General features: G+C 41.3%; 2 protein-coding genes and 1 non-coding gene across 10 annotated transcripts; all 3 read right to left on the bottom strand.

Moving 5' to 3' along the window:
- Window positions 1–200498: 200498 nt before the first annotated feature.
- UTRN (utrophin) lies at window positions 200499–545552 on the bottom strand. 7 transcript variants are annotated; one of them, XM_035108828.3, is made up of 76 exons: window positions 545304–545552; window positions 541965–542130; window positions 495142–495203; window positions 489504–489596; window positions 488676–488753; window positions 487484–487576; window positions 486661–486833; window positions 484887–485002; window positions 483999–484156; window positions 480521–480724; window positions 479221–479402; window positions 478537–478687; window positions 477675–477794; window positions 477130–477231; window positions 472917–473024; window positions 470474–470653; window positions 469351–469526; window positions 468497–468620; window positions 466780–466867; window positions 457229–457470; window positions 456920–457100; window positions 452500–452645; window positions 450748–450960; window positions 446838–446951; window positions 445336–445482; window positions 443436–443606; window positions 442035–442214; window positions 440897–441031; window positions 438632–438781; window positions 436251–436412; window positions 435823–435951; window positions 433753–433926; window positions 433041–433196; window positions 431678–431848; window positions 428719–428898; window positions 426382–426510; window positions 426040–426210; window positions 425159–425314; window positions 424596–424733; window positions 423305–423457; window positions 419198–419383; window positions 418615–418787; window positions 414496–414646; window positions 413048–413223; window positions 411972–412107; window positions 410365–410514; window positions 407434–407518; window positions 406442–406656; window positions 404661–404778; window positions 403454–403659; window positions 400805–400959; window positions 393837–394026; window positions 325575–325747; window positions 307553–307709; window positions 288412–288541; window positions 281982–282250; window positions 279602–279748; window positions 277128–277206; window positions 275682–275742; window positions 258404–258465; window positions 257781–257855; window positions 251043–251244; window positions 243643–243728; window positions 240270–240427; window positions 239635–239801; window positions 235003–235114; window positions 222285–222421; window positions 221020–221058; window positions 220632–220697; window positions 219248–219313; window positions 214484–214642; window positions 213161–213404; window positions 211644–211752; window positions 208369–208461; window positions 203824–203846; window positions 200499–202749 (listed from the first exon to the last, which is right to left on the bottom strand). In XM_035108828.3, the coding sequence occupies exons 2-76, from the start codon at window positions 542035–542037 to the stop codon at window positions 202741–202743; spliced, it is 10443 nt and encodes a 3480-aa protein (XP_034964719.3). In that variant the 5' UTR covers window positions 542038–542130; window positions 545304–545552; the 3' UTR covers window positions 200499–202740. The 7 variants fall into 7 exon arrangements, with proteins under 7 accessions (XP_034964719.3, XP_034964713.3, XP_034964716.3 ...); XM_035108822.3 differs by lacking the exon at window positions 545304–545552 and adding an exon at window positions 544853–545129; XM_035108825.3 differs by lacking the exon at window positions 545304–545552 and adding an exon at window positions 544692–544806.
- Window positions 545553–553196: 7644 nt separating this feature from the next.
- TRNAL-UAA (transfer RNA leucine (anticodon UAA)) lies at window positions 553197–553279 on the bottom strand. Its single transcript has one exon. It is a non-coding gene; the product is annotated as a tRNA-Leu (tRNA).
- A 5143-nt stretch (window positions 553280–558422) lies between these two features.
- Window positions 558423–568226, bottom strand: STX11 (syntaxin 11). 2 transcript variants are annotated; one of them, XM_035108831.3, is made up of 2 exons: window positions 567969–568226; window positions 558423–560058 (listed from the first exon to the last, which is right to left on the bottom strand). In XM_035108831.3, the coding sequence occupies exon 2, from the start codon at window positions 560048–560050 to the stop codon at window positions 559184–559186; it is 867 nt and encodes a 288-aa protein (XP_034964722.3). In that variant the 5' UTR covers window positions 560051–560058; window positions 567969–568226; the 3' UTR covers window positions 558423–559183. The 2 variants fall into 2 exon arrangements, with proteins under 2 accessions (XP_034964722.3, XP_088523406.1); XM_088667280.1 differs by having other exon boundaries at window positions 567831–567986.
- Window positions 568227–576716: the final 8490 nt, after the last annotated feature.

The following is a 576716-nucleotide window of genomic DNA, read 5'->3' as shown; positions in this document are numbered from 1 at the left end:
CCATATCAGATCATTATGATCAGATCAAAAATCACATAATAAATCACTAAAGTCTATTTTTGCATGTAGTTAAGGGGAAATAGTTTTACTCCCCAGGATTGCTGTTGGCTTAGATCCAGTTGCTGTTGTTGTTGTTGCTGCTGCTGTTAATTTATTTATACCCCACCATTATTTCCTGACATATAGCTGTCTTTTGACCCATTCCTTCATGCCATGATCCTGGTGAAAATCCCCTGCCTGAAAAGCTATGTTTCCCAATAAACATTTCCCAGCTGGAGAGAATAGCAGCTTTGGGGAGGGGGGCATATTTTTTTGGCAGGACCAGTCCCAATCGGCATCAACTCCCCTGTCAGTCCATGACTCCTGCTAGCGGACTGGAAAATACAAGTGCAAAACCAACCACTTAAAATAATGCATGGTTTGGCAGCAGGGTCAGACCAGGGCTTTTTGTTATTTGGTGTGAATGTTGTCTTATGATCTAAGACCAGACTGGACAGAGGAGGAGGAAAGGCAGAAGTTCCAGGATCATGGATAGCTCCAAGTGAGCCACTTGCTCCAACAAAGACCAGGAGTCGACTTAGGCCCTTTAAGCTTCTACCTTCAGACTCTCTCTCCCAGGCTCCACACCCTTGTGGAGAACTTTAGGTTCTTCACAGTTCCGTGGGAAGAAGTGCTGACTGGATCAGGTGTGTCAAAGGCAGAAAAAGTGTGGATTTTTGTTGATGCCTACGAGAGACTGGCAGGACAAGGAAGCATGCTAGAATGTTTATTGGCTTTTCTGATCTACAAATACTTGTTCCCTGAAAGAACACAGTTGGTTGGCTACTCTGCTAACACATAAACACACACCAGAATTTAATTTTCTAAGACTATGTTTATACACCTAGCAAAATGAGCTGGTAGAATCCTGAGGTGATATAGTTGGGTGTACCACTCAGACTTCAAGGGTGTTTCTCACATGTTCTGTGACCACCAACATTAACAATAAATAAATCTCTGTGCAGGTAAAATGCACAGAAATGTTCTAGTTCATCTTGCTGTTTGCCTGCTGAGCTTATTTCTACTTCCATGAAGTTTTAGGGGGATTATGGGAAATGTTACAATCCAGTTTGGCACCTCAGGATTTTTTTTCTTCCTCATTCCCACTTTTTCCATTCCTAATACTGAATTTGTTGTATTTATTTATTGCTGTAGTACATTAAAACTGAAATACCTGCTTTCAATGTGACATAAATCTAGGGATAAAGATACAAAGCCTCAGGCAAATCAAACAGCAAAGCTCATTCCTAGCAATCAACAGAATGACTATGGCACCAGAATATGGAGGAAAGAAGTGATACAAGAAGTAATTGCTATAAATATATATATACGTCTGAAATCCATCTAAGTGATGAGAGGTAGGAAATTCCCATTAGGGATGTTCTGTGCTTTTCATCTGATGATCTGCAAGAAGGATTAAGAAAAAGAGTAGCCCTCTTTTAGATGTCAGTGAACAACTGTTGAGTTTTGTCGAACAGAAAGCAAAAGTGGGTATCTGTCAAATTTCTACAAGATCACCAGTCCCTAAAGAACACAGTGTCTAGTTAAGACGGACTGAATTATTAACTATTCAGAAGGAGACAATTAAGTTTTTTTCTCTTTTAAATTTATGTGAAAGATTTAGCACTCTGATCCAGCCGCTCTGGCGTACATGCAGGCAGGATGAAACCTCTGTAGAACTCCATGCAAAAAGACGATGTTCTATATCTATTATATTATGTGTATGTACTGCTGAAGCTACTAAGCCATTATGATGCCACAGAATGATCACAAGTATTTAACCTGCTCAGGGGATGCAGCTGTCACCAACAAAACACTCTCAGACTAGCTTCAGTATAAAGGAAGGGATAAATTGTCAGGCTGGCTAGGATTAAAACCTCATACAAGCTGCCAGAGTGGACATACAGTAAATGCATGGGACAGGCTGAGGACTGGGAATTGTAGAGGTGGAAGGGTCCTTGGAGGTCACCTCAATTCAGGATGCAAAGATCTCTGGAAATCTCTGGAAGAAGCAAAGTAGCTGAAGGGAAAACATAGTGTAATAAATAGGAATTTGAGGAAAGAGTTGGTGGGAAAGAGATATGTAGAGGAGAGGAGACAAGCTCTTGAAGAAAGGAGGAACTAATGGCTTTAGGTATTGGGAACTGTGCATTATGGATCAAAGGACATACAACTGCCTGGTCCAGGCCTTGAGACAGATCCTGTACTTCCACAAATTTCAGAGAAAGGATAATTCATGCACACAGTGGCACTGCATGCTCACAGCACACCCAGCATAAAAGAATATAGGGCAGCCCCCATTTGTATATCCAGAATATGTTTTTAAAAAAATCAGACGGATAGATGAGAGAGACACAGAGAGATTTAGTTGTTCTCATTAATCAGAGAAACAAATTGCATGAAGATGTTAATGCCTTTCTGGAAGAGAAAATTAATGATTCTGTGAGAGGCAAATACTGAATGGATGCAACTCTTTCAAGGACCGCCAAGAGCAGCAAACAACCAGATGTAAATGAATAATCACAAACTAAGCAGAACAGTCATTAGATATAATGATAGAAAACCCTCTTTCAAACTCTCAAGACATCAGCCTTTTCATGCAGTTACAAATTGGCAGAAACAAAGCAAAGAGGTTTTTTGTGACTTTTTGCTCAACAATTGTTTTGCAGCTTTAGTTAGTCAAAACAAAACAAAACAAAACACACACACACACACAAAAGAACGAAAGAGAACATTATCATTTAGGCCCCTTCATAAATATACATATTTATACATATACATATTTATGATATGAAAATGTAAGCATAAAGAAGGTAAAGTTAAAAGAAGATTTGAATACAATTTCAATTCTGACTTACTAGAAATATTAGGATTAACACTTGCCAGACCTGTCTCCTTCTCCAAGGCTTTAACTTTGATCCAAAAAGAAACTCATTTTCTGACTCAGCTGAGATGTTATTGCAAATCACTATAGAGTGGCAATCCACAACCTATTTATCCCAAAGGAGAACTATAAAAATCAATTGGCTTGTTCCAGACTGAGTGGGTCCGAATTGCAGCCCATACCAATTTTATGAGATTTCTTCCTTTCCAAAATAGTTTGCAAGATTTCAGTGTAAGAGAATCCAAAAGGGCTTCCTGGTCTTCATCAATTTTCTAATGCGGATGATTCCAAGCTATATGGCTGCCTTGGATTCACAGTAGAAGCATAGAAATGAGAGCAATACTACAGGCAAAATAAGCTACAGATTCCTCTCTTCCTGACTGGGTCATACTGGGCATCCTGGCCTCTGTTGCTGAATAGTTAAAACAATGGCCGGGTGTTGAATGGGAGTGGGACACCGCTTTGCCTCAATTATTGACACCAGAGGTGGGGGACCTTTTTTCAGTGTGAGTCCCACATTCCTTCATGGACAACTTTTTGGGTGCCTCACTGTCTCATGGCAGCGGTACGTAGGGCCAGAAGCAAAAGTATCGTAAGCTGCATGCTTAGGAAGACACATTCCTCTTTCACGGTTTGTGTTTGCCATGGCAATTGTAGCTAGATCTCCATACACTGGTTTGATCCTTACAGAAGACATTCACAGAAGGAAAGCTTCTCTTCTACTCCTCCCCTTCGAGCTCCCTGAAAAGCCTCTCTTTAGGGTCAGGTGCTGTTTCAGAACAATGTGAGTTGGGGTGCTGTGTAAGAGACAATTGGGGGAAAGGGTATTGGTTGGAGGTCTGTTCAGTCTGGGGCAATTCTCCCTCCTCATCAGGCTCCTGTGCCCCATCCAACGCTGTTCAGAAAGCCCCAAGGAAAGGTGAAATTGGCTGCCCCAGGGTGGGGGGTAGGCAGGAAATTTTCCTTCCATTAAGTTCTTAAAATTATCTTATACTGGGATGCTAGCCAACAAATTTGCACATTCTGAATCATAGCAATTTAGGCTGGCTCCTCTTAGTCCTCAACAGTAGACACTGGAGGAATGCTGTAAAATACCATGCTCAGCGAAAGTCACCAAAGTGCCAGTTTATTGTGTTTTTAAACTGCCATTAAATTGGGTGCAAACCTAAGCTCTTAAAAATAAAAACGGAGCATTTCGCTCTTTAATAACTGAAGGAATGATGTAATGTTTCCAAAGAGAAATATTATTATCACTGCCATTTTAAGTTATACAGTACTGATTTTGTTGGTGGTTTTCTGGTGCTTTATGGAAACATAATAGGAACCAAATTTGTGGAGTTAAAAATCTAACATTATAAAATGCCTTTCTGCAGAGAAGATTACAAAGTCTCAGGAATATGAAGCTTCCAGAAACTGAGGCTGCAATCCTATACACACTTACCTAAGACTCTCAGTATAAGTACCATTGATCCCTGTGGGGCCTCCTTCTGAATAGACATGTATGGGATTCCACAGTAAAGCTGCAATCCTATACCCACTTATGTGGGAGTAAGTCCCATTGAACACAACAGGACTTGTTTCTAAGTAGAGAGGTACACAATTGCACTGGAAAACACCAGTAAAACCAACCTCTCTATAGAAGCTTCACAGGCTGGAATTGTTTTCCATAACTATGACCACTATCATTGTATAAGGAACGTTCCCACTTTCTTTATATTCTTCTTATTCATACCATTGCCCTTAAGTGGAATAATAATTAAATAATTAAGCACTAGCATTACCAGTTAACAATCCATAAGAGGACTTCTTTTATTTCATGACTAATAAGCTTATTCAGAAAACTTTGGTGAGCCAAAAGCTCTTTGAAAGTCTAAGTACACAATGTCAACTTGTTCACCTCTCTATACAGTATATGCTTGTTAAAAGGTAAAGGTAAAGGGACCCCTGACCATTAGGTCCAGTCATGACCGACTCTGGGATTTCGCGCTCATCTCGCATTATTGGCCGAGGGAGCCGGCGTACAGCTTCCAGGTCATGTGGCCAGCATGACAAAGCCGCTTCTGGCAAATCAGAGCAGCACATGGAAACACCATTTACCTTCCCACTGTAGCGGTTCCTATTTATCTACTTGCATTTTGACGTGCTTTCGAACTGCTAGGTTGGCAGGAGCTGGGACCAAGCAACGGGAGCTCACCCCGTCACAGGGATTCGAACTGCCGACCTTCTGATCGGCAAGCCCTAGGCTCAGTGGTTTAACACACAGCGCCACCTGGGTCCCTATATGCTTGTTAAGACACTCAAATAGGTTAGCGAAACAAGACACACTTACTGAAACCATGCTGGTTCTGCTTCAGCAAGACTTGTTCTTCTGTATGGTTATCTTTGACAATGCTTTCCACCAGTTTTCCTGGGACAAGCATTAAACTGACTGTCATGTAGTTTCCATGATGCCCCCTGGATACCTTTTATTTTAAAAAATTGTGTTCCATTGGCCACTTTCCAATTCTCAGGTATCTTGGGGCAAATTACACATTTTTGTTAGCTTATTTAACTTTAAGGCTAAAGGAGATATAACAAGTGTGGAAATTCTTCAGCGTAGCCCATTGAAATGAATGTCTCCTCTTGCATGGCTCTCATTACATTCAGAAAAATGACTTTGAAGACTTTACTTATTATTCAATTAGTCAGTCATATTTTAATTTGTTTTTCTAAATCTAGAGACGGAAATTGATGAAGCACACCTATTTCTTTTAGAGATTTTTTCACCTTTACCTTTTGCTGCTGCTTTTTCTTTTTTTAACCCACCTTCCTTTTTCCAAGTTGTCAAAACAAAAGAAAAGAAATTCTGATCCGGCGTGACTTTGATAACTCCTTTTCCCTCCCAGCTGTTCTGTCAGTCACTGCTATTGTGCTCCATTAAAAAAAAAGAATCAAGAGGGAAGAACTCATTAACAGTCTGGGCACCAACAAACTGTAGCTGTATGAACTCCTCAAGGTGAAGCAGTCATTCCATCAGAGGACTCTTATTGTCCTCATCATGCCATTAATTTCTGCATGATTTAGACATGCACTTGCCGCTGCCTATTAGCTGGACTGTCTTTGAAATCCAGGGTGGGGAAAGCTTAAAAGAAGCTTGACGTGCTGTATTCCAGGATTTCAGAGCAACATAAAAATGATATTCTTGAAATGCAGTGTGAGTAGGACTAGGTGCTGAAGCAATCAGGTGCTGTTCAGAAGAATTGGCAAGATGTTCAAATCGTTCCGCCTCAATAAAGCCATAAAAATAAGGGACACTTGTTGTACGGAGGAGCTCAGTTTCAAGGTGCTCTGCTCAAAGCAAAACTTCGATCAGGGTGTAACGTCACATGGTGCTAACTGCAGTGCTTACAACCATGCAGATGTTTTTTATTTGTTTCATTACAGACGCAGATGCATACAATGTCAAGTGGTAATGTATATCCACTAAGCACAATGAAAATGGCACACACACCCCTAAACTGCAGTTAGGTTTAGGGGGGAAATAGTTACATTGTTGCCATTGGTGTGGGAGATTTGCAGTCAAACCTAACAATGCTAGTTACTATGTAAAAGGTTAAGGACCACAGAGTTCTAAATTGCTAGAGTAGGTTCTGTGATGTCACATCCCCTGTTTTCCAAGAAATAGTTGTCCCAAATTTGGGTCTTGGCATCCAGAAATTCTCATTTCTATATATGTGTATTGAAAATCAAATTCATTACAATTCTATGTATACTATAGGATTAAATCATAGCCACTCCTTCACACTAGGGAGTAACAGGAAGTGGAGTTTTGTAAGAAAGAGCTAGCAGCAACTGCTAATAGAGTTTTCATCATCCTCAACAAACTTCAGTTTCCTAAATTATTCTGGAAATCATTTGATCCAATACAAAAATGATATAAATGTGAAGTGTAAATATTCTTTGAGTACACAGAAAAGGTTCCCTGGTTTGTAACCACCAGAAGAAAGTCTAATAGAAATCACTAGGTTTTTTTTATTAGAAACGTTTGGATATTATTGAAAATTCAGTGAGGAATATGTTTGGAGTTAGAATCGTGTTGATGTATTGATGTCAGAGCATTACTGTTTTCATACATCAGTGTACAGAACTAGGGCTACTGGGGCTCCAAAGAGTGTGTGGTGGAGGCAGGGGACCAGGGGAGTGACCCAGGAGAAGGAACCAGTGGTTTATGGGGTGTGACACCACCCATAAGGCAGGAGCCAGGAGAGGAGGGAGAGTCAGGGGAGTCTGAGGGTAAGCAGGATGTGGTGGAGAAGGAAGGGACGGTTCGGGCAAGAGATGGGGCAGTAGATTCCCTGGGTCAGTCTCCTAGAACCAGAAGGGGTTTGAAAAGGGACGAGCAGCAATGACTTCCATGCAGGAGAAGTCTCAAGTTGTAGGCACGCAACCTGTCAGAGGAGGGTATATAAGCCAGACGAGGAGAGGACACACACACCCCATTTCTGCAACTGATCTGTAGGGTTCAGATCTGTGGATAACTGCCTAGAGCAGGCATCCCCAAACTGCGGCCCTCCAGATGTTTTGGCCTACAACTCCCATGATCCCTAGCTAACAGGACCAGTGGTCAAGGATGATGGGAATTGTAGTCCAAAACATCTGGAGGGCCGAAGTTTGGGGATACCTGGCCTAGACGCTAGAAGCCTGTGTGTGTGTGTGTGTGTGTGTGTGTGTGTGTGTGTGTGTATCCAGAGCTGTGGAAGCTGCTGCAAGTGTTTCTCTTGCCAATAAAGAGATAACTATCAGTTGTGTGCTTCTTCCTTTTCTGGGGCTGGCCTTGACAACCAGGTGTGTGTGTGTGTGTGTTACCATCGTCTGTCAAAAGACCACAGGGTGGTTTGCAACGCAGAACGTAATATGCAATGTAATGTCCATCCAACACAAAACATTAACATGGTCATATAAATACAATTCATAATAATAAGCAATATATAGCCATAGATAATGCATAATGGTTCATAATACATAATGAACAATGCATACTAAGCAGCAATGTCAACTTACACACAATGTCAAGCCAGCAATAAACTCCACAACTCAACCCCTGCGAAAAACAGAATCTCATAACGTAAGCTATTACCGACTTGTCTCAGATTCAACTGTGAAACATAAAACATGCCACCCAGAGTGGGCAGAAGAAGAGTTTGGATTTGATATCCCGCTTTATCACTACCCGAAGGAGTCTCAAAGCAGCTAACAATCTCCTTTCCCCTCCTCCCCCACAACAAACACTCTGTGAGGTGAGTGGGGCTGAGAGACTTCAGAGAAGTGTGACTAGCCCAAGGTCACCCAGCAGCTGCATGTGGAGGAGCGGAGACACAAACCCCGTTCCCCAGATTACAAGTCTACCGCTCTTAACCGCTACACCACACTGGCTCTCACACTGGCAGGGTATTATTATTATTATTATTATTATTATTATTATTATTATTATTAATCAGTTCAGTAACACAATCCGGTGGTGCCATATTCTATGAGGGATATTATAGTTTGTAAAAATACAATTTACCCCTTTTAAGAGGATTTTTTTTACCCTTCAGCACAGGAAACAGTTTTGAGAATTGTCAACTGAAAGCAAAAAAGAAAAAAAGAGAATGGAACCATTTAATAAAGTGCCCGTTTCTCTACCAGACAGCACAGTATTAGAATGCTCATATAAATAGATATGAAACCAAAGATGTCTTTAGATGCATATTATTGAAAGGCGCAGCTCCTTATTTTTATAGCACAGATGAAGTCTGTTCTGTTGTCACTCACCAAACCCAGAAGCTATGCATGGCAACCCACCAGAGAATATACTTTTTTTGTTGCCTGTCTGTGTGACTGTAAAAAATTTGGATTATTGTCAAACATCTGGCTGGATAGATTATGTGGCAGGTAGGTTGTGTTCATCATAGTGAGCCACTAGTTGAGCAAGCCGGATGTAGATGTCAGTAGTTCTGCGAGATGGAACAATTTCCACTCTACTACCCCCTCCACTCTTCTTGGGGTTATCCAGACACACACACCCCCGCAAGCCAATTTCAGTGGGGCAGAGGGGAAGAAGGCAAGAAGCCCTACTGGGCAAGCAGCAGTCCCTGCATGGGCCTCTAATATTTAATCTGTGCTTTAGTTGTCAGAGCAGCTAGAGCTCTACTGTTCAAAGACACTGCGTGAGAGAAATGAGTCTCTTTCAATATACATAGCTGTATGTAAACCGATGATATTACAGTTAAGGAATTCTGAAGTTCACAAGAAAGAATTAATATCCTTGGGGCTCTATGGCTCTATTACACACTAATTTTTAAGCATTAGGCATTGGTACTTGTCTTGGTCCTTTTAATCATTTAAAATCTAGTTGAGCATTATAATGATGTGTTTCAATCTTTCCTCAACTATTATAGATTAGCTGTTCAAATATCTGTTCAATAGTCCCAACTAAATATTTAATTTCAAATAAAGTAGAGATGGAAATTCCTCATAGTCAGATTTCACATCTACAAGGAGCAAAGCCAACCAAATATATAAGTGAGTTCTGCTCTTTGATGCATCAACACCTCTGAGGGCCTCTTTCTCTGTCTAGGGATGCTTGATTCAGAAGAGAGGACAGAGGGAGATCCTCTGCCTATACAGCAGATCCTCTGCTATAGAACAAAAGCATGCACTTTTCTGCATAGGGAGCTTTTCCGTGGGATAATTCAAAGCCCACATTTGGAAGCCTACGTTTTTCTTTCATCGGAACTTGGCGGTGCAAGGTCAGAAAGCAACACAGAAGAAATGAACAGAATGAATATCTTCTTGTTCGATAAAGCAGGAAATGCTGCTGGCGAGATCATTTGGCATGGCGAAGTTTATCAGGCAGCCTGGAGAGGGGGAAAGAAGGGAAAATGGCTGAGGAACAGTTGGAGTGATGGATGTCTAAGTCTTCTTGGGCATCAAAGAGAGAAGAATTCAGTCAACTGTAGGGGGTAGGGGGTGGATCAAGAGGATTCATCTTGATTGTACACTCTGCTAGACCCAAATGAATATAATTTCAGGGACTGGACAGAGGAAGAATGGTGGGGACTGCCTTCCACTCCTCCTGAACCTTCCACAGAAGACAGGGAGACAGTGGAGATTTACAACAGTGGTTTGAGGGAGGTTACAGCTCAGAGGTAGATGGAGAGAGGAGTTGGGAGATGATGGGAGAGGAGGAGGGGGAGAGAGAGCCGGAGCAGCTGGCTGACACATTATCACTGGATAGCATTCCAGACCCCCCCTTCTCCCAGGACCCAACGAGCATCGAAAGTGGGAGAGCAAAGGGCTCAAAGACAAATGACCCTTTGTGGCCACCGTAAGGTGAGGTGTTGCTGCTGACAGTTGAGGAGGGGTGTGTGTGAAGATTACCTGGAGCAACGCCATTATTCTAAGAGGCAGCTTTCCTAAGCCTCTCTCTGTGAATATTGAATAAAGACTCGGTAAGAAGTTTCTTGTCTACTTTCCTCGGCAGCTGCCGTGAGGGGGGAGGATCAGGATTCCATGAAGCCAGACATATAATAACATTTAACAGTATATACATATAGATAGATACAGTTTTAACTATCAAATTTAATTATTGTTAAATGTTGTTTTCGAAGTTGTTCTTATTTTTATCTGGAAGTTGCCATGAGTACCTGTCAGGGGAAAAGGCAGGGTATAAATAAATATATAATTAGAAAAACACCAATAATAATAAGATTATTTAAAAAAGAGTTCTAAGATCAGATGTAGCAGCCCCAGTCTCTCACCTGCCTCCAGCCAGAGTAGATTGGCCAGTGTCAGGGACAGGACCCCTTTGGTGATGGCTCCACCACTATGGAATTCCCTTCCCAGGAAGCTCAGCCAAGTCCTATTTCTTTGTTTCACAGGGGTTTTGATGCATCATATTCTGCTGGTTCTTGTATATAGTTTCTCAAGTGGATATGATTCTGAGCTTATTGGATATTGTCTTAAGCATTGTTTTGTCATCATTTTGATGTTTTCATTATTTACTGTATTCCACTAGGGGATATTTTTAAAGGTGGCATAAAAGTGGCTTAAATAAATTGAAAATAAAGGCAGTGGTGCATAGAAGCAGGTGCCAATCAGTGCCAATGGAAAAAGAAACCCTGCTTGTTTGTTCAGCTCATCCCATCCAGAGCATATTTCTCTCATGGTGACTTTGTGCTGATCTGCAGCTCAGACATTGATGAAAATGGAGGTGGAAGTTTAGCTTTTGTTTTCCTGTCATATAAATATGTGAAATAAAATTCATGACAGCACTCCAAGTCACTATGGCATCAAAACTGTAGAGAGCTGAATGGAGAGATTTCTGAGAAGTTTCTAGAAATCAACACCCATGGAGGCCACCAGATATGAAATGTTTGTGTGTTTTGTAAGAGGCAGGCATAAATGAGGGGCAGCTGTAAGAGGAGCACAGCCCTGGATTACAGATTAAGTGGCCCTAGTCAAAGTCTGGGTACTCCCTTCTCCTTAGCACACCTGTTTCTAAAAGAATAAATACATGCTGTCTTCTACCTCACCAGCATTCTTTGCACAGACATTGTGCATCTGTGATAAAAGAAAAAGTTGCATTTATAAGGTGACCAAAGCATGACATGAAGTTAATTCCACTTTGCAGAGCAAAGTAGAGCATTTTCCTGTTGGTCTCCTCATTGAGTAGGGTCCAGGGCATAGCTGCCAAGTTCTCCCTTTTTTAAGGGAAATTTCCTTATGCTGAATAGGCTTCCTCGTGAGAAATGGGAAAACTTGGCAGCTATGGTCCAGGTGGGCCATTACACAAAACAGAGCTTTCTCAGTGATGGCACCCCATTGATGGCACTCTCTCCCGGTACAGATCCAATTGTCCCCCACAATATATACATTCAGCTGACAACAAAAAACTTACTTATTTTCATGAGCTTTTGAAGCACAACAAAAGTGGCATCATTGTTTTATTTTTATTATGCTGTTGATTGCTTTGATTGTGGTAATGTATTTTATACTGTCTATTTTTTTCCCCTTGTATTGCTTATGTTGTTTGAATGTGTCTTATTTCATTAATACTTTTGATTAAATAGTTTAAATAACACAATATAACAGACTCGTAATGATCAGTTAAATTTGTACTTGTCGTTAGCCGTTCTGTTCTCTGTTTCTGGTTATAATCAACAATAATAGTAGTAATATTAGAACATAGAATTATAGAGTTGGAAGGGATCCTGAGGATTATCTAATTCAACCCCCTTCAATGCAGGACTACGCTCCTCTCCCATACAGGGATCGAACCGGTAACCTTGGTGTTATCAGCACCACGCTCTAACCAATTGAGCCATCCAGGCTGACCAACTATTACCACCACCACTAATAATAATAATAATAATAATAATAATAATAATAATAACAATAATAATTTTGCATATCCACCCATGGAAGTATCCGAGAATCCTATTGTCCTCCATTCTGTTCTTTAATCCAAAGTTTATGGAACTTTTTAGAGGAACTTTTCGCAGGAGGACATTGCCGGTCATAGAGGCAGCCCTTCCATGAGCTAAGCTCTCTTTCATTAGAGGACAGTTACTTCTGTTCCTATTTCAAAAACCTGGAATCCAAGCCTTTGTGTCTCTGCATGATGATTCACACATGAACGGGGAAGCTTTTGGGATCACACTCATGTTCATCTTCTGAAATTCTTGTACATAAGACTTGTGGAAGGAAATGTAAAAACTAAGCAAAACCGCCCACCACTAGGTGGGGATCTTCCACATGCTTAGTCCCTTGCTATGGTTCTAAGTTTGTCCCATTGTGGCACTGTCTTGCCTCGCTTTCTTGGAAAACTTGTGAAAAAGCTGATCTCTGCCGGAGGCCTGTGCTGTCATTTTCACTGACAAGTCTCTAATAAAGTATTTAATTTTAAGCCAGTATTGCAGAGCTTTCTGACAGCGTTTCCTAGTAGGGGTTCCTGAAGTAATGTGGAAAACTAACCGAAGAAGGGCTTCTGTGTTGTTTCTGGAAATGATTGACAGTGAAACATGTAATTTATCATTGGTCTATATTAGGCAGACTAGAGGAAGGACTCGTATCTCTGAGAACAGCTCAAGTGACAGTTCATATCTAGATGTTGCCTTAACCTTCTTGCCATTAGTAGTTCTGCCTCTCATTAAATGCAGTCCTCTATTTCGGGCATATATAGATATGAGGTGAACTGAAGGAAATCCCCCAAGATTTGCTAGGCTTCCACTGCCTGTTGAATAGTACAATGGATTAAGTGGCTCCTTAGTTGTCTAAATAAGCTTGTGTCATCTAAACATTCGGAACATTCTGTTCTTTTGTGAGCTTTCCACAGGCCTCTGCATGGCCACTGTGAGGACATGATGCTGACCTAGGTTGGCTATTGGCCTGATCCAGCAGGCTGTTACTATGTTCTTTCCTTGTTCTGCTCCCTTCTTTTGTTTTGCATTGTTTTCAAGAAGGACAATTGCATGAAGCATGCATAAATTCCTAGGAAAACTGGAAACAATGTTTATTTTTCCTTGTATAAAATGTTGTTACATTTGTTTGATTATCCACTTGATGAATTTATGTTGGCCTACTTTCCATCCTGTTTTCTTTGTCCATTGAGTTTTCTTGGCAGGGATACTGGAGTGGCTTGCCAGTTCCTTCTCCAGGTGGATCACGTTTAGTCAAAACTCTCCACTATGACCTGTCCATCTTGGGTGGCCCTGCATGGCATAGCTCATAGCTTCTCTGAGTTATTCAAGCCCCTTCGCCACGACAAGGCATTGATCCATGAAGGGCCACGACAAGGCACTGATCCATGTTCTCGAAGCTACGAACATGAGTTTGACAAAACTGCGGGAGGCAGTGGAAGACAGGAGTACCTGGCGTGCTATGGTCCATGGGGTCATGAAGAGTCGGACACGACTAAACGACTAAACAACAACAACTTTCCATCCATGCTAGAGTCATAAATCATTTAACAATGCAGTTCTATACATGTCTATGCAGAAGTAAGCCCCACTGAGTGCAACTGGGCTTACTTCCAGGTAAGCAGTCTTAAAGAAACTTGAAAAGGGTGAAACATTCATGTTAGGTTTTCCAACTCACATGCTGAGTGGGAATATTTTACTCCTCCACACTAGGCAAAGATAAGGGAATCCTTTTAACTGCAGCCTTAGATGCTGTTAACTATTTTTTCACATTTTCCTTTCTACAGACAATGAATGCCTAAGTCATATTGGCAGCAGCTCAGAACGTCTAAAGCCTTGTTTTTTCTTGGGTGTGCCCAACATTTGAGCTTATCTAGTTCATTTAAGAGTGTTTCTTGAGTCTTCTTCAGAACAAGCATGATTCCCCACCCCAACCCTCCGACCTCCCCCTGCTCTAATACAAGCTTTCTCAATGTCCTTGGTGAAATACGGTACTTCATTAAGGCCCAGGTCTTCCAAAAACATTTATAATTCTGGTAGTGACAGGGTAGCTGTCATTGCACTGACCCTTGCTATTTTTATTCCACCTGCCATCTTTACGTCAGAACTCATCAGAGAAGGAAGGGTAGGACCCTCTGCCTGCTTGGCATGTTTGTCATGAATGATATTCTATTCTCAGTTTATCAGTAGGTGACTGGAGAACGACAGCCTTTTGTCAGTTCAATTCATTTTTAAGAGTGGGAGCCAGTTCATGCTAGCTGCTGCTCTCTTTGCATGCACACTGGGAATGTGTGGGGCTGCCCCTGCACTTATGGATGAGAGATGCTCACGCAGAGGCACTGTCTGTATAACTTTGCCATGTTACAGTTTATTTATATACCACTTTTTGTCTTACAGGCCCTGAAAGTACTGAACAAAATTTTAAAACAAAATAAATACGCAATAAAATTTAGTCAAACGAAACAATATAAAATAGCAATGAGCTACATTCGTGTTTGCCCCACAGCCATAGCTTCCCATTATTCCATCTTTCACTTGGAAGCTACCGGTATTTAATTTACAGTGGTACCTCAGGTTACAAACACTTCAGGTTACAGACTCCGCTAACCTGGAAGTAGTACCTCAGGTTAAGAACTTTACCTCAGGATAAGAACAGAAATCGCATGCTGGCAGTGCAGCGGTAGCAGGAGGCCCCATTAGCTAAAGTGGTACATCAGGTTAAGAATGGTTTCAGGTTAAGAACGGACCTCCGGAACTAATTAAGTTCGTAACCAGAGGTACCACTGTACTTATAAACACATATACAGCTGCTCCAAACTCTTACCTAGAAGCAAACCCATCCACAAGCAATTGCCCTTGTCCTCATCCTTATCCTGCCCTGAAAAAGAGACACAAGGAAGATCTTTGGTGTCTTTCCCTTTGGAACTGGCCTGCTGGCAGAAACCTGTTATCATTGACAGCCTCCAACTAAACACCTGCCAAAAACAGAGGTCTTGCATTAGTGGGATTTTCAAATATTACCTGCTGTAGCTTTGTGGATCAGTGCACAGTAGGCAAAAATGAACCTTATTGTTCCTAATAGGGCCGCCTCTAATGCTAAGATTTCCTCTTTCATCCAGCGCCCACACTGATGGATCTTTAGCTATCGCTGGGTTTCTGCCCTCTTCATATCAGGTGAGCACAGTAATGGGGTAAGTGCAGGCTGTACCATTTCCTCATTCCAAGGTGTGTTGCCTGTTACATCTTGTTCTCGAGAGAGCTGCTTAGCTTTGAAGCAATAAGATGTCCTGTTCTGGTATACCCAAAATCTCAGAATATTTGCACCAGAAAACAGCAGAGCGGAAAAATGATTTGCTTCTTTACATTTGTTAGCTGGAATCATTTTCATCAACAAATCTTTGGGGCAGAGAATGTCACTTTATATATGTGTGTCCAGTGTCAACTATGAAACAAATTGGTCCTTAAATTAGCTGGCCTTTAAGATGCCTTTTATAATACAAATATTAAATAATAATAGGATTTTTACAATGAAGAGGGAACTCCATCTACATTAATGTTAGCAAATAACAGAATCCAGCTGATCAATCCTAATAGGGTCTCCTTTGGCTTAGGAAGCTGAATTATACTTGGCAATTGTTTATAGGCATGGGGCAAAGCATTGATTTTGTTTTGTTTTGTATAATTGGGTTATTTCCTTATGTTTCATTTGCTTCTCCTCTTCTGGATAAATTTGTCTGCATTTATTCTCTTCTGTCTTACTTGTTTATAGAGATCTTTTACTATGGTATCACAGGGTCACATTCTCTGCTTGCCCTCTGCCTCCTCCCTCCTCAACAGGCCGTTCCCTGGCTATGCTAATCAAACTGTGGTTTTCACGTGATCATTATTTGGAACTGGTGCAGCTCAATAACAACTGTTTCAAAAGACATGAAAGCATACCTGCCAAGTTCCTCTCTGAAAAATAAGGGACCGGAAGTCATGCTGCAGCCATTTTGGAACTGGGTAGAGCAGCATCAAAAGTCGCTTCTGAGCATGCTCCGCCCAGTTCCAAAATGGCCGCCGTGCCAGAATAAACAGGGGGGAAACGGAAAAATCCGTTTTTTCGGCTGTGGACAGCTGGGAAAACGGGGAAAACGGAAGACTTGGCAGCTATGCATGAAATATATGTTCATCACTGCTCAAAATTATCAACGGAGTTATAGCATCTGTGCTTTCAAACCTGTGGAAGGAATGGGAACACAGGGGAAACACCAGAACTCCTATATTGTTGTTGGGCAGTTTAAAATCCCCCTCCCTGTGTATCACAGTCCCAATCTTGATCAGAACCCATCCATGACCATCTTTCTTTCTTTTCTACAAAGAAGAGATACCAGTATATTAAATGCACTGAATGCACTGGTGCTTATTTTGATATTAATCAAGTTCAGGTTTACACTGATTTTTTTTTATAAAAAAGTCCTGCCTAATGGGAAGAGCAATGGTGGGAATTGCATGGGTTGCACTTTTTGTTTTATTTTTTCCCCCTGCTGCTTCTCCTGCGATTTTGAAGGGAGGAAGAAAAGGAGTTTATATATTTCTCCCATGGGCAGATGGAGTTGCTGACCTCTGGGTTATGGATGGGGGAAGATATTTGATTCACTTTGCATTTAAAGTTGAATCTACTTAATTTGCACTTTCCGAGGCAATAGGAGAACCAAAATGCAGCCATCGTTCAAACGTGAACCTCTCTGAAATTTTGCGGTGCGGTTCTCCAGCCAAGTAATGTGTTACAAAAATGCATCTATGAGAGTAAAATGTCCCGACAAGTGAATATATTAGTGAGAACAGCACACAGAAATGTGTTATTTGGGGGGAAATTGCTTTGCAAATAATAATAATAATAAATGTGTCCATTAGGCATAACTTGTGTATGTTAGGATTAGGAGAAATTTGCATTAAAACGCTGGTGCATTTTTATGAGGATTTTGTCTTTTAAATAACAAACTGATGTGCAACGTGTGGAGAACTGGACTGATTGGAAATCCCTATTATGGGATGGGAGAAGCAACCCCCCCCCAAAGTACAGGGAGTTACATGGCCCTAAAGCATTACTTTTACATTTCATACACACCAGGATGACCAAGTATTTATGTCTAGTCCTGTCTTTGTATGGAAATATGTCCTTGCCTAGGATTGTAACAGGTACACAGAAATGCTTTTAATTTAAAATAATGAAGATTTCAGATTGTGGTTCATTAGTTTAACCTTCACCAACCTGGTGTATTCCCTGCCCTTGCCCCTAATATTTCGGACTACTGCTAGCTAGAGCTGAAGGGAATTATCTTGTGAACTACCCTGAGATCCTTGGATGAAGGGTGGTATATAAATTTAAACAAATAATAATAATAATAATAATAATAATAATAATAATAATAATAATAATAATAATTGCAGTCAAAACATCTGGAGGGTGCTGGAGCTGCCAACTTTTTCTTTTTAGCAGTTCATCTGTCCTTTACCAGCCTGACAAAGATATTTCTCAAGTGAAGCTTTCCCTCAGCTTATCTTTTTGCCAGAAAACATTTCATTGGATTCATTTTTGCATGTCTGCCCGCTGTTAAAACGACAGGAGCAGGGGCAGTGAGACAAAAATAAGAAATGCTGGCAGTCCTCCAGTATGCTGCACTTCTTCAAAGCCAGAAAGTGTAGCTAATGCACACAAATAGCTTTTAAGTGCATGCGTTGCTCCATTAGGCCCAGACCATGTTAAGCTGGCTCAAATGTAGTGAATGACTGCCAGCCTGCTAAAATGCTTGAAAATGCTTTGCATTGGATGGTGCAAGTCCAGGAGAAGCAGACATGAAGATATCATGCTGGAGCATTTGCTGAATCTCACCTGTAGTTGATTTACAGTTCACAATACAGTGGCACTTCGGTTTAGGAACAGCCCTGTTTACGAACTATTCGGTTTATGAACTCCACAAAACCGAAAGTAGTGTTCCTGTTGTGAACTTTACCTCGGTCTAAGAACAGAAGCCGAATGATGGAAGGGCACCGGCGGCGGGAGGCCTCATTAGGGAAAGCGCACCTTGGTTTAAGAATGGTTTCGATTTAAGAACGGACTTCCGGAATGGATTAAGTTCGTAAACTGAGGTAAAGGTAAAGGTACCCCTGACCATTAGGTCCAGTCGCAGACGACTCTGGGGTTGCGCACTCATCTCACTCTATAGGCCAAGGGCGCCGGCGTTTGTCCGCAGACAGCTTCCGGGTCATGTGGCCAGCATGACTAAGCCGCTTCTGGAGAACCAGAGCAGTGCACAGAAACGCCGTTTACCTTCCCAACAGAGCGGTACCTATTTATCTACTTGCACCTTGACATGCTTTTGAACTGCTAGGTGGGCAGGAGCAGGGACTGAGCAACGTAGTAGACCGTTGGGCGGATTTGAACCGCCAACCTTCTGACCGGCAAGCCCTTCCACCATCCAGCTTGTATGTTGTATTCCCCTCCCGCATATTCAGTTTCTCTTTAAAGAAGAAGCAACAGTGGCCCTTCAGTCCCTCCTCCCACACACTTTTGAACACTGTCTTTGTTTGTTTGTTTGTTTGTTTCTTTGTTTTAAAATGCCAGAAATAATGCCCTACTGAGTCTATAAACTCATTCTTCACATCTCTCATCCACTTCTGAAAGATTAGCTACTTCTTTTCAGTGACAAGCAAGCTTGTCTTTTTAAAGAAGAAATGAAGATGAATTTGGAATGCAATTTCCTTCTCAATCTGATGGGCTGAGAGTGGGGGGGGGTGTCAAAGGGTCTACAAGGCAGGGGAAAATCCACTGGCAGGCTTTACAAATGTATTGAGTGCACAACAAAAGCAAATTTTGTATAGGAACATAATTGCCAGCTCTTAACATCTGCCCGTTATTATCTGCTTTTTCAAATGGGTCTGATAAACCAAGGACTTGGCTGCTCTTTGTTATTAAACATTATGCAGCATTTATTGCAACTTCATTTACCAAATGGCTTTGGGGATTCCAAAATATTCAGATAATCACAAATTTGAGTAAGCAGGAGGACTGGGGCCAAACTACAGGGTTAAAAAAATAATAATGCAAATAGCATCATCTCTCTCTGTGTGTGATAATTAAAGGTATCAGAGCAGATATGAATGGAAATTTAATCCCTTCCTCCCTAAACTCCTCTTTTGAAGGTAGCATTTCATTTGAATTTCCTCCACTAGAGCCAATGGGAGATTTACTCCCAAAGCAAATATTAGCTTCAGAAGAAGATTTTCCTTAGGATGTCAACAGGAAAAGAAAGGGTTAAATTGCCCCCAACCCTTTTCTGATTAATTAGTAGCACTTTCAGCTTATGAAACTTGCCTTAAAACCTGTTGCTAGAGGCAAAGAAGGATTTACTATTATTTTATTTATTTACTTTGACAATTTGTATGCCACTGAATCACAGTTGTCTCTAAGCAGCGACCAGGAGACCCAGCACAATAAGACTAAAACGAGTTAAAAGTATAAGATCAGAATTCAATTTAAAAGCCTGCTGGAACAGCAAACAGCAGCTAGTAAGAAATGACATAGTAGATGATTGATTACTTGAGAGAAGTGGATATCTCATTATCTCATAATTCTAGAACTCAGGAATATCCAATGAAGCTGGATTTTGGAAAATCCAGGACATATCAAAGAAAGTTCTTCTCTATGCAGCACATGGTTAAACTATGAAACTTGCTCCTACAAGAGGCAGTGAAGGCCACCAAATTGGATAGCTTTAAAGAGGATTAGACAAATCCATAGAAGACAAGGCTATCAATGTCTACTAGTCATGCTGGCTATGTTCTACTTCTACTGACAGAGCCGATGCCTCTGAATACCAGTTGCTATGAGTCGCAGGAGGGCAGAGTGCTGTTGCAGCTCACAGACATCTGATTGGCTACTGTGAGAACAGGATGCTGAACTACATGGACCATTGACCTGATTTAAAAGTTCCATCTCATGTGTGTTTTCAGTTGCGTGGCAATGTCCTTCCCTCCCCGTGAAATAAAGACAGACACAAGAATTCGAATTTAATGGGTGTAAAGGCCACAACTTTTTTGGTTACGGATGTTGAGCGGTATTGGCTTTGGCATTGGACCCTAACTGTCTATATTTGACTTCAACCCGTGTGTTGAAGCTCTGAAGGGTTAATCACCAGTAAGGAGCCCAATGATGTACATCAACCAGAACTCCCCCTGTGATTACCGTTAGGGGCGTGCCTTCAGGCCCTTGCTTTCCCAGGCGTTGGACTGGGCCACTCCGCCCCCGGAAACCTTTAAAGGAGTACCCTTCAAAATAAGGGGCAGGTGATGCACTACCTCCCCTCCCCACCTGTATTGAAGATTTCCAATGCCTAACCACCAAAACCAAAAGTTGTGACTGATTGCTACGAGGTAGGCGAAAAAACCCTGCTTGGCTACTCCAAGTGGGAAAACGTCCTACCAGGCCCCTTGGCCAACCAAGGCAACCAACCGAAGTCCATAGCAAAGTCATGAGCTAAACTAAAGGGCGGGTGGGCAGGTGAACCTATGCAGCTGGGAGCCGGGCCAAAAGAGGGTGGGTTCCTGCCCTCCTCCTGCTTAAATACAGCAGGACACGCCCCCTGACAGCCCCTTTGTTTTGGTATGGGCGGGAACCCTCACCCTCTAGCAATCGCAAGGGGCTGTGCTCTCAGCCCGTGCACGTGATTGGGTTGTGACGCCCACAACTTCACCTCCTGCGCAGGCACGGAAGTGGTTTAAGCGAAAGAGGTTCAACAGGGAGGGGTCCTGTCTGATTGCAACTAAAAGGGTTGCATGGGGGTTAAGTAGATATTAAGGGGCCTATTTGGTGGCATCTAACACATCTGCCTGAAAAATCTGGTGATAGTTATGTGTGACATGACCTCATTTCATTTAGGATTTCCTGACTCCCTGCAAACAGCAGCCAATGAAGCTGAGGGTGGGTTAGCGGGTGTAGGAGAACATTGAATGCAATTCTATCACATTTCATTGAGCAGACGTTACTTGAGAGATGTGAAGTTAGACACACTTTGTACAACCATTCATTCCCTGTAATAAGTAGCTCAGCCCTAAAGAAAACCTAATCATTAATAGGTAGCCTGTAACTCTGGGGTTTAAATTGGTTTTGTTCCATTGACTTCCACAATACAAAATATGTTTAAATCTTAGCCTTCTGGATTGTAGATACTTTGGGCCTACTGAGCCTCAGTTAATCAAGGTTCTGGTCACTGAGATGTACCCACACAGCTCTAGGATGACTGCTCTGAGGCAAGTTAATCTTCATTAGTTATATTTTACTTCTTTAAGCATCACATACTATTTGGACTCTAAAATTTTAATGTGCTCCTGTTTTGGCATCCAACATTGCAGTTCACATCTCTTTCCATTTTGAAATATTAGGGAACCAGTGTCTAAAAGAGCAAAATTATATCAAGCACAAGCTCCCACTTCAGGTCAGGATAATTTACACAGCAGTTCTCCACACATTGATCTACATAATCCAGCCTGGGTCTCATGGACAGTGATTTCAGATTGTCTTGCATATTAATTGGAATACAAATTAATCATTGTAATCCTATTGAAGCGAACAGAAAATAATGAGGCTTATGGCAGCTTTTGTCTCAGGAACTGAGCCTGGATCAACTCTTCCTTTAATTTTGGACTGACAGAGAAAAGAGAACACCACAGAGGATGGTATTTAACTGAATTTTACTCAGAGTAGACCTGTTGAAATTAAATGACCTAATTTAGTCATGGTCATTTCATTTCATTGGGTTTACTCTGAGCTTACCTTCCAAGTTCCGGACTGCAAAATCCGGGACCGGCAGCCATTTGACACCGGAAGTTGTGTCGATGTAACTTCCGGTGTCGATTTACCCTTCTATGGGCACCCAAAATGGCCGCCGCCAGCTTCGAAAATCGCTTGTGCGCATGTCAGGAAGTGCTCCGACGCAACTTCCAGTGTCGCTCCGCCCATCTATGGGCACCAAAATGGCCGCCGCCAACACCGGAAGTGACGTCTATGCACTTCCGGACATGCGTACATGCGGATTTTGAAGCTGGCGGCGGCCATTTTTGGTGCCCATAGAAGGGCAAATCGGAAAGAAAAAAATGGCCGCCGACAGGAGAAAATAACAGAGAAAAACGGGATACGAAGTGATACGGGGGACCACCGGGAAAAGGTAAGGAAAAAGGGGTTTTCCCGGGGAAAACGGGAGACTTGGCAGCTATGACTCTGAGTAAAATCTCATTGAACATCTCCCATTCTTTGCTGCAGAAGTTTATTTGTATGATCCAAGACCATTAGCAAGACTCTGCACATGGTACAAAACTACTAAAGAAACTTCAAGGATTATTTTTTTATCAGCCCTCCTCTTTTCTTATTACTGCAGCACATTTTATTCATTTATTGTTCATTATAGACAATGAAATCCTTTATTGCTAGTGTCACTGAGCTATAGAGAAATATCATGTATTAGTTTTCTTTATACTCCAAGAATATATTTTGATAGCTTAATCAGAAAGAAAAGAAATCTATGAGTTCAGAACACCACTTACGTTCACAATAAAAAAACAACAAATCTTGATGTTTCTTTTGCTAGCAGCATCTGCAATATTAGAAGAGGTCTCTGCAAATAATGTTAACCATGGCCTTTATTTATTTATTTTTTTCAAAGAAGCATGAATAATAAATAACATCGTCATGGATTTCTTGCTGCTCAGAAAGTTAATGCTGTTGGGTCAGTTCATGTAGCAGAAGGTGAAGGGGCTAACTACATGTTTTGCACAAATGCATTGTTAGAGAGGTACCATAGACCAGTCTTTCCCAACCTAGTGGCCTCCAGAGGTTTTGGACTATAACTCCCATCTATCTCACCTTTCCCTGTTCTGGTAGCTTTCTACTTGGATTACTGCAATGGGGTTGCCTTTCAAGGCCATTTTTGAAGGTTCAGTCATTGCAGTAGGGAGCAATGCCACAGTCCCCTTTCCACCCACCAGTCTTAAAAGTGCTTCACTGGTTACCTTAATTCTACCTTAGATCAATCACTCAATAAATTCATTGGCCTGGGAGCAAAGGAAGGTCTTGATGTGGTGGCCAAAACATGACGATGTCAACACTAGGCAGACTTCCCTAGGGAGAGCATTCCACAACTGAGGGAGCACTACAGAGGTTTTCTCTTGTGGTCACTCTCTGCATCTCTACTACAAGGGTCACTTGGAGGTGGGCCTCCAAAAATATGAGAGGGTTGACATTAACATGAATGTAAAATTGTACATTTTGCTCTGCTTGCTGATATTCTGCTTCTTCTCACAAGAACTGAGTTTCTTTCTTCAGCAGAAACCCTTTTTTACACAGAGCACACACAGCCCTTTATATACTGAGTTGTAACATTACTGCTGCCATTTTATTGCTCAGTTGCCCTTTCAGGTTATGAACTAAACAAAACAGGAAAAGGTCTAATTAAAACTATTACAGTTTACATTGTCCTCCCAACTGGGGGGGGGGAGAAAAAACTCTAGCTCAAAAAGCCAGTTAAGGTTATTCAAGTGCATCAGGCCTCATCAAAACAATTAAGAGACAGGAAATCAATAGTAAAGTCCTAAGCCTGCTTACCTCCATGATAATGTCTTTACTAAATTACTTCAGCCACATTCATTATACAGGCCTGCAAATGTGTTTCATTTCCTCAGTGGTCCATAGGAGCAAGGTTAAGTTTTTTCATTGGTTTTGATGATCCTTATGTGGCCGTTGTGATAATACTGGACATTTGGGGGGCTGAGTCACAGCACATTTAAAACCTATAGGAGTCTTACCATTAACTTTGATTGTTTTTATGGCCAATTCATGAACATATGAACAGAAATGCCAAGGAAGGTGACTGCGAAGGGTATTTTCACACAGCCAAAATAGACTGGATTAAGTCAACATGAAGTCATATTTTATCCCATGAGTGTATTTGCTATGCCATAGCAAATATGACAAGTTAGCAATCAAACAGGAGATGGGTGTGCTATTGCCTCATATTTCCAGGGCCTGTCATCAATAGCCATACAGTTGGCAGCAGACTTAAGGCGGAAAAAAGGGAGCACATCATTACACAGTGGAGTGGTTCTCACTTCTAGACTCCCCTACACAATCATACACAACAGTGTGGAGAGATGTCGGTGTGAACCAAACTGGCAGACCATGTATATGATTGCACTGCACTTTTCTCAACAACTTCAACCGTGGAAATGGCTGCTGTGCACACTGAATGCCTTTCACTGGCTACTTGTTTTAAGGGGGAGGGCATCATCTGCATTTTTCCTGATTATGTACAGCAGTTCCTGTGGGTATATACAGGGGTGTAGGAAGGGGGGCGGAGGGGGCGGGCCGCCCCAGGTGCCACTCAGGGTCGCCATGCAAGCGGCAGCCCGTATGGAGTGCGCATGTGCATTTCGTATGGAGTGTGCATGTGTGGGATGCCGCACATGCGCACTCCCTACGGGCTGCCCTGCCCCAGGTGCCGGAGAGGGTTCCTCCGCCACTGGGAATATATTCAGAATCATCCAAGATTTGCTGCCAGCTTGACACTACTACTATTGATACTCCTATTGTCCATGCTCAGATGAACTTTTACATTGCTTCTTTTTGCAAATCAGTGCTATCATCCTTGGTGACTCCATAAACTTGTTCAAAGCTCACCCTAGTTTGTTACTCTATTAATAGCTCAGAGTACTTTCACTGGCATCAACTTTTTGATGTTTATTCCCTTTTCAGTAGTTTGACTTCTTGAAGCACCGTCCTTTGACCCTTAGAGCCAAAGCCTCTTTTTTGCCATCTGTTCACTTTTGAGCTGCATTTCATCTCTCCTGGATCTTTTCCTTCCACACGAGGGGATGACAAGCACAACACCTGGACCCCTAAATCTTTCACTGTTGTAGATAAATCTTAGTAATCATCTTCAAGCTGACATTTTTTTATTTTGTCTTTCCAGTGACATCGTCACAAGAAAATACCCCCCCCCCAACTTCATATTTGCCAAGACGAAAGCCATTTACAATGAGCAATAAAGAACTCTGAGGGGGGAAAATATATATCTGGTTTTCTTATTATATGTTTTCTTGTTGTTGTTACATGATTAAATAATATTATTTTTCATTGAATATGTAATCGTTTTTAATGGTCTTTATATATGAAATTAGGGACCCAGGTGGCGCTGTGGGTTAAACCACAGAGTCTAGGGCTTGCTGATCAGAAGGTCGGCGGTTCGAATCCCTGCGATGGGATGAGCTCCCGTTGCTTGGTCCCAGCTCCTGCCCACCTAGCAGTTCGAAAGCACATCAAAGTGCAAGTAGATAAATAGGAACCGCTCCGGCGGGAAGGTAAACGGTGTTTCCGTGCGCTGCTCTGGTTCTCCAGAAGCAGCTTTGTCATGCTGGCCACATGACCCGGAAGCTGTCTGCGGACAAACGCCGGCTCCCTCGGCCTATAGAGCAAGATGAGCGCCACAACCCCAGAGTCGGACACGACTGGACCTGATGGTCAGGGGCCCTTTACCTATATATGAAATTATTCAACTGCCTTTATATATGCAATTGTTTTTTATATAATAATAAATATTTCTGTGAATGTTTAACTGAAAAACAGTTCTCTTAGTTTATAAGGTAAACTACTATACTAGAGGAAGCCCTTAAAAACGAGCAGTTGGCATCTAGGAGATGTGTTTGTATAGCATAATGTGCACACTGGAACACCTACCTGTGAATAAAATTTTAATGAGGCAAGTTATCCAATGTGCCAGATGTCGTTGACCACAAATGAGTATTTTCTGTCTCGTACTAAAATGGATGTTTTCTCTCAAGGCAATACAAGGAGTCTCAAGTAACAATTTTAATTCCCATACTTATTCTCTTTGGAATGCAGACACTCAGTTTTTATACCTTTCTGAAAAAGCAAATGGAGATAGTTTATTGCAAGGTTTAGTATGAGTAAACACACACACACATTTTAAAAAGCTTCATTGTTTTAAAATAGTGGCAATTTAATATTTTACACTGCTTCCAGCTTTTTAAGCTTACTTTAAACTTTTAAACTGTTCAAATATCAACTCTTGCATGAATAATTATGTACCAGGCCTTGCTGTGAAATAATTAGTGTTCCTTTAATCTATATATGACACATTTGTGATTCCCCGGGTCTACCAGGGCAATCAGAACACTTACCATCTATTTTTCATTACCTCTTATAACAAATCCAGTTTTGGAGCCAAAGTGGTCCACCCAGAAATGAGAGAGCTGCCTATGTATTGAGGGGTGGGTGTTCAAAGGTATGCAGAAGCTGCAAATTAAAATAATGTTTCTCCCCCCAAACTCCCAAAGCAGTCTGACCAAAAATGTAAGAGCCCTTCTGAAACAGACCAAAGGCCTACCAAGTCCAGCAACTGCTAGGAAATACTTTTAGGGTACAGTCTTATGGTCAATGGAAGATTGTCCCAGAGCCATAGGATTTTGCAGAACTCATTGGTGGAGGAGATCTACCCTTGGAGGCTGCATGGAAAGAACTGCTGCCATTGTTCCTTCACAGTGGCGACTTCCACAGGGGGAGGCAGGGTGGGGTGGTGATATTTCAGATGAATGGCTTTAGATCCAGTGAACCCCACCCTCCTGTTCTCCTGAATCAGGGTAGAAATTACACTGGCCCAGGGGCTTGCCTACTTATTTCCCTTCCTGTTAGGACCAACACGAAGGAATTGTGGGGGGTGGGGGGTGGGGAGACACTGATGGAAGGAAAATACACCCCCTACAACACATTCTGCCCTACAAGTATAAGTTTAAGTATAAGTTTAGCAAAGCTTTGGATTTGAGATTTCACCTAGTGATGGTCTGTTGCTGAGACCATGGCAAGTGGGCATTTTATACCGTGTTTTCCCTTTTTTAAGACACCATCTTATGACTTTTTTTTCTCAAAAAAACACCGGGTGTCTTATTTTCGGTGGGGTGTCAGTTTTTTAATTACCTGGTGATGGTAAGATATAGTTTGCATTTCTGTACATTACAAAAAGGGAAGAAAACAAGAAGAAAAACTGGCTTAGGTGCTCCGCCCGGCTGGGCGCTCCGAGCACTTGGCGCTGCGGAGCGCTTAGCGCGCTCCACGCTGCAGCCGCCGATTCTGTGCGGTGGGGAGGCAGGTCTCCTCGGCCGGGCCAGGCGGAGGCCGCTGGCTCAGGCGCTCCGCCCGGCCCGACAGAGCGCTCCAAGCGCTTGGCGCTGCGGAGCGCTCAGCGTGCTCCACGCTGCAGCCGCCGGTTCTGGGCGGCGGGGAGGCAGGTCTCCTCGGCCGGGCCAGGCGGAGGCCGCTGGCTCAGGCGCTCCGCCCGGCCCAACAGAGCGCTCCAAGCGCTCGGTCCTGCGGAGCACTCGGCGCACTCCACGCTGAAGCCACTGGTTCTGGGAGGCGGGGAGGCAGGTCTCCTTGGCCGGGCCAGGCAGAGGCAAGACCGCTGGCTTGGGCGCTCTGCACGCTCGTCGCTGCAGCAGCAGCTGGCTTCAGGCACCGAGCCGGCAGGCCTCCTGCTGCTGCTGCTGCAGCCAGCGTTCTGAGTCCCGCTGGTTGGTTGGGGCGCTTGGCGGTCTCGCTCCACACGGCATGGAGGTATGTCTTATTTTCGGGGTATGTCTTATATTTAGCAAATGTTTAAAAATCCTGCCATGGCTTACTTTATGGCTACGTCTTAAAAAAGGGGAAACACGGTAGCACGCTAGCCCACAAATATTTTGTCTGGAGTATGTACATTGAGGCTGATCAGTGATAATCCTGTACAAAATATTCCCTTTCCATTGCAAATCTGCCTGCCAAAGCTCCAGCAGAAACCTGTTGCATGAAACCAGCCTATACTACAAGAAACCTATAAGATGGTGTGTTATTCAATTTGATTTAAAACCTTCTACCTTAACCCCTTGCAACAAACACACAGCTCTCCCAATTCTTCTTGTTTTTTTTTTTAAATTATATTAAATACACTTTAAACAATTTCAGCCATGAAAACATTAGGTTGGAGAAGTTGGTTGAGAGTCTAACCTTTATTTCCGTGAGTTCCAGGCATTCTGAAGATGATCCCTGGGTAAATGCCATTCTGATTCTATTAAGGTTAAATTTCAAACAGACAGCAAAGGGCAAGACGAGAGCGGAAAGTAATTACAGAGAACAGTGCACATCTGCTTCCCAATGCCTGTTCAAAGTCACCAGCACCAAATGGGTTGAAGCTGTGCTCATGTCCGTGAGTGTTGGGTCCTATTAAACAACAATATAAGCCAGCTTTGAAAATGAAGAGCTGGGAGCACGGGAACATTAGAGCTCAAATGTTAAAGAAAGAACATTATTCTCTTCTTTGAAAACTAGATGTTGTTTGTTATGTATTGGTTTAATTTGTGTACATGAGTTTCTCTGCTAGTCCTGTAACTACCTTTCCCGCTCCTGGGAGATTCAAATGGGTGCGGTGACAGTTGCTATTGGTTAACTTGTTAGCACAATTTGGATCCTCACTCTGATAGGTTCCCGCCAAAATCTAAATGTATCCTTTCCCCAACCCCTGCTCCTGAGAGTATAAAAGGAGCTCACCCTTTCCCTCCAGTCAGTCAAGATTCCTACTGCAATAAAGAAGACTGTTCTTGTTATACTTGACTCCTAGCAGTTCCTTGCTAGTATGCTGAATCACTATTCTGAGCTGACTTCACGAAGAGCTGAAATCACACTCACGACATAACATTGTTCATTATATTATGGGTGCCTATATATTTTCAGAATCCAGACATGTATCATTTAGAATTGCTACTGGTAGAAAGGCAACAAATGAAGATCATTTTCATGCTTTGGAGAAACTCAAAACTGCAAGAGAGGGAATTAGTAGTAGTAGTGGTGGTAGTAGTAGCAGTAGTACTATTAGTATTATCCATACAATGCCATGACAATGCTGTGCGTTTGACAGGTGGTTTCCCTGCCCAGCCATCAAAGTTGGTCCATGGAGTGTGGTTAGATAAAGAGCTGGTCCCCAGAGCCAAAAATTTACCACGCGCTTGCTTTACAGGAATATAATTTGTAAATGTGACTGTTACGAGAATTATAAAGTATGAGATGTAAAATAAATGTTCATAAATGTACCAGGCAAACAAATACATAAACAAATATATAAACCACAACAGTGAAACAGTACAGGAAAATAATCCTGAAGCCATTTTGACTCCCAAATATTTCTCTGCAAGGAGGAAGGAAATGGGAAAACCTGCCCATTGTCTCTTTGCTCACAAATCCTGTCTTAAGGGCGTATCTGTGTATGAATAGGGTGAGCCTGTGACCTGGATTCAGGAACTGAGTATTTACCATCACAAAAGTGTGCATTTCACGGACCACCTCTATTTTCTGCCATAAATAAAGCACAGCTCAGCTGGGTTAGAGAACCAAATGAGCCCGTGGTGTTGGGTGTAAGGAGAATTATGCCTCGATTGACAAATGCTGTTGATAACATCTGTGAAAAGATGATTAACTAATGAATTAATGTTACAAGTTTTGTATACAACTTATAATAAAACCTGAAGAGCGAATTTAAAAAACAAGGAGAATTTAAAAAATGATCAGTAAAAGAAAAACAGTTTTAAACATTGGAAAAATCAATGATGAGCTAAAAACCGGATTGAAACACATGTAAGCACTCTACATGTTCGGATAGGCTTGCCTACACAAAAATGTTTTAAGCAAGAGGTTAAAAGATGCCTGCCTGATGTTAATAGGCAGGGAGTTCGAAAGTGTAGGTTCTGCCATAATAAGTATCAATCCCTTACAAATGTATAATGAGTATTATGCAGCATCTGTAACAGTGCCTGCTCCTTAAATCAAAGTGATTGAGTGGGCATAGAAGTAATCTGATCACAAACTGTAAATACAAATATTCTCTTACAAATAGTAATAGAAGCCACACCATTGCCTGAACTACTGTGGCCAAGTTCCTGGTCATAGCTGTCATACCAATCTGAGCTGGTAAAAGGTGCTTCTAAAATGGTTTAAGCTTTTCTTTTTATATCAAAATTTCCAACTGTTTCTTTTCACCACCAGCTAGGTTCTCTCCAGCAGCCTATCACACAGCCAAGCGTATTTTGTTTCCAATTTGGAGCTGCCTGCCTTTGAGTTTGTTGTCTGCTTGGCAGCCGTTTGTCCTCTACAGCTTCCCTACCCAGACAGCACCTGTACTAATTAAGTAACAATCAGCAATCTGACTGCAAACCACCTGGGAAATCTCTCATTAAGATTTATTGGGAAGCTTTTTTGTGGCAATTTATTGCCAGGGTTCATTCTGATTGTGCCTTTATGCTAACCAGGTATTTCCAAATAGACCTCTTTCCCCTTGTTCTGTTAGGTTTTTTCTTGTTTTTGTAGAGTGCTGCCCTTTACTGTTTTACTGTTTTACCCTGCTGGTTAAACAGGAGGTGACAGACACAAGGCAGTAATAGTCAGGTACCTGTTCTGTATGAACAATAAAATGTATGTGCTGGGTTTGGTTTTTTTAAAAGCACCCTGCATGGTATAATTGTGAGCCCGAGGAGATTAAGGGAGAAGAACAAAGCTAGAGGGAAGGCATCTTCTATTTAACATAGTTTGCAAAATGTTCCGTGGTGAAGAAACAGAGTTGACAACTCGCTTCCTGGGAGGGCTACTCTCCATCTACACTGGGATGGAGAACCTGGGGTCCTTGAGATGTTGTTGGACAACAACATTTCTCCCCCAGTTGTATATCCTGGGGACCACCCCCCTGAAACATCATATATACATCACAGAAGGAGGCAGTCAACAGCAGAGGAGGTGGTCAACAGCAGAAATCATATTTGCCAGGGTACCTGATAATGGTCACTGATTGCATTACCTGAGCAGTCTGTCTATCCTAAGTTGTGGAGCTTGGTCCCCACAGAGGTGCATCTGCACCTTCATATACAGCAGAGACTGATTTAGATGCTCCACTTTGCCCTGTCCTTTGACACTCAAGATGTGTATTTTAGGACTCACCCTACCATTGGCTATGCCCACTCTCATAATTTTTAATCACGAAGCCTTCAAATCATTTCCAGCAATAACCTCATATGACTTTTCTCCTTTATGGGGCAAAGGTGGGGGGAACCCTCAGAAGTCAAATATATACATCCCCTCCACATACCGGTATGTTACCTAGCTCCTAAACAACTCCTTTGTTAAAGCTGTCTGTTGTATAGGTTTGAAACCCACCCAGTGCTACACAAGGTTTATTCTGAACCACATGCTTCATTAGCATTGGCCACACACTTTCCATTGTTTTTATGCGAGGTGCAAAAGGTAATTACCGCTTTTTGCAGGAAATGCAGCCGTGGGCATTGCCATAAATATTCAGACCTCTTAAGGCCATGGGCATTGGCATGCACAGGGAGTGTTCCCAAGAGACAGCTATTTCTCAAATCAGGGTTTCTTGCCATTGCAGTAGATTTAAGAGTGAGCTGATGAAGCATTTTACAGCATTTATCTTCTTGTCTATTCAAAAAGGCACAAAAGCAAACTTTAAATTTAAATATACATTTTTGCCCACTAAAGGAAATAAGTATATGCTACCCTCCTTCAAGCTCCCACTGTAAGTATTGGTTTGGGGATTCCCTGTCCATGCATAGCAACTTTTAAAAAAGATTTTTTTAAAGATTTAGCAATGTTCTTTCAATAACAAAAGACTTCTTATAATTCCCGCCCCCCTCTGAACGCAGATCATGTATTAACACTAGCAACATACACACTGCAATAAAATAAGTAAAAGAAGCACAGAACCAACAAAACAGAGACATTTAATAAATCGGGCACGCCCAACAGGTAGATCGTGATCTACCGGTAGATCACTGGACATCTGTGGTAGATCACTGGCTCACCCCAAAGAAGCTCAACAACTTTGGCTCCCCTAAGAAAAGCTCAACATTATTGCCCTGCACCCCCCAAAAAACGGGGCTTTCATCCTCCCTAAAAGCTCAAGAAAAGCTCAACAACTTTGACCTGAACCTCAAAAAGGGGAGTAGATCACTGCCAGTCTTTAACTCAGTGAGTAGATCACAGTCTCTTGGGAGTTGGCGACCCCTGTAATAAATCAACACTTTAGAGGGATTAGCAAAGGGCCTTCTTGTGTCCTTAAGAATGGCAGAAAGGGGATAAATAGATCTCCCAGGGCAAGCAAGGAACTCCATATTCTAGACACCACCATCAAAAAGGCCCTTTCTTGTTTTTCTACCAGCTAAGCCTGAGAAGGGGGTGGGACATGCAAGAAGGCCTCTCCTGCTGGCCTCAGTGGTTGCGATGGATAATGTGCAAGGAAATCTTCTTTTAAGTTGCCTGGTTCCAAGGCATGTAGGTCTTTAAAGTCGATTCATCAATGTTTTTTTTGGGGGGGGGCAGGGTCTTTTTCAGAAATGAATGCCAAAAAAGAGAGAGCATAATTCTGCTAATTCCCCCAAGTCACCCCACAAGCTTTCTGAATTGTTGTTTTAATTATTCATGTTAAGAATGCAATAGTGCAGGAGAATTAGAAGCACAGCACCCAGAAGGCCGTTTGTTACATAAAACGGTGGCAGCTGTGATGAGATAGAAGTACAATGGAGGCTCATATCACTGCTTAGTTGCTTGATCACAATGTTAGCTGCCAGGGCATGGAGTTTAAATTGAAAGCCCAAAGGTTGATTGTGATGTTGATGCCTGTAGGATGGACTCTGCAGAGAGATGTGCTGGGGTGATGATGTCTCTCATTACTGATGACTTTCAAGTGAGGCAGAACTATCATCTTCCTGCAGAAGTGACCCGCTAATTATATTAGTAACAGAAATTAAAGAGGACTTTTTAACACGAACAGCAATAACTGGCAAAGCTGCAGTGACAAGAACAGAATGGATCTGACCTGCTGCCCTGCTGTAATGAAGACCTGTGCTGACTTTAGGCTATGTGCATAACTAACACTATAACAGCTTTCTGTGGCTTTTGTAGTTTGGGTCTGATTCCTCTACAAGTTGCAGATTTTGGTAAATCTTTGCTCCCACATCCTTCCTTTTATTTCAAAATAATAATAATAGTGATTATTATTATTATTATTATTATTATTATTATTATTATTTATTTATACCCCACCCATCTGGCTACTCTGGGCAGCTCCCAACAGAATATCAAAAACATGATAAAACATTAAACATTAGATGAGCTTTCCTGATACGAATCTATACATACACATACACTCCCATCGCATCTGATTTTCTAAACAGGGAAGGTATGAATTCTTCCATCCAACCTCATGCAGAGCCATTGCAGACAGGAGGCATTATGAATCTGCTCTGATTATCATGGAAGTCCACATGGAGGGGACAGACTGAAAGTCACATGTTTGAAATGCATATTTCACAATGTAATCTAATGTGTCTCATCGGAAATGCACAAGCCAATACAAGCAACTCCACTACAAAATCCCAATACAAATACAGTGGAACCTCGGTTTACGAACACCTCGGTTTATGAATTTTCAGTTTACGAATGCCACGGACCCATCTGGAACAGATTAATTCCCTTTCCATTACTTTCAATGGGAAAGTTCGCTTCAGTTTATGAACGCTTCAGTTTATGAACAGACTTCCGGAACCAATTACACCCATGCTTCGGGTTAAGTACGCTTCAGGTTGAGTACTCCGCCGACCCGTCTGGAACGGATTAATCCACTTTCCATTACTTTCAATGGGAAAGTTTGCTTCAGTTTATGAACGCTTCAGTTTAAGTACTCCACGGACCGTCTGGAACAGATTAATCCACTTTCCATTACTTTCAATGGGAAAGTTTGCTTCAGTTTATGAACGCTTCAGTTCATGAACAGACTTCTGGAACCAATTGTGTTCATAAACAGAGGTACCACTGTATACAAAACTTATCGGCATTTTGTACCCAAACAACATTCCCCCCCCAGATACTCCTGGTAGCTTTGAATTTTGTGAACCATTGTCAGGGACTGGGCAGAAGAGGAATGGTGGAGACCGCCTCCCCAGCCTGACCCTTCCAGAGAAGAAGAATTACAACAGGGGTTTGAGGGAGGCAGATGAGGGGAAAAGCTGGGAAATAATGTGAGAGGAGGAGGAAGAAGCACAAGGGGAGCGAAAGCTGACGGACTCGGTGTCTTTAGAGAGCATCTCCCAGAACATGGGACAGTAGAAGAGCAAAGAGCCAAAAGGCAGAGGGCATGTTCCAGCACCCGTAGTGTTGACTCATTAGGAAGCTGAAGGGGATGGAGATTCACTCAGAGCAGCGCCGTTATTTTGAGGGGCCACATTCCCAAGGCTCTCTGTGAATATTGAATAAAAGCAGGTGGTAAGGACTTGCCCTTGTCTTGTCCATGCCTGGCAACCTGCCGTGAGGGTTGGTTCCTCTGCTGCCTGGCAGCCATGTGAGCACACAAGAAGCAGTTACTTCGAGTGAAATCCAAAGAGAGTAGACCAAATGAAACAAACAGGCTTAGGGGCCTTATGTAGACCCCTCTTCCATAGCTGGGCCCTGGCAGGCTTAACTGGTGAGGATGGTAGCTGTTTAAAGCTCTCCCACCACTGGCGCAGTTTGCAACTGCTGCAGTAGCTCACCCACAGCGGCAAATTTAGCCAGTCACTGATTGGCTGAGAATGAACATGTGAACATTTCTTCCTGATCACCACATTCTTATTCTGTGCCCACATAATGTCCCCACTTCCCCCAAAATACTAAATCATCAAGTACACACGGGTGAAAGAAAAATGCTGATTAACTGAATGCCTTGAAAATTTATCCTACACTTTCAAAGCGGATGGGTTTTTCTTCTGATAAACTGTGATAGAAGTTGTGTAAACCAGCTTCACTATTTCTACTGAAAGATACAGACACAAGCCTTTGAGTCATAGTTGCTCGCCATTTTTTTCCAGGTCTATAGTGAATGGGGAATGATTTGTTGCGCTGCCTAAAAAATCTCCTATATCAAATGACCCTGAGTTCAGAAAGGAGCATCATTTTCATGCAATTTCTACAGCTATCAGTGGATTCCTTGGTCATTTGAAAGGTGTTTAATGTAGTAGCTATGACAGAGCAGCTTTATCACATATAAACAATATCTGCCAGTGTGCCGGAAATGTCACACATGAGATGCTTATCACCTGATGATTACCACATAAAATTGTCATGTGAATCCATCCTAAACATATTATAGCAGCATAGAGAATAGTGGGGCAAAGATCTTTGAACAAAGAATTACTCTGCTGTATTGGAGACTTTTCAAACTTCTTTGTTATATTATTCAATTTGTCTACAGCAGTTTCTGAGCAGGTCTCTTTGGTACAACCCCCAGTAGACAGCTGGAGGCCTTATCATATTATTTTTGGTATTCTGCATACGGCTGGGCACAAAGCATCAACCAGATAACTCTGCAATCTAATATTTTTGTCAGTACGGTTTGGAAGATGGAGAGTTTATTTCTCTATTGACTGATAAATCTCTTCCACTCCAACAAATACATTCCATTGGTCTTGCCTCATGACCTCCAGTTCAGTTCCGTGTTGACAGAATTACATCAAGCTGTCTAAAATAATTATTGCCTTTCATCTTTGCCAAGACGCAGCTATAAGCTCATTCAGTTTCATATGTATTGGTCAGCTCTGAGCCAATACGTTGTGTGACATAAAATAATCAGACTAATTTTCAATTGTTTAGTTACTGTAGAAAACTTTCCACACAAAATATAAACATTAATGTGCCAACCCACAGGTGTCTTTCATTTTCCTACATTGTTTCTCAGTCATTCATCATTTCATAGCCATCATTTAGATAGAATAAACCACTGAGGCATAGCAAGGGATTCAGACCAGTTGAGAATAGACTGCTTCCAGACTTGTACCAATATCAGTCCACAGTAATCCTTCAAAGAACTGGTCATCTCCATACAGCAGAGTTCTGGTATGTATATTATTTCATGTGGTTCTTCCATGAGGTAGGCCATTGGCCCTTGCAGACCTCTACTAGATATAAGTATTTTCATGTCAGTCTGGAACAACTTGACTGAACAGTAGGTTATTTTGAGTCTGTTGTTGTTCAACATCTTTATAAAAGATTTGGAGGAAGGAATTGAGGAGGTGCTAATCAAATTTGCAGATGACACAAAACTGGGAGAGGTAGCTAATGCTACAAAAAAACACAACTGGCATTCAGGATGACCTTAACAGACTGGAAAACTGGGCCCAAGCTAACAAAATGAATTTCAGTAGGGACAAATGTAAGGTTCTGCACTTAGGCAGGAACTAGACGCACAAATCTAGGATGGGGGACACTGGCTTACTAGCAGTACATGTGAAAAGGATCTAGGGGTCTTGGTGGACAACAAGCTTAACATGAGCAACCATCTGGACTAATTATTTGTTTGAATTTATTCAGTCAGACATTGTGGCAGTAACGTCACAGGAAATAACTTGGAGGGCCAAGTCTACTATTATAAGGACCAGATGGAACCCCTATCTTCAATGGATAACAACTACTGGATCAGAAGACATTCAGTGGAAATTGAATACATTGTGCCCGTGGCTGAGAACAACTGTTTGAACCCTTCCAATGGATTATGGGTGGGGGAGGGGGTGGGAAGGGAAAGGAAAAATTGTACGGGAAATTAAAAATTGGAAGGAGAGAATATAATGTACTATGTAAAATTTCTCATACTTTAATAAAAATCTAAAACAAAAACAAAAACAAACATGAGCAACCGTGCGATGCTGCAGCAAAAAAGCTATTGCTATTCTAGGCTGCATCAACAAAAGTTGTGTCCAGATCAAGGGAAATAACAGTACCACTCTATTCTTCCTTGGTCAGACCACACCTGGAATACTGTGTCCAGTTTTGGGCACCACATTTTAGGAAGGATACTGACAAGCTGTGCAGAGAAGGGCAACCAAGATGATCAAGGGTCTGGAAACCAAGCCTTATGAGGAACAGTTGAGGGAGTTGGGTATGTTTGTCCTGGAAAGGAGGAGACAAAGAGGAGATATGATAGCCATCTTCAAATATCTCAAGGGCTGTCACAGTGTCACATGGAAGAGGGAGCAAGCTGGTTTTCTCCTGCTCTGGGGGGTAGGACTTGAACCAACGGCTTCAGGTTACAAGAAAGGAGATTCCAACTGAACACCAGGAAGAACTTTCTGATGATAAGAGCTATTCGACAGTGGAACAGACTCCCTTGGGAGGTTGTAGGTTCTCCTTCATTGGAGGTTTTTAAGCAGAGATCGGATGGCCACCTTTCATGGATGCTTTAGCTGAGATTCGGGCATTGCAGGGGTTTGGACTAGATAACCCTTGGATTCCCTTCCAACTCTACAATTCTTTGATTCTGTTCAGATGGCTCCTCAAATTTCTTGCCTGAACCTTGTGTTTACATCCCATGCCTGATAGCATTTGGAGTTCCCACATCTACCTTGGTACATTTTCTGCTTGTGCCAGTGCTCCCCACCCGCTTCTGTTGATTTATGCCTGGAAACACCATGCTTCATTTGAGCCAGGTCACCAGGGTCTTGGCCTCCTGCTCAGACTCAAACTGCACAGCTGCTGATAGATCTTTAATACTATCTGCCTTCAGTGGAAAATAGCATTGTTGTCAGATTGTGCCAAAGGGTTGTTAGACTGTGCCAGTTGTTCCTGTCTTGTGGAATGGTTTGAAGGCAAAGGTGAAAGCAGACTGAACTAAATACAAATCTTTCAAAGAGGAATGCAAAATCCCAGACTTCTTTGTTAGGCATTCTGCTTTCTGTGCGAGTCTTTCCTTTCCCTCTATCCTGTATTCACAAACTGTCATTATAAATCCTTCCCATGGCTGCATCTGATAATCTAAAAATAAAATTAGTAGCTGTATATCAAATGCAATTTATTTTAATTTCATTTTTTTAAAGGAAGAAATGAGACACAAGAATTTCCAGACAGGTACCCATGTTAGTCCATGGTAATCCTTCCAATGACTGCATCTGATTTGCTGATAGATATTAGACTAAAAATAATTCGAATCAATAGTTCCATTTTGTGTCTTGATGAAAAACCTCATTGTTGTGGTAAGAAGAGAAATTCTCCCCAGCTTGCTTGTGGTTTGTCAAATTGTCTCTCCGTCCCAACAGTTCATCTCCTGCGAAGCATAGAAACCATTTCGGCTTGCTGTTATCAGGTGTCCAGGCCTATCATCTTTGGTAATATGCATAACATAAAAATAGATTTCTGTTTAAAAGATCTATACAGTATGGGTCTCATATTCCCAATGTAATCAAGGCAAAACAGAATCCTCTGCCTAAAATTAAATGCCATAACAACTGAGTCATGTAAAGAGACTCAGATACAGTACAGTTAAAGTCCAGGAGGGCAAAAATGCACTAAAAGGGAGTGACATTCAAGGAAGTCAATGAAACAGATGTAGGAGAAGAAGCAACAGAATGCAACAGAGTCCTTGGTTAAGGCTGATCACCCCCTGCACATTTACAGTTACCTGAGAGTGAGATCAAATGAACATGGAGGGGCTTACATGCATGGGATACTTTTTATTTTTAAGCTACTTAGAACCAAACTGCATAACAAACATAATCCATCGATCCAAGAAGTGTTAAAATATAAGCAAGGATTTATTATTATTATTATTATTATTATTATTATTATTATTATTATTATTATTATTATTATTGATGTAATGGGTCATTAAAACAACAAAGGAAGTGTCTCAGTGCCAGATAGAAAATGGGTGGGCTCGCCTCCCTCAACTGGCTGATAGCTAGAAAGACAAAGGCCAGAGCTGAGAGTTGAGTGAAGTGAGCTAGGAATCCAGAGAATGAGAGCAATGTTTGATTTCTGTTTGAATCCATGGCTGAGACCATGAGGGAAGCAAGGCCCCTCCATTGTAGGCTCAGGTAAAGACACCACAGTCTCCACTGCGCCTCATTCTGAGGGAAACACGAACCCTGGAATCTCACACTGCTTGGAGGTTGGGGTGGCATGCAACAATAATGTCTGTTTTGGCTGTACAGAAAGAAAAGGGGCAAGGGAACACTGGGTAACAAGTTTAGCCAGAGATAAGGCTAGATAATTTTATGGGGAGATTTTGCTGTTGACTTCTCTATATACGGCTCTCTTTCCCTATCAGCTGTTTTATCAAAGAGGCTATTGGGTTTGTCTACAAAAGCCTTTGTAAAAATGTCACACTGTGATGAATTATGAGCACTATTTTGGTTTGACTTTGTGACATTTCATTTCTTCCTTTGCTCACTGTCCTCAATACCAAGTATACTACCGATAATAAATTAAATAAAGCAGAATGACCTTTTTTGTCCTCCTTTTCTTTCTCATCACTTTCCCCAGACATTAAGTTAGCATGTACAAAGTTATAGACCTTACCAAACGACAGAAATTTAACAAGCTCTTTTAAAGAACAAAATAATTACTAAATATTACTGCCCTTATTTCACTGACACCAAAGAGCCAATAATCAAATTTATGTTCCTTCCTTGTTCTTTACATGAAAAGCTCCATTATATGAGTTTTTCACTTAAATTGCCTAAACTAGCTATTGTTCCTGTAAAAATCATTGCAGGCAATTTGTATATTGTTAAAGTGGCAACTAAGTAGCTCATGTTGATATAATATTTTTTCCATGGGCCATTTGCAGTAGCCCACAATCCATAATTGCTGCCTATTAGGATTATTTTGAAAGAATTTCACCACATCAATTCCATTAAGCACATATATATTTCTTACATTAAGATCTCAAGGCTTGTTTCCATGGTGATGATTGCTAGAAGAAGAATTTAAATTCCCCTTCCCTTACTCTTCAACTGAGGTAGACTCTGCCACCCACAAGAAATGTTGAGGAAGATATCCATGGTGGCAAATAGAGTACAGTGGTTGGTGTTAGATGTGGGGTAGCTGCCGCCTGGCCACACACGTGCCAGCTCGTGCAGGCCACATCCTTCCTCACCCGCCCCATGCCCAAGGCTTCTTCTTTCCCCCTCTTTCCATGCTCATTGAAAGCCCGCCACCACTACCACTGGCAAAAGTGTGGGAAGGCAGTGTGCATGTGCAACAGCCAGGTGCCTGCACTGTGGGCACCTCAAAAGCTGTTTCAGGGTCAGGGAGGGCAAAGGGATAAAAGCAATGATGATTGCATTTCCACCTAATCAGCCTTTTCTTCGGAAACGGGAGGATGGGAGAGGGAATAGTAGAATCATAGAGTTAGAAGGAGCCGCGAGGGTTATCACAAGATTTGAAGAAGAAAAGTGCCAGTGCTGTGTACCAGTATGATTGTAATGGTATGATGAGATAAGAATGGAACAGCAATCCCATTCAAATGAAGTGAGGTCAAATACCAAATCTCTTGTGCAATCAAATTGTTTTGCTAACCAGATGGATAAATAACTGTTGTTGCTCTTTTAAAAACCATACAGTTTAGAATTAAGCATAAGCTTTGTAAGCTATGTCCTCTGTCCTCTGCCATATTTTTATATAAAGTATTTCTAACCCTCCCATCATTACAATGCAATAGCAGGATGGAGGCCAATAATAACATTTAAAAAGAAAATTCAACCCAACCAGCAACACAACAGAAAAGCAAATAAAGCGGCCACAGAGGCAACAACATCAAGCACAGAACCAGCTCATTAGGTCCTCATAAATGCCTACTGAGCTACCATAGGTAGCTCTTCAACTGGTGCTGAAAACCTACTGGAGCTGCCACCAGTTTTTCTGCTGGTATGGACAGGAAATGGCCTTATCACAAGTCTGGTCACTAAGTCACGAAGCCCAGGACTATATATTTTGTTCAGTGGCCATTGTCTAGGATTCAAGGCAGAGATCTTTCACATCACCAACACCATTTAATGGGAAACACCAGGGAAAGGATGTAGGACATTTCAGATGCAGAATGTGCTCTAGCACTGAGCTTTGAGGGACTGAATAGTGATAGAATGAGTAGTGATAGAATGATTATTAGCGGTTGTTGCAACTATTATTAATAATAACCAGGATGGGAATCTTTTAGCAAAACTTAGGAGCCAAGCAATTTCTCTCTCAGGAAATAGCCATTAAGGAGGAAGGGAGGAATTTTGATTATGAAAGCAAAAAGAGACTGCCTATTGTGATATATTGTAAACTGTAATTTTGCTGTTATAAAAGAAATACACTACTTTTTAACCCTGGCTTCAAATATGCACTATTTTGGTAATAACAATGCTTTACATCAAATCTTTGCCTGGCATACTTTTATATCTTAGCCGGGCTGGAATATAATGAACCATTATCCAAACTTCAGTACTCTGAAAATCTAAGGAACAGTTCCTATGCACACTTTATTTTCCTTGTGTGTTAATTTGAATAGTCATCAAATGGATATGTCCTCATTTGAATCCAAGGCTGCAAGTCAACAATTTCCCTGGATACTTCCAGACATATAGCATTTTCCCAGGGTGGTAATAAAACCGATGCTAGGACTGCATCTATTAGAGAAAAGTGTCAAGCTAGGGAAATCTATCTAGGTATTTCAGTGCATAAACAATGTCCTACTCTGCAAAATAGTATAGCAAGCATACTTTTGTGTTGAGATACTTCACTGTTGTCGTAGCCCCCAATCCCAGAGTCCCACAACAGTCTGAGGAAGATTCCAAAGAGGATGAGGTGGTATTTACCACACAAGAGAGTATCTCCATGCCCTCTCTTCTGGCCCAACCATTGTCCCTAGACTCGAAAATGAGTCCCCAACAGCATCTCCATTTCCTCAAGCTTGCAGAAGCCAACATGTTTAGATTCAAATAAGTGCTCTTATAGAACAAGGACACAGATAGCTCCTCTAGGGAGGTGGGGGCAATTATAATACAAGCTTTGCCAGCCTACATAACGCTTCAGTTCTCTGCTGGGATATTGCCCAGACAGCAGGGCCAATTGGGAGCTATCCATTGTCCTGACTTCTTCTTGTTTCCCCCTGCACAGTCCAGAACAGCTCTGCTGTCCTTCTTCCATGAAGTGATGCAAGTTTGCAAGTTTCACTCCTCCAGTACAAAGCCATCCCCAAGTACATAGCTCACAGGAACTCTCCAAATGGGGCATTCCAGGAGCAGAGCTGAGAAAAGGTTGGCCAGGCCTGGGATCTATTGGCTCCTGAGCCTGCACTACTGTCATCACTTTACAGCATCTGGCCCAATCTGTGCCCAGTTGCTACGCCAAATCCATGGTGCTGTAGAGCACAGAGCAGGATTTTGCTTGCTCTTGCCTTCTGCCCCAACTGTCATGAGCACAGGGGCTACAGACATGTCAGTGGTTACACCAGTCCACCACACCCTGCTGTGGCCCACCCAGCATTAGGATTGCTCTGTTAGCCTGACGTTGCCTGACTTGACCTACCCAGAAGATACCTGTCCTGACTGTCTCTGTTTCTCCTGTGAGCCTCAAGCCCCAATGGGCAGCTGTGCTCTCCCCCCCCCCGCCCCGGAAATATTTTTCCAGTTTTAGCATAGCTTTGTGTTGAACATCTAAATGGATCGGCACTAAGCTCTCTGTGCAACTTCTTTTTATAGAAAAAGTAATTACTTTAATTTTCCTAACAACCACAATATCATCGTGACCTATGCTCCCAAGAGGTGCTTCAAAAATTCTCCTTTTATTCTAGAAAGATTATGTGCAGCATTATCTTCCCAACAGAAATTGAGTATGTAAATGTGTCCAGGGAAGCACAGTACAGGTAATAGCTCCATAATCTCCCTATCTAGGCATTAGCTGCTAAAGATTTCAGCAGAGCAAGTATCACCGTCTTCAAAATAACACACCCTCCTTCCCCATTGGGTCACACCAATCAAAAGGGGGGAGGTCTTTAGAGGATATAAATGAGCATGATTCCATTTAAATTAGGTCTGCCAGTTTGATCTGCAACAGTAACTTTTTATCAGAAAAAAGGCCCAGCCCAGAATCACTTCAGATGGATTGCCTAGATTTAAGCTGCTTTCAAACTGCTGACACCTAGACATGCCAGTGAAGTTTTCCTAAACCAGTGTTGGAAGGCATTGTCACTTCCACGTTTCCTACTGCAATTTTCTCTGGAGTCATTCATCTCAAAGCCTTCAATATCTACTAATCACAATGGCTATGCTCTGCACTGGTAGCATGCCTCTGAATGCCAGCTGCTAGGATTTGTCAGTGGGAGAGAGTGCTGTAGCATTCGAGTCCTGCTTTGCAAGCTTCCCATAGGCATCTGGTTGGCCACTGTGAGAACAGGACGCTGGACTAGATGGGTCACTGGCTGGACCCAACAATACACAAGGCACTTGGGGTCTCATTGCAAAGCATTAATTCCACCTTCTACTAAACAAAGTCTAAAGTCACATCTAGCACTTTTCTCATCATGCTTATTGTCACATGATCTTTTAAGGTAGGGGAAATAGGGAGAAGCATGCAGAGTAGCACCTACTGGTGAATATTGTAGGCTTCCTAGTCCTGAAGACAGCTCAGTAATCTGTGGGATATTGCAGACCACATTGGGAACTGCTAAAAGGTCTGAAGTTGGATGTGTCAGCTCTACTTAACAAGTTGAGAACAGGATGAACTTGCAGTGGCAAAGGTAAGGTAAGGTAACGGTAAAGGGCCCCTGGATAGTTAAGTCCAGTCAAAGGCAACTATGGGGTGTGGCGCTCATCTCACTTCAGGCTGAGGGAGCCAGTGTTTGTCCACACACATCTTTCTGGGTCATGTGGCCAGCATGACTAAACCGCTTCTGGCGCAACAAGACACCATGACGAGTGCCAGAGTGCATGGAAATACCGTTTACCTTCCGCCGCAGTAGCTATTTATCTACTTGCACTGGTGTGCTTTAAAACTGCTAGGTTGGCAGAAGCTGGGACAGAGCAATAGGAGCTCACCCTGTTGCACGGATTCGAACCACCAACCTTCTGATTAGCAATCCCAAGAGGCTCAGTGGTTTAGACGAGGGCTGCATACACACTAACCTGTTAGTAGCACAAACATGTTGTTTGTCTCAATCTGGAATCATTCCTGCTCATCTTTAGCATGCTGCTTTTGAACTCCATTGGTTCTAATGTGGCTACTTGATACACATTTGAAAACCCACCCTTTGAGTAGGCTACCCACACCTTTTCTTCCCTGCACATATCCCATGTGAATGAAGAAGGAAGCGGCGATTGCGATCTTGATATACACTCAGCCAAGATGAGCAGGTGTGGATACAACCCCTTCCTTTGCCAGGACCACTTACATCTGTTTTCAGATAGACATGTTGCAGGTTAATGCAGACTCAAACTGCAACAAACTTTTATTTTCAGAATGAAAGCAGTTTTCTCAAGAGGTGCTTTTCAGGCACATAAAATATGCAGTAGATCTAAGTTGTGTATGAACCGCATAGAAAAAGCAAATACGCAGTCTCTTGATTCCAGAAGAAGATTTTGTACAGCCAAAGCCAAGAAATAGTAATTTGGAAAATTGTTGGACTTGAATTTTGCTTTTAGTCACAGGAGGCAATTGGACAGCCTCCACAGTAAATAAAGCACTGCACAAATAGGGGGAAACTGTCTTCCATTCTCAATTATTGGATCCCACAGTGTATGTCATGTGTCCCTATACGTCACAGAGGCACACTGTACATCCCAGGAGGTCTCAACATATACCTCGGGTTCCTCGGGTTTACAAACGCTTCGGGTTACAAACTCTGCTAACCTGGAAGTAGTGCCTTGGGTTGCAAACTTTGCCCCAGGATGAGAACGGAAATCACGCACAGGCGGCAGCGGGAGGTCGCGTTAGCAAAAGCGTGCTTTCAGGTTAAGAACGGTTTCAGATTAAGAACGGACCTCCGGAACGAATTAAGTTTATAACCCGAGGTACCACTGTACAGTCCTTTCCACATGCCACACACCTGTCCCAGTCATTGGCATTCTGCTGCTTTCAAAATAAAAAGAGTGACTCTGCATCATTAGCACAAAATATGGTAATGAAACTTTTGTGCACTTCGCCCCTAGAGCATAATAAGCCTCACAGAGAAATTCTCTGTGGTTAAATTTGATTCCCTCATACCATTTCCTGCTCCTGTGCCTGTTAAGAAATTCATTGTGCATTTCAGTTATTTTTCCCCCTACCAGACATAATTGTGTTCATGGTACTACCTGTTGTCAGAAAATGTCAAACCTGTAAGCAGAAATGTCAGATCTTTGAAAATAAATTCTGCTTAATGAAATGGAACTCACTTTGTAGTTCTTCAAAAGGTTTATAAATAGCTGGTTATATATGTCTGCATTATATCCACCTGTGTTCCTCTTCTGAAGATATTTAATCATCTCGCTACCAAGGGCCTTTTCTGCTGTTGTTAGTCTCCTCATCCTTTTGAATCCTGGATCATATGCTACTTTGCATGAAATGATGCCTGGATTGCTTTTAATCCTTTTGTGACATTACCAGTCCTTGTTCTTATCACAGTATAGCTTCCCTGTCTTTTTTTCATTCACCCATCTCTGGTAGGTTATGTTGCAAGCTCCATTTTATTCTTTATTTTGCCAATCTCAGTCGCTTTCTGCTTTACTGTTTAATAATTAATTTGTGTTTTCCCTCCATGCTGAGTCTAATTATTTCCATCTTTCTTCATCTGCAATTTTTAAGCTTCATGATAATATTTCTTCTTTGCAATTCAAAACGCTTTATGTTTTCTCTCCCACTGGCATGTTTGTTTTGTATGTGCAAGGAGAAGGGCTTTGTGTTTCTTTTTTAGTGTAGCAGTCAATCATTTGGTATCCCACTCACAATCTGAAGTGGTACAATCCAGCACAGAACCATCAAGTGTATCTGCTGACCACATGGCCGAGCTCTTCCTTATGTTTGTCCTTTAACTTACATATCACCATTTGTTTATTAATTCATACAGTGTTTAAGGCCAAAGAAAGGCTTCTAAGTGGTTTGCCAGTTATTAAAACTTGTTACACAGACACTGAGGTGTAAAGATCCATAATTATACTACCTTACCTCAAGAGCACATACAATATTTACCCGATGGAAGCTGACACTATTCATTTAGTGCCATTAAAAACAAACGAACAAACACCTCTGTAGGGGTTGGTTATTGTGGCTCCAGTCCAAAGATTTTTGCATGTAGCAGAAGGGTGAATTCGCAAGCATCCCAAAACAGATGGCCAGTGCTGTCAGCTTTGATGGAGCTAATAGCTGAAGGTGGGAAGGGAGAAGCACCCTCACCTCACCCATAACAGATGACTTTCACTAACATTGTCTATCATACCTATGCATGGAAAGCAAAAGCAATTACTACCCATTTTCCCACTTGCATTTGTTCTTCACTCATTTGAAGTTTGAAGATATCATTTACAATCAAGTGGTGTATAGATTTTAATAAATAAATAGCTTGTGCAACAAACAGACAGACAGACAGACAAACAAACACAAATTTATCCTTAGTATCAAGAATGTACACAAGTCACAAAGTCAAGCACAGTCTCTCTACATGTACTAGTGTGCTGATTTCCCAGTTTTTGCAAACTCTACAGGAAATAGAGTTCACACACATGATCAAAGTACCTGAAGTCCTTCAAGCTTGCTTCCCTGCCCCCTTCAAATCACACAGGAGGATGCAACAAATGTTATGTGTTGCAGAATATTTGTTGAACAAAGAAATACCCTTTCTACTTCTCCTCCTGTTTCTTTGACTGCTAACTCAGAATTGCAGCAATTTTCGAGTAGCACTGCACAAAACTGATTCTGAACTGAGGTGTCGAAAATTGCACATTAGAAAAAACACTCCCTGGCGTTGCTGGAAAAACACAGGATCATTTGGTGCCAATTTATAACCACAAAGTAAATATATATCTCACCAGCAACCAATAAAACACTTGCTTCTTGATAGTGATCCTGCCATCTGATAATTCCTGTGCTGAAATGTTACAATCCTCATTCTACCAGTCTCCCAACATGAAGGTTCTTCCTACATGAGATGAATCATAAAAGATCTCAGCCTTGTGTGCAAGTTGTAACAGGGGGGGAGGGGTGAGAACCAAACTATTTTGCAATTTTACTCTTCAATGTGCAGCTTAGAACAGAAAACATTCCCAAGAGTACACAGGAAGCGAAGTTCAATTTCACATCTATTTACTCTAGCAATGTTTCTGAGGCTGGAAGCATCAATGATTTTTTGTATTGCTAGGGAGAATGAAAGATGCAGACTCACTAATGAAACCCATTAGTGTTATTGCCACAACTAAAGGAACTTGCAGAGTGTTTGCATTAATTAGGACAGAGCTGCATATATGGAAACCTACATATTTATATCTTCTCTATTCTTTTGAAAGAGAAATTAATCAAGAAAGAAAATTTAGAAATATAAGGCTCCCGGGTGCAATTTCAAGCATTGTGAATGAAGAAATTAATAATTGACAAGGAAGTATTGCAGTCTGAAAATGTTTGTGGTGCTAAAAATAATCTGCATCTTTCAATAATACTAAATATGAAATGCAACGTGCTAAAATTATACAATCTAAAATTATAAATAGTTTTGAATTGATGGCTACTGGGTATTTGCTTACACACACACATATATATTTGCTAGGAAATTATATGATTCATAATTACTTTTGCTGCATCAAATGATAATTTTCCCCATGACTTTACACCCAAACTCCCCATGCTATTTAAACTCTTTCCTGATCAGCTACACTGGGAGTTTTTATTGGCTTAGCCATACAACATTGTGTGTGTGAGAGAGAGCATTAATAAATTACTGCTACAATACTATTCAGCAGGAAAGATTGGTTATTGGTGAAATTCATTGGGTTTTACATGTTCAGGTGCAAGGAAAACGTATTTTCCTGGTCAGAATAGCTCATCAACTATTTCAGGGGCAAAAAGCAAGGGACCATTGCTGGTTCCAACTGCCATCAGCCGCAATCAGCACAGCCAATGGTCAGAGACAATGGGCGTTGGAGTCCAACAACATCTTGATCTAGATCCCCCTGATCTAGATCATACTTAGTAAAATTGATCCATCAGGGAACTTTTCCCCCACAGCCACTAAGCCATGGAGGCATAGGTGGCGACTGAAGCAAAGAAAAAGGATAGACTCAGGAAGTAAAAAGTGGGAAGCAACTGGATAAGGAGATCAGAACTATTGATGGAAAGGCTACAAGGATGCAGCAGTCAACTGTGCCCCCATGTCAGGGACTGGCAGGGCTCTGAGGAGTGTGTGGTGGAGGCAGACCCTCAGAAACTATTGGTGAATGTAGAGAAGAGCTAAAGTGCAACTTGTGAATTACGTGCTACTTAGCTATCATTCTATCGACTTTGATTAAGATCTTCTCCCAAGTGACCTAAGGGCTACCAGTAATGTTTTTCACATAATAAAACATGAACATGTTACACCAACTCTCCCACGTAATGTGTCATGGTAGGAAGCCAGTGGCAACCAACTGCCACTGTAATTTATTATTAGAACAGTTCAGGCCTCTGGACCCACAGATTCACGGTGTACTAAGGTAACCTTTATGGTAAAAAGAGTGAACACCCACCTAACAGTGAGAAAAGAGGAGATTCTGGCTGCATGGACACAGATCACCACTTGGAGTAAATAAACTGTAGAACAGAGGTGGGGAACATTAGGCAGCCTTCCCTTTCTATCTGACCCTCAGGCCTCTGCCCTACCAAACATCCTCCTACACCATTTTGTCATTTTCTTAAAGCTCAAGAGAACAAATTTCTTAAGGTTAATTAAATGAAATCCATATAAGCCATTTTATACCTGCAAGGAACACACGCAAATATGAGGTTGTCGTCTCCAACTAAGGTCTACACAGATTAGACCTAGAGAAATCAATGGACATGTTTTGCCCTTGCACTCATAATATTAACACAACCTTGTGTGTTGTAGCTATTCAAATGTATACGGTCTTTGATTCTGGGGCAACACTAAGAAGACTCAGCTTGATGCAAATTATAAAATAGCACTTTAAGCCTGCATTGCACTTCCCACTTTTGAAATGTTCATAATTCACTATAATTACCAGAAAGCCTATGATTTACTAATATTTTGCATGGGTTTGCGAGATTTAGAGGAGGTAGAACCCCCTTCATATGGGCTTTTTCATGGCTTGCCCTCATTGTGTCAATGTGACAAACTAACCTTACTAAAATATGCCAAAATTATATAGGCTATGCATGGATTACACCAAAGGTATTTAGTTCCTGACAGTAGTTCTTAGTTATGCAATTAGATCAGGCTTTGCTATAGACAGGTACTTTGCGTAATTCATTGCAAATCTTCAAAGTTAGCCCAATTAGGTTAAATGTCTTAAACAGAGCAAATGCTAATCCCACTGTTGAACCGCAACATGTCTGCGTAATGCTTTATCAGACTACAATATAGATTGCACCTCCCCATTGGGGTGTCAGTCGTCCTTCAGAAAATTTGTTCATGAACAGTAGCATTTGCACTGAAGGGAAAGCTAAAAAACGAGAGGTCAATGTCCTGTTGTGCCACCACTGAGATCCCACTGCTTCACACTGTGAGCCCCTGTGGTTATACAGGATGAGAGGGCACACCTTACATCTGATTTGGTTGGCATTTCAAGCCACATCTAATATTCTGTCCTAGTAACACAGATTCCTAGCAATGTGTCTCAGTATGCTGCTCTCATTCTTCGCATTCAGGTCCCAGTAGCATCACCCCCACCTCTACAGTCTTCCGTTCTCCATTTCAACTCGTATAAAAATCATTACAGCACAAGGCTTGCAGCCAAAAACTTGTCTAGCTAATTTCAAATCAATATGTGATTCGTCACTTCTGCAGCTCTTGGCCATGTCGCTCTTTGCTCTGCCCATTCTCTCTTCTTCCCACAATGCATCTGCATCACTCCCAGGCCATTGAATCAACCCTCCATAAAGTTCCCAAGCTGCTATTGGAAAGGAGGAACAGAAGAAGCATGTGCCTAGCCTGGGAAGTGAGGTTCCTTTTGCCTGATGCAGGATAACTTAATGCCAGGCTGGGGAACCTGTGGCTCTCTAGGTGTCACATCAGGGTCAGCCAGTATTGCCAATGGCCAGTTATTATGTAGCCCAGCAAAATGTGGAGTGCCACAAGTTCTCCATTCCTGGTTTAAGGAATGGCAACTCATTCGCCTTCTGAGTGCCGGGACTTAATCGACTCCATTAGAAAACCCATTCCATTAGCACATTACAAATGGCTCTGTTTTTTTTAAATGTATTTTTATTGGAAACCCCCCCCCCAAAAAAAAGTAACCACAAATGGAAAACAATGTCACTTTAGGAGGAACATAGGAAATACAAAGAGAGCTGGCTGTTATCACAGTTATGTGGGTTATCACAGTTACCGGTTTGAGGGTCAAAGAATCACACCAAAAAGAAAATTGAGTGATGGACGAGCCATAAAGGACCACTTTAAAATACCATATCCAACTCCTTGAAAGATTCCATCAATGGTGTCTCCAAAATTTTTTACATATTACTTCGGAAGACAGGCGAACTAATGTCAGTGTATTGGAAAGAGCAAAGATCACCAGCTTCATTATTCCGCTCAGGGGGTCGCCTGGGGATTTGGGGGACTCCGCCTGTCCATGCAAATAAGGCATTCAGCAGCTATTTTAGCTCCCCCCCCCTGCATGGTAAAAAACTTTCTGTGTTCCTGGATGGTTGCTGTTGATTATTTATATCTGGATTCTCTGAATTTTTATGGCATTGTTTTCTGCTGCTGTATTTTATGGTTTTATCACGTTGCGTGTCACTTTGAGATTCCCTTTGAATTTAAGTGGTGTTTCAAGACAAAGAAGCAAACCAACATGTATTACTTGCATCGGCACCCATCCTAAAAACTTTAGCTTCAAGTAAGATTGTTAAATACATAAGAAGAGCCCCGCTGGATCAGATCAGTGATCAATCTAGTGCTAGTCCAGCCATTGGTTTCCTGCAGTGGCCAGTTAAATGCTTTTGGGGAAGCCCACATGCAGGGCCTAATGGCAAACTGCTCTCCTGCAGTACCTTTTCAGCAATTAGTGTTCAATTGCACACTGCAGCTGAAACCGAATGTTCTGTATAGCCACCCCTCCTGGCTAGTAGCCACTGATCCATCTATCCTCCTTGAATTCATTTAAACTCCATTTAAAGTTATCTAGGCCAATGGCCATCATTGCATCCTTCAGACTGCCAGTTCCAGCAATTAATTATGAATTGTGGAAGGAGGTACTTTCTTTTGTCCCTCCTAAATCCCCCACCAATCAATTTCAAGACACGACCTCAAGTTCTTGCCATAAAAGAGAGGCAAAAGGCTGCTCTGTGTTCACTTTCTCCCTGCCATGCATAATTATATAAACCTATACTACAGCATGCACACAGAACTAAGTTACAATATCGGATTTGGTACCGCACGATGTAGCGAAGGCTGCCAACTTGGAAGGCTCTAAAAGGAGATTAGATAAATTCATGGAGGATAAGTCTATCAATTGATACTGGTGGCTATATATCACCTCCACTATTAGAGGCAGCATGCTTCTGAGCACCAGGTGATGAGGAGCAGAAAATGCTTTTCTGTTTATGTACTGCTTGTAGGCTTCCCAGAGGCGACTGGCTGAATACTGCGAGATCAAAATGCTGGAATAGATGGGCCTTTGATCTGATCCAGCAGGACTCTTCCTATGTTCTATGCGCACTTTCCTGGAAGTAAGCCCCATTAAACACAGTTGCACTATAACGCTTCACTCCTATGCACACTTACTTAGGAGTAAGCCCCAGTGAACACAGCATTACTTACCTCTGAGTCGACATACATACATTAACACTGTGCCACTCCCCAAATTATCACTCCATCAAAAGGAAAATAATGTACTCAAAGAAAACAAAAATTTTCTTTGTGCCTTTTCTTAAAGTGAAATAGCACAATTTCCATTCCTACTAAAATAATATAGCCCTAATGCTGAAGGACTCTGAGGAATGCTACCTTGAGGTCTATGTTTTTGCATGCATGTCTTTTAAAAAAGATACTGGCGGATTATTTAAACCTGTCATGTATCATTCTAAATAATTTAAGAATTTCTCTCCTCCAGATGTTACCTCACAACATAGCTGCCAAGTTATCCCTTTTTTTAAGGGATTTTCCATTATGCTGAATAGGCTTCCTCACAAGAAAAGGGAAAACTTGGCAGCTATGCCTCACAAGAAGGTATTGTTCTCAAAGGACAAGATAAGCGTTACATTTAAAAAAATCACTTCAAAGGCTTGACTGTTAGGAGAGACAGTTACATCTCTGACAATGCTTACCATCAAAACATAACTCTTTTTCCCATAGTATACATACCAAATTAAGGACAAGCATCCCATTGACAAACTCTGTGAGTTCAACTGCAGGTCAAAACTTTTACCTGTAAAGTTAGCTTGTCAAACTAATCACTTCCATTTACATCCTACTTTAGAAACATTATTTGTTTTTACTGCATTCATTCTAATCGAAAGCAAGCAGGGCTAGAGACACCAGTTGTAAAACTGGGTAGAGGCAATGACTAAGGATACTGGGAGCAGACTGTTGTTGTTTAATTATATGAAAGCACGGAGATTAAGAATTCATTTGGTTTATTTACTTCCATCACTTCTGCTTATTTCACACAGAGATCCTATCCATGTCTATTCAGAAACAGAGGCCCTACACGTGCAGCTTAGAGGGCCCTTCACAGGCCAGCCTCCCCACAAACACTCGCACAGCCTCACAGTTGACTGAGGGAGCCTTTCTTCCCTGAAATGCTTAAATAAAAGTGTCACACTCACATCCTACAGTATAGAGTTCTCATGCTGGTTTTTACCTCAGCAGCACTTCCTGGGACATTCATGAAACTACACGACGTCGCATTATACACATGAGCATCCCAGGAAGCATTGCTGTGCTAGAAGCTGGAAAACAAAGAGCTTTGCACTTTTGCAAGTGAGCACAAGGCTTTAAAAAAGTCTAGCCTTGCATGTACTTATAGCAGCACAAAGTTCACATGTCACCTCATGTTTTCAAACTGATTGCCCACAAAAATACTAGTGAAGGGAACATATTTTCTATTCCCCCACTGCACTAAAATAGTCAAGTTTGTCCTTGTGGGAGAACTGCTGCACCTATCTCTCTGAAACTTGGTAGACTTCATTCCTTCAAAATGGATGACCATTTCCACAACTTGCACCCAGCGTTGGCAGAAATTTTTAATACCCTATAAAATAACTTTTAAAAGTTCCCAGAATGAAAAGCCTTGGCTGTATTTGTCTGAAATTTGACAGGTCTAATCCACTCTGGAGAGACCCCTTTGCTTCCAAATTTCATTCACTTATGCAAAAAGGAGAAAAGTTATATCCATTTTTTGATTCCCCGATTACAGTCATCGGGCTGAAACAGAGCATCAAATTTGACAGATCAGATTCAGACCCGAATAGGATATCAAATTGGAATGATTCAGAGCATATCCAAAATAGATCAGATTGTTTCAAAAGACTTCAGATGCAAATATGAAACAAAAATTGTGGTTTCTGCACACCCCTGAAATGTACTAAAAATGTCTCTCACTGAAAACTGCACAGGCTTTTGTACAATAGGATGCTGCATTAAGCTGTTGCATAGAAATGCTCACATAACTGTATTGCAAATAAGTATGTTGAAGTAACATATGCTTATTACACAAGTTTCTCCCCTCTTTAATAGCTTTCATAGTGGCCTTTATTATTATTAAAGTAGCCCACCTATAATAAAATGGATGGTTTCAGTTCCCATTATTACTTTTAACCAGGTGTGCAGAAAACAGCACCTCTTCATATATATACACACAGAGACCAGCTTAAAATAATCTGGATGACAGAAAATTGTATATGCTTGCATATTTAGTGTTTTGTATGTGGTTGGAGTTGCCACAGTGCTGCATCTATATACTACATATGTGTGTTCAGAGTGTGTGTGTATTTTCAGTGTATGTGTACCAGTGTGTATGTGCACACACAGCCACACATATGCAGTGGAACCTCGGGTTACAAACACCTCCGGTTACAAACACTTCAGGTTACAGACTCCACTAACCCGGAAATAGTACCTTGGGTTAAGAACTTTACCTCAGGATGAAAACAGAAACTGTGTGGCAATGACGTGGTGGCAGCGGGAGGCCCCATTAGCTGAAGTGGTACTTCAGGTTAAGAACAGTTTCAGGTTAAGAACGGACCTCCGGAATGAATTAAGTTAGTAACCATAGGTACCACTGCAGTCTACTTGCGACACATTGTAGATGGAAATATCTCAATAGTATTCAAATGGTATAAAAAATGTTGCCATTCCATGGTTGCTAGAGTAGGAATCATGAGTTTTAATATGTATATGTATGGGAAGACCAATATATCCAGACACATTAACCTCAGCACTAAGTAACTTTTCCTTTCTCCCCTCAAAGTCATGCTTGCTTCATACTTCTACACATGTAAAGATCCTTCAATTAACATCCCCCCGCATACAGTCAATTAAGACCCAGCAACCTCATAAACAATAATGACAGCCAACAAAACGGAGGAGCCATGATATTCTTCCATGTGTTCCCAAGAGGGGAAAAGGCTGCTCAGATCAGTGGCCACAGGCTTGATAATGAATCCCCATGTGTTTATCCAAGGGCCGCAGCAAATTACCCTCCTGGAAAGGGTGACATGCTGAGAGACCCAACACATTCATTATACATGCAGAGCGTGCAGCACAATCATCTGAGGAGGCGTTGCACTGCAAGCCATGGCTTTCTGATGTTGTCAGCAGGTTTTCTGTCCTCGATAGCAGCAACCCAATTAAAATGGTCACCAAAACAGTGCTGAACTACATTAAATAGTTTCTCTCATTAATGTCATGCTCAGTTTAGAAGTCTCATGCTGAAGATGTTCATTACTGTCCTTTGCTAAATTCTGTGGATAAATGTTAAGAATTCTATCGACATCTTATGTAAATGTAAGCACTGAACTTGTTTGCATTTACCAGTAATGTTTCATGTTGTTTTCCTCAGCCCCCCCGCCCCAACATATTCAGCTTCAAATTGGCTCCTGACATTCTACACTTTTCACCACTAATTGCTGCAAGCGATCAAGGAGATTGTACTTGATTCTACTTGTCTCCTTCAAACTTGAAGCGTCTTCACATCAGGAAGATGGGAGATTCTCCTTTAGAGGAACTCTGGTGTACTTGAATCATTCTATAGGCTGTGGCTTATAACACATTTTGTATTTTGGTGCAAAACATATACCGGTATGTGCCCTTTATTCATTTCAAATGAATGAGAAATTTACCCTCTGTGTGTCACACAGAATGAATTAAAGAGCTTGTTTACTTCTCATACCAGATTTGCAAAAAGGAAATATGAATATGAATATCAATGAATAAATAAACAAATACTGGACCTGTCTTGAGATGGCAGTTCTCCACCTTGCTAACTTCCACTCTCTCCAGCACCTTCCTCCTGAAATTTCACCCACTCACCTGGCTGCTAGGAGGCCTTTCTGTTGGTGTATATTTGCTCCAGATATTTTGGCAGCCTACTGAATCATGCGTGAGCCAAATGTGATATTGGGTCTATTCAGCTAAAAAAGAGAGTCTCTTTATCAGCTCTTCTGAAAAGGGAAATACAGTTCTGATTAGATACAGTTGGCAACTTTGGCTCTCCTTATACATACAAATTAAAGCGCTTACATTGTAAGACTATGCAGCGATTAATGAGTCTCTGATTGCTGCATTTGAATTTTTCTTCATTCCCAATGTATTAAAGAGACTTTTAAAACCAGATATTCTTTTTGCAATTTGTCAGCCCCAGGGCCCTTTCAATTACATGTTTTATTTATTGCCTGCACCATGTCTTCTAATTTACTTTCAGCACCATTAATCCATGATGTACTCTCATTATGCATAAAGTTTTGAACCCATATATTCTTGCCCAAGATTGTGGAATTGGGTTGGATAGAAATCCTAGTCTATAAATACACCTTAACAAAGATTCAGTTTCCTCACAATATACAGGGTAAACTGGACTGGTACATTGAGAGGTAATTACAACTCTGTAAAATTGCTTTTGCATCTTTGAAAACACTTCCCCTCTTGTTCCATTTTCTATACTCAAGTGTGTCTTGCTATTTCATCCTTGTTTGAGTGTATACAGATATCAATCATGTCTCAGATTGTGACTATTGGCAATCCAAATAATGGATGATGCAGTTTGGCTATGATACTCTGTTTTACCTTCTATCTCCAGGGATCAAATATAGCACTTTTATTTGGCGATAAGTTACCTTCCATAGCTCCTGATCAGTCATTTAACTCTCAAGAAACTGCACCCTCATCCATCTAATAATATTGGCACCATGGGCAGGTTGCTATGATTATTTATTATCACCTCCCAGCATCTGGCATTATGTGTGGCATATTCTTACAGTAAGCCAAAGATACCCATATCAGGGATTTTTAAAGGCTTGAAGCAGGAATTGAAGGAATTCACATCAACTGACCCATGCCCTGGGATTGTTTTCAGAGGAAGTGGCAATACTGGGGAATAAATTTGGAGCTGTCCAAAGCCCAGCACAATGAGCAGGAGGCCTCATGATATTTTGAAATCAGTGAAGTAATACAGATTAATATCTAAAGAGGAGACCAGAGTCTAAAAAGTGGCCTTTTCTGTCCAGAGGCTGACCAGGTACCCCCAACACCTGAGGTGAGTTGGGTGGGTGGTGACTGGGGAAAGGGCTAGGGAACTGCCCATGACTGAGAGTTTGTGTGTGTTCAGGCTTCATAGATGTCTTTAGGAAACAGGGGTATGAAACAGCCTATGAAAATTGTCAGATAGGCTGCCATTATAAATCTGCTGGAGTTTGTTTTCTGCCCCTGTCCCTGTTTAAAGCGCTTCACATTTCAGCCCCATACTCAACTCTAACACTATGGACTGCAGAACACACACTGACACCCCACAATCCTGTTTTTAAACTGGCTCAAACATGTGTATGGCAAAATGTCCAATCAAAAGCTAGTTGTGCATTTCTGTCTGGTAGAGTGCTTTCTTGTGAAAAGAGCTCCCTTCAGAAAGGGTACATTCCATTAACTAAAGTGTTCCATAAAGCACACTTAGGTCAAGCTGTATTAGCTCAATCTACTATAAGTTTTAAATGGCATGCACAATATGCTCAACTGCTGTCCATTTAATTCTTAATTCATTTTGAATTTAAACGCAGAAGTCTAGGGGGAGGTTCCCCCTTCCATTTAGATGTCAAAGCGACATGAAAACACTATTGAGGAGCTAACACAATTTTATTGGCTAATGTAGAATGTCATTGGCTGTTGAAGATTGGCTGCTAATTTGACGGTGGTTGCTGCACATGGATGGTAGGGCAAAGAGGTAATTAAGGATCATTTAATACAAAATAGCAACACTGAAGTAGGCATTCAAAAATGGAAGTTATAAACTTATGTGGCATGGGGGTAAGTACTCTTTATAATGCACAATGATGCACAATCAGTTAATTCTGTAAGTCTTCATCATATAGAAGTCAAACTCAAACATGGGTTTGCTCAGAGTGTGAACAGAAAACAAGGTACCGCGAGACTGCATGCATACAAGCAAACCAGAAAGCAGATAAGAGCAAGCACCTGAGTAGGGAGGACATCTAGTGCCCTTATCACCTTACAATGGCTGTTCAGTGCCATTGCAGGGGGCCCCTTTCCAGATGCCAACTAGTCTTAAGTCAGGGGTGAGGAACCCATGGCTCTTCAAATGTTTGCCTCGACTCCCCTTGGCCCCAGACATCCTAGTTTATGGTCAGGGATTGTGGATGTTATAGTTCAGCAACATCTGGAGAAACAGGTTCCTCACCATTTGTCCACTTCTACTGCATATGAGTTACTTTTTTCTGCAAATGAGTGAGAGATCTGCCCAACTGAAATCTGACAGGTCCAGCTGCCAGGCTGTGGACAGGCAGGAAGGAGGCACAGCTGGACTATCCATCACTAATGCCTAACAGCAACAGAAAGGCACTTATAAAGATGGCAATCATAGAATCATAGAGTTGGAAGAGACCACAAGGGCTATCCAGTCCAACCCCCTGCCAAGCAGGAAACACCATCAAAGCATTCCTGACATATGGCCGTCAAGCCTCTGCTTAAAGACCTCCAAAGAAGGAGACTCCACCACACTCCTTGGCAAAGGCCACTCTAGAGTCCCCAATAACCAGAAAACAATGACATCCATTGATACTGGTTGCTGGGGATATTACAGATCAGCTTGCTATACAGTGCATAATTAACTTCTGGGATGTGCTGCCACAAGATGTGGTGATGGCTACTAATTTAGATGGATGTAAAGGGAGAATCTAAAGGGAGGTCCTTGGATCCCTAGGTGTCATTGGACTACAACTCCCATCATCCCCAGCCAGTTTACCCAATGGTCAGGAATAATGGGAGTTATAGTCCAATGACACCCAGGGCTCCAAGGTTGAATAACCTTGGGCTAGACAAATTCATGGAGCATAAGGCTATTAATGGCTACTAGTCATGATGAATGGATGCAACCACCATGTCCATATGTAGTATGTCACTGAATACCAGTTGCTCGGAAGCAAACATTAGAGAGGGCTGTTGCTTTCATGTCCCAGAGGAATGTGATTGAATACTGTAAGATGCTGCAGTAGACAGGCTATTGGTCTGATCCAGCAAGGCTCTTATGATGTTCTTACCCCTCTCTGCCATAACCCAGCTTCCAGAATTATGAATATTGCTAACAGGGGCCTCACTATGCTGTATGTCCTGCCTTGTTCCTGAAATATATTGCTACTTCTGATTTTGAAGCTGAGCTTTGGAGTTCCCTTTTCTGAGATATTACTTTGTTTGAGGAAAGTGCAGGTGCTAAACACAAGCTTCAACATGCAACAATAATAGAATCTGCCATTGTGCATTAGAAAATGAAGATTTTAAAGAAGCAAAACTATCAGCATTTGGTCACTGGATTAAGAAGATCTATTGCCAAGCCTTTTCCTCCCATCCTCCTTAAAGGTAAAGGGACCCCTGACCATTAGGTCCAGTTGTGACCGACTCTGGGGTTGCGGCGCTCATCTCGCATTATTGGCCGAGGGAGCTGGCGTACAGCTTCCAGGTCATGTGGCCAGCATGACAAAGCCGCTTCTGGCGAACCAGAGCAGCGGACGGAAACACCGTTTACCTTCCCGACGGAGTGGTAACTATTTATCTACTTGCACTTTGACGTGCTTTCAGACTGCTAGGTTGGCAGGAGCTGGGACCAAGCAATGGGAGTTCACCCTGTCGTGGGGATTCGAACCGCCGACCTTCTGATCGGCAAGCTCTAGGCTCTGTGGTTCAACCCACAGCACCACCCGCATCCCAGTCCATCCTCCTTACTATCTCTGAAATGCTATAGATATAAAAACATACTATTAAAATGATAGAGATGTTACTTTCCCTTTGCATTGGGTTAGTAGTCACGTTTTTGAGTTTTAACTATCTGGAGATAAATACTCTGTCAGCTCTGATGTGTATGAGCTGTAGACTGAATATCGTAAACGGAATGAAGGAATATCATTCAAGGCTTTCCCCAGTATGAATCCACAAATCCTATCACAACCTTGGGAGCCATAAAGCTTTCAAATACATGTTCTTTGTGACACCTTGGCCAAATAAAAGATTGAAACACATTATTAAAATGGCCTCGTTTGGTTTCAAACAAAATGGTTGTCTCCCGATGACCCAGCTATAAAGTGAGGCCTTGTCCATTAGTTTGGGGAGGGTTGGGGAACAAAACAAAAGGTCCTGTCAGCATTTCTACTTTAAAGCCTACCAGCGGCCGGGGGGGGGGGGAAGATGCAGGTAGCATAGATGGTTTGGGAGAAAGGCAAGGACCACCAGGTTGGGAACATCTAAACAGACCATTCATGACTCAGGGAAGAGAGAAGCAGAGGAAGATGAAGGAAAGCTAAAAGATTCAATAGAAGCCTGAGGCACAGCCAAGGAAGCTGGAAGGTAGGCAGCAGCAGAGACTGGGGCCGCTATCCTGTGCAAACCCATAATGTTTTTGGTACGTCTTATACTATGGACAATCAGTTTGGAATTTGCTTGCATGGTAACTGTAGGCTCAGTTCTGGTCCCCTCACCTCAAAAGGAATGTTATAGAGCTGGAAAAGGTTCATTGGAGTCACTAGCATCCAAAGTCATTCTAAGTTTTATGGATAAACTCTCAAAACTTTTATTAAAATCCCCCCTCCAAAAACCCATTTTCTCTTTTGCATTAGCTCTGTCCAGTTTAAGGATTTGGCTGGCTATTTTCTGGAATATTTCCCCACAATTTGTTCTGGGGAAATCCAGAAACTAAATATTATTTCCAATCAGTGTATTTACATGCCCAAAGAGATTGTGCTCTTCTCTTTTAACTGGAATACATCTCAATGTGTCCCTGTTTCAGAATCTGCTCTTGACATAAACAATATTGAACCCATGTTAGTGGGTTTCAGCTAATGCATTAAGCCAACCAATTTACCTAATAAGTTCTCTCAATTTGCAACAGGCTAGCACTATCCAAGTGCACAGAGAGATGAGGATATTTTAGAGAAAATTGTTATGTTATATAGAGGTAATTATATTATATGTGTTTGAAATAGACATTGAATGTGTCCCATATTACCAGTAAATCCTCAACCTACAGAGTTTATGCACTGCTAGAGAGCTTTATAAAAATATCTTTCCTCTCCAATATAATGTTTCTAATGACCAGATACTTTTCTGAAATATAATTATGGGACATTTTGTTTAAGTATGGGCAATGCACATGATTACATTTTCCCAAATAGACTTGAAATAGTGTGCTTTTTCAGCTTTGAAAGAACTTGCCAATAATTTCCTGGTTTACACTTGGGTCCCTTTTTGAAAGTATTTAGGGGTTTTTATTTTATTTTAAGGGAGCTATTTAATTAGGCACAAGCCAGTGTACATGTTAAATAAAGGGTCTCACCATGAACAAACACAAACATCTTCAAAATTGTGGCTGTGGCCCTCAGTACACTTACACTAGAGTAAAGGAGTTGTTGTTGTTGTTGTTTAGTCGTTTAGTCGTGTCCGACTCTTCGTGACCCCATGGACCATAGCACGCCAGGCACTCCTGTCTTGCACTGCCTCCCGCAGTTTGGTCAAACTCATGTTCGTAGCTTCGAGAACACTGTCCAACCATAAAGGAGTAAGCCCCATTAAAAACAGTGAGACCCATTTCTGGATAATGATAACATGGTGGTGGGAAGAAAGAAGAAAAAGATTCTGTCTGTTGAAAGATTCTAAGCTCTTTTAGAGGAGGTGGCACGCTAGAAAAGCCAATTTGTAATGTTCGTTTTGCCTTGGGCCTAACATCTGAAGCACTTTGAAGAACCCTTTGTTGTAGCAGTCCTCAGAGGGTCTGACAGGACCAACCTCACCATTAACCAGAGTGAGGTAATTGCCTCACCCAGCTGATGCTGGGGTGGGGTGGTGGTGGAAGCAGCTCCCAGTGATTCTTCCTGGTCTACTAGCTTCCTTCCATTGGCAGACAGAGCTGTGTGTGTTGTATGATGGTGAATCCCTGAGGCAGGCACTTTTTCACTCCCTCTGCCTCACAGTCACTGTCTAAGGCAGGCATGGCCAAACTTTGCCCTCCAGATGTTTTGGGACTACGACGCCCATCATCCCTAGCTAACAGGACCAATGGTCAGGGATGATGGGAGTTGTGGTCTCAAAACATCTGGAGGGCCAAGTTTGGTCATGACTGGTCTAAGGCATCCAAGGACTGGGGCAAACCAAGGATTTGAACCCCCTTTATGAAACAATATTCCTTTGTAGCAGATCCCCCCCCCCGAAAAAACAAACAAACAAACATTAAGTTTTGCTTTTTTGCCTCAGCTGCTTAGAATCTGGCCGACATACATGGGTGTAGCTTGATATACCCTCTAAACAGGACAAATAGAGCCAGGCTTTCTTCTATGTTCCATCTTAGTTTTAATTCTATTCTGACAACTGTAGGTGGGTATGTGTTACATTTATGCGCCACCTTCCCACAACAAATATCCAGAGTAACTAACAATATATTTCACAACAGAAATGGTTGCAGTGCCACAATAACACTATATAAAAACCTGATAAAGGAGATCACTAAAGAAAAAAGCAGCTAGCTAAAATAAAACATAATTAAATTTAAAATACAAATTGAAGCACAGAGCAGCAGGGAAAAAACAAATCAGCTTATAAGGCAAACACCTGTTTAAATAAAAAAAGGTGTTGTTTTTGCTTGCCAGTTGGTACATTTTCCCCAAATTAGATGGATAATATGGTTTCACTGTGGGCAAGGGACAGAAATTTGCTGGAAAGAAAATGATTAAGGATAGCAGCTTTATTAGAAAAACAGAACATAATAACTCAAGAACAGGACCAGATAGTAGAGGGGTTTGAGGAGGTGGAGAAAGCATACAATGAAGTTGAGAATTCAGGACTCTGTAAGAGCAACCAGGATTATCTGGCATATTTTTTATATATTTAAAGTATTTGTGTGTTGAAATTCTCCTCCAAGGAGCATTCAGTGCAGGTTAGAACAATAAAACGTACAAAAATATAGAAACTATAAATAAAGAATACAATATACACCAGTTGTTTTTTTAAAAAACTAACATTCAGCTTAAAAAGAAATACAGAGTTCAAATACATAATTCCAAAAATCCATGAAGGTTTGGTGAGAAAAATCTGCAACTGGCAGCAAAAAGGATGAGAAATAGATATGGGTATTTTATTTTTTTATTTGTTTTGGAAGACAGTTCTATAATATGGATAGGAACAGAGGACTATAGGAAGCTAGAGTCAAGCCATTGACCGTTTAATATCTTAAGGGCTGTCACATGGAAGACGGAGCAAGCTTGTTTTCTCCAGCTCTGGAGGCTAAGACCCAAACCAATGGCTTCATGTTACAGGAAAGGAGATTTTGACTAAACATCAGGAATAACTTTCTGACAGTAATTGCTGTTTAACAGTGGAGCCAGTGGCGTCGCAACGGGGGCGGGGGGCGCTCCTGGTGGGACGTCTCTGGGTGTGACAATGCGGCGCCCCACCATGGCGGCACGAGCAGCCATCCCACCTCCGCAGCCACATGTAGAGGATCCTCCGTTCACGGCTGCAGCCATGAGCAGAGGATCCCACCCCTCCCTGCCTCCCTCCCTCCCCAGCTCTCCATAAGCGGCTCCTGCTTTGCTGCTTTACAGCAAGCCAGGGAGGGAGGGGGGTGGACAGGAGCCTTGGCTCCCAAGAGGGCGCAGCTTTGCCCCAGCAACACAGTGTTGGGGGGGGGTTGACAAAAAAATCCACACCAGGTACCACCTGGGCTTGCTACGCCTCTGAGTGGAGCAGACCCCCATGAGAGGTGGTGGCAATTCACAGTTTCTGCAAGGGCTATGCACACCCAGCAGATGCAGTCATGTGATGCATGATCGTATAGGAACCAGCAATGTTCCATTTGACTGGAAGTTGAAGTGCCAAGAAACTGAGTGATGAATAAACCAGGACAAAGTCATTTACTGCAGCCCAGAAGAAAAGAGCAAACTTCCCAAACTCTGAACAAAATTGGACAGATTGCTTTCACAATACACTTTGACTTCAGAGCAGAACTAGAGTGTTTTATATGCTCTGCTCTGTCAATTTATGATGCTGAATACTGCATTCTTCATCCAGAGCTCAGAAACTGAATCTCCATAATAAAAATGTTAGACAAATATTGAAATGGATAGCTGCCTAGACATAGGGAGTACCTTAGTTTTCTTTGTACAGTGCAAAACCATACTGTCTCCATCTTCTGCTATGCTAACTGAACAAAGATAATTTGTGGCCCTATAAAACAGGCTGGGAAAATCATTTATGAGTGAATATGTCTTGAACATAAGAAAAGGCACTGGTACTGCAAAGAATAGTTTCTAAAATGTTCTTCTTGCCTTTAGTAATGCAAGGTGAAAGATGAGGAACCTATGGCCCTCTGGATGTTTCTGGACCACAACCCCCATCATTCCTGGCCATTGGCTTTGCTGCCTGGGGCTGATGTGAGTTGGAGTCCAATGACATCCAGGCCCCCCATGCACATGCTAGAACATTATATATATGGCCCTGAGGCAAAAGCATCAGATACTGAGGAACACACCACCCACCCATCTGAGTATGCTCCAAATTTGCAGAAGATCTCCAGCTGTGGAAAATGCCATTTAGGTTTTCATCATGTGAATGTCTCGAAGGCCTTCATACAGACACATCTGCTAAAAGATGACAGGCATCAAAAAATAAATAAATAGGGGGATGAGTTCCAATTACTTAATTTACTTTATTCAGTGTCAGGTTCCTTCCACTGCTTCAAGGTATTTAACAGTAGAGGATTCTAGACATAGGTTATGATGGAACATTCATATCTATGGCATTTCAGGAGCTTCATTTAGAAAATCACATCGCATCACAACCTTTGGGGTGGGTGGGGAGCAGAGTGTTAACTATATCTCAGGCACACAGATTCTATCATGACACTAATGTGACAAGACTTCTCAGAAATTGTCCCCTGCTGACTTGCCTCTAAACTCTACAAATCCTTATATAACTTTTTAAGATTTAAATGTTGCCACTGCCTGACCCAAAGGTCTCAGAGGACTTTCATAGCAGATACAGCTCCAGTGCAAGCAAGGCCTTTCCCTGCAGGTAATGCTTCAGTGCAGCCTGCTGTTAGGTCCAGTCCAAGGCCATGGATCTTCAGACTCAGATATGGAGCATGTGTACTTCCAGGGCTGATTTAAAGGGTGTGTCCTCTAGTGGGTTTTCCCTGGTATGCTGGGCCAGCCCCACTTCCAGAAGGCTTACCAAGCAATGTGTAGTCCAGCAACAGTAGTAGCCAGCCCATCAACTGAAGTGACAAGAGCACTAGACCTGCACATTTTAATGCCCCCCAATGCAATGTCTACACCCCTTTGCACTGTGGATAAATTGAAATAACAGAACCAGGAGTTCCAGCTATGCAGGACAAGTATTCCTGCCAATGCCAGCCTGCCCCCACCCAAAAGGGTTGGGGAGGGATGCTGACCAAGCTCAGTATAATGAATGATGGTATAACAGAATTCTGTGGCTGGCACAAAATATAAAATATGAAGCTTTAAAATGCTGTCGTGTGTGTGTGTGTGTGTGTGTGTGTGTGTGTGTGTGTTGGATTCTTGAGTTTGACAATGAGCACTAGACAGGAGAGCTACGTAAGGCAATGTGCTCTTTCAGCTATGACCATATTTTACAACATTTTGACAAATGTTTGTGTTCTTCTTGATTCAAATACAAAATGTTGATCAAAATATAACAAAGATTGCTTGAAGTGGGTGGGAAAATGGTCCCGAAGCATTAGACTTTTCTGTACCTTAACAGCAATAGCCCAGAGTGACCAATATTAATAAATTAAATTCAGCTTCTACATTTTTAAATGACCTAGTGGCGAGAATGGTAGCAGAGTTCACCCAAGTCCTTATTCAGTGTATAAAATATTTGACCAGCATTTCTGCAGCATAATTTAGGTTGGGATGCTTAACTATGAAAGTCGATTGTTAATCTCTTGGGCTGTGCTCCAGAAGCTCGTATGAGCAGAGATTTCACAGTCACCTCTAAGAAAATGTAATTTCTGTGCAGGGTTTTCTTCATTGTAAGTGTCAAGCATTTCATCCCTTGGGAAGAGAATGTGAAACCCCATCACAAATGAAGCAGTAGACTATGGGTCCTTGTAAGAATGTAAGAATATTTCCATGAATTGAATCCTATGCATGTTTATTCAGAAGTAAGTTGCACTCAGTTTAATAGGACTTATACTCACTTAAGTCAAAGCCTTGGGATGCAAACATAAAATTTCTCACCTAGGAGTAAGTCCACTGAACTTGTTGGACTTGTTTCCAAGTAAATATCCATAGGATTCCACTGTTAGTTTTATCTGACTATTATACTACACAAATGTCTATACTATAATCCACCTTTTTGTGTGTGGAAGGACATTTCATTGCTGTGACAATCTAGGTTTTTTAAATTTATCAAACATGCATCTTTCATTTGTAAAGCTCCTCCACATGTACACTTAAAAAAATCCATGAATGGTTTCTGTATCTCCTGTAAATAAACTACCTCTAAAAAAATTGAACACTGTTCATTTTGTTGCAGAATATAACTTCTAGAGTTTTGATAGTGTAGCATCAAAATGCCAGGGACACCAGCTTTTTGTGTTTGCGAACTTGTCAAACCAAAAGTTCACCGATTTCTTGTTAATTCTGTCTTTGGGAACACATTTACAACTGTGTGCTATATCATATGACATAGGGCTGGGTTGTATTGACGGAAAAATGTAAACATAGTTTTTCTAAAATTTCTATTTAAAAAATACTAAATAAAGGTAAACATGAAATATAGCATAACCAGGCCAGCAATAGTTGGATCAGAATTGCTTTTTGTTTCATTGGACTCAGTCTCTGGCATATCACACAAAGCTGATTCATACTGAGTCAGACTATTGGTCTGTCTAGCTTCACATGGTCCATACTGCCAGTCAGTGGGTCTCTGGGGTTTCCGACAAGAGACTTTCCAAGCCGTTCTTAAGGATGCCAGACTGAGTCTGGATGCCCTTCAATTCAAAGAACCTCTGCAAGTTAACACATTGAAGAACTACACCTCCTTTTTACATCTTTTTTTTTAACTAGCTTTTCCAACATACTGGCTCAGATATGGAGAGCCCAACAGAATATACAGATCTGGAGCCCGAGCTACACCCATTAGTTGTGTTTTATGATTAAATTACCTTGGCTGAGAGGAAGCCAGTCAAACTTAGCTCATTGCAGTTTCTGGGAGCTCATGAACAGGCCTTGCAAATGGGCATTTGCGAGGGGGGTTAGTGAGGGAGTTTAAGCGGGAGACCCAGAGAACCAGCTCATGGTGTGCATAGGACCTAGAAGCCTGGATTCCTCCTCATGCTTGGCTCCTGGTTTTCGCAATAAGTTTTCCAGTGGGCTTGGAGATGTTTTTCTCTCCATATTCTTCTTTGTCCAGCTGTTCCTCTTCACTTACATCTAATAGCTGACCGGCACTATGAGGGCCATTTCACAGATGAGAAAGAGGCAAACTCAGGCTTGTTACCAAATGTGCTTTCAGCAGGGGCCTCTGCTCTCTGACAGATGAGCCATTATAATGCATACATTTGCAAACACATTTATTGCATGCACCTATTTAAATATTTACATGTTGGAAAAGAGACAGAGTGATATAGTAATCCTGATTTATTTTCAGAAACCTGCTTCTCATCAATGGATTGCTGCCCCTAGATTGGGATATGAATTCCATCTTCCTTTGGCAGCTTCCTCTGGCAAATTCAAAATATGTTTATTTCCCCCAAATAGTTTCCGTTACAATGAGAAGGCTTTTCTCCAGAGAAAGAAGTTGGACGTGTTCTTCCTAAAAGTTGTCAGAGGACTCACATAAAAGAGAAGATGAGAGGAGATATCCACAGTGGTGTGTGTCCCCAGGCTTTACAAAGCCAGCAGGGGGATATCATTGCTGTCTGATAAGTAAATTAGCTGGCAAGTTATTCTGCAAGTCTAAATTTTTATGCTCTATGAAAGTCAACTTAGCTCAATGTGCTAAGAAACCCAGGAGGCATTTGTTAAGAACAGCATAAATACTTGGGATGTTTACAGAACTGGCGTAATTCTTCGCCTTGACTTTTATTCTGTTTCTTTTAAGCCATACTATCTATTCCTGTGTTAGTCATAAAATAATCACCCGCCACTAATACCTCACATACACTGAACAGCTCCTATCATTGCTCATGCATATTATTTTATGACAATGGAGGAGTGCGCCTTTGGGGGTGAAGTCAAACTGTTGGAAGGATGCAGCACCTGCTGTGGCTGTAGAGACCAATACAGGAGAGACATGTTTTGTTGCAGCTGGGGCAGATGAAGGTGTCTTGCTGTCCTGCTACAAGTGCACCATGGCGTTTCTTCTCTCTGCGCTCCTCCCAGCAGTTATTCCTCCCCTGGTTACTGCTATGGATACAAAATGGTCATTTACAGGGTAAATTTCTCATTCTGCTGCAGACAGTCTGTCTCCACTGCAGTCTAGTATCACTGGCCTGCATGTAGGTGCCAAGACGACTCCGTAATTTATTCACAAGAGTCACATCCTGCCCTTCCAATGCATTCACATTGCCCAGAGAGGCTTACAGCAATGATTGAAATGCAAGCCCATAATAAAATTGCATTTTAAAAATTAACATTGTATCACCCGCAATGTAATACTGTGGGTGGCAAACTTGCATATTTAGCATTACAGATGCCAATTATGATACTCAAGGAGAGCACAGGCATCAGAAATAATGTAGCCTAGGCATGGCCTGATTACCAATATGTTTTCAATGTATAATGCAAGAAAGACTATATACCCAGAGTCTTATCAGTTAGATGTGACTAATATGTGTTAAATGAACATAATCAGCCACTCTTCTGCTGGAGCAGATCAATCTATTCCAACATTCTGTTCAAAAATCCCAGCAATCAATGCTATGTTACCCACAAAAAATGACAAAAAGGTCCCTCTCCAGCCTCTACCCACACCTCATCCAATTAACTTATACTCAGAATAGAGCCACTGAAACCAATGTATATGCCCATTAATTTCAGTGGGTCTACTTCGAGTATGATTGATATTGGCTATCACCCTATATTTCTGGAATGCAATATAGGGAATTCAGCAATGTATAACTGCAACCTGCTTTGGCAATACTTTAATGATGACAAGCCAAATTTAAACTTATCTTGGTTGACGGCCAATTGCAATATCTACGACTCATCTTCTAAGACAAGCCACCGAAGATCCTTCTTACCTTCATCTCTAGATATGCTCAAACTCATGAAGAAGGGAAGGAGTAGATTTACGAGACTGTAGAAATAGGGCAAAACTTCAAGATGTCGTTACCTTTGTGATCAGCATCCTCATTCATTAATCATGGCTGTACATTTGCCACTGTCCCCTGATCCTCCTCCGCTATTTGATCACATCCCTCATACATCTTAGATCGTAAACTTGCCAGATGTATAAGGGATGTTATTGGGTATGCATAAAATATGAAACTCTCCTCGGGGGCAGAGAATTAGTATTTTATGCATCTTTAAAATGCCACGAGCATTAATGGCACTATCAAAATAATATAATAAAATATGCAGATGCATTATGAAGACTCGTTATCACACTTGAAATACAAAATGGTCATTTTCAGGCAAAATTTCTCATCCTGCTTCTAAGGTCTCTTCAGAGCACAATGGGTCATAAATTGCTGGTGACTTTTTTTAAAAAAAAGATATGCAAATGATCTTAAGTGTATGCAAGTATTATTCAACATAACCTTCGCAGATATAATATGCCCCCCCTTCAGTTTCTTGGTCAGAAAGCTGATCTATCTGCAGGAGTGAAAAATCCCGGGCCCACAGTAATTAGAAATAATAATTTATACTGTGGCTCTTCATCACAATGGTCCTAATCCAACTGTGTGCATGGGCAATTTTTGAGAGCAATCTATGCACAGCATTGTTGAAGAAGAAGTGGTGGGACTGATTGAGGGGGTCTATCACTATTGGCACCACCATTTTGTACAAACTGATTTCAATATTGTATCTTTATACTATTGTGCTCTGCCCTGGGACCTTACAAGTGAAGGATGGGTAAGAAATAATGACAGCAACAATAATATGCAAGGTGGCCTTTTAGTGCTTATCTAAAGGTGCTTGCTTAATAGTGTTTGGTGGCTTGTGGCTATAAGCTACTTGGATTTATGACACACCAAAAACCTGCCAAGTAATTGTCTTGCCAAGTGAGAAAAGGAGAAGGAAGTCTGAGCTGGCAGTGGAATGGTTCTGATTTGGAAAATGGTGCTGCTTATTGTCTGCCTATAGGGACGCGGGTGGCACTGTGGGTTAAACCACAGAGCCTAGGGCTTGCCGATCAGAAGGTCGGTGGTTCGAATCCCTGCGATGGGGTGAGCTCCTGTTGCTCGGTCCCAACTCCTGCCAACCTAGCAGTTCGAAAGTACACCAAAGTGCAAGTAGATAAATAGGTACTGCTACAGCGGGAAGGTAAACGGTGTTTCCGTGTGCTGCTCTGGTTCGCCAGAAGCAGCTTAGTCATGCTGGCCATATGACTGGAAGCTGTACGCCGGCTCCCTCAGCCAATAATGCGAGATGAGCGCCACAACCCCAGAGTCGGTCACAACTGGACCTAATGGCCAGGGGTCCCTTTACTTTTACCTATTGTGTGCCTGGGTAGCCACCTATTCCCTCCCCCTCTGCTCAACTTGTATTTCTGCAGGTGAATAGATATCAGAAAAACATCAAAGAGCAGTGTTCTCTTCCCAGAAGTTAAGTGATCATATAAAATCCTAACCTTGAAAAATCCTATGTTTTTAGGAAGTGAAGAACACATGTCTCTATGCTGTACAAAATCCAGCTATATCAAATATCTTGGAACCGCCTCTCATTTCCCATGAGTGAGAGGGAGGTAAAGACTGACTCCACTGTACTCAATAAAGTGTTACGGCTGTAAGTGAAAGGAGAATTATGCCCTTTATTCCCATGAATGTATTAGTTCAAGTACCCTGAGGAAATGCTGAGAAGCATTTTACACTTAACAAGCCAATCATTAACTACTGGTTAATGGCTGTGAATATCTTGATAAAATACATTGGACTGTTTATATACACCAGTATTCCAAAAGAAGAAAACAGGCCCTCATTTTTGCAAATATATTGCGCCATTGTGAATTCTACTTGAATGCAATTACAAAATGGTTCTAATGGGGGGGGGGAATCTTCCTAGAGGTAAAACAGGAAGCTAATCAAAAGGAAAAACAACTTCAGGGAAGAGATGAAGTGCAGGTATTCATTGTACAGAAGTTATTGTGTTCTGACTTATGAACTGATTGCCCCCCTTTCATACCCAATATATGAAGATGCAATATGCTGTACACTGTAAATAAGCATCAGCCTTATTTACTTAAGAGACTTGAAACTAGCAAAATCATGTTAGTGACAGGCTAACAAACCCACGTTGAGGGTCCCTGGACATCATGTGAGAGCTGAGGGTGTACCCTGGCTCCAAGTACCAAATTCTGTGGACCTGTCTATGCTTTTCTCCACCTGCTCCTTTTAAGAGTGTGCTGATAAGGCACTTGGGTGCCCCCCCCCATGACTAGACACCCTTAGAAGTGATAAGACTGCCAGTCCAAAGAGAGCTTCTCTTCTATAGCCCCTCAAGCCAGCCAACTGAGGGAGATCAGTTGGATTAAGTGCCCCTTCAGGATACACACTGAGGTAGCCTCTGATTAACTCCCTCTGTCCTCACCTGTAGCAAACTGATAGATTCACTAATTCAGTCGGAATATCCCTGATGCCCCCAAACTCACTGCAGCAAGGAGTAGGTGAAAAAAATTCCCTGCTGCCAATGATGAGGACCAGTAATAGTAATAGTAATAACCTACTTAGTCCTTAGCAGTTGTACAAGCCAACCCCATGATGTAACATCTGAGCTGGGGGTGATACTGTGAGAAACATCCCGAAGAATGATGAAGTGGGCTCAGCCTTTTAAGGCCAACCAAATCCCCCCCCTCCTAATGTGTCCTGCTGAAAGTGGCTGTACGATTATCTCATGTCGAAAACATGATTTATATATATGTAATTTTCAGTTGATCTAAGTAAAGGTAAGCTCAGTTGTGGTTCCCTCTCCACCCACACATGAAAATAAATATTTAATTCAAACATCCATTACTGATGCACTCATAGCAACTGGGCAGTCAGCAATTCTGGGTTTCTTATTCCGTTAGCTGACAAAGTCAAGTATTTAATATACCTGCCTTGGAAATAACTACCTTTCAAAACCAGAGAGTGAAGTGACAAGTGTATACGTTTAACATCTACATAGGAATGAAAGCGCTTTGTCAGCTACGGCACTATTTGTCTCTGGGCCTCCGAGAGGAAATTGGTGGCCAAATGAATGCCCTCCACACCCTCTCTCTCAGAAAAAGGTTGGTCCTCATTTGCTGACCAACATTGTTCAGATATTTCCACACCTGCTGGAAAGCAATACTTTCATCCTGCTTGCAAGTAAGAAAAAGGGACATTTTTATCTTTCTCACTTGAAATCTGAAACATGCAAGCCCTCTTCATGTGTTTCTTGCATGTAGACAGGGTGCAGGTTGAAACAGGCTCTGCTCCCAAAACTGACCTGCTCCTTCTGAGCTCTCCACCATTGCCCATATACTCAAATGTAGAGGAGGCTGTCTACTGAAGGTCATGCTCAATGTCACATATCTCTGAAGTCCAGCAGTGACCATGACACTAAGCCAGAGGCTGCAATGTATCCAGGTAAGGACCCAGATACTGGTGATCAGGAGACAACTGAATTTGAGGTAGGAGCCCAGTAAACCATATACCACAGAACCAGAGTCCATATGCCTCCTCGTAGCCTTGTGGAACAGAGAGATTTCCACAGTACCTAACTAGTCCAATAGCCGAAACAAAATTAAAAAAAATCCTTCCAGCAGCACCTTAGAGACCAACTAAGTTTGACATTGGTATGAGCTTTCATGTGCATGCACACTTCTTCATATACCATCATACCAATGACAAACTTACATCAGACCAACACGGCTACCTACCTGTAACTAGTCCAATAGCATGGGGGATATGCTTGGTAGGAAGATATGGATTAAAGGAGAGAGACCTGTCTTCAGACCAGGTCTTTAAGAGTCTGTAGTTCGGCAGCAAAGGGGGGGGAAGTGTAGGAAAGGTAGACTGGAGACATAGTATGGGAAACAGCCCTACTAGAAAAATTAACCAATAAGTGAAACTGACACAGGGACAAACAGAAGAGGACGGCTTCACCCCGGTATGGTTCCCCTTTATCACATACACAGCCCAAGAAGACAATGACAAAAATCCACCAACAGCATACGAATCAATATGATTAACCTGACCCAAAACACTCACCCACCCCACTCACACACAAAACAAAGACCACCACAGCTAACCACAAAGGAACAACCATATCCTTGGCCAACCCCAACATCTCTCACCATCAAAGGAAAACAAGTGAACAACAGAGAACCTACACAAGCAACGCTGACAACCCCCCCACACTTACTAAGCAAAATAGAAGCATTGTCACCCCACCCCACCCTCCCCCATCTACTTTCCTTCCCCTCTCCTCACCAATGTCTCAACAAATGAAACTGATTTGTAAAAATGCTAAGAGAGACATTGCACATATCTTTGTAAACCAAGAAAACCCTTAATAAAAATTTATTAAAAGAAAAAAAGAAAAGGCCTCTAACCCTCCTCAGAGCAAGCTGCTCACTAGGAGCTGTCCTTGGTGCTGCGACAACTGCTTTACTTCATAGTGCTTTACTCTGTGGTCCCCTCTGAAAGACCACAACAGAATACTCAAAAATGGCAATGATGGAGGCAAGAGCGGCGTTGAGACCAGGGGGCGGGGGTGGTAAATGTGTGTTCCTTAGCCCCTTCCACCATGCTTGCCCTCTACACACATCTGAAAAGGGTTAAAGTATGTCTCATATCCCTCATTCCAGTTCAGACCAAGCCAAAGCCAGATGGGATGAAATCATGGCTTTAAATCACACAGGAATCCGTTGTGAGGAGGCTTCAGAAATCCACCCTCAATTTCATGGAGGGCTTTAAATTATGTAATGATGGTTTTCTAGAAGAAAGAAGTTATGTCAGCATGCTTGTTTACACCTGAGCAGATATAACATATCAATAGGGTTTAAGGATGCAAAAGGGTGAGGCAATGTGCATGAAGAGAGGAGTCTCTGCAACCAGAGGCAATTCTTGGTAGTGGCATCCTCCCTGTGGAACACCCTCCCACCAGATGTGAAAGAGAAAAACAACCACCAGACTTTTAGAAGACAGCTCAAGGCAGCCCTGTTTAGGGAAGCTTTTAATGATTGACAGACTGTTGTATTTTAATATTTTGTTGGAACCTGCTCAGAGTTGCTGGGGAAACCCAGCCAGATGGGAGGGGAATTATTATTATTATTATTATTATTATTAATAATAATAATTTGTCATTGAATCCTTTTGGATAAAGTCCAAAGACAAAGATCCTTTTGGAATGAACTGTCTGGGACACAGTTGGGAGAACCTGCTCCAGACATGAAGCAGCAGGGCGGGGTAGTGTCAGGGAATTTTGCAATGAGTCCTGAACTAATGACACTGGGGAAATCATGCAAGGGGTTAAGCCTTTGCTCTACCATCCAGTTCTGCAATGGAAGGAACTGCAAAAAGGCCAGCTTCAGCAGTCAAGGAAGTCACGTAGAGTCCAGAAAAGTCAGACCTATAGAAGATTTCAGTTTATGCTTTGTTTGCTGGTTGAAGCCATGAAGAGACCTGCTTTTGCTTAATACAGATTGATTTGGCCTTGCCTTTAACTGCACAGGAGCTGCATCTGACAGGTGGGTGGGGATTGGCAATGCGGGGCCAGATGCAGGAAATCTAAACCATTTTAAGTGACTTATTGGTAATATATTTATTTCTATCAATATTGAACAAACATGAACCAACTGGAAATGTTGCATTAACTTTGACACGTAAAAAAAATAAAAAGAGTGGTTGTTATTCAGAGTTGAGAATCAAGCAAAGTTATCCAAAAATCTAAAAGGAAATAAATTTGCCTATTTTAATTGCAATTACCCATGAATGTTTCCTAATCTATCATCTCTGTACTGAAAGAGAAACAGTTTTCCATTTCCACCATGATCTCTTGCAAGGAGGACATTCTGTATTTTGGGCAGCAGGTGGAGTGCAGGGGGTGGGGGGTGGATTTAATGAAAAGATGAGCAGATACAGGCAATTCCATAAAAATAACTCAGTGCTTGCTCATGCAACATGGCAGGGGTTTATATCTCATATTACAAGAAGTGCCATTATCCACAGTTAATTGGTAACATTTTAATTCTAGCGTCTTTCTATTTCTAACCTAAATCAATCCTCCAGAGTATCTGAGAAAATGGATTTTTTTCAAGTTATGAGAGTATATATCTTAGTATATAATAAAACTGTAAGCATGTCATCATACTGCAGTTTATATGGACATCCAGTTGGGGATAGGTCAGGTGTAAAGGGAAGGGATTTGGGTCAGGTACAAAGAGGGGGAGACGGGGTGGCCATCTGTAAAGGGAAGGGGTTGGCAAGGGGATGGACAGTGGGTGTAGTTTCATTAATTTTTCTAGATTATATTGTTTTATACTGATATATGAGAGAGAGAGAGCCACCCAGTTCTTGAGCCATTGTGTTAAAATTCAATCACTCTTTTTGCTTCCTTTTGGTCTGTGTTAATCATTCAGCTCATGAGAAGAGAAGAATCCTTGGAAAAGACCCTGATGTTGGGAAAGATTGAGGGCACTAGGAGAAGGGGACGACAGAGGACAAGATGGTTGGACAGTGTTCTCGAAGCTACGAACATGAGTTTGACCAAACTGCGGGAGGCAGTGCAAGACAGGAGTGCCTGGCGTGCTATGGTCCATGGGGTCACGAAGAGTCGGACACGACTAAACGACTAAACAACAACAATCATTCAGCTGCCTGAGAAATTAGTGAAACTCGAAATGGCAATCTCATTTTTTTAAAAAAAGATTTAATTATTTTCTGTTCTCATTTGGTATTTTTATGTTGTGAACTGCTCTGTGATCTTTGGATGAAGGGTGGTATATTAAATGAATGAATGAATGAATGAACATATTGGACCCACTCTTATATGTAACTTATGTGGAAGTAAAACCTACTTGAATATTTTAAAGATATAAAAAACTAACATTCCCTGTGGAACGCCCTCCCACCAGATGTCAAAAAGAACAACAACTACCAGACTTTTAGAAGACATCTGAAGGCAGCCCTGTTTAGGGAAGCTTTTAATGTTTGATGGATTACTACCAGGGTATATTTTAATGTTTTGTTGGAAGCTACCCAGAGTGGCTGGGTAAGCCCAGCCAGATGGGCGGGGTACAATCAATCAAACAAACAAACAAACAATAATTAGCACACACACAGACACACACATATATACACACATGTCAATCTCCTACAAAAATGGTGCACAATACTCCAGATCTTAAAGTTTCACCACGACTGACTGAATCTCTAGTTTAAAATAATCCAATCTATCTCACATAGCACCCCATTTGACAGGTTGGGTTTGTGTCTCTTTCACAGTCATCTCCATTCTTTCAGTTGTTTCAGTCGGTCTTTAAAAAGTGCTTTCAAAGGAGCTGTGGGAAGGGGGAAAGGAAGAGAATTGGGGGAAACGTCTTAAAAGATGAATCAGATAATGTCTTGTGTCAATACATCCAAAGTGAGTGAAGACATTAATTTTGCTAATGCTTGATGGGTCAATAGGAAGCACAAATACGATCACTTAAAACCAAAGTCTGGTGCAAGCATTTCATTCACTTTAGTGCGGAGTGACACTCAGCAATTTTGCACTTGCTGGGCTCTGCTTATGAGCATCTCAGTGAACTGAACCAATGTGACATAACCAGGGCATGTTTGATTTGATTCACATCCTAAAAAGTTGAATATCAAGGGTCCCATCATTGGGTGCAGAATTATTATTAGGCACTGATAGAAAGTGCAGAGAGGAGTAACTAGGTGACTGGAAGGAATCATAAATTCATAGCCTACCTTCTCCTCTTTCCCCCCCTCCACCCCCCCCCCCAGCTTCCCATCAGATGCCTGGACTACTTTATTATCCTGTCAGAATCTGTTTGGGGTCCTCCTCATTTATGAGCTGGCAGTAAGACTGATCTATGGAGAGGGATGTCGTGACTGCCAAGGAGAAAAATGGGGGTGGGGAAAAGAGAAAAACAGGAGCGACACCTGAGAAAGGAACAAAAACTCAAGCTATCACAATATTAGTACTACAAAGGGTATTTCTTGACCCAAAATGTTTAATTCTACATCATATGAATGGGGTTAGGGAGTTCATTATTGGTGAGATAATGAGGAAGTCCAAAGGAGCAGAAAACAGACAATTTTGTTATATGTAAAGGTTCCAGCATCTCCAACTCAATGTCTGGAAGAAAACGTCTCATGAGCATCTAGAGCAGCAAATTGTTAATAGTGTCCTCAGTACTTTAAAAGATAAGCTATGTGTAGAAAACTTAATGTACAAGAATATAAATAATAGATGGGTCTTTGGTTTTGGTTCCCTGGCCCAGAAAGAAGCCAAGATTCACTGTTTGCTTCAGTGAAATTTCCCTTACATTTGCTCTGCAAAGCAGTGGAGGGCCAGAACTGGTAAGATTTAACAGAGTTTGGGGTTACTGAAGTCAATAGGATCATTTATGGGGTGCTCTGAAAGTTCAGTTAGGTTCTTTCTAAATTATGAAGTTTAATAAATTAATAATATTCAGTATTATGACCAGTAATACTCAGGTCACTGTTATTCAACGTGTGCATAGAATTATGTCTTTCCTCAAACTATGGCTTCTGTTGCAAAGTAATCTAATTTTTCTAGCGCTTAAGGTCACACTATTTTGTCTCTAGAGAAAAAGCTGGCACACTCCCTAGTTCCCAGCTAGCATTGCAGCAGTTACTGCTGTGCAAAACATGAGTGTGTGTCAGTCACTGGCTTGTATTGCACAGCAGTTGTGATATCACTGATGATGATACTGGTATATAGCTCCCATTTTCCATGGTGTGGTACAGGGTAGCAAAGGAACTGCAGAAGATACTCCAACACAGGAAAGCCAAGGTCTAGGGACAATAAAGAAGTCAAGAATAGAGACAGGTCTTTGAAAACATTGCAGGTATACTTGCCAGACAAGTACTTGTGCCTCCTTCCGGACTGCAACCTCCATGCCAAAACCCCGTTTCTATTGAAAGAATAGGAGGGACAGCCCTCTGCCTCAGGACTGTGGATATACTTAATCCCTCTTTTCTTTTTTTTAACTGCAGATATACTTAATCCCTCTTTTTTTTTTTAACTCACTGGTAAACAGAAACACACTCTGTATGTGCGCATGTCTTCTGTAATAGTCAGCATTCCCATGCAAATATCAATGTTCACCATATTTTGCATGTTCATTGTAACACAGATAAACCAAAACAGGCCCACAAACTACAACAGTTTATAATTCTAATTTAATAGTTGGAACTGATTTTAAGAAATCCATAAATTCAGTCTACTACTTGTACCCTACATATAATGCTCATGTGATAGGTTGTGCTTGTTTAGTGAAAAGTCATACCGTATAGAAATGTGTAGCCAGTCAGAAAGTTTATGGGATATTTTGTGGCTAATGGTCTTTACCTAGTTGCACTAGATTTATGGGGAAGGGTTCCCCAGATTCCCTTTCCTCTGGCACCTAACCTTTCTCCTTATGCCATTTGCCAATTCATGTTGAGTGAAAACTTATAGCCATGGCCTATGAAATTGACTAACTGCCAGAAAATAAATCTTTGCCCTACGTTCCACATGCCCAACACTGCCTAGAAATATGTGCATCAAGTTGTTGAGATGAAGATTCGTTCCCAGGAGTTGGGTCTCTCTCTTTTTTAAAATAAAGCTGTAACAATTATTTACATATTTTATTTATTTCCTAATATTTATACACTGATTTAAAAAACAACAACACATCAACATGGTTTGCAAAAGATATAATGGAAAAATGAAGAAAATTCACAGTCATACTTTAAAACACACAATACAAAAGTTAAAATACTAAAACATATTAACATTACCTCAACTTTCTCAGCAGGGGCGGGGCGGGGCGGGGGGCTTGTCTAAATAAGAATGTTTTTAGCAGACACCAAAAAGAGTATAATGAAGACATCTGAAGGCAGACATTAGAAGTCATCCGAAGGCAGCTCTTTTTGAGGAAGTTTTTAATATCTGATGTTTTATCATGTTTTTATTATCAGTAATATTCTGTTGGGAACTGCCCAGAGTGGCTGGAGAAACCCAGCCAGATGGGTGTGGTATATATTATTATTATTATTATTATTATTATTATTATTATTATTATTATTATTATTATTATGCCTGCTTGATTTTTATAGGCAGGGAGTTCCAAAATGAAGACACTGCCACACTAAACGATAACTAGACATCCACTCCTATTTTCTGATGCCCAGGTATGAGTGCAGATATTTATTAGCTAAAACAGCACCACCCACCCCCATGCACAGGAGGGAGATGCCTTGATAGAGCCACAACATTTGCAGAGGTATTAAAAATAGATAGAGAATATCTCCCAAACAGCCCAATGAGGACTGAGTGTAGTCAGTGGCCACAAGATGCTGAGCTGACTATTTGGGGGGGGGGGGAAGCGAAAAACCAGGTATGAGCGGGAATGAAATTAAGTAGACTGAAAATTGCATAGGGTTGAATTACATGACCCTTGGGATCCCTTCCAACGCTACGATTCTATGATTCTATGAAAGAGGGTAAGACGGACTGACTGGAATACTAAACAGGAAATGACATACTGCAATATTTTGTTGCAGGCTTTATTTATTGCATCCTAGGGAAATATTCCAGTTTGTTCAATATCCAATAAGAGTCTGTTTCAATTATTTAGCAGAAGTGCACCCAAACCACAAATTTCATTGTAGACGAAGGTTAATTGACTCAAAACAAGACAAGATGAAACAGGAAGGGAAAGCATTGTGCAGTGCTTTGTGATACAGTATATTGTGCAGTGAAATGGTTGCCAAATGTCAAACGCAATAACTAAAATGCAAGGGTGGCATTTATTTTAGAGACGTAGGCTGCAATCTTAACTACACTTACCTGAGAGGAGGGCTTACTGAACTTGGTAGGACCTTCGCCTGAGTAGACATGGTTAGCGCTGCAAGCTATGCTGCTAAAGAGATACCATAAATACAACCTTAAAATGCCTCTGTCTGCTTTCCTTAATAAGGCACAGTTACTATGACAACCCAACAACAGTGGGCTGGAAAGTATATTCTCTTTCTTCTTGTTGTTGTTTAGTCATTTTGTCGTGTCTGACTCTTCATGACCCCATGGACCAGAGCATGCCAGGCATTCCTGTCTTCCACTGCCTCCCGCATTTTGGTCAAACTCATGTTGGTAGCTTCGAGAACACTGTCCAACTATCTCGTCCTCTGTAGTCCCTTTCTCCTAGTGCCCTCCATCTTTCCCAACATCAGGGTCTTTTCCAGGGAGTCTTCTCTTCTCATGAGGTGGCCAAAGTAGTTTCAGGATCTGTCCTTCCAGTGAGCACTCAGGGCTGATTTCCATTATCCTTCATTGATCACTGCCTTGTCGTGGTGAAGGTGCTTGAATAACTCAGAGAAGCTATGAGCTATGCTGTACAGGGCCACCCAAGATGGACAGGTCATAGTGGAGAGTTTTGACAAAACGTGATCCACCTAGAGCAGGAACTGGCAAGCCACTCCAGTATCCCTGCCAAGAAAACTCCATGGACAAAGACAACAGGCATATTCTCTTTCTTAGTAATAGGCTTTTGACTGGGTCAGATCCTCTGCTTGATGGACAATGAGTGCCCCATTGACTAGATATTTTAAGAAGTCTGTTTACCATGTGATAACCTTAATCTTTGATTCTCCTCAGTAATCAAAAGGTACAGTATTTCATTTAAGCAAGAAGGCAATCATGTATTTGAAAGCCAGTGGGTGTCCATCTATTTGAGAATATGCAGGAGACAAATGATGGCTAGGGAATGGGTTAAGAGTCTCCTCTTTCAATGCTTCTTTACTCACAACTTCAACTCCTGAAGTTGCCTTTTAATAGCAACTGTTTGGATCTGGTAGAATTCCACCAGGGCCAGATTTAGGTTTGATGAGGCCCTAAGCTACTGAAGGTAATGGGGCCCTTTATATGTCTAGCTGTCCTTTGTCAACAACAAATTGTCGCTGTTTTTTGTGTTGAATATATGCTATATGGTAATTTATGGACCTAATAGGTCCATACACAAAACTGTTGCTTTATGTAGGTTTTATTTTATTTGTTTTTTATCTTATATTTTGGAAATGTACATCCAGTTTTTCCCCTTTAATTTTTTTTGAGGCCCCCAAGAGAGTATAGCTTGTTTAGCTTTTCTGTAAATCCGGCACTGAATTCTACTCATGGGATGCTCCCACTGAACAAAGGGAAGAGGTGATAAAAGCCACCTGGAAATCTATCTACAGAGTTAAAGGTAAAGGGACCCCTGACCATTAGGTCCAGTCATGACCAACTCTGGGGTTGCGCATGGAAACGCCGTTTACCTTCCCGCTGTAGCGGTTCCTATTTATCTACTTGCATTTTGACGTGCTTTCGAACTGCTAGGTTGGCAGGAGCTGGGACCGAGCAACGGGAGCTCACCCCATCGCAGGGATTCGAACCGCCGACCTTCTGGTCAGCAAGCCCTAGGCTCTGTGGTTTAACCCACAGCGCCACCTGGGTCCCTATCCGTTGCTTGGTTCCAGCTCCTGCCAACCTAGCAGTTCGAAAGCACATCAAAGTGCAAGTAGATACTGTAAATAGGAACCGCTACAGCGGGAAGGTAAACGGTGTTTCCATGTGCTGCTCTGGTTTGCCAGAAGCGGCTTTGTCATGCTGGCCACATGACCTGGAAGCTATACGCCGGCTCCCTCGGCCAATAATGCGAGATGAGCGTGCAACCCCAGAGTCGGTCACGACTGGACCTAATGGTCAGGGGTCCCTTTACCTTTATCTACAGAGTTAAAACAACATAAAAAATATATCTATTCAAATGCAGATGGAGGGAACAAACAAAGAAAAAACAGTACAGCACACTAACAAGAGCCATTTCCTTTAAAGCAGTCAGTATTGAAAAGCCTGCTGGAATACAACAATTTCCACCTCATGGTGGAAAGAGGGACTTCCAGGGAACAGCTACTGAGAAGGCTTTTTCCCGGGCTCCCAACTAGCTTGTCTGTGAGGATGATGAGAGTGAGAGAAGGTCCTCCTTGAAAAATCCCTTGCCAATTAGAAATGAGGATTTAGGACAAAAATTGGGGCGTTCTCCAGAAAGTGCTTTGTTCTTAATTAATTATATATATATATTTACAAGCCGCCTTTCAGGGCCACTCACTGCCTTCACATATATTACATAAGGCACATGTTACACAATAAGCATAACAGTTAGCAGGAAACTTTCACCGATGTGTAAAAATTAAGAAAAAGGTGGCTTGATATAAGCATATCATAAGACCACCTTTGACAGGCCAAATGTGTTTTGTGAGGAAGGGCATTCCATAAATGCGGGAATAGCATTGAAAATGCGCTGCATCCAGTCATTCAATTGAACATCTCTCACTGATGGACTGTAGGGCACGACCTCAGAACCTTATCTTACAGCTTAGGCAGTTTTGTACAGGTGCAGGTGGTCCTTCAGATAAACCATTTAAGACTTTAAATACCAAGGCCAGCACTTTAGATTGGGCCCACAAACAGGCAGGCAGTGCATCCATAAAGAAATCTTGGTTTCTTTGGTTCTTTTTAATAGCTTTCCACTTTGGCTTTTGGGTGCAGTCTTCCTAAGGAAGGAAAGTTCTATTTAATTAGTCCAGTATACCATCTGTGTGGAGATTGCCTCAAGGTCACAAGTGACTGTGCAGAAACTCCCTTAGTAGCTGCATGGTCTTCCAGCACATCCAACTTCTAGGGCTGTAGAAATGGGCCCTAGGCCCTGAGTGGCTAAAAGAAAATATACATTCCTGTATCCAGGTCTTTCTGTATAATAATAATAATGATAATAATAATAATAAAAAATTATTTATACCCCGCCCATCTGGCTGGGTTTCCCCAGCCACTCTGGGCAGCTCCCAACAGAATATTAAAATCACAATAAAACATCAAACATTAAAAACTTCCCTAAACAGGGTGCCTTTAGATGTCTTCTAAAAGTCAGAGAGTTGTTTATTTCCTTGACATCTGATGGGAGGGCATTCCACAGGGAGGACACCACTACCAAGAAGGTCCTCTGCTTGGCAGAAAACTTGGGACTCAGCTACATTAGTCAAAAAAACAGCATTTTAAATACATTATAAACATGCTATATCAGATGGCGCTGTAGAGCACAAAACTTTTCTATGTGATTTTACATAGCATTTCCCCTCTTCTGTTATAATGATTTATTTTCTGACTTATTTATAGCATTTTCTCCTTGTGTGTAGATGCAACCCTTTGACCAGAGTTTAATGGCCCCCCATTTGGATGAAGGTCTGTGTTGTACAACAACCACATATAACTGGATACGGTTTGCTAGTGGGGTCTGTGACTCTGTTTGGTATTTGGGTGAGGAAAGCTAGCTTTTTGGTCTGTGTCTCACATCATATGACTACCATGCCAATAATGACCAGTTAGTCTGGCCAGGAAAAGTGAAAGCTTTATCTCAGTGGCTCATCCCATTTTCCAAGATTAGAACTGGTACTTGCATGTTTTTTTCTGCATTGTCAGGGACAATGAAAACCATTAGTTTGAAAAACAGGTACCAGCCCCCCTACAACCTAATGGATCTTAAATGAGAATTCAGTACATGGAGATATGCAAATAAAAACACCAGTGAATTGGAATATACTCGTTTGATGAAGCCTTGGATCACAACATAATGCATAAAATTCACTGCACACCTCATTTTTATAGATGAACCCTTAAATTCTTCCTTTAGAAGTGGGAAATTGTGTTCAGATCTCTAAAAGTTCCCTTGTAAAGGTGACTCTTCCCCTCTGGAGCTGGAAGGAATTCATCTTTCCCAGGAACAGTTAATATCCGAGAAGGAACATTTTCTATGTTGTTGTTGTTGTTTAGTCGTTCAGTCGTGTCCGACCCTTCGTGACCCCATGGACCATAGCACGCCAGGCACTCCTGTCTTCCACTGCCTCCCGCAGTTTGGTCAAACTCATGTTCGTAGCTTCGAGAACACTGTCCAACCATCTTGTCCTCTGTCGTCCCCTTCTCCTAGTGCCCTCCATCGTTCCCAACATCAGGGTCTTTTCCAAGGATTCTTCTCTTCTCATGAGGTGGCCAAAGTATTGGAGCCTCAGCTTCAGGATCTGTCCTTCCAGGGAGCACTCAGGGCTGATTTCCTTAAGAATGGATAGGTTTGATCTTCTTGCAGTCCATGGGACTCTCAAGAGTCTCCTCCAGCACCATAATTCAAAAGCATCAATTCTTCGGCGCTCAGCCTTCTTTTATAGTTACAACCTAATTTCCAGTGATGCCTTTTTGATGTCAAAAAGAAAAATGAGAATTGAGCCTCATTCATTGTTCAAAGGTGTATATATTATGCCTAATCATCAAGCTTGGTACTTCCATATTTAATTGCCCACAAAGTGCAAAATAAACTATGGATGCTTAGCTGCTAGTTATATATATATATTAAAAGGTTGTGTTTTTTTTATAAAAAAAATAAAGCCATAATGAAAGAACCTGTGTATAGGATTTGGTGTGTTGTAGGGTGGATTTACCTAAGCAGCCCCTTCAGAGGGAGCCCAATGCAAGGCCTTGAGACTGAATGATGAATTAGATCCATGAGTTCCTGCAGTTACCCAAGCAGGGTCCCACATGATCATTATGGCTAAAAGGTTTCCTAACCTGTGCTTACACCTTGGTAAGCTATGACTCAAAGACGTAGGGAAGCGATACTGTTATGTTTGCAAATACTGTGCACAAAGGGCCCAGTACACATTTTAAGAACTGTTTGGGCAGGCACGTCGTAGATACATGGATGGGCAAATGCCCAGTTTCTTGTTGAAAACATTTATAATACTGGCATGATTAGGCCTCGTATTGGAATTATTTTATTGCTAGCTTTTTTAAAAAAAAAAAAGTGTCCGGGGATTATTATTTCTAGTTTCTAGCAACCAGCACTGTGATATGCTGGTCACTGGTCAAAGTCACTCCCCAGAACTGAAGCAACTCAAAGAATGAGTATCTAGAAAAACTAAGAGAGGTTATTTGCAGGCTATGTAGGTAGGAACAAAGCACCTAAGTACACTACGGCTGAAATCAGATGGTCCCTGGGTGGCCATATATCAGATCTCCTCTTGCTGCCACTGTGGAAACCATTAACGTTCTAGCTCAACCACTGTTTGTGCTCCAAAACTGATAGGGCCCATAAGAGGATCAAGGGAGGGTCAGAAAATGGTTTTCATCCAAAGGACCCACTATCTTAAAAATTTAACATGCTCCCTAAAACTGGGCAAAGATATACAACAACTTGGAATTGGGTCTAAAAGTCTCTCTCTCTCTCTCTCTCTCTCTCTCTCTCTCTCTCTCTCTCTCTCTCTCTCTCTCTGATTTTCTTCTCATTGTTACCATGAGGAAAAGAAGCCCCCCGCCCCGGCCATTCCTTCTGCTCTGAATAAGGCAGTCTCTCACCCGACACCTTTGGGTTGTAGCTGAACTGATTCCGCCAGTTGTAATTCCAGATAATGCTAGACATTTTTTGTGATCAGTATGATGTAACAACCTGAGCCTTAACATAAACAGACGATCGGCAGCAGAATCCATTATTCCTTTGAAAAGATGTCTGCACTGAAACTCGGGAATTTTACATTGCAATTACCTGATTTTTACAGAATTACGTTGCGGATTATTTATCTTTCAGGTGCCAATCCTATTTGGCACAGGAGTGGGTGAAAATCCCTGCCAAATCCAATCCTTCTTCAGAGACTAAAATGCATTCATAATTTGTATGCAAAGCCTATCCTTTCATCCATTTTAATGGGGCTTCAAGATATAGACAGCTTCAGAGACTTACAGCAGATAGGAATTCCCCCCTCCCCCGCAAATAGTTTCACATGCCTATGTATTGTGGCAATCTGTTCAGGCACAGTTGGTAACAACTGGTTAATATTAAATTCTGAAATAGAGTGGATGAAAGCCAAAAAGCTCAACCCAGATAAGACTGAGGCACTGCTACAGGGTGGTTCCCTTGACCAGATGGGTGGGAGGTGGCCTGCTCTTGGTGGGGTTACACTCCTTCTGAAGGAGCAGATACACAGTTTGGGGGTACTGTACTTCTGGGTCCATTGCTGTTGCTTGAGGCTCAGATGGCCTTGTTGGCATGGAATGCTTTCCATCAACACTTGGTGGCCTAGCTGCACCTCTATCTGAGCAATAATAGCCTAAAGTTTACATTCTGGTAAACTCCAGTTCAAATTACTGCAATGTGTTATAAGTGGGGCTGCCTCCAAAGATGGTTTGGAAATTTCCTCTGGTGCAGATATTGCAGACTGCAATTTGCATTAGCTCCAGGCAAATGGGCAGTGTAGAAATAATGTTGTTGTCATCGTCATCGTCGTCAGTGGAGATGGTCATTGGAATCCACAACGTCTGGAGGCCTCCAGATTGGCTGCCCATGCTATGGTCCCCCAGGCAGCAAAACTCAAATACAATTTCAGTGATATTTACTTCTGAATAACAGCCTCTATGGTCCTCTGTGGGTTGACGAGGGAAGTCTCAGGATATGTCAATGTGGAGCCTCCCACCCTTAAATTCTGCAATAGTTGAAGTTAGATATCTTCTAGGAATTGGTGGGGAATGGATATTGGGTTGGCTGCAGGAATCTAAGAAGGAAGGAAGGAAGGAAGGAAGGAAGGAAGGTCCAAAACATATTTTTTTTAAATGAATTTTCTAACTTTAGTCGGTATCAGATGCCAAATGAGAGCAGATTGCTTAGATAAATGTTGTTTATCCAATTCTTTCTTAAAGCCAAAGTTTACTTGTAGGTGTAATAAAGAAAACAATACATCAGCAAGACCAACTTATATGGCAGCTTTGTGTTTTACAAAACACCTGTTTAGCTGCAATTCTTTACTGATATTTTGGTTATACACACACACACACAGAGAGAGAGAGAGAGAGAGAGAGAGAGAGAGAGAGAGATTGGGGGGGGAGCGCAGGGTGGCGAATACCCCTAAACATTTTGTGAATCTAAGTTTGACCTCATTGTGGGACAGTACTTCAGTATGAGTAGGAAAATGAGAATACCCCTAAACATTTTTGAGGGGGAAAAGCACTGTGTGTGTGTGTGTGTGTGTGTGTGTGTGTGTGTGTATTTGAATACTGTAACTGCTTGAGAATTTGCCACAGATCTCAGTAATCTGACATTGCAATATGTTGCCATGACAATGACAGAGATATAAATTAAACCATTGTGTGTAGGCACAGACTCAGGGTGTGGGTCACAGTAATGTGATTTGAAACCTTTAAGTCTTTTAAAAATCAGAATAATAGTAGGAACAAATATTACAATACTGTAGTATCTCTGAACTGTACTATCCCAATCGAATAAAAACAAGGTACATATGATTAAGTGTCGTATCGGATTTGTATTTGAGACTCTGCTGTTCAGAATTATTCAAAGGTAGGATTGATTGTTCTGTGTTATGTATTTTGGGTCCATGGACCGCAATAAAGCTGTGTGTGTGATTTCACACATACACAAACTAAACTGTAAAAAAGTGCAAACTGTTAGGTGTTATGTAAAATGCCATGCTCTGAAGGCCAGAGTATGCAGTTTTTAATTATTATGAACAACCTCTGAATGCATAGCAAACCTAAGCACAGCCACCACACCACTCATTGTAATCAAGCCACACAGCCACAAAGCCTGGCATTGCTTTTTATTTTTGCTATCTTTTGTTGAGCCTGAAAGTTTAAGGAGCCTGTGTGTGCATATAGGATTGTTCATAATGGAACAAATTGTGGATTCGCATCTGCCTGCCTGCCTCCCTGCTAATGTAGGGGCACACACATAATGTCCTCCCCATTCCAGTGTCGTCCTGGACATTTTGGACTTTTCAAAGATCAAAAAACCCTGCACTGAAAGGAAATACAGTGGCCAAGTACCGTACTTGATGCTTTCTAATCAGGATTCTGACAAATCCACATGAAATGTACGCAAGGTCTTTCACTATGGCTTTGTTTTTACTAAGCTCAACACAACTAGCAGGCAATACCACTGTTTCTATGAATGGAACGCCTTCTGCACCAATGGAGCAAGTCCCGTAGTGGGATATTGACACTTACTATTTTATATTGTGATTTTATGTTGTAAACCACCCTGAGACCTGCGGGTATTTGGCAGTATACTTTTTTTTTTTTACTACTTGCTGCTACTACTAATAATATACAAAATACACACAGAGAGAAAACATGTGCCCCACACACTTTTGCCTCTGGCCTCATCCACCAACAGAATGTGGCCCCTGACTGATCACTCCTAAGAACCAAGCCATAGTCTCAGGGGGTTGGTTCCCGTGGTGGAATGCTTCTCGGTGCAAACACATTGCCTGCACCTAGAAAATTAGCAGGAAAAGAGGTAAGGAAAGCAGAATCTTTCTCCAACCAGTCAAAACATCCTGTGCATCAAACGCTCTTTTTATCTTTCCAACGGATTCGTCTGCAACGTGATTCAAATAGACTCTCTGATCACCAGGTATTACCACCTCCAGAGCTGAGCCTCTTTGTCAGAGGATTTTATTTTGCTGTGGATCTCTTCCCAATTCCAGCACACCAGGAAGAAAAAAGTTAAATATTTTATGTTTCAGCTTTTGAAAATAAATATATTCCATGTATGCCTTCAAGTGCTTATTTAAGGGATGTTCGATCCATCAGATTCTGGTAGCTGCAAGTTCAAATAATGTCATGGTGGCATAATGCTTGGTGGGTGTTTTTCCCTCCCCACACACAATCACCCGAGATGCCTTCTGCAGTTCATGGAGTTGTTGAAATATTCATAGCCGTTCTCTTGGAAGTAAGCATTTACCGGTAATTTATTTAAAGTCCTTTGGATACTCAGAACAATTTCCTTGGCTCTCGCCTCCTGCCCCGCCCACCCACGCACTGAACACCTGCGGTTTGCCATTAATGTGTCCTCTCAAGGTATTGTTAGCACTCCTGTGCTGTCATTCTGCACGATGTATTACCCAGAGGTACATTAATTATTCGTTGGGATGAATATTATGTGATCTGTGAAGAGGCAAAACAAAAGAAAAATGGGGGAAACGGGAGTCAGCAAGCTGCCGGGCATTACATTTGTGCTTATGAGAGCTTCTGCAATTTTAACATTTAAGCTTCTTTCCATAAAAACCACACTTTCAAAGGACTGCAGTACACAATGGTGGGAAGTGTTAGCTCTTAATGCCTTAGCCTCATTGTCACAGCTAATATATCAATTAGTTGACTCTGCCAAAGGCAGGCTTATGTAAAACTGAGCAAGGCTCTCAAACAGTAAGCAAGCAGCTTTTAGAGCAATCTCCAAAGAGGCAAATGACATTGGTGCCCGTTGAGCCCAATAGATTTTGAACACAGGTCCTTTAAACAGCTAGAGAAAGTTGTAGATAACAAAGTTGTAGATAACAAAAACACAACATGGGGGCACCTCCTCCATTTGCCATGGTCTCAGAGAAGAATCATTGTGGACCCATTCACAGTGATCCACCCCCCCCCCCAGAGAGAAAGGCCTGAGTCAAGAAGGCACTAAAGGTGGCCAAACTATGGGTCATTTTCATTGGTAATGTATGCCTCCTTTCCAGAAAGGAAAAACCGCCCTGAGACCTGCGGGTATAGGGTGGTATACAAAAAGTTTGGGAATAATTAAACAGGTGATCAAAAACCAACACTTCAGGATGCATCATAATATGCACTCCTTTTGTTAAGAACACCCTCTAGGTGGAAAAGGCAAACTATAAAAAAGAAACTTTGAGAAACAACATTAAAAAATGATTCAAAGGAGGGTCAGGCAGATCAATCCATAGTTGGCACTGCTAAAGGGACTGTTGAAAAAAGAAAAAAGAAACCCTCAAGTAAATATGGATTCTCTATCCATTGTAACCTTCAAAAGGAGACAAAATACATTTTGAGAGATACTTTAGCTTGCAAGAAGCTATTGGGACCTGGTCTGACAGTCATTGCAGAAAATCATACTTATTAAAAATGGCTATGGGATGCAAACACATATTTAGTTCAGTAAATCTATTCATTTACCCGTTAATGCTGTTTGAGAAAAACTGCAGTCTGGGAAATGTTTTTGATTGTGATCAATATTTGTGTTTCCAGACTGCAGCTGATCCCCCTAATATTAAGTTTTGTGTTTTCTCAGAGAAATAAATTGCAAGATGGTTGTGCTTAACTTGGGTGCAAGTTGTTGCTGTTGTTGGAGGACTCTTGCAATATAGTTTCCATTGTACATGCACCCAAACTGCAAACCAAATTAATGCTAGATGGAGGTGAACAATCTTGCAAGGAAGTTTGAATCAACAATCTCAAAATGCCAACATAAAATATTAACATCGGAGAGAGAGAGAGAGAGAACGAACACAAGATGTGGATTGTTCTTGGGTTGTTGTTTTTAATGGGGGAGGTTCATATATATATATGCAGACAGAACGGGCAAATGCTGTAAAAGTGAATAAGCAACAGAGATTTTAGTTCAGTTAAGTGGTTACAGTACAGTGGTATTTTGGTTTATGAACACAATTAGTTCCGGAAGTCTGTTCATAAACCGAAGCGTTCATAAACTGAAGCGAACTTTCCCATTGAAAGTAATGGAAAGTGGATTAATCCGTTCCAGACGGGTCCGTGGAGTACTCAACCTGAAGCGTACTTAACCCGAAGCATGGGTGTAATTGGTTCCGGAAGTCTGTTCATAAACTGAAGCGTTCATAAACTGAAGCGAACTTTCCCATTGAAAGTAATGGAAAGTGAATGAATCCGTTCCAGATGGGTCCGCGGCGTTTGTAAACTGAAAATTCATAAACCGAGGCATTCATAAACTGAGGTTCCAGTGTACTGAGATTTCTATCTCAGCCTATTTTAACAGACGTTCACAAAATATTTAAAACTGAAAAAGATTTTTTTAAAAGCTTCTTTTGTAAAAAATACACACACATCTGAAAAAATACACCACACGTGCAAGCATGTCTGTGGAGGGTTGTTATCGTGAGATAACAACTCCCTTATCTAGCCACAAAATCTTACCTGTTTATACCATCACAGGAATGAAGGGTTAGGAAAGGAGGGAAATGAGCCTGTTGGATAACAAGGTGTTGTTAACTGACCTCAGCTTCACCTTAGAGATGATGTGCTGGATATGCAAATGTGGATAAAGAGAAAAACTCACTGCAGAGTATACTGAATTTGAATGGCGTAAGACAACATCTTGGCACTCTTGTACTGCCGATGGTCAAAATAAGCCTAGACCAAAAAAGGGAAGGTTGTTCTCAAGTAACTTTATACTTGTCGGTGAGAAATAGAGCTGCCATCTCCACCAAGTACGAGCTTGTAAGAGAAAAATTAATTGTGGCATAAGAGCTTGCATAACCAGTCAGAAACCACTGGAAATCGCCTACAGAAGTGTCCCATTGCTATTGTCAGTTGACTTCAGATATCTGAAGAAGTCTGCATGCACACGAAAGCTCATACCAATAACAAACTTAGTTAGAATCATAGAATCATAGAGTTGGAAGAGACCACAAGGGCCATCCAGTCCAACCCCCTGCCAAGCAGGAAACACCATCAAGCCTCCACTTAAAGGAGGAGACTCCACCACACTCCTTGGCAGCAAATTCCACTGCCAAACAAGGTGCTAAGGTGGTCTCTAAGGTGTTACTGGAAGGAATTTTTTAATTTATAAGAAATAGTGATTGCACTATTTCACTGTCACCATTATTCCAACAGCTTTGTTTTATTTTATTCTTAAATACACTTACTGTGGCTTGATACCATACATATTTGCTTAGAAGGAAGTCCCACTGTGTTCACTTATTCCCGGTTAAATCACAGGATCACAATCTTAATGGCTTTTCTCTGCAAATATCCCAAAACGCTGTACAAGAACAAAAATAAAATATTGTCTACAGTATTTGAAGGCTATAAATACACTTACATAGGTACTGGCACAGTGTACTCTTTTGCGTATAACTGCTGTGTGTGTGTGTGTGTGTGTGTACGTGTGCGTGCACACACACACGTACGTACCAATTATATGCCAAAGAGTGTGCTGTGTTAACACAGCTGAGCCACAGATTGAAAGCTATAACTGGCAAAGGAGGAAGCAGCCTCCAGCTGGGGCAGTATAACATTTATGTGCAGACAGCCTTGCCACATTAAGATGCCATTGCAGCATTTAATTTTCTCCAGACAACAGAAGCAGCTCAAGTACATTAAAATATGGTGGAGGCAGTGGAGGTTTATGCAAGTTATACCAAATGTTTGATAATAGACATACATTGAAATGAAACACTGTGCTGGGACATTCCTAAAAAAAGAGTTCCCTTACAAATACCGGTATAATTGAAACGCATCAGCAGCTGTCTTAAAAAAAAAAAAAGCTCCATGTGTACAGGATGGAGGAGGGAGTCAAGGGCTGAAATTAAGATTCATCATTTCCCTGTTTTGCAGATCCAGGTCGTGTCATTTAGTGCTGCTTTAGAGTTCACGTGAGTGATTATTCCTCAGGAGCTGTGCCATGGACCTAGAGGGCGTTTCTTTCATTTCTTTGCTTCTTCTTTTTTTCTAAATTCCTTTGCTTTGCACCTTCAGTCAGTTGCACAGAAAATTTTAAAACCTCACAAAAATGTAGTATCACCTCCCACATACATGTTTTTAATATTTCCTAAGGAATAATAGTAGTAATTTTTTAAAATGGGGGCGCTTCCATGGCAAAGTCAAAATAGCCATTAATCAGTACAGTAGTGCAGAGCATAGGGAAGCAGTTGAGCATGGGGATTTCAATGCAAAGTCACAGTCAGTGTTTCAGTAAATCAAGAAAAATGATTTGCCAATAGGATCCATTTTATTTATTGATATCCTTTCTTATTCTTACGATTACAATTGCAAGCTCATTCAGCATTCAGCACGGGTTACACTTAACAGAGCAATCCAAACCTGCTTCGTGCCAGGCTGGGCAGGCAGTGGGGAGCTGGATTGGGTGAACGTATCGTTCTGCAAGGCTTGCCAGCCTCCATTGGCCTTCTGCTGCCTGTGAAGTAATGCCAGTGTTACTTCATTGGCACAGAACTTCCTCCTCTACTTGCAGAAGGTGTGGGCAGGTGAAGGGCCGCTACTGGGAACAGCAGTATAACTGAGGCCCTAAATATTCAATCTAAAAATCCTGGGATAGTCTCCCATGCATTAGAAAGGGGGATAATCCAGTTCTGCCCCATGGCATGGAAGTGTTGATCCTTTCTCTCTGTGCCATTTTACTGCCCTCCCTCCCCAACCTCCCCAAGCTGCTGTTTACCCTCACATATCCTTTTATTTCTGAAGAAATAAGCATGAGAGGGGTCCTTTCTCTAAGTGCTGGAAAGTGGGCGGGGCTTGTAAAAGGATATGAAGAATGGTACAAACTAATACTATACAAGAGGAACTTTTGCTTAGGAATAGACTTCAGCATGGTTATTCAACATTCAAGATGAGGAAGAATTCTGTGCAACACCTTTCACAGTTTCCCCAAATAGAACTAAGAGTTCCTCTAGTGTTGCCTAGGTGACAGACAGATACAACACTCAGGCAAGCTTAGCAAGCTTTACTATTAGAACGAAGTCTGGGCATCTTTTTCAAAATGCAGATCAGTATGACAAACAGCCCAAACCTAGAAATCAAGGCAAATACATGTCCTATTTGTGACATAGCAGTTTTGCGTGTCGAGGTCCCCAAGCCACCCTCAGATAAAACACAATTCACACAGAAATTTTGTTTAAGGTTTTGGCATAATTTTTGGCCACAACTTTATTGATTACAGAATGTGAGTGGTTGCTTAGGCATTGGTTCACGACTATCTGTTCCCACCTAGAGGTAGGAACAGAACTGACACCCACAAGCCTGCAAAACATTTTGGGGAGAAAACAGAGCTGGGCACCAGACCCTCACCTCTCCCCAAATGCTCCCAGGGGCTCTTGCGTGGCCCTAGCCCCTTGACAGGGGTTCGGACAAGAGCATGGCGAGCCCCTGGATTCCTTTAACGGAATACCCTTGCAGCAGCAGCATTGGAGGGGCAGGCACAGCCTATCCATACCCCTCCACCAACCAAATTTAACCAATGCCTAACCGCAACCTTACAAGTTGTGACGATGGCGTGTATAAGTGGTCCATGTTTCACAAGCATATACTGTAACTTTGTAAACAAGCACTTTGTTTACATAGGCCTGATTTGACAGTTTCACATAAATCTGATCTCTTTGCAGTCTGATCTTGAATGGAACATTGATTTCCCCACCCACACAGTGGGAGATCTCTTTACCTATCCCAAACCAACTTGAATGTCTATCCTTTGTCCTGTGTGTAGATCCACCCTGGGTTCAGCAACAATCAGGCAGCCAGTACTGATCCTGAAAGGCAGGTGTTATATGATACCTGACTGAAATTCTAGCCAGTCTTCTCAAGACAGCATTCGGCACTAGTTGCCATTTCCTGGCTGTTTTCAAGAGCAGCCCAAGATGGAGTGAATTAATGACATTAGAGTTAACCCACAACCCTGACTTAAAATCTGTCTCAAGAAATACTTAACCAGACCGGCTTAACAAATGTAATGAAACACATACAAAATGGAGAAATGAAGGGAAGATGAAGAGGCACAGAAGTCCTCTGGAGGCATCATAAACCCTCACAAGAGTACTTGCATCATGTGAGGAGTAGTCGGGATGAGGAAGCTCAGCTGTCACCATTTCCTCTGCCCTCCCTATGGAGCCTCCTGTGTGATTTACCAGGACATAGAAGGCTAAAGGCAGCAAAAAAGCTGAGCTTGTCGGTGCAGGTGGGGGTGGAAGTGGAAGTGGGGAGAGCTTTCATAGATCTTTCCCCTCCTTTCTAGCAAAGAAAGTTTATTTTTTATCACTCTCATTCATTGTTTTAACTGAGGTTGTGTTTTTAGAATGGCTGAATTATTGAACGCTATCCTGGAACCAATTGTGAAGGCTGATGCAAATATATTTCAAATAATTCAATAGCCAATGAACTTTCATCCCTTAAGAAAATGCCATGCAGTATGGTGACTACACACACACACACCCTACCTTTCTAGGGAGATATCAAATTAAACTTCTTGGCCTTCAGTAGGCCACTTTTGTCATGCCTAGACAGGGGGAAAGAACAGTATTTAGAAATACACATTTCTATTTCTATTTTTTCCTTATACAGTAATCGTAACAAAGACAAACGCCAGGCTGCTGTCTTTTCCCTTTAAGCTGGAAAGCACATTACACCAAATATTTCATTTCAAATCTTTTGAAGCTGGCTTGATAGAGGTGATTTGGGGTTGTGCTTACACGACAGAGACACTAGTTGCCCTTCATACAAGGGCATTTGGAAACCTGATCAGGGCCAGGGACCCACCGGTTATAAACTGCAATTTATTTCTTGCTAACATTCTGCCAAACAACTTGCATATATAGCCCTAGAATCACTACCTTCTGGTTAACTACCTATTTGTTTGAAGAGTCCCACCCTTTGTTTATTCCCATTTCCCTGGGAAGTGGGCTTGACCATTAAACTACTCTGAGAACTGTGGCTCTGTTGTGGGAATAGGGGTCTCATGACAACTTTCAGCACCCTTCCAAACTACAGCTCCCGGAATTCCCAGAATGTTACCCACCTAAATTCAGCAACAAGAACAAGATAGTCTCTGCCCTCAGGTTTACAATCCAAAACACATGGCACAAAAGGAAAAGGAGAGGAGTAGTGAAGAGGATACTGTACAAGTAAACTCGGGCACCAATTCCTAACAAATGAAGTTGATCTCTCCACAGTGGCCCTGCTGCTCATCTCTCCCTCTCCTGCAGACAACTGGAATTTAAACTGATTTGATGGCCAGCCCTGTGCAGACATCCTTTTAGAGAGTGGTTATGAGTTTTGACACTCTCCCTGCATCTTTTTGCTCTGAATAGAGCTCCCCCCTTCTTCCAATCTCCTGTGCTTGGCCATCTGACAATAACACAAATAATAGAAGAGATTTTGTCAAAGGGAGCAAATAAGGTCTTTCCACAATGCTGACATTCAGCACAAAGCTGTTTGTCAACTCCCCCAGTCTCAGATCTCCGAAGATAATTGACCTTGTGGGTTCCTCAAGAGATTGTCTGCATGCTGCTGCCTATGTAGCACAGACAACAAGTTGGTACCTTCAGCATTCACTTTGTAAAGATATGGTAATACTTCCACAACCAAACAGAATTCATGCACTTATTCATGAGGCTTCCTTTAAATATATGCCTTCTGCTCTTATGTTCATGCTTGGCTATTTATTGCATGCATGATTTTGTCCAACTAAGCAAGTCTAATATCCATTTTATATCAAGCACAACCAAGATTCCCATGGCACCTTTAAGAATCTGCAGCCTTATTGTAGCATAAACTTTCATGAACTACAACCCACAGCATCAGATGGATAACGTGTTAACCTCATTTGGCTGGTATATCTCTACCTATACAGGAGGGAGCGGAGAATGTATAAAACAGCGGAGTCAAAAGGTCATGAAATGCAAAGGATAGCAGGAGTTCTGTCACTTTTTGTCTCTCTGCTCATGTGCAATTAACCTGTCAGCTGACAATAGCACTTCATACACCTGACAACATGGGCTCCTGTGCACAAAAATCCGATGCCACAATACATTTGTTTGTCACTATAGGGCTCTTGGCATTTTTGCTATGGCTACCCTTCCAGAATGCATTTTATAGGAAGAGTCACATTTGCAAAAAGTAGGTTGATTTATTAGACTGACAAGGAATCCTAAATGAGCACTGCAGACAAATTTCACATCTCTTTCTCTCTTTTTTCCTTTTTTTTTAATTTTAGGATGCCTCCTTTGCATTTTTGCACACTGAGCTTGCAAATAAAACAATTTTCTCCCTGACATGTACATTTCTCTTGCATGCATGGAAGGTCCTAATCACTTGTGATACAGCATTTTACTCCTGCCTTACCCTGGCTGCTTATGTAGATACTGAGTCAGGAGACAGGCAAATGAGTTGTCCAAGGTCACAGTAATAGGTTTGGAATTTGGATTCCAGACCCACATCTGGAATTCAACGCTATTCGGTGCTCAGCACAATGCAATAGTTTTTCACAGAAGAAGAGATTTCAATAACTTAAGACTCTTAACTAAATACACAAGAGACCACAAGCTCCAAATACATTCCAGTCTTAAACCAGTTCATTGCAGATGGCGTTGTCTCAAAAGGTTTTAAATATGGTAACCTTCAACACTTCCTGAACATAACTACTGAGGAAAATACAGAATTCAGGATATGCCTTATAATGAAGGGATCCGATCACCTGGCTGTCCTGCCAGGCTGGCATCAAGACTCAACGTGGCGGGCATCTGCCAAGGTTCCACACCCCAGAAGGAGGGCACTAACATTAGCCTCCTGGACCCACTTGAGTGAGAGGTGGATCCAAGGCCTTGGTGTGTGTCTTGCGCAAAAGCTCTCTAAAACTTGGAACCAACACGGATGTTGGGTCACAGGAAGGAGGCTTTCCAAACCTGATTATCTTGGATCCTCTCCACTGAAAGGCTGGAGATTTAAAATGGATTCAGCAATGCACAAGTACAGACTAGGGAGACATTAATTCTGTGTTCATATATGGTTCACCACTGTTTTCCTATGCACTGAGCAAATGTTGTTATACAACTTCCAGTGCATTTTACCATCACCTTCCTTACTGCAAAAAGTCAGATCTGGGGTGGGGGTGGGGAGCAGGTTTGTTACTCAAGTTATCCAAATCAGCTATAAATGTGCAACCTAAATTTGAAGGCATGTGATTGAATCCCACCCAAAATATTGACAGTCTGTGAGCATGTGAAAAGTGAGTTAAGCTTATATGATGTTCTGAATGTATTTTAAGGAGCCTGTAATTGAATAGTCCAATTTCTCCTCTGATACTTGCCTGGTGTGGTTTAGTCAAACATGGCGTGGCTGTAGTTGTTTGAGCTCTTTGTTTATACGTGTGTATGTGGTAGGTTGAAGGCACTTTCTGGCCTTGATACACAAAAGTTACATTTCTCTCTCCCTGTCTCCAAAGTGTGTGTGTGTGTGTGTGTGTGTGTGTGTGTGTGCGCGTGCGTGCGTGTGCGTGTGTTTAACAGAAGGAAACTATTTATCAGACCTGACAGAAGAACCTACCAGGGCATGGAAGTCTGAGTCAGTACTTTACTCCCGGGACACACAGGCAAAGAGAGAATATCATACCCCATTAGTGCAGAGTAAGGACAGAAAGAGAGAAAAGGAACTGAGAACTTCAAGCTCCTCCACTGAGCCTAGTGCTGCACAAGTGCTGTCTATAGGGTTATGCAAAATGTTTTAAATTGGGGGGGGCTAAAAGTTGAGTTCTCATCCACATCCATGCACACACAAAAAAAGCTCAAAGTGAGGGCCAAGCTAGGTGCAATGCTTGGAGATTCATGGTCTGGTCTCCCAAGTATTTTTTTTTTTAATTAAACATAGTCATCCTCCAGACCTCCCTGACATTGGATTGGGGCTGTAGTGCTGACTGGAGGAATCCAAATTACCCCAAAGCTGCTGTTTGCCCTACAGGAGAAGATTATTTGGGATAGTGGAAGGAAAGAAGAGTTTGGAGAAGAGAAGATTTTGGATTTGATATCCCGCTTTATCACTACCCGAAGGAGTCTCAAAGCGGCTAACATTCTCCTTTCCCTTCGTCCCCCACAACAAACACTCTGTGAGGTGAGTGGGGCTGAGAGACTTCAAAGAAGTGTGACTAGCCCAAGGTCACCCAGCAGCTGCATGTGGAGGAGTGGAGACTCGAACCTGATTCACCAGATTACTAGTCTACCACTCTTAACCACTACACCACACTGGATAAACTCTCTTCCCCCACTTAGTTTGCCCCTGATTCCATGTATCTCAGGCGACAGATTCTGTATATACATGCCAACATGTGATATTGTATTTTATCTAAGATTGTCTCCATTTTTTTTAAAAAAAACATGACTACACTATACATGTTGAAAATTCCCTCCATTCTCTCACAGCCTGACACAGGAGTGTCGTTTCATCAGTAGGATAAATAAATAATACTCTGAGAGAAATAGTAGTGCCTTTTTTGTTGGGGGCTCAAAGACTATGGAATCTGCTCTTACCAGTGCCGGATTTACATATAAGCTAAACAAGCTATAGCTTAGGGTCCCACTCTCTTGGGGGCTGCCCAAAAAAATAAAAGGGGAAAGAAACTGGATGTACATTTCCAAAATATAAGATAAAAAACAAAATAAAACCTACATACAGCAACAGTGTTTTGTGTTGTGTAGGGACCCAGGTGGCGCTGTGGGTTAATCCACAGAGTCTAGGGCTTGCTGATCAGAAGGTCGGTGGTTCGAATCCCTGCAATGGGGTGAGCTCCCGTTGCTTGGTCCCAGCTCCTGCCCACCTAGCAGTTCGAAAGCACATCAAAGTGCAAGTAGATAAATAGGGACCGCTCCGGCGGGAAGGTAAACGGCGTTTCTGTGTGCTGCTCTGGTTCGCCAGAAGCAGCTTTGTCATGCTGGCCACATGACCCGGAAGCTGTCTGCGGACAAACGCCGGCTCCCTCGGCTTATAGAGCGAGATGAGCGCCGCAACCCCAGAGTCGGACACGACTGGACCTGATGGTCAGGGGCCCCTTTACCTTTACCCTTTACCTAGGCTCCTATGACGTAAACCATGGGCCCCGTCTGCTATATAAAGGGCCCTATTACCTTCAGTAGCTTAGGGCCTCATCAAACCTAAATCCGGCCCTGGTTCTTACACAAAGTTCATTAAATGCAGGGGTTGCAAGGCCATTGTCAATGTTCCCTTGAATGCCAGGCCAAGACAGTGTGGAGAAGTTTTGACTCTCTAGATCTTGTTGAACTGAACTTCCCATCATCCCTGACCATTGGCCATACTTGCTGGAGCTGATGGGAATTGTAGTTTAGAGGGCCAGAGGTTCCCCACACCTGGGTTAGGAGATGGCAGTGGCAGTAATAGAAAAACTAGTCCTTTAAAAAGAGCTGCAGAGGGAGGTGAGGCCAGTTGTCACTCCTGAGATACCGGTAGAGCCCCCTCTGGTCTAGCTGGTAGCTGGCCACTAGCAAAGCTCTCTCCTCTGGCATAGTGGTAAAAGCAGGGATTGTGAAGGTATGATGCTTGTTTTATGACCTGTTTTCGCCTCTTGCTATTGTGGTTTTAAGTAGATGGTTTTCCTGTTTGCCAACCACCTCAAGCATAATGGGTGAATCAGACATTTCCAGATTGTAAATCTCCATTGCAGTTGTGTCTGCAAAAAGAGAGAGGTACTTTAAAAGTTTTCTTCTTGGTGAAATAGAGAGGTCTGTGATTCTCAATTCTGCATGCAGTGCTTCCCTGTTGCTTGAATTGGTGACCCTTATAAGACCTGAGCCAGCCACTTTCGACTGTTTGTCTCTCACTGAAAGGTCTTGGCATCATTAAATGTAGTAATCGCTCACAAAAAGAACGGGACCTAGCTTTTGTGTAGTGCACCCAAGGCCAGGGTATGCTGCAGGAATATGTTGGTTTTCTGGCCTGATTAAGATTTATTTATTTATTTTGCCCTGCCTGCATAATACTTTTTAGTCCAAACTCAATTCCCTCACTCTGTTTTTTATTTTAAATCATAGATATTACTAGGCAATTGTAAGTTTAAAATTACTGATTCATTTTCATGCTGCATCGACCAGATTCAAAAACAACAAAACGCCACACACAATCCAAACTGAGCCTATTTTTCCATTAAGGAGGCTTTAAAGTAGCCGTCTCCAACCAACTGCTTTGCAGATGTGGTTGAACACCAATTCCCATCAGCCTTTGGCCAGCATGACCAATAGTTAGGGAGTGGTAGTTCAAAAAATCCGGAGAGCATTGGGGAAGGCTGCTATCTAATTACTATCTAATTGCCAGATATATTAGGCTACAATTATGTACACACTTACCTGGGAGCAAATCCTATTGAACTCAGTGGGGCTTATTTATGAGAAGGCAGATCTAGGATTGCACTATTACTAATCAACTCATGGAGAAATTATGGCACTGGGATGAAAACCTGTATGCTCAGTTGCGTGTTCAGACCCAGAGACTTCCCCTCTAAATAAATTCACACTTGACTCAAATTTTGGTTTGGGTTTTGGCAGAATTTAGGCCACAAATTTATTGATTACAGAAAGTGAGTGGTTGTATAGGCTCTGGTTTGACTAGCTCCCTGCACCCTTGCAGGTAGCACTGACCCAGGGCATCAGCATAGGCATAGCTGCCAAGTTCTCCCTTTTTATAAGGGATTTTCCCTTATGCTGAATAGGCTTCCTCGCGAGAAAAGGGAAAACTTGGCAGCTATGAGCATAGGTCAGCCAAGGGTGAACACCTGGATAGGCGAAAAGTTGGGAACAGACTATGTCCGCCACCCAGATGTCCCCCTGGACTCAGGCATGGGCACAACCCCCTCACAGGGGTTGACCAAACCATTTGAGCCACTGGATTCCTTTAATGGAATACCCTTCACATAGGGATGGCGAGAGCGTTCTCCCACCCCAATCACCTCAACCAAGTGGGGGAAATTCATGCCGCGCCCGTCCCAACGACAGATGACACACGACGGCATAGCAAGATCAAGCGCAACAAAGCCTTAAAAGTAGGGAGAGGAGGGCGGGTGTTCCAAATGCACGCACCAAAAGAGGAAGCTCTGGATCACGCATGGGTATATATAGGTCCCTTGATCCGTTTGGACTGCGCCCCATTGGCCAGATTGAACCCAACATGGAGGGACCTACCAATCGGGTGTTGTGGCTGACCAATCTTACCCACCCACAACACAGGGGATGGGTCTCCAGGTCTCACTGGAACACGTGCCCTCTTTGAAGGAGGACCCAATATATCATGAGGTTAGATGGCCTCTGAGTCTGGTGCAGTCTGGCATGAAAAATTTCTGCTGTTATTTAATGTTCAGATAATTTGCTGATTCCATACGGGTGAAGGTAAAGGACCCCTGACAGTTGAGTCCAGTTGCGAACAACTCTGGGGTTGCGGCGCTCATCTCGCTTTACTGGCCTAGGGAGCCGACGTTTGTCCGCAGACAGTTTTTCCAGGTCATGTGGCCTGCATGACTAAGCCGCTTCTGGCGAAAGCAGAGCAGTGCACAGAAATGCCGTTTACCTTCCCGCCAGAGCGGTACCCATTTATCTACTTGCACTTTGATGTGCTTTCAAACTGCTAGGTTGGCAGGAGCTGGGACCGAACAACGGGAGCTCACCCCTTCATGGGGATTCAAACTGCCAACCTTCCGATCAGCAAGCTCTAGGCTCAGGGGTTTAGACCACAGCGCCACCTGCGTCCCTCCATACTGGTCCTTTGTCTTTTACAACCTTTTGCCTTTTGTAACCCAGATGCTAAGAGTTGGTCTTTCTTTTTTATGTTCTCTCGGTCAAGGTGGCTGGTTGCCAATATAGGGAGCATTTCAAATGTATATTTGCAGCCTTTGTAATCCGTGATGGGCAAAAGTTTGTCATGGAAAACTGCTATTAAACTAACACAGGCTAGTCCAGTTTTCAGGATTTCACATACCCTTAGGAGATAGATTGGCTTTATTCTCTTGCAGAGACACAGAGGATGTTCCATACCAGTATGCTGCTTATTAGATGGTTATTTTATCGCCTTGGGCATTATTCATATTTGAACATTTGACAATCTTGATTTTAATAAAGGACAGAATGGCTCTTCACAGGAATAGGAGAGATTTTGATCATTTTTTCGTTTAGGCTTTCAAATGTACTTCTTCAAATGGACATTTTAAAAAAATACTGTTAACTTGTAAGTTTCTAGGCCACTTTAAAGAAAAGTACAGCATGTTTTCTGCTCTTAAAGAACTGTGGTTTCCTATATCTTTAATTGAAGAATCAAAAAAAGCTTTGCAGTGAAATCTGCAGGCAAGCCATAGCAATTGTTATAAAAATAGAGTACTTCAGTCTAACATATTATTGATTCCCCACAGTATTTCATAATGTACATCGATCTCCTATCATGAAGATCCTGGTCGTGGAAATTAATAGGCCTACAACAGAGATTCAGAATATTGCCCCTTTTAAAAAGGGAAGCAATGATGGAGTCCTAATATGAAATAAGTTTCTAATTATTTTTGTGTTACTTTTTTGGTGAATAATTCAAAAATGTTTTAATAATACACAAAACAAAAGTGATCTTTCATCGAATGGGCATTCAACTGAGGGAGAAAACTAATAGAAGAATCCTGACAGGATAACAAGTCTTTTAAGTGGAGATCTTTATTTCAGCCTGTATCTGTATTGGATTTGAAACTGTTTTTAAGTATGAAATTGTTTTTTAACCTATGTTGTTGTTGTTGGTGCTTTTGCTGTGAAATTGCTTTGGGTTATTTCATGGGAAGTCATTTACAGATGAAATCAAACAAATAATTAACCCTGTGCAAATAAACCACATTTATTTCAATGTAATTTACTTGGAATAAGAAATTGTGAGTCAGCCAGTCAACAGCATTATTAAAGTTCACTGATAGAGTTAATCTTGTGCTTAAATTTGCACCTATTGAAACAATGGGACTCTCATCTGACTTACCCTTATGGGGACCTTATCTCTCACTTCATCCTCCCTTCTTGTTGCTCTGTGTTTCGAAGTGCCCTTCAAGTCTGCCCTTCAAGCTATCTCATATATGGAGAGCTGTGCACACCCCACGTTGTATAGACAAGATGGGCTGGCTGGACCAATTGTAGCCAGATATGTTTGCAATATAGCTTTGCTGCTAATGTTGTGTGTGAAGTGTAGATGGGTTCCTACGAAGCAAGACGCAGTAATAACAGCAAGAACCTTTATTGAACTAACTGGAGTACAGGGACAAAGCAACTCCTTATATTGGTTTCTGAAGGCCTGAACCACTCCCACTCTCAACATGATTGGCTGTCTAAATTCCCAAGCTGCAAATCATAACTCAGAGTTTAAGGGCCAAAGGCAGTAGCCCAAATCCTGAAATGTTCTGTGATTGGATATCATTTATTGAATCAGAACACAGGGGCTCAGAATCCTTAGTCCAGACTCAAGTTCAGGCAAACACAGACCACTGAATATTTAACACGGTAACAATTTCAAGACTGTATCCTTAAATATGTCGTTATTGTTGTTGTCCCACCCCCACATGCATAAATCTGTCACATTCAGGGCCAGTGAGTGTTGTCTGTTGGTTGCCATCATAATATTCCAAGACCATTGAGCCAACCTCCACCAAGTGCCTTTTTATTATTTTGAGGATGCAAAAGCACACATAAATGATATCATTTTGCATCACAGCAACAAGTACATACAACATTGTTTCATGTGCTGCTGACATATTATATAATCCTCCTTTGTCCAGACTTCTGAAAGCTCATGGAGCACACTGCCATAAATGGCACAGGGAAGGCAATGCTGCCAAAATCTGTAAGCAGCACACAGAGGTGATCTTGCAGTGCTATGTGAAGTGAATGGAGGCACCCTTTGCATAGCATTCATGCATAACTTACAACACAATTCTATGCCTATTTGCTCAGAAGTAAGCCTCCTTGAGTTCACTGGGACTTACTCCAAGTCGTGTATAAGATTGCAGCCTTAGTCAAGAGAAGTTAAGTAGCTTTCAGGTTGGACATGATGTATCTGGTGTGAAGGAGGACTTCTGCTTTTGATTGTACAAAAACATTCAAAATTCTCACTGTAAATCCTCTCTGTTAATGTCCTGTCTCTGCTGTTATTCTGGATGTTCACTCTTTTTTCTTTTTTGAATAAGCGTGAGTCTTACAAAGCTCCCTATGGGGTAACATTTTAAATGGTGGACTTGCGTTGTAGTTTCCCTTATGAATCCTCAGCAGGATACTAAGGACTAGAGAGGAACAGAAGAGGGAGGGGAGAATACCTTTTATTTCAAGAGCTGTATTCTGCTTGCCTCTGGAAATAAATATAGGATTATGGAGCTTTTATATCTGGTTCTCGAAGAATTATTAATCTGTTGGTGAGCTGTTCTTGTGCAGTGGTGGAGGCACAATCTTAGGACATTGGTCAGGGTCATTGAGGTCATATTGAGGTCTCCCTGCAAACTCCGTAACAAAAAAGTGTAGATTTACTTTTTTAAAAATCAATACAAAAATCAAATGAGACTGTGGCTGGAACAGTGAATTCAAGAGAAAGCACATACAATGAATAAACAAACAAATTATACTCCTTTTGCCTTTTCCTTTCTTTATAGCAAGCTGAACAGCAAGAAAAAAGAATAAAAACAAGAAAAGAGAGAAAACCATCAGCTCACGTTAATAGTACAGTGACCTCCATCTCTGTTTAATCACGTAAGTTGATATATACCATCTAAATCTCCTGATAGGTATCCAAACAAAGTTGACATTTATAAGAAATACACTCTAATGTAGCCAGGGCAGTAAGGTCTTCGGACCATTGAAAAACAGATGGTTAAGTTTGTCATTCCAGGCTCAAAGTATAAAGCTATAATATACTGTGTTATATTCTGCCTTTCTGGTCCCTCTGTGGCAGGCAGAGAGTTAGAGTACGATCCTATTCATGTTTACTCAAAAGGAGGTCTAAGCTATGCTCAATGGAGCTTATTCCCAAATAGATGCATAGTGTTGCATTTCTGAACACATGTTCAACTTCACCACTGAAAGCAATGGGAGTGACAATATGTCTCCTTAAAAGTAAGTCCATTGAGATTAATAAGGCTTATTCGCAGGTAACTGGGTACAGGATTGCAGTCTCAAAAGTGCTAAGTTTTGGCAGGATTGTGCCCTCAGAGCTGTGTACTTTTACAGATGGGGATTCTGAAACATGAAAGGTACCAGTCAGCAACAGCCAGGTAGGTTTGAATTCCACCAAATACAATGGAAGAGATGCATGTACATGCCAAACTTCACAACTAAAAGCAATAAGATAAAAAGAGCTTTATTTTGAATCATGGATATGATCCATGATTTCTTTGCTTGCCAAATAATTTGTGTGGAAAATCCCCAATACCCTGATGTGCATTTTCATGCATCAACTACCGTGTTTCTCCTAAAATAAGACGTGCCTCTAAAATAAGCCATGGCACGATCTTTTACAAGCAAAAAAATATAAGACATCCCCCGAAAATAAGACGTCTTGGGGGTACCGGTACCTACCAGACCCAGCGGGAGCCGGCAAATGCAGCAGCACGCGCCGCGCCGAGCCCCAGCCCAGCGGGAGCCCCAGCACAGCGACGCGCCACGCTCTGGCTGAACGGACCCCAGGACCCGGCAGCAGGCGGTGCGCGAAGCCGCAGCAGCCGGCAGGAGCCGGCAGCAGCCCCAGCCGCGCCGCACCGCACCGCGTCAAGCCCAGGGACCCAGCAGTGGGCTCAGCGGGCGGCGCGCGAAGCCGCAGCAGCTGGCAGGAGCCGGCAGCAGCCCCAGCCCCAGCCGCGCCGCACCGCGTCAAGCCCAGGGACCCAGCAGTGGGCTCAGCGGGCGGTGCGCGAAGCCGCAGCAGCTGGCAGGAGCCGGCAGCAGCCCCAGTCGCGCCGTGCCGCGTCAAGCCCAGGGACCCAGCAGTGGGCTCAGCGGGCGGCGCAAGAAAGCCCCGTACCATACTTACCGGTAACAATGCTGTACCATGCTTAATAAAAAAATAAGACATCCCCCGAAAATAAGCCGCGATGTGTTTTTTAATAGGAAAAATAAATATAAGACGTGTCTTATTTTAGGAGAAACACGGTATTAGATAACACTGCACAGGACAATATGAAAGATTAAACGTGCCCCAAATGTGCACACTGGCTGATCTTTGGAAACATTCTTTCTAAATTACCTACTTTAGAAAAACTAATAAAGCATCAAAACCATCAGTCATCATCATCATCTTTATTAAAGGACATATATCTAAGACAGATTTCGTCAGGACAAGCACAATTTATCACACAGCAACATGCCCATTATCACAGAACATCATAATTTCATAGACCATCCTAGATGCCACTTAGTTCAGAATACGTCTGTGCTTTGTCACTAACATGCATCACCATATCTTTTGATTCAATGCTCATATGCCTTTAATGGATAAATTATGAGTAGGCATTGGGGGAAATGAGCAGCTTCCTCTCCCAAGCCTATTTCTGATAAGCTGCAATTGAAGACATGAAGGTACCCTTCAAGGCCACGAACTGATAACCAACAGTAAGAGCTGTTCGGCAGTGGAATTTGCTACCAAGGAGTGTGGTGGAGTCTCCTTCTTTGGAGGTCTTTAAGCAGAGGCTTGGCAGGCATATGTCAAGAATGCTTTGATGGTGTTTCCTGCTTGGCAGGGGGTTGGACTGGATGGCCCTTGTGGTCTCTTCCAACTCTATGATTCTATGATTCTATTCTATGATCTTTGGTTTCTTCATATTTATTTATTTACTTTGTATGTTTGATCTTCAGAACACAGCAGAATATCCACTCCTGATTATTTCTCATTCTCACTGATTTCAATGGAAGAAGTTAACAGTGCATGTCTGCTCAGCAGTAAGCCTGAGTTCCAGTAAGCATTTATGAGACACAAAATTAAGGATGCACTCAGCTGTCCTACTGAAACCAATGGTATTGAAGAAAGCTTAATTTCAACAATAGCCCCACAGACATTTCTTTCCCCCTTCCTTTCACCAGTGTCAGGTTGAGTATCTATGAGGGCTGATTTGAGGACAAAAATGGAGTGGGGGGGGAATGTAAAGCATTTACTCAACAGTAATTCTTGCATAAATAACTGCTGTTGAGCATGCTTCTTTATGGAAGTGAGTTGTGGGCAACTTACAACCGTCAGGAGCAACGCCTCAATGCCTTCCACATGCGCCACGTCAGGAATATTTTTAGTATCGCAGGGCAGAGTCTCAAACAAAGATGTGCTCTCCCAAGCCTACATTCCCAGCATGTTTGCACTCAGTGACATCTATGCTGGTTTGGTCATGTCCACAGAATGGAAGATGGCGGGATCCCTAAGGATGTGCTCTATGAGGAAATAATTTCAAGCGCCAGACCCATTGGCAGACCAACTCTTCTGCTACAAAGATGTCTGTAGATGTGACATGAAGGCTGGCAACATCAACCTCACCGTGTGCGAATCCCTTGGAGATGACCGCAGTGTCTGGAGACAGTAAGGTCATGTATCCATAGCAATGACAAGAGGAGGAATGACCTGTGGAAGGAGTGCAGAGAGAAATGCCATGGTGCGTCTGCAGCAGGACAACCGGACGCCTTCATTTGCCCCAGCTGCAACAAAGCATGTATCTTCCATGTGTTGGTGCTTCTGGGTGGGAGACGGCCTTCTCCTGGCACTGATCCGGAACGCATAGCACAGCATTCACTCCTCCGGACGTTCAAGCAAGCAGCAGAGCTTAGAGTGAGGAGAGGCTGAGACTGAGGATACGTAGCATCTGGCTTTAGTGATTTATTTACAAGATCAAAATAAAGAACAGAGCGATCATGGCATGTCTCTTCTCCTCTGAGAGAGCACAACAACAGATCAGAAACAAAGAAGACGGAAGTGGCGTACGGTTCCCACGCTTCCAAAGAATGGGATGTCAACACACAGAGCATGTGATCTAGTAGTCACACATTCTGCAGCACAAGAGAGAATGAAACCCCTGACACTCTACAACCACAAAAGGTGCTGTGACCTTCTAACAGTTTGACTTTACCCCCAATGAAGGGACTCCTCCATTGTCTCCTGAGACAGACAGGTGCCAGCAACATACTGGGATAAACAGTATAGTCTGGTGGACAGAGGACAGGGTTCAAGATGCATTAAAGAAGCCCTTGGCAATGCACACAGTGACCCCATCACTCCACTGTCTGTAGTTGACTAAGAAGTGAAGGGGCACTAAACATTTACCAATGTGCATGCCTGGAGCTTGTCCATACAAGGAGCACCCTGATTCTTTCATTGCAAAGAGGTGGACATCTGAAGTCCCCAACAGTCTTGTGGGTTATAGTATCTGCTTCTTCCAGTGTTGCTGCTTGGACACAGCAGGAAATGGAGCATGCAGAGTTAATGTGGTGCGGTTCTATGCATGTACAGAAAGATCCCACACACAACCATTCCCATACTTACAGGCTAAAGTGAGCACTGGGGTTCAAGCAATATTCAGTTCAAATATCAAGAAGGACAGGTAAAGATGCTCCCTTAGGAAAGCCATAATTTACAGTGATCGCTGCTTCCCACCCAAGCCCTATTGATCCTCATATTTAAGGAAATTGGCTCTTTGGGGGGGGGGGAAATGCTGTCAGATTACCATCATCCAAATGAAATTTTCTAGAAAGAGTGCCTGAGCTTCCTGCTACTCAGGGAATATTACGAAAGGAATGGCAGTAAGAAAAATCATGCAAGAATTAAGCAGCAACAAGCCCAAACACCAGAAAGCACAAAATAGCTCACAATAAAAATGAAAGCAGGGAGTCAATGAATCATGTATTGCAGCAGATACTGTCAATAGGTGAGGATGGAAAATACAATGCTCAGTGAAGCAAGGCAGGACCTTTATAATCAGAATGGATAATCCAAAATATATCAGGCAAATAGTCAGAGGAGATGCGAGTAAGGGAGTTGCACATAAACATGAAAACTGTACGTTCCAGGCTACAAAAGGCAATTAAGAAGGGAAGAGCATAAAGGCTGATGCATAAATTCAAAAGACATCCCTTTGTAACCACTTTTTGAAGGGGAGGGCACACTTTAACTGAGCTAACACAATTTATACAAACCTGAGGGACAAAGTGGTTGGGCTCTATAAGCACTTTCTGAGAGTTCTAATTACATTAACAAATGAATAAAAAGTGTCTATTTTACACACAGAAACATGCAGGAGTGTTTCTCCCTGTCTATGGTAAGTAGGTTCTCAGAGTGAGGTTTATCTCTCCTAGAAATGGGAAAATATGTCGATTCCGGTTTCTCTCTGTTTCTCGATTTTCCAATCATAAGATGAGTTCTCCACATTTTCACATCAGTTTTGAATGTCAAATGATAGGTGCTTTAGTTTACATATTGTTTCGGAAAGTGTTTTTCTTTAAATGTGAACTGAATAAAATATAGGGAACCAGGCAGAGGTCCTTCTCGGTAGTGGCACCCGCCCTGTGGAACGCCCTCCCACCAGATGTCAAAGAGAAAAACAACTACCAGACTTTTAGGAGACATCTGAAGGCAGCCCTGTTTAGGGAAGCTTTTAATGTTTAATAGATTATTGTATTTTAATGTTCTGTTGGAAGCTGCCCAGAGTGGCTGGGGAAACTCAGCCAGATGGGCAGGGTATAAATAAATAAATAAATAAATAAATAAATAAATAAATAAATAAATAAATAAAAATAATTATTATTTATTGCAGAAGATCATATGGTGCTTTTAAGGGGATTTGGACACTGAGCTTCAAATACACATTTCTAGCACATAATACAGGGGTGGAGAACCCCTGGCCTGAAGGCCTAATAAAACACCCTAATTTGGCCTGCAAGGCCATTCTCCCAAACAATGCTGACATGCCCCCATCAAATGTGGAGCAGTTAAAGGTGTGGCTGCCATATGCCCTTTACCATCTAAGACAGATGAAGTTGTCTTGGTGTGAGCCAGTGCCTAAAGTCAGTAATAGCTTGGGTGAGGGCCAGTTAACTGAAGCAAAGTCCTGACAAAATAGAGGCACTGCTAGTGGGTCATTCTTGCATCTGGGAACTGGAAATTCAGCCTGTCCTGGGTGGAACTGCACTCTGCCTGCAGGAACAAGTCCCTAGTCTGGGGCTGCTCTTTGTCTAATGCCATGACTGGAAGCCTAGGTGGCCTAAGTAGCAAGGGATACCTCTTTCCAGCTATGACTGGTTCACCGGCTATGGTCATTCCTGGACCAAGATACTGTAGTCTGGCCACAATCCTGCATATTCTAGTAACCTCCCATTTAGACTACTGCCATATTCTGCACGTAATGTTTCCATTGAATACAGTCTACAAACTACAGCTAGTGCAGAATGCAGCTGCTAGAGTGTTGGCTGGCATTTTGGTGTGACTCTATGTTACACCTATTCTGTGGGATCCTACTGGCTTCCACCACATTACCAGACCCTCTTTAAGATAGCTCAGTTGGTTAGAGCGTGGTGCTGATAATGCCAAGGTTGCAGGTTCAATCCACAAAAGGGAAAGCTGCATATTCCTGCATCGCAGGAAGTTGGACAATGATCATCAGGGTCCCTTCCAAATCTACGATTCTATGAAGGTGTTAATACGAACATTAAAATAATTGTGTTCCAACCCACGCACTAGTCGGAGAGATGCAGATCAAGTCAGCTCACATCAGAATTCACAGACATCAAATTCACCAACCATCCCTAGTTGCAGCTCCTATTGTGGGTTCTTTTGTGAGGAGGGGTCACTTTTTGCTGTTTTTGGAGTAACTGGTTTCTAGAATAGCCCCGAAGTTCCTCTAAATCAAGAGATTACAATAAAAAATGCACAATAACATTTCAAGCAGGCTCCCTTATGCATTAACACCCTTCTCACTCTGCCATAACACTGAGCATTCTTATATAAATCACCTCACAGAACAGAAGCTTGAAGTAACTTCCACATGTCTTACTGCACAATATGAGCACTTAAAGCTGTCCTCATCAGAGTCTTATTCCTTCTGTAGTGTAACTGATTAAGCCAAGTGGTAAAGTCTAAACTGCATGAAAGAAAAAGGATTCTAAATTAATTAACATTTATCTCTGATTAATTATTAGCAAATATCCTTCAAATTTGATTGCATTAGTAATACAGCCTGATGGTGGATGGGTGTGAGTGAGGTACTCCAGATTTTTGAAAAGGTCACAGGACGACCTCATGTTGGACACATTCAGGCAAAAAAATTGACCATCTTAAAAGAGATTCAGGAAAGTAGTGCCACCCAACCTTCTCTACAGAGAAGGGTACGTCTCCATGAGGTCAAAACAGAAATTAGTAGGTGGGGGGGGGGGTTCCTCTCCGTCTTCTAGGAAGAGGAAAAACAGTTGTGCCAAGGAGACAGTTCAGAGAGGACACATTAGTATCTGGCCCCTCTCCATGCACATGAATGCTCAAAGCATCTCATTACACAGATTAGTGTGAATTGTAATGTCCAGAGTCAGTCCTACCATTAAACAGAATGAGGTGGCCAATTCAGGCAGTCGATTTGGGGTATCACAAAAAGATAATCAATGGTTAGTTATTTAATTTGCTCTTATCAGGGACAGAGAAAGGGGCTTGAGGGGCTTTCTATTTCTGGTGCCCAAAACAACTTGATTAGCTCATTGGGCAACATGACCTGAGGGACAGGTGCCATTTCCTGCCCTGATTCAGACATCAAACAGGCACCACCCATCCTGGTTCAGGGTACAGATGGGAGTGAGCCAAAAATAGAATCTAGGTTGAAAACCCAGGCACCAGCCACCTCTGACTAAATGTGCAGAGCGTCTTACACCAAGGGCATCAAGAATAATATCGTCTTTCAAAATGCAGAGACTGGCACAGCTGTTGCCAACCAGCATGTCAAGGGGACAAGCATAAACTGTCAAATGCTCCAAATAAATTGGTATATGTCCCCCATTAAGCCGAACACCTACGAACAGAAGATGGAACATTTTACCCTTGATATTTCTCCATGCCGTTCTCAGAGTTCCTTGCTTTGCCTCACTGCCTTAGTCACTGCTGATTTACTGAAAATTCAGAGATAACATGAATCTGTCACTGGCATCGAAATGATTCCCCCTCCCTACAAAGCTCAATACAATTATGCTGGAAGAACAGAGTGCCACCAAGTTGCAGAGGAAATCTTGTGACTGTGCCATGCTGAGAGTTCTAACCATCTCTGAATGGCCCATGCTGAGCCAGCTACTGTCAGAACATATTCTAATCAATTCAGAAACTAACCTTCAGCTTGTCGGTATCATACAAACACACCAACTCACTTATAGAAGGATGTATAGATCCCCCCCCCTGGAATGCTAGGGAATCCATTGCTCAAAGAAAACTCACCGAGCAGAGGTTGCTCATGCTGGAAAAGTGTGGTATGGTACCCATTTAGTTTCTTTATATTTCAGTATATTTAAAATTAAGGTTCAAAATAAATAAATAAAAATTGTCCAGTAGCACCTTAGAGACCAACTAAGTTTGTTCTGGGTATAAGCATTCGTGTGCATGTCAGCACATGAAAGCTTATACCCAGAACAAACTTAGTTGGTCTCTAAGGTGCTATTGGACAATTTTTTATTTTTTTAAATTTATTTTGACTGCGTCAGACCAACACGGCTACCTACCTGAATCTAAAATTTAGGTTCATTAGTTATGCTTTAAAAGTGCAGTGCTGCTTCATTAAAGTCAATGGAAGCAACTTCCGTAGGCTTCCATGCCATGTGAGATGCTAATTAACCAACCACTCCTAAAGACCTTATGGAGAAGTAAGTCCCAATTATTAGGAAGGATTGCAGTCATAGCTGCCAAGTTTTCCCTTTTCTCGCGAGGAAGCCTATTCAGCATAAGGGAAAATCCCTTAAAAAAGGGAAAACTTGGCAGCTATGATTGCAGTACAAGACTCCTCTTAATCCACACATATGATCATACGCTTGCAGTCCTTGCTAACAAAATTGGCATTACAAGAATTCTACAGATAAAAGGCCCTAGTTCACAAAGAAGTATGTATTGAAAGAGTGGGAGGCTTTTTCTTGTGTGTGTGTGGGATGAATCTCAGTGTAGCTCTGTAAATTCTATACACATCATCTGTCTTATCAAAAGGCTGAAATTTTGCCTTCCCTGGGACAGGGATGGCTAACCTTATTTGACCCAAGGCCCAAGCAGTACATCTCCCTTTGTCCAGCCTTCTTTGGGGCCACATACACACATTCAAGCAGGCAGCCCTTCCTCAGCTTAGCCATGCAGATCAGCTGAAGAGGTGGAGGAAAGTGATCGCTCCGTCTTTGCTCCTCAGTTGATCACCTGATGACCAGAAAGAGCAATCATAGTGTTGGGCTCTACATAACACAGCACTGTTTCTGCTGCTAAAATTGGTCAGGTGGCGGGCATATAAACCTGCAAGGCATCAGTGTGGCACATCCTCCAGCACCCTTGCAGATGTAAAGCAGAAAGTCGACCTGCATGTCATCAGTAAGTTGCTGACAACATACTCCAGAACTCCAGATGACCCCACTCAGTGGTTTCATGTAGATGTTGAAGAGCAAAATTGAACCCTGCTGGACCGCACACTGAAGGCTCTATGGGGCCTAACAGTATTCCCCAAGCATCACCCTCTGAGAACAACTATCCAAGAAGGACTGGAACCACAGCAGTGTAGCCCACTCCCGACTTGGACAGCCACTCCAGAAGAATGCCGCAGCTGATGGTATCAAAGGCTGCTAAGAGATCAAGGAAAATTAACAGGGAAACACTCTGCCTATCACTCTCCCAACAGAGGCCATCATACAGGGTGATCAAGGCAGCTTTCATGCCAAAGCAGGCTATTTTAATTGAAAGGTATAAAATGTTGTTGCCTTTCTCCAATCCTAATTATTTTTGGATACTTTCTTAACTTAAGGGAGCAACTAAAGAGTTCCACTACTTTTTCCGATTCCATTCTTGGAGCTTTTGATACATTTTTCGTTAACCCCATACATCTTTTGCTAGCAACTTCACCTAACTGCTGTTCTTTTTCAGTGGGAACTATAGCTTACATAGAATAAATAAATAAATCCTGGCTTGGGCTGTTTTACTGCTCCTCGGAAAGTCTTGGAGATTATATGACCAGCAATATGACCTTCCATCTGTTAATAATGGCACGAAGAAAGGTGGCTTTAAAACAGGGGAGTGCAAAGCAAGCGTTACAAGTTCATGAAATGAAAGGCTTCAAGGACATATTATATGAAAAAGTGTGACATACTTTCTCTGCCCTACCACAAGCCCATCACTTATCGCCCTAATCGAGTAAGCGAATAATTCTTTAAGACCAAAGTGCACTTTGGCATTCCTAGGAGGCTACGATTCACAGCAAAGGAAGACAAGTGAGACTGTGTTACCTGTAATGCTATGTCAGGGTAATTTATGGCAGGCCTACCTCCAACATTTACCATGCCTGTTTGGTGCAAGATAAATATGTCACCTCCCTACACCTTGCCAGGTGTGCTTATCTGTAGGTTATCTCCTCCTTCCACATTTTCAGCTGCCGTAAGCTGTCATTTCTCTAAACTGCAGTGAAGCTACAGTAAGTTACATTATTAAGTGAAGAGCTGGTCATTGCACTGTTCCATTACTTTGTTCTTCACTGTGTAATATTTATGCACCATTGCAGTGGTTAAGCCTGCTCATTTCTGCTCTTAATTGCTCTCCTATTCCCATTTGGGTGATGCCTTTGTACTGCCTACTTTGCTTGCCTCCAGACTGTCATTATTTTGCAGGAGCGATTCAAGCACATACTGTAAATTTAGGCTTGTGCAAGTACAGGGGATTAAAGCATTCAGCTGCCCTAGCACAACAAATTCACTTTCCTTTTTTGTGGTTAGGAAAGTGATAGGAAACTATACTGAAAAGTGTGGAACGAATGATTAACAATAAGATGTATAAACAGTGAAATAGCAAATCATTACAGGGGCAGACCTTGGGGTCCCAAATTTCAGCGGCACCCCATGCAATGCCAAAATACAGCTCCCCTCCACCTCTCGTGCCCCATTCTAAATCATAGTTGTGGCATCTCCAGCAGCGCCCCTGAGACACTGTAACCAGTGCAACTGAATCAGTTGCGCTCCCCTAAATCTGCCTCTGTTCATTATTGTATAACCTCCACGCAAATGAGAATGAATGCTCAGTAAAGATTGGACATAGTCCACATAAACTTTGTGTATGCCAATCAGGATAAATGCTCAATAATCAGGTTTTCCGGAGGGGCCATTCATTTCTGTACTTTCCATATGCAAATTTCTATTGCAGTTTAACTATTCCTGTTAAAGCAAGGGCATATCGTACACCCCCATTTTGCCCGTCCTGGGACCCTACATCAGATCCCATGCTGCATTGCATAGCAGAGTGTCATTTCGAACGAAGTTACTCTTAGTATGTTATTGAAAACATCAAAGTGATCAAAATACTTCCATCATACAGGGAAACGGAGTTGTTCATCCACAAAGGAACATCTGGTGAAAATTAGCATGCTGTATGTAATCACTATAACATTTTTCCACCTAAGGGAAGCACTCTTCCTCTGTATTTTACTTCTTGAATAATATTGCAATCAGAAAACAAACCAAATCAGCCCTGAGTATGTGAGATGAAAGTATAATCCCAGGAGGACCACATTTAAAATAAAACCAGCATCATAAAGCCAAACGATCATAAGCACAGCACTGAAATTGAAAAATCATGCACTTAAGAGAAACAAAGTAACAGACGTAGATTAGTGAGCAAGAATAGTTTACAATCAACAGATGGGAGGAACATGAACAGAGGACCGCTAATCAAAAGCCTTGTGTGGATTTTGCCTAATGTACTCGTATTTTATTTTCCCATACAGTATCAGCAAACTCACACCTAGGAAAAATGAATAAAAGTCAGAAGCTATACAGAAAAGATAACAATGAAAAAAGAACAGATTCCACCTGCTATCCACAGTTAATGAAGAATTCTTTTAAACAGAGATATTAACAATAAAACCATATAAAGCTAATAATGCCAAAATTTAAAAAGCTGTCTTAAAAGCGTGACTGTCACATAAGCAGACTGTCAGGCCTGGAAATAAGAACTTACCCAAGGCATTACTGATAGCAATGATAAGATATTATCCACAGTTCCAAGATTTCAAAAACGATTAATTTTCTGTCAGCCATTTTCATCAGATCTCCATATTATCCTTATTACACACAAGTCAGCACACATACATGCACACAGAAAGCAAGGCAATCACTCACTTTTATAGTGACATACTGTAATTAACCCACCTAAAACAAAGTTGTTTGTTTTGTGGTAATTAATAACGTTAGCTGATCTTCCTTTGGCTGACTAAACCACTACCTAATACCATCATCATTAGCTTGTGTGGCAGATTTTGATAAGAGACAGAAAGATGCATTTGGAATCAAGTACCAACCACCTATCTATTTAGTTACTTTAAATAAAATGACAGGAAAAATCCATTTTGTATAAGAATTTGAAATTAGAATGAAACCACTTTTCCACATTGATCAGTTCCTGTTGACAGTCTAATTAGCCCCTTTTGCACCTAAAAGGATGGACAGAGATGTGAATGGTAAGAAACCATAACACATTAACAAAGTGACTGACAAAGACAAATGAAGAGGACAGTAAAGAGGCGTCTGTTTTCTGTATTATGGATCACAATGTTGTTTCCAGATTCTGGTGTTTTAATTTATATAATGAGCCAGAGAATGGGGGAGAGGGGTGTTCTACTCTCATGGGTATAATTTCATTTTAGAGTACAAGTGATTATAAGTTGTCCATACAATCTCAAAAATGTGTCACAACTCCGATCTATCAAGACAAATAAGGACGAACAAAGAGAAATGATCACACCAAAGTAACACCCAGTATTCAATCCATCCTCAAATGGGCAGAGCCTCATTTCTTACAATGATATGCAATCAATATCGGACATAATGTCCACAACTAGCAGCCCAAAGTCAAAGTGGTCATGGTCACCAAAGAAAAGTGCATAACCTTTTCAAAAGAAAGGCCATCATGAATGTAAAAACACATAGTGACTTAATGTTACTCAGCTGGTCAGAGAGAAAATGAATGCAGTGAAAGGGAGAGAACCGAAAGCAAAGATTTATTCTAGTAGTTTATGCCAACTACATGACTGGTGATATGATGGGACACAGCAAAAAAGAAGCCCAAGCCCAAAAATTGCTTGGGAGGCTAGATACAGCCCACAGACTGTATCTTAATACAGCCCACAGTTACCCACTCCTGCTGTAAACCTGGAGCTGATATGTTCTTTGAGGAATGCTTTTACGGTTTATTCTTCCTTTTCTCATCTCAACACAAGCATTCAACTTCCACACGATTGAAAAAAGGAAAGTGATTCCCCTGTCCAACAACAGTGAAACTCAAGAAGTGTAACAAATAAGCTATGCTTAGAATAATGTAACAGAAGCCCAGACCCACCTATTACAATTTTCTAACCTTCATCCCTGTTAGAAGTCGAAATTAAAGCCTGTGTGATTCCCCCCACCCAAAAATGTGTATATGTGTATACTGTACGTGAAATCCATTCTGTGAAAAACAATTCCAAACTAGCAATTTAGGACTAGCGATAAAGAATGGAAATGATTTTTAATGTTCTCCTGCTTTCTTGTCCAGTTTCCCCCCATCTTTTGCAGTCTCCTTCCCATGTTTCCAAATGTGCTTGTTCATTTTGTGAATAATAATATCTCTAGAATATCCCAACAGACACAAGACAGTAATAATGAACAATGCAACTGGAGGGAAGCATGGCCACATTTTCTCTGAAGGAGTTGTGTATCATGCTCCTGACTCCCTTCCCTCCGAATGTAATTATTCCATGAACTTAAATATTCCATGAATATTTAACTGGACCAACTAAAATGTTTGAACTAATTAGATGCTCACTGTACCAGATACTCAAAATATGAACATTGTTATTATAATTAGTCATGGTTGATTGGCTAACCAAAATTCCCTTAACAATTAAACCTTTTAAATTTTTTGTTTGTATTGCTATACTATTGTTTTGGAACCCATGTGCATCTAAGATGGCACAAATACAACAACTTTCTAGCCACTAGGATAATTTTACTTATAATTTTATTAATTTGTATATGTTACATCTCCTATTTACATCTCTCTTTTTTTACTAGTTTTTCCAACACAGGCTCAGATATGGAGAGTCCAACAGAATATACAGATCTGGAGGCAGAGCTGTACCCACTAGCTGTGTTTTCTTATTAACTTACCTAAAGTTTTTACGATGACCTTAAGGTAGGGCCAAACTGTGGCAGCATTCACATGTTCCCGAAAACATTGCATTTGCTTTTCCTTTCTATACTTAGCACCTGATCTTTCCTTATTATTATTTGTATCTGAGTTGTTTTTAAAAAGTTATTTTAATTTCTTTTTTATTGTTGCAAGTAATTTCTTGGTTTTTCTTCATTTGTGTGTAGCCATCATCTGAGTGGATGCAGGGAAACACAATCTTTATTTGTCAGTGGCTGCCAGGGAAGTCCACGAAGCACTTCGTTCTTCTTCTGTAATGTCATTCTTCTCTGAACAGTAGCAATCACAATTTGATATTTCCCAATAGGAGCATAGGTCTCTGTTTTAATTATTAAGCGACACACCTCTTTAAGTAGGAGACTTGATTTTTCTAAAGACATCCACACACATTACAATAATTAATAACCAAACTGGGGCACTCTTTTCGGAATGCTCACCAAATTGCATAAGGGAAATAGTTTTATTATCCCACCCCCAAGGTGTTTGTGCTGGTGTGATAAAGCACCCTTTTGGAAATTCCCTTGCTAAAATCATGTGAGTGAAGCATTGCTCTAATAAGAAATATTTAAAATCTGTCAAATAGCCCAGCATGTTTAATTACAACCATATATGTTTCCCAGAACAATAATTGGAAAGTGCATTACCTGTCTAGCATAATTGAAAACCAGGCTTCTTGGAAATCAATTAAAATTTCATCTTGCTCTTTCCTCCAAACAAACATAGGTAGCCATAGTAGCCTAAGGGCCTATGATAGTGGCAATGAAACCCACAGCACACCTTTCCCATCAGGTACTGTTTCACTGATAGTTACATTGCTGGGAATTCCATTCCTCCCATGCTGCAGACGTGGGGGATTGTTACATGTCACATGTCTTGTTTACATTCCAGCACTGATTGTTGGAGTCTTGTGAATGGAAATTGAGATATGCTGTTCCATCCTGTATAGCGATTGCTTTTTGCAGTTCTCTCTCCGAGGCAGAAAGAAGGAGAGGAGCCATGTTTTCTTTGTTCTGTTACATTTTATTTTGTACATAATAATTTAGGCTTAGATGTTACACCTCAAGGCTCAGCTTCTGTTTGGACTCTGCTAGTGTCATGTGCTCATGTCCTTGGATATGGGTCACATCAGCGTGACGGGATACCGGAGTGATGAATCCTAGGCGATGCTGCGTTGGGGGGGGGGAGGCACCGGACTCGGCGTTATCACCCAACAGAAATGCCCAAGGGTCAGCCAAATGTGTAAAGTGGAAATAACTATGCATTCAAACTACAGGTCACTTCTCACTATTGGACTTGGGATCAGGCTCAGATATCACATTACAAAGCAAACGAGCACCCCAACTGTTGTGAAGGGTGCACTGGTGTATATACAGCTGCCCTCTCGTTTCAAATACTAGGTTTTCCTATCTCCACTTCCATGTATTGTAATGTTAAGAGGGATGATTAACCCATGGCGCACTGTCTACAACTGATTTAGCAGCATGCCTGATGCCAGAGATGGGGCCCTGCTCCTCAGTAAATGTGTGATGGCCCTTTCATGTAGTGCCGGGGGGGGGGCTACACTATTCGGCATTTTGACCTTTGCAAGATACAGCTTACAATTCACAACACTGAAATCACTAGTAAGTCTCCAGTATTCTGAAGTGTAGTATGAGAATAGCCTCAAATTATTCTGTCCACCAAGGAATTGAATGGATGGTGTTTACTAGAATTGTGATTTTTACAAACATAGAGAAAACAACAGGAAAGCCAGGGAACAGACAGGCCCAAATTGGTTTGTAATGATATTTGATACTTTTTTAAAAAAAGTTTTATTTCTAAATAAACACTTATATTCCCAGCAGATCAATCTCTCAAGTCGAGCACTATAACCTATCCAATTTTTCCTGTTTGTTGACCCAGCATGTTTTTAAAGATTGGGAGGAAAATGTTTTTCAGAGAAACAAAGAGGGAGAATTGCATAGGAACAGCAGGTACAATGACAAAATGATTAGAGACTCAAATCACTTTAAATTAATTGGTCTTTGGAGACTTTTATAATGTTATGGATTTGACAAATGGAACGAATGTGTTGCAAAATATGGATGATGAAAACCACATCTAGAAATACAGAGACCCTTTGACACACCCACAACATTTAAATCACGTTTGAAGCACATGGCTTCCCCCCCCCCCAAAAAAAAGAATCCTGGGAACTATAGTTTACCCCTCACAGAGCACAATTCCCAGCACACTAGAGCTCTCAGAATTCCTTGAGGGAAATGATGTGCATTAAATGAGCTTTAAATATATGGTATGTGGATGTGAGACCCCTGATTATTTCTGCTAGGACAGAGCCAAGTAACTTTCCGTTTTTGTGGAAGTAGGGATGGAAGGAAAATCTTCACCTACCACTGAAGCTGAAGCTGTACAGTGTGCACTGAACAGCACTTCTGCAATGCGCGTGTATCACATTGAATAGGGGGGTGACAGTGGCCAGTGTGATGGGACAGAGCCAAAAAGTCACCCTTCCAATATTTATGTCATTCCAGCATAACCTGGATGTTAGGGCACTGACTTTGGAGCAGGAGAAAACAAGCTTGCTCCACCTTGTGACAGCACTTTAGATCTTTGAAGATAGCTGTCATATCTCCTCTTATCCAGCCCAAATATGGTCAACTACTTCAACCACTCCTCATAAGGCTTGGTTTCTGGACCCTTGATAATCTTGGTCGCCCTCCTCTGCACATGTTCCAGCCTGTCAACATGCTTCTTAAACTGTGGTGCCCAAAACTGGACACACTAATCCAGGTGTGGTCTGACCAAGGCAGAATAAAGCGGGGCCATTCTTCCCTTGATTGGGACACTATACCTCTGTTGATGAAGCCTAGAATAGCATTAGACATTTTTTACTGCTGCATCACACTGTTGACTCATGTTCAACTTGTGGTCTACTAAGAGCCCTAGATCCTTTTTCCAGGTACTACTGGCAAGCCAGGTGTCCCCCATCTTATATTTGCACAGCTAGTTCTTCCTGCTTACAAAATTTTCTTACATCTTACATTGGCCCCTATTGAAATTCATTTTGTTAGTTTGGGTACATTTCTCCCATCTGTTAAGGTCATTTTGAATCCCGATGCATTTGAGACGTCTCCCAGCATGCTTCCTCACCCTAAGCCCTGGAGTAAACCAGGGACCCAAGTGGACTCCACAAAATGGGAGAGGGCACTGAGAGGCAATTGTGTCAACGGCTGAGCCATTCAGATATATGACTTTCAACTTAGTCCATGTAAATGTAAAAGTAAAACAGATAAAACATATATGCTCCTTGCCTGTATGTTGCAATTATCATTAACAGCTGAGCCAACTGACTTTAAAAACTATTCAAAATTAAAACAAATTAAAACAGAGCATGGAGTTCAGCATTATTTGTCACCATCTTCAACCAGAAGGGAGATGGGTGTGGCCTTGGGAAAGTCCTGCAATATTGGTAGAGACGTCTGGAGCACCTTGTTTGATTCCAGGCCTGAGAGTCCCCATCCATGATACAAGAGCAAACCAGAACTGCCAGGCAGATGGCAGAAGGGAGAGGAAGCAGTTGCTGGATTGAATCTCTGTGACCCATTTCCCAGTTCCAATCCCCCTCATATGATTGATGATACCAGCTCTTCTGACAGTGATGGTTATGTGTCCGTGTGTGTTCCATAGTGCAGGCTCTACTGAAAGTTCAGTGGATCAAGACTTCAGAGGAGAGCTTTGACATACCCTCCTTACTAATGTAGTAGAGCTCCTAATTAAAAGGATACCAATGTCAGAGTCTACTAATTATTTTAACAGCCAATTAGGGAAACCAGTAATTTCAGAAAGAGATTTAAAAATCAATGACGGAGGAATAGAGCAGATTCTGATTTAAAGTGGTTCTAAAGTTAATCATTAAGGGCACATCTGTCATTCATCATAGAATATAGAACAAACTCACTCTCTTTCTTTCTGTTTCCCTCCCTCCTTCTCTCTTTCCCTCTCTTGTCCCAGCAGTCACAGACAAGGGACAAAGCAATGAGGAAAGCCCATTTTCATCAGACCTATCCTTTTTTTTTTTTTACCAAAAATGATTGCTCTGTATTTTCAATGCTCAGCACCAAGTCTGTGGTATTTTCTTCTTAGATTAAACAACAACAACAACAACAACAACAGGGGAGACCTGGAAACATGTGCCAGGGCTGTAGCCGTTGAAAGCCGTTGAAAGCAAAATTCTTAATTAGTAAGGATTGCAAGATTGTCTTCACAGCCAGCTCTCTTTCTTTCCAATCCAATATTCATGCAGCGGTAGAAATTGTATCTCCTTTATTGTCTGGGATGCAGAAAACTGCATGTGAAGGAAGACCTGGCAAACACAGCATTAAGCAGCCTCTGAGAACTACACAGCCAGAACTGTCAGAATGTAGATAAAAGACAAGGTGCCTTGCCTAGCCTCTCTTCATTTTAATCAGGCATCTCCAATCTGATGCAGAAGCTAGAGTTTTGCACTCCACATTTGCGATGAGAGCAAAGATGCTAAAAGTTCTCAGTGGCACAGCAAAATGATAGATGTGCCCTTTAAGATGATTAATGTTTGAAGTGCCCATTTAAATCAAGGAGATTACGTCTCCCACGAGTCATTTTTACCTTTCCCAACTGCCACTGTACATTCCCTTAATTACCTAACTAATTGTTGGCGCCTTCCCTATATGACTCTCCTCTCTTCTGGGCAACTCAGTCCCTGAGTGACAGCATTCAGCACAGCTTTATACTGCTATGTTTCTTCTTTGTAGAAAGAATAATCTAAGGATCGCATTCAAGCGCTTCTTGTATAAACCAATAAAAGCTAATATTTGCATGGGGATTATTAGGTTTAAAATAAAGGCCAGAAGGGAAAGCAGACAGAAGAAATCATTTGATAGGAGAGTTAATGTCTCTTGAAGTGGCTTTTCCAGCAGTACTTTGGGGCACATATACCGTATATGTGATCAGATCTCCCTTCTCTTCTAAACGTAAAAGCAGCCACAGGGGGTCCTGAATTAGATCAGGGAAAGGATTCAGGGAAAGGGCAGTGACCGCTTACTTTCTGTATTTTCCCAATCAAAATGTCCCCATCCAAGCAGACAGTAAGCCCACTGGATAAAAATAAAGTGTTGTGCCTGTGTGATCTGTCTTCCCTCCCTCCCTATCCCAGCAGCACCCCAAATTTCTGAGTGTTGTGAGGTTTCTGGGGTTCTAGGTGCTTACTTTGTACTTGTAGGGATCAGGTCTGTGTTTCCTTTTTGGAAATGAAGCACAGTGGAGACTGTGATGTCTTTTTGATATATGGTTTATTTCACATGTATACAACCTAAGCTGCAGCCTTGGATTCAAGCATTGCCTCTGGCCCTTCTGCTTGCTACTTTTTCTAGTTCACATGAGGAAGTTAGCCTGACTTGATAAGCTTTCAACACTTGCTAGATCTAGGGATATAGAAGCCTGGCTCCCACAGACTAATAACAGCAGCTTCAAGAAGGCAAGCTCTTTCTCCAAAAGCATAGTTTTGTCCTCTCATAACTACAGTTGTACCTTGGTTGTCTAATACCCTGGAACTCAGACATTTTGACTCCCGAATGCCACAAACCTGAAAGTGATTGTTCCAGTTTGCGAACATTCTTTTGGAACCCAAACGTCTGACGGGGCTTCCACGGCTTCTGATTGGCTGCAGGAGCTTCCCGCAGCCAATCAGAAGCTGCGATTTGGTTTTTGAACGTTTTGGAAGTCGAATAGACTTCCAGAACAGATTCCATTCGACTTCCAAGGTACGACTGTACTTTTAAGGTATCCTTTCCCCCACATTGCTGGATTAATTTGTTTGTAAACTAGTCCTAAACCCATTTGCTTACCTGCACATCATCCTTTGTAATAATGGAATAAAGCAGAGATAGCCTCCGTTTGTCAATTTCTCTATGTCACTACATTACCACAATGTCCAACTGAATACATGGGTTCTTCTGTGCATGCATTGTATTAAAATCCCAATGTCACCCTTTCTTGTCAGCATCTGGGAAATGTTCCACCCAATGAGTAAGAACCACATGATCAGATGCTCTCATTCACATGCAATAATTTCATGTGGATTTTTTAAAAGTTGCAAACTGATATGGAAATATGATGAACTGAATGTAAGATCTGAAAAATGAGCACCTGGCAGAAACAAAAATTGACAGAGTCAGCCATCCCTACTGTCAAGTCCAAAGTCAGTAGGATAGGGTAGAAGTTAGGCAGTAGGGTAGAATGTGGAGAGCATGGTTTTGTTCATTTTTTTTCATCTCCTTCTGTTGATATATTTTTTTTATAAAAAAAGGTTTCCCCCCTCCATTGATCTCAATGGGAGACGAAAAATCTATGCCACTCAAATCTGGTGTACTCTCCATCTGGAAAGTACTGCTGCCATTGCCTTTCTGTTGTAGATGCAGCATTTTGGGGTGTATGGGGCAGATGCACTGGATCCAAAGTCCTCCTGCTCTGGGGATATGTTACAGGAATGAAAGGCTTTGAAACAAGTGGATCTGCCCAACTCACTCCAAAATGCTGCACCAACAGCAGAAGGGCTACGGCAGTGGTGCTTTCCATGCTTCCCAGGAGAGGGGCTTCCAAGGGACAAACTCTGTATCTGCGTACAGACTTTGCTCTCTGTGGAGATGGAGATCCGCAAAGCCTTATGGCTCTTGGGAATGCTTCCAGTTGCCCCGGCAACTGTAGAAGACAGACTATTCTAACAAATCCAGATGTTGTTCAAAAGCCAACATAATTTTATTTGCATTCATGGATATATTCACTTATTTCTGTCATGTCCCTATTCCTCTGATGTATTATCTGTGTAGAATGATATTTTTACCTCAGGCAACTGGCAAACTGGGCTCTTGTCCATGAAATGTTATGCTACAATAAACCTGTTAGTCTTTAAGGTGCCCCAAAACTTTTTTTTCTAGGATTTTCTGATCATTTTAGAGTCTATCAGATTCACAGCACAGTCGGGAGTTGGGGGCACAACATTAATCCAAGTCTCAGCAAAAAACACTGAGGAGGCATCTTCAAAAGATAATGAAAGACTAGGTAATGGGGTCTATTTCTCCCTCCAGAAAACTTATCAGTGCACAGAGGAAAATGAATTGTTGAGTGTCAATTAAGAAACCTTTAAAGACAACACACGAGACCAATCAGCTATGTGCTATTGAGAGAGGGAAAAATTCAGTGACACCATAAAGACCACACAATACATGGTAATAAAAGGTAATGAACAGTACAACAGGGAGGGAACTGAGGTAAAAAGGCAGTGAATGAAAACTAACAAAGAAGTTGAAAGACTTAACTCTTAGGTCCTCATGAAGAAGACTCCAGTTGGGGCTATTACTATGTACCCAAAAGAAATGGGTATGGGTTTCTTAATTTCCTCCTATCAACAGCCATTTTTGCCTGCATTATTTCAGGTGTCACTGCAGGAGAGATAAAAAATATGTGGAGTATGTCCCATTAGTACATTGGGCATTATTGGAAACAACATACTAAGAAGTTGGTTAATGGAAGAAGAATGGAGAATGCAATTTAAAAGTCACTGAAAAGGAAAACACTGCAGGAGACTGGCTGATTATTGAACTTTTAAAATACCCTAGTAAGATATTGAACATTTTTTCACCTAATGTAAGTGGAGTGCTTTCTTTCAGATGATGTCTTTGATATGATAAGGAATGCTCCAATAACTTGTGCATTAAAATAAGGCCAATAAATACCCCCCAGTTTACCCTGAGAATAGCTAATGTATGTCGCTGGTAGAGACGGATGTAAAAATCTTTCTGAAGGGAAAGGAGACAAGACAAGACTGAGGTAAGAAAAAAAAAGTCAGAGATGACTTGGATGTTCAAATAAGGCCAAGAAATGGCTTCAAGTGTAGCCTGAGACGAGTTACTTTTTGTCACTGGTAGAAACTATTGTAGAAAAATAAAAAGAAATATTTGCCAAGGGAAAGAAGACCAGATTGAGATAAGTGGGGCTGGTGAGAGACAGAGAGACCTAACCTCCAAGAATTGTGGCAGGAATTGTTGGTTTAACTAAAAAGAAATTATTTCCTGCCTGTTTGAGGGGAGAAATCAACATTCAGTGGTACATAACCCACTAGCACATAAACTGGGTTTACTTTCATTTCAGTATGCATAAAAGTATTTGTGAGAACAGAATTGTATAACCAGTATTTACCAATATTGAAGTGTTTCTGAAGAATAAGGAAACAGAAGGACTAAGGCACTGCCATTCTGAAAAAAGGTAAATCACACACTGATAAAATAATTATTTACCAAGAACACAAATTTATGCTACCCTCAGAGATTATTCTGAAATGATTTTATTAAGATAATACAATCTTTTCCAAACGCATTGTAATTTTTCCTGGGAATCTTTTTGGATGAAAGAGCAGTATATAAAAGTTATCCTAGTAAATAAATCAATTTATTTCTGTTGTCATATAATCCAGTGATTATAGTGACCAAGATTTTAGGCTTTTGGTTGGTACATACCTGGTTTCTATGTTGAACAATTTAGTATTTCAATAGTAGTGAAGGGGAATGCAAGGTGGACTAGACAGATATGTTCTTATTTTACTGCTGTGCTAAAGGAAGATGGCATTTGAATCAAATATATTGATTGAATGCTGCACATAGCCTGGTTAAATTCTTATGAAGTCAATGGGATTTAAGCAACCTAACAATGTTCAAGATTGCAACCATTGGCCTCAATCCAGCAAGGGGCACAATATTAGTAATAATAGTAGCAGCAAGCAGCAGCAGGAGCAGGAGCAGCAATTTACAATATAAAAAGAGGTTTTGTGTAACCCTGCAGATATTGGTAGACTACATCTCCCATAATCCTGGCTAGGGTGATGCTGGCTGGGGAAGATGGAAGCTTTGGCCCAATGTATTTTGGGGGTGTATATAGATGGCCTCACTACAATAAATACTACACTGCAGATTAAGAATAGGTGGATGTATCATAGAATCTTAGAGTTGGAAGGTATCCAAGGGTCATCTAGTCCAACCCCCTGCAATGCAGGAATCTCAGATAAAGCATGCATGACAGATAAATTTTGGTTCTTTCAGTTTCTCATTTTCCCAATCTTCAATCCTGTCCTCCACATTTCTGAAACAATTTGTAAACTTTTTTAAAAAAATCCTCATGAAAATTCTCCATCATTTTAGTGTTGATTTCTTCTAAGGAATACATTTCTGTATTCCTTATTTGGGCTGTATTTGGGCTGCTTTGACAGATCCCCAACTCTTCCACTTCCCATTTTTCAGTTTCTCGGGGTCAATCCAGATGATACATTAAATGTGTGAATGTATTTAGCAGATCTCCTCCTTTCCACCCCACACCTTTAAAAACCACAGCGGCTATTCACCCCAGGAAGCGATCAACCCACTTCCAGTCCTGATCCTGCTCCCCTCTGCTGTTACTTTTCAATAAAAAACAACAGCCCTGCAATGTGTTAAGTATTTGAGTGCAGGGCTTGCTGATCAGAAGGTCGGCGGTTCGAATCCCTGTGACGGGGTGAGCTCCCGTTGCTTGGTCCCAGCTCCTGCCAACCTAGCAGTTCGAAAGCACGTCAAAATGCAAGTAGATAAATAGGTAGTGCTACAGCGGGAAGGTAAACGGCGTTCCATGTGCTGCTCTGGTTTGCCAGAAGCGGCTTTGTCATGCTGGCCACATGACCTGGAAGCTATACGCCGGCTCCCTCGGCCAATAATGCGAGATGAGCGCGCAACCCCAGAGTCGGTCACGACTGGACCTAATGGTCAGGGGTCCCTTTACCTTTTAATGTATTGTTATGGGTTTGGGGCGGGGAAAGTGGACTGTATGCCAAGACCCTTCTAACGCCTTGATCCAGCATGTGTTAAAAAAATAGTAGCTGGGTTATATTCCTGGTGAGGTAATTGCCTGGGAGATGGGCCATTAAAGGGAAGAAAGGAAGTGGATCAGTGCAAGACAGAAAATGGGTGGTGGCCTCTCCCCAAACTCGAAGATAATAGGAAAAAGCTGAAGTTAAGAACAGAGAGTTGCTATGGTGTGAGCTAAAAGCAAAGCAGCAAACTGGAAAGTGAGAAAGAGTGATGACTGATTTCTGTTTGAATAGAAAGCTGCGGCTATGGGGGAAGGCAATGCCTTCTTTGGGTGTTAATGCCATGAATGCCTCCATCATGGGCTCAGGTTGTATATATCCATAAATGAACCATATACTACTGTATCACAGTCTCTGCTGTGCTTCATTTGACATTGGGGTGGTGTCAATAGTATCATCCAGTTTCTTCCCCAGACTCCCAGTTTCTCCTATAGTTGAATGCTACACCGGAAAGTGACTCAGTTTTAAGCATACTTGCAAATCATCTCATATTGGAAATAGATGCCAGATGAACTTTACTGACCCAAGCCTGATGCTGGTCTCTGGCCCACATCCAGTTGGACTATTGGCCATCTCTTGACATCCCGTAACTAATACAAGAATTTGCTGTATCACAGTTCTCGAAAGCACTGCACTTGATTCTTAATTTGTACAAAATGTTTTCTGTGCTGACGTCTTCCTGATTTCTCCCCACCGCCATGCCAGCGCTTTGAAGCTTTCTGTCAATGCTATCTCCGGAGCAGATTTCCTAGTCTCAGGTAGGTGTGAACATTGCAAGCTGTAAAAGGAGAATAAATCTGAAACTTTTATGAATATTCAACGAACATGTGCAGGAGACTAAGAAAGATACAAATCTGGTGTGTGAATGGGGGAATGGGTTGGTATATGAAAAGCAGGCAACATAAATATATGGTTCAGGCATTTTAAATATGAACTAAAGGGAAATTGGTCTTTGTTCATTATTTTTCTTCATTAAATAGCAAATCAAGCACATTTTAAGCAGGCATATATTTTCCAAGAAAGTAAAATTGCCTATTCCATTATAACATGGTCCAGATGTTGAGATTCCAGATGACGCTTTGAAAACATCCTTGAGATCAGTCGCTTTGAAGAATCTGAACATAGCAAACTTCTACATAGTGAGAATTTTACCTCTCCATATAGGTCAGTGAGAATCATAGTGAAAAATCTTAAGGATCCAAATTCTCAATGATCAGTTTCTAAGCAATTGTATGCCAAATGGGTAGTAGATGTGGTGTGGCAGGGTGGAATTTAAACACTTAAGAGTTCCATTGAAGTTGAAGTGCCAATTTGGTACTAGATCACAGTGAGGATAATGGTTTCTACTCCTCTTATTCTCCTTACAAAAAACCAGCGACATCTTTTTCCCTCCCTGCATGGCACCATAAAATGTATGAGGGAAATCACTTGTTAATCCTACCTAGGAAAGTAATGAGGACTTCACGTTGAGCTAATTTGTCAGCAATTTAGTCCAACAAACCTGCACTGTGGTATATGCAGCTTATTAAATAGGTATTTCCCAGCAGAAAAAGGAAATGTAGAAAGATTCTTTGTGTGAGGTGATAAGTCATTTGACAACAAAGTCTGCTGGAACTTCAGAAGATGATTTTGTCAGGAAGATTTAACAGAACAAAATAAGGATTAACATAAATCACTAGCATGGTTTTAGCATAAAGCCTTGTTCCAGCAAGATTTTATCAATATTACATTATTGGCACAATTGCTTCGGGGACGTTTTCATGTTGGATTGATCATTTGATAACCCTTATGCAACAGGTGATGTTAAAACTTTCATCCATAAAAAGAGCAACCAGATAGCTATGTAGAAGAAAGAATGGACTATATTTGGTATTGGAAAGAGGTGGCCAATTTCACTATCCAGAAACTTTATAAACATGCACTTATTCTGGCTGAATGAGGTATTCCTTTAGGTAGAGATTCACCTCCTCTGCAATACTTTTGGTTTGGTGGAACTGTGATAACATTTAATTTATGGACATTTTGCTGCTACTACTTTTGTTATGAGTTATATGGAAATAATGGGTGTTTTTTAAATCTTATGGTTGTAAACCACCCTGAAGGCTTTTGCCAAAGGACATTATATATACATTTATCAATCAATCAATCAATATTAAGCTGAAAACAAAGTTGCCCCATCAAACCGTTCAAATGCACCTTCTTTATTATTCCTTGGAATTCATGTCGGATGAGGTCTTTAATCATGAAGTACCATCCCCTGGTCACCTGCCATGTTCTCACTTCTTTTATTGCTTATAATCCACTATTCCAAGAGCGGAAAACAGCCATTTCCCCTCCCAGTTTAATGGCCTCATCTTTTGAACTTTTGGAAACCAAAATGGCGCCCTGAGAAAGACTGTTTGTTTTTAAGCTCTATGACTGGAAAAGTCTCAGAAAAAGGCAGCCAAAATGACCAAGGGGGTGGAGCAATTTCCCTATGAGAAAAGGCTGCAGCATTTGGGACTTTTTAAGTTTAGAAAAATAGGCAAAGAAAGAAGAGACGTGATAGAATTTTTTTTGCTTACAATGGAGGAAGTACACAAGGGAAACATCTTTCTCCCTCTCCTGTAACACTAGAACTCAAGGGCATCCAATGAAGCTCAATGTTGGCACTCACTCCCAGAGGAAGGAGTGATGGCCACCAAGTTTGACTTCAAATGGACTAATTTATGAAAGGTAAGGCTATCAATGTCTACTAGCCATGATGATTCTGCTCTGTTTCCATGGTTGCAGGTAGTATACATCTGAACACCAGTTTCTGGAAAGCACAGGAATAGAGGGTGATCTTGTGTTTGGTTCCTGCTTGTGTGTTTTCCACAGGCATCTGCTTGGCCACTGTGAGAACAGGATGCTGGACAAGATGGGCCACTGCCCTGATCCAGCAGGCTCTTCTTATGTTCTTATGTGCCTGCTCCCCACCCTCCAGTTAAAACCTTCACCTTTTTCTTTGAAGGTCTGAAGAGGACTATTCTGCAATTTGACTTTCGTTTTAGTGCTGCATTATTCAAAGTATGCAAAGGAATGAGTTGGTCGTTCCTGTGTAAATAGGGAAAACCTATATTAGCACCAATGTATAGCCTGTTTCAAACACACACACAAAGAAATATTTGAATAAACTGAGGTTTGTTTGTTTAGAAAAGAAACCCATTTGACCACATGCACATTTAGACTGTTCACTATCCGGTGTGACATCTATTAGCCTTATTGTGGGAGCTTAAACCCCACCTTCTGTGATATTTTAAAGGGTTGTCACAATCTTGGCAGGTGTGAACCATTACTCTTAGCTAGGTTTTAAAGATTATTTACCTGATAAATGGCATCCATCAACTCGCAGCAGTGTAGTCAACTATTCAAATAATTGCATGAGTTCAGAGGAGGAAAATGTAATCCTTCCCTGCATATCCACTTCAATGGATAAATTTAATCATTAAGAAGGCATAAGGCAGAACTTCAGAAATGTTGCCTGATGCTAAATGTTTGCAAATGAGATCTCTTCTGAGCACCATGATATGATTTTATGCTCAGATTGCAAATATACTTAATGCAGCCTATAAATCGTTTTGGTAAATTGATTGTGATAGTTTGCTATTTTTCCTCTAGTTTGCAAAGTAAAGTGGGCTGGAGAACTGACTTTAAAAAAAACATCTCTGCCAGCAGCTTTCAGGTATTCGCCTGCAATTCAAAGGGGTCTCGTGTTCAGAAGAAAATAGATGCATTTCTTTCATTGTTATTTGATAGAGTCAGCAAATGAGTTGGCACTAGAAATGCTGTATTGTATTGGAATTCAATCCACTAGAAGAGGTGGGGTGAAAGTTCTGCTCTCAAATCTTACATAACAAATTCTTGAACTGATATCTTGAAAGAGCTTAACTACAACTGAGAACCAATAGTCAGTGAAAGAACAGTTTTATGGGAACCCGGGGGAAAGATCACTGGGGTGTCTGCCCTTGCCACCCACATATCTGACTAACAGATGAAGCCTAGCATTACGAATCTCTATAGAAACTTATATTTTGTATTTTAATGCTAGATTTACAAGACAAGAGCTACACAATTAGTTGTATGTTTCTGTCCTTAAAAAGCCTGGGGCAAGAAGAGGAAAGCACAAAGAACAAGGGCAATTGTACTGGATGGGGAGGCAGGAAGGGTCTTTACAAAATTCTGAAGTATGCTCTTCGGCAATATAGTTGGACAAGTAACTTTCTATGTACAGTAATTCTATGTACAAAAAAAATGGCTGCCACCAGAAGTACAAATGGAGGACTTCTGGTTCTGCAATGGGGTTTCTCCCCTCTCTTCCCTCTGCATGCGCCCTGCACCCTCTCCAAGCTGCTATAGAAAATGGGAGGGGGATCTCTAGATCAGATCTCCACATTTTATGTTCTCTTTCACATGATGGAAAAGCCAAATCTTGAAATCTAGCGGAATCCTGCAGAGGTTTACCACTCCTTTCTTCCAGAAAAAAAATAAACTGTTTGCAACCCTCCTAACCCAGAAAATTACTTCATGTTCCATGTTTCCATGGATCATGACATGTGATGGAATTTGGGGCAGGATTCTGGCATACAGTTATTTCCTGCCATTTTTATGCAGGAATAGAAGCACACAGGGTAGCAACATGATGTTCAGTGTTGTGTCACACCACAAACTGCTGTGAATGAAATTTAACATGACATGGCAATGCATCATTCAAAAAGCCACAGTTCCATAATGCAACAAGGAATGCATTATAAAAGGAACATTAGAAACCAGGAAAGAAGTGCCAACAGCAAAACTTGCACAACAAGCCCCACATCTGAATGTACCCTTAGTGTTAAATTGGAGTCCACTGTGGGAATATTATGACTTAGCTGGAGCCTTGCTTCAGCTCGAGTGCCACACTGAGTTGGCCACCCTGAATGCTGTCCTATGACCAGAACCATCTGTCTACTAAAGCTATCACAAGAGGTAAAACAAGAGGCTAGATTAGGAAATTGGTTGAATTTCCTTACAACACACAGGATTTCCCACCCCTCCCCAATTTTGTTCTATTTATTATATACAATGCCATATGAAGCACCTGTTGGGTCAAAGATAGCCATTGATGTGGGTGGAGAAGAAGGCCTTTATATCATGGATGTTTTAGAAATGTAGGGTAAATTTAATTTCTGAGCCTGGCAAATGCAGTCCATTTGTGTCAGAAAATATACACATGACCTCTCTCTGTTATGATTTTTCAGATTGTGATTGAAAATACTCTGAGAACCTTGTGGTCTCTGTGAAGCTTTCATCTAGACATCTAAACACCTTGCAGTGCCTCTCACAGTGCTCTTCCTTAAAAAGTGGGACGGGAAAGTTCTAATTTCTCCTTTAATTAAAATGTACTAAACAAAGCCAGTTCTGCTTCCTACCAGGCATCACTCTGATGATTTGTGCTAGCAATTTATAATCTGAGTCACTTGCTTCCAGGGACAAGAGTCCCTGAGACTGACTTCACTCTTCCCCAACCAGATTTCATGCTGTTGCCTTTTCCCTGCAATCTAAAACTTACCTTTTAAAAACAGTAGGTGCAGCTGCAAATAGGTTAGACAAATCTATAAGACCTCTTTGAGAATGCCTACTGGATGCATGGCTCTGTATAGTCAATGTACTTCAGCATCAAGCTAAAGTTTTAATAAGCTCCCAGCAGTCTAGGATTTCCATTTGTTACATCCCCAAAGCATTTAGAATGTTTTCACCTACAGATAAAAATAATTGCTGTTATTAGCTGATATGTAGCCCTCTCCCTCTCCTGATAAAAAGGAACTTAATAGCTCAATTTACGATGAAATACAATGTTCAAGGGAGGGGGGACCTTCTTTGGTAGATTAATTGGTTGTTCTTTAGGTAACACCACTACCTACATAAAAAGGCAAAAAGCCCAGTGGCAGGAAAGATAGAAGAACATGGCAAAAGTTTTGAAAAGTTGATCAGTATTTGATCTATACTGGTGTGATTTGAAACAGTTGATATTGGAAAATCTGCCAAATTTTGTATGTTTACGAACATTTGTTTCAGCACTAAACAAAGCTTTATGATGTAGTTCAACTTGGAATGGGCTCCAACGCTCCTGAAGAATCAAGTGTGCAGTTTGTTGGTGCTCCTGGATTTAGCATTATCCCTGCCTAGGTGTCTTAGTATAGCTAGGTGCATTTTCTGCCAGCTTTGACAGGCTTTCAAGCTGTGGCCTTACTTGGAGTTTTGGAGCCCTTCCAGCACAATCACCTACTAGGCGATTCTAGCTGTGATGTTGTCTCTTCCCCTTTTATTTTCCCTCTTGTCAGCAACCATACGAAAGCCTGACCTAATGATTGAGAGGAGCTTAAATATGTTGCAGAATTTTCTCTGCTTGTCTTACACACTGAACTCTCACATCAGGAACAATACTCCCGTTCTCCCTGGGTTTACTTGGAACCCTGCTGTGCCCAAATGAAAAATGCTAATTGCATTTTCTTTTTCATTTTTAGTAGAACTTTGTTTCATTGCAGGGGTGCTCTATATCCTTTCTCCTCACATCCTGAAATCAAAGATGTGACAATCTGTACCACTCTGGTGTGGCTTTTGTGCATATATGGAACCTATAAGCACCTGCACTTCCCACATGGAATAAGTTAAGAGGAGACAGGGTGTGGTGTGCGTAAATTACTGCACCATCATGTCATTATAAGTTAATTTAAAAGTTTGGCCTGACAATGATACTGAACTCACAAGGGGAGGGAAAGCTACCAAAAAATATTTATTGACTTCTTTATTACCGTAACAACTATGAAATCAGCAACACAGAATTTGTTTGGTTTAACCAGTTTAGGAGAGAATAATTTCAACTGGAATGAAACCAACATTTTCTTTGTGCATCTCCAGCAACAATGGCACCCCAGAAACAATGTTATTTGTTTATTTAAATTATTTATATATTGTATACATAAAATAACAAAAAACAAACAAACAAACAAGTATAAGAATAAACATTCTCCATAAAGCCAAACACAACATTAAAATGAAAGTATTGAAGTTCTTGAAGTCTTGGCTTCTATTATAAGATTTTTTAAAAAAATAAATGGGTGGCTTTTTAATATTAGTGTAAACCACTGAGAGACTGTCTGTCCTTGAAAACAAAATATAAATGATTGAAAAGAATAAATGAAATAAGAAAAATATTGACTCATTGGTGCAATCCCCTTTACACAATATTGGAGGTGTTTTTGTTAATGGATTGGCCCAACTTTCTTTCCTGTATTCTTATGACTGCAGATATCCTACTAGGCACATATAATGTGATGAGCAGGGACAGCAATTGTGAAGAATGTAATTTTCTTCTGATTACTAAAGTGTGACCCCATGAATGACTGTACTTCCATCATGGCACACAATTCTGTTTCAACAGTAGGCTGCCTCTGACGTCTTGCCTAAGACTCCTTTACAAAGGAAATGAAATATGAAAATGAAGGTGGACTCCTATTTTCATGCAATTATATGCTTACTAGGTAGTGCTTACAAATTCGAAGTGCACATGAAAGAGAGAGGGAAAATTGAAGAGGAGACAGAATTGGTCAATTTATCTTTGTAAAGGTACAATTTACAATATCATTTAAAAATATGAAATTAAATCCGGTTGCTAATGTTCAGTGGGCTTTGAATGTAGTCTAATTCACCGATGCCTTGAATCAGACCAGAAGAAACCTGTCTAGCTGTCTAGAACCACAGTTATTTAATACACCTCCCACCTTATTCCGCCATGTTTGTGTTAAATGAGTCTGTAAGGAATTTTTTCCTATATTATTGCTATGCACTATCAACAATGCAGCTTGGTAAGAAGTTTTCCAGGCTTCAATGGAATACGACCAATTTATGCCACAATCATAGAGCAAAATCTAGATCAGTGAATTTTCAGAAGGAAAAAAGAGGTGCTTCTGAGGCTATTAACCTTTTGAGGATGTTAAAACTGATGAGCTGCTAGAATGTGTCAGGTTGGTTCCTTGAAGATTAATACTGAGTGAAGGTCACGGGAGGCAAAGCTGGCAAAACATTAAAAGATAATAATTCAGGTAACTCTCTTAAGATTAAAACAATCTTCGGTTTAAAAGCTTTCTCAAAGCTGGGGTGACTTACTCTGGCTCAATGGAACCATTTGAAATGGAACTGCACAAGCAATTTGAAAACTCACTACCAATCAAGGGGAATAAATCCTACTAGCTTCCTGAAAAGACAGACCACCAAAGTACACGGACGGGGTCTGCTGCTGTGCTCCCAATTCTGTGACACTAAGACCTGCTGGAGACTTTTATTTAATCTGGTTTAAGAAACAAAAATGGAAGCCTGGGAGGAAACCCAGCTGCTGTCATGATCACCCCCAGAGGCAGACTTTGGTACTACAGCATCCTGAGCTAGGCCAAAAATTGGCACCCACCCCCACCCCTCGTGCAGTGCCAGGCTTTGGGAAGGAGGTGCAAGGGCTTTGGTAGGGGCCTAAAGCCCTATTACCTCCTTCCCAAAGCTAAGCAAGCACTAACTAGGATTCAGGAAGGAGGATGGAGGACTCTAGGACCCTGTCAGAGGCTTCACGCTTCCTTCCTGTTGTCAGGCAAGTGCTAACCGGGGGTCCTCTGCTCAGGGGCCAGTGTGGGGTAACCGGTTGCGCTGCCATAAAATTACCTCTTTCACCCCTACCGCTAAAACAGTATAGACTATTTCTCCTTAGGCTCCATTAGCACATTTCATGTTTCCCCTTCCTCAAACTGGCCAATAATGAAATGGGGCAAAATGAACCAACCCTTATAATAATGCTGTTTGTTTCAGCCTGTGGTGAACATACAGGCCTGTCCACTGAAACCGGTTCCTGTTATTATCCTAGAGTCTAGATAAATGCTTCTCAATTAGCTAAGTACTGCAGACCCATTTTTCAAAAGCCAAACCATAAATCCCCTACTTTTGAAAACTATGATAGCTCTATGGTAGTTTTTGTTATGAGAATAGTGTCATGCATGGACCCCTGGGGTCTGCAGACCACCAACTGGGAACCACTGCCCTGAACTTTTGGTTAGATCTCCTGCCTCCCAAAGTGTCCATAGGCTCTTCTGCCCCAGAACATGTCATGAGGACCCAGACTGCCTAACAAAATGGCTGAAAACCTCTGTATGTGCAGAATATGTCAGGTCTCTGCACATGCACAGATCTTTGACATATGCATTGAGTAAAATGCACTCACACATTCCTCATTTGCTATAGTATAGTGTCAGTCTATAGCGTACACACAGAGATACTACAACTGCTCTCTGTTCCTTCCTTATCAACTGTGAAAAACCAGCCTGTGTACACACACACACTTCCACCATTTGACTGTACAGTTCTGACAAATCATGAATGATATCCCAAGCATTACATTTCAATGTTTAGCTTAAGATGTGTGAGGGGTGAATTCATAAGCAGTTATGGGAGGCGTTGTGTTTGATGTGGAATTTATCATTCCAGTCTCATTGGGCTTTGATCCTACATTCTGCTGGCTGGTTCAGGGGAAATCATTTTGCTTGTCTCCACATAAAATGTACATGTGCTGCCTACACTGTAGCTACAAGCAATCACATCCTCTTATTAACTTTGGGTGATGTAAGCAAAGGGCTTCATTAAAATCCTACAATGTCTGCCCCTAGTTTCTTTTCTCGCTAAAGCTGTGACGTTTCCAACCACTTCATTATTTTGCTTGAAGAGCAAAACTATTTATTCACCAAAATCATGTGGTAGAGTTATTTCCTTACTGTATAACTTCAAATATATGGGAGGTGTGTTTTAAGGGTGGTATATTTATTTTAAAAATTATCTCTTCTGCATATACAAAACAACGTATAAGGGTAGAACCTATCCCTCAGCTGCTTAATGTTTATTATCTATTAATTTAAATGTTGGGGATCTTTTTAAAAAATAAATAAATAAATACCACCTACCTCTAGTCTAAAGTGGTAAATTGCAGAAGGCTTCTGTCACATGATTTTGCTAAAGAGTTACATTCAACCATAGTCTCTTAGACATCAGGTAAAGCAAGAAGTAACACTGCATAAAACAAAATACTGGATTACACACACACACACACACACACACACATTATTCTATCGCAAGAAACATGAGGAAAAGGGTAAACAGCAGCTTTTTGTATTTTAGCTAATTGTGGCATAATTTACCTGTAACACACTTCATCATTTTCATGGCTACATTTAATCAATATTATTTAAATCAGGCATCCCCAAACTTCGGCCCTCCAGATGTTTTGGACTACAATTCCCATATTCCCTGACCACTGGTCCTGTTAGCTAGGGATCATGGGAGTTTCAGCCCAAAACATCTGAGGGCCACAGTTTGGGGATGCCTGATTTAAATGAATAATATCTCTTTTACATAAGAAAGATAAAACCAGTTATGTGAGGCAAGGAGACTTTTCAAACTGCTTTTCAAACTTATGGGCTGTGATAGGACAATTGGGGGGGAGGGAGCAGAGGGTGTAGAACCAATCGTAGAACAGGCAGACATTGTGTAAACTCCTTTCCTGTGGAAGTACATTCAGTTCTTCAGATCCTACCCAATGTCTTGTTGGACAGAAATGCACTCATTTTATGCATATGAGAAAAGAGGGAAGTCTCAAGTAACTGAAGGGTGCCTATTTTAATTGCATGCCATTTGTTATATTTCCTTCAGGTGGTTTTAGTAATAAAAGGATTAGTGCGGCTAAGTCGTCGTCGTCCCATTAAAGTATCTGGTTAATTAATATATTATCTTAGTACTAATGATCTGGCAATTTTTGACAAGTGAAAGGCACGATGGTTTCTAACCATTACCTTTTATGATAATCTTTAATAGTAATGTGTTCATGGATCCATAAGTGTCACAGCAATCACCTGCTGAAGGAGGTGGGATTAGAATAATAGAATCAGAGTTGGAAGGCACCTTGAGGGTCATCTAGACACAGGCAATTTAGTGTTCTAAATTTAGAAAAGTGGCAAAGTCGGGTATATCCGAAAGGGTCCATACCTGCCTCTAGGTAACATTCTCCGGCAGGATGGGTGTTTAGTGATACTGCTTTCTCACCATAATGTGCCCAGCCATTCCCTTTGCAGATTGCGGACAGGCACAGACTTGACATGAGTCAACAGTGTGATGCAGCAGCTAAAAAAGCCAATGTAATTATGGGCTGCATCAATAGGAGTATAGATCAAGGGAAGTAATAGTACCACTGTATTCTGCTCTGGTCAGACCTCACCTGGAATACTGTGTCCAGTTCTGGGCACCACAGTTCAAGGAGGATACTGAAAAGCTGGAACGTGTCCAGAGGAGGGCAACCAAAATGGTCAAAGGCCTGGAAACGATGCCTTATGAGGAACGGCTTCGGGAGCCGGGTATGTTTAGCCTGGAGAAGAGAAGGTTAAGGGGTGATATGATAGCCAAGTTCAAATATATAAAAGGATGCCATATAGAGGAGGGAGAAAGGTTGTTTTCTGCTGCTCCAGAGAAGCGGACACAGAGCAATGGATTCAAACTACAAGAAAGAAGATTCCACCTAAACATTAGGAAGAACTTCCTGACAGTAAGAGCTGTTCGGCAGTGGAATTTGCTACCAAGGAGTGTGGTGGAGTCTCCTTTTTTGGAGGTCTTTAAGCGGAGGCTTGACAGGCATATGTCAAGAATGCTTTGATGGTGTTTCCTGCTTGGCAGGGGGTTGGACTGGATGGCCCTTGTGGTCTCTTCCAACTCTATGATTCTAGATGTGTTTGTAGACCCACACAAAAGAATAAACCAAAAAGCTTGGCTTAATAATCTATACTGTGCATGCAGCCCAATCACTTCTGCTTCACTCCTTCCTTTTGCATGAGTGAGTATATGAGCCAGGAAGAAGATAGCTTAGTATGATATCCAAATACAGGATCGTGGATTGTTTCTCCTTTACAAGCCAAGATATGTAAACCAACATCAAAACTTGGTTAAAGGCTGGCTAGTAGTCCTGGTATGTTAGGTAGAAACAAACAACAATCCTGGTCTCAGAAGGAATGCTAAACTCTCTGTTTCCTGATTTGCCTACCTGAGTGAAGCAGGAGGGATGGGCTGTGTGCACCAGCATACAACTTGCGCACCGTATGATTTATTAACTCAAGGTCTTTAGCTTATTATTACGTGAAAATGCAGCAGTGGTGTACTGCAGTCATAGGCTCACACACACAAAAAAAAACGTAAATAGAATGTACACTATGTTAATATGCTCTTTAATTTACAGCCTACAGGGCAACAATTTTATTTAAATAATTATCCCGGAACATTGACTCATTTCCTTGCACTCTTGCACTCCTGTTCTTTCCCTTTCCAGCTAGCTCATTATAATTTCATAGATGCCCTTTGATGTATGAGCTAGAATTAAAGGGAGTAGATACGGAAAACTTCAAAGAGGAAGAGCATACCCTGCCCCATAACCCAAAGTGCCCTGACTGCTGATCCTCAGCTGCTAGTCTTGTCATCTTGGATGTTCCATGGAGAAAAACACATGGGGATTCACAAAAATACTAAATCAGAAGTGTACAAAGCCTACAGGCAGTAGGCTTGAAGCAGGTCTCATTTCGGTAGATATCTGAAATCAGGAGCCTAGCAGCAAAAACAGCAACGTGTGAGTTGGAGAGCACAGTCAACTGAAACGAAGGCTAACAATGCTAGCCTGCTTGTGGGGCAAATAGAGATCAGTCAGAGAATATAACGGGGGAGGATTATGGTACGGTCTGATGCAGGGTTAATGGAAAGACAGAGGGATTAAGTGGCTGACAAAAAAGGACAAGTGGGATTAACCTGCAACAAAATGTGCTGCGAAGTGGACCACTCATTCATTGTTTCATGATGCCACATTCTACCATACCATCATCTAATGTTCTGTAGTCCCTGAGCAAATGCAGTCCTCCCTGAGTTGTTTTAATGGTTTACCTGAGCATGCTGATACTTCCAATTTATTTCTCAGTAACCCATTTTTTGCTATATAGCCATGATGGCCCAACACTTGTGTTCAATATTAGCCTAGATCAGGGACAAAGAACATGTGATCCTCTAGATATTGCTGGACTACAAGTCCTATCATTCCTGGCCATTGGTCAAGCTGATGCTGGCTGAGGCTAATAAGAATTAAGAGTCCAGTCTGGAGGCCACAGGTTCCCCCATCCCTGGGATAGATGATGGGGGTGCTACAGAGCTGTGATTAAAAGATAGTTCCAGAGAGAAATACTGGCCAAAGATTTGTGGGAGAATTTTATAAAGCAGCCAAGCCTTCTAAGCTCTTTCTGTCTAAGATCTCAGCTGTACAAATCAGATGCCAATCAATGAAATTAATGAAATATTTAAACCCTTTTTGAGAGCGGAAAAGCACAACATAAATTCATAACAATGGAGAAAAAAAGAGGAGGTGCAACACTGAAGGAAAGTTGGCAGAAGACCTGCCAGGGATAGAATGCAAGTTAGCAGATGAAAGTTTGTGGTATAGTAAAGGCATAATGGTTAACTCATCACTTTGCAGCCACAGGTCTGCTGAATGATAGCATTGCCAACAACAGCCTTTATATCATGGTGATGACATGTCCCAGTGCTCAATGATGAACAAATGTATGAGCTGCCATTGGTAGAAGATTTGCAGTTGAGAGAGGATTCTGCTTGCATGTTTGGAGATGTTGATATTTCCACAACAGAAGCATTTCAGGGAAGACATCTGGATTCAATGAAAGAAATTAGAGCTATCTACACTACAGAAACTGATTTAATTTTCTCTCTCTCTAGGTACCCTTGAAAACTATAGAATCATAGAATTACAGAGTTGGAAGGGACCCTGAGGGCCATCTGGTCCAACCACCTGCAATGCAGGAAATCTCAACTAAAGCATCCATGACAGATGGCTACCCAACCTCTGCTTTAAAACCTCCCATGAAGGAGAACCCACAAGCTCCCAAGGGAGTCTGTTCCACTGTCAAATAACTCTTACTCTCAGAAAGTTCTTCCTGATGTCTAGTTGGAATCTCCTTTCTTGTAACTTGAAGTCATTGAAGTCCTACCTTCCAGAGCAGGAAAAAAAAGGATGGAGGAGCTCTGAGAGTTGGTTTCCCCCCCAGCTTTTTCAGAGAGAAAAACACATTTAGACAAATATACACAACAATAGGGAAAACATAAATTCCCAAGTTCTTATTGTCTTAACATTATAATTGTGACTTCCTCGATACTCTTCCTCCTGGTTTTGCTAACTTCTCAAACTAATTGTGGCGGGTTTTCTATTCCAATTCAAAATCCTATTCTTATAATATTGACTCAATCCTCCTCCTTTTCCATGCTGCCCTCCCACCGACCCCCTTCTGCCACAAGAGGGACCTGCAGGGCACAGCACTTCCAAGGTTCCATTTTTTGTGTCTGGGTTTCCTTCCACCCCCTCCTCTCCCCTCCGAGCACCCCCTGCCACTGGGTGTCTCCAAGTAAAGAGAGAAGGGTAGGCAGCTCTCTGCCCAGACACCTATCCTCACAGAAATTAATATTAAGCTACAAAATAAAATTCTTTCCTCAGCCATTCTTCTAACTCCCTCCAGAAAACTCAGTTTTTTCCCCCCTTAACATCAAATCTCTACACTAAATCTTAACCATATACTTTATTACACTCTCCTTCTCCCCTCCCTATGTCTTTTCCCCCAATTGGTTCAGCATTTCCGTTAACAAGCCAAGATTTCGAAGACCGTCGTTCAAAGCAAAAAAAAAACACCTTTTAACTAAAATTTTCACCCCACACCAGTTCTTTCCCAATTCCATCTCCAGGCCCTTATTCCCCCCTGCCCCTGTCCTTCCCATCTCTGGGTAACACCACTCCACATATTAACTCCTCCAGGATCTTCAATTTCATTAATCTTCATGTTCCTTTGCTTCTCATTTTCTTGCTTTTCCTGTTTTTCTTCCTTTTGAAATCCATGCTTTGCTTCATCCAAGATATATTTTTTATAGTCCAAGTCGCCTTCAAAATTCTCCTCAGGTTGTTTCTCCTCACATACAGTCTCAGAGTCAAAAATCTCAAAATCCAAATTGTCCTCTAAATCCTGAACTTGGACTTCAGCCTCTACTGATGATAAATTAGGATGTTGCCGTTCCTTGTAAATGTCCTCCCATATTTGTAGATAGTTCAGCACAGCCTCCTGGAAGGCTCGAGAATGCTTTGTTTTCATAGTTCTCTTAACCACAGACGGACAGGAGATAGGGAGCAAAGGGTGCTGGAAAATTCCTTCCTATTTAGACGATCGACTCCATCTTGGTTGGTCTTTCCCTTTGTCTTTAACTCCATCACAAATCCATTCTTAATTTCAATTTAAATAGTTCTACCTCATTTTCAATCGATTTTTACTGTTCACAGCAATGCAATAAGTCCACCCGGTCTTTTAACAGTTTGACAGCTTTTGACAGCTGTCAAAACACTCTTCCCCCCAACAATGCTGTACCTCAGGGGGTGCCGGACACGGGAGCTGAGAAGGTTCAAAAAAGTCTTTCTTTCTCTCGGGTCCACCGTCCCAGAAACTTTTTCGTCTTTCAGCTTGGGTTTATTTAAAGCGCCTCCCGGTTTGCCATTAGGAAGAGACCGACTTCCGTTTCTTTAAAGTCTCTCCTATTTTTCCAATTGATGATTTTAAAGTCCAAATAAAAGTTCCACTTACTTTATGGAAATCTTTAATTTTGTTCGGAGGAATCCGCCGCTTGCCGGGTCAGGACTCAGAGCTTCGCTTCTCGGAGGTAAGATATAGCCCAAAATGGCTCCCGCGGTTCCACCCCGCTGGCTCTCGATCGCTCTATTGAGCTCTCGGGCAGCAGGGGATCCGCAAAACGGAGCAGCCGCTGGGCGCGTGAGTCACCGGGACTCTCTACCCGGTGTTTTTACGGGGGAGTCCGCTCGCTCTGCGGACTTCCCCCCCCTCCGCGAGGCCAGGGACTTCGGCACGCGAAGTCCCTGCGTCCTTCTCTCCGCCGCGACGGACCGGAAGTCGGGAGTCTTCAATTCTTTGCCATCTTGGTGGTGCTTTGAATGCCTAATAAAGTTTTCTGCTTGAGAAAGGGGAAAGACTTGTTTGTTTTCCTTCATCAGGAAGCTGCTCAGTCCATTTTTTGTTCTTTGTGCGGACAAATCTTTTGAATCTGCTGAGTGAAGCTTTGCTGCTTGTTCATTGTCCTTGCTCATTTGAATAGGACTTGCCCAAAGATGAAAGTTCTGCTATTTTGAGATCCATGATAAAGAAAGAAAGAAAGAGAAAGAAAGAAAGAAAGAAAGAAAGAAAGAAAGAAAGAAAGAAAGAAAAGTCTTCCCCCCCCCCTGCCACTTGTTACCCTGCTGTTTTGGTGTATAGGGAGCTTGGCATAAGAGACACACACCCCAACTAGGACTGAGGTGCATGCTAGTAAATCCTCTTGCATTTGTCATATATGAGCAGGGAACACTTTTCACTTTGGGGCCATGTTCCTAAATGGCATTGCCAGTGAACTAAATAATCATTCATCCATGTCTCTGGCTGTTCCTTTGTTTCTCTCATTAAACGTAGGAACCCGTCTCCTCCTGCTGTTATTGTCCCCGTTTAATTAACTGTCATCCAACTGCACAAAAGGATCTGTCATAGTAAAGCTACATTTAAAATTCGCAGGTACTGTTTTAAACATGACAGAGATACAAATGCTAAATTTCATAAATGTAGCAAATTTAAGCAAGATAGTAATCGGAAAGATCAGAATATGCACAAAGGGAGCATCCATGCTTGTAATGAGGCCACAGAATGAAACAGCCCAGTTGTCAATCCAAATATACATTTTTAAAGAAATCCCAATTATAATTAAATGTGGGAGAAAATAATAGACTTTGAAATTCTGGGAAATCATGCCATTAAAAAAGGATGCTGCAGAGAATTAGTGTGGTATAATGTTGGACTGCGGCTGAAGAGGCCAATCCCAACTCAACTATGATGAAGCTCACTGGGAGACTGTGGACTGATCATTCTCTCTCAGTGTGACCTACCTCACAGGTTTGTTGTTGTGAGGATGACCATGTATGCAGCCACGAGTTGCTTGGAGGAAATGTGATAACTAAACTAAACTAAAGTCCTAGCAACAAAGCATTGTAAACAGACACCAGACAAATACATACAATCAACAGTACTTTTTTCTCCAGTGCAAACCATACTAAACCTTTGAAAATTAGAGAAAGGATATGGTAAAGGAAACTAATCATTGGGTTGAAGCCAATGGTGGCTTTAGCTGATTCCCCTTAGCCACAACTGTTCTGTCACAACCCTTATGTCTTAGAATCTTAAGCAGGTAGGGAGATTGGCTAAAATTGGTTATCCCAATACGTTTCCGAGTACGTTTCCAAGCACAATTCAAAGTGTTGGTGCTGACCTTTAAAGCCCTAAACGGCCTTGGTCCAGTATACCTGAAAGAGCGTCTCCACCTCCATTGCTCTGCCTGGACACTGAGGTCCAGTGCCAAGGGCCTTCTGGCAGTTCCCTCGCTGTGAGAAGCCAAGTTACAGGGAACTAGGCAGAGGGCCTTCTCAGTTGTGGCACCCGCCCTGTGGAACGCCCTCCCACCAGATGTCAAAAAGAAAAATAACTACCAGACTTTTAGAGGACATCTGAAAGCAGCCCTGTTTAGGGAAGCTTTAAATCTTTAAGAAAATAGTGTATTCTAATATTTCTGTTGGAAGCCGCCCAGAGTGGCTGGGGAAACCCAGCCAGATGGGCGAGGTGTGACGTTTTTACGCTGTTTGTTATAACTTTATCAACCCGACCCATCAAGGGTTAACTCAGACTCCATGTTGACTGACTGGACATTCCATGAGGGGAGGGGAATGGTTGAATGTTTAAAGAGAAGGAACAGCCGTTTTTGTCAGTTGAGAGGGTGCTGGGGGAGCGGGAGTGTGAGGGTGGTTGTGAAGAAGATCTAGGAGAGTAGGTTTAGGTTAGGTAGTCGTTAGGTTATCTAGTACATGAGTAACAAGGTTATTACCATTGAAACTAAGCTTGTACAACAGGAATACCTTAAAGCAACCAATACGTTCTTGAGAAATAAAATTTCCAGTGTTAAAGTGCCAATCAGAAAATCGTCTGTGTTATTTTCCAGCCAAGGTACATGAAACTCATTTATGAGGACTCCCATTAAAAAGACAACATTTCCTTCAAGAGTGGAACTGTTAGTTTGTATCTTTGGGGTGCACCAAGAGGACGAGCCAGGCAGACAGACCCAGGGTATCATAAAGTTACCTCAGGGAAGGGGCAAGCTTTTACAGAAAGGGATTCTTAGAGGAGAACTCCCTATACTGTGGGCACAAAGGATAGTCTCAGATACAGCCCTGAACTTTAATAGGTACCTGGCCACGGTTGTGCTGGAAGAGGACTCTCTTTTGTATAAAAGAAGAGGAAATAGAATAAAACCCTCAAGTGCACGAGGGAATACAGAAAGGCTAAAGGGAGGAACCGGGGGGGGGGCGGGGAGGCTCGGTTTACCCCTGACCATCCCTGTTGGTTCTTGCAATAAGTGAGAGGTAGAATAAATAAGACGGAAGCAAGGGTCTTTCGTCACACGGGGTATAAATATTATTATTATTATTATTATTATTATTATTATTATTATTATTATTATTATCTAGATTTACAGAAATAGAAGTGCTTTCCACTATGTATAGCAAAACTATGATTGCCTACAATCCATTGCGTGAACAAACCTGGAAGTAAACTTAGAGAGTACATTCAATAAATAAATTCCAGTCATTTGACAACACCTTTCCCGTTGTGAGCAGAAACTGTCCATTGAGTCCCTTATGTGCTCAGCTCAGGTGAGAGTGGAGCTGTGAGTAGACACCTGTTAATTGCCCCCACATATCTGCCACGATTGCTGATGTGCTGACCTTACACTGATATGGGCTTCGTGAAATGTGAGCAAACTTGAGAGAAATACTGCTTGTTAAGTCCTGAATTGCCACATGTACTTGGGGGTGAATGCCACAGAGAACCAAGGCTTGGAGGTAATCTAAATGTCACATTGACAATAGCAATAGTGAACCAATGTCCACATACTGTCCTGTTGAAATGCAATTTGTTTCCTTTATATTTCTTGGCCATTTCCCCCCTACATCAGAAGTTGTTCTATAAAAGTCAATTTACAATCTAGTGTAATTCCAAGGTCCACTGGATTTTCACAGCATTCAGGTATTGCATGATCTCTGGAGACCCACTTTCTGCTTGGTCTGATGATTTTTCCAATGAAAACCTCACGATTGGTCCTTACTAGAACTAATGCCCAAGGACCATGCACAACCAAATAGTCTCCACTACAAATTACTATGTCCAAAAATATTGCTCATTGAGTTGTGCTACAAAAATAATCCCTCATGGCAGGCATTCCAGCCGATCATTTCTGTACATGTGAAGTGTTTGTGACAGCACAAAGCCCTCTGGAAAGCAATTCTACCGTATTAGCAACACTAGCACTTCAGACCATGCATCTCAGCAAAGAGATGCATTCTTCAGCAGAGAATAGAAGTTCTGGAGCAACGATCTATTCCTCGCACTTCTTGCCAATTTCATTAAGCATGCCCAGCACTTCAGAATATGATAGGCAGGAGACAGATCAAGAAATATTTATCCTGCGATTATGAAGGTTTCAAACGCTCACCCTTGATGTAATCAGCTAAATGTTTTTTTTTTACTAAGGAACTAGTTAGTGGTCATTAATCCACAAAATTCCCACCTCTAACCTTTCTCTACCATTTATCATCTACTTAATTATAGTGTTCTTTATAACAAATCACTTTTATTGTATGAAGAGCCTCTTAACCTTGTCTTCACATCCTACATGTCTGCAAATAATCTACAAATGTGCTGTATGAAAAGGTAATTTATTTTTTAAATAAAACAGATAATTTTAAACATCAAAATAGAAAGAATTGTTGTCATATGCATATAAAAACAGTATTCATTTAAGTCAACAGGGTCAGAGGAACTACTTGTGCACATGTGCACATGTACTTCTGAATCTTCCAGCAGTTTATTCAGGATACCATGGATAGAACAAGCAAGCTCACAACTAATCATGTGAAAGAAATTGCCAAGTCACCAACCATTAGTAATCACACAAGTTGCATTGAAGTAATGAAGCAATAATGTGGTGTTCAATGGAAAAATGGTTAAAGAACTTTACTTGCTAATAAATGAAGAAAATACAAGCCAATCTCCAAGAGATGCCAGGCACTTACCCAGGGTCAGTGGTGGAGGAAGCTGCTCGGGTGCCTGGGGCGGCACGCCCAGGAACAGCCTGCACCATGGGGCCGCCAGAGTCTGCCTGCCCCCTCCCACTCAGCCGCCATACAGCTGGGGGGAAAGGCAGCATGTGGACCATTTGGGCAGCATGGAGTCTGTGCGCACCCAAGCCACTGCATCTGTCCCAGGAGAGATGTGTGGTTCGGACGTGCTGCAGGCTCTGCGATGAGTGCCACCCGACATTTTGTCACCCCCCCCATCAATGGTGCCACCCGGGGTGGACCGCACCCCCCTTTCTTCGCCCCTGCCCAGGGTTTGGTTTCCTCGGAATGAGGGACAGCAGACTCTGTGGTGTATTTATAACAAATGGTTTATTTACACATATACACAACCTGAGCCTACTGTGGAAGGGCTCATAGCATTAACAGCATAGCTGTCAACTTTCGGGTTTGAAAATAAGGGAACAGCAGCAGCCTCACCTGTCCCGGGGACAGTCTACGGCAGGCATGTCAAACCTGCGGCCCTCCAGATGTTTTGGCCTACAACTCCCATGATCCCTAGCTAGCAGGACCAGTGGTTGGGGAAGATGGGAATTGTAGTCCAAAACATCTGGAGGGCCGCAGGTTTGACATGCCTGGTCTACGGTATATCTAACAATCCAGGATAGCAGTGGGAAACGGCGCTGGAATAAGGGAATTTCCAGCAAAAAAAGGGAAGGCTGACAGATGTGGCTTGGAATAAGGGAGTTTCCCGCAAAAAATGGAGGGTTGACAGCTATGATTAACATCCCAATAAGGTATTGCCCCTCCCATAGCCACAGCCTTAGATCACAGCAGAAATCAGGCATGGGTCTGTCTCTCAGCTGCCTAGCCGTTTCTTGCTTCTACTTCTCACACACAACTCCATTCTGGCTTTTGTTTTTCTAACTAACATACAGCAGAGGGAGGAAGACCCACCCATTTATCCTCTAGCACAGAGCCACTTCCTATATTATCGTAAAAGGTAAAGGTAAAGGGACCCCTGACCATTAGGTCCAGTCGTGACCGACTCTGGGGTTGCGCGCTCATCTCGCATTATTGGCCGAGGGAGCCAGCGTATAGCTTCCAGGTCATGTGACCAGCATGACAAAGCTGCTTCTGGCAAACCAGAGCAGCACATGGAAACACCGTTTACCTTCCTGCTGTAGCGGTTCCTATTTATCTACTTGCATTTTGACGTGCTTTCGAACTGCTAGGTTGGCAGGAGCTAGGACCAAGCAACGGGAGCTCACCCCGTCACAGGGATTCGAACCGCCGACCTTCTGATCAGCAAGCCCTAGGCTCAGTGGTTTAACCACAGTGCCACCTGGGTCCCCCTATATTATCGTAACGGCCCATAATTAGTGGGCCATTACCAGGAAACTTGCCAGGCTATTCCAGTAATTGAATCCTGTTGGATACAGGAATTAGAAGGGACTTGGGCATACAGTTCATCTACCTACCCCCACAACCCATAATACCATTCTTATTGTATACAAATCAGCAGTGTTTTTTTCCTAGGGGTACGCATACCCCTAAACCTTTTGTGAATCTTTGTACTCTTGTCCATTTACTGTATTTATTTTTCCCAATTTGAAGTATAAAATGGTGGTTTTCTTGAGTCAAAATGAGAGTACCCCTAAACATTTTTAAAGAAAAAAAGCACTGCAAATCAGAGATTTTCATTCCTTCCAGTAGCACCTTAGAGACCAACTAAGTTTGTCGTTGGTATGAGCTTTCGTGTGCATGCACACTTCTTCAGATACACACAAAAATGCACACGAAATTTCATGCAGGCACATGAAAGCTCATACCAATGACAAACTTAGTTGGTCTCTAAGGTGCTACTGGAAGGAATTTTTTTTATTTTGTTTCAACTACGCAAGACCAACACGGCTACCTACCTGTAACTAGAGATTTTCATAATATGCAACAGTTCCTCCACTCCAAGACTATAAAACCTGTTTTTCACTCCCACCCCTTTAAAAATCAGATAAACATAAAACACACCATAAAATGTAAAGGTTTATAAAGTGAATGAAATAAGATTCATGTGGCAGTGTGTTTATTGGACATGAATAGAATCTGATTCCCCACCCCACCCCCACCCTTTAAGTTAATATCCCTTGATGGATTAGTGTTATAAAAGCACACACTAGGAGGTGAATTTTCCGTTATAGATTATGGACAGTGTAAGTGTACACACTGCACAGGTATACAGATCAACAGCTTAAGAAGGAATGAATCAATAAATAAGCAAGAGATTGTGGGGTTCTTCTTATAACCCAAAAATAAATGTGAAGAATAATGAACACTGCTGAAGAATTTGTTATAAAGTTTGGATCCTAAGGTAAGTAAACCGAAGAAATTACACAAAGAAGGAAAGCTCACTTGCTGTGCCCTCTGAAAGGTCTCTATGGCAGGGCAGAGGGCCCTCCTAAACTATATGAGATAAGGGCTAGATGCTAGACACATCAAAGAAGGTCTAGTTACAGGTAGGTAGCCGTGTTGGTCTTGCGTAGTCGAAACAAAATAAAAAAACCAGCTAAGTTTCTCATTGGTATGAGCTTTTGTGTGGATGTACAAAATTTCATGTGCATTTCGTGTATATCTGAAGAAGTGTGCATGCTCACGAAAGCTCATACCAATGACAAACTTAGTTGGTCTCTAAGGTGCTACTGGAAGGAATTTTTTTATTTTGTTTCGACATCAAAGAAGTGTTTCAGTTAAATGTGTTGTAAATTTAAACAGAGAAAACAGGTAGAGAAAAATGGGAGTCCACAGTGCCATCTGGTGACATAATGTGTCACAACACATATAAATTGCTTTTTCTTTACCAATCTAGCTGAGTCCAAGGTATGGGGGAGACCTCCTGGGGGAGGAGAGGATTGCCCAAAGTTGTGCTATCTGATCCCATGACCACTAGCTTGTAGGGTGTTACTGGGTTCCATCTGGTCTTTCATGCATTTTAACATCTACATGAAAACTACTAGGAGAGGTCATCTGGAGGGTTTGTGTCATCTACTGGCATATAACTCTACACACCATTTCCATCTACTAAATCCACTAGCTTGCTGTGAGAATAAAAATTCTGCACATTTAATGAGCTACACAAACAATAAATACTGTAGAGTAATCAAGGGATTCATATTTAGACTGACTGGGCATTTGCCCAGTAATCTCCTCAGAAGACAAAGGAACTGACTGACAGTTTTTAAATATATAGGAATTTGTTCTTTTAGGAGGAGCATGGTGGAACTTCTGAATAATCATAATTTATTTTAAGTTTTAATCTGTCATTTTTCAGCTTCAGAGTCTTTGGCAACTGGATCAGCATAGCACAAGGAGAAATGCCAACAAACACTTTCAGTTGCTTGCCTATTCCCCAGCCCACCCTCTTCTTGACTACTCTACTTTTCTTAAGGCTATTAACATCCCATAAAAACAAATTGTGTTGCCTTTGGAGTGCTCAAAAAGAATAATTCTTATTAACATCTGCAAGATTATGGGTGCTTTCCCTTCCTTTCCCCAGTTCATGCGTGACAGCTTAGTAAGGCTTGATTGTTTAGCTCTTAATGAATTGCTCTAAATGTCTCTGGAAATAGCTTAACATTTCAAAACATAACAGAAATATCATGTAGCAACATAGTGAATATGAAGATAGATGAACATGAATGAAATGGGGAAACAGAGCAAAATATGGTATATTGGTTTTTACAGAGGATCAACTCTTCATTTAAGACTTGCTCATGTAGGAATCAAGATGAAGCCAACAGTCCTCTTCCGAAAGACCGAGCATAGTGTGGTAAATTTGGACCAGAGAGGCTATGCTTCAAATCCTTTGTCTCCTGTGAAGCTCACCAGTTGGTCTTGGGCCAGTTACACTCTTGACATAAACTATCTTCACAACTTTGTTGTGAGAAGAAAATATGAGAAACTCTTTTTGGCACCTACTGAAAATATCTTTAGGCAAGCCTATGGAGACGTGTAGAAGCTGCCATGTTTTAATCTGGTTTTAGCTTATTGTTGGTTTTAAGTATTTTTTAAAGTAATTTTTTAAATACTTGTTTTTAAGTGGTTTGTTCACTGATAATTGTATAGTTTTTATACTTTTCATGAATCGCTTTGAGGTTTTATTACAATGAAGTGGCAATCCTTGTAATATGCAAGTAGAGAATCAGTGGAGGCAAAAAGCAGGCACTCACTCCTATATTATTGCATTCATATCCCACCTTTTTCTCCATAAAGCTCAAGGTAACTTACACAGTTTTCCCCCCCCTCTTCATTTAATCCCCACAATAACCCTGTGAGGTAAGTTAGGATGAGAGTGACTAGCCCAAGGTCACCCAGTGAGCTTCATGGCCAAGTGCAGATTTGAACCCGGGTCTCCCAGGTCCTAGTCCAGTGATGGCGAACCTATGACCCGTGTGTCAGACGTGACACGCAGAGCCCTCACTGCTGGCACGCACCCCATCGGCCCATTCGTGCTGTTGTTGTTGTCGTCCCCCCCCCCATTTGTTCTCCCACTCCTCCTACAGCTTGTCTCTGCTAGATCTTGTCTCTGCTACAGCTTGTCTTCACTGTTAAAATCCGGATCCTTTGTTGTTGTTGTTGTTGCTGCTGCTGCTGGTAGCCAGAGATCGGTTTTTTAACCTGTTCTGTGCTGGGTTTTTTGGCGCTTTGTTTTTTTTTTGAACATACTTTTTATTAATTTTACAAAATACAAAAAAGCAAAAAAAAAAAGGTACATACTTAAACCCCTTTTCCACCTCCTTCCTACCCACCCACATGGGTCCTCCCCTGCCACAGAAGTATCCCATGTATGTGAACAGTCAGAGATGGTCCATTTTATGCTTGGGTTTCTGTCCTCCCCCCCCTCCCCTGACCCCAAAGCCCCCCCCTGCCACCAGGGAGCTCCAGCAAACCAGGGCAGTACGCAGGAGGACATCCATCCAACCATCTATTGTCATACCAAAAAAAGAAAAGAGAAAAATAGAAATAGAAAAAAGGGGAAAAAAAAAAGAAAGAGCGAAAAAAGAAAAAAGAAAAAACAATACAAAACAAAAAAAATTTTCTTGCATTCATAGTTGTAAAACCATATTTTGTGGGCTTCCCCTCCCCCCCCCTTCCCCGGTTTTCATCCCTTTTTTATCATCTGCAACAGTTTCTTACTTTATAAAAATACACCTTTGCATCTTATACAACTTATAAATCAATTGTTAACATTTTCATCTAATATTCAAATCACTAAGAAATCAAACTCCCATTTTCTCTTCCCGTGCCTAATTTTTTGTTTTTTCTCCCTCTATAAGCCTCCATATTTTCACATTTTCCAAAATCCATTCACTTTTAAAACTATAACTATTCTCAATTTAACCTTACATCCCCGATTGCCGGCTTCCCCCCCCAATCCAGCAAATTCCAAAATCAGCAGACCAGTTATAAACCTGTTAATCCATCCTTAATCACAACATCACTTTCCCTTCACCCCACCCCCTGTTTACAGTCTTTTGTCATCCAGGCCACCATACAGGACCCCTGAATTTCTTCTCTTCTCTGCATATTTTTTCCTTCTTCCCTGTGGGCGTTCTGGAGTTCCAATGATACCAATCGTGCCCCCCTCAAAAGCAGGGCACTCCATCCAACTTTTTGTAGAGTAGAGTCATCATTTTTTTCGTGGTGTGCTTCATTTTGTGTTGAATCATCACAATCCTCATCTTCTTCTTTTCCTTCCCCATCATTGTCATTCTCACATTCATCTTTTTCAGTGTCCAAAGCTTCATCTCCTAAAAAATCATATTCCGCCATCACCTCCTGGAATTTTTCCTGTAACTCTTGCCGTCGTGTCTCCTCTTGACATAACTCTATTCTTGTTTCCCACATTAAGGTCAAAACAGACCGCTGGAACTCAGGGGAACACTTTTTTGTTGACATATTTCAGTCCTGCCAAGGTCAAAACTTGTCACGTGGGGTGGAATATGATCACAGTTTATTTTTCGACTCCATTTTAACAAGCTGGCTGCATTCTTCAAGTCTTATTAACAATAAAGTTCGAACTCACATTTCACAAACACTTAAGCCAAAAAAGAGATTCCACAAAGTCCAGAAATACAAAGTGAAGTAAAATTTGACTCATAAATCCTGACAACTCACTGGGTTGTCTGGGCTGCCGGCTCCCGAGTGGAAAGGTTTTTTTTCTTAGGCTGTACCTCTTATTGCAGAGCAGTCATAAACCGCAGTCTCTCTCCCCTTTTCACCCTGCATCAAAGGGGAGATTCTCTTTGATGCCTTTGAGGGATCCTTTGAATTGTAAATCTTCTGTTTATGGCCTCGGGTTTCTATTTACTGTCTCTTTTGTTGCCGTGGGGGGGGGGGTGGCTTCCTCTTTTCTCCCCTCTCTCCCAGATCCAAATTGTTTTATAATAATCCAAATCATGAGGTTACTTACAGTCTTTTCCAATCATTTTATTTTCGGAAGAATCCAGCGCTCTCCGCCTTCGGCTTGAAGCTTCTCCCTGCTAGAATAACGTTGCCGCTCAAAATGGCCCCCGCGACTTCTACCCTCCTCGCTCCGGAGCTCTTATTAGAGCTAGCCGAAGAGTTGGGGAGTCCGGATTGGGTCTGTGCCGAGCAAATTGCCCTCGGGACGCCCTTCCCAAGGTTCTAAGGGGCGCAGCGTCGCTCTCGCTGCCCTCCCCACTCCTAGCAGAGACGGGCCGTCTCGGAGACGAGACGAAGCCCCGCCGATCGACGCTGGCGCTGAACCCGGAAACGGGTTTTTTGGCGCTTTGGCAGACTATGTTGGTGCTGCGTGTTAGTTCCAGCGAAGGTATTATTCGTCATTTATTTCTGTTCTCTTTCCCCCCAAAAAACTGAAGCAGCTTTGGGGCATCCCCCCCAAAAGCAATGCAACTTTCGCACCCCAAAAAAACCTCCAAAACTTTGGTCAGCAGCTCTCCCCCAAAAGCTCAACAACTCTGGGCACTTTGTGATAAATAAGGGTTTTTTTGGTTAGGTTAGGTTAAATAATTAGTTTTTGGTTTATTAAATACAGTTATATATTACAATTATACATTTTTGTTATTTAAACTATAAATATCACGAAATTATGGTTTTTTCTTGAAGTGACACACCACCCGAGTTAGGCTCATTTTTTTGGCGAATTTTGACACACCAAGCTCAAAAGGTTGCCCATCACTGTCCTAGTCCAACACTGTGACCACTACTCTATGCTGGTTCTCTCTTCCGACAAGGCAGACGATCCCCATTGTTTCACATCAGATCTCTAGAGAGGGGGCCTGTACATCCAACACTGCTTCAGCCAACTTCACAACTTTCTCTGTTTGCAAATTCGAAACTACTGTACCTCATTTGCCATCTGCCAATAGGCCCTGCAGGTGAAATATCCATAGTCATTAAAGAACACAAAGGTTCTTTTCTGTCAAATTCCCATCTGAAGTTATTTTAGGCAAAGGCAAAGCTATCATGGTACACATGGTAATCGAACAGCATTCATATCCCACCAGTTTCCCTGCTGGTCTGAAAGCTCATCCTCTTTTGCATGAAGAGATCAGCAACACTATTAAATTGTGTTTCTTCCTCCAACAGAGTTAAATATCCATTGTATTTAATTTTCTCTTTCATTACACATGCCACGTTATCCATTTAATACCAACACAAAAACAAATAGACAAGTGAAAGATTTCTTGGACAGAATTTTAGAATTTCTTCTTCCTTGTGCTGCAGAAACTCATTGATTACAAACTGTGGGATAAGCAGGGTGAGGGAACCTGAAGCCCTCCATATGTTGTTGGAATACAACTCCCGACATCCCTGACCACTGGGTGGGGCTGAAAGGAATGAGTTCAACAGCCACGTGTTCCCCATCCCTGGGGATAAGCCACTAGCAGCCCATTATTTAGGTTTTTAGAGAACACAAAGAAGAATGTAAAATGGCAAAGAAACACAAAAGCACACTGTTTTGACCTAGAGCATGTATTGAGCTAGGCATGTGTGAGGAACCTTTGGTCCTTCAGATGTTGCTAAACTACAACTCTCCTCAGCCCTCAGCCCGAGCAAGCATGGGCAATGGCCAGGAATGATGGGAAGCAAAGGTTCCCCACACCTGTTTTAGGTAAGAGGATAGACAGGTCATTAACAGCTTGCTTCATAATAGGCCATCCATAAGAGCGAAGAAATAGTGTGAGAGTAAATGGTCAGCTTTCACCATCTCCATAGAATCATAGAATCATAGAGTTGGAAGAGAGCACAAGGGCCATCCAGTCCAACCCCCTGCCATGACTGAACCAAATGGACATTGCTATATTGCCTATTTTCTTCTGGCATGACTTACCTGAAAACCAGCTCCAGTGCAAAATATGAGCCAAGATTGAAGAACAATATAGTTTTAGGTGTTTTGATACTGCCTGAAGGCAACTGTGCTCCCTGACCCATTCAAAATGGAGGCAATTTTGGCCAATGCAGGTGCATGCTGAGATGATTAAATGCAACTCAGACAACACTATACTGTATATTCTCAACACCAGGTGACTCTTTTGTTACAGATGCACAAACCTCATTCAATCTCTTCAGGAAAAACCCTTGCTAGAGTTCTTCTGGACAGATAACTCAAACTCATTCCTAGTATTTACTACCGTTTAGCTGCCATCCATTCATCAAAAGCCCTTTAAAACATCAACAAACAGCAAAGAGATTTTACAAACAACATAGGTGATAGGACTCCGTGGACTGATACATACAGAATCTGTAGCTGGAGCCAGAAATGCAGCACTAATGAGAAAAGCCAAAGAGCATGATAGATTTCCTCTGGACGTTTTCTTCTGAGCCAGCAAAACAGGCTTCAAAGTGGGATTGTTTTTGCCAATTTCTAGTTGCAGTAGGAAAAAATGGTCATTTAGAGCACCAGTGAAAGAATATTATGGACTCAAAGCTTATGGCTTTGTTTTCCTTAAGTAATATCTCTGATCTCTTCTGTTCTTCTCCAAAAAGAAAAACTGATACGGCATCATTAAAAGCTGTGCCTGAGGTTTACAATTCTCACATGTTAAATACAAAGGAGCATAGTTTCACAGCATAGGCCTCCCAAAGAGGGGTTTTGAATTATGGCTGGCTCAAAAACTTCTCATGCATTTTCTTCACCCACTCTCCACCAATTACTGAGAAATTGCATTTGGAAATTTATCAAATGGAACAATAAAATGGGACCTATGGGCGGGGCACAGAGTTTTTGTTACCCTTTCCTTAATTTTGAGGTGGTTGATGGGTGGCTGCAAGTGCCCTTTCTTTCACTGTACAAATAATCTCTCCAGTGATCTGCACTCAACCTTTCCATATGCCCAGGGGAAAATATCATAAGGCAAATCCTCCCATGGGCATTTTTCATATCAGGAGGTGTGGGCAGTCAAAGAGGTTTAAGGGTGCTGGAAAATGTTTACAGGAAAGAAAACACACACACCCTACTCTTGGTCACTTCAAAGATAAAATAACCTCAAAAGTCCACATTAGGGATATCAGAGGAAGCAGGTGGAAATAACTTGACCCTCAATAAGGAATGGACACTTGTTATGAAAGCTTTCCCCCTTAGTTCTCTACAACAGATTCCCCCCCCCTAAAAAGGACATTGTTAGCATCCATCTGTTTCAAGAGACAACGACTCCCATCAGGGAGTGTTATAGTGCCTGCTGTGGCTGTATGGGAGAGATATGTTTTGTTGCAGCTGATATGGGAGAGACATGTTTTGTTGCAGCTGGGGCAGATGAAAGCGTCTGGTTGTGCTGATGCAGATGTACCGTGACATTTCTTTTCTCTGTGCGCCTCCCAGTGGTCATTCCTCCTCTGTTCACTGCTGTGGAAACACAACTCGACTGCCTCCAAGCACTGCAGTCGTCTGCAAGGGATTCCCACACAGAACGTTAACATTGCCAGTCTTGATGTCACGTTTGTAGACATGTTTAAAAGCACACATAAATGGCATCAGAATAGGGTTGCCATACGTTCAGAATTTCCCAGACATAGCAGGGATTCAGCTGTCGTAAACTGTGTCTGGTGCTTAGTTGCTTTTCTCCTTTGAGTTCCATTGAGTTCAATGGGGTTTCTTCCAGGTAAGTGAGGTTAGGATTGCAGCCTTAATCTGCTTCCTACTGTGTGTGTTCTTTTTTATTTTATAAATACAATAGAATGTGTAATTTATTATGGTTCTTTTCACATGGAAAGAAGTGATCACTTTTATTACCTGTAGTCTTCGAGCCTCTTCATCAGAATGAGAACTGTATAGATTTGACTGCTCAGTTTTAATCATCCATCCATCTCCAAAGTAATTTAGGACATGAATTATCTTGCACATTATGTTTCAGCAAACACACATATATAACCATTTTCTCTATAAAATATTTATTTATTTATTATTAAATTTGTATACCACCCTTCATCCGAAGATCTCAGAGTGGCTCACAGCATATGCATTTATGAAATAAAATATTAAAATAAAAAGGGCTTTATATGTAGTTAAGTGGCATTACATAAGTGAAGGAGTAATTTATACAACTCAGAACACAAAAAACAAATTGCGTGTTTAGACCTTTAAACCTCCCCCTTAAATAAATTCACAAAAGACTCAAATTTTGGTTTGGTTTTTGTCAGAATTTAGGCCACAACTTTATTGATTACAGCAAGTGAGTGGTTGCATAGGCTCTGGTTTGACTAGCTCCCTGCACCATTGCAGGTAGCGCTGACCCAGGGCACCAGCATAGGTCAGTCAAGGGTGAACACCTGGATAGGTGAAAAGCTGGGAACAGGCTATGTCCACCACCCAGATGTCCCCCTGGACTCAGGCACGGGCACAACCCCTCGCAGGGTTGACCAAACCATTGAGTCCCTGGATTCCATTAACGGAATACTCTTCACATAGGGATGGTGAGAGCGTTCCCCCATCCCTATCACCTGAACCAGAGCCTATCCTCAACCTTAAAAGTTGTGAGGATTTGCTACGCAGCAGGTGAAACCCAAATGGCACCAGCCAATCAAGCAAGTGGGGGAAATTCCTGCCATGCCCCTGTCCCAACGACAGACGACACACGACGGCATAGCAAGGTCAAGCACAAGCCCTAAATATAGGGAGAGTTGGGTGGGTGTTCTGATGCACTGATCAAGAGAGAAAGCTCAGGGTCACGTGCATAGGCATATATAGGTCCCTTGATCCATTTTGGCTAGCGTCCCATTGGTCAGATTGAACCCAGCATCAAGGGACCTACCAATCGAGTGTTGTGCCTATCCAATCGCACCCACCCACAACACAAGGGTTGGGTTGCCAGGTCTCACTGCAACACGTACTCCCTTTGAGGGAGGACACGATAGGGTGCTAAACTGAACTTCTCCGATGCCTGAGTGACAGGATTAAGTTAATACCAAACTGCAGAATCAAAATAGTGAGGCTTCAATCTCAAATTGAATTCAGTGGGACTTACTTCTTAGTAGACATGGTTAGAATTGCAGACACAGATGATGCTGTGGTGGGTCACTAGCCACTTCATTAATTTTGTCTTTAAGTAGTTTAACTCTTTTTTGGTCTTGCTGCAAAAGACTAACTGAGCTACTCCTCTGGAAATTCATTACCTTTGAAAGAGAATGCACAAGGAAGATAACTGATTTGTAAATATCTGCTGATAGCTGAGATATTCCTGTCCATTATATGCACACACACACACACACACACACACACACACACACACACTTGCATTAGCAGAAAACAAAATGTAAAAAGCACTTGCGTAAAATAAAATAATTGCAGTGGAATGAAAAATGCCAGAAAAAAGTGTGAATGAATGTTAGTATGCATTGCAGCTCATTTGTACAATCCCACCAAAATTCTGGAGAAACCTCTTTTGCAGAGAAAAGAAGACTTGCAAAAATTAGAGGGCAGATTTTGGCATCAACACATGCAATGAGAAGATGAAAGTTGGGCAGAGACAACAGGAATCTCCTATAATATTGTTTATTTACAGCATCTGGTTTATCATTTACAGACAATAAGAATGCACAGGTATCCATGTTCCCTGCCAGAAACCCCCTGTGGGGCTGTTATTAATTGGACCTGGTTCTATCTGAAACAATGGGATGTGGGAATAAAAATATATACTGAACTGCTAATTTATTTTGTTTCTTTACCGCATCTCCATACTGCTCTGTAGCAACATTGGGTGGAAAAATAGATTTCTGATTAATTAAATATTGCTTATTATTAAGAAATAAATAAAAAAATCAGTCTCAACAAATATTGAGCACATCAGAAAGGGAGGGAGGGGGAAAGAACACACAGATAATTTTTTGAAGAAAGGTACAAGAGGTCATTGATAGGTGCAGATAATAAAAATCAGCAATTTATATGGAAAACCACTTTCTAGAGAATTCAAAAACTTTGTGCTTCACTAGCATTTCTTTTCATTTCAACATAATCTTATAGCCCAGCACTTTCAATAAAAAAAGAACAAAGAAGTCAAAAGACTGAAAGACTAAGGAAAGAGAACATTGAGATCAAGGCACAATCAATGAAAGAAAAGTGATCATTAATTTATTTAATTGGACTGCGAGGGGGGCAAAAAGATAAGGTTGTCCCAAAATGGTGATTCCTTTGCTTCAAGCATGTGGCTTTAGCTTCCTTTAACTTTTTTCAATTTATTTTTGGATGATCTTATTAAATAGGCTTTGCAATGTTAATCCAGGCAATCAGCACAACAAATCCAGCATTGTCTTCAGAGATGGGGGGGGGGCTAGAAGAGAAGGGAGATTAGATGGCAGGAAAAATAAAGAATAAAATTTTACCATGAAATAACATGTATTCCTCAAGTAGGCATATATAAGGTATCATTTTGTATAACATATATATACATGAGTCTGACCAAACTGCGGGAGGCAGTGGAAGACAGGAGTGCCTGGCGTGCTGTGGTCCATGGGGTCACGAAAAGTCGGACACGACTAAACGACTAAACAACAACAATATATATATGAAACATATATATATATATATATATATATATATATATATATATATATATATATAATGCATATATATGTGTGTGTTATTCAGTATATATATATATATATATATATATATATATATATATATATATATGTTGTTGTTGTTTAGTCGTTTAGTTGTGTCCGACTCTTCATGACCCCATGGACCAGAGCACGCCAAGCACTCCTGTCTTCCACTGCCTCCCCCAGTTTGGTCAGACTCATGTTCGTAGCTTCGAGAACACTGTCCAACCAACTCGTCCTCTGTCGTCCCTTTCTCCTTGTGCCCTCCATCTTTCCCAACATCAGGGTCTTTTCCAGGGAGTCTTCTCTTCTCATGAGGTGGCTGAAGTATTGGAGCCTCAGCTTCAGGATATGTCCTTCCAGTGAACACTCAGGGCTGATTTCCTTAAGAATGGATAGTTTTTATCTTTTTGCAGTCTATGGGACTCAAGAGTCTCCTCCAGCACCATAATTCAGAAGCATCAATCCTTCAATATATGTATACTGAAACATAAATAAATAAATAAATAAATAAATAAATAAATAAATAAATAAAACGGATAAAAACCCATGTTTCAGTGTCCCACAAGAAAACATAACCGCCTCAGAAAGTATCCATGTGTAGGGGGGGGGGGGTCAATGGGCAATAGGATTGTTGTCAGACATATTTCTGGACTGTTCATATTTTGGAGCTTTGTCTCATACACATACACACACAGCAGACTTTGTCTGTATTTTATGTGACACAACTGCTTATCAAAAAAACGTCACTCAAACCAACTTTAATTTCTAAGAGAGATGTCTAAAAGGGTAAAGGGGTTTCTTAAGGCACAAAACATGCAACAACTCTGCTTTCAAAATAAAGGAAGGCTAGTCATTATTTTGTAAAAATGTTAACACACAATGGTGTTAGTTTTGCCTCCCTGAAAACTGAATTTGTTATGTAGACTATTACAGGGTGGTAAGGAGTACTGGAAATCTGATTCCGCTCCCATCGACAATCCAAATTTAATAATGGAAATATTTTTTAAAAAGGGTACCCAATGATTATCCTGTACTGTAGTCTCAACAAGCTCTCTTCACTTGTTATGACTCTTGTGCTTATTAATTCATTCCCCAGCATCACAGATCCTTGCTGATCCCACTCCCAACATCCACACATGGCTGCAAGCTGCAGAAGGAAGATCTGCACATTCTGGGTTCCTTGGAAGCCTAAAGGGAGCTACTTGGTTGATTTGGCTAAATGCTTTTAAATGCCTCCCCGTGATTGGTTAGTCGGCATTATCAGAGTTCCTGGTCTCAATGTGTCTTCTAAGTGTGTTCTAGGATGTCCTCCTCCTCAGACCTTCCCACCTAGCAGAGGAAGTGGACACACTTGGGCCATTGGAGACAAGGATGTCATGTTCCAGGGTGAATATCTGAAGAGGATACCTGCACCACAGATGTGTGTGTGTGTGATGTGATGTCTGAAAGGGCCTTGTGTATTTGACTTGCTGTGTGTGTCACACACATAGATAGGAAGGAGTTGCTTTAGATGTATATATAATGTGGGAAAACATGACTTTTTGATAGATTTATGATGAAGGCTAGAGAACATAATCTCCTACAGCAGGGATTATCAATTTTTTTCAGCAGGGGGCCAGTCCACTGTCCCTCAGAACTTGTGGGGGGCCGGACTATTTTTTTGGGGGGGGGGATGAATGAATTCCTATGCCCCACAAATAACCCAGAGATGCATTTTAAATAAAAGGACACATTCTACTCATGTAAAAACACGCCAATTCCAGGACCATCCACAGGCCAGATTTTGCAATTGGGTCGTATCCGGCACCTGGGCCTTGGTTTGCCTACCCATGCCTTAATGTGTCCACCTGCCATGCATAGGTGGTGTTGGGCATTATGTCAGGTGCAGGGCTAGCTAGTGTAGTCCCACTCCCATGTTCAGGGAACATGTGACCCCCAATGAGTGAAAGGAGCTATGAAATATGGCTTGCTATGAGAAAAGGTGTCAATTCTAGACAATGATTGCATAAAGTAGCAGGCATAACAATTTTTAAGACCACCAAAGTTTTGTCTGTCTCCACCAAAGTCATATTGCCCTTTAAGAAACAAGCTAACTGTTTTTCTTCTTCATAATTTTAGTGTAAAGAGACACTCAGTTAAACTAACAAGCTCTATATGTTTTTAAATAACCAAAATATTGGTTTTAGCTTTAGGAAAGACAGTCTGCTAAAGCCGGTTTATGATTCTCATGTGGGTTTTCATAAATCAGGGTCAGATTTTGTTCAAACTCCAGAGTCACTTATTTATTCATATGCTACTGCTTTTTAATTATTGTATCCTAAATATATACCTGCTGCTAAACTGTTGGCATGGATCCTTATCAAAGAACATGGCTGCAATCCTAATTGCAATCCTAATTGATTTCAATGGGACTGAGAATGTGGTTTTGGGACTGAGGTCTGTTTCATTTATTGAGTAAAATGCTTCCCTCAGACTTCAAAAGCAAAGAGTTCAAATCCCTGTAAGAATTAACTGTTTTTAATTAAAAATACATCAAACATTGTGAAAGTTAACTAAATCACAACATTTTAAAACCTCCATTAGTTTAATCTTTCAAAAATATCTGCCACCTAAAACAGTTTGTTTTCAGTATATAACCCTTAGGGATTTAAAAACAAACTAGCATCCTTAGGGATTTTAAAAAAACAACAACACACACACACATCTAGGAAGCTTCCTTTTAAATGCCCTTTTAAAAAAAAGCTTTTCATATATGGTCTTGTTACATTAGATAGTAAATACTGTAAATGTAAGAACAGTACGTTCCTTTTAGCAAAGTTGTTAAATATCTAATATCCTCAAAAACAAAACTTTTTAAAAATGCCAATTCTACTCCCCAGGAGAACAGAGGCCTAAAGCTGGAGTTCAAACAGGCCACAGACTTATTGCAAAAATGCAATTTCCAACTGTTTGGCCTAGGAGGGCAAAGACACATTATGTTGGCGGCACAGGAGCTGCAATACCACAAGTTCTTATGCCAGAGGGATTGACATGCGGAAGTCCTGTGCTGCAGCCCCCTTCCCAAGCCAACTGTTGCACTTTCAGAAACAACAGCACTGCTGTTGGCAGGAAGTGCACTGTGGGCTCGGCATAAGGCCTCTCACATCACCTTGGCAATGCAGAGAAGATCACTGATGTTTCATAGGTCTCCTGTTTACCCCTTCTGTCTTTTCCAAAACCTGCACATCAAATGCTAGTAAGTGTAATGATGACCCCAACTTTGATGATCCCAATGATGACAACCTACTTTGTTAACATGATCTCAGGAGAATGAAATTTTGACTGGAGGAACAGCAAGGCAAAGCGGGTCAAACTCTTCAACTGCTTGTCGTTTCCTTCTAAATTATCACCCTGACTCCTCCTCTCTGACGCCTGCCTACTTATTTAAGGGTTTATAAACCGTGTCCCAAGAAAATGTTTCCAAAGTGGTGTGCAAGCAGAGCCAATGGCTTAGCGCTAACATTTGTGTGCTTTAACTGACCCCACAGACAGGAATGTTACCTAGAACAGCACATGCTTCCTGCTCCAACTTGGAAACTTGAAATGTTTTATAGATTGGTGAGGAATTTATTCAGTCATGAGACTAAATCATCAAAAGGAGGCATTAGACCAGGCATCCCCAAACTGCGGCCCTCCAGATGTTTTGGCCTACAACTCCCATGATCCCTAGCTAACAGGACCAGTGGTCAGGCATGATGGGAATTGTAGTCCAAAACATCTGGAGGGCCGAAGTTTGGGGATGCCTGCATTAGACCATCATTGTCTTGTAGTAAAGTGTTCCTTTCTAGTTGTTGTTTTTAGTGATGAAATAGATATTTAACCACCTTCTGCAAAATGATTTGTAAGGCAAGATGAGTGAGTTTAACTGCTGATTGCTTCTGATTCACTGCTAAGACTCCCCATTACATAGAATCATAGAATTGTAGAGTTGGAAGGGACCATGAGCAGGGCCGGCTCTAAGGCAAGCCCGGGTGGCACAGGGCGCCAGGGGGGCGCCGCGCCGCTGCGAGAAACGGGGCGGGGCACTGGAGCGATCATTGCACCACGGCGCCCGGGCGCCCGATATGCTTAAGGCGGCCCTGACCATGAGGGTGAATGAAATACTTGTGAAACCTTTAAGCGTTGTGCACTCTGATCCTACATGGATTACAAGGAAGTTCCACTGAAGAAGTGTGCATGCACACGAAAGCTCATACCAAAATAAAAACTTAGTTGGTCTTTAAGGTGCTACTGAAGGAATTTTTTTATTTTACTTCGATCCAGACCAACACGGCTACCTACCTGTAACCACTGAAGACAGTACCATATAATTCCACAACAGCTACAATTCAGTGATAAGGCTACTTTTCACTTGCTGGTATTCTCCTAACAAATAAAACCTGCTGGAATGTGCCAGTTGGCAAGAACCTGCTGTGTCAAAAGAGTAAGTAGCATGTTGCCTGGATCATAAAAGGTAAAGGGACCCCTGACCATTAGGTCCAGTCGTGATCGACTCTGGGGTTGCGCGCTCATCTCGCATTATTGGCCGAGGGAGCCGGCGTATAGCTTCCAGGTCATGTGGCCAGCATGACAAAGCCGCTTCTGGCAAACCAGAGCAGCACATGGAAACGCCGTTTACCTTCCCGCTGTAGCGGTTCCTATTTATCTACTTGCATTTTGACGTGCTTTCGAACTGCTAGGTTGGCAGGAGCTGGGACCAAGCAACGGGAGCTCACCCCGTCACAGGGATTCGAACTGCGGACCTTCTGATCAGCAAGTCCCTAGGCTCAGTGGTTTAACCACAGCGCCACCTGGGTCCCCATGTGCCTGGATCATAGGCACATGCTATTGTCCACCTGGTTGACCTTTGGATAAATATAATGTAAAACAAGGTAAAAAGATAAACACTAAAATGTTTCAGACAGCACCCTTTCTCTTCCAGAAGTTACATTTAACATTACTTTTCAGACCCAGAAAAAGTTGTATTAACTCATTCCCCCTCTTGCAATTCCAATCATATGAGTGAGGGGACAACTGGGGTTTACTCATTTACCCCACATTCCCTGTTGCATTCTCAGTGATCTTTCTCACACACCTTCATGTTTGGGATAAATTTTCAGAGCAAAGAATTTGCTGTACTCATGTAGGTGCCCCCCACAATTTAGAACCCATCATGGTCACAAGTACAGAGGTATATCCTAAACACATACAAGACTGAAGAGATGGGCTACTCAGGGGCAACAAGCCCACCCCAGCTGTCTCCCTACTCATATGAATTATGTGACAGAAGCAAGTCTCAAGTGAATTACACTAAGGTCTCTATGATAAGCTTGTCAAGTCTCCACATCTTATCACTGACCACTGGAAGCAGCCCATCTGTAAAACAAGTGATGGTCCTAGCATAGCACATCACTGAATAGGCATACCTGTATGTAGGCCAATTTAATGCCACTGCAGCTTGAAATAGGAAAATTATAGCATCACAAGCTACAGATCTGAGTGATGAGTAGCTAGCTGTACATTGGAATATTCATGGTGAGTTTTGGCACCTCTTTTTCTAGAAAAATAGAGAGAAAGACTTTGTTGGGTGGGTTTTGTTTGTTGCTGTTTTTAAATCTCTGTGCCAATGTTGTGTGTACAAGTCAGAAGTCTATCCTGACTGCTGAAATATATTGAGTGAAGACACACAGAGAAATGCAGTTGTGTCCCTTTGTTTACAATTGAGGCAATGTTTTCCTCAGGACATTTGTAGATCAAATTTGCCACTACTGTATACTGCATAGTTCATACGGCGATTTTCATACTGAAAATGATGTACAGTACTGTGGAAATGCAAAGCCATCACTACAATGACTTTCAGGCTCCAGCTAGCATTCTTTAAGGCTTGTAACGATGTTTAATATTGAGTACAATTTCATTTTCAGATGCTGAAAGCTTAACTCACCACCTCACATTGCTATTTTTAAAAACCACACACCGCTATTCAGCTAAATTTGCATCAGTAGAGAAAAAATTGGCACCTTGTAAGAACTCAGGGCCAAGTTTATGAAATTATTTTGGAGAGGGAAAAAGTCATTTGACTTCAACTGCTTCAGAAAATAAAAGGAAGATTAATAATGTTGCCCTTCTTTAACCTCTCTTGCCAGCAGGATTATATGAACTTAAGCTGTAACCGACCATAATCATCTTAAGCCACACATACCTACCTATATTAGGTGCACTGCTTGGTGCTAATGCTTTTTCTTCTTTCCTGTCCTTTGATTGCCTAACCCATGTTCTGACCACTGCAGCTGGTTTATGATCTTGGATTAATCAGAAATCCTGGTTAGCAGTAAATGGTTTTGTATCAATGCCAATGTAATGGTTAACCCTGGTTAAGCTCAGCCAGGGAAGGGTGGGAACTTGTGCTCCAGGAAAAGACTATGGGGGGGGGAATGTATGTCATAGCTCATTCCTGATCACTTAACCATGGTTAATAAACCAGATGGTTTAAGCAAGCAACACCATTACACCTGTATTTCTCTGTTCCTCGCTCTCTCTCTCTAAAAATACCCCACATTTAAAAGAAAATGGTAGTCATGCTGTTGGTATTGTCCACTGTAACTCAGGATACACGATCCAGTTATAGGCCACTAGCATATGAAGACCAGTTTGTTAATCAGTGAGGTAGATTTTAAAAAGCAGCTCAAGGAGGAATCTGTTAGAAAATTTTGCACAGGTTTTTTTGGAACAAAAGAGAGAAAATACTGGGGACATATTGGGCATCTTATCAGTCTTTGGATAAGTAATTTAGTAGTGATGCCTTTTCAGAGTTAATCAGGACCCTTTAAATTAAAACACACCCTCATGGGTGCAATATGTACAATGCCAGGTGCTCCCATTTCCCCTACTTCTTCAAAATACGCCAGTATGCTTAAAGTACACCTACTGGTGTACTTGCTGAAACCATTATACGACTGTTTTGAAAGCAACACTGTTTTGAAAGAAACGCTTTGAAAGCAACACGGTTTCATGGTTTCCATGCAGCAAGAGGGCATGTATTACTTTCACAATGTGGAAAAACAGTACTATCCTGATGAAACTAAGGCGTGAAAGTCAACAGTGTGTTTAACATATAGAGCACCTTCATTAAAGGCAATATTGAACATGCTATTAGCATTATAGGTAAAGGTAAAGGTACCCCTGACCGTTAGGTCCAGTCGCGGACGACTCTGGGGTTGCGGCGCTCATCTCGCTCTATAGGCCGAGGGAGCTGGCCTTTTGTCCACAGACAGCTTCTGGGTCATGTGGCCAGCATGACTAAGCCGCTTCTGGTGAATCAGAGCAGCGCACGGAAATGCCGTTTACCTTCCCGCCAGAGTGGTACCTATTTATCTACTTGCACTTTGACGTGCTTTCGAAATGCTGCTATTAGCATTAGTGGGGAAGAAATTCACTGAGGCAGACATATAGTACTCCCTATGGTGGCAAGTCCCCTAATACAACTTTTTCTGAAGTAACTAGTTCGACAATGGATTCTCCACATTTCCACATCAATTTGAGTTTGTTTGTTTTTTAAGTCCTCATGAAAATCCATCAACATTTTATGGGGAATTTATTCTAATATACACATTTGTATGCACCCAATTAATTTTTGTATGTTATTTTCAGTAACATATACATTGATGTGCATACTTTACCCTAGTATATACCTTTTTTGCACATTAATTGGCTGGAGAACTGCATTGCAAAATTCAGAGATTTTGAAGAATGGCTGCGTTTCCGTTCGCATATTGTTTCAGAAAGTGCAAATTAGGCAGAATCATCTTTAAATGTGAACTGGGTTGAATTTCTATTCCTTGGAACAAACAGGGATGAGTGGCTTTTTCTACTGTATGCAGCTCCCCAAATTTAAAATAACAATAGCTATGAAATACAGATTAAACCAGATAATTTAGCTTCAACAAGAGCACATAAGCAGCATTCTGCTTGATCAGGCCAAAGGCCCATCTGGTCCAACAGCGGCCAACCAGATGAATGCCTGTGCAAAACCCATAAGCGGGAGCTGAGAGCAACAGCTCTCTCCCCACTCCCCAATACCAACAACTGGTATTGAGAGGTATTTTGTAAGGTGCTTTCTCTTTCAGGGAGAAGTGAGAGGTAGAAGAGAAGAACACCCAGTAATAATGGGATCCCACAGGGCGCCTCTATCTCCTAAATCACTGGTGTGTTTTTAAGTATCTGCCTTTTCTTATTTCCCATATTTTTTCTCCAGGGTTCAACGAGGAGTTAGGCAGTTGCTATGTATTAATGATGCACCACCTTTTATGTGGAATAGAGATCTGAATCTTGGTCTCACGTGTCCATGCCCAGCACTCCACTGAGTTTCCACGTAGAGCTACTCAAAGAGGACCACTTAGGATTGTGGACCGTACCTTCATGAACTTCAGAGTAGAGGGTTCTGCTACTTTTACAACTGGGATACTCAGAAGTAAGTCCAAGGAGGTTTACTTTCTAGTAATCATGCTTAAGGAGCACATGGCTGGCGAACAAAACGGTGGATAGGCTGGCCAGCTGAAAAGCGGGAGTGAGCTTTCGTTGGGCAAGCAACACCTGATGAAATTCCTTCTTCTACACAACTATTCAACGTGTGGGAGCTCCTGCCTTCCTCTGACTTTTCAAAATGTGCAAATTTCAGAGTTGTAAAGTTTCCCACTGTACTTTCAGAAAGCTATGCATAATTAATAATATACTGCCAGAAAAGTGATTGCAGAGGAAAATGTAGGGTGCAATTTGCGGGTGAATAACTATTACACAGCAAATTCTTCAGGACTAGCACCAGCTTCTAATGAATGCGGAATGCCTAGAAAATTCTTCCTTAATAAACAGATGTAAGTGGCAATCCAATGCAAAATCGAGGGATGCCATAGCAATCTGCCAGGTTCAATTTCCAGTGAGGGTATTGTTTTTTCCACTGGGAGAAGACAATTATCCTGAACCTCCCTTATGTCCAATTCTATACAATTCACTTTCCATCAAGGAGGGGAAGAAAATCTTTACTTTACATTGGCTTGGTTGGTACAAAGGAAAAACGGGGGTGAATAAATATATAGGCTTCAAGACAGATTTTCCTTTCTGAAATATAAAAATAGTCTGCGAGAATGTCCATGATGGTTATATTATGTTTCTCCACAGAAATGTAATCATCCCTAACAAAGACTTTATACCAGACTACAGCAATACATAGTCTTTAGGGGTTTGAGGTGGTTTTTTTTTTGGTGTCTGTGTGTGTATGGGAATATATTTCAGTGCAGTTTTTTTTAAAGTGTTACTTTACCACCACCTGTGACTGAGATCAGAAAATTAGCTATAGAAAGAGAAAATGTGGGCTTTAATGGTATTTGTGCATTCAGCAATGATATTAGCTTCAACATCATGTTCCTGGTATGACATGATTATCCAATTGTTTTAAAAGCATCTTTCAAATTCAGTTTCTAAAAGCCAAGCATTTTATGGGTCAGAAGCAGACCTCTTTTTAAAAACAAACCACTTTGCTGAACCAAGGATTGATTAGGTTCCCAAATTAGGCTGTGCAGTAGAGAAAGCTGCACAATTCATCTTTAAAAACCAACATCCTATTTAAATGCACATCCATCTCTGCCCCCGACTCAGCTTTTATTTCTCTTTGTAGCCCTTGTTATGGACTGACCAGAGAAGAGACAAACTTAGAAATCCTAAGTCTGTTTATTCAGAAGTTTAACTGGGTTCAATGGAGTCCTTACACCCAAGTGTGCATAAGCCAGAATTGCAACCTACATCTTGCTCCTGATTCGTTTCCAACAACTGGTTAGCATTACCATTGATTATCTGTGGTACATCTTACGTGCACAGAGCCTAGGCTTCTACATAGAACCAGGCAGTGTTTTTTCTGGGGGGACGCAGGGGGATGCACACCCCTAAACATTTTCTGAATCTAAGTTTGGCCTCATTGAGGAGCAGTATTTCAATATGAGTAGGAAAATGAGAGTACCCCTAAACATCATTTTTTTAAAGAAAAAAAACAGTGGAACCAGGACTTGTCAAAGAGGGGCAGATGTCAACAGCAGAGGGCTCTTGCACTTTATAAATGCTGTGCTGAAACTTGCCCTCCAGTTTCTTGGAAGTTGCATTTACCTGCAAAAGAAGCTTCCATTTCCCAACTTCATTCACAAAGCCCTTTGGAATTTCAATGAGTTCAGGGTTGAGATGATCTTATCATTATGGCATAGATGGCCAAAAGCTGGTACACATTGCTTTCTTTGCAGTAAACACTTTCCCTGGCAGCCACATTCTTAATTAGGCTCTCTGACCTCATATAAAAACACACTCCCTCCTCCCTACATTGTCACTTTTTTATATGTCTGAGAAACCTCCTGTCATTGTTTCTGCATCTCCTGTGGTGGCCCATCTCCTGTAAATCACTTTGCAATTTTTTTTGGGGGGGGGGCGTGTTTTAAAAAGCAAAGTAACAATGCTGACATATAAAGATAGGAAAGGGTTAAGCAGAATGTTATCAGCTGCACCTGGCAATCAGAAGAGTCCCTCATGGCCTGTTGAGGTACTTCAGAGAATAGGCTACAGTTCTCAATATCTGCTTACCAATCCAGTACAGTATATGTATTTCCACATGGGCCAATCACATGCATGCATTTGCAGTACCTTGTATCGATTGATCAGTTTGTTCCCTCGCTTTTAGAGCAAACAGGCTACCAAACCAGCAACGGTGAGTCTATTTATTTTCTTACATATATATTATATGTGGGTTTTATTTTCTAAAGTGGAGTGAAGGAGAGAGACTGAAAGGTTAGGAAAGCCTGAGGCAAGGATATCCCCTTTGTTCTCCATGCTTGCAACCTCAGAGGAAGATGCAAAAAGTAAGCAACCAAGTTAGCCCTGATTAAGTATTATTTGCAAAAGGGGCTGGGAATGGTTCTGGTAGTTTTCTGCAGAAAGAATGTGTCTCTCTCTGTGTAAGTAACTGGAGTATGGTCAACCTTCCCAGTGTGTGGCTGTATAATCAATAGTAATGTTTCTCAGACTGTAGGCCAAGACCTCTGGCCCCTTTTAGGTAGGCCACAGTACCCTGCCCCAACCATTACCTGGGCCTTGGCTTTTTGATGCTCCACTGTCAACACCAGCAAGTCTTAGCTGAGCAAAGGTGGCCAGGAAACAGGGAGCTGTAATCAATAAAGTTGTGGCCTAAATTCTGCCAAAAAACCAAACCAAAATTTGAGTCCTGTCTGAATTTATTTAAGGGGGGGGGGGTGTTAAAGGTCTGAACACGCAATAGAAAATAAAAATAAGAGAAATAAGAAAATAAGAGAAATAATGTGTTGTAGGAGGAAGAAGTGAATGTGAATGTTGCAAGGTTACTGTGAAAAGAGAACAGGAGAAGAAATTGCAGGACGTGGGTGAAAATGCTTTGTGATGCATGCAGCATTGGAACGAGAACAAGGGAAAGCAAACTTTGGAGTTAGTGGATCAGCTGTGCAGAAGGGAGAGACTGACTTATATTGCCTCCCCTGTAGTTGAACTCTGGAGCAACTTGCCGGAAAGAAAATGCTTTAGCTGTTTGCAACAACGGATTGAATATTGGTAGAAAGTTATGTTAGTAATTATCTGTTGATTATGTGGAATGCTTGTCTGCATCTGCCACCATTTTGTGACTTCTGGTCCTCAGTAATTTTCAGCTCTCTTAAATGGGCCCTGATGGTAGGAAGTTTTGAGACCCATAACAAGAGTTTGTATGCATAGGGACTGCATTTCTTCAGGTGCTGTGAGCTTTATACCTTTCTCTTTAGTTTCTCTTTCTCTGATATGTGAAAAACAACTATCACTACCAGCTAATGAAGGCTGCATTTCAGTGTTTTGAACTTAATCCCCTGCATATTTACTTTGAACAAAGCTCAGTGTGTTCAATAGCCCTCACTCCAAAAAGTGGTGTGCACGTTTTTTATACTGAGACCACACTAAGGACTTGGTTACACTGGCACAGAAAAAGGACTTTATATGCATTGTATAAGCATTATTATAACACTGTGACGCCACATGGCGTTGTGGAGTTCTGTTTTTGCCAACCCGATTTCTCATACAAATTTTACACCTTGTTTAACTGAAACGCTTCTTTGTTGTGTCTACTGTATATCCATCCTAAACAAGAGTTTCTGCCTTGCCTACTTCAGAGTTGGAGCAAAGATGGTAACTGATGTGATTCATAACCATTTTTATAACTTGGAGACAAGCAGTATAGTTCAGTAGTAAGTGGCAGAAGTCTGCAATGGGGCAAAGATCTCCAGCCCTGGCAAGATGAAAATATGCTCGGTTTCTCCTGTTGTACCTGGTGTTCTTACCTCTTCAGACTACTCTAAAGGAAGCCATTCCAAAACATGGTCAAGAGTAGACCTATATTTGGTTATGCCTTTATACTGTACTTAGAAAATGTAGTTGCTTATAACAGGGCAGGACAGAAGGAAAGCAAGCTGTGAGTATGGGATGGGCCCACTTTTTATTTCTCTGATGAGGTTCCTATGTGCAGCTGTGTAACAGACAAAACAGTTACTGTATAATCTTTCTCAGTATAAAGATGTGATGGCAGGGATACTATTCTTCTTGGTTCCAACACTGTTGGTCTGCTGTTAGTCCTATTGTGGGAGAAGAATGTAAATGCTGTAGTCTAGAATCAATTTTTGTTTGAGATTTTAAACTGAATATATTATGATGCATTCGCCAGCAGTTGCTTTACCTCTGCATGTGAAATTTGAGAATTTGTTTTTAAAAAAATTATCTTAAGCGTAGTTGTGTATTTTCTGCTGCCAAATACAGTAGTAAAAAACAGGTGAAGCCTAACCTGTCCATGATTTCTTACTAGCCTGGGGTACACATACTTTAGGTTGCTAACTGGCTCTTCCAAGTTGGATTGGGTTGCTGATTTCCAAACTAAGACTGCCTACTTTGCTTTGATAGCCAGGAACCAACCCAAGGTAGTGCCACTACCAGAGATGCTGTTTTAGAAACCTTCAGTAATGGTTTACTACAGTCTTAAAAGTCTACTCTTCACCTCTTTCTGTCAGCAATCCCCATGATAAGTTGCACCTGGAAAAATAGTTTCTTCTATTTATGGAAATGTATTTACCTTGAAACTTCCACTCCTATGAGATGCTTAGGGCAACTAAAAATTAGGTACAAAGTGATAAATCCATTAAAACAGTTAAGAACACCATCAATCATTACCAGCAGCTGTAACAAAAAGAAAAAAGCCAGCCAGATCAACAAACGGGGGCAGTCATTTTAGAGCTTCCATATAATGTATGTCAGGGACCCAGGTAGCGCTGTGGGCTAAACCACAGAGCCTAGGGCTTGCTGATCAGAAGGTCGGCGGTTCGAATCCCTGTGACAGGGTGAGCTCCCGTTGCTTGGTCCCAGCTCCTGCCAACCTAGCAGTTCAAAAGCATGTCAAAATGCAAGTAGATAAATAGGAACTGCTACAGCGGGAAGGTAAACGGCGTTTCCATGCGCTGCTCTGGTTTGCCAGAAGCGGCTTTGTCATGCTGGCCACATGACTTGGAAGCTATACGCCGGCTCCCTCGGCCAATAATGCAAGATGAGCACGCAACCCCAGAGTCGGTCACGACTGGACCTAATGGTCAGGGGTCCCTTTACCTTTTATAATGTATGTCTCCACAAAAAGGCACCTAATATTGTGGTATTCAGGATCTCCCAGAGCAGAGCATCTGGACACCATGGTTGTATAGGTTTTGTTCCACACCCTCACTCTCCACAATCTGGGTAGCACTGATAAGAAGGCCTTATTCAAAATCCTTATCCTCCACACCCAACAGGGTAGCAAACTGTGGAACAAGCTTCCCTGCAATTGCCATGGGGTGGAGTAGGGCAGATTCTTGTGGAACATGGTATTTTTACACAGCTGCCGTGGCTGGGAAGCCTATGTGAAAAAGAGGACACGACTTATGCACATTGAATAGTTCTGTAGAGGAGGGGATTTCAGCAGATGGCAAGCTGCATCTGGTGAAATTCCCTTTTCCACTCAACTATTTAATGCTCTTGAGCCCTGCCCTTCTTTTCACATAGCCACCCTAATCAAAGCCCAGTTGTCTGACCACATCTGGTCAAGAAGCATTCTTGTGACCTAAGAAAAATGGAGAAGCATGTATCTATCACACCCTGAAGAAGCAGAACCACCACAGACACAGAAATAGGACAGACTTTGAAAAGCACTAATCATGTTCTTCAATCAATGCTTTAATTGCTCTTTATTTGTATTTGGCTTCTCCTGCCTAACAGGCAGCATTCGCTTCAGCCTAACAAAACGGCTGTGCTCTGGGGGGGAATGTCTGAAACCATCATTCAAAAATCGGTGAAGAACATTGAGTTTTGGGATTAGAAGGATCGGGGTGAAAAATGATTGATACCTTGCAAGCCTCCAGCTCTCCTGGGAGTGTCCATGTTGCTGTAAACAAGATAAAATAAAGTTTATCCCTGCAGAATCATATTTAAGGAAAAAATTGATTTCTGAACAAACTAGATTAACAGGAAAATCATTATCAGTAACTTAGATAAGTTGCAAACTCCATTAACTTGAATGGGTTTTTTTTAAAGCTCACCTGAACTTTCACCACTTCCTGCCATACCCTTAATTAATCTTCTCTCCTGTAAGCATTGCTGGAAATTTAATTTGGAGAGGGTTATGATGAAGCTTATGCAGCATTTGCACTCTACACATTTTTCCCCTCTTAGACAGATTTTATGGCAAACCAGTTCTGCTTTGCTGACTGGTTTATTGTCATAATGAAAGTGATAGGGTAGTGGGTGAGATAAGGGAGCTTCATTACCCTCTACCAATCCTGGCTGCACTGTTACACCAATCTTACCGAAGTTGTAGGAAAGTGGCATGTCTTTACTGAATACCTGTGCATTAGAATTTAAGTAAAAGATCCTGGGTAGTCAATTTGTGTCTTGCAAATGTTGTTGGACTCTGACTCCCATCGGCCCCAATCAACCACCATGGGCAGTGGGAACACAGGAAGCCACCTTAGACTGAGTCAGACCTTTGGTCTCTCCAGTTCAGTATTTTCTACACCAACTGGTAGCAGCTCTCTGGGGCTCGCTTGGAATATTCCCAGCCCTGCCTGGAGATACCGGGGATCAAACCTGAGACCTTCTGTATGCAAACAGGTGCTTTACCACTGAGGTCCGACCCTCTTCCAGTGTCAGGGTTTGATGAAGGGTACTGTGTTGGCTACTCCTGCCATAGACTAGCCAGTTTTGCTAGCTCTGCAAACCGGTTTCTCTTCACACACCCCTGACCAGCCTGCCTGCATTGCTTCTGACTATATTATCCATATTCTAATCTGATGACTGTCATTTTGGCCTCTTGTTTCAGTGCCACTTTCCCTTGCAAAAAGGACCCTCCTCCCACCTCCATCTCTCTCACCCAGGGATAGCTTATCCTATAAGCATTAGCAAGGCTGTTGTTTTCTGTGGCACTGTACTGTATCCCTGCTCATTGCTCCATAGAAACTGCCTTCAAATTCACCTAAGGTACCTTGCTGTGCAACAACTCTACATGTCTATTTAGAACAGTTATCCATGCTGAGTTCAGTGGGACTTACTTCCTGGTAAAGGTGTCCAAGGCTGCAGCCTACATCTCATTGCATGAGATTATTTATATTTTCCCATAGGTGGCTAAACTACTGCCAGCTACTAGAACATGCCCTGAATGTTAGTGAATAATCTGACTTGAACAGCTATGCAGGTGCACCTGAAATTTACAAGCGACTCATCATTTTGATACATAACCATAACTAGATTTTATGGGGTGTGACTTGCTACATTAGCTTTCGTGTATTTAACAGTCATCATCTGCAGCTGCAGGAAGTTATTGCAATCCAAGTACGAGTTTATGGCCAATTAATTTTATCGGATGGGACCTCCCCCTTCAACAAACTTTCTGTGTTTCCTTTATGTGGCAAGATGCAACTATATTGATAATTCATTGCTTGTTGACCAGGCAGGTTGCAAATCTAACCCAGCGAAGGAGGACAGAAGTTTGCAACTGGGAAAAGGTTGGAAAATAATGAGAACTGCAGCTAGACATTTTCTCCAGTTCACCTTGCTGCGAGACTGGTTTGTGTAGTCTTCACTGTTGATAAAAGCAGTTTGTAGTTTATGCAGCAGTCCTAATCCCACTTACCTGGAAGTAAGCACCACTGAATAAACTGGTACAAACTTTGAATAGACATGGGTTGCAGCCTTAATTAACGTTTAAAAATAGAACAGAAAGAACATTATCACAAGATTCACAAAGTATCAGAGCAGTAGTATTATGAATGACTAGTATGACTGAAACCAGTGTGATGTAATGGTTAGAATGTTGGCCTTAGACCAGAGACCCAAGTTCAAATCTTGGCTCAGCCATGAAGCTCACTAGGTGACTGGGCCGGTCACTATCTCCCAGTGTAACCTTCTTTACTGTGTTGTTGTGAGGCTCACGCAGAGAGGAAGGAAATAATGTACACTGCACTGAGCACCCTGGACTAAGTACTTACTAATGAAGTGCATTTTTTATGGTGCATCTATTATGCAACTGTCTTGAATGGTCTTTTATAGGGAGATACTGTGAGCGACAATATATTGATGTCTTTCTGTTTTTCCTGTTTTGTCATTATTTGTTGTGAACCACTTTGAGTATTAAAGTGGCTAAACGCCTGTATCCACAACCACCCACAGTGATGTGCTAAACAAAACATTTACTGTATTCCATAGGAGTAAAGTGAGGGCTGTCTGCTAGATCTTGCAGCCACTTAAAAGGCATGAAGATGATGCTATGGGCAAGTCTGGGAGGAATTACTATTATACATATTCATAACTTACGATGGAGAATTGAAATATTTGGCACATGTTTCCACACAAACCTGTGACAATAGCCCAGATGTAATGCAGTGGGAGACTCTTCCTATTACCAAGTCCAGGTACCAGAGCTTTTGGTAAAAGTTAATGAGACCTTATGGACCCCATCCATGGAAGAAGCACACACTTTCTGGTTAAGACTTAAATTTTGATTCAGGAATGTGGTGCTGGTTTGCAGCATTTATGCAACATTTTCACCAGTTGAATACATTTGACTTCCCTTTGCCCCCCAAAATGATGGTTGCTGCCATCACCAACTGTGCTAGACAAAATAAAAAATTTTCTTCCAGCAGCACCTTAGAGACCAACTAAGTTTGTCATTGGTATGAGCTTTCGTGTGCATGCAGATACACTGAAACAGTCAGATACACTGAAACAGAAGTCACCAGACGCTTATATATAGTGAAAGGATGGGGAGGGGTATTACTCAGAAGGGTGGTGGGAATGGATGATTCTATCAGTCAATCACCCATTCCCATCACCCTTCTGAGTAATGATCACACGAAAGCTCATACCAATCACAAACTTACTTGGTCTCTAAGGTGCTGCTAGAAGAAGAAGAAAATATTTTGTTTCGACTGCGTCAGACCAACATGGCTACCTACCTGTAACTGTGCTAAACAAATTCCGCGCAAAGGCTTTCCCCAACAATCTGTTTAGTATACCAAACAAATATTACACCTCCAATTGGCATTACATGAGTGGTATGCAAAAGTCACTGTTAAGAGAAACTGTGTATGCAAAAGCCTTTGGACTCCAGTCAGTGCTGGTTCAACCAAACAGGCAGAAAAGGGAGAGAGGGTGTAGAACATTAGAATTTAAGGGAAATAACTTTTACTAGATGCAATAGCCCATTCCCAAATCTTGCTTTTGGAAGAATAATAAAATATCCAATTAAAGATAGCTTATTTGGCATGATAAAACATCAGAAAAGCAAAATATCTGCTCTGGCTCACACAAAGAAAAGCAAGGACAAATATAAAATGACCTAGAGCTTTTTGAAATTATTATTGGTGGAAATACTAAAGCAGGCATCTGTAAAACTGGATTAGATAGCATGGAAGATGCTTTATTTGGTATCTGTTACATGCACTGACATGACTTCTTAATAATAATAACAACTACTTTCCAGGTCCAAAGACAGGGCACCACAATACAACAAATCTCTGATTTGATGGTGAAAGTGATCCTAAAAAGTATTATGTCCTGAAAATGAGCCAATAGGACCTTACACTGTCAAGGTGAAAATATTGCAGAATTACTCCCTGCTGCTGAAATAGATGAGATAGTATTGTTAAGACAAATTGAAAAAGCAAATGATTCCGTTCTGCTACTGCCATGAAGGAAATTATTCCTCCTAATGCATACCTGGACCAAGAAAGCACTTTATTTTTTAGAGAATCTCTCACCAGAACCTAGAAAGCAAATTAGGTTTTATACGCCTCTTGCAGCTTTGCTTTTAAACATAAGATATTTGCTCCTTGGTGATTTACTTTTTTTACCTTTTTCAAGGTTACAAAGGGCAGAACTATGTGATTTCGGATGTTCATGGACACACTTTTAGTCTGAATATACCGTACACATGTAAACAAGGTGTGCCTGTCGTGTCTGTGAGGGTAAGACTTCTTTTAGAGTTGGGCACGAAAGAACGATCAGAAATAGATTAGGACAAGCGTCCTTCGTGTTGATTGACTTTTTCAGTTTTTCTGTCCCACTCCCTCTCTCCAGCTGGCCACATTGCTTCACTCCTAAAGTATAATAAAATGTTTGCTTTTCCCATACAATAGTTTCCAGCCTTGCTTCACAATTCAAGAAACAATACCTCTCCCCACATGTTCTGCCTTAATACACAAGGCCAGAAAATATGTAGGGGACCAAGTACATGTGCACTTAACCCCCCCCCCCAATGTGTCTCCCCTCCCCCCATGCACTGCCTCTGCCACTCCCCAATCTCAAATGTTTCACACAAAGGTCTAAAGCAGGCATCCCCAATCTTCGGCCCTCCAGATGTTTTGGACTACAATTCCCATCATTCCTCACCACTGGTCCTGTTAGCTAGGGATCATGGGAGTTGTAGGCCAAAACATCTGGAGGGCCGTAGTTTGGGGATGCATGGTCTAAAGGGAGCTACTTGGTTGATTTGGCTAAATGCTTTTAAATGTCTCCCCATGATTGGTTAGTCGGCATTATCAGAGTTCCTGGTCTCAATGTGTCTTCTAAGTGTGTTCTAGGATGTCCTCCTCCTCAGACCTTCCCACTTAGCAGAGGAAGTGGACACACTTGGGCCATTGGAGACAAGGATGTCATGTTCCAGGGTGAATATCTGGAGAGGATACCTGCACCATAGATATGTGTGCGTGTGATGTGATGTTTGAAAGGGCCGTGTGTATTTGACTTACTGTGTGTGTCACACACATAGATAGGAAGGAGTTGCTTTAGATGTATATATAATGTGGGAAAACATGACTTTTTGATAGATTTATGATGAAGGCTAGAGAACATAATCTCCTACAGCTTATTAATTGTGCCTAATACATTCCTCCTTTTGAAGAAATACTTGATCATTATCAAATATAATTTTCAGTGGTTTCCTTGCCTACCCATACAGGTGCAAAGTGACACAAATGCTCCGGGTCTGGTTTTCTGCTCTGCAGAAATTTCCAGCCCTGTGTGGTGGTGCACTTATTAACCTGTCATTTCTGCTGAGGTTGATACTGTGTGATACTGGCTGATTGTTGAAGTTGCCTATTAATATGCTTGCTGCAGGTTGCTAATGCAATTTAATCTCTATTAGAATGTTAAACCAATAAAAATGTCATTTAAATACCTTTATAAACTCTCATTTTTAATTTCCTGGAGTCAGAGCTTAAGTTAACAGCTTAACTTTCTAATTCTGGTTTCTGGGTCACTATGGTTTCCCGATTACCAGCACTGAAGAAACAAATTTTAGAGAATGATCAAATTCCATTATAATTAATGGGAGGTCTTGCAAATCCATGTTGAATCAATATATGCAACTACAGGCAATTCCTGATTTGTGTGGGGCTTGCATTCCTGGTCATTGTGCATTTGTGTGAAACCGTGTGCAATTGAAACACCCCATTGTGCCCACTCCCCACCCCTGTCCCGCCCTTTTAGTGATGCCCTTTTTATGACATTTCCGGGTCACTTCCAGGTTTGACATTGTGCATGTGTGCCCAATTGCGCACATATTGGTTGTGCCTAAAACAGGGGTTGCCTTGAACCTCATTGGTCAAGCAAATGTCTTGGGCTGCCCCATCAGTTTCACTAAGGAAGACAGTCTCTGCCTTATACCAATTAAATCATCGGTCCATATACCGTGTTTCCCCTTTTTTAAGACGTAGTCATTAAGTAAGCCATGGCAGCATTTTTAAGCATTTGCAAAAGATAAGACATACCCCGAAAATAAGACATACCTCCATGCCCTGTATGAAAACTAACACCCTCCTTATGGCCACTACTGGGAGTAAGATGTCGCTGAATTAGACTGAGATCCTATTTAAGTGACTAGATTTTGGATTTTAAAAGCGAGACCGCCGAGCGCCCCAGCCAGCCAGCGGGACCCAGCCAGCCAGCGGGGCCTGGGAAGCGGCTGCTGTTGTAGTGGTGAGCTCGCGGAGCGCCCAGCCGAGGAGATCTGCCGCCCCACCGGCCGGAACCGACTGCTGCAGAGCGGAGCGCTCCGCAGCGCCGAGCGCTCAGAGTGCCCAGCAGCACCGGGCGGAGCGGCGGAGCCGGCGGCCTTGCCTCCGTCCGGCCGAGGAGACCTGCCGTCCCGCCGCCCGGAACGGCTGCTGCAGAGCGGAGCGCCGGGCGGAGCGCCGGAGTAAGCGGCCGGCCGGCCGGCCGGCCGGCCGCCAGGAACCAGCTGCTGGAGCGCGCAGAGCGCTCAGCAGCTCAGAGCACCCAGCAGCGCCGGAGCCAGCGGCCTCGCCTCTGCCCGGCCAAGGAGGGTTGCCCAGAACCAACTGCTGGAGCGCCCAGAACCAGCTGCTGGAGCGTGCGGAGCGCTCAGCAGCTTGGAGCACCCAGCAGAGCCCTCGCCCCTTTCTTCTGCTTTCTGGCCTGTCTTTAAAGGGGCGCAACGGAGAAAATGCCTTTAAAGGGTGATCGGAGGGGGATGCGGTGGGAAGATGGGAAGATGGGGGCTTTCTATTTCATTATTTAATAGGGTTGCCATATTTTGCAAAAGCAAAAAAGAGGACGCATTTGGCAACTCCTGCTTTTAATTATGGATCGCTATGACGACTCTGCCTGTGATAAAGAGGACGTGTCCTCGAAAAAATATGAGACATGGCAACCCTATTTATATCTATATTTGCTCCATTGGTTAGAGCATGGTGCTGATGATTCTTCATTGCAGAGGGTTGGACTAGATGATCCTTGGGGTCCCTTCCAACTCTTCGATTCTATGATCATCTGGAGGGACACAGGTTTTCCCATCACCGATGGAGAAGACCTGTGAACCTGAAGACCTGAGAATATAGTACTGTACAGCTGGAAGGGGTCCCCCAAGGGCCATCCAGTCAAACCCCCTGCAATTATGCAGAAATCACAGCTAAAATAATCCCCATCGGATGGCAGTCACAGCTGGAGAAGCCTTGGCCATCCAAACCTGGGTTTTAAAACCTCCCATGTAGGAGAGTCCAAGCTCAATAGCACCTCAGAGCACTGAAATCTTTGTGCATACATTGTATTGTTCTAATACATACAACAGCCTTGTCAGGTAGGACAGAGCTCAGCAGCGCTGCGCGTAGCACACAGCAGCACCCCGAGCCAGCGGCCTGGCCCAGCCGAGGAGACCATAAGACACCCCACCAAAAATAAGCCACCCTGTGTTTTTTTAACGAAAAAAAGTTATAAGACGGTGTCTTAAAAAAGGGGAAACACGGTAGCTCAGGATTTTTGACACTGAATGCCAGTGACTCACTCAGACAGGAGCTGTTTCCAGTCCCAACTTGGAGATGCCAGGGACTGAACATCTTTTGCATGCAAAGCATGCATTTTAGCTACTTGGTTATAGCTAGTGCATGGAAAGTTCATTTTGGAAAGCAATTAGTACAAGTTCCACCTTCCATAAAGGAATTAGTTCCAGTTCACCTCTCCAAAAAAGGAAGTGATTCTGTTACAGTTCTGTTTGCTATTTAATTCATAATTCATTTGTGTGCTCCTTGGCTCCCCCCCCCCCCGATTCAGAGTTTTACAAACTGCTCTGTTGAAATATACAATATACTTTTTAAAAAAACCAACCCAACTTTTTATTGAAATTTAAATTCTGATATTAAGAGAGAAAAAAGAATTAAAGGTTTCAGGAATTGTACAACACCCATAATTCCAACGGCAGGAAACAATCACTGTCCAGAGGTTTGGGTTCATTTAAAATAGCTAGGTGTTCCCTTATCACCTCTTTTCTTAACTTGGGCTGCAGCTGCCTCCTTGCACTGTTTATTCTGTTATCATCAGGATGGGCAAAGAGGCAAAGAAGGTGTTGAGCAGTTCCACCTTCTCTCTGTCACCCAACACTCTGCCCCATCTTCTCCACACTAGGACCACTTCTTGCTTCAAACATAGCCAAAGAAACATTTATTATTATTTTTTAACCTCTCTAGCAAGCCTGAGCTCATTCTGAGCTTTGGCCTGCCTGACCTCCTTCCTGCAACTGTTGGCTACTCAGAACACACTCCTCCTTCATGATTTCTCCATTCTTCTATTTCTTATGCATGCCATTCTTACATCTCAGCTCATCTGTAAGCTCCAACCTCCATTTCATTTAAAAAATATGTATATTTATTGATTTTATAAACTTGAGAAACACATAAAACACAAAAATAGAAAAAAACACATCACAAAAACAAAATACAAAAAGAAACAAAGAAAAACCATTTTTTATCATTAATTTGTCTTAACATTGTTGACTTCCTCATATTCCTCCTAACTGCGTTTCATTATATATCATCCTTAGTAATTTCTATATCATACTTCAATCATCTTATTTTTACCTTAACTAACACATTTCAGTCCCCTTATTATTTCCTTAACAAACATTTCTATTCTTATTTAACACTTATATCTAAATCTAAATATACTATAACACCTCTACAAATCCTCCTCCTACAACCTCCCTGTACTTCCAAATCTTATATTAAACATTTCCAATATTGCAATTATTTCTTAAATAAACTTTGAATTTCTTCCAATCTTCTTCCACCGACTGTTCCCTCTGGTCACGAAGTCTCCCGGTCAGTTCAGCCAGTTCCATAAATTCTATCACCTTCATCTGCCACTCATCCACTGTAGGTAAATCTTCACTCTTCCAATTCTTAGCCAATAAATTTCTCGCTGTTGTTGTGGCATACAGGGAAAACGTAATATCTTTTTTAGGTAATTCCTCTCTGACTCTCCAACCTCCATTTCAAACTGGTGTGCAATCCCTTTACCTACACCATTTCCTCAATGTATTTGCAGTGACGTCTCCTCACAGAAGCCATCAAAGTGAATGAATTTGGTGTGGTGTGTACACTAACATGAATCACAGTGCAATATACAGCACTGACTAAGCAATCTGCACAAGCAGCTTTCCATTACCAAGAGGATAAAGGACTTATTAAAGCAGATGTGCCTTTACAATTGAGCATAATGGCGAGGTTGATTTTAAAGATTTGCATAAATCAACCAGTGGCACCTTTAGGTACAAGGCAATGCATATAAATAAGAATATGTTATATAATCCCATAATACCACAATGAAACATTTGGCAACAATGCATCCATCAGGAATATGCAGCAATAAAATGTTAACAGCTAGTCAGCCCTCACTCAACTTGTGAACCTGTTAAATATAAGAAATATATTGCTTAACCCAAATATATAAGAATAAATATTCCTTAACCCAAAGATCTGCATCTGGTAATAAAGCCAGTTAGGGTGATGGCTGGCCATAGGGGTCGTCCTTGGTTTGTTCAAGGGTATGGGTTCCAAGAAAGATATGCAGCCCTAACACCTCCAGCAGGCTTGCTTTTGTGCATATCTGTAAAAGTTTATGCTTTAGATCTATGTTCTGTAAAATAAAATAAAACAAACCATTAAAATATGTGATTTAAATACTGTTCAAACATGGTTTTCTCCTGGGAACATTTACTAATGTAAAGGGTTTGTTGCTTGCATGCGCTTTGGAGAAGTAAGGGGGAAATAACCATTTTATTCAGCCACTAAATATTTGAAGTCAGACAAGCTACAGAAAGGAAGTCATAAAGAGACCGAAACATTTACAGAAATGGAAAGGAGATTTTCATAACAACCTGATGAACCATAGAAACTTAAAAATAAAATTGGGGTAGTCACCTAAAGTCAACTAAAATCCAGAATACAGTATTAATATTTAGAAGCAGTTCTGATACGAGTTTGAAGGAATTGTAAAGAAATTTTATTTTATTATCTGTGAACCCTTAAACATGTCACCCGTTTAAGGAGCAGGCAGTTGGACTTTATCACTTCATGCAGGTACCAAGGCTGCTGTGCTGTCCACCAGGAGCAGGAATTACAGTAATCAGTGTTGCATTTCCTTTGATTACCAGCAAAGGATCCTTTGGTGCCCCCCTTGCTTTTGAGGTCAGGAGTGTGTTTTCAGCTGGCCCTGATGTATTTGAGTAGCTGGCCACCTGCAGACAAAGAAATTGGGAGATTTCTGCAGGCATTAGCATCACTCAAGGCTCCAACACATTTTGAACAATGATAAAGACTGCATTTCATTCCCTAGCATCGTTTTGAAATGCAGATCCCCAGGAGAATGAGTCAGGTTCACATTTCAGAACATTTTAGCTCACCAAGGGTTAGCTCTCCAATTCCTCTGCAGCTTCTCTAAGGAGTAAAATATGACACACAAAAACTTTTTTTTTTTTAGTTCAGCAACTTGCTGCTGCCTATGCTCAGTGGAGAAAGCCACATAAACCTCACCACTTGCTTCTGGTGCTTTTCCATTCAAGAAAGCAATTCACAACTCTGCTGTTTCTCCCACACTAAACAACACTTCTTACTGTTGTTTTAAAGTGTAACATGATTGTGGAATAAGCCCTGAATGCAGATCCTGTGTTTTGAAAAATGATGCCTAAACTTATTCTAGTGACTTTTCCTTTTAATTATTATCATCTTTATTTACTAGCAGCTGCTGCCAGCTCCTCCCAGCTGCCAACCTCCCTCCCTTCATATCTGGCTAACCCCCCCCTCTCCTTAGTTTGTCCCAAACCTCCTTAAAGCTCACCCCAGCCACCAACCGCCATTTCAAAATGGTTTGGCAAATGTCACTGATTTATATAAATACGTAGCATCAGGAAAAGGGGTGGGGTCCCTGCGCTCTTCTGTCACTGCCACCACTATTGGAGGTGCCACCTCAGCCAAGAAGAGGGAGCCTTTAAAATACAGGTTCTCTTTTCAGGGGTGGTGGTGGTGGGGTGTGAATGAAGGAGAATGCGGAGCCAACCCAGGATGTTTTGCTGCTTAAGGCAAAACAGAAAATGGCTCCCACCTATGGCGACTGCCACTGAATCCTCCACCACAGACTCTTCTTTCCCCGGCTGCCGCCTCTTCCATCATGCCCTGAAGGCCACAGGAATCGGTGGCAGTGGGAAAAGAGTTGAAGGAGTTAGCAGTGGAGAGTGGTGGAAGGGGGTGACAAGAACAGGAGGTAGCAAACAGTGAGTTATCCAGAGCCTGCCGCCTGAGTCTGCTGCCTCACCAAGCCTCGTGAGAGGCTGTGTGCCACCAGTCCTGGGAGAAATACTTGCCTTATCTATCAAAGCCCATTTTCATTGTTTTAAAATTATAAGAAACCTAGCCAGGGTTGCGTGATGTGATTTGAGCCCTGATTGGGTGCACACCACTCCAGGGCCATGTTTTCGTTGTTATCTCAAAGCATGTGCACTTGACTATACTAGAGATTGATGGCTAGTCATCTATGACATGGATTTATGGTAGCAGCGTATTTGGTATTACCAAAACATGTCCCTTGTCTGATCATATTATGCATCTATTGCCCAGTCCAGTACAGGGACTATGAAGGTAGGTTTCTTTCTTCTTATGGCTAGGTTGATGAAGGACTTCACATGTAAACTGGTACTGCTCATATCATGTTGTTCCTAGTCTGGAAACCAGAAATTAACTCCGGTCAGCTATTTGAAAGGAGAAAGGGGTGTTTGTGTGATGTAGTCCTCTCCCACCTCACACTAGGATTTGGGCACATGCTTACAGACCTAGGACTGTCAACACGGTAGTATTACCATAAGTACTTGCATACTTCAGAACAGCTGTGCATCTTCTGCAGGGCAAATTAATTTTCCTCTAATCTTTTCCTCTTTATTAATTTTGGATTTTGCTTTTTAAAAAATATGTAGGTGGATTTTTAATCTGCAGTTGACACTGTCATTGACTGACTAATGCTTTTATCCTTAACACCATAACACTAATGAGATTAAATATATATATTTAAACAATATGGCTTGTGTCTGGGAATGCTTTTAATTAACATTAACTATTTGGTAATGTCTTTAAAACCAATTAGCCAAGCCTCATCAGAATTCAGTTCAGCTACCCTAAATCCAAGTCGCTGGCTTTGTAGTTTCAAATGCAAAACTCTACTTCTTAAAAATAGTTTTTGGAACATGTTTGTTTCATTCTGAAAAAGCACAGTCAACCTCTGGGAGTTCAGTCCTGATCTCAGAAGAGAGACTATGTTACAGTAACTGTTTATGTGAAAGTTTTTTGGCTGAGAGCTTCATGTTTGTGTCTGTTTGTCGTGTTTGTCGTGTTTATTCTTAGCTTTTGCACCTAGCAAATAGAAGACATTAGAACAGACTTTTTAAAATCCCACATGACAGAAAACAAGATGGCACAAACAAAAATCTAATTTTATACTTGCAAAACACATCATGCATGCATGGCAGGTCATGTGTTTGAGGCTGTGAACTCATAAGCAAATAACCATGCTGACATTATTGCAGCCTGTTAACCATTGTGAATAACTGTGTGAACAGTTCACTTGCGTGTCTGAATATTTGCAATGCCAGCTACTGTTGATATGTATTTTATTTTTTTTATAAACTATAAACTGTAAACTATAAAACCAGCAGCAGGGAGGAAGCCAGTTGTTGCTTCGACAGAAGGGTATTCCATAAGGATGGGGGCACCAACCTGATAGATGTTATTGGTGGACGTTTGAACAGGCCTCCATGGTCAATCTCGGGGCCCAAGCAGGTTCATACAGGTAGCTTGGTCTGAAGCCATTTTGAACTGTAAAGGAAGTCAACCCTTTAAATAAGGCCCAGAAATGCCCTTGTAGGAAAATCAGAAGATGGTCTTTTTCTCACCATGGAACTAGCTGCTGTGATTTTCTATGATGCTTCACTTTAGATGTTCAGTGAATCAGAAAAAGGGAAATTGAAAGTCTATAAAAATGGAGCAGCTGCATTCCAGCTTTTCACTTTACAGACTGCACCATAATCCCTTTGTTTTGGATGGCAAACCAGCATAGGATATTATGCCAATGTAATACGTGGAGCAATGTCGAAATCCTCTGCTGAAACCAACAGCCATCATAGCCAGAGGTAGAACAATACAAAGCTATTCCACAGTTCAGAGCTCAACTGGAAGGTGACCGACAGGTGAGACTGAAGAAGAGGCACTGCAAGCCCTTTAATTGTCAGCACAGTTTGCACCTCTAGTGTTTGGCGTTAGCTGCTATTTCATTATTATGTCATAGGGGGACATACTTGCCAAGCAGAAGGTGCACAGGCACTGCTAGCCATTAATTGTGTGTCACTGGCATATCTAGAATTGTGTTGCAGAAAGTTTCAGAGCCATAAAGGATAGTTCTACAAAATTTCTTGGTACTAGTTTTGGCCAGGCATATTTCAAACAGTTGTATCAACGTATCCTGTTTGAACTAAATACATGAGTTTGGAGACACTTGAAGGAAATTCACAACTCCTTCTCCTATCCCTTTTCTTCTTCTCTGCCATTCCCCAGACACTCTTTGAACTGGCTACTGATCAGATCTCTGACAGATGGTATATATATTCCCATTTTCCTCAAACATCTGGCAAGGCTGATCTTAACTTGTAACTTATTCAGCAAGTGGTGCTTTGAGGCCTAGCCATGAAATCGTCCTTCCAGTGATTTGCACTTAAAGGGAGACATCAGAGATTGTCCTACTTAACGCTAACATTCCCTGACTATTAATCTGTTATCAGTGTCTTCCCATTTAAGTGCCTATGCGGTCTGTCCCATTTGAGAATGATTCTGAAGTGCCATTTTCAGTGGTGCTAACACACCCACATTGATTTGAAAGTCTCAATTTTGCAGTTTTGTTTAGTGCAAGGAAACAATAGCAGGGGCCTGTTGAATCCAAGTATCGGGTCTTTGCACACTTTGTGGAAGAGTCCCATTTGAAATTTCACGAAGGCATTATTAGTGCAGTGTCAGTGGTAGCATCCACACAGATGCCCTTCTCCTGGGCAGTAGGGCAGGATGCATAGTCTCAGTCTAAGCAATGGCTGGTCCTGGTAGTCACAAGGCTTAAGCGGGGCAAAGTCTAGAAAAGTTATTGGGCAACTTGGCTCTCACCTTGCTTCATATGCCCACTGCAAGAGAGGATTTCATCCATGGGCGCTCAGGGAAAAGAGATATGGCTGCGGTGAAACCAGGGCTTTTTTTCCAGTCAGAACTTGCCAGAACTCAGTTCTGGCACCTCTCGGGTGGGTGCCATTGTCATGATAAGAGAACAAGGAAGGTATTAATGGTGAGTCCCAGCATCTCTTTTTCTAGAAAAATAGCACTGGGTGAAACTCATCCTCTTACTTGGAAATACCTGTAGTTTGCATGCCAACATATTTTAGTTTAAAGTTTAAACTTTATTTTAAAGTTAGAAACTAGGAAAACATGGCAAGAAGGTAGGATACTGACAGGCTCACAAGCATAGGCTCCCTTGCTTTTTCTGAGCTAGCTTCTGTCTAACATGCTGTTTTGATTTATTCCAGTTTTATAGTGGACAATGATTACTTTCAATAATTTCTTAACAGATGATGCATTTTCAGAATATGATAGAATTTTATACAAGCACATAGTAGCTTGAGGGTACATTTTTAAGCAGACTGGATTTTCTTGTTTGCTTGTTTGTTTGTTTGATGTATGACAAATAATTACACTTTATATTTCCCAGAGCAATGTTTAACTGCTGTTGTATGTGCTTCTTTAGTGAAACAGAAAAAATGTGTAAGAAATGGCATCCCATCTTGTTGCATTATTGAGAACATTCTGGAAGGGTGATTGATCACCTCTTGGTACTGTAGGAGACACAGCGGCCTAGTGAAATTTGTCAGAGAGTTAGGGCTGCAGGCAGAGCAGGTGCTTTGTCTTCCCTGTTGACTGAATCCCTGGCTTGTATTGTTATTACTGCCTAGAAAGAACAGCTAGAAAGATATTCCAGTTCAGAGCGGCATTCTGTTATTGGGCCTGGTTGAACCACTGCTGCATGTGCTAGAAACATCTAACACTGTGCGATCCTGTCAGAGGCAAGCCTCCCACTCAACCCCTTATTTCCAAAGAATCCATACTCTCTGGTTGGTTCAGTGAACAGGGTTATTACTGAAGCCCGGTGGAGCATAAGCAGTTATTCTTCACCTTAAGTTTTGTGGCTCCCTTCAAGTCCTCAGTCCCAGCTTCTTGAAGTGCAGATGGAGACTTGTCATTATTCTCTTATCCCATCCAGCTTCAACACATGATCCTTGCAGGGTTTTCCACCTTGTGTTTTTTGTTGATAAGGGCTAGTCCAGATACCCTAGACTCCTCTGGCAGTAACAGCACCATTCCTGCATGTCTGTCTCAGGAGCAAAGGCACTTCATTTGAGCGCAGGAGTGGTAGCTGGTACTCTGTGACTCAGACAACCCTATAAATCTGGAGAAGTTGAGCATGCTTCCTAGCTGTCAACTTCTCTTCTTTTCACATGATCAACCTAGCTAACCAGGCATTTGGGTGAGGCTCTCGTTCTATAGATCTTCCTCCTCTATAGATCTTCCTGGATCACCCCAGGCCAGTTAGCTTCTGCTCTCTCTCTCTTTCCCCCCCAGCTGTGCTGTTTCAGACAAGGTGGTGGCTGGTTTGCCAGCCTCTCATGGGCATACCCAGCGAGGGGCAGGGGGGGCAGCTGCCCCCTCTACATAGCTGCCAAGTATCCCGTATTCCCTGGGCCGGGAAACTAACGTATCTCAGCGTGTTTCCCGCTGCTCTCCTGGATCGTTGATAAGATAAACCTGCATATATCCCGGTTTTCAAAGCACTGCGTTTTCTGCCGGCTCGGGTGATGAAGGGTTAAAGACTGCAGCAAAGAAATCCCGCCTCCTACCTTTAAGGATTGGATGCTGCTGCAAACCAGGGGAGCAGAACAACAACAAAAAAAACCACCTGGCTGAGCCTTCATTGGCCGCCTCGGCTGCCACTCGCTGGTCCCTCCCAGAGCTCTTTTGCACGCATCGGATCTCCCTCCCTCCCTCCCCTTAGGTCTGTGTGTGTGTGTGTGTGTGTTGTGTGGGGGTAGATAGCTTTAAGGGCGCGAGTCATGGGTGTACCCAGCATGGGGCAGGGGGGTGCAGCTGCCCCCCCTAGAAGATCAAACTGCGGGCCCGACTAGGGAAGCAAATACCCTGCGCAGAAGCCCTGCTTGTTGACATGGGGGGAGGGGGGAGGAAATGCTGCTGGTGCCGTGGCTCCTCGGCGGCGGCTCCTCCTCTCAGACCGCCCTGCCTACATTTGCACCAATTCCCGCCCACTAAAGCCTTTGCACCTCCCAATGGAAAGCCCTGCCGGGCGGCAACCTCTCCTGCCTAAGAGTTCTGCTGGGCTGGCAAGCGAAGGAGATGCGGCTCCCTGCATTGGTTGCAGCCGCTGCCGCGCTCTGCCTCCCGGTAGGCTGCACTGTGATTGTCGGTGCCACGGGCTGGGAATTGCCCCCTTCCCCCCTCCGCACCCCCTACACCCCTGAGTTAGGAGTTGCTACTGAGACTCCTCCTGGGCCGGGAGAGGAAGTGCACAGGCAGGAGCCAGTTCAGCCTCGGCGAGCAGAAGCCCGCAAAGAAGGAGTGGGGCGCGGCGCCCGAAGGCGGTGGTCGTGGCTGCTGCAAGGAAGCTGCATGGGGGCGTTTGCGCCGGATTGCTGGCGGCAGGAGTAGCCCAGCGACAGTGACCCTTCCTCGCCGCCCCCCACCCCCGGCAATAGGAAAGGAGCTGCCTTGGGGGGGCGGCACAGCTCTCCGCTCCCCCTCCGGGCATTGGCTGCTGTTTCCTTCTTTGCAATGCCCCCCCCCGCCGCCGCTCTCCCTTGCTGCCCCTGCCAAGAGAGGGGCGTTGAGGGCGGGGGAACCGCTGCCGCCGCCATAGGGTCGCAGCTGGGGGGGGGCTTGCTCACTCGCCTGCGCTGCGCCACCCCACGTTTCCCATCTTTTGCTCCCTTGCGATGGGGAGGCGACGGTGGCAGCTTCTTCTTCTTTGAGGGTCTCAGCTTGGCGGGGGGGTCCCCAGTATCCTCCCAGGCCACGGGGGGATGACCCCCCCAGGACTAGCAGACCTCTGAGCTCCTTCCCCATCCCAGATATATAGGGTGGGAACTGGCAAGGCTTCGGGGGGACCTGGAGGAGGGAAAGTGGGGCCCAAAGGGGTTTTTCAGGGGGGTGGCTAGCCGTAAATGTATGGGAGCGGTGTTTTCAGAGTAGGGCCGTCTTAAGCATACCTGGCGCCCTGGCACTATGGTGTGACAGATCCCTCTGGTGCCCCCACCCCGCCCCGTTTCCCGGCACGGTGGGCGCAGCTCACTGTGCGGCTGCCGCCTGGAGGGCCGGAGCCCTGCGCAACCCAGCCTGGCCGTAGGGCCGGCCCTGGGCCAGGGGGTGCTGCCTGCCCCCTGTTGCAACGCCCCTGTGCGCGGTGGAGGCAGCCCCAGGCCCGTGCGCCTCCGGAAAGCAGTCTGAAGCCGATGAACAGCTGAGAGGCGCGCCTGGGGCGGCCTCCGCCGCGCCTCTCAGCGGGCGCAGCGGCGCCCCTGGTGGCCTGGTGCCCCGCGCCACCGGACCCGGGCCTAGAGACGGCCCTGCTTCAGAGCAGGGGAATTTCGTGTGAGAGAGTTTAGGGGGTTCATTTAGCCGCTGCAGCCGCCGCCGCAGAGTCGTCGGGCCCGCTGGCCCTGTAGCCCTGCCCACATTCCCACTTTGTGGCCCTGCCCCTCCTGTGCCTTGGCTCCGCCCCTGAACGACCATGGCTTGCCCCCCCTAGTTTTGATCCTGGGTACGCCCCTGGCGCGAGTGCTACAAGCTCCCGTCTGCTTATCATTTGCCTGCCTCTTTTGTCGTCGTTCTACACTCACCCCCTTCCTTTCGTTGGGCTTTTACTGCTGCTGTGTCCCCACCACCACTGTTGAGTTCAAAACAATCAGCCTTCTCAGGACACCGGAGCAGCAGAGTTTTGCCTTGTCCCCTTCTCCTCTTTCATTTCCGCAGCCCCTGCTGAGTGTTAGTCCTTTCCTACCCCTACCCCTTATGGTCGATAGCTACAGGGACACCTATCTTTGGTTGTAATTCGCTGCCGGGTTGAGGTTTCCTCTTCACCCCCTCCCCCCCTACTGATCGCTGTTCAGGAGGGAGTGTTGCCGAGGGTCTTTTTTTACGGTAGTTGTTCATCTGTGCGCTCTCCCCACCCCCCTGATTTCCTTAACGGAGGCTTGGAACAGCTGCTTTACAGTTTTCCCCTTTTCTCCTCCTCTGTTGTCCCCTCATCTCCCCCTCAAGTGGGAGCTCTTGTGTGCCTGCCTCCTTGCCTTTCCGAGGCCTGGGAGGCTTTGGGGTTATTTTATTTTACATCCTGGGGTTTCGTCTTATCTGCATTCACCTGGTTAACACATGTGCCTGCTTTGTTTTGAGTTTATCTGGGGGTGCTTTCCAGGTCTTTTACTGTGTTGCTTAAACTTCTTCGCTTTTCTGTCCCTGCTGTGAGCTGCTGGGTCTTAATTGTGCCTTGAGTTTCTGGGAAAACTCTGGCTTGCATCCATGTTTGCAGTAGTTGGGGCTGAATCGTACTTGCATTCCTGTTTTCAGGGGCTAGGGACGTTCGCCATCTTTGGGGTTTAAAACAGTACCCTTGGCTTCACGTGCTTGGTGACAGGTTTTTTTAAAAAAAGTTCACCCCCCCCCATGGCTTGCCCCCTCCCAGTTTTGATCCTGGGTACGCCCCTGCAGCCTCCCATAAGCTTCTTGGGTCTGGTGCCAACAGGCCCTGCCCAATTGTATGGCCTTCAGCTCATTGTATGGCCTTCCCTGGGCTGGAAAGGGGTTAGTTTAACCTGCTAGATTGATTGACTTGCTGTATCGCTAAATGCATGTCAAAAAAGCGTGTCACCAACATTAAAAGTTTGGAAAGCTCTGTGTTGGAATATAATGGGGGACAGCAAAGCCATTTTTGAAATTGAACTTTATTGCATTATTTGTGTATAATAATTCACATGGTTTTAATCTCCCCATGCACAATATTCTAACTAGGCATCTGTCTAATGAACAAATTCTTAAAAACTAAGGAGGAACAAGTTTATGATACACTAGGTATTGAAAATCTTACTATATATTGCTGTATTCAAAGACAGCAATGTGATTTTTTATATATACAGTATAAAAGGGGGGGGAGAGAATCCTATTCTCTGGTAATACTAGGATTCCACAAGAATGGAGTGCTAAAGAGTGTGTTCATTATATAAATCTCGGAACAGCTCAGCTTCAAGACAGCGTACCTGCAAGTAAGGCACAGCTGTGACAGCAGCACAATATTACGAAACATTCCAAAATCTGTCACTCTTGACAGCTCTGCAAGGACAGACAAATCAGCTCAAATCTTTTACACTGGAGTGCTAGTCCTATATGCAATGCCACACATCAGTAAGATGCCAAGCAGCCATTCTAAGTGCAGCAAATGGGTGAAATACGTTTGACATATTTCTTTATTTAAAAAAAAGGCTTGGATTCTGAAGTTTTGAAATTTAAAGCTTTCCATCACATACTGAAGCTTTAAAGAAGCATGGCTAAATACTCTTTCCAAAATCAGAAATGTTGTTAAGCTGCCAACACCCATTGCAAATGCATCTGTTATCCCGACAGATATTTGTTGTGCAATCTTTCAATGCCTAGGAACATTTCAGACCTTTCAACATTCTGATGTGTGTCTAAGATTGGATAAAACCATCAAGCACACACCTGTCCCTTGTTATCCTGGCCTCTCCCTTGTCTTCTCCTCTATGGTCAACATTTAGGCTGCAAGTGCTTCAAAGACAGGGGTAGGCAACCTAAGGCCCACGGACGGTCTGGGAATCAGTGTGTTTTTATATGAGTAGAATGTGTCCTTTTATTTGAAATGCATCCATGGGTTATTTGTGGGGCATAGGAATTCATTATTCCCCCCGCCAAAAAATATAGTCCAGCCCACCACATGGTCTGAGGGACAGTGGACCGGCCCACGACTGAAAAAGGTTGCTGACCCCTGTTCAAAGACATTGGCTTCTTACTCAGATTTACTTACCTGGCCTCTTGTGTGATGGGTAACAATCTGAAGTGCTTCTGTTGGGCTCGCATGACAGATCAGCAATTCAGTTGGTATACTGTCTGCCCCCCAACTCCCAGGAAGTTTTTCCCTGCCTTGTCTAGGGAGCCTGAGAAGTTCATGGCATTCTCCCAACATACCATTGACTCCAAACATGTATCAGGACACACTTGGATTTGGTTTTCTCAGCTATCCGGGGTGGGGGTGGGGTGTGTGATCTGAAAGTGGAGGAGTAATTTGCTACTAAGGTTTAGTCTTTCAATGGCTTCACATTTACAGGGTTGGGGAACATATTAGAATGGCGCATCCCTGGAAGCTAGTGGATTTTGGTAGGTTCCTAAGAGCTCTTGGGGATTTTCCAGCTGGTGTGGCTGAAACTCCTGTTCTGGGTGCAGTAATGGACTAAGATGAGGGTTTAAAACAGGCATAGGCAAACTCGGCCCTCCAGATGTTTTGGGACTGCAACTCCCATCATCCCTACTAACAGGACCAGTGGTCAGGGATGATGGAAATTGTAGTCTCAAAACATCTGGAGGGCAGAGTTTGCCTATGCCTGGTTTAAAAAAAATCAAGACTCAAGCAAGATGAAATGGAGGTACTTCTGGCAAGTGTTATAAACCTGTTCCGAAAGGAATGCAGTCCTCTTAAAGCATTGGGTATTCAGTCTGGACAAGCTTGCTTATCCAGCATTTTCACTAGAGTCTCAGGTGGCCTATGCTATGTGGGTTGAGGTTTTCTTTAGCTGATTTGTTAGTAGCAGCCATACCTGGAAGGACACAGAATGGCCACAGTTAACCCAGTAATATTGCAGCTCATTGCACATGAGGCTGCCTTTGAAAATGACCTGGAAACTCTAGTTGGTCCAAAATAGGAGTGCACAGGACATTTCAATCATATGCCAGTGGTTTGTCAGCTGCAATGGCTCTCTGTGCATCTCTGCCCAGTTCAAGAGCTGATCACCTGAAATATCACTTTCTCCCATATATATCTATCTTCCTGAACCTTACAATCCTCTTCAGAGGCCCTCCTCCAAGTGCCACCAACTTCCAGTGAAGTGAGGCAGATGGCTGCTAGGGAGAGAGCATTACTGGAGTTCAACTGGTAATTTCTTCATGGTATTTTAAAGAAAATGATCCAGGCCTATAAAAACTAGGCTTGTGGTGTGTGACTTGTTTCTCTTTTTCTCAGTAGGAATGCAGCTGCTCTTCCTACTACACCGCCATGATTTGGTAGAATTTTTTTGTTCCCTTTCCTCCCATTTTAGATTTTGATGGTCTTGGAAGTGCTTTTCTTACCATAGCTAGTAAGACGCGCTGTACGTTTCACTCCAGTATGAAGGTTGTGTTTGGGGTTGGTCGGTTTAGAAAAAAAGGAGATTACTGTAAAGGGAAACATGACATGCAGAAGTGGGGGGAGGTTTTTATTCTAATACAAGAACCCCAGGGTCACCCAGTGAGGTTGCATGTTGGAAGATTGATGTCATACCAGGTTCCTGCCTGATTCCACTTGGCTCATTCTCCAGCAAAGATGCAGACTACCCAGAGTCAGGAGACCCTGGGGAACAGACAGAAAGCCTGAGCTCCAGCACTGATCCAGAAGATCACAGCATATAAGGCGAGATGGGATTATGGTAGGTGGGCCTCTGGAATTTTCTTACATTCTTATTTTAACTTGATCTAGCAGTCGTAGTGCTTTTGAGAGTGCAATTGTTGGTAGATGTGTATTGCTTTTGCATAATTATGATGCTCTTGCATCATAATTCTTCTCTAGGTGTTGTTGATTTGTTTCTGTGTTGGGTGTTTGATAGTTACCAGTATTTGTATGTTACTCTCCACCACCATCACCACACATAGTCTGGTCCTGATTTAAGTTGTGCCCAATACAGTATTTGTAGGTTGTGTATAGTAACTGCCTTGCTGCACCCGTGTTTTTCGTTGTGTGTATTGCGGGTGCCTATGTTATGCACATTCACACACACCCCTTGCATACACACCCAGGAAATATTATAGTAAGCACAATCCGCTACATTGGTGTACTCTTACAGATTTCTATAAAATGTCATTCCTTCTGTAAAAGATTGTAGCAGGAGGGTGGCAAAGGTCATAGTGCCCCCAGGCTGTTTCTGGGAGGGGAAACAGAGGCGACAGGATCCGTTCCAACCCCATCTGCTATAAAGCTACCTATCACAACCCCCTTATCTGTGTAAATTTGGAAGTTCACCTGCCCCCCAGAAGTGCCTAGTAGGCCTGCAAACATAATCTGTAGTTAATTTCCCCATTATAGTCAATGTGGAGACATCCCGAACTTCAGAAAACCGCAGGGTGACTCTACCTCAGGTATGAATTGGAGCCCTGGCAATTCTGAGGTGAATCTGTCCATGGTGCATCTCCTATAAATTATAGGGTCAGTTGCTATCTATAGCATGGTGTGGGCTCTGTATTATCATTCTGCATTGCTTCATTTTTCATATGGGGGATCCAGTTTTTCTAGTTATGATCGTGCTGGGCAGCATCCTCTTGGTGACGACACTGTGCTCCAGCCTTGTGGTCTCTAGCACCAGATGCATGCTTCCTCCATAGACGGAACAAATTTAAAATTGGTGCCACAGCCTCTAAAAACGGATTAAGCTTAATGTCTAGTATGTTTAACATCGTTATAAAATCCCACTGGTTATAAATTACGTTTCCTGCTAGAATACAGAACGTTGTATTAGACATGAAAGACCTGCTGAGCACAAGTCAGTGGAATTTAAAAATCGTTCTGCCATTGAACAGGGCAACACATATTGATATTTTCAATATTAATAGTATACTTCAAACCAAGTTCACCGATTGGCGGTTAGAATTTAAAATCTGTCACCAGCAAAGAGTGATTGCTGGCAAATATGCATTGCTGAAGATGGAAAATGGCAGAAAAATATCCACTGATTTACTGAGCTATATTTTTCAGCTACATAGTTTATTTTCATAAAGGCACCTTGAAGTCTGAAATGTTCTCACACAGGGAACAAGCTTCTAAATGTTGTTTACTTCTAAGATGAAGAATATCAAACAGCCTTCGCTTAAAAATTAATTTTATTCAGAGTGAAAGTCATACCATGTAACCAGATTAGAAAAGGGAAGTGTGATAGTTTAATACCACAAAATTCAAAAGAACTACATACTTTGTTTTGAGATGTTACTGCAATGTATTCCTTTTATTTATCAGTGTCTCGGAGGAAGAATATTACAATGTAAGGTTTTAAGTAGCTTTTACTTGACAGCAGAGGACAGAATTTACATACAAACACAGGCAGAAAAACAATTCATATATAACCTTTCAGTCATACCAAAAAGCCCATCATATCCATTACTGGGATTTTTTTCAGTTAAAATGTTTTAAAAGGGGGCTAATTTTTTGTTGCTGCTTTTGCTTTGATGTGACCTGGTAAAATAAAATACCTTGCAAAAATCAGAACATCAAGTGGTTTCCAAAAGTAAATACTTTAAAAAAATGGATTTGAGGTAGAAAGGTGGTCATGGCTTTCCTTTTCTGCAAAACATTTTTCCTTCTCAAAATATCTATACCAAAATATATTTCTTTCTAGATGAAAAATCCACATATTAACCTGCTTTTCTGTATCTTGCTTTTGGCAACATTCCCCCCCCAACGCTAAAACAAACAATACTTTTCATTTAGATAGCATTCTGAGTCAGAGTATGTAACATATATTACCTAATTTGAGCCTCATAATACCTTTGAGCATAGCTGTTAGCATTAACAGCACCGCTTAAGAGATGGGAGAAGTGAGTGGTTACAGTGATGTTTTATTAGGAGAAGTAAACACCATGCCAGGAGTATTACTACTCCTACTATGGGGTCATTATGGAGTCATTCTGTTATGCGTCCCCTTGCAGAAGGCAAGCAAACAGAGGCAGGATTCAACTCCGCTCCTCTCGGGAAATTGGCTTGCAGGGGGATCAGCAGAACCCCCAGAACAATGCATGGGGGGGTTCGTTCTGTGTGGCAAACCACTTGCCCTCACTGAATGATCACTTTTACGCAATGCTGAATTCCTCTCTGCTTCTCTCCATCCCAAAAAAATCAGAGTTGGATTTCTCCAGTGCTCTTTGGATTCTCCAGAGATGCTCATTGCACATCTTACTGAGCAAATGATTTTTATTTTTGGTAATGAAAGCAGATACCCATGCAAATCTGAAAATGCACTCGTGAAGGAAAATGCCCAGCTACTTACTTGAAGTATGGCTAAGCTTCCCCAGAATTTTCTCTGCCTTTAACATGATGTTAAGGGAGCCATTGAAAATGTGTACAAGTTGATACTGATTGAAGTTTTCCAGGGCAGACAACCTTTCTGATATACAGGCAGAACACTTTACCATTAAACTAGTCAGAGCTCCTTCATTTATTAACACTACCAAAAAGGAGAATAAAATAATTTCAAGTCAATCTGAGCCATTGCACTGGGTGATTTACACAATAGGACTTCACAAAATTTGGCACATTTAGATCATAATGTCCCGTCCCCGTTCCCCCATAATAGAAACAATGTATATTCAGAATGATTTTATTAAGTCAAAATGCAGCTAAGCTCACATTTTAAAGTAAAAACAAAGCCTGGATGGAAAAGATCAGTCTGCATTCAGTTGGGAGAAAGAATCCATTAAAATGCCATTCTAGTGCCAACAGCTACTGCAGTTGAATGAGGTTAGCTGGGGCAAAATAGAGTCTCATGTGCTCATAGGCAGCCAGAAATGCTATTTGTCAAATACTAGGGGCTGTGAGGGTTATAAAAGCTGATATTTTGTCCATGTTTTGAAACTATTAGGCTAAATATAAATAACCTGTGCAGAATGGTATGTGTTGGAAGAGAAGTTGCTTGAGACAGTAAATGCAACAAGCCAAAAGGAATGTAAAAATGTAACTCTTTGCTCCAAACTCAGTATGCAGTTCACTTCAGCAATATCAAAAGAGAATGGATATAAACTCCCACCCCTTTTCCTGATATATAAATCAGTGACATTTGTGTAACCATTTTGAAATACTCCACGGTTTGTTAATTTACAGTTGCATAGAGAGGGAAAGGGGGGGGGAAACACACACAATATTATATAAAACCACAACATCCTCATCTTTGGGTAGTTCAAGTGTTTTCCTATTTGAAGTAAGAACACACAGAGCTAACAGTATGTTACAAGGTCCCATGCAGCCGTATGATTATTGGAACTTGATATTGGCATTTGTAGAAAAGGAGTTGCATTTAATGTCAGGAAGAGTAGGCAGTCTTCAAAACAGAAAACTTCACATTGCCTGAAGTCAAAGGGGGGGAAAGAGTAAGAAATGATTTCCTTATATACTGTTCTTAGGTAGCAGCATCATTCAACATAAATATTTTGAATCAAGTTCTGAAAGAATGGCCATTTCTGCAACAGCAGAAGGTGCAGATGCACACCTTGTAGAACTTGATGGGCCAATGGAAACAACACCTAACCATGGTTTGTTTTCTTTACCTCTATATGCAATCCACTTTAGCAGTACAGTGGTACCTCTACTTACAAATTTAATGCGTTCCGAACGCACTTTCGTAAGTCGAAAAAAATTGTAAGTCGAATCCCATAGGAATGCATTGGGAGGAAAAATTCGTAAGTCGAAGCAACCCTATCAAAAAATTCGTAAGTAGAAAAAAAATCTATCTAAACCGCATCCAAGATGGCGGATGGAGCTCCGTTCGTAAGTAGAAACATTCGTAAGTAGAGGTACCACTGTATCTAAAAGGGTGGATTTACAACCTCCAGCTTCTAGGCTTCACAAGTATATCATGCCTCCCACAGACAAGACTTAGCTTGGCAAGTTAAACCAGTTTCACTGTATGTTTGTGGCCTTTTCCAGATTTAACAAACCATAGGTATCGGTAATGTCGCAGTGGACAATGGTGATCAACCCTAGAGGGTCCTGTGAGCTCCTCATATTGCAAAACGATGTGAAAGGGATCAAACAAAATATTGTCTCTCTCTTGTTTAAACAAAAAACACACAGAGGCACAAACCATAATTGTGCAGTGAATTATGGCACACTTGCCATGGGATCCCAACAAAAAACTGCAGCTTCCTGTAGTAAGCAATCCTGTTGTGGTTGTAACAGTTAGAAACAGATTGCCATCAATCACATAGAGAGACCAGACTAAATTTTGCAAACAAGTAGATGTGCCCATTTGTTTTAAACTGTGTTCACAGTGAGGAATGAATTGTAAATGTGCAAGTTTACTTTTCCAAACAGTGAAACAAAAACTGGTGAAAATGCACAGTTAATTAATTACAAAGTCACATGTAAGTTTATACTTCAGTTGTGGAAACACAACTTTAAAAGCACTGAAATACATCATACCTGTGGTCTGCCGGCAAGATTTGCTGTAAATAAGAAAACAAAACGATTAGCTGCAATAAATGAAAAGAGTCAACGATTAAGATGAAACTGTCACAAAAAATAGACAGCTAAATAGCAATATATATTCTCCCCACCCCCTTGATTCTGAGCATAACTACTATTTTATCATAACTTGTTTCTATTAAATCTGCTGGCACATACCTTTCTGGTTTTGCATAGTCCTGTTAAATTAAATTCAAACTGTTCTAAATTATGGGTGATTTCTAGTGTTAGCACTATTCTGAGTTGTGCAGTCCAGCCACTTCTGCTAAGAACAGCCTAGCCCTAGCATACCTGGCACCAAAAAGGAGCCTCTAGTTTGTTAAGCAGTTCAGCCACACCACTTGCTCCCCTTTCTTTGTTTGGGGTTGTGATAGAAGGAGATGCTGCATATACAGAGTGGTCCCCCCCCCCAAGGTGTCATGCGTGTAGCCTTTGTGAAAAAGATGGGGAAGTGCTATATGTATGAATGGTGTTTTGTGTCCTGTTGTATGATACTAGACCTGCATACGGTGAGTAAGGGGTGGGGTGGGTGGGGGTGGATGGTCCGTTGTAAAAAAGAGGTTTGCAGTTCGAGAAGGTGTGTTTATGCTTATTCTGCATGTAGAAAGTTATCCATTTTACAGAAGAGAAACACTTTATGTTCCCCGTCTTTATGTTCCCCGTCTGCAAAATGGACAGCTCACTATTGCATACCAGCTTTCTGGTCAATAATCTGTCTGGGAATGTGACTTACTTGCTTGAATTATCTGGCCTTTGTGTGGTTTATTTGCTGCCTTCTCATTGTGATGGATTGTGCTGTGATCTAGGGGGGACCTAACAACATGCAAAGAAGTAATCACAAATATTAGTCATGTGAGGGATATGAGTGGAAAGTTTGAACTTGCCCAGGCTAACAAAATATCTTGAGCAGGCCCTGAAAAAAATTATTAGTTTTTGAAAGTTTTTACACTTTATAATTCATACAAGAGAAAATAGTCAAATGCATACTATCTGCTGAACATAATGGGCCTTTTCCTCAGTGCTATGGACCAGTTAACATCATACAGCACAACACATTTCCAGCCCATTATATTTTTGATTGTAAGATTCAACTACATAAGGTCTTCCCTGAGGGACTCTGCTTCCATTAAGGTTTTTTTTTGTGTGTGTGTGTGTGTGTGTGTGTTTTGGAAGCCACAGTTATCACAAGCTTTCTCCCAGGAACTGCAAGTCATTAATTTGAGAAACAGAAATTATATATTAAAAATAGCTGTCTGTTGTTGACTCTAATGTTTATCAGAAGGGAGGATCTGTCCTTAAGTCACCCTGCAAGAGTTTCTCACGGCACGTGGCACACATGCTGCAGTAGGAGAAACAGTATGCTGTTAAGCCAATTAGCAATACAATCAAGGGTTTTCTTCTTCAGCAGTATTTCAGAATGGAATTGCAATGCAGGGGGTTTAACAACCTTTCCCCACCAGCTCCCCGCGTCGGTGCTCAGTGGAGCCTCTGTCAATATTCCCTGTCTATCCTCATTCAACCAGTTACTCCTTGCATGAGTAATCCACAGACCAAAGTCCTAATGGCCTCACACTTTTGTGCCTGACCCAGTAGACTGTGGGGATAATTATAAACATTTATACAGTACATGGTTCCCACAAGAATCCTGGTTTGATTAGGGTACTTGGAAATAGGGATTCTGAGCAGAGAACCAGTTCCCAGAGTCCCCCCGTAGCAAGAAGAACGCTTTAACCATTTTAGACTAGTCTAGCTATATATTTTTACTTTGCTGTTGGATAACATCCATATGTATTTATGACTATTTACAGCCCTAGGTTATTTGTTTAATTTTGAAAAAGAGAGTAGCAAACAATAAGAAGCCAGCAAGTGTTGTCTGCAACTACTAAGCATGCATAGTCTTGATTTTTTGGGTTGTGTGTGTCAGGGATGGGGTGTGCCTTTATGGTTTTTGCCATACTTCTGCAAGCTATGGGGTTCCTCTAAGCATCCTAACACGTCCCTTATTAGAATTTGCTTCTGCTCACCCGATCTAGAGTCAATCTAGGCTGGGAAAAGACAGTCAGGTGCATTGGGCAACTGGACAATTTTGGAAATTGCCTCAAGGGCTGGTGGTGAGAGGACCATAATATGAGACAGAAGTAGCTGCCAACACCACCTCTCAGTGCCCTAAATGAGGGACAGAAACGCATGGAGAGAGAGGCTAAGGCATCATCTGTGGAGAAATAGTTGGTATGGGTGCAGATGTGAGATAGCTCAGTCAGTAGAGCATGAGACTCAGGGTCGTGAGTTTTACATTGGGTAAAAGATTCATCCATTTCAGGGGATTGTACTAGATGACATTTATGGTCCTTTCCAACTCTACAATTCTATGACTTTATGGTCTGCTCTCACACACAAATTCTGAGACTACAAAGTCCAAATTCTCTGCCATCTGTGTCCGGGTGTTCCTTGTTGTCTATATCAAAACACACTTTTGTTTTCAATCTATCTATCTTGGGAACATCTCTTGAGAATCTGGATAAAGGGCAAGCATGTGAGCCTTTCCTAACTAGTTTGCTCTAAAGAGCATCACAAAGAAAGCACAATAACATTGCACAAATTTGCCATTTACCACAGTGGATAAAAGAGTTGAGAATCCTCTGTTTAATTGTTCACAATCAGCACATCCGCCTAATGACGTCAAATGGCTGTGCTTGTTTAGAAATAGATTCTCAAGTTCTGAATTAAACGTGGAGGTCTGGGCAATTATCTTGAACTAACCCCAGACTCTAGAGATCAGTTCAAACTAGCTGGATTTTAATTTCCCTTTTATTTATGTGTGAAGTGTATCTTCCCAGACGTAGTTTCTCAAAAAGGAGGAAACTGTGCATGAGAGATAAAAGGAATATTTAATAGAGTTCAGTGGTGTCTGGACAACACAATATAATTTGATGTTATCTGAGTATTTTGCATGGGATTATGCACCATATAAGCCTGAGTTTACTTTTATGGTCATTTCAAAGGAAGCAATACAAAGTTGTTACTAAACTACAGAGCTGAATTTAGCTTCCAGTCCTAATAGGCAATCAACGAACACAAGATTGAAAATAATCATAACAAAAGTTAGCCACAATGATCTCTCTAGTAGGGGAAAAGTTGCACTATACTCTGTGAAGGACCAGAATAAATACAAGCAAAACTGCATGGGTATTATCTCTCATTTTCCAGTGAAAGGAGGCCTATAAATAAAGAACATTATTATCTCTCTTTGTAGAGAGAGAATGAAAAATTAATAGGAAGTGTAATCTCTCATTCCTAATAAGGTATTTCTGTTCTCCCATTTCTATGAAGTCTGGGACTGGTCTCACAGCTTATATTGTCCCATGTGCATGATGGAACTACTCCGTTGCTACTTGTCCATGTGGTTAAGTGTGTGTGGTGCTAAGAGTCAGGCATAGCACCACTGTCACCCATCAGAAATATAGTCCAAATTAAAGTCACTCCCCAGCTTTGGGTTCATATGTTAATCAAAGCTCTGCATGGCTGCAGCAGCATGGCAGGGATATCTCCCTCCTCTTCTGTTGGAGAGAAATTGTGGAATCTGGCATCATAATTTATGTCATTTCTGCAATGGAGGGAGAAGCGTGCCATTCCTCCACCACATGAGGGCTTGATATAATTTATGAATCAGGGCAATGGATTATTCTGAAGGCACTTAACTACACAGGCAGCAATGACTGATCCAAGTAGATACTGCATATTTATCAAGACACCTTGTTTTCTTACAGCATCCTGCTATGGACATACTTTGTACCAGAGGACAGTCCTGGCCCAGTTCATAATCTCCCAGATGCATTGGACACTCGTCTTCTAGGTTAGTATTCCCCTCATCATGGGCTCATAGTTTTTGACGAGGTTTTTTATTGCCAATTACTACTTTTATTTTATTTTCATTTATTATTACATTTATATATCACCCTTCAAGGTGGTGTTATGTGGTTCTTCACCTCCACATTTCATCCTCACAACAACCCTGTGAAGTAGGTCAGACTGAGAGATAGTGGCTGGCCCGGAGTCACTCAGTAAGCTTCATGGGGATTTGAATCGTGTTCTCCCGGGTCCTAGTCTGACACTCTAACCACTACACCTTACTGGCTCTGTTCTGATTTGTTTACATCTGGTTTTTGTCAGAAGAAGGATATTGCAGTGCTGCTTGTTGCATTTTATCAATTTTATCACTTCTTATTGGCTGTTCAAACAGCTACTTTGCTGGAAAGGTAATGAAAGTAAGGATTCTTTTGGAAGCAATAGGGTTTGAAGTTTAAAAAAGCGAAACAGGTCACCATGTAATTATTTCTGAAACATATTGCTAACTGTTCAAGTCTATGCTCACTTTAGATCCTGTTCAATCCATTTGCTGAGCAGCTCTATAGAGTGTTACAAAGGCTTTGCATCTCCATAAATGACTGCATCATTGCTCAGCTTCAGCCTCCCTTTCCTTGGCTCAATATGCTTAACACTTACTGCGGCAAGCTGGAAATGTGCTGTTGATTTGTTCCATGACTTCTGTTAGATCTGTGCTAGTGTCATGAGGTGGGACTAACAAGTCATCTACACCTAATGAAAACAAAAGGTGCAATCAGTTTTGTAATAGAGAAGCAGCATTTAAGAGCCCGAAAGCTACCGTGTTTCTCCTAAAATAAGACACAGTGTTATATTTATTTTTCCTCCAGAAAACACACCACAGCTTATTTTCAGGGGATGTCTTTTTTATTATTAATTATGGTACCCACTGCTGCCCTTGCCGGCTCCCGCTCAGTTGGGGCTCGGCGCAATGCACGCTGCGGCTCTCGCCGGGTCCCGCTGAAGCTTTTGCCGGCTCCTTATGGAAGCGCCATCCAGACCTGCTCCCACCACTACCCTGGTACGGCTTATTTTGGGGGTATGTCTTATATTTTTTTGCCTCAAGAAAATTGTGCCATGGCATATTTTATAGGCATGCCTAATTTATGAGAAACACGGTATTTCCACCCATCCTTCCCACCTTAATGTATTTAGAGTCAAGACGGAGAAAGAAGAAGAAATCCTCTGTTTGAAATCTCTCTCATTTAATATGCAAGAATTGCTCATTGATAATGGCCAGGCAAGAGAGGCATAGATACCAAATTATACATTTATAGCTGAACTCATTTCTGCATTATAAAGCATAGCCACTGTGCTTGAGATAAACCAGGTTGAATTGTGCAGAAGCAACTAGATGTAAAAAAATGCTATTAAGGTTTATATTATTAAGCACTAAAAGGGTGCTTGATGAGAGTATATCCCAAAGCTTTTAGGCAGCCTCAGTGCCCAAAAGGTCACTAAGTATTGCTATGTTAAAGGTAGGAGAGGGCCTCTCCCAGTGCAGACTTCCCATGGTTGGGGGAGAGGAGTAGAGGTCAGGATGAGCTCCTTTTGCACACAAATGCCTCTTCCTAAACTGGTGTGGACAAATATCTGAGGATGTGTATTTTCCTCATGCCAATAAGAAATATTGCTGGCAGCAGAAAGTGCTAGGATCTAGTTCATTAATACTGTTTCAAAACCTGTCCTCCTTTTTATCTAATGTTTGCTTCCCCTGCCAAAGAGGTTTCCACTTTTCTGCCGCCTCCTGAAGGGTCTTGAGAATTTCTTGGGATTTTGAGCTAGCCTTAATTTTGCAAGATGGGTGGCTAAGGGTGGGGTGGGGTTCTTCCAAGTAAGCATTTATCCAGCACTCTTGGATAATTTTCCTGGCAGCGAACACTTCTTGTTCTGAAAAAGCCCCATGGGAAATTACCTCATGTTGTCTCCACTTGTGCTTTAAGTGAAGCATGGGAAGCTAGGGAGGTTGCAGGCAATTTGTAGAATGAGAAGAAAGGACACTCACGACCACCCCTTCGCCACCTCAGAAACAAGATATCTGCATCATAATCCTTGCACCCAATTTATAATAAATTCAACAACATTTCCTTTCATCTCGATAATTTTCAAATTTTATTGTTCCCATTAATTGGCGGAGAATGGCCAGGGAGGAAACCATAGGTGAAAGTTTTGGTAGAACGCTACAGATAACTGGGCCCAGGAACTTTATTTTCTGAAGACAATGCTACCTGCACCTTATTCTTCTCAGTCTAGTACAAGCGCCCATAATGGCTTCTGGGCTGAAGAGAAGGAGCACACCCCCTCCCTCAATTTGGCCTCTGCAGTGGTTCAGAGTTGCAAGTTAATTTCCCTTGATCCCAAAACCAGGATAGAGAGGGGAACCAAAATTAAACTACATCACCTCAAAGGTAACACATACTTTTAAAATACCAATATTGTGTATAGAATATAAATATAAAAAAGAAAGAAAGACCTGAATGTATTTTGTAGTGGTTCCCACCACTACAGAACCAGACTTTTCCAGTAATTATGTACAACATTGTTTTACTTTGACAAGCATCTGGGCTGAGTTTTATTATTAAGAGATTTAGCAGTTGCTGAAAATTTGGCAACAATGTATTGGCCATATTTGCAGGTAATAAGCTGTTAACAGTTGTGTGCTGGTGCATGCAGCCTGATCACTCCTTTCATTCTCTTTCTGTGTAAGTGATTAAACAACATCAGAAAGGGGACAGGCTTTTGTTATAGCTGAGCCTGGGATTGTGCTTTGTTCCGCCCAACAAGCCAGGATTCCTAAACAACAACAAACTTTGGTTGAAGGCCTGCTGGTACAAAGGGAGGAGTGATCAGGCCCCTTGTATCAGTATGTGCACAGTACGGTTTATTAAGCCAAGGTTCTTGGCTTATTGTTACATACAAATGTGGCCACTTTATTGCTGGTTTTAGATCATTTCATCTACTTGTTTTATGAGGTGCATTTTATTGTTTTGTATTAAACTTTTGTTAAGCTGTCCTGAGGGCCTTTCTTCAGCCATGTGGCAGGCTAACACTGATAAATGAATGAATAATTAAATTTCCATACACTGGTTCATTTAAAGTATTATGAATCTTTCAGCTAAAAGTTCTGATGCCTTGATACAGGCAGGGAAAGATGATGAAAGACTACATATATTAATTACGTCCTTAAGTGTCAAATTTCCATAATAAGCAGTTTTTATAATATTTATTAATAGGGAATTTATATTCCAACTTTCCAATTCTAGAAGGAAGTGGTCAAGGCAGCTAAGGAAGTCTGTGTGCACGCTCTCTCTGTTAATGCTTTAAAGGTAAAGGGACCCCTGACCATTAGGTCCAGTCGTGGATGACTCTGGGGTTGCGCGCTCATCTCGCTCTATAGGCCGCGGGAGCTGGTATTTGTCCATAGGCAGCTTCCGGGTCATGTGGCCAGCATGACTAAGCCGCTTCTGGCGAACCAGAGCAGCGCACGGAAACGCCGTATACCTTCCCGCCGGAGCGGTACCTGTTTATCTACTGGCACTTTGACGTGTTTTTGAACTGCTAGGTGGGCAGGAGCTGGGACCAAACAACAGGAGCTCAGCCAGTCACCGGGATTCGAACCACCAACCTTCTGATTGGCAAGCCCTAGGCTCTGTGGTTTAACCCACAGCGCCACCTGCGTCCCCGTTAATGCTTTCGTTCTGGACAAATATGTACTTAAAACTATTACAGCGGAGAGAGTTGAAATTGTATAAGCAAAGAGATAGAAACACACACACTTCAACCCCCCACATCATGCATTTTGCAAGGCATTAGCTCTTTGATTTAATATTATAAAGTATCTGGAAACCGAATCATGACAAATATATCTCTACCACTGCAATGACCAGGCGACTTACCTGTCTGATTAAAATGTGAAGTGGCCTCCTCATCAGGTGAATAGCTGAGGCCAGAATGCTGAGGTGAAGTGCAGGAAGAGCCTCCATTAACTCTGGAATCTGTTTCAGGCTAAATTAGATTTTGAAATAATTTGAGTCCAGAAGTCCACTTCAGAATAGCAAAGCCTACTTTCTATCATATGATATAATCTATTGGTAAGGTTTTGATATCCAGGTTGGATATGATGATGACACAAATTTAATAAGATCAAACGAATAAAAGCATGGGTTACAGAGTTTGGTAAGGGGAATCTGTATTACTTTGATTTGCTTTAGAATTGCCACACAGATTGCTTAAGTCTTTGGTGTATCTGGAAGAAACTAAAGAAGCCTAAACAAATGGGCTGAATTATTTCATTATTTCCTCTTCTTTTTAATTAACATGTCTTTTGTCAAGGTGCCACATGCCAGCTCTGCTTCACCGCCGAGTGTGACATTGTAATCAATCTTTCGGACAAAAATGACAGCATTTCACAATGTGAACCAATCCTTTGGGCTTACTGAAATAAAAATAGCCAGCACACCTCCCAATGGCAACCTGTAAGTTCCAGTGTTAAGACATGCAACATTTTCTTCCTAACAACGTGCTCCAGTGTTCCATACTAACACACTGTATTCAGTGGGCTCAGTAAGTTTTTCTTCCCACAAGCTTTGAGATAATGCATCCACTGTGACAGGTTATTACTCTAATCAACACGATTCAGTCAACATATCACTATAATAAAGCCGACTTTAAAGAAGAGTGAGAGGCTGGTGGGCAAATGATATATCGGAAGAACAAACAAACAACAGCACATGCCACAAGGTAACAAACTAGCTGTCAACACATAGCCCATTTTCAAACTAATAACAACATTACATAATCATATTTCTGTCTTTTAAAAAGAAATCTCTGAAGCTGTCAAATTAAGAGAAATATAATTGAGCTAGATTTTAAATTCATTCTCTCTCTCTACACACACACACTGAAAATTTCCAGAACTTCTTAAACAAGCTAAGGAAAACTGAAATGCTAAGCTTGGTTGTGTGTATAAGCTAAATAATGTGAAAACCATCAAAACAAGTGGCACAACTTTTAAGAATGATTTTAGAAGGCTTGTAATTTCCAGGTGTCGCTATTACTATGCAACACTGACTTTAAGTACAGTCATTTCAGTATTAAAAACCTTAAGATATTCCCTCCAAATGTGTCCTTCCATTTTCCTGGCTGCGGTTATGGGAATAGGCATTTGGAAACATTTGTAGCTAGGCATTTGTGAACAACATGCCTTTGCTTTCAGCAAACATCTTATAAAAACTTGAAAAGGGGGGCATTTTGAAGCTGTAGAAAGACACCTAGACTTGTATGACACAGCATGCCTGCAATTTACATGAAAGTGTAATGGAATGAATTGATTTCAGAAGGAATCTAGTTTGGAAGGACACAGTGTCCATAAATAACCTTTGTTGCCAAGGCAGAGCAAATCTGACTACTGTACCTGCTCAAGCAACTGCCGTAGTCGGTGAAGTTGAGATTCCAGCTGCTTGTTGTGGTCTTCCAAAATCTGCATTCTGGCCTCCAGTCGGCCTTTGTGTTGCCTTAAAAGTTTGGCCTCTGCAATGAGCTCAGCATCTTCAGACGTGTGCTGTGGTGAAACAGCCGAGTCTGGCGGTGAGCTAGGTGCATTAATTCCTCTCCGAAGATGCTGTTCCTTTAGTTGCTCGTATTCAATTTGCAGCATCCTAAACCCAGTTTTAAAAGAATAAGCAGCAGATTTCATGGCAGCCTAAACGCAGAACAAATGCACTGGAAACGTCTTCCCTTAAAAGAACATGTCTGCCATCATTATTCTACAGTTATGGAACTTATGTAGCAGCTGCCAGGTTACAATAGACTGTAACATATGTTTAGGCATGGCACCTTGGAAACACATCAATAGAATAATTGGTGTCACTAGATAACACTGAATGTTTTTTGGCCAGATGTGGAAGTACAATTTAAAGTAGGCTTTCTCAACCTGGTGCCCAGACTACAACTCCCATCAGCCTTGACCAGCAGCGTCCAAAACATCTGGAAGGCACCAGGTTGGGGAAAGCTAAGTCTTCACTGTCAAACCCACCTCCGCTCTTGATTTCTCATCACCTGATTAGTCTACACAGGATGCCACGCTGCAGATGCACGAGCCGCTTTCACTGCAAAGCACTCTGTATGGGTGATGATGAAAATTCTATTTGGGTTGATGCCATACAAGTCACCTCTTGATGCTTAAACCAAGTAGTAAACGTGTGGTGTGACTCAACATCCAGTTTTGGTGGAAGCCAGGGACTGAACCCTTTGGCATGCAAAACATGTACTGTACTCTACCACTGAGTTCTGAACTGCATTCTTAAGAGGAGCAGTATGGCTTGGCTCAGTTCAAATCAAGTTTAAAGAAGAAAATAGAATGATTAAATAATTGCTTTGAATTCAAACAAGGAGAGGGGAGGCCCCAGCTAACCAGTGGGGGGGGGGTTTCCAGGCATCAGGATGGGGTTGAACAATGATTTATATTGGAGAGTTGATTTATGGGATGAATAAGGAAAGAGAGTAGAAGAAGAGAGGGGAGAGCAGTGGCAAATAAAGGAAAAAGGCAATTCCCACCATTAAATTATTGGAGGATGATTTGGTTTCTCTGTTCCTTCTGTTTCATGGGCATATGTTCTACTTGTAATTTTTTTTAAAAGTAATCTCTAGTGCTAGTGCCCTTTTCACAACCAAGCCTGAAATATATGAGCACATATATCAAGATATGTTAATAATGCACAAGGGAAAATCACAGCACCTTTGTTCCTCCTCAAGGTCAGCAATGATGCGCTCAAGCTCTCCTCGTTCTTCCTTCTCCACCGATTTCAAGATCTGTGCTGGGCTCTGTGGCTGACTCACAGGTGACTCCCCTCCCAGAGTCTGGCAGTACTGCTGGATAAGGGCATGCTCGTCTTCCCTAAGGAAAAAGAAACCTAGCATAAATATCTTTTACATGACTAAGGCATAAATAAAAATTTCTATAAATTTTTTACAAAAAGCATCAAGAGTGAAGCCATGGTGCATTTACAAATTCAATATTTTATGGGATAGCTGCAAATCTTATAAGATTGCTTGTAAGATGGAAAACTGTGGTGATGGATTGGCTTAAAGGAAGACAAACTATATTTCAGTATCTATCTTATTAAATGCTGCTTGAAACAATTATAAGGATTGTCCTCTGCTTTCTAAGGCTATGTTCTTATGCACAGTTAGGTCTAGTTCACACCCGTATACCTAACAAAGCAGGGAGGGTTAAAGTGATGTAGAGGTTCACATACAGCTGGAACTCAGTTCCGGCACCTCTCATATGGGGACCATTGCCATTACAAGAGAACAAAGGAGGTGTTCATGCACCTCTTTTTTGAGAAAGAATGCACTTTTTGAGAAAAATAGCACTGTTTACATACATACACATTGTCACATCTAGGAGGTCATGAGGGATAAGTGGGCACCTCACAGATTTGAATAAACCACCACTTTTTCAGCAGACAGATACAAGTATATTCTCAGGGTAAAATGGCACAAATGAACTCTAAGCCTACTTCCTTGTCCCACTGTGGGACAAGGAGATTACATGCCAGAGCAAAGTATGAACTGGCCCTTACATGTACACCAAACTCATATTTTAGCAGGACACATACATACAGGATGACAGCCAAAAGCTATAATCGTGTGTGTGTGTGTGTGTGTGTGTGTGTGTGTGTGTGTGTGTGTGTGCGTGACCTCATTGCACTGTGTACATAACAGAGTTTCCAAAAGGTTGGGGTTGCATTATTATTTAGCAAGAATCTGGAGTTGTTCTGACCCTGAATAAGGAATGTATTTATTTGCAAGAGAAACAGCAGCAGATGCATCTTTTGAAAACCAGCAACAGTTCTCCCAACATTTGGTGCTTTGGACATCTGTTTTGCCAGCTAAATGTGTTGCACTCTGCATAACAACTTTCATTATAACTCTTGAAAAGTTAGATAATGAGCAAAAGCAGGAAAAATATGTTCCCTGTATAAAACGAGAGAGCAGACATTTTTAGATTGCACTTTCAAAAGAAACAGGCTGATGACGAGAAGAGGAAAACGAATTCCAGGTGGTAGACTACCGCAGGTAAGATAATATTTTAAATCAGACATGCCAAAAATAGTTGGAAGGGCCTAGAGATTATCAAGTGCAACACCCTGCTCCACACAGACCAAGATAATTTGCACGAGATGCTTTCTCCACACAGATCAAACCACAAAGTCTAGATGACAGTATGCATTTCCATAAAGCTTCCTATGGATCAGATAGCTTCAGATGACTGAAGTGAGTAACAGATTGCTAGTCATAGAGAATAGGTTGAGAGAGAGAAAACTGAAATTTGGAAGCTACCAACCCCCCATTACTTAAAAATACATTGTAAAGAAATTAAGCAAATTCTGTGACAGTTGGAGAGGTAAACTTGAAATAAAATGGGTGATGGACTTCCAGACCAACTTTGATCCACCAGACCATTCCTGGCATACCACACCCACCTCTCGCATACCTGAAGTCATTCTTATGTCAGGTATGAGGGTGGTATAGGAGTAGTTTCAAAGGAAAACGTGAGAGATTAAAGTGTGGTTCCTTTGCTGGAGCAAGGCACCCTCTCCCTACCCAGCACCTGATGGGCTGTAGGACTGTGCCTGCCAGTGCTTTGTATATGTTCAATATGTGCATGACTATGTATACACACATCAAAGTGTCATAAAGATGTCACTAAAAGGGCGGAATAGGAGTAGGGCAGGGTGTTTGCAGGCTTTTTCAATGGGTTTCAATTATAGGTGATTTCACTGAGGCATGCGGTGCCTTGGAATGTATCCCCACGTAAATGGGGGGCTGCTTGTGCTGCTAAAATGGAGGGAGATGATGGGATGCAATATAAGCACCTTTGTGATCCTGGAGTCAGCCTCTTTGAAGCCATCTTCAAAGAGGCCCATCATCATTGGGACATCAGGCCTCACCCACCTGTGGGTCATCGAGTCAAAAATATTGTCACTCACCAAGCCACTTTCTTAGGTGGAGGGTGCGGAAACTTTCCCACAATGGGCCAGATGCAAGCCAACAGGTGTGGGGTATAACAAACTTATTTTAATATTTTTTTTTTGTATGTAGATGCATTAATGGAAGCCCCAGGATATATTACCCCATTATGTGTTGCAGACAAATTCTGGTTATCTGAAGAAGTGTGCATGCACACGAAAGCTCGTACCAATGACAAACTTAGTTGGTCTCTAAGGTGCTACTGGAAGGATGTTTTTATTTTGTTTAGACAAATTCTACATTGCTTTTAACTAAAAGATGTTGCATGGAAAATTTCCTATATCAAAATGCATTTTTGAGTTGTTGTTTTTAAAGAAGCTCATTTTCAATGGAAAATAAATGCACATAGCAACATTACATTAAAAGGTTATTCTGCAACAAATCTGTGCGATTTTATTAAAATGTGAGCTATATCCATTATTCATTTCCTTTTAATTCAGAGGTTTCCATGTTAGTTCAAAACATGCAGCTTTGCTGTTATCTTCCTTTAGTTAGCTTACACAAATCTAAATGTGATACCACATTGTCCTCAGCTGAAATTTCACTGCAGTGGAAGCGTCAATGTAATTTTCAGCTTTTACAGCACTCTAAAGTTATGCAGAATAAGAATTATTCCTCTTGAAATATGTAATGCTCAGCTGCCAGGTGAATAAGAAGTGAAGGAAAATAATTTTGAACAAAATTGAAGAATCTGATTACAGTCATCATGTTTGCTAAAAATAAATATATTCTAAATCTCTTCAAATTATAGAGTACAACTATTGCTTTTGAGCAGTCATGATGAAAAACATGAGGAGCTGGGGGCACCTCAATGCTATCACAATATGCTAATAGAAAATTCAGGGGAATACATAGGATCAGGTCTTAATGGTTATTTTAATTTGTTTGTTTTTAAGCCGATATCAGAAATCATTATCTTCAATACAACATAGCAGGGTTCAAATTCAATTTCAAATATAAAGTGGCTGTCAAAACATACTTTTTTCCTTCACTTCTTTTTAATATTTTAAAAAACCAAGATTGTTTTTCAAGCCGGGACTTGAGCACACATGCAGAAAAATATTCCATGACTTCAGAGTCACTGCAAATCTCTAAAGTACGAAGTGTTAAAATATAAACTTAGGTATTCTGACTTAATTATTCTCCCTTAATTATTCTGACACTAGCCTCAGCGACAGGGGAAGGATTGAGATAAGTAAGCTATGCCACCATGTACCACATAGTGCATGGTGTCCCATAGTCCAGAGTGCGTCTACCTGCCACATTCTACTGTTTCAATCTCAGATGTTTTGCAGAGGACAAAGAGTGGGCATATTGATTTGTCTATTATAAGCAGTATGCTCTGCAACTGATAACACTGTACTTCACTGAAGTAACACCTGACAAAGAAGCACCATCTATTTATGGAAGAGATATAGCCTTGTTACAGATCCCGCTCCGCCCCGCCCGCCCCCCCATCTGCTTTTCTAACTGACTGGATTGGAAGGCGGAGTGTTGTGCCAGCCTGAACAGCTCACCTGCCCACAGTTTAAGACAGATCTATCAGCTGCACAGTGACCCCAGTTGAATCCTTCCATGCTGACTACCCATGCTAGAATAAAGGATAAGAAGCCAGCAGACAACCCTCTGACACTGAGTCATAATGATATTGGAAATCCAGCTCCAGAGAAAAAGGGAGACAGCAACTATAGATCAAAATTAGTGTGGCTCACACAAATAGTTATTACTTGCCCAAAAACTTTTAAGTTCACTTAAGGCAACCAGCACAGTCTTCCATTGTGGAGGAAGGTCATTGGAAACTAGAGCGCTTTGCTTAATACCGAGACCAGAGAGAGGTGATGTAAAATGCAATGGAAGCTATTCTTTACTGCCACTTCTTAAGAGATGCATCTGTAAATGAGTAATCTCATTTATAAGTGCCAATGAAAATCTATATTACGTCACCATGTGTCCTCATCTACACATGACTACCGTAGTAATGTACAAACAGACCACAATAACATATTGGGATCTTTAACCTAGAGTGAAATACAGCAAACATTGGGCCGTAGCTAACATAGTAGCTCATTGGTAGAATTTCTCCAAACAGCTTCTTCCTTTCCTCTTCCCATGCACCCCCTAAGTATGCAGACTGGAAGAAAATATAAAACAAAAATGGGTTTTGCTCAAAAATTAGCTATGAGAACTTCTAAACTGCAGTATATTTTTGTGAGGAAATACAAGCTGCCTCACACACAAATATAAACCTCTATACTAAATTACTCTCTTTAGCTTATTGAACACTGCAGGTTTATGCTACCAGCTATCATACTACCATTTTATACTATTACGCAGATCACATTAATACAGATCACGGAGAAGTTCTAATTGTTACTTGCTGGAAGCTAAATTCCACTGTAATTGGTGAAGAATTTATAAGCAAAGGAATTGACCTTTTTTAGAAATTATACTTGTTTAATTTACTTACACACTTCCTGTGGTGGAGCTACCATCTGTGAACAGAGAACCATTGGTCCGTTCCATCTGGGCCAGTCTAAAAGAGAACAAGAACTCAGGCAAAAAAAAACAACCCCAAATAAGACCACACTTCATTCTACTTTGAGCCTACTTTAGGTACAGTATGTCAGTTATTGTGTCAGACGATCAATGGAACTGAATGTGAGGTTGACACACCAATTCTTAATTGATTCCACTGAATATTTTCATGCTTATCTCCTGGCTTAAAATCTATACCCCATCATGTCATCCTTTTTGTATAAACTACTATTAGATCACTACCCCAACTTTTGTTGCTTCTTCATCAAGAGTAATATTCTTTCATCACTTCTATCTTTTCCATCAAAACTTTAGTGCCTTTCAGTGGATTGAGGAGGAGATAGCTTAATCACAAGCTAGGTTTGGATGACCTACTAAGTGAAATCTACAAACAAACAAGCAAACAAGCAAACCCAGAAGCAAAATTGCTATGAGCTTGTCTCTGGGAGCCCATGTGGCTTACTCATATCATTTGGGCCAGGCCATAGGAGGATGATTTTGAAATCAATGACAAAGCCATTGCACTATGTGTATTTCACTGAATCAAGGTAACATGAAAATAAGCCCTACTGGAGGATGTTAAATATATTTGTGAAAAACATATAGAATTAAATTGAAAATGGACAAATTGAAGCAAAAACTGGAGCACTACCACGTGCATGGAACCTATTGGAAAACTTACAACATATGGAGACCCTGCTCTGTTTCCTTCCTGCATCACAGATGCAGATGCTGGTGATGAAGAACAGGGCCCTCTCATTTGTGGCACCAAAGTTATGGAACTCATCCTTAACAAATATTGCCTTGCTTCTTTATTAGTTTTAAGAAGTCAAGTGAAAACAGTTTTCTTTCAAGTGGTGCTTGGGATCAATTGAGTAATGAATCTGTGATTCATAATATTTCTGCTGGAGTTCTCAGTTTTTGTTATTTTTTACCATTGTTGTGGTTGTTTTTTATGAGCCACTTCATGGAATCAATCAATTTTTTAAAAATCTACAATATTAGCCATCCTAGAATAGCTCTCCAGATGTGCCATTTTAAGTACTCCGCAGACCCGTCTGGAATGAATTAATCCACTTTCCATTACTTTCAATGGGAAAGTTCACTTCAGGTTAAGTATGGTTCAGGTTAAATACGGACTTCCAGAACCAATTAAGTACTTAACCTGAGGTACCACTGTATGAAACTTTAGCATCTTACTTTAACATTCAATAATTTCCTATACAATTTTGTACAACAAGCTTTTAAAAGCATATTCTATTTTGTCCACATCATGTTCTGAAATGTAAATAAAATGTACTTTTCCCTGTGCTTACCTATTGGCATACTGCTCTATCCTGGAGTGTGTGTCATCATGAAATAGTTGGGGAGACTGGGAGGGACTGTCAAACCAAAGAGTAAAGGAAAATAAATTGGAGACCAAATTGTAAAAAAAAAAAAAAGCTTAGGCAAACATAATGTTGTTCATATGATTATTAATTAACTGAGGAGTTCATGCTAATATATTAATAACTGCACAACATTCATGTACTTGGTTACAATCTGAATTTCTCCAGTGCCTATCCAACAAGAATGAATGAGAGATGCAGAAGAGCATGGTTGTGCACAGGAAGAAGCCTCATTAATTTTCATAGAACGCGCATAAGGAATTCTTAGTGGATTTAACCCAGCACCTCTTCAGGTGTGAGCATAGCAATTACTCACTCATATTGCTCTGGCCACATACTGATGAGTGTAATAGGACTGCAAGAAAAAAACACACACAGACAGAGAGAGAGAAGAAAAACAGGACAGCAAAAGTTAATGCAATTCAAGCAGGTAAAAAGCATGATCTGTTTATCCATTGGCCCTCCCAAATACTTTGGCTGAGACATTAAAAAGTGAACCACAACAGAGACTTTAGCACAACCTGCTCAAGACGTTAAGACAAACCCACCCAGATACATAGAATGCTTTTCTGTGTTTTAATCCGCTTTTAGCATATTGTTGATTTTGATTAGTATTTGAATGTTTGAAATACTTGTCGGTAATTGTTTTTACTGATGTTACTGTTTAATTCTTTTGTAAACTGTGTTGGGCGTGTTACTGGTTTTTTTGGGTTTTTTTAACAATCAAGAAGTATATACATTGTATTGAATAAATCAGCCTTTCGGAAAGCAAACATATAGCAAATAGCCCCAAACCAACTTAACTTCTCTATCCCACGCCCAGAAGTGGAACTCACTTAAAACCTCATGTCCTAAACTGCTAGGAATTTGTTTAAATCTTCCTAAAACCAACAGAACCAACTGTTTTCATTGGGAAAAATTCACTCCGATTATGCTGCACAGTTTTATTTGATTCCAGCATTTAGGTGTACTATCCGGTTTTAAAACTTCGGCATGGATATTGTTGAACAAAAGGGGAAGCAGAAGGCAAGGGTATTCCAGAAGTGTGAATAATGCTAACTGTACTTTCATCTTATTAATGATGCAGTTGAGGTGCCTACATACCTAGAAAAATACAGTTTAAGACAAAAAAAAATCCTTAAGCATGAAAATATTTGTTGAGACCATCTTAGGCAGTAGCTGCATTTTCTCCGCTTTTCTCATGTTTGGAACTCAAAGACAGAAACATGCCTTCCCACTTTTTCAGTGAATGCACTTTTGTTGTTGTTAAGGAACAGATTTTCTGGGCACAATCCGGCACAATTTAAGCACTTTTAATATTAATCATTCAAATCAACAGAATTGAAAAGTGCTTAGCTTTAAGCTGCACTGGGTCATTTCATCAAAACATTTCATCTTGGTTCCTTAATCAGTCATTGTTGCTGCATCTAAGTTTTAATGCACAATTCTTGCCTTAATCCATAATTCACTCTAATGTTCTTGGAATTACTGTGGCTTTTAACAACAACAACAAAAAAATCTATTAACGGTAGAAAATTGTATATAAAAACCCATTGGTCTGTCTGTGTATTCAAAACTTACGTCTCCAAATTGTCACCTTCTAGAACAGTTTGCACTGGTAGGTAGCCAAGCCGTGGGTGTTTAGCAAAATATTTCTTTGACCGGAACTTGTTCTTTAGCACTTTGGTGAAATCTCGTACATCTTCTCCCGATGTTGTCTAGGAAAAGGAAAAATACAGAGTGCAAATTAAATATTTGCAATTCTGCTGTCAATAACTAATACTGCCACCTAAAAAGTAGGAAAGGGTAAATGGCAATGATTTTAAGAGTTGGGGCATTAAAGATGAACTTAAGCTGAACACAAAAGAATAAGACTAAATAAAGTCTGGGACTACAAAGCAATTTCTTCATTTGTTACTAGCTTTACAAGCCAGCAGTTCTTAAATTATACAGCAATTTATATACATTTTTCAATTTAATAAAGTGACTTGCAACAAATGCTAGAACTGGCAAAATGCTAAAAGCTATCCAATTATGTTCAAAAGGAAAGGTAATTTAATCACAAACATTAGAGACTATTTTAATCCTACAAAGTACTTTATTTTTTTGGTAAAACTGAGGATTTTTAGCTTGAGATTCTGTTGCTACCTCTTCTCCAGAGGTATCCAAACTAAGAAAAAAAATCAACACTGCTTGTCAGTCCTCATAAGAACACAGCAGAGTAGCATAGTAAGTGGTTGTCTGTCCCCATCTCTTCAGTCAGAGGCTCCCAATTCAAGCCCCCCTTAGGTTTCAGTCTTAGTGGCAACAAACATACAGAGCTTCTGGGAAAGAAGCTTGGTTAGAAGCTGGTCAGAAGTATCAAAGGGTTTATTGAGATGACATTGTTGTAGACAAATGGAAGATGCAAAATGTATTTCCAAAATGTTCATTAAGTACTTATTTAAAACATCTCTAACTATTGATCATATTTATATTGATTATGTATATATTATAAATTAAATACAGTGGTATCTCGGTTTAAGTACACAATTGGTTCCGGAGGTCTGTACTTAACCTGAAGCGTACTTAACCCGAGGTATGAGTGTAATTGGTTCTAGACGTCTGTACTTAACCTGAAGCGTACTTAACCTGAAGCGAACTTTCCCATTGAAAGTAATGGAAAGTGGATTAATCCATTCCAGACGGGTCCGCGGAGTACTTAAACTGAAAGTACTCAAACCGAAGCGTACTTAAACCGAGGTATGACTGTATATAATAATGTATTATATAATGTATAACAAGGGTGCTCTTGGATCCAGCATTATAAGTGGATGGACATGTGGCCTCTGTAACTCAGAAAACCTTTTATTAGTTTAGGCTAATATGCCAACCATGGCTCTTTTGGGACAGATTAGCCTTAGTTATCCATTCTCTGGTAAACTCTTACTTTTTTACTGCAAAATGTTGCGTGTGGGGCTGCCGTTAAAAGCAGCCCAGAAACCTCCGCTGGTCAAAAACAGGATAGCAAGACTATTAAGCTGGGCAGGATAATAATATCATGTCAGTGCTTTGACATCTGCTTTTAGTTCCACTTCTCAATCCAATTCACAGTGCTCTAATATTGACCTTTAAATGGCTTCAGATCAGATTAGCTAAGGAACCACCTTTCTCCCAAATATATCTGCCCAGAGCCTAAGAACTTCATCTTGAGGCCCTTCTCAATGGGCCCCCATCTAATGAAGTGTGGTGGGTATCTGCCAAAGAGAGGGCCTTTTCAGTAGTGGCACTAGTACAAGTATTCTTGTACTAGTGGTAGTACAAGAATACTTGGCTAGTTTAGATGTATTCAAGTCTCCAGGGCCAGATGAACTACATCCAAGAGTATTAAAAGAACTGGCAGAGGTGATTTCAGAACCACTGGCAATAATATTTGATAATTCCTGGAGAACAGGCGAAGTTCCAGCAGACTGGAGGAGGGCAAATGTTGTCCCTATTTTCAAAAAGGGGAAAAGAGAGGACCCAAACAATTACCGCCCAGTAAGCCTGACATCAATACCAGGAAAGATTCTAGAGCAGATCATCAAGCAAACAGTCTGTGAACACCGAGAAAGAAACTCTGTGATCACTAAAAGTCAGCATGGGTTTCTGAAAAATAAGTCATGTCAGACTAATCTGATCTCATTTTTTCACAAAATTACAAGCCTGTTAGATGAAGGGAACGCTGTGGGTGTAGCCTATCTTGATTTCAGCAAGGCCTTTGACAAGGTGCCCCATGATATTCTTGTAAAGAAGCTGGTAAAATGCGGGCTAGACAATGCTACCATTCAGTGGATTTGTAACTGGCTGACTGACCGAACCCAAAGGGTGCTCATCAATGGCTCCTCCTCATCCTGGAGAGTAGTGACTAGTGGGGTGCCACAGGGTTCTGTCTTGGGCCCAGTCTTATTCAACATCTTTATCAATGACTTGGATGATGGGCTTGAGGGCATCCTGAGCAAGTTTGCAGATGACACCAAATTGGGAGCGGTGGCTAACACCCCAGAGGACAGGATCACACTTCAAAATGACCTTAACAGATTAGACAACTGGGCCAAAGCAAACAAGATGAATTTTAACAAGGAGAAATGTAAGGTACTACACTTGGGCAAAAAAAAATGAAAAGCACAAATACAGGATGGGTGACACCTGGCTTGAGAGCAGTACATGTGAAAAGGATCTAGGAGTCTTGGTAGACCACAGACTTGACATGAGTCAGCAGTGTGATGCAGCAGCTAAAAAAGCCAATGCAATTCTGGGCTGCATCAATAGGAGTATAGCATCTAGATCCAGGGAAGTAATAGTACCACTGTATTCTGCTCTGGTCAGACCTCACCTGGAGTACTGTGTCCAGTTCTGGGCACCACAGTTCAAGAAGGATACTGACAAGCTGGAACATGTCCAGAAGAGGGCAACCAAAATGGTCAAAGGCCTGGAAACGATGCCTCATGAGGAACGGCTTAGGGAGCTGGGTATGTTTAGCCTGGAGAAGAGAAGGTTAAGGGGTGATATGATAGCCATGTTCAAATATATGAAAGGATGTCATATGGAGGAAGGAGAAGGATTGTTTTCTGTTGCTCCAGAGAAGCTGACACGAAGCAATGGATTAAAACTTCAAGAAAGAAGATGCCACCTAAACATTAGGAAGAACTTCCTGACAGTAAGAGCTGTTTGGCAGTGGAATTTGCTACCAAGGAGTGTGGTGGAGTCTCCTTCTTTGGAGGTCTTTAAGCAGAGGCTTGACAGGCATATGTCAAGAATGCTTTGATGGTGTTTCCTGCTTGGCAGGGGGTTGGACTGGATGGCCCTCGTGGTCTCTTCCAACTCTATGATTCTATGATTCTATGATTCATCCAGTGTCCTTTCCAGGGGGAATGGCCTGGTGCCTATGTTATCATATTTTTCGTGCCAGGTGAATGCCTTTTAAATCTTAAAATCTATTCAGATTGGATTTTGTTGATGCTGTTCTGAGCTTGTTATATTGATGTTTGTATCTGCTTGTTTTATGGTTTTTGACATTTCCATTTTATGGTTTTATTTGTGTATTTGTTTGATTTTAATTTCTGCTGTAATCAAAAGAGTTGTGAAATAAATAACGAATGACTAATATGTGGGTGGCATTTCAGTCAATTTAACTTGTAGAGATAAATCCCTACCCTAATAATAGAGACCACATTGGTTTGCATTATAGAAAACAAAATCATCATGATGCCAACAAGCACAGAACAGCAAACAATTTCTTTGTCCATTGCTAAGGCTATTTGTGAGATGTTTAGATACCCTGGTTGGAGATTGTGTATTTTGCTGGTGGTCTATAGCTCCCAATGAAGTCTCATCCAGTATGCAATTCCAAAGCTATATAGGAAACACCTATTCCTCAGTAGCTGGGTGTTTGTTGGCCTTGTGTGGTTTTAAAATGATTCAAGATGGTTTTAAGATTGGTTGATTGGTTTTTCAGATGTTGCATGGACAAAATCCATTTCACTTTGCTTGACTTATTGCTCCATTTGCTCCTTGCCATAGTGCTGAAGCTGACCTTTTTTCAATTCCATAATTTCCCTTTGAGGCTTAAAACTAGAGGAGAGCTTTTTAATGCATCCCTGCCAGGGAGCACAGTCACTTCTATTGAACTTCATCATGTTGCAACAACGGAAGATTTTAATGTATGTGAGACCTTATTTAACCTAGCTTTCCCCAATGCTTGAAACTTTAACAGCATACAAACCTTTAAATAACTGTTCACACTTGTTTGTGTTGATTTCTTTAAAGGAAATGGCAAGCCACACAAGCCACCAACTTGGATGGCTTTAAAAGGGGATTAGGCAATCTCATGGAGGATACGGCTGTCAATGGCTACTAGTCACGAGGGCTCTGTACTACTTCCACTGTCAGAGGCAGAATGCTTCTGAATGCCAGTTGCTGCAAATCACAAGTGGGAAGAGTGCTGCTACACTAAGGGACTGCTTGCGGGCTTCTCATTGACATCTGGTTGGCAATGTCTCAACATGATGATGGACGAGAGTGGTCTTTGGCAGGATAGACTTTCTGTGGAGCAACCCACAGCTTTTTAAGTACTTCACTTGTAATACCATATTATTCCTACAGCGGATTGATTCTTCAGAGCTCCTCTGTTTGCAGAGTTCCTCCTGCCATTTTTCATTTCCTTAATAAAGATTGTCTGTCAGAGCTATTCACTAAGGAAATCCCATTTATTCACATCAAGATACAAACTGTTGACTCTGTCTGGATTATTACAATATTTACAATTGCCGTATGGAAAAATAACCCTGCATTTGATTTAAAAGTTGTGGAACTCCTGGCTTCCTGTTTCCGCTGGTGAGAAATGGCTGACTCCCATATGATCGGACCTCAGCCGTGCCGGTAATTCAGGGCTGATATGGGGGTAATTAGCCCTTGCAGACTCCCCAGGGTGGGAGAGGACTGTCTTGTAGACCCACAGATTGTCCGAGATGGTCAGCTTGCATCAAGGTGCAAGTGGCAGGACACAGGGTCCCAGAGCGTAACACGGCTGACACTCTCCGAAGCCACTCTCATAGCCGGAAATATCTGTTTGATAAAATAATTAGATTTGGACAATAAACAGACATAGTCTGGACCGAAGAAGACTGAGAAAAAACCTGCAGAATTGCACAGTCCTTGGTGTTTAAGCTCAGATTTCAAAGAGATTCTCATCATGGTGTTTGGATTACAGAGGTGATTGGTATGTTCTTTTTTTCTTCTCAATACCTACAATTGTTTTTCTACGCCAAGCCTCATTAAGAAACCTTTTTAATAATAATAAAAAGTACAGATGGACTTCTATTTATAATTAAGTCTTCAATTGTGCAGCTTTACTTAGACTTGAAAGACTTGATAAAGATAAAAGAAGAAACAATATGACGCAGCGCAGAAAAATGAGAGTTCCTCCGTTTTTCGAGGGAAGTGGGAGATGCTTGCTGGCTGACTTTGTAGTGACTTGAGATAATAATTTGGGATAACATACAGTGCATCTGTTTGCAGAATTTCTTCATTATGAGCGAGAGAGAAGGCTAAATGGATGTCTAGCAGCCCCCCTTCTAGGGCCTAGAAGGGGAGATTGTGTGGTCTCCGAAAGCTGATCGATCGCCAAATGACTTATATCTGTGGAATACAGTTCATTTTCATTGCAATATTGCAAACAGCATGCCTAACAATTATAAAACGACAGGCTTGGACAACAGCCCGGATTGGAATAACTTAACAACATGGGAGTTGCTGTGTCGTTAACCTCTAGACTTGGACAGCAGCCTGGATTGGAAGTCAGGAAAAGCTGCGTTGGCAAATAGACAGTTGTAAAAATAAATATTTACAAATAAAGCTGTATTCTATGGATGAAAGGATATATGATTTCTGACATGATTGAGAATCGCATAGCCAGGGACGGAGAACTTTTAAGTGATAAGATCGGAATGTGGAAAATATGAGAACAACAGAAGAAGCAGGAACGAAGATATTGGAGATATGCTTCAAGAGGTCCAGACCATGGGAAGCCCGGAAAAAGTAATAATTAATAATTTGGACTGTAATTTGGTGTTTTTTTTAGTTTATTGTTTATAATTGGATTATGATTATGGATATGTTAATTTGCTGTTTTTATTGGAAAATTAATAAAAATGATTTTTAAAAAAGTTGTGGAACTTCTGAGTGAAGCACTTACTGGACTACAGGAGCAGCTGCATACTAGCCTATCCAATTTAAGTGTCTCAGTTATATGTAGTTTCCATTCTGTTATTCTGCTCTAATTCCTGCAGCCCGCAATACATAATTAGATTTCCTTTATGTAGTAAGTCTGAATATTAAGAAAAAGATATTGCTATTTGAACAACTGTACCAAATTCCTAGAAACTGTCATTTCAGTGAGTTGTTTGTAATATATTTAGGCTGAGAAGTATCAAATCTTGCAAACTTGTGTTGCAATCTGAGGTTTTCTTGAATAATTATGTACTTAAAATAATCCAAGGATCTTTTACCAGGCTGTCCAGATAATAGCACTTGAATGCATCTCAAAGATGCTTTTATCCAGCTCTTAATTCACAAGTAGAACTTTCATAATTCTTCCTAGCTACCATGTGAAATTAAAGAGATGCCCTCTATATATTTACTGCAGTGACTGATGATCTGCTGATAGATGGGAGGTTTATACAGGCATTTTCAAATTGTCCCATACAAAGATTGGCAACTTCTTAAGTCATGTTGAATCTATGGCAATACTCTTGACTTGCCAGTAAAAATGTAAAATGTAAAAAAATAAAATGTAAAAAAATATGTTTTGTCTAAATAAATTTAAACCAGTGAAAAAATAAAATGAGGATGGTAGTGATGTTGGGACATCATCTTTTAAATTCATTCTGTTAGGACCTCCTGTTGTGTGATGCTGATATCCTGAACTTTCTGTAATTTACTGATAAAAAAAGAAGTCTTTAATGTAGGATTTGAGCTTTGCAACCGCCCGGGGTGGGGGGCGGGGAACCCTACATATTTAGTGAACCCTCATATGTGAAATTGCAGCCTGCCTGGTGGAATAAATACCTCTCTGTGGATTTTAGTCAATACATAACATTTGATGTTTTGATTAAGTAAATATCCATAATCACGTTATGGAATAGAGGGAGGCATTGCTCAGATATAAGGTAGCTTTGATGCTGGGTCCTATTTCTGGAACAGAATCACAATCACAATCACATGAAAAATAGAAATACATACCCTATAATTGTTTATAAATATTTCAGTCATATCTGCTCCAGATAACAATACTACATTCCCTTATCAGCTGGTACAGTAATAACATTTTCATTGCTGAAAGTGTTATCGTTTTATTCTGCTGACACTGGTCTGAAGTCTATTGTGTTTGCTTTTAAATATCAAGCGGAGCAATCCAAGCGGTTCTTTGGTATTTGATAAGGTTATTTCCCTAGTTTCCGCCGGCAGGAATGGCGGACCTGTTTTCCATCCCTCTGACCTTCGTGAGGAATTTGGCGGTTGCTAGGGGAGTAAATGGCAACCCCCTACCCTCTCCGGGGGTTACGGAGAGGGGCCGCTGGCCCGCGATGCCCCCAGACCCACTCCGACTGTTTATGGAGTGGGGGGAGCTTGGGCTGAAAAGCACTTACGAGGGCCAGGACTCCCGGACGCTAATCTGCATGGCGGGGATTTCCATGGTTAAAGAAGATAATTAGGCTTAAATCTATGGACATACTTCAGAAGGAGGGGAAGAAGCGCTGTTTACTGCTGAGAAATTTATGCTGCTGAGGGAGAGGAGTCAAAGGCTGTATTTCATCTGGAAGAAGGATTGATGGGGACGGAGCGATAAGGGAAGTGAGTTTTTTTTTGTTTTTCTTCATATGAGTTACTTCGTACCTTCCCAGACGCGATGTCCTGGCTTGTTTGGAGTGAAAGAGAAGCAAAAGACTGTGTGAGTTGAACTTTATAAACTGTTGTTACTGAGCATATTTTTTAAAGATGTGGAGTTGCCGATGAGAAAAGCCCCCCCCCCCCTAGTTGGACGGAAGGAGTGCCTGGACGCGTTTGGAGGATTTATGAGCTGTGACGCACTTTGAATTGGAGCAGCGACCTGAAGCTAAGTTCAGCTATAGGGCAAGGAGATCCATTAATTTACCAAGATGTTTGGGTCTTCTGCCTGGAAAAGCTGTAAATTTTATAAAGATTGTTAATCTACATGGCTATGAGAGAAAACGAAAGTGATTTGAGCTTTTTAAGATGGCGCTGCTTCGACGCAACAGGGAGCTCCAGACTAAGAAGATTTATGGGGAGGCTGGACTGATTAACCCACACAGGAGAAAGAACATCTGTGAAACCTTGTTTGATATTTATCTCAGCAGCTGGGAAACAATCGGTTGAAAGTGGAAAACATCTATGTGACTGTAAGGGGAAGATCTGGATTATTATGAACTTGGAGAGACGATTTGAACTTTAGAAAAAAGACGGCAGTGGACGGTTGCGAGGAATCCCCAATTTCTTGAAGCATGGGAACCCAAAAAAATTCTCTAGATGATTTGGCATAACATTCGGTTTGATTGATATATATATGTGTATAATTTGAAATAATGAATGTGATATAATTGGTTTTAATTGGAAAATTAATAAAAATATATTTAAAAATATATATATATACATGTTGATGGGTTACCACTCACACCATTCCTGTCCGTTGGCCATGGTGGCTAGAACTGATGAAGGTCAAAAAAACATTTGGAGGGCCACAGATACCCCATCCCTGGTAAGTATACAAACATGGTAGGGTTCAACTCTTTCTGAAATAGCACAACATGGTAGGGTTCAACTCTTTCTGAAATAACCTGCTAATCTAAGACTCCTACTACATTTGAATAATTCTTATTCTTATTTTTAGTAAGGTAAAGGTAAACCCCTGGATGGTTAAGTCCAGTTGAATTCGACTATGGGGTGCTGCACCCATTTCCGCTTTCAGGCTGAGGGAGTCGACGTTGTCCGCAGACAGCTTTTCCGGGTCATGTGGCCCGCATGACTAAACCACTTCTGGTGCACAGAACACTCTGACGAATATACATTTTTAAAATTTATAGTAGATCATGCTGGGCGGGTACCTCCTCTAGGTAGGGTGTCACAATCCACATCCTCTGCATGTCACTTAGTTCACTTATATAATCCACAAAGGAGAGCTATTTTTATGATGTCTAGGTTTTTCTCAAACTCTGTTTTATTTTTGTACCTGTTTTTATCTTCAGCTTCCATGGGAAACACCCACACAATTGGCCCTGTTGACGTGGTTGAAAACATTTAAATAGCACAACTGTGAAAGCAGTTTTCACAGTGTGATTGTAATTAGTGCTGCACTGAATTTTCATATGACTGTTTTTCTTTTAAAATGTGGCATTTAGGATGGGGAACACAGCTTTCATCAAAACACAAGTAACTCCTTGCAAAGAATCAAGAAAACTATTTTATGAGCCCCATACGTAATCTCAAGCATTGCAAAAGGAATATACTCAATAATAGATATCAGCATTATCTAGCATATATTCAGGGACATTTCACATTTCTTATTAGCATTTCTTATTTTCCATGAAAACTAATTAGTATAATTTATCAAAATAGTAGCAATATTAAATTATTTTTTAAAAAATTATTACTAAGAATTTTACTTTTTAAAAATGTAAGATGAAAAGTAAGATCATATAGATTTTATTTACAAAACATTTTTCTCCTTCATTTTCAATTAAGAATGTACAGGGCATTCATGGAATTCATGGAATTATCAAATTGATGATGTTGTCTTTTGGGTATTGAGTTATCATTTTTTTATTGTGAGCTACCCGGAAAAACTGTCTGCGGACAAACGCCGGCTCCCTCGGCCAGTAAAGCGAGATGAGCACCGCAACCCCAGAGTCGTTCGCGACTGGACTTAACGGTCAGGGGTCCTTTACCTTTTTTTTTTTTAACTTTGAAAGAACCTTGGTCCTGAAACTAGTATTAAAAGAACACCACGCAAGGGCGTAGCCAGGATCAAAACTAGGGGGGGGCAAGCCATGATCATTCAGGGGTGGGGCCACAAAGTGGGAACGTGGGCGGGGCTACAGGGCCAGCTGGCCTGACGACATCGTGGTGGCGGCAGCGGCGGCAGCGGCCACCTTGTGCTTCTGGGGCTGGCAACGGCGGCGGCTACCCTGCTTGGCTGGAGAGGACGGGAGGGTCGGGCAGGCGAGAGGGGGTGACAGGGTGGGCGAGGGCGAGGCAAGGCACGGCCGCAGTCACGACGGCTCCGAGGCGTTGCTGCATATCAGCATAATATTTCAACCATGTTGTGGGTTCAAGCCCCACCTTAGGAAAAAATTCCTGCATTGCAGGGGGTTGGACTAGATGACCCTTGTGGTCCCTTCCGACTACAATTCTATGATTCTATTGATATATTGCCATAGCATATGCATCATTCTGCTTTCTTGAATTGTCCTACTCCTAGGCATAGCAGCCAACTCCTAGAGGCCTAGGTGCCTCCCCCCCCCAAAATACTAGTAAATACCGTATGTGAAAGAGTCATCCCCCCCATGTTGATGGGCTTTCTATGTGGGGCTTATCTGCCCCCCCCATATTTTATTAAGAATGGAAGAGGGAGGGAAGGAAGGAAGAAATAGAGAGAGGGATAACTCATATTTGTGGGTGCCTCTGGGTGATGCTGTGAAGCTGGAACTCTGCAGCAAGAGGATGGGAGGGTCGGGCAGGCGAGAGGAGGTGGCAGGGCGGGTGAGGGCGAGGGAAGGCACGGCCGCAGTCACGACAGCTCCGAGGCGTTGCTGCATATCAGCATAATATTTCAACCATGTTGTGGGTTCAAGCCCCACCTTGGGGGAAAAATCCTGCATTGCAGGGGGTTGGACTAGATGACCCTTGTGGTCCCTTCCGACTACAATTCTATGATTCCATTGATATATTACCATAGCATATGCATCATTCTGCTTTCTTGAATTGTCCTACTCCTAGGCATAGCAGCCAAATCCTAGAGGCCTAGTTGCCTCTCCCCCCCCCCCAATTACTGAGAGTCACCCCCCCATTTTGATGGGCTTTCTATGTGGGGCTTATCTGCCCCCCCCCAGTATTTTATTAAGGATGGAAGAGGGAGGGAAGGAAGGAATAATAGAGAGAGGGATACCTCATATTTGTGGGTGCCTCTGGGTGATGCTGTGAAGCTGGAACTCTGCAGCAAGAGGATGGGAGGGTCGGGCAGGGGAGAGGGGGTGGCAGGGCAGGCGAGGGCGAGGCAAGACAGGGCCGCAGTCTCGATGGCTCCGAGGCGTTGCTGCATATCAGCATAATATTTCAACCATGTTGTGGGTTCAAGCCCCACATTGGGGAAAAATTCCTGCATTGCAGGGGGTTGGACTAGATGACCCTTGTGGTCCCTTCCGACTACAATTCCATGATTCTATTGATATATTACCATAGCATATGCATGATTCTGCTTTCTTGAATTGTCCTAGGCATAGCAGCCAACTCCTAGAGGCCTAGGTGCCTCCCCCCCCCCAAAAGAAATTACTGGTAAATACTGTATTTTAAAGAGTCCTCCCCCCCCATGTTGATGGGCTTTCTATGTGGGGCTTATCTGCCCCCCCCCAGTATTTTATTGAGGATGGAAGAGGGAGGAAAGGAAGGAAGAAATAGAGAGAGGGATAACTCACATTTGTGGGTGCCTCTGGGTGACGCTGTGATGCTAGAACTCTGCAGCAAGAGGAAGATACCGGTACACCTGTACAGGAGCCTTGTAAGCAGCTTTCTCTCTGCTTGATTTACAGCAGGCACGTCCAACAGGTAGATTGTGATCTACCAGTAGATCACTGGATGTCTGTGGTAGATCACTGCTAGATCACTGGCACCCCTAAAAAAAGCTCACCCAAATTTTTCCTCCTCCCTAAAAAAAGCTATGACCTGAAGCCCTAAACAAAAATGGGCCTCCCTCCCTCCTAAAAGAAGCTCAACAAGTTTGACCTAAACCCCCCAAAACAGGGCTTCCCTTCCTTAAAAAAACTCAACAGCTTTGACCTGAACCCCCCAAAAGGGGGTAGATCACTCCCAGTTTTTAACTCTGTGAGTAGATCAGAGTCTCTTGGGAGGTGGCCACCCCTGATTTACAGTATACAGATGCAGGAGGAGGGGCAGACTGGAACACCAATGCTTTTTATAAACATCACTGTGTCTATCAAAGCTACAGCCCCCCCCTTCTTATTCACTTCCTTTTAGCCTTGCAGGGCCACCTTAGTCAAATTGAATCCTCTGCACCCTCATTAAATCGCCAATAGAACTGTTAATGCGATCCCTGAATGCCCATTAACAACTCCCACTGAATAACAATAGGGTGAATAGGGTGGACCTTGCCTGAAGGGATATTCTGCTCCATTGTCTTAACTGCTTAAGTACTGGTAGCCACTTTGCTTTATTTATTTGATGTGTTTTTGTTACAGCTGTGTTCCCGCCCCCAGCAAGTGGAGAGCTGCTCTTGCTAAAGCAAAGCCCTTTCCACTTCAGTTTTTGGAGGGGCAAAGTATTGGTTATGGTCTGTAAAATACAATAATTTTTTGCTTCTAGGGGGGGCAGCTGCCCCCTCCTGCCCCCCCCTGTCTACACCCATGACACCACGCCACTTCAACAAAATAAATAAATGAATAAATAGGTTCCCAAAGAATGGGAGAGACAGGGAAAGTATGGTATAATCCATGAACAATCTATTAGAAAGAGTCAATAAATGACTACTCACTGGTATGCAGTACTCCACCATCGGGTAATGTAATTTATGACCCTTTGCTGTACGACCAGAAAAGAAACAACTCTGACAGACATCGTAGTTGAAATGTTTCAGGCTCCGATATCTGTGAATGTAATGGAAAAATAATGAAGGCTCCATTTTAAGGAAATCTTAACCACTTTGTAGCCCATCTCCATAGGCTCTGAAGTCTGGTGTAAATCTCCACACAATCTTAGCTTTTGGGCTCACCATCCTAAACCTTTACCCCACTGTGTTACCATTTGCCCATCATCCTATTGTAATTACTACACACTGCAGTGTTAGCAGTGCTTATATTGTGATATGTTAAGGAAGCCAAACGAATGGGAGCAAGCACAGTGAACTGCATCCAGATTTTGCTCATGCTACTCGTACTGGTGGAAAAGTGGGAAGTGATTCTTCCCTCTGCAGTCCCCAGCAGATTGGGGTGGGTATTATAGGGGGAAACCACCTTCCAATTCCACCCCACGTTCCATTAGTAAGATTACTCTGCTAGATCAGAAGTTTTCTGCAGACAGAAGGAGCGCTTTTCATTGATGGGGGAACAAAGTCTGGACCCAGTCTTATCAACTCTGTTTATCAAACATGCTTTTATGCTGCTTTTTAATAATTTAATTTTCAGAGCAGTTCAGAACAATAACGACAAAGTACAATCCATTAAAAGCAAAAAATGTGCATAAAATAAAACACAATTTAACAACCAAAAGTTCAACAGTAACAGGATAAATCCTCAATACCTATCAGCAAACAAAGGTCTTCTTTTTCAAATATTTTATGTGGGTCTCAAAGAAGACTGTGGCGTTCACACAGAGCCTCCGGTCGTTCCACGGACTATTGACCCTGTGCCACCACATCTATTCTCTTCCACTCACCAACCTGGTTTGCCTGGTAATATTCAGACTCAGTCAGGTTGTAACGTATTAACAAAGATTCCAGTTTATTGTGAGCGCAAACAAGTTTTAAATACTTTGAAACACTGTAATCCAATTCACTCTCTGTGTCTCTCCTCTGTCTCTAACCCACTCTGACTCCTATGCCTCCCACCCACAAGAAACCAACCGAACTGTCTCTCTATTTACAACTGTCTCCACCACTGTCTAAACCTCTGACTAAGCCTTTTAAAAGCAGGTAGGCTCCACCTATGGGCTTTTCTATTAGTCTACCTATTAACCCTTTCTTTTCCCCTGTACAGACATTTCCAAAAGAATGGACAAACGCCACAGAGACAAATGTAAGATTTGGGATTTCTGTGCAGTTAAAATTTCCTCAAATCTTTGGAACTGACCATTGTTATGGTCCTCCCCTCCCTGACATAATAGTAGGTACAGTGATCCATATTTGTCTTGGGATCCTGGCAGGGGTGGGTGGGTAAGGATGCTGTAGTCATTTGCCCCTCACTGGAATCCTGATCCCCCACCCAACTATTCATTCTTTAAAATAAATAAAAAAAACCACTCATGGAATTGCTACACATCTGAAACTGCCACAACTAGTGTAATTTTTTAGGAACAGGATATTGAATTGAGTAGAATCTTGATCAAAATCAGAGAAACTGTTTAAATGAAATCTAAGTGGAAGTACTGTTTGGTGTGGCCCTTGTTTAATTATTTATTGGTTGACACAAGATGGCACAATCTTATTTAAATTATTGTTATTGTTATTATTTAGATTTATTACCTACGCACACTTCACTTTAAGGTTACAGGGCAGGTTAAAACGGTTTAAAGCAGCTAAAAAACGTACAACTTGCCCAAGAAAAACGTGGCCCTCTGGATTCCTTATCCCTGCTCTACATAAAGAACAACTTTAACTAGACCACAGCATACTAATAACTCCTATTAATTATACTAATAAATGTGAAGCATCTCATTTTTGCTGTACCTTTCAGATATTAGGAAATGCATAAACTTTATCTGCTTTAAAGTTTACCGGGCTTTCAGTCTCATTTCTGTAAACAATTCTCAGTGCAGCTCACAGCATCTTAAACCAATGATTCAAAGTAAAATAAATGAAAAACAATGGGTGATAATCCAGTGTTAGTCATACTCAGAGTAGCCAAAGAGATGTGAAGACCCATTTGTGAATAATAATTTATGCCTTGCTTTTTCCTTGTTCTCATGCACATAAAGGCATATAGCCACATCATATTTCCATAATTATGTTTACCATGTTACTGATTCCGTTGTAGGTTACAAAAAGGGAAAGAAGCACTCTTATTCTCGTTTCCAAGTGCTTAAGGCGTAATCCCAATGGGCATACTCCAAGCTTTACCAATTAACCACTTATTTAAACAATATACAGTATATGCCACAATTTAAATACATATGAAGGATTTGAAAACTATGTGATTTGATATTTTAATGTACATTCTTAAGGCAAGGAGTGATCAACTGTAGGTGATTCATGCTGTGGATGAACCACTTTATGTGATGCCATCATCTATCGAGTAAAAAATCTTTCAGCTTTTAATTTGGGGGCCCCAAAGTTTTTTCTGAACCTCTGATGTCCAAAAATAGAATGTGGGAACAAGTGTACAGGGTTGTGCCATCAAGAGCCAGGGGGAGTATATGCACTCAATGAAAGGCAACACATTTCTAAAGACTAACAAGTGACAGCATATAGAAAGCTGATCTATCAGTACTATATAGCCGTTCGCAGAATTTCAAAATGTCTGTCAGCAACATCCAGCAATATGCAAATTTAACGTCAGAAAGTGTCAAGTGACTAAGACGAACACCTGAGAAGGAAGCATTCATTAATTGCAGCATTAATTGTAACCTGCCTTGAGAAAACTGTTTTGATAGGCAGCATATAAATGCCTATATAAATAAATAAAGTGATTGACAGCTAACACAATTAGTTCTTGACCCTTACATGTGTTTGGGTGACAAGCCTAGTACGAGATCTCATTATGGCTCAGAAATTTCCTACTGGGTTGTAACAATTACACAGTTGTGAAATCAGAGGAGAACGTGTGACGATAAGACCTTAGATTTCCTATTGTCACAATCAATTGAAGAATCATTTTACATATAGATGACAGAATTAGAGAAACAATATATATATACTCTTTCTCTCTAGTAAACTCTGTGGAGCAGAAGATAGAACTGGTGATACACATTGCTATCTATCTACATTCATTCAACATCAAAATGGCATTTAAAGAACCTGAGGCTTTGCTTTCTTAAAAACAAACTTAGAAAAGGGCTTTTTATACTTTATCTTAGTGTTCAGTGGCAATCTCTAATGATGCAGGTAGATGATAATAATTCTAATGAGCTACAGATAACATCAGAAATACCAGATTGCTCTTCTTATAGAAGGCAGATTATATTCTTTTGTGTAACAAACATGTTAAGGCAGTCCAAGCTACAGTAGATAGATTGCCATCTAGGTTTGAGAGTGATTGCTTTAGTCAATTATATCTAGTTTTGGAACTTTTTATAGCTAGATTTAATGCAGATGTCTGCTATTTTTGTTTTCTGATGCATGAATATATGTTTATAATTTAGAGAATTACATTTAGAGATGCTGAACCAGCTGTTTCAACATTTTATGTGGAGCCCTGTTTTTCATGACCTCCACTGTAATATCACATTGGCCATATAATTCACCTTTATGAGTAGATGCAGTAAAATTCAGCTCACTGCAGTACAAAAATTGCCACATTACTTTCTGTGCTCTCAGTGTTAGTGTTCTTTAGACTTCTCTTTAGTTCAAGAGTGGGACACCTGTGGCCCTCCAAGTATTGCTGGACTCCACCCATCATCCCTGAAAATTGACCATGTTGGCTGAGGCCAATGGGAGGTTGTAGTCACAGGTTGCCAAGCCGGCTTTAACCCAGTCTGTTTTGCTATACCTTGCCTTCTCAAAACAGAAAAAGCAACAATATATGCAACTCAGGTTCCTGCCTTAAAACGGCGGAATAATTTTTTAAAAGCAATCTGAAGATGTCTTGTACAATACAAAAGAATGAAATAGAGAAATTATGCATTCTACCAGAACTTATGTGAGAAGATTAATGGTTTTGTAGCAGCGGGTATGTAAGTAGGATATGTGGTAGTTCAGGGCTCAGCAGCCTTTTTTTTTTTTTACTGGGCCACATGTGCCATTTTGGAGTCTTATGCGGGGAGGGGCATGACCAGACCCAGGTTTGGTGTAGTGGTTAGGTTTGAGTGTTAGACTAGGACAGGCATCCCCAAACTTTGGCCCTCCAGATGTTTTGGACTACAATTCCCATCTTCCCCGACCACTGGTCCTCTTAGCTAGGGATCATGGGAGTTGTAGGTGAATCCCTGCTTGTCCATGAAGCTCAACTGGGTGACCTTGGGCCAGTTACAGCCTCTCAGCCTGACCTACCTCACAGGGTTGTTGTGGATTGAATGATGAGGGGGAGAATCATGTATGCCATCTGGAGAAAAAGACAGACAGACAGACAGATATGTGGACATAGCCCGATCAAAAGAGGATGGGGCCAGTTCAAAAGCATCTCTATTCCCCACAATCAGGAACCATTTTTTTTTTTAGTTTTCAACAGTTTTTAAGTGCAAGCCACCCACTTCTCTTCCTTCTCCTCTTAACATGTAACTGATTTATTCTGCTTACCTAAAGCCGACAATTGGGCATTCCTTGCAGATATTGCACTTGGCCTGATGCTTCGCTGTTTCTGCAGCTGCCACCCGGTGTAGAACAGGCAGCCACACCATGGACTGCGGCTCAAGATGCATCCAGTCTATGAACTGCTTCACACCGATTTCTGGCTTGTTGTTATTCTAATAAATGAAAACCCGATTAGAAAATATTTGAATGTTCATTTTTAAACTTATCTACCCCCACATTTTTCTTCTTCTTAAAGAAACCTGGGTCTTTCCCAACTGGGGGTCCCCACAGCAATGATACTGTGAATAACACTGAAGTCATCAGAGCACTCCTGCGACCAATATTCAATTTAGTAAAGATGACAATAATCAGCTTTCTGCTGCTGATGGCACACTGGGTATGCCATCATGATTGAGGTTTGTTTCCCCCCCCCCAGGTTATACAAAAATTCCTTTAATATAATTATCTGCATGAAGCTTTAGTGGTTGTATTTCATATTATAGATCTATGACATCATCCCTCCCCATTTTTCCTTTTTTAAAAGGTGGTTGCTGTCAATTCCAGAGCTGCCCCAAACAGAAGAGTCTTGAGTAAGTCAAGAGACATATTTAAATCAGCTAAAGGAAAGCTAAAGTTACTACCTGTTGAAAACAGCTGCGGACGCTGGGTTCTATATTACTGCCTCCAAAAGCAGCTACTTCACCAAGTTGCCGTGGAATTTGGATGGCATCATGAAGCAATAACCCAAGCTGCCTCTGATCGCACATTTCTGTAGGTCCTGCCACTTCCTTAAAGAGATCTGGAATGCAGGCAAAGAAGGAAGCCTTTGTTTGATTTTACATTAGCAATTTTTAGAAGTAGCAATTACCATTTCTGCAGATGTTCAAAATTCCTCTTCTCCCCTGGTTTATTTTTGTCAAGCATTGCATCAGTGAAGTTGGCATAACTTGATATAAAATATACCCCTCAATAAACTATATTGACCCTGGTACTAGTCCTTATCTTAAATGTAACCTGGAAGGCATTAGTTAATATTTTGACTTCCTCATATTTAATGTAAAGATCAGCACACTGATCTTGTGTTTCCAGCAAAGTCTAATCATCACCTCCTGTAGGAAAGAATGGAGTTTTGTATAGATACTGGAATTTTTCCTCCCAAAGTAAAGTCATGATTCAGGAAACACAAAAGATAACTAGTTAGTCATTTATCACTAGGGTCACGCCCTTTCATCTACAAACTGGGTATGGTACACAAAACCCATCTCAAAATATCCCTCCCTTCTCCAAAAGGATACATTGGTTCAAAATAATACTTAATCAGTGGTTGGTTAGCTCAAAGTTCCACTGTGAACCTCCTCTTTGCTCCTCAATGCTCATCCCTTTGCCTCACTGGACCATGGACCAAGGAATGGGTGAGACGCTGCTTCCTTGGCTGGTACATGTTATTGATGGGGAGACTTCTTGATCCACTAATATTGTGAGTCTGCTGTCTGAAAGCAGTATCTACACTTTCATTTCAGGTAATAAACCAATCTTTCTTTTTTTGCTGTTGTGTGAATGTGGGGCATAAGATTAAAGGTAAGCAAGTATTATAGTGAGTGCACTTTTACAACAAAATATGCCAAACATCTTGGGAGTGCGAATAGGAATACATGTAAGAACTGAACATATATGTGGGTTCATATGCACACCTCTTAACACAACCAGGATGATCTAGGAAACAGCATTTCACCTGGAGGAGGAGCAAAGTCAATGTTAACCACAAATTTTGTCAGCCTGAGAAGGTCATCTAAAATTTGTGAACTCCTAGAAAGAGGTTTTGTTTTAAAGTCTTTACCTTCTAAAAGCACTACAGTAGTGGAATTTATTGATGCATAGTACTTAGAAGACAGAGACCTCACAGGACTCACAATGATGGATTTTTGTTAAGAAACCTGAAGTTGATAGTTTGTAAGCAAAGAATAAAACCCAGCTTGTTTAAATAACCATTTACCAGAATATTAGCCTTTATTCAATTCTATGGATCTCAGAAGGGACACAGGTGGCGCTGTGGGTTAAACCACACAGCCTAGGGCTTGCTGATCAGAAGGTCAGCGGTTCACATCCCTGCCACGGGGTAAGCTCCTGTTGCTTGTTCCCAGCTCCTGCCAACCTAGCAGTTTGAAAGCACATCAAAGTGCAAGTAGATAAATAGGTACCGCTCCAAGTGGGAAGGTAAACAGCGTTTCTGTATGCTCCTCTGGTTTGCCAGAAGCGGCTTTGTCATGCTGGCCACATGACCTGGAAGCTGTATGCCGGCTTCCTCGGCCAATAACACGAGATGAGCGCCGCAACCCCAGAGTCTGTCATGACTGGACCTAATGATCAGGGGTCCCTTTCCCTTTACCTTACCTATGGATCTCAGATCCACAGCATCGGTATTAATACAACAGCATTAAACATCTGTATTAGTTACACAGAAGACTTCATGTTCATATTTAGAATAATTATTAAACAATAACCCAGGTGGCGCTGTGGTTAAACCACTGAGCCTAGGGCTTGCTGACCAGAAGGTCAGCGGTTCAAATCCCTGTGACGGGGTGAGCTCCCGTTGCTTGGTCCCAGCTCCTGCCAACCTAGCAGTTCGAAAGCACGTCAAAATGCAAGTAGATAAATAGGAACCGCTACAGCGGGAAGGTAAACGGCGTTTCCATGTGCTGCTCTGGTTTGCCAGAAGCAGCTTTGTCATGCTGGCCACATGACCTGGAAGCTATACGCCGGCTCCCTCGGCCAATAATGTGAGATGAGCGCGCAACCCCAGAGTCGGTCACGACTGGACCTAATGGTCAGGGGTCCCTTTACCTTTACCTTTTATTAAACAATAGATGCTATCTCCACAATTTAAAAGGTAATCCTAGTATGAACAGCAAGCATAAAAACTAGCTTATAAAAAGGACTGTAGAGTTACAAGCTCATGTTCTTGGGGTGCATTCTGCGGGATTTTCCATTAACATCAGACTTTCACTTAAGTCATTCTCAAGAATTCAACCGTAACAGCTGAATTGTACACAGCTGAAATATATGTGAAAACTACTGTCACCTGGGGAAGAAATAATGGTTTTAAGTTTTGACCCTATTACGTGCTAGTTAGGACATTTGCTTTTTGACAGTATGGTTCTGGAAAGTCGCCATGGAAGAAAGCAATACAATTGGCAACTAGGAACACGTGGGTATGGGTGGAAAACCATTACCTGTTCCTCTATATCAGGCACCCCCAAACTGCAGCCCTCCAGATGTTTTGGCCTACAACTCCCATGATCCCTAGCTAACAGGACCAGTGGCCGGGGAAGATGGGAATTGTAGCCCAAAACATCTGGAGGGCCGAAGTTTGGGGATGCCTGCTCTAGATATTGGACTGCCAACTGCCAGGGATGATGGGTGCTAGACAACATCTGGAGAACCACAAGATCTCTCATCACTGCATTTAAGTAAGTCCTTAAACACTTTGACTTTGACACTGATGAATTTGGGCATTACGGTACATTTTTCAATGCAGATTTCATTTGAAAGCTGGCTTGGTTGAGAATGAAGCTGAAATATTCCCCAAGATCAAATATTAGAGCAAAAGGCGACTGTAAAGTCACTTCATTTAGCACAGTGGCACTATACCGGCATGTTCTTTTGCAGTGGTGTTATCACACAACTGCACCTGCTCCAATCAACTCTGGTTCACTCCTCACTGCTTGCCGCTTCCATAAATTAAATATATGCATGTTCTGTTTGTGCTGTTTATCACAACAAAGAGCTAATCATTCTAAACTATGCAGAACAATTAACGTTTCTAGTCCCTCTGCCCAAACGTGACATAATTGACAGCTCTTACTGGAATTGAGTGCCTGAACCTCACTCTGCATACATGTTCCTGTAATATAATGGTTACTGACTTTTGGCAACATGATCGCTAAGCATTTTGGCGGGATAAAACCATATTACGATATTGCTTAAAGAAAATGGGGGCGTTCCCATAGTACTCACATCTATATTTCTCCTCAAGAAGGCCCTTAGAAAGAGACATCAAGCCAATCTTCAGGGACTGCACTCTGATTTTTCCAGTTCGACCACTGTTATGAAAGCAACATTAAAATACTTGGCAGGTGGTAGTGTAGTTTCATTCCAGCACTAAAACAACCGACAAGCACACCTGGTGTATTTCAATTCTTAGTCATTAGCTGCTAATTGTGTCAATGAATCTCCTTTGCAAATATTCCACAGTACAGGCACTAAATATTTACATTCTGTATAAACATTTCATATTAATTATAATATATTGAAGTTCAGGAATGTAACGTCACAGCATGCTCTAATAATGGGATATACACAGTTGTACGCAGCTGGGAGCCACATTACACAGTATGTAACAGACAGAAGTTATATTATCTAGAGATACATTAATATTTTTCAGAACATTGTTTGCCTAATCTGTGTTAAAAACACTTTGATGTATAGGTACAATTGAGCATAAAAGCTAGACATATGCAGCAATTAGATAACACAGAGTGTCTCTTTTATCTGAGCAGTGTGACTTCAGGCTCATGCAGTCCATTTTTTTTTATAAAAACATAATGGCAGCATAATGTGCTACAAAGGATGTGTTTTTAAAGCCATAAGGAAAATACTCCTCAAACATCTAAGAAACAGAGAGGACAATTGCTCTTGAAAGTTAACATAGCACATGGGATTAATAGCGCATTTGCTTGGGGCAACCTCCTCTGGGACAAAAATCTACAAGCACAAGAATTAGTCCGACTTTGCTTCAGTGAGAAGATGATACATATTTCTAAACCTTCTGAATATTTCACAATTACATAATTAACTATCTACACCGGTGAGTCCTAAACTCTCCCACCCCGCTGCCCCATGGACACCTGAAAATTGCTGGTGGTCTTAGTGGACCACTTAATGATTTTGTGAACTGTATTACTGTAAAATACAGTATTAGAAATAAAAACAATAAACATATAATTAAAAATCAAAATAAAAAACAATTCAATGGGTGCGCCACCTTCCATCTTAAGCCACAAAACCACAGACATGCTGTAGACCATCTGAATCAAACTGGAGGACTTCCGGTGGTTCACAGGCCACAGTTTGGGAACCTGTGATCTATATAACTTAACTGTTGGTGAACAGCCGTAACTCAGTGGCAGAACATTTGCTCTGCATGCAGAGGGTTCCAGGTTGAACCCCTGGTGTCTCCAGGCAGAGGTCACTGCTTCAAACCTTGGAGAGCCACTGCAAGTTAGCACAGGCCATGAGGGATCAATGGTATGACTATGTTCCATTCTTATATTTAGAAGGCTTATACAACCTGAAGGGTTTGTGCATTCCTGGCACTCCTGTACAGATCCTCTTTTTTCCCTCTTTTTCTAGTAAAGAGTTTACTTCACTTCCTTCATGTAATTTACTGCTGCCTCCCTCATGTCACTTGGAAAAGCAGTTTGACATTTTTAGTTTGAACACTTTAAAGTTCAGTCCAAATCTTCACTGGACATTACAAAAAAAGCTGGAGGAGGGGGAGATTCAGATGGCAGGGGCGGAGGCCACAGAGCTGAAAAACTCCCCAATAGATATGTGCCAGATGTGGGGATCTGTGGGCCTACAGATGTTGCTGGAGTCCAGTTTCCATCAGCCCCATGCAGCAACATCAATAGGAAGGAGGGGAGTTGGGAGCCTCACATCTAGTCTAAGCACAAGTTCATTACAAAGTATTTTCTTTAAAAAATAATAACTAATTCTGGAGGTTGTTAATGTTTTAGAAACTGGAACCCATGAACATTATACAAGCAGTAAAACACCATGACGGAAATAGTTACTTGGTTATGAATGCATCTTTTAGCTTGGTGAAGTTGTCATACTTCCAGACAGCACAGATGAATTAAAAATAAAAGCCTACTGATGTGTTATATCAGTATTTAAATCCATGCCACCACCACACTATTGCTTTGTTTTAAATGACACAAGACACACTGTTCCATGGAATTATACTGGCACCTCGTAAGCAAGATTTACTGTGCACTCTTACTCAGGTTTATTGATTTCTTTGTATCTTCCTGCTTTAAAGAAAAATCAGCCAGGATTGTGAAGTCTTTATGTTATCCGAATCCATACTCACAAGGTCCTTAAAGTTATTATTTTTCTTCCACATACATATGTAATTATTATTTTAAAAAGTAAATAAAAGTGTACTTTTAAAAATGCCATAACTCAATATTTGTAAGTCACAACCCATAGGAAATTCTTGCAAATTCAAGTGTCTAGGATCATCATAAACAGTAGCCTTTTCTTCATAAGAAGACTATGCCACAAATGTTGATAAAGAGAGATCTTAAAAAAACAGTTTTGATGCATGTTGCCAAAACAAAAACAAATTGCAATCTCTGCATCTAAAATCCCCCAAACACAACTAATAATACTGAGCTGGATTCAGAATTCTATTCACAGAATAAGGTACTTTGGGTCACAGCTTTTGGCTGCAGGGTGGATTGGCAGAAATTGTCCTCCACTTCTATTTCCTCAAGTTTCTGCTAGACCCAAGCTCATTCCATGAACAGAATGACTCCTTCAGCAGCCACTATATGTTCCCAATTGTCATTACCTGTTCCACATATGATGTCAGGTGTGGGTCAGGGAGAATAGCCTCACAGACCTAATTAAACCCACAGGACAAAATTTCCACCTCACTAATATATTTGGTAAATCACATGGACAGTGGATTCTAATCTGAGATAACACTAAAATGTTTAGTATCTTCACAAAAAGCAGACTACCAACATCAAATTTTTTTTTTAAAAAAAACAACAAACGAGCCAGCTACTCATTAGAAAGTCACGTTTTCATCTTGCACAGATGTTCAGCGCTATGTATAGCTGAGCCAGTTCCTGCTATAGGAATCATTAGGAAACGAATGAAAATAAAAGTGCCAATATCACAGTGCCTTTATACAGATCTATGATGTGACCACAGTGGGAATCAGAGGCGAATTTATGGCAGTGCAACCACTTCCGCCACACTGGGCGCTGAGCCTAGCGGAGCAACAGGGCATCACAACTATGATGCAGTGAATTGAGCAGAACAGAGGGTGAGAATTGGGCTAGCGCTGGGTGCTGCTGAAACCTGAAATACCAAAGTCCGTAATCTGTATTTTTCTTGTTATTGCATCTCAAAAAAAGGATATTGTAAAGCTGGAAAATGTGCAGAAAAAGACACCTAAAATAATGAAGCAATTTGAGCAACTCTGATCAAGGCTACAGTGCTTTTAGTTTTAGTTTTGAAAAAAGATGAGGAAGGGAGGGCATGACAGAGGTGTATAAAATTATGCCTGGTGCAGAGAAACACACAGGTGGACTGTACATCATAGCTGGCTACCTGCAACAGCTTAATAAATTTAATAATGAGCTTTTTGAAAGCAGTCTGCTTGCGATATCTAAAAAAAAAAATCTTTCTCAAAACTCAAAATTTATCAAAATGGCAAATCATAGTAACTGTCAAATAGGTCCATATGTTCCCTCTCATTCGTAAAGGTCATGATTTGCCTATATATTGAATTTTCAGAACTGAAGACTTAAAAGATATTTGAAATAAACTATTGATAGGTTTATGTTTAATGCTGAAAATTATTTAGAGTGTAGATGTTAATCGATTATTTAACCTTTGAGTTCTTGGAAAAATAAAGTTCAAAGATATTAGATTTCATTTCTGTTCTGCTTGTTGACCTAATGTGAGGGATAAACAGTTCTTGATGTGCCAGAAATAGAGAGGATAATAGGTGTTCCTGTCAATTGTTTTAATTTAATATCTTATAAAGGCTATAAACATCTGTAAGCATGCTTAACAGCAAATGTTTCTTCAGTCTGTGTAGCTAATTAAATTCTAGATTAACAACAGCATTAGAGAACCAGATGGTTTTTGTAGGTGCGTTAATTACTTCAAAAATTGTATACAACAATGACACGAACAATAAAAATGTTAAGTGATGAATTAGTGGCAACCTAAGGCCATTTGCAAGATTGTGAAGTTGTATGAGCTGAATATCTGAATATCAGTTGATGAGGAACATGAGTGGGAGAGCACTGTTGTGCTCAGATCCTGTCTATGTGCTTCTCTCATGGGCATCTGGCAGGGCACTGGGAAAAGGATGCTGGAATAGATGGGCCTTTGGTCTGATCTGGCAGGCCTCTTGTGATGTTAACTTCTTATGTTTTTGAGCTAGAGCAATGTCAAGATTCAAATTTCACACATACAGCATCACCATGGAAATTAGGAATGACAGCACTGTCAAGATGGATTTGTCAATCAAGTCATGTGAATGCATTTTCCTCTACTCTCTTCCCTTCTTGCTCTCTTCTAATTTATTTTATTGAGTTTTTAATCTTACAATTTCTACCTCTACATCAGTTTCTACATCATGCCATAAGCTCTGATGGTGCAACATAAACACCTGAATTTCAGATAGGATTTCCCAGCCTTCTAAGAATATAAGAAAAGGCCAGTGGCCCATCCACTCCTGCATCCTGTTCTCACTGTGGCCAACCAGATGCTTGGGGAAAGCTCACACCTGGAGATGGTGCATCATGAGGACAACAGTAATCCTTAAAATTCATTAAGGCAACAATGTGAAACTAGAAAATGTTGTTTCTTACATTTAAACAGCATAACAGTATGTGTGGGTTTCATTTAAAATCAGTGAGAGGATGAAATGCAGAAGAAACTAGGAGAATACTCTAAAACCTGCAGGAGGACAATACAGTCATACCTTGGTTTAAGTACACTTCTGTTTGAGTACTTTCAGTTTAAGTACTCCGCAGACCCGTCTGGAACGGATTAATCCACTTTCCATTACTTTCAATGGGAAAGTTCGCTTCAGGTTAAGTACGCTTCAGGTTAAGTACGGACTTCCAGAACCAATTACACTCATACTTCGGGTTAAGTACGCTTCAGGTTGTGTACTCCGCGGACCCGTCTGGAGTGGATTAATCCACTTTCCATTACTTTCAATAGGAAAGTTCGCTTCAGGTTAAGTACGGACTTCCAGAACCAATTGTGTACTTAAACCGAGGTACCACCGTATCTTTATTGGGAGCATTCACAAAGTGTGGCAGGCTTTCAAGTTTTCCAAAATTCTTCATCAAGCAAGATGTTACAGAGTAAAGTCTTGCCTGATGAAGGGTTTTGGAGAACTTGGAAAATGTGTATTTATTTAATTTTTGTTAATCGTAATAAAATAATTGCCCAACTGTGGATTTGGGAGGGATTTTTATGAACTAACATGGTCATCTTTGCTTTTTTATTATGAAAATAGTTTCCCTTTTAAACCCAATGGTTCCCCTGCTTTAAGAATTCGAGCTTTTCCATTAGAAAGCAGCACTGGAGTCCCTTTCTTCCTATCTCTCTATGACACATTATATATTTCAGCACATTGTTTCTGAATTCACACTTTCAGAGCCCTGGCTTAGATGTCTATACCTAGCTACTGAGTGAGTACCTTTCAAAAATTGTTCATTTAACCTGTTTACACAAACTGCAATTCCTTTCTTTCTCCCTGCCCACTTTCTTCGTTAATGAACCATAAATCCTCTGATTGCCCATGTTAAAAATTATAATAATAATATTAATTCTTTACACAGATTCTGGGCAGCAGTCAAGGTATGATTTCATATAGGATTCCTTCCAACACTTCTGAATAAGTGCAACAAGAGACCAATGATTTCAAGTAATTATGCAGTCATTGACATTTGAAGGATTTGCAATTCTGAATTCTATTGCTTAGAAGCAGAATATATGCATAAATAAATCATGACTTTAGAGGCCACAGCAAAAGATGCACTGTAAGTCACATGACGATTAAGCTACCCCATAGCTTGCACAGATGTTGCTAGATATTATAAAGGCATTTACAACTGAGAGCATAAGTCATATAGAATGCTCTACAAAATGCAAATGACTATAGCAGTGTTTGTCACACAATGCGAGCCCTCATAGGCATATCACTCTCTTTCCTGTTGAATGTAGTGCTGCAATGACAGCTACATTCACACTGATATGGATTTCAGCAAGCACAGAACCAGGTATGCAAGGTCCATTTCTTGTTTAGTCTTCTACCACATTGCATGTTCTGAAATGCTAAGTTGAAATATCTATGTTGCTCATTAAAATATGGATTAGTCATTCATATTACACAACAGAGTATCAACTACAGAGGCAAATACAATAAAGGGCATGTTGGAAGTGTTACACAGAACTATAGAACATAACAGTCCTGAAGTCAAAAGCTTTTCAGCACACAGGTAACTGTAATGCAGAGTTAAGTGCACACACTGGTTTGCTATTGTTAGCAATGGGAAGGAAAGATCAATGAATGAAGGGCTTTCATACCCTTCCCATATATGACAACAGAAATGCATTTTTCCACACTAATCTCAGACTGGCCAGTGTGGATCAGGGCCTCAAGGGACAGTAAGCCTAACTTGATAGAAGAAACGTTGTAGAGGCTGGTGAGAATTGTATGTACATGCATGGTCTTTGGGGTTTGTTTCTTGCATTTCAAAAGGTTTTATTTGACTTGTATTTTGGCAAATAGTGGGAGAAGAAGAGAGACTCTCTTACCTATCAGTCACTTGGATTAGAAATAGTAATATTCAGTGGATTTAATACTAACTTATTTGATGGTGTGTGGGGGGGGTTCCTTTGCTGTAGATTCCAGAATAAGAATGCATCACTCAAGTCTGACAAAGAGAGGGGAAGATGTACTCCACAAAGCCCAACAGAATATTGATTTCCAATTAAATGGAAGCACTTGTATTTAACAGACAATCATAACCACAACTGATTCTGACGGAAGCTCCGTAGACCTTTCCTCCAAAATAATGTCCTTAGGATTGCAACCTTCCTGCTTTTCAGTCTAAATGGTTCAACTTCACCAAGTCTGCTGGGAGATTAAGTTCCTTTACAGTATTGCCTTTTATTCTGCTTTGGTTGGAGGCAGCAAAGAATCTTAGCAGTGTGAACACACAATGCAAGGCAACTTACCTCTCCCTCTTCTGTTTTGCTTCTAGGGAAAAAATTGATTTGCAAATAACACAGCAGGGAGCACCAAACTTGTGCTGTATTCCACTCTATTTACAGAAGTGGCTTTTACATCATGTGAAAGTTCAAATATAATCCGAAAATTAACAGTTAGTGAAACATCAAGAAAATTGTATAAACTACCATGTAAATGCAGCCTAATATAAGATGTGCTTCCTCAGTATCCTCAGCACAGAGCCTTCAGCCAATGCCAGGTCTGATTTTTAGTCTCCATGAGTCACTGTTGTACATGCAGATGTAGCAGTGCAGCATGATGAGCAATGTATATTTAGAGCCTGGCATCTCATACTTACGTGTCATAAACATTCAACAGCCAGTTGAGACACATATCTGCACACACTGGAACATTCACCAACTCCTTGTGCTTCTCTTCCATTCCGCTGTAAATTGTAGTGAGGCAGCTGACTACATCCTGAACACCAAGGAGCTGGTCATTTTGAGACAACTTGTGCTGCTTGAAAGCTTCATTTGTTGTATTTAAGTCCAACAAGTCCACTGGCAAAATAGTCAAGCAGAGAAGATTTAATGAATATACATAAACTTTTATACAAAAGAATAAATTGACACACCAGAGCACCCAAAATCTACCTCTAATTTTAAAAGAGAACTTATTCTAATAAGTGATGTTGTGTTTATTTAGCTCTTAATCTACAGTTCTATTATTAATTTTCTTATATGTAACAGATTTCTGGCCAATTTTTCATGGTAAAATCCCTCATAAAGCAGAATACAACATATTTTAAAATACAAATTAAATAATGAAACCATAAAAACAACAAATAACATTCAACACATGATCCTTAAAATTACAAATAAGATAGTAGCTAAAATGTCAGTTGAAAACAGAGTACCGTACGTTAAGTTAATCAAACACACAGTGGAGGACCCAAGTCTTTAAAATTATCATAAAGGCCTGCAAAGAGTGGGCAATTTGTGCTTCTGTCAGAGAAATTATAGAATGAAATTGAAATGTGTGCAAGTATGGGTTGACCACGTGAAGGCTGAAATGTGAAGGTTGTGCTTGCAAGAGAACCGTGAGAAGGATGAAGTAGAACGTGGGGAGGAGTTTGTTATTAGAAACTATTGTACAGGAAGAGATAAGGAAGTTAGAAGAAAGTTGCTATGCCTTGTGATTAAACAAGTAAAAGCTAGTAGAAGGAAGTCTTCCCATATATAAGCTAAATGGCCCCTTTGCTTGGAAGTGCATAATGCTAGTGCTATTTTCATATTTGGTGTGTCACCCCCCACTACTTGCTGGCTGAATCTGTGTTGCACCCAGGGCTGTCTTTAGCATATGCACTGCTGGGGTGCAAAGATCCACCCAGCACCCCCAAATTTAGTTTAGCCCACAAATTAACTTTCATTATGCTTATGTCACTATTATCATTTGACAAATAGCGCTCATGCCTGCGCGGCTCCAAAAGGAGGTTTTGGTTTTGTTGTTGTTGTTTAAAACCAGCTTTTCTAAAACCAGCGCGAGATCAGTTGTGTCAAAGGTGTCGCTGACCCCACTGCCACATAGCAGCTCAATACAATACGCTTAGTGGTGGACTCCTGGCAACCCCCCCCCTTGCACCCCTTGGGAAAGATGGCCCTGGTTGCACCGACCTTGCAATGGCTAAATAAATGCCTGTTTTGCTGATCTCTGGAGTCTGGATTTTACTGGCCATCCAGGCTTAACCCACAGCTTATTGGGTATTGAACCCTGATATTTCCTCAACACTTCCCTTAGGAGGTCATTCCAGAGATGTGGAAACAACCCCCCCTTCCAAAAAAGAGAGCCCTGTCCTTTGTACTCAATAATATTTGAGTTTTCATAAGTGGACCAGAAAGCAGATGCTGATCTTACAGGTCAGGTAGACTATTATGGGTGCAGACGGTTAACAAGCATTTCCTAAGAATTTCTTCTGCAGCATGGTATGTTAAATGAGAATCCGTACATGGACAGTCAGCATTTAACTGCTCAAAGGCATTTGCTTTGTAAGTACAGAAATCCTTTGTTTGCTATAGGGAACACCTGAGTCATGATGTTGTGCCATGCATGTTCTCCCAACTTCAGTCATGCATGCTATTGTGCTTTCACACACATACCACCTTTCCAGATAAGCTATGCTCAGAGTACGGTAGTTATGCATGTAATACCAAACTAAACTACAGTCATTCTCCGGGGGTAGCGCTGAATGTATCCACCAACTTTTAAAGCTGAAGAACTTTGTAAACATTAAGCCACTCTGAGAGGCTGTTGCTTGAAGAGTGGAATAAAAATTTCTAAACTACATACATACATACATACATACATACATACATACATACATACAGTGAACACATGTATACTCTTCTATCTTTAACCATAATGCTGGTACCAGATGAAAAGCCTGCGTATTCAGGCAATATTTACAGATTTGCAGCTGGAACCAAGAATTCTGTTAGGGGAGATATAAGAATTTCCCAGTACATGCAAGCATTATATCAAAATGATTTAAAGTGCCCTAACTAGGAATCATCTTACTGCATTCTATTTGCACTTAACAATTCTGGGCAGACAATGCAGATTAAGGTATCATTTAAAATCCCTTCACGATCTACAAAGAGCAATAATGGAAACATGCCCATATGCACTGACAGGCATCCCTCATGGAAGATCACATTCCTGCTATGAATTCCTGTATTGAATGATGACAAGAATATGTGCCCGTTCCAAAAAGCACACTCAGTTACAACAGTGATTATGGGAAACTAATTATCATCTAGACAATGAGATAGAAGGAAAATAGCTGATCGTGAATTTTTCCCCAAGTAGTCTTAAGTTACGGAGACAGACATTTCATAGGCATAAAAAGAGTTTAAGCTGAAAGCCAAATGGAAGCATAATCTTTAGAGACATCTTTCACTAGAAATGGTTGGAAATTTAGCAAACCGTGGCAGTTTCTTGGCATTCTTTTCACTGTATATGTACAATGAGCAAGTTAAAATTTCATTTCCTGCAAATTATTTTTTTTTTTGCAGGCAGAATCAGAAGTGAATTAACACTAAGCTATCATTCTGAAGGAAAAGAAGATTGACAATTCTAGAGTGAATTGTAAATTATTCTCTCTCTCTCTCTCTCTCTCTCTCTCTCTGTGTGTGTGTGTGTGTGTGTGTGTGTTTGTGGAATAAGAGGGCAGACCAATTTGTAATACATAGGAAACAGGATATGGAAGGCTGGGGTATAACAGATACCACAAACAATATGGTTGTGGTAACAGCTAGAATGCCACTGCTTGTATTTCCTTATCTATGAAGAATGCAGATGAGTCCCTTTCTGTTGAGCTACGTAAGTCTCAGGAGACAGGTTTCAATTCCTCCAAACCTCAGTATGCACACGTCATAATAATACAAAAATACTCAGTAACACAATAAAATATGTCCTTGATGCTCCTCATCTTCTCCCCATTAGCAAATAAAATCACATTGAATTGCTCCTGGGCAAGAGTCAGAAATGGTCTGGGGACCACCTGGGACTTCTTGCTAAATAAGGTACTGACCAGCTGTCATCTCAGATACGAAATTAGCAGTAACTCTCTCTCCTGTTTTTTTAAGGTTTGTTTCCTTTCCCTTTCCCTTTCAGTGTATGGCTTGGTCTGTCTGCCGAGTCATTGCCAAGCTATTCTCCTTGTAGGCGCCTTCCACTGACCTTGTAAATGCTTAGAAGTCCGTCACTGTCTAGTCACGCTAAATATAGCCATTAAGTTTGATCTGGACCTAGAAAGCTGGATATCACTGAAGGTCTCTAAGCTCAGGCTTTGAAATTAACTTTAGACGCTCACAAAAGGAAGGGCAAGTCTGCAAACTTCAAAATTCTTCTCTGGTTTGAATTAAAACAATTCACAACCTCCTCCTGTCCAACGTGCTAGACACAAGCTGGAAAAGGTTCAAAAAAGGATGTCTTTCTTCACAAAGCACATAGTTAAATTTTGGAATTCATTTCCACAAGATGTAGCAATAGCTATAACTTGGATGGCTTTAAAAGAACTTTAGACAGATTCATGGAGGTTAAGGCTGTCAATGCCTACAAGCCATAATATTTGATTTCTACATCATTTTTCCTCATATTTATGGCTTCACAGTGCCAAATCAATCCTATTAAATGTTAAATAGTATTTCAAGAGACTAGAATGATTCCTGACTCACAGGTTAGCATTTCAGTTGCAGCTTAAGAGACAAAATTGTGTTTGGACTTGGCAAGGCAGACTGCAAACTAGGATTTTTCAGCTGAGTCATTTGTAGTCATTCTGCACCTCATCAGCACTAGAGAGCTTTCCAGTAACTTATCAGCTGAATTGTGCAAACATTGAGGTTTTGGGGAGAGGACTAAAAATAAAAGTGCTACTACTAACCCACTGAACAGTGCCTGAGTTATCTCTCCACTTTCTTCGCTTCAGTTTCCCCGCCTTCTTCAGACCCTTGCCTTTCAGCTGGCTTCAGTGCCATTCTACTTCACAAGAGAATGCTTGAGTGAAGCAATCACAGCATGAAGAGCAGCTCTCCTGTATGGACCTGCTTGCTAGAGGTGCAGAAACTGATCAGCCAGACTCAACCACTAGGCTGCTTTTGCTTTCCCCTCATCTTACATACGAAGAGGGGTTGAGGAGGAATCTGGTTTAAGTGGTTTTAGGCAGAGAATTTGATGGTTCCAAACCAATTGAGCTTTGCCCACACCAGATTGCCACTTGCATTGAGCAGTCTCTTATGCCCAAGCCACTTCTACATTGGTAGATTTGTGTTTTGTTTTTTTAAGGACCAACTAGTTATACATAATATTATGTACAAAGAAGACGTGTATATATACATACATAAGGAGTAAACCCCCAGGTGGTACTATATTTCTGCACCATAATTTTGTAAGTATTAATATGTATTTTTATATGGTTGTATACATAGTAGAAATGAGAGCTGGACCATAAGGAAGGCTGATCGCCGAAGAATTGATGCTTTTGAATTATGGTGCTGGAGGAGACTCTTGAGAGTCCCATGGACTGCAAGAAGATCAAACCTATCCATTCTTAAGGAAATCAGCCCTGAGTGCTCACTGGAAGGACAGATCGCGAAGCTGAGGCTCCAATACTTTGGCCACCTCATGAGAAGAGAAGACTCCCTGGAAAAGACCCTGATGTTGGGAAAGATGGAGGGCACAAGGAGAAGGGGACGACAGAGGATGAGATGGTTGGACAGTGTTCTCGAAGCTACCAACGTGAGTCTGACCAAACTGCGGGAGGCAGTGGAAGCCAGGAGTGCCTGGCGTGCTATGGTCCATGGCAGGCATCCCCAAACTTCGGCCCTCCAGATGTTTTGGACTACAATTCCCATCATGCCTGACCACTGTTCCTGTTAGCTAGGGATCATGGGAGTTGTAGGCCAAAGCATCTGGAGGGCCGCAGTTTGGGGATGCCTGGTCCATGGGCTCACGCAGAGTCGGACACGTCTAAACGACTAAACAATAACAATACATAGTAGGTATCTGTTTATGTCCTCACAACTTTGGAAAACCTGGAGATATGTGTATAATATTACATTACAGGGATTCTTATAATAATGCATATAATATGCAATAATTGTTCATCTTTTTAGCAAAGCTGGGGAGAATAACTCACTTTTCATTAAGATCAACGAATTAGACAGTAAATTAGCAGGGGGGGGGGGAATCTGTGCCGATAACTTTGACATCAAGTTTTTCAGAAAATTCCATCCCTCCTTACATTGTAGGACAAAACTATGCACAGATTTCTATAATTTTAAAATGTTTAAAGAGTCTCATACCTGACTTCACATTAGCCAATGCATAAAATCACAAGACAATACACATACAGTGGTACCTCTGGTTAAGAACTTAGTTTTATCTGGAGGTCCGTTCTTAACCAGAAACCATTCTTAACCTCAGGTACCACTTCAGCTAATGGGGCCTCCCACTGCCGGTGCGCCGCTAGTGTGCGATTTCTGTTCTCATCCTGAGGTAAAGTTCTTAACCGGAATACTACTTCCGGGTTAGCGGAGTCTGTAACCCGAGGTGTTTGTAACCCAAGGTACCACTGTATTATCTATATTCTTTAAGGTGTGGCAGACTGAAAAGAGGATGAAACTGGCAAACACTATTAGCTTTTTGCTACGACTTGTTTCACAGTGATAACCAGGCATGGTGTGTCCCATTTTGCTGCCTGAAGTGAAACAGGAAGGTACCATGGACAGGTTAAGAAAGACCCTCCCCTTTCCCACCTTCATTCCAAATGCAGCTTTTTTTCACTGACAGTTTTGTAAAGTTTAAAAATCATTTAGTTCAACTGGTGTCCTATTTTTTTTATTTAAAAAACAACAACCCCACAGATTAAAGAAGTACACTGAAACGTCTCTTGGGGGGAAACAAGCTATAGCTGAAGTTTACTTTTAAATAGTTTTTCATGGCTCAGTTCTCCCGGGTTGGCTAAGCGATACACAAATCAAAGCCCCTGATTGGATACATAGATCACCAATGTTAAATTATCTTAATTACTGGTAATCTAAGGAATAGATTGAAAGCAAGTAGAGGTGAAATTTTCAAGGATCCAAGCAGTTGAGAACTTTACATTGTGCCAGAACTGGTAAAAAATAAATAAATGGATGTCACATTGCTGTAAGGACATGGAAGAATAAGTTTTGTACATTCAGGGAGTTTTTAAAAAATAATAATACAGAAAAGCATTTAAAGCCCACATCTGCAGCTCTACTATGAGTACTGCAATCATTTATTGGTCTGGATCTTTCACTGTTCTTTACTGCTTTTTACAAATACTCGTTCAGCTCATATAATTTTGTTTCCCAAAGAGAATGTTAGTTCTGAAAAGATAAGAGAGATGCCATTGTGCTAACTTGTCCATTGATTTTCAACAATCCATACTACAGGTGACCACAATCAGCAAGCTGGAAGTATGAATCTGTCTTTGGTTATCAGTTCCTTTGAGGAGGAAGATCCACTAAACCTCTTAGCTGAAAAAATAATGAGCTTTGAGAAGTAAACTTACAGCACAATGCCTTCTGTAGCCTCCGAATTTTGATGGCTGTGCGGTAAGCAGAAAAGCGCACGTTGTTCAAATCAGCTGAAAAAATGGCAAAGGGCAGAAATGTTAGAGTATTATAAGGAACCATTTTGTTCAATGTCATGTCATCATGAATTTGTTGTCAGTTAAAACACGTGCACACATGCATGAACACACACACGTCCGAGACAAAAAAAAGAAGGGAAGGGAAGCAGTATATTAAGGTCTGTTTCCAGTCAAAATAGTGGAAGAGATGACAACACCTGTGAAACATGTAAAAAAGTTCTACCAAAACTTCCAGGATAGAAATGTACAAGTAAAATCTGTCTGTGCCTGGAACGTTTAGCTTTCATGTAGCAAAATACAGAGATGCCCTAACACAAGTGTGCCTGCCAGCACCATATTTACTAAGACCTTTCATGAGCATCGTATATATGCCATGCCCCCATGACATTCATTTTGTAACCAGTACCAATAACACGTTTATGTTCTGTAGATTACCCCCATCTGCACATTCAGTGAAATCCTACATTTAGCAATAAACACTTTGACCAGCTATCAGATAGATTCTTTGTGACTTAGTTTTACCAAAGGAGAAGTGCACTTACCTAATGACTGGAACAGTTCAGTCATTTTAGGGTGATCCCAGCAGGTTGTCTGCGTCTGATGACTGTTAAAAGAAAGAATCATGTTTTCAGCCACCAAGAAGCAAAAATTAAATATTTCATTTCAAGCATGTGCAGCACTTTCACAGCACAACCTTCCAGCTCATATGCGGCTTGTGTTGTGTTGGAATGCTGACTTGTTATGACCTACAGTTCACGACCTTATAATTTTTAAGTGCAAATATGTACAGTTTCAGTCTTATCTATTAATTAGGGTCTCTTCAACAATGTGTGTGCCAAATTTAAGCCTTTTCGGGGAAATACAGTAACTCACCAATGTTGGAGTGCACTTCTAGGTATCTTTTTTGAGGAAAGATTTCCAGGAAGTTTTCATTTCAGATTTTGGAAGTGGTCAAAGCACCTTGGGTGTGTATGTCAAATTTCAATTTCATAGCTAGCACACAAGTAATCATTCTAGCTGCCAATCTGAGTTCCCTATTTTGAAGGATGTACAAGTATCCTTCTTTCAGAGTTTTCTACTCATCACAGTATCTGGTACCCGGAAATAGTTTAGCTATTGTAAACACACTGAGTCTTGTATTAATTTTAAGATCCCAGCCATTTGGGAAGTATCACAATATCGGCAAGGCAAAAGTATCTATCTTCCTCTCTAGTTTGTTTAAAGAAAAGAAGCTAAATGTTACAGTGGTTTAAAAATATATAGAGAACCTTTTCCTCAATAGTCAAAAGTATCAGTATACATATTAACCTTAATAGTTCATAATGTACTTGGAGTATAAAAATGACCTTTAACTCACTCGTGCTAAAGATCATGGAGTAATTACTTTAATGCATTGCTACATTTACCTTCTAAGAGCATTCCAATGCAATGAATATTACAATTTTATCCACCATTTAACCCATCAAGATCTTGTGTATCCAGCCATACTTATAAGATTAAATTTAGACTTATCACAAAACTTTCAGATCTATTGCTGTCGATTTGTCATGTTCCGTTCCCATAAATTATCAGTCTATAAGAGTACTAATTCCAGCCACACTCTGGTGTATAAATTTTCATCAGTAACTGGAAAATTAATTTCAGTGGATTTATCATATAACAACCCCCGCCCCTGTCAAATGTACAATGTGATTTAATATTAAATGAACCCTATATATTAGCAAATTAAGCAGTACTTAATGAAGCAGTACACTATATTCTCTCACTTTATTTAAACTTAAACCTGCTCTAACAAGAAACCACACTCACTTTAAAGCAATTTATAATGCTGGTGTGCAAAATCTATCAGGAAGTTTTCTTGTATGAGCCTCACTGAAAAGTACAGCTGGGTAAGAACATATCCATTGCATTTTGAAACTTTAGCCAAATTTAATAGGGTCTGTACTGGAAAATCCCAGCGAATTTTGCCCTAGCTAGCTACAGATCTACATATTCTACTTTCCTTTATACTGCCAAACCAGAACCAATGGCAGGAAAAAGGATGATACCTATGTGGCATGGAACATGCACCTAGTTTAGAGTAAGCAAGTCCTGTTCTCTAGTGTAACTAGACCACTATGATGCCGTTTTGAGGCGACTTGAGCAGACATTACAGCATGGATAAAGAACAAGACAGAAAAGACAATGCAAAAGTGTGTGTCTTATGGCTTCTGGACAGATGCAACGCATCAGCAAGCATATCTGCACCACACCTTACTAGCATGTCTTTTAAACAGGTCCTTTTGAAGTGCAGGTGGAGCAATAGGTCAGTGCGTCTGACTGTTGATCAGAAGGCTGGTAGTTTGAACCAACCCAGGGACAGCTGCAGGCAGGATTCCTGCATTGCAGGAGGTTGGAAGAGATGAACATTGTAGTTCCTTCCAACTCTATGATTCTACCGTAAGTCAGGCTTCCTCAGCCTCGGCCCTCCAGATGTTTTTGGCCTATAACTCCCATGATCCCTAGCTAGCGTGACCAGTGGTCAGGGATGATGGGAATTGTAGTCTCAAAACATCTGGAGGGCTGAGGTTGAGGAAGCCTGTTCTAAGTGATGTTGCTAATAATTTTACAATAATCGGGGACTTAGCTACATTAGTAAAACAACAATAGCGTTTTGAATTCGTTATAAACATGCAACGCCAGATGGCACCAGAGAGCAAAAATAACTTCTATGTGAATCTTACATAAAGGTAAAGGTAAAGGGACCCCTGACCATTAGGTCCAGTCGTGACCGACTCTGGGGTTGCGCGCTCATCTCGCATTATTGGCCGAGGGAGCCGGCGTATAGCTTCCAAGTCATGTGGCCAGCATGACAAAGCCACTTCTGGCGAACCAGAGCAGCACACGGACACGCCGTTTACCTTCCCGCTGTAGTGGTTCCTATTTATCTTATTGCATTTTGACGTGCTTTCGAACTGCTAGGTTGGCAGGAGCTGGGACTGAGCAATGGAAGCTCAGCCCGTCACAGGGATTCGAACCGCCAACCTTCTGATCAGCAAGCCCTAGGCTCAGTGGTTTAACCCACAGCGCCACCTGGGTCCCTTCTATAGCTTTATATAGTTATAACTATTTAATTTCTGACTTATTTATAGCGGTTTTCTCCCCTGTTTGTAGATCCACCCCAGGATGGAAATGTTGGTGAGGCCCTGGCAAAGCCCCAAATGGACAAGACCCCTTGGGAGGATACCATACCTCTGGCAGCAAGCTAGGTCTTTATGGGCTTCTGTTTGGATGGAGCTTTCAAGTGGGCAGCCCACCCAGACGAAATAAGCTGCAGCCTTCCTCTCATTTCTAGATGCATGGAAGCTTTATTAGGTGGCAGTTGTCCTTTATTCTCAGAGCTTATATTGAAATTATGGGGTCAAAATGCAATTGTACTCTTTTGATCCAATGGGCACCTCTGCTAAGGGAAGAGGAGGAGAGGTTTTTTTGTTGTTGTTGTTGTTTTGCCAATTCCTCCTTTCTCCTTGCAACCTCAACACCACCTTCCATACTGCTCTGTAAGCAGGGTCCCCGAGCTCTCTGAAGCAGATTTTTAGGCAGCACTGGGGCCTTGCCACCCCCTCTTCCATTAGTGGAGGCACCTGCTAGATCAAAAGCCACTCCACAAGTAGGAGGGCACAATTTGATTCAACCCTATGTAACTCTGCATACAGCTAGTTTTCAGAAGTAAAATTGTTTAATTCAGGAGTTAACTACTAGATAGTATGGATTTTTTATTTTCAAGGCCTCAGAAGTGGTGGGAGGTGTTCAATTGTGCTATAGATTTTCTTTTATTATTTACTAAAGGCAAATCAATATCGTTCATAATGGGTTGAAAAGAGTTATTATATTCAGCAAGCTAACTATAAAATAACAAGTTTTCTTTTATCAAGGACAGGGAGGGACTACTGTAATAAATAACTACCCTATGAGTGAGTTCTGTGACACATTTTTTTTCCATAAACCAGAGAACAATATGACTGTTCAGTCACAGAACAAATAAAAAAGGCTACTAGCACTTTAATGTTTCAGAACAGAAAACCTGCTTATATTATACCCAGTTTCAGTTATAAACATCTTCCAAAGTACGGCTGAATCACTTTTATTAGGTCATAATTCTTGAAAAATATAGAACAGGTGATTCTGTGACTGCCTTCAGAAGAATAGTGCCGTTGAAGTAAGCTGTTGCCTTAGAATTCATATATATCAGCTTGGAAATACTGATTCATTGAACTTTTCTTTTCTTTATCTGAATTGCAGCTTAAATGCTCCCTCACTTATAAAAAACATTTTATAATTCTAGTGTCAAATCCTGTAACTCTAGGATCAAATGCACCATGGACTTAGTTACAAAAAGCAAGGCACAATGTATCAGTATATCCTATAAAATTATATTGTAAACCATTAGATTTATCTGAAAATTGCTCTAATTACTCTAAAACATTTTAAGGATTACAACAATTTTCAGTGTTTATTCCTTCATAGTATCAGATCAATTATCTTCCCCTTCATCTGCACTGCTATATCAATATAAATAATTCTAGTGTTAAGTGAGAATTTTTACTATGTTGGGTAAACTTATGATTGCTAGTATAGCTTGTATTTTGGATTGTAACATGTCACAGCCCCTTCATGGATCAATGCCTTGTCGTGGCGAAGGGGCTTGAATAACTCAGAGAAGCTATGAGCTATGCCATGCAGGGCCACCCAAGATGGACAGGTCATAGTGGAGAGTTTTGACTAAACGTGATCCACCTGGAGAAGGAACTGGCAAGCCACTCCAGTATCCCTGCCAAGAAAACTCCATGGACAAAGACAACAGGCATATAAAAGTTATGACGCTGGAAGATGAGCCCCTCAGGTCGGAAGGCGTCCAACATGCTACTGAGGAAGAGCGGAGGACAAGTACAAGTAGATTCAGAGCTGATGAAGCGGCTGGGCCAAAGCCGAAAGGACGCTCAGTTGCGGATATGCCTGGAAGCGAAATTTTTACTATGCCTGGAAGTGAAAGTGAAATTGACCAATTCTATGAAGACCTACAACACCTTCTAGAAATGACACCAAAGAAGGATGTTCTTCTCATTACAGGGGACTGGAATGCTAAAGTAGGGAATCAAGAGATAAAAGGAACAACTGGCAAGTTTGGCCTTGGAGTTCAAAATGAAGCAGGGCAAAGGCTAATAGAGTTCTGTCAAGAGAACAAGCTGGTCATCACAAACACTCTATTCCAACAACACAAGAGACGACTCTACACATGGATATCACCAAATGGACAGCATCGAAATCAGATTGATTATATTCTCTGCAGCCAAAGATGGAGAAGCTCCATACAGTCAGCAAAAACAAGACCTGGAGCTGACTGTAACTCAGATCATCAGCTTCTTATAGCAAAATTCCAGCTTAAACTGAAGAAAGTAGGAAAAACCACTGGGCCAGTAAGATACAATCTGAATCAAATCCCTTATGAATACACAGTGGAAGTGAGGAACAGGTTTAAGGATTTAGATTTGGTGGACAGAGTGCCTGAAGAACTATGGATGGAGGCTCGTAACATTATACAGGAGGCAGCAATGAAAACCATCCCAAGGAAAATGAAATGCAAGAAAGCAAAATGGCTGTCCAACGAGGCCTTACAAATAGCGGAGGAGAGGAGGCAAGCAAAATGCAAGGGAGATAGGGAAAGATACAGGAAACTGAATGCAGATTTCCAAAAAACAGCAAGGAGAGACAAGAGGGTCTTCTTAAATGAGCAATGCAAAGAAATAGAGGAAAACAATAGAATGGGGAAAACCAGAGATCTGTTCAAGAAAATTGGAGATATGAAAGGAATATTTCGTACAAAGATTACCATAATCAAGGACAAAAGTGGTAAGGACCTAACAGAAGCAGAAGACATCAAGAAGAGGTGGCAAGAATACACAGAGGAATTATACCAGAAAGATATGGAGGTCTCGTACACCTCAGGTAGTGTGGTTGCTGACCTTGAGCCAGACATCTTGGAGAGTGAAGTCAAATGGGCCTTAGAAAGCATTGCTAATAACAAGGCCAGTGGAAGTGATGATATTCCAGCTGAACTGTTTAAAATTTTAAAAGATGATGCTGTTAAGGTGCTACACCCAATATGCCAGCAAGTTTGGAAAACTCAGCAATGGCCAGAGGATTGGAGAAGATCAGTCTACATCCCAATTCCAAAGAAGGGCAGTGCCAAAGAATGCTGCAACTACCGCACAATTGCGCTCATTTCACACGCTAGCAAGGTTATGCTTAAAATTCTACAAGGCAGGCTTAGGCAGTATGTGGACCGAGAACTCCCAGAAATGCAAGCTGGATTTCGAAAGGGCAGAGGAACCAGAGACCAAATAGCAAACATGCGCTGGATTATGGAGAAAGCTAGAGAGTTCCAGAAAAACGTCTACTTCTGCTTCATTGACTATGCAAAAGCCTTTGACTGTGTCGACCACAGCAAACTATGGCAAGTTCTTAAAGAAATGGGAGTGCCTGATCACCTCATCTGTCTCCTGAGAAATCTCTATGTGGGACAAGAAGCTACAGTTAGAACTGGATATGGAACAACTGATTGGTTCAAAATTGGGAAAGGAGTACGACAAGGTTGTATATTGTCTCCCTGCTTATTTAACTTATATGCAGAATTCATCATGCGAAAGGCTGGACTAGATGAATCCCAAGCCGGAATTAAGATTGCTGGAAGAAATATCAACAACCTCAGATATGCAGATGACACAACCTTGATGGCAGAAAGCGAGGAGGAATTAAAGAACCTTTTAATGAGGGTGAAAGAGGAGAGCGCAAAATATGGTCTGAAGCTCAACATCAAAAAAACCAAGATCATGGCCACTGGTCCCCTCACCTCCTGGCAAATAGAAGGGGAAGAAATGGAGGCAGTGAGAGATTTTACTTTCTTGGGCTCCTTGATCACTGCAGATGGTGACAGCAGTCACGAAATTAAAAGACGCCTGCTTCTTGGGAGAAAAGCAATGACAAACCTAGACAGCATCTTAAAAAGCAGAGACATCACCTTGCCGACAAAGGTCCGTATAGTTAAAGCTATGGTTTTCCCAGTAGTGATGTATGGAAGTGAGAGTTGGACCATAAAGAAGGCTGATCGCCGAAGAATTGATGCTTTTGAATTATGGTGCTGGAGGAGACTCTTGAGAGTCCCATGGACTGCAAGAAGATCAAACCTATCCATTCTTAAGGAAATCAGCCCTGAGTGCTCCCTGGAAGGACAGATCGTGAAGCTGAGGCTCCAATACTTTGGCCACCTCATGAGAAGAGAAGAATCCTTGGAAAAGACCCTGATGTTGGGAAAGATTGAGGGCACTAGGAGAAGGGGACGACAGAGGACAAGATGGTTGGACAGTGTTCTCGAAGCTACGAACATGAGTTTGACCAAACTGCGGGAGGCAGTGCAAGACAGGAGTGCCTGGCGTGCTATGGTCCATGGGGTCACGAAGAGTCGGACACGACTAAACGACTAAACAACAACATGTCACAGAATGCCAAGCGTCAATTCCACCCGCTTATGTTTCAAAGAATATAAATCTGATTTATTAACAGTGCAATCCTACATATGTCAGTTCAATGGAACTTACTCCTAGGTAACTGTGTATAGGATTGCAATCAAATACACTTAAATGTTTGCCACGTTTTGCAAAATACTTTATACTCTCTATAGCCTAATCAAAATGCCCACTACGTAGCCTTTTGCAAAAAGTAATTGGCAAAGCAAGCTAAAAAAATAACAGCTGGCAAGCATGAGTTAAATGGCAAAACATCTGATTTCTGGAGGTGCATTATCAAAGGTTCTGATACTGCAGTTGGAGAAATTTTAAGAGCACAATGTGCTTGCTTCCTTGTGGCAGGCCTGCATTGTAGAGCTGCTATAAGGCTTAAATGAAATATATATCTGCCATTATTATCCAATGATGTCGGGTCTTAATGCAACAGGGGGGAAAAGCTGGTGCTACCAAGTGTCTCCAAAGGGGAGGTGGATAAGCAATGTGTGTGTCCCTGATTTTAAAAGCCTGAGGCAATACAGCCACAAATAGTCATTTTAATGTATCTAAACCATGCAAATTAAATGAAATCTAATTTGCTCACATGCTAACCATTGGGATAAAAATAGATATCAGGGCTATGCTACACTACAATTTTGATAATGACATTTTAAAGGAGAGAGGGTAAAAACGCTGCTAATCTGACACTATTTCCAAGATATAAACTCATCTGATCTTCTTCGACATGGGAATTCCAAAGCTAAAATTACTTGCAGATTTGTTTTATTTACAAAATTACTGAATGATGCCTCCTGCCTTTCCTGCAATATGGCAATAATGTGTTTTGAATATTCCAGTATTGGATTTTCAAAATCACCATCTGCCCTGTCTCACGCTAATCTGATTTTATCTTTTGAAATAAATAAATTTATTAAACAAATTTAACAAAAACATTGTCAATCAATATAGCGAATTGCATTTCCCCCCCTTTTTATACCCTCCCCTCCCTCCCTTTCTCACCCTCCAAAGACTTCCCTAAGCTCTCCCCTCTGTTTTATCCGCACATGTTATTCTCTGCATTTTATAAAATTGTACATATCATTACCTTATCTATCCTATGTTGTACTAATAAATTGTGGATGTTTATTCAAAACCTGCCAAGGTGTTCAAGTCCTTTTGTTGTCTTTTTAGATAGTTTGTAAAAAGTTCCCATTCTTCCTTGAAGCCACAGTTGTCTTTCTCTCATAGTTTATATGTTAACTTTGCCAGTTCCGCATAGCTCATCAATTTTTCTTGCCATTGTTATTTCCTTGGGAACTCCTCATTCATTCTTCCATCCTTTACTCAGATGTCACGGAGCGTGCCGCCATTCCCTCCACAGCAGACTGGAAGTCCTAATTTGATTTTATCTTAAGCACCAGCTCACGTATTAGAACCATTTATGCGGGCCGTGTTATATTGGGTGGATCCACAAATCTTGGCAGCAAATGCAGATTTTGGAACTGTGAGATTCTTCAGGGTGACTCTCTCATGAAGGTCTAAAAGGTGAACTAAGAAGCACTTCCGGTTGCCAGTGGATGATGTTTTGCTACTTTGCATTGCTGACTATCCCTGCGGTCAAGGCTACTCCTCTCCTATTTGTCACATATCCCCAGTTTTCATATCCTTGCCCTCAGTCTTCCTCCTAGCTTTCTACCACTGAGGCCCAACATAAAGGTTTTTGGGAACCAATAATGAAAGCACAATTTATAATGGAAAGGAAATACATACTTTTAAAAAGTTTAATATGTGCCAATTGCTTCACTGCTAGATGACTAACATTTACTGTGAATCAATTTTGGTCCTTCGCTGCAGCAAACCCTAGTTGAGGGGTGGGAAAAGGAGTTTAAAAGATAAGTAGCTGCAGAAACCTGCCATCCTAGCAGTTCGCAGGAGCTGGGACCAAGCAACGGGAGCTCACCGAGCAACGGGAGCCAACCTAGCAGTTCAAAAGCACGTCAAAGTGCAAGTAGATAAATAGGAACCACTACAGTGGGAAAGTAAACGGCATTTCCGTGTGCTGCTCTGGTTCGCCAGAAGCGGCTTTGTCATGCTGGCCACATGACCTGGAAGCTGTACTCCGGCTCCCTCGGCCAATAATGCGAGATGAGCGCCGCAACCCCAGCGTCGGTCACGACTGGACCTAATGGTCAGGGGTCCCTTTACCTTTAGCTGTAGAAAGGAAAGGCATCTGTCCACATCCATCACTCTGATGAGGGGTGGGGAAACTGTGGATTTCAGATGTTGCTGAACTACAGCTCCCATTGTCCCTAGCAAGTATGGACAATGGGATGACCACAGTTGTAGTTCAGCAACATCTGGAGTGCCAAACGTTCCCCACCCCTGTTTTAGACACTTCCCGTCCCCATAGCTCCATGAATATCTACTTATATATCACAGTGACCACTTCTGATATGTGTTACTCATAAAGGAAGGAATATAGCAAAGCTGTGGCAAAAGAGGGATTTGGTATTATTACAGTAATATGGGGTGAAATGTTAAAAAGGAGCAAGGGGAAGGGTTAAAAAAGGCATGTGGCATGTGACTTAGCTCTATGGATAGTTCTATGGAAGAATATAGAAAGGTGGGTGTTGAGAAGAGTGTTGACTGGGGAAATATCTGGCAGCTTTGTTAGGAACTGTTGGGGTACAATAGGTGGGTGAAATCAGGATTCAACACCATTTATCAGGACAGACAGAAACCAAGTAAACTTGGCATTGGCATACAATGCCCCGAGGCACTGTCATTGGGATACAGAGCTCTGAGTTAGGTAGTAGAATCAAAAGCCAAGTCCTCTTCAAAGGGTTGTCAAATGGTATTAACTAGAGTGAACGCCAAAGCAAGACAGGAAGCAAGTCGGAAGCAGGTAGAAGCCCTGTTTGTTATGAATGCTGCTTTGCAAATCGAATGCTGCTATGCACTTGGAATACTGGGGACAGATATGCTTGCTACTCCTCAATGAGGATATTATATTGCAAAGCTGGAAAAAGTTTAGAAGGGGGCAACCGAAACGATCAAGAGGCTGGAGCCGACTTACCCATGAAGAGAGTTGATAGCGTTTGGAGCCTTTGGCTGCTCACTGGCTGTGGCAGCAGGTTCTTTCCAGTTGTAGTTTTTCTCCTCTTGTCAAGTTTTTAAAATGGTTTTAAGTTGTTTTGATTCAGTGTTGTTTTTAACTTATTTTTAAAATATTTTAAAAATATTTATAACTGACTGGTGTGTGTTTTTGCTGCCTGTTTTATATTCATGTTGTGAATGGCCATGGTAAAGGCAGGATATAAATAAACAAATAGTTTAGGGAAAAGGCAGGTAAGGAGAGGACGCAATCAGAAGTGTGTTAAACTCTGCATGCCATAGTCCCCTATCTTGCAGAAATCTATAAAAGCAAACTAATTACCCCAGGAAATTAAATAGCAACCATAACGACCCTGGATCTGGCAAATGCCAAGACATTATGAACCTTCCTTGGAGGTTTTTAAACACAGGTTGGGTGGATGCTTTAGATGAGATTCCTGCATGGCCAGGGGTTGGACTATATGACCCTTGGGTCCATTCCAACTCTATGATTCTATGAATGCTTCTTGAATTTGGGCATTTAAAAATCATTTTACAATTTGATTGTCTTAGCTTTATTAAATGTCAGGATTTATTTTTCTGTGATCCCAATATTTTACCTATACACAGAATGATTAAACAACAGGATTCTAATGTCATTATATTCCACATATGTTTGCAATACAACCAGTGAAAAATACACTCAGTGTAATACTTGCTGAAAATATATATATCATTTTTTCATTCAGGCAACCATTTGTCCAGATGTATCATGTCTATTACAAAGAGCAATAGATCAGTGAATTCTTTGTGGCTCTGCACACACAAATGTTTCGATTTCTCCTTATTAGTCTGAACAACCCATGGGTCTATTTATCATCAAAAACTTTTCAACTTTCCTTAAAAGCCTCTAAATTTGGCAGATGAAAAACTAGCTTTTTCCCTCTCAGCCCCCACCTCCTTGCACTGTCCACTGATGTCTACAGCAATAAATGAAGCACTCAAATGACAGAAGCAAAAACCATTATTGTGGAACATGAGGGAAAGATTAAAAAATGGGGCTGGGAGAAAACATATAAAGGCAAGTCACAACAGCCAGCTTTTAAGAGGATGGCTCAGTTTGCCTTGTGGAAACGAATGGCATTTAGTTGTAGACAGGATTCCAGGCCCTTCCCTCTTCTACACACCAAATAATGTACCTGCGCTGAGTTATGTAAAGCTAATCAGTACATGGCCGTACTGCATAACTTAAGATTCTAAGATTCATGTTTTCAACACATTTGGATATTTTTGGCAAGTATTGAGAGACAGAGGCAGTGTTTGAAATGGGAGCAAATGAAGATGCCCAGGGGCTGGGATGGCACCTGAAGTCTCTACCATTTGGAGGTGCTTGCCTAGGGATCCTTGGAACTTGACTGTTTCCATACACTAGCAACACATCCTCTAGGATTCTATCCATTATAGTTTATCTGCACAATCAGAATGAATTTCAGGAGCCCAAAAGTTCTGATGAAAAATATGACTTTCAAAAGAGAAAGTAGGCATTTCATTTTGCCAACTGCAACCCTGGTTTAAGGAGCAATTTGGTGCCTAGCTTATATACAGTATCTGAGTTTCTAACACTGGCCAGAGGCAGAGCTGGAAAGAGAAGACATACAGCCCTACAATATCAAGCATCAAGTGAGGCTAATACAAATACAATATTTTATTAATTTTATTATTTATTATTTTATAACCACTGCTACTACTTATTAGTCACTTGCTACCCAAAGGTCTCCAAACAATTTGGAACACATTTAAAATATAATATCCAGCCTAATGAAGAACAGAATTCAATATGACTGTGTGACATTTTAGCTGAGCCTAATAGAGGTGTAACTACACTGTGGCTTTTGGATATTTTCAGTTAGTAAATATTGTGGAACTTGGTTTATGTACAAAAGAAACCTGTAAGAACTTAAGACGACAAAGCACAGCACACGGTTCACAGAGAGGGATTTGCACCAGCTGCCAATATATATTTGAGCTAATTATAAGTTTTAAAGTATGTGGTAGGTGAACACATTATGGAAGGAAGATGTTCTTTTGACACAGTAAATATTCTGTTGTCTGTACACGTAAAAGCCTGGTGACCACTGGCGTGGGGAAGAGACAGAGTAAGCACAGTTTCACTTGTAAAATAGAGGGCTTTAAATCATTTTGACACTTTCCTCTCTTAAAAATCCATTGCAGACTTTAACACACAGAGAGACCAAAATAAAAACATCAAGCTAGTTAAGATTGCACGATGTACTTTTTTATAATTTTACCACAGTGTAGTAAGCAACGTTCAGAAAAATAAAGCAGTTGTGCTAGATACAGTGCAACTGATCTATCTGTTGAATTGCTTGCAATAAGCAAGTAATTCCACATTTGACCAGTGCTATATTGCCAGAAAGTTTCTTTCCCCAGAACCTCACCATTCAGCTGAAATCACGGTGACCTCAACTGCTAGTTTAATCATGTTGCCCCAATGAGCAGGAACTGTCTTCAAGCCCTTTGAAAAGCACTCTCTGAATCAGCTCTGCACTTCTCCTTTTAGAAAGGGGGCAGCGGTGTTGGAGCCAGGAGAAAGAAGCCTCCTGCCCCTGCCCCATGCCACCCACCCAGGGGAAGTGTGGTGCTGTGTCAAATGTCAAATAGTGCTTCTGCAAAGTGCTTCAAGACAACCTCACACTCCCGTTGGAGCATCTGGAGGTTGAAAAGGAGCATGGAAGCTGTTTGCAAAAGCACTCTTTGAAGCAGCTATTCCCACCTATGCTTTAATCATTGAGAAGGAAGAAAATGCAGCTTCCTCTACCATCACACGCGGCCCAAAGGCTACTCATGCAACCTCATGCCTGCGATTTACATAACAAAGAGAGCATACACTGATTGTATCCATACAATTAATGCCATGTCCAGATTGACCTTAAAAGCTTTTTCTATGGGACATTGTCAATCTATGGGACAGTTAATAATAATAAAAGGAAGAGTGGGAAAATGATAAACTATTTGCATTTCACTAGCTCTTGAAAATGCACCTATTTAGACAAGCATTCCTCTGTTACTCTGACTTGAACCTCTGATCTAATTGTTTTAATTGCTGTTTTAATTGGTTTGCTTTATTATACATTTTAATTGTGGGTGTTTTTAATGTTTGATGAAATTGTTTTACTGAACATTTTAATTATGCATGGATATATTTTTATAGTTGGTTTTATACTTAGAAGCCATTTGGACAAGTAAACAGTAAATAAATCAATAGTAACAACAAGGAGAGGACTGGGAAGGAAGTGCCTGAGGGAACGGAAAGTAATGAAGAACTGGGGCAGAATAAAGGAGGAGCCAAGGAAGGATAGGGGAGAGCCAGAAAGTGACTGGAAGAAATGGGAGCCATGAGGCCTTAGGTTGCCATGCCTAGACACTTATTGGGAAATTCAGCCAAGAATGGCTTCTGCTACATTACTGTGAACTGGCAAATGAAGCCCAAGAAGCAATAGGTAGTGACAGTGGGTCTGAATTTCACATACAGTATTTATTTGAACTAACCTCCCATTTTTGGCTGCAAGGTTTTAGTCCTATGGATTTGTGTGACAACAGAGCTGTTAATAGTATATATATATAGCATAATTGTTTCTTAAAATACCTCCTAGTCATCCTAAAACAATTTTAAAAAATGTTTTAGGAAGAGGTGAAAACAAGATAGCACAGACTGTCCTCCAGGGCAGCCACATTTATCGTCTAGCTGAAGTTATACTTAGATCACCTCTAAGCTGCCCTCTAGAGATCAGCCCAAGGTGCACTTTGGAAAAATCATTCAGATAATTGAGTAATAAACTAATCTGTACATCATCCCCAGAGCTAACATTGCAGATATCCACTGCTCCTGCTATTAAGCATGGGCTCGTTTCTGCCCAGGCCGCACGGTGAAGGGAGTTGTGTATTGGTTATGAAAAATGGACAATGGCCTGGCCTCTCCATAGTCTGCACAGCCAATACAGCACGATGGGGTGGAAGCAGGCTAAGCAAGACCTGAGGCATCACCACCTCAGTGGTCCAAGTCATAAATATGAAAGAGAGTGGGCTCACAATTCATCTCAAAAAATAATTTGACACTCTTGCCCTTTATCTGAGCATTGTTTGCTCACTCATGAATTTACAGAACACATTGAGTGCTAAGCTGTATCCACATGATGGAGCTGGGAACAAATTTGTATTTGTTTCCTGGATTGACCTTTAGTCATTTTTTTCATCTTTATCACAACACTTCCACAGGTTCTATTTCAACTGGCCTGTTCTCTGTTTACCAGTGTTTTGCCTTGGCAGTGGATATGCATAGTGTCAACAACTGACACTCTGGTTAATGGGCAGGGAGCACCTGCAAACCTCAAGGTTCTCCTGTATCAGGGACTTTTTGAGCCTGGAATGACTTGACAAAACAATATCCCCAAGGATGATTAAGGTTAGAGAGGTCATATAAAATTCTCCTTACTCAAGCCCCCCCCCCCCCGATTTAGAGTTTTGAATTACCTGTTTTTGCAGTTGAATCAAATGGAATCAATTTATTAGCAGTCCACCATTCTTTGCATTATAATTACTGAACTCAAGATTGCTATGCTAGAGCACATGGTTCAAAAACATCCAAGAAAAACCTGGAATTACAGATGGAGCAAACCAGCAGGGTGGAATGCAGCCTGGGGTGTCTTCCTATCCCTAAAACAGACCTACATGTTCGTCTGCCCGGAGCCGCTTTGCTTTGTACAATCCTGTTGTTTAGGCTGTAGCAGCCCTGACCCTAAAGGGATGCTTTCCGGGATACTGATATATGTTTAATAAAGTCGTGGCTAATTTTCAACCCAGCTCTGCCCTGCAAGCAAAAAATATAATCACTGCACCCTTGCTGAATCAGGCTTGTAATAAAGACTAATCCGTTTGATTACATATATTATTGATGGCATTGTTATTTCTCCTCTGTCCTTAGGCTAGCTCAGAAAAATAAAGGATACAGGCACAATATAAAAACTAAACTTTCTAGCTTCCTAGGAGAAGAAGGGGTAAATGGAAACACTTTCATGGTTTGTCAACTCTCCCTGTTGTATATAAAGAATCTGACAAGCATGAGCAACAAACATACCAAGGGATGATGGTACTTTCATTTGCAAATCAATCCAGAAGTGGTCTTGCACTTTGAGGCATAAATAAGGTGCAAATTGGCAACCAGGTGGTATATGGGGGAAATGATATTTCAAAAGCAACTTCATCTATTAACTTGCTCTGATTAACTACAAATGCACTGAGGTCTGGCACTCAAGAGGACTGGTAAGGCAGAACTGTAGGTCCAGCAAGAGCCAATGACAAGCAGAGCCAACTAATTCTGGTTTTGTCCCTATCCTCCTCCTTGCTGCGCTCCCACTGAGACTAAGTGGGAAGCTGACAATCAGTGGCTGGTTGCAAGGTGTAGACTGGCACAATGCAGACTGAGATTGGTAGGGAAATGTTCCATACACTGAGACCTCAAGGAGAATCAATGGGATCACACTCCCCCAATTATCTCCAAAAAGATCATCTTTCGTATCAGTCAAGGCGAGGCACCCCCAAACTTCGGCCCTACAGTTGTTTTGGACTACAATTCCCATCATCCCTGACCACTGGTCCTGTTAGCTAGGGATCATGGGAGTTGTAGGCCAAAACATCTGGAGGGCCACAGTTTGGGGATGCCTGGTCAAGACTGATGTAGTCCCATGACTAGGCATGAACCCAGACTGGAAAGGGCCCGGATATATCCCTTCTGATGCCTTCACAGAGAGAGAAAAAGAGCATGGAATGCAGCAGTTAATGATATGGTAGTGTAACTGCTTCTTTGGAATAGCTTTTTATCAAACTGATGAGTAAGGGAATAAGCACAGAATGATTCATTTGTAAACACAGAGATTATCATTATTGGGGCGGGGGGGGGAGACTGATTCAGTTTTATTAATGCTAGTCATTTAAATACAGAAATGAAAAAAAGCAAACCACTAGGCTAATCTGCAGAGCATTCTACTCACTGAAAAGATGGGATGGTATTCAACCATGTTTTACTCAGAGTATATTGGCTGAAATTAATGAACATGGCTAAGTTAGGTCCATTAATTCCTGTGGGTCAACTCTGAGTAAGTGGAATACAGCCCAGGGTCTTTTACAGTATGTGAACGAAACCACAAAAAAATCTACCTACCAATTAATTTATAATTGGCATTCCATACTTGTAGTCCAAACTCTTGCTTATCCTTTCCTATCCCACTTTTATCCCAATGATTTGATGAAGAGTTTAAAACAAGAAACCCAATATACATAAAAGTGAGCCATAATTTTGCCATAAGGACATAGTTGAGTACCATTAAAAAACCCAGTAATTTCAATTAGAGAAACTTAAGCATTTACATCATTTCCCCTTTGAAAGCAATGGCTAACTCTGGTAGGCCATGCCCATGTTTCTCATATATTCTTTCCAGCAATATTTCAGTTTACAATACTTTCCAGATACAGTATAATGGCAATTCCAGAGAAATCACAATAGAAGTAAATAGAAGAGCATACAACAGACTTCATACTAGTTTAAACTGAGTAACTCTACATAAAATGTGTGGGAGTGTATATATTTTAATTGCCAAAGGGATGGAAATCAACACATAGGATGGTAAGGGTTCATTCAGTATTCACACCTTGACAGGAAGTACAAATGACATACCTCAAAGTTTAATTAAAATGAGACTTTCAAATAAGCTGACTTTTAAACAGACAGCTTATCCTGAAAATTTGATTTTATAATTTAGACCCTGAATTCAGGCACAGCAAATTTCAAAAACACATTTCTAATATCATGCACTGGTGGTATCCTTTACTTAATGACACTTCTGATGTGACCAAGTAAGTGTTTAATATAAATATCCATGGAACAAAGGAAGACGGCAGTATTGTTTTCTATTCATGTTAAGTACTGATACTGAAAAGGAAGACAAAGCCTGTCAAAACATATATACAAATTCAGCTAGTGAGACTAATTATGGCAGCATTTCTACATGATCCCCCCCTGCTTGAGGAAAGGCAGCTGAGGATTAATGGAGCTTTCAAAGATCCTGTGAATTTTTCTCTAAGACAATTATAGCAAGAGCAAAGGCCAACTTACTTGATGTAGTATGGAACTTTGTTATGTGAAACTGATCTCTGCCATGGTAGCTGAACAGAGGCTGTAGAAAAGAAAAGAAATGGGGTAATTATGACGAAAATAAATAATTTATAGTCAAGTTTTACAATTAAGCTCAGTCATAAGAAAGCACTGAATATGCATTCCAGGACCTGGGAGTGAAGATCCACCTCTACCTTCTAGACAGAGCTCTGGGGGTACCATCACCACTTCTAGAACAAAGCTCTGCTCTCTATTCAGCCCATCCAAAGCTACAACAGCTTTTTCAGTGGTCACCATGGACAGTTGCAGCAGCAACTCGGAGGCATACCACCTCTGATACTCGAGGTGATACATAGCCAGCAGCAGCAGCAGCAGCAGCCGTTGATAGCTTTATCCTTTACAGATTTGTCTAACCCCATTTGAAAGCCATTCAAGTTGATGGTCATTACAGTGGTACCTCGGGTTAAGAACGTAATTTGTTCTGGAGGTCCGTTCTTAACATGAAACTGTTCTTAACCTGAGGTACCACTTCAGCTAATGGGGCCTCCCGCTGCCACCACGTCATTGCCACACAGTTTCTGTTTTCATCCTGAAGCAAAGTTCTTAACCCGAGGTACTATTTCTGGGTTAGCAGAGTCTGTAACCTGAAGCATCTGTAACCTGAAGCATCTGTAACCTGTGGTACCACTGTACTATCACTTGGTGGTAGCAAATAGCATATGTTAACTATGTACTGTGTGAAGAAGTACTTTGATCAGTATGTTCCGAATCTTACAACATTCAGTCTCATTGGATGACTCTGGATCTAGTATTATGGGAGAGGGGGAAGCACTTCTCTCTAACAGTGTTTTCCCATGTATAATTTTATACACCTCTATCATGCCCCACCCTCCTTACTTGATTCCCCCCCCCCTAAACTAATACTAAGCTAGAATGTCCTTTTCCTCGTAGGGGAGTTTCTGCAGACCATCAACCACTTTGGTTTCCCTTTTCTATCTCTACATTATCCTTATTAAAATGAGGCAATCAGAGCTGCTGTTCTCTAATGCCTTTGCCTCAGAGAATGCTCAATGCAAGCCATCTATTTGTTCTGTATTTTTCTCTTGTCAAGTTATTAGCAATGCTGGATTCCAGATGCTGTAGATAGGTTTAATTGCTGGAAAATGATGAAAGCTACTCCCCCCCTTCCAAATATCTAAATTTGTGTGTAAACTTGCATTGTACCTATCTAGGAATCCAAACCTGCTTAGACTCTACTTTCTGAGCTTCATATGAATAGCAGCTTTGAGGTCATATACACACATGCCTCCACTGTTCAGGTGAAAATAAGAGATCTTCGTACTGCCAAGTACCACATTTATCTACTCCTGGAATGTCCCTCAACCTGCTTTTACATCCTCCAGTATAAGAACACACTATCGAGCAGCTTGTTTTACTAAAACTTACCGGACAGAAAATTTTGAGATGTGGGTCCACAGTTCCAGTGTGCTTCCTGTAGCAGTTTAAGGCGATCCTCTACAGATATCTGCATGTACAAACATATACAAGGAAAAACATTAATTTCAAGTCATCATACATTCTTAACAGCCAGTCTAACAGCCAGCATTGCAAACAATGGTTTACAAACAGTTTTAGCAAATAGACTTTAGATGTACTGCAGATGTGTTTACTCTGCCCATTTGCATGTGTTCTCGTTTATAATGTTTAAATACAAATGAATAATGATCTTTCTGTAAGCAATGCAAATCAATAAATAAGATTTCCACAGTGACTAATACTGTCTCCACTGAAATTTTTTGCTTCACTCTCCTCTTCCCTTGTCTAAAGATCTGTAGTCAGCAGGCCTAATTTTGATTCTATTGATCTTACAGCTGCCTTTACAAGGAACCACTTTGGAGCATGCTGTTTTGCTGGTTGACAGGATGGGCAGATATCCTCCTGGTTTACTAATTAAACTGCACTTGCACATACAGCAGGAGTCTGACTGCTTAGTCAAATCTCCGTAAGGCATAAAAAGCATTCCAAACACAAATTACATTGCAAGAAACAGAGATGCATCAGAAATGTTAATAATTTCATCTCACAGGACACACTGTTTCTCAGCAGACTACATCTAAACTCAGCAGGTCACAGATGTCAAAGATAGGGGGGGCATTTTTCTCCACTTTCAAACATTTCACACTCCCAAGTTTTTCTTCTTCTCAAGTTGAAATAGGGTAGCAAAAGGAAAAAGGAAGCAAATAGAAATGCACAAAATTCTTGGTACAAGTTGGAATGGAGTACAGAAGACTAATTTTCATTTAATATGAAATTCCCACTAGATGTTCTTCCACAACAGTTTCAGACAATTAAGGCAATAGGAATTTATTGGAAGCTTTTGGTTTTCTAGAACATTCGAAGGCAGAAATGAGTCCATTCGAAGGCAGAAATAAATTCTTCTTCTTCATTCTTTGGGAGTTGATCACGGTGTGGATTTGCCAAGTGTGCCTTCCTTTTAGCACATTTCTCCCTTGCGTCCTGAGTTCAAGTGTCTTCAAAGCCCATGACACCTTTGATGTTCTCCAACTGGAGCACTTGCAGGCCAGTGTTTCCCACTTGTCAGTGTTTATACTACATTTTTTTAGATTTGCCTTGAGACAGTCTTTAAACCTCTTTTGTTGACCACCAGCATTATGCTTTCCATTTTTAAGTTCAGAATAGAGTAGTTGTGCAATGTGGAATAACTGCCCCCCCCCCAGGCCAATCAAGGCCTTCCCAAGCCATCTAGCTTTGCAAAAGGAGGGGAAAAAAACTTTACTGGGTAGCATGGGGATGGGGACATCATTGTCCCCTGGGAGATGTATGAACATGTGAAGTAAAGTATGTTTGGCATGATCTGGCAATGTCCTCAGGTTGTACTATACCCACCTTGTGCTGCTTCCAGAATATGCCTAGAACCTGCCCCAAATTTGGGGTCCATTTTTTCCTGACTGCTTCACTACAAGTTTTGTAGCTATAAAAGGACTGGCTGATAGGTGAATACCAACTTTAGTCTGCCACGCCTTTCTTTTCCTTGCTTGCTGCTGAACCTGGAGAATGGCAGCTTGTTGAGGAACTGAAGGGTAGAGCCAGCTAGCTCTGCCCATAAAGAGCAACTGTAAGAACGATAGCTGTTTCTAAGGGGAAGCCTATTGTTTGGGCAAAGGGTTGTGGTGACAGCTACATTTGTGATGAGACCACAAATGCAACTCACAAATGTATAAAGTGAAATTGATGGGATCCTTGGGATTTTGCTGTTTTATATTTTTATTGTTTTATGGTATTTCATCATTTTACTTTAGTAGCCTTGGCCAAAAAGCAGTATGTAAATAAACCAATGATGATAATGATACAAGTGTTTTTCAGGCAACACATGCCAGACAAGGCATAAATGTGTTTAAGTGTCTTGAGAACAGGCACAGGGTAATGGGAAATCCTGAGTGTGCAATGACAATATAAGTAAAGGTAAAGGACCCCTGGATGGTTAAGTCCAGTCAACGGCGACTATGGAGTTGTGGCGCTCATCTTGCTTTTAAGGCCAAGGGAGCCGGCGTTTGTCCACAGACAGCTTTCCGGGTCTTGTGGCCAGCAGGACTAAACTGCTTCTGGCACAACAGAAGAATTACTTATACACACACACACTTTCAAAAGTTGTTAATAGCCATGATTAATGGGTATACGGGCCCAAAATATGTACATGTGTCTTTGGATATTAATTCCATCCCCTCCCTGCACCGAACTGCTGGTATCAGCAGAAAAGAGAAGCTATCAATCATGAGAGAAAAGAAGACTCTTTCATTGCATTTTGTTACTAAAACAGTCAAGATTAATGATAATTTGTACTGTAATAGAAAATAAGAATAATAAAGGGACACCCTCTCACTCTTAGAAGAACAGAATACCTGTAAAAGTTTCCAGCGCATATTGAGATCATCCAGCTGTCGCGATATCTTTAAGGATGGATGAAGGTCAAGTGGAGAGAATTGACTGGATAAATCATTAACTGCTTTAACTTTCAAGTTGATTGGTGAAATTTCTTCTCTAAAGGCCTAGAACAGGAAACATGCATGTACTTTCAACAAAACACGTTAAAAGAACAGACAACACATGCAAGCACCCTCCAGCACTTACGATTTATTCAAATTCAGCAATAAGCATCAGATTTCACTGCATTTCAGTTCATATGGGGCCCTTGCTGGCTTGGTGAATTGATCATTACCTCAATAAATCATGAAAAATAAGCAATATGCTCATCAGCCAGGGCCTTTAATATTTCCAACTAATCAGCAAAAGTTTCTGACTTCTCACTGCTACTGGGTCAGTCAATTACAACATTCATTTTTGTTTGAGTTTGCTAACAGGCTGACATAATGAAAACACAGTAAGCTTATCCTTACCTTCCTTTATACAAATGCAATTAAGAAGAAACTAATTACCTCTTAAAGGCAGAAAGTGGTATTCACAGAATGAAGCTTTTGCAAACTGATTGGTTTCTATTAAAATAGGCATGGGGAAAGGGTGGGTATATTATGCTTAAAACAACAGAACAGAAAATATAAATCAAGTTTGATTACGTTCTGTGGAGATATAAATAAAGTTCCAGTGAATTTTGTTTAATCATTAGTTGAAAGCAAGGCTGAAACACGAAGAGGGTGTTGTGTGTGCGATGCTAGGATACGTAGTGCAATTTATCTTTTTTTTTAAGATCATCCATGAATTGACAGACAATAAGCCTCTAAGTCCAGTACTAAAATACCCACTGACTTCAGAACCATTTCCTTAGATTTTGTGCCTTAGGCTTTTTATAGCCTAGGATTTGTAGAGTTGCTGCAGTATGATTTATGAACACCTAGGCTTGCATCATGGAACATATTGGGAGTTCAAAACACATTAACAGGAGCAGATTTATTTTGTTTCATGGCAGACTAGCCATAAGGATTTTCCAGTTTGGGAAAATTATTACCGCACTTTTATTTTCCCTTCAAAATGAGAGTTTAAAAATATAAACATGTAGGATTTTTGCTCTTCATAAGTTATTTGTGCCTCCCTCTGATGATGTTAACCTTCCCAGCCACCCAATCTATACCATTTTCCCACCACAGTGCTGCTACTTCACTAAAATGAAATGAAATAAAATGTGTGTGTGTTGGGGGTGTACTTCTACAGCCATCTTTGTAACTGGATGCTCGAGTGGCCTCAGTGGTTAGGTGTGCCTATTTTTACTATGGCTAATTCACCAAGTACAATTATTCCTGAACTGAGGTAGCCTTCCCAGACTGATCTACAACCTGGTAACCTTATGTCTGGATTACTACGATGCACTCTATTTTGAGCCTTGAAAATGGTTCGCTAGTTGCAACAGCTGCAGAATGTTTGATTCCCCATGTTCTGCACTCACTGTCTCTTTGCTTCCAAGCCCAATTCAAGGTACAGTGGTGCCTCGCTTAACGAATGCCCTGCTTAACGAAATTTTCGCTTAACAAAAGGATTTTTCGAGCGGAGGTTGGCTCGCTAGACGAATGCGTTTTATGAAAAATTCGTCTAGCGAATCGCAGTTTCCCATAGGAATGCATCAAAATTCAATTAATGCGTTCCTATGGGCAAAAAAAAATTCAAAAAAAATTCAATGCATTCCTATGGGATTCGCTAGACGAATTTTTCGCTATAAGAAAAGACCCGTGGAATGAATTAATTTCGTCTAGCGAGGCACCACTGTACTGCCATTGACTTTTAAAGCCGTAAATCCTCAAGGCCAAAATACTTGGTAGGGTTCAATGTGCCAGTCTGACCCCTGAGATCACTGGAGGGACCTTTTGAGAATAATGGTGGTGGGCGTAGCCCAAGGAGTAGTGACCTGGCTGAGGGTCTTCTTGGTTGTGGCCCTCAACTCCTATTTTATCAGCCATGAAAGACATGCCTTTTTGTTCTAGCCTTTGGGACTTTTTGCGTTTGTTGCCAATAAGGCTCAGGAAAATTTGATTAGTAGAGCAATCTATGGAATTGTTTACTTGCTGCTGTTTTTAGGTTCAAGATGATTTCATGGTTTTATTTTGCTCTGTTATTTGAAAATGTGATTTATGAACTGCTCTAGGATTTTTGAATTTAGAACATTACATAACTGAATTCAATAAGCAAATAAAGCATGTGTTCCCTGATAAAGTACATGAAAGAGATATTTGTACATATTTTGCTATCTTGGAACATTAATTCAGGGCATAAATTTCATTCACACATAGGCATTTGCTCAAAATGCATTACACTGAAGAATACATTTGTGCTTACTGTTGTTTTATCAATGTGATCCTGTAATGAATCCATCAGTATATCTCCAACGGGTTTCCAACCATTTAGCACATTTTCTGCCTCTCTCAAGTCAGCATCTAGGTCATCCATAGAACACTGCAAGTCCTTCAGTTTCTCCAGCGCTTTGTCCACTTGCTTCTGCCAACTGCTGGCACAGGTATTCAGGCTTTCCCACTTCTCTTTCACTTCCGCAGACTGCTTACGCATAGCTTTGGCAATCTTCTGTGCTTTCTCTTCAGGGGTCAGCTCTGTAACAGAAGGCATTTCAAAGAATCAGATTGACATGGAATTGAAAGGATTTGCTGTTCTACACAAATGCACAGTACGCTTTTAACAAGGTGCCTATTAATGCAGATTATTACGCTTTAGTCTGCAACTCGCATCCTCTGTTCTGTGAGACCCAGTGTGTTTGCAGGTGGTCCTCAAGACAAGATCCAATTAAGTAGTAAAAGCGCCGTATGTCTCTGAATTTCAGGCTTCCCACAGTATCAGATTGGTCACTGTAAGAACAGGACGCTGGAGTGGATGGCTCATTGGCCTGATCCAGCAGACTCTTCTTATGCAAGTTATTTTTTAGAAACAAGCAATGTTCAAATGCCAGAAAAATACGGTATGGAATCAAAACTCAACTACATTTGCACTCCAGGGAAGCTGAACTGGTAACCAGAGAAAAGCAGGTATATGGGGAACTAAGAGAAGTGTGTAATGTCTTGTGACAGTGTTAATATAATACTTAATGAAGTAAGTTGCTTATATGCCACCAGTAAGAAAATAATGGCTTTAATGAAGGTGGTACTGACCCTCAGACAACGGTGCAGACCCTTGAGGATGCTGAGAGGGAAAGGTCCCCAGAGGGAAGCATTGGAGGGTCAGACCAGAGCACCCAGGAAGGGGAGGTGCCAGAGGAGACAGCACCAGCCCCCCAACTGGGCAGTTCCAGTAGGGAGGGTTCTCCAGCAGCCCCATCACCCCAACAATGGAGGGGTGAAAAGAGGCGCGCAGAGAGGAGGAGATTCCGAACGCCCAGCGTGTTCTGTTGGAGGAAGTCACAAAGGGCGGTGCTTACGGATTCTCATTCGGGATAGAACAGTCATGATTTTTGTTGCTCTGTCTTGTACATATGTATATAAATAAAACTCTGTAAAAACCAGCCACAGAGTTTGGAGCGGATTACTCGCGAGGAAGCACCATTACAACAGCCCAGTAATTTATAAAAATACCCACATGTGATTGCATCTAAACATCAGAAAACTATAGCATGATTACTAGTGAAGTTTGCTGAGGCAGTACACCCCTGAATTACACCTGCTAGAGAGCAACCATGGTTGTTTGTGGCTTCCCAGAAGTATCTGGTTGGCCACTGTGGGTAACATGATGCTGGACTAGACAGCCTTCATTGGTCTGATCCAGCAGGGTATTTTCTATGTTGTTGTTGTAAATATTAATGTCTTCTTGTTTATCAACATAGGACATTGGTTGAGGACATGGGGCTGGGGAAACAGTCTGAAAGGAAGAACCAAACAAGAATCACAAGTGGCAATGTGGAAAAGGAAGACTGCCACCAGATGTGGGACCAGAAATAAAGTTTCTTATCCACTGTTGGTTTCCACTGCACATTAATTAAAAACAAGATCCTACAGATTGCTAGAGCACTTGAAGGGCAGCTTTAATTCAGAGTTGCTGTGTAATGGCAAGTGCTCTTTCATATTGGATAAATTCAGGTCCCGAATGTATTACATTCATGCCTTCCTTTTCACTTTAGAAAAGAGCCTTAGAATTGCTTGTAAACTTGATTTTTAAAAAGACATTTACTGCGGAGCTGAAGGCTGACAAATGTACTTTTATGAGCTATAAAGATGCATGCAATCTATTCACTCAAGATATGACTGCATCATCTTACACATAAATATGCTTGGCATTCTGCTATCCCGACATGTTTTAATGAGCAACCTCCCAATTCCAGGAAAGCTGGACTGACTGCACAGAGTAAAAGTACTAATGAGAAGTTTGTTAGTAGTGACAGCTTTCTTTGCAGCAGCTTTTCGTCAGCCTGCCATGTAAGAAGCTGGTGTGGTAACACACAACACCTTTGGCAAAAACCGCTGCACACCGATTGCTGTCATTTTCTACTTATTTATCTAATGCATTTATTTACTGTAGTTTATCCTGCTTTTCAGACAATAATTGCCTTTCTAGTCACATCAGTTAAACAATAAAAATGAAAGGCGGGCCCTTCCATCAGGCTTACAAATTAAAAAGGCATGACACAAGGAAAACAGAGTGCAGGGAAGTGGTATGAAGTTTGGCTTCAAAGTATTATACTACCTCTACTTCAGCAGATACTCGGGGAGTATGAAAAGTTTCCTGAATTAGTCTACTAGCTTAAATGAAAGGAAAACAAGTTAACTTTCTGCTCCAGTTGCAACAACATTATTTAAAGTTAACGTAGTTATAAAAGGTTTATTAAGCCTCTGGTCAACATGAGTTACAGTCGGGCTTCCAAATGACAAGTCTAGTTTTAGGGAAAGTACTTTTAATGGCAGCCATTTAAAAAGAGAGAGAGAGAGAATAGCAGAGAGAAAGGAGGGAGAGAGAGGTTAGACAAGCATGGACACAGTTTCAAGGTTGGGCTTAACAAGTCTGGTTTGTCTATAGCAGACCTCACTAGATAGACACCCTAAAATAAACATTGTTACGTAAGCTAGACTACTCTGTGCTGACTCAGTTGCTTTACACCATGCATCCCCAAACTGCGGCCCTCCAGATGTTTTGGCCTACAACTCCCATGATCCTTAGCTAACAGGACCAGTGGTCGGGGAAGATGGAAATTGTAGTCCAAAACATCTGGAGGGCCGAAGTTTGGGGATGCTGCTTTACACACTATCCTTTCCCACAAACGTGTGGCATTAAAATCCTTGTCCCTTGTACCTGCTTAGTTGGCAGAAGGCATTGGATATAGCTGCAATGCTAAGCCAACCCCTAGCAAAATGTGAATGTGGGTGTTTGACAATAAAAACTGGGGTCACTTTGCTTGTCCCCTTGTTCTCCTGCTGCCATGCAGGAGTGTTGCATCCAAAACATGACTATTGGGTTTGTCTTGCTCCAAGCAAACCATAAGTGGTAAGCCAAAAACAACTCTTAATTGTTACTCTATTTGTATAATACTTTGGCTTTATTTCCTTTGAAGGCAGTAAAGTTATTTCCACGCTAACTTTCCTACAGAAAATGAAATGTCACAAGTAAATAGGACTTGCATTCTCTGTGTTTTTTCTTAATCAATTCATCAGACAAAAAATAATAATTTACCTGTGCATGTTCAGGGTATCATATAGAGTTTAAGGGGGACTGTTAAAATCATAACTGGCTGAAACCGTTTGTTTGTGTGCCTTTGTCATCACCAAAATAAGCTTTTGTTTTAAAGTGTCTAAGCCTTTGTAGATCACATGTGCAGTATCAACACCTGGCTAATGATGGCTGCCGCCTCTGTTCTTTAAGCCTGCAATATGTAGCCATGTCGTGTTGCCTAATAAATAAAGTGCATTCATATAAATCACTTGCAACAAATATTTCTTTTATGATTCAGCTATGATTTATTGCATTTTTTGCCTTTGCAATTAAAAGGCAGACCAGATGGCAAATGCTTAATTTAGAATGACAGATCTATCAAAGTAACATTTGCAACTGCATAATTACTTGATATTACCAAGGGATCTCACCAATATTCACTAGTTTGCTTCTAAAATCTCTCTCTTTTTCACTTCATTTAAGTTTTTGGTTTGTTCCAAGCTCTTGCCAAATCAAGCTTTGGACTTCTGGTGCATCCTGACATTATTAGGTAAAACGAAAAGGTGACAGGAAATAAGTTTTCAAAGTCACCTCTATGTAGCAAGAAAGATATATGCATTACAAGACCATGCCAGCTAGGTATTGAATATGTGCAGATACCCCAAGATACCCAGGAATATGCCTACATGTCTGGATATATTTTTTAAAAAAAAGCAGTGGGAGGGGGTAGGACTAGTGACCAGACTCCAAGGATTAGGGAGGTCAGTGAATGTGCCTGGTCTATGACATCCCTTCTGAATTAAAAACCTCGTACTTTATAATGAAGCAGTAGTCCTGAAGGAGTCAATGCTAACAGTTCATGAGTATGAGACTCTATTAGTAACTACATTTCATCTACATGTAAAATTAATTACAGTATTTGCCATGTTCTTTTGCACAACTGTTTACAGGACAGCTCCACTGCCAGAATTTCTGGCTAGAACATCTCTGGATACAACTCACTGTTTGCAGTCCTTTCCCGTCTTGGAATAGTCTGACAAGCTTTGGGCCAAGTAAGAGGAACCTATACTGTGGACCGTAGCCCTGCCAGTAGTGCCCCAGTTTCCATGACGGAAAGGGGGAGCATTGGCACTGTGCTAGAATGATAGCACAGAAATGATCCAAACTGCTGTGGGTTCCTATACCACCAAAGAGCCAAATGTTCACCCAAAGGCCATCAATAGTTGGCACAGGGATAAAAGAATGGCTGAGCCACTACTTCTTCAACCATCCTTTCCTCCTGGATTCAGATACGCACGGTAGATCTGGCCCTAGTTTTCCCAGCCCCTTGCAGTGGGGTCAACCACTTGCACCACTGCACAGCTCACATTTATCTAAGGGCCAAACAAGATGACTTGAACATGACTTGAGCATGTCTAGTGTTTAATCCAGGCATCCCCAAACTGCGACCCTCCAGATGTTTTGGCCTACAACTCCCATGATCCCTAGCTAACAGGACCAGTGGTCAGGGATGATGGGAATTGTAGTCCAAAACATCTGGAAGGCCAAAGTTTGAGAATGCCTGGTTTAATCAATGGGAAGTTGAAAATCGGGCTCAGAAATATGGCACACATGGACCAAGGGGTCATCCTCTCCCAGGAGAGAATGTTGCACTGGCACCAAAGGAAATTCCCCTCCCAAATCCAAAACAAAGAAAATGGAAAATGTCCAGGAGTAGGATGGGGGGGGGGGTAATGTGGTTTCTTAGTAAGGTGCACAATTGAAAGCTTCGAAGCCTTCGGAATTGGCGCTTGTATCATTTGTTTGGTTTTTTTTTAATAAATATGATTAAGTTGAAAGAAGCCAGGTGTTAATTAGCTACTAAAAACCCAGCTAGTCTTTAAATGAGGCAATTTACCACAGCAGTGCTCGCCAGCCTAATATACTCAACTACTGAATGAATATTACTGATTACCATCTTCTCATAATGCAATGGTCTGAACAAATTTGAACTTGGAAAATATTTTTCATAATAATTCTCCCAATTTAGATCAGCTATATTATACATCTCATCAAAGCTACCTAATGTAGCATAGTATCCATCTGACTGTTCAAAACAGCTGGGGGACAGGATCCAGTAAAGGAGCCTGGCAAAGAACTAGCCTGGGGAAAATGTTCATTTGTTTTAATCAGCAAGCATTCATAATGGAAACCCGAAGTCAAAGAGGAAGAAACTGGGAAAGGCGAAGTTGCACACACAGTACAACTGCATAAAATTAAAATGTGTTTATGCAACAGATAGTTTCTTACAACACCAGTTGTTCCCAATTAATAGAACAATAGAAAAGCAGGCCAGGAAAAGCCAACAAAGCTGTCATGAAATAAGATTATTATTATTTTAGTTTCTGGCAAATACATTTCTGGTAAGTGTGTTTCGGATTGCAGCCTTCATGAACTAAAAGCAGTGTACAATACTATGCATTTTCTTCCTGTTAATGTGCTCTAAAAACAGACTGAATTTATTATGTATTTTGAAAGTATAATATACAATGTGAGCGGATATCTGAATCCCTACTCTGGTTCTGTGTTTGATATGCATAGTTGTACTGCTATAAAACGAGGGTGGGAATCTGGATAGATAGGAACTCCCATCATCCTTGGCCACTGGCTGAAGCTGATGGGAATTGTGTCTCAGACATCTGAAGGGCCCCATCCCCCATCCCTGATATGTAAAGAACATATTCGTAAGGCTAGTAAAACTTAAAACAGAAAACAATGGTCAAGGTAACAGAATCATACATGATTCAGGTGCCTTCAGGGCAAAACATTTTGCAACTGTCATGACAATCAGAAAATAGTTTCTTATATACCATGTTGCTACAGCGGTGTTACACCAAACTGCATTGCACCAGTAACAGCAATATACACAGTAACAGACAGTATCACTTGTAAAACTGCCCAATCTCTTGTCTTGGACAACTCACCAGCTCTCCAACTGTCAGGATTTATTCATTTATTTTATTTAAATGGTACTACTGTGGCATTCCCTAGACCACACACAATTCATTTAAAGTTCTTTGGAGAACAATGAATAATCACCAGAGAAATCACACATTCAACAAAGAAACTGGGTTTAAAAACTGACCTGACTTTGAGTGTACGTTTTTTCTTGGTTCTTCGGGGCCTTCGATTGGTTGATCAGCGAGGAACACTCGTGCTTGGTCTACAGCATTCAAAATGGCTTGCTCTTTATCCTTCAACTCACGCCTTAGTGCCTTTTCAAAAGAAAAACAGTGGAGTCAGTTTTGATCTAAGGCTGCAACTCTCCATATTCATTTCTTTGACCTAACTTGGAGCTATGGTTAGAGGTTTTATTACAATCAAGTGGTATATAAATTTTCTTAAACAAAATAAATGGTTCATTGCATTTAGAATCTCTGTGAAATAACATTTATCCACCATGGATCCAGTCTTGTCATCATTTATCATCATTGGGTGGGGGGGGGGGAGAGATGCTGCTTTTCAATGCACACCTGCAGAGTTCTGCTTAATTAGAAAGCTCTGATCCCCAAACCTTGCCTTTTATTTCGTGGTTCGGGGAGGGGAAAATGTGATTTTCGTTTTTTTCCCTCCTCCTTTTTTTTGGGGGGGGGGTTCCTTTTCAATGTGCCCTTTACAGTTTTCTATATTCAGAAGTCACAAATGGAAAACCCTGTCAGTATTTCAGATATGTGGGCAGTGAGAGTTTATTAATGTGCATCATTAATACACCAGGTTTGAGGCAGGGCTGTAAACAGACAGGTCAGAAAGAAATGAAAATGCAGGCAATGATTCTGTAATTAAGTTATAACACTACTGTGTTAGCAACAGCTGTTTTGAAAATTAACATAGTTAATTAGGTAATTATCACAGTGTTGTGTTTTCATGTCTGACAGTAAGAGCAATTCGACAGTGGAGCAGATTCCCACAAGAGGTGGTGGACTCTCCTTTCTTGGAGCGCTCACAGGCCAGTGTTTCCCAGTTGTCAGTGTTTATACTACATTTTTTAAAGATTTGCCTTGAGACAGTCTTTAAACCTCTTTTGTTGACCACCAGCATTACACTTTCCATTTTTAAGTTCGGAATAGAGTAGTTGCTTTGGAAGACGATCATCAGGCATCCGCACAACATGACCAGTCCAACGAAGTTGATGTTGAAGAATCATTGCTTCAACACTGGTGATCTTTACTTCTTCCAGTACACTGCCATTAGTCTTCCCAAGTGATATGTATAATTTTTTGGAGTTCCCTACCTAGGCAGCTATCTTTCCACAAGGGCCAACATTGATGCCACAATCCAGCATCGCCTGAGCTCTGCGAATGCAGCTTTCTTCCGATTGAAGTGCAGAGTGTTTGAGGACCGGGACATTCTCAGGGAAACCAAAATGTGTGCTTACAAGCTTTTGTACTACCGACCTTACTGTATGCTTGTGAAACATGGACCACTTATAAACACCATCTCCTTGAAAGATTCCATCAATGCATGATCTAGTTTCCAAGGGATTGGGCTAGATGACTTTCATGGTGCCTTCCAACTCCATAATTCTAGGATTCTATGACTTAACTGCTTACAAGTCCTCCCCACAACGCTGTGTGTATATAACGCAGGATAACACTGCATGCATCTGATAAAACAGACCAAAGTCCACAGAAGCATAAGGCACCACAAGACTCACAGTACCTTGCTCCTTTTACTAAACCGGAGAAAGTTGAAAAGTATGCAGTGCAGCAATAACTAGAATGCTGTAATATTCTACACAGAAAAATACATCTTTAATATGTATGAAATAGCATCTGATTTAAGCATCCTCTAACATGCCACTTTTATCAGATTCAGAAGACAGTACTTGAATGAAAATCAAGACTTTAAAGGAAGATAAAAATAGGGCACAAAAATTCAAGAGCATGAAGAGGGTTGTAATAGTAATTTTTTATTATTTCATTAAAAATTTGATAACGTGCTTCAAAAGTACATCTTATTTTCCATAAGGGCAAATTGTAAGAGATAGAACTTTATGAGCAGGGACCTATCACATATTTATTTAAAAGTTATATATGAATATATATGTGTAGCATGGCCTCAAGCCGTCCTTAGTAGCTTGCCATGTCCTTTGATCTCTGGTTCAATGTTGCCAGGGCCAAGTAATCCCTGTGGGGAACTGTCCCCAGATCTAGACTGGGGGGTGAATTCTGCTGCTCAGTTTAGGCAGGGATGTATTTTGGGTTGCCTCAATTACTCATTTTTCCGATCTTTAATTCAGTTTCCCATATATCTGCATTAGCTTTGTTTTGTTTTTTAAGTCCTCATGAACACTTCTCAACGCTTAATCACAGACTTCTCATAAACACATTTTTGTATGCTGATATATACATCTTTGCAAGCAATTTCCCTAAAGTAATGCATTTTTTAATGATTGTTTTTTTACTAATGTGGGCATTATAATGCACATTTGCCCCTAATATTTGCATTTCTGACACATCTCTAGGATGGACAACTGCATCACAACATTTGGAGAAGTGAGGCTTTTGAACGAAAACTGTTTCAATTCCTCTATTGTTTCAGGAGGTGCAAATTAGGTAAGTTTACATAAAACAGGTCTCAATTTCTTCCCATCCCTAGCTTAGTGTCCGTTAGGGCAGCTGCTGGACTGGATGTTTCTCATGTAATAAGCAGAAATTCTGCCCTCTTCGTCATACTGCATTGGGTAAACAGCAACCCTGGTTCTAGAACAGTAGCTCTCCATTGCCACATGTCTTACTGCTTACTGGAAGCAGTTTTCAACATGGAACTGAGGCCTATTTAGACAAAAATCCAAAATCCGACTAGGAATGCCTATTGTTGAACAGTCAAATCCTAACATTCAACATTGTATTCCATTGCTCTTTTTTCTTCTAAATGTCAGAAAATGTCTGGTGAACAGTAGTATCTATTCTGTTGAATAAAAGGAATTCTTACCAGTTAGAAACACTTTGTTTTGTGAAATAAATGCATGCAATTATTTTACTTTGTTTATTTGCCCTGTAAGCTGTGGTACAAACTAAAATCAGGGAACAGAACTATAAACATTTATCCACAATTATCTGCTGTCTACTTTGGTCTATTCTGTTCTTTCCCTAAACTGAGAAAAACATCACTTGCTTATTTTAATTGGAAAGATAGTTAAAGATACAGGTTCCCCATCCCTTCACTATACCAAGAAAGCCCATGAAGGTGTTGCCTTCTCTCTGGAATATGTTGGTGGAAATGTGGAATATCTTTTCCCCAAAGCTAATATTTCCTCAAAATGAGCTCCAACAAAATTCACTTTAGGACTGGGCTTGCATAATCTTGATCATGGATGCCTGTAGTATAGAACTTTCACCTTTTAAGTCAGAAATCACATTGCAACAACTCCCCCCCCCCCCATGGGCGTACCCAGGATCAAAGCTAGGGGGGCAAAAAGCCACGCCCCAGCCACGCCACCCAGCCACCCGATTGGCTAGCTGACAATGACGTGGCCAGGATCCCCCCAGGAGGCATGGTCAACGTCCACACACCCCAGAGGAAAGGGGGCCGTTTACAAGGCAGCACACGTAGCCACCCGCGCTTGCACTCCTGCCTCGCCCGCTCCTTTAATGGCAGCAGTGACTAAAACGAGGCAGCAGCTGCCTCCGTTGAAGGAAACCTGGACCTGGACCTGGACCTGGGCTAACTAGCAGAAAGTGCTGCCCCACAATGCTCCACGGCACTTCATTTGCAAGAGTGTGGGCTAAAGTTAGCCCAGGTCCAGGTCCAAAGATGTATTGCACAGCACTATCAACCCAAAAAACATCACATGTATTTTAAAATAACTATCTCATTTGTAGGTTTATCAAACATTTTCCACAGGCTTATGCTGAACAGGTAAGTCTGCTAAAGTTTTTTGATAGAGGAAGGCAAGGCCATTTTCAATTAGAAAACCTGAGGATTTCTTAAAAACAAAACACATCATCTAAATCACTTTTATTAGGCACCAACTCAGTGAAGTAAAAGCAGTTTTTATTTGAGCCTGAATCTGTTGGGTCTTTCACAGGTTTATGTCCCAATACCATCAACTAGTATTGAATTACCCTCTAATTATACTGAGACAGGTGTTGGAGAAACTTGTTTCTTTTATAGTTATGGGTGGAAATGGAAAGCTCTTGAGGTTGCAGTGACTGAGAAAAAAGAGTTTTTATATGGCTTACAAGAAATCAAGAGACTTTGTTGTAATACAGATTCTGTGCTGTAACAAAAGAAACTTTATCTGGTAATACCAAGGTATTATATCAACGTGAACAGGACTCTGCCCTTTTTCTGAGGCAGATCATAAAATCACCTTGCAACTGCTTGAAACAAATGTGAATTTCTGCAACTGATCCACTTCAAAATAGTCTCACGTATGAGCTCATGTATGTTGTGAGGAATTAAAAACTATGCACACAAATTTAAAACTTTGTCCCATGCATCCTATGAGTGTTGCATTTCAAGCCCGTTATACTTTAATCATAAAATGTTGATTTTAGTACCGTAAATACTATTATTATTTTTTGCAATATTTTTTATTAAATTTTCCATTTCTATGTTCATTACATTATATTCATTACATCTATCATGGCTTTAAATTCTTAAATTTCCGATCAAATAGAAAAAAAAAAGGAGAAAAGAAAAGACAGGGAGGGAGAAACATAAAGCTAGAAACAAAAACCAAAAATATTATTAAGTCCCATTTCTATTCAACTTTATATGTTGGACTTCCATTCTTCTTTCTTCTGTCTTCATTCTGTCATCTTTCCCTTTTTCGCAGATATTTTCACAGTTCGTTTTAATTTTCTTCTCTCTTTCACAAATTATAAACATAACATTGAATATACATACAGTATATAACTGACTTTTAATCAATCATGTATTTACTATACCAAATTAATGAATTGTGTCCTATGTTATGTTTTAATATTCATACCCTGTTATCTTATTGTAATAAAGTATTTTATAACATCTAGTTATGAGATTGAATTCATTTTGCTAGTATTAATACGTTCAATACATCTTACTGATATATTTTTACATATTTCTTTTCATAGTGTTTCTTCGCCCTACTGTCAAGTTTTTGCTGTTGATTTTGTTTTTTCCTTGTATCCAATTTTTACTATCACCATTCATCCACTAATAAAATTTGCTACAATTTCCAAACCTAAACAAAAACAAAAACAAACAAACAACAAAACTAAACTAACCATTTCAATAGAAGGGACCCCGTTAGTCTCTCCCATCGTTGGTATTTATTGTCCATATAATCTATTAAAATTTCTTCTAATTTTCAAGGAGTTTCCACTTTCTTCTCAATCTTGGCATGAGTACCTGCTAAGCTTAATTTTCCACCCTCTTATCATTATATATATATCTATACACACACATATATATTTCCTGCTCAATTTCTTATTTATCTCTATCAGGTTCCTCTACCACTCCTTGTATTTTCCCCAACTCTTTATGGCTTCTTCCAAATTCCTTCATCTCCTGCTCTGTTTTAATCTTAAAATTTTCATCCTTGTAATAAAATAATACACCTTCAGGGTACTCCCATCGAAATCTTATTTTGTTTTCAGTCAATTTTTTTGTCAACTCTTTGTAAACATTTCTTTTAAATAAAAACCGGTCTGGAATATCTCTGTACACCACAATTGGTTTCCCGTCTATATACCACTTCTCCTCCCTACTTTTCTTCATAATTGTATTTCTGACTTCTATTGAACTCAATGTTACTAAACAGACCCCTGGACATTTTTTTGATCTTGTTATGCGTGAGTTAACCTTTATTCTGAATGCATTGGTTATCATATAATCAACTTCCTCTTCTTTCAAATCTAGCAACCTAGCAGTTTCTCTAATTAATTTACCGCTTAGGTTTTCCCCCTCCATTTCTGGGACACCGCAAAATTTTAAGTTCTTTGACCTTTCATTCATTTGAAGAAGCGCCAGGTTGTCCAACATATTCTCCTGTGTTTTTATTATTTCTGTTATTTGTCCTTTCATTTTTTTCCCTTTCTAACCTATTTCCTCTGACCTCTATGTGTATCCTTTTTGTCTGCTCTTCAGCTGTCTGGCTTTTATTTTCCAGTGTTTTTATTTGTCCTGATAGTTCAGTTATTACCTCAGCTAATTGTTTGCCTATTTTCATCTCACTCTCCCTCAATTCTGTCCTTATTTGCTTAATCTCTTCCAGAATTTTAATTAAAACCCCATCCCCATCCCCTTCTATTTCTGATATTGAAGGTCTTCTCTCTTCAGCGGTTTTTATTTTTACTCCTTTGCGAGGCATTTTAAGGTCTCCTTGTATTTCTTTACTATTGTGCTATACCTTCTTCCCCCACTAGAGGTCCTATCCCCCTGGCAGTCTTCCTTTATTCACCTTTAAACACAATCCAAAAGCAGTATCAATAAGTTAATCACAAGGAACCGCTTATCAGTCCAGCCCCCTTAAGCCTTTTTAGAGCAATAGAAACTTTGAGAAAGTGCTGTGGGTACCAATCACAAAACGGCTACCAGGTAGGCATGGCATGACAAAAAAATAGAGAAAGAATACAGTCATTGCTGTTACTTTCTAGTCAGAAGCTTATTTCCATGATAAGAAAAGAAAAGAAGAACCCTGTTGAGTATATTATAGGTTCACGGCAATAATAGTAATAGTAATAGTAATAGTAATAATAATAATAATAATAATTTATTATTTATACCCTGCCCATCTGGCTGGGTTTCCCCAGCCACTCTGGACGGCTCCCAACCAAATATTAAAAACAGTACAGCATCAAACATTAAGAACTTCCCTAAACAGGGCTGCCTTCAGTTATCTTCTAAAAGTAAAATAGTTGCTTACTCAGGCAAAGTCCTGAGAAGTGCTAGGAGATATCTTAATTCTTAAAAAAAAATAAGAATGTGGAATATTTGTATTAGTGACTGAACACAAATCAGTTCTGGAGGAAGGTTTTTTTAAAAATACATCTAGATAGTAAAATTAATGCAGATTTATATTTGATTAAAAGGGTTAAGACTAAGATCAACTCCTGAGAGGAAAATAACCTGATTAAAGCAGAGCTTTAACCAGTGCAACTTCACACAAATGTGACAGGATTCAACTAAGGCCAGGAATGCAGAAAAATATCGCTTAATTGAGAAAAGATTACAAAAGCCCGAAGAATAATTACTTTAATTAAAGTCTGCCAGTACCATTTTACATAACTATATGAATTTGTGGTTACAAATTTAGACTTTGGTTTCCCAGAGCAATTACTGGTTCAGCTCAAGGAAGGCTAAAAATATATATACACCAAAGGTTATTTAATACACAAAAAATATGGGAAAGCAGTCTTATAAACCATGCAGAGATCTTTAGTTCTACTAAGTAGTAGATACATTTTGTTAATAAGAAACAGACACTGGTGATAGCTATTTGTCCTTTTATGTTGTGAAAGACCCTGTGATCTACGGATGAAGGATAGTATACAAATTTAATATAACTAAATTTTAAAAGAAACATTATTTCAGTGCTTTAAGAATACCCCTAAGTAACACTGAATATTGTTTAAAAATATTTTTTCCCGGGGGGGGGGGGCAAAATAGGGATTGAACTGTTCTGCCTTCTCTTTGTCACTAATTAACATGCCAGCATCCTGACTGAGCAGATGGCCTATCATTTCTTTCCTTCTCTTTCAAACATTCCTGAAAAACACATTTTTACAGCTCTGAGCATCCCTCACTAGTCTCAGCTAATTCTCAGCTTTAGCTTTCCTGTCATTGTCCTTATAAGTCTGGCCCACACGTCTATGTGCATTCTTGGGCAACCTGTCCACCCTTCCATTTCTTCTTTATTTTCAACAAAGGACTAAGCATTTTGTTCTGCCACATCAGCTTTTCAGATAACTCTCAGATTTATCTCTTGGAATTATTTTGGAGATTATCTTGGAGATTGCACTTTTAGCAATTCCTTCCTCAGGAACTTTCACCCATGTTGGATTCTTTTTTCTGTTAGTTTGGCCAGTGAATTTGGCATGGGGACTTAACGCTTGAAGTGCATTGTAAAATTGTCACAGCAGGCACCTAAGGCCTCCAAGCCAGTTGCATTTCAAACATATGAGTTATCCCACTTCATCTTAGTTATGCTTAACACTTAAACTTTTTCATGAATTCAGATAACTTGGAAATAGCAGATATGTGCTACCATAGTTCAGAGTACTCTAAAAACAGAAATACATTTGAGCATTGATAGGGTTTACTTTTGTAGTTTTGTAACACATTTCCTGGACAATTTGCTATATGTTAAAAAGCCACTCTCAAAAATAATATTTGTTTCTGCAATTGCTTGCATTCACTTCTCAAATGGGACTTCAAAGTTTCAACCATGATCCCAAAATTTTACATTTGTCAATAGTCTCATGGAAAACAATTAGGTGAATGTATTTTGAGCGACATATTCTTTTGCCCTTAACCATACCACAAAGAGTGATTAATTCCAGAGTCAAAACTAATTAATTAAGTTGTTGTTTCAGACTGTGAAGTATGCAATTAGTACCAGCTAAGCTAATGATATGAAAATCAGCATTAAATGTGCCTTGCAAACAGATCTCACAATATGCTCACCACAGAAAGTTGTAGCAAAATCTGTTTTGCGTATATATCAGGCATCCCCAACCTTCGGCCCTCCAGATGTTTTGGACTACAATTCCCATCACCCCTGACCACTGGTCCTGTTAGCTAGAGAGTTGTAGGCCAAAACATCTGGAGGACCGCAGATTGGGGGTGCCTGGTATATATGCATAAAAACCAAAGTAAACTGTTGTCAACAGGATTCCTGAAATTGGGGTGTAGAGTACAACATAATAGGAAAACACAAAAGTTCATAATAGGAATAAACAAAATATAATACAGAGAATAAAACTGTCAGATTCCATCCCTGCAGTGGCAAAGCTGCATGCTCCGCTACTGGGGGCGCAGAGCAGGCGGGGGCATGGCGCGCCTCCCAGGGGTGTGATGCACCACCTGTGGGGTGGGTGCGGTGCGGCGCGTGTTAGGGGGGCGCCGCGATGGCACCCTACTGGAATAGTGGTGCAGGGGTGGTCTGCTCCCTCCGCACTGCTGTCCCTCCGCAAGTGCATCCCTGTCCATTCTGAACAGAACAGTATTGACAATTACAAGCAATATATTTTTTGCTTGGTGTTTCAGTACACGTCAGATTCTTTAGTGACCATGAAATCCCAGAAGGCTAGCGAGCGATGGATCTTGGGTGTTTTTATAGAAAGAAGAAGAAATCAACACTTTAAAACCCAGGACCCTTAACTTGTCTCCTGAGTAGTCTTTACGAGGTTAAGGCTCTGCTATATTTATACACTCACAGTAGGCTCTACCATCTGTTGTTTAATCTCTGCGTCATTTTATTTCTGAGTCTTTATCAGACACTATCTTTTTTAAAGTAGCTTCTAGTTTCTCTTACTAAAACCTTGAGAAAACTCCCCCCCCCAAAAAAGTGCAATGCAAATTTACATATAGTTGGTTTGCAATATTTCCAGTCTTTTAATTTTAGTTATTTTAGAAGTGGGTGGGATGTTTTAAATGTATTTATTTTCTCCCCTTGGTTTTAATGTATCTATGCGGGTTGTTTGTTTGTTTGTAAATCACTTTGGGCTGCCAAAATTTGGGTAGGGCAAAATAAATTGACTAACAAATTTAACAAATGATCATCACCCCGATTCTGATATGCTGGTTGCATAAACCAGATACTCCTGTCTGCCGCAGCCAACATGGTCAGGGATGATGGGAGTTGTAATTCAACAATCTGGAGGGAAGAGGCTCTGAATCATGGACACATATGAAAGGCCTTTCAGATTTTCCCCCTGGCACAATTCTAAGATAGGCAGAAGGTCATTTCTCTAGCTTATAGATTATCTTAAATGCGCCACACTGATTTTGGCAACACAAAATGATAAACAAACTAACAAACACCCCACATTAAAATCAAGTGAAAAAATAAATACATTAAAAACATCCCGCCCAACTTCTAAAAGGCCACTTATAGTTAAAGGCAATCCACAAACAGGTAGAAATGGCCCATTATTTTGTTGCCACCCTCCAGATCTCTCATGGAGGGGCCACAAAAAGAAGGGCTTCAGATAATGATCACTGGTTGGTTCATATGGGGAGAGGCAGACCTTGAAGTACTGCAGCCCTGAGCCGTTGAAGCTTTATCAGTCCAAACCAGCACTTGGGCCGGAAACTAATTGGATCAATATGTGGAACTATTAACGTTCTGCTCCCCTTCTCTATTAGAAACAAAGTAAAGCTGTAATTTGTCTCCTTCAATTAGGAAATGTTTTAAAGATTTGATTAAATCAAATTGAAAATACCTCAACTATTGAATGGAAGTATTTGGTACATACATTGTAAGAGAAAAAAAAGTTATTCCTTAGCCTTTTCTTCAGAAACGTTCAACACAATATTTATAGCACAATTTCCAGTGGCGTAGTTATGTTAGCCTGTGCCAGGAAAATCAACAGAGTCTTGTGGCACATTAAAGGCTAACACACTTACTGTGGCATCACCTTTCACTGACTAGAGACCAGATGAAGCATAATCCTCGGCTGGCAGGGTATATGATGTACACATGAGTGCAAAGCAAGGGGGTGGAACCTGTGGCCCTCCAGATATTGTGGACTCCAGTTCTTATTAGCCCCCACCAACATAGTCAATGGTCAGGGACAATAGGAGGTGTAATCCAGCACCATCTGGAGGGCAGTGGCGGAGCTTCATACTTTGGCACCGGGGGCAGAGAGCAGGCGGGGCGGGTGCATGTTCTGGCGGTGTGGCACGCCGCCCGTAGGGGTGTGGCATGCGTTCTGGGGGCGTGGCATGCCACCCGTTGGGGTGGGGCATGTGTTGCGGGGGTGGGGCACCCAGCGCGGGCAGACAAGGGCAGCCAAAATGGTGCCCTCGGGATCGCACTGCCCGGGGCAGAGCGCCCCTATCGCCCCGCCCTTCCTACACCCCTGCTGGAGGGTCACAGGTTCCGCACTGCTGGTGTAAACAGGAAGAATAATATAGAAGTTGAGAATGAAATGGCATGGGAATGAAAAATTGCTGCCCGTGACAATTCATTTAAGATCTTGAATGTACGTAAAATGACTGTGACCCTTAACAACACCAGTAATTTAGCAGCAATGAGTAAACTAACATTTGTAGTGGAATTAAATTTGAATAATTTGTAGATACACAGGATATAATCACATAAAACCCATGGCATACAGCTTATACACAGGCTCTGTCAAGAAGACCTATTCAATGTGTGGAGTTTAGGGGTGGGATCACACTTCTCCCTCTTCACATAGAATGGCATTCAATACTAGTCCTACTCAGAGCAGACCCATTAAAGCTAATGACAATGACTAACTAGCTTCATAAATTTTAATGTACAGTGGTGCCTCACTAGACGAATTTAATTCGTTCCACGGGTCTTTTCTTATAACGAAAAAATTCATCTAGCGAATCCCATAGGAATACATTGAATTTTTTTGAATATTTTTTTGCCCATAGGAACGCATTAATTGAATTTCAATGCATTCCTATGGGAAACCGCGATTCACTAGACGAATTTTTCGTAAAACGACTTTGTCTAGCGAGGCAACCTCCGCTCGAAAAATCCTTTCGTTAAGCAGAAATTTTGTTAAGCAGGGCATTCGTTAAGCGAGGCACCACTGTACGTTGAGTAGGGTTTAGGTAAATACAACCCCTATCAATCCTGTTGTGCCCAGTTTTTCGAACAAGGCTTCTCTATAGTATATAAGCACAGAGAAAATGAGTGATATGTATAAATTGTTAACCAATCTTGATTGTGTGAGATTTAAATATCCCCCCTTTTTTACTATGACAGTATACTGATCTGCATATTGCAGAGTTGTACAAACAGAAAGAGATTGTCATGGGGCACCACAGATCTCCCTTCCACCATTAGCACGGATTCTGCACATGACAACACACCCAACTGTTGCAACCCTGGCTGGCACTACCCACAAGCTCTGTGTATGAGGACAAAGATGAGAAAGAGCTTTACACACATAAAGCTTGAGGGATGGACCAGCAGATGCAATCTCTCCCATCCTTCCATGTTCTGACCAAATACTTGGACAAGATGGTGAGAAAAGGAGATGGTGGAGAACCACCTCTAGATTCTTTGGATTCCAAGTCCCAGCCACATGGGCAGTGGTCAGTGATTATGGGAGCTTTAGTCAAACAACATCAGGGGGGTTACAGATTCCCAACCTCTGGTGGAGAGTTTCAGCCTTATTCTCCATACATATTAATTCCATGTTGTTTGTCAAAGCAGCTAAGGAACATTTTATGAAAATATAGCTCTAAATTATCAGGTGCTTTGCTATGCCATCTTCTAAACTTCACAACTTGCAATGTTATTTTATATGGGATTTTTCTAGCAGCAGTTTGTACAATAAAAGCAATGTAAAAGGCTGAACAGTCAAAAGCATCAGCAATTGGTTCCTATGTTTGAGAGCCATTTTTTGCTTTCTTGTTCCGGGAGGCATATAAGTAGATCAATGTATACAAATTAGCTTAGTGAGGATTTGAAGATAGGTCTCTATTTGTGCAAGTACTCAGTAATTAACATTAACTGTTGCTTTCAGCGCAACACAATGGGTTTCAATTGACAATATATGGGAAAGCATTTAATAATAGCAACGGATACGATAATGGCTCAATTGCATTGAATAAATGCAAATTAGATGACTGCTTAGAAAACTAACTTCCATTAAGTGAGTCGAGAGCCAGCAGATCTGACCATACAGGTGTATTTAGTTACAGGTAGGTAGCCGTGTTGGTCTGCCGAAGTCGAAACGAAATAAAAAATTCCTTCCAGTAGCACCTTAGAGACCAACTAAGTTTATCATTGGTATGAACTTCTGTGTGCATGCACACTTCTTCAGATACACTGAAGCAGAAGTCACCAGACCCTTATATATAGTGAGAGGGTGGGGAGGAGTATTACTCAGAAGGGTGGTCGGAATGGGTGATTGGCTGATAGGTGTGGTAAACCTGTTGACGACTGTTAATGACTGCAATTGGTCCTACAGGAAAAAGCAAGGGGTGAGATGTATGTTTCCCAAAGAACTATAGGGAGGAATTCAACATAGTGCTAAAGAGATCACTCTGACAGTGCAAGTGGAAGAGCAACCAGTTATCCAAAAGATGGAAGATGTTCTGCAGAAGGGAAGGACACACACGGCAACCTTGACTCCCATGATGGCTCGCCTATCAAGAAACGCATTGCTGAACTGTGTTGGTGATTGTTTTATAATTATATTGGATTTTAGTTTTTTGTTTTGTTTTCAGTGTTGTTAGCCACCCTGGCAAAGGGAAGAATACAGGTAATAAAATAATAATTTGTTCCACAGCTGCCCTCCCTTCTCTTTCCCTCAGTGCCTGTGCTTTCGCTCATTCAGCATGTTTCATTTTTCTCCTCACCTTCCAATTCACCCACCCCTGTTCAGTCCCTTTACCTACCCTGCTTATACTGTAAATTCCATTTTCTTTGCCCCACCTGCCCCGCTCTAGGCTTTTACAGCATTTAATTATTATCCTCTGGGCCTTGGCTCTCAGTCTCACAGTTTTCCTTCTCAAATAGAACTGCTTTCCTCCATGCTTAAAAACAATCCCAGTCATTTCGTTCTGTCCGAGCAGCTTAGCCACAAGTACTTAACCTAGCACTTCAACACATTTCCTCAACCCACATTCTGAGATCTCACTCTCTCACCCATCTTCCTCCATGCTCTATAAATCAACCAAATGCTCGCATTCTTGGCATCTTCCCCACCACCACCTCTCTCTGCAGAAAAGATGCAGATAAATCAATCTGAAGGAGGAATGGAATAAAAATATGGACCCTTTCTGAAATCTATTCTTTTAGATTTTTTTGCTCAAGTGATTCTGCAAGAGCTGTATCTTTGTAAAACTATGCAACTAGTAAAATGTTTTCCCCTCCCCATGCTTTATGTTTCTCTAGAAAGGGAAGCCTTCTAGCATACAATAGGGGGTGCATCAATACTTTATTCCCAGCAGAGAAGTAAGCAATTTTGATTCTACGGCTGTAGGAATAAATTTTCGGTCTCAGAGCCTGTGCATTCTCTGGACAGCTGAGTCAGAATAAGAATATTGCCAAGCTGACACCTCCTGTGAATCCTGCAGCTACAACTGCTGTTTATCTCTTGGCTTACACCAGAAATTTAGGTTCCTATGATTCAAAGAAACCCTGCAAGTTTCTAGCCCTTATGGCTGAGAAGATATAATTAGATGTGAGTGGGAAATACCTACTGGAATCTCAGAACTCAGGGGATCAGTTTGAGTAAGATGCCTAGTGTTTGGGGACGGAGGCCTCAGATTATTCAATACAGTTAAAATGTAGGTCGATTGTACAAAATAAGAAAAAGTATGCAAATGTTCTTAATTTGCATAAATTACAAAGGAAAAAGAACTCAGCATTTCTTGGTGTATAAATCAGATTGCCTTGATGCAGGGTTTTGTTTGTTTTGAGCTTGAATTTCACAAGGCCCTGGCGTTAAGGAAGAGCTTTTAAAGAGAAGAGATCAATGAAACTCTAGGATGGTGTTCTGACAGAAAGAACCAAGATGGTGGAAATACAGGGCTGAGACCTTCTCTGGATCTCTTGGGGTTTTTTTTCATTGAATGCAGGTGCTACTGCATGGTGGGGAGGCTTTCTTGCCAAACTCATTTAGAGATTTAGAGAAGGAACTGCCCCTTTCCAATGGGGAAAGTGGGAAATAAACAATGACAGGGTCAGTTAAATCTCTGTGAAAGTCAGAACCACCCTACCCAGCAATCCTCCATTAGAACTAAGAAAATGAAATGAAGCATGCTGTCCCGTCAACACTGCCTGACTACAAAGCTGCTGGAGGCAAAGGGGAAACGGCAGCCTGCCCTCTAGCCCAGCAGTTCCCAGACTTCTCCCCGCCCTATTGGACCGCTTGAAAAATGATGAGGGTCTTGATGAACCACTTAATTTTTCTGCCTGTTGTAGCAATTTTACTGCATTACAATTTATACTGCATGATGTTTAATTGTGCTTTACTGACACGCCACGGACCACTTGACTGCAGCTCATGGATCAGTTTGGAAACCTGTGCTCTAGCTAGATTATGGGGGGAAATCAGCGTCAGTACAGGTCACGACTGGACCTAATGGTCTGGGGTCCCTTTACCTTTACAGGGAAATTACTCATCATGAAAAATGGAATAAGCCTTTAGAGAACGAAATCTCCTCTGGAGATGCCTAGCCTGACCCTTTTAAATTCCCCATTGTGTTCTGCATTGTTTCTGATTCTGGGAGCCATCTTCCATGTTTTACAAGTCAGAGGTTAAGTAGTATGGCAAATTGCTTCATGCTACCTGTTAATGTTATGGATAGATAAGAACATTATTTTTATTTACCTACAGAGCTCATGTATTTGTCCTAGAAGTGTGCAGATGCATAAGAACAGGCTTATTCAACCTCGGCCCTCCAGGTGTTTTGGGACTACAACTCCCATCATCCCTAGCTAACAGGAGCAGTGGTCAGGGATGATGGGAGTTGTAGTCCCAAAATATCTGGAGGGCCGAGTTTGCCTATGCCTGCATAAGAACATTTACAGATGTGACTTTTTTTTTTGCATACAGTCATAGCCCTCCTTGTGCTTTATTTATACCAGCTCATGCATTTGCTGCCAAAAACAACTCTAATAACAGGGAGCAGAAGAATGACTTATTACTAAAATTGTGCATTGCAATCACAGGCTCAGGATTGTGCCCATCTTGGAATAAATCTGTTAACAACTAAGTACAGAAAAGTGATAAAACACCAAGAGGTCAGAACAATTTGGAAGTACATGCATTTATTAATGGCTACTATTTGTTTCAGTGTCACTATCTCTTTATATTCTTTGTGTCTATTAGACCCTCTCTGTATAAACTTCTTTACACAAAACATAACTGCTGATAATACAATCTCAAGCAAATTAAGAAAATGAATATATATATATATATATATATATATATATATATATATATATATATTCTAGCACTCAGGCACATTATGGTATCACACAAATGAATCAGGCAAACAAATTTTAAAATTACATTACACCATACTTATTTGCATAGTGTTTTTGAAGCAATGCACTAGGGAAAGTGAACAGAAGGAGAGAGCCATAAAATGAGCAACATTAAACAAAAAAGTGTCATAACTTATTTTGAAGTGAGAACAGCGTACTAAAACTATAGGAAGTTAGCAGAGAGATAACATGAAGCAATGGAACTAAACAAGAAGATATTGGACCAAGGGGAGTATGTATGAGAGTTTATGAAGTACTGAGAATGGACAGAGATAGGAGTTTAATTGTCGTCAAGTGGATGAAATAAAGCAAAACTGAATTCCAGCAGTGCCACTATGTAGGAGGCTACGTGATCATGCAATATTGCAGGAAGTCCCATTTTAGAAACTCACAACAGGGCTGAAATAGTGTTCTGGTGACAGACAAGTATTATGTGGCTCTGTAACTGTTCTGATTATCCCCCTCTTTTTTGCCTCCCTGTTCCTTTTATCTCTCTCATTGCACAGTATGACTGTAAACAGAAGAGAGTATTTGTTTTTCTAAGAATTTGTTGGATTGATTCATTTTCCACCTGCATTAATAATACTTGGTTGGACAGTGAACATTTCCACAGCAATAGCATTCTAAGCAAATAAACAAATCTTCTCATTTTAGTGATAAAGATAGGAAGAGTTGCTATTTGAATGTTAACACTTGTTGCACAAACCATTATGGCCATGACAAAAGCAACACAACGCACAGAAGCAGAGGTGACTTGTCTGTGGTCCTTAGATGATGCTGGACTCCAGTTGACATAATGATTAGGGATAATGGAAGGAATAAGAACATCTGAAGAGCCACAGGTTAGTTAACCTTGCAAAATAGCCAACTTACCAAAAAAAAACCACCTAATTTAAAAATTACTAAATCAAAAAAGCAACAGTTCAATGGATGGATCACCAATAAAAAATAATTCTGCATGCACATTTTTTAATTATATTGATTACCAATTTCTTTCGCTCTCTCATAAAATAAGTAGTTGGTGGATTTCTGCTTAATAAAGTGCTACATATTTCTTGAAGAATATCGTACGATTCAAATCTCAACTCTATACAGCTATTTGTTTAAAGTATTTCACAAAAAGGAAGTTTATAAAAAGAATAAGCAGATAAGAGGAAAACTCTTTGAACAGATTATTTCCCCACGATAACTTTTAAGTTTCCCTCATTTGATCTTAGCAACCTTTTAAACTTGTAAGCTATTGCCTATATTATCACATTCCTCCCTAGACCAAGAGCTGACCAAGAAAGAAAAACAGCCCTTCCATGAAGCCCACACACAAAAATTAACACTTTTCTGGTATTGAGCAGAACCAGCACATGGTCCTGGTCCTCTCCGTACAAAACTGTGTAAGGCTGCAGCAATTTGCTTTTACTGTGAAATTCTGGGAAATTGTTATTTACTCAGATGGTGGTGTTTTTGTTTTCTTTACAACCTTCCTTTGTATAGACAGGTGTATTAACTAGAGGGAACACAGATGACTGATGATGCAGAGAATCATTTAACAATGTCAGTCAATAATAATCATAGAAACAGCAATCGACATGCTCCTACACAGCTCCCATTCGCTTTTATGAAGTTTACCCAAGGCAATGTCTTCCTGGTAGATTGCATCAACAGACTAGATTCTTTTCTTGCTCTCCTTTTTTAATGTTTTTATATTGATTTTCAAGAATTTCCTTTATATAGAGAAACAAGAATTAACCTGGATAAGCCAACATTATAAAATTTTCTTTAAGAATCCCACCTTTATCCTATTCAGTCAAAACTCCAGAACACTATTTACCTGCTTAAATTTGTTCCCACAGTGGCTAACAAAGAAGTAAGAAAATAATAGCAACAATACAACCATAAAACATTAGAGCATGCAAAGTAACACAACAATCTGAAATAAGTCAACCACATTTGTGGTTCTTAAAAGCCTAGGAAAGCAAACCTTTTTGCCTGGCACTTAAATGATAGTAAGAAAGGGGGCTGGGGGGGCCTCCTTGTAGAAGCCACCCCAAAGGTTAGAACAGTGTCACTGAAAAGGTTTGCTCTCCCATCAAATCTGCTTTCTGGACAATGCACAGGTCAGAAACTATCATGGTAGACAAAGATCAATGTTTGCCTTTTAATTTAAAACATTTTATTTCATACTATTGCATTTTAAAACCTTTGTTAGCATGAATACCAACATCTTAAATCCTAAAAATTCACAACTCTCTATCAAGCTCAAACACACACACACACACACACACACACACACACACACACACACACTGAATGAAAGCCTGCTTTCCTATGTTTAATAAGGTGTTGCTTGGTTCAAGCTGTATGTTAGAAGCTTTGACCAGCACTGTACATGTGGAGTGGCAGCCAGGACCTTCCAGTGGGATTTCCTGGATTATTCTCTCAGTCTGTTTTTATCTGTGTTCAAGTGTGTGCACTGCAGTCAGTTATTGTTAGCCACAGTTCTACGCGTACACAGTGTTTGCAGCTTCATCGGTGTGGCAATCCAATGGAACTGTGGTGCCCTGCTAATGTTGATGGACGCTGCAGGGGAGCTAAAAGGTCCCCTGCAGGAGGGGACAAGGACGCTTCCCCCGGAGGTCACCTGAAGAGGAGATCCTGCCTGCCAGAATCAGAAGGAGGTGCCATCCAAAGCCTCGAGTGCCCTCCAGGAACCACTAGGGGAAAACACTGTTTTGCCCAACCCTTGCCACCCTTGGTTTGGGGAAGTTTTTGTAACTTTGACTAAGATGATCCAGTGCAAGTATGGATGCAGACAGATGTATGTAAGTAAAAGAGACTATTGTGTCTCTGTGTGCCTGGCTGGACTATTGGCAGACGAAATTATTCCCCATTCATAATTGAGCACAAGGTAAACTGTTGGTTTTGTACCAGTGTTAGCTACGCCTTGCCCAGTTGTTAGTAGTCAGCTATGCAGAAGACCAAATGGCAGGCACAGATAGTTCTTTTCCCACACTTGGTTTAGTTTTACAAAGGCACTGCAAATGAGCTGTGCATTTAAAAAAGTGTTAAATGGCCAGTAAAAAGATAAGCCACTCACTTTGCAGTGGTCATGCTGTAACTGTAATGCTGGAACATCCCCACCAATAGGCATCTGCTTCTTGATATCTTCATCTTTCAGGTTCAGCCATTTGATAAGCTCTTCCAGTGATGACAGCAACTTATTCCACTTCTCTGCACTTGCCTCTAAGTGGGCCCTGCAGTGAAACAAAGCAAACATTTTAACCTTTAGGCTACATTAAAATATTATAGGATATTTTCCTTAATGCAATCCAAATAACTGTTCAAACAATCTATTGGATATAACTATTTCAAAATGGCTTTATACAAGAAAAGGAGTCTAGTCTGAAATGTGCGGCCCGCAGATGTTGTAAAATACTCAAATGGTACCTAAATCATACATAATGATACCAAATGAGTATCTAAATGGGATGAAGGGACATCCTCATTTCGTCTCAGACAGTGTGCAAATTAGGATTAGAATGAACTCCCTGCTTGTGATACTGTCAATATACAGTGACATGTTTGCAAATTATATTATACAAACAAATCACTGCGTTGTTGCTAGCTGCAGCGCACAAGAAGATTTCAAGACACCAGAAGATGGGGAATTTCACAGTTCAGGAACTGAGAGATGGAGTATGGGGAAAAAATTATTGCTGAGAAACTGGCATATACTAAATGGATTAGAGGTTGTGCTAAACAAGATAATTAAACCAAAATATAGTAACCTTTCTTATCACACGCAGCATAACCCAGAAGACAGCTGTATCTTACAACTCCCTGTGAAGAGAGGCGTTAACAAACTCTTTATTAAAATGACTAATAAAGGGTTATTGTGTGGGGTTGTTTGACAAGTCTATGGAAGAAAGACCATTTATGCACTTCCAGTCTGAAGTTCAGTTTATGTCATGAGCCCCACAGCACTGTGGGGATCAGGCTTGGATTGGAAGGCTCTGATGGAGGGGAAGGGAGAAGAAACAGAGGGGAGGACTAAATTTTGGCAACCTGGGTCAGAGGAGGGGGTTTTTTTAGAAGGGGGAGCAGGGATGCTGGCTCTCCCCTCTGACCTTCTTGTGCAGCAGATAATGTCAGTGGAGGCTGGGACAGGCTTGGATCAGCTGAGGCGGGAAGCTAAGCAGGAGCCTGAACAGGAGCCCAGGCAGGAGGTTGCAGTGCTGTCACCTAGAACCAGGTATGATCTGGTCCCACAAGGTGACAGAGTCTCATGAGTGAGGATGCCACACTTGGTTTTGAAAAGCTTGGCAGAGGAGTAGGGAAACTTCAGGGGACATCTTCATTGCTTCTGTTTGGCTAAAGTTCCTCTGTTGGCTAGCAAAGCCAACCTCACACCATAATAACTGTTGATGTATGCTATTGTTGTACTGTGTTCTTTGGGTCTATGGACCCCCATAAAGCTGTGTGTGTGTTCCCGTTTAGTTCTGGACTTCTTGCCCTATTCCTGGACTTCTGAACTCCTGAGCTCTGAGCCTGTACCATTACATGCTGGAATAAAGAAAGAGCCTCTGTGTGTTTTGGGTGGGAGCCAGGCCAGTTTAATTTTATTGGTCACTGGAAAACATTACTAAAATACATTTTGAAAGGAAAATCCCCACTCTCTATTTTAAAACTACAAATTATGCAATCTAGTAAATGTTCCAGAATATTATGCTTCAGTTTTAGCACCAAGTGCAGTGTACCAAGCTGTAGTCCTCAAACACACCAGTTTAAAATAACTACATGTAAAACCCTATTAGACTTCTTAGGGGCAAAAGTCCAGATTTCCATAAGACCTGTCTATGACAGGTTCATACCCAGAATGACAGGGGCGCTAAGGGGTTAATGTTAACTAGCTGAGCATTGCTGGTACAGATTACTTACTGCATTTTGCTGAATCAATGAACTGCTGCAGCATTGTGCTGTAATTCAGTTAATATGACATACCATTAGTGTAACTACTCTTGATAATGTCAGAACCTTTTATTTTTCTGAGTCCCTTGTCTACTTTAACCTATGGCAGGCAGAGAGTGTCCCAATACTCACAAGGAAATGGTTGTAATCTTCTCCTGTCACTTACACTCTATCATCCTATCAGTGCACCTAATGCATTTTAGATTCTTAATAGCTTATCTGTGTTTTCTAGAATGGTGGTAAAGTAGGACAGATCTCCACGTTAATTCTGTCCATTCAATGATCTTGACGAATCTTGAGACCATATAATTGCCTTACACTGATAAACAGTATGCCAGCTGAGCTATAGGATGGAACTAATAGTTCACAGTTTAATTTTCTGCTAGCTCAATATGCAATTCTTGTAGTAGAAGACCAGCCTTTTTAAAGAAAAAGGAAAAAAGAAAAAGATTAAATCTCTCCCTCAAAAAAATACTGCATTCTTTCTTCACTGATTCCAGTGATTAGTCATCCCTTATCTCATTCACTATTTCTTTCAAAGAGTTCTGAACACACATCTCCCTCTCTATGGCCTTACATCTAGTTACAGGTAGGTAGCCGTGTTGGTCTGCCGTAGTTGAAACAAAATAAAAAAAATTCTTTCCAGTAGCACCTTAGAGACTAACTAAGTTTGTCATGGGTATGAGCTTTCATGTGCATGCACACTTCTTCAGATACACTGAAACAGAAGTCACTGAAACATGAAGACCCTTATATATAGTGAGAGGGTGGGGAGGGGTATTACTCAGAAAGGTGGTGGGAATGGGTGATGGCTGATAGGTGTGGTAAACCTGTTGATGACTGTTAGCGACTGCAATTGGTCTTACAGGAAAAAGCAAGGGGTGAGATGGCTAAAAATAGCTTTATCGTGTATAATGAGGTAAGAATCCAATGTCTCTATTCAGACCAGGTCTCTCCATGGTTTTAAGTTTGGTAATAAGTTGCAATTCCGCAACTTCTCTTTCCAGTCTATTTCTGAAATTCTTTTGTAATAAGACAGCTACTTTTAGATCTTGTATAGAATGTCCTGGAAGATTGAAGTGTTCTCCTACTGGTTTCTCTGTCTTATGGTTCCTGATGTCAGATTTATGTCCATTTATCCTTTGGTGTAGGATTTGGCCTGTTTGTCCAATATAGAGAGCTGAAGGGCACTATTGGCATTTGATGGCATACACGATGTTAGTCCTGAGATGGTATGTTTGATGTTGTTGGGGCCAGTAATGTGTTATCCGGGTGTATGTAGCAGCAAAGTTGGCATCTGGGTTTATTGCAGGCTCTAGTACCAGTGTCCATGTTAAGTCTGGTGGTTGTATTATTGTGGGTGAGTTGTTGTTTAAGATTCGGTGGCTGTCTGTAGGCAATGAAAGGTCTTCCTCCCAGAGCTTGAGAAAGAGAATTGTCATTGTCTAGGAGAGGTTGTAGATCTCTGATGATGCGTTGAACTGTTTTAACTTGGGAGCTGTATGTGATTACTAGTGGTGTTATTTTCTTTTTTTGGGTCTGTCTTGCAGCAAGTTCTCTCTGGGTATCAGTCTGGCTCTGTTGATCTGTTGTTTAACTTCATTGGGCGGATATTTTAGTTCTTAAAAGGTTTGTTGTACATCAAAGCCATTTGCATTTATTCTACACCTCATTTGTTTAGTAATCCCCTAGCTTGTTCTTTTGACTTTTGAACCCAGTTTTAACTGCCAGTGTGGTGCAGTGACTAGCGTGTCAGTCTAAGGAGGTCTGGGTTCCAATCCTCACTCCATCCTGAGGATCACTGGGTGACCTTCAGCTAGTCAGTATCTTTGAGTCGATAACTCACCACACAGGGATGATGTGGAATGAGCAGTATATAATGCCTTGAGAGTTTTTTTGGGGGGGGCAGTGGAGTATAAGCGAAAAACAAGCATGTACTGGTGGTCTCCATTGCTCAGCTACATGTCTTGTATCTACTACAAACTGTGCATTCAGTGAGGAATCTCATCCCGACTGAGATTAGAAAAAAAGAACTACCAATACTTGCACCTGATACAGCCTTTCTTATTTCAGCAGGCATCTTACGGTAGCGTTTGATTTTATGAAATTTTTTATTACTCTTCTTCTTTCTATGGTTTTTATTTAATTTTGTCATTTTAATTTAATAATTAAGTGGTATATCTATATCTGTATTAAATAATTATAATAACTAAGTTGCTAGCTTTTCTCTGATTTGGCAGTTCCTGACTGAGAAGCTATTTATTCTCCAGGGGAGTACAGGGGTACCTTGGTTTAAGAACAGCTTAGTTCATGAACAACTTGGATTAAGAACGCTGCAAACCAGGAAGTAGGTGTTTTGGTTTGTGAACTTTGCCTTGGAATAAGAACATGTTTTGCTTCCTGTTGAGTGTGTTCCATTTGTAAATTGAGTCCCCCGCTGCTATGGGAAAGCACACCTTGGTTTAAGAACAGATTTCTGGAACGGATTAAGTTTGTAAACCAAGGTACCACTGTAATTGGATCACTCACCATACCAGTCCATTTGGAATCTGTCTTGGGAAATTTCCTGGACCCAAAGGATGGGCTTACAATACTAGCTACTATTTTATTTATTTTACTGTGTTATCAACTTGATGTGAAATGTGCTCTTATACACGAGCATAGTGGCCTTTGGCAAGCCACATCTCTTGGGCTTTTTCTCTCTCTCTTCTTTTTGTTTAATTCAGAAAGGGTACATAAAACATACAAACTGGAAAGTAATCCATGATAGGATTAGATAGGAAATTGGTAAATCTAGCAGAACATGTGTTTCTAAGCAAGCAAGCATATGTTTCTGAATGAGGAAAAATGTTATACAAGTTCCTCCTAATCCCAGTTTAGGTTTCAAACACTTGTTAAACATAAAAAGTATAAACACATTTGAATGCTTATTGGAATTGTGGTTCCAGACCCTCCCATCCTTATTTTCTACTTTTATTCAAAACGGTTCTAAAATTAGGGCCAGATGTAGCTGTACTGATTGTGAACATACACACCAGAAGGCTTCTTTGTTCAAAATAATTGAGGACTGAAGTGCTGTCACTGTTTCTAAAGCTTTGAACTACTTGCCTTAAAAATAGATGGATATTTGTTGAAGTTGATGGCAACTTTGTAATAATAAAACCAACATCAATAAAGATCAGTAAAACACAATGCTATCAAATTGAAAAGCAAACATCCATTTGGCAGGGGTCCATATAAGAACTAACAAAATCTTTCCTGAATTTGTCTGAGAGCTTTTCTGACCTGAATTGAAATGAGTTATGCTCCCACACTGTGCTTCCAAACTACACAGTGGCCTTTTGTCCAGACTTTCTAAATTTTGTCATATTTTCTAGCTGCGATATATTTTATAATAATTATGTCATCTATTTATCCTTCTACAAGTCTTGAGGCTGAGAGATAGTAACTCCCAAAAGCTACCTAGGTTACATACTTCTACATGTACAGCTGCATATATACATAAATATTGCCTTATGCACCATCTTAGGGGGGCAGGGGGGCCAAGGGCCCCCCAAAAATTCAAACAGGGGGCTACCCTCCAGAAACTACAACAGTTGTGCACGTGCAACATGCAACATGCTCAGCTTAATCATGCTGCCTGCATCACTCATGCACATTTCCAGCCCCCTCAATTGTGGGGGGAGGTTGGCGCACTTGAATATCACATGTGTGTACAAATATTGCACCTTTCCACAAGGGCCAACATTGATGCCAAAATCCAGCATCGCCTGAGTTCTGCGAGTGCAGCTTTCTTCCGATTGAAGTGCAGAGTGTTTGAGGACTGGGACATTCGCAGGGAAACCAAAATGCTTGTTTACAAAGCTATTGTACTACCAACCTTACTATATGCTTGTGATGTGAGGAGTAACAAGTAACCGAAGGGGTTAACTGTGTACTGTGAAGCACCTGACCACTGAGGAAGATATCATGTTACAGAATGTGCCAGATGTGTTTCTGTGTGTATCAGTTGGTTTCGTTTTTGCCTGGGAGACGGTCGCAAGATGTCTGCGATCTCACCAGGTTGTTTGTTATTTTCTCTTTAAAATAAACTCCAGTAGTTATTAGAACACCTTGGACTCTGTGTGTTCTTAAGAGGCTTTTTATCCAACGGCTATACAAGTTTCCGCTGTGTGAGAGAAGAAGAAGGCTCTGCTGTGTGTTTTACTGCCAGCCCGGGTCTACGGAGCAGAGACGCTAGAGAAAGCGTGCCGGGCGGTAAATTAGTGGCTCCTAATTGAGTCATAAACAACTCAAAGGAGTCCTATATCCGTCACAGGTTATGGATCACAGGTCATGGGCCACCTATCACAGGTTCTGGGTGACAGGTCCTGCGAGATAAGAGGTCCTGAACCTAATAAATCACCAAAGCAATAAAAGGCGATTGCAGCTGTAAAAGCCTTGGAGAAAGCCGGTGTAAAGAGCTAGCTGGGAGAAACCTGTTGTTTTGCAGTCGGCAATTAACAGATGCACTCGCTAGCAGAAAGACCCTGGACCAGAGGCTGGGATCCGCAGTCTACCCGGAGGAGCAACGTCAGCTATTCTGAGTGAGTACACGGACACGGAGCCTGGGGATGGACAAGATGGCGGAGCAGCTACAGGAGTCATTTGTCGTGCCGTTCCAGAGGTTGAATGGCGACAACTATGCAGAGTGGAGAGAAAGGGCCAGAATGTGGTTGCTGGGAAAGGATTTATGGACTTGTGTGTTAAATCCTCCAACCCCTGTCGCTGATAATTCAGCAGCTGAAGCACAGAGGTTTGCAGCAGAAACCAGGAAAGACAATAAGGCTTTATGTGCCATTGCCATGAGCTGTGATGCTACGCAACTGCCCTATGTGCAAAATGCTGAAAACGCTAAGCAAGCCTGGGACAGTTTGGAAAGGGTCCATCAGAGAAAAACAGCTGGAGCTAAGCTGCATGCTATGAGGCATCTCTTTGAGTTGACACTGAGACCAGGGCAACCCATTAAGGAGCACATTGCCAATGTGATTGATGCATTCCATAAGCTGCAGCGGCATGAGCTTGTGTTCAAAGAGAAGGAAAAAGTTTATATTTTGCTGTCTAGTCTGGGAAACGCCTATGAGCATTTGTGCTTAACGTTTGAGGCCATGCCTGAAGCTGAACTCACGATTGCTTACGTTTCTGGGCGTTTGGCGGATGAGGAACAGAGACGCCAGAAAGAATCGGCTGAGAAGGGGGGCCGTGGGCGCAGAGAAGCCAGTGGGGGTGCAGTAAAAAGCACTGAGGAATCCACTGTGAGTGCGTGCACAACAAGGCTTTGTTATCGGTGCCAGCAGCCTGGGCACGTAGCGAGATTTTGCCCAGCTCCGGAAGCAGCCAAGGTCACTCAGCCAGGTGCCAGGCAACCCAGCGGACGTGGTCGTGGGACCAGCCAGCAGCGCCGAGGCAGAGGACGTGGGAAAACTCCAGATAAGCCTGTCAGCCATCTTTCTGCTGCCTTAGCAACGATTCGAAACAGAGGACAGGACAGTTTCACCTTTATTATCGACTCAGGCAGCACCCATCATCTTGTACCGCCTTCAGGACAGATCCTGAACTGCAGGCCACTTGAAGATGAAAAAAGCCTGCATCTTGCTGATGGTTCTTCTGGGACAATTAAAAGCAAGGGTGTTTTTTATATGCAATGCTTAGACACTAACCTTGATGTTTATGTTGTACCAGGCATGGAGAATGGTCTTTTAAGTGTGTCTTGCTTATTGCGTGAGGGCTTTGAAATAAGTTTTGCCAATGGTGTTTGCAAAATTGCCAGAGATGGGGCTGAGCTGGTAAGTGTTACTGTTGGGTCTGATGGTCTGTTTGTCCTAGATGGGAGGGGGCAAGCAGGTGGAAGTAACACTGGTGATGCTCAGGCTAAAAGTGCTAATACCCCAAAGGGCACAGAGGGCGCTATCCATAAGGATTGTATTCATGCTTGGCACCGTAAATTTTGTCACATGTCTTTTCCTTATGTGAAAAAAGCCCCTGATTTTGTCAAAGGTTGCAGGTTCAAGCCATGTCAAAAACACCTGCAATGCCGCGCATGTGCGAAAGCGAAGACGAAGAGATGCTCTTATCCTAGGTCTGAGAGGAAGAGCACAAAGCCATTTCAGTTAGTGCACTTGGATATTTCTGGGCCTATGTCAACGTCAAGTTTAGGTGGTTCAAAATATGTTTTGTGTCTTTTGGATGATTTCAGCCATTTTTCCTGGGTCATAACACTGAAAGAGAAGGGGGAGGCTGCCAGAGTGATAAAAGAGTGGGTAGCCGAGGTAGAACTACAGTTCTCCGTCACTGTCCAGTGTTTTCAGAGTGACAGGGCGGGAGAGTTTTTGAGTGCAGAACTACAAGGGTTTTTCCGCAGCAAGGGAATTAGGCACAGGAAAACCGCCCCTTTTAGTCCACAGGAAAATGGTTTAGCTGAAAGGAAATTTAGGACGCTGTCTGAACTGGTAGAGGCAACGTTGTTTGATGCAGGATTACCCCAGAAGTTTTGGGGGGAATGTTATAAATTTGTGAATTATTGTTCAAACCGCGCTTTTAATTCAGTTGTGGATAACACACCCTACTACATGTTGTATGGCAAAGTTCCGAAGGTGCACTATTTCAGAACTTTTGGGTGTGAGGCTTGGGTTCTAATTCCAAAGCAGAAGCGCAGAAAGGGAGGATCAAGATCCAGGAAAATGATCTTCTGTGGTTACGAACCAAACTCAAAGGCTTGGAGGTTTGTACCAGCAGAGGGGGACCAAACCCGCGTTCACATTAGCAGGAGTGCTACGTTCTGTGAACAAGAGGGCTGGAGACGCATTCATGCTAACCCCGAAGTTCTTCTTGACTGGTCTTCAGGTTTTGACCAGGAAGAGGAAACTCAGGTGGCTGATGCTGGAGTTCCAGGTGCTGCAGGACCAGATCCAGGTCAGGCAGCTGGTCCAAGTGGTGTAGCTCCTAGGGAAGTGAAGCAAGTAGTCAGAAGCGCACCGACTTCACCCCAGGTCAAGCCTGGGAAGTACAGCAAACGTGGTAGGTCACCCACTTCACCCAAAGCAAGCCCAGAGGGGGCTGCAAAGCGTAGTAAGTCTCTTGACAGTGCTGCTAGTCCGAGAGAGCCACAGTCAGAGACAAGCAGTTCGGATTTAGAGGGGGAAGATGTGGGACCAAGGCGTTCAAAACGCACCACGAAAGGTAAACCACCTGAAAGGTTTTCAGCTGTCAGTGTATGGGCAAACCTAGCAATGTGTGAGCCTGAAAGCTTTGAAGAGGTGCAACAGTTGTCAGTAGAGGAAGCTGGTAAGTGGAAAGTTGCAATGGAGAAAGAGTTGAACTCCATGCAATCTCTTGGTGTGTATAGCCTAACACAGTTGCCAGAAGGCAAGAAAGCAGTCAGTTGTAGGTGGGTCTACAGGCTGAAACCCACAGTGACTGGAGAGCCGCAGTACAAGGCTAGATTAGTGGCTAGAGGTTTTACTCAGAAGAAAGGAATCCACTACACAGATGTCTTTAGTCCGACTTCGAGAGCGGAATCTTTCAGGATGCTTTTAGCGACTGCAGCGCAGAGAGGCCTAGTGGTCAACCATTTTGATGTGGACACCGCGTATTTGAACTCTGACCTCCAGGAGGAGTTGTACATGTTGCCTCCTCCAGGGTTTGAGAGTGACGTGCCAGGTCAGGTGTGGAAGCTGCACAAGTCGATCTACGGTCTGAAACAATCCGCTAAAAATTGGAATTCATGTCTTGATTCTGTTTTGAAGAGCCTAGGTTTCAGGAAGAGTCTAGCTGACAGTTGTCTGTATCTCAGAGGTGAAGGAGAACAGCAGGAACTGTTGCTTGTCTATGTAGATGACTTGATTTGCTTAGCAAAGAGCCAGATGCAAGTGCAGAAGTTTGCAAAAGAGCTAGGCAAGAGGTTCAAACTCAAGAATTTAGGTGCAGTGAATGTTTATCTAGGTGTGCAGATAGACAGAACTGAGGATGGAAGTTTTTTGCTCAGTCAGAAAGGCAAGATTGAACATTTGCTTGAGAAGTTCAGAATGTCTGACTGTAAAGGGGTCAGAACACCCATGGAGACAAACTTTGTGAAAGAGTCACAAGTGAAGGACAAAGTAGCGTTTGAGAGTCCTGAAGTGTTTCAGTCAGCGCTAGGGAGTCTGTTGTATTTGTCACAATGGAGCAGACCAGATATTGCTTTTGCAGTCAATTTGCTCAGTAGAGAAGCATCGAAACCTAGCGTGCATGCTTGGAATGGCATTAAGAGAGTGCTTAGGTATTTGCAGGAGACCAAAGAGTATTGTTTGTACATGTCAGCGCAAGGTGAGCCACAACTCACTTGTTTTGCAGATGCTGATTGGGCCAATCAGGAGGACAGGAAGTCAGTGACTGGTTTGGTAGTCAAGTTTGGAAATGCCCTGATTGGTTGGCGGTCGCGCAGGCAAAGCCTAATAGCAATGTCTTCCACGGAAGCCGAATTCTGTGCGTTGTCTGCGACATGCACTGAGTTGGAGTACTACAGATGTTTGGTCCAGGAAATCTGGGGTGATTGTAGCCAGCCCATCACTGTTTGGGGCGACAATCAACCATCTTTGAGACTGGCGGAGTCTGGACAGTTCAAGGCCAGAACCAAACACTTAGACATCCGCTTCCGAAACGTATGTCAGAGCATACAGGTAGGCTTGGTAAAGTTGAGGTATTGTCCAAGTCAAGAGAACCTAGCAGATGGGTTCACAAAACCCTTGAGTTTCCAACGGCATGGGGAATTCTGTGAAGGGTTGGTTTTGGGGTAAGTTTGGATACCCGCTATCCCCAGTGTTCAGGTGAGAGGGGGTGTGAGGAGTAACAAGTAACCGAAGGGGTTAACTGTGTACTGTGAAGCACCTGACCACTGAGGAAGATATCATGTTACAGAATGTGCCAGATGTGTTTCTGTGTGTATCAGTTGGTTTCGTTTTTGCCTGGGAGACGGTCGCAAGATGTCTGCGATCTCACCAGGTTGTTTGTTATTTTCTCTTTAAAATAAACTCCAGTAGTTATTAGAACACCTTGGACTCTGTGTGTTCTTAAGAGGCTTTTTATCCAACAGCTATACAAGCTTTCGCTGTGTGAGAGAAGAAGAAGGCTCTGCTGTGTGTTTTACTGCCAGCCCGGGTCTACGGAGCAGAGACGCTAGAGAAAGCGTGCCGGGCGGTAAATTAGTGGCTCCTAATTGAGTCATAAACAACTCAAAGGAGTCCTATATCCGTCACATGTGAAACATGGACCACTTATAAACACCATCTCCAACTCCTCAAAAGATTCCACCAACGGTGTCTCCAAAAAATTTTACACATCACTTGGGAAGACAGACGAACTAATATCAGTGTACAGTACTGGAAGAAGCAAAGATCACCAGTGTTGAAGCAATGATTCTTCAACATCAACTTCATTGGACTGGTCATGTTGTGCGGATGCCTGATGATTGTCTTCCAAAGCAAATACTCTATTGTGAACTTAAAAATGGAAAGCTGGTGGTCAACAAAAGACATTTAAAGACTGTCTAAAGGCAAATCTTTAAAAAATGTATTATAAACACTGACAACTGGGAAACACTGGCCTGCGAGCGCTCCAGTTGGAGAACAGCCTTTACCAAAGGTGTCATGGGCTTTGAAGAAACTTGATCTCAGGACACAAGGGAGAAACATGCTAAGTGGAAGGCATGCTTGGCAAATCCACACCGTGATCAACTCCCACCTGGAAGCCAATGTCCCCACTGTGGAAGGACGTGTGAATCCAGAATTGGCCTCCACAGTCAATTATGGACCCATTGTTAAAACCGTGTTTATGGAAGACAATCTTGCTCGGCTACAAGTGATCGCCAAAGAAAAGAAGATTGCACTTTTGTATTGTGCCTACCTTTCTCTATTGCTGGCATGTTTAAGCAGCACTGATTAAAGGAGAGTATGCGTGGCCCACACACTCTCACTCTCTTAAGAACAGTACCATAGGTTGCCAAGGTAAAATATCACTTAAAGCAATTACAGAAGAAAATATAAAGCTGTGGATCCTAAGATAATTTAACTTAAGGAAGGAAAGTTTCAGATCCCCTCCTTCCTCCCTACAGCTACCTTATTTTTGGATTTGCTGTGTTGGCCCTTCAGAGGGTCAGATAGTCCTCCTGAACAATGTGGAATGGGCATGGGAGGGTACATTGAGGGGGTGGGGATGAAGAAGAGATGACTTAATTTTCTTCTGTCAACTTCTTTTAGAATCCAAGTCTGTCTGGAGCAATTCCACCTTTCCCCACCAAGCAATGTTTCATAACTCCGCTATTACTCAGCACAACCACAGAAGCAGAACCATCTGTATAGGATGATAAATAAATTAACTGAATTTATGCTGAGAGAGAGAACCTTGTCAACCTGTTTTCTCCACAATAGCCAGACTCTTATTAGGTTTGGCTCACAGAAGGAGTACCACTTCTTCTAGAACAGTTTAACCTTAAAAAACATAACTAATTAGTACTTTTCAGGAATTTTGTTCTGAACATGTGAAGAAGCTGTCCAGAATGTGCCATTTGGGAAGTTGTACTCCCTAGACATTGACATACATTTAGCAATATATCTATATATGCTCTTTTACTTATGGGTCTTAGTGCTGCAGAACCAAACCTAGTCATACACATGGTCTACATAGCTGGACTTTTTAATAATAATATTTAAGGAGTGACAGGGGTCTGTTCAACCTGGCATGTCTCTACGCCAAGACAAAAGTGTGGTGGGTCGTTATCTTAGAGATGTTGCTTGCAGATGACGCAGCCTTGACAGTGCAGTCTGAGGAAACTCTACAGAGCGTCATCAACTGTTTTGCTTAAGCCTGCAAGGAGATCTGCCTTACCATTAGCCTGATGAAGACCAATATCCTGAGTCAGGGCATTGCCAGCAGTCTACACATCAGCATTGCTGACCACACACTTGAGGGAGTAGATGATTTTGCCTACCTGAGTTCCACCATAACCAGCAACCTCGCCATCGATGCTGAGCTGAACAAGCGGCTACAGCAATGGTTTGCCTCTCTTAAAAGGTGAAGGAGAATGTGATACTAATGTCCCAGGTCAAGATGAAGGTTGAGCACGCTGCTTTATGGAAGTGAGTCATGAGCAACATACAACTGCCAGGAGTAACACCTTGATGCCTTCCACATGCATTGCATCAGGAATGCTTTTGGCAGGAGAAAGTCTCAAACAAAGCTGTACTTCCCCAAACTCACATTCCCAGTACACTCACACTCCTGTCTCAATGGTGTCTACACTGGCTTGGTCATGTACACAGAGTGGAAGACAGCAGGATCTCCAAGGGTGTGCTCCAAGGGAGAGCCAGTGTGGTGTAGTGGTTAAAAGCGGTAGACTCGTAATCTGGGGAACCGGGTTCGTGTCTCCGCTCCTCCACATGCAGCTGCTGGGTGACCTTGGGCTAGTCACACTTCTCTGAAGTCTCTCAGCCCCACCTACCTCACAGGGTGTCTGTTGTGGGGGAGGAGGGGAAAGGAGATTGTTAGCTGCCTTGAGACTCCTTCGGGTAGTGATAAAGCGGGATATCAAATCCAAACTACTACTACTACTCCTCTTCTTCTTCTTCTTCTTCTTCTTCTTCTTCTTCTTCTTCTTCTTCTTCTTCTTCTTCTTCTCTACAAGGAGCTGGCTTCAAGTGCTAGGCCCATTGGCAGACCAACTCTGCATTGCAAATATGTCTGCATACGAGGCATGAAGACTGGCAACATCAGCCCCACCAAGTAGGAATCCCTTCCAGACGACCGCAGTGCCTGGATTCAGAGAATCCGATTGTGTATCCACAACAGTGACCAGAGAAGGAATGACCACTTGCAGAAGCAAAACTGGATGCCTTCATCTGCCCCAGCTGCAACAAAATATGTCTCTCCCACATTGCTCTCTACAGCCACAGTAGGTGCTGCAACTCTCCAACAGTTTGACTTTGCCCCAAAAGGCACATTCCTCTATTGTCTTCCAAGACGTACAGATGCCAACAACAATATAGCAGGATGACAAAGTATTTCAACAACAACAACAAAAACTTGTATTCAGCAGATTTCTGCCTTGTAAAAAAGACACAGGGAAGAAAAAAATCATTCATGACACTGGACTGGATCCAGTAGAAGGTTATTCTCCACTGCAGCCTCTTATGCCCCAATGGATTGGGGAAACCTTCTGAACAGTGTGTCCCTTGGAATGGCGGTTTGTGATTAGAGGGGGAAATCTCCCCAAATCAGGAAGAGTCCCTTGCATGAGCTGACGCAGCATACCTGCTTCCCATAGTGTTTTGGTAAAACAGAAATACCTGGGCACTGATAAAAACCTATAAATCAATTCCTTTGTGCACCATTGGTGCAACAGGTCCTAGGAGGGTTGACAGTGACATGGCTAAGTTTGTAACAAGAACTCAGTAAAAATGGTTAAAAATAAGTTGTCAATTCCCCTGCCAAGAGAGTGACAAAAGCAATGCTTTGATTTATTTGAAATTTCTTCAAAAGGAGAACAAAAGCTAGTAATAGTTTTTTTCTTTGTTTGGAAAGTGATGCACCTGTTCCTTTTGTTGTTTTTATTCTGATGGCAAGCCAAATACTGCAGTAAGAATCATATCCCCAGACTCAAATAAAGTACATTCCAATTTTCCTACAAGAGTTACCAGAGCACCCCTTTAGCCAGACACATTTAGCCACATGCGAAAGCTTTCTGTCCCTACCCACCTTAGTCTATGATTTAACAGGGATTCAAAAGCAAAAGTTATTCTCACACCAACAGTCCCCTGCTTAGAAGTAGTGTCCAAATCAGCCCTAAATTGCAGCTCTGCTTGAATAGGCAAATAGCAGAGAGTCTGCAGATGAAAGAGATGCAACTTGTTCTCTGAGCCTCAGAGACCAGCTTTAGCCAGCTGCCACAGGTATTTGCAATATAAGAACTGTCGGCTCAATGCCTCTTGCTGGGAAAGCATTCTTGATCCTTGGAAATATATTTTTCAGCACTCTTCTGGAACCTGTCTAGCAACACTTATCTGTGGCTAGTTCTGCCTTTTAAATCTACAGCACTTTTAGTGTTCAGCAGAAAGGGGAGAAAACTGCCAAGAATGAACTTCAATCCTGTGCAAAATGCAACACTCTTACTTGAGTCCACTTCAGCTCTGCGCTGAGGGTTTAAGTGGCTCACGAAGCCTTCTGCTAGCATGCCATGGAGGGTGAAATTACAACTCAGTGGCTCCTTTTCAATCAGGACTGAAGAAGCTGTACATGACCAGAAATTTAATTTTATCAAACATGGAGTGGCAGCCTGAACTGTCACCAAAAAGGAACAAAAATCAGAACAGTAATCTCCATCTGCGTGTGTTTTGCTATGGGCCTATGCTATATTTAGTAGCAACTCATATTCAGAACCTATGAGAGTTCTGAATGAGGGGAAAACGTATCACAAAAAGAAAAGGAAAAGAAAGAAAAGAAAAGACAGGTTGAGAGGGGCATAGGCAGGGTAAACTGCTATTCAGAAGAAGAGAACGGAAGAACCAACATTAAAATATCTTCATAACAAAACAAAAGGGAAGAAACAAAAAACAAATCAATCCTAACAACTGACCACAAAACAGATAGTACAAAATTTTTAAAGAATCATATTAAATATTGCATAGCCACCAAAAGACACCACAGATATATTATTTGTGTTGTTGTTAATTTGGTAAACTGGGTTGAAAGACAAGCACTGTTTTATTATATGTATTATTATAATGTATTATATGAGCACTGTGTTCACTTCAACCTGGGATGGATTGTGGGGTTATTGCTTGGTTTGTTTATATCAGCGTTTCTCAACCGGTGTTCCACGGCACACTACTGTGCCGCGACGAGAAGGGCGATTTGCATTGTCACGTCGCTGACCCGCCGGAAAGGAAGCCGGCTGGGTCACGACGCGAGGCGAGCACCCGCGTCGTGACCCGGCCGGCTTCCTTTCCGGGGGGTTGGTGTTGTCTATTGGCGGCCGCCAGGCACGTGACAATGCAAATCGCCCTTCTCGTCGCCGCACGACGCGGCAAAATTTAGAGTCGGCATCTAGCCGGAGGCCAGAGAGGGCGCCACCGCCGCCTGGGGAGGAAGAGGCAGGCGGGGAAGGCTGTGCAGGGCTTCCCTTCGCCGGGCCAGAGCAGCGGCGGCTGCCTGGGGCAGCTGGGAGGGAGGCGGCGGCAGCTGTGCGCCCATGTCTGCCCGCCTGGGGTCTGTGCGTGCCGTCTTTTACGTCTCCCCTCCAAACTAAACTAAATATAGGGCGGCACAGAGTTGGTGTGCCGCGGGATTTTTTTTCATAGAACAAGTGTGCCGTGGCCCAAAAAAGGTTGAGAAACACTGGTTTATATGTTATGCATTTTGTGTTTTTATATTGTAGACCGCCCTGTGATCCTTGGATGAATGTTGGTATAGTTCAACCCCCACATTGCAGACCACATACTACAGAAGCAAGCAGTTACATTGCAGGAGGTAGTTACATCCAACTCTGAACAAGTTCTGAAACTAACTAGATCTGATTATTACAACAGAGCAAATGATTACTGGTGTATTGTATTTGATGATTTAGTGTTTGCAGTTAACCCCCTCTGATTATGCACCTCAGCAGTAATACCTCTAGATTTCTCCCTTACAGCTGATAATGTCATCTGAACATCATGCTCCATGTATATACACAAATTAAATTAATTGTAAAACTGTTTTAAGTATGATTGTTACACACCATTCATAATAACAACCACTACTCATCCTCAGACTCTGACCCTGGAATTGATGACTCTCTGAAGTAAATGACTTGAGGGCAGCTTGGGCCATTAATTTCCCCCAAATGATCATCAATCCCCAAGAAATACCATGCTGCTCAATTGTTACTGCTGGAACACTGCAGCTGTTGATTAAAGTATTAACATAAATGTCTTTTCATCTCTTTCTTGATGATTTGTGAGGGACGCTTATAAGAGTCAAGACATTAAGGGTACTTGTTCCAACTATTGGCAGTGCAAGCTGACAGACACTGACCTCCCAAGCTTCCCTGAAAACGTAAAACTGGATGGAATTTTGATGTGAAGTAATCTAAGGTGGGATTCAACCAAGTTGCCGTGTGTACAGAAGGAGGCTTTCCCCTCTCTCCTTCCCCTCTCACCATGTCCCTTAAATCTGCTTTGGATAATTGGGGAAATCCCAAGAACAGGTTTAGGGAGTGTTCCAATTTACAAACTGGCAGGGCACGATGGTGAGCAGCTCAGACACAATGTTATGTGGTCACACAGTTAGTAAGGGACCAGGCTTTTTATCCCCAATCCCATGTCCTCAACATAGCAATGCTACATCTGGGCCACTGGCAAGGGAATAAAAAGATATGGCTAGCACACTATTCCCTGCCAGGCAGCAAGGATTTCCTCATCCCCACATTCGAGTTCTCCAGAAGGTGTAAACAGCACCTGCTGGTTCCCCTGGGCCTTGGCATTTGCCTGAGGGTTGTTGTTTTTTAGTTTAGAGAAGAGACAAGTAAGAAGTGACATGATAAGAGATGCATGGTATGCAGAAAACATACAGAGAAAAAGTTTCCCTCCCTTTCTCACAGCACTAGGGGACGTCCAATGAAGCTGAATGTTGGAAGATTAAGGATGCACAAATGAAAGTACTTCTTCAGACAATGCACACTTAAGGTGTGGAATTTGCACCCACAAGAGGTAGAGATGACCACCAATTTGGAAGGCTTTAAAAGAGAATTACACAATTTCATCAAGGATGAGGCAATCAATGACAAGTAACCCTGATAGCTATATTCTGCCTCCACTGTTGTGAACCAAAATGCTTCTGAATATCAGGTGCTAGGAATCACAGGTGAAGACCATGGTTGTGGGCTTCCCACGGGCATCTGGTTGGCCACTGTGAGAGGAGAATGTTGGACAAGATGGCCCTTGACCTGATCCAGTAGGGATCTTATGTTTATTTGGACATGCCAGCGCATGATAGGATGGCGCTAACATGAAATTGGTGCATTCTTAAGCTGTGTCCCTACATGTACAAAAAGGCGTCACAGAAAGCAGCCCTGATTCAGATGTAACTTTCAAATCATATTTTACCTGATACTGGCAGACTTTGCTTTCAGGTCATTCCAGCGCTGGTTCATGTCATCAATGCGGTGCTGGAGCAGTGCAGCCTCATCAGTGTTTCCCAAGGCTTTTACCATCTTCTGCCTGTTTCCATCGATGCTTTTAAAGATGTCATTGTGGGCATCAATTTCAGCCTGGATGTCCTAGGAAAAGAAAACAAAAAAGAAAGGAAAGAAAGCCCACTTGTGTTAATCCTGTACTCAGAAAGAGATAATGAACTATTCAGAATTCCCCTATCTCCTTATCAAAAACCAAGGTTACCACATTGGAATATTTTTTTTTAATGCTACTATTCAGATATTAATGAAAGAGATCTCTGTTTAGCCTAACAGTATATGCTCTTGAAAAAATGGAAAGGAATAGAAGAAATATGCTACTTCAAGAACGAACTGTTCAGATGAGTATCATAAGGCCGCATTCTGACAACTGCAGCCAATCTCCCTAGCATGCATTACAATTTCCCTATACACAATGAAGTACATAATTATGCCAGTATCGCTGTCAACATTTACCTCAAGGAATACTAAAGATTTCAAAATAAATTACTTGCTTCATGTTAACACAAGCCACTTAAGACAGATCCAGATGGCAACCATTTCTTGCACAGTGTAGGTTGCTTTTCGGAGCACTTGAAGAGTCCCAAGAAGAAAGCAATTTCTCCCCTACAACTCCCCCACCCCTGCATCACCAGTAAACTAAAGCCAGATAGCTAAGCTCATTCCCATATGGAATAAGCAACTGAGAAGGGTTGAAATAACACATCCAGTATCCAAAGCATTAAGCCAACTAATCATGGTCAAGAGTATAAAGTGCTAAGTAGAGTCCATATTGAATTGAATAACTAATGATGATAGAATTTTATAGCTGTAGAGTGAAGGGCTTTCTGTGCTGCTGCTGTTGAGAGCAAGTGTTTTGTTATATTTCGTTATATGTTGCTTGTTTTTGAAATCACATTGGTCTTTCTTTGAAATGATGATAATGATAATGATTCTTGAAACAAGTCTTCAGAAGATTCCAAGACTCAGAAACTTACATTTCAGAAGTTGCCGAATGCAAGGAGCAACATGACGTTATGTCAATGTGTTATGCCTTGTAGCAAGGAAGGGGAACCTATGGCCCTTTGTATGTTGTTGGACTACAACTTCCATCAGCCATGGTTAGGGATGATAAGAGTTGTAGTCCAACCATACGTGGTGGGCCACAAGTTTCCCCATCTCTACTATAGACTTTATATTTATAAGCAAGTCTAGAAATCTAGACAGGGATGTCCAATTGGCAGGCTGGAGGCAGAACACAAAGACGTCTAGTGGTTCTTTCCCCAAAGCATTTTAAATTTCCCACAAGTTAATGTGCCTTCTCGGCTTTTACATGTCATATATTATATTCTATATAAACACATGCATACAAATATGTGTGTGTGTGCAATTCCCTGGAATATATTATTTATTAATGAACTAAGAAGATGTATAGCCTGCCCTTCATTGGTGCCAGTACCAGGGTGGGGTACAACATAAAACAAATTATAAAAATTTCAGTAAAATAGAACACACAAAAACTCCAAGAAATAAAGAAAAGAGGAGCTTCTATTTTTCAGAAGCAAAGCAAAAAGCACTGTGAAATGAACACCAACACGACTGCTTACTAACATCTGGGCAAGAATGTTTAAACACAGGGGGGAAAGCCATGGGGCATACAGTTTATCTCCATGGGATTAATCAGTGAAGATTATTACAGGAACCTTGTGGTGCTACAAACATGATTTTCCTTTTGAGAGAATCAAATTCAACAAGCCTGGAATGCCATAAAGAGCTGATTCTTTCATATTCATTTCAGCATGTTCCATTCTCTCCCGAGTGAGCTTTTACACAGGTGCCCATGAGGGTAGCACGGCATCTAAAAATGGCCGTTATTCATACGACAGGCATTTAAGAATTCATTGACTGCTCCTGTTCATTTAGGGTATTGTGGAATGCATAATTATCCCCACTGGGAAAAGAAAACAGATGTATGGATGAAAATATGAAATCTCAGGGACACATTTGACGCTTCAACAAAGTTAGTGAAATAAAACTTGGAATTGTTTGTTTCTTCAGAGGGAGAAATGTTTTAGACACTCAGCAAGTACTTCCTTGTTTACAGGGCTCTCGACACATACCGGTACATCTGTAGGAGTGTGGGACTCTTTCAGAGGAAGCATAGAGGTGGTGAGTGGGGCTAACCTGTGTGGTCTCTGTGCGTTCTTACAATGACTAGAGGGGCCTGCGAGTGAACTATGTGACGCGAGTGAACTATGTGACGTTTAATAGAACACTCTTGCAGTGGTTTCTGTGTTTTCTTCATAACCATATGTAGCTTCTTTGTATTTATTTCCTTTTCAACCCCTTTCATCTGCTTAACATCTTGTGATATTTGAGAGTGATTTCTTCACATATATTCAGACTTGTAGATTGACTCCTCAGGTATCAGTAATATAAGTGCAGCTGACAAATGTTAATCACCTTGTCCCCACCAATTTGACCCTTTAAAACTGAGATAGCAGAAGCAAGCACTCCTCACTGCTGAATTTTTAAAACATTCCACAGTGGAAATGAAATCACAGAGGGTTTTTCAATCTTCCAAGTTACACTTCCTTTCATTACCCCTTGCCAACGGTCTCTCTCCATTTACACAATTATGATGTAATATTGCTTCTCCATTGGTTGGTTATCTGGGGTAGATTCTGTTTATACATGTACTGTCTCTGAACTCAAATGCAGTGGACTAAATTTAAGAAAAACCTACTGTAATGTTGTGAAAAGGTTTTGCTGCAGCATTTTTTACATGGTTAGCACCACTATATTAGTATCTAACAAAATAATACAAAAAGCTTGATCCTAAAAACAGCAATGAGGGGAAAGGCTCTACATCACTGCTGAATCATCATTTAAGAAGTTTCATTTTTTTCCTCCTTGAAAAAAGTTCCAAATTTTAAATGAAAGCTTGCGAAGATTATGCCTGTGCACTTGTGCAGCCCTGACCGTTTGGTCAGGAAAGGATACGGTATATGCAGCTTATACACACCCACACACACACACCCAAACTATGGTAGAGGTAGGGCGTGTTTTGTGGTCTGAGGGTTGGCACTGTCTCTTGGCCAACTCTTTGGGGCCACATGCTAGTGGTGGGGAATGCTAAAACCAAAGTGTATGGGGCCAATCCACACTTGCACACATACACAGACAGTCACACAACATTAACATAGGCACCTAGAATCTCTGTCTTCCCTTTCTCTTTTGTTTCACTCAATCCATCTATTGCTCTATCTTCCCTTTCATCTCCTCCTCTTCACATTCTCCCTATTGGACCAGCAGGATTGTCAATGGGGCCAAATGTTGTCAAGGTGAAGAGCAAAAGGAGAACACTATGACAAGAATTCCTGGGAGGCTGGAAGCAGGAAGTGTGGTGCACCATCATTCTTATGGATAAAGCAGTTGGCCAGAGGCAGGTGTACCACTGGCAAAAGTGTCCCATGGCCCTGCAGTGTTGTGTTAGCACTGCCAATGCCAATATCAAAATTGTCATTGCCAGTAAATTAATTGTGGCTAGTGGCAGGCCACTGGGCATGGCTTGGGCCAGATTGGGTCCATGGGCTGGCTGTTCCCCAGTCACAAGATATACAGGCAGAAATGTAATTAAACTAATATAGAACCCTTTGGTGGGCACTAAAAAGCAAACAAACTAGAGATGTCAAAAACAAAAAAATACTGCCTAATTTAGACTATACACCTGCCCACTCAAATGTATTATGAACTGAATGTCATTTCACCATCTCAGAAAGTTAAACAATGTTTTGTTCGCCCACAGGCAAAATTCAGGCCAACCAGTTTGTTCTGTAAATTCACGTGCAAAAGTTCTTTAATGTTAACTCTTTACTATCAGTGAAGTTCTCATTTGAATCCTCATTCCCTCTGAAAGTCTGGACTATAAAGCTGGCTACTGTATGGTGCAGGCACATAAATTCTTTAACGCTAACCTTTACTCTTGATGAAACTCCTTTTGACTGCCATGAACTACGTGACTAGAGACCACCCAGCCAGACTTGTCATTTGTTTGGCAAGTCATCTTTTCTCTCTGGGTCAGTTGATTGTTTCTTGCAAATGTTTTCGTTAGTTACTTTCCCCCTGCCCTCATTCTGATCTAAAACCCTCTCTTACTCCTGAAGTTATTTGTTTTGGCAGGAGGAGACAGCGACTGAATTTCCAGGGAACTCTCAATCATGCTTGGTGCTAGGAACTAGCATTCCTAGATCGCAATATGACAGGGACCAGAACTCTTAGAAACAGGCTACCTTTTTTCCCTGAATGTACCTGAGGAAAACAAACTCAAACAGATTGTTGAACAGGTAAATGCTGCAAAGGGTGAACATGTCAAGGTGAAGAGCCATGGCTCAGTGGTAAAGCATCTGCTTTGCATGCAGAAGATCCCAGCTTCAATCCTCAGCATCTCCAGGTAGGGCTGGGAATGTCCTCTGCCTGAAATCCTAAAGAGCTTCTGCCTGTCAGTGTAGACAATACTGAGCTCCAGTAGACCAACAGTCTGACTCGGTATAGGGCAGCTCTCTGTGTAAACTACCCCAACTGTTTCATTCACCTTCATTTGCTTTCACCACCATTGCCTTCATTTTGTACCCGGTTGTGTAGACCGCGAGACTTTTTGCTGGCATGTGTTTTTCTAAGCATAGTGCTTAGGATATTTTAATACAGGTAAACACATAAATAAATCGCCACCGCTTTCACAAAGCTGAGCGGGCTACCAATACAATACGGTTCACATCCTAATCTTTAGGGAGAATCCTTTCATAGGAAAATAAGGAGAGCTCTGTTGGATCAGGTCAATGGCCCATCTAGTCCAACATCCAGTTCTCACAGCAGGACCTGAGCACAAGAGCACCCTACCCTCCTACATTTTTCAACAACCTTCACACCCTGTGTGCACTCCATATAGGTCCATCTACCATCTGATATGTGCAAGTCTCCTCAGACATGTACAATTGCACAGACACATACAAATAAAGACACAAAATAGTCAATGCTGCTACATTCTAACAGGCAGCAAGGCAGGCAAGGCATCCAATGCTTGAAATTTAAGTTTAATAAAATTAAGGACCACAAAATTCCCCCCCCATATGTTCATTTCCCAATTATCTCGTCTCCAGACTGGTACAGATGCGTTGACAACCTGCCAGTCTTTTAATTTTGTTCTCTTTTAATTTCAGGCTCCTGATAAAAGTTTTCAAACTCAAACTTTTTTCCTCCTTACAGGTTACCAATGTGCACCAGCCAAAAAAAAAGAGAGGGCATCTAATCACCACACATATAAAAACATCAAGATAGCTACAAACCTATACATACAAGTAGGCAAAACCCCAGCTGCACTCAAGGAAACTACTTGAAGCTGTGGTTAGGGTTCAGTCTGTCTGAAATTAACATGAAGCAAATCCCTTTGACAGCAAACCTTTTCCAAGGCAAAATACCCAAAGTATTTTAGCTGCTGATCGTTTTGTTTGCAAGTGAAAATGTAAAACCTGTGGCATGATCTCTCAGGGGAAGCTGAAGCCTCAATCCACACACAACAAGCACAACCCAGTGAGACTGCTTCCTTCCATACAGATGTAATCAGGAGCATCTCAGTTTGGTCACTGCTAACAAGGACTTGCTGTCATTGATAAAGCACTCTTGGCTCTATAGGGCAGATGAAGCCGCTTGCAGCATTTTGAATCCAACACTTTAGCTATCCCTTCCTACAATAAATCAGCTCCTATTTCTCCTGCTTCCAGCACAGCAGGGCAAGCAGCATGTTAAATATCTGTTCTTCTGCATCAAATGGTGGAGGGAGGGGGACCTACCACAGAAATTACAAACAATACAGGTCCAGTTTCCCAGTTTCAGAACACAAGTGTAACTTTGTCTTTATTTACAGACACCTATAACTTTAGATAAAAGGGACGCGGGTGGCGCTGTAGGTTAAACCACAGAGCCTAAGGCTTGCCGATCAGAAGGTCGGCGGTTCAAATCCCTGCAACGGGGTGAGCTCCCATTGCTCGGTCCCAGCTCCTGCCAACCTAGCAGCTCGAAAGCACGTCAAAGTGCAAGTAGATAAATAGGTACCGCTACAGCGGGAAGGTAAACGGCATTTCCATGTGCTGCTCTGGTTCGCCAGAAGTGGCTTTGTCATGCTGGCCACATGATCTGGAAGCTGTACGCTGGCTCCCTCGGCCAATAACGCGAGATGAGCGCCGCAACCCCAGAGTCGGTCACAACTGGACCTAATGGTCAGGGGTCCCTTTACATTTACCTTTATAACTGTAGATAAATGAATGTAAATTTAGAAAGGAAGAACCACACAGAAAAAAGAAAGCTTTGCATGCAAACCCTTGCATAGAACTACTGTTGTACTCAAGCAGCTTGTAGACATGCATGTAAACAAAGCTATTAAATCCTCTTAAAACTGTCACTAAAAGATAACACTGTATAGAATGATATCAATTGTGAATAAAGTATAGGTAAATCAAAGTGTAACTGTTGGGCCATTGGTTATGCTTGTTTTTTAAAAGCATAATTATTTTTTTTAAAAAAAAAGATTTTTATTGCTTTTCAAACAAGACAGACACAAACAAAACATATAATATAACACTGTCCGTTCGTTTTCCCTCCACACACCGGTCCACTTCTGCCACCAGTGAGACCCGTGTGCTTTAAGAATCAAAGGGGTCCAATTAAGAATTGAGTTCAGCTTCCCCCCTCCCTCCTCCCCCCATATCCCCCCCCCCCTGCCACTGAGAGAACAGGGAGGAAGGAGTTATGGGGATTTGCATCCCCCAACTCTTTCATAATCATATTTACTAACATACAACACAGGGGGGGGGAAAGAAAAAGAGAAAAAGAAAATTGGGAAAAGTTAAAACTTCCCAGTTCTTATTATTTTAACATTTTAATTGCGACTCCCTTGATAGTCTTCCTCATGGTTTTCCTAACCAATTCTGATTACTTGTGGCGAATTTTCCAACTCAGTTTCAAATCTTAATCTTATAATATTAACTCAATCCTCCTCCTTTTCCATGCTGCCCTCCCACGGGTCCCCTCCTGCCACAAGAGGAACCCGCAGGGCACAGCACTTCCAAGGTTCCATTTCCTCCTCACCCATCTGGGCACCCCCTGCCACTGGGTGTCTCAGAATAAGGAGAGGGGGGTAGGCAGCTTTCTGCCTAAACACCTCACTTAACTTACAAAAATTTGCAATAACTTAAAAATTCTTTCCCAAACCATTCTTATTCTCCCTTAGGAAAACATAACTTTTTTCCCTTTCTTTTTTACCATCCATCTCCTCTCCCTAAGTCTTTTTCCCCCAATTGGTTCAGCAATTCCATTATCAAGCCAAGATTTCGAAAACCGTCTTTTAAAAAACCGAAACAATACCTTTTAACTAAAATTTTTACCCCACACCCATTCTTTCCCAAATCCATCTCCAGACCTTTGCCCCCCCCCTGCCCCTGTCCTTCCCATCCCTCAAAAACACCACTCCACATTTTAACCCCTCCAGGATTTTCAATTCCATTAGTCTTTAAGTTCCTTTGGCTCTCATCTTCTTGTTCTGCTTGTTTTTCTCCCTTTTGAAATCCATATTTTGCTTCATCCCAAACAAATTTGTCATAGTCCAAGTCCTCTTCAGTACTTTCATCCAGTTGTTTCTCCTCACACACAGTCTCCGACTCAGCAGTCTCCAAATCTGAATTATCCTCTAAGTTCTGGACTTGGACTTCAGTCTCGACTGGTGATAAGTTGGGATGTTGCCGTTCCTTGTAAAAGTCTTCCCATGACAACAAATAGTTCAGCACAGTCTCCTGGAAGGCTCGAGAAAGCTTTGTTTTCATACTTCTCGTAACCGCAGATAAACAGGGGGTAGGGAACAATGGGTACTGGAAAATTCCTTTCTCAGACGATCGACTCCATTTTGGCTGTTCTTTTCCTTAGTTCTTAACTCAATCCCAAATCCGTTCTTACTTTCGATTTAAATAGTTCTATCACGTTTTCAAACAATTTTTTACTGTTCACAACAATGCAATCAATCCACCCGGTCTTTTAACAGTTTGACAGCTTTTGACAGCTGTCAAAGCGCTCTTCCCCTTAATACCGCTGTACCTCAAGGGGTGCCGGACTCGGGGGCTGAGATGGTTCCAAAAGAGTCTTTTTTTTCCCTTCCGGGTCCACAACTCCAAATTCTTTCGTTGTTCGGCTTGGGTTTTTTTTTAAAACGCCTCCCAGTTTCCCATTAGGAAGAGACCGACTTCCGTTTCTTTAAAGTCTCTCCTATTTTTCCAATCAGCAAATTTAGAGTCCAGATCAAAGTTCCACTTACTTCTTTGGAAATCTTTGAATTAAATCGGAAGAATCCGCCGCTTGCCGGGTCAGGACTCGGAGCTTCGCTTCCCGGAGGTAAGATGTGGCCCAAAATGGCTCCCGCGGTTCAACCCCGCCAGCTTGCGATCGCTCTATTGAGCTCTCGCGCGGCGGGGGATCCGCCAAACGGAGCAGCCGCTGGACGCCTGAGTCACCGGAACTCTCTATCCGGTGCTTTTACGGGGAGTCCGCTCGCTCTGCGGACTTCCCCCCCCTCCGAGAAGCCAGGGACCTCGACACGCGAAGTCCCTGCGTCCTTCTCACCGCCGCGACGAACCGGAAGTCTTTTAAAAGCATAATTAAATTACTTAAGAGCTCACCTTGTTTTAATATCGTATCTGGTGGGTTTTTTTAAAAAGAGAATCTTCTATGCTCCCATTTAAGCAAGGTCATTAAATAATACCCAAAACCTTATCAGGAACACCCCAATACAGTCTGCATCACCTCCAGAATAGTGACATGCAGCTTGAGACATAGACACTCTTGTTGAGCAAAGGGTCTCCAATAGCTAACACCTGGTGAATTTTCATCCTTTTAATAGCAGCATTTTGGAGTGTGGGAATGTTTATTTCTGAAGTCTCCAGAACATATACATACACATACATGAGCCTTGGCAACCCAAAAAAAATGACTCTGACAACAAGCCAGAACTATAGAATTACTTTCTAATTTTTCCCATTTTAGTTTTTTAACTGCTATGAGCCAACAATATAAGTGCCAGGAGAAAAAAAAAAGGCAGACAAAAACAAATCACACTCCTGCTCTAAGTGGAGACATGACCTTCACACGTGCATGCATGCGTGCACATGTGTGTATACACACACACACACACACACACAGCTTCCCCCAAGTGCTCAGAATAATTAAAGGGTCACCAAGCAAAGCTCATGGAAGGCACTCCATACCATTGAGGCCACCTGATCCTCAAGTAACAGCAATGGCTCCGGAAGGTATCCCAAGCTGTGTACCTTCTCCTTTGGAGGGATTGTAACTCCATCAAGACCAGGCAACCTCTCATCCATCTGGTCTAGACTCTTAAGGAACCACCCACTCGGAGTTCCTCAGTCTTATCTGGGGTTGTACTGGTCTGCCCTCAGAGGCTGCCCATTTAGCCCTTAGGGAGTTCCTTACTAACATGGTCACACCTCTGTCAAAATCCTGGTCAATCTCTAGAAAACCAATGGGAACCTATGGTCTTCTGGCTGTTTTGGACTACAACACCCATCAACCCTAGCCAGCATGGCCACTAGTAAGTGGTGATGGGAGTTGTAGTTTATCATCTGGAGGGCCACATGTTCCCCATCCCTGATCTAGAATAAAGTGAAGGCCCACGAAACTGGACGTAATTCCCCACTACCTAGGCATACTCTCCTGCTGACTGAAGACCATTGTGCTTCCTGGTATCCCAGGGAAGTTGAGGAAGCAGAAATAATGGACAGGATTTTGTATTTTCTTGTATTACAATTTGAGCTCTTTGGAATTCAAATTGTAATACAATGCAATATGTAAGAAATAAAAGAAACAACGAAAATACATTTAAAAATAATAAACAATTGCTACAACAAGTAGAAAACTCATTAAGTGATCCATCAAGACCCTCAGCATTTTTCAAGTGGTCCGGCAGGGTGTGTGTTGGAAACTACTGTCCTAGACAGCCAAGTAACTTGTGTTCCCAACAATCAACCAACATGATAACTGCTTTGACATTAGGAAAATGTGTAGGAATCCAATTAAAAGCTCACATTCAAATTTCTGACTACTAGAGCCAACTAAAACAGCCAGGATTCTGCTGCAGCAACATCAAATATATATAAGCAATCCCCCATATCATATAAGCAAGCAACAAGTAATGCATTTTTTACAAAATAAGTTATCCTTACATGAATACAATAGTAACACTGATTTGCATCTTTTATAATGATTTACAACTTTCTCCCTTGTTCGAAATCTGTGACATCAATTTTCTTGGTGCTGAACTTCTTACTATTAGAGTAAAAATGCAATGGGAGATTTGGGGGTGGGCATTAGCAGCTGGAAACTGAAACTTGCAAGCAGCAGATCTCCTTTGAAAGAAGCAGACAGAACTGCCCCCACAGGAGCTGCTTTCTAAACACATCACTAAATGAATCGAAAACTGGCACATTAAAGTTGCCACTACAGCTTGCTAACCTTCAGTATCTGATCTGAACTTTTACAGTTAATAGCTGCAATTACAACACAAGGTCCAGCTATTGGTAATAATTACCAGCTCTCAAATCAAGTGAAACACAGCAATTAATTAAGACATGTTATGCTAAGGGTGTTTAACCAAACAAACAAACAATCAGAACCAGATACTTTCTAATATGTTTCCGAATGCCACTCAAAACATCTCTTTCTAATGCCAACAACCGTAATGATACCCAAAGAGCAGCATTTAATATATTTGCACGCCTCTTCCCTTGAAACTTATCCCTTCCACTGAGCAAAACCCAGTGGTGTCAACCAGCATTATAGTAGTACTATTGCACAGCATGTGTACATTAGTGATACTCTAAGTATTAATTTCAAGCCTGGAAAAGATGCAGGTTAGAAAATTTGTTTCACTCCTTTTGCTATATGTCAACTTTTGATGTGCCATTCTAATTGAAAGAAGCAAAGTCAAGGTTTAGAATTTGCTGCATCAATGCATTTTTTCAGATACCAAACACATCTCTAGTACTTAGGAGAAAAGGAAACATTTTAAGAAATATAACCAATGCATGACCAAAGTACCACATTTCCCCAGCATTACTCTTATTAGGCTGCTTGATACAATCTGAAGGGAGTAAAAGAGGGAAAAGAAAGGTGAGAAAAACACTGTTCACATTTGATGGAGCCACTGAACTACTTGCAAACTTAAAACGAAAAGAAAAAGCTAACCTCATTTCTTTCAGCAAGAAGTTATGAAATGCTTTCTGTTGAATGGCAAGTGTTCAATTGCATCACTCCATGAAAAGGCCCCTTATTCTCATAACTGGGCACTGCTGGATAGTTCTGTTACTTATTAAGAAAGCACATGGAGGAGTTTGAATTAATGCTACAGGCAGTACAAGAAAAAATGCCAATGCAGAATACTTTTTTTAAAAAAAACAACAACAACCTATGAGGCACTGGGTATTCTCCCAGAAAAAAAAAAGAATAGTGAGAATTTTCTTCTTCTTAAAGAAAAGTAAAGAGTTTAAACTCGTCTTCTTCATACCTTTTCAAATGTTGCCAGTAATTCCCGTAAGCTGAAGTTCAGGCCAATCATTCTTCACTCTCCCTTTGGCACCTACATCTTCCTAGCGAAGGTTTTCAAATCAACAGGTCTGTTGCCTTTAAAAGGTGTGCATACATGTACTTTCCCAACTATACCTCTTCAAAGTTCTTTGGAAAATCCTGATCAGTGGCAGCTTAGGCCGCAACATCATTCTGCTGCCCCACTGTGCCCAATTGTTTTCAGGCTGGATAGTTCAGAGTAAGTAAGCTTAATTCTACTTGTTCTATTAACCAGGTTCCATGAGGCTGGCATGTTTTCCTCGTCTCACTAGACCGCCCAGGATTCCCTTTTGCTCACCTCACTAATGACCTGCAGGCCCAAAATATTTTCTCTCCTGGGCCCCAAGCTCAACGTTTGGTCTCAATTACACTCTGCAAACGACGCTATATCCTCATGGCACATAAAAGAAAGAAAGGAAAAATACTCTGCCAGTGTTTCTCCATTCATTTACAAACGATTTTTGGCTAAAAATAAAAAAAAATTGTGCTGGAAAACAACAGCCAACTTGTGAAAAAAGTTAAAGTAGGACAAATTGCACTTCCGTCTGAAGGAAAAAAGGCATCACCAAATGCTGGAAAACAGGCTACCTCTTTTCTCCTGTTCTCTCTCACCACACGCTGTCCTGGTGACCAGCAGACTTGTGTTGCTATGGAAATAACCAAGCCAGTTTCACTCCATTTCCATCTGCCTGACTAGCCTAGGGGATGCTGCTCTGCTTTCCAATAGGAGGGGGGAGAAACACCAGGAAAAAACCGTTATTCACTTTGTTTCAGTAAAACTCCCAAGCAAAATCTCAAAAGATATATAAACTTCCCAACCTTCACGGGGATCTTGTCCTTTAGATCCCCCCACTAGCTCTGGCAACAGTGTGGCAATCCATCCCTAGGATATGTTTATTATTTTAATCTGCACCCTCCCTTCCACCACCCCCTGCTCTCCTCTGAAGCTAAGCCCACTCCCACTTCCTGGAGGCCTCCCTCCCTTACTGAAAAAAAACTTTAGTACCTATAGAGGAATGGAAAATCCTGGGCCATCAGCTCCTGCTATTTTACAACTTCTCTCATTCTCTTCTTCCAAAAGAAACCCAAACATTCATTCTTCCAGACTACGGCTTTGGAAAAAAATAACATTAAAACAAAACAAAAACGGTTAAAAGTAACAGTAAATCTTGCGCCAAAGCCTGCTGCTGCTCTGCTTCCATTACCTCAGTCTCAACACACACAGATTGTTTTCATATGAGGCCTTTTGCTCTCATTTCAGTAGGAAACCTGACACCTGGAGTTTTGCTACTAGGCAATCACTTCCGATTTGCTAACAGAAAGAATAGAAAAGAAAAAGAAATTCCATTCAAAAAGTGAAAAGAGTGCACAGTTCAATTCTTGCCAATGTTTCCTTTACATCTTATGGAGGAGGTGTACAAGCAAAACGCTTCGCTATATTTCCCAGCAAGCAAGCAATTTCTGAAAACTGAACAGTCACAAAGCCTCTCAGCATTGCAACTCTTACTCATATCAGTTCCATCTAAAACCTGCCAATGGCTTCACTTAACATCAGTGTGGCCATCAGGGTGCAGATGCCCAAACCCTGTGAATCAGGTAGCGATCAGAGGAATACTACTCTGAAAGCGCTGCTGCAGAAGAACAGACTTAGTAAAAGAAAGAACATTTGCAGATTTTTATTTCACTTGTGTGGGAAAGGTATCTTTTGCTATTAAAAAAAGTTTGTGAAATGTTCATCATAGTATAGGAACACAGAGGTGGAGTTTGCATGTCATGCTGCACCATAGTTTAGCACTATGTGCATGAACTGGACCAAATAAGTCCCTCCTCCCTCACAGCTGAGACTTTGAGAGCTCCCCCCCGGCTTCCTTAAATAATTGTGGTTTATCACATAATCTGCTCAGATCCTGACCAAGCCAACTTCAAACTATGAGTTATGAAGCTAAGTTAACCATAGTTCATATCAACAACAACCTATAGTTTGGACAACACAACAATCCAACTTTAAGTAAAAAGTGAAGTTAAGATCTCCCCTCCAATAGCTCAGTCAGTAAAGCATATTCTTAATCCAAGGGTCGTAGGTTTGAGACCCATGTTTGGCAAAAGATCCCTGTCTTGCAGAGGGTTTGGCTAGATGGTCCTTGGGGTCCCTTCCAACTCCTCTGTGGTTCTACCCTAACTACCAGCCGTTGGAAGCCTTTTCCTTCATGCATCTGCCTAATGCCTCCTCCGACCGACAAGATACCTCATGATACATAGCTCAGTCAGTAGAGTATGAGACTCTTACTCTCAGGGTCATGACTTTGAGCCCCATTTGGGGGGAAAGATTCCTGGATTGCAAGGGGTTGGGCCTCTATGGTCCCTTCCAATTCTATAGTTCTGAGTCTGTGATTCTATCATGTAAGAGGAAAAGAGTGGGGGGGGGGGTGCGCAAGGCCAAGGCTTGCTCATTCCAGTTCATACACATCATACTAAACAGCGTGAAATGTGAACACTGGCATTCATAAAAACATTGTTCCATAGCAAAGATGATAATGTATGCCAGATGAGTTGCAAGAGAGATGTAGGCTTCTATTCAACATGACCAACCTATGAAGAAACCTTTGGAAAAGCTTGGGCCATTTCGGTCCCCATTTTAAACATCCAAGCATGTCAGTTAGATGCGGAAATGCAAAACAAAAGCAGGCTTCTCAAATCCACCTCCCTCCCACTAATTTCACTACTACCTGTACACCTGAACAGCTTTCAACAGAAAATAAATAAATAAATCAGATTCAAGAAGTATATAAACATATAATCAACTAATAGTAATCATTGCCATAATTATTTGCAATACCACAAGTATACCTGTTTGGCACAATTAGATAAATAAAGACCAAGTTTAATATTAAAAGTCAAGTCACCTCAACATACCAAATGCTTACAGGAACAAAAGACCAGGAAAGGGCTGTTATCTTCACCCTGTAGGGCGGCAATATTTCAAAAAGTGAAAATTGTTGAGCTTTTTTTTGGCCGGGGTGTGTGGTGTGCAAATGAGTTGTGGTTTTTTAAAGGAAATTCGCTCAAAAATAAACACTTCTGAAATGGGTTGCCATATGCCCAGGATTTCCTGATTGTTGGAAATTTCGCCAGGGCGCTATTTCCAATGGACAACTCCCGCATGTCTGGGAAATTCTGGATGCACTGTATGGCATCCCTACTTCCTGTGAGTATGGCTCTTCTTGTGTACTAAGTGAAATCCCATGTTCAGTTATTGTATACCTTCAAAATAAAAAAACTAGAAGCATATATTGCCATAATGTCATGCTTGCTGGTATCTGCATGATGACTGTCACCAGACTGCTAACTAAACAGATCACTGATCTCACCCAGAATGGCAATTTTTCCTCTTCCTGTGTCCAGTGGTTACATAAGCTGACGTGGTTAACAAATATTGCTGTCCTAGACCCACTGGAGCAGACACAGTGTAACTAAACGACAGACCAAGACTGCATACTGATGTTGCCAGTACTGGTTCCATCTTCCACAGAAATGTATAGCTGCTCTAAGAATTTCCCTCTGTTATTCTGCAATTCACTTAAATAAGCACCCTTCCCCTACCTGATGTCCTCCAGGTGTTTGGGACTACAAATGTCATCAGACCCCAGCCAGTGTGGCCAAATGGTCAAGGGATATCTGGAAGCCACTGCAGTGGGAAACACTGTTTTAAAGCAAATTTAAAGGCTATGTGACTAGCATGGACGAGATCATTCTGTAGCAAAGGGTGCACAATTATGTTCTACTATATTATTGGACATTTATCTCTCTCTCTATAACACAATTGCTCTTGCAATGAGAAAGCTCAACTAATTATTGGATTTTCTTGCAACTGTAACTCACACTTCCATGTTAAATACCTGGGGTGCACTGGGGAGCCCCTTATAAACAGAAGCTTTACATTCTTCATCTTTGAGAAAGAAATAAGCATGGAAATGCAAAACCATGAATGCAAAACACTTTAATTCCCAGACAAAAAAAAAATGTCCAGCTATGGTTTATATCCCTGTGTAATTACAAAAATATGGTTCAGTTTTGTATGTGTGCAAACCCAGAATCCAATTTTTCTAGCAAAAAAACCCACAAGCACTATAGAGAAATACAGACTTTACAAAAGACTGAAGACACCAAAGACTCTAGGAAGCTGGCATTCTGACAGTTTAAGCACTTGTGCAAATAAGTTTCAGCTAATCTTTTAAGGATGAAACTGGCTTACTGCCACAAGCTGAACGATAACACAGATCACCTCTGAAAAAAAAAATGCCCAATGAATTTTGCAATTGAGTTTTTATGAAGGATATAACAGGAATGTTCTGGTGCTATTAGCACATCCTCCATTAACAACATTACCAAATACACTAAAAAAAGAGGTGCTTTACATGTACACAGGTCTATCAATAGAATGTTTATGCCAATGCTGCAACTAGATAAATCAGTGCTAGCAATAAAGAGTGTGAGGCTTTAATGTTTACCGCTTACACCAGTTAACACAACCACTATAAAAGAGCTTTCAGAACTGCTGTGCATGTTCTTTCAAACAGACTGCACAAATTCCATACAGGATATGACTTAATAATTAAAACTAAGTTCTGAAAAAAGCCTAAATAGAAATGAATGTGCAATCTATAAAATTGCTATTCAACGGTCCAAAAGCCCAAAATCTGTATTGCAATGCTCACACACTATCTATTCTGTTTGAAACAGGGCAAGATGACACATGTACACACATACATGTAGTGCTGATGACAACAGCAGTGCTTAAAAGTTTACGAGTTTTCAGAAAAAAGTAATTTTAATCAAGCACAGAGCTATGGAGCAGCCACAAAAACAAAGCTTTAGAGTTAGGAATATGTGAGTGGAACTCAGTCCGGTAGAATCAATAAAACTGAAATTACACAGAAAAAAATGAAGACATTCCATTACTTCCATAAAAAGGAAAAATGCCTGGTTGACTCTGACATGACCCTATACCTATGAAGTTGAATTAAACTATAGAAACCACCTCACTATGTTTTCACAATATCTTTCACATGGATTCTGCTGCTCAGCTTGTTTTTAGACAATATAAAATAATATACTGGGCCACAGATATTGCCTCTGCAAAGTTTCCCTGATGTTTGAGAGTATGACAGTACAAGGGTTTGTGAAGGAAACATTAATGCATGGTGGTTTGACATTTTAAAACCTTCGCTAAAAACAAATAGTATCTTCTTTTCTTCCCACTGCCCCAAGCACAATTCAAATATCTTATGGCAGCCTAAAATAGATAAATGAGTTCACAATGGCATAGAAGAAAGACAGAGAAAGTGGGGGGCAACAAGTGGATTCTTCGTAGAATTGTAGATTTGGAAGAGACCCCAAGCGTCATCTAGTCCAGCCCCCTGCAATGCAGGAATCTCAGCTAAAGTGTCCATGACAGATGGCCATCCGACCTATGCTTAAAATCTCCACGGAAGGAGAGTCCACAGCCTCCTGAGGGAGACTGTTCCACTGTCAAAGATCCATCACAGCATTAGCTCTATGTCACTTGGAATAATACTGAAAGGATTTTGAACAATTTAAGAAAATTCAGTAGCAATCTATGAGAATCACAAAGGAATAAAAGCTGAATGAACAAGATATATTTAGTTTTCAAATTAAGTTGATATATACTTCTTAAGTACTTCAAAAGCTGTAAAAAAATAAAGAGGTAACAATTGTTCACACTATCTATAGAACACAGAAACTGTGATTGACCATCTTCTTACATAAACCCTTAAACTTAATTTTCTATACCAGGAAAGCTGGCACTAATTAGAAACCTTGAACACTAAGAGTTCAAATATTCTCTCTTTCTTCAAAGTGGCATGTGATAATTAGTAATAAGTAATGGTTACATAAAATACTTTTACTTCATCAAAATATACGTATTGCTTACTGCCTAAAACAAAGGACTGAATACAGGCTAAAATTAGCAGTCAGAACTGTGCTTTCTTTTGGGGTTTATCCTTCTAATATGCAATTTTCTGGTTTATTATTTAGCTAACTGGTGAAAGGAATGAAGCATTATAGTGTATTTGATGTTGTAGCCTGTCAGGGAGAACCTTGAATGCCACATCAAGGGGGAAAAGACCAAGCCATTCTAAGTTTCATATCTAATATTAACAGGCCTTGTCCACCTTGTGTCATTTTTTGTTTTCATCTCCCGTTAGAACTTGAATGCTGACTGCTTCATTAACACCTAAAATCCCATTACAGTGGTTTCACATCAGCTTTCTAGATTATCAGCGCTTAGGACAATAAGTACACAGTTGTTACCAATTGTTTCCCATGTCCATCTTCTCTCATGGATAGACACCGACTATAGGGCTGTTGCTTTTCACAGCACAGGGTGCCTTATATTCCTGAACGAAGTGTTGCTTCTCCTGAAAATACTGTACATAGACCAAGAACCTCCAATCCATCCTTGCATGCATTGGTGCCTTGCACACCACTGAGGTAAGGGAAAACCCACCTAAAAATCACAGCACCAATGTTACTTTCATCTGCCCACATACAGCAGTTCCCCCAACATATTTTAATTTATTTGCATTTACTTATCAAAATATTTACATATCACCCACTCAGGGTGTTGTGCAGTAATATAGAACATAAAACAATTAAAAGAGTACAGAACAATCCTGAAAATGACTATCTATGCTCGATAGAATTGTAAACAACTGCACCGGCCTGAAAGCACTAAAAGGTCGTCTGAAAATTCAGTGTGAGGTGAATCTCTGCTGGAAAAGTGTTCCACGGCAACATTAAATGCCCAACTTCCCATTGAGGGCAGCCAGGCCTCTGTAACACAGGAGACAACTAACAGGGAACCTCCAGATAATCTCAGCAGTCAAGCTCAGAGATTTTCTTTGAAGGCTGTCCATTTCCCTTCCAACATCAAATTATAGAAACACCTTGATCCTCTTTCCCTCACAAGCAGCACACATAGCACCCGAACCACTATGTGCTCACTGAATTGTACTATTGGTGCATAGTGGGGAATCTCTTGTTTCCCATTTCTCAGTTTTCACAGCAACTCCTTCTGCCCCCCCCCCAACTGCTCTTAAAGGCTGGTGAGCCCTCTGTAGCAGGGTAGAGAGCTTCACAAATCTCAGAATAACATCCACTTTTCCTCCAAATGAAACAAGTTTTATATCTTTGTGTAGGACGTTTTGCACATTTAAAAAGTGGCACAATCAGTCTTGGTTCACTGATAAATGAATCCATGTAAAAGATTGTGAGCTAAGAAGCTCACATACATGACAGACCAGTTATATAGGGGATATTCATAACACAGGCACATAATTTTCTTGGAGGTTTATGGGTGTAATCCAAATGTGAACACTTCCAAGCCTCAAAGATTTCAATGGGAGATTTAACCTGACTTGACAATTGATAAAGGGATTCACTTTAAAGGAGACAGCTTGTTACACAGCAGGCTATGCCTCTTAAGATGTAAGCAAGTTAAAATGAATAGGAGATACAAAGTAAGCAAGTCGACTTCATTCAGAAGAGAAGGTGAAAGCAACACTAAGTAAATATTAGTTTGAGGAAACATCACTTCCAATTCTGGTAGGATAAATAGCCAGATTATACCTGGGTTTAAACATATGAAATCGCTGGCCAAACTGTGAGATGGACCACTAAGTGTTTGTAAAATGTTTAGCATCCCATGAATCCTCTGTAGAAGAAGAGTTTAGATATGATTCCCTCTTTATCACTACCCTAAGGTGTCGACCACAGCAAACTATGGCAAGTTCTTAAAGAAATGGGAGTGCCTGATCACCTCATCTGTCTCCTGAGAAATCTCTATGTGGGACAAGAAGCTACAGTTAGAACTGGATATGGAACAACGGATTGGTTCAAAATTGGGAAAGGAGTACGACAAGGTTGTATATTGTCTCCCTGCTTATTTAACTTATATGCAGAATTCATCATGCGAAAGGCTGGACTAGATGACTTCCAAGCCGGAATTAAGATTGCTGGAAGAAATATCAACAACCTCAGATATGCAGATGACACAACCTTGATGGCAGAAAGCGAGGAGGAATTAAAGAACCTTTTAATGAGGGTGAAAGAGGAGAGCGCAAAATATGGTCTGAAGCTCAACATCAAAAAAACCAAGATCATGGCCACTGGTCCCATCACCTCCTGGCAAATAGAAGGGGAAGAAATGGAGGCAGTGAGAGATTTTACTTTCTTGGGCTCCTTGATCACTGCAGATGGTGACAGCAGTCACAAAATTAAAAGACGCCTGCTTCTTGGGAGAAAAGCAATGACAAACCTAGACAGCATCTTAAAAAGCAGAGACATCACCTTGCCGACAAAGGTCCGTATAGTTAAAGCTATGGTTTTCCCAGTAGTGATGTATGGAAGTGAGAGTTGGACCATAAAGAAGGCTGATCGCCGAAGAATTGATGCTTTTGAATTATGGTGCTGGAGGAGACTCTTGAGAGTCCCATGGACTGCAAGAAGATCAAACCTATCCATTCTTAAGGAAATCAGCCCTGAGTGCTCCCTGGAAGGACAGATCGTGAAGCTGAGGCTCCAATACTTTGGCCACCTCATGAGAAGAGAAGAATCCTTGGAAAAGACCCTGATGTTGGGAAAGATTGAGGGCACTAGGAGAAGGGGACGACAGAGGACAAGATGGTTGGACAGTGTTCTCGAAGCTACGAACATGAGTTTGACCAAACTGCGGGAGGCAGTGCGAGACAGGAGTGCCTGGCGTGCTATGGTCCATGGGGTCACGAAGAGTCGGACACGACTAAACGACTAAACAACAACAAAGGCGTCTCAAAGAGGCTAACAATCTCCTTTCCCTTCCTCCCCCACAACAAACACTCTGTGAGGTGAGTGAGGCTGAGAGACTTCAGAGAAGTGTGACTAGCCCAAGGTCACCCAGCAGCTGCATGCGGAGGAGTGGGGATGCGAACCCGGTTCACCAGATTACGAGTCCACCGCTCTTAACTACTACACCACACTGGCTCTGTAGGCAAAGATAGCTATATTAACAGGAATCCCTGTGCAGTCCACTCAGTGTTAGTTATTTTCCTGGAACATTTTTATCCCAGAGGGATAAGTCTGGAAACCTTGACACATATATTAAATCGTATATATGCAGCTAAAGTAATGTTAACCCTTAAAAAAGGCAGCTGGAATGAGGCTTTTAATAAGCACCATCTGTATTGGATGGAATGCTGTTGGCATCTTACTGGCATTTCCAACCGTCTGAAAAAAGAAAAAGAACAAACACAGCTGTACTGCACCACCTTTCCAAGCAAAGGTTTTTAAAATAATAATGTATCACAATCTCAGTCTTCTTGTTCTCTCAGCTGACAGGTTTCGATGCCTGAACAGGCACTGGACCTTTCCAACTTGGACCCTTCCAATAAGTAAAGAGATGGCTTTCTGTGCCACCTCTTCTGATTTGAAAAGCAAAATAAATGGCTTTCTGTAGCTCCAAGATGTTGGACGAAGAAGATTCTTGCTATATCTCTTTCCTCCTCTTCCCCTTAAACTTGACATTCTCTTTTGTTGTCTGAATGATGTTCATGTGGCTCTTTCCTAATGTCTGGCTTTGTGTTCATGAAGGCAGCTTTCTTTTGGAATCCCAGAGTATGCCAACAGTTGGAATGCTCAAAAGGAAGGAAGTATGTCCAGGGAATGAAACCTTAACCAATTAGATATTTGACCTATGCTATGTAAAGTAGTGCCAGAGGACAGAGTAGAAACTGCACAGAAAGGCAACTTGCCCTTGCCCTTATATTCCCTACCTAGTCTCGCCACAGGCAGTTCAATAGGTAGAACTCCAAACAATGGCTGATAGGTGCCTTGTGAACCCAACACCAACTTCAAACATACAGTGCAACACAGAAATTGGCTTAACCAGCCAGTAATAAAAACAGGGGCAGTGATTGACACAAAATGCTATTACCCTCTCAGAGAACTCCTCGGTCAGGGTGAGACCAGTCCTGCGAACTAATGGACTGGAAGTCTCCACCAAGGTGCAGCAAATTATACATCTTTAGAAAGGTAAAGCTTACAAGTTCAAAATTACCTGTTTCAGACCAAGGGAACCAAAACAGTCAGCTATTTCTAGGATGGGGAAAACATGTCCATCAGCCCTTCCACATAGCACATTATTACCTCTATCCTACTTCCTGCAGTTCTCTCATAACAAGTGAATCTTGCACAAGACGACTGATTGTCAGTTTTGTCATGGTGAGCAAAGATTAATGCAAAGGACCAGGTGATGGCTATCAAAGGTCTTCTGAGGTTGTTTTACACAACCTTGAGCTCTTTGGAGGAAGGAATGAAATGTAATTAAGCAGCTAACTAAATTCTAGCTCAGTGGTTTTGTTTCTGGAAAATATTTTATACGGTTCTTTTGATTTCCCCCCTACACCAGTTCTCTCAAAATTAAGTACCAGTGTGAAATAGAATTAGATCCCCTCAATAGCAGCATAAAGTAACGAGGTAAAACAATACCAACTGGATAATAAGGTTTGAAATAGGCAAACAGTGGCAGTCCAATAAAATACATCATTTGTATCTATTCTTTGATACATGGGGCAATTTCAGACCACAAGGAGGAAAGTGTAAATAGGTTGCAGAATCACTCAATAAATTAACAACTTTTCAATCTAAATGTTATTCTGGGCTATTGCTCAAGCAAAGAGTATACCTATTTGCCACCTGTACCATTTGGCACAATTTTTGTAATCAACTACACTTTCAGAAGAAGCCATGTCCCTCATGAATGAAAGTCTGATGTGAATCTAACTAGTTTAGAAAGTAGGATTATAAATATATTATTTCAAACACATTTCCTTAGCATAGAAGCTGTGCTTCAATTAAAAAAACCTACAACATATGGAAGTGCCAGTTATTTATTAACACAAGCAGGGCTCACAGAATTGCTATCCCCTAACATAATGGTAGCAATATGGTGTCATCACACACTGCTACACAGAAAAATTATTTAGCTCAAAAGCTCTGACTGCTAATTTTTAAATATTATTATTAATCTGCCCAAATAAAAGTTGGACCATATGGCTTGTTGTTTTCATTAGTCAGTGCTCTCATTTAGCAACAATTTTGTGAGACACAGTGAAAAGCTGGCAAAATACGAGTCTCTGAAAACCAACGTGAAACATATTTGACGGAATTTTGTAAGAGACCCCTCAAGGCAGATTTCTTTGATAACAATTCTTACTTCCTACATTAGAATTCTGGTCAGTGTCACAGTGAGCATGACAGAAAACAAGAGGCAGGAGAAAATACAGAACATTTTTCATTTTTTGACTCTAGGGGATTAAAGTTACTGATGTGAAAATGTTCAGTTTTGTCTCCCAGCAGGAATGGTGTTTTGCACAATCACACACAAAGGAGAGGTAGGGAGAAAAGACACTACTGATACTTAGGAGAGCCTTCTAGTTTTTGCTATGAAAATTTAACTATCTACATGTAGGACTCTGCAGTTTCCAGACACTGCAACCGTATTTATTCTCCCCAAAGGGAAATATGACCAGGTGAAGAAGTGAAGTACATTCAATGTAGGTCCAAGATGCTTCATCAAGAGTGCCCAAATAGCTAGGATTGGTTCTTGAGATTTTCAGTTCACACTTCTGAGGAAAGAAACTATGGCATTTTTCAACTACAGAAACTACTTGGGGAAACTCAAGTTACAGGTAGGTAGCTGTGTTGGTCTGAGTCGAAGCAAAATAAAAAAATTCCTTCAGTAGCACCTTAAAGACCAACTAAGTTTATATTTTGGTATGAGCTTTCGTGTGCATGCACACTTCTTCAGATACACTGAGTTGGGGAAACTCAGTAACTAATAAAATGAAGTGCCACTGTGAGCACAAAAGAATTTGACCTACCTTCAGCTGAAAAAGGCAAGTCACCAAAAACGTGATAAGCAACAATTGCTGCTGCCTCTCCAATAGGTGCCTGTCTAAATGTTCGATAGCAGACATAATGTGTCCCATTTTATATAGAGTTCATCCATCATTAAATAATACAGTCCAACAGACACCCCTATTCAGCATAGCATAGTGAGTGTTTGTTGTTCTTTTTGACCATCATCTGAGTAATTGAGTAACATTGGGAAGGAATATTATATATTATATAATATTATATATTATATAAAAGTCGGGAAAATCCTTTGTTCTGGGTTCTTCTCGCTCAGTCTTGCCACGTGAGAGAGGAACCGCTGTTGCAACAGCTTTTTATTTTGTCTTAGAATAAATCGCCTTGCTTTTTAGGAAGTCCTGGTGTGGTCTCTGTCATTTCTCTGTCAGTAAGAGCTCCTAATTTGTACTTCTTGCTGAGGTTCTTGGACTCCTCCTGGGTCAGAACCCTTACTTCTCTGGGTCTTCAAGCCCCCCCCCCCCAAATTCCTATTTCAGAACCCTACCACCCAAGTTGTCTTAAAAATGGGGAAAGCACCCCTTTTAGAAAGATACTGGCTGATACATCTCTACAGATTGCAGACTACACCCAAAAACAAAATAATAAGCATATACTGTATTTGAGGCAAGGAAGCATTGGCAAGGAAGCTTAAGTAACAAAAGAAAAGACATCGGTTCCTGAGGTTCATCACTGGGCAGTACAGCTTGGAACAGAGTGGCATGGATCAGCCTCTGGAAGCACTGAAGAAAACTGAACTACAGTGGCATCAAGCAATCTCCAGGGCAGAATGTGAAACCTGTGGAGCAGTTTCCCGAGCAGAAGATGAAACCTCTTGGGAAGACTACTGAGCTAACTGGGGGTACTTTGTACGCCCACTTATAGGAAAAACACCGAATGTTAAAGGTCTTTTAAAGCTTTCTATAAAGGATCCGAGCTTGTACCTGAATGACATTTCACAACAAAAGACATGGGTGGAGAATTTCTAGAACATCCTGAGTTGTGCTAATTAACTGTCATGCTGCAGGGCGAAAACCCAGCCAGAGACAACCCCTCTTGCCCATTCAGTCTATTTCTAGCAAAGTGCTCTTGCCTTTGCTGAAAGAGGTGATATGCTAAGTTCTCTGGAAATGCAAAAAGGGATACTCTTGACCTAATTAACACAGTCGATTAGCAGTGTGCCTTCATCTTTCTGAAAAGAGATAGGCTTGGACTTCTCAAGAAATGCAAAGGGATGCTTAATTTAATTAAGGTGGGGCTTGTTTGGTAGTTGATACTCATTATTCCTGATGGGGAGTTAATGGCTGAATTAGAGCAATTGTTTGCATTAGGTATGGTCCTGGATTCTGCAAATAACTGGGGCAAGGTACAGCCTCCTGCTTGTGACTGCCATATGCTGGGATTGTTGCTGACTCCCAAAGTAGGGGCATTCCCTTTCCACTATAATTATACTTTCACTGCTCACAGCACAGATAAAATTACACAGATTGGGGGAATCTGCAGGGTTCCAACTGAACCCAGCTTTTCTGCAGTGGGTGGGTGAAGCCTCTTATAATTTCCAACATAAATGGCAGTAATGTTAGACTTGGTCACACACAAAAAATTTATGATAAACCAATGAACTCTATGGAAACTGTACTAAATCAGGTTCCAGTATATTTTCCATGAGGAAAGGGCTGGGAGGCGAGTGAATGGAACAATCCAGAAAGGCATCTGTTTGCCTTTACATAAATCAGATCTGTGTTGTGCAATAAAAGAAGAAAATTAAACAGACAAAAAACGACAACATTCAGTGACTAACTGTATTGTGTTTCCTTTTTGGGCTTTGCTTTTTATGAGCCTGACTGGCTTGCTTGAGTATTTCGAAGGGGAAAACCCTCTCTTACAGAAATTATGGTAAGCTTCTATATCATATGCAGAAATGTAATGACAGACAAAAAGTGTCATATTATTATTAAACATATCACTTTGAATGATGTTGCTAAGATGTAATTTGCTCTTGTTCAGAACACATTTTTAAAAAAACAACACTAATGTGAATGACTTGATGAATTTACCAGAATATTTAACAGATGTCCCAAGCTCACATTTGAATAATTTTTCCAGTATGTTTTTACAAGAGAAAAAGAACATTCCCTTTTGGGTGCCCATATTCAGCATATTGTAGCAAATTCACATCAGACCAGAAATTTCCACTGTCTAATCTAAACTGACAAAACATCTATTTATTTCCTGCAGCATTTCATGTATATCAAATGGTAGCATCTGTTTATGAAAATCTTGTATGTCTGCTAAGGCATAGGTACAATCTTTTCTTTTTCCTGCTGCCAAAGGTCATACAATTCACTAAAAAAACAACCAGGAAAAAACTTTGAAAGGGGGGTGGTGATGATGATGCCACTAGTCCCCAAGGTTTGTGCTTAAAGAGCTATACTACTAACACCCAAAATTTCACGGGGCTTCTGTATGTTGACATCCACGTAGACCCTGACTCGACTTGGCCCCAGCCCCATCATGCTATACGCAATGTATAGCAGGGTTTCAGAACTTTATGGGTTCCAATCACAAGATCCTTATTAGGACAGTTGGGCAGGGCTACCCACCTGTCAATCACATCATGTCAGTCATCATCATCTCACGTGTCAAACACACAGCTTTGCAAGCCTCTCCTACCCCTTTAAATCCGCAGCCTGGGATGTTTCAAAGAGTCCTACATGAAGAATCTTTCCCAAGGCAGTTATTTATTTTATGTTTTTTTTAATATAGTGTAATTTTATGTTGTGGACCACCCTGAGATCTACAAATGAATGGCGGTATACTAACAGCAACAATAACAACAGCAACAGCAACAATAATAAGAATTCCTCTCAGGAGCAGAATATCTGGAGAAGGAAGATCAGCTGCGTGCAGGCATTTTAAAGGAAAAGTGCTCTTTGAAGAGGAGAGCAAGGAAGAAGCTAGTATTTTACAAGCACCATTAAGCTCAAGAGAAGCCTGTTTCACAGCAGATCTGCTTAAAAAGTGGAAGGGAAAGAAACTGTTTTTGCAGATCCACTGTGAAAGAGGCTTCCCTTGAGTGCAGCAATGCTTGTAAAATACCATGGGGAAGGAGTAGTCATGTTGCGAGTCCTGAACAGAAGACTAACAAGATTGTTCTTTCTTGCCTGGCTGCCAGGGGTAGGGAGAGGGTTAGGGAGGGAGGAAGCTGAAATGTTGCAACCCTTGCCATGCTCAGGAGAAGCTGCTTTCACAGAAGACCTGCAAAATGCAGAGGGGGAATCCAGGTGCAAGACTGGCTGCACAAAAGAGACAGGCAGCTTTCGGACAGCCCTTGCTGTGCATGTTTGAACTGAACAGCATTTAACCCTGGCTCATCAGCTGCGATGAAATCCTGCAGCGACAATGATTACTATTATAATACTATACAGGAATTATTCTCTTCTTTTTTAAATCTTCAACTCAGCAACAAACCTTCAAACAAGTATAACTGGTTTGATAAAGATTGTATCAACCATAAGAAAGAACTTAGAACTTGCCTAAAAGAAGCTTCTGTTACCAACTCCCAAGATCTTTGGAAGATCTACTTTGAAATGAAAAATGCTTTTAAGAATATGCTCCTAGAAAAAAAATTCATGTCTGCACAAGCCAAATGGTCCAAAATTGTGGCTGCACTAGAAATTAAAGATTCTAAAACCTTCTGGTCACTTCTCTCAATAAAAACTACTACTGATTTCCCCAATATAAGGGATGAAGCTTGGGTTACGTATTTTAGCTCTGTCTTTTATGATCCTCAAGCTTTTACAAAGAAGAATTTTAAGTCTCCTGCGGCAAGAACCATACAATTTCAAATTACTGAAGAGGAGATGAAAATGATAATTCTTTCGTTTAAACAGGGAAAATCCCCGGGTATGGACGGCATCTCAATAGACTTGCTGAGACTAAATGTGGAATGGTGGGCCATTAATCTTGTCCCGCTTTTTAACTCTATTTATCATTCAGGCCTTGTACCAAAATCGTGGAATAACTCAATAGTGGTGCCGATCTTTAAAAAAGGCGATAGGAACTGTCAAGAGAACTATAGACCTATTAGTTTGTTACCATGCATAAGCAAAATCTATGCTAAATCCCTGCTTATTAAACTGGAACAATGGATGCTAACCAAAGGTCTGCCTGGTAAGGAACAAGCTGGTTTCAAGGCAGGCTCCTCAACACTTGATCAATGTTTAGTGTTAAGTCATCTTGTAGATAAATATGCCATAAAAAACAAACGAAGACTCTTTGTGGCATTTGTAGATTTAAAAAGCGCTTTCGATTCGGTCGATCGTAACAAACTGTGGACCAAACTGGAGCACCTTGGAATAGATCCACATCTACTGACACTGATACAAAATTTGCACTCTAATAACCAAATATATGTTAAAGTTTCAAAAGATGGTAGACTTGCAGGTCCAATCTTCAACAATCGAGGAGTTAGGCAAGGCTGTGTCCTGGCACCCACTCTATTCAATCTATTCTTATCTGATTTACCATTATTTCTTCAGAATGTAACCTCTCATATTCCTTATTTAAACAATATCCCACTTTTTTATTATTATATGCAGATGATGCAGCAATTATCTCACTTTCTTCTTTGGGTATTAAAAAATTACTTAAGAGCTTTTCAAACTTCTGCTCCCTTAATAATTTAAAAATCAACTATGACAAGACCAAAATTATGCAGTTTACAAAAAGAGGGAACCCAAAAAACTATATAATCAATGGACATCTAATACAGGAAGTGAAGCATTTTAATTATCTGGGGATTGTATTTAAAAATAATATGAACTGGAACACACACATCTGTGCGGCAATAGCTAAGGTTAAAGGGACAGCCCACCATATCAAATCTTATTTCTTTTCTCCTGAAGGAAACAGATACATTCCAGCAGTACTGCAAGTAATTGACATGAAACTTTGTGCCCAACTTTTATATGGCACCCCACTGTGGATTTCAGGTGACCTTAAGATGCTGGATAAATTCCATGCATCCCTTCTGAGGTCATTACTAGGACTCGCAAGTTCTGTAAAATATGAATCAATATGCTGCGAGCTGGGAATATTGTCTTTATCAGCAAGAGCATGGCTGAGGACCATGAAATATTGGATCTTCCTGCATTACAGAGCCCTATCCCCTAACTCTCTCCTGTATGATCTTTTAAGTGATAATATAATTTACAATCTATCGTTGATTTGTAGGAGAAAATTGAATTCGATAGGGCTTAACTTAGTTGACTTTGAAAATTCTGATCCCAAAGACATCTGGGAAATTATTAGGAAGACTCTTATAGGAAAAAGTGTTCTCTCCATGCTTGAGGTTGCAAAGCACAGCACCTGTTCTCCTCTCCATTTAAATCTCCCTCTGTGCAGAGATTTTCAAAAGGGATACATGACAAATTTGAAAAACCACGAACTGTGTAGGCTGTTTATGCTGGCCAGATTTAATATGTTCCCCTCGATGATGGTGAGGGGAAGATATTTGGGTCTCCCAGAATCAGAGCGACTCTGCAAATGTAGTAAACAAGAACCTGATACTTTGGAGCATATTTTCTTTTCCTGTGAATTTGGAACTCATGCCAGAAGACAACTATTAGAGGCCTTGCAACTCAATTGGCTGATTTCCAAACTACCAACCGTTCAGGTCCTACTATCGGACAGGGATGATCAAATTACTACAGCCGTAGCTGAATTTTTGAGTGCTGTCCATGCAGAAAGGCTGGGCCATTACAAAGAGAGTTAGTGCTCCTTAATTGGTAGGTGGTGTGGCAGTGTTCGGTGTAGTATTTATATATATCTATACTCTTCCTGGAGTTAAGGAACTGACTGGGATAAGCCTTGCTCAACTGAGTCTGTATTTTATATAATCTGTATATAAATTTTATGTGATAATGTGTGGTTTGATATGCCTAATAAAGGATATTTGAATTTGAAATCCTGCAGCCATGGCTGTGCAGGCACACAGCCAATGCAGATTTTAACCCTGTCCTCCACCCAGTGATGTCAACTGATGAGCTGGTGGGTGTTTGGGGAGGAAAGGCCTCACAAGCCAAACAGGACCCCCTGGTGGACCAAAATTGACCCATGACCTGGAGGTTCCCCACCCTAATGCCTAGTGATATGTCCTATATTTTAAATATCATTTTAATTAACTACACCAGAGGTTCCCAACTGGGGGGTCCACGAAACCTACCCAGGGGGTCCATAGAACCATTCACATAGCAAAAAGAGAGACCTACCATAGCTATATAAAACTGTCAAAAGTAGGGGGTCCATGGCTTGGCTTTTAAAAAACAGAGGGCCTGTAGTACTTAGCTAATTGCAAACCACTGATCTACACATTTAGGATTCCTTGTAGGATACTCTGCACATATCTCTTAAAAGTACCCGATCTTTTTATCGTTTAAAGTTCTGCTGCCACTACTGATTTCCATTCAATACATTTATTCACCTTTTACCATTCACACACATGGTAACTGCCTTGAGATAAGCAGAGCAATATACCAGTGCTGAAGATCCCTTCTGGTGGGGAACAAGTCATGCTCCTTCTGTGGTCATTTGTCCACCTTTGGTCCCCACCCTGCACTCAGCTTTCCTTTCCCTTGCTCTGCTTTCCTTTGGGCCACATCAGCAAGGGTGAGAGGGGTTTTTTGTCATCTGGGCAGCCCAGGACCCCCATACATACAGCCCAGGCTTGCACCCCAGGGAGGTCACTCTGACTTCACCCCTGGAGGCGCACTCCATTGTTTCAAGACAGATGGATGCCAATAAACTGACTGAAAGGGAAATAAGTTGATAGAAAACTTCTTAAAGTAACTTACAGTAATATTATAAAGTAACAAAAACATCAGGGCAGAACAACAGCTTATAGCAAATAGAAGATCAAGTATTATATCATACCTGAAAGTCGGAATATTTCCCTTCCAGATAGAACCCTTATTTAGTCAAAGACCTTGTTTCTACTGGAATTCTGAACCTTATTGGCCTGAAATTATGTAACAATGGAATATTCATTAAGGGACCAATAAAAAACAGATCATTCCGGATACTCCAGTCTCATATATAAAGGGGGGTTCAAATGTTTTTCTTGAAACTCCACAAAACCACTTCCGTGCCTGCATTGGAGGTGGAGTTGTGGGCGTCACGACCCAACCACGCGTGCAGGGGCTGAGAACTCAGCCCCTGAGCGATTGGGGGTTCCCGCCCGCATCATTTGAGGGCCGACCGATCCTATTGGCCGGGGGGCGTGTCCTGCTCAGGCGCTCCGTGTGCTCGCTGCTGCTCCTGCAGCAGCAGCAGCAGCAGCCAGTTCCAGGCTTCACTGGCTGGCTGGGTCCTGCTGGCTGGCTGGGGCGCTCGGCGCGCTCGCTCTACACGACATGGAGGTATGTCTTATTTTCAGGGGGTGTCTTATATTTCACTAATGCTAAAAAAATGCTGCCATGGCTTACTTTATGACTGCGTATTTAAAAAGGGGAAACACGGTATAAGGTGTTGGTTGCAGGTGTGAGGGTATTGGCGGCAAGCCCTTTGGGCTCGATTGGCAGTTAGGCATTGGAAATTGTGTTAGAGCTGAGGAGGGTAGGTAGCGCCATCACCTGCCCTGCAAATGGAGTATTCTGTTAAAGGATTCCGGGGGCATGGTCTGGTCCAAAGCCTAGGGAGGTGAGGGCCATAAGGCACGCCCCTAACGGTGATCACAGGAGGAGTTCCGGTTGATGTACATCACTGGGCTCCTTGTTGGTGGTTAACTCTTCCCAGATGTCCAACACATCTGGGTTGGAGTCAGTTGTAGACGGTTAGGGTCCAATGCCTAAGCCAATACCGCTCAACATCCGTAAACAATAAAGTTGTGGCCTTTTCACCCATTTAAATCTATCTGATGTGTCGTGTGTCTTTATTCTCACGGGGAGGGAGGGACATTGCCACACAAGTTACATATTCACTTCCTTAACAACCGTTCAACAAATGTTCAAGCCTACAAATTCTTAACATTATATGGAAAGAAATGGATATAAATAGAAATGATCCAGTTTCAGTCCCTCATTGAAATATGGTTCCCTGCTACACTTTTAATTTAATAAACCCTCACATATCTGTGAATATTGCTTATCCTTCACATTTCAGAATGAAAGAGAAATGTTCTTGCTAGTCGAACGAGACTCAATGATTACCTATTATGAAATCACAATGCTCACACCTGTCAACACATGTCAAGAAACAATATCAAGTACTCAACACTACTGTTGTGTCTGTCAGATGTTTGGCAAGCTTAACTATGTTTACGTGACTCCCTGAAGAGAAAGGAAGCTTGATTTTTGAACAGCAAGTAAAATTTGAGTGGCTTAGAATACTACATAACATAGCACACTTGCAGCATCTTGACGTCTGGAAATCAAGGAGTTAACATTGCAATTTCTTGAAATATAAGTATATTTTATGCAATTTGACAAAATAAACAGCAATAATTTAGCAAAAGGGTAAAAAGAAAACCCAGACAATTCTCAATACAACCAAAACATTTTGAAAGGATAACAATGCTAATAATTAAAACTAGCATACAAGCAGGATGACGGTAGAGATTTATCACATATTTCTCTATCTTTTCTCTATTTTAAAAAAATATTTATATACTTCTGTATTATAAATATATATCACAATGGTTTGCAACATTAAAACCATAAAACCATACAGTATAATCAGAAAAAGTTAAAACCAAATTAGAAGTGAAAGAATTTAGAACAAACATCCATAGACATTTATATCCCACCCTTCTGTTCCAACAGCTCCACTCAAGATGGTCCAAAATTACAATTTCATAAAAGCAACAAAATAAATCAAGGGTGAGCGGCTTCTTCTACCCCGAGGGCCACATTTCTTTAAGGGCACCCTTTTGTGCGCCACATGTCACTGGTGGCTGGGGCCAGAGGGAAAAGTGGGCACAGCACAGCAACTGATGCAATTCTTACCCTATTAGTAGACTACATTCCACCCATTCTAAAGTCAGAATTCTACAGTCAGTCAAAAGCGTTTGAAGAGGGTGTATAGCCACTGATTGACATGGCCTGGGAAGGAACAACCTGCACAGAGTCCTGAGGACCAGACTAAGAGACTTGGAGGGTTGTATTCTGCCACTGGGCCAGAGGTTTCTCACCCTCGATAGAAAATGAACCAGAAGACAAGATGGGCAGCTAAGTGTGCTCCCCTTGCTCACACTCTCTTTAGAAATACAGAAGGTCCTCTGGACATTTGAAAACACACAGTGCCAAAAATCTAAATAATGTTCAAGCAAATAAAGCCTTTGTTTAAAGGAGCTAAATTTGTTTCCAAAATTGTATTTGGGGGAGTGGGGGAATAGACACACTGAGATGGCTTGGACAGAGAGAAAGGCAGTTCTACATCCTAACTGCACTAACATTCTTCTTCTTGTTGTTGTTGTTTAGTCGTTTAGTCGTGTCCGACTCTTCGTGACCCCATGAACCATAGCACGCCAGGCACTCCTGTCTTGCACTGCCTCCCGCAGTTTGGTCAAACTCATGTTCGTAGCTTCGAGAACACTGTCCAACCATCTTGTCCTCTGTCGTCCCCTTCTCCTAGTGCCCTCAATCTTTCCCAACATCAGGGTCTTTTCCAAGGATTCTTCTCTTCTCATGAGGTGGCCAAAGTATTGGAGCCTCAGCTTCACGATCTGTCCTTCCAGGGAGCACTCAGGGCTGATTTCCTTAAGAATGGATAGGTTTGATCTTCTTGCAGTCCATGGGACTCTCAAGAGTCTCCTCCAGCACCATAATTCAAAAGCATCAATTCTTTGGCGATCAGCCTTCTTTATGGTCCAACTCTCACTTCCATACATCACTACTGGGAAAACCATAGCTTTAACTATACGGACCTTTGTCGGCAAGGTGATGTCTCTGCTTTTTAAGATGCTGTCTAGGTTTGTCATTGCTTTTCTCCCAAGAAGCAGGCGTCTTTTAATTTCGTGACTGCTGTCACCATCTGCAGTGATCAAGGAGCCCAAGAAAGTAAAATCTCTCACTGCCTCCATTTCTTCCCCTTCTATTTGCCAGGAGGTGATGGGACCAGTGGCCATGATCTTGGTTTTTTTGATGTTGAGCTTCAGACCATATTTTGCGCTCTCCTCTTTCACCCTCATTAAAAGGTTCTTTAATTCCTCCTCACTTTCTGCCATCAAGGTTGTGTCATCTGCATATCTGAGGTTGTTGATATTTCTTCCGGCAATCTTAATTCCTGCTTGGAATCTTGATAGCCCACAAATCCTGACCCATTAATTATAGGCTCATTTTTGAGAACAGAGGTGTGAAAAGCTCAGGAGAGGTTCTTTGGAAAGGTTCTTTGCAATTGCACAAGGCCAGACATTCATTAAATGATAATGCATTAATCTGTTCACTTAACTACTAATGAAATAAGAAGCAGCCTCTTTCACTAGTTTCTTAATTAAAACAGGTACGTTTTCACTAGTTTCTTAATTAAAACAGGTACGTTTAGTGCAGAGTTTGGGTGCATGACAGAGCTCTTTCAGGGAGCTCTCTCTCTCTCTCTCACACACACACACACACACACACACACACACAAGCTGCACAGCCAATGACATCAGCTAATGGGCAGCTGAGCATGGTTTTCAGAAAATGGCCTCATGGACCAAACTGGACTCCCTAGTGGGCCACAATTAGCTGGCAGACCAGAGGTTCTGAACCCCCATGTATGTGTTCTGCACAGATATACTACTGGAGAAAGAGCAGATAAACATTATTTCACTGATATGGAAAATATTGCTGAAATACCTCCACTGTCAACTATACTAGCAGCACAAAGTCTATTTGGTAATTCAGATAAATGACTGGATAATTTCAGGTGTCATACCGAGAGAGAAGATCATGTCAAAACAAAAAGAGATAAGAGGTTTGTAAGCATCCTTTCTCTATTCTTCCTTTCTCATGCCAGGACTACCAACTGGTGGTTTTGATCATTTCAGTTCCACAGGAATACAACTTACACTTCTTCATTTATACCACCACCACCACCACCACCACCCTCCACCAAGCTATGTGGAGCTATGTAGGTGCTGTGTAATAATTGATAAAAGAAAGCCAGCAATTGGGACAGATATTCCATTCATCCAATAGGTCAGCTGGGGACCAATGTCCAAGCTCCTATACCTAAGATGCAACAAGCACCCTTTTATTGTTTTTCAATTCACTGGCTCTTATTTCCTGCATTGTTTTTAACTGTGTTTTGTTTTGTTTTTTGTTATATTCTGTTCATTGCCTTCAGACATATGTGTCGAAGCCAATTAATTACTTAATAATAGGTTTTAACAGCCAGAGCACATTTTGTGATCTCTCTCCCTCTCTCAGTTGTTTCACCAAATAATATCTAAGTAGGCCTCTCTGTGTGCATGCTGAGGGTAGAAAAGCAGAGAAGATCAGCATGTTGGAAAGCAGCTCCTTACAGTTTACTTTGGCCACCTCATGAGAAGAGAAGACTCCCTGGAAAAGACCCTGATGTTGGGAAAGATTGAGGGCACAAAGAGAAGTGGACAACAGAGGACGAGATGGTTGGACAGTGTTCATGAAGCTACCAACAAGAGTTTGACCAAACTGCGGGAGGCAGTGGAAGACAGGAGTGCCTGGCGTGCTCTGGTCCATGGGGTCACAAAGAGTCAGACACGACTAAAGAACAACACAGTTTAAGCCTGCAATATGTGCAGACAAAAAGTGATGAGGAAGTGCATTGGGGGGGCTGTAAGAATGTCATCCACTTCACCTAGATGACCACAGCCTCTAATAAGAGCTGTGAATGTGCACTTTCCTCATGCTATGGGGAAATAGTCTCAACCACAGAGGACTTTGCATAGGCACTAGCATGAACTCCTGATGTGATAATGCTCACCTTCCTTTGGCCAATCCAATGAGCTACCAAATAGGATGGCTCTGTGGACACTATGCCCACATCCAAAGAGCTCTTGGGATATAAGGCAACCTTCTCTGGGGTCCTGCTTCCTTCCTAGCTGTTCCCAGAAGGTATAGAAGAGTAGGAGTCTTTGGGCCATAGCTGTCAACTTTTGGATTTGAAAATAAGGGATCAGCAGCCTCACCCGTCCCGGGGACACTCTATGGTATATCTAAGAATCCAGGATAGCAGTGGGAAACGGCGCTGGAATAAGGGAATTTCCAGCAAAAAAAGGGAAGGCTGACAGTTGTGGCTTGGAATAAGGGAGCTTCCCGCAAAAGAGGGAGGGTTGACAGCTATGCTTTGGGCAACAACTGCAGACTGAACCTTCTCTCCCCTCTCAGAAGCAGCCTTCTTTTGATACCAATTTTTTTTGGGGGGGGGGTAGAGTGGTTTAGTATCAGGGAAAGCTAGTTCTCAATCACTTATTAGACACGATGATTTTTTCCAATCAGGTACCACGATAAGTTTTTGACATCTCCCATTATCCCCAGACACCACAGCCATGTTGGCTTATTTTAATGGGAATTGTAGTCCAAAAGACCAGGATGGTACCAGGTTGGGGAAAGCTACCCTGCACTGATGAGAAAATACTTAACAACCTCTTGTTGGCCTTCCTCTGCATTTACATAAGAAGGCCTCCGATTCCAAAGGACTGTCATTGCCTGCCAACTCTAATGCCAGATTTTGGAAAAGTAACACAAGTGGAAGCATTATAATAAGATAAATTAAGAACAACTAAATTACTTAGTAACTAAGGCAGAACACCAACAAATAAATCAAAATAAATTGTACAAGGTTTACAGTGAGCAATTACAATTTCCTAAAGAATAGACGCTTTCAAAGAGGTTATTTAGGTTCATGATATTCTCCTAGCAAAATTTAGCCACCCAATGGTGTCCTTGCCACTGACGGATGCATTCAATTATTTTAACATCAAATTTTAAGATGTTGTGTTGGGCAACTTAGGCACTTAAGGCATAATGCAGTGCATTCTCTGTCTACAAAACAATTCTGCTGCCTCTTGTTCTCAACCAACACTTCCACTTCCACTGTCTGTTGTAATGCAGGTGGCACAAATGAATTTCAATTATTTTTGTGCTTTGTTGTTTAGAAAGTCCATTTGGACTCTGGCCTACTGACACACTAAGCTAAATATCCATACATATTAGGAAAAGGAAATGTTCCACAAAAGAACGGCAATGTCATTACTCTTTGTTAAGAGATAATATAGAGAGTAAGTGTTTATTTTGTGAACCAGGTAGACACTGTTTAACAAACAATCATGTGTTTAAAAAGCAAAATTATAAATATAACACTGAAGCCCAGTGGGCTGTATACCACATTATTTTACAGCTGCTCTTTGATATTTATCATCACACAGCACAGTATATGAGAATCTTCCTCCCAGTTCCATTAAGCATTATTTTAGACTTAAATTATGTGAGATAATGTGAAACATGCTAAGTGTAATCAGCTAAAAAGAAACACAATCACGGGGGGGGGGGGCGGGGTTCCTTCAACATTGGCAGGAGCAAGAAAGCCCATAATGGTGTTAAATCTTGCTAAACCATTTATCAACAGTGCAAAAAAAACAACCCACTTCTTTTAATCAGAGAATTCAAACTTGCCTTTTTTCCCCTTAAGAGACACCAGACTCTCATTGGCCTGTACATGATAGTATGAATTGAAATAGGGCATACATTTCCATATCCCTAGAGGGCACATGCTTCCCTATTTATAAAGACTGTCACAGTGTAACAGGGATGATTAATATCAACAAAAGTCATTTAATAATTTGATAGTCTGCATGCAATTTCTTACTGCAGTAATTAAAAATCAAGTTTTGGGGTTATCTGACAACTCTTTGATTCCCAAACAGCTTGAAGGACAAATCTGATTGTTACCAATAGGTAAAGGGACCCCTGACCGACTCTGGGGTTGCGGCGCTCATCTCGCGTTATTGGCTGAGGGAGCCAGCGTACAGCTTCCGGGTCATGTGGCCAGCATGACTAAGCCATTTCTGGTGAACCAGAGCAGCGCACGGAAATGCTGTTTACCTTCCTGCTGTAGCGGTGCCTATTTATCTACTTGCACTTTGATGTGCTTTCAAACTGCTAGGTTAGCAGGAGCTGGGATCGAGCAACAGGAGCTCACCCCGTTGCAGGGATTCGAACTGCTGACCTTCTGATCGGCACGCCCTAGGCTCTGTGGTTTAACCCACAGCACCACCAATACTGTCCTGTTATAGACCAAAGGTGGCCACATACGTATTGCCAAAAAAGAAGGCAAAAGAGGACACAGATTTGCATAAAATAGACATATACTTATTTATACATGTTGATGATTTCAGGGACAGCTACCAAAATTTAAATGGAAATATAATGCATCTCCCCATAGTACAGAAGACTTTGATCAGGTGGCTTATGTGCTTGCTTGGTCTTCTCTCCAGGTGCTAACTGCTGATGGGCAACCTCAGGGCCCCTGCCCTCCCTTCTTATGAGTCTTTACCTTTAAAGTCCTTCAAACAGGAAACTGACCATGTTATATAACCCTGAACATTTCTAAGGGCCCTTTCGATTATCCCTCAACATCTTTCAATTACTCTTTAATTGGGGTTATATTTGGAGGTAAACCTCCAATGCCAAATGCAGGCTACTAAAAACACAGGCTTCCCAAGAATCTTCAGTAAAATTAATTAAGATTGTACTAATAATTTACACCATTTTACTGCTTTGTTTAAAGAGCACAACACTAAGCCTGCAATCCTTTACATGGGAGTCAGAGTCACTTTATTCAATGGGATTTACTTCTGAATACATCAATGCACTGGGGGGGGCATGCTTACTGTAGGCACAAATCCGTAACATTAGGCATGGCAAGGTGGCTTGCCTCAGACAGCAGCTTTCAAATGATTCATAAGAGGTAGCAGATTCTCAGTATTTTATAGAAAAACTAGAAATCCCAGAAGAAACAGAACTTTGGGTACATACTGTGTGAATGGGCTTTTTCTAGCAGAATTAGCAAGCCAGCCTATCGTGTCCTTCCACTTTGCCCATGTGACAAGCATACAGGCATAATTAACCCACTGTAGTCTGCTAGGAAAAGCACCATTTTCAGCTTTGAGTCAGGAATGCAGTTGTCTGAGTCTCCTCACCTCCAGTTTATCCTTCCTCCATCACCAAGGTGAATTTTATGGCTGATGAATAAGGTAACAAGCAGGGGCAAGCTAGCATTGGCAGGGAGGGCTTGAGTGAACTGCACACAAAGGCAATTGTGGGACACTGTCTTGTTTCCATGCTGGTTGGGAAACTGTAATCAAATATTCCATTAGCATTCAATGTTTATAATGAGATGGAGGAGAGTGAGCCCCGAGTTAATGAAAATATTAACACGTAACATGGGTGTTCTCTCACCTCTCTATACATTTTGTGAATGCCACTTTTCTTGATGAATGGTAAATTAGATGCCTGCATTTTTAACAGATGGGAGCCTTTACTACTATAAAGCAACCAGGCACCAGAGTAATTGCAAAACAATCGCTTGCTGCCATACACAAGATTGGCAATCATAATAGGGCCAAAATAGAAGCAGAAAATTTATCAACTTCAAAACAAAGTCAAGACAAAGCCTAGGAGAATTACCGGTATGTGATCGTTAATACTTCTGATATATAAGAGAGGCCACGAAATACAATAGAAAGCTCATCTGTATAAGGTGATATTACCTGGCCGTCAGATATCCCTCCCCATCCCCATCCTATCATTTCCTGGTGTCCATTGGAGCATTCCAAAGCAACCATAAACATTAATTGCTGTTCCAATCTTCCTCTTCTGGCACCCTTCACTGTCCATGTGTTAGCTCACCATGAAGGCTGCTTTGAAACCTGAGCTGCATGGTGGGTGGTCTGGTGTTGCAACTGAATCAAAGTGATAAGGTTAAGATTTGTAAGCTCAACAAGCTAAGTTGACATTCTATGAGTCACAGGGCAAGAGGTGAAGAGGCACTAGCCTACAAATGTTCTTTCTCTTGGTGCCTCTTTGAAATATAGATTTGGACCATTAAGGTATTTATTGGTAATGACCCCCCCCCCCAAAAAAGAAAGAACGTTCCGGCTCTCTAACTTCTCTCTCCTAGCCTCTACACCCTGACAAAAACCAACCTTTTGGGAAATTGCCTACTTCACTTGGTAATGAGATACCATCTTGGCTGTGAGTCTTGGAACACTGTGAGGCCCTTGAAGGGCTTTTTCCACCTGGCCTGGGAGAGCTGGGCCCTGACTGACTCCAGCTACAAAAGCCAAGGCTGCTGAACAGACTCTTGGGCAGAAATTGTTTGCAGAGCTTTTTCAGGGGTTGCTGGTGGTTTTTTGTATCTTTATTTTGTATCTTCTTGTGAAGTCGAACGGACTTCTGGAACGGATTACGTTCGAAAACAGAGATTCCATTGTATGCCTTTATCCAGAGTCGGTCACGACTGGACCTAATGGTCAGGGGTCCCTTCACCTTTAAAGGTAAATGGTAAAGGGACCCCTGACCATTAGGTCCAGTCGTGACCGACTCTGGGGTTGCGCGCTCATCTCGCATTACTGGCTGAGGGAGCCGGCGTATAGGTTCCAGGTCATGTGGCCAGCATGACAAAGCCGCTTCTGGCAAACCAGAGCAGCACATGGAAACGCCGTTTACCTTCCCGCTGTAGCGGTTCCTATTTATCTACTTGCATTTTGACGTGCTTTCGAACTGCTAGGTTGGCAGGAGCTGGGACCAAGCAACGGGAGCTCACCCCGTCACAGAGATTCGAACCGCCGACCTTCTGATCAGCAAGCCCTAGGCTCAGTGGTTTAACCACAGCGCCACCTGGGTCCCTCCCTTCACCTTTACTTTTATCCAAATAAGGAGTATTATTTTATAAAGAAGAGCTATGTATTGACTCCTATATCAGGACATTTAAAACACCTTCAAGTGGAGGTACAAAAATCAAGTGATCTTGAATACACTTAATCATCAAGTTTCCTCAAAAATTTATACTGTTCAAACGGCAGACTGCTTCAACATTACAAAAACACTGGCATTCCGAAGAATTGGCAGAATGGCAAATTGTAAATAAATTAAAGTATTTAGGTATAGAAGTAACACCAAATAATATTAATCTATTTGAAAACAATTATATAAAATTATGGAAAGAAATAAAGGAGGATCTAGGTAGATGGAATAAATTATTCTTGTCCCTATCTGGAAGGATTGCGGCGATTAAAATGGTGATCCTCCCTAAAATTATTTTCCTCTTCCAGATGCTGCCCATAATAGGAAAAACGGAAGTATTTGATGATTGGAAAAGAATATTAAGTAAATTTATCTGGGCAAATAAAAAACCCAGGATACAATTCAAATTATTGACGGAAGTCAGAGAAAGAGGAGGGTGGGGAGTCCCTGATTTAAAACTTTATTACGCTGCAGCCGGATGGTGCTGGATAAAAGAGTGGCTGACTTTAGAGAATCGAGAACTGTTAGAACTAGAAGGATTCAGACATACAAGAGGGTGGCATGCCTACCTCTTGTTGGATAAGAAAGGAAATCAAAGAGAATTTAAAGACCATGTTATTAAGAAATCCCTATACCAGATCTGGCTCAAATTTAAACAGCTTTTGGAACCATATAGCCCTTGGTGGGCATCACCCACCGAAATGACAGCGATGAGCAGATACCCAATAAAGGAAAGATGGCCAACATATCGAGATCTATTGATACAAGACAAGGACCAACTTAAATTAAAACCATACGAAGAAATTAAAATACATTGCGCTAGTTGGCTACATTATTGCCAGATACAGAGCATTTTCAAGATACATAGGGAAATTGGATTCTCCAAAGAAAAGTCTAAATTACAAGAAATTATTTTAGATAATGGGAAAAAAATATTGGGAAAAGTCTATAGATTCTTATTGGATTGGGAACTAAAAGATGAACTTACGAAAAGTACTATGATAAAATGGGCATCAGATATAGGCAGGCCAATTATGGTGAATCAATGGGATAAATTATGGAAATTTGACGCTAAATTTACAGCTTGTATATCAATCAAAGAGAATATCTTGAAAATGTTCTATAGATGGCATAGGACCCCAGATAAGATCGCGAAATATTATAAGACAGGGGAGGGGAAATGTTGGAAATGCCAGGACAAAATTGGGAGCTATTACCATTGCTGGTGGACGTGCCCCAAAGTGGCCGAATTTTGGAACCAATTATATGAAAAGCTAAAAAAACTTTTAAAATACACATTCAAAAAGACCCCTGAAACCTTTCTTCTGAGTATGACCCCGTTGGATGTACCAAAAGATAGAGCGAATATCCTGATGTATGGATGTGCAGCGGCAAGAGTATTGCTCGCATCAAAATGGAAAGGGGCTAGCCTACCTACGATACAAGAATGGCAGGAGAAGTTAGTCGAATATTTAAAATTGGCAAAATTAACGGCAATAATTAGACAAGTTCCGAGACAAAAGATAATGAAAGAATGGATATATGTTCAAGAATATTTGGAGAGAGAAAATATGGAGACAAATTTAGTGAAGTGCTTAGATTAGAATTTAAAAGGAGAGAAAAAATTAAATTAAATATAAAGTGAAAATGGGTTTTGGACCAGATCAGGAGGATCAGCAGGAAGAAAAGAAGAAACAAAGAAACGCGTGCTGTAAATAACGGGAAGTGGTTTTTTTTTTTTTTGTTTTATTTGTATTTTTCTTTTCTTTTCTTTTTTCTTTTTTCCCTTTTCTTCCTTCTTTTTCTTTATTTGTGATAGTATTGTTTGTGTGTGTATATAGTTTGAATATTCTTATTATTTAGTGTATATATATAATTTGAATATTCTTATTATATTTGTTGTGTTTTTTTTGTTTTGTATCTTTCTTTGTTATGTATGTGTCTTTTAAAAATTTGAATAAAGATTATTAAAAAAAAAAAAACACTGGCATTCCGAAAGATTCTAATAAATTGTTCTCTGAAACTTAGAGCAAGACATAAAAAGTACAACTTAAACTTGATAAACTTCACTAAGAGCAAAAGTCATACTTTGAATCAAACGTGCATAGCATAAGCGTGTAGCATAACCTTGTGGCGTTCCCCCAACACTTAAACCCGGGGAGTGGCTACAAAGCAATTATGCACTGACAACAGGGCCTATTCTCTGTGTCAACAAAATCAAACAGCTCAATTTGAAATGGCGAAATGTTAATTAAAGACACAAATTGCACTGGGCTTGTGATTTTTACCTCTTAAGATAACAAAAATGTCCTTTTATTTGCACTGTGAGCACAGAACAAAAGTTGGAATATTGTTCAAAACATACATTTCATTAGAAGCTAATTTGTATTATTTGACTGGGGGATTAAGCAAAGCTTTTTTAAAGGGGGAAAAACCATAGTTCTATAACTATTCACATTGATGATGACAATACAGTACAGCATTTCTGTCATGCTGTCATGAACCCAGCTACCACTGCGAGTCTTGAAGCTATAGGCAGCTATAGGCATGTTAGTTAATCATAGTTCCAGTCCCCAGGGACTTGCAAAGTTTCCTTGGGAGCTGGCTCAAGGGTAGCCTGACATTGTACTCAAAGCTGAAGATGATATTCGGCTTTGAGTACAAGACAGATAAGGTCCTAATGGTATCTACAGAAACTGACTTGTCCAATGGGCAGTGCCTTGTTCTGTATGTCTGTCCTGCTTCTTTCTCCTGTCCTGAAGCTTCAATCCCTGTTCTACAGTTCTAATTCTCAGAGCTTGCCCTTTATACCGTAATCCTGGAAAGGACTCATTACTCCTTAAATAGCTTATAAGTTATCAGAACAATGATGGCACATGATGGTTGCGAGATCCAGTGTGTTACCAATCACAAGTCAACCAATACCTCTTCTCAGGTGAGCCTCCACCCCCACTCCAACAGAGATGAAAATGCAATACTTTGGTATGAGATATATCACACATGAACTACAGTAGTACTGATAAATAAATGGGGCACAGCTAAAATCCTACATTCCTTAGACAATTCACAGAAGGGCTGGATTGTGTCCATTTAAATAATTGATGCCTGTATACACCACACCTACTTATTTGTCATTGAAGATGTAGCACTTACTAATTGCAAGTTATAAAACATCCACTTGCAATTTTATGTTTATCTCAGTTTATAGTTGCCATGAAACTTTAACAATCACAGGCTGGTTTGACAAGGAAGAGTAGACTTTACAGGTCAGTTTTGTTTTAATTTATAGTGTGACATTATCTTACCTATATTAACAGCTTTCTTGTTATTTTATTATCTTATAGCATTTGTAGGCTACCCCATAACATAAAGGTCACTGGGCAGCTAACAGTAAGAACAAACAAACAAACAAATACAAAATCCCCAAATAGTGGAGTAGGAGAGCTGAAAACAATCCCAATATATTTCACTCCTAGTAACCAATGCGCCCCTTGGGTTTCAGTTAGTACATGGGTAGAAGAGACTAAAAAGCCCAGGACACAAATTTCCACAGCCCTCTAGCAGTTATGGTGGCTCATTTACCAGCAGTAATGTATTATTTAGCATTAATCATCCGTGACTGGACCTAACAGTCAGGGGTAAAAGGTAAAGGTATAGGTACCCCTGACTGTTAGGTCCAGTTGCGGACGACTCTGGGGATGTGGCGCTCATCTCGCTCTATAGGCCAAGGAAGCCGGTGTTTATCCACAGACAGCTTCCAGGCCATGTGGCCAGCATGACTGAGCCGCTTTCCGGAGAACCAGAGCAGCGCACGGAAACGCCGTTTACCTTCCCGCCAGAGCAGTACCTATTTATCTACTTGCACTTGATGTGCTTTCAAACTGCTAGGTTGGCAGGAGCAGGGACCAAACAACAGGAGCTCACCTTTATCTTTACTGGAAGTGTATACTGTACTTGATTCTGACCAAACTAAGCCTCCTGGCTCTATCCCTATAGAAAGAGGAAGAAGCTTAAAGAAGACCAGCTGGAGTTGCTGGTCTTGGAGCTGGATATCAACTTGGAGCTGGATATCAACTGCTTTCTGCCATGGCCTCCAGTATCTACACTTTCTATTAAATTGCTCATACAGACATTGAAGGATAATGAAGCACCAGGATAGCATTTTTTGCAACCTGGATTATTTAAAATGTAGACTGGTGGGCTTCACTTCTGACAAGCCTATTCACCTATATAAATAACACAGGCTGTGTTCCAAAAGGCTGGAGTCTTAGTGAAATAGTTCTAATATTCTAAGAAAGGTAATGGAATGGGCAAGACGCTACGAATTACAGACTAATTAGACTGATATCCCAGCTAAAATTTATGCTAAGTATCATCTGCAAAAAAATTAGAGGACTGGGCAAAAGAAAATGCCTTCCTAGCCAACCAAAAGGCAGGTTTTAAGAAAGGAATATATACTATGCATAATTGTTATGCTGAAGGCACCATAACATAGGCAACAGAGAAGACTTCCTGAAGAGAGCACCCAACAGTTGAAAAAATCTTGAGCAGCTACATCCCATAGCTCATTTGATGGGGGCATTTGGAGAAGCACCTCTGCAGATAAATTTATTGTCTGGGTAGCCTTTGGGGTGCAACACAGCCCTTTGTTTGAACTGACACAAGTATCCAGTAAATGGGCATAGCTGTAATGGAGGAGGAGGAGGACGAGGAGTTTGGATTTGATATCCCGCTTTATCACTACCCTAAGGAGTCTCAAAGCGGCTAACATTCTCCTTTCCCCTCCTCTCCCACAACAAACACTCTGTGAGGTGAGTGGGGCTGAGAGACTTCAGAGAAGTGTGACTAGCCCAAGGTCACCCAGTAGCTGCATGTGGAGGAGTGGAGGCGCGAACCCGGTTCCCCAGATTACAAGTCTACCGCTCTTAACCACCACACCACACTGGCTCTCAAAGAGGTTTGTGACAACTTCACATTATAGGAAAACAAGCAGGGCTGGGCTATTAGCCAAAGAAGCCATACAATCTCCCAGACAGACCCATGCATTCCTGACCTCGCTGCTGCCCTGCCTCATCTACTTGCGCTGCAAAGACATCACTGTCACCCAGGCTGAAACTGTGCAACAGTTGTGTATGAACTTTTTACACGTGGTGTGTGGCAATGGTGTTTCTTAGCACCATAATACTATCAACCATTCAGAAAATTTGCCACTAAAGTCTATTGTAAGCTCAGTTGTCAACAAAGAGCAGCTCGTTCAATCAAGCCTTTAAAATAGAAGCCAGCATGAAAGGACTTGCAAACAGCTCACCTTGCACCCATGGGAAGTAATAAAGAATGAACAGGGGTACAAAAGCCAACTGCGGTCATGAAAATCACTTATTGCCAAAATGGTTGTATCAACTTTAGTATAGCTATTCCAAAAGGAAAAGTGCCAAAGTATAAAAACGTTGGTCTTATATTAATGTATTTTTGCAGCTGCTGCAAACAGGTGATATTTGCCAAATAAGCCATTTGCACAGCCAGAAAGTTTCAAAAACACATAACTAAAAACACTTTTAATTGGAGGCTACTTTGCAATTCCTTGTGGTCACAAAAACACAGTACAATGGTAAAAAAATGAATAAATTATTGGACATCAGACTAACATGTTGGATGTTACACACAGCAAGAGTTTTCTAAGGTGCTTGATTAATTTTACTAGGAAAGCTTTGTATTGAAGGCAGAAATGGTAGATTTTATAAATTTTACATTACATCTCGAATATAATTTTTTCAAGTTGCCATGACATTCCTCAGACAAGAACTATTTACATGAATATTTGAGGACACAGAAAGATTATCCAGCAAATATTTTTGCACTGCCGGGGGGGGGGGGATGTTAAGTGATGAAGAGATAGAATACAGAGAGCAGCAGTTATACTCATGCAGCAATAGGTCCAATAACTTTCAAATAAACGACCGTCCAACATTGGCAAAGAGAGAACCGCACTGTTTATTCTTTGATACGGTTGGGAACTCATCATTTTCAGAAATCCATATAACCAGAATATTCATTTGAAAGCTTAGATTTCTTTTAATTTAGTTTTCCACCAAGTTAGGTAAACATTGCTCAAGTAATTGTGTTAATAAACAGAGGCAATACTAAAAACAAAAGTCTGTTCTCATTACTGTGAAAAAACCTACTTTGCCTCTGTCTTCACCCAAGCAGAAAAAAGAAACAGAGGAAACATGATAGCCATTTTCAAATATCTGAAGGACTGTCACGTGGGAAATGGAGTAAGCTTGTTTTCTCCTGCTCTGGAAGCTGGGACCCAAACCAATGCCTTCAAGTTACTAGAAAGGAGATTCCAACTAAACATCAGGAAGAACTTTCTGTCAGTAGGAGCAGTTCGACAGTGAAACAGATTCCTTTCATTGGAGGTTTTTAAGCAGAGGTTGCAGGGCCATCTAACATGTATAATCTACTTAAGATTGCTGCATTGCAGGGGGTTGGACTAGATGACCCTCAGGGTCCCTTCCAACTCTACAATTCTATGAAATAAAAGTTGAAAAACCATTTAATAATTCATACTGAACCATAAAATGTAAAGACTTGAGACCATCTATACAATCTCAGGTAACAAGATGCTTAGAGGCTTGAAGTGTGAGAAGGGAATGAATTGGAGGCTTCACAGTTGAACACAAAATGCAACACAGATATGTACATGCATGTACATGTCCAGATACGTACATGTCCAGTATGGAAATGTGCACATGGTAGCTGCTTGTGTTCACATGTATACCCTGCTAGGTAGGAATGAAATAATTTGTTTCCAATGTGATAAAATTGTCTCCTGTTCTAGTCTGCCTTTCATTTACTCTTTGAGACAACAACTACTATACATTTCAATATCCCTTTGACGCATTAGTTTCCAATGCAGGTCAATGGTCACTTATGTTACTTCAAGCTCAACCACTCTAGCCATCATCCCTTATGTAACTTCACATATATGCCAATGCCAGGTTTTAGTGGGTTCTTGGGGAAGATGCTCTGTACGGGTAGTACCTCCTCCACACTAGCTGTCACTAGCTGCCAATTCATTTGCCCTCTTCCTTTGCATCCGATTTGTACACATGGGCGTACCCAGCACTGGGCAGGGGGGGGGCAGCTGCCCTCCCAGAAGCAAAAAGGGGGTATAAAACAGCTCGCGGCATGCACTGTTGTCAAGGCAGTTCACCTTCTCGGTCGGGTACACGATCTTGCCGCAGCGGGCAGGGCCGTCTATACCAGCCGCCATGGTCCGGCACCCTGCCAGGCAGGGCCAGAGCACGGCACGACAGGCAGGGACGCTGCCAGCTGTGCTCCGCGGCCTGCTCGACTGAAGCGAAACAGTATGCAAATGAGGTGCTGTGGAGCATTGTGGGGCAGCACTTTCTGCGCTGTGCTCGCTGTGACTTGAAGGAGTGTGGGCTGAAGTTAGCCCAGGTCCAGGTCCAGGTTTCCCTCGGCGGAGGCAGCTTCGCTGCTGCTGCCTCGTTTTAGTCACCACTGCCGGTAAAGGAGCGGGCGAGGCAGAAGCGCAAGCGTGGGTGGCTCTGTGTGCCGCCTCGGCAATGGCTGGAAACAGCCCCCTCCCCTCTGGGGGGAGTGGACGTTGACCACGCCTCCTGGGGGATCCTGGTCACGTCGCCAGCCAATCGGGTGGCTGGGGGTGTGTGTGGCTGGTGTGCCCCCCCTTAGTTTTGATCCTGGGTACGCCCATGTTTGTACAACCACCCAGAAGACGACAGCATGTCAAGTGGTGAATGCTGCACTGTCTTCTAAATCTTGCCACTGCTTGTCTGCTCCAAGATAGTAGGTGAACAGGTAATGATAGGGGGCTTTGGGTTCATGAGTGGCCCTTCTGCTGTGGTAGGGACCCAGCAATGACTACTCCTGTTGGCCCTGGTTCTCACAGAAGTTTAAAATTGGATGCAAGAGTGGAGGCAAATAAGCTATGGTAACCCCCTGTCCTAACCTATTTTCCTATCCTGACACTTAATTGATAGTACTGTTTGTAACTTTTTGACAATATTTCAATTACACCTAATTATACTACTGTATAATAAGGTATTGATTTACACGGCCAATGGCATCACTTTTCAGAAGCTCTTCAGTAAGTAGTTTGTCTGCATTGATTATTGAGCAAACACCCATCCCATAACCTTTCATTCTTTCCACATGATCTTTCTTCCCTACCAAGCCACTGCTGCAGGGTACTGAAAGAACTTACTATAAAAGTAATTATCCACATTTAGTTGCATTTTCAAGCCTTTTCACCTGTCTGAAAAGTTCTTCCTCGCTTTCTTCTATCAGGAATTTAACAGCAATTGGTGACATACCTTGATTAGGGAAAGTGCACTGAACTGTATCAACAACCTTATAAGCAGAGATCATGTCAACCAGACAAAGCTGTAAATTAAATGTAAACTAAACATTACTAAAATCTAACCACCACGGCTCACCATTATGTTGCCAATCACTAAGTCAACAACTGAAATGGTTATTCTGAAGCAGAAGCAATTTAGTATCAAAAGATAAAGAAAGAGAAGCTGCCCTGAAAAAATAAGTTTTTTTATTTTGGTATGAGCTTTCGTGTGCATGCACACTTCTTCAGTTACACTGAAATAGAAGTCCGCAGATGCTTATATGTAGAGAAATGGTGGGGAGGGGTATCACTCAGAAGGGTGGTGGAAATGGGTGATTGGCTGACTGATAGCTGTTGACGACTGTAAATGACTGCAAATGGTCTTGCATGAAAAAGCAAGAGGTGAGATGGCTGAAGATTGCTTTATCATGTATAATGAGATAAGAATCCAACGTCTCTGTTCAAACCAGGTCTTTCCATGGTTTTAAGCTTGGTGATAAGTTGCAATTCATGCAAGACCATTTGCAGTCGTTTACAGTCATCAACAGCTATCAGTCAGTCAATCACCCATTTCCACCACCCTTTGAGTGATACCCCTCCCCACCCTTTCTCTACATATAAGCGTCTGGGGCTTTTATTTCAGTGTATCTGAAGAAGTGTGCATGCACACGAAAGCTCATACCAAAATAAAAAAAAACTTAGTTGGTCTTTAAGGTGCTGCTGGAAGGAATTTTTTTATTTTGTTTCGACTACGTCAGACCAACACGGTTACCTACCTGTAACTGAAAAAATAACGTTATTTGTGTATGGGCAAAAACATTCTCACGCAAGTATTATGACCATGAGTTCCAGCTGAAACAACCAAGTTCCATTACATTGTCAACTATCTGTCAACTATCATTCATCTGCAGCATTTGTTATTAATGGGGGGGGAACTAGAAGGGCTAAGGGGAATCAATGTTCCACCAAGATGTAAACCTAGGCCACATTTAAGAGGAAATAGAACCATTTCTTTATCTTCTGTATGCAGAGTGATATTATCAGTACAAGAAAGAGTCAAGCACCAGGGCCCTTTTATCTTACAAACCATCGTGCCTCCTTGCCACCCTCGTTTTATTAATAAAATGTAACCTAACCTAAATTGGCTGGTACCCTAGCCTTTTCACAGAGAAACTAATACTGGAGACTGAAGCAGAAATGAATCCTATTTTCATTCTTTTGTGGCCCTTTTGAGGCCAGGCTGGTGGCAACAGGCAATAAGCCTTTTTCTGCAGTGGCATCATGTATGTTGAACTCCCTGCCCCAGAGGTTCCTCTTTGTGTCCCCTGGATATTAGAAAACTTTTACATAAACCTTTTTCATAAATAAACACTGCTGGAATCCAACTCCTAGCAGCCTTAGACGGCATAGCCAAAAGTGCTGGATAGTGGAAATTGCAATCCTGGTGCGTCCAGAGGGCCACAGGTCCCTCAACCCTGTGTAAATCGTGGTTTAGTGCTATAGGAGTGGAACCTTGCCTGCTCGAGGCCTCATGTGGTTTTCTCCTCTCTCCTCCTGGAGGTGCAATTTGAAAGTTTTCCCTTTCCCTTAACCACAGATCATTGATGTATCTGAACTGAGGACTTTGGCTTATCACTAACTATGGTTCATTTCAAAACAATCCCATTATGTTTTCAAACTGTGACTTGTGGAACTGACCATAGTTTCTGATAAACCACATTTCCAGAATGTATACAACAAGCAGGTATGGTTAGGGGAAAGGGAAAGCTTCCAAACTCCTTCTCCCTGCCTTATGACTGGAGGAGAGAGAAGGTCACCCCAGCTTAGAGACTGAACTTGTTTCACATAGCACTAAACCATTGTTTAGCATTAAAACAAACATGGCCACTGGATACATAACAACCCATGGTTTGTGTTGGGTTTTGTGCAAAGATGAGCAGTAATAAGTCTCAACATAGCACACCTGCTCCTCTCCTCCCCATGTACATTAGGTGAGAAGATTAAAAACTTATTTTACCTTTAAAGCAGCTCTCCTAATTACCAGCACATGTTCACCCTGAAAAACAGGGTTCTCAGATGAAAATCAACCCTTGATATGGGTTCTTGTTTGAGGCAAACAATGGTTTGGCATTACACTATTGAAATAAATCTTAATACAGCTACGGATATGTTTACCATATTCCTAGCATACAAGTTAGTACATAGAATGAACAAATTACAGGGTTGCATTATTACGATTATAACAAGAAGAATAAAGATTTTTTGTGCACAAGAATATTGAGACTCTTTCAGTTATTTCTTTCCCCAATGAAATGAGCATGGTAGAATAATAGTGCAGTTCATTATTTCATTGAAAGTTGCTTTAAAATTTAGGCTTCTAATTTGCTCACTGTGTGCATGGGATAAAAGGAGAAGGGAGTGCATGAGTCACAGGCTTGCTGCTGTTTATTCCCAATCTATATTTGGAAGACTGGTTACAAGTGGATATGTCTAGCATTGGATTTAAAACCAGATTTTAAAAAAACAGAAGAAAAATGACCAGCTTGAAGCCTCACAGAATGATAAATTTGTTATTATATGTGTCGTAAGAAACCCAGAGGCGCTTTACTAGATCTACTACATAAAAGTCTAAAGCAAAATCTGAAGTTTGCTATGAACAAAGGTAATTCTTCCTTGAACAAATTGGAAAAACTGGGGCTGCAAAAGTTATGAATCAGCAATTTCTATGTGACTTCTACATCCTACATCAATGGTAGGTCTGAAAATATATTATCAACCAGTTTCAGTTTTCACTCTCATACATTTCCATCAGTCATAGCCTAAAACCCACAATTGCCTTCTTAGGGAGATGTGTTATGAAAAGGAAATGTGTTACTCTCAAAGGTAAGAGAGTTAACTAAATATATTACAAGTTACCAGGGGTGAATGGAATGTAGCCTTATGAAATTGAAGGACAAGCTAGTGAAGGAGAGTGTTGTGCACTTTTCCATCTGCAAGGTAAGCTTTTATCGGGTACATGAAGAATTAGAAAAGAGCAGCTATCAAAGAAGTGTGTGAAGACTTACCGACATCCTCTGAAGCAAGTAAATAATGTAGACCATTTACAACATGGGGTTTATAATGTTAGTAACCTTGGTGTTTTCTGTCAAATCAGCAGCATTCTTGTGCAGTAATAAATAGCAGAAACTCATGTATTAGGTATTGATTTAATTCCAGGAAATACGGGAGATTCAAGAAAACAGTTTTCCCCATTAATCCTCCACTTGTTATTTAACACCGCTGTTGCGATATTACAACCCTATTGCTACATTTTATTTACATATAACAGCATTCTGCTTTGTAACTGCAAAATATTTTAATCATAAGCATCTAAGACGGACACATCGTTGCTAAGTACTGGAAAAGTTTCCTTTCTGCACCCTCACTATGTGAGGTTGCTTCTAATATATATTTCTAAAATGCACTTTCAAAAAAGAATGACTGATAAAATGGGGACTGGGCGAGGTCACTGTTGGGGTGGATTTGTAGCTGGTTGGATGGCCTTCTGTCATGTATGATCTAGTTGAGATCCCTGCATTGCAGGGATCTAGAGGATCCTCAGGGTCCCTTCCAAATCTATGATTCTACAATCCTGTTATATTATTCAGCATCCATACGGGGTAGACTTTGGTAATGTGGTGCCCTGAACGAAGCAGTGGGCCCTGCAGGAGAAGTTCAAAGCAGTCTACTTGGAGGAGGAGGAGGAAGCCAAGGATGCAATGACTGAAGCTGCACCAGCTCCAACCACAGGTATGTCTTGGGTCGCCTCCTCAGCTCAACACCCTGCTCAGAGTAACTGCCTGCACCACTCTGAATCTGGCGCTGAAGCTAATGCTCATAGTTGAGAGGGTTGCAAAGATCTTCTAAGACTAAACGAAGACAGGATAATATAGACACGGTCTATTTTGCCTTTCCTTAAAACTGTCCAAGCTTTTATGCTTAGGAGCTGAACAACGGAGTCCTCTCCACTAGATTCTATGTAATCTAAGTATTCTTGTCTTATATCCCCATTTAAAACAAACATTATTCATTGCCACTAATTCCAACAGATCATTTTAGCTCCTTGCTCCCTGACATCTTTAACTGAACTCCTATTATTGTCTCACATTATCCTTCAGCAGCTACTTGAACCACTTCAAAGTAGCTCCTGAAGTTTAGCTACCTCAAAACACATGCCAGCTGAAGTCCATAAAGTGTAAAGGGAAGGGAAAAGATTAAAAGTTCTGGTACTTTCCCTAACTATATTCCTTTACCAGTCCCAATCAGCTATTGCTCCCTTCAAGAGGCAGGAACAGGCCTCACCGTGCACTTTGCACCATATAATTTAATGCACACTTTAAAGAAATATTTTTTATGAATTGCCATGTCCCAGGTTCTGCTTCTTAGGTTATACTCAAATGTACTGGAATATTGGCAATGGGATTTGATACAGATAAAATCGTTTTCTTCCCCTCATCTCTAAATTCAATTGCCCTGAATCTGTGAAACTTCCACGTCTGCAAGGATTAATCATATAGCACCATACATTTCCTTTTGCGCTCATCATTATTTTTATATTTTCATCAATTTCCACAAAAAGCTTTCTGAAATTGAAATTTATTCTTCAAAAAAAATATGTATAAAGCATTCATCTGAAAGCCAGACATAGCTTAGTGCATTTGTATAATTTATCATCGCATCCAAGGAACCTGGCACGTCATGTAAGTTATCATGTGTCACTTCAGGACTGGAGATAAATGTCATACCCAGTAGACTTTCAGATGTTCCCATGTATACATTTTCTAAATAGTTTTTCATTTGTTGTGTTGTAAATGAATACTTTCTGGCAGAATATTTTCTGTGTTTTGAACACAAACTGCCTTCGCTATACTTGTCTTCTTAGCTGAAAGTGACCAGGCAGTTCTTGATTTGAAGGGTGAGTATACCCAAATTTTTACTTATTAGGAACCCAAGCCACGTTAGCCATTTAAAAGGTTGTGGTATTCTATATTGTTTTGATGTATTCTTTCAATTTTTTCCATGAAGCAGTCATTCTTTTTTTTAAAAAAAAAATGCTACTTTGCTAAGCTTCAAGCCAATTTAGACTCAATCATGGCTGCCAAATTGGAAAGCTTGTAGATGATCTCAAATACACCAAGTGGAAGTGCAATGCTCTTCACATTTCATGGACTATGAAGAAAAAGTGCCAGCCATCTTTACCCACACACTGCTTCACTTTGTTTCTTTATGTCCTAAGAGCTTCTGACAAGTCCTGAGCACAGCAGATTCATGCTGCATGAGCAGATATTAGGAAGCGAATGAAGAGCAGAGACTGCTGCATGCCACATAGATCCCTGGGGCTCGAGCAAGCAAGTGATGCTGCTCCCATCCTGTAAGCAGAATCTACCATCTCAGGAAGGGGCAAGCTAATATTTGGAGAAAATTCCTGCAGTTTCCGTCAAGAAGACTGACACCATAACTCCGGATGTTTGGGGTGCCCCCAGAAACTGAAGGGGAAATTGATGGGAAGGGCATAGCCAAAGGATTGTGATTCATGTCCCTACTTGTGTTATGTCAACACTGAAGGTGGGTTAGGTCCAATGATCCCACTAGCACAGTTGCGGGCCCTCCAGAACAGCATGAGAGGTAGTATAGGGGTGTGGAGGGGGAGAATAATATTGCAAATACTGACACCTCCCCATCTGTAGCCATTTGTAGGAACCTCCAACAGAACAAAGGCCTTGAATAGAGGGGCACCACTGGATCCAACCCAGAATGATAAATGTGTTAGGAAAACCTACCAGATGTATTCTGCTGTGCCTTTAAAGCAGGGGGTGGGCAACCAGTTTGCTGTCAAGGGCAACTTTATCCAGGGCAATGGGTCAGGGGTCACATGACTGAGTGGAGCAGAAGCCAGTGAAGGACATGACCAAAATCAAAAGTGAGTTGGACACCTGTTTTTTAGCTTTGTGCAATTCCGTTCCCTACCCCACCCCCACCCCCACCCAGTGGAGAGACAGAACACTCTTCCAGAGGGCTGGCTTAATTGTATGCAGAAGGCTTTTGAAATTAGGCTAAAGATTGCACATCTCTATCTTAAAGAATACAGCAGACAGGCTTTTGTTTACAATCTATTTTTAGAACTTTATCTTTTACTGCCCAGCTCAATAAATTAATTGTAGAATTCAGACTTACAATACACTTCTAATATTATCTTTATTAGCAATATTCTGAACTTATTTACAAGATATTTTCCATTAATTTCATTTTAAGACAGCTTTAATTTACTGCTCACCCAAACTCCAAGTGAACATTTTTTTTGGGGGGGGGGGATAATGTTACCCCTAAATCTAGGAATAAAACAAGTACTTATGTTGCTAAGTATTCTGTCATTTAGCATTACACTATTGAAATCAATCTTAATACAGCTACGGATATGTTTACCATATTCCTAGCATACAAGTTAGTACATAGAATGATCAAATTGCAGGGTTGCATTATTACGATTATAACAAGAAGAATAAAGATTTTTTGTGCACAAGAATATTGAGACTCTTTCAGTTATTTCTTTCCCCAATGAAATGAGCATGGTAGAATAATAGTGCAGTTCATTATTTCATTGAAAGTTGCTTTAAAATTTGCAGTGCACATTAGATTTTTGTTGTGCTCTATCATTCGCCACTCATTTATCACTGCCTTACATTGACACCTGGTGGAAGAGGCTGGGATTGTAGCACATTTTCCAACAACAGTTGAATGAGCAGTATAAACAAACTTTGAACACTTCAATTGACAACTGAAACCACAGTGTATAATTTAAAATGCTATTTCTTTCTCCCTAGAAAATGATCGTTTGGAACAAAAAATATGTATCCAATAATTCCAGGCTTTTAGACACTTCTGAATGATAAATACACCATCAATTCCCATTCATAAAATAAAACTTCCTTCTGCTGCTTCACGAGCTAAGTTAGTAAGATAAATGCATTGCTACTGACGTCTGTTCTACTCGGCCAATTTCTTCTAGTATCTTAGTACTACTACAAAGTTGGCTTCTCTGCTTGTGCCTCAAGACTGATGTGATAAGGAAAAAAAACTATAAGCTTATAAACAACCCAACCACACTATCTTATTTCATGCACAGCATTAACATCTTACACACTTCTGGACAAGTTTCCAGAAAAGATTATTTTTCACCCAAAAGCTGCAACAAATGCCAGCTATGTAATTTATTCTTTTAATTGGCCGAAACAAAAATACTTAAGATAGTCATGCTTTAGAATTTGTACTTGTACAGGCTGGATATTTTCAAATTCACAGCATGACTTCTGAAGCATCTATACAAAGTTATAAATATTTTGGAAATCTAGTCATTCCTATGTAATTTAAGGAAGCAAAAAAGACTAAATGTAAGATAGCCAAGAAACCAGGAGATTTGTTACCTCCTCATAACAAATGATGGAAAATGCAAACAGTATTGTTTAATTTTTATCAGTTCACACTCAAGCAAAGAATATGAATTAACTCCTAAAACAGCAATATTCAGTAGCATTAAAAATCAGAAGTTCTACCAGCCACAGCCAGTTTCCTGCTTTGATGATAATCACTGTTTCCTTTCCCCCCTCTTGTTTTCTTTGTGTGTATGTGTGTGTTGTTGTTGTTGCTGCTGCTGCTGCTGATTCAAAGTAATGAAAGGACATCCACCAGTTCTCCAACAACCCACTGGAAGATAAATCCTTGTGTTTCCTCCTGCTCCCACTCTGTCCTTTCTAGCTAGGTTGGCTGTATGAGAAATGGCTCAAGAATGGACTTATAGAGTGGGACTCTTACCTTGAAAGTTAACCAACTTTAATGATTTCACCTCGTATCTCAAAGTTAAAGATTAGCAAGCACTTGCAAGCAGTTCCACTACTGCAAAAGTTCTGCAACCACACAGAATCTGTGGAGCAACAACTTATAGCAGTAGATGTTTACATGACTGTCATGAGCACTAGGCCACCTTGGGCTTTTGAATGGAAAAGCAGCATATACATTTTATGAAATATAGACATTTTACCGTTTTCCTATTTAATTCTTCAATAGAAAAAAATAATGTAACACAATACAAGCTCCACTGGTTGCAGATCTGCAGAAAGCAGGTGCTACCTTAAACTTTTGTACATTGAAATACGGATTGATATTTTAAAACACACTGAGGGTCTGTACAGAACAGCTCTTACACTAACCTTTTAACGGATTTTTATAAGAAGCAACATTTCTAACAGCATCTTCCCAACTGTGGCAAAAAATAATGAAACCAGGAAAGTATCCATTTCAGAAACTATAATTAATATTTCCCCAAAAAATATTTCTAGTGCCTAACCACACTAAACCTGCTAGTCATACTTGTGTTTCTATATATGTATTAAAAATTCATCCAATTTGAAAGAAATAAAGAAGCAATAGTTTTACTTTCCAGTTTTTACTTACCTTGCAAAGCTTCTGATAACGTGGGGAAGAAACTGCCATTCTCTGCAAGCGATGCAACAATACCACAACTTTCTGCAGCGATGTTCTCACCACCGCCATCATTTTAAGTTTGCCACACTTCTGAAGACACCTCAAAATTTGCATTATAAATGAAGACCAACTATCATTTCCTCTTGGTCACTGGACAACGATTTGCCAGCTCTCTGAGCATGCTCGCTTCCAGGGCAGCTTTTCCGAGTGACAGACTCAACGGCAAAGGCAGTTAGCATAGTGTTAAAGTGTCTCTTCTTTCAAAAAGCCAAACACACACAAAAACAAAAGCTTGCCGGCATCCTCAAAGCCTGCATTTGCCCAGCAGATCCAGGGAAAAATGCCTGCTACCAAATGGGGAGAGTGAACTACATACCACCGAAGGTTTATGAATTGACAGCACCGAGCTGCAGAAACAAAGCAGAATTCCTTGGGGAAGACATAATCACAACAGTTCTCCTTTTGAATATGCCTCATAGGAAGAAAGAGAGCAGCGTCCCTTCCCTGACTCTGGAGAAAGATGCTCTCGCGCTCACACTGGAAGCAGCTCTGGCAGAGCTGTGGAGCAAGTGAATAATACAGTGTGCTATAAATCTTACGAGAAGAGCAGAGGGATACCTGCCCTAATTATATCAGCCATACGTTAAAGGCTAATAAATCACATAGCGACAGCTCTCAAAAGCTAGATTATCTTGCACAAAAGGAAGACCTGCAGGGGGCAAACCCATCCTGCGAAGATTCTCTTAAAGCTCATTCATTTCCAGAGCTCCGAAAGGAATCGTTCTACATGTAGAAGTACCAATGCTATTATAGTGAAAATTCCAATTAGAACCTTTCCTTCATAGGTCCATCTGAAGAATAAGGCAACTAGGTATGATTTTAGCAAGATAATATTTTAGTTATTGATTACTCACCCTCCTGCTCCCTCCCCCTGGGCAGGATTCTTCACAAGCTTTGGACCTGGATAACAAACTCTGAGAAGTTGCATCATTTAAGGAACTTAGTTTAAGACAGATGCTTCATAATGAGGCTATTCTTTTGCTGTCAGCATCTGTGTGGGTCTAACAGTGAGAACATACTTCAAACGTGGCAAAGTGTAACAAGGCACAGGCTGGAGTCACATGAGGCTGCAGTGCTTCTGAAGCAAAGCAAGTACGGGAGCCTGGTCAGGCGGCCAGTGGCTGGACAGGAGAAAGCCTAGGGACCCTGTGTCTGCTGTCTTGAGTTCAACACTGAAATAAAGGTTGGATATGCAACATACAAATATTCTTTGTTAAATATGTATCTTATGATGTGGCAGGTCCCTCCACAGAGAGGCTCACCTGGTGTGGCTTTTTAATGCCATGTGAGGGGCTTTTTATTTTTTGTTTTATAATTGTGAACCTTAGAATTCACTGAATTTTAGATATGCTACATACTTTTAGTGGTGCTGCATATTTCCCCCTATGACGCTGAAGCCTTTGCTGTTGGAATTTTTATGCTGACATTCTATGCTAGAGTTGGTTTACTGTTCTGTGATTATTCTTGGATATTAATGCTTTATTGTTTGTAAGCCGCCCAGAGAAGCCTGTTATTGGGAGACATTGTAAATGTCATTAACCAATCAATAAAAACAGAACGTATGGATCAAATGTCCCGCTCACATATCAAACCACCTCCAGGGCTGAGCGAATCAAATAATTCCACAAGCAGAAACCCCATGCACTGTAAAATGTTATGTGAAGAGCAAGGATGGTTCAAGCACATGACCCTAGACACACCCTGCAAGGAAAGGATGTGGAACACTTCAAGGAAAACAACCCAAGATTAAAACTCCTTCCCAATCATAAATAGGATCACCAGGTCAGATACTGTGTCAGAAACATGGCTCTAGTGGATCATACTTAAATAGTTATGCTAGAAATAAACTCCATGCCATCAACACGGCCTGGATAGCTCAGTTGGTTAGAGCATGATAGTGCCAAGGTTGCAGGTTCAACCCCCATATGGGACAGCTGCATCTTCTTACACTGCAAGGCATTGGATTAGATCAGGCTTCCTCAACCTCAGCCCTCCATATGTTTTGAGACTACAGTTCCCATCATCCCTGACCACTGGTCCTGCTAGCTAGGGATCATGGGAGTTGTAGGCCAAAAACATCTGGGGGGCCAAGGTTGAGGAAGCCTGGATTAGATGACCTTCTGGGTCCCTTTCAACCCTACAATTCTATTATTCTAACATACATCACAAAAGGCCTAATACTAAGAAAGTAGCATGGTTACCACAACCCACAATGGCTCTATTCCCAAGGATAACCAAGGTGTGCCCTCCAGATGTTATAATTCTCCATTTCTCATCATCCCCCACTAATGGTTATCCTGACTGGGGCTGAAAGGAGTTGGGGGTGTAATAGTATCTTGAGACAGGGAGGTAGCCGTGTTGGTCTGCTGTAGTCAAAACAAAATAAAAAATTCCTTCCAGTAGCACCTTAGAGGCCAACTAAGTTTATCATTGGTATGAACTTCTGTGTGCATGCACACTTCTTCAGATACACTGAAACAGAAGTCACCAGACCTTTATATATAATGAGAGGGTGGGGTGGGGTATTACTCAGAAGGGTGGTGGGAATGGGTGAATGGTTGATAGATGTGGTAAACCTGTTGACGACTGTTAACAACTGCAATTCCCAGTATGTTTCCGAGCACAATTTAAAGCGCTAAACGGCCTCAGTCCAGTATACCTGAAGGAGCGTCTCCACCTCCATCGCTCTGCCCGGACACTGAGGTCCAGTGCCGAGGGCCTTCTGGCGGTTCCCTCGCTGCGAGAAGCCAAGTTACAGGGAACCAGGCAGAGGGCCTTCTTGGTAGTGGCACCCACCCTGTGGAACGCCCTCCCACCAGATGTCAAAAAGAAAAATAACTACCAGACTTTTAGAGGACATCTGAAGGCAGCCCTGTTTAGGGAAGCTTTTAATCTTTAAGAAATTAGTGTATTTTAATATTTCTGTTGGAAGCCGCCCAGAGTGGCTGGGGAAACCCAGCCAGATGGGCAGGGTATAAATAATAAATTATTATTATTATTATTATTATTATTATTATTATTATTATTACAGGAAAAAGCAAGAGGTAAGATGGCGAAAAATAGCTTAATCATGTATCATGAGATAAGAATCAAATGTCTCTATTCAGACCAGGTCTCTCCATGGTTTTAAGTTTGGTAATAAGTTGCAATTCAGCAACTTCTCATTCCAGTCTATTTCTGAAATTCTTTTGTAATATGACAGCTACTTTGAGATCTTGTATAGAATGTCCTGGAAGTGTTCTCCTACTGGTTTCTCTGTTTTGTGATTCCTGGTGTGTCTTGAGGTTGATGCATGGGCTACCCCTGCTCCATCCCAACACTACTCTGATACTGTAGGAATGTAGAAACAACGAAGTAAAACAATTTCATGAGAACAAAGCTCTCAAGTGTCAGAAACTATGTGAGAGACTATTTGGTTGGTTCTTCCTTCTTCCTACCTACTCCTGCCAACCCACGTAATTTTTTTTTAAATATTCCCATGTTATTGGAGAAGCGGGGGGTGGGGAATGACAGACATGCACTGGGGCAGTCCCATAATACTTCGGATGGGGGGGCAGAACATATCTAAGAAGTCTTCTTCCCAATCATAAGGAGCACAACTTCAGGACTACTTGGTAATCCCTCGATTCCTCTTAAAGAGCCATCCTCTCTGCCTGTGTGCTGAACAGAGTGCTACCATCCTCCTACAACGGCTCAGAAATCAGGAAAGCAAATGTTTTCACCAAATACTGCAAGCAACCTTTTCTGTGCATGACTAGAGCCAACAAATATTTACTTACTGTGAGATTCTAACTTGAGGCAACAAAATAGAAAAGACAAATGAGGCACTTATTGTTAAAACAAAACAAAACAGAATTGGCTACATTTAACTGAGTGAAGTTGTTTGATCCTACATGCTTTCCCAATGATACAATTTTACACCTCTAGCAGCTAAAACTTACAACTTCTAACTTTTTCTAAATTTACCTATTAGCAAGGTTGGTGCACATTCTGTAAATCAATGCAAGGTTTTAAAATATGAAGTTCTATGATTCTAAGTTGAGTACTCAATGACATTACTAGTGCAACATTCTATGAATCTCACATTTCCCCCCCCCCTCTATTTTGACTAGCTTTTTAAAGAGCAATTTCTGAACTCTGATAGTTGCAACAGCAGGTTTGAAAGTGTGGCAGAGGGCCTTCCCTGTGGAACGCCCTCCCATCAGATGTCAAGGAAATAAACAACTATCTGAATTTTAGAAGAAATCTGAAGGCAGCTCTGCTCAGGGAAGTTTTTAATGTTTGATGTTTTATTATGTTTTCATATGTGTTGGAAGCCACATATGGTGGCTGGGGAAACCCAACCAGATGGCCATGGTATAAATAATTAAATTATTATTATTATTATTATTATTATTATTATTATTATTACAGAGGAGGACCCAGTAAGTTGGTTCATGTTCAGTGGGTGAGGCTGCTGAACCCTCCTCAGTTCCTCCCCCTAGCCCATAAAGAGTGAAAGAAAATAAGTTGTCCAAAATAAGCAAATACATCATTTGTGCAAGTGGGAAGCTTCACCTTACTCAGGCACAAAAAATCATTATGAGCATACAAACCCTTTCTTTTTCTACAGAAAGCATTCTTCGGCCTAAATAGAACTTATCATTCAACTTAATCATCACCCTAAGCTTCCAAAGAAGACAATTCAAAATTCAATATAAAAAATAGCTTAAACCAAGTACAATCACATGAATTAGGGTGGGTCCTGAAAACACATATCCCAAGTGCCAAAGGCTAGGGCAAAGAGTTGCATCTTCAGCATATGGCAGAAACTATACAATGAAGGTGTCAGATGCAACTCTTTGGGGAGTGAGTTCCACAACCTGAGAGCTTCCACAGAGAATGCCCTTTCCTGGGCCACCACCCACTTAACTTCTGAGGATGGTGGTACCATCAAGAGGGTCCCATTACTGATCATAACACCAAAGGTCTGCAGGGAAGGAGGCGGTTTTTCAAATATTTCAGGGCCTAGGTCATGTAAGGTGTAATTACAGTATTTTCATACGCTCTCTCAATCCCCCTTTATTTAAAAGAGAAAATCCCTCCTTGGTAGAATTTCCATGGTTATTAGAACAGTGCAGTCTGCATTATTTGTGGCAGCTCTGCAATTGCCAATGATAGCTCTGTGGACAACAGTTGTGTTGCTATACAGATGAGGCTGAGGTTTCCACCACATGTGATCAAAGGAAGCTAGGTTGCTTTTCATATATGGATTGTTACACTCAGTGGCAGAGCTTCATGCTACAGCACCGGGGGCTGGAGAGCAGGCAGGGGCAGGGCTGGTGCGAGTCCCGGAGATGTGGCGCATCATCCACAGGGGCATGGCAGGCGTCCTGGGGGCGTGGCACACTACCTGGGGGCATGGCACGCCACCTGTGGGGGTGTGGCACCCAGCGCAGGCGGGGGGCAGCTATGATGGCACCCCACTGGGATCGCACTGCCAGAGGCGGTGCGCTCCCCCCCGCACTCCTCTTCCTCTGCCACTGGTTACACTGCATAGTTAGGACACTGGTAGCACTAAAAATTAACTTTTTCTATGAATATGGAGGAAGGCCACTTACATATTTTAAAAAATTGTAGATCTCTTTCCTACTTACATATTAGTAGCAAACATAAAGCAAAAGCAAAGCATACTATAAAATTAAACAATGAAAATTCTAAAAGCTTCAAATACCAAGAATAAGCTGAAAAATAATCAATAAGCAGCCAACAAAACAAAACAACAAAACAGTAAAAAATGAGGGGAAAACTCATTAAAACTTATTTACATTTTAATATTTTGTTTCACTTTAAACTGCAGCGTTAAGCTAAGCTTTACTAACTTTAGTTTCAGTGGAACAAAACCAAAACCCCTTATTTGGACTTTGTGGTAAACTAGGGGTTGTGCTGTTCCCTAAAAGTGTGATTCTTGAAGTAATACTGTCTCCCAGGATTCTTTTGTTACATATTTTCATTCTCCATGCAATGTCTGTTCCTGCCTTGGTAAGTAGAATGTTGTTTCTAGTACATGACGAGAGCTTTTTGGACAAGCCTACCATAATCCCTCTACTAACTTCCAGGTCTACTCTGTAAGTATTTGAATATTTAAATTAATTCTCCCAGCCATATCTGTGCCACAGCTTTATCTTAGGACCTATCTTTAAGATTCTTTAAGATCTTAAGGATCTTAAAGAATTCTAACACATTCTTCAGACACTGGACCTTGGTGCTTACTCTCTGGGTTTAGAAGATCAACCTTTTCAGTAAGATTCCCACTCCCCCCCCCCCAGGCTGTCAATAATAGTGCCTGAGGGCTATCTTCCTCAACTGTACCTAGTCTTAGGCCAGCAATCCTGAACGATTACATATTTTAAAATGCTGCCTCTAATATATTCACTATTCTCATTCAACTGGACACCTTTTCCTCATTCTAATTCCTGCTGAATGCTATGACACATGCAGCAAATCAGGTCAACACTAACCCCTAGGATGACTGCCAGCAGTACATTACAGATTTTCATGTTTTGCTCGCATGTCTTCTAAGTAACTGGAAACCAACATATTCTGAAACATAACATCTGTACAACCTTATGATACAAAATATCATAATTCTTCCTTTTTTCGTTTGTTAAAGACACCGTGTCCTTTTTTTCACGTACTTTTTAGCCAGTGAAAATATCCAAGTATACATGTTTCCCACTGCCGTGTGGAGTAATTCATGACACAAAGTAGTTTAGGGAATTTTTGAGTTCTGATCCAGTATCCAAATTGAAATAACAGTCAGAAAGAGAAATCTATACACAATATTAGCCTTGTTAATATTTTCTGTTTGATGAAGATATCATTTGGCTTATCTTCAATACCTGGAAATTAAGTGTACCTCTCAAAGATGATGTGGGAAACATTTCAGGAAGTCATAGATTGTTAAGATCAGTGTGTGAGGTGAGTGACAAACCAGCCAAGTTAGCCTTGTCATAGCCAATAGAACAGAAATAACTATAGTTGATGGATTTTCCTTTGGAAGACAAGAAAAATATATTGCAAAGCTCTAAGTTCTGAAAATAAATAGAATCAGTCAAGTTTTTCTAGTATTTGTCATAAGGACAGGGCAGAACACAGTAAACAACCTTTGTCTGGGGAAAGGCTGATCCCTTGTGTGCATAACCGGCCATAAATGCACTAAAACCAAAATGATTTTTGTAGTACATAGATTACATACTGCTCCCAAGAAGCTGAAAGTCTACACCTAAGAAATAGCAAAAAAATAAATCACAAGAAATAAATCACTAGATACAAGTGAAAATCTACAAAAAGTAACTGCAACCTACCAGCTCAAACATTTAATTCATCCATTACACAAAATTATACCAGAATAAAATTAAAAGGTCCTTGAGTTTAATTTAGTGGCTGCCATGAAACAAGCTTTGCAGAATTTACTAACATTCACTGTAATCTGTATTTTTTTAGAGTTCATGTAATGCTTATATTCACATCAGTTTGATACTGGCACTTTTACTATGAAACATTTTGATTAAAAAGTGCAAGATGAGCTCATACTTTAAACAGAAAATTCCTTCACTGAAATTATCAGCATATGATCAAATCAGATAATAGTATAAGATACTGTACTGTATGTTCTCATTTTGTCTTTGCACAAAGTGTGGATCCTATAATTGCTTGTTATTGTAATGCTTAATGTTTTGTACAAATACAGAAACATAAGAATTGCTTTGTATTTGATGTTCGACATAAAACTAAGGTCTATCTTATCCAAAATTCAGATGGTATATTGTTCCTGGGGAGAAACTGGGAGTGGGCCTCAGAGGAACCTTCTCTCTCTCTCTCTCTCTCTCTCTCTCTCTCTCTCTCTCTCCCCTGTGAAGATAAATTAAGTGAATCTAGGAGATTCTAGGTTTATTTGAATTGAGCGTCTCCCTTAGCACTGCAATGTACAAGTTATCTCCAGCTGAAGCTCTCCAGGACAGATACCCCCTAGTAAACAAAACTATATTCCTATTGCTTCCTAACACAGAGGTCTAAAGAAGCAGCACAAATAACCACCAAGGAGGATTGTGGCAAAGGTTTTTTTGCTGGGGAAAGAAGTGCCAAGCTAACAAAAATTACATTGCTGACATACTACACTGCTTCATTTTATTAACTATGCAGCCAACCACTTCCCCTGTCCTTCCTTCGAATATCAGAAGTACTGCCGAACTTCTCAAAAGAGCAGGCACAGTGCAAAACTTTGTGATGATTCAGACAGTAGCACACTGCACAGTCTAAGAAGTGCAACTTGAAACCCTTTTTAATTTCACTGAGGATGTTGGCACATACAACCTTCAAGCTGGAGCTAGAGCATCCAAAGGATAATAAAGGAAAATCTCTAGGTTCATGCACTGTTCCATTAACACCTCTAAAAGCATCACACCTCCAGGCAACCAGTTGAGTTAGTTGTGCATTCTGGTGATCTTGAAAAAGAGAGTTTATAGTCATAGGATAAGGCTGAAGATAGAATTGGGCGGGAAGGGGGAATGGCTGTATGTAACCACTGCCAAGTGAAGGGTCACTTCAATAAATGATTCAGTTCATTGCCACTTCTAAACAGTTTGGGGGGGGCAACAATTTGCTAGAGATCTAGCAGTTGTGCCTCCATTTTTCAGTTGCTGTTTCCTTTGCATTTGCAGTCCCAGAGCAAAGGTGCTTGAATTTTAGCTGCAAATGCTCTGAAGGAATGCTTGCATTGTTAGTTCTGCACGTTTATGATTAACGAGTTCTCACTAAAAACAAATCAAACTTTGTTGACCATCAAAAGGGTTTGCCATGAACTCGAAACTGCATGCACATGACTAAACCCATTTATTTCTACATTGGGAGAGACTATATTATAGCACATAATGGAGGGAAATTATTCAAGTAGAAAATGTATTAAAATATTCAGGTAAGATGGAAATAACTATGAAGGAGTCGCATAATGCAAGAAGGGCAAACAACGATTCCATAATTATAAGGGAAGTATATTAAATTTCCCCCTCACAATTTAGAGGAAATTTTGCATGTTTTAACTTTGCTATTCAGCTTCCTAAGCTTTAAAGTCAAGGGTACAACAACCTCAAAAGAGGACACCTACTTGCCCTTGTTTCCCCAAATATACCACTAAGCAATCATAAAGCATATAAGTAGAAGCGAGAAAGGAAAATAGCTCTTACAGAACCTCCAAGAAAGAAAAGGGGACAGATAAGAACATAAGAATGTAAAATGAGCCTTGCTAGATAAGGCAAATGGACCACCTAGTCTAGCATTCTCCTCTCACGGTGGCCAAGCAAATAAGGCTGATCCCATTTCCTTCCAATACCTCAGTGATGAGATCAGAAATGTGTTTAGTAATAATATTATACTGAAAGACACCCCCCCATTCATTCTCCAAACAGTATTTGAAGTTCATCTGTCCTTTATCAACTTTGAGACAGTTATAAAAACCATCATGCAATTTATTTTCAGCATTCAAAACTTCTAAGCCAATTCTTAGCTGCTCACTCTTCCTTTACCATCTATCATCCACCTTAGTAGACAGCAGTGGTCAGCAGTAGTTTGGAGTTTAAGACTAGCTGAGGTTAGAGAGCTCAGAGGCTAAATATAAGAATAAACTGGGAAATCCATAGGTGCTAATAGATAAAGGGTAGCTACATTATAATTATGTATCCACAGAACAGCCAGAAACAAAACAGGCAACTCTTACTGAAAAAAAATGAATACTAACAAAACCAAGAGAAGACTTCAGAAAAATGGACATTTGCTCTTTTAGTATGAATTTGCTGAAATCTCTTTCTATATCGCGGAAAATCATATTGCTGAAATGATCCCTTTCCTTCAAAGCCTATGTCTAAAAATTAGGTTGGGTTATGGTTTTCCTATGTGAATTAATGGCATTCGATCAGCAACGGTTGGCTGTCACAAGGTGTTTTCCTTCCTGCCACCAATCATACTTCCTTGCTAGTAAGTAACAAGAAAGGGAGACACCTCATAGCAGTTCCCATCAGCAAAATTTACTTATTGATTCCTTCCTATCTGACAATGAAAAGAAGTGGGAGAACAAGAAAGGAAGCTTAGGTGGTCCATATAGGAGCTTTGTGTCTCTGAGAAATTCTTGAGACAAAATTTAGGCTGGTGTGAGATATGAAAGACCTCATGATATGCTGATTCTTGATTTGCAGCATTCCTACTTAGAAAATATAGAAATGCTTGTGAAGAGGCCCAATGAGCTAGAGGTTTGGGGGAATACTTGATTAAAATCACTGTAACTTTTAAGTACGGATTCATTAAACAAGGTTTATGGAGGAAAAAACATTTACTTTGTGGAATTTTCTTTAAAATACACACTCAAATTTAGCAGCTCATCTTGGTATCTTAGCTGATGGCCTTCCATTACTGTGCAACAGCCTTTATTCTTCAGCAAGCATTGCACTCGTTATTAATTGCATGTTATTGTTGTTTTTCTTTATTGCAATCTGGCTTTAGCATTTTAAACATAAAGGCAAGTTACCGGTAACTACTTTAACTAACACACACAAGCCTGTCATGCTCTTACCTCTATCTGCTTTTTCAGTTCTCTTCTAGAAGCACTGTCCTGAACAGCACGTTCTCGTTGTGACGCGTCTGCAAGCACGTTAACTGTAGTTTCTGCTTCTTGTATCCACTTGAGGAAACTTTCAAGGTCTTTGAGCAAGGCATGCACTGCCTTCAGTTCAGCCTCCAAAGCATTCTGCCTATTAGATGTTCTGTAGGGAAGAAAAATAACACTGACCTCAGAAAAACTGCAAAAAGTAATCACTGAATCTAAGACAGAGCAGTTGGTGCGCATTTGTCTTGGTGCATTATGCCACAAGTTCCATAATTTCTATCCGTATTCATTTTCTTGCAAGATGCTACAATTTATGAAAATAATTCAATATACTAAACACTCCTCTTCTTGCTGTAACCATATTGCAATGTTGCAAGTGTGAGGAACTTAACTGTACACCTTCAGGAGGTTGTGAAGCAAGCAAATAGTTTTTCGCAATGAGTGAAAACAACTCCCTAAAGTGTACAGACCACAATGCTGTTAAAAAGTGGAACAGATGTTCTTTATTTTATCACTTACTTGGGAGAATGCAACTACTCCTTTAATAGAATCATAATTTATTTGAGAGGTTTTTTTCATGTTGCACTTGGTCTTCTATTACACACCTCAATAATCTGTAAACATTTGGGACACTTTTGACCTTGTCTGACCTTCATCTTTCCAAACCAAAATGAATTCAGGCAACATGATCAACTCACAGGATTTAATTTTTGAAGATTGCTTTGGTGATAATCTATTGGTAGGCTGCCAAAAAAAATCTGCAATAAGCAAGTGCCAAATTGCAGAGCTACAGTACCAAAAGCATCCTCTCCAAATATCTACTTCAAGTAATATATCACTGAATAATAAGTATTGGTGATTGCTGGTGCAATGGTTGAATTTTTTATTTAGAAACACAAAGAATGAATAGATCACATTTCAATTATATGTTTAAAATAAAGTTAAGAACTTTTTTTAAGGCAGCTACAACTTTGCTCATTTTTAAAGGATAAATGCATGGGGGTTAGGACCTCTAGAAATAATAATCAAGGTATTTTCCCCATGTTCAGTTTTGAGCCAACACAAAATACTTTCTATATGGAAGAATTATACCATCACAGAACATTAATATCCAGAGGATTTAGTGTGTGCAGCTACCGACAGCAGAATCCACATACTTCCACAAATTAAAGTTTATGCTGGAGTGCTCCAACAAAATTGTAGTTACTTTCCACAAGATCTTTTCAGCATTTAGCAAAAAATACATATCCCGATTTCCTACCAAAGCATCTTAATATAATTATTGTTCTGCAGTAAGCTATTTTCTTGTGATTCCTAATGTGTGGAGCCACCAATGTGTGGAGCCACCATATAAGGTGAAGTGGGACCTGTGCCAGTATGGACCATACCTATGGTGTGTGTGTGTGTGTGTGTGTGTGTGTGTGTGTGTGTGTGTGTGTGTGAGAGAGAGAGAGAGAGAGAGAGAGAGAGAGAGAGAATACACACACTCACTCACACATGCACCCACACCACCCACTCACATAAAATATCAAAGAGATTCACAACATAAAAAAACACAATATAAAAAAAGCCCAAGAATGACCGGTTTGTCTAAAAAGGGAAATTAAACAACTGAAGAGACATTAAAAACCTTAAAGAGACATCTGAAGGTTAGCAGTGAGGACACCTGCTGAATCTCTGTTGGAAGAGTATTCCAGAGCATGAGACCAGACACACTAAATGCCTGACATCTAGTTGGGGCCAGCAGGGCTTCTGAGATACAGGGGGCCACCAACTGTGCCCCTCCAGATGATCTCCTACATAAAACCCTGTGTGAACTGCAGCATAAAATAATAAACTGATGCAACAGTCCATGTGATAGTTACTACTTCTCACAGATCCAGATCTAAATAACTGTGAAATTAGTTCCAAGAACAAATTGTAAAACAGCTCTGCCTAAATGAGAAATGTTTGGTAAAAATATGGGCAGATATTCAGATGATGGGTGATTTCCATGAAATGATTATCATTAAGATCAACAACTGCTAATGTCTTGGAATGCTTATTTATGCTCTCCTGTTTTAAATTCTGAAATAATCCATGTAGTATATTATGGAGCAGGATTAAGCCATGGTTTTGTAACCTGGTTTGTAGAGATCACTTAAACCACAGTTCTCCAGTCCCGACAAAATTGGAACCTGCAGTTTAACAAACCTCTGAAGTATTGATGTGTGAAAGGCAATGGTAGATGAACTATGAGCACACATACACACATCCATGTCTATTGGTCCTATATACACCATGAGACAGCACTCTGGCCTGACCCCTCAAACTCCTCCACTAAATGCCCTTGCAAATGCCCCTTGGTCATGAGAGCTTCACCTGCTGGATTTCTTCCTGTGGTGCATTAACTAATCTACCTGAATACTATCAAGAAGCATGTGTGCAATAAATAATAATAATAATAATATATTTATACCCCGCCTATCTGGCTGAGTCTCCCCAGCCACTCTGGGTCGCTCCCAATTGAATATTAAAACAATACAGTGGTACCTCGCTAGACGAATGCCTCGCAGCACGAAAAAAAATCACAAGACGAAAATGTTTTGCGATTTTTTTTGGCAGACTCGCTAGACGAAGTTTTCTATGGCTGTGCCATAGGAAACTTCGAAAGACGAAGCAGGGCACCTCGAGAAGAAAGTCAGACCACGCCTCCTCCGGGGAGCCCGCCTCGCGCTTCCGCCGCCGCCATCGCCCGGCTTCCACAGGGACATGCCGATTGGCGGCGGCGCACCGAAATGACCGCCGGCAGCCGAGCAGCAGCCGGATCCCCCCTCACTCTCACCTTAAGCCGCCGTGCACGGGAGAGCTGCGCGCAAACAGGAGAGGCCAACCAGACAGACAGACAGCCTGCGCACGAACGGGTGCTGGGGGAGGAGGGAGGGAGCCTTTAAAACTTCCGGCCGTGGCAAGTGAGTTGGTACCTTTTTTGCGCTTTTTTTTGCACATAGGAATGCATTAATTAAATTTCAATGCATTCCTATGGGAGACCGTGCTTCACAAGACGAAATATCACGATATGAAATGACTCGTGGAACGGATTAATTTCGTCTTGTGAGGTACCACTGTACAGCATTAAATATTAAAAGCTTCCCTAAACAGGGCTGCCTTCAGATGTCTTTTAAAATTAGGATAGCTGCTTATTTCCTTGACATCTGATGAAAGGGCGTTCCACAGGGTGGGTGTTGCTACCGAGAAGGCCCTCTGTCTGGCAATAAAGAGATAAAGTGGAGATATTTCTTCATTAAAGTAGACAAGGATGCAATCCTGTGCACCCTTAACTAAGAATAAATCCAATTTCATGTAAGTATATTTAAGATCATGCAGTAGGATTGTGCTGTTTTTGGAATATAGTCTAGGGATGCTGCCAAGGCAGAAAAACAAAAGCTAAGAAGGAAGTAAAGATGCTATGAACCACATGATCCTGTGAATGTATCAGGTGACTTGCTGGATCAGAGGAAAGATCCATTTAGTCCAGAACATTGGCCAGCCAGGTGCATCTAGGAACACATAAATGAGCACAGTAGGAAAGAACCATCTTCTGTTAATCCCCAGCTGCTGGACAGAGGTAACATTGAAATTCCCTTTCTTTAGTACTGTTCAATGTGTTTTTCAGTCTTGAGTCCAAAATCTGTTCCCTGCATAGTCCTATAGTTAATTTAAAGAACATTAGCACTTCAAGAAGATAAAGAAAAAGAATTGTCAGGTAACAGGAAGACCAAACCCGCATAACGTTTGAATCAACGATAAAGCTAACAACAAGAAGTTAAAGGGCCAATGAAGTTAAAAGGTAAATCTAACTTCATATTTCCTGTAGCTTTACAGAACTCCAAAAAGTCCAAAGAATAACTTTGCTGATTATCATAATAGAGGGGTGTGGTGGTATAGATGAGCACACGCATGATTGAAACAGTGGTTTTAAAGCTGCAGCGAGGATGTCCTATTTTTAAAATCACTTTTAGGGGGTTTTAAAACATGAAAGAAGATTTTTTTTAAAAAAAGTCTAGACTAAATTCAAGAAATAATATCTGAGTCAGACTAGGGGCAAAGAATGCAATTTATTCATCCAGGTTACAGAGATACTGACAGATTACCCAGTTTCAACCCTGAAGTATAAACAATTATTGCCCACTGTGTAGCATATCTAATTTATACAGCAGCTCAAATTTGAGAGGGCAATTTCTTCAATACCAGTGGTCTGAATTAATATAACAAGCAGGGACATGTTGGTTTTAAAGAAGTTTCAGTTAGAGAAATGCTGAAATTCTCTATTATTTTTAGCAGTCCTTTACTCCCAGGTGTTGTTACATCTTTCTTTTCCTTGCTGTTAATTTTAATTATCCATTTTAATTGCTTTTAACTGTTTTTTCTGATAATTTTAATATTTCTTGCAAGCAGAGGTTTTGCTACAATCAAGCAGTATATACATTTTGCTACATACACATAGATAAGTTCCAGCATGTTTACCTGCTTCATGGTTTGAAGTATTTAAACAGATTTCTAAACGTTGGTTTCCTCATCCACCACATTTTCAGGATAAAACAATCTATCCAAGCTTCTTTTAAATAGCTGCTTGTTCACTTTTGCCTTCAAAGCCTGTTTCACCACTTGGCTTCATTTACAATAAGATCGCACTGTTCCTATCAAGTCCCAATACAAATTCCTCCATAATTTACCTTAAAATTATTGGCCAATTTTTTACCCTTCAAATCTTCATGCCAAAACAAAGTAGCCATATACCACCCTAACATTACCTGCAAAGTTACAGTATTTTATTTCAGAAATGTTGCAACTATCAATACTTTGCAATGCATATTGAGCACCTTAAGAATGAGCATACAGTACTATATTTTCATTCTCCAGCACCATGAAGTATAAACATTTTATTATTTGAAAGACAATTTTTTCAAGTCTATGATATTTTATAACGTATACATAAAGTCAAATAATTTTACTCAACCTGCCTGAGAGTTGATGTACAGAAACCACAAATGTTTAACAGAGGATAAAGGGAAATCTAGAAAAGAAGGGACTCTTGGGTCTTAACACAGTGAAAGTGACAGGACTGATGAAATTATGCAGAATGATGAAAAAGGCGACATATAAACAAACCATCTTCACATCTCTAGAGGAAACTTTTTTTTAGGTTAAAATAAAAGTGTTCAAGGTAACGAAGAGAATGATAGCTGGAGGCAGAAAACATACTATTATACAAAGGAGGAATTGTGACTCAGCTGCAAGAAGTTTATTTTCAAATGGGAAAAATCATTAACTCTATTCCTTTCAGAATCAGACAGGGAGCTTCTGTGGCTTAAAACACTAAAAACTGAAGTTGAGGGATATTTTCTCAAAGTGTAATCCAGGACTCCCTACAGAGGACAGAAGGCTTTATTTGAGAGGGTGAGGTACATCCATGAGGCAACAGTCTGCTTTTACAATGTTACTGCTTGTGAAGACTCTAGCTCAGGGGTGCTGAACTTTTGGCTCGTGGACCTAATCTGGTCTGCCAGGACAAATTTGGCCCGGAAGGCCATTTCCGCCAAGCTATGCCCACTTGCTCTACAGCTGATGCCATATATGACCTTAGGCAGGGGTCAGCAACGTGCGGCCCATGAAGACTGATTTACCGGCCACGAGCCACACCCAAACTGAGCCGCCTGCTCGGTGAGCCCCCCACGCACTGTGCTAAACCGGCGCAGCACAGTGCGGGGACTCGCCGAGCGGTGCCGGAAATCACTTCTGCGCATGCCCAGATGTTGAAAATCGCTTCTGTGCAGGCACGATTTCCGGCGTCTGGACATGCGCAGAAGCTATTTCCAGTGTCACGCTGCGCTGGTCTGGCCCACACATTATCTCCGTGGGAGTGATCCAGCCCATGGCCGGTAAGCATTGCCAACCCCTGACCTTAGGCATGGGGCAGCTAAAGAAACATCTGACTCATCCAAAAGTCCATTTGCAGGCACTGATGATCAGCTGGTTGATTGCTTTGTCTTGCTTGCTCTGTTGTGGAGCACTTTGCAAAGCACTCAGCAAGACCCATATGGACAAAAGAGTCAGGTCAAACTTGGCCTGCAAGAGATGGCGGAAATAATGATCAAGCCCACTGGCCAGATCAATTTCCCTACCCTTGCTCTAGCCTGTGGATATAGGGATGTCCAAGTATGTTGCACATGCATAATCTTTTTCTTTGACCACTACCTGACTAGGTCAGGCAGAGTGCTGCTAGACAATGATGTGTTCTAGTTACATTGAAGGAGACACAGATAGCTGTTTCTCTACTCAAGGTCTTTCCATAATGAAATCTGTTATTTCCTGGCACTACAGTACTTGGGGATGAACCAAATGAGATGCATGCTCACATTTTTAGAAACATCAAAAAGCACTTTTCTTTCAACCATTTTCCAGAAATGACTTCAAGAACAAGAAGGAATTGAAAATGTTTCCATATTCAGGAAGCACTGCTTTCACTTTCAGTAGGTTTTGTGTACCCTTGGCGATAGGGATGTCAAGAAAATCTAAAAGCACAAGACAGTTGACAACATAGCATAGACAAGGAAGAGGTGGACAGTATTGATGGAGCACTCCTCTCAATCAGTGCTGGAAATGCTGATTAGAAAAGTAGTTAATGATACCACCTTATATTTTCCAAATACAGGCACCTTCCCAAGAGCCCATATTTATTAAACAAATCTCTTGGGAACTTTAAAGACCTGGCTACACCTGAATCCATGCTGGGGGGGGGGGGAATCTGACCAGCTTCATTTGGCTTGTGCTGCCACAAAGGAACAGTTTAGAGTTCCCCCTTGATTTAGATACACTTGGTAAGAAAACCCCCAATTTAGATTACCGGTAATTAATAGAATATGAATCTGAGGCACACGTTTGTTTGCACATACCTTTGTTTCAAGTTGATCCATGAGGTATTCAAGTGATCCATTATTTCCTTCACTTTCCTTGTGTCATCACTACTGTAGTCTTGAAGAAGTTTGTTTGATAGATCATTGAATTGATTCATCTTGGTATCCCCTGTATCTAGATCCTGTAGTAACATCTAAGCAGCAAATTCAGAGTAGTTAAGAAAAAGCAAGAGTAAAACTGAAAACCAAATATGGTTTCTCAAACTCTGACTACACTTTTTAGTTAAATTTGTAAATCACTCCTTTCCCCACAACACAAATAAAAATTCCGGTCAATAAAGTGAATATGAAGGGGCCATAATAGAGATATTTAAAATTTTGTGTGGTATGTTGAAAGTATATAGGGAGACTCTTTACTCCCTTTCTCTTAATACTTTAACATGGGGTCATCCATTGAAGCTGAATGTTGGAAGATTCAGGGCAGATGGGGAACATGTTTTCTTCATACAGCGCATAGTTGAAATAGTGGCATTTACTACCACAATATGTAGTGATAGCCACCAATGTGGAAGGCTTTAAAGGGGCTTTAGACAAATTCATGGATGCTAAGGCTATTAGTGGCTACTAGCTAGGATGACTGTGTACTAAATCCAATATCAGAGGCAGTATTCCTCTAAATACCACTTGCAGAGGAACACAAGTGGAAGAGTGCTGTTGTGCTTACAGGCTTCCAAAGTAGAGATGATTAAATGGCTTTAAGTGAACTTTCATTCCAGTGCATGGCAAAGATGTGGAGTTACTCTCAATGCCATATTGGGAAAATGTACTGGGTCCAATTGTTTATTGCTTGCTCGTCATAATGGCTACTTCATCAATGACCTTTGCTGTATTCTGTAATGAGTTGTGATGCAGGGCTGATGTTTCTCCCCTAATGACTCTAGTTCTTTTGGGTTATAAGAAGAGTTGAGGAGGGGATTACTGGAGGCTGATGTGGTGCCCTGCAGCAACCCAACCTCCTGCTTGCCAGACAGAATCTATTTTGGGCTGAAGGGGCAAAATGTTCATTTTCTTCCAGTCCTGGCTGCTAGCTAAAGGAAGGAACTGTAACATGAGTAAACTGCTTTCCCTAGCAACAGAGAATGGACTTTAACATCAGAGTCATTTTAAAGAGCATTTACTAGTGTCACTATATACCATGCATTTAGCATCAAATGTGTTCTAAGCAGAAACATCCCTGCCCAGGGGGTTCATAACCAAAGGTAGGAAGGACAAAGATGAAGGGCCACATTTTAAAAATAGCGAGGATCTATGGGTGAATCAATCATTTAAAAGGCTCTCCTGAAACATTCTTGCAAATCCTCAACTACTAAACTTTCCACATATTTGCTGTCTAGCCTTAAAAAGTAATTGGAGAGCTATGCTGTTCCAAACCTAAGATTAGTCGCAGCAAAGTACAAATGAGATTATATTTTATAGAGAAACTGTGGTCTGAATTTTATGCCCGCTTAAACCATCATAAATAATATGCAGATTTGCCTCCAACAACAACAAAACACGAAGGATGTTTAAATCATTTGTTTTCCAAATAAAAATGCAGGTGAAACATTATGCATGGTCATCTATAATAGAACAAATGAAATATATCCATAAATACTTATTTTTAGCCCTTCATGTTCCTTGTAACATTGCTGACATTTATTTGTGGTGTATTTATTTGCAAGTTTAAAGTTCCATTCTCTGTAATAACATTTATGGCAATACACAAAAGCATGAAACAGACATAAACCTGGAATTAGTGATGGAGATTATGTTGTACCATTAAAAATAAGCAGGTTTTTCACCTGTTTCTTAGCTGAGGCTATCAGCAGCTGCTAGTCTTGATTGCCAAAAGCAGTAAGCCTCTGAATGCCAGTTGCTGGGAATCACAAGTGGGTCAAATGCTGTTGGGCACCTGTCCTGCTTGTCCCATAGGAATCTATGAGAACCGCATGGAGGTCTAGATGGACCTTCAGAAAGATCCAGCATGGATCTTATGTGTTTTTTAATTGACACTTTACAAAACATTTTTGAATGCGGGTGTTACTAGATTTGAAAAGGTTTTACAAGTGGACGGGCTAATTTTACACTCCAGTGGATTAAAGATGGAAGGCAAGGGGACTGATGGATCCCAGCCAGAATGATCAAGTGATCCTCGGCATAGGTATGACTAAATCAGGGAGAAGGGATGAGTAAAATGTGCATGTGTGTTCCTGTGTAAAGCAAATGTTTTGCTAGTCAGGATTGATAGTACTGAGCTGTATGGACCAATGGTCTAACTCAGAATAATGCAGCTTCCTATATGCTGGGGAGTATTCAGTTTTATGTGCATTCTGAAGCTCTACTTTATAACAAAGGCTTCCAATCTTTAGAATAGGTTTATTAGCCTTTACAATGTCCTTCAGGAGAAAGGATAAGATACAAATTTAATAAATGATAATGTCATTCTCAAAGGCAACTTCTTTCAAAAAGTAGCTGCAGAAACAACTAACTTTCAACAAGCATTTTGAATTTAAAGAAAGCAATTTTTCGTCTACAAAATGTAAATTGTCAATTATCAAATATATTTTTCTGGGCATGTGAATAAGACAGGTCCAAGATAGACTCATAAACCATTCAGAGAATCAAATTAGAAAGCACATTTTAACTTACTTTGTTTTCAGAAATCTGCTTGGTGAGCTTCTCTTTAGGAGACTGCAGAAGGGCATGCAGGTGGATCTCATATTGTCCAATTAGCTTTTCCATTTCTTGCTTCTGGTCATCCCACTTCATGCTGTCAGAAAGCATACGTTTTAACTGCTGCTGACGTACTTCTACCCCATGTTGTGTACTATCCCATTGGTTCTTAACTTTCTCCACTGAAAAAGACAAAGGAGGAACATGTAACCAAACAAAAAGCATTTTATGGCTATCACATTATCCTCAATCTTTCTGTTACTCAGAGTAACTATCCCAAAATCTCTAAAGCCAAACCTGAGCCCTTGGGAAGCTGTTACGCACAGCTCTCACAAACTAACCCATTCATCTTCACAGAAGGACAGGTTCATTTCTACACATGGATTCCCTTTCAGGGCCGTCCTTTCCATTTGGCTTAGTGGCGCGGTGCTAGCTGTCATTCCAACGGCGCCTAGCAAGCCTGCCCAGGCAAGGGGGGCGGCGGGAGCAGCACCTGAAAGGGCTCCTTTCGGTGCGCTGTTCCTGCCATCCCCCCCCCTCGCAACAGCAGGCATGCTAGCTGCCCTTCCAACGGCGCCTAGCAAGCGGGGGGGGGGCGTACTGGAGGGATTTTGCACCACGGCGCTGGATACCCTTAAGACGGCCCTGTTCCCTTTGCTAGACACACTCTCTCTCAAACACACACATTTATGCTACAAGCATAAATGCATATTCATAATTGCCACTAAATGTCCCTCCTCCTCCAGGCCAATATTAGTTCAAATGTATAAAGAGGCAATGAAACTCCCACCACTCCCACATATAGTTTGTTTTCTCTATGCTGGACTCTGATATGAGGTAACATTTCAAGTCTCCTCCATATTCCATCCTGGCTCCAACCATGACTTGCCAGTTTATGTAAATCTCCACCCAGGCCATTGCAAGATCTGGCCCCCGCATCCCTTCAGTAGTCACTGTCAATAAAAATTGGTTGCCTTTCCCCTAGCGCAGGGATCCCCAAACTCGGCCCTCCAGATGTTTTCAGACTACAGTTCCCATCATCCCTGACCATCCCTGCTAGCTAGGGATGGTGGGAGTTGTAGTCCCAAAACATCTGGAGAGTCGAGTTTCGGGGTGCCTGCTCTAGCGTAACTATTGCGCATTTGTACCCATCTCCTCACACTTCTGTCCACTGGGAACATACGTTTCTCTGTGATTGCTGTCCTAACGTCAGAACTTGATGTTTTGTTTTTCAGATTCTGAGCCAAGGTAAAAACGAAATCCAGACGGGGGTGCCGATGTTCTAAGTCTTCTTTTGTTATCTGTTAAGAGCCAGGATTAAAATGTGTTACTCTCTGAGATTTAAATAAAGAATAAACCATGGGGGAAAGTCAAGAATATTCATATTTATATTACAGAAGATTATCAAGTTAGTAACTTCTTAATCAACGTATTATGAAGCCATTTTAAAGGCAGAAATGTTCTCACTACTTCTGTACTAACCAATATGATCAACATATTAAATTAAAGGCTCAACTTTTTTGCAGTATCTATACAGAGATGAGACATGAGAAGATGAGAAAATAAAGCTGGTAAAAATCATATTGTTGTGCTGGGCTTAACTTCGCAGTCTCTCATGCATTCTGTAACATCTCAGGGTATCAGGACATATTACCTATATTTATCTGCTCCAAGGGTGAGGGGCAGGGTTTGGGCATTTGCAGTATTTTATTTTGGTCCTTAGGACTTCACACACTATATATTCAGTACTATTTTCGCAAGAAAATTCCATTTTTACCTGCATGAGTATCATATTAACAAGCCTTTTCCTCATAACAAGCAACTGAGACTGAAATCTCTACAATGAGCCATTATAGTCATAATAAGTTTGTGTGTCCAAAGACAGGCAGCTGAAAGGACCTGAGAGATCAATCCCATGAAATTGCATTACATGTATTATTGCAGCAAAGGGTTTGACAATTAATTTGACCACTGAAGGTTATGTTTAAAACACACACACAAGTACCCTAAAGCTGTTACTTACTGCTTGCTTTTACTTCACTATGTTGCTAATATCACAAGCAAGGAAAATGTCAACATAAATATGTGTAATCACTTCCCTTTTAACTTCAGCCAGTGCAATTTAAAATGCCAGTGTAGATATTCACATCTCTCTTTAAACAATCACAGGCTGCCTAAGGCTGGATCCCAATGTTTAACAATTATTGAGCAAGGCAATTAACCTACATTAATTGAATTTCATTATTTCTAGTTGAATGCACTACACCTATTTGTAGATAAGAATCATGTTTTGTGGAAGGTGAACGTGTTCTGGTAATCTGCACTGTATGTCATGTGCTAGACACAACAGAACACAACACACATATAAATGAACACCCAGGAATCACTTATCAGCGTTGACTTCAAAAAAAGTAGGGCATCGGGTTACAGAAAGGCATTATACTATAGCACTTAACCATCAAACACAGAACAAATTCAGAAGCAATGTGTTAAAGAAGAGGCTCTCCTAAATGGGAGCACCATTAATCAAACAGCAGGACGAGGGCAAACACAGCATTGTTCATCCTGTTCATTGAGCAACAGCAGTGCTTCAGAGTTGCCAGTCCTCATCAGCTTGCGATGGAGAAGGTTCAGTTGGAACTGGACACAAACCATTCATTGCTGCTGAGGATCCTTAATGGGAAGGATGCCCCAAATTCTTCTGTTCCAATATAAGTTTCAAGCAGGGTTGGGTAGGGTAAGGAGTGAAGGCGAGCACTTTATGCATGTTCCATCAAACATATGCAAAGCGCTCAGGTCTTTGCGAATATTCATTCATAATACTCACAAAGGCTCAAAGCCTTTCAAGACAAGCAGAGAAATCATCCACATCTAAACCAAATTCTATCTTTTTCCACCAGAAAATAAAGTAGGGACTCAAAATATATTCAGGATTTCAACACAACACTTCATGGCACCACATACTTTCATGCGTGCAATTGTCCGATTGATTTCTTCAGCATTTCCCACAGTAACTATGTTGGACTTGAGCATCTGGTCTATCAGTGCCAACCAGTCAGCCAGTTCTGTTGTAGTTTTATCCAGATCAGCAGGTGCAGAAATTTCCAAAGCCTGCTGAGTTTGAGCAACATTTTCAGAGGCAGAGGACACTAGCACCATCTTTTGGAGAACAGGGTAACCTAAACAAGACAACACAATTCACTTGGTATTTCAAATCGCACTTAGTATAGTACTTGAATTTATTTGCAGTTGGAAAAACAAACAACAAAATACCAATTCTTGCAATTTTAAGAATATCCTCTGTATTTTTTCTCCATCCCCATCTAAAGAAGTTAAAAACCTTAAAAGGTTAGCCTTCAGTTCCAAACATCATCTGGATTACTGCCTTCCTGGTCCAGAATGATGTGAAAATGTTGGTGACATACTCATCACTGACAGATCTGGTGAGGTGTGAGAAATTCACTGCCAATCCCAATACCCAGGCAGTTTAGGAACATTCAAATAATGTGTGGGCAAAATCTACACATCGTTAAGCTGTCACCCACAGGAAAAGTCACAACCTGCAGCTGATCCCAGTTTACCATCTGATTAAGTTCCAGGAAGGAACAAATTCAAACATTTTTTGGCAGTGAAAAAAATGCTTCTGAGTCAGAAGCAAGCATTTAGCTGTTGATCCTCTGAATCATACTGATGGAAGAATACGTCAGTACAGAACTTCAAATGGTGAAGGGAATTAATTTCTGTTAATTTTGATGTACTTTCTTTTGTTCATAAAATGTATTAGAAGCCTATTTCCTTTCAATACATTTGGACGCATGGTCTTAGTGACTCAGTGCCATGCCCTTCAACAGAAACACAATCTAAAACGTTCATGGCCTTAAAGATCAAAAAATGAGATGACAAAGAATACTGAAAACTGTCCCATAAGAGAAACACATTCTCTTCTCAGAGCTCACCAGGTGGCATTGTCTGTGGCACCAGATGAAGCTGATGAACATGGGCCTCCAGTTCTCTCACTCTGTTGGGTGCTTCTCTGAACACCTAATACGGCAGGGGAAAACTTCACATTACAAAAACCTTTGCATGTCAAGAACTGAGGATTAACATTTTTAGCATTATACAGCTAAAGCAATACCACTATAGACAGCTGAGCACAAAATCCATTAACCCCCAAGACCAAAGAGTTTTAGAGATGGAGCCTGTCTGACTGTCTGCCCCCCCCCTCTCTCTCTCTCTCTCACACACACACACACAGAGAGAGAGAGAGAAGAAAGAGAGAGAGGGAGAGAGAAGAAAGAGAGGGAGAGAGAAGAAAGAGAGGGAGAGAGAAGAGAGAAGAGAGAAGAGAGAAGAGAGAGAGAGAGAGAGAGAGAGAGAGAGAGAGAGAGAGAGAGAGAGAGAGAGAGAGATCTACATGTGCCAGATGCTATTACAACAAACAGACCTGGGATTCAGTGCAACCAGGGGAGGAGGAAAGAGTTGCAATAGCCATTCAAAGACTGACATATAGTACCAAAAGCAGCTACTGTTTGGGGAAGTATGATATTAACAATAAATGTTAATACAAGTGAGTTATACCATGAGGAGGAATGACTGTGAATTCAAGCTGAATCCTGAAAAGATAGAAGCGTTAGGTGTCCTCAGTTCTCAGGACTGGGAGGTAGAGACAGTCCGTTCTGGACCGGGTTGCACTTCTCTGGAATGAGTAGGTCTGCAGCTTTGGGGGGTTTTCTGGATCTAACACTGGAGGCTCAGGTGCCAGCTAAGGTCCCATTTGGACTCAACTGACTTGGCCACTCTATCCCATGCCTTGGTAACTTCCAGACTGTATTATTGCAATGTGCTCTGTGTGGGGTTGCCCTTGGCGATGCCTTAGAAACTCCAACTGGTCCTAATACAACAGCAAAACGTTTATTCATACAACCCCTGTTTTATTATAACAGATGCATTTGTTGTCAGTTCATTTCTAGACCCAATTCAAGGTCATGGAAGTGTTTGAATTCATGGCTTAGGCCACAAATATATGAAATACTATGTCCATCCCTGGAGACTTCCTTGGGTGTTAAGTTCAGTAGAGCAGGTTGTTACACCACCCCTAGAAGCTCAGGGATGCATATGCTCCAGGAGAGGACATTTTCTGCAGCAGTTGTGGAATTCCCTCCCCATAGAGGTGCATCTGAAGAAGCGTCTCCACCTCCATCGTTCTGCCCAGACACTGAGGTCTAGGGCCGAGGGCCTTCTGGTGGTTCCCTCGCTGCGAGAAGCCAAGTTACAGGGAACCAGGCAGTTGGCCTTCTCGGTAGTAGCACCCGCCCTGTGTAACACCCTCCCACCAGATGTCAAAGAGAAAAACAACTACCAGACTTTTAGAGGACATCTGAAGGCAGCCCTGTTCAGGGAGGCTTTTAATGTTTAATAGATTACTGTGATTTGTGTATCTGTTGGAAGCCGCCCAGAGTGGCTGGGGAAACCCAGCCAGATGGACAGGGTATAAATAATAAATTATTATTATTATTATTATTATTATTATTATTATTATTATTATTATTATCTGGCATCTTCACTAGTGTCATACCTTGGTTCTTGAACACCTTGGTGCTCAGGTGTTTTGGCCAAAAACCCAGAAGTGAGTGTTCCGGTTTGCGAACATTTTTCAGAATGTCCAGAACGGATTAAGTTCAAGAACCAAGTTTCCACTGTATATAGTTTTCACTGAATGCAGAAGATGCACACTACCTGGCCCTTGGCACTTGAAATGTATATTTTTAGGGGGGGAAACCCCAAGCATGATTGTGGTTGTTTTAAGCTGCCATGCTGGGAGCCCACCTCTTCTGAAGGCAGACAAGGGATTTCATGTTTGAATGTCAATCCAATTAAAAGAAGCAAATTCATAGAAGCAAAACTGATATAAGGTAAGGACTAGGCTGGAGCTTTTTTCTGTGCCATGCAAGTTCCCCTACTTTTCTACAAGCTCAGTGAGTGTTGTGGGAGTGCTCAGTGGGTGTTTCCTTCTGGGAAGAAAACATGGAGCCCTCTGTAAGTTGTTTTGAGCTTACTACACAAGTATAATAAATGAAACTCAAATTCATAAAGCATGAAGGATGTTTACTTCCCACTTGTGAAAAGTATTCCAGGGTCACATTTAGGAATTCTGCTTGTGATACAATGCATGTTGCCTCAAGCAAAAGAAAGCTATTGATCTAGACCAGGCTAGTTAATTGTGGTTACATTCCAGATGTTGTAGCTGGCCATAAACCCCAGCCAACATAGCTGCTTGTCAGGGATCACTGGAGCTATAGTCCAACATGTGAAGTGCACCACACTGCTTACTCCTGATGTGGAATATTAAGAAAGAAAAGTATTTTCATGCAGAGGTTTAACACTATGGCCATGTTTGCATGTCACTGTAAACCACAGTTAATGGCTTATTTTGAGTGCACAGGTGGATCCTTCTTCACTTGTCACCTAGCCTGAGTGGGAGCAGCAAACCACAACCCCTAGTTTAGTGTTAAATCTGATGTGGGGATTGTAGTTTTTATTTAACTCGAAATAAACCAAGGAATTTACGCCAAGGTTTGTTCTTGGCTTACCAGCTTTAATTTTCTCTGAGCAAAACAAACCACAACCCCCAGTTTGGACAGAACGCTAAGCCAGGAATCATGGTTGGTTGCTCATGCCAAAGGAGAAGTGAGGCAGGAGAAACCCATGCATTCAAGATGAGTAAATGTGATTTACCATAACATGTGAATGCTGCCTGTGAAACAAAACACTTCTTTATACTAACTTGTCCAATCGTGCCTCCTCCGACAAGATTATTCATATGTATGTGGCAGAAACACAATTAAAAAGAATACATTTTATACTTGCTGATTTTAAGGAATCCATACCTTCTTCCACTTAATATTCAGGGTCCTCAGTCTATCAGAAATATTCTCTCTCTCTCTCAGCCCAATGCTCTTATTTGAAATCAGCTCAGGTTCATTCTTGTTTAGCCACTTAAGTTTTTCTCCTTGCATGTCCATCTCCTCGATCAAGCCCTAAAGTGGTTAAAGAAAGCACTTTTATTGACTAGTTGTTGTTTTTTTAAAAAAGATATGGACAATGCCTAGTGCCAGAAGATAAGCACTTCTCTATGAGAAGCAAAAGCAGAATACATTATCCAAAATACTTTTTAAAGAACAAATTATGCAAAATTAGAGAAAATGAACATTGTTCTTATTCTGCATGGTTTAAGAAGATCATAGGATTTTACTTGACTTGCTACCCTATTTCCAGGTTACAATCGGAAGGCACAAGGCCACCACTTCGCTAGGTCTGGTGAGTTCCTGAATGGGTACCTTTCTGGGAATCACATGTATGCTGCCTTGGGTTCCATGATAGAAAAACACCAGGATATAAATGTAAGTAAATAAAAATCATTTAAAAACTAGGTTAATTTGTGGAGGATTTGTGTCATGCACAATAACATAGGCCTCTGTGTGCCCTGCCGATTCCACAGGTTCTAGATCAGGGGTCAGCAACCATTTTCAGCCATGGGCCGGTCCACCGACCCTCAGATCATGTGGTGGGCCAGACTATATTTTGAGGGGGGAAATGAACGAATTCCTATGCCTGACAAATAACCCAGAGATGCATTTTAAATAAAAGCACACTCTACTCATGTAAAAACACCAGGCAGGCCCCACAAATAACCCAGAGAGGCATTTTAAATAAAAGCACACATTCTACACGTTGATTCCTGGACCGTCCACGGGCCAGATTGAGAAGGCGATTGGGCCGCATCCAGCCCCCGGGCCTTAGATTGCCTACCCCTGTTCTAGATACAAGTTATTTACTGACGTTGGGAATATGAATGAAAAGTTTTAGTATCGACATTTAAATAAAAACTAACGTGGTCACTTTCCTTTCATAGGCAGCAGTGGAAATTGGTTGCACACCCAGTTTGCTGGATTGAGATTATTAGTCCAGGTCTTAGACTTGTGCTCTTGAAGCCCCAAATCAATGTGCTAGATTGCAGCTCTTTGTACTTTTAGCAATAATTTCATACAAGGATCCTGTTCATAAAAGGAACTTTGATTCACCAGAGGCTCCTCTGGCACAAGGAGAAGGAAATGTTTTTCACTTACTCCTCCTTCCTTCCCACACTGTTCCAGAGGATTCACCAGTTCTGCAGAGCAGATTTTCAGGGAACCGCAAGACACAGGAGGATTTTGCAAAACACCGCCTTCTCCTTTCCACCAGTTGGGATGTCCCAGGGGTGCAGTTCTGTTCAGTGTGTCCTGCCACAGGCAACGAACAGACCTAGCACTGCACTTGGGTTGTGTGTGATGTATTCCGTACACTTCAACTGGGTTACTCATCTCAACCTAATACACAACAATTATTTGTGAACTAAAGAATCCACCTACCTTTCAAATTAATTATTCAGTAGCACCAGTAGAAATAAGAAGGAATAAATTCAAATAAAGTATGAAATCATTTTTATCTAACTTGCCATTAATTCCTTCAGATTTTCTTCATGGCTGATTGTAGGCTTCTCTCCCTGTGCATTTTCTATGTTTTCCAGCCAGCAACTAAATTCATCTAGGTTTCTTGTGAAGTCTAGTAATGGTTGATTCTCTCCTTTCAGTCTAAGGTGCAAACCCCAAAGTGGAATATAAAACAAGAACATCAACATAAATACTGAAAGGTAAAATGCAAGAAGAAAACACACTCCATCTACAGCTTACTAATATCGAAAACTACAAAGCTGAATTTAAGAAATCAGTTCAAGTGTACAAAGTTCTTCATGTGACATTTCCACATTCTCTCTAGCAATGTGAGTTCAAGTAAAGAAATGCTTAAAGTGTTCCATGGGTTGCCTTAGGCCTAAAAAGATGTATTTAATTTTAAACAATTCCCAGCAATATTTCATATTCTGTGTAAAAATTGAAAGAATTTGCACACTGTCTTCAATCATACCAAGCAAGTATTTTTAAAATTATGTATGCACTGCATAAAGCTAGACTGGTGGTGGGAATGACAATAACATTGGTACATAATGCCTCTGTGGTAAACTAGGATTTTGTTTATTTTGATTGGGGCGGAGAACAGATATTAACTTAAATTTACATTTCAAAATGGCAACACAACTAATAATTCAACTTCAGACAGACTAATCTAGCTGCATCTTGAATGCACTTGTTTCCTTTTTGCAGGAAATCTGGGGGGAGGGTTAGCCTTGCTAACCACCTGTATGCTAAGGAGGACCAAAGGCAATGTGCAAACATCATCAACAGATAAAAATGCAATTCTAAAACATGAATGTAGCACTCACATACCCTAAGAGTATATTAAAAGAAATGAACGAGCAATTTCCTAAAACAGAGCAAGGGGAAATAGAACGAGTATGCACATTAAAAACAGCATCATTCTCACTAATTGTTTCAAAGTAGCCTTGAGCGACCTTTCAGATTCAGGGCATGGACGTTTCAACCAAATAGGAAATACGCAATGTCATTTGGAGCTTCCAGAGAAACTTGCTCCCAATGCTTCTCCTAAGATACCCCAAAACCTGACTGAACCAGTTACCTCTGTTGTCTTTCCATAACTTCAGCAGTGATGGCTTTCCAGCGATTATTTAACCCTGCTAGTTTCTCCTTCAGGAAGCTTCCATCTGTAGTAGAGAGCTTCTGCACAATTCCTTCTCCTGTTCCCTTCAATGTCGAAAAGCTGGTCTGATGGCTGCTGACTCCCTCTTCAAGTTCCTGTCACAAATATAAAAACCAAGCTCAATTTTGTTGCTTACCCAATATGACATTGACGTGTAGCCTGAAACAATGACTGGGCACACATTGCTCGTTTAAAAAATAAAATAAAAAATCACTGCTCTTTAAGTGAATGATTAGGCACTTGTTATTAAGAGTAAGCTAATATATTCATGAATATCAATCTACCAAAGGCAAACAGTACGAGAACATGCTGTTGAAATCAAATCAGTATGAAGGCTAAGCATTCCTCACATAGTAGGCTATGCATGTATGCCTTTGAGATAAAAGGGAAAATACTGCCTACAGATTTTGGTTTGTGGGGTAGGGATGAAGGGAAACCACTGCATTAGTTTGTCTCAGAATAGATATGCTGCCTGTTCTCTGTAGCCTTACTAAGATTTCAGCTAGGCTAATTAAGGACAGCGTTCCCATGATCTGCAGATATGGTAGGAAACCCAAGGAAATTGAGGGAAGTCAGGGAAAGTCAGGCTCAAACTTTCACATATCACTAACAACCAGAAAAAAGCATTAACTGTCAAAAGAGATCTCTCTGTTCTATACAATATACTGTGCTATTAAAAAAAATACAGCTCAAATAATTTTTTTATAAAGATCAGATACACTCTAAAAATAATAAAACAGTACTCAGTGGTCCATCAATGCTTTTTGTAGCTAAATTAAATTATATGAAATTTTAGCAAATTAAAATGTGCCAAATGTAAGTGTAACTACTTCTGTCTACATAAGATCATGAAGGATCATGCCTTAAGTTATGTTGTTTTAAAAATTAAGTTGTGTTTTTTTAAGGAGAACAGTATTTAACATTTATTTAAATTTTTATTTATTATTTAACATTTATTTATTTATTTATTTATTTAACATTTATTTATTTACCGGGGAATTGGAGATAAGACTTTCCGTTAAGGTCAGTATATGCATATGTATAAAGCGCCTTCACTAATAATTTGAGAGTCAAGGGTTTTCATTGGGTTTCCATCCATTAGTGGTCCAGCATGTCTTCCATCAGATTTGGCTGGTACAACCCCTATGCCTGCTAGTGGAAGATGGAGACCTGGCAACTGTCACTCACATATTGGTTTATGGGCTGGGTTAGATGTGGCTGCCTGATTCGAAATTTCGGCTAGTACAGAATGCAGAAATCCACTTATTAACAGCTTTTGGCCCATGTTTGTGCATGTAGTTTCCAGACCCAAATCAAAATGTTAGCAAGTTCTTAACAAAACACTTTAACAAACCATGATCAGATACCTGCTGGTGTATCTTTGCCATTTCTAAATCCAGGCCGCCATCTTGAGTTTGGGCCTCGGCCAGCAACCCTTCCGCTTCTGCTAACCACTGGGAGAGATCGTTGAGATCACAATGGAACTGTCTCCACTCTTCCACAGACTTATCAAAGCAACTAAAAGAAACAGAAGGAGGAGGGGGCTGTTAATTGCCTGTGCATATATTTCAAAAGCAAGAGTGTTTTGTGCAACAAAAAATCCCACAAAATGGAAATATCCTTGCAGAATGGGTGTTGCTCTTGTAAAGAGCAATGTTGAATAGATGGGGGACAACAGAAGCACTGCCATTTAGCAAAAAGAGCAACATGTGATAAATAAAGCTATAGGTAGGTAGCTGTGTTGGTCTGCCGTAGTCGAAACAAAATAAAAAAATCATTCCAGTAGCACCTTAGAGACCAACTAAATTTGTCATTGGTATGAGCTTTTGTGTGCAGTGTGCATGCACACGAAAGCTCGTGCCAATGACAAACTTGGTTGGTCTCTAAGGTGCTACTGGAAGGATTTTTTTTTAATTTTGTGATAAATAAAATTTAACTGCATGAGAAATAAATATTGATTAGGTGTCACTCAAAAGTTGGTATGCAAAAAAAGATTAATTATTCTAGGTTTATACATAGCAACATTATTATTCAACCCACCCACTGCCATTTTTGCCATTCAGAAGGGAGATGGACATAGTCAAAGCCTATGTTCAGTGATGCAACAGAACAAATTGCACAAAGGTCATATCTCCCTTATTCCAAAATCAAATTTGTCCATAGATCCAGCATATCAAGAAAATGTAGGAAATAAGCCAAATACTATAGCTGTGTGGCAGTAAGCTCATATGAACTACTGTAGTTTTTTCTCCAGGACTGAGCACCATGAAAATCAGTTCTACAGATTTTGCAGCAGAGTAAGTGCTGACACCCCACCATGCCCCCAAGAGCAGTTTACAGTGTATTACAAATGGATTGTGCTGTTTTCAAAAATGACAGTAAGTTGCTCTATATGTAAATAAATAAATGCATGAACATACATGCAGCTCCTTTAAAAGCAACACCAATATATTTATTAAAAGGGTTGAGATATCAAACAATTGTAGTTTGTAACTGATCACTGGCTAATCAACTGCTGTACATTACCAGTTCTGCAGCAAAATTTGCAGAACCAGCAAAAGACATATTCAGAAAAGACGCACGAAAGGGGGCTGGGCTGCATCGAGTAACCCCATCCATACACCTCCAAGTTTGAAGGGCAGGGCCATGTGCACAGAATGATTTCCAGGATTCCATGCACATGAAGGGTTCTAGATCATTTGGAAGCCATTTCATAAACTGTTGTACGCACAGAAACCAAGGAGAAAGGCTACTTCGCATAGCCCCATTCCTTCCCCATATGCTGATCCAACTAGTGAAGAGGATTGGGAAGAAACTAGGTTACCCACACAGAAAATAATGTGGCAACAACTGGTTAGAAGGAGCATGACATGCCGCCCACCAAAGGTATTGCCCTCCTCTAATACCCCATACATGCTGGATATAGACGCACCTGCAAACAACTCACTTTAGTACATGAGCAAGGAACATAGCTGCCAAGTTTTCCCTTTTCTCGCGAGGAAGCCTATTCAGCATAAGGGAAAATCCCTGTAAAAAAAGGATAACTTGGCAGCTATGGCAAGGAACAAACTAGTACTAAGCGTGATAATCATTTTTCTGTCTGTGTGAAGACTGAGCCCTAAGAGGTCTGGATCAGGAGTGAGTAATGCAGCAAATAGAAGACCAGCTAATTCTTGAGTTCTAGCAGAAGATATCCAAAGAAACTTTCAAAGACTTCTAGCACTGGAAATTGTAACAAATTCAAAGAGTATAATAAGGTACTTTGACAACTAGGTATATTTAATCATAATGGAGTCCAATATCCCATCCATGCCCCTAAAATTTAAACATGACCAATACAAAAGTCAGTATGAATCATGATAATAAAACTCATTTGTTTATAATGACTGATTTTAGCTTTATGGGTAAAAGCAACTCCCTATAATATACAGTGGTACCTCGGTTTAAGTACACAATTGGTTCCAGAAGTCTGTACTTAACCTGAAGCGTACTTAACCTGAAAGTAATGGAAAGTGGATTAATCCATTCCAGACGGGTCCATGGAGTACTCAACCTGAAAGTACTCAAACAGAAGCGTATTTAAACTGAGGTATGACTGTATAGGGAATGTTGATCAACAGTCCTCAGGATCTTAAATTGTACTGTCTGTGAATTACATAAAATAAAACCTATCAAGTGCTCACTGGAAGGACAGATCCTGAAGCTGAGGCTCCAATACTTTGGCCACCTCATGAGAAGAGAATACTCCCTGGAAAAGACCCTGATGTTGGTAAAGAAGGGGACGACAGAGGATGAGGTGGTTGGACAGTGTTCTCGAAACTACAAACATGAGTCTGACCAAACTGCGGGAGGCAGTGCAAGACAGGAGTGCCTGGTGTGCTCTGGTCCATGGGGTCCCGAAGAGTCAGACACGACTAAATGACTAAACAACAACAAAACCTATCAACAGTACTTGTAAACACTACCGGTACTTGTAATGTTATAAGCCTTAGCCTCAAAGGAATGCTTAACAAGCCCAGTCACATTTTAAATAAGATGCAAAATAAGATGCAATATTTATGAGATTCAAGGAATGTCTTACCCTTCAATGAATCAGCTAGAAAGTCAATCTGTTGTACTGCACCAATTAACTGTGAAGCTTTAATTTATCTTTTTAAACAGGAAGAGTAGTTTGGCTGCTTAACTGTTAATTTAATCAGATTACTGAAGTTTCTATACCATCCAGCAATTAGGCTGTATGTTGGGGCATCTTTCATTCTATATCTACTCATAGGGACCTGGGAAATTGTTGTTCAAGAGGGCCACAGTTATCCCTAAGAGTAGGGATGAGCCCGCCCACCTCACAGATAATCAGACAAAAAATAAGGAGGATGGTATGCAGCCCTAGCAATTGGCATTATCATCTTGCTTTCTGTGTCCTGGGAACAGAGCTTTGCTATGCAGGAAACAGTAAAGCTGAGCTAAACACTAATGTATAGAGAGAGAAAAGGAGACAGAGTTGAGGTTGAGAGTGAAGAGGTTGAGCCCTGAATAGTGAGCTTATTCTGAGATTCATGGGAAGTACTATTGGTACTCACCTAAACTGTACATATCTGCTGACATCATGGGGTCACTGAATTGGGTTGGCCTTTGGGTCCATCCTGGTCATGAGGCGGGAGGGAAATACCTTTGGGAAGTGGGCAGCTCCCAAACAGTTTTGCAGTCTCGCCAAGCTCAAAGAGTCATTGGTGTCACAAACAGTAAAGGACAAGAAAGGTGCCCAGTTTCCCCTAATCATAGGAACAAACTGGAAACTTAAAGGGACGTGGTAATAGCAGAGCCAATATTTGCAGTCAATATTAGGGCATGGTTCCAGTGACCCCATGATGCCATCAGCAATCTTCACTTCAGGTGAGTACCAATCATATTATCTCTCCCATGGGTATCATGGGATCACAAAGCTTACCCAATTAGGGCGGGTCCCAACTGCAACCAAAATTACTATGGCAGGGCTTGCTGAAGAACAGGTAGGAGCAAAAACTGATTGGGAACTGCCATTTTCCCAAAGAGATTTTTCTCCTGCCTTGTGACCAAGGTGGAGCCAGAGCCCAATCCAATCCAGTGAGCCCATGATGCCAGAAGGAGATCAGTCTTTTTGGTAAGAATTCCTTTTGGATTTCAATATTTAGTTTTAATACTAGAGCACCTTAGATCCTTGACATTAAGAACACTCCTAGAGCCCCTGCCTGCTCATGTAACAGATATTTGCTAAGCAACTTCATGATAGCCATTATTATTATTATTATTATTATTATTATTATTAATTATTATTATTATAGCTATCACTCAAGCTTGGCAGGGCCAAGTTCTGTCTGAAGCAGAAAATCCCTACCAGGGTGTACTTTAAGTTTTCCCTACAGATTCACTTCTTCATCATAGAAATCAGCTTTTCAGGGTGCACAACTGTTTGTTTTTCAGAACAAAGTAAATGTGGTCCATTTACTTACCATTTACGATCGTTGTACATCCTGTTAATTCTGTCCCATTCTGCATTCAGTTGGATTAGAGAATCTGCTATTTGAACAGCCTCAGATCCAGATGCTTCCAATATAACATCTGGATGTTTTTCATGAATGACTGCAATCTGATCCCCAAGTTTGTCCAACATGTCTTTTATGTTCTGTAAGCATAGAAAGACAAAAATCCTGTTGAAGTGCTCTACAAGGAAGCATTAGCATACCCTCAAGGATGACTGCCAACTTGACAAATGGAACCCTTTGACTGCATTGCAAAAAGGATGAACAATGTAATTTTTACACTGTTAGGATAGGATTCTTTCCATAATTTTTTTTTAAAACCACAATGCTATCCAATTTCTTCTATAACACGGGTGTCAAACACAAGGCCCACGGGCCAAATCCGGACCATTTTAGAAAAATTGGCGCCTATGAATCAAGGTGCAATTCTGTAACATTTAGAAATACCTTGAATTTCCTTATGCTTAAACCCAAGTTAGAATGTTTGGAAAAAATAATCACCATTTTTAATACTCAATTTTCTATTCTAATATTTTGTTTCAGTTTCTAGTACCTTTAATGAATCTTCCTGAGTAGAAAAATCTTCATAGACACCAGAATGAAGTTCCGGAGCATTCAGCAAGAGCTCAGCATCAGCTATAGCCAGCAAAATCTTGTTAATTTCAACCAGGTATTCTGCAGGGAATGGAGATGCCCTCGTTGTTGATGAGAAGGGACCTTGAATCTTCTGCAAGACTGCCTAAAGAAAAATAAACTTAAGCTTAGCTCTTTTAAAATAACATCATTATAAGATAAAAACAAGTTTCGTTTATTTGTATTTGCATTATGCCCTATCTTTCAGGTTCAATGCAGATTAAAGCCTTTTAAAAAAGAACTGAACTGAAAAATAAGCTATTAAAATATACCAGATAAAATCAAGTTTTAAAAATTGAAATCCTATCCCCAAAACTAAAATCCCTGCCATGTGTTTCCTTGTTATAATTAGAAGGAAGTATATCTACTTTGTCCGGAGCAGGTACACCAATAACTTAATTTACTTTCTTTAAAATGAATCACCCTATATACCAATACAAATATACTCCAATCAAGTAAATACCCCCTCTTCTCAATTTATCAGCTCTGGTTATGGGAAAAGGATGGAGATAGCCCACACTAAATTAGCAGAAAGTCTTTTCCCAGCTTCTGTGTGCTTCTCGCAATGGGGACATTCATTTTTATAATTCTCAGTTGGCATGGAGGCTAATGCATGCCCATGATGACCTGTGACAAAAGAGAACACTAAAAAGCATGTTTTCCTACAGATAGCAAGAGCTTCCACAAAATAGGAAAGGAGCCATACAACAAGGGTTAAAACATATATTCAGTCTTGTAGCTTTATTGCATACACAGCATATCATTGTTTGGGGAGCTTTTCTCAACTTGAAGTCCTTCTTTAATGCAGAAAGCACCAGGAGGAATGTAGGAAATAAAAGTACTTTGAAGTGCCGTGCCTGAGCCCTATCAACTTCTGGAAAACCATGAGTTCCCCAACCCTAGTTTAAAACAATCAATTAGATAAATTCAGAGAGATTAGGGCTCTGAATAGCATAATAGCTTAATTGAAGCACCGTAAGCTGGTGTTGATAAACAACAGTACATGGTCACCTTCATGCCTTGCTTCCAGAGGCATCTGGTTAACTGCTGCAGGAAGCATAACACTGGATGAGACAGACCTTGGTCTGGTCCCCAAAGGCAGTTCATTCAAAAGGGCACAGCAATTAACTGCTTCTGTTTATCAAAGTTGTATTCTGCCCTTCCTCCAAGGATCTCTGTTTGGTGTATGAATGGTTACCAAGCCAACCTTATACCAGATGCAATGGGCTAGGTAATGCAGTATCCCCCAATTGGCTAATCACTAAAAGATGAAGCCAATCAAAACCAGGCACAACAAGATAGTTAAAGCCTTTTTTAAAAGATTCCTTTTCTGAATCACCATACAGAATTGCATCATTATCAGAGTCCAGTGCAGAGTGAAGGTCATCAACAAGGTCTCCAACAGAGAAATGTTAAACAAGTTGCAGTACTATTGATCAATTGCTGTTTTGTCACCTACAGTACAGTATGCCAAAAATTAATGAAAACCGAAAACCTCAGCAGCCTTACGTTCAAGGTTCAATTCAGAGAAGGCAGCAACTCTGATTTTCCAGATCCTACACAAACAAAGGGCATTTGAGCCTGAAAAATGAACTGGGGCAATTCATATAAAATCTTTTTAAAATATAAACAGCAATAATAATAATAATAATAATAATAATAATAATAATAATAATAATAATAATAATAATAATTTATTATTTATACCCTGCCCATCTGGCCGGGTTTCCCCAGCCACTCTGGGCGGCTTCGAACAGAAACATTAAAATACACTAATTTGTTAAACATTAAAAACCAATGATTAATACTTGGTGCATCTCTACACATGCAAATCCATCTTTTTGATTTCTCTTCATTACTTGAGCACTACCTGTACAAAGGAGAATGGGGGTGACAATCAGACTCCCACCTGTCTGATATTTGCACGCTGACATAAGTTCTTAACAGTAGGTTTCCTATGTGAAGTCCAGTGTGCAGAAGGGAGATGATTTGCTGCTACAAAGCAATGACTGGTACTTTTCCTAAAGACATTTTCTGTCAGGTAAAACTGATCCAAGCCTGCTGCTGGCCACCTTCACTCTCATATTAATTCACCAATTTCAGCCCTTTTTGTAAGAAAAGAATTGTCACCCATTCTCCTCACACTATCATCCCAACCTAAATTCCCCAAATTTAAAGCTGCTGTTAGCTCCATGGGAAGAAATGGAGGTAGCTTCTGACAAAACAGGGGACTAAATTGGGAGGACTTTAGGCATCATTATTCTATGCTGCATAAACTTGATTTTGAGTGTTTCACATTCTATGTTCTCCTCAATAATTGGCTCTGGGCTTTAAAGTTATAGGAGCGTCATAAAGAGATTGATTCATTTAATTATAAAGTCCCATAACCAGAAATGCAAAAGTATTTGACAGATTGCCTAATGCACAAGCTTGTCCAAAAAATTACTTACTGCTTCAGACGACTCCTCACTATTATATAAAATATAACAACAATTCTTATGACAGACTAAATATTTGAGAAAAGTGGACGCATTAGAAATGGAAAATGAAAAGCTTTGTATGTATGAATAATTGAAACAGACAAGCTTTCTGAAGTCAGTATCACAGTATTGCACTCAATAAAATTCTCACAAATATTTGACTAAACAGCAGATTTCAATACATCCAATTTAAACACATCCAAAATAAAATCATAAAGGGTCAAATCAAAATTGGATCAGGAGTTCACTTGAACCAGGGCTTACCAAGGCTCAAGAAACTGCCCAGAAACATAGCAGGATATGACCTCCTTTGGTAATGCTCACCTGTGAGCAAAATCTGAACACAAGGAAAAGTTGAAAGGCATGGGAATAGCCTCAAGAAGAGATGGCTAATGAACAGAGATAAAAAATAATCACAGATCTCCGATTCATAGATATCACAGTTGCCCTGATGCCAGAGAATGGAAGGGTATACATTCTAGCTTCTGCCAATAGCCAGGAAACCTAGGGTCACTACCTCCCGACAGAAACACTGAGGCAACAGGGAGACCAACTGGCCCTTACCATCAGCCAAATAAGAATCAGCTACATCTCACTTTTAGTTTATAAACCAAACAACTCACTTCTAGTTTATAAACCAAATGTCAGGGTCTCTTTCTCTCACTCTCACTCTCTCTCACTCTCATCCCCCTCCCTCTCTCTCTTTGATTAATATGAGACACATTAGCAGACAATTATCTAAAAAAAAACAAGACTGAAAATATAGTAAATATATAAAGAAAATCTTCTTCTTTCAGGATTTCACATGCTATTGATAAATAATTTATCTATCAGGGTCCTTTACCAAAAGGTAAATTTTGTGCAATGGTCCATTTTAGAATTTATTGACAATTTTATTTTGTCAATAATATGATGACATTATTGAAACAATTTTTTTTTAAAAAAAAAAAAACACCATCATATAGTACAGTCATACCTCGGTTTGCGACCACAAATTGTTCCGGGGAGCCGGTCGCTCCCCGAGTTCATCGTAAACCGAGGGGCTCTTCTGCACTTGCGAAAAGTGCCGATAGAGTGCTTCTGCGCATGCACGTGCTGTGCAGATTGCTTCTGCGCATCCGCACATCGCAGAACCCGGATGTAAACACCTCCGGGTCCACGGCAGTTGCAAACTGATCGGTCGCAAACGGAGCTGGTTGCAAACTGAGGTATAACAGTTACAGTGGTACCTCTAGTTACGAACTTAATTCGTTCCGGAGGTCTGTTCTTAACCTGCAACTGTTCTTAACTAGAGGCATGGCATTAATGGGGCCTCTTGCTGCTGCTGTGCCGCCAGCACACAATTTCCGTTCTCATCCTGAGGCAAAGTTCTCAATTCAAGGTAACTCTTCCAGGTTAGTGGAGTTCGTAACCTGAAGCATTTGTAACCTGAGATGTTTGTAACTTGAGGTACCACTGTACTGGTAGTGAAAGTATACTGGATGGTATGTTACTGTAACTTAAGGGGAAATTTTTATATTAAAAAATTCACAATAAATAAGATCTACCTGCAACCTGCCCTCATCTTCTGCTTCCTCTGTTCCAGAAAGGCTTCCATCTGTTTCCTTGAGCCAGTGCAAATGACTGTCTTGTTCTATTTTATATTGGGAGAATGAAGGGGAGAGTTCCACTCCCTGTCTCATTTGTAATGACCTAAGTTCCTATAAGCAAAGAATGAAGGGAAGATAAAGCAACTGGTTGACATAAGTAGCAGAAAAGCAGTTGTGTATGTTCAATCACAGATGTTTAGAATCTACAAAAGAAGTGCAAGCTGAAATGGCAGAAGTATTTGTTGACAATTACGACCCAAAACAACATCTGCCAGGGAGCTGGGTTGAAACTGCATGCTGCCACAATCACCAATTTCTGTCTTAACACAGATTGCCTCATTTGAAAAATAATTCTACCAAGGATCAATTTGCCTATTTCCCAGGCACCAAATTTAAATGGTTCCCCAATCCTCAGCTGGAGGTGGGGTTCCTTGAAGGCATCTGAGACAAAACAGGATCTTGCCAGGTTGATGAAGGGGCTTTTCAAGTGTTTAATGGTACATCAGCAATCCAGAATTTTAAAAAACGCTATTAAAACCATACATTCATCTTCATGAGTTAGCAATCCCTCTTCTGTCCCACCCCCATTTCCCTTACCACCATGCTGGTGTAAATTAAGTTGGGGCGGGGGGCGGGGGGCGGGAGGAGGGGGGCTAGCACATACTCAGTTTCTATGAGCCTAATATGGAACTCTCTAGTTCCATTGGGGAAGATGACAAGGAATTAGAAACAGGGGTCTGTCTTTCATCAGTCGCAGACAAGAATAAAAGAGCTGAACACTTTTACCCAATATTAACATTTTTAAAAATATGGAGGCAATTACAGATCTAATTGGCCCCGATCCCTCACCCAGTTTCAATGGCACCTATAAACATATTTTCTTTCTTCCATTGAAAGTGGGTAAAGAGCTGACTCATAAGATCAAATTTGTACAGAAGCATAATTGTTTGCAGAGAGTATTTAATGACTAATTTATCCATTTAACCATCCTAGTTTTAGGGTGACGAGAAAAAAGATTCCACTTCCAGAAGTGGAAGTTCTTAGCATGAGAATATGGAAAGCTATGTGCACCTGGCTTGAAAAGACGTTTGTTTCAATGAAATGAAAAATCTGAAGTTGGGCATGGGTGTGCGCATGAGAGTTACAGAGTTTGCTGATGCAGGCAGGCACATGTTGTTTGGGAGAGAGGAAACTATACTGCAGATGTCTATCCTATTGGGTAGGTGGAGGGAGAGCACAATAGCTTTACCTTAGCACTGCTTTGCCTGGTCTGCAGAAGCAGAAGCTGCAAACGAATTCTCTCATGCCTGCTCTCTTCCATTGGCTGTTGCAGTAGCTTTTCACCTTTTTGTAGAACATCCTCAATTTGAGCCCTCTCTTCATCCAACTAAAATGATAACAGCACAAGAACACTAAACAGTTAACAATACTTTAAGGGAATATATTCCCCCTCCTCCCAAAATGGATATAACGGGCAGTATTCAACCAAAAAAATATATATGCATGAACAGAACAACTTCCACTTGCGTAATGGGACTCTTCCTTCTCCCAACCACATCTACCCTACACCTTCCCAAAATCTACTCTAGAAGGTTGGGGCAATCCCCATGAAAGATTTAGGGGGTGTACAGGGGGAGGAAAGGAGGGAAAGTCCCTTTCTGCAGCAGAATTCATTCTGCTCACATAAGTGCTACACTGAACACAACCCAGTATCTGTGAAGAGAAACATGCATAAAAATGTACAGAAGAATGGCTGGAAATATGTTTAATAAGGACAAGTGCAATAATCTGTTTCATTCTAATCTCACACACCTTTTCATCATCTTCCTTTGATTCCATGTGCTTCTCTACAACCTTCAGCACATCCTGTAACTCACTTTCGAATTTATCAATGTCTGCAGAATCCACTGCAATTCCATGGGTCCCTTGCTTGACAAACACTTTGTGAGCTTCCTGACTGAAAAGCATCTGATGGCAAATGTGAAGACAAAACACACACATTGATTAATGCCTAAATAACTGCATCAGTAAAGTTGCAAATGAACATCATGTTCAGAATCAGATTTTGCAGTGTAGGAAAACTTTGGCTACAGATTATCCTGTTTCACTGGCTCAGTTGAAAAATGAAAAATACTAAACTGCACCTAAGAATGCAGAATAAGGTTGTGATAAACTGATTTCCATTCCCAGAGAACCATGCTAAGGAAATGCCTAGTCATGACTAACTGGGATACTCAAGGATCTTAAGGGGAATGTAAGTATGCAAAATCCAGTCAATATGGGCACATTACCCAAGGGCTGTTAGGGATTATGTCCATTGAAATGTACATAATTCCATCTTCATGGAAGGATTATGTGCACAGTCTCCAGGAGGCCAGGTGAATGGCCACAATGGCCTGTTGTTTGCACATCAGCTGCTTCTTTCTCTGAAATATGCACATTCTCTGAGGCCTTTTGGGGCTTATTTATACTGACCAGGAAATGTGCACAATTTCCTCTTCATGGAAGGGTTGTGTGCACATTCTCCACGAGACTCGGTGAATGTTGTTCTCCACAAGACCCGGCCAGTTGTTATGCACATTAACTGCTCAATTTATATTCCCCTTGACATATGTACTTTAAAATGGGAAGAAATCAATGCTTTGGGATCATGAAGCAGCACCCTTATTTTGCACAACATCTTCCATCCTCACCTTAGCGCTTCTGATGTGCTGCGATACCTTCTCAAAGTTCCTGTTCAGTTCAGCCAGCTTGGGCTCTACCAGCTCACGGCACGACACACCACGGCCATTCATCAGGATAATAGCTTGGTCACGCACATTATCTACTCTGAGACTAACCTCATCCAATTCTGATGTTAGACGCTGAGAAGAGGGGAAAAACAGCACAAGCTTAGTGTTTAGTACAGAGCAGGATAAAACAGGGTGGGAGTGTAGCAAGAGAGTTATCAACCAAGAGATTTGGCAGAGTTTCATTTGGAACCAAAATATACTATTACTGTATAAGCCATGTCAGTAAAAGATTAGGTTTGCCACCTTCACTGTCTCTTCTTTCTTGCTGGCTGGCTTTTTCTCAATCTCATCCAACAGGGCTTCAGCTTGGTACAGCCAAGTGCTTATGTGGGCGACATTCTCATCAAAAATCTCCAGTTGACTTTGGTGATTCTGGATAGCAAAGACAAGGATAAATCAATGAAAGAAATACCTAGAGATTGATCAATAAAATGAAAAAAATGCTGCATATTAACAGGAAACACTTAGCAATAGATAGTCATCACTATGTTTATTTAGATATCTGGTCCACTCCATGCCAAGACCTCTAGACAGTTTACAATAAATTTGCATACTCAATTCAAAAAGAAAATTAGACTAAAATTTAGAAGGTATTAAATCTATGTCCTGTCCCCTTTTGCACTATTTTATAGCTCCTGTATCCATATTTTTGCTACAGGATAAAGCCCACCTCACCTCTCCCTAAGAACATACTTCCCCAAAGAGTGTAGAAAATATGCAGCATTCATATCCCCACATCATAACAGGGTTTAATAGCCAATGAGTAAACCCGTCTGCTCAAACACATAACAAACCCTTAACATATTCAAACAACGCTGCTCATTATAGATTGCTTTCTGTCCATTTTACATGAATGATTATTTCACTGATAAAAGAATACTGTTTATCATGGTTGTGAAATTGGATTTCCAAAAGTTCCCAATTTTTAAAGAATTCATTTATTCTGATAGTAACACTTTATAGCAATGGTTTTGAGATTGAGCGCTGGTGAAATTCTGTAGTGTGTTCACCTTATGCTTTGATTCAACATAAATTCTGAGGTTACCAGCGAATGAACAATAGTGTCTAAACTATCCATGTCCTGGAAAGGGTGCAGTTGCCGTACAGCTTAAGCCGATAACAGGCATCCCCACAGAGGTCACCTGAGCTTCCAGTGATGGATCTAGGAGCACCCCCAAACTATAAACTTGTTCCTTCAGAGGGAATGCAACCCCAACCAGAACCAGGAAACTCCCCAACTCCTGTACCTGGGAGCCACTCACCCACTCCCCCATCTTACCAGTATTCAGTCTCACTTTGTTGCCCTTCATTCAGCCCACCACTACATCCAGGCACCAGTTTAAAACAGCCACATCCTTTCCTTATTCAGATGAAACAGAAATAGAGCTGGGCAGCATCATCAATTTGATGACACCGTGCCCCAAATCTCCCAATTACCACTCACAGCAGCTTCTTATAGATCTTGAACAGCATTGGGAACACATAGTGAGAAGGATATCATAATATACCTTGATTGCCCTGCAGCAATGAACAGCACAATTGGCAGGGGGCTGACACATAATTTCCCCAATGCTGTTCTATAAACCTGGCCCCATAGTTCCATCAGTCCCCCCCTCATGAAGATGGTCCAAGAGGATACTGCAGTATCAAAGGCCACTGAGAGATCAAGCAAGAGCAACAAGATCACATTTCCCCTATTCCCTGTAATGTATCAGGGAGACCAAGGGCGATTCTGGAAAGATACCCAGGCAAGATTTTTACTTTTTTAAACCTTCAGATGTTTGTTTGCATGCACATCCTCACAGATACCCAGTCCCTCTTCAGAACTTCCCACATGGAAAGGAAACATCTGAATGAAGATTATAAGCACTGGAATTCTCCCATGATTTGAACTTCTGCCTTGTATTCCTCTCATTCCAGGAATGGGAACTGGTGCATACAGTGAAGTTTGGGGTGCGGGTCATATGCAAAACCCCTCCCACTTCATTAATCCTACACATATTCAGCCAAATGTCTAAAGAGAGCTTCAGAGATATTACAGATGGCCACTCTTGATTGTGAATGACTTCAAAACAGGGAGCTGACAGACAAATAGATAACTCACAACAGAGATCAGAGAGGACACAAGAATGAATTACCGTAAACTGCCATGGGTGCATTAGATTCTCTTAATATTTTCCTTGGGATTATGGCTACAACATATTAATGTCAAAAAGGGAAAAGCTATTAAAACTGGCTGTTTAGATAGCAAGAATCTTACAAAGTTCAGGTAGGCACATTTTAAACTGAGTGAAATGATCTTCTAAAATTCATGACACATTTTAAAATTATATTGGCCCCTCACCTTTCTTATTAAGTAACTTCAATCCTACATCTACTGGGCATGCTGATATCTTCTCTCTTCACAGGAATTTCTATGCTTTGTGACAGCACACACTGTGAGAAGGCTATCATATGTACCTTATTCTACTGAAGCTAATTACACTTTGGAAATCTTAATGTCAGACAGATAACCCAGCTAATAAAAAGTATTTTTTAAAGCAGCAAATATTGTAAAGTAAAAATTGCATATAAGCTTACCAAAAGGGTATTGCACCAATCTTCTGTCCAAGTTCGGACTCTACTCCATCCAGCATTAAGAACACAGAGCTTTTCCTCCAAAGTTGTCTCACTGCCTTCCACTAACGTCTGAAGTACAGCACTACTCTCTGTTACACTGTTAAGATCAACCTTCTTCCTTTCCAGTTCTCTCAGCACATTCTAAAAGGCAAACAGAAACTATTAACAGAACCAAATTCTCCATGATTGCAAAGTCAAAGATGGCATCAAATGCATTCATAGCATATGACCATGTTTCTAATTTGACCAGCTTGCCTTTTCATATCATGTAAGGCACTTAACAGCAAACTGCATATATGCCCAAATAAACTCCAAATATGGGGTATTCGAATATTGACAGCAATATTTGCACTCATTATAGTATTTTCTCCTTCAATAAAAGCTGATTGAAGCATTGTGAAGTTATTGGGACCATTTGACAGTTCTGCATTTCTGTGATCATACAGACAGGGCTGCCCCACCGATGATGCAAGGTGAGATGACCATCTCAGGTAGCAAGATTCACAGGGTAACAGATGCCAATGTACATATTTATTCCCCCACTCCACCCTTGTTCCTGATATCAATCTTCACTCACCCCTTCTTCCCTAGTGGGAAGAGGGAGGTCATTTTGTGGTTTGCCTCAGATGCCAAAATGTCTTTGGCAGCCCCTGCTACCTGAAATTATCTACAGTTGGGAAGTGAAGTTGTAATTTTTAAGACAAATTGTATCCTCCTCTTGCCTTTCTCAAATTTGTTTTTATTAGATTCAGCCATTTATTTTATTATGCAATTACTCCATGTTCCAGTTTCATTTGTTATTTCATAAAGTTTCCTGTTCTGCACGTGGGGAACTATATATCCATCTATTATGGAGCAATTCAAACTATTTTTTGTCTGCATGTGTGCATGTACTTTTCATGAAGTGGAGGGAACCTTATGTAATTCTTCCCACTATAATATACATTTTGTATAATGGTATATGCGTAAGCACTTGTTAATTAATAAAGTAGTGCCTTTTGTCTAAATCACTGGACAGAGGATATTGCAGTGTTTCAAATACATTACACTGAAATATTTAAATGCTGCTAATCATATTGAAGTATGTTGTATACATATAGTAAAAAGGTCCTCAGATCATAATTATTTATAGCCATTTTAACAAAAGAAGGATTTGTGCAGTTTCTTTGCACGACAAGAAATTATACTGTTCCATTTTTAACATCAATCCTCAGAACACAATGCTCCTCCTTGTAGGCTAATGACTTTTTGCACTCAATTAGGCAAATAATTGACTAACCATGACATTCTCTAAAATAGCAATCAATAATTAAAACAAGCAATTAAATTCAAAAAGCCAAGAACTGTATTACGTTAATGGAAAATGAAACACATTGGTGAGCCTTGGATCTAATACGCCTTTTTTTTTGGCTGGCACAATTCAGCTTTTTGAGAAACTTTTTTTTAAAAAAAAGTCTATAATAAGGCAATCAAATTTAAAAGATAGTTTAAGGTTTTAAATTATCCATGCCAGCTTAGGGAAAAGCAGTAAAGGAAGTGTGGACACAATATATGCTTAAATATATGCTCAGAACAAAGTACTTGGGAGAAATTTGGAACAAAGTATGATATTTGTGTAGTTAGCTACTTGGTTGATTTTTCAAAACGGTAAAAAAAAAATCTTTATATAGCTATTATAACCACTTTAATCCATCACTGAGGAGATTTATCATGTAACAGATAGCAAATATTAAGTGTTGCTGCTGTGGCATTATAGAGATTAGCTCCTCCAGCGCGGTTTTGTATAACAGTTACAGATCTAATTGCTAATTCTTTAACATTTTAAATAATTTTCTTTGAGCAACAGCCAACAAAAAATCTTATATTACTAACTCTAACTTCTCCTAGAAGAACAGACAGAGGTGAAGATAGGGGTTGGCAAAAACAGCACCCTGCGAGAACACAGGCCGAGGTGGAGTGCAAAAAATCACCTTTCAGACTATGAAGTGTATGGTGTATATGTGTGTGGTGCCACACCACCACTGTTGCAGCAAGATCAAATGCAGGAGAAGCTTCCCTTCCTTCTTGCACCATGGCAAAATTAGGGGGGGGCATCAATACAGCTCCTTGCCAGGGGCAGAAGAGACCCTTGTTACACCTCTGAGTACAGAGGATAAACACTACCCATTCACAATAATCATGTACCATATGCAATGTTTTTGGAATCTAATGCTGGAGGAAAATGCCTAAGATTTTCCTATTTATAATCAACAATGCATAGTTGACCACCATTTGCATAGCAGAAAATTCTGCTTGAAAAGCATGCATCATTTTTTCTTCATCAGCTTAATGTAAACCAGGCAAATGTTGCACTATGGACTAAGTATTGGACCAGTGAAAAGCAGCGCAACAATTCCCTCTAGTGCAACAGGACTTTCCACCTCTCCCACCTCCAACTCTCTGTGCTCGCCAAATTTACTCTGGGTGGTCCAGAGACCAACATCCCCCGCAAGAGGGGCGACAGATAGTTCCATCAGGCAAGCTGAACAACATGTGGGGGGATGAGGACAGATTGTTCCATCAGGGAAACGGAAAAGAAGAAAAACCATTAAATAAATTATTTGGAAGGACTCTGGAAACTCTGAGCCTTGCAGGTGGGTTGCTATTGATCACTGCAGCAAAAATTAAGGCGACAGTAGATAGATATTATGTTGGTGATTAGCTCCTCTAATAGTTGGAAATTTCTAGTGCTTTACAATCTTTTCTATTCAAGTATAATTTGTTTAATTTATATACAAGGCTTCAAGATAGGCTACTAATTAGAATGTGCATTTTTGTCAACAGTTGTCTCTGTTGTGTTTTTTTGCTTTGCTTTGCTTTGTTTTGTTTTGAAATCACAAAGGAACACAAAGGATGAGTGACAATATACAGTTTTTCTTACTTTAGCCCATGCAATTTCAGTGTCCAGATCAGTGAGCAAACTCTCTGAGGTAGACTTGTGCACTAACTCAGCCTCTGTAGCCTCTAGCCATTTCGACAAGGAAAGAGAGACTTCCTTGAGCTTACATGACAGCTGCAATGCCTGCTCCAAATCTTGCTTCCCTTCAGTGACCTGCATAAGAAACCCAGCATGTAAAAACAGAGATAAGGAGTTCTGCTTCTTCAATAAGAAATACGTAGCAGTGAAAGTAATTGGCAACATCCAGGTGGTATTTTTTATAAAAGTTCATACTAAGAAAAAAGAAAAAAGGGCTCCAGAGGGGATACTGGAAATTACAGGCTGCTTAGCACAGGAAAACTGGTAGAAAGTATAGGTAAGGTAAAAGTAAAGGACCCTGGATGGTTAAGTCCAGTCAAAGGCGACTATGGGGTTGAGGCGTTCATCTTGCGTTCAGGCCAAGGGAGCCAGCGTTTGTCCACAGACAGCTTTCTGGGTCATGTGGCCAGCATGACTAAACAGCTTCTGGTGCAACGGAACATCGTGACGGAAACCAGAGCACACGGAAATGCTTTTACCTTCCCACCACAGCAGTGCCTATTTATCTACTTGCATTGGCATGCTTTTGAACTGCTAGGTTGGCAGGAGCTGGGACAGAGCAACAGAAGCTCACCCCGTTGTGGGGATTCGAACTGTCATCCTTCCGATCGGCAAACCCCAAAGGCTCAGTGGTTTAGACCACAGTGCCACCCACGTCCCTAGTTTAATGTCCCTGCTTAGCTTAATGTCTGGCACAGGAAAACTGGTGGGAAGTATATTTAAACATAAAATAACCAATCCTATAGAACAGCAAGCTTGACTGAAGCAGAGCTGAAGTAGGCTTCTGCAATGGCAAATTTTGTCTCACTAATTTATTAAGAGTTCTTTGAGAGTGTCAACAAGGCATATAGAAAGAAGTGATCCTGTTTGCTAGACAGAGCATCCAAGGTGGCTTACCATTTAGATTATACATCACAATGAAGTACTAAAGAACAGACAGCTCAGAGTGAGAGCAAAACTAAAGCATTTGAAGATGCAGTGTGCAAAGTTAAAACAATCCAAAAGCCCGAAAAATTAAAATGCACTGACCATTTATTTAAAAAACAAAAAGAAAGAAGCCAGTCAAAGTTTCTCAAGGAAGAGCTTTTTAGAATCTTAAAACCTTTACAGAAAAGACCCTATATGTGTCCCAAGCAGCAGTACCTCTGAAGGCAAAAAGACAAAGAGCAAGGGCTCTAATGGTCATAAGGGTAGTCAGATTCATGTGGCAGAAGACTGTCCTCAAATAGCCTGACCCCAAAGCCCAAAAGCAGCACACAATTCATACCTGTGCACCCAGATCATTGTATAGAAATTTCAATGCTGTCAGTTGTTCATCCATGCTCTTAGGGTTATCTGTTTGTTGTTTCTGTACAATTTGCCTTCCTGTTTTGATTACTGTTTCCACTTCAAGCTTTACTTCACTGAGAGTCTTGTAGAGTTTCTAGAGCCAGGATGAATTACACATTTGTTACTATTTAACATCTCAAGGCTTGTCTGTTTCTGTTTCCAAATAATGGTTAAGCTTGTTCATGTCATATTACTTCTTGAAAGCAGGTCAAACATAACAATGCATCAATTCAAACATCCTGGCCATAACAAATGTTTCATCCAGAGTTTTAAGAAACCGCTGTTGGGGGGGGGGGTGTTGCTTTAATGCTAAACATGACAAAGATAAAATCATGTTATTTATGTACTCTGCATCAAACTTGTCTCTAGGTAACATTAAAGTGAAAAGTTAAGTAAGCTTCCCTTATAATTATTTTGATAACATGAAAGTGTTACGTTCTTTTGATAATTCTATCTAGGTATAAGAACCAAATCACTTTAAAAGAGTTGTTCCTTTTATCCAAGCTTTCCACCAAATCTGTGGATATCTTCAGTAGGAGTCTTCATTTCAGTTGAGACACAGAAGCAAAGTATCCTAAATCTTCATGACCTCATGGAAATAATATGGAGGGAGGGGAAAGAAGGAACGTGCAGCCAAAATTCTATATTACCATGCACTTATCGAAGTGAGACTGAATTACATCTGGGTCAATATCCTTCACATCCAAGACATGGAGCTCAGCCTTTACACTATCCAGAACCCGCTTACAATCCAGCATACGTTGCTCAAAGTTCGCTGGTTTCTGGAAAAGCTGATACTTTGTGGATACCTCCCGCAGTTTCCTCTGTTTATAAAAGAAGGCAACAATATCAAATTGTGACCAGAAAGAAAACACCCCCAAGAGGTTTCAACAACCCTCCTCCTGCATCTCATTGCTTAGACCATGCAGCACGTCTCCCAGAGACCTGTCCTAGTTTCTTGTACAGTCTTCAACCAAGCACAGGATGCTTGTCCTTATCTTCAAAGGACTCCAGATTCTCATACCCTTATCACAGGCATCCCCAAACTGCGGCCCTCCAGATGTTTTGGCCTACAACTCCCATGATCCCTAGCTAACAGGACCAGTGGTCAGGGATGATGGGAATTGTAGTCCAAAACATCTGGAGGGCCAAAGTTTGGGGATGCCTGCCTTATCACATCTCTCTGCTCTTAAACCTCAATATATCTCTACCTGTGACTGTCACTCCTCCAGCAAAACCCTCAGCTATGCAAAGTCTCCTGCTCCCTCAAACAATTTCATCCTTTCTCCCACTATGATGAGAAATCTCTTACTTATGTCTAATACGACCCACAAGAAGCTGCCTTATACTGAATTAGACCATAGGTCTATTCAGCTCTTTGTTTTCTAGAAAGACTGTTCCCCAATTCTCATGCTAGGGTTCCAGCCTGGCAAGTCATGAGAAGTGGTCCGTCAGTCCCCCAACAGCCCAGGTTTATCGCCCAGCCTCAAAGGTATGGTGCTCAGTGCTCAGGATAAAAACTCTTTGCCTGTTCTTTAGAAATTGTTCCAAGCTAATTAGGTTTTATGTAGAATTATTGTATAATTTACCATTTAATATGCTGCATGCAGGCTAGTCCTGTGCCAGGGGCAGGCTTTAGTAATATGGCACTCTGAGCAAGGACAAAATCTGGCGCATCCCACATATATAGGTGGTATTACTACTACTACTACTACTACTACTATTATTATTATTATTATTATTATTATTATTATTATGTACCCCCTTGGCTCTGTGCCCTGTGGAAGAATCACCCGCACCACCCTAAATCAAGCACTGCCAGTGTTTACACTCAGAATCTCTATGTACTGTACACTGATTCCTGGTGTACATGAATAAAGTACGTAGCCTTCACCCATAAGTGTGCTTAAAGGTAAAGGTAAATGGACTCCTAACAATTAGGTCCAGTCGCAGACGACTCTGGGGTTGCGGTGCTCATCTCGCTTTACTGGCCGAGGGAGCTTCCAGGTCATGCGGCCAGCATGACAAAGCCGCTTCTGGCAAACCAGAGCAGCGCACGGAAATGCCGTTTACCTTCCCACTGGAGCGGTCCCTATTTATCTACTTGCACTTTGAGGTGCTTTCAAACTGCTAGGTTGGCAGGAGCAGGGACCGAACAACGGGAGATCACCCCGTCACGGGGATTCAAACCGCCAACCTTCTGACTGGCAAGCCCTGGGCTCTGTGGTTTAACCCACAGCGCCACCCACGTCCCATAAGTGCGCTTACTGCCCCCAAATCACAAAAAAGCTGCCCTTTGTCAGAACACATCCTGCACACAAATTCTGAAATAATTCAGATCATGTTTTATTTCTACAACTAGCAGCGTCAACCTCTCATTTTATTTTTGGAGCTGTTCCAATGACAACAAATGTATTGAAATTTGGAAGCCAGATCAACAGATAATTTAAACAAACTTCTAAGCCGCCCTTCATCCACTGGATCTCAGGGTGATTTTCTAATGATTAATAGAACAATTAACATTAAAAAGCAGCATCCACACAAATCAAAGAAGCACAAGAAATTTATAAAGTAACAAAATTATTTATCTATTAAACTTCTGCAAATCAAATTCAAGTAGCAGGAGTACTCTTTATCATCCAAAGGTGCCCTCTCCATTTTTTACTTATGCGGTCAGTTGCACTTAGTCCTGGTCACTGGCAAATGTTTGTGATATTTACCTGCAAGGCATCCAATTGAGACCCACTACGAGGAGATCTGCATTCTGGGGAGGCTGGCATCAATGACCGCACGTTCTTTTTCAGCTCTTCCAAGGTGGATTCATGAGCAGCAATTTCAGTTTGGATTTTCTGCCAAGTCGTTATTGGAAAGGCAAAAAACAGTACATGGCAGATATCAGCCTTACTAGCAATAAATCACACCACAGAAGTCTATTATGAGTGCTACAGTGTCAACATCAGTCATGCTGGCTTTGATGATAGGCTCCTTCTTTCAAAGTCATTAGCCCTATTACAGCAGGTACTCCAATGTGTCCGCCTACACACACATACACAGCTAAATTATACGGCACAGATTCCTTTCAAGAAGCAATCTATCATCATCCTACACCCAAAAATCCTGCGTGGCAACAAAAGTCTATTGAAAATACCTGTGCCTCCTGTGGCATTTGGAAGGCATCTATTCTGTCGGTCAAGTACGAAGTTAGCTGCCTATCCAGATCCTTCAAGCTTTCTTGTAGGACTTGCAACATGTGCTCAGTTTCCCGCATTGTCTGAAGCTGCTGTTCCAAGCAAATCTGTCTGCTCACTGCCTGAATTTAGAAGCAAAAGGGTAAGTTGCACAGCATGATTACTTTAAAATTTGCACACAGAAAAATATGAATATGAAATAAAATGAGAACTGCAATTTCCTTTCTTGCTGTCAAGGGCTGCAATTTAAGCATTGAATTTTTCGAGATTATGAACTGCTGCTAACAGAAAAGCACTTAATTCAGAGATCCTTAACATGGGAAGACCAAACAAAGATGTACGTGATTATGTCCCCCCCATCAGCATCATTCATCTCAACATACACAAGAATAGCATGGTTGGAGGTACAGCTTGAACTCTCTAGGGAATTCTAGCAATCATTTCCTACTATAACATGTTTATAAAGGCTGCCAAAATGGATGGCTTTTCCCCAGAGAAAACCCACTCCATACAGCTGAACCAGAGCAAATGGCAAATGGGTTTTCCATGCATTGACAATTGCTCCAAGTCAGCAGTAAAGAGCGGATTTTCCAAAGGAAAGTGGTAGGACAAACAGAAAAACCCTTGGACCTGTGCCTAGTGTCTAAGGAAAGTGTGGACAAGCCCAAATCCATTGAGAATAAGGTGATCAATGGATACTCATGATGATGGATGTGTGTACCACCTCCAGTACAGTGGTACCTTGGTTTACGAACGTAATCCGTTCCGGAAGTCCATTCTTAAACCGAAACCGTTCTTAAACCGAGGCGCGCTTTCCCTAATGAGGCCTCCCGCTGCTGGCGCCCTTCCACTGTTCAGCTTCCATTCTTAGACCAAGGTAAAGTTCACAAACCAAAACACTACTTCTGGTTTTGCAGAGTTCAAAAACCAAATACTGTACTGTAGTTCGTAAACAGGGCTGTTCTTAAACCGAGGTACCTCTGTACAATTGGTGTGCCTTTGAATGCCAGTTGCTACAAAACACAAGAGAAGAGACTACTATTACACTAATGTCCTGCTTGTGGGCTATCCATAGGCATCTGGTTGGCCTGAGAAAACAGGATGCTAGACTAGAGGGGTGTTTGATTTGATCCAGCAGGGTTTTTCTCATTGTTGTTCTTAGAACATTACCTCTCTCCCCCCTTAGGCAAGATCCCTTGGGTCTTAAACATTCCTAATGCTTTCACAATCACACACTTCAAAGGTCAGAGAGCAGGTCGCACTCAAAAACAGAGGTCAAGTGGTTCTTTTAAAACCACTTGGCCACATCAGTCATCAGAGTAGATGTGAGTGAATAGAGTAAGGCAATATGCAATGAAAATGTGATCAGAACTGAAAGCTGGTGCAAAGGTAGCCCCTTGCTCAAAAGAATAGCTGTGGCTCCACCAAGATAGTATAAATTGACTGTATGGCAGTATAACTAATAGTTGAGACAAGTGTTCCTATGAGTAGAACTCCATTTGCTGGGCACACCCACTAGAAGAGGGGCAAGGTCATTTTTGCAGAAACCCGCATCCTCTGAAAAGCTGTAGGGGAAGTTGCATGGGGACTGCAGGTGGAAGAGGGAAGTGGCAAAATCACCTCCTCTTCCTCCAGTGAGACTCTTCAGCGGATCTCAGTGAGCAGAGGGAGTCCCTCCCTCAAAAAGTAGAAGGGACCTTTTGGATCCAACCCTGTGTTACACATTGCTGGTAGCATCCTGCAATCTCTAAAATGAATCTGAGTCACCAATCCAGATCTTAATCTGTTTTGTGATTTTCAGAATTAATCTAGTTAGCTGTTAATACACTTCAACTAATATTCCACTTACAGAAAGTTTTTCTTCCATTTTGCACAAAAGCTTATGGGAGCATTCTCACAGTCTTTTTATTCCTTGCTTTGCATCTTACTTATGATGGCAAAAACATTAGTTTACAGGTTGCCTATTACTGATTGTTAGAAGCATGGAAGGAGTCCATTTATTAATCAGCAACCCTATCATCTTTTGTTCTGCCCTGCACAGTGGATTGTGACCCACCAATCTAAATGCAGTCAACCGGTCTGAATGTTGGCTAATCAGGGGCTTAGTAAGGCTTCAGTTTTTGCTGTGTGTCTGACAGCTGCCAAACACCTGGAAAGCTACAATGGATGATTTGTGCATTATTTGGCTTGGTGGGTGGCAAGTTGTACATGTCTGATCTTGATACTGGGCGCCAAAGATTGCTGTCAGCTTGTGATGGCTATTTAAAGCTTTGTTACATAGTGAGCATAGAGGCACTAGTGAAAACAAATTATCCATCTTACTAAACATACAAATTCTTACCACATGGCTTAATTCTTCATAGCGGGCATTGAAAGCTTCCAATTTTTCACTGATGATTTCATCAAGGATCCCTCCATCAATCAACGTTTGGCCAAGTTCCCGAATTTGAGTCCGGTTATCAGTTGGATGGCGTAGGACAGATTCCAATGACTAACAAGAATTGCGTTGTTAGTTTTTTTAAAAAAAACAATGCATCACAACAATGCAACATAAACTAATATAGATAACTCAAATCTTACATTCATTTTACTCGCGCGATCACAGCTTTGGGTGGGTGGGGAATAAACAAACGGAGAGCAGAGGAAACCCACTCTCAATTTATTTCCCAGCCCCTACCCTTGCACAGCTGCAATCGCAGACTTACTTGACTTTGGGAAAGTAGCACACTACCTTGTGCCTCCTCCCCAAACCCAGCACCTCACTTACCAGCTTTGGGAAGGTGGTGGAAGGGCCCTGGGAGCCTGACAAAGCCCTTGTGCCTCCTTCTCAAAGCCAGGCAAACACTTACATGTTTATGTGTGGACACCCAGAACCAAATCCTCACATAAAATGTGAGATACCTGTATCTGAAAGCATGTGGAAACAATTATTTTAACCTGCCTGCCAAACACCAAACATATCTCATGGAAGTGCACTGAGTAGCTCCAGGACAACAACCAACAAGGTTCTGCTTCTTGTTGAAGCCAATCTGACCTTCCAGCAATGATGGACCCTGAAGCAGATCCTCCTCAGCTGATCTCAAGCTATGGGGAGTTTTGCCCTGAAATATCCAGGACCCAGTGCATTTAAGACAAAGTGAGAACTCATAATTTTGTCCAGAAACACACCTGTAACCCGTTATGTTGTCTGAGCACCAGTGTTTGAACATCATGCTGATGCGCACCTGACAGCACTTGTTAACCTGTAACCTGCTAGGGGTGCAGAACCAGCAACTTTAGCAAACACACAGAAGAGCAGCCATGATGGATGAAAATATAGTCGCCTGTCATTTCTGTGCAAGCAGCACTGAATGTTTTGCTAGCTTTGCTAACTGCTGTGTGAGACTGGCATCCTGGATGTTGATAAGATTAAAAGGAAACATCACGCTGTCAACATAATGTTACCTACATGAAGAATACAATATCCATGGAGTCAAAACAAAGGTGAAAGCCAGAGCTGAAGTGTGTCAAAGGTGACTTAAGTGAAGAACTGCTGAAGAAGCAGGGGTCCCAGATGCACAATTCCCCTTCCCACATAGAGTATAGTCTTTGTCCTACATGGGTCCACTCATGTGGTTAAATTAATTGAAAAGATGGAAAACTCCCATCCTCTTGGCCCAGTTTCCAATCAAGATGAAAACAGTGTATGGAGAATCATTTTTGCTCCTTTTCACTGCTAGCTGCTACCTGCTGTTTAACTCTGCTTCACATGCTTTCACACAGCCAAAGCTCAAAAAATCCTGCCATACAGCCTGGATTTGTAACAATGAACTTTAGTCCAACCTGCTAGTATGCTTGGGAACTTAGAAAATCTGTTTCAAAATTAGAGGAAGTTAGGAGGAGTCCATATTAATTATTTGATCACTTTGTCAGTGCAATCATCAAGACTTACATATGCAATTTATATCACATTACTTTAAGTTGCTTTATTTTTCACAAACTTCATAATTATTCAAGTTACTTGGTTTTTTAAAATTGTATAACGCCATTAAGCTTTGTACACAAATATGGTAAGCCAATTGATTTGTTTCACTTGCAATCTTGAGCTTTTATCACTGGTCATGCTTTACTCTTTGTCTCACTGGGTTGCTGCTGAGAAAATCCAAGCCCTGATTGAGGGGATGCAATGAGCACTGGCGCATTGGACTGGAATACACTAGTGTTGATTGGATCCCCAAATTTGGCCACTTGTAGTTTCCACACCATCTTTATGGACAGACACTTTGCAACTGTCTAATCTAGGTGTCACTGTGGCATGAATTATATAGGTCAAGTCACTGTCCTCCAACTAGAAAAGGGCACACCAGTTAATTAAGGCAATTACTGAGATTTAAAGCATTTTTGGAAGAATTAGCCCCAAAGGACATCTTTTATCAATAAATAAAATCAAATACACAATAGTTTAACTATTATAAAGAATAGGCTGAACTGTTTATTCATTACCAATGCAACGATCATATGCTGTAATGTAGCAGAAAAATATTGCTCTAATAAATAAATTAAAAGTCCACGTGCATTTTCTGCCCTTTCCTTGAGCATACATGAATTGATGGAATGCCTACCATACCTCAAGGGCTTCATTGACAGCATCCACTTTATCTGGCAAGTTTTCAGTGCTTTTCATCCTTTCCTCCAAAGTATTCAGCCAGGCTGTTTCTAGATCCAGATAGTGGAGCAGCTCAATCCAGCAAGACCACACTTCCTGAAGGTGGTGAGATTTCATTTAAAAAACCCACACAACTAAATTACATTTCAGAGACAAATCCCTATTCAATCTAGAGAGGCACATATTTCTCAACTTTCGATTGGCACTCTAAATAGAGTAAGTTGTCAACCAGCAAGACCTTCATTAACCTCTGCATACACTCCACAAATTTTTATCAAACCACCCTGCAGTGGTTTTCTCTGCAGATAGCAAGTCCTATCTGGGCCCATGTTTCACCACCTATCCCATCTTTTGCTACACCTCAAATGCATACCATTCCACTGGAAAGTGGGAGAGCTATGAGATAAACCAAGGGATCTTGCTCTGTACCCATACCCACATCATTACAGTATAATCCCTCTAAATAAAATTTTGACATGCTCTGTCAGATTAGCAAATGAAGATACAAAGGAATATTCTGCTCATGTACAGTAGATAGTCGCTTTGTTTCTCCTTTGGAGATAGCCATGATTAAACCAACAAATCTCTAAGCATAGTTTTCCAATTTCATCCAAACCTGGAAACCATGAATGTTCATTTTTGAATACGGTATGATCTTAAACTATTCACTTGTTAAGGAGAGATATTATTTTCCAAAGCAAGCCAGCGTCTCCCTTTGGGGCAACTAGAGCAGGCTTCCTCAACCTCAGCCCTCCAGGTGTTTTTGGCCTACAACTCTCATGATCCCTAGCTAGCAGACCAGTGGTCAGGGATGATGGAAATTGTAGTCTCAAAACATCTGGAGGGCCGAGGTTGAGGAAGCCTGAACTAAAGCATGTGTAGAGAAGTATTATCTGAAATGCTTTGCAGATGTACACATGGTCACATCTGACCTCAAGTATCATTTAATATAGAAATTATGGTCACATTAAATAAAAGTTTTCATGTTTTCATGTTTTCAAGTTCTTCGGCTTTTCAATGATGTTCTAGCATTTCATGTTGCCCAGTATATCACAGACATATGAAACATTTCTGCTGAGGTTAGATTATTCGGCAATACCTCCAAAGTGTGGCATTTCCCCCGGATTCTGTTGCAGAGTAGCTGGTAATTCTCCAATACAAGGTTAAGCTCAGTTGTTAAGTCCTGACCACCAGATGGCAGTTTAGCAGCTAACATCTTAATGTTGTCTTTCAGAATTTTCACCCGCACTTCTTTCTGTAGCACATCCTCTTTTGCTCTCTGTCCAAAGAAAGTGATTGCTGATCAAATGGTTACTGACAAAGACAATTACAAAGTCTTAGTCTGTAGTATACAAATGGATACTCATTTAGTATACTCATTCAATTTTTTTTCAATATTTTATTAGAGAAGCTGGCAGGAACAGAACCATTGTGCTCCATGAAGTTTCACTTGATACTCTGTTGTATTATTTATCACATCATGCTGTCATTTTCATCATGCTGTCAAATGACATGATTTCTAACACAACAAAGACTGTTGTAGCACCTGAAATAATTTATTGTTGCAAGAGATTTCATAATGTGCAAAGAAGTTTCTTTGAACATGATCTATCATAGCCAGACTACTGCTGTTTCAATTCATTAATATTCACCAAAACAGAAAATGCAAAAACAACACTATAGAAAAATCCTTTACATTCATAACATTTTTAAAGCAATTCAAATATAACATTTCCCAGGTGAGTAGCCACATAAAATATGTTTGTTAGGGTTGTCCTCCCATTTCATGTCTTATTTCCAATTCTGTCACAGAGCTGAAATGACATTGCAATTTAAAAATCTGATAAAAAACTAAATGACGACACAAGTTTGGATGAAAGTGGTGGAGGTGGCAGAAAAGGGAAAAGTTACCTACTTACAGTGAATCCTATGCCTCCTCTCAGTTTGAGAGTGCAAAGTTCCCTCATCAAATCTGCTAACACTATATTCAGTTTTGCACTCTGAACACATATAGTTTCAACCCCTACATAGCAAGATCTACAACTTCTGCTTCTGCCAGGCCCTGAAACTCCAGCAATAGTCTGAGACCTTTAGGCCAGGATAAGCAAATAGTGCCAGACCAAGTAAGATCCACTTCTCATAATTACATAGGATCTCCTCCACCACCACCACTGTTTAGTTCCAGTATTTCATCATTCATATCCCATTCTCCCTTCCCTTTAGATATAGTAAAACACAGAGGTTCACAGTTATTTGTTTCATTTTCACAAAGCCTTATAAAAGATCATTTCCTGAAACCTAAGCTACTTCCAACATCACACCACACCCATTTCTATTATTCACTCAGTTTTCTAAAGCTAACATTTTTTTAAAAAAACAACAAAGTAAATTCAAAAACTCACAAAATCAATTCAAAAAAGCAATTTCTTGTTTAATAATGGATAATATGGACACAAACTTAGAGACCCACATAACCTTTCGCACAATCATGTTTTCTTACCTTCATTTCATCCACAGCATTTTCCAGCTCATCTGGACTCTTGTACTCAAAATCTCTCTCCAAATATTCTTCTTCGGCCTGAGTCATCCATTCTTGCATCTCTGTCAAATCCTTTTTGAGGTTTACAGCTTTTTCTTGACTTTCGGATAATTGATTTTTCTGACTAATGATCTAGCAGTTCAACCAAAAAAACACAGAGAGGTAAAAGCTATTTGCATCATTTTAAGAGAGTCTCAGCACTGATTCAATGTAAAGTATAAATATCAGAGGATTGAAAGTTTCAGCAGCTCACTTCTAAAGTAATTATTGCATTATAAAATATCTGGCAAATACTGTTGCTATGGTTCCCCCCAAAAAAGGATCTTTCATCACAGCTTGCTAGAACTGACAGATGTAATAGAATACTATTCTGCTTATTTTTAGCTATAGTATGTTTGCTATAGTTTTAAGTTCTATAATAACAAATCCATGATTGAACATCCCTAGGATATGGATCATTCAAACAGGATGTATATTGCAGTGAATCAACACCACAATTTACTGTTACATGTGCTTAAGTTTCTGTTACTTCAGGCAAACACACACATTATATACATATTAAATGGACAGGAGGTTCCAATGCATATCTTATCCAGAATGAATATGTGCCCACTGGTACTGCCTAGACTGAAGGATGCCAAGCACTAATTGAAATGTCTGGCCTTTAAAGAGATGGCTTCCTAAACTATAATAAAAAGAGGAGCAAGAAATACCTATGTGGGTAAATTAAACTTCAGATTCCACAGACACAATTTAAATTTTTGCAGTGTTGTCTAATGGAGCAAGAAATAAAATGAGCATTCAACCAGCACAAGCAGCAGACCTGATCTGTCATTTTTTTTGCTAGTCACAAACTCTTCTTTTTTCTTCTTCTTCTTTTGGTCTGGCAGAAAACATGGGCAGGCAAGACCCAAAAGGTCTCAGTGGTTGGAAAAGGCGACACTGATTTATTAGACACCAAAAAAGGCAGTCTAGCTGAAACATTATGCTGTACAAAGTGACAAACAAGATGATTTACTTCAGTGTTTATTGATCCCCTGGCCCTCAAGCATTTGTCCAGTAGCAAAACCAAGAAGAGAAAGGATATAAAAATAGTTCTGTTAGAAAGATGAACCCCACCCCACCCCCTCCTCTAAGGAGGTTTACTTGGAAGGAAGTCTTGGATCTGTGTGCACACCATGGCCACGAATACCCTACCCAGAGAGGCCTTGCCAAGCCATTTCATTACTATTTGTCAAAAGATGACTTGCCTATTGTGCCTTTGGCAATGATTGGTGGCGTTGGGCATTCTGTTACATAATATAATGCATACAGTGCTGAATACATGCATTATAAGCAACCATTACAATAATCCTGGAAGATAAATCACTATTATTATCCCATGTGGGAGTGTGGTGGTGTTGAGGCCAAGGGGCAGAATGACTCGCTAGGTCTACCTAAATTTCATATCTAAGATGAGATTTGAACAGGGTGTCATCCCAGATCACAGCTTTCACTCTAACCTGCCTTTGCTAAACCAGTAGTAGACAGCAGTCCCATGGTTTCACTGCCAAACAGTTAACACAGTTTCAATGTTTTAGGATGGATTGTTGCCTGTTAATGTTTATTAACTTATCTAAGTACACCTACATCCTGCATCTCTTCCATAATGGAGCTCAAGTCAGCGCTTCTGAGATTCTCAGGTGATCTCTCATCCAGGCACTGATCAGACCCAGACATTGTGTTTTAATATACATGTTAAATATATATTATATATGGCTACCAAGTCTGTTATTTCTATGTATACAAGAAAGCTAATACTATGAATACAGAGTGACAGACAAGACAATGCAAATAAAGAGTAATGCTGTCAGTAACTAACCTGCTTGCTGAGTCTCTCCCATTGTGACTGGACATCTGTCAGCTTAGATTTCACCCAGGCATTAACTGGCTGGCCTCTTAAAGCAGAGTCTATTTCTTTCATCTCCTTTAAGGACAACTCAGTCTTCTCCATTTCAGTAACAAACAGCTGATCACAAGAGAGAAAACACTTTTAACAACCACTTTTTCAGGATGCAGGCAGAAATGTTGTCCATTTCCGAAGGCATTGTGCAAATATTTCTCATTCTATTTTTTATAACTCTTAAATTACTCCATATGCAAAATTATTTTAAAATAAATATCCAGTTGCATACTTTCATCTGAGTCTGAAAATGGATCCAATCCAGAGAGCTTCTTCAGGTGTGTGAGGGTTTGTATTCAACTACAGGGAATTCTTTTCTCTGAATAGCTTTGAGCAGCTGCTGCCCACACACAAATATTACATTACAAATGGCTTGTGAAAATCTCAACTTGCAAAGAAAATGTGTGTCATATATTATGATGGGCTGTTGATGTCATGGAGTTTCCTGAGCAGTTATCTGGATTTTGGCCATTGTCTCTTTTTATTCAGGAATGGTGTCACAGTCAAGACTCAAAAGGGTATCAAGGGTACTCTGGCTCTGTCCCCACTACCTATAGTGATAAATTCAGTTACTAAAAACCTTACAGCTACTAGGCTGGTTAATATGCAAAGAACTGTGCAACAGTCCCTGTGCCCAAAAGAGGTTTCTTTGATCTTATGCTTCTTGAATAGCAGCCCCGTATGCCTGATGGCAACCCACTTTTGGAAGCAAGTAAACTCTAAACAAGCTTGGAATATGTGGGTCTGGTCTTCTATTCAAAAGGAGGATATGATCAAATATCATGACATGCAAACCCAAGCACACAGGTGTGTGTAAGGCAGATTTTTGAAAGCCAGTTATAATGGCTGCAATCATATACTACGGAGGGTACTAACCTCACAATTTAACTGTACTGAAGTACCTCTATATTTTAGGGAAAGTGTGCCTGTACTTTTAATTTTGTTTTCGAATGCACAGCGCAGAACAATTCAAATAATCTCAGCGCAATTAAACTTTTCTCCCAATCCCCCCCATGACCAATGTTGTTTTAATTTTGTTTTTATTCCAACAGTATCTCCACATGGGCAAAACTCCAGCTAATTTATAGGCTACTCTGAAGACTTCATCATCAGATCTTGCAAGATTACACACTACCTATCTCTCTGTTAGAGATCTTCATTTTGAAAAAAAGAAGTGAGACAGTTCTAGTATTCCTATCTATATTGTAATACTGAACAGGCTGTCAAATTTTTAAAACGTGGTTCCACAACTGCATTTTAGTTCGATGGTATCAGGGAACAAATGTAAAACACACTTTTGTGTTGCTTCATCCTTTTTTTGAGAGAGAGAGGTTTTATGAAATGCACTACATAATGCTTTGAAGTAGCCAAAGAATAACAGAGGTAAACAAGCAACTCTGTTCTACATTAGCAGGGCTTACCATGCATTGATCAAGCTGTCTCTGAAGGCCTTCAGGGTCCCTTTGGATAGCTTGCTCTTTCATTAAGAAGTCTTTTACACCATCCAGCCACTTTTGAACCAGTTTTGAATCCGTCTGAACAGAACAAAGAAAAGTTAAGAAATGTAATTAACTGTTTTAACCTATTTGTCTTCAAGATCAGAAAAACCCAAATACAATAGTAATCCCCACTTGCTTATTTTTTCCAATGTCAGGCTCATGTAAAGATTTGTTAACCAAAAACCCAATTATAGACTAACTAATAATCCAAATTCTGGACAAATGGCACCAACACTGGAGGAAGGGAAATAAAAACACACAAAGAAGCCTGGTGGATCAGACGAAAGGCCCATCTAGTCCAGCAGCCTTTTCTCATAGTGACCAACCAGATGCCCATGAAAGTTCACAAGCAGGACCTGAGAGCCACACTGCTCCCCCCAATCTGTGATTTCTAGCAATTGGCACTCAGAAGCATACTGACTCTGTTAAGTGGGGGTAAAACATAGTAGCTCATTCAAATCTTCTGTACCAGCATACAACATGGGTTTGAAGGGTTTGAGGCATTTTGAAAACAGAGCAATAAGCAACTGGCTTGTGAGATAAAGCATAATTTCATACTGTCTGCAAAATCTGAGTTGTAAACATAGCTCCTTCTGGCATGAACACAGACTTTGCTTGCAAAAGCACAAAATTGGTAAAGATTACCTCCTCCCCTTTCTGTCAGCAGGATCCTTCACTGAATCAAAAACCTTCCATTGACAGAAGGAGCCCTTTTGTTCACAGGAGGTGAAATTAGGATCCAACCCAATAATTACATTTCACAGCAACTGCCAACAGCAGTAATAATGCACTATTAATGGAATGGTGCTTAGAGAAGTACAACAAAAAAAAGAGAACTCACTCCCCCAAGAGCCTAACATTCATACAAAAGATGAACTTTGAAATTTCAGTGATATGAAAGAGGCATGGTGTCATGGTATTCTAATAAGGAGTTCCAGAGAAGGGAGACATGACAAAGTAATTTTCGTGCAGGGTGGTCGAACATGCAGCCCCTTTTTGGTGGCCCTCAGCAACATTTCATGCCTCCTCTGCAGCCCTTGCACTGCCTTTCCAATGTCGGCCCTGGGCTTTGGGAAAGAGGTGTGAGGACAGAGTCATAGAGTCCTCCTGCAGGGCCGCCCCTACGGCCAGGCTGGGTGGCGCAGGGCGCTACGGCGCCCGCCCACCAGGGGGCGCATCACAGCTGCACCCGCCCTTCCGCGCAGCAGCGCCCTCGGCAGCCGCGCTGCGCCTGCCCGCCTACCCATCGCGCTGGGAAACGGGGTGGGGGGGCGCCGGAGGGATCCGTCGCACCACGGCACTAGGGCGCCAGAGGTGCTTAAGACGGCCCTGTCCTCCTGCCTCCTCCCCAAAACCTAGTTAGCATTTTCCCAGCTTTGAGAAGGAGGTGGGAAAACTCTAGGACTCTGACAGAGCCTTAAGAAGTCAAAAAGAATGTGAACAGGCTAGAGTGCCTTCAATTCAGCAGAGTTGGGTAGGGAATTAAATTCTGTTCTATCTTAGATCAACTATATGTTCAACTTCAGTGGTTTAATAATAATAATAATAATAATAATAATAATAATAATAATAATAATAATAATACCTTTATTGTCAATGTACAACCTGTGTACAATGAAATTAACCAAGCCTCCCCCCCCACAACAAACACTCAATCTCATTGCACTCTGTGTGCTTGTCGCACAACACACCAACTCCGAAAGTCAGTTATGCTTCTCATTTTTATTCTTTGCTGATTGTGCATATATATTGCCATCTTAAAGGATACTTGTTCTAGGTATTCATCAAAGTACCTATTGTGTTCTGCATCTTGACACAGAGGGATAATTTATGTCCAGATTCTTGGCATTTTTTTGTTCTACCTCCAGCTTCTGGCATTTTTTCAGCTGACTTGATTTGCTTGTGAAGAAAAGTTTCCAAAACAGAGAGCACACACAGTAGTTCCAAAGATATTCACTACAGGCCAAGAGAGACACACTCTAGCCTGTAGAACTGAGCAGTAAATATTCTTCAGCCGAAATACTATTTATATATCGCCTAAGATTGACAAGGCATTTTATGTGCCTAAAGCAGACATCTTATGGTCAATGATTTCTCATAATCCCTTTGATCATTTTCCCTCTTGACTTCTAGCTGCCACTTCTCCATTGTCATTATCCCTGCTCTCCACTATAGTGAACCCAATCTTCTTCTTTAGCTCCAACAGTCGCTATGGCCCCCTGTGCCCCAGCCCCTAAAAAATATTTCTTGTCCCATCTGCACCTATAAATACCATCAGATATCTATGGAGCAATTTGCCTTTAGTCTCCCAAAACAATGCTGGTGCTGGGTTCCCCTGCCCACAAACAGGTGAGTGGGCTCCAGTCTCTGTTCAAATCATTTGATGTCATTATGATGTCAGATGACACACAACTTGAATTCAAATAGTGCTACAAAGGAAAATTCAAGCCCACTGAGTAAGCCTTGAAGTCAGCACCACTCAGCTGATTGGTGCTGACACCAAGCTCTCTTTTTAGTAGTGGTCATTTGCACCAGTGATTCTTGATGAGGTTTCAGTGGACCTGAATTCTGAGTCTATCAGTTGATCTGTGCAGACTTTGAGCCCTACTTTTGGCAGGGGTCATCTGTGTGAGGAAGCTCTATTGAGAACTCCCTAGTGCAGCAAATTCCAGCAGGCTTGAAGTAGCATCTATTAGAACATCAAGCTCTGCTTTCAATGCATAGCTCTGTTCCAATGTCATCCCAGTGGGCTCGGCTGGCTGGCAGTGACAGTCAACCTCCCTTGACAAGGAACAATCAAGAGTATGCTAGCAGGCACATCTCTATCTGCCCCACACTTGATGTCAGATATGACATGAGGAATGGGAGAGGCAGGCATGATTTTGGGGGAGTGGCCTTGCTGACCAAACTGGGATCTGTGTCAGGCCTAATCAGGCATGTGTGCCAGAGGTTCTCCATGTCCATTATAAAACATGCCACTTCCTTTTGCTGTCCTGACATTCTTCAATTTTTGTTTCTGGCCTCATGCAACTTGTCTTCCATCTCCCTCACCAAAACCACTATTTTCTCCATTACGAAACCTAAAGGTACTGATTTCATTCCCACCCCCCCTGACCTTTCTACTTTAATACTTCGTTAGATCCTTCTTTTGATACTCATCTATTTCCATATCCACTGACATCACCAACATCCACCCAGCTGACCAGGCACAAAGCTTTGGCTTTATCTGATTCCCCCCTGTCCATTGCTTTGCACATTCAGTCTGTTGCCAAGCATTGCTCTAATGAGTGAACAATGTGAAAATGCAGCCCATCCTTTCTGGTCCATTTGTTCTTTCATTACAACAATGTGAAAATATAGCCCTTGCTCTCTGGCTCATGCTCAAATCTAGCCCACTATTCACCTCTCTTGTTAATCTGACCATGTGGCACATCCGTCCTCAGAAGACAGATTATGCTCATAAATATTCCGAAGAAAACAAACCAGAATAAGGTAACAAGTCAAGGTCCATTTCTGGCAATTAACTTATAGTTAGAAACAAAAATTCTACAATTTAGCATTAACGTTAACTTTAGCATGAGTCAAGGCAATAATTTCTTTTCCTGTTCTAAAGCCGCTAACATCTTGTGGTTTAGTTCAGAATATTGTGGGCTCAGACAACATTTCCCATAATCAAAAGGCATAAACCCTGTGATCCCAACCCTCTTCTAAGGGGAACTTCCAAAAGAGTTTGGATTCATTTTCTCCTAGATTTACTTTGTTGTCCTAATTTGGTGGTATTCTGTCCCGTTAGCAGGATGACTGACCCACACAATTGTGGTCATATATTTACCTCAAATATTCTCAATTTGGAAATAATTTCTTCCAGTAGGTGAACATCTTTAGAAACCTTCATATTTAACTTGTCCCTGTATCCCTGCAAACACTTGAATTCTTGCTTGTAGAGCTTTGATTTTTCAGAAGAAATATGCTTCTCTAAGACTTGTGTGTCTGCAGCAAGTTTATCAACCACACTTTTCTGATTTTCCAGAGTTTCACAGATAGTCTGCAGGGAAAGGATTAAACAGAAATACATTTCACTTTTGCACATGGCAGCAAATCTATGTTCTATGTAAAATATATTATCTTTAACTGTACATATTACAACACTACAAAGAAAATATAGCAATGGATGTGGCCTTCGTGTCACCCAACAATATTTTCTCATGCCAAAATGGGTTTTGTGTAAATATAATTTCCAGAGCCACAAAGATTTTTTTAATGTGAATTCATTCAGAAGTCCTGATTTTTCTGTTGATACTTTAGGACAGGCATCCCCAAACTTCAGCCCTCCAAATGTTTTGGACTACAATTCCCATCTTCCCCAACCACTAGTCCTGTTAGCTAGGGATCATGGGAGTTGTAGGCCAAAACATCTGGAGGGGCGCAGTTTGGGGATGCCTGCTTTAGGACAACAGTACATAAAATGAGGCTCCTAGGACACATCACAGCCATCTCCAGCTTGCATGTCCAGCTGCTTCTATTGCAACTCACAGGGTAGTCGTTCTAGAGAAAAGTGAGGCAAAGGTTTTCTGAGACAAATCTATTTATGGGCAGTGAACCAGTTAACTCCTGACCTGATCAAGTGATTTTCTATGCCCCACCCCCAATCAAAAACATGGCAGCAGTGAGTGGGGAAGAAATCCATAAACAGCTCTGAAATTGCACAAATATCTACTGGAGAAAGAAAGTACAGAAAGAAGAAGCAAGCATGCTGCAGTTTCCCACTCCTGCCTCTTACCAACTGGCACAGCATATCAATTGGCATGGTAATTTCCCCTCATCCCTCTCCTCTCCTTCCTCCCGCAGGAAAGCATGATTTGCAGCCCCAATTCCCTACCATTCCATCCCACTGGCCAGCAATGCATATCAAAGAGCAGGGTGAGCAAAAAGGATCAATCCTTCTTCCTTAGGCAGGTACACATGATTTGTAAACCAGGGAATGGGTCACAATCCATCAAGTTTGAAAACTTTGGTGTCAGGAAGGTATTTCAGCTGGCTACCCATGTGGATCTCCCTGAGCAGCTAATACGGGCCGAGTGGGGAACCATTTCCTCCACATTGATCTTAGTAAATGCATGTTTGTGATGCTATTTTAGGAAAGTTGTGTCCAGGTTTTGTGGAACCTATTGTTGTCTAGTTCTTTCTTTCCCTCCCATATGCTCTGCAAGGACATGGGAAGTCTGACTGACTGCTAGGCAAAACAGCTTAGCTAACGCTCACTATTTTGCCTGAAACTATAGAAAAGGAAGCATGCATATTTTGAAAGCATCACTCACATTAGGCCTCTGTTTTTTGTACATCCACAACTATTTATACAACACAACACATGTTGCTTGTCACACCTATCTTACTGAGCGGCAGTTTTCACATATAAGCCTGTTAAAACTGTGGGGAAAGTCTAATTCTTCTCCACACCCACACCCCAATGGTACACACTGATGTTAGTCAGCTTAATTTAAAATGCAATGACATAAAAAAGCCAAGCTGACTATAGACAGCTGCGTCTGAGTTTAAATTTACTGAAGTGAAAAAGGGAACATACCTTTGTCTGCTGCAAGGCCCTCTCAACTTTACTAAAGTCATTCACTGTATTCATGACAGATTGTGCCTTGCTTTCCAAATCATTCAGCTCACCCTTCAGTTTTTTCAAAGCATCCAAATAGTCCTTAGAAGGCTGGCTTTCCAATTCTAGTTTCAAAATAAAAACATAATGGATATGAATTTTTTTTATAAAAAAAAAATAGGCAGACAGGGCAATTCAACATTCAGCCAGCAGAAGCATTTCAGCTTGCCCCAAAGAATTATATCCTCTCTCCTCCCACCAAATACTGTTCTTGGGGCTGTCCAAAACACCAGAGCTGATTTGTGAGGGGGAAGAGCACCTCACTAGCACACCAGAGTTGCGCAAGGCAAAAATCTTGGCTTAAAACACAATGTTGTGTGAGAGATGTATGCAGGTACACACAGTCCAATTTGGCCCACTTTGCTTCTCCCTTCATGTGACCTGGTTAAAAAAAAAAACTCAAGAAGAGGTTAGTTTAAGATTATGTCTGAATCAGGCATTGTGATTTGTTAGGATTGTGTTTTGTTTCTCCCTAACAAGTTAAGATCAATAGTCAGTCTTAATGGTTTGTTTCTGACATATGAGCCCTAGCTCATTAGAAGAGGAAGAAGAGTTTGGATTTGATATCCCGCTTTATCACTCACTACCCGAAGGAGTCTCAAAGCGGCTAACAATCTCCTTTCCCCTCCTCCCCCACAATAGACACCCTGTGAGGTGGGTGGGGCTGAGAGACTTCAGAGAAGTGTGACTAGCCCAAGGTCACCCAGCAGCTGCTTGTGGAGGAGCGGAGAAATGAACCCGGTTCCCCAGATTACGAATCTACCGCTCCTAACCACTACACCACACTGACTCTCATTAGGGGAAAACAAACAACAATCCCAAAACTTGGGCATAACACTAAACTATCACCTTCCCGGTTTATCTGCTTGCATAAAGCGAGGCCACAGCAGGAGTGATTGAGCTGCTTGCACCAGTACATACACCTTATGATTAATCAAGTCATATTTTTGGGTTTATTGCTGCATGTGAACATGGCCACCATATCCTTTTTTGCCTTATTTAAAATAAAAGTTCTCCTCTTGACTGCATATGTGGGGTTGGCAGAGGTTCATCTAATGGAAATTATGCTGCAAAACAGGATAGAGCACCAACTTCCCTAGAAATGTTGCAAAGAACATGACCAGTTGAACATGGAAGCCACTGAACATTTGGCTGGATGTGCTGCTTAAGTCACATCTATAATTACCATGAGAGTGGCTTCAGACATTGATAATCCCTTCTTTTTATGAGGGCAGGCTAACACATTTGAGGATTTTTAGTTTAGAAAAAAAATGACAATTAAAGGGACACATGATATAGGCTTATAAAAATTTCCATATTTTGGAGCAAGTGAAGAGATAGAATTTTCATCTGTCTCTCATAGACTCAAGAGTCATCCAGTTGAATTGACAGGAAGCAGATACAGGATATGCAAAATAACACAAAAACACACAAAAAAACCGAGAAAACAAGAAAAAAGAACCAAATAAACCATAAACAATATACATGAACCAGAACTCAGATTCAAGCATAGGCCAAACCAAGCATACAAAAACCATAATAACCAAACATAATAGCCAGAAATAACGTATATATATATATGTACATACATGCATATATATACTAACTCAAAAGCTAACTGATTCCCAAATAACTCACACATACTGTAGAAAAAACCGAAAGAAAAACACAGAAGAAAGGATACAAAAACGGAAAAGTGCAAAATACACAATGCGAATACACATAAAAATGAAAATAAAGAATAAAGAATAAAAACCAAAATACTTCCGATTGTCTGTGTACTGGTGTCTTGTATTGTAATCTTTCCTTTACTTGTTTTACTCCAACTTTCGCCCCCAGCCACTTCTGGGTAAATTTACCTACTTTTACCTAAAATGTGTTGTCTCTTTGTACAGTTTTTAGTTTAAGCATATCACCAACTCCGATTTTAAGCCCTCCTTTTTTAAGTATTCCTCTAATAATTTCCATTCCCTTTGGATTTTTTGCTTTGGGGTGTTTCTTATGTGTTTCCTTTGTGTTTCTTTACTATGTAAATTTTAAGAATTATGAAATAAAGTATTTTAAAAAATTTTTAAAAAGGATATGCAAAATAACCTACTTCTCTGCACAATGCAAAGTTAATTTATGGTATTCAGTTCACTGCCACAAGATGCTATAGCCATAGCTCAGGTGGCTGGGAAATGGCTTTAGGGAAATTCACAGAGAAGTGTTGCACAAATAGCTATTAGTCATGATAGCTATATAGAATCTCCATGTTCAGAGGCGATAAATACTCATGAACTCCATTTGCAAAAGTGGGTTGACCCAGCAGGGTCCTTATTATTATATATATCAAGCACTGAATTTTTTTGTCCTAAACCTCAATTGCCCTCCTGAATGTTTCTCTTTTATTCCGTCAAACGCTGCAGGCTATAGCATTTACCTCAAGCATATTTTGACCTATATGTTCTGAACCAAGAAACTCCTACAATACTGTAAAAGCTCAGGTTATGCAGGAAACCAAAAGCAGAAAGCAAGAATGTGTATGATTATAAGAATCAATCACAGTATCCAGCAAGTTTACTCTTTTTTGGAAATTCTGGAGAAACATGATAAAAACATCAAGGTTAGGTTGAATAATGACAGTTTCCTTTATATTAAACTACATATCTTTAAATCCCTAATTATGGAGTACAGCACTAAGGTTATGTTTTTAAAAATGGTTGTTTTTTAAAAAAAAGAATTTGCTTAAGGCAGCAATTGATAAATAACTGATTTTGTATTGTATTCCTGTGTTTGAAAACTGAAGGACAATGATACAACATTGCACTTCTAAACTAGCACTATGTTAAATAATAATATTTATATAATTCTTTTTGCTACTGCATTTTTCAGTTGAGGTGCATCTGTTAAAAAATAACAAAAGAACCAAATGATTATTCACCACAATATGGATGAAACTGTAATCTTTTATTGGAGACCAGGGACAGAGCATTAATAGCCTGGCAGAAGCATAATTTGGCAGGAACAGACCAAAGGAGTTCACATACTATTCTGCCACAATAGTACCTGCGCACATTTTTCTTACAATACTATGGAATATTCATTTTTCTCCATTACAAATATACGGTTATTCCCTTGTGGACATAAAATCAAAACTATATAAAAAACTAAACATCAAACTGGCACCAGTTGCCTGTGTATTAATCTGTTAAAAATTTACTATGCACTATATGTTTGACATCCTTAACACACCATGAAGTTCACTTTTCAAGTTTGAAAGAAAACTATTAGGCCTGGTGCAGATGTTAGCATTTCCCTCTTCCAAGGTTATTTGTTCAAGAGCTGTCTGCATTATGAAGAGAAAGGTGGGATAGTAAATAAAAAGAATCTAAACATTTCATTCCATTAATGGAAAGAGCTACTGTCAATGGAACGCTTCTTCATTTACAGAATGGAGTATCTGACTTCAGATCCAAACGTACAGAAATACAAAGGAGCACGGGCAAATACTAACTGCATGGAAAAACTGGGGCCTAAAGCAGCATTAAGTAGTTGTGTAAGTTTACGTGTATTGACATTTTGGTTTCATTGGCGTGTTGTTACATTGACACTTACATTTTAAGCGTTTATTGCTTTATTTTAAGCAGTATTTTTTAAAGTATGATGTCCATTTAGTTGCCTGAAGCAAATATCTGATCTGGCAGGATATAAATTAAATTATCATAGCAGTAATTTCACTAAAGTCTTCCTGTCCAAGGGCAAATGAAAGAAAAGACCGTTCCTGTGTTTCTGACATACTGGATGGCTTCATACATTATACATAAAACTAAGCACTACTATTTTAGACAGTGATATTTAAATGCTCTCTACATAGGAGCCCCCCCCCCCAATAACATGAGACTGGTAACCTGACCTTGAAATAAATAATGCTGAAAGATAAATTTGTCTCTTTAAAATGTTGTTAAGTTATATATGCAGAAACAGCATATACATCTTTTTTACATCTCCATAGGCAATTCAGTGTATTTCTGTTTTTCTCTGAACCACCTTCGGAATTAGTGGCATTTATAAATGACCTTCATCCAAAAAGTAACAATCTAAGCATTGCTTTTATGAAGAAAATGACTTTGTTATATAGCAAGCAGAGAAAACAGAAATTGTGCTTATTCCTTTATGAGAAGCTACAAAATCTATGCCATGCTTCCAGCGCGACTATATAATTTATACACAGAATCTGTGGTGAACACAAAGCAGCAATTCTAAGGTTTTTGCCACAAGCAAAAAAATAGCAATATATTGTAAGTGGGGAAATGTTTTTTTTAAAAAAAAAACATTCACATGTTAAATAAAAACCCACCTTTCTTCACTTGCTGTGACAGGCCCTCCAGTTTCTGTTGAGCAGACTTGAAGCGATCATTCAAAGACTTTATGTTTTCCTCAATAAAGTCTGGAGCACCTGGCTGGGATGCAAGGACCTTGCCCTGGGTTTTCAGCTGTTCAATCCATGGACTCAGACTTAATAGATGAGTGTGTTCCCTCTGTGAAAGTTAAGTATAAGCACACACATACAAGCATTAACATCATTTAAGCAACACTGGGTTCCTACCACTGCAGGTTCAGTTTATAATTCCATTTTGTTTATGCATCTCACAATGAACAAGTTTACCTGGCACAACTCCTTTAGAGTTGTTAAAGGTTGCTGCTGCAATGATGAAGCAGTGGTTTCTTTCAGCCATAATTCTTTTTCACTCAAAGTCTTATCAAGCTCACCCATTTCCCTAAAATAAATGTTTACTTCATCCTGGCATTGCACTTTTCTTGCAACTTCTTCCAAGTGCCAGGCTGCCCTTTTCCACTCTGCCAACAGCTTCTCGAGGGCATTTGCTACATCTTCAGTAGGAAGCCCTTCTGAACAAGCAAAAGAAATAAAAACTGTTTTGATATGCAGTATTCACCAACACAACGCTACATGCTTCTCTTATAAGCTTACTTAGATCAGGTTCAATAGTAATAATGGTTTCCTTGTCAATCACTTGCAAGCTGTAACATACAGAATGATTTAAGTTCACCCACATTCCATGTTTTTTTAAATAAAAATTTAAAAAAATGCTCTTTTTTACAACAATCACCTGACATCCAGTTTCATTTTAATTGCACAAATCTTCCCCAGCTATCTAGTGAAAAGAAGCATCTCACTAGGAATTCAGTAGTTCATAACTGTGCCTTTTCATGGTAAAGCCACTTCCGCGCTTGCGTCGGAGGTGGGGTTGTGGGCTGCCCGACTGTACCATCGCGTAGGGGCTGAGAGTTCAGCCCCTGCGCGATGGTGCGCTCCCGCCTGCGTCACACCCCGACCGGCCAATGAGGCTGGGCGGGGCGGGGCCACACCGTTTAAAGGCCTCCGCAGGCGGGAAAGCCTCCTCTCTTCTCCGCTGTTCGCCGAGCGAACAATTCATTCCGCTGTGGATCTCTGGTGTCGTGATTTTGCCTGCTTGTTTGTTTCGCTGCTTGTTTGTTTGGCCTTCGGCTCACTCCTTTTTCCCCTTTCTCTTTACTCTGGTTCTTCGCTCCAATTGCAGGTGCATCGCGGGGAGGCTAGGTTCCGCGAGCGGCAGCGCTACCGCTCATCAGCTGTTCCTGAACGTCAGCTGTTCCCCGCGTTGCGGCTCCGTTCTTTTTCTGCAGGTTCAGGGGACTTCAGCCAAGGAACTGACTGAAGCTCGTCAAAGCACTGCCAGGTGCCGGGGCTCCGGCAGCTCCCTGAAGTGCAGCAGCCGCATCGGGCTTTCTTGAGCGACGCAGTGGAGCGGGGTCGAGAGAGAGCCTTTTGGATCGCTGCAGGGTCGAGGCGGCTGCCTCCCCGCGACGAAAAAATCTGCCGAAGCCTTCTGGCCTTTCCACAGCGCCTAACGTGGTGTATCTCTGCCTTTAATTCTCGGCGCCCGAGTCTGAGGCGGCTGCACCCCCCCCCGCATCGCCCCGCATCGCATCGACGCGGACATCGCCGTGTGGAGCCTCCTGCAACGTGTGGTGAGCTACCCGCTGTCGCGGGGAGGTCTCTTCTTGGTTTCTTATCCCCTTTCGGCTATATTATTTTGAGTGGCTGCTGAGGATCTCCTGGGGCTCGCGGGTTTGCTTACCTAGCGTCATTAGGCAGTTGGCCATCTTGTGTGTGGCCACGTGCGTCCCCCTTGCAGCCGCCATTTTGAGGAGGTCTTTTCCAGTTAGGCAGGCGGCCATCTTGCGTGTGGCCACGTGCGTCTGCTTGCAGCCGCCATTTTGGGGAGGTCTTTTCCAGTCTGTTGTTTGCCAGCCATTGTGAGTGTGGCCACGGGCCTTTTGCGGGGGGCAGCCATCTTGAGGAGGTTTTTTCCTGTCTGTTGTTTGCCAGCTAGTAACACATTGTTAACGTGCTGTTTGCCAGCGACTTTAACGCATACTTAGAGGGATTATAAATATAAAGTTATATACAGATTCCTTGATAAGCCTGTGGAGTTCTCTTTTACCTGGCAGTCTTTTGGAATAAGGCTTGTTTTCCCCCAATAGGATGTGCTTGGCTGAGAATTAATTATTTAATTTACCCTGGCATAATTTCCTCTTTCGATCAATAGATTTATTGCACGGTCTGTATTAATTGCACGGTCTGGATTTCATTGCTTGCTCAGGTATTTTATTAGCTATAGGAATCCATTGAATTAATTTGGGGTGTGATATCCCGTCCCTAGAGTCAATTTGAAGGGGAATTAATTACCCTGTCATAATTTTCGTTTGGGGGCTGCTTAAGTGGGCGGAAATTCATTTGAATAATTAATTAGCAGGTTAGACTACATAATTATCAACTTTGAATTTATTTGAGGGAATTCATTAATGTGCCTTTTAATTAATTGGCTGAGGATCTAGAATTTGTTTGGAGTTAATCCTCTGTGTCCCCGGGGCTGGTGTGCCCTCACATTATAATTACACTGTTTTTAATTTATTAATTAAAATAGTTGATTGAATCAGCAGCATTTGGAAGTTAGGAACCTAATAGTATAATATTAAATAAATAACAGTATATATATATATAAAAATAAATAACAGTATATATATATATATATATATATATATATATATATATATATATATATATACACGCACACGCACACACACACGCACATACACACACACACACACATACACGCATATATATAAATACACACACATATATAAAAATACACACACATATACACATACATACACACACGGACACACGGACACACGTGCACATATAAGTAATAACAGTAAATTAGGTGAATTCTTTGTGAGCCTACATTCGGTGTAGCACCTTTCCGAGAATGGCTCCTAAGCGTGTGCAGGGTAAGGCCCCTTCCAAGAGCCCTGCAGCACAGGACAGGACTGAGGCCCTGGTCCGGGTAGTCTCCACACTTCAAAAAACCCAGCTGGATGTTTGCAAGCAGCTGGCGGCCATTGCAAAAACGCTAGCTCCCACGGCTGCCGCCACACAGGAGGATCCGTGCGAGTTCCAAGAGGAGCTGGCCGAGTCACAGGATTTCTTCCTTGACACTGGTGTAATAGAAAGCGATTCGCCCTGTACCTCTGCTTCTCTGTTTTCCAGCTCAAGTTCCGACCGGGGAAGCAACGCGTGCCAAGCCCCGCGGACACGCGGGCAGAAGGCGCGTGCTAATGCCGCCAGTTCCCAAGGGCAGGGGGTGGGGTCTCAATCGGCAGGTCCTTCCAATCAGTCTTCTGCAGGTCACCGGGCGGCCCAGCCTGGGCAAGCTCTCGTCCAACAGGGAGCCGGGGAATCCGACACGTCGGGGGATGACGGCACCTCCAGACCTGGTGGAGGTACCGAGAAGGAGCCAAGGATTGAGGAAGAGCGTCAAGGGGGGAAAGCCAAGAAGAAGACCGACAAGCGCAAGAGGAGCAAGGACGACTCTGACGATTCAGGTACGACCTCCGAATCGGATGGGGACATCCCGATGGAGGATTATTGGGGGATTGCGGAAGACCAGACGGGCCTTCCTCTTTGGATACATAGGCGGCGATCGAGCGCCCATCGTAAGGGTTTTAAAGGGACTTTAGAATGGAGGGATGGCGCCTTAGTGCCAGACTCAAAATATTCCACCAACTCTGACACCGACATTTTCCTGGGTTCGCATTTGTCCAATAAAAAGAGGGAAAAGATTTTGAACGGGGATTTTATTGACATTTTCACCCTTTTGCCTTTGTCGCATACGCTGGGAAAGGGCGAAAAGAGGAAGGACTACGGTAGGCGCAGATATAAGACCCCCCGCGCCGACCGTACTTTCGAAAACTGGCTAGATGGTATCCACATCTGGGCGGCGGTCATCTCAGCCGCATACCCCAAGAGGGCCTTGCACTTGTGGGCCTATGTAGCTGACGTTAGGTTGGCAAATAAGATGGCCGGGGAGGCGGCGGCTCTAAACTACGATGAAGACTTTCGTAGGAACGCGTCTCAGAATCCAAAGACCAGGTGGGATCAGCGCAATCAGCACTTTTGGAGTTACCATGTGGTCCCATACGTTGAAAGGAAGCAGACGGATCCCCCTAAGTCAGGCAGGTTTGAACCAAGGAGGGACCCGCGCCGCAGGGTCTGCTGGGAATATAATAAGGGCATCTGCCAGCGGCCCAATTGCAGATACACGCATGAATGCGAGAAATGTCTAGGGCAGCATCCTGGAGTGTCATGTTTCAAAGGGAGGCAGTCCTTTCGCGGCGGCCGGGGCAATTCACACCAGGGCCCCAGGCACACAGGTGGCGCCCCCCAGGGAACAGGTAGCAATCGGTTCTAATACATCACTCACTCTGGCTTTCTCCCCTATAAAGCTCGGTCCCCTGAAACTCCTTTTAGATCTCTATCCCAATAAAAAGGCGGCTAACTACCTCTGGGAGGGGTTCTCCTCCGGTTTTTGAATCCCAGTAAAAAGCCCACCCCTTTCGTGCAACCCCCCCAATCAGAAATCTGTTAGGGAAAGACCCGACATAGCGATTAAGAAAATCAACAAGGAGATTACCGCTGGTCGGGTGGCGGGTCCTTTTGCGGTGCCACCCATATCCGAACTCCACATTTCCCCTTTGGGAATAGTCCCTAAAAAAGCGCCAGGCGAATTCAGGCTCATTCATAATCTCTCTCATCCGAGGGGCAGATCCGTAAACGATGGCATACCTCAGGAGCTTTGCACGGTGAAATATGCCTCCTTCGACCAGGCAGTAAAGCTTGTAAGGCAATTTGGTAAGGGCGCCTTGTTGGCAAAGTGTGACATCGAATCAGCATTTCGCCTCCTGCCTGTCCACCCGCAGGACTTCAGATGGCTGGGCTTTCGGTTCGATGGGGCATATTTCATCGACAAAGCCATGCCTATGGGTTGTTCCGTGGCATGCTCTGCATTTGAGGCCTTTAGCACGTTCCTGGATTGGGCCCTGCGCTTTAAAACTGGCCTCTCTGGAGTCTCGCATTATTTGGATGATTTTCTCTTCGTGGCTAGGGCAAATAGTCCGGAGTGTGCAGGCCTTATGCAAGCATTTTCGGCCCTTGCTCACGAGCTGGGGGTGCCATTAGCAGCAGACAAAACTGAAGGGCCCGTCTCACGTTTAACTTATTTAGGCATAGAATTAGACACAGTAGAGCAAACGTCCCGTTTGCCCGCGGACAAAATTAAAGGCCTTAAGGAGACCATTAGACAGCTCATCCCCTGCAAAAAACTTACCCTTAGACAAATCCAATCTCTCCTGGGTCACCTGAATTTCGCGTGCAAGGTAATATCTCCAGGCCGCCCCTTCTGCCTGCGATTAGCCAGACTTACGGCAGGTTTAACAAAACCCTTTCATAGGAGGCGTCTCCCCCGAGGCGTCAAGGCTGACCTCGAGTCCTGGCTTACATTTCTGGGAGATTATAATGGGGTATCCCTATGGCAGGACAGCTTGGCTCTGCATTCCGATTTTCAGGTACAGTCAGACGCGGCCGGCTCTTTGGGTTTTGGAGTCTATTTCAAGGGTAAATGGTGTGCGCAGCGTTGGCCGGCCAGCTGGCAGGGTACAGACATTACACGCGACTTAACATTCTTAGAGTTCTTCCCTATAGTGGTAGCAGTGCACCTATGGTCCGAGGAATTCAGGGATCGGCGAGTCTGCTTCAGAACCGACAACCAAGCGGTGGTCAGCGTCCTCGCTCGCCAATCATCAAGATCTCCGAGGGTGTCATCTCTCTTACGCCATTTCGTCCTACTAAGCTTGAAATTTAACATGCATTTCTCAGCCAAATTTGTGCCTGGGCTTAATAATAATATCGCAGATGCTTTGTCTCGCTTCCAGATGGACCGCTTCCGCTCGTTGGCTCCAGAGGCACGCCTGTGGCCAGAGCCGTTCCCGGAACACCTATGGAACCTTGGGAGCGCGAAATTCTGAAGGGAGTATTTGCATCGGTTGCCCCCTCTACCCTTAACTCTTATAAACGGGCGTGGTCAGATTTCACTAAGTTTAGGCAGAAAGGAACCACGGGTCCTACTCCGGGTCCGCCTTCCCAGGAAGAGGTTATGCAATACATAGTGCATTTGAGGAATCTGGGGCGAGCCGCTAAGACCCTTCAAATTCACACAGCGGCCATAACATTCTTCTCAAAATCACTTTATTTCATAGACCCGTGCGATAACTTCCACTTACGCAGGGCTATGGAGGGCTGGCGTCGGCTCCAGCCTCCAGCCAGTGACAACAGGCGGCCTATCACGTTTGACATGTTGGTTCAGATACACAAGCAGTTGAGAACCCTTTGCTGGTCGAAATTTGAGGCGCGCTTATTTTCAGCCGCGTTTTCGATGGCCTACTTTGGGGCGCTCAGAGTAGGCGAGGTGGTCTGCGAGGATCAACCAGACGGTGTCACACGGGGTATTTTAATAGGGGATGTGTCACTGTCCGACACCCAGGTTCTGGTACACATCCGACGTTCTAAGACCGACCAAAAGGGGAAGGGCGCCGTAGTACGCCTCCCTGCGACAGGGGCCGCGGGTCCGTGTCCAGTGAAAGATACCAGGAGGTTCCTTCACCTGCGCCCGGCGGGCCCAGGTCCCTTCCTTATTCACCCGGACAAGGCCAGGCTTACCCGCCAGCAATTCACCAGGGTCCTGCGCAAGGCCATCGCCTCTTGCGGGTATAACCCCACCGAATTCTCGCCCCACTCCTTCAGGATTGGTGCAGCCACTTCAGCCATGCACCTGGGCCTCTCTTCCGAAAGGATTCAGGACTTGGGAAGGTGGAAATCAAACGCATACAAAAGGTACATTCGTACGTAGCATACAGCTGATCCCGGGTTGTCACTCTTTGTTTTCCAGGTGGCCGGATAATGCGCGTTTGGATAGCCGGGCACAGCGTAGTTCACTGGGCCCGCGAAAGGGCGATCGAGGTGGGCCTGGGGCACGGGCTGGGCCTTCCAGCATCCGTGAGAGTGTCCTGGATTGCAAAGAGAGGCATGAAGTGGAATGAGCTATTGCCGACCCTTGAAAGCCGGGCTGCTTCACTCGGCTACCCTGACCTGCTTGTGCTGCAGCTAGGGGAGAACGACCTGGCCTACCGTAACGCAGTGGACTTGAAGTTGCAAATTTTCCGTGATCTTGATACCCTATTGGATTCCTGCCCGGGGATGACGCTGCTTTGGTCATCCCTGCTGGAGAGGCGCATTTGGCGCGATGGACGTTGCCCGATCGCTATGAACAGAACTAGGCGGCGCTTGAATTCTTTCGTGATCCGCAGAGTGTTAGCCTTGAATGGCCGAGTAGTCTCGCACCCAAGCCTAAAACAGAGTGAAGCAGCCCTGTATCGTCATGACGGTGTGCATCTATCGCCTACGGGGAATGATATCTGGCTCGAAAACATAATTACAGGAATCCACGATTGGCTACATGTTAGTGTACATAACTAGGCGAATAAGAGATTAGGACCACAGCCCCCCCCTTAATAACGGTATAATTTTAAATAATTAAATAATGTTTATGTTAGGCCACGAATTGGCAAGAGGTGACTACATGTGAGCGGATTGGCGGCGAGCCAGGGTGGGCTCGAGTGGCGGTTAGGCGTTGGAAATTTGCATAACAATCAGTGGAGGAGGGGCAAGTACGTCATCAGCTGCCCTATCTTGGAGAGGTAATTCCGTTAAAGGATTCCGGGGGCGAGGCTTGGTCCTGAGCCTGGAGTTGCCTGGGCCGTAAGGCACGCCCCATCGGTGGCCACAGGAGGAGCTCTAGTAGATCTACGTCGCGGGGCTCCTTTCTGGTGGTTAACTTCTCACAGACTTCAACACACGGGTTGGAGTCGGATATAGTCTGTTAGGTTCCAACGCCTAAGCCAATTCCGCTCTACATGCTTATTTAATAAAGTTGTGGCCTTAACCACCCAATTAATTAAATCTTAAACCTGGTGTCACGAGTCTTTATTCCGGGGAAGGAGGGCATATAGCCACACAAAGCCACTTCCGCGCTTGCGTCGGAGGTGGGGTTGTGGGCTGCCCGACTGTACCATCGTGTAGGGGCTGAGAGTTCAGCCCCTGCGCGATGGTGCGCTCCCGCCTGCGTCACACCCCGACCGGCCAATGAGGCTGGGCGGGGCGGGGCAACACCGTTTAAAGGCCTCCGCAGGCGGGAAAGCCTCCTCTCTTCTCCGCTGTTCGCCGAGCGAACAATTCACCCGCCCGCCCACCCCTTAATAAGAGGCAAGGGGACGCTGCTATGGACGTCAGTTGGTTGCCCTGGCTGGCCAGGGGGCTGGGTAGGATTTTTCCCATACTGGGTTAGCCATGATGGGTTTTTCGCCTACCTCGTAGCATGTCGTCACAACTTAGGTTAGGCGGTTAGGCGTTGGAAATTTGCATAACAATCAGTGGAGGAGGGGCAAGTACGTCATCAGCTGCCCTATCTTGGAGAGGTAATTCCGTTAAAGGATTCCGGGGGCGAGGCTTGGTCCTGAGCCTGGAGTTGCCTGGGCCGTAAGGCACGCCCCATCGGTGGCCACAGGAGGAGCTCTAGTAGATCTACGTCGCGGGGCTCCTTTCTGGTGGTTAACTTCTCACAGACTTCAACACACGGGTTGGAGTCGGATATAGTCTGTTAGGTTCCAACGCCTAAGCCAATTCCGCTCTACATGCTTATTTAATAAAGTTGTGGCCTTAACCACCCAATTAATTAAATCTTAAACCTGGTGTCACGAGTCTTTATTCCGGGGAAGGAGGGCATATAGCCACACAACAGGCATATATTGGTAGGCTAGACAAGATAGGCAGAGCAGAATCCAAATACAGACGTAATTAACATATGATGAACCTGTTCAAAGTATAGGTTCCTGCAGAATCTCCTCTTGTGTCCCAGCCCTGGCGTAAGTAAACTGCTCTGAGTACCATAGAGTACCTTGCTCTGAGCACATGGGTGGATGAGCATGGGATAAGTCCAATAAATGAACATGCCAGGAAGCAAACGGGGTGTAATATAAATATGTTCTCCTCTCCCCTCTACAGGAGATTTGGAATGTGACATCATCATCATCATCATCATCATCCTACTCCACCTATCTGGCTGAGTTTCCCCAGCCACTACGGGCTTACAGCATATATAAAACATAGTAAAATATCAAACATTAAACACTTCCCAATACAGGGCTGCTTCAGATGTCTTCTAAAAGTTATGTAGTTCTTTATCTCCTTGACATCTGAAGGGAGGGCGACATTACCGAGAAATGGGCCTTTTCAGTGGCAGTTCCCTGCTTGTGGAATGCTCTCCCCAGAGAAGGCTCAGCTAATACTACCTTTGCCTAGTTTTAAGCACCGGGCAATTTTTTTTCTTTTTTACCTGGGCCTTTGGCCCTTAATCTGAATGATTTCAAAGTATTCCTGGCCTCTTTTGGTGGGGCAGGATTTGCTAGACCTGTCTTTTATCTGTATAGATGTCATTTCCATGAATAAAGTGACTTAACAATAGTAACAGTCTAGATTTAAGACGGACTATAATCAAGTTATCTTAATAAGAAATCAATGATTTCAACTCACTAACACCAGAATGTCTTTTGAGGCCTTGCAGCTTTCAGGGAAGGAGAAACTGGTGCTGCCATAAATTTCAGTTATTGTAGTTCTGGTGTTGTTTGTTTCTTCTGGAAACTGCATTACTTGCTCTTGTCAAAACCTGGAAAGTACTTGCAACGTGCTATTATTATGATTACCTTTTCTCATTTGGTCTATCAGATTTTCTCCAACCTGGTTCAGTTCATTCAATGCTCTCTTTTTTTCAGTCCTTTCTTTTTCTATTGCCTGTTAATAAATAAAAACAAAACATTTCAACACTGAAAGTGAAAACCTATCTGTGAAAAAAGTTACAAGTAGATAAGGGTCTGGTGACTTCCGTTTCAGTGTGTCTGAAAAAGTGTGCATGCACACGAAAGCTCATACCAATTACAAACTTTGTTGGTCTCCAAGGTGCTACTGGAAGGAATTTTTTTATTTTGTTAAAAAAGTACGGTAACTGGTTTGGCCCCATAAATTGCCTAGATATGAGTCAACCTAGGAGCCTTCTGTGAGCTCCTAACCCAGTCTTCAAAAGGGTGGAAAGTAAGGGTAATTTATAGTAAAATAACAAATTAATGCTGAAGTTCTATGCATAATTACCTGCAAGTAAGTATCATTCAGCAGATACTTATTTATGATTAGGCACACACAGAATGCATTCGATGGGATGAGAATGCTTTAAAGTCAATAGTAACCTATTTTGAAATATTTTCCATGAACATATAAACATATCTATAAATAAATTAGAATGTTTAGGCATTATAAGCTCTCCAAAATCCTCACATCTTTTCTGGTATCCTCTTGGGCCTTTTGTCTCCACCCCCATTCTTTATTTATCACTTTCTACACTTGAGTCCTCCAGATTAGATATTCAAAGAAAACTTCTCTGTCTCATTGGACCCATACTGACATACAGAGTAATCATGCTGGCACAGGCTTTAGATCAAATCTTTGCAAAGTAACATGATACAGAAGACGGACTGAAAGCTCTTCCGGTTCATGGGAAAAGAGTACATTAAGAAAGGCAAGTATCCAATCCACTTCTGAATAATGCTGAACATAAAAGACTGCTGCAACAAGTAGCTTGACACTTCTCTGGCAGCATTCTGGTATGTAGTCTTTTACAAGGACATCTGCTATATTAAACTATAGAATTTAACAATGATCCAGATCAGAGACATAAAGTTTTATCATGGATTAAAGCAAACCAAAAAAACATTTTTAAATTCTCAGGCACAATGCATTACTAGGCTTAAAGGGGGGGCTCCCCATGAGTCATACAATTTAATTCTGTCTGACAATGTGTGAAATCTCTTTCATATGGGATGTACTTTCAGGTTTCTCTGCAGTGTTGTAATTAATTAAACTATTTAAAATTAACTTACACAGGCATTAACAAGAGTCCAATTATCTAAGCCACAGAAGACTTAGATCTCTGCTCTTCGCAGGATAGCTAGAAAGGTTATTAGATGCCCCTTTGGCCTGAAATCAAGACTTTGCCATGGTTCTCGGTTTTAGAGAAATATCAGGAGAGAATTCCTGCTGGGTCCATTTCTAAGAATAAATTGTCTTTAAAATGTGCTACAACTCACAACGTGCAGCTTCCTCTTCTAAAACGAAAATGGAGAATAGTATGAGGAGGGAAAAAGGAAAGGAAATGCCCATTAAACCTCTAAGGACGTCCTGCCACAACTACAACAGTATTGTTTATAACCAGTACGGAGGAGTGAACCTTGGCCAAACTCTAAATATTTTTTAATAATGGAGCTTAATCCACAGGAAGCTACCAGATCAGACTCTACCCCCAACTGACAGCAAGCTTAAGCTGACAAAATAACCTTTTCAGTGAAAATGCCTCCCCGTTTCTCACTTTACCTTCAGTTTCTCTTTCATGTCTGAAGTCTCTCTCATCTTCCTGTACTCTTTGATCTCTATGGCCTGAATGGCAGCTTTTGATTTCAAAATCCAGTTCAACAGCTCAGCAATTTCAGAATCAAGCCTAGTATAAGAGATTGAATAATATTTTCTTATATTTCATCTCCATTCAGTCATCATCTTTTTTCCCCCCTTAAAATGCAACCCTCAGTCTACCCTGAAGTAACATGTTCATGCACATAAAATGTTTTCTCGTGTAGTCTTGAATGCCTGAAGAATCCTCAGCAAAGATTTTACCAGATTGGCAATACGGCACTCGCCTGGTTCCCTGTGGCAAATTGTAGTGATCTCTAAGGAAAGAGGGGCAAAATAACTCTTGCTTCATGCACTCTCTATTACCTCTACCTAGAGTCAACAGGCCTAGAGAGGGCAGATGCGGCAACTGCTATGATGACTTGCTGTGTTTCCCTGACCCAGAGCAAAACAGTGGACTGTGAATGGTTGCTGCACCTGCTCACTCACTTGCTGATTTTCTCTCAGCAGAAGAAAACAGCTGCAGCACTTTGAGACCAAAAGGAGCCAACACACAGGGCAGCAGTAGAGAAGAGTGGGGAACAACAAACATTTACATGCGCTAAGCAGCCTACCCACCCAAATACCCATCCTTCTATCCTTGTTTGCAAGACTGCAAATAATTTTTCATACACAGTTCTAAATAGGACACACAAAAAAAAACCACAGACAACAGCAGTATTTTACAACACTGATTTTTTTTTTACCATGCACTGTGTGAAAATGAGGCAATTCATTGTCTCTTGATTGAGGAAACACAACTACAATGAAAAAAATCTCACTTTTTCTTTGCTTCAGTATCAAGGCAGGCTTGTCTTTTCTTTGATGGAGGTAGATGTGGAACAAATTCTTCCTCTTTGGGATGTTTAACTGCTCTTTGCTCTTTGAAAAGGACGGTTTCTGTGACTACTTTCTGTGAAATCTGGGCCGGCTCAGCATTTGCAACTGCCTGAGTAACCTGAGGGGCAAATTGAACAGGGCATCAATGTTGATAGAATGAAATTCTTCTATATGCCATCTTTGTACAAGAGATAAATGCAGCTAATAGTAACAGTAACACTCATCACTTTAGATATGATCCAGATTAAGTTAAGTGGTTTTAGACCAATTAATTTCACTGAGAACATTAAGCATGTGATTTACTGCCTTCCACTGGTTTTGAAGGAACTTAAACCGCAGCTTCATTTGTGGTTTTTTATCCTGGCTCTCCCCTCTGAAGAGCTCAGGGTTGGCTAAATGGTCACACATCAGCCTTTTATCCTTATACCAACATGAGGTTAGTTAGCCTGAGAGACGGTAACTTGGTCAAGGTCACTCTGTCACTGTCCAGCCCATCACTGACTCCATACACTGGTCCAGAATCATCTTTATAAAACCAAGATGCAAACAAGCTTCATGCAGCCACAAGAAGTCTAGTTTAACCTTAGCTTCCAATTATGTCCAAACTGGAAAACTATGGTTAATAGCTTCCAAAAAGCTAGGAGACAAAGCAATTGACAATTAAACTTTGCTTAAGTACAGTAGCTGTGAGGTTTGCTCAATCTATTTATTAAACTGAGATATGATCATCTTGCTTGTGATTTTTTAATGGATGACGTTTCTGGGAAACTTCACAGTCTGTTTTGCACAGTACTATTTTGAATTACTCGGCCAATTCACTATTCAACTTGTCTCTAAATCAAGTGCAGATTAGAATTAGACTTTCAGATTTTCTAATCAGATTAGAAATCAAGCCTGATAAGGACCGATTTACTTCCTTCCCCCCACCCCTCCTTTTTTTATTTTTAACACCTTTAAGAAAATACCTCCAGGCTTCTTTATTAGTTTTACTTGTATAGGTCAACATTCATGTATTTGTGAAAGACATTTGGAAGGTGTAAAGGGATAGTAATATTTTTATGGTACCTGAGTAGAGTAATCCTCAAGTTTCTGAACTAAACTGTCCCACTTCTGTGTTAGTTCTTCCAGATTGCTGTCAATTTTCTCCAGTGCCTTCTGGTTGTTGAGAAGTTGTGCCACATCTTGGGATACCTCATTCAGCTGTTCTAATGTTCGACGCTTCATTTCCATATCTTCTTTGAGAATCTGACATTGTGAAACAAGAGCAGCCATTCCCTTTTTAAAGGCACAATTCTGCTCAAATTCCCCAGGCTAATAAAGTATATTCTTAGAAAATAAAATTGTGAAAATGTCCATAATAGTTTTGGTGGAAGTTTTTTTTTTATACATTTGCTAAAATACTATGCCTGTTCAGGTATTCAGTATCCATGTACCATCTCTGTGAAAAAGCCAGCAGGAATGCCCTTGACATGTGTGCTAGCCACACACACCTCAGACAAATCATGATTAGCAACACAGAATCATAGAACTGTAGAGGTGGAAGGGACCCATGGGTCATCTAGTCCAACCCCCTGCAAAAATGCAGGAATCTCAACTAAAGCATCCATGACAGATGGTCATCAACCTCTGTTTTAAAACCGCCAGTGAAGGAGAATCCACAAATCGCCAAGGGAGTCAGGATTACCTGAAGGGGGCGCTGCTTCTCCATGCCTAACATCTCAACTAGGAGAGGAACCCTGATTGATCAGCATTTTAGTCCCCATGCTGAAAACCTTACACTATGACTAATACCAATTGTGCATTATAGCCAGGGTTGTGTCCAGCATGTGACGCATCATGGAGCCCTGTGCATTTCCACTGGCCCCTTCACACACTCTGTACCCACAAGCTTTAGTTTCACTGAAAACTGGGAAGAGTCTTGACTAGCATGCACATATGAGGCTATTGTCAAGATTCAGAAGTCCTAAGCCATACACAAGGGATGCGGGTGGCGCTGTGGTCTAAACCACAGAGTCTAGGGCTTGCCGATCAGAAGGTCAGTGGTTTGAATCTCTGCGACGGCGTGAGCTCCTGTTGCTCAGTCCCAGCTCCTGCCAACCTAGCAGTTCGAAAGCACGTCAGAGTGCAAGTAGATAAATAGGTACAGTGGGAAGGTAAACGGCGTTTCCATGCACTGCTCTGGTTCGCCAGAAGCGGCTTTGTCATGCTGGCCACATGACCTGGAAGCTGGAAGCTGACTCCCTTGGCCAATAAAGCGAGATGAGCGCGGCAACCCCAGAGTCATCCGTGACTGGACCTAATGGTCAGGGGTCCCTTTACCTTTACCTTTAAGCCATACACAGAAATTTTGAAGCGTTTGTGGAGCTTCACACATGACAAGGGGCTTCTCCATTTACTTCATCACTGAGAACAATATTACACAGTCTCCCTCTTACTTTCTTCCTTGAAGTAAAAGGGAAATTGCTTGCTTGAGTGAAAGCTGCGGTCACGTCAAAAACCAAGAAAGCTCAAGATCATGATTTGTGTGTATACAACAGATTGGGTTGAGGGACCTGTGGCCCTCCAGATGTCGCTGCACTCAAAATCCCATCAGCTCCAGCCAGCATGGCCAACAATTAGGGGTGATAGGAGTTGGTGTTGAGCAACATCTCACAAGTCACAAGTTCCCCATTCCTGCAACAGAATTACTAGGTACTTATCTACTGCTGTATCACATAGTCTTAAGGAGGGTCTTCTCCCATATCAATTTGCCCATGCATTAAGATTAGAAGACGTCCTTCTCCATTTTCCATCTGTAGAAGAAGCACGTCATGTATGTATAAAAGATAGGAACTTCTTTCTCATAGGTCCTCAACTGTAGACAGAGGTACTCTTGGCACCAACAATGTATGCTCTTTAGGACCAGATTAAAACATTTTCTATTTGCCCAGGCATTTTAAGTTATGTTACTTTCAGCTGGTTGAGTGGTTTTATGCCCCTTAATTTTATTGTATTGCTGGTTCTGTTACGTAATGCAAATAATGGAAGGTAGATTTTTAAATATCTTTGAAAATTTCCATCATTCACCTGAACACTGTAATTCAGGCGTTCTAGTGCCAGACGCTTCATTCTCATATCTCCTTTGAGGATCTAATGCTGAAACAACAGTATCCATATGAATTTGTCTTGGACTACTGCCTTCATACTTGCTTTTCAATAAGCGCCACTTTCATTTTGTACACTCTCTAGCACATTTGCATGAACTGAACAGTCACATGCTTTTCACAAATTTGCGTGCTGTGATTTTCACACTGCATTCTTCAGCTACGAGTGAAACCCACAAGTATTAACCTATGTCTTTGGAAAGTAATTTGAAAACTTGGTAGACCATGAAATTAGCACTAGGATGAAACAAGGATGGTACTCTAGGCACTGCAGAGAAAATGCCAGATTGACAATAGGGAGTAGAACAGGATGAAACATTTAGGGTTTTGATGCTATTATCAAATGCAAACCAAGTAATACTCACTGCCAGCTTTCGAACATTCACACCAAGCTCTTTTTGATCTTTGAAATTGCTTGTTTGCACTTGGTTTAAATTCTCTTCTTTCTCAGTTAGCCAGGCTTTCAACAAACACTGCACAAGAGACAACACATTTTTTTAAATAAAAAAAACCAACAAGAGAATATTTACACAATTCTCTTGCATTTTAGTTTTATTTATTAAATTTGTATACCGCCCTTCATCCATAGATCTCAGGGCAATTCACCACATAAAAATACAATATAAAAACACAAATACATGATGAAAACAATAACAAAAGGAAAAAACCAATAACCCCGTCTCCTCACACATTTAAAAGGTTTGTAAGATATTTAAGATGTTAATCAGCCAAAGGCCTGGTTGAAGAAGAACTTTTTTGCCTGGTGCCTAAAAGTGTATAATGAAGGAGCCAGCCAAACCTTCCTGGGGAGAGCATTTCATAAATGGGGAGCCACTGCAGAAAAGCCTTGTTCTCATGTTGCCACCCTCCATATCTTCCATGGAAGCAGCACACAAAATAAGGTCTCAGATGGTGATCTCATGGTCTAGCTAGGTTCATATGAAGATAGGCGGTCCTTGAGGTACTGCAGTCATTTGAGGCTATATTTTGCTAATCATCATCATCATTGTACCTTAATTGCAACACTACTTTGGCATTACACCAGCACTTTGTCTTCTTATTATTGGTTGGCACCTTGTTCTCATTGGTTCCAAAAAAACCACACACAACTAGGTAAAATGCCATCTTCCATTTCTTTGACAGAACAAGTGTCATTCTACTTATAAGAGCATTCTTTTGTGGAGTATCTTAAAATTGAATATAGCCTATAAGTCCATTGCTTTGTCAACTAATATGATAGTGTCAAATCCAGACAAATGCAACATCTGTAAGCTCATGATTTCACAAATCAGTACCAAGTTAGTGCATAAACTCAAAATTAATTAAATCTAGCTGGGGAAATTATTTTGTATATTTTTAGTATTCATAGCAGATATTTTTTTCTCACTTCTTTAATGGCATGTTTAGCAGACGATATTTAGCCCTGCAAACCAAGAACCAACTCAAAGGGTCATAGTTGTCCTATTCCATCTACTCAGCAAGCAACAAAATTTGACCCTAAAGAACCAATGCAGAAACTAAGCCTCCCACTCCAATCACTGAAGTAAGTATCATTAGTGGCTTTTTATTGGGATTGGACATTTCCAAATACTCTTGAGTCCACAGAAAGAGCTAGTATTAGTAATCCTAGTAAGAGCTACACCCAGTTACAGAAAGGAACTAATACACAACTTTTGCATTCTTGTGAAAAATCACACAAGTTTCTTCAGACAGAATATTTTACATTGAATTGACACAGACCATACCCTCCAACATTTCTCCGATGAAAACAGGGACACACCATTCCATATTGATAATTTTACTGTTTCTACCCCACACTGGGTTGTCCCAGCCACTCTGGGCAGTTTCCAACATATATAAAAACATAATAAAACATTAAACACTCCTATACGGGAGTGCCTTCAGACAGCTCAGGGGTCAAATAACGCCATACCCTCCAACATTTTCCCAATGAAAATAGGGACATCCTAAGGAAAAGTGGGACATTCTGGGATCAAATCAGAAACCGGGACAGCTTCTCTAAATCAAGGACGTCCCTAGAAAATAGGGACACTTAGAGGGTCTTTCAGACTTAGAAATATGAACAACTGAGCTTTGCTAACAGCTGCCAAAATGTATTTCCTTTTTTAAAAAAAAAACCCAGAAAGGCTATAATTACCATTGAGCAAAGAAGTTAAGTGGCAGTGTTTGAAGATAATTTTCCCAAATGATTTAACATTTACTGACTTTACAATCTGCCTCCCCAAAAACATCAAGGCCACTATACATCCTAAGGTATCTCTTTGCTGTTCATCCATTCAATTAGAAAACTTCAGCCAATGAGTTGTTTCTTTTTTTTTCACCACTAACAAATCATTTTAAAAGATCTACACATTGGTGCATACAGTGAAGTAATTTACCTGCATGTTGTTGTTTTTAGAAATAGCTTGCATAAACTGGAGAAGCTGGTAATTAAGGGGATTTTGAAGTGGAAATGCTGCCCAAGGCTCTTTGGGGGAAATAACAGGGCAGAAATGTAATGAAAGAAACAGGACTCAAGATAAGACTATGCCAGGTGTCAGCAAACTTTTTCAGCAGGGGGCTGGTCCACTGTCCCTCAGACCTTGTGGGGGGCCAGACTATATTTGGGGGAGGGGAAGAGAATGTATTCCTATGCCCCACAAATAACCCAGGGATGCAATTTAAATAAAAGGACACATTCTACTCATGTAAAAACATGCTGATTCCCAGACCGTCTGTGGGCCGGATTTAGAAGGCGATTGGGCCGGATCTGGCCCCCGGGCCTTAGTTTGCCTACCCATGGACTATGCAGACAAAGGCAATCTGAGTTAACCAGAGTTGATGGTGTCACTAGTGGTGTCCCTTGACCTTTAAATTTCTTTTATACAAGTGAAGGATTTGTGTTCATTTCTGTTGGGACTTAGAATACTGCTCGTGTGGATACAATAATGGCAAGGGCACAACCTGCCCTCTGCAAGCAACACTGATTCCTCTAGTCCTCTATGAGTGGTAATACACACACTAGCCTTTGAAATCTGTAAGACCACCCCTCTAGATAGAAAGAGGCACAACAGTAGAGGATTACTTCTGTTATTTTATCCTATTATATTCATCTCAAATGGGATTAATTTAATCTGATTAATTTAGCAGTTTGATCCACATGTGATCCATAACAGGGCCAACTGCATACAGAGAAGAGGCCACAATCATATGGATACAGTGATTACTCAGCCCCTAGTCTACTAAAATTAATAATGCTCTGCTTTAGTTAAATTTGTCACTGGTCTTAAAACATACTGTTTGTAACATATTGGATACTCTGTGTGTGTATATATGTATATATATATAATCTTGATTTATACTTTGGGATACAAGTAGGCAAATTACTCTCCTTCTCTCACCCATAATGCAGATGACTAGTCACTAGTCTAGTGTGGTGTGTGTGGAGTGTGGTGGAGTCTCCTTCTTTGGAGGTCTTTAAGCAGAGGCTTGACAGGCATATGTCAAGAATGCTTTGATGGTGTTTCCTGCTTGGCAGGGGGTTGGACTGGATGGCCCTTGTGGTCTCTTCCAAATCTATGATTCTATTATTCTATGACAGCAAACAAAGCAGCAAGGTTTAGCAATGAAGGTTATTGCATCATTAGTTTTTAAATCCTTCTTAAGACACCCAGGAGGGACCTGTATCTACATACAATATAAATCACTTCTATAGTTCGGGGGGGGGGTCTTAAATGAAACAAACAATAGCAATTTGTATTTAAGCACATCCACAAAAAATGGAAGGCTGTACTGCAAGAGCCAAGGGCCCATGTCCAGATAATAATAAAAAATTGTAGCAACATGGGCCCAAGTATTCCTGATGGTGCACCACTCAAAATGGCAGCTGACAACTGGCCTGTGCAATGAGAATAGATCTATATCTATTATTTTAGTATTTAATTTTATGTAACAAGTTTCCCCCTGCTAAAAAAGCAGTTTGAACTAAAGAAACACAATTTATTTTAAAACTCTTTTACCTGAGATTAAAGGTGTTCCTGAAAACTTGTACAATAACCTAACTCTCCTTCCCCATTAACATGGCCTTATAAATAATTACATAATAATTACATTAAAATGTAAGAAGTGTCCAAAGGCCTATTTAAGCACACCTTTCTGTTCTCAAAGTGGCCAACGAGATACTTATGGGAAGCCTGCAAACAGGACATGACTGCAACAGCATTCTCTCCACTCATGTTTCCTAGCAACTGATAGAGGCATTCCCTCTCCCACAGTGGAGTCGCCATTGTCTTTGAATATGCCTAATTGCCTTTCAAAACTTTTCAAGTTGGTGACCTTGGTTACATTTTATGGTAGTGGATTCCAAAGTTTAACTATGTGCTGGTGAAAAGGTATTGCTTTTTTCCAGTTCTGAATCTTCCAAAATATTTCAGTTTCATAGCAATATGCACTGGTAACAGACTAGTCCATAACAAATTGAATGAATACCTTTGAGTAGGAATACAAGCAAGTTCAGAAAGCTGATTTACTCTTTTTTTAAAAAAAATAAGTACACTAGAGAAAATAAACAAGTTTTACCTGCTCTTCCAATAGCTCCTGCCATAAGATATTGAGCTCTTGTAGTTTGAGCCACCGTTCCTCAGTCCAGCGACAAACTGCTGTCCATCGTTCACCAAGCACCTGCAGACAAATAAAGAAATTTCTGAAACCATGCATTCCCCTTTGAAAGCAGATGGAAAATACAAACATATAGGGTGGGATTTAGCTAATGAGTCCCAGCAGCAAAACCCCTGCAAAATGGGGCTCCACCCCCTTTTCATCCTTTGGCGTTATGTATTGTATGTGCACATATTTTTCTTTAATGTAAGTTGATTGAAGACGTTCAGATGACAAGCATCTAGTAAGTCTAATAAATAAATGTTGCTTGCTTGCCTGGAGGACAGAGAGCATTGGGTGAGTGTGTGTACAAAGGTAAGATTCATATTCATGACTCCATCCAGGTTTGCCCTGCCCACCCACTGGCATGTGTTAGCATTCCCCCAGAAGGAGATGTGGCCGTTTGGCTGAAAAATGTTCCACATTTTTCCCATGCAGAGACTTATTAAATCAAGACATCCACTCACCTGCAATTGATCTTCTAGGATAGCTGTGGCACTTTCACCGCTGTTTTCATCAACGATGACCACCATGTGAGTCAATGAGTTTACTTTAACCTGCTCTGCTTCAAGATCATTTTGTAGCCCCTGAAAGCATTGATTAAATTGTTACAAAGACCAGACATAAAACTGTGTTGTTTTGCTTGTGCCAGCTCCTTGATTTTGTTTGTTTAAGCAAATATTTTCCCAATGAGCCACGACTGTTGAGCCACAACCACTCTAAACAGCCCCTGCTGCTTCTGACTATATCCCACACGATATGTATAGTAGCAAAATTATTTTCACCAATGCAGCCTTATCTTGCATATGTGCTCATTGAGTCACTTCTGGCAAGTGAAGATCCCCACACTGATTTGGCATGTCACATGTCACATGAAAATGCTAGCTTGGAGCTCTGGGCCACATTGAAGAGTGGGTGACAGGAAGAACAACATTTCCTCTGTGACAACACTTTTGAGTGCTTAAAAAATACACCTCTCCTCAGAAAAAGCACTGTGTCAAAAGGCAAGATTCACACATACCCCAGAACAACTAATATTACACAAGATCAGTCATATGAAAAATCCCATAATTTGTATCCAGAAGCTTTAATGGCTACACTCATTGCTCCACAAAGTTTCAAGGAAGCCAAGAAGTAAAATGTACTTCCAAACAAATACAGTTCCTGAACTTCACTATACATGGCACAACTCCACACGAAGGTCTAAATCTTATTTTAAAAGAGGAGTTTCTATATTAACAATGCCATCCAAAGGGAACCAGGAAATATGAGCTGTTGCAGACTATTTTTTCACTCTATCATGCTTATTACAGTAAGGGGTAAAAATACTTTATGTTCATCCATCTGCTGTTGAAAGGACTCCAAGTCTTCAGCGAAGCACTGAGATTCCATCTTTTGAATGCGTCCTTCTGTAACAGTCAGCCAGTCGGACAGCTGCTGCAGTTGTTTCTTCTGTAGCTCCATCAATACATCATGGAGGCTGATCATGTCAAAAACATAACGAATCATTTTAAACGTCATTTTTAAAAGATTTGGTGTTAAAGTAACAGTGCAATCCTAGCGTGTTTACTCAGAAGTGAGTCCCACTGTGTTCCTTAAGTCTTACTCATAAGAAAGTACTCAAAAGATTGCAGCCTACGTGGGTTGGTCAAAAGAAAAGCAACATGTTTAGAAATTGAGCCTGAAAATCTAGACACATTTATTAGGAACTATGTTTTAAAGCAACACATAAGCCTGTATTGAACACAGAATCTGAAATACTGCATTTTCATACAAATATCCAGTTTAGTTTTGTGTTCATGTTAGTGTCTTGGGCGCAAAACTATTCACTACTTAATTTCCTTTTTCCTGAGCTCATTTAGATGTGCTTCCAGGCTGAATTTAGTGTTGTGATGCATTAAGTTTATTCTAAAAACTGCTCAGTCCGCAAGGGGTGGGGGTCAGAGGGGTTGACACATAATGTGTACCATTGGAACTGGAAACTAGTCTGTGCGTGTTCAGGATGTCACTCACTGGGACTGCCGATCCATACTGTCCACTCTGAGAGCCTCCCATCTGGAATTCAGCAATGACATTTGTTCCTGGATTTCACTTTCCTCCTCCTCTGAAAGATTGCCCTGGGCTAACAATTGATTGCCAGCCTGCAGCACACTACCCACACTGCTCTGGTGTGCTGTCAACTCCATCATAAAAGCCTAGGGAAAAAGAGTAAACAAGTCAGATCAATCTGATCTCTTGCCATGGATAATTTTAATAACTGCATGGAATTTACAAGACTTTTAATAAATAGCAAATTGGAAATTGGAACACCAAAGAAAAGGCTAGGATCGATAAAGAAACAAGCAAAAAAAAAGATGCTAAGGTGTTCCTCTCCTCATCAGGAAGCTAAAAATAAAATAATCAAATCAACAGTGTGATTAGTTTTCCATTACTGTGGGAACCTCAGGTTCATGCTTCTTCTATGATAGCCTGAAATGCTTTGGAACAGGGAGCCAACAATATGCAACATTAATCACACAGGACTGATAACGCCAAGGCTGCAGGTTCGAAGCATGTATGGAACAGCTGCATATTCCTCCATTGCAGGGGGTTGGACTAGATGATCCTCAGGGAACTCTACAACTCTACAATTCTGTGATTCTATGATTAGCTCTTTCATGCTTGCATTTTCTTTAAAGTAGCTGTTTCCAGGTGAATGCACACTGTAACGGCAAACATACGAAACAACTACCTATATGTATCTACCGGTAGGTGTAATCTTAAACCCACAACAGATGTATGTATCAATAAAAATTTTTTTAAAAAAAGAAGTCTGAAGTCATGAGTGCCATTTTCAGCCCCTTCACAATCCATGGAAAATCCCGGTTTCTCTCAAAATATTATTATATTGAAAAATAATGTTGCTATTCCATAAGCAAATGATTTATCCATCAAAAGTATTTTTCAGGAAAAGAACCAAAACAAACCAACAAAAAAGTTCCTGTAACTTGCAACGTCTAAGTAGCCCATGAACTTTAATAACATTTCTATTACCGAAGAGAAATTGAACAAGAAACAGAGTTCTTCTGCAACTGTCTACAGAACCTGTGACCCACCAGGCTGAACACAGCCCACAAACTATGTATGCAACCATCCCCTTAATCCCCTTTTCTGTATTCCCAGGCAGCAGACGGAGGAGCTTTATGAACTTGGTGTGTAAAATGTGTATAACAACTATGATTATGAGAAAGATCTACTGCTGCCTAAACGAGGGATAATATTGATCAACCAACTACATACTGCAACTCTCGTAGCAACCTTATTTAACACCCACTTCGTGTGTAGCAAATTGTTGCTTGACTTCCTCAACATCATCAGATATGACTTCCTGTTCTTGGAATGTATCCTCGGCAGAGAGTAGCCATGTGAGAACTTCTTCCAGAGCTACTTGGTAGCTGTCCAAGTCCATATCAACTTCAGTGGCAGTGCTGGGAGTTTCTGCTCTTGAACCTCCATAGTCATCTTCAGCTGTTTCACTCTACAGAGCAGAAAAATCAAACTCAGAGCCACTTCTTGAAAGCTGTTTTTATAATAACACAAATGCTTATTTAACAGAGATGTTACCACCACATAAAGGGCTGGAGTGGGGGTTGGGAATGCATGTATCAGAATCTTGTGTGTGTGTGCAAGATTAGGTGTTTACCTTGCAGTGCAAGCAATCCAAGGTATCTGGTTCAAGATATCCAGGGCATGGTTATCAATAACAGATTCAATGTTAATGAAATAAATGGCGGAAATTAAGATTAGAGTTGATATTTTACCAAAAAACCATTTGAATGATCTAGGTTTACTAGCTGACATAATTGAGTTTTGCTCTCAATGACATTCATTTTACATATGCATTTACACAGTGACTTAGATAAAATATTTCTAAACCTGCACAGAAGTTGCTAAGATTCTATTATCTCACCTCCAAAAGCCTACAACATGACCACTCCTCACAAAGACTTATGTCCTCACATTGATATTTAAAAAATGATAATGGCTTTCATCAAATATAACCATATAAAACTGTTTAATGAGATGTTAATGTTTTTACTCTAGATAAGTTTTTCATTACAATGCAGTCGTGCAGAAAAATTAAAGTCGTAGGTCTTTCTTATATTAAAAAAATCCTAGAAAAAATTGTGGAACCCCAACACATGATTAAAGTACTTTAGAAGTCTTATCAGCACTACTGTCTAAAGAGATTTCTGTTGTAAAAATATCCTGTCCTTTTGGAGTACGAACTTGAGTCACACGTTCAATTACCGGATGCCTAAGTGCAATATGTAGCACCAAACCTGTTACAAGCATTAAGCTAGGATTTCTGACAAGTGCTTCACAAAATACATTCAAGTATATAAAACTTAAAATAGTAACCTCTGCACACTTTCTACAACTAGCCTAACAAGAGGTAGGATGTTAACTGGTGGTATTAAAAGTTGAGTTTACACTTTGTCTTATGATTCTATGTCATAAAAACATTCAGCAGTATTACCTCTTGAAAGGAACAATCAGTGACTAGAGCAAAAGTCCAACAGAATTTTTAAAAATGTTGTAGTGGCTTGACACTTAAAACAAGGACAGAACTACACATTATATGAAGTTACATAATCTTTCCCCTTCTCCCAGCAAGAGCTTTCAATTATCAGGTAAAAGTAGCTTTATGCTGACTGAAGGACCACAAGAGGTCTTTCTCTTCAAAAGTTAGAAGATAACAGGATATATTTTATCTCTCAGGAAGAAAAACAGCAGGAGAGCAGGCATGATTTTGGAGGGGAAAAATAGCTGGGATGGGAAGAGTTAAGCAGATCCTTTCACCCAAACCCACCCAACTAAAGGTACAAACAGAGGAAGAATCAACAGAAAGGGCATTCTGGTCAGATAGCACTGCGTGAGAAAAGGAACCATCTTAGGCTTAGCTAAAGTCATTTCCAAATGGTGAAAGAAATAACCCTACCATTTTGATCCAAACTCAAAAATATAGTCAGAGAAGCCTCTATTTGAAGAAGAGACTGAAACCCAGACTGAAAAGTATCAAAAAGAGATTTGGTAAAAAAGGAAAGATAGACCCCTGAGTTGGCTGAAGACTTGTCCTTTCGCAAATGGAAGCATCTGAAAGCAATGGAAGCTTCCACTAGAGCAGGCATGTCCAACAGGTAGATTGTGATCTACTAGTAGATCATGGGGTGTTCCTGGTAGATCCTGGTTGATCTCTGGCCCCCCAGTGATCTCCTTAGGGGGGGAAAACCCACAACTTTGCCTTTCTTCAAAAAGCTCAACAACTTTTGCTTCCCCAAAAAAGCTCAAAAACCTTGGGTAGATCACTGCTAGGTTTTTTTTTTACAACAATGGGTAGATCACTGCCAGTTTTTTAATACTGTGAGCAGATCGCAGTCTATTGGGAGTTGGACGTCCCTGCACTAGAGAAAGGAAGGAACTGATTTTTGCTTCTTTCCCTCTTCTCCTTGCAGCCTCCTATGCCACCTCACACAGTGTTCAAAAAGCACTCCCACACTTTCCAGAGTACATCTTCAGGAAGTAAAGGGTACATGGGCATACCCAGCGAGGGGCGGGGGGCAGCTGCCCCCCACCTAGAAGCAAAAAAAAAATTACCGTATTTTACAGACCATAACCCGCACTTTTTTCCTCCGAAAACTGATGGGGGTTATGGAAATCGGGCTGTTTCCGCCCCCTCCGTGGTTGCAGCCAGCGACATGAACGTGGGGGGAGAAGCAGCCCCAAATTGGGCTGTTTTCGCCCCCTCTGCGGCTGCAGCCAGCAACAGGAACATGGGAAGGGGGGGAGGAACAGCCTGAGCTGGGGGGGGGGGCGGACGGAAGCTCCATCCTTCCTTCCTTCCTTCCATCCTTCCTTCCTTCCCCCCTCTTTCTTTCTTCCTTTCTTTCTCTCTCTCTCTCTCTCCCTCCCTCCCTTCTCTCTCTCACCCCTTCTTTCCTCCCTCCCTCCCTCCCTCCTTTCTTTCTTTCTTTCTTTCTTTCTTTCTTTCCTTCCTTCCTTCCTTCTCTCTCACCCACCCACCCACCCCTTCCTTCCTTCCTTCCTTCCTTCTCTCTCTTCCCTCCCTCCCTCCTACCTTCCCTCTCTCTTCCCTTCTCTTGCCCCCCCCTAGTTTTGATCCTGGGTACGCCCCTGAAAGGGTAACAGGGAATCAGTTAAAACTGCATCTTCTCCCACTCCCAGTGAGAGCATCCCAGGATCATAGTTCAGCTCCCACGAACTCTAGATCCAACACATTGTCATACAGCAATGTGCTCCAGAACTTTATATTAAAAGGGGAAAGAAATGCATAAAAGAAAAGGTAGGAGAAGTGATCGACATTTTCCAATGTTACACCATTGAGTTGGATTTGTGGCGCTGCAGAGGGTTTATTTTGTACTACTTGGTGCAGCACTTTGGTTTTTTGGATGCTGAGTGATAAGCCAAGCTTTTCGTAAGCTTCTGCAAAGATATTTAGGATGGTTTGGAGGTCATCCTCTGAGCATGCGTACACTATGTTGTCATCAGCATACCGATAAAGTAACATCAGAAAAAAAGAAGCAAAGGAAGATCACTGGATGATATGGAAGAAGAATGGAAGAAAGCTATGCATTTTTGCACTGCATGACAGAAGCCAGAACCTATTGACCGTACAAGTTTATTTGAATACCTTTCTATTGACTGTGAAAAGGACAAAAGACACCGGGAGGCAACATTAAATGTCATATGACATTACTCTAAGAAAGAATTGGGAAAACATTAGCACATACCATCTGTATGTCCCCTTCTTCACATTCCTTTTTATATTTCCTTGGAAGGGTCTCCACTTCTCGAATATCTTCCATGGTAACTTGCTGAGGGAGGACCTCAAACAAGGATGTCAAGTACATGATAATGGACTTCTTATCAGGAAGCTGTACAGCAACATCTGAAAACATAAATGATATGTTTACTGGATATTATTGCAGGTTTTCAAGCTGAAAACCATGTCCAGAGCCATAAGGCTGTACCCATATGTTGAGTTCAGGGTTTGCGGAAGGTGGGGAGAGAGATTGCAGAAATGAATCAGCAACACATACCGTATATACCGTATATAGGACACTATCCACCAAACTGAGAACCATCAGTACTAAATTCTGTCACTTCAACTCTCATTATATAGATATATTAAGCACAAGACTACTGGCAGATTGACTGAAATTAATTTCAAAAGGGCACAGCATGCTTAATTCTGGGTTATTGTTGTGGTTTGATTTTTTTTTTCAGAATGTTTTATTTTATTGCGGTATGTATTGCACATTTTCATGTTGTATCCTGGTCGGGGATTGATTTTTGTGAAGAGCAAATTATAAATTGCCTAAGCAAATTAATAAATGTAGGCTAAGTAAACAATATAGAAATACTTTGCAACTACATTCTTCTTTTTTTTCCATATTCAATATTGGATTGCATTCCAGTGTAGTCATACCCAAAGCAGACCCTCTGAAATTAATGGACATGACTAACTTAAGGCACATTAATTTCAGTGGGTTTACTCTAAATAGGAATTAGCCAATTATAATCCATTACAGTCATCTTAAATGCATAAACATATAATCAAATAAAAAAATCCACCATCCAGACATAGGTGTACTCAGTTGCAAAGAATCATCTTCTACCTTCAGGATCTAACAATTTTTCTATCCTCAGGCGATTTTTGGCTATGTTGAAGGCATGTTCTAGTCTGTCAACTGGAGCCATTTTAGTTACTTTATCCCAGCTAAAGAGCTCAGGCCTAAAATCAGAAGAGAAAACAAAATAAGGGAAGGTAAAAAAGAAAGATGATTTGCTTATTCATTCAACACTTGAATCAAGCAGTTATATGTACCATGCCTCCATTATGTCAAATACCACATACAAGAGAAAGATCTGTGCATATGCCATTACTTATTTCTCCAGAGGAAACAAACATTTCAGGGTCCCTGGAATTTAGTTCACTTTCAATCACATGGACAGAACTTACCTTCAACCTACTTATTGATCCCAATAATCATGCTAAATAAATCAGACTCAATTGTTGGGTGTATTGTAGGCAGCATGCAGGTGTACTACTGATGCAAGGCAAGGCAGCCTTCAATTAATTCTTTGAACAACTTGCTGTTTTCAAAAGTGCTACATATTTAGTTCAGTTCGCATGTAGTACTAAGCCAAAACATGGCTTACTGCAAGCACATAGGCTCCCAAAGAGGAGACTCCAGTCACTATGCTCCTTTTCTGACCATTCTGTTGCTGTGAGCTAAGTAAGCCATGGGCTTAGTATGTCATATGTTCCTGTGCTCATGTTTTATCTCTTCCAGACAAATTGTGAGCTGAAAACCAAGAACTTTGCTTACCACTTGTGGTTTGAGTGGAATGAGAAACAAGAAGACCAGGTTTGGACAATGCACTAAGCCAAACCATGGTTTAGCTTGTAGCAGGCCCGGACAATGAGCAAATATGCACCATCTCCAGGAACCCATGCATTCGTGCTAAGGCATAGTTATCTTAGCGTTATATATAAACTGGGCCAATATGATCTTACATCAGGCATCCCCAAACTTCGGCCCTCCAGATGTTTTGGACTACAATTCCCATCTTCCCTGACCACTGGTCCTGCTAGCTAGGGATCATGGGAATTGTAGGCCAAAACATCTGGAGGGCCGCAGTTTGGGGATGCCTGCCTTACATGATTAAATTACTTGTGACTGAATCCCATTACAATGGGACTAAAATTAATTTTGACTGACTGGTTCCATTGTTTTAATGATACTTAGTTATTATTATCTTTAGGTAGTGGTGGCCCTCGCCATACATCTTCACCCCAACAAAACGAACCTTGAACTTTATTTTATGCATCAACTGTTCCATGGTTTTCACTGGAACAATATTGCAATGTTAAACTTTCAGTGGAAAATAAATGACCTTTATTCATTTCATAATATATGCATCTATGAATAAATAGTGAGGACAAGATAAACACATGGAAGTATTAGTATTGAGCAGAGATTTCTTTTTAAACAAAAAACAAAATGTTTTCTTACTTTCCCATGTGTGTTTTTAAAAAGCAAAAACAAAGAACATACATTACTGGCTTTGACTGTTGCTCATCACTCAAACGTAATAACCTCGACATTAAAAAAAACTCTCAGCTTTCTTTCCAGCTAACATATGCCAAAGTGGGTTTTAAAACAATTCCAAGTATTTTTTTTAACTTATTGAGAACTGAGTGTAAGCTTTGTGCTCTTTAGGGAAATGTTGTATTGGCAGTTTTCTTCTATTGTCATTTGTTACTGCCATTTTTTTTATTTAAAAAAATGCATCACTTAGCATTAAATTTCCTTACCCACCCCAGGACAAAGAAACTGCAGGCTCCTATTCCCTTAGAACTGCAGCATTTGGCAAGGAGCTACCTACTTGTGCCTGTGGATCACAGCGTTGAAAGCAAGACCATCTGCCCAGCTTGTGGTGAAGTTCAAAACGTTGACCTCACTGTAAGGCCTAGTAGACTGTCGCACCCAGCTCAGGAGGATCTTTTCACTATTTGTTTGCTGCAAGTCTGACATTATATCTTTCATGACATCTTTAACCTGAAAGAAAGCACAGAAAGGCTTTCAAGTACATATACACAAAACAACTGCCCCAGAATACATGGAGCCTCTGAAAACAGGATTGCCCAAACCTACACATCAGAGTGTTAGCATAAAGGACAGTGACTCACAATCAGCCACATGAAAGAAGCATATGTAATTGTATTTGTTCATATTGACCCTTCCCATCTGTCCCCAACTCTTTTCATTTCCAGACTTTATACTGCAGGCTCCCTGGACCTGACATCTTTCTTTTCTCCCTCCCCCGTGCTTCCAGTGCCAGTACAAAACTTGCACTAGTACCCCTTAAGCTGAAGATACAGATGTTAACAATACTCAGCTAGTACTTTCCCCAACTATTGGAACCCATTTTACCTGCTTCTTGGCCACCTAAGGAGATCCACAGCCTATTCCTTGTGTGCATGCATGCATGCTGGGGAGTAGCACAACGTTTTGTCAAATGGTTTATTACTATTAGAAGAGAGCTACTTTTTCAAGTCGTTGACCCTGTCCCTGGGGTCTCAGGATTGGTGGGATTGGTTGGATAGATGGCATGAAAGGATTGCAGCAAAAGAAAAACTGCAGATGTGTTCCATTGCTAATTAATAATTCACTTGCAAGGACTGAAATAAGGCATCAAGGTTGCTTACCTGCCAGTGCAAAATTATACTCCATAACAAGCCAAGAGTCAGTTTATGATTTCCATCAACAATGTCCGTCCCTCCTATGTTCACCAGCTCCACCTGGAACACACATTCAAGTAGAATCATAGAATCACAGAGTTGGAAGAGACCACAAGGGCCATCCAGTCCAACCCCCTGCCAAGCAGGAAACACCATCAAAGCATTCCTGACAGGTGGCTGTCAAGCCTCCGCTTAAAGACCTCCAAAGAAGGAGACTCCACCACACTCCTTGGCAGCAAATTCCACTGTCAAACAGCTCTTACTGTCAGTAAGTATCATTGCTTTTATTCCAGTCAACACAATTCCCTTCCTAACCATTTTTGCAAAGAAATAGTATAAGCTATATAACTGGATGATTTAATCCCACTTCTAGAATGCATGAGTGCAGAAGCAGGCATTGAATGTACAAATTCTAAGAGATATGCACATTTTTATATTCAAGTTTGAAATTAAAATTGCCTCCGCCCCAATCAAGTTGTCCCTCATCATCAGTGGCAACCAAATATTTATCTGGTGGCCAAAAGCAACAGCCTTTAGGCAAGGGCTTCCCCCAATTCCAGAAGCAGATTTTGGGGAAAATGTAAAGGAAGGCAGGGCAGAAAACCTCTCTCTTTAAACCAAGAATTAAATTCAGGTCCAAACCTTTATATGTATAAACAGTGCAAAAGTAGACAACATTCTTAATTGTGTAACCACTTTTTAGCTTTCCATTTTTATTTTTAAAAGATAGTTTTTTCTGATGCAGTTCAGGAGACTTGATAACTACTGGTATTGATAACAAGTCTATAGAAAGTAAATTATAATTTGACTCAGCCCTCAAAATAAGTTAGCATTCTATCCATGAATGATGCCCAAAGGCATTCAGGAACAAGAAATACAAGTTCACTTCATGGGGGAGAAATTATCTTCTAATTATAAGTGAAGTATCATTACACAGTCTCATCTGCAAAGTATAAACCACTATTGGAACCAAGCATGTTGAATTTTATGACATTCTTCTCCCCAACCCCACCCTGCCACCACCAAGACTTTTCAGGCTGCAGTCTAATTGGTAGTTAACTAATTTTAACTCATAGTTACTTTCTCTTGTCCTGTTTCAGGGGCACTGAATATTCAAGGGCACTGAACTTCTAAGCAAACATTTATTTTAGAAACTTACATTGTTCTGATGTAAAACTTGAAGTACTTTGTTGACATTATTCAAGGCATGAACTCTTGTGGATCCACGTTCTTTCAGCTTCAAATAACAAACAATTTTCAGATATAAGAGGAGAACTAAGATCACAAATTTTCCTTTCATTGTATGTTATTTAACAAATAATACTCTCCAGAAGATTGAGAAAGACCAAACAGAATCTCTGAATACATTCTGAATACATGTATTCCAAATCTAGCCAAATGTTTATCCATTTATTTTAGCCAAGCTATGTAATTATAATTCTGCATGATATAAATTGCTTAGGGCAGCTTGAACAAACTGTTTTTAATAGAAGACAACTGAATCAGGCATACACTGGTTGCATTCAGATGTAACAATAGAAACTACAGACATGTACTGTAGCAAACTTCAGGCTCACATACATTCCCCTTCTCTTTTCCTTCTCTCCTAATTCAGGTATGAAGGGAAGAAATTGTCTAACTCAAGCTAGGGGCTAATCCTGCTATGCACATTCTTCTGATGAAAAAAAATGCAGTGGAAATCCATCAGAGGAAAGGTGCATTAATTGTTCAGCATAGCTGATTAGATTAAAAAAATGTTGCCATCACATATTTAAATTTATTACAACTGCAAGAGCTAGAAATCCAGGAACCACATGCAAGTTCAAACTGATGCACAGAACATAAACACATTGACTTTGAGTGTGCACATTCATAAACTATAGGCAAAGACCTGCGAAGTATTCTAAATAAGTGAATGATGCCACTCTAACTATACAGGCAACATTTGAAGTTAACTTTCCTCTTGTTGGAAGAATGCTTTGCTTACCAATGGATTTCCTGTCAGTCCTTCTAAAAGGTCCAAAAGCCTCCTCCCATCTCGGAGATCTGTGAACATATCCTTTACTGCCGGTTTTCCACACTATAAAACAAGATACGTTTTAGAATCATTGTAAAATGCTCCAAAAAAGGGAGGGTTGTAGGTATCTTAGTTCCCACCATGCTTAATATTTAGTTCTACACACACAAAAAAGAACAAAATGCCATCCAATTTTGTCTCAAATTTTGTTCTCTCTGCATATGTTCAAGCTTTCCAGATTTCTCAGTGAAATCTAGACGATTGGTCTACAGTATTTATATAGACCAAAGTGCCACCAAGGTGGCAACTGCTACATAACCTCCCAACAATCCATTTAAAGCAACTATCATCCATGGTCTTCACAGTCTTGATCTGCTATGAAATTATCATGCAATAATTTTCACCTGGAAGAGTAGATTCCAAATTTGCCACCACTTACAGTTGCCAGAAGCACACAGAGAAAGCCTACTAAGGCTTGCTATACTGTCCGTAAGTCTTGCAGGGAAATGTGCCTAAAATATACCTGTAAATGCTACCACACCTCAAAACACTTGTAACACTGACAGTGTAAACCAGGGATGGGAAACCTGTGACCCTCTAGATCAGGGAGGTCCAACTTTTCATACCAAGTGGGCTTCAATAATATTTCAACACAGAACCCATAGGCCACACACTACTTGTCGGGTGGGGGTGGGGTGAGGGAGCAAGAGAGAGAAGCCAAAATTTGATGCCCCCTCGCATTGCCTTCCCGGAGCCAGAAAACCAAGGCACTGGGCTTTGGGAAGAAGACACAAGACTTTGGCAGAGTCCTAGAACCCTCCCACCTCCTTCCCGAAGCTGGAAAAGCCTCAGATTGGGAAGGAGGCTGGAAAGCTCTAGAACAGGGGTAGGCAACCTAAGGCCCATGGGCCACAAGCGGACCATGGGGGTTATTTAACAGGCCCACAAGCTGCCCCTGAACTGAGCTGCCCGCTCGGCAAGTCCCCGTGCGCTGTGCTAAACTGAGGCTCGCTTCCGCAGCACCGGATATCATGTCTGCGCAGGCGCCAGAATTCGCAGGCATTTACACGAGCGAATAATCCAGCCCACGGAGGAATCTCCACTGGAGTGAACTGGACCAGGCGAGGTAAACCTTGCCGACCCCTGCTCTAGGACCCTCTCAGAGCATTCATGCCTCCTTCCCAAAGCCCACCACCTCGCTTACCCGGCTTTGGGAAGGCAGTACAAGGGCTGCAGAGGGGGGCAGTGCACAAAAAGCTTCAAGGGTGCCATGTGTTGGACCCCCCTGCTCCAAATGTTCTTGGATTAAAACAGCTATCATTCCTGATCACTGACTCAGCTTGGCTAGGTAGGACTAATGGAAGTTGGAGCCTTGGGGGGCAGGGGGGACACAGTTTCCACAGCCCTGCTGGAAGCGGAGATACAAACGTTTAGGATTAAGGTGTGAAGATAATAGTCATAAACTAATAGGAACCCAAAGTCATTCTTTAAACATACAATTTGGGCTACATCCACAAAACGAGAAAACACACACAGCTGACAGAGTCGTGGTCCATAAGAAGGCAGGGCAAGTGGGAATGGAAGGCAAGATACATCTGAAGCACATCCAGCTCCTCAAAGCTGAGCTTACTAGGGGCACATTGGGGGGGGGGAGAGAGAGATGGGAAGCATTGGCTTATTTCAGCAGTTCTGTACTGTAGGTATTCCTTCTCACTTCTCCCATTCCACATATTGTTATATGATCTTTCTTCCACGGAGAAACAAGCTTGCAAGTTTCTATGTAACACTAATTTAGCAGCACGTTCAAGAAACTCCACTAACAGTCTTAGTATAGGGACAGAAAACAAATTTCTGGTTCAGCTTGCATAATACGTATTATTTACTTTCATATTTGGGCCAAGATTTTTCCATATCATGCCCCCAAGCCATGGGAATTTGATGTGGGAACCATTCACAAAGCGGAAAGGTCACTCTGCAGGGTCGGAAGAATTTCAGTAAATGAAACCCAACATATTTTTTCCAGTATCTAAATTTAGAGGACCAACTTTATTCAGAAATATATTTATGTAATAAAAGAGAACTTATGTTTTTCTATTTGTATTGATGCTAGAAAGTATATGTAATTCTTTTGTGGGCATTTGCTTTGATGAATCACTTCTATATAATTATATAAGTTAAATTAGTCCACATTCCTCTTTTATACAGATCAGCCATTTAAAAGGGGGGGGGCAGAGAGACTTGCAAAGCCATGAAGCGGAAGCAGATGCAAAATACAATGTGCTGCGCCTCATTTTTTTAAATAACTCTGCAGTCAAAATACACTTTAAACAAGTGTTTCTCAAATTTGGGTACCCAGATGCTGTTAAACTATAGCTCTCATCATCCCTGGCCACTGGTCCTGCTAGCTAGGGATGATGGGAGTTGTAGTCCAACAACAGCTGCTGACCCTAGTTTGAGAAACGCTGCCTAGGCATTTGATGGCACATGAAACCTTACTGAAGTATATGTTCATTGATCTTGGCCACAGCACTGAAGAGAGTCATTAATGAAGAGAAACATTTTGAATATATATAAAGTAGTTATCATACAGATGTGGTCCACTGAACTGCAAATTATTATCTTTGTCTCTTCTTTTTTTTCTTTATGGCAGGATGGTTTTGTCTTCTGCACCAAAATAATTATAACTTGATTACTTAGCTCAACAAGTACCTGATTTTTATGAGAACAAACCTACACTCAATTTTCTCCCTATAAAAATGTAACAGCAGCAAAACTACCAAAGCAACTTTCAATGTAGCCGATGATACAAAGAAGCAGGTATTCTACAATGCACAAAAACTATTGAAATATACAAGCAATTTGTGAAGTAGATTATGCTATTATGATGTCTACAAAACTGCTACAGGTGTCATCAATTTCCCTGATTACTTTGTTTTCTATAAAAATTACAATGTAATCCTATTTGCCTGTAATGTATACATTCAGAAGGTGAACAATGAATGCATGATTAACATTGAAAAGCAATTAAAGCATCCAGTAACTAAATTATAATGTTTTAATAAAATCATCATGGTTCACATCTATAATTTTATAAAAGTGGCATAAATCACCACACACACACTTATTGGTACCGTACTTCTCTATATCAGCAATATCCTAATGATCCCACTGCTGACTTCCAGATATTAAATTTTATGTCACAAAAGTATTACAGTTGTTTTGTTATTGTTTTCCTGATTATTTTTTTGACTGTTCTATATTATTTGTGCTCTGTTTGTGATGTTCTATTATGCCAGTTGTAGGCAACCTAAGGTCCATGGGCCAGATCCGGCCCAATCACCTTTTCAATCCGGCCCACGGACTGTCCGGGAATCAGCATGTTTTTACATGAGTAGAATGTGTCCTTTTATTTAAAATGCATCTCTGGGTTATTTGTGGTGCCTGCCTGGTGTTTTTACATGAGTAAAATGTGTGCTTTTATTTAAAATGCATCTCTGGGTTATTTGTGGGGCATAGGAATTCGTTCATTTATTAATTTTTTTCAAAATATAGTCTGGCCCCCCACATGGTCTGAGGGACATTGGACTGGCCCATGGCTGAAAAAGGTTGCTGACTCCTGTATAATGCTATTGTTATTGTTTGTAAGCCACTTTGTGATTCATTTGAATGATTATTTTTCTATGCCACTTTACCATCAATCAATCAAATTACTGCAGGGGAGGAAACTCTATTTGCAGCAGGAAGCAATCAGAATTAAAAATGCTTGCTGCTAATGGAGCATGTTTCCTTTGCAGACACAGATGCTTCATTTGCAGGAAGTAGTTCTGCAGCAAATGGCCTTCGAAAGAAGTCACCAATCAGCTGATTAAAATGCCTATTTGCTTTCCTGCCTCCCTTCCCTGTTAGGAAATACAACTTCAATTCTAAAATGTAACCCAATATAATTTTGTGAAGTAGGAAACAGTCAAACAAGAAAGCTGAAAAGTGAGCTCTTTGGACTGTTCTAGAATAACTACAATTCTTCAGCAGCTTATAATGCTCAGAAATTGGCAGTTGTACTTGATCAGAACGCAAGTTCACTGAATGTTTTCATAAAGTTGAATTGTGACCGAGCATACAGAAAGGCAATCTTCAAAATCCATTTTAATGCATTCAGGATATTGCATGCAGAATCTAATTATAATACGACAACATCAAATTCTCCGGATACTGCTATGGACAGAACTATGACTCCTGGCATATGAATGAATTTAATCATGCATCACAATTTGTTTTTGTTTTGTTTTTGAAAGGATATTAGCTCAACAACTCTGCTGCTGTTGTTGTACAATGCCTCTTCACAGTGGGAGTGCAAGAAACAGCACCATAAGGCAGCCTTCTCCAACCTGGTGCCCTTCAGATCCTTCGAACTACAGCTGTGCTGGCTTGGAGAAGGCTGATGGGAATTGTAGTCCGAAACATTTGGAGGGCACCAGGTTGGGGAAGACTGTGTTATGGGTTAGTAGGGGAACAGGGATGCCTATAGAATTTTGGGTGCTGGGTATAATCAGAACTGACAGGCGGAGCTTGTTTTTCTACCAGCCAGATAGAGGGGCAAAGGGAGATGATTGCCCTGCTATTAACCCATCTACAAGACAAAAGACTCCACAAGCAAGTTGCCAAGGCAATGTGGGGAGGTGTCATAAAGGTACCGTAAATTGTCACCTTTTAAAGCTATGCATGAAATAGTGTGGAAAGGGGGAGGAGCTGCTTGGAAAGTGGCTCAGCCTCCTTTCTTTGGCCTTAACTCCACACACACACACCGCCAGGTGTCCTTTGTCCTACCTGGCCGGAGGGCAGGTCAGAGGCCAACCCAAGCAGGTGGGTGGCACCCACTCCAGGTAAGCCTCGCTCGGTGCCGCAAACCCCGCCCACCTGCCATATTTCTTAAAGACATCACAGTCTCGGCTGTGCCTTGATTCCCAACAGAAACACAATCCTGGCTAACCGTCTGGAAACCCCTGGAATCTGGCTACCACTCAGCAGAGATGGGGGTGGCTCACAACCTTTATAACATAACAAATCACTCTGTGGATGTCTAAGTAAATTATTTAGCTTATTAGGGGTGATCTGAAAGGGCTATGCATTGTAACCCATATAACAGTACAGTCGTACCTCGGGTTACGACCACCTCGGTTTGCGAACAGTTCGGGTTACGAACTGCGCAAACCCGGAAGTGTTTTCGGCGCACGCGCGTGCGCAGAAGCGGCGCACGCGTGATCGCGCGATCTGTGCACGCGCAAAGCGCGAAAAACACGCTTTGCACATTCGCAAAATGGCAGCGCCCATCGCGTTCGGGTTACGAACTATTCGGGTTACGAACTGCGATCCGGAACGGATCGCGTTCGTAACCCGAGGTATTACTATAGTAGTAATAGTAGTAGTAAATGTATTATTTGCCCTTCACCAACAAGTGAAGTGGGCTACAACAATTTAAAATTCAGGGTTAAAAACACAGAAGAAGAAATTAGTCACAGGAAAATGGTGGTTCTTGAAAATGTACATCTTGGCTGTCAAAGGCTAGGGTAAAGGTTATGTATATACTTATCAGGTTTTAAGCCACCCTTACCTTAGAAAAGCGAGCATTTATCCATTTGGTGAAGGTTTTCTTTTGTACATCATTGTGCTCATCTAGAAATTAAGGAAATAAAAGACATTAAAATGTATATCTCAGACTTGCTAAATGTCACTCATCAATCATCATTATTTTGAGGAACTGCCCTCAATAAGACAAAAACTGATCCCAATCTCACTTGGAAGCAAAGGGTTGAGAGGACCTCTTAGAAATGGTTTTCAGGGCAGAGGATAATCTATCAAAATTCTAGACTAGAGTGATGAATATAGAGATAAACCTGAATAAGAACGTAACTTATTCATCAACAGAGTTTGACATAGCAGGTTTTTTATATGACTTAATGGAAAAAAATACTAAGTGTTTTACTATTTGTTAAAAACAAACTGCAACAGACATTAAAAAGAGTTGACATAATAAAAATAATCAAAAATACAGATAAAAACAATAGTTTGTAAAACATATACATACACATATTGAAATTACATGTCTGGATTGACTAGCTTAAACAAAAAGGTTTTAGCAGGTATTGAAAGCACAACAATGAGGAGGCCTGCCTGATATTAATAGCCAGGGCGTTCCTGAGACTAGGTGCTGCCACATTCAAAGATGGATTTACGTACAGTACTTGCAACTGTAAAACCATCTTCATGCAGCACTTGGAAAAGTGCCAGTTCTGCTGATCAAAGCAGTTCTTCAAGTAATAAACTGGTCCCAAACTGCTGGAGGGCCTTATATACTCCTTATTAGTAAATTCCAGAAAATGTCATTGTTGCTGACAGATTTGGTCTGTTCTTCCTTCTAGAAACCAGGGTTCAGATAGTTCTCAAAAAGTAACTGTCCAAAGTCCTCTCTCAAGAAGCTATAAAGGAAAGCTTACAGTTTCTCCAGCCTACATAATTACTGAAAAGCAGCAATATTGGGCCAGTGTCCCCAAGTAAAACTATAGTAGGATCAGTCTACACAAGTATGTGTTCACTCTGTGAAAAATAATTTTTTAAAAAATTAATCATGAATCAGCGCTATGCTACCGGTAGTATCTACAGTAATCTGAGTTAATGCAAACTGTTATGATTTCTCAACTATTATTTACAACCAGATTCAAGAGCTGGATTACAAATGCAGCCTGGTTAGTGGCTCCTTTTGGGATACAGCACACGTTTTTGCTTACTCCATCTCAAAGAAGTTATGAAAGAATACAGAAAAGGGCAGCTGTCAAAACGGAGGAGTTCTATACAAGGAAAGGTTAAAGAATACAGCCTTCCTTACTTTATATAAATAGGGTGGTTGGCATTATAAACATCTATCAAGTCATGAATGGCTCCACTGTATGCATCATTTTTGTGCTGATCAACTCCCAGTAAATTCAGATACCAGCTTGGAATCAGAGGAATGTGCCCTGGGAATGTGGTATTTTTCTCTGCTGGCAGCACTTATTCTATTTACATTTTCCTTCTCCAGAGACAGAGACAGGGGGGTTTGGTAAGCTCTAATTAACGGTAGCTGTTTATTGGGAGCGGATGGCACGGTGGTCTAAACCACTCAACCTCTTGGACTTGCTGATCAGAAGTTCAGCAGTTCGAATCCACGGACAGTGTTCTGTTCCAGCTTCTGCCAACCTAGCGCTGCGGCAAGAAGGTAAATGGCGTTTCTGTGCGCTCTGGCTTCTGTCACCATTTGCCAGGTTGCAATTTCTCCTTTGCTTTGACACAATATTCGTATACTGTATCTCCAAAGCTCCTCCTCATTTTACTAAACAAACTTCTATGCTAGCGCTTCAGAGAATAAGGCAAAGCAACATTTCTTGCAAAATAATATGTGCTGGAAAAGTTTCAGATGTTTAAACTGCTTTTGACATCACCCATTACACAAAGTCACAAAAAGGTCAATGCTCTTTTTAACTAGTTCTTAAAACTGTCCTTTCCTTTTAATTGCTAAAAATGAAATTTTTACACTAAGGAATTTAGAAATAAAAGGAAGAATTAGCCTGGGGGTTTTCAATGAGGCACCAGGAATGTAGCAGAATTACAAACTTGCACTTGCCTGCCTTTGGGGATTTGTACTACTGTGGGTACCTCAAACTTATTCATAGGTCTTCCAGTGGGAGCATGAGAATGGAACAAGAAAAAATATATTTGTTGTTTACTAAAACATGCATATCTTGCCTTTCTACTTTAAAAAAAGAAATGCATAATTGAAACAGAGTAAAAATAAATCAGCAACAATTCATCAAAAATGAAAGAGACCTTAACAGCAGCCAATAAATACAGAACCACACCAGGGTCATTGTACAGTTCCAAAAACCTTTAAAAAACAACACTAAAACAGTATGCCACCTAAAAGATAATTGGAAAGATTTCAGATGCATATCTCGTGGCAAGGAGTTGCACTCTGTAATCACCTACCATACAACAGATGCAATGGGCACCAATAAGACCTTAATGTGCAGGCAGGCATATATAGAAGAGGGGAAGCCTCCTACTGAAAACAGTTTAAGTCCATTTCAGGGGCCTAATCCGGCCCACTGGTCAGTTTAATCCGGCACCTGTGGCAGTTTGGACACCACTGGTTTAAGTCAATAGCTTTCATTGCATTGCTTACTTAAAGTGAAAAACAGCTGAATGAGAAAGTCATTATATCTTCACTAAGTATATTTACAACAACGTTATATTTAAGCACTCTCCCAGTAGCTGTAAGTGTTAAAGAATAGCATTCAGGCAAGTTAGTGAACTGATTCAGGGTGTTTGTGTGAAGTGTTCTGCATCAAACACAGAAATCAAGTGGAGTACCAGAGGAAGGACTGAGCTTTCTGTCCTTCCTCTGCCAGTCTCCAAGAGGCAAGTAAAAGCAAAACCAAACCTGCAGGACATTCGTGACACAAATGCCCCAAACCTGAACTGGACCCAATTCTCCATATATAAGAATTCACCTGAAAGCAAACATGCAAATTCTGACCTCCACTCATATTTCCCCCTGTAATTAAAACACAGCTGTAATTAAAACACAGCTTAAGGTTCCTTTTTGTACAAATATGACAAAGGGGGAATACTAACAAGGAAGAATGTGTGATTGCGCTCTCCAGATTTTGTTTGTTTGTTTTCAAGTAGGTTCTATGCTACACACAAAATTGGCAGCCAGCAAGAGGAGGTTGAAAAGGAACATCTTATGACAAGCATCTCTCTTACTCTCCTGCCCTGTATTGCTGTGGTATGTTACTTTCTGACATTTGAACAATATATCAACAGATTATTGCAGGCCCCTTTTTCTAATTAATCTTCCATTAACCTCAATGGATTAGCTGTCAACCGAGCCAACTAACCTCTGTGCTGAGTTCCCTGCTTGATTAACTATCATGGTTTGGGGGAATCCTATATTCTGCTCTGCCTACTGAAGCTATGGCTGAAGACGCATTTCCACAGATGGAAGATGGCTTCAGCTCATTGAAGGGCTGCTGTACACTTAGTACAAAGCACTATATGAGAAAAGTGCAGCTAAATACAAAAGTGGGTGTTCTACTTACAAAAGCACACCTGTACCACGAAGCATTGTGTCCTGCTAGAACAATGTTGTGCAAGTGTTTGAAGAACACTGTTCATATCCTTTTCCCTCTCCTTATGGTACTTTGGATCCAACCTTCTTTTGGGGGGGGGGGGTAGTGCATTGTAACACATGTTTATCCAGTGAAAACAATGCTGAATCTGAAAGTGGTAAAGCATTAAAAAAAAACCTTTTGTTTAAGCAGGTCCTATTCTAGTTAAGTAGGACAACTTATTTAATAACACACTACAGGCAGATAGATTATCTAGTAAAATCCATTGATGGGAGAGAATGTTTCTTTGGAGAGAAGATGATCCTAGACAGTCTAAGCAATGTCCGGATTTCAACGAGATATTTCATGAGCACATCATTCAAATGGGATACACACATTCCAACCTCTGTATTGCATTATGTGCTCAGGGAGAATTATAGGAAACCTGAGTGAACATCACTCAACTGTTTGTGGGATTTTGTTCAGCCTGTAACCGATGGGTGGGGTATAAATAATTTATTATTATTATTATTATTATTATTATTACGGTTATTATATTTAACCATATTAAATAGAGGGGGGTATATCCAAAACCCTTTTTAAATTAGAGCATTCATCATTGCTAGATCAGTGACAGAGCCATCCAGGCCAGCATCTTATTCTCTAATATAGCCACAAGATGCCTCTGGGACAACCACAAGCAGGATATTAAAGCAAACTGCCCTCATACATTGCTGCTCCCCAGCAGCTGAACTCGGTGGCCTCTGAACAGGGAGGTTTCATATACCTATCATTGCTGATAACCTAATCCCATTTCAAATCCCTTTAAAGGCCAGATGCAGAATTTACTGTACTGTCAAAGATAGGAATCAAAGCTAAATGAGTTTCTAGCTCCCTTATGCTGGCTCACAAATCAGCTTAATTCATGTCACATGCTTTTTTTTAAAAGCATGAAATACATTTTTGAAATTTCTCACAGAGCAGAACATACAACTTTAACTGTTTAAAAAGCCCCCCAAAACCATTTGATTTCACTTAGTATTTTAATATTTGTATTCTGCTTTTCCAACAATTATGTTGAACTCAAAGCAGCTCACCCTAGTAACATTTAAAATTAACATTACAGTAATTGTGATCATATCAAAAGCACAAGAGTATACAAAATAAGGCACAAATTAATTAATCAAACAATACAATTCAGTGCAAACTCTTAGTGATTCGAAATATCAGAAAATGCTGCTGAGCCCTAGCCCTGTGCCAGCTGGTAAACTCTCTCTGGAAAGGGACATCTTCATCTGGTATTGCAACAGCAGCAGCATACTCCCAGGCAGTAATCTCTTTCATAGGTTTTTTTTTTAATGCTATTTATACAGCAGTAGTTAAAAGCATCTGCAAATGTTCTTGTATCCTATTCTTGGATGAACTATGAAAATTATACCCATTTCAGATATAATTTTGCCAAATACTCGTGTGTGTGTGTGTGTGTGTGTGTGTGTGTGTGTGTACGCATGTACAAAATGTTCAGCTTGCACGAAAGTGCATACTCCACTTATCAGCCAATCCCGAATCCAGAGGCATGTCAGTTGCACCATAGAAATCAAGATGTTTCTTGCATCAAAAGCCTTTCAGATTTGAACAGGACAAACCCATGCCCCCTACATTTGATATCAATGCTTACTAAAGGTTGTGGTACGACATATCATAATCATATGTATTTATTTATTCAATAACTTTAAAAAGCAGCTATGAGGTTCAGCTAAGGAGAAAATGCTTGGCATGCTCTTAGCGTTCTGTGCACACAACTTCTGTCCAGCGATCGTGGCTACTTGTATCAGACAAAAATGACTTCCAGACATGTGCCAATTCCTTCAAACAAGGATGGGGCCATACGCATGTACCCAAGGTTTTGTGTGTTCTTTTTGCAGAATGCCACTCATGCACAAAAACAAACAGCATTTAAGTGGTGTAAGAAAGAAATGGGTGGGAAAATTCTGCAAAGTAGCAGTGAAGTGACAAGCAGCAGCCTCCTGGAGAGCCTGAGTAGGAACATACAGCTCTTCTGCTTAAAAAGAGTTTAACAAAAGGACTGGGCTTCTCCGATTACCACCTTTTCTGTGCAAGCAGTTTATCTAGAAACCCACAGTATGTACAATTCAATAGGGGAAATAACTTGCCAAAAGGACTGAACAAATTAGAGCCCCAAAGCCTTAGTAATGCCTATAATCAGATAGCCGCATAACTATGTGCCTTCTATTCATGTCATGTTGGCCATTATTACACCTCAAGCTTTTAAAGTGGCTGAAAGAAAGAACATAAGATGAATATCAGCATAACCTTACAAAAAAAATGGAGTGTTAAGTTGCACTCATTGAATAAGTGGAGGAGGGAGGGAGGCCTGCAGTCAAAGCATTTGTATTATACAAGTACTGTAGCTAGAACTACTTGAAAAGCAAGCTAGCTGAACTGTATCTTGTCCACTGTTACCTTTAACATAGTTACATGTTTACATTCCATATGCATTTTAATTTCATTGTGATGAAAGATTTTTGAAGCAAACCTGTGCTACAAAACAATCCCGAATCCAGTTTAAAAAATAAAACCCCACTGTGGGCTGCCTGCCATGAATCTGGCCAGGAGAGTTTCCTCTTTCCAAATGAGATTGTCCCTTGTATATTGAAAGGTTCAAACCCATTCTCATGCTATCTTCGATCCTAACTACAGCCTAACAGACATTTATTATGTAATAATAATTCAGCTAATTTTCCCATTAACTTTCACTTAACCACTTTCCTTCCTGCTTACCTCTCAATTTCAACCATGTTACATAGTCTGTAATCATATAATAACTATGACAAACTTTATTTGTTATCAGGATTTATATCCACTGCATATAAAATATCCAAGGCAGATTGCAAGCTAGATGGGGCGGGGGCATATTAGTGACAATATTCTAAAAAATAGTGTGCAGAAATCAGCTTTCAGAATGAGTTTACTGAAACAGGTTTTAAAACCCCAGATTCTTCTGTACTGTCTTAGAAAGGCTACCCCGCAATTATGCACATTACACAATTGTCTAATCTGGAAGTGAACAGAGAATAAAATAACGGAGTACAGATCAGATTTCTGGTTTCTTCAACAAAAATGCAGTTGGCATAGAGGACAAAGGTGGTCGTCTTCTTCTTTGGCGATCACTTGTAGCCGAGCAAGCTTGTCTTCCATAAACATGGTTTTAACAATGAGCCCGTAAGTGACTGTGAAGGCCAATTCTGGATCCACACATCCTTCCACAGTGGATTAGTTTCTTGGTGGGAGTTGATCACGGTGTGGATTTGCCAAGCGTGCCTTCCTCTTAGCATGTTTCTCCCTTGCGTCCTGCATTCGAGTGTCTTCAAAACCCATGACACCTTTGGGAAAGGCTGTTCTCCAACTGGAGTGCTCACAGGCCAGTGTTTCCCAGTTCTCAGTGTTTATACTACATTTTTCACTGACCACCAGCATTACGCTTTCCATTTTTAAGTTCGGAATAGTTGCTTTGGGAGACGATCATCAGGCATTCGCACAACATGACCAGTCCAACGAAGTTGATGTTGAAGAATCATTGCTTCAACACTGATGATCTTTGCTTCTTCCAGTACACGGATATTAGTTCGCCTGTCTTCCCAAGTGAAGTGGAAAATTTTCGGAGACACCATTGATGGAAACTTTTGAGGAGTTGGAGGTGGTGTTTATAAGTGGTCTGTGTTTCACAAGCATACAGTAAGGTTGGGAGTACAATAACTTTGTAAACAAGCATTTTGGTTTCCCTGCAGGTGTCCCGGTCCTCAAATACTCTGAGCTTAAATCAGCAGAAAGCCACAATTGCAGAGCTCAGGCGATGCTGGATTTCGGCCTCAATGTTGGCCCTTGTGGAAAGTTAACTACCTAGGTAGGAGAAGTGATTGACATTTTCCAATGTTACACCATTGAGTTGGATTTGTGGCACTGCAGAGGGGTTATTTTGTACTTGTTGGTGCAGCACTTTGGTTTTTTGGATGTTTAGTGATAGACCAAGCTTTTCATAAGCTTCTGCAAATATATTTAGGATGGTTTGGAGGTCATCCTCTGAGCGTGTGCACACTACGTTGTCATCAGCATACTGAAGCTTTATGACGGAAGTTATGGTAACCTTACTCTTTGCTTTCAGCCTGCTCAGATTGAAGAGCTTTCCATCTGTTCGGTTATTATTTCTACTCCAGTGGGAAGTTTCCCTTTGACAAAGTGTAGGATCATGGCAATGAAAATAATGAATAGAGTTGGGGCAATAACACAACCCTGTTTAATACCTGATCACACTGTGAATGGTTCACTTTGAGAGCCATTGTTATCGGCGATTGTTGCTGTCATATTATCATGGAGGAGACGAATGATATTTGCCAATTTATCTGGGCAGCCAATTTTCAGAAGGACAGTCCACAGGGCATTAAGATTTACAGTGTCAAAAGCCTTAGTCAGGTCAAAAAATGCTCTCTGCATTTTTTTGAAGCTGTCGAGCAGTGAAAATCATGTCTACTGTCCCCCTAGAAGGCTGAAAACCATTTTGGGATTCAGGAAGGGTCACCTCGGATATTGTTAAGAGACGGTTTACTAAGATCCTTGCAAGAATTTTGCCGAAGGAGATTGATAATTTTGGCATCCCTAAAGTCTGCTGGGATCTCTTCTCCTTCCCAGATTTTTGCTTCCAAACAAAATGTGGTAAAAGGCACCCATGGCCACACTTGCCATCTAGCCATTCAGGAATACCTCCACAGTACAAGCCTGCTACTTCAAGGAGAAAACAATCTTCCAGACAGATGTTGCATTGTAATGATATTCTGCCACCTTTCTAGCCCTTTGGAAAACGTGTGTGCTGTGGGATGGGGTGGCTGTAAAGGGGGATTTGAACTTGAAAATCTAACATGTTGTTCTGAACTAAAATCAAACAGGGCCCTGCCAGATTGGACCAAAAGCCAACTTAGTCCAGCATCTTGTTGGCTGCAGGAACCAACCACAGTAATGAGAAGCCCAAAAATTGCACATGAGGGCAATTGAAATCATGTTGAAGCAAGATTTCAAGGGAGATATTCTGCATTTTTATCTGTCCTGAACGTAAGTACCAAATTTGAATCACAGTCGTCAGAGTTACTGCATTACAAACAGGTAAGGAAACAGGTTACTGCATTCACCACCAGGTAAGGAAATCTGAAACTGCAACAAAAATGCTCAAAAGGCCTTACTTACTCTGCTTTGCAAAGCACAATTCAATTGGGAAAAGAGTGGTAGCAATTGAACTGGGCTTTCTACAAAGCAAAATGAATGTGCTCACCAACTTTCATTCAAATATCCCAAGATAAACAGGTGTTTAGACACAGTTAGGAATCAAATCTGAAATACAGAATTTCACCCTGAACATGCATACCAAATTGTCCTGCAATATGTCAATTTTTAGAGCTATCATGTTGGCAAACATAAAAAATAGAAAGTTAGTAAATCATACGTTGAACAGAAAAGTTTTTTGGGTTTTTTTGTAACTTTTTTGAATTTTATTCCAGGACTACTGTTTCAAGACTATTATGTATGTAAACCTAGGGCAAATGTAAATACAAAAGCAAATGCTGAAACACAATGCGGGGCAAATAGTATTTATTTTATATATAATCAACAAGCGGTTAAATCTTGCAAATTAACAGAGCCCTTGCCAGCTCTTACAGAGCCAAAAATAAAAAAAATTCCAACACATTCTAGAAAAGCCTTTAGTCATTTATTTTCATTATTTATGTCTTTCAGTAACAGACACTCTCTGGATAGTTTACGAGTAAAAAATCCCATAATATTTAAAAATCCAGTAGGAAAATAAGATTGAAAACTGAATAAAACCATCATGTCACTCTGATGCAATGAAACCAAGATCTGTGCGACATTAAAGACTTATTTACTGCAGTATGAGTTTTCAGAGGCAAGAACAAATTTTGCCAAATACTTTTGGCAGGGACTCTTAAGACTACTGCTACTTAATCTTGTATACAAATATTTAATCTTTTGGCAGATTTAAGTAACAAATAAAGGATTTGGAAGGAGTAGCTCAGCAGATATTAACACAATATGGAATGAGAGTAGCTTAATAATTTAGAGCTATAAAGAACCTACTTTTAAAAGGGGGGAAAGAAATCTGTCATTTTAAGCCAATGAACTTTTCCCAGTAGTAAAAAAAACATTCTACACTTTAAATACCATTTTGAGGGTGAGTTGCCATAGAGATGAAGAAACAAAACTAATTTTTGTGCAATGTTAATATCCAAGTTGTGTACACAGCCTGCTTTATGATATCAATTGGATTTGTATACAGTTCTAATCCTGAAACAAAACCACAACAAAACAGATTTAACATTACTACATTGAATGGGACTACTTCAAAGGATTTAGCATCCTATATAGTATCTGAGTACTAACCAAAAGGTAGTTAATGTTAAACAGATTTAACATTACTACATTGAATGGGACAACTTCAAAGGATTTAGCATCCTATATAGTATCTGAGTACTAACCAAAAGGTAGTTGACAATTGTTGCCATATTGATCTGGACACATCAGATGCAACATAGGTCAATGACATGTTTTTATTGAACCAATTTCCATGTGCATAGAAGCAAGTTTCCAAAAACATCAAATTACTTAATTGAAGAACTGCATCAACAGACCATTACCGGGGGAGAAGGGGAGCCAACATGGAAGTTCTCTAAAAAATATCAGTTGTAAGCCTAACAATTTCTCTCAACAAATAAAAAAATTCCTTCCAGTAGCACCTTAGAGACCATGGCATCTGAAGAAGTGTGCATGCACACGAAAGCTCATATCTATGACATACTTAGTTGGTCTCTAAGGTGCTACTGGAAGGAAATTTTTTGTTTGTTTGTTTCGACTACGTCAGACCAACTCGGCTACGTACCTGTAACAATTTCTATCAACTAATGCATTGTGTATCGCTTGATAGAAACGTTTATCAGCTTTTTGGTGCTTAAAAGTTAGACTAAATATTCAGGCATAGTGGTTTCTCTCTCCCCCCCCCCAAAAAAAACCCACAGATTTACAAATGCCTCCATGTGGCAAGGAATTATTTCCATTAGGCACATACATAGAAAATGTTAACTTTTCAAAGTATAGTAGCAAACCACATGACCACAACAGCCAAATATTAGTTACTTCAGACACCCATGCACCCAACATTCATCATTTGTGCACAACGATCAGTGTCGTCTTATAATGAATCCTAGATTTGAAAAGTCCTGATCTCCTCCTGCCCATCTCACACAAGGATGACAGGCATATCCTTCCCACTAAATTTAAAAAAAAAAAACAAGCAAAGGACAGGTCCTGTCTGGAGGAAAGATTGAGAAATTCTGGTGGAAATAACCACAATGAACATTTTTCCCTGCTCCAAGAGGTGTCTACCATCACCTCAGATACCCAAAAGTGTCAGCCAGCCACCCCACCCCCACCTTTCCTTAAGGTGTTTACAGACTACCTGGCAAGTGTGACGAGTGCTCTGATTGGCTGAAAAAATGCCAGCTTGCAAAGTGGGCTGTGGCAACTGACCATGCATCCAAGATTGCTCATGAGAAGATCAGAAGCCTGTTGCAAGCAGCGATATTATGTTAGATAAAAGGAACCTGTTGTTTCAAATCCCGTTTCCTTATTCTGCTTTACCCACCTGTCCTCCTTTCTTCCCTTTTTATTCTTAACTCAAGCATGTTTATGCCAAACTCTAGGATTCTTGTAATCTCCCACTTGCCTAGCTGCTGGAAGCATACTGCTCGGGGGGAAAGAGTGGGGTTTCATGGAGGAAAGAGCAGGCTGTGCTGAACCCCAGCATGGGAAAGGCAGCTGTTTTTCCTAATAACCTGAGAGGGATTTGGCTAAGAAGTGCAACACACATGGTGCACAATGGCAGAGAAAGGGGGTGCAGTGGGTGTGGCCTGCCACCCTGGGACACTTGCTTTGGGTGGCGCCCCCCTGTGACGCTAGCCCTGCCCCCATAGGCGTCTAGCCCTGGGTGCAGAGCATGTGCGCTGCTGCTCCGGGTGCCAGAGCAGCTAGCTCTGCCTCTGATGGTGCACCCTCCACTTCTTTGCCAACCTTCTAAAGTTATCAGGGAAAAACAGGGCCAGCACCCATGCTAGATCGCCCAGAATTTCTTCCTGTCTAGAGTGTTGGAAGAGGGTGGTGGCAACAAGTACCAAATAGTTTGGGAGGCAGCTGACCTTTCTTGCATGGCAGTTGTGCAAGAAGGGGTGTACGCAGGCTCTCCTAGCCTCCCCCCTTCCAAGCCTTAGCATTCTTAGAGGGCTGTTTTAAGGCTAGCCCACCTTACATTCCTGAAGATTATTGGAGGAAGAGTGGGGTTACAATGTAACAAGCCTGTCAACTTGATTTGTTTAATTAAAGTGCCTCTTCTGTTACAGAGAGGGGAAACATGTGGCCCTATAAAAAGACCAACTCCCATCATCCATGAACTCACTATTTGGGATCAAAAAGAGTCATGGCAACATCATCTAAAATACACCACATTGGCTGCCCCTGCACCAGTGACAATTAGATTTATATTGTTAATTCACCATGAAATTGGAACAATTTATAAGTTGAAGTAAAGCAATATAATCAAGTTCATTGAATCATGATAAAACTAATCAATTCAGAAGATGGTTGATAGACAGACTTTTTTATATACATATATAAAAAAATTGTCTCCAGGTATTTTTCTCCCTCTACTTTGCTCAAAAATTCTGTTCTGCCTTTAAAACAACTTTGCCTTTGTAATCTACAATTTGGGGTGGAGTGGGGTGGGTTTTTATTTTAAGCCTAAAACTGAGAAATGCTTGCTGGCGCCAGGCAAGCCCTGCTTCCACCCACACAGATTATTTTTGGAAGATCAGCTTTTCACTTTCTATAACCACAGATCAAAGTGCACTGTGTCATACTGCTAACTACCTGATTGCATTTGACTAGTACAAACAATGTTTAGGCTGCAATCTTACTAGGAAAGACAGAACAACACAAACACACCTTTACTGGAGCCCTCATAGTCATTTCTCATCTCTCCCTGCCTATCACACTGATGGACACTTAGCTAGTTACTGTAATAAACTTAGGTAGGAAGACATTTTAATAAGTTACGTAAATGCTCCTCATCTTTGCTTAGATCATATTGCTGAGTATAGTGGAGCCAATCCCCTTTTAATAAATACTAGTTGTCTGTCAACACAGATTTTGTTAAACAGAAGACACTTGCTATCCAGACAGAGATAAGGGGAAAAAACCTTAATTAACTTTGCTGTAATATGATCCACATTCCAGAGTTTTATTTAGATGCACCATGGATATGCCATTTTCGAGGCATCCATTTCCTACACTGTCTCAAGCATGGCTATAAAAAGCAGTATCTTTGTCCCATTATTAGTATTTTAAAAAAAGATGATTAATGCCACCTTTCTTTCCTCACTTTTAATATAAGAACTTAGTCTACTGTGGTAAGGATGTTTAACTTCATTCATAAAAAGGAAAGAAGCATCAAACTATCAATTGCTGCTAAAAAAATTATTGAAAATACAAAATATATTGAACAAAATTGAAGACAAAACTTTTTGCATTTATTCAGTTTACATTGAATACAGATATCATATTCATTTACAAGTGACGAGTCCTCCAAGTGCTTTCTATCAAAGTGGAAGGGCACAGTTTGATGTAATTAACATTACATCCTGATTTCTGGATGTTTACGCAGAAGTAAGTTCTACTGTATTAAATGGGCCTTAATCGCAGGAAGCCTGTGACCTTCTAGATATTGCTAGACTACAACTCCCATCATCCCTGACCATTGGCCCTACAGGCAGGGCTAAAGAAAGTTGGACTACAACAATATCTGGAAGGCCACTGGTGTTGCCTTCAGGCCCAATTCATTTGCAATGCTAAACCATAATTTAGCACTATGTGGATAAGCTTCCAAAGAATTGGGCTTGCAAGCTTCCTCCTCTTGTGCAGCCAGGAAGAATACAATGTCAGTTGAATTGAGTTTATTCAAAGTCCACAGTTGGACAATACCTTTATTGGAACCAACCCAAATATAACAAAATTGTGACATACTTTCAAATTCTCCACAATTCTTCATCAGGCAAAGCACAAAGCAGGGAGCAGAGGTGTGAAGAACAAAAAAGGTACAAAAATTAGGCTGGTGGTGTAGCCACAAAGACAGCTTGTATACTCTATTCCAAGACACAGATTGCAGGCTCTGTTAATCCCTACAAGGTGCTACAGATATCAGGTTAGACACCTAGGGTTTTGGGATAAAGAAGTGATATAACTGAGCATTTCTGTAAAAATGAGTTCTGACTTGTTACATCACATGCCTTAAATGCAACACAGATTTGTGGGTAGGCAGGGTGTTGAGCTAAAGAGAAACACAGCATCTTTAATTTAATCTGGGTACTGTACTTGTACTGTGTACTGTACTTGTACTGTGTACTGTACTTGTACTGTGTACTGTACTTGTACGGTGTACTTGTTTGCCAGAAGCAGCTTTGTCATGACCTGGAAGCTGTACGCCGGCTCCCTCGGCCAATAATGCGAGAAGAGTGCTGCAACCCCAGAGTCGGTCACGACTGGACCTAATGGTCAGGGGTCCCTTTGCCTTTACCTTTACTGTACTTGGTAAACAAAAAATTTCAACTGAAGTCAAATTGTTGCCTAACAGTTGGAGAGGATGCAACTCTGAAACTGCAAAGTCCATCTCCAGGTAAAAGAAAAATTCCTGATTATAGAGTCTGCTCTAAGTACTTAGCTTCTTTATTTCTCAAGGCATGTAAAAAGCAAAAGTAGTCATGCTTGTCCATAAGGGAAAAAATCACAGCTGGGTGTTGTCCAACTTTGGATTTAAGAGTTTCCCCCTTGCATCTTATACAAGTTCATTGTGTTAATTTACATCTCTTAACAAAAAAGGAACTGAAAATTTTGTTTTTGTTTCAAATATTTAAGCGTCCACAACCTGTTTGATAATAAAGATGTAAATTTTGATAGAAGGGTGTTGATTTTTCTTCACCCACTTTCATTTAAGGTCCTCAGATAGGAAAAAAATCACTCAAATAAAAATTGAACATTTCACATTCTAAACATTTGGACAATGACTCATCTCCTTCCTTTCTAACACAATTACAGTTTTGAATCCACTGGGAAGTTCTTATGACAAACTGGTCTGGCTCACTTTTTGGAATTGCTTGCTCAGATGGATGCATTTTATATAATGGGTAACTGGCCTCCATCCACACAATCCACAAGATTTCATTTAACAGTATTCAATTAAAGTAAACAGTTTAATGGAAGTGAGAGAACATCGGGAGGCACATGGCAACCTCAAACAAAAAGTCAAGCCAATGACTCAAAGAAAAGGACACGTTTATATTTTCATATCCATTCATAATCAGTTACAAAATAATGTAAAGCAATAGAACAAAAGAATAAAGTGACCAATTTCAAGTTCTTAAAAATTACTTTTTGAAGTACGCCTAAGTGTTCCAGCACCAACCCTCTATTCAATAACAGCTTGTTCTGTCATGATAACATGAGCATGCTGACATTCAAGTATGTGATTCTGTAAGTTAGTACTAAGGTAAGCTCTTCTAGTTTGCTACCAACTGCTTTATTTTCCTGACCTTATTCGTATACCAGCACCGCAAGGTATTCCAAGCAGCACTGTCAGGTTTGAAACAGCAGCAGCAATGTTAGTGGAAGCTGCAACAATGTAAGTGAGTGCATCCACATAGGACCTAACCTGCAATATTTGCATCACTTGCCAGTTTCCTTCCAATAACAATTCAAAGTGCCGATGATACGGTAACTTTTAAAGCCTTAAATGGCTTGATCCCAGGATACCCGAGGACTGACTGCTTCCAAACCCTTTATCAGAAGATAATGCCCTTCTCTGTGGCATCAGGGCAAGGGGCAGGGCCTTCTCGGCGGCTGTATGAATGTTATGGAACACCTTTCAACACAAAGTGGGGATGGCCTCTTCACTGGCATTCAGTGCCTGGCTTTTGTCTGCATGGGTCATTTTAACTTGTGATCTCCTGCAAGGTGTTTTTTTAAAAAGGGATGCTAATGCTGTTGTTTTAATTGCATTTTACATTTCAATATATTTTACTTTGCTGTGATTTTAAACGTTTTGGGTGGTGTATGGGCACTGGAAGGCTGGATATAAATGACAGAAATAATAACAAAGCAAGTTTTCTAGGGACTCCAGGCAGCTTCTGTCCCAGCCCAGCTACTTGGGATTCATTAACTAAAGATGTGGAATGATGAACACATGAACCAAGCCATCAGAACTACAAGCCAAAATTAAATGTAACAAAATATAATGGGTAGATTTCTACTATAGGTGTGTGGAAAATGCAGAAGAGGAAGGCGGAGTTCAGCTGTGCATGCACAAAATGAAACTGTTGGATACAGCCATATGTCTTTTAAAATAGGCAATGTGTTATTGCATAAATAGGAGAACACACATGGTACAGCAGTGGCTCAGTTATCTAAAGTATACTAAAGTAAAGTATCTAAAGTAAAGCACTGCACATTTCTGAGTGGAAGGCAAGTGTCAAGAAAGGATCATGTTAAGGTTCGAACTTCCACAAGTTCTGACAAGCAAAATTATCATATAACTATGAAATGCAGGAATGTCTGGGTTTAGAAGAGACTACGTTGACATTTATAAGCCTTCAGCAATTGAGCTTGAAGGCCAGTTAAAACAGTTTCCCGCCAACACCTGCTTTTACTTACAATTTCTCAGTGTTATTTTATTAGAAAGAATTATTTCTCTTTAAAACACATTTTTCGGATTCTTACCCTACAAACATTTCAGATTATTAAATGTTAATATTATTTCTGTTAGATTTTGCACTGCAGCGCATACATTGTAGCCCAAAAAAGGGGTGGTGAAAGTACTACTGCAAAGTTTGGCCATTGGATGCAACTCTAAATCTCCTTTCTTAAAAGCAAATTATTTCCAGATCCAGTTCCAAAACTCATTTACTTCCAGAGCTTATATTAAGAGTGCAGTATTTCTAATTATTTTGGAGAAAGTAAGCACAGTTGTCAGGCAAGTTTAATGCTTAGGTCAGAAAATTATGCTTTCCAGCTGTGGTTTGGAGGCAAATGATGTTGGTAGCAATGAAAATTAGATATATAAAAAGGAGAATTCCTGGATGCCATGATCCAAGTACTCATTGGGGAAAGTACTCATTGGTGAGAGAACCCCAGCAGAGATTTACAATCACAAAATATGCAGCAAGTAAAGTGTGGAAATGCACCCTTCTAAGTTCCTTCCAAAGTTCTCCTTTTCCCCTAGCAAGGGGGGGGGGGAATCCCATGTTTGGCAAGTTTAAATTGGTTAACTTACAAACTCCATGAAGGTCAAATTGATGTGCTTTTCCATACAGCATTTAGAAAACACAAGCAGTGTTACAGTAGTGAAAGTTGCCAAATTATTGGTATAGGAACACAAGAATGGCTTGTAAGAGCCATGTGGCCTGAGGTTCAGCAACCAGCTCAAAACCTATTCATATGTTGAGCTTCTGAGGTAGTCTGGGGAAACAAAGCCTTGATTACCTAGTCTCTCTCAAGGTAACCGCAGCAAGACAGCTTATTCTATGGTCTAAACCCCTTCATGCATTAATTAGACTTAAGTATGTTGCTTATATGAGGGTGGTTATCCCACATTCTACTCTAAGCCACCATTTATGCAAGTCAGACACAACCAAGAAAAAGTAGATGAGAGTTAAAGAGGGGAGGGGGGGGAAATGAACCCAAAGTCTCAGGCAGAAAGATAGACAATTTTGATGTACTGTGTGAACCAATTTGCTATTTACAGCCAATTCAGCACAGTAGTATACTGAGCTTTAGTACATATACATATACATATACATATAGGTAAAGGTACCCCTGACCTTTAGGTCCAGTTGCAGACAACTCTGGGGTTGCGGTCAGGGCTGGCTCTAAGGCAGGCATCCCCAAACTTCGGCCCTCCAGATGTTTTGGGCTACAATTCCCATCTTCCCAGACCACTGGTCCTGTTAGCTAGGGATCATGGGAGTTGTAGGCCAAAACATCTGGAGGGCCGCGGTTTGGGGATGCCTGCTCTAAGGCAAGGCTGGGTGGCGCAGGGTGCCAGGGCACTGGGCTGCCGGGGGGGGGCTGCGCCATCGCGCCCGCCCACCATGCTGGGAAACAGGGCGGGGGGGCCACAGGAGGGATCTTCGAACCACGGTGCCAGGGTGCCAGATATGCTTAAGACGGCCCTGGTTGCGGTGCTCATCTTGCTCTATAGGCCAAGGGAGCCGGCATTTGTCCGCAGACAACTTCCGGGTCATGTGGCCAGCATGACTAAGCCACTTCTGGTAAACCAGAGCAGTGCACGAAACACTGTTTACCTTCCCATTGGAGCGGTACCTATTTATCTACTTGCACTTTGATGTGCTTTCAAACTGCTAGGTTGTCAGGAGCTGGGACTGGACAATGGGAGCTCACCCCGTCGCAGAGATTTGAACCGCTGACCTTTTGATCGGCAATCCCTAGGCCCAGTGGTTTAGACCACAGCGCCACCCACGTACCATATGCATATACATATGCTAATTTGCCAGACCAAATCTAGTTAGCTGAGATTACTATACAAATCATGGTTTATTAAAGTCAGGAAGATGTGCATTAAAACATCACAAGCTGGCTTTTCACTTGGCAACTCTGTTGATCAGAAACAAAGTGTCAGGGAGACAACAATCTCTTATTACAGGCATATCCAACAGGTAGATCATGATCTACCAGTAGATCACTGGACGTCTGTGGTAGATCTCCGGCAGATCAGTGGCTCCCCTAAAAAAAGCTCAACATCTTTGCCCTGCACCCCTAAAGTGACCTGAACCACCAAAAACAGAGGATTTCCTTCCACAAAAAAAGCTCAATGTTGCTTTCCTCTTCCTTAAAGATGCTCAACAATTTAAATGTGAACCCCCCCCCAAAAAAAAAAACATCCTTCCTAAAAAAAGCTCAACAACTTTGACCTGGACCCCCAAAAAGGGGGCAGATCACTGCCAGTTTTTAACTCTGAGTAGATCACAGTCTCTTGGAAGTTGGCCACTCCTGTCTTATTAGATTCCACCTATATGAACTTAAGAAGAGCTGATATGTAAGTTGTTCACCATTCTAAGAGTTTGAGACCTTAAAATATTCTGCTGTTGAAAGATTTTATTAACAGTCATACTGATATGGTTGTGAAGTAAGAACAGGTCAGCTGACTCATTTGAAAAACAAAGGCATTATTATCAGCTCCTAAATGCTAAGCCTTTGAAACCAGCCTCCAGCTCTTTTCCTCTTTATTTCTTAATATTATTTTCTATCTCAGTACAGTATTCGGAGTGAATGTTTGTACTTCTTCAATGAAAACTATTTTTGACCAACACTGAGGTAAGAGCATCAATAAGGTACTGATCAAAAACACAGTGCTGCAACCTTGCCTAGTTTAAATAATAAGAATAGTGCATCTGTTATGATGTTTGTGTATATGATTGATTGATTTAAGAAGGAGGAATCCAGAGGTTATCAGTTCAAAATTCATTTTGAGGCTAATGTTTGGCTCAATTAAGACACCATGGGAAACCATGGTTTGTGCTAACCATAGTTTTTAGAACTTAAGATACATGGATGGTTTAAACAGCAATACCAAGCCAAGGTTTGGCACAATGTAATAGAGAATTGTGCCCATGTGCTTCACCTCTTCACCTCACATGCACCAATTCCTGGAGGACCACGAATGTTGCTCAACTAAAACGTCTATCATCCCTGACTATTAGCCATGATGCTTGGGGCTGATGGGAGTTTGAGTCAAACAACAATGGATGGGTCACAGGTTCTCCATCCATGACTTAATTCAAGTACTGGTTTGAAAGAATGATTTGCAGGCCATCCATGCAAACCAGAAATGTGGCAAGTTTAAATGAAATAGTAAATGATCATTTTACCAATAACTCAAAGGCGAAAGATAAAATTTCTGCATTCAAGGAAAGAGTATGGCAGGTGCAAAACTCAAAGTGCCCAGTCACGATTGGACATCTGTGTATTACCTCTACAGTCTTTAAGCATTATTTTTGCAAAAGGCTAGATCTAACATTAGGCAAAGGTATAGCAGATGAATTTTGGACACCGTAAAAGGGTAGGAAATTATCAGTTATTTATTATTATCATTTCTATTGCCTGGGAAAGAGAGAGGTGCTTGTGCGTTCCAAAATAACTTTACTTGTCTCAGGCACTGTTCACCCCGAGGCAGGATCTCTTGGCCCAGTCCTGATTATTGTTCTGGGACAATGAACACATAGAAAGTTGTATTTGAATTGCTGTTATGTATCAACAGCATAACCAAATGACAGACGTATGATTGAAAAAGATAGATCATTGCAATTTTTTAGCTATAAAAATACACAGGCACTTTTTCTTTATATCCCTTCTAACCACCTGACAGAGTCCGGCCTGTATTTTCTTAACACCTTTTTCCTTGTTCATCATAGAGCAGCTCATGGCTGTGTAGAATTGGCAGGTTTACACGCTCCTTAAGCACGATGTGGCTACAATTTTCAGCAAACAGCAGCTGCTGCTGGAAATCCCACCACTTCTGATGAACAGTTGGCTCCCCATTAGTCTCCTCAATCCCTAGCAACAGCAGTATGAAATAATAGTATCCAACTTCTAATTCAGCTGCAACCTGTAGGCTGTAAACAACCTAGCAAGAATGACTGCTCACTAGATCAATTACAAGCCAAGCCAAACCTCACCATCAGGGGAATAGGACTTGGAGAGGAAAGAGGAAGTAAATAGTGACGGCAATGGAATTCACGTATGCTACAGGGTGAAGAGCCAGCAGCAGGTGTGAGCCTTCTTCAGATATTAAACTTACAAATCCGTGTACTACAACATACAAACATTTTTAATGCGACAAAAATAGATCAGTGAAGATTTAATGCACTCTGCCAACCATTCAGTATCGGTTTCATAAGAAAGTATTTACTATCTTATTTATTTAGATGCATAATTCATACATAAAGAGCTTTTTATATATGTGACTGTACTCCCCAGTACAGAGTACCGGCACCTCTTTTTTGCTGCCCATGGCAGTCATTTTGTGCAGGCACCAAGTCACTTGTATAGATATAAGAGTACTGGCAACGCATCCCCCCCCCCAAAAAAAAGTACTGCATAAATATAACTGCCAATAACCATAACATATTCATATCATTACTCACATTGTCTTTTTATTGAATTGGAAAACCAAATTTATTAATGGCCTGGGATTGCAAACACCCACCCATCCTAATATCCACAGAAGATACTCAAAATTGTTGTTTAGTCATGTCCAACTCTTCGTGACCCCATGGACCAGAGCACGCCAGGCACTCCTGTCTTGCACTGCCTCCCGCAGTTTGGTCAGACTCAAGTTTGTAGCTTCGAGAACACAGTCCAACCATCTTGTCCTCTGTCGTCCCCTTCTCCTTGTGTCCTCAATCTTTCCCAACATCAGGGTCTTTTCCAGGGAGTCTTCTCTTCTCATGAGGTGGCCAAAGTATTGGAGCCTCACCTCAGCTTCAGGATCTGTCCTTCCAGTGAGCAGATACTCAAAATACTATAGGCTAAAAATACTTTCAGTTTTTTCAACTGAGCTAACTTGTATACATCTGCAAGGAAAACAAGGCACAACAGGTCAACCACATTTGTTCATCCACTTGCCTTCTGCATTCTTCTGTTTACAACAAAAAATGCATAGGGATGAAGGAAGCACACGCCTGGATCAAAGCCAGGCTGGGAGAGAAGTACTTGAAGTGGAAGAGTGCAGCAAAAGCAGGCAGGTGTGGAAGTTTAACTCCCTGCACCTGCACATCCTTTGTTGTAAAGTTGTTCTCTCTCTCTCCCTCTCTCTCTCTCTCTCTCTCTCTCTCTCTCTCTCTCTCTCACAAACACACACACACACACACACACGGGTGGTTAACAAAAGAGGTTTAAAGACTGTCTCAAGGCAAATCTAAAGAAATGTAGTACAGGCATGCCCAAACTTCGGCCCTCCAGATGTTTTGGACTACAATTCCCATCATCCCTGACCACTGGTCCTGTTAGCTAGGGATCATGGGAGTTGTAGGCCAAAACATCTGGAGGGCCGCAGTTTGGGGAAGCCTGATGTAGTATAAACACCAACAACCGGGAAACACTTGCCTGCGAGCGCTCCAATTGGAGAACAGCTTTTACCAAAGGTGTCATGAATGAAATTTGAAACATCTGATTTTGTTCTAGACACAACAGCTTGCCATGCCATCCAAATCCTTGAAATACTGTGCTTTATCTTAACTATGGTTAGGTGGAACAGCTCAACTTTAAACCATAGTTTATTAAACTGACTTGTTTCAATGTAGAGATGGGGAACCTTCAGCCCACAAGCCTAATCAGGTCGAGCTGGTCTTCCCATTTGGCCCTCAGGCCATTCTGGCCAAGCCACACCCATCTGCCAAAAAGGCAGCAAGGCTGGGTCAAAATAAACTTCTAAATCATTGCTAGTCAGCTGGTGTCAGTGCTTCAGAAGCCCTGCACACAGTTGAAGTCCCAACTATCAGCTGATCAGCCAGCTTTAGAAGCTCAGCTGATTGGTGGACCTTCAGGGGTTGTTTTACAGGGCTCTTTCCAAGCCTCTTGCAAATAGCCCTGTGCTGTGCTTAGAAGCTGGAGCAATCCGGTAATTGACAGCTGGATGGATCCTTGCACTGGACAAATCTAGCCTGCAGTAGAGCCCCACACTAATCTGTGTCTTCAAATGTCCTGCTAGCTTATCTCTCTTCCTAATTTAAGTTTTCCTTCCTGACTTCAGTTATCTGTAACTTGGTCTTTTCTCCTATCCTCAGGCACTTTTATCCATTACTTTCCATTTCAAACCTTCACTTGCACAGAAAGTCTGCAGAGTTTTGCTGGAGCAACTGGGCAATGGGAAAGAGGACAGAATTGCTGGTTGTTCCAGGAGGGGGAAAAGGATGCAAGCCTCAGTTCTGTTAAGTACAGAGCCAAACAAAGACTTTCGTGAATAGAATGATTGAAGCAGAGCCTCAAGCTTACAGGAAGAAGTGAACATGCAATGCAGAATTGAAAGATCTGTTGATTCACATTGGAAAATGCTAAACTAGCACTGTGCCAAATATTCTTCAGGGAAGCATCTGGTGTAAAATTGGAAGTTCGGGGGAACAAAACATTGAAACATTCCAGCCACCGCCCCATGCTTCACCTCTTGCAGCCACTTAACAGCTACTGCAGCCTCTCCCAACTGCTGCTGGTGCCAATTTTGCCCCTTAGCTGACATTCCTTTTACTGGGATTTCTACCCCAGTCAATCAGGCAACCCATTTGGCTATGTGGGAGACCATTAATGAACTGTATTTTCACACTGCCCCATCTGAAAGGGCTCCAAAGCAGTTTACAATTGGTACATTGCATTTTAATGTGCAAATAGCAATAAAGCATATCTTAAGACGTTATGGAAACTAAGGTGGACCACCATAGCCATTTGCAGGAATCACATTTAATAGTATTGTTCACAATGAGTTTAAGTATTGCATCTTATACTATTTTTTTTAAAGGCTACAAATCAAAATTAAAAGCATTGTTTAAAAAGTGCTGCTGTTGACACGACCATGCCGCATAACAGTACAGAGCAAACTATTAATCCAGCATTTCTGATGGCAAAGTGACAGGCAAGCCTGTCACTAAATGCACTCCAGCTCAACAAGTAATTAATGGATTCACTTCATGTTTTGAACTGGGATTCATAGCACCAACTCATATACGGCAAATGCAGCTCTTATTCTGGAAAGGTGGGATGGGAAACCTTCGGTCCTATGGGCCAGATCTCCCCTCAATCTCCCAGGCTAACTTTGATAGGTAGGCAGGGCTACTCAATTGTCAATCATCAGGTGTCATGTTAGCACTGTGGTGTCAGGTGACAGGGGGACAGGCAGTCACACCCACCTGACAAAGTTGACTCACAAGGAACATGCTAGCAAAGCAGCACCCAGCAAGATTGAACCCAACAAAGTCAGCTGATAAGCAGGTAACTTTGGTTTGGAGGAAATGGCCTCATGGCCCAACCTGAACCCCTTGATGGGCCAAGACTGGCCTGATGGGCAGGGATTTCCTATCTCTGTGGCAAGACAACCTCAATAAACTGTAAGGAAGAGACCCAAACTTTCAAGTTCAAGAAGAGAGAGTGTGGGCTCTCTTTGAAATTGTTTCCGAGACACTGCATATTCTGAAGACAGCAAATAAATCTCATTCTTTTATAAATGTCACTAATATTATGTATAAAATCAGGGTAAATGGACAACACAAATTTTGGCTGGCTACCTACTATAGGTTCTGGTTTTGGGGTACTGTTCAGTTATAAGCCATCAAGATTAACGGGGGCCATGATTAAGTGTGGTCAACATTGGGCTCAAATCTGAACACTAGATGACCAAGTGTTATTAGATATATAAATTATTAGTATCTGACTAATACAGATGCACATATATATTCTCCCTCATGCTGAAAGAGCACATATGTTTTGAATACAAAAATATGTTGAACTACAGAAACAAATGACAAAAAGCTGCCTACAGTATGTTCTGGCAGGCCCTCTAAACAAAGACAGCCTCAAGATTGCTAGCCAACTGGAGCTGCCCCCACAAAACCCACTGTACTTATTTTGTGGCTGGCCAAGTGGGTGGAGAACTTTTTATGCTGTTGCTCAAATGTAAAAAAATTTCCAGCATGCTTCTCTCTTACTGCTGTTTCTAGCAGCTCAAACACAGAGTGGCATTTCAAGGGGGAGTCTCACCAACATGGAAAGAAGAACTAGGAAATATGTAATCATTATGTAAAAAGTAGAGTGGGAAAGTAAAGCAGGCACATTCCAATTCAGAATTAGAGCAAAAAAATGGGAATAGAACAACCAAAACCCAGTTTTGCTGGGGTGAGTTTTACTGCAGTGGTTGCTAAACAAACCTATAGGTAGGTTTGCACCATGCCACCAGTGTCTTAAGACAACATTTATTTATCTGCAATATTTATACCCCACACCTTTAATTTCTACTGGCATTTCCAGGCTAGCCTAAATTAAAAAGTGAAACAATTAAACCAATAGTAAATTACAATAAATGGGCTGGATCCAAAAGATCTCTTCTGTTCAGAGAAGTGGTCCTTCCATGAACTCAAGGGTCTTGACTCCAATGGAGGTTCCTCATAAGGGAAGGAGAGGAAGTGATTTCTCCCAGTCTCCTGGGCCATTACCCATGCTGGTCTGTAGCCCCCCCCCCTCCAGTCTTCTGGAGCAGATTGTAAAGGGGTGCAGGAAGTTGCACCCCCTTCCCTTTTTATTAGGATGCTCCTGCTTCAACCAACTTTTGTGGAGAAGAAGCATTCAATCATGTGAGCCCTCATTAGGTGTCCAGGACTGGGAGAAGCCCAAGGAGAGAGGAAGAGGAGTGTGAGAAGGATGACTTGCAGGAAGGAGTCAGTGATTTGTGGGGTTCCGTGGCACCAGTGAGGAGAAACCTTCCTCTATCACCAATGCCTTCCTGTCACCAGTGCCTTCCTCAGCACCAGCTGTTTCTGTGAGGCTGTTGTTGGCTGACGAGAGCCAGACACCAGTCAGCAAGTGCAAGGCAGAGGAGTTGAGGGGAGAGCTTTCAGGGATCCTTTAACCTTTAAAGCTTGGGTCAGCAAACTAAGGCCCAGGGTCTGGATGCGGCCCAATAGCCTTCTAAATCCGGCCCACGGACGCTCCGGGAATTGGCATGGAACTGATCATTCAGGCTGCGCCAGCACACACGTTCTTTCCCTCTCCCTCACATGGCGGCGGCGGCTCCTCCTCCCTCCCTCCTCCTGACTTCTCCCCGCGCTGCCTAGAGCTAAGTGGAAGGGGGCTGGGCTCCAACTTTCCAAGATTGGCACAGATCTGCAGCAGTAGTTTGCTCAAGACAGCTAATTAGCGACGAGCTTTGTTGCATGCAACTTGCACATTAGGAGCTGATATAACACCAATAAAGACCTATAAAGAAACAGTCACTTGTTTTCATCGGTCTGGGTGCAGGTCAGGACACTAGGAAAAGGTTTATGACCGCCGTGAGAACTAGTATAAAAAGTGGTTGAGCCAGTGTGGTGTAGTTCGTAATCTGGTGGACCGGGTTCGCATCTCCGCTCCTCCACATGCAACTGCTGGGTGACCTTGGGCTAGTCACACTTCTTTGAAGTCTCTCAGCCTCACTCACCTCACAGAGTGTTTGTTGTGGGGGAGGAAGGGAAAGGAGAATATTAGCAGCTTTGAGACTCCTTCGGGTAGTGATAAAGCATGATATCAAATCCAAACTCTTCTTCTTCTAAAGTAAAAGTTAAACATTACTACATTTTGGCTTTGTTCGGTTAATAAAGAAACTACAGACAGAGGTTAATTGCGCTCATGATTTTGACCATTAATTTTTCAGTACCTACATGAAGTTTAGCTTTGGAATAGCAATGGGAAAGATACAGTATGTATCATCTCCCTCACTTGGCACACTTAACACAGAGTATAGTTTAGCTCATGTTTTGCAAGCCACACACATTCTGACCAACAGGTCAAGTGTGACATGAGAGAAAGAATACATTTGTGAAATAGAGATTATTCTGTAGCACTCCAACAACTACTAGATCCATGTCTAGCAGCATTTCAGTCTTTACAAATCAAGCCAATTTAGTAATCAGGTGTATTATTTAGACACATATAGTTGCAAGCCCTTTAGACTGACTGAACTCCCTTCAAATGTAATACATTTTTCATTTCTAATGCTGGCTCCCTCCAGTCTAGGCAGGTTGCCATTGAAGAACAAGGGCTATTCTGAACAGCAGCTTGAAAAGATTAAGTGAGGGGATAGTCTTCAAAATGACTCCTTCAAAATTCCATAGTTTACTCAGAAAGAAGAACCCCACCCTTCACCACAAAATACTACACAGATATTTGGCAAATATATCTCAAAGCATTGGAAGTAGAATTATGCAATCAACACAGTTAAAAACTTGAAATGAACTGTAGTCAAGGTCTATTACTAATGAAGCATACAAGTCACAACACAAAATGCCTCTTTTCCAAAACAAAAAACCCCCAGAAATTCCTTTACTAGTATCTTATCTTTTGTGATACTGCGAGGAAGAAATTCAGAGGGGCCTTGAAGTGCTCATAAGAGATTACAGATTACTCACTTACCAGGGCTTTTATTCCCCCCTCCCTTACAAAAAACAATCGCCATCCCTTCAAAACAGCATGCTTTGCAGAGCATATTTGAAGGAATGAACTGAACACCTCCTTTGATATACTGTTCTCTGGATTACCTCCAGAAACTATATCTGTGATATCTGGCAGCATTTTTATTTCCAAGAAATCTCAATTTAAGAATTATCAAGCTTTCATTATTGCAATCACAGGCTCATCCCCCCCCCACCAAAAAAAACCTCCAGCAACCAATTCACAACCTTTAAGTAAGCAAATTGCAATCACTTTGATGCATATGTGTGTGTTTATTTTTAATTTCAGTTTGCAAAGTTGGGCATGTAAAACCTAGGTTTTTATTGGCTCAGGAAAAAAAGCACTCACAATTATAATTTATTTAATTTATTATTCTTCCAAGACTAACAGAGGGCAGATTCAGTAATTACTGATATCAAATAAGGGGCTTTAAAAATGCTATTTTCAAGTCAGTTATTAACTTCAATCTCATTTACTTTTTACCTGTATATGAATCTGCTATAAGATCTACTTTCTTACCATGCTGCAGTGAGTAGAGCATTTATATGCCAATAAAGGTGCTGAATTGAATTGAATTGAGTAGAGCATTGAATAGGCTCTAAATTACATTGAATAGGCTCTAAATTAACTGAAAGGAAATGATCCAATTTCACTATTTGGCAATAAAGATTCAACGAGATATTCCCTCTGCCAAAGCCTACCAAGTAATTAGCATGACACAGGAGTGCCCAGGTTTTTGTGATCCTTTTGGCATGTAGAGAACTGAAGGAAGTGGGGAGGGAAGGGGTAAGCCAGTACTGCATATGCAGTCCCAAGGAAGCAATTCCTGATTACCAAAAGTGACCTGGCCTCACACATGTCATAAGAGCTTTGCTGTAACTTAAGAGCACACTTAGATTCCTGGAGAAATTGAAAACCTGGTTAGTTATTTGGATTAGTTATTCGGTTATTTGATGTGCCTCAATGCAACATTAAACAGAACACTCTCAGAAATCCTATTCAGGCCTTTGGGCTAAATGCATAAAGGTTTAAAGAAGTGCCTGGGCACACAGGGGTGTTGGGGGCAGGGTCTGTGAGCACCCCCCTGCCCCATCCATATTTTAAGTCATTTTGTGTTCAGGCAATGCTTGAACACAGTTCATGTGATGTGACTACAGTGCCTGCCAGTGAGATAAGTTGATCAGTAACAAGCTTATTTATAAAATGTCACACCTGCTTTATCACATGAATGAATCCTTTGCCGTTCAGGGATTTCTTCACATTCTTCACATTTCTTTAAGGCCACCACTGTACAAGGCTGAGAGCTCTGCATTCTATATTCTCAACTCAAATAACTTACTCTTAAAGCATTCTTATTTATACTGAACATATTTAATTTATTGAATTAATGAGCACTTATGCACATTAAACTAAGTTATTTCTAAATCTCAGGTGATTCTTGAAAACAAAGCTCAAAGTGATTAGTATTTAAAGCTTAGGTGACTTGTCAAACAAGGCCTATTCCATTATGGGAAAAGGTACATTGTAATTACAGGATCAGCTATCATTAAATTAGAATCAAAGAAAAGCCAGTTTGCCATGTTACACCACAGAATGTCTCATTATAAAAGTATAATTGAAACTCCTCATTATTTGTAATGAAAGCGAGAAAGCCTCTTTTTTTTTAATTGTAGCCATACAACAGTTTGCTATAAAGTGATACAATGGTACTGGTGTAAAGAGTAAGCTACAATGTTTTTAAAATGGTTCTGCTGACAGATATAAAACAGGGAATCTGACCCAAAAAAATTGAAACTCGAATGCTGTTAAATGTAGAGTAAATTAAAACACAATGTTAAAAGCAGATTTAGGTTCTAAACTTTTATATACTTCCCTGGAAGAAAGTCACATCAAACTACAGTGGTACCTCTAATTACAAATAACTCTACTTACGAATTTTTCTACTTACAAATGGAGCTCCGTCCGCCATCTTGGATGCGGTTTAGATAGGATTTTTTCTACTTACAAATTTTTAGATAGGGTTGCTTCGACTTACGAATTTTTTCTCCCAATGCATTCCTATGGGATTCGACTTACAAATTTTTTTGACTTACAAATGTGTGTTCGGAACGCATTTAATTCGTAAGTAGAGGTACCACTGTAAATGGGACTTCCTTTTGAGCAGACATGTATAGGAGCACACTGTTACTTTAACCTAGGGGTTCCCAAACTTTTTGGGGTCACTACCCACTTGGTTGCATAAACTCATCCCCAGTGTCCATACCCTCTAGAAAGTATTATTTAAACCAGTCATTTGCAAAACCCACTAAGCAATGTAGTAACACAATAAAATCCAGAGCAGTAAAAATTAATTGTGTGCTTATTTTAAAAAATGCAATTAAAACTACTTAGCTTAGTTAATTCAACAAAACTGATCCAGGGATACAAGTTTTTCCGAAGTCTGGTAGTCATTGACACTTTCAGCACCCCAGGTAATCCCACCAGCCCACAGGGTGCAGTACTTTGGGAACCATTGCTTCAACCAAAGGACTCTATTTCACCTTTGCACCCACACAGTATAGATTACAATGTTTACATGTTTTAAAAAATGTTTTTAAACTGAATAATCTCCAAGTTTTTGTTCACTAGATGCATTCCCTTTTTAATATGTAGTATGATGACAATCCCACCCCCCAGACTGTAACATGTAAATGGAATACAATAGCTATGTGCAAGAACTATGGTGGGGATGGTAGCCCAGGATGTACAGCTCCAATGCTGCCCACAGAAAGTGAGAGTACTGACTGAAAACTGACACAAATCAGATCACAACCTCACAAGACACAGCACAGCAGCCACAAAGAGCATAAAAAAGCACAACAAATCATCAAAGCCCTCCACCATGCACATATAGGAACGAATGACCCATGAGAATGGAATGAGATCTCCACAACTGTTTCTGGCCTTCAATATTAGAATACGTATTATATGTTTTGATCAGGGGTCCCCAAACTAAGGCCCGGGGGTCGGATGCGGCCTACACAAGCCAATTGTGCAGCCCCCAACAACCTCCGCCACCGCCCACTCTTATCAGTGCGCCACAGTGCGGTTTCCTGTCTCCGGGTCGGCGTGGTGCCAGAAATAGCTTGTGTGCAAATACGGCCCGGAGGGTGCTCCCATACGCATGCACACAAGCTATTTCTGGTGCCGCGCTACCCCGGAAGTGCACCAGAAATGACATCTACGCATGCACAGAAGCCATTTCCAGCGCCGTGCCAGAAAAAGCGAGTGTGCGCACGTATGGGAGCGCGTTCCCCCGCCCTCTGGCCCACCACACGATTGGTGCCGGAGGAACCGGCCCAAAGCCGGGTAAGTTTGGGGACCCCTGGTTTTGATTCTACAGGTGCGTAAACTATCTTAGGAACATTTCGATGAAATAATAATAATATGCAAATGAAACATGAGTCCAGCACCAGTTAACTAAGTCACATTCTCAAGATGGCACTGATTGCAGAGCAAACGCTCACTAAAACTAATTTGTATGACCTCACCCCACTTCTCACAGCCAACATTAGCAGCCAGCAAATGAAATAACTGCACTTAATACATTGGTAAGAAACTGGCCATGCTGACATGATAAAGAAGGCACTAGGCATAGGCCAAGACTTCATATCTGGTGTTGCAATCCACCAGATCCAACTATAAAATTGGGGGGGGGGGTTCACTTGAAGGAGGGGGATTCACTAAGTGAGGTCAGACTTCATTTGGAAATGCACAAAACTATTCTGTAGGGAGCAGGTCTCCAGAGGACTAATAAGGAAGGGGCAGGTTGGCACCATCCTGGCCCCTGCTTGACCTGCTCTCACAGACAGCAAAAGAGTGTGCATGTTTTCTGCATGCATCAGTTTATTTGTCCAGTGAGGTGTCTGGCTCCAGGTGTTGTGGGTGACATCCTTAGGCCCTGTAATAGTGTTGCCTGAAAAAGTACCCTGCATATATGTCTCTTAGGTAGCCTGGTGAGCAGCTACCCCAGATTCAAACAGCAGTTTTTCTTCTTCTTCTTTTGTATAACACACACACACAGAGAGAGAGACTTTTAATCATCTGGGTACACTCTGTTCTCTACGAAGTCTCAAATATGATTGATAGTAGGGTTGAAATTTCCTAAATTAATTCTTTAACAAACCTTCATTGAAAGATTAGGACTGCTGACACGAATTCAGACTATACGACTGGAATATTAACTGTAACTTGCTTGGCAGAAGTTCCCATTAAAGTCAATTGTACAAATCCAAGTAAAAATGGATTAGAAAGGACTGCTAGCATCACACACTCCATGATCCTGACCTGTGACTTCACCATTCCCTCCTTCCAGGCATCCGAATCTCTTTCCTACTTCAAAAGGGTCAAACAAAGTACAGTTTTCTGTGGCTTAAAAGGATCAGAAAAACTATCCTGGATCAGGCAAAGACTCATCTAGTCCGCCATTCTGTTTTCACAGGGGCAAACCAGGAGGCCTGCAAGGAGGACATGAATGCCACTTGCGATGCCCCAGCAACTGGCGCTCAGACAGCAGAGGTAGAACATAGCCATCTTTGAATCTCTGCCACTGTCTCTACATAGTGATGTACATGTAACAGGTGGCCCTTATTTTGCTTCTAAAATACTTACAGAAACTGATGTGTCTTCTGTAATTTCCCCTTGCCCCCAAATTGTGTTATTGATTTTGTAGTTCAGTTTCCTGTAATTTCTATAATAGCATGATTTCATGCCTTTGCTTTTTTATAGTTTGGCCCAACACTTGCATGACGCACAGGGCACCCATCCATAAGAACACTATTTGTCTTTTCACCTTTTCAGATCATCATTATGAGGTCCCCTTTAGAGTGATATACCCCTCTTCTTTTTTGGCCTGGCTACAGTTTGCCGTGGTTTTATCCTGGGGGAAAGGGGGGCAACAACATTTTTAACTCTCCTCTTCAATGAGAACCAGATTAATGTCAATAAAATAACTAAAAGGAAGCCATCAAAGGAAGCTGCACCTTATGGGTTTCTTCAGGCTACCAGAGTAACATGGCTGAATCATTAAAACTCCTTTTTAGATTAGAATCACAGCATGTGTTGCTGCTTGAAAGGTTATCCATCTAGCACCGCTTGAAAAGGGGAAATGTGGAATGATAACATGTGGCCTCACATGCCGCTACTTACTCTGTAGCACACAAATCTCACAGCTTCCTCTTCACAGTTTACAGAAAGGAACAGAATGCAATAGGGCGAATTATGCCACAGGTATACCACACTAGACATGTTCACTCTATATTCATAGCTTACTAAACCATATTTCAGCAAGTCAGTAATATTTCATTACTTTTCTGAATTTATATACCGCCCTATTCCCGCAGGTCTAATATACATAATATGCATATATGCCTTGAAAATGGTAACAAAAATAGATATTAACAGCTGTGGAGATAGATATGTTTTCTGATATATTTCTCAACATTTTTTTTTTATATTGGAAGCTGCCCCAAAAATGTGTATTGAAGAACAAGGTATTAAATTCCTAAATAAATAAGCAGCAGCCTGGCTACAACTATGTATCCTCTACGAACCTCCAGATTAGCCAACATTGCAACATGTTTAACAGGGGCTGCCTCTGAAGACAGTCCACAAACATTAAAATATAGCAGCTAGGCTGCAACCAGGGGCAAGACATTGCCACAGATATCCCATGGGCTTCTAAATGACAAAGCTGGATCTATGAGCACCCCTGGCTGCAAGCCTAACCTTTTACAGAGACTGTCATCCCATTTAGAACAAGCTAAGCACTACCTCCAGGACATGGGCAACCCACCACTACCTCCCGAGGTGAACCATCCCCACCAGGTAATGACCGGGGTTCAGTTTCTGTTCAGCTCACAGTTTCTTTAATGCAACCATATGAAGTGCTTTGTTGTTTAAACTACTAGCTTTTTATAGGATAGATTCAAAACAAACCACTTTATACATTCTTTGCATCCTTCCTCTCTAAATGCAAAGCTGGAACTGAGTATTTAAACACATACAACCTTAAGTTTTCAAGCCTCATGTGTAGAGAACAAAGCTGGTAGGAATGGATGAAGTGGCTTATTTGGGTGCAAGAGGCTTAAAGAATTAAGTGTTTAATGTGATGGCACTGAAGAATACATGCCGATAGAAATGTAATACTTTTTCAAATGCCTGAATTCAAGTAGGATTTCAGTGTGAAGGACTTAGAGTTGTGCACATAATAGAACTTATGTAAAACCACTTATAATGTGAATTTATACTTAAGAAACCAATTTGCACAGTTCCAGTGCATTCACATACAAAAATCCCAGTTACAATTCTCTCTATTTGTTATTTCATATTGTTATAGTTCAACAGAGTAAACACAAGGTTTTTTTTGGCCATCCACTTTCTTCTCTCACAGTGGACTGAAGGAGTGGGAAAGAAGAGCTTGAGAAGACACAGGAGGAGGCGAGGAAAAACTGACCAACAGCATGGGAAAGATACTGTTTCAAAAAGCACAATCCAGTAAAATGAATTCATATAGATAAAGACCTGGTTCAGACATAAACAATAGTTATCAGCCTGAGAACAGGTCATTGGAAATGATCCTAGTTCCATCATAAACAGGGTTTCAGTTTCCACGTTCAGAAGTAAACAGGAACCACTGGTCGGCCACAGGGTAGAGAAAGCTGAAGTGTGCGTTATAAGCCACAGATCATTACGCCTGGAGAACCAGCAATCTTACTGTCCATTTCTCCTATTCTGCTAAATAGGGTTGGGTGATATCTGGTTTTCAACATTGTGATATCTGGTTTTCAACATTGTGGTACCGGTATATCACCAGCCAAGCATCATGATATGCTGATATATCACGATGTTGGCTGGCTTCATGGTTTTTCCTGCATCGTGACTTTGCTGGTGCCTGCTTTCGTGATTTGCTGACCTCTAAAGGAGGTAGGGGAGAGCTGAGCTGGCAGAGTTAACAGGGGCTGCTGGAATAGGGTGCACGCACATGTGCACACACACAAAAACACACACACCATGATTCACGATATATTGCCAGGTCAAAAATTATGAAACTGGACTTATATGGACTTCAAACTGGTTTTGGACAATCTAATTCAGCCCTGCTGCTGAATTAGAGCACATGTTGACATTGTGTGAAAAAAGCAAACCATTTACAATATATGCCTACATGTTTCCTGTAGCTTTCCATTCTCCCCAACTACAATTTTGAGCCTACAAATGATGTTTTTCTTTCCTTCAATGTCTCCACCTACTTTCATTGTTTCCCTCCCCCCCTCCCCTCCACCTCTCCTCATAGCAATTTCTCTCCCCTGTGCATTTTTTAAGGGAAATAAAAATAAACACAAAAACTATGTATCTCAATAGCAACTTCAAACTCCATGTCCCATGCAGATCTGGCCTTCTTCCAAGTCTGAGAAGTGTCAAATCCTACACCACCAAGAGGGAGGAAAAGAGAGAAGGGAACAAAGAAAGGCCAACACTAGTCATAAAATCCCTGCTCTGGAGTATCAGAAAACTCTAATCTCACTTTCACTCATTAAAGATAAAAAGGCATTATTCTCAACACCATAAGTATTGAAGTATTAACTTTACAATGAAAAAAGCCTGAAAACACAGTAACCTGCAAAGAAAGGTAATACCGCCTTCCAGCACTGCAAACTCTAAGGACAGCTATCCAGTAGCAACCACAGAACTAGGAACTTTTAGACATCAGAAATATTCACTATGCATCCTGCAGGCCACGGCTAGCCAAGGCCCAGCAGAACTAGACCAATTCCTGCAACACATGACACACACAGCAATCAGTACAGTGCTAGACAAACATTCAAATCTGTGTAAGTAAATAAAAAGGTGTGAAATGTAAAAGACAAGCAATTGATCCCATGTCTCAAGATCCAGATTTGGGGGAGGGGAGCCTATGGTTTTATATCTGCAAGATGAAATTCTGTAGAATAGTGATGGCGAGCCCAGGACTCTCCTAATGCTGTTGGACTTCAACTTCCATCAGGCTCAGCCAGCATGGTCAACAGTATGGGATGAGAAAGTTTATAGTCCAACAACATTGGGAGGGTGGCAGACTTCCTATCTATGGTAAAAGAGTTCTTTAGTTAAGTTAATGGCCCAAGCCAAGCCTTCCAAGTATCTCTTTAAAATGTCCGGGTGACTTGTTGCCACAGAAATCACTAGCTAGCAATACTTCCACCAAGGCACACAGACAGTTTGAATCATAAACCATTTCAAAGCAAATGAACGTACCGTAGTTTGTTGGTGTTTTCCCTTAGCAGATCTATATATTGAATAGATACAACTGTCAGAATTTGCATATCCAATGGAAGTCAGACACAGCTGGTGAGATGCTGAAGTTCTTTGAACAAACTTGGGAAGTCCCCTCATATAGTTGCCTAGTGTTACATTTTCAGGAAATGCTTCCTGACTACTTGGAGAGTGTGACAAGTTCACTTTCACTTGTAGTATTCCAATAGCATGCAACTGCCAAGGCAGCTACCGTAGTACTATCAACAGCGTGTTTGAGTGTCAAGGAAAAAAATCAGAAGAACGTAATTCTCATCGGTGAACTCTTCAGATAGCATCGTATTTTGAGGCTTTAGCCCACTTTCATGAAGACTCTTTTAAAGGGCAAATGCACTTACAACCAACACTGGACTTTCTTGTGCTATTGCAGTCTGAAACTTGAACAGTTGTTGTGACTGGCATCTTCCCAGGGGTTAAAAAAAACCCAAGAGGAGATTTTAAAAATAAGTCAACAGATTTTTTTTAAGATACTAGTGCTGATGTAAAATTTAGAATGTTCCCCAACATCCTGCTTATATTTGGCAAGGGCAGACATATGAATAAGCAAACATGGTTTTCCCCTTAGTATTTAACCCAGGTAGTACAAAGTGGAAACCTTTCAATTAAAGACGACTGGGCATATAAGACGACCCCCAACTTTTCCAGTTAAAATATTGAGTTTGGGATAAACTCGCCGTATAAGAAATACGACCCGGCGTATAAGACGACCCCCGACTTTTGAGAAGATTTTCCTGGGTTAAAAAGTAGTCTTATATGCAGGAATATACAGTAGCTATTCTAGCTGCATATTTGATATTCCACTTTTCTGACTACACATTCCCACTTCCCAACCAAGGTGGCTATTGCTCAGTATCACGAACCACAGGTGGGAACCTTTGTTTGAACAGACCACAAAGAGTGAACTCTTTGAGGCAGCTAGCCAGGCATTTCCTTGCTTTAGCGCTGTGTATTTTATCTTTCAAGACATCTAAAATTGCTGTTTAAGAGAACCTTCCTGTTGGGCGGTGATCACCAGCAGTTCTTGAGCCTTTAAAACAAAGAAGCTTTTATAAGTCATATCCTTAAGAAGGGGCACTTGTTTAAAAATTCACTATTTTCAACTGCTTCAATAATATTCTATTCCCAATTTATTATTTTCAACACCACAACTTCAAGAAGGAAAATGAGGCATACGGGGGGGGGGGGGAGAGAAGAGTAAAGACACATGTTTGTGTCTTTCTAAGTCATTTCCCAGACTCACTTGATCATCTTGGACCATTTACCAGATATCAGCATAACTTACCTCACATAACTTTTATGGTACTCCCCAGAGGTATTTGCAGGAAAAGCAGCATAAAACTAAATAGTTGCATGCGCTTTAATTCTGACTAAAAGAAAACATATTGGATTTCATGAGTGGAAGGACTCCTCCTCTTCAGAGAGGAAGCTTCTACAGTATCTGACATGCTTCTGTGAAATGGGCAGAAACCAAGCAAGGGAGAGGAATTTTTCACTGGTCTTCCTTCCCCCCTGTAGTCCCATTGGCATCTCCCACACCATACCCAACAGTTTCCCCAAACTCCAGAGCAAATTTTCAGGGGCATATATGACTGCGGAGGGTAGGGGTGGGACAAAGGCCACTTCCCTTCCCTTCTGCCTGTGGGAACATCTACCGTAATTTGTGGAGTTCTACTTCACAGAATTTTGGACGCAGCTCATTTAAAGTTTCCTGATCCTGAGCATATTGAGAAACACTCCAAAGAGTTCAATCTTTCCATTATACACACACACACACACACACACACACACACCTGCTATTAGTTCTTTACATTTCTGCGTGATACTAGCATCACAATGAAGGTAGAATAATGTACTTGATAGATGATATTTTGCAGATTTCAAAGGAGCATAGCACCTACAACCACTAGAAATTGAGGTTTTAACCACAGTAAATTTGTTCTGTTTTCCCCCCCATTAAATTGTTTCTCCCTTGCTTTCTCCCACTCACTCAGCAATCCTGAAGTACTAATTAAACACAGTACTCCTTTCCTCCAAAGTTAAATGCAACCAGCATTACAAAGCAAAGCAAAACAATACCCTGAAGTCTGAGTAGGTGGGAATAATTTTCAAAGATAAGGGCAAATAAAGAGCTTTTATTCAAGAATGGCAATGGTCACACATCTAATAAGCTCAAGAATGGATTGACCCATTATTAAATTTAAAACAAAGAGTATATTAGAATGTGAATCCATATTAGCATGGAAGCATCTTAGTTATGTCCTCTTTATATTAATTGTACCAAATATGAGGAGTGCATAACCAAGATGCTTCCATAGTAATCCATATCTGTTCTTTTTATAATGAACCACAATAAATAAATGTGGATTTTTAAAAAGCTTATTAAAATTCTAACAGTGTGATTGGGCCTTAGAAAGCACTGCTTAGAAAGCACAGTGGGCCTTAGAAAGCACTGCTAATAACAAGGCCAGTGGAAGTGATGATATTCCAGCTGAACTATTTAAAATTTTAAAAGATGATGCTGTTAAGGTGCTACACCCAATATGCCAGCAAGTTTGGAAAACTCAGCAATGGCCAGAGGATTGGAGAAGATCAGTCTACATCCCAATTCCAAAGAAGGGCAGTGCCAAAGAATGCTCCAACTACCGCACAATTGCGCTCATTTCACACGCTAGCAAGGTTATGCTTAAAATTCTACAAGGCAGGCTTAGGCAGTATGTGGACCGAGAACTCCCAGAAGTGCAAGCTGGATTTCGAAAGGGCAGAGGAACCAGAGACCAAATAGCAAACATGCGCTGGATTATGGAGAAAGCTAGAGAGTTCCAGAAAAACGTCTACTTCTGCTTCATTGACTATGCAAAAGCCTTTGACTGTGTCGACCACAGCAAACTATGGCAAGTTCTTAAAGAAATGGGAGTGCCTGATCACCTCATCTGTCTCCTGAGAAATCTCTATGTGGGACAAGAAGCTACAGTTAGAACTGGATATGGAACAACTGAGTGGTTCAAAATTGGGAAAGGAGTACGACAAGGTTGTATATTGTCTCCCTGCTTATTTAACTTATATGCAGAATTCATCATGCGAAAGGCTGGACTAGATGAATCCCAAGCAGGAATTAAGATGGCCGGAAGAAATATCAACAACCACAGATATGCAGATGACACAACCTTGATGGCAGAAAGTGAGGAGGAATTAAAGAACCTTTTAATGAGGGTGAAAGAGGAGAGCGCAAAATATGGTCTGAAGCTCAACATCAAAAAAACCAAGATCATGGCCACTGGTCCCATCACCTCCTGGCAAATAGAAGGGGAAGAAATGGAGGCAGTGAGAGATTTTACCTTCTTGGGCTCCTTGATTACTGCAGATGGTGACAGCAGTCACGAAATTAAAAGACGCCTGCTTCTTGGGAGAAAAGCAATGACAAACCTAGACAGCATCTTAAAAAGCAGAGACATCACCTTGCCGACAAAGGTCCGTATAGTTAAAGCTATGGTTTTCCCAGTAGTGATGTATGGAAGTGAGAGCTGGACCATAAAGAAGGCTGATCGCCGAAGAATTGATGCTTTTGAATTATGGTGCTGGAGGAGACTCTTGAGAGTCCCATGGACTGCTAGAAGATCAAACCTATCCATTCTTAAGGAAATCAGCCCTGAGTGCTCCCTGGAAGGACAGATCGTGAAGCTGAGGCTCCAACACTTTGGCCACCTCATGAGAAGAGAAGAATCCTTGGAAAAGACCCTGATGTTGGGAAAGATTGAGGGCACTAGGAGAAGGGGACGACAGAGGACAAGATGGTTGGACAGTGTTCTCGAAGCTACGAACATGAGTTTGACCAAACTGCGGGAGGCAGTGCAAGACAGGAGTGCCTGGCGTGCTATGGTCCATGGGGTCACGAAGAGTCGGACACGACTAAACGACTAAACAACAACAACAACAGTGTGATCCTAAGCATTTCTACTGAGAAGTTACACTGATTTTAAGGAATCTTACTCTCCAGAAATCGAGCATATCACTGCAGCATGAGGTTTTCCTTTAGGGAAACAGTTGCCATTCCTGGTTCTGGTATTATTAAAGGTTTAACAGATGCCAATAAAGTATATTAGAGAACAAAGGTGCACTTTGAAACTTCCTGGGGCCAAATAACAATTTTCCCCTAGTGCTAGACTACACAAGTGGCAGAACTTCCACTGTCACCTTTCCATAGAAGCCAATATTCAAGCCACCTCTCTTTGTCTCTTGAAACCAGAATTGCTTTATTTGTTACCTAGGCCATCCTATACTAGTGTTTATTACACATGTAGATTTGAGGTCCACTTTTAAACTGAGGCTTATGCCATTGGGTTGTAACGAATGCTCCACATGCTTAGTTCCACTGGCATGATGCGACTTCCGTTTTGTATCCTTCCACTGCACATTCCCAAAATCTGCTCTGGAGTGTCCCCCAATCTTCTGGAGATGATTTTCCCTCCAGTGGGCTGGAGGGAACGGCTGAGGGAGAAGAAGTTCTACTGCACACACACAGAGAAGACCTTTGCACCAGTGATGCTGCAACATTGGATACTATAATCTATAATCACAACTGAAAATCCTGATAGATTAAAAGTCAGCTCAAGCATACGCTATAAAGCAGGGGTTCCCAAACTAAGGCCCGGGGGCCGGATGTGGCCCAATCACCTTCTAAATCCGGCCCGCGGATGGTTCAGGAATCAGCATGTTTTTACATGAGTAGAATGTGTTCTTTTATTTAAAATGCATCTCTGGGTTATTTGTGGGGCATAAGAATTCATTCATTTTTTCCCCCAAAATATAGTCCGGCCCCCCACAAGGTCTGAGGAACAGTAGACCGTCCCATTGCTGAAAAAGTTTGCTGACCCCTGCTATAAAGCATATCTCCTATTTTAAAGTATGCAATTCTTTAAAATTATAGGTATATTTCTATTGCTGTCTCCTTGCTGTGCATTTTTTGCAAACTAGAGCTGAATTACATAAATATTTATATCTATTAACAAGCAAGGCAGTGCAAAATTGTTGTTTTGTTGCATAAGTGAAAATAGAAAAGCCAATTAAAGTGTAAGACTAAGTTGATTGTGCCTGGCAGTTTAAATAATATTTTTTTATAAAAAAAAAAATCTTAACACTGACGAATGTAATAACCAAAATTACATCAGAAGTCTATCCTAGCATGCTAGCCATACCTGTGGTTTCACATTCCATTAAATCTCTGTGTAGGTCATAGTAGAGATTTAAACTCACAACTCTATTACATTCCAGGAAGAGTAAGAAAAGTTATTAAATACAACAGTGCATGTGTTAAAACTTTCAAAACATAAATTATTAGTTATAGAATGTCAGTTTGCCCTTAGTAAAATAATCATTTCAGCAAGATCCAGCCCAAGCAACTAACAGGGCTTCTCCGTCCTGTCCTCCCCATTGGAGGTCCCTAGCACACAACCAAAATCTAGGGAATGCCTTGGAAGATAAGAGAAACCAGTCCAGTTGCATAAGCAAATTTCCAATGTACAAGTGGGCAGGCATCACCGGATGTCACTCAATGATCTTACAAGGTCCTTGAATGACAAATAGCGGAAAACATATGAACAGTAGGCTGTAACCACCTCCAATATCTGCAGGGCTTCCAGATTTGTATTATACTTCTAAGTCATGGCTCTCTCATTTTAAAAAAATCTACACCTCCTGGCTACTGAGTACAAAATGAACATTTGGTGTTTAAGAGATTGTATTACTACTTTCAAAAATGCAAAAACAAAGTCTTGGGGGGGGGGAAGAGATCATTCAATCACTGCTTGAAAAGTCACATGAGTCATAAACACCATATTTTAACTGAATTTATTTATTAAGTCTAATGATATATAAGCATATATTCTCTGGACAGCTCACAAACAAGTGAGAATAAAACGCAACACTAATATATAACAGTAAACAGCATAAAAATTAGTTATTACTGACAGCCATTCACATGCCTGGATAGCTCAGTTGATTAGAGCATGGTGCTGGTAATGCTAAGGTTTCAGGTCTGATCCCCGTATGGGGCAGCTGCATATTCCTGCATTGCAGGGGATTGGACTAAATGACCCTCAGGGTCCCTTCCAACTCTACAATTCTATAACAACATGGTGATATAATAAAATAGCCAGATTGAGAAGTCCAGATAGCAATACTTGCAGCTTTAACATATGCCGAAAAAGCTCCTTGTAGTGTAGGTCTACACAGGGGCGTAGCAAGGGGGGAGCGGAAGGGGCGACCCACTCCCAGATCTGTCTTTTGGGGGGCAGCATGAATGGCGCTGCCGGCACCCCGCTACATAGCACGCGTGAGCATGCATCATACATAGCAACGCTGTGCGTGTGCGCTACATAGCAACACCCCACTCCCTGGGTGCGCGTCATGTTTGCCACTCCAGGTGCCTGAGTCTACAATGTCGTCTGTAAAAATATTCTGTAAAGACTACTGTTTGTTGCTTTGTTATTTTAGTAGCAAAAACTAATAACAAAATGCTTTTACTTTAGGGCAACCCCACCATACATGGAAATAAGCACCAACAGACTACTTAAAATTTCTAAAGTGCCTAAAAATCTACCAGGCAGTGCACAAGTGTATGCCAATCTTCCAATCAATAGTTCGAGACTTTTGCTCTTTGTGTTTTCTTCTTATACGTTAGTTATATATATTTATAGATATATTTCCTGTATATTAGGAAGTGGTGATGGTGAAGTTATGAAACGAGATAAAATCAAAGACTTGAACGCAACTCTCAACCATGTTACAGCATGATTAGAAATAATCTTTTGTTCTTCTCTGATAATACAAAAGCTTGGGCTAGCAATATATTCAGAACAATAGATTTAGATCAGGGTCCCCAAACTAAGGCCCGGGGGCCGGATGTGGCCCACGTGAGCCAATTGTGCGGTCCCCGACAACCCCCGCCGTCCGCTCTTATCGGCGCACCACAGTGTGGTTGCCCATCTCCGGGTCGACGCAGCACCAGAAATAGCTTGTGCGCATGCACGGGCTGGAGGGCGGGGGACGCGCTTCCATACGCATGCGCACAAGCTATTTCTGATGCTGTGCTGACCTGGAAGTGCACTGGAAATGATGTCTGCACATGCACAGAAGCCATTTCCGGCGCCACGCCAGAAAAAGTGAGTTCGTGCGCATATGGGAGTGTGTTTCCCCACCCTCTGGCCCGCCACGTGATCGGCGCCAGAGGAGCCGGCCCAAAGCCGGGTAAGTTTGAGGACCCCTGATTTAGATGAAGTACTTTTTCACAGAATGCAAAACTTATGGAATTCACTGGCACAAGATGTGGTGATGGCCACTGGCTTACATGGCTTTAAAGGGGGCCTAGCAAAATTTGCAAAGAACAAAGTGTAATTAGCCATGATAGTTAATTGGGACCTCCAGTTTCAGACAACCTGCTGGGTACAACAGTGTAAGAGAATTATTGCCCATGCCCTGCTTGTGGACTTCCTAGAGACTTCTAGTGAGCCAACATGAGAAACAGGGTGCTGCAGCTTTGTTGCGAACTCCTGACATACAGCACAGCTTTACTTTTCCCTACATAAGTGAATTGCATGCTGCAAATGCAACCCATTGACCTTGCCAGATGCAAGATAATGGCCCCCACTGAGTGACTTCTATGGAAGAAACAACAGATTATGGCTGGGAAGGTTATGGAGCCAAGGTCAAACAAGACTCCTCCTATGACATGGGAATTCCAAACATTAGCATTAGTTATCTAGGATAAAGTAATGTCAACATCAACTGATACAAGAGTTGTGTGAAAATCTGCTACTAATTTTACCTAAAGAAGATTATTGATTATTAGCACCATGAGTTGAAAATAAATGCAATTAGAAATTGAAGTCACCCTTCAGAATTTTAAGATTAAACAATACCTATAACATATCTTAGTTGAATTCTTTCTGCACTGCACTCTAGCTAAAAATTCTGGCATTCCAGCAGGAAAAACAAAATAAACTATTGGATTATATTGCTGGCTTTTGGGCCTTGAAGTTATGAAAACATTCTTGGTATCCAAAGCAACATCTTAATTTAGTGTGCTTGTTTAAGATACAGATGAACAATTTTTTCTCCTTTAAAATATAACGTAGCTTCACGAAAGGGAAAGTGTACAACTGTCTTCAAAAGACGTTAAAACATATTTATCCCTCTGCACCAGGGCAAGCAACTATTTTTATTAGATCATTTGTACATAACATACAACCGGCAGAGGGCAAAATCCAACATTAGTCACACATAGAAAAGACCCATTAAAATCAATGGGCAAGTAACTTAAGACCATTGATTTAAAAGTGTCTATGTAGAGTACGTGGGTAGCACTGTGGTCTAAACCCACTGAGCATAGGGCTTCCAATCAGAAGGTCGGCGGTTCAAATCCCCACGATGGGGTGAGCTCCCGTTGTTCAGGTCCAACTCCTGACAACCTAGCAGTTTGAAAGCACGTCAAAGTGCAAGTAGATAAACAGGTACCGCTCCGACGGAAAAGTAAACGGTGTATCCATGCGCTGCTCTGGTTCGCCGAAAGTGGCTTAGTCATGCTGGCCACATGACCCAGAAGCTGTCTGCGGACAAACGCCAGCTCCCTTGGCCTATAGAACAAGATGAGCGCCGCAACCCCAGAGTCGTCTGCGACTGGACCTAATGGTCAGGGGTACCTTTACCTATACCTATGTGGCTGAATATCACCCAAATGAAATAGAGATCATTATCAAAATACAAATCATAGTATAATTACCGTATAACTTTTATTCTGCATTATCCATTACAGAACATAGTTATTTCACTTTAGGAACACTCCATTTGAGGACTAGCACAAGTATTCCTTCCCTTTAGCACTTTTCCCTTTCTGGAGCAATTAAGATGAAAAGCACAAATGCCAGTCCTGACAACAAGTCTTTAATTTGTTGACTAGTGTATTTTGAAGAACTGCACCCTTTTCATTGAGAAATCCCTCTCCCAGATTCTGCTCCTATCTCAGGTATGCAGAGTAATAAATAACTAAGATTCAGGGAAATTCGCAAAAGGTAAATACAAGAGGCAGGCCTAATTCCGGTGATTTCTGTAGCTGACTTTCTGTTTAGGTCAGCTCAACAGCACAGTGCAATTCTATGCATGTTTACTCAGAAATAATCTCTCCCTATACAGCAGGAATGGAGAACCTTTGGCCCTCCACTTCTGACGGGGATCCCAACACCCATCAGCCACAGGAATATGGCCAATGGTCAAGAATGATGGAAGCTGGAGTATAGCAACACCTATCCATTCCTGGTATAGAGCTTATATGGCTAATTTTATTAACATCACAAAAGTTCAAGAGTTAAAGCTTGTAAGTTATTTTCAAATCAGTTATTACAAAAAAGTGAAGTATGCTGATAAATCATTAAATATGCACATAAAGCATATATCCAAATATAATTATTTTCAGAAGTTAAAAACCTAATGAATACCTGCCAATCTCATAGTTTACCATACCATGAATGCTACTAAGAGGACTCTTTCACTCTGCACGTAAACAAACCATGATCCCTAACTTCATATTACATCAAAACCTGGAATTGTGATTTGGTTTGCTCCTGGCAAACTGAGATCTATAGGTTTGTTCTTGATTTACTAGACATGGTTTACTGGGAGCATAACAAGCCCTGGTTCAGATGTGACCCAAAATAGTGCTCACAGAATTGCTTCCTATACCTGGCCAATTGTGTGATAAGACAAACCACATAAATGTGTATTTGAAAGTGAGCTGACTGGGGGGGGGCAGTGGGAGAAATGCTCTCATTCTTCAATAATTGAACTGACAAGACACCATTGTGGCCCATCAGAGCCATTTTTACCTGGGAGTGCAAGGGGTGTGGGGCACCTGGGCGCCGAATTCTGGAGGTGCCAGGCACCCGCCACTGAAGCCGCCTAAGCATATTGTATTGAGCTTCTATTTGGCAGTGGGGTCAGCGGCACCTTTGACACGATTGATCTCGCGCCGCCTGCCTGCTGCTGCTGCAGGGAGAGCTCTCTGGAAAGTCTCGCCCACCAAAGCCAGGAGGAGGGGAAGTGACAGGAAAGAGGGAGACACACACAGAAAGAGAACGTGCCTATCTAGCGATGGGAGCACACACAGGCTCCACATATGCACGCTCGCAGGGGCCCTCCCAGCTCCTCTAAAAATAAGGTTGCTCCCACAATGAAAGGCTGCCAGAGATGGCTCTCCCATGCATGCACACAATGGCCACCCGTCTCATCTTCCAGACATCTCCCTACGACCGTAAACTCATGCGTGGAGTCTTTACACCAACTCCCAATGTGTTCTTTGTCTTCTTTAGAAAAGCTGGATTTAAACAACAACAACAACTCCTTTTGGAGCCATGCAGGCATGAGCGCTATTTATCAAATTATAATAGTGACATAAGGCATAATAAAAGTTAATTTGGGGGCTAAACTAAATTTGGGGGTGCTGAGTGGATCTTTGCACGCCAGCAGCACATATGCTAAAGACGGTCCTGTGGCCCATTCTGAAAAGTGTGCAGTGCCTAAATAACTTGTGCATGGCAAGAAATGTATGGATGTAGCAGACGGAAGGGAGTACAGAATTTCAAGTGGGCTCTTTCAAAGTATGTGCAATCACACCCTGTCCACATGAAAGATACAGTCCAAGACTACACAGAGAAGAAAAAACACTTCCAAGTGTGCAAAACATCTTTTTCCCCTGCCCTGACCAGTCCTGCAATTCTGGTTTTATGGTAAGGCACTAAATTAGAACCCCAGGGAACTCCCGAAGAGACACGTACTACCTTCAACTTCACAAATATTTTAAAAGGCATTTTGCAGTATGCACAGTAAGTTTGCTAAGCCGCAAACAAGTGGCCCAAACAAGACTTAATAAAGCCTAATGTAACTGGGTCCTAAATAAACAGACATGATTAGCGCTGCAGAAAAACAGAAGCCTATAATTACTCTTATTTCATGATGGCTGCGTCAAGAGTCTTTTCAAGTAGAACCAGGGATCCAACATACAGAACAATCCTTTGACAGACAGACACATCAGGTGTTCGATTTAGAGGACCAAATTACATTTACAGACAAGTGGCATAATTGCAGCCTGAGAGCACTTGTAACAGAAGAAGTGCCAGTTTGGGTGGGTTATTGAAGGTTATGTCACTTGCTGTACCATAGCCAGTGGTTGTACCATACTGCAAATACAGTAGCCTGCTTTGGAGAAGGTGACAGTAAACAAGATGAATAGGCATTTGAATCCCCCATTGCACAGGGGCAGGTGCTGGGGCATTTAAGAGCAGAGAAATGGTTAAAGCACCTCTCTCCTGTGGTGCTGTTTCTCTAGTACTCCCAACTGCAGGCTCCCTGAACAGGTTTTTCTTGTTTCAAAATGGGCCATCAGGCTACCACTACATGCATTTGTACATAACATGAAGTTCAGCTCTTCGGTTTATGACAAGTAAATGGCACTTGTTTGTTTTTACCACGAGGCATTCACAAGAAAAAGGACTGGAAACATTTGCTTGAAACTCACCAGATCGGGATTTAATGATGTTGCTAAACTCATTGCGCCCTCCATCAAGTCCTTCATCCAAAACCTTGGCCATCTTTTCTCCACCCCAGCTTCAGAATTCCTGAGTAGAAGTATTTAAAATCTTTGTCCACACTGCTCACACTCCAGCCTGCTTTTGAAGTAATACCTGAAACATAAACACACTCAAATAAATACATGTAAATAGTTCTTCTCAACTAGGACTTCATATATAGCGCTGTACTGTAACTTACTTCTGTACCTTCCATCCATGCCTCCTCATTTTTAAAACTGTGTAATTAAAAATCCTCATTTGCTGCTGCTCCTTTTAAGCCTTGGACTAGTTCCTTATCTTACAAATGCCCGAAGGTCAATTTACTCTGTAATCAGAGTATATGGGAGGATAGACTCCAGCAGAGGATAAAAAAGAAGACCTAAGGAGGCGGCTGACAAATTCTAGAACTCAAGCTTTTCAGTACTACCAACTTAATTACATGGTACCATGCTGAGCTTTTTTCAGAGTGCTTTTTAAACTTAGTATCCATGACAGTGTGTGTGTATTGGCAAAGGTCAAGCAATATCTAGTAAGTCACAATCAGAATCCAATTAGCCTGTGTTATAAGGTTACTTACAGATTTATTCCATACACAATCAAATGCAATTCAATCCTGTATATGTTTACTCACAAGTCCTTCTGAATTTAGTGGGACTTTGCTTCAGGTAAATGCGTATAGGATTGCAGCCTTACACTTTATAAGAGCACAATTCTCATCACTGCCACTTTAAAGAATTCCTGGCCCACAGACTAGAACACAGCTTGGGAGTGGCTGCATTGACTTCCTTATTTATGTGGAAGGAAGCAGTTTTCCAGCTGTTCCAAAGCCTGCCTGGATGAGACTGGTTAGCTCTCCAAAAGCTACGGGGAGGAGGAAGAGTTATTTGCCTCTTATATAGTTTAGCCATACAACATTTTAGGTGGAAGACAATGTAGTCTCTCAACTTGAACCCTGTCTATTTTCTAACTTTTATTTCCTACAAAAACAGAGATAATGATACTCATCTACTAAAGCCTCAATGCACTATTAATACATTTTCCCACCATTCCCCAAGGGCTTAGAATTGTTTATATCATCATTTTATTTGTATTACAGCCACCTTCTAAGGTTCAATGGAGCTGAGAGATGGAATTTGCTGTAAGCCATCATGCAAGCAATACCAGTAATATAAAAAGAGGATATGGACTTCAGCTTTCCAACAGTATCACTCCATGAGTCTATTGGGGAAAAGGAAAGAGACCAAATTATGTCATGAGTCTTGAGATGAGGAAATCTCCTCAGACTTTCACTCAACATGTGACTGCTTGAATTGCCAGGCACAACTGTCAAAGTCAAGTTTCACACGTAGAATGAGTTTGGATTCCATCCAGCCCAAACTCTCAGCCTTCCCAGCTGTCCACAGACACTATACGCACACTGAGGCAACCACAGCATATGTAATCTGTTCATATTCTAGTTGCCTTTCAAAGGTACTTTTGCTACAATTACTTCTGCCCAGTAAATATTCTAGACCCCTTGCCTCAGAATCTGCTCGTATGCCAGGTCCACACATCTTTCCAGATATTGCACAGATTAATCTCAAGGGAAACGGCCAGCCCACTTCAGCCCTTTCTGTAGAACCCTGAGCTTGCCTGAAGCAGGACAGCCAACACCTGCTCTCATCACATTGTGCTTCAAAGCAAAGCAAGCAAGGGTTTTTTTAATTAGAAACAAATCCAAGTAAGTTAAAAAAAAAACAGAAGTGAGGTCACTGTTTTCTTACCTTAAAATAACCAGTGACCATTCCACAAGCAACTACATATGTGTCTGGAGGGAGTGTGAGGCAGATAAGGAAGAAGGTGGCAGCTGCCTTCCACCTCAAGTGGAAGCAACAGGTGGTTTTCCCCACTCATTTTACCCACCAATGCCTCCAGCCACAGGTGGGCACAACCAGGGCCATCAAATCCACTAGCACTTCTTCGCAGGAAAAGAATTAACTCTAGCCTAAGCCTTCTTTGATTCCCTTTCCACAAAATGCCTGCAGGTAGTGATACTTGTATCTCCAATAATCTAATGAGAAGTTTGTGTTTCATAGAAGCTTTGAGTGCACCTAGAGCTCCAAAGGTGAGCGAGACAAGCGACCATTTTGCGGAGCTTTTAAACCTGTACCTGCAGGTTAATGCTCTTTTGGGAAGGAGGAGGCAAAGATGGTTAAAGACAGTGGCACACACTTTTGGTGATTAAAACCTCCTTGCATTTCAAGAATCCTACCACTGACAATCTAGCTGGGCGCCCAGACCCACGTTCCAAATCGAATGGCAGGCTTCACTATATTATCATCCCATTCCAAATAAGTTATCCGATGAAGCGGCCTCTCCGCCTCCAAAGCCTATGCCACACGACGAATTTGCAAACTCTTTTCAAGTGCTAGGCTACTCTTTTTTTCCTGGAAACAGATCAGTGAGTCCACTAATGCCACGTGTGGCATATGAAAAGCAGGAGGAGCACCAAGGAATTGGGTGCCCCCCTTCGTTTCCCATAAGCGGTGGTGGAGAGAGAGAGAGGAGAGAGAGAGAGAAGGGGGGTTGCTACGACCTACGAGTCAGACTCCAATCCCCACGTGGATCCAACTCCTTTGCAGAGTTTTGTCCCCTGGCTGACTGCTCGTTTCCTGAGAAGAACTGCAACCCCTCACCAAACACCGGACTTTAAAACTCTTGTCTGTCTGTGGTATCCAATCCACCAGGCTCGCGGGGGGAGACGAGAGAGCGCTTTTCTTGGGCTGCTGCCCTTTTGTCCTCCCCTGCGCGGAATCGCATTACGCTCTTCGGCGTCGTCAATTATTCACCAGCTTACCTGCTGGAAAGAAGCAGGAGGAGGAGAGAAGCGCCGGCCAGATCCGCCCCGGCCAAGTCAAATCACAGGCTCCATTCCGCGCAGGGCTGCTGCTGCTGCTGCTGCTTTCTCTCCCTCTCAGAGGGACAAAAGTACAGTAAAAGGAAACCCAGCGCCAACAGCCTGAAGAAGTTGCTAAACAAACCTAAACAAAACCCCTCCGACCAAACGAAAGTTTCGCCGTCCCAACTGCTCGCTCCGCGCCCAGAGGCTGCCTCTCGCTCCGCTCCTTGAGGCTGCCGGGGGAGGAGGAAGAGGCTCTCCCCCCACCGCCCCCTCGGCGGACAGGCGGGCTCAGCTCCGGAGTGGCGAGTGGCTGCTCCCGCCGCGCTCAGGGCGGACCCTCCCTCGCGCCCTCCTCCTTCCCTCCCCGCCTCGGCTCCTCCTGGGGCCCCCGGGATTCCTCACTCACTCTGAAGTGAGGACACGGCTGCAAAGGGCGAGCGATACAGCCTGCCTGCCTCCCCTCCTTGCCCGGGGCTGCCTCTCGCCTCAGCCACTTTTGCAGCCTGCGCCCCTCCTACAACTTGGAGTTTGCAAGACGACGCTGCCGCCTGGATATTGGTTGACTCGCTCAGCGAACTTTTTTTCGCGGCGCCTGGAACTTTGTTCCCGGAACGCGCGCGCAGCCACTCGCTCTACCTCCCTCCCTCGTCGGAGCTTCAGCGCAGGCAGCGCCACACTCTAGCGCTAGGAACGCGGCGTGGCAGCGTCACGTGGCCTGCTGCCCTGCCAATCAACTCGGACCCCCCCCCCTCTCCTGTGCCTGGGGAGCCCGGCCGAGCGTGGGACTCCTCGACAGGAGGGCTGTGGGTTCGAACCCCCCTTGAGACAGAGGATGCCTGCATTGCAGGGGGTTGGGCTAGATGACCCTCGTGCTGTTCCACCATCCCAACGCTACAGTTCTATGATTCGAGGACCGCACTCGCCCAATGAAGTCGGTGTGTGTCACCTTAGGCTACCCCATCGGAGGAGAAACTCAAGATTGCCCAGAGCTGGAATCCTTTGCTGCCTTTCCCTCAAAGGCACTCCCGCCACAAGTTAAACTAGAATTTGCGCAGCCTGATCATAGGCTAGCTGGCTCAGAAATGCATATCTCACTGTGTTGCAGAGGGGATTCAGTCCATAGTTTGGCGTGTTTAGGATTGAGGCACTGAACTGGCATGTGCGATGGGAGGCTGCGCTGCAGTCCTATGAACGCTTGCTTGCCAAAGAAGCACAGTGGGCCTTGTTTTTGAGGAAGCATGCATGGATTACAGCCACAGTGGAAGTTTACCTTGCAAAACCTTTGCTTGAAACACCAGGTGCCCTTGTGCTTATTTATTTAATTTGTATCCTGCCTTTCTCCCAGGTGGCTCACAACATGAATTAAAACAAATACAGCTAAAACACACACTATGTAGATATTTTTTAAGAAACAAATAACCAACTATTAATAACAGCACTGAAAACACTTAAAACCATTTAAAAAGGAGGAGGAATGAGTAGTTTATATATAATACCAGTTTGAAAGATGCAATGAGCAAAATATACATTCTTTTCCACATTTCTATTTTATTTTCATGCAGTGTGCATAGTGTTCTTTAAACTGACACATACTACTCACATTTTATTGTCACAACAGTCCTATGGGGCAACTGGTCACATGGGGAGCTTCAAGGCTGAATGGGTTTCTCCAACCCTAGGCCAACCCACTACCATCCTATACAGTTTATTAAAGGTTGTTGGGAATTAGAACTTGGGGTGGGGTGAGATAAAGTGCTCAGAATTCTTTTAAGGAAAGGTTGTACTTTGAAGGTTTGGTGTGTATCCAGCCCTAGCATGGCATTTCATCAAAATGCATAGTTCCTTGGGTGATGTAATAGCAGGAAAGGCAAATGGGCTTGGTAGAAAATCAGCCGTCTGCTACTCACATATCCTCCACTTTTTCCGCTTCCATCATTTTTCATTCATATCCACTTCCTCTAGCTCTTCTCATGCAAGCATGGAGGTACTACTTCCAAAACCCACTGCCATAGTGCACTCAAGGCCATGGTTTCCCCATGTCCTCTTCTCCCTAATCCAAGCCACGCCCTTCCAACCAGAGAAGCACTTTGCCTGCATCTTAATTTGCACAGGAGGTACTAACATACCTGCCCAGTTAGGATCGCTCTGTCCAGCTGTTACTGTTGCTTTATGGGCAATCTTTAAAATATTCAGCAGTAGGGGGTGGCTATACTTAGAGCAACACAATTAGTCCTGAGTTCAGATTCCACAGATATACTTGCGAAAACAGTCTCTCACACACTGCAAACCTTCATATAGCACAATGCAGGTGTAAATGTGAACAAATAACTGCATATACAAATGGGCCTCTTAGTGTATGCAAATACAAGGCTTGCTAGAAGCTGATTTGTACAGTGCATCATGCCTCACTATTGACAGTTGCCCTTTAAATGCTGGGCTTATGTTTGCTCTCCAGATGACATACTGTCCATTGCTATCAATGGGAGAAAACCAAACTAAGAACTTCTAGCACCCATGGTCTAAATTTTCCTTATTCTGGGAAACACTGTAATTCTGGGAAACATATATAATTTCAGTCAGGCTCTTCTAACCAATGATTTATAAGTACCTCCATATCTGCCACCCCACTGGACAAATGAGAGCCAACAAAATGCTCAATAATTGTCTATCAAAACTTGATACGGTATTTTGAATCCTCCTGTCAGGGGAAACCACTCAGCAAGGCCACAGCTACATTGTAGCAACTGAAAGTTACTGTTTGCCCATGGTAAATTTATTAATACAAAGTAGCAGACTTCATCTCTTATTGTTACTGTTGTTTACTACAACTTTTCAAAACATGTTATTACAAAGTTTGCAGTAGCAATTACATTGGCAGGAAATCCAAGTTGCCTGCTTCTATTTGTTTGTTTTATCATTATATAAACCCCACCCCTCATTTAACAATCCTGGGGTGGGTTACACATAAATTCAGCCACAACATTATTCAATACAATCTAGAATAACTGTTCTAAATGGGGTTGCACTTAAAGGAACAGGTACACAGTTTAGGAGTGCTCTTGAAACTCTGGAGGCCCAAGCTGGAGTCTATGCCAAAGAATATCTCCTGCCAGCTTTGGCTGGTGCATCAGCTGCACCCTTCCCAAATCTGTTCCAGGGTGCTGGGGGAACTCTTAGAAAACATTCAGGGGGAGGAAAGGTGGAGGACATTCCATGGTGCAAGGGAATATTCTTGTGCTCACCAAACGAGAGACTTAGTGCTATGCTGGATTCCACCCCATGAGCTTTTCAAGGCTCAGATTAATTCTACTGAATCCAACTTTTATCCAGATTTATTCAGAAAGTGATGTGTGTACATGTACACTTTCTCTTTCAGTTTCTTGGGGAGAAGAGATACTGATATAAGAGAGAGTAGTATGCAGTGGACTGCAAGAAGATCATGGACTGTAAGAAGATCAAACCTATCCATTCTTAAGGAAATCAGCCCTGAGTGCTCCCTGGAAGGACAGATCGTGAAGCTGAGGCTCCAATACTTTGGCCACCTCATGAGAAGAGAAGAATCCTTGGAAAAGACCCTGATGTTGGGAAAGATTGAGGGCACTAGGAGAAGGGGACGACAGAGGACAAGATGGTTGGACAGTGTTCTCGAAGCTACGAACATGAGTTTGACCAAACTGCGGGAGGCAGTGCAAGACAGGAGTGCCTGGCGTGCTATGGTCCATGGGGTCACGAAGAGTCGGACACGACTAAACGACTAAACAACAACAACAAGTATGCAGTGGAGCTGACTCCTATAGGACTCACTCAAAAATCCACAGGTATCCATGGGACCGAAAAGGCTGGTGACACCTGCCTTACAAATAGTCACCTGTTCTGGCCTCTCGTCTGCAATACAGTAGCCTGTTTTTATTCAACTTAAATCTGTAAGAATTAGACTTCATTGACTCATCTACACATAATGAAATGCAGTGCTGGGTGCTTAGTATTTTGAATTGTTTAAAGCGTGTTGTAAGATCTGCCAGCATTTGAAAAGAAGAAGAATAAGAACATTTACAGACAAGATATGTACATGTTGTTGTTGTTTTGTTTCTGCCCATTTTCTATGTAGAAATGTAAGTTTTAGACATGAATCTATTGTTCTGCACACATGCAATTTGAACATGTAACTCAAACTGGATTGTAATCCAGCAGTATGTAGTGATAAAACAGTGTCAAAATAGAAACATCAGTGTCCTGAACAGTGTCTGATTTGTTTTCCCAAAGAGAAGGAAACTTGTAAGAACATAGGAAGATGCCTGATACTGTGTCAGAACATTGGCCTACCTTGCTCAGCATTATCTAGTCTGATAGACAGCAGCTCTTCGGGATTTCAGAAAGGTTTATTCCAGCCCTACCTGGAAATGTCATGCATTGAACTTGGGAGCTTCTGTGAGCAAAGCAGTTTTTCCAAGAACTGGGCTTTGGCCTTTCTCCTATATGTGAAAAAAAAAACACCCAACTGTTTGATTATTTTGAAATGAAATGCTGATATGTTGAGTAGCAAGCAGGGAGGGGTGGGTGGCTACTGGAATTTGCTGTTTCTATGCTTTAAATTGACATATTTTCTGCTCTAAATCCCTCCTCAAAACTCCTCCTCTTCCTGCAGGAAGCCTACACTGGGCAAAATAGCTGGGAGGTTTTGAGCGCAAAAATGGCAGCTAGTCCCTCTCGCTCCCTAGCCAGATTCTCTACTCAAAATGAAGCTGTCCAAAGACTGGTTTTCATTACATTTCACATGTTAACTGTGTGAGCCTCTATGTTAGGAGCCTGCAGTATTTGTTTCGTACATTTGCACCTCAGCGGACAACCCCTTGGATTATTTTTAAAGGATTCCTTAAGCTCTAATGACACCCCTGGGGTGATTTGTTATCTTTGTAAAAGATAACAAGCTCCTTAAGAACATTGCATAGAAATTCCCTTAATGAGCAGTTATAACCACCACCAGTTCGCCTTCCTGTCAAAAGCTTCTTAACAAGGTGGATAATTTCAACTGGCAACAATAACACTTCTCTTTAGAAAGAAAGCTTTTGTTCAGTACTATAAATGCAAGTTTTGTTCCATTGCATTTTATTATTCTGTTAGCTTCACACCTGTTTTGTGCTCAGTTTGGTATGAGTTATGTGTTAGACTGCAAATATAACTATTCCGTTGAACAAATGCCATCTGTCTCTTGTTTAACTGGGGAAAGAAATTGTGCTCCTTCAGTAGTTCTTGTAACCCTTCTATAAAACAAAGAAAATTGCCTTGATCAGACTCTGAAGTAACTGGAGTTAAAACTAACATGCTGAATCACACCTACCGGTATTTTGCAGATCATTAGTGTATCTGACTGCACCAGTTAATAATTATTGTTGTTAGGATGGGAGGCTGAAAATTAAAAGAACCAGATAAACCAGAGAAGATTACAGTCCACATTACCAGTCAACTTGTGTGCACATGCGCACACACAAACACACCTTCAGTTTATTTTCTTATGGAGATATGATGAAAAACATGCAGGTTGTATTTTCTCAATAATAATAATAATAAACATGTTAATGTTTTTGCCAATTAGCTTAAATGCACTTGGATGCCTGATTGGCAAGCATTGGTACTTAATAAGCATTGTTAGAATGTTTAATGAAAAAATAGTTTGATAGTAAGCATATTAGACTACTTGTAAATTGGTATTAGACTGCTCAAAATCTACTTTTAAATACACACCCCAACAACATTTATGGCTGTAAGCCTGACTGGGGTGGGGGGTGGGTCCCATGGGGGGCACACATAAGCTGCTTTCTCATTCCTAAGCCACTGACTCAGTTTTTGTTTTGTGCTTTGTTTGGACCAAGAGATGGAGAATTAACCTAACCCCTGTCACTTCCATCTCCAGTGGGTTAGCTGAAAAGGCACAGGAATGTGGCAGGGGAAAGAATGTTAGCAGTTTACCTACTCCAGATAAGGAGATCCACCCATGTAGTTTTCTGTGCAGATTGCACATATTATTGTTCCAAACCTTTTACCATCAGTTAACATACACAAAGCATCAGCAAGCATGTACAATTTTTCACTATGGAAAATAAAAAGAAAGGAAAATAACACAACAGCAGCATTTGGGACTTTTTGTTAAGAGGAAAGGCAAGTAAGAGGCGACATGATAGAAGTTCCTAAAATGATGCCTGGTATGGATAAAATGGACAGAGAGGAGTTATTAACACTAGAACTCAGGAACTCATAACACTAGAACTCAGGGACATCACATTAAGCTAAATGTTGGAAGATTCAGGGCAGACAAATGAAAGTTTTCCTTCATGGAGTAAATATGGGAGCTCGCTCCCACAGGAGGCAGTGATGCCTTTAAGAGAGGATTAGACAATGGGTCGGCAAACTAAGGGCTGCGGGCTGGATCAGGCCCAATTGCCTACTAAATCTAGCCCACAGATGGTCTGGGAATCAGCGCGTGGATTGCCAGCACGCACATTCTTTCCCTCTCCCTCCCTCTCCCTCACACGGTCCAGAGGAGGAAGGGGACTGGGCTTTGTTGGTGCCAGCCAGCCCCTCTCCAGAGCCCTTTCGTGCACTGCTCATCATCCCTCTGCCGCCGCCGCCAGAGAAAGAGACACAGGAGCCACAGTTGGCTGAGCGCCCCTCTTGAGTGGCCAGCATTTAAAGAAGCCCTTCTCCGGAGCTCTTTCTCTCCAGGAGGGTAATTAGAGGTTAAGGAATGCTAACCTAGTCCAAGAGCAGCTGGAAGGCCACAGATTACCCACCCCTTCTATACCCAGTTCCACATGATTTGGCATTAATTAAAAATATTACCACTCACGTGGCAGCCCCTTCAGGACAGGGTTAAAATATTTTAGGTAAGATTCAGGGGCTTGTGATAACCTGCGCGAGTGCTTTGCATTTACTGATATTATTTGTTTAATTGCATTTATATCCCGCTGGAGGTGGCCTACATAGTTCTCCTCAACATTTTATCCTCACAACAACCCTGTGAGGTAGGTTAGCCTGAATATGAGTGTTGGCTCAAGGTCACCACAGATGTTTTTAATGATTTTTTTATGGCTCCTTTGCTGGTTTTATCCTTATATATTTTATGAAAGAGCAGACTATGAATTTGTAAATAAATAAAAACAAATAAAATAAAAACTTCGACTGACTTATAATAGATTTGTGAAGTATTATAATAGCGATTAGCTGCACCTAGCCAGTAGGTGTCACTCTGCTAAACACATCTGATACTGTGTTCCTTATTGAGAGGTTGCGTTTCAGGATGGAATTAAGAATTTACTGTCACTCACCTCAGTATTTTGCCATTTTGTTCATCACTATTAAATCGCCATGAAGTGTGTTAGCTGACCAGCTTTCCATTGTGATATGTTACTGTATATAGCAACTGGATCGTCACCACAGTGCTACTTGTGACCTACATTTTACAATTCACTTATTTTTTTCTGCTGTTGCCCTTATAATTTGTGAGATTATTATGTCCTTACTGTGGCTTCGTTACACTGCATTTGGCACCGATTTTTTATTTTTATTTTTGGTAACAGAATCGTTAACGTTATATATCTTCTAATTAACGTTGTATTTTGCCGGCTGTGAGCTCTCTCTCTCCCCCCTTCTCCCCGCGAGAATTATTCTCTGTTGTCAGCTCGAAAATGCAGGTTTCTGTACAAATAAAGGTGGCATCCGTGAACAAGTGTTTTCTTTGGCATCTCAGGAAGGTTTGGACCCCGTTTCCAGGACAGAGAAGTGCAAGTCCACAAAATTATACCGACACACTTGTGGATGCTACAGAGATCTTCCCCCCATGCACTCTATAACGATTTTTTTACGTGCAAATGCTGCTTATTTGCTTTCATTCTTGTTGCAGGGCAGCACGTGCCATTTAAGTTTTGCAAAACTAGTCGTACCTCCCCCCCCCAAAAAAAAACCTGTTTAGCAGATCTCCGGCTTTAATCTCTTGTTCGCATGGACTTGTGGAAGTTATATTTGCACGGAGACCCAGCTAAAATTAAATGCACTAAACGGCAGCGCTCCCCTCCCTTGATTCCTAATAATATGCATCCCTGGGAGCGCCCCTCGTTTGCACACCTTCCTTTCAGGTTAGCTCTGCTGCACAGGCGCGGAAGCGGCTCTCGGCCCGTCCCTCCCGGCCAACTGCTCAGTCCCAGCGGAAGCCGTAACGAGGCTGAAGCTCGCCCGAGAGGTTCCCCCCTGCCTACGTGCTTCCTCCTTTTTAATTTACCGAGAGCTGGAGGGTAAAAAAACCAACTACCAGGAGTGGGGTTCGAACCCACGCGGACATGCGTCCATTGGATCTTAAGTCCAACGCCTTAACCACTCGGCCATCCTGGTGCGGTTACAAGACCTGCACGCGGGCACCCCTATATAGAACAACACGCTCTGCAGCAGCGGGCGCTCGACCGGGCGCTGCTCCTTCCCCAGCCGCGGTCCCGGCGGCCCCACCTGGAGAGCGAGGGCGGAGGAGAACGCTCGGCAGCTGCAAAACGGTTTCCCCTTGCCGCTCTCCCCTCTCGCCTGCTCTTCGAGCATTCTTGAATCCGAGCGCGGGAGGGCGCAGGAAGCGAAGGAAGGAGAGAGCGGAACCCGGATTACCAGAAGTTAAGCGGGGGGGAAATGAAAGAAAGAGACGCGAGCGGGCGGCGATCTGCGTCACAAACCTCCTGGAGCCGTATCAATAAGTGCATTTCCTCTCCTTTAATAGCCGTTATGGGAAACGAATAATATTTAAGGAATGAAATTTCTTTTTAAGTGCAATGGGCGACGGTGGTTTTGTGCCGGTTCAGCATTTCAGCTAGTTCCTACTCACGAGGAAGCCTATTGCAAAGCAGGGCTGTCAAACCAATAAAAACAAAGAAGAATGGGTTCACTTGTTATATGCAAAAAAACGTACAGCTTTCTGTCTCCAAAAGAAGCGGTTTGTGTATATATCATGCGGAGCAATGTGGGTACAAATCCCCAAAACAGTACTGTACTATACTTGGAACCTCAGCAGCATAAAAACAATTGCGATCCTCGAAACAAGATCAAGAAGGGACAAGAAGAGAAGCAAGCAGCCTAAACTGTCTAGGAATCAGCAACGTGGGGGGGGACCTGCTCTTGCCCCCACGTCCTGCTTGGGGTCTTCCCAGTTTGCAGGGGCAGGTCCAATAAATTTGGCACCCGAGACGAATGACTAAATAGCGGTCCCTCCCTCGCTGCCAAGGGAGAAAGGAGGGGATGAACACCTGCGTTGGGATCTGCTGCCCCTGTGGGTCCTGCTGCATCCCGAGTTGATCACTTCACCATGCCCCCTGCTGGTTTGGTGGATCTCCTGCCTCTAGGGGAAGGGGGAGTGCCATAACTGGGGGGGCAACCAGGGAAATAGGCCTGCTGCTCAAGAACCACATCCCTCAAGCTGCTGTCATTAGTGGAAAAAACCCTCCTCATCTCATCTGCAAAAATATAAAATTCTTAGAAATATGAGTTAAGGTCCAAAGATCAGCTCAGCCAAGCCAAAGGAGCTTTTCTCAACATCAGGTCACTGTCAGTAGCTGCATGCGCAAGGCACAAGGGCATTTCCCACCAAACAAAAAATGATGGGAACTGTACTTGATTAAGGGTGCAGACTGTGAAGGGAAAACTGCAGTTCCTAGTATTCTTGGTGTGTTTATGTGTGCGCACTTTTAATGTTAATGTCACACAACAAACTGCTTTTGAAAGTGAAGGGACTTTGAAAGCAGCTTATTCGCAATTTGGCATGTGAAGGGTGCCTCTCAAAAATTAAAAAGGTGAAACAAAAAAAATGGGATACAGGGGGTTCTTAAGTCCTTTGGTGCATTAGAAAGGCTCTCTGTATGTCTGCCTTTCTAGGTGTGTCTCTGAGCATGTGGGAAGGTAGCAATTTAGAAAAATATGTCCTATGGACAAGGGAGAATTGTCCTATGGACAAGGGAGAATTAATGGAGATACAGGAAGCCTACTACCCATATTAAGCAACAGTGTGGATGAGCCTTATTTTGTCATGTAATAACTCCATGCATGTTTAATCAAAAAAAGGGCTGCAATCCTATTCACACTTTTCTGGAAGACTCCTGATGCACTGTGTTAAAAACTTTTAACCTGAAATAATAACTACCAATAATTCTGTCTTCACAATAGCTAGCATGGTTTAGAATCTCATTCCACCAATAAGAGCTTACTGAAAGACTGGAGGAAACCCATTGTTCCATTATCCCCAAACCATGTTGAATTAACCAGAGATTGATTAAACTTCAATGTTGCATTATATATTTCAATAAGCATAAAGCTTAATGAGGCTAGAAATTTATTTGAAGTGGCCTGCCATTCATTAATGAGTGTTTTAAAAAGAAAAGAAAAAGATTATTGTCTCTTTTTTTCTTGATTTTGAAGGGTAAAAAAAAAGTTGTGGTACAATGCATTTCCTGGCAAAACTGTGGTTTTGTTAAGGAAACTAAGAACCGTTTAGAAGTGACCTTAAAGTACTGCAGTAATGAAAAGGCCTTCAGTTCATCAGTAAGCAAATGGCAAAAGCAAACCATCTAGTTTCTTAAAACAAATGGCCCTTAAACAGTTGCTGGCACTTTAACTATATATTCATCTGTTTGCTCCCCACTTTATTAAAATTAAAGACTGAAATCCAGGTTTCCAGAATGCATAATTATTCTGTAAATTGTAAACAGCTTCTCTGTGGCCAAGCAATCCTAAATAAAATATTGTTATTATTTATTAGATTTGTCAGTCACTCTTTTTTGTTCAAGACAATCCAAAGCAATTTAGTTATATTAGAGTTTTATTATGTGCTTTTCCAAGTGAGTTCCAAAATATTCTCTTTTAAAGTTTCTTTCCAAAGTTTCCCTCTTCCCCCTAGCATAAGGAAAGACCACAAATTTGGAAAGTTAAAAATTGTTTACTTAAAGCTCTGCAAAGGTCAGGTTAATGTACTTCATAAAGTTGCACAGGCAGTAAAATTTGGCTTAGTTACAAAGTGGTGAAAGTTCCTAAATTATTTGTATAGGAATTCAAGAGTGGCTTTAGAGAGCCATGTGGCTGCGCTGGAGCAACCAGCGCAAATATCTTCACATACTGAGTTTCTCAGGTACACTGGGGGAGAACAAAAGCTTGATCACCTAATTCTTCCCAAGGTGAGGGGAAGTGGACATAGCTGAGCCAGGCAGGACAGCTCACTCTATGGTATTAACCCCTTCATTAGACATGGTTATATGAGACTGGTCATCCCACAGGAAAGGTATGTGACAACACACGGATAGGGAAGACATCATGTAAGCACTCCTACATTAATACGGAGACAGACAGATGCAAATCCACGTTTTGCTCCAGTGTGGACAAGCCCCGAGAAAATAGAGAGTTGGAATGCAGTTGCTGATCCAGTACTAATATTATGACAATTGGTCTATCTAGGTGGTGGTGCAATAATGCCTTTTCCCATATGGTGCAGAGATACGCTGTGGTACAATGGAACAAAACTTCATTTGGGATGGAGTTTCTCTCATTTCTCCTAGCCACTATAATACCTGCACAGCACTCATTTTACATCTCCTTTCAGAGGCATTAGCAATGCATTAAAAGAGAATTACTCTTAAGATTTCATGCATGGCACAATATAGTGTACATATTTTCAGATATAAATATATAATTCAGTGGAACCTCTGATTACAAACTTAATTCATTCCGGAGGTCTGTTCTTAACCTGAAACCGTTCTTAACCTGAGGCACCACTTTAGCTAATGGGGCCTCCCGTTGCTGCTGCGCCGCCGCCACCCAATTTCTGTTCTCATCCTGGGGCAAAGATCTTAACCCCAGGTACTATTTCCAGGTTATCAGAGTCTGTAACCCGAAGTGTTTGTAACCCGAGGTACCACTGTAATTCAGTTATGAACAGCGTTCTAAGGGCCAAACCTTAAATAACAAAACCATGCTTAAATTAGCCACTTTTATTTTGAAGGAAGAGCAGCACATGGAGCCCAACTGGGGCATGCTCCTGATCAGGATTCTGCATGCAAAATTACCCCATGGCTGCTGTTTGCCTTTCAAAGGTGCTGTTTGTAGTAAAGGACACCTTCAGGAGCAATTACCAAGCAGGGTTTGTTTGTTTTTTTTTACACAAAACCAGTGCAGGTTCTTCAGTTTTCAGTTACAGTACTGGGAAATTCAATTTCAAAATTCCTTAAATATTAGTAATATGACAACAAAAAATACCTCCAGTCTCTTGTGTAAGCAAGAATCTACAAATACCGTAGTTGTAACTTCTTCCACATCCTGTGTGGACGCTACCATGTATTTTTGTTTTGAGTGCAAGCTCAATAACTAGGAAATGATAAAACCCAAGTCACTTAAAATATCCAGAACTGGTGAGTGCTGCTTACTGATAGAAGGACATACTACAAAAGGAAATTTACAAGAATCCCACTGTTCAGTATTTCTTAGTGGAAGTTAAATCTCAAAGGTCAAACTCAATGTGGAGTTTATTGTATGGAAACAATTAATATGCATTTTTTTTTAAAAAAAGAACATTTTAAATTTTAAAACTTTTTTTTAAAAAAATGAACAGCCTGAACAGTATGGCAGAGAGTGGGAATGAAATTATAATCCTCCCACCCACACATGCTGTGCTTCTGACAAATATAACCCCCCTTAGCTGCTATTTGCATCAGGGAGGAAGCCTCTGCTAGTACCGCTCGAGTCTTCCCTCCCACTGCAAAAAACCCAGCATGGGTAGGGAGTATTTTCATCAGGACCACAGTGGTGGAGGGAGAGTTAAGCTTTCCCTCCCCAGCCCCTGCAATACTGATTCTGCCCAGGCTTTACTATAGCTGCTATTTACAGTAGATTTTTTTAAAAAGTATGTTCAGTAACTGTGTAAATGGGTAAACCTGCACTAAAAGAAGAAAAATGAAGACAGCGGTGCGGCCGCCATGTGGATGATGCAAAAAACTTCTGTGCACATAAGCAGCACCATTTCCATAGCAAACTTTTTCTCAAGCCATGTCCACACCATACAATTAAAGTACCATTATTGCACGTCATGGAGAATCCTGGGGAATGTTGCACTCTGAGATCAGCACCCTGAACAAACTACACTCATTGTGCTTTTAATGTATGGTGAGGTGACCTCAGACTGTGTCCTGCCTGGTCTTTCTTCTACCCTCTGGCAAATGTAACTACTATCACTCTGCCTTAGGCAGCTGATTCTGGGTATCATAAAAGGGCAGCCAATTTTGTATAATTTAATTTATTATTCTTGTATTTTCACTGTGAGGGAGGGAACAGACACTGTAGGATTTTCTGTGTCAGGGGTCAAGTAACAAGCAGCCTTGGTTGCTCTGGACCTGGGGGGTAGATATACCATTTGCTGCTCCACCTGAGGTAGGAAAATGCCTTTGCCTGGTTCTGGCTACTTCCATGTTTCCCTGCTCCCACAAATGCCATCAAGATAAATAAAAATATTGGACAGACAGCAATTCAAGATCTTTCTTTATACACTAACAAAAATATAGCTAAGGCTTTTACATTTATTTTAATATACAGAAATATCAGAACATATATATAAAAAATAAGTATATGGCATGTACAATTACAACAAATCTTGTATCAAAACTCTCAGATCATGTGCACATGCTAGTTTTCTAAACAACATTACTGATAATCACACCTGTAATTTTGTCCCTTTTTCTTTCATCCAGGAAAGAACTGGCCACAACACTGATTACTTTAAAGCAGGCTTCCTCATCCTCGGCCCTCCAGATGTTTTTGGCCTACAACTCCCATGATCCCTAGCTAGGAGGACAAGTGGTCAGGGATGATGGGAATTGTAGTCTCAAAACATCTGGAGGGCTGAGGTTGAGGAAGCCTGCTTTAAAGTCTATGCAGGTTGTTGTTGTTTAAATTGCACCGAAAGCATTCATTTAGGAGCAATTCATTATACATCTGGTCAACATTTCCTTTGCTTTGAATATGTTCTGGTGCATGTGTAATTTTGCAGCAATGTTGCAGACAAGGTTAATTTTACCTTCTGTTATATTGGAATACATGACAACTCGCCAATATCCTTTGGCTTTTGGTACAAGCTGCAATACGTGCACCGGAGTCATGAATGAACATAAGAAAACAAAAGGACACTGCTATAGAGCAATTTCTCTCAAACTGAGCACAAACTTTAAGTGTCTTCTAATCTGAGAGTGTCCCCAAAACACTCATCTAGTAATTTCATGAGGACAATCAAATTTTGCAGCATCGCAAGCAGCAGCAGAGGATTGTTCGGCAAGGATGCTTCCTTCGGTATTCAAGAGCTCTCCTCACTTCACCTTTAGCTTCTCCAACATATTCTTCAACATTATGCACGTTGAGCTCAATAATATCGAAGGTGTCCGCCTGTTCTTCTACCAGCAGGGCTACCTGCAAGAAGAGTTCATGAACTTCCTTGATTCGGGACTCCAGCTTCATCAGCTCTTTGTGCCGGGTCTCTATCTCATTCAAGGCTGAACGAGCTCCCTTGGCGTCAGACAGAAGGTTCTCAGAGAAAACATCCCACCTGCCTTGTTCAATGATGTCCTCTATCTGGCTCCCAGACACTTCCTTGCCCATGATCTCCAGCTGCCGTTGGATCCTAATCTTGCAGTTGTCCCGCTGGTTCATCTCTGTCTCATTGTATTTAAACATGGCCTCCTGAAAAGAATGCATGAGATCAACATAGTGGTCCTTTGCCACGCGGGCTATGATTGTGTTTGAGCCATATTTTGTTTCTGCATCTTCACTGAAGTCTCTCAAAACCTGAAGCTTCCTGTGGATTTCTTCTCCACGAGCCTTGATGTCTTTCGCAATCGTGTTTGTGTCACGTTTTATGCTACTGAAGCGGCGCATAGAGGTGAGGAAGCGAGTGTTTTGTTTGCCCAGGCGTCTAATGTCCTCTTTCAGGTGGAGATTGCTCGTTCGGATTGCCTGGATATCTTTGAAAAGACTTGCCAAGGCATAATCTGTTTCAAACAGCAGAGTGTTGTGAGGTAAGAGAGGTTGATTTTCTTCATCGTGAGTATGTTGGCTGTAAAGCCTCGCTAACTCAAAAAATTCAAAGAGTCGGTCTCTCATTTTGGCCACTAGGGACAGAAATAGAAAAATAAGAATTAGTGAAAATAGCAAGTTTCTCTTAAGGATCTAAATAGCTTTGCACACAAGACAGTGTGTTTGATGTTCCAAATATATTTACTGTAGCATCATGGACATTACAAAATATTCTACCTGTCTGACACATTACTTGCTGAGTGCTGTAAACTCCATGCCCTGTATATAATTCAGTATACTTGTCTATATTCCATGGCAAGATCAGGAATGACATTTTGCCATGAAGATATACATCACTATTCAAACAGAAGCACATACTAAAATCTTGATTAGTGTCTCTAGACTTTGATTCCATTCCATCCATTGATTTAAATAAGACATTAAGTTTGCAGATCCAAAAGTAGCCTTTACGGTTCAATGGGATATTTTGGGGAGGGGGAATCTAAATGGTATCACAATTGCTTTAAAAGGAGATAGCTTATGCTGTTTTTAGCTAAAGAAATTTAGCCTTTAACAGCTCCTCTTCTTTCTCCAATCCAAAAGTAAATGACATTGTCATAAACTTTTTTCAAGGCCAGTGTTTAAAGGTGCATACTGCAGATAAGCATAATTAATCCATTTATTTATTTATCTATCACATTTATTAGTCTATTCTAATACAATTATTCTCTAGGTTAATACCTTTTGGCTGCCCTCCAAGGCCTGATGAATTAATGAATGAATCAATAAGGTACTTTTTATCCTTCCAAATATATCAAGGTGGCACATATGGTTACCCACCCAACTGATGTTCTCATCAAAACAACCTTGTAAAGTAGCTTGCCCTGGATCACCAGTGTGAGCTTAATGCCTGGGCAGAGATTGGAAGGCAGATTTTCATTATCTAAGTCCAGCACTCTGCCTTCTGTGGCACACTGGCTCTCATGGCAACCAAGCGAGAGGCGGAAGAAAAATACTTCCATGTGGCCAGGGTGTGATATCACAGTGGTGATAGCTGCAAACAGCAATATCCATGGGTTGGATCTGGAGTAAGTCATGACGAGAATACACTCACTGAACCAGGGGCAGACTTTGATAATTGGGCATCCTGAGCAAGAACTATTATTATTATTATTATTATTATTATTATTATTATTATTATTATTATTATTATTTTGTGCCCCCATGGCTCGGCACCCTGTGCAGGGGAACCATGCATACTGCCCTAAATCTGGGACTGCACTGAACCAACAACCCTCATGTCTCTACCATTGTAACATCAGACCATGACATGGAGGTGGTTTATTCAGAGTCTGCTTCAGTAAGATAATTTAATCAGGGTTAACATGTTGGCAAATTGTTCAGTCTTGTCAATCAACCACCTGTTTAACCACAGTCAAATATTCCATGAAGCCATGATGTTGATTGAGTTACAAGAGTGGTCCGCTGTATACTGCCTTAAAAAAACAGCTGTTTTTAATATTTACTGGTTACAGGTAGGTAGCCGTGTTGGTCTGGATCGAAGTAAAATAAAAAAATTCCTTCAGTAGCACCTTAAAGACCAACTAAGTTTTTATTTTGGTATGAGCTTTCGTGTGCATGCACACTTCTTCAGATACTTCTTCGTATCTGAAGAAGTGTGCATGCACACGAAAGCTCATACCAAAATAAAAACTTAGTTGGTCTTTAAGGTGCTACTGAAGGAATTTTTTTATTTTAATATTTACTGTTACTTTGCTTCCTATATATTAGAAAGCTAATTTTTTATACAACCTTTCATAATTAGAGATGGACTCTGGTGTTCCAGCATAAAAGAATGAGTTGAACTGTTCAGTGGTTGTTTTTTTAAGTGGATATACTCAAAATTACTTGACCAATATTTGACCAGAGATTCTCTCCCCCCCCCCACCTCAAATACACAGTTCTAGAACCTTATACTCAGAGCAGTTAAGGTGTGGTAAAAAGGTATTTCCAGTAAATTAACCAGGAGGAGTATTCCATATTGGTTAACACAGGGTACAGAAAAGCTAATGTAGCATAAAATTAATTTTGTTCAGGAATGAAATACTGTTAATTGTCTTAAGTTTTAAGCAAACCAAATTATAGCACTAGTGTATGAAACAAAGTGTACGTATTTCATTGTAAGCATAGTTTGAAGACATATCTGATTTAACTAGCAACAAATATGCCCATTACATCGGACCTAGGACTGAGCAGTTGAAGTATCAAGAGTATTTGGGAGCCACCCATAAGTCTGTCAGCTGTCAGGTGGGTGACAGCAATGTTGTTATAATTTGTGGCAAAACAAAGAGAAGAGATTGGTTGAAATGCAAAATCATACCATGTACTTTGACTCCAGCACGATAATTTCACTCCACATTTTTTCCTGTGCTTTCCCCATATTCCTCCCTCCTTCTTGCCTTTTTCCATGCAACATGTAGATTTCTAGACACATGTTCAGCCTGAATTATTTTCCTAGGCCACAGAAAGTCAAAGCCATCGCTAATTGTACAGAGATTGCCAACACAGTGCCTTTCAGTTGTTTTAAATTACAACTCTCGGCACCCCTGACCATTGGCTGTGATGTATGAGTTGTAGTCCAGAATGTCTGAAGGGCTATCCCTGAAGAAACAGGCATCCAGGTTACAGGGTGAACATCCAGCCTGTAACTCCTGTCCTCCCCCCCCCAGCACTTTATGCTCCCTCTACAGTTTCTTCACTACTCAATAAGTCTCCTATATTCCCATCTAACCTATTCGACAATCCACCATCTGCTATCCCACTCCCTTTCCCCCAGGAAACATTTCCCTACAACCCAACTCAAGTCATATAAATCTTTTATACTGTAGTTCTCTTCCGTGTCCTCCATGCCTTCAATGTAAAGATATTCTAGTGCAGCATGAGAAGCACCAGAATGTCTCAGGCCCGCCTTGGCTTTGTTTTCATTGATGTTTGAATATTTAGGATGCCTTACACTGATGACAACAGAACTAGTCAGACAGGACTCACAAGCAATTAACAGCTGCTGCCTTTAGACTCTGGGGACTAACTGTTCAAATGATGGGAGTCCTGTTTGACTTGTTGTTTAAGTGCTCCTTCAGGGACAACTCAGAATGCATATTAGCCAGCACTTTTCTAGGTTTCTGAGTGCTGTATATAGACAATCACTCTGGGTCTGGGGAACTATAGAACTTTGCTGTGCTGGGGAAGCAAGGTTTAACTTTCTCTGTCCTGCTCTATTTCCCCCATCCCCAGCTTTTATTTGGTATCATAGTTGTACAGTTTGAAATGTATATAGCAGCTGGAGGGGGAATTAAACTGAGGAAATGATGCAGAGGAAACAGTGGCTCCCAACAGATTAAAGCAACCAAAGACTGAAGAGAAGATAGTTTAGGTCAGGCATCCCCAAACTGCGCCCCTCCAGACGTTTTGGCCTACAACTCCCATGATCCCTAGCTAACAGGACCAGTGGTCAGGGATGATGGGGGTTGTAGTCCAAAACATCTGGAGGGCCAAAGTTTGGGGATGGCTGGCTTAGGTTATTCTCATGATAGCAGAAAAGAAAGCACAGGTGTTACGCCTAATGAACAACTGGATAAAAAGGTGTCCTACTTCACTATTTTTTGGAAGCTAGGACCAAAGTAGTTCCCATTAACCCTTAAACATGCACACAATACAATACTAGTGTAATGCAAGTCATAGGTCACATCTTATATATTTCCTTGTTAATGACTACTTGACTCATATAACAGCTAAGAAGCCAAGTATGCAGGTAAGATTACTAAGCATCAACACTGTATCATACATTCAAAGAGCTCTAATTCTATTATCTAACTTCTTACCACATTATCCCTACAAGCCACATGCTATCAAGTGACTGTAACCTCATGATTACAACAATCACATGTACACAGAGCATTGTGAAATAAAAGCTGTTACCAATCAAAAATTCCCAGAGCGCCTCAGATTCTCGTTGCCTTGTTTATACTGCACATCTTCCATGATGTATATTTGTACGTATTTATGCAACCACTTACAAGACTCTCAAATGCAAATGTCACGAGCAAGGAAAACATGCAGGATTTCAGATGCCATTCCAGTTGATCAAAGGAAGAGGAGTCAAAGGGGTAATTCCAACCTAATGTTTTCATCCAAAGAGAATACACTCAAAGACTTTTCCTATGAATGCTGAATCCATGCGGAATTTGGTGACAAATAATGTGTTACAAATTCATTCAGCACCGAGGAAGACCCTTTGTGGGGTCAAAAAGTGTTTAGCGGGGAGGGGGGGGGATATATTCTTTGTTTGTCACATCAGATTTTCTGGATATATTATTGGATTGTAGTAATTTTATCCATATCTTTATTGTATGTTAAAACCTTTTGTGGGATTAAACTTGCATTTTATTCTTCAGTACATTTTAGTAGCGCTCTCTCTCTCTCTCTCTCTCTCTCTCTCTCTCTCTCTCTCTCTCTCTCCATATATATATATATGATCTCACCCAATTTTGGGTCTATGTATTTCAAACCATAAACAGCCCAGTCCTCTCCAGGTCTGCCCAGAGGTAAACCCAACTGATGCTTACTCCCAATCAGGCTTATTCCTAGGAAGCTGGTATAGCATTGAAGCCTAAGCGATGCTTTCATATAAAACAAATAGCACTGCAGCTTCCATTCACAAGAGGTTCAAGCACATTAGATTAATTGGTAAATGTCCCAGTTCATACGTGGCTCCTAAAAAACCCTTAAAGGATACACATGTGACCATAAATGTCTACAATTACTATAAAACAGAGCTATGCCATGGGTCCATGGAAGACTGTATAGAAAGGGAACTAACATCCTGCCATCTGGGCACACTGGTGGCAGCTGTGGGGCTTCCCACCCCAGTGCCATCCTTGGAAGCTGCACTGACCCCCAGACGTAGGGGGAGTCACCATGGTTTGCCTCACTACACTGTGTGTGCAAAGTACAGGGGCATCCTCTGGAACACCAGTAAGGTGGGACAGAGAAGAGATTCTGAGGAGAGAGGAAGGAAGTAGTGCTTTGTTTCCAAATCCAAGTTTTTGTTTCATTCTTAGAACCAGAGCCGTTAACTGTAGATGCAGTAGCAACGGAAACAACAGGTTTGCGCAACTGCCTTCACGCTCCTTACTCTTCCAAAGCACACAGGAAATTAGTTACTGTACTCAAAAATTTACAGGAACAGCTTACCCAAACTTAGTTCTTCTTTAACACTGAGCTGGATACAGTCCACGTTAGTTGAAATAAATGCGGCTTAACTCAGCCCTTGCTAACTTTTCATATTGATTTCAATGGAAACCAAGTTTAAGTATTTTAATCTGGATCAGACCCATTGTTTCCCTTCCACAACAAACTGTTTTCTGGATGACCAAAATTGGTTATAGCATCCATATTTGAAGTTCTGGCTTGTTAATACATATTGGTGTAATTCTCTGTCATGCTCATTCAACCTATACACTAAAACAATAAATTTTAAGTTTGAAAGAAATTCTCCCCACCCAAACTTATTTGATTTAGCTTCCCAATTCCTAGATAAGGAAAAATGTTTCTTCATAAACCAACCACATTCTAAAAATAGAGAAAAGTCTAAGGTGTAGATAAGTTATGAGTTTAAAATTAAAATGGATCTATCTTAAATCTGCAACTTAAGTACTCTTCAAGTTCCTATTCAAAATTGATCTCAATTAATTGATAAGCATTCTATTTAGCCATTTAGGCCCTAGGAGAATAAAGTGAAAGGGAAAAGTTTTTTAAAATGGGGAAGAAATGAAAATTTCCTAAAATAGCTTTTCATATCTGAATTATATTGATTCTCCCTATATAAAAGGTTCAGGTAAAGTAATACCATCATGCTACAATACATACTTCTAACTACTGGATTCCAACTAGATCCAATTTTGTGTTATTAGAACCCAGTATTAAAATAGATTATATTTGTTTGCTTTTTTTGGATTCCCCTGATGTTATTAAGAAATGATGAACAAGTGTTTTCTAATCACTAATACCAACGGTTGTCAACTCTGATGACCCCATGCTTTTCTCACCCCTCCCCTGTGACACTCTCTTTTGACAGACAGAAAGTGAGGCAGTACACACACACACTTTGCTTTTTCATGGACTCTGCCCCAAAAAGTGAAACAGATCCTCTGGAATGCTAATCATTTTACATGGTTTTTTTCCAAAGTCACAGGTCCAGAAACATTGGCCCACAGCACAGATCCTCATGTATCTTGGTGATTTTTACATAGAATAATAGTAAAACCACAAACATAGCACAGAAAAACATTTGCGAACACAGAGGTGAATTATAATTTGATGTCAATTATGAGGGGATCCCTTGAAAAAATTGCAAGGATTTGTGCCTCAGATCAGGTCCATGATTGTTAAAGTCAATGAAAACAGATATATGATATTTGAGTTGGTGTGTGTGTGTGTGTGTGTGTGTGTGTGTGTGTGTGTGTGTAAGGGGGGGATGATCTGTGAAGAAATACAACATTTTAAGAGAATCCATTTTACTGCTTCCAGCCTTCTCTCTCTCTTCAAACCCCATCATTATCTCTCCACAGCACTTCAATCTCTCTCTCTCTCTCTCTCTCTCTCTCTCTCTCTCTCTCTCTCTCTCTCTCTCTCTCTCTCTCTCTCTCTCTCTCTCTCTCTCTCTCTCTCTCTCTCTCTCTCTCTCTCTCTCTCTCTCTCTCTCTCTCTCTCCCCTGACTCCTATCTCTTGGTTGTTTTGCTTTCTGTTCAGTTGCACAAGTGCTCTGAAAGGCACATAGAATTTAAAGAAGTGGGAAAGAGTGTCGCTGTTCCAACTTCCTCCTTTTTAAGGGCGTTTTGGTAAGCGTCCTGGCAATCTCACGGGGAATAGTACGGGGGGTGAGCTGAGCTCAGAAGCTTTGCAGGCACCGCGGGCACCATGTTGGCTACCCTAGCTTCAAACATGTATAGCCAGCTCTTCCTTGACAGCCAGTTTAAGATGTTATAATTTAAGACGCCCCCAAATAACTTTATGATATGAGGCATGCAGATCTCATTAATAACAACAAGAAGAGAAGGATTGTAATATTAAACTAAAAAGTTAACGCAGGTTTTTCCAACCAAATGCTACTCGGGTTCACATCCACTTAAGCAATCAGACCATTAGTTCAATACAAGGTGAAGAAAACCTTATGGAAGTCTGGCAGAACATTCCCCGCAGCGCCCCTTAGCTGATAAACTCCTAAGTAAGTGTGGATAATATTTCTGCCTTCATTTCATGATCACGACAGACTGTCCACCTTTAACTCAGGGAAGGAAGTCTGGCAAAGCCGAACCCTCAGAATGTCTCCTCAGCAATAAGCCCACCTTGCGTTCAGTGTGTGAGCAGGTTGTAGGGGGGCGATCTTGTGCACCCTTACTATGCCTATGCGCATGGTGCAAAGCTTGACAGTCAAGGGAATGGGCACAAACCACTTCCAACCGAAGTCACTGGTAACACACCAAGTACAGGGGGTCAGGACTGCAACCCAGGACCGCCTGGGTGCCCTATATAAGCCACCTTGAAGCAAAAGTGAAGAAAAGAAAATCAAGTTCCCCTAAATCAGACCAATGCTTCTAACTGCTCATCACTAGTTGCCTGATCGGCAAAAAGCGCTTCAGCATCGACGGCGAAAGTTTGTTCCTCCAAGACACCAAAACTTCCCCTCCAGCCCAAGAAGCAGAAGGCTTCTCCCGGTGTCGGTCACCCCCCCCCCCACGATCGTCCACACAACTCCCTGAAGAAGTTCAGGCTGGACGTAAAAAAGAAAGAGAGTGTCCCACTGACCGAAGAGAGGAGAAGGCACAGCTTCTGGTGTCCTCCGCTTTCCCCATTTAGATAGATAGATTTGCTGCCTTGCCCCATCACCATTCCCCCCAAGGATATTTCCATGCCGTCCAGGGCTATAAGGACCCGAGCACTTACCCGCATGTACTTGGGAAGAGAAGAGACGAGAGCCTCGCGTCGCGCTGCTGCCCCAAAGACGCCCCAGCCAAAAACACGCCGCCTTGTGCAAGAGCTTGTCAACTTGGCCATGGTGGGAGTTCCCCCCGCCGCTTGACTCGCCCCGCCCCCGGCTCCTCCCACGCGCCGCCCATTGGTTCCCTTTCCCTCCCCCGCAAGTGATGGGCGACGCGGTGGCGTTGAGTGGATGCCGCCTTGTGAAAAGGCACAACTCGAGGCTGCCTGAGAAAGTCGGAAACAATGCTGGGATCGCCGCGGTGCGTGCGGAAGCGGATTCTCCGGGCGTGTTTCCTCGACGTGGGATGAATCCCATGTCATTTTCGCCCCAGGCCTCGTGAATCACCGCGGGTTAAAAGCGGTGTCAGTCAGCATCTGCCACGAGACGCCCATCGACCTGACGCTTAGGGCGATTTTTGAAAAGAATAGTTATTTAAGTGGCATTAAAGGGTGAAAACACACAAACAACGCGCAAATAAGGGAAAGTGGCTCATCATAAATGCGTGGAAGTGTCTGGATGTAAATATGGGGAGGAATGTGATTTTCTTTTCAAAGAAAACCTGGATAGGTTTAAAAGGTGTTACACCCCCCCAAAAAATGTGGACAGACTATAGTTCATTGGTAGAGCACATAGGTTGCATGCATAAGATCTCATCATGTTCACCTTCAATATCTCTAAGCAGCAGTCACTGGGCAGCACAGATAGGAGAGTGCCATTGCACATATCTGCTGCCCTGCTTGTTTGTTTCCACAATGAGAAAAAGACGTTGGATTAAATGGGCTGGCTCTTTGGTTCATTCCAGCGGGTCTTGTCTTACATTCTTAATAATGGGATCAGGTGATGGGAAAGACCACTGCCTGAAACCCTGGATAATGTCTGCCCGTGAGACTAGACCAGGGAGGGATAGCCATCCTATTGTTGGACTCCAATTCCCATCAGCAACATCCAGCAAGGCCTGTGGTCAGGGATGATGGGAACTGCAGTTCAGCAACATCTGGAGGACACCAAGTTGGCTACCCCTGGGCAAGACAAAAGAGTAATAGTCTGGCTTGATATAAGGCAGCTTTTTGTGTTCCCATAGTTCAGATTCAACTTGGCATTCCGTTGCCAACAATTCATAAGCACTAAATCCCATGAAAGTTTGGGACCGTGTAGCTGTAGTGTAGAAGATTCTGTTGTTTGTAAAGAAATCACTAGTTTTTATTTTCTCTGATGCCCTCCTGGAAAAGTCACATTCCTGCTTATGAAGGAAGCTTGGCTATATCCCTGTGATCAAGGGAACACTCCATCTTTTATCTGTCCAAAGGCTCTCATCCCCACACTTGAGTCATAGCATATGAATGAGAAGCATAATGATAGCTCATGAAATTATAGATTTGGCTGAGATATACTCTCTTGTCTTCCTTTCATTAGCTTAAGCCTTAAGTATTAGAGTTTGCAGCTGAGGGATGGGCTGTGAACTTTTAAAATGCCGTATCTTTCTTCATTGCTTATCCTATGCATGCAAACTCAGACGTACAGTCCCACTCAAATCCTGACATACAATTAGTGTGCATAGAATTGCAGCCTTATAGCCCAATGGGACTTATTTCCAAATAAGATCATATGTTTGTCTGCACACATTGTTGTTGTTGTTGCTGTTGCTGTTGTTGTTGTTGTTGTTGTTACTTTTGCCCTGCTTTCAGCCAAAAAGTCTCCCAGAGCAGCTTATGTTACAATAATTTAAAACAAGGCAGCAGACATACATTCTTTTTAAAAAGAAGTGATAAAAGGGAATGGGGAAGGAGGAGGGGAAAAGCAAACTCGGGCACCAGTTCTCAACAATAGTGTTGTTATAACAACCAGCTGCTGGGGTTGAAACAATTCAGGAACAGGAGGATTTAGGTGAGCTCCTCTGAGTAAACATGCATGGAATTGGGTTACACGTATGGTTAGGATCAGGGTTTTCATTCTTAAATCTCCACACAACCCTTTCTTACCCCACAAAAGAACATAACTCAGCAACTAAGAGTTTTTCCAGAAAGCCATTTTTTGTTTCACTTTTAAGGGGCTGTAAGTAACCCACTCTTGTCTATTCTAGGAAGTGTGGGTGGACTTGTGGGTTTGGGGGTTGTTTGTTACAGTTGGTCTAGTGACTGATCTGTCATCATTTGCCTTCTGCGGGAATTCCTTTTTTCTGTTATTGTGCAAACTTTAAAAGAACAAGGCACCCTGTTCTTCAAAGCTCTTTGCTAAATTAATAGGTTATGTTTTGCTGGGTTTTCCTTCTGCTGAAGAGCAGGTCCTCAGTCCTTGCAATGAGGTTAAGGGATCCTTCTCCTGGAATGCCCCAGTGGAAGAAAAACACCAGGAGCACCACCAGACCAAGCTTGCACCAGAGATGCAGGAAAAGTCCATGCTCCTAATTCAGGAAAATTGGCTTTGTTTTCGAAGCAAACATACATGCCAGGCCATTGTACAACCCAGATGGAAAATGATGCTTAAAAGTTGAGAAGAGGCAGTGTGAATTCTGATAAGTGGGGGTTGACTGTGTTTCTCTAGAATTTAAGGAGTTAATGATGGAGGCCAGGATGAGTCTGGGGACTTTGCTCTCTTAAAAGTTTTGGATTGAGGTTTCTTAGGGTGCTGGACTTCCATTTTCTTGAGTTGTACACAAGTCAGGAATAGCCATTCCTACCAGAATCAATCAAGAAACTACATTTTGGATTTCAAGAGACAAAACTGGTCTGCTGTGGGTCAGGGTGCACAAGGACCCTTCATTTTACAGCCACAAGCTCGAGAATAAAGTTAAGCCTCCATGATGGAGGAGAACAGACCCTGTGAGAACGTAACCCCTGAGTTTGAATGACTTCAGAAAGCTGGGCCACTTCTGTCTTAAAGGCACAAAACCTCCTTTCTAGTTGTGATCATGCATTTCTAAATCCAATACAGTGGTACCTCGGTTTATGAACACAATTGGTTCTGGAAGTCTGTTCATAAACTGAAGCGTTCATAAACTGAAGCGAACTTTCCCATTGAAAGTAATGGAAAGTGGATTAATCCGTTCCAGATGGGTCCGCGGAGTACTTAAACTGAAGCGTTCATAAACTGAAGCATGGGTGTAATTGGTTCCGGAAGTCTGTTCATAAACTGAAGCATTCATAAACTGAAGCGAACTTTCCCATTGAAAGTAATGGAAAATGAATTAATCCGTTCCAGATGGGTCTGCGGTGTTCATAAACCGAAAATTCATAAACCGAGGTGTTCATAAACTGAGGTTCCACTGTATATGCCTCCAGGTGCCCTAATCTGCAAATTGTTTTCATCTTATGGGACTGGAAACAGTTTCAAAGCTAAAATAAGCAGGCCTTATAGGGCTCTCTGTTCCCCCTCAGCCAACAGTTATTTGGAGAGCGGGCAGCTTCCCATACTTCTCAATATGGAATCAACTATATTTACTAGTGCTACTAAATTTGTATAGGAGTGGAACCATATTCATTTTATTGTCTCTTCCGAAATTCTGGTCCTGAGACTATCCTAGCTATGTCAGTAGAACTAGTTCATCAGGAATGTCTTTGTCACATGCCTCTAAATCATTGATCACTGTGACACTGTGACTGGCTGTGCACATATTACTGCCTATACATGCGTATACATGTTGGTTGCTCTGATACTGACCGAGGGCTCATCTCAAGAGACTGGAGCACATTCCTAGCTGATTGCAAGTTGGGATTATGTTTAAAGATAGACATGTACGTCTATGCATTGCTGAACAAAGGCCTTAGGCAATGTGGGATTTGCGTGTCCAAACATTACTACAGTGCCTAATCAAGATTATTACATTTCATGACACTATAGGCAGGACAGATGTAGTGGTGGCTTGAAATCATTTCCAAAACCAAACTGAACCATTCTCTGGTAATGGGCAGATGATGCTTTAAGGGAACCTGCAGGAAGTCACTCTGCAAATATGAAATGATCAATTAAGAAATTAGCTTCCCAGCTACTGCTGGAGAGAGCATCTAAGAATTCCCATGCTGTGTCATGGTAAAGATCCACGGAGGTCAGTCCTCTGTCTTCAACAGAGGTGACAACCATGTGATCATCATTATGTATGACTCCATCCTAACCTCTATTAAAAGTCATTTGTGAAGTGATTTCTCTGAAAGCTGCTGCTGCAAATTTAACTGCATAATCCTTAACTCATATTTTGAGAGGTTGTGAATAACTTTTCTCACCCTTCACACCCCTCCTGATTTTATACGCCCTTGACGCCACAGTTGTCCTTTTTTGCCATATCCTTAGTCTTTTTTCCCCTTTAAGGAAGATGAGCCGTTATGATCAATGTCTTGCTTTTCTGTACCTTTTCCAGACACTATGATGTTGACAGGAAAGCTGCAGGGTGGCGAAAAACAAACACAGAGATGAGACAGAACACTAATGGTACACACTCCTCAATTTCCCAAGCGGTGGGACATTTATTTTAGACGAGAGTACAAGCACTGGAGATGGCTAAGGTGCATTTGTAATATTTGGTTTATTTATAAGTATAGCAAACAGTAAGTGATGGCAAGCAACATGGTTATAGAGCAACAGATCCATTACAACTCATCAAGCCCCTAGAGAAAGGCTCTGCATTCCCTAAGGTGCTTTCAGACAACTCACAGCCTTATGAGTCTGTGCATCAATTTCAACTGCAAACAGCCAAAGATGCTCTTCACCAGAGACAAACTAGATGTGACATGGAAGATCTATGATAAGTTCTCTTGTCCTGACATCTTTTTCCTTGCTGAAAAGCAGCTGTGGAGGTCTGATAAGCTGCAGGGCTGTTGTGCTGGCGGAAAAGGCTTGCCTTAACCCCTTCCACTGTCCCACTAATTTAAATAGCCTTCTACATATTCTTTTAGTCACAGTTAAAGAGGGGAATATGTGCTCACATTGTACCTCTCCCTCTCCCTTTCAGCTAATAACAGCTTTGAGTAGATTTAAACTGGGGAAATGGCAGAAGAGCACATTCTTGTTTATTGTTTAAAAACATCTCCAGCATAATGGTCCCAATCCAAATGGGACCTTCTGCATCTGCTTTTTAGATAGAGAAATCAAGACTTTTAAAGGCAAGTCCAGTCTGGACCTCACACACATTCTGCCAAGAACTTATCTCAGCCTGCAAGCAAACTGCCCACACCCCCAGCCATTGCAATGATATTTGTGTCAACTCTGATCATGACCTCCCTCTGAGTGACAAGACCAAATCAAAGTGAGATTATCAATTAAATATTTGAAGCTCCTGTGTGCTCAAGGGATCCATTCAGGAAGGTGGCTGCCTACTGCCTGATGCCCAGAGAGGTGCCTGCATGATTCACTGCATTTTCTGGGAGCTGGTAACTCTGCTGCATCTCTGCATCAAGTATGGTTGAATTATTCAGTCCCTCCTGATGTAGAGACACAGCAGAATGACCCAACCTCAGAGGCATCTGCCTGTTGAGTCTCTGTATGAGTCACTTCTCTGGAGTTACTTCATTCTGGTCAGGGGGCAGCCTGTGGAAATAGAGGGAGCTGCCTTATGCCAACTAGGTGAGAATATGGTTGCATCAACAAAAGCATATTTTCCTGATCAGATGAAACAAGTATTCTGCTTTTTGTTAGGCCTTACCTGCAGTACTGTGTTTAGTTTGAGGCATTGCAGTTTAACAAAGCTGGCATTCATTCAGAGGTGGGTGGTAGAGATGGTGAGGTATAAATCCTGTGAGGAAAGTTTGAAGGAGTTGAGTATATTTATTTTAGAGCAGAAAAAATAAGAGGCAATATAATGGCAATCTTTGAAGTGTTGTCGCATAGAAGATGGCACAAATTTGTTTCTGTTGCTCCAGAGGGTAGGACCTGTGCCAATTGATTAAAAGTACAAGAAAAATGATTTAGATGAAACATTAGGAACATTAGGAATCCTGATTTTATGAGGTGCTTGATAGTGGAACAGACTTCCTCAGTGGCGAACTCTCCTTTTAGGCATTTTCTAAACAGGCTAGAACAGGCATCCTCAAACTGCGCCCCTCCAGATGTTTTGGCCTACAACTCCCATGATCCCTAGCTAAGAGGACCAGTGGTCAGGGATGATGGGAATTGTAGTCCAAAACATCTGGAGGGCCGAAGTCTGGGGATGCCTGGGCTAGAAGGCTACCAGTTGGGGATACTGTACTGGTGAATTTCCACATTAATAGGGGGTTAGACTAGAGGACCTCTGAGGTCACTTCCAATGCTATGAATCTATGGCTATCTGTCCATCTGGCTCAGTACTGACTACTCCATCTGGTAGCAACTCTTGAGGAACTCAGACAGAGATCTTCCATTCCACCTGCTGCCTGATCCTTCTAACCAGAGATAGCAGGGACTGAACCTATTCACCCGCAAGCAATCCACACCCTTTACCAAAAGCTATGGTTCCTCCCCCTCCCCCCCCGCATGTGAGTTTACGTAAATATTTGAAGTTTTCTTATGGTTTGCTGTTGCTGGGATGAGAAAAGGAATACTGGCCATACACCCACCAAATCTCCCAAAGGAATGTACCCGTGCTCTGTCCTACTTTTGAAATTTAGGTCCCATTAAAATATACAAATACTACTAAAGTATACAGCTTTCTCCTAACTGAATTTTTTTATTTTTTATTTTGTTTCCTTTCAACTAATCCTCTCCCCTTGGTGAGTAATTTCACCTTTTGAATTTAAATATGACTGAACTAGATTCTGGGCAATTTCCAACCCACACATACTGTATGTCAAGCTTAGAACTAACTTATAGTCATGCAACTGGACACCCATGATGACTAATATAACTTTAAGTGCTTCACAAATTAAATAAGTAAATAAATAAATAAATAAATAAATGATGCTCACTAAGGTTTAATCATAAATATATTGAGTGCAAGGTCTACTCCATTAATTAGGATAGAAGGAATGTGTGTGTTTGTTTGTTCAAAGAAGTGCTCACTTCTTTCCACTTTAAGAATTAAGGAGGTTTTCACATGCATCAGAGTGGTTGGGATAGATTTGCGTTTTGTTTTTTTTAATCATTTGGTTCTACAAGATTTACCTCCTTGCATCAGATCCTAAGCATAATTACGCCTCTTGCTGGTTCCATAGCAAGTTGCTGCAGGGTGCAGTCATTTTAAAGTTTACAGACATGGCCATCTGGGTTAGTGTCCACAAATGAGCACAGTCTCCAAAAATTCATTTAATCCCTTTTAAATGGAGGAGGACCAATAAAAAGTTGCAGGTGCAACAAGAACTGCTAAAATATAAAACATAAAAAACAAAGGAAGCCAGGCATGTCCATAAGAAAAATTCAAAATCAACATTTGGGCAATACCTAATGGGACTGGTAGTTGAAAACATCTGGAGCAAGCCAGGTTGATGAAATCTGGTTTATGGGACTGGACAAGATTGCCTTTTAGGTTTCCTCCCATCTCTCTGATTTTATGACAATTAAAGCACCTTGGGCTAAAATCTGATTAATATCTATGGGGCAAGTTGGTCACTATTCATGTAACCCTAACCCTATGATTTCAGTGAGACTGAAGTGTGATGGGCTTTATTTGGAGAGAACCTCTTTCTTTGTCTTCTCCCAATTTGCATTTCCCACTTCCCTCAAAAGGCCCCTATCTGCACACAAGTCTTGTGGTTTTTCTTCACCATCATCCGATGGGAGAGCTTTATTTCTGTGTTGACAGCTTTATGTGACACTTCTTCTTGAGAAAAGATGAGAACTGTGGTCAGATCCTGTGCCGTTCTTTGCATTAATTCAGCATGTGTCACACAAGTGCATCTTTGACATTTGCTTTCTCAATCAGATAGCATTAGCATGTACAAGCTTGCAGAACATTTGCAATGCTGGATTTACCGAAGCTGTTAAATTACTCAACTTCTGGTTTTCGAAAGCTTCTTCCCCTCCACTTGCTAACATGCTGCGTTTCAAGTACCTGCAAATTTTTTTTAAAAAAATCTATCAAGACTGAAAAGCTCTAAGAAGAAAAACTTAAACGCAAAGCAAGAACCCAGACTGGAGAGCAACAGACTTTTAGCACAGTTATGCTCTGTACCTGAAGACAATAGGACTCCCTGGCCACACAGTGATGCAGTTAATTTGTTTTAGAATCTGCAATTCATGGACTTATAGGGGACCATATTTAGATGGTAATGTACATCACTTCACTCTCACTTCAAATGGTCTAATTAATGTCCATTGAGACTGGTAGGGCAGGAGGCACAGAGGCCCACACTAGATGGACACACAGCCAATGACAGGCAGAGCCAACTAATTCAAGCTTTGCCCCCATCTGCTGTGTTCTATAATGGCAACAATTGGAGGGGGAAACTACTGCAAAGTCCTGCAGTACCTATCTTACAAGCTGAAGCTTGCAGTCTTCATCCAGCTTCTACCAGAGAGACAGAACAGGAAATGGAAAATACATTTTTCTTTGCCTGGATTCTGAATATTGATATTAGTGCTACATGAGTGGGAATAACCAGAAGCATTTATCAGATCATTCTGCTTTGATGAAAGAGAGGAATAGATAAAATAGAGAAGACAGTGATTTTTCTTGGCATCTCACACACTTTCTATCTTTGCTGGCAAAAATACAGCAGAGCATAAATTATCCTGAGGCATCACAAAATAATTCTTTTCTATACATTCCACTAGGCTACCCTCATTTGGCAGGTATGGGGAACTTTTGGCCT

The sequence above is a fragment of the Zootoca vivipara genome, chromosome 3 (assembly GCF_965207765.1).
Source record: "Zootoca vivipara chromosome 3, rZooViv2.hap1.1, whole genome shotgun sequence".
Lineage (NCBI taxonomy): Eukaryota > Metazoa > Chordata > Lepidosauria > Squamata > Lacertidae > Zootoca > Zootoca vivipara.
The sequence above is the reverse complement of the archived record's forward strand: the minus strand, read 5'-3'. Positions and strand labels throughout refer to the sequence as shown.

Excerpts from the sequence above, each read along its gene's own strand:
- UTRN (XM_035108828.3), bottom strand. The coding sequence starts at position 542,037 with ATGGCCAAGGTTTTGGATGAAGGACTTGATGGAGGGCGCAATGAGTTT. Across the intron at positions 220,698-221,019 it reads ATGTGGCCAGAGCAATATGA|TCCCTCCCAGTCTCCCCAAC; the intron begins GTGAGTAATTGC and ends TTGGTTTGACAG. Across the intron at positions 203,847-208,368 it reads CACATTTCCAGCTTGCCGCA|CAAATCTTGCCGGCAGACCA; the intron begins GTAAGTGTTAAG and ends TCTTATTTACAG.
- STX11 (XM_035108831.3), bottom strand. The coding sequence starts at position 560,050 with ATGAGAGACCGACTCTTTGAATTTTTTGAGTTAGCGAGGCTTTACAGC.